Source organism: Onthophagus taurus, chromosome 7 (assembly GCF_036711975.1).
Source record: "Onthophagus taurus isolate NC chromosome 7, IU_Otau_3.0, whole genome shotgun sequence".
Taxonomy (NCBI): Eukaryota; Metazoa; Arthropoda; class Insecta; order Coleoptera; family Scarabaeidae; genus Onthophagus; species Onthophagus taurus.
In genome coordinates, this window is record NC_091972.1 from 19,281,037 (window position 1) to 19,857,752 (window position 576,716).

At 33.4% G+C, this 576,716-nt stretch overlaps 27 protein-coding genes and 2 long non-coding RNA genes across 40 annotated transcripts; 16 read left to right on the top strand and 13 right to left on the bottom strand.

Annotated features, from left to right (window-relative positions):
- The first annotated feature begins 9,515 nt into the window (after positions 1-9,515).
- LOC111417725 (zinc finger protein pebbled) lies at positions 9,516-37,775 on the top strand. Its single transcript, XM_023050089.2, has 4 exons — positions 9,516-9,693; positions 27,431-27,514; positions 27,724-31,105; positions 36,562-37,775. Exons 2-4 carry the CDS (start codon positions 27,445-27,447, stop codon positions 37,700-37,702), a joined length of 4,593 nt encoding a protein of 1,530 aa, XP_022905857.2. The 5' UTR covers positions 9,516-9,693; positions 27,431-27,444; the 3' UTR covers positions 37,703-37,775.
- A 9,658-nt stretch (positions 37,776-47,433) lies between these two features.
- LOC111417723 (V-type proton ATPase subunit G-like) lies at positions 47,434-48,643 on the bottom strand. Its single transcript, XM_023050086.2, has 3 exons — positions 48,365-48,643; positions 47,734-47,933; positions 47,434-47,677 (listed from the first exon to the last, which is right to left on the bottom strand). The coding sequence occupies exons 1-3, from the start codon at positions 48,444-48,446 to the stop codon at positions 47,552-47,554; spliced, it is 408 nt and encodes a 135-aa protein (XP_022905854.1). The 5' UTR covers positions 48,447-48,643; the 3' UTR covers positions 47,434-47,551.
- A 216-nt stretch (positions 48,644-48,859) lies between these two features.
- Positions 48,860-49,369, bottom strand: LOC111417724 (cytochrome c oxidase subunit 7C, mitochondrial-like). Its single transcript, XM_023050088.2, has 2 exons — positions 49,193-49,369; positions 48,860-49,059 (listed from the first exon to the last, which is right to left on the bottom strand). The coding sequence occupies exons 1-2, from the start codon at positions 49,274-49,276 to the stop codon at positions 48,943-48,945; spliced, it is 201 nt and encodes a 66-aa protein (XP_022905856.1). The 5' UTR covers positions 49,277-49,369; the 3' UTR covers positions 48,860-48,942.
- Positions 49,370-49,550: 181 nt separating this feature from the next.
- Positions 49,551-57,568, top strand: LOC111417719 (methylcrotonyl-CoA carboxylase subunit 2). Its single transcript, XM_023050082.2, has 6 exons — positions 49,551-49,655; positions 49,715-49,863; positions 49,991-50,241; positions 50,303-50,543; positions 56,430-57,367; positions 57,417-57,568. Exons 2-6 carry the CDS (start codon positions 49,753-49,755, stop codon positions 57,532-57,534), a joined length of 1,659 nt encoding a protein of 552 aa, XP_022905850.2. The 5' UTR covers positions 49,551-49,655; positions 49,715-49,752; the 3' UTR covers positions 57,535-57,568.
- Positions 57,541-58,160, bottom strand: LOC111417722 (coiled-coil domain-containing protein 86). Its single transcript, XM_023050085.2, has 2 exons — positions 57,975-58,160; positions 57,541-57,922 (listed from the first exon to the last, which is right to left on the bottom strand). Exons 1-2 carry the CDS (start codon positions 58,046-58,048, stop codon positions 57,565-57,567), a joined length of 432 nt encoding a protein of 143 aa, XP_022905853.2. The 5' UTR covers positions 58,049-58,160; the 3' UTR covers positions 57,541-57,564.
- Positions 58,161-65,175: 7,015 nt separating this feature from the next.
- Positions 65,176-74,125, top strand: LOC111417721 (uncharacterized). Its single transcript, XM_071198131.1, has 7 exons — positions 65,176-65,444; positions 65,492-65,587; positions 65,643-65,828; positions 73,077-73,265; positions 73,324-73,495; positions 73,554-73,630; positions 73,678-74,125. The coding sequence occupies exons 1-7, from the start codon at positions 65,273-65,275 to the stop codon at positions 73,866-73,868; spliced, it is 1,083 nt and encodes a 360-aa protein (XP_071054232.1). The 5' UTR covers positions 65,176-65,272; the 3' UTR covers positions 73,869-74,125.
- Positions 68,575-68,911, bottom strand: LOC139430807 (uncharacterized). The gene is made up of 2 exons (XR_011641173.1): positions 68,701-68,911; positions 68,575-68,641 (listed from the first exon to the last, which is right to left on the bottom strand). It is a non-coding gene; the product is annotated as an uncharacterized lncRNA (long non-coding RNA).
- A 4,931-nt stretch (positions 74,126-79,056) lies between the features above and the next one.
- LOC111420794 (uncharacterized) lies at positions 79,057-86,787 on the top strand. Its single transcript, XM_071198132.1, has 7 exons — positions 79,057-79,302; positions 79,353-79,439; positions 79,495-79,680; positions 85,736-85,924; positions 85,983-86,154; positions 86,213-86,289; positions 86,337-86,787. Exons 1-7 carry the CDS (start codon positions 79,128-79,130, stop codon positions 86,525-86,527), a joined length of 1,077 nt encoding a protein of 358 aa, XP_071054233.1. The 5' UTR covers positions 79,057-79,127; the 3' UTR covers positions 86,528-86,787.
- On the bottom strand, positions 86,602-114,493 carry LOC111420793 (cilia- and flagella-associated protein 410). 3 transcript variants are annotated; one of them, XM_023053830.2, is made up of 9 exons: positions 114,277-114,491; positions 114,151-114,216; positions 96,587-96,754; positions 96,236-96,521; positions 95,981-96,076; positions 95,266-95,376; positions 88,236-88,340; positions 88,016-88,180; positions 86,602-87,421 (listed from the first exon to the last, which is right to left on the bottom strand). In XM_023053830.2, the coding sequence occupies exons 1-9, from the start codon at positions 114,357-114,359 to the stop codon at positions 87,311-87,313; spliced, it is 1,191 nt and encodes a 396-aa protein (XP_022909598.1). In that variant the 5' UTR covers positions 114,360-114,491; the 3' UTR covers positions 86,602-87,310. The 3 variants fall into 3 exon arrangements, with proteins under 3 accessions (XP_022909598.1, XP_022909600.1, XP_022909599.1); XM_023053832.2 differs by lacking the exon at positions 88,236-88,340 and having other exon boundaries at positions 114,277-114,493; XM_023053831.2 differs by lacking the exon at positions 95,981-96,076.
- A 16,754-nt stretch (positions 114,494-131,247) lies between these two features.
- Positions 131,248-150,575, bottom strand: LOC111420795 (protein quiver). Of its 3 annotated transcripts, none has more exons than XM_023053836.2 (5): positions 140,747-140,974; positions 140,578-140,657; positions 139,892-139,939; positions 139,545-139,691; positions 131,248-133,430 (listed from the first exon to the last, which is right to left on the bottom strand). In XM_023053836.2, exons 2-5 carry the CDS (start codon positions 140,603-140,605, stop codon positions 133,198-133,200), a joined length of 456 nt encoding a protein of 151 aa, XP_022909604.1. In that variant the 5' UTR covers positions 140,606-140,657; positions 140,747-140,974; the 3' UTR covers positions 131,248-133,197. The 3 variants fall into 3 exon arrangements, 2 of the variants coding, with proteins under 2 accessions (XP_022909604.1, XP_071053462.1); XR_011640897.1 differs by lacking the exons at positions 131,248-133,430; positions 139,545-139,691; positions 139,892-139,939 and adding exons at positions 139,946-140,121; positions 141,506-141,652; positions 141,707-141,751; positions 150,432-150,575 and having other exon boundaries at positions 140,578-141,446; XM_071197361.1 differs by lacking the exon at positions 139,892-139,939 and having other exon boundaries at positions 140,578-140,981.
- Positions 150,576-150,733: 158 nt separating this feature from the next.
- LOC111420796 (NAD kinase 2, mitochondrial) lies at positions 150,734-164,367 on the bottom strand. 2 transcript variants are annotated; one of them, XM_071197360.1, is made up of 4 exons: positions 163,385-164,367; positions 155,053-155,314; positions 151,146-151,792; positions 150,734-151,092 (listed from the first exon to the last, which is right to left on the bottom strand). In XM_071197360.1, exons 1-4 carry the CDS (start codon positions 163,461-163,463, stop codon positions 150,860-150,862), a joined length of 1,221 nt encoding a protein of 406 aa, XP_071053461.1. In that variant the 5' UTR covers positions 163,464-164,367; the 3' UTR covers positions 150,734-150,859. The 2 variants fall into 2 exon arrangements, with proteins under 2 accessions (XP_071053461.1, XP_022909606.1); XM_023053838.2 differs by lacking the exon at positions 163,385-164,367 and adding an exon at positions 155,493-156,723 and having other exon boundaries at positions 150,736-151,092.
- A 15,234-nt stretch (positions 164,368-179,601) lies between these two features.
- On the bottom strand, positions 179,602-372,602 carry LOC111416008 (diacyl glycerol kinase 1). 2 transcript variants are annotated; one of them, XM_071197369.1, is made up of 16 exons: positions 372,413-372,602; positions 297,927-298,013; positions 287,944-288,020; positions 203,099-203,288; positions 202,857-203,033; positions 193,048-193,209; positions 192,844-192,963; positions 192,669-192,793; positions 192,374-192,611; positions 192,112-192,311; positions 191,892-192,041; positions 191,557-191,827; positions 181,601-181,866; positions 181,188-181,548; positions 179,821-180,002; positions 179,602-179,771 (listed from the first exon to the last, which is right to left on the bottom strand). In XM_071197369.1, the coding sequence occupies exons 2-16, from the start codon at positions 297,997-297,999 to the stop codon at positions 179,682-179,684; spliced, it is 2,682 nt and encodes an 893-aa protein (XP_071053470.1). In that variant the 5' UTR covers positions 298,000-298,013; positions 372,413-372,602; the 3' UTR covers positions 179,602-179,681. The 2 variants fall into 2 exon arrangements, with proteins under 2 accessions (XP_071053470.1, XP_071053469.1); XM_071197368.1 differs by having other exon boundaries at positions 192,844-192,966.
- Positions 180,111-181,236, top strand: LOC111416009 (proteasome beta1 subunit). The gene is made up of 5 exons (XM_023047937.2): positions 180,111-180,269; positions 180,364-180,431; positions 180,485-180,616; positions 180,667-180,941; positions 180,992-181,236. Exons 1-5 carry the CDS (start codon positions 180,189-180,191, stop codon positions 181,117-181,119), a joined length of 684 nt encoding a protein of 227 aa, XP_022903705.1. The 5' UTR covers positions 180,111-180,188; the 3' UTR covers positions 181,120-181,236.
- LOC111416005 (zinc metalloproteinase nas-14-like) lies at positions 228,956-229,775 on the top strand. The gene is made up of 3 exons (XM_023047931.2): positions 228,956-229,188; positions 229,248-229,620; positions 229,672-229,775. Exons 1-3 carry the CDS (start codon positions 228,956-228,958, stop codon positions 229,771-229,773), a joined length of 708 nt encoding a protein of 235 aa, XP_022903699.2. The 3' UTR covers positions 229,774-229,775.
- On the top strand, positions 248,946-249,844 carry LOC139430614 (zinc metalloproteinase nas-4-like). Its single transcript, XM_071197790.1, has 2 exons — positions 248,946-249,652; positions 249,705-249,844. The coding sequence occupies exons 1-2, from the start codon at positions 248,978-248,980 to the stop codon at positions 249,804-249,806; spliced, it is 777 nt and encodes a 258-aa protein (XP_071053891.1). The 5' UTR covers positions 248,946-248,977; the 3' UTR covers positions 249,807-249,844.
- Positions 257,897-259,126, top strand: LOC111416013 (zinc metalloproteinase nas-4-like). Its single transcript, XM_023047942.2, has 2 exons — positions 257,897-258,919; positions 258,972-259,126. The coding sequence occupies exons 1-2, from the start codon at positions 258,245-258,247 to the stop codon at positions 259,065-259,067; spliced, it is 771 nt and encodes a 256-aa protein (XP_022903710.2). The 5' UTR covers positions 257,897-258,244; the 3' UTR covers positions 259,068-259,126.
- On the top strand, positions 286,900-287,845 carry LOC111421225 (short spindle 7). Its single transcript, XM_023054363.2, has 3 exons — positions 286,900-287,375; positions 287,430-287,538; positions 287,589-287,845. The coding sequence occupies exons 1-3, from the start codon at positions 287,282-287,284 to the stop codon at positions 287,692-287,694; spliced, it is 309 nt and encodes a 102-aa protein (XP_022910131.1). The 5' UTR covers positions 286,900-287,281; the 3' UTR covers positions 287,695-287,845.
- On the top strand, positions 343,596-344,477 carry LOC139430635 (uncharacterized). The gene is made up of 2 exons (XR_011641026.1): positions 343,596-344,155; positions 344,228-344,477. It is a non-coding gene; the product is annotated as an uncharacterized lncRNA (long non-coding RNA).
- A 20,646-nt stretch (positions 372,603-393,248) lies between the features above and the next one.
- On the bottom strand, positions 393,249-480,199 carry LOC111414605 (R3H domain containing protein encore). 5 transcript variants are annotated; one of them, XM_023045998.2, is made up of 15 exons: positions 479,916-480,199; positions 438,140-438,215; positions 430,474-430,601; positions 429,542-430,277; positions 429,349-429,490; positions 424,780-425,137; positions 424,556-424,687; positions 424,225-424,360; positions 423,920-424,173; positions 415,679-416,080; positions 415,492-415,621; positions 410,458-410,969; positions 410,240-410,399; positions 410,042-410,138; positions 393,249-400,887 (listed from the first exon to the last, which is right to left on the bottom strand). In XM_023045998.2, the coding sequence occupies exons 3-15, from the start codon at positions 430,555-430,557 to the stop codon at positions 400,866-400,868; spliced, it is 3,165 nt and encodes a 1,054-aa protein (XP_022901766.2). In that variant the 5' UTR covers positions 430,558-430,601; positions 438,140-438,215; positions 479,916-480,199; the 3' UTR covers positions 393,249-400,865. The 5 variants fall into 5 exon arrangements, with proteins under 5 accessions (XP_022901766.2, XP_022901768.2, XP_022901767.2 ...); XM_023046000.2 differs by having other exon boundaries at positions 430,474-430,611; XM_023045999.2 differs by lacking the exon at positions 479,916-480,199 and adding an exon at positions 464,457-464,554.
- A 404-nt stretch (positions 480,200-480,603) lies between these two features.
- On the top strand, positions 480,604-490,362 carry LOC111414612 (High mobility group protein 2). The gene is made up of 3 exons (XM_023046008.2): positions 480,604-480,985; positions 481,041-481,321; positions 489,553-490,362. The coding sequence occupies exons 1-3, from the start codon at positions 480,796-480,798 to the stop codon at positions 490,015-490,017; spliced, it is 936 nt and encodes a 311-aa protein (XP_022901776.1). The 5' UTR covers positions 480,604-480,795; the 3' UTR covers positions 490,018-490,362.
- A 14,406-nt stretch (positions 490,363-504,768) lies between these two features.
- LOC111414611 (uncharacterized) lies at positions 504,769-523,194 on the top strand. 2 transcript variants are annotated; one of them, XM_071197638.1, is made up of 3 exons: positions 504,769-504,951; positions 522,451-522,639; positions 522,697-523,194. In XM_071197638.1, the coding sequence occupies exons 2-3, from the start codon at positions 522,461-522,463 to the stop codon at positions 522,884-522,886; spliced, it is 369 nt and encodes a 122-aa protein (XP_071053739.1). In that variant the 5' UTR covers positions 504,769-504,951; positions 522,451-522,460; the 3' UTR covers positions 522,887-523,194. The 2 variants fall into 2 exon arrangements, with proteins under 2 accessions (XP_071053739.1, XP_022901775.1); XM_023046007.2 differs by lacking the exon at positions 504,769-504,951 and adding an exon at positions 515,010-515,096.
- On the bottom strand, positions 523,074-524,157 carry LOC111414602 (peritrophin-1-like). Its single transcript, XM_023045994.2, has 2 exons — positions 523,887-524,157; positions 523,074-523,832 (listed from the first exon to the last, which is right to left on the bottom strand). Exons 1-2 carry the CDS (start codon positions 523,936-523,938, stop codon positions 523,204-523,206), a joined length of 681 nt encoding a protein of 226 aa, XP_022901762.1. The 5' UTR covers positions 523,939-524,157; the 3' UTR covers positions 523,074-523,203.
- A 1,889-nt stretch (positions 524,158-526,046) lies between these two features.
- Positions 526,047-527,384, top strand: LOC111414603 (E3 SUMO-protein ligase ZBED1-like). The gene has a single exon (XM_023045995.2). The coding sequence runs from the start codon at positions 526,047-526,049 to the stop codon at positions 527,382-527,384; it is 1,338 nt and encodes a 445-aa protein (XP_022901763.2).
- An 11,668-nt stretch (positions 527,385-539,052) lies between these two features.
- On the top strand, positions 539,053-539,512 carry LOC139430360 (uncharacterized). The gene is made up of 2 exons (XM_071197217.1): positions 539,053-539,272; positions 539,334-539,512. Exons 1-2 carry the CDS (start codon positions 539,053-539,055, stop codon positions 539,510-539,512), a joined length of 399 nt encoding a protein of 132 aa, XP_071053318.1.
- Positions 539,513-540,904: 1,392 nt separating this feature from the next.
- On the top strand, positions 540,905-550,098 carry LOC111414610 (protein obstructor-E-like). Its single transcript, XM_023046006.2, has 4 exons — positions 540,905-541,028; positions 541,083-541,454; positions 549,517-549,744; positions 549,807-550,098. The coding sequence occupies exons 1-4, from the start codon at positions 540,968-540,970 to the stop codon at positions 550,004-550,006; spliced, it is 861 nt and encodes a 286-aa protein (XP_022901774.2). The 5' UTR covers positions 540,905-540,967; the 3' UTR covers positions 550,007-550,098.
- A 7,323-nt stretch (positions 550,099-557,421) lies between these two features.
- Positions 557,422-558,089, bottom strand: LOC111414609 (peritrophin-1-like). The gene is made up of 2 exons (XM_023046005.2): positions 557,981-558,089; positions 557,422-557,916 (listed from the first exon to the last, which is right to left on the bottom strand). The coding sequence occupies exons 1-2, from the start codon at positions 558,027-558,029 to the stop codon at positions 557,519-557,521; spliced, it is 447 nt and encodes a 148-aa protein (XP_022901773.2). The 5' UTR covers positions 558,030-558,089; the 3' UTR covers positions 557,422-557,518.
- Positions 558,090-558,289: 200 nt separating this feature from the next.
- Positions 558,290-567,020, bottom strand: LOC111414606 (uncharacterized). Its single transcript, XM_023046002.2, has 5 exons — positions 566,927-567,020; positions 566,675-566,866; positions 562,709-563,551; positions 562,479-562,655; positions 558,290-558,616 (listed from the first exon to the last, which is right to left on the bottom strand). The coding sequence occupies exons 1-3, from the start codon at positions 566,979-566,981 to the stop codon at positions 563,097-563,099; spliced, it is 702 nt and encodes a 233-aa protein (XP_022901770.2). The 5' UTR covers positions 566,982-567,020; the 3' UTR covers positions 558,290-558,616; positions 562,479-562,655; positions 562,709-563,096.
- Positions 558,402-562,772, bottom strand: LOC139430361 (peritrophin-1-like). The gene is made up of 3 exons (XM_071197218.1): positions 562,709-562,772; positions 562,479-562,655; positions 558,402-558,616 (listed from the first exon to the last, which is right to left on the bottom strand). The coding sequence occupies exons 1-3, from the start codon at positions 562,770-562,772 to the stop codon at positions 558,402-558,404; spliced, it is 456 nt and encodes a 151-aa protein (XP_071053319.1).
- A 401-nt stretch (positions 567,021-567,421) lies between the features above and the next one.
- On the top strand, positions 567,422-568,255 carry LOC111414607 (peritrophin-1-like). The gene is made up of 3 exons (XM_023046003.2): positions 567,422-567,527; positions 567,584-567,775; positions 567,830-568,255. The coding sequence occupies exons 1-3, from the start codon at positions 567,449-567,451 to the stop codon at positions 568,165-568,167; spliced, it is 609 nt and encodes a 202-aa protein (XP_022901771.2). The 5' UTR covers positions 567,422-567,448; the 3' UTR covers positions 568,168-568,255.
- Positions 568,256-576,716: the final 8,461 nt, after the last annotated feature.

Consider the following 576,716-nt stretch of genomic DNA (forward strand, 5'->3'; position numbering starts at 1 on the left):
ACAATTTCATTGAAATATCTCAATTGGTTCGTGTGAGACAACTTTTTAAAATTCGATCTTTTTTAAAGTACGATTTTCGATGTACAAAAATTAATGTAAAAAATTGGTACAACGACATTTTTGGGAATTATTGAATAATGAGTATCAAATCTACATTAAATTAGCTATAAAATGATCATAATTTTATTGAAATATCTCAATTAGTTCTTAAGATACAATATTTTTTAGTTCGATCTTTTTTAAGGTGCGATTTTTGATAAACAAAGATGAATTTAAAAAATTGGTACAACGTGATTTTTGGGAATGATTGAATAATGAGAATCAAATCTACATTAAATTGGCTATAAAATGGTCACAATTTCATTGAAATATCTCAATTGGTTCGTGCGATACAATGTTTTAAAATAAAATGTTTCGATGGAAGTACGATTTTCGATGTACAAAAATTAATTTAAAAATGTTGGTACAATGAGATTTTTGGGAATTATTGAATAATGAGTATCAAATCTACATTAAATTGGCTATAAAATGATCACAATTTTATTGAAATATCTCAATTAGTTCTTGAGATACAATGTTTTTTATTTCGACCTTTTTTAAGGTACGATTTTTGATGCACAATAATTAATTTAAAAAATTGGTATAACGAGGTTTTTGGGAATTATTGAATAATGAGTATCAAATCTACATTAAATTGGCTATAAAATGGTCACAATTTCATTGAAATATCTCAATTGATTCTTGAGATACAATGTTTTGTAATTCGATCTTTCTTAAGACACGTTTTTCGATGTGAAAACATGAATTTAAAAAATTGGTACAACGACATTTGAATAATGAGTATCAAATCTACATTAAATTGGCTATAAAATGATGATATCTTTATTGAAATATCTCAATTGATTCTTGAAATATAATGTTTTAAAATGCGATTTTTCTTTAAGCCACGATTTTCGATGTACAAATATTAATTTAAAAAACTGGTACAACGAGATTTTTGGGAATTATTGAATAATAGGTCAAATCTATATTAAATTAGTTATAAATTGATCATAATTTCATTGAAATATCTCAATTGGTTCTTGAGATACAATGTTTTAAAATGCGATTTTTCTTTAAGCCACGATTTTCGATGTACAAATATTAATTTAAAAAACTGGTACAACGAGATTTTTGGGAATTATTGAATAATAGGTCAAATCTATATTAAATTAGTTATAAATTGATCATAATTTCATTGAAATATCTCAATTGGTTCTTGAGATACAATGTTTTAAAATTCTATCTTTTTTAAAGCACGATTTTCGATGCATAAAAATTAATTTCTTTAAGGATTATTGTGGAAATATCCCCAATTATGAATTAAAGTATCTTCTTTTTAATGCAACAAGCCGTTTTGAAAAATCACTTTTAGTTCTTGATTAATAAATTTTTGAAATAATCGACAATTTTTCGAATTTTGCAATTTTCGTCGATTAAGTTTCAAAAATTCGTAATAAATCTATTTCTTGGAATATGAATATGAAAATTTTCCAAAGTGTTAATAAAAGTGTCCTCTTTTCAATGAACCAACCCGTTTTGAAAAATAACTGTTAGTTTTTGAGAAAACAATATTTGAAGTTTTGATAAAATTTTCGATGTTGCAATTTTCATCGATAGTTTTCCAATTTCGCTATAAAATTCATTTCTTGAAGGATCCTTGTGGGAATATCACCAATTATTAATTATAGTGTCCTCTTTTTAATGCAAAAAGCCATTTTGAAAAAACACTTTCAGTTCTTGAGAAATAAATTTTTGAAATGAACGATAATTTTTTCGAATTTTGCAATTTTCGCCAATTAAGATTTAAAAATTTGTATAAAATCCATTTCTTGGAATATGAGTATGAAAATTTCCCAAAGTGTTAATAGAAGTGTCCTCTTTCCAATTAACCAACCCGTTTTGAAAAAAAACTTTTAGTTTTTGAGAAAACAATATTTGAAATTTTTTCAGCATCAAAAAAGTTTATTTTTTATCTTGGACTTTTCGCAAAATCACTATCCGTTCCATCACTACTCAAAGTTAAAAGTGTTAGTTATTTAATCAGTTTCATAATAATAAGTAACTCTTACGTAATCAACTTAATGATTTTTTTTCTGAGACATACTTAAATGTAAACAATTTTTTCCTTGAAATCTAAAAGAGAATTTATCATCAATCTTCGTGTTGTTATTGGAAAATTCGAATTATTTCAGCTCAATTATGAAATAATAATTTCAATATGAAGGTTAATTTGTATACAGATATAAATTTGCAAATTTTTTAAAGATAAAATTTCACTTCTAATTTAAATTTAACAGGTGGTTAATCCAAGAATCATTTAAAATTTAAGAGATCCTTTATTTAACGACATAATTACAATTAAAACAACATTACTTGAAGAGACAGACGCCAAAAGCCACACGAATATTTCGCTTCACCATCAATAACTTCCAAGAAAATCGAGGTAATGAATTGGTAATTAATGAATCAGGTACAATTTTAAAATGCAAAGTTTGTCCTTATAGATAAAATAGAAAAAAGTAAGAAAACTAATTATCGAGATATTTTTAGAATTGTTTTTACAATTTTACTATGACATCTAAAACCAATTAATTAAGGAGAAACAACAAAAAGATAAAATAGCAAGAAAAGTATAAAGTAATATTATTTTAAGATCCCGGAAATCGCGGAATTAATTTATTCCTGTTTATTGTACAAAGAAAGAAAATTTAAATGAAATCGCCTCATTTAATTCGTAGAAATCTAATTCACGAATTATTTCGTAAAAAAAATAAAAGAGTGATCTAAAAATATCGCGTCGAAGAATGATTAATATTTTAATAAATTTTATTTTATCCTGGTCACGACAAAGATGACTAAAATATATATGAATTTGAAATAATTTTTTAAATAGATAACGCAGAACGCAGGTGTTCACATATCTTTAAAAATTGTAATGAAAAAAAGAATTCTTTTCTGTTATTGGCATCACGACAAGAGATAAAGAGATCCTTTAAAAATTCCTAAAATTTTATTTTTAATCAAAAATGTTGATTAAATATTTTTGATTAAATTTAACCCAGATAATAGATAATAGATTAAAAATAGATCCGTTTGAAAAAGAACCACAAGAATTAGTCATAAACACATTTTAATATAAATGATTTCGAAGAAATTTCGATAAAAATTTATAAAAGTACTCTTTAATTTTCCAGACGGATAAAATAAAAACTCAGAACACACATTTGAACGTGTGTGGATCCGAATGTGGTTGTTGTTACCACGAACGTAACAGGACATTCAATGTGGTCCCCGACGAGTTAACGGACACAAACCAAGATCACGTATTATGCAGACTATGCAAAGAGTCTACTTATAGTTAACGACGACTTCTTTTTCAAAAAACGTCCTCGTCGTCGTCAACAATTTCGTTACACAAACAATCAACAAATACGATCTGTATCGGCGGCATAAATACCACGCATGGTTTTCGCAATAGAGTATAATGAGAAAGAGATGGATAATGGAAAAAATAAAAAAAAAAATAAAATAGAGTAGCATTTACTGTTAAGATTGTTAGTTGGTGGAGAACCAAGACTGCTAGAATTTTTATTGTTCACATAAATAATAATGCCGGGGATTTTTTTCTATGTTTAAATGTTTTCTTTAAAGTTAACTCAAAAAGAAAAATGTTGAGATAGGTTTTTTTTTATCTAAATAACAAACATCTCGGTAGTTCTTTAAAGTTCTTTAAATTACTCATAACAGGATATTCAATTTTTTTAAATGATTAATTTTTTAATCGGTTATTCATAGTTCTTCCGTTTTTAATCTCGTAAAATTTTATTGTTAAATAAAATTTTAACACATCTTTAATAAGAATACAATAAGGAGGTGGTTGTTGAAATTCTCAATTTTTGTATATGATGAAATATCGAAATTTAGAAAATCATTTCATGATAATAGACGATACTCCCACAGAGACGATTTTGAGAAAGATTAAGAATGACTTCGGGCATATAAACGATGTTCAAAAACTTGGAAGTTAAATTAATTTCATTTTGATATTTAAGATGATGCCGAAGGTTTTAGATAATAATAATGTTAAGTGTTATTCGGGACAAAATAGAAAGGTAATAGGCAGTAACTTGCAGCCGAGGCAATGATTGAATCTAATTCTATGTTTAAGAGTTTATGGTAGTACCTCGACTACAAGCTTAGTATACAAGAATTATTTATATAACAAGACTGTGATGTTTCTTCTCAAAGCCGAGGTCACTTTCTGCCGAGGCAGTAGTTTGATCTTAATATTGTGGTATTCTAAGGAGATTCAAGGTACTGAGGTGGATCTTCAACAACAAGCTGAACCTCACCATTAAGACGTTGATTGACCACTGATTAGATCTTCACAGCGAAACAAATACTAAGAACAGCCTGGGAACACAATATAAACACACAGACAACATACACGTTATAAGATTATCTATAAGTAGGGTATTCCTTTTGTAGATTGTGGAGCAACTCGAGATAATATTAGCGTATTAAATCGTTTCACCTATTAGGGCGTGTAGCTAATGGCTATAGGAGTCGAAGGATTATCAAGATGGAGGATCGATAGCCGAATGTAGGAAAAAAGACCAACCGAAAGACCAAGGAAAAGAAAACGCTTTGAAGAGGAATGCAAAGAGATGGCTGAGGTTGTGAAGTTGGAAGAGATTAGCTGTAGATAAGAAGGAATGGAGAGGCAAAGTAAAGGAACTAAAAAAAGGAGGAGGATCTTAAAGGATATCTAGCACGATGTCTATATGTGCTAGGAACGACGTTGCGATATGCCTAAGATGATGTTGAAACATGTCAGACACAACATTAAGGTAATAACACGATCTTGAAGTGTATTATGCAAAAATGCTTATATCACTACAAGTCTTCCATTAACTAATGAATAATTAACTATGTAATTCTTCATAAAAACACCGGATGTTGGTAATGCAATACACTGAAAGGCTGAACTTACTAATAGAATGAATAGATGGGAGAGGAACTAAAGAAGGTCCTGCACGATGTTTATATGTGCTAGGAACGACGTTGCGATATGCCTAAGATGACGTTAAGACTTGTCAGACACAATATTAAGGTAATAACACGATGTTGAAGTATGTCATGTAAAAATGCTAATACTATTACAAGTCTTCTATTAACTAATCAATAATTAACTATGTAATTCTTCATAAAAACACCTGATGTTGGTAATGCAATACACTAAAAGACACGAACTTACTGAAAAAAGGAATTGAAGGAGGAGGATCTTAAAGAATGTCCTGCACGATGTTTATATGTGCTAGGAACGAAGTTGCGATATCCCTAAGACGATGTTGAGACTTGTCAGACAGAATATTAAGGTAATAACACGATGTTGAAGTGTGTCATGCAAAAATGCTAATATCATTACAAGTCTTCCATTAATTAATCAATTATTAACTATGTAATTCTTCATAAAAACACCTGATATCGGTAATGCACTGCACTGAAAGACACGAACTTACTGAAAAAAAAAGGAATTGAAGGAGGAGGATCTTAAAGAATGTCCTGCACGATGTTTATATGTGTTAGAAACGAGGTTGAGGTATGCCTAAGATAATGTTGAGAGTTGTCAGAAACAATAGTAAGGTATTAACACGATGTTGAAGTGTGTTATACAAAAATGCAAACACTATTACAAGTCTTCCATTAACTAATCAATAATTATAATTAACTACGTAATTCTTCATAAAATCACCTGATGTTGGTAATGCAATACACTGAAAGGCTAAACTTATTAAAAAAAGGAATTGAAGGAGGAGGATCTTAAACAATATCCTGCACGATGTTTTTATGTGCTAGAAACGAGGTTGAGATATGCCTAAGATGATGTTGAGAGTTGTCAGAAACAACAGTAAGGTATTAACACGATGTTGAAGTGTGTCATACAAGAATGCAAACTAATGAATTATTAACAATATACTGAAAGGCTGAACCTACTGAAAAAAGGAATTAAAGGAGAAGGATCTTAAAGAATGTGCTGCACGATGTTTATATGTGGTAGAAACGAGGTTGAGATATGCCTAAGATGATGTTGAGACTTGTCAAACACAATATTAAGGTAATAACACGATGTTGAAGAGTGTCATGCAAAAATGCAAACACTATTACAAATCCATTGACATATACATATACATTCCATTAACTAATCAATTATTAACTATATAATTCTTCATAAAAACACCTGATATCGGTAATGCACTGCACTGAAAGACACGAACTTACTGAAAAAAGGAATTCCCATATTTGTTTTGGAACGGGAGCGATAATGTTCATTAAGTGTATCCCATATCTTTGACGTTGCTTATAATGTTTCCAAGTGTAAACTTAAGAAGCATTAAGGTAGGTTTTTTCTAGCAATTCATTCCATTCAAATCCGTATAGCCATATAACCTTGTCATTTATAACCTTGTTACAAAATGGCTTTACAGAAAAATTTTTCAATGACTTAGAAATTACTATCAATATTGAGATATTGAGACTTGGACTGCTTCTTATTTCATTGGACAAGTTTGCTTGATGAACCAGTTAGGTTCATCCTAGCAATCAGAAAAAGCATATCTATGTTTTCATGGATGCTGCAGAAAATCATGATCGAATCAACATTGTCTTTGATAAGTCGACAAAAATCTTAGTCTTATATTCTTCGAAACTGCAAGATTGCAAATTTCATGGAAAACTAGAGAAGTGCAAATAATCCTAAAATGGGGGAAAAATTTATCACAACCTGAGAATATAAAACCTATTCACCAAGTCTACTACTCTGGTTATTGAAAATAATCGAATTCTGGGAACGTAGAGGAGACATTGAAGTATAACAAGATGAGAATCTCCCTAGCACATTGGAACTTATTCAGAAAAAGAAACAGCGACCATTACAGTACTATTAAATGTCAAAAATACTTGCGCTTCAAAAAAGGGTAATCAGCTGCAGTAATCAGTTAGAAAGAGAATGTAGGAAATTCTCTTGATTTCTTGAATTCTACTTGATTTCTAGGAATTAAAGTTCGTAACCATGTCTTATTTACGACGAAGCTATGAAGGATACCAGAACCCATATTGGTATTCAAATCAATTTGGAAATTTAGTTGGATAATAAGAGAAGTCATTTTGAAAGTATTAAAGACTTTTTAAAAGTGCCGTAAATAAGATTAGAACGTCCATACTAAATCCATAAAAGCACCACAAATAAACCAACTTGGTGTACCAAGCAATTTTATTGTGAAAATGGGAGACAAAGGTAAACCCAATTCAGGTTCTTAATTATCTCCTCCACTATATAATATATTCTTAAATAATTTCTTGGCGATGAGGTCAAAAACTAAGGAGTAATTGTCTAAATTAGCAAATGATACGGAAATATTGGCCAAACTGAAGGATGAATATGCCAAAACTTGGCAAATGTAATATGGCAAAATGAGCAGCAAACAAGTTACAAACACAATTCTATGTTTAGCAACTAATACAGCTGATAATTATTATGTCAGGAATGCCAAATATGGTGAAAGCATCGGACAATAAAGAATTGTTTGGCATATAAACTAATGCGAAGAGTTTTGCGTGTTTAGTTCTTGCTTCAATCTATCCATCATTCTATAATATTAGTAAATACTGATAATCTACATGACTGAGTAGAGTTTGGGAAATATTGTAATAAAAAGTCAAAATAATATATTTGATTTGTTTTTATCAACAAGAGATTAGAACTAAATCCATAAAAGTACCAGAAATAAACGGTGTACCAAGCAAAGCTAAGATGCTTCCCGAAATTACAACATAATTTCGTTACAACCAGTCTACTGGCACGGTTATCTAAAATTATGGGAAGAATTGGCAGAAAAATACCGAAGTATCAATTTGGGTTGAAGGAACCATCTCATTCGCACATAAGAAGACTATTACGCTGCTAGATATCTGGCAAGGTTACTTTCTGGAAAAGATGATCGAAGCCAACCTGGAGGAACAATTTGATAAGAACTATGGATTTCTGTTTAAAAACCAAAGATTTGTATGGGATTAACTTAATTATCTCTTCTGCTGTATAATATATACTTAAATAATTTCTGGGCGATAATTAATTAATTATTAAGGCGTAATTGTCTAAATTAGCAAATGATACGGAAATATTGGCGAAATTGAAGGATGTATATGCCAAAACTTGGCAAATGTAATATTGCAAAATGATTTGTTTGGCATATATAGCAAATACTAAAATATTATGATACATGAGTGAATAGAGTGGTATACAGTTTGGGAATTAATGTAATAAAAAGTTAAAACAAGATATTTGCTTTTTATATCAACATTTAGACACTTTTAATTACCTTTTTGTAACTAAATAAGCAAATCGATGAGGACTCATACCAATACAGAAGTTATCTGCTAATGAGGAATTTAGCCAAATGCTTAACCAATGATACTAAAATGTCATGTCCTGAATTGTGGGTCACCGTATAGTTGTTGAGTCATGAACATCTATGAATTACGAACTCTTCAAAATTAATGTTACATAATGTATTATTTCTGGAAATGATGTGCAAGTCCAGTTAGGATTTCCATATTAATTAGATTCAATAATAATTTTTGGTTATTACGTTTTAAGTGGTGCCTAATTTATTTCTAATTTACCACTTCATTTTTATGCAAGAAAAATTTTAAGGTATAACACGTTCATCGAAAAGAGGAAAATGTGTTCTATTAGAATATTAAAAGAAACATTTACGTTCCTTTTAGGATAATAAACTTAGTTGTCATAGTAACGAAATCTAACATAATACAAACAAAACAATTTTTGTATATTTTGCAAATTTTTGTTACACCTTGTATATATCTGTTAAAATACATTAAATAGCGATCAACATTGATCATAGAAAAATGTAATTTGATTGTATCAAAAAAAGTACATCAATATACCATAAAACAAAAAAAAAGCAAGTAAAATAAAAGAGAAAAAGCAATTGAGTTCGACACAGGCGACTCGATGCGACCAATTACGAGCTCTCCGCATCCGAACGTTCATCATTTGTCACCCCCACTGTCCTCCTCACTCTCTCTTCGCTCCGCGACGTTTTTTTTTTTAAACAAAAAAGAAAAAACAAAACAACGAAGAAATAAAGAGCATTGAGTTGAAAAGAGAAAGAAAATAACCGTGTACTGTGATAACGCGATGAGAGGCGCAAGGTTCCCCCACCACATGGCTCGTGCCGGTCGACCAATCAAAAATCGCATCAACGCACCGCGGGTAGATGAAGCCTCCTTGGATCTTAGGGAGTCACTCGTTGTCACACAGTCTTTCGAACGTTACGCTCATGGCACGAGTTGATTTTCTGTTCTTAAGTTGGTTTTAAAGAAATTTTAATTTGAAGTATTTTTTGTTTTAATACAAACAGAAAAAAGGACGTGATTTATTTTTTTTTTAAGTTTTTGTGCGAATTTTAATTGTGACAATTTCTTCCCCATCACCTTTTTTTTTTGGTGCGTGATCAAAAAGAAAATTGACTTAAGTGAATTGCAAAAAAAAATCAGTTGAGAAGATATTTTGAAGTTTTTGTTGTGGTTTGTAATGGATTTGAGATATCTCCATCAACAATTACGGTAAGCGGCTTTTCAACGTTCAAAATTGAATATTTTTTCAATTGTTTTCTGGTAAAGTCAATTAAGCAAAGTGCAGATGCATGTTAACCTTGCCAATAAAAACCACGAAAAAAATCCTAGATAATTTCTCAATTATATTCGTGGAATAACATGTTCAAGGTTCCTTAAAAAAAAAAGCGATTAAGGGTGCTTTGCTTAAGGATATCTTTAATTATTTGCCAAAAATATTTGTGTGTGTTGTATTAAAGAGATGTTTTTTTAAATTTTTTTTTGGACCAATTTATATATCAATTTCAACCCCCTTACATAGTGGGTGTGTCCAAACCTATCTCATGAGAGCAGTTAGGTCAAGATGGCCGCCTGCACCTGTATTGATCTCGCGTCTCTGTACCTGTCGTTGCCATGGTAACACATGATACAAAGATATCGTTGAAATAAAACAAAATCAAAACAAAAAATGCAAAAGTTAAAATTTTTGCTTAAATATGGCTAAATCAGAAAGAATGTTATGTCGACAAATTAAGTTGCAAAAAATTTTGAAACCACATTCACCTTTTGACATTTAAAAGTAAATTGATGTTCCAAGAATTGTATTTACAAGGAAATGATTCATTTATCCCTTTAGGTACTAAACGTTTTGATAACTCTTTTTCTTCCTTCTAAGAAAATTAATGTTCTTGGAAGTAAATGATTCATACAAGCTTAAAATCATACGAGATCTTATTGAGTGTGGCCTAAAAATCTTCTAGGAAATGATTTTACCCTCTTTAAAAGGTGGGGGAGAGGTCAGGTCGTTGCTGATAAAAAGGTGATTCCGTGCCGAGTAGTACCACCCTAGTTCATTGTACAAATTTGACTCATCTTCCAACAATGGAGATATCCCCTGCTTAGTTGAGTTGAGGAGAGAAACCACCTTTTCCAAATAGGGTGTTTATTACACGCTTAATCTATCCGACAATAGCCATAGATTAGCTTTTTCACCAACAACCCTTACCTTTATTTTCACCCCCTTTTTTTGATCAACTTTTCGATTTTTATTAAATAAACCAAATTACTTATTTCAAAAACTAATATTTATTTTATCTCGCGGATAATTACTAATAAAAAATCTATGGTTGAGTAATTATTACGTAGCAACAAGATTTTTTGATCTCGGCCAATTCTCGGAATGATAGAGTCGATACACTTGAATCTCTTAAACTTCATCAGATAGGATTAAAAAAAAACTATCTCTTATCATTTTTCGTCTATATCTCATCGTTCTCGATTTTGCTGTTTAATTAATACCCAACGTTTGTCTCAAATAACTAAAATCACCTTTGCACTTTACGTAAAATAGTGAGATGACGTGATTTGAGAGATTGAAATGCTTTGTTTCTGAAAACATTTATAGAAATTGATTAAAACTCATTAAGTAGATTTTTTTTATATAAAAATATTTTGTTTGTGAACTGATTTCTGTTATTAAAATCATCATCAACAAAATATTTCAAACTAACAAAATAACAAAGTATTTCTTGTATTCTTATATTTTTTTAAAATCTCGTTATCCAGTTATCCAGTAAAGAAGAGACGAGATAAAAAAATGAGAGAATTCTAGGTTGATTGCAAAAAACTGGATCAAATCTTCCACAAAAAAGAGAAAAAGGCAAGATAATTAAAATCCTAGATTTAAAATTAATCTTACCTTGCATTCAAGAATCTCAAAGTAGCAACATAGAAGACCAATCTTGATGTAGTACAATTAATCTTCAAAGATGTGGTCGAATTTTGAAAATTTTGGAACTTTGGCAAAACAGAGATCCTGACAAAATAGCCAGAAGAACTTATTGTTAGTGGTGAACTGCTTTATAACTTTGAAATAATCAGAACCTCCATTTATACAAGGGTGAATGCCAACATATATCCGGTGCCTCTGCAAAATAATATTGAAGTGTTGGTGCTTATCATTGCGTAATATTAATTATCTTTGTATTGGTGTAGGCCTCAGCCGCAAGCAGCCTCGGGTTCATAATCTTTGCTCATCGCTAAAGACCACTGTTTGTAACCACAAAAATTGCGATAACACCAAGAGTTATGTCGCAAACAGTTAGGCAGTCTAAGTTAATCATGTAATTCTTCTCTTACGCCAAGTTTGACCTCTTCTTCTAATTTGGGAATCCATTTAAATAATTTATTGCAGCGAAAATTTAAAGTTTTTGATTAAACTTTCTAATTGTATGGATTTCCATTCTCGATTTACCCATATGTTCAATGATAGTCTTTCCGAGTAGACATTTCTGCAGGGTGAGGTTGTAATATGTAATCGTTAATATATTAGGTAAATAATATCTAGTGGTCACATATCTATATGACACATAAATACTTGATGGTGTATCTTCGCCACTACTTGAGATGGCAGAAGATTAGATTCTAATTGCAGAAGACTTAATCACTGTATAAGAGACTAAATGCTACTAATTCAGGGCTAGGTACTATTAACTGCATTCTGTTTGCAGAAAGATATACAGGGTGTGTCAAATATCTCGAATATAACAAATAACTTCGCTATTTGTAGTTTTAAAGAGAAATGTTTCAAATAAAAAGTTCTTTATTAATTGTGGCGCATTTTTTCTCGATTTTTTTCTGTTATATGATTTCGGTTATTAAAATCATCATCAACAAAATATTTCAAACTAACAAAATTTATTTTGCACATCGAAGTATTTCTTGTATTCTTCAATCAATCGTGAAAGAATAGAAACAAAGAAGAGGCGAGATAAAAAAAAACAAGAGAATTCTAGGTTGATTGCAAAAAACTGGATCTGATTTTCCACAAAGAAGAGAAAAAGGCAAGATAATTAAAATCTTGGATTTAAAACTAATCTAACCTTGCATTCAAGAATCTCAGAGTAGCAACATAGAACCAATCTTGATGTAGCACAATTAATCTTCAATACTTCAAAGATTAATACACTTAGAATTTTGGGAGAAAGTTGCCACTGTCTTTATACATTAACTTTGGCAAAACAGAGATGATGAAAAAGTACCCAGAAGAGCTTAGTGGTGAATTGCTTTATAGCCTTAAAATAATCAGAACCTCCATTTAAACAAGGGTTATGCACACAATTCATAACGATCTTTGTGGAGTGTCATATATCCGGTGCAAAATAATATTGAAGTGTTGCTCCTTATCATTGCGTAATGTATTAATTAACTTTGTATCGGTGTAACATGACGCCTCAGTCACAAGCAGCCTCAGATTAATAATCTTTGCTCATCGCTAAAGACTGATAGTCTTTCCGAGTAGACATTTCTGCAGGATGAGGTTGTAATATGTAATATTTAATATATTAGGTAAATAATATCTAGTGGTGTAGTGTTCACATATCTATATAACACATAAATACTTGATGGTATATTTTCACCACTTCTTGAGATGGCAAAAGATTAGATTCTGATTGCAGAAGACTTAATCACTGTATAAGAGACTAAATGCATTCTGACTGCATTCTGTTTGCAGGAAGATATACAGGGTTTGTCAAATATCTAGAATATAGCCAATAACTTCGCTATTTGCACTTTTAAAGAAAAATGTTTCGATTTTTTTCTTATACAACTATAAGATTTAATATGTTCATCGCATAGAGGATTTAACCTCTATCAAAGTATGCAAAAAATTTGTGGATCTCATTTAAAATTACAATGTTGGTTGCCATAGCAACGAAACAAAAAACAATACAAACAAGCTAATATCACCAAAAAATGCGCCGCCATTAATAAAGTAACTTGTATTTGAAACATTTTTCTTTACAACAATAAATGGCGAAGTTATTGGCTATATTCCAGACATTTGACACACCCTGTATATTGTTGGTTGAAGACATGATACTGCTTATAGAAAATGCTACTTGCAAAAATGTAGATGCTGTTTGCAGTAGACTTAATACTGCTGATAGGAGACTAGAAACTGGTGATGAAACATATTTACAAATGGAATACTTCATAATATTAATAATAGATGTATACCTGTTGATGGAAGACTAAATATATTGTAAAGAAAACTAAATACTGTTGGCAGAAGATTTAATACTAATACCAGAGGGCTACATAATTAACTAGATCCGCTTGACCCGAACAGAAATGCAATAAAAGCCGTTTTTTGCGAAAGTATTTTTCTGGAAAGCCGTTTGTTGTTCCACCACTATTGTCTGCTTTGGCAATAATTATTTCCTCTTTTGATCTGAATTGTCCCATTTTCATTTTTCATTCAAATTTATATTTGCCTTCTTCTATAAAACACACAAATTAGTACCAATACGTTAAGCGCTAGGATGAGCAATACTGCGGTGATTAAAGTTTTTAAAATCCACTTTTTGACTTCCTCTTCTGCTCTTAATTCGTATCAATTTTTTTTTGTTGTCTGTTATTTGGCAGAATCGCCATGTGATGCCCGTTGTTCCTTTGGATCAGGTGAAATTAATTAAAGAATAATTCATTTACTTTTCTTTATTAATTTTCTTCTCACATGTCAACAACTACTCTACCTTTTCATACATTACCTCGTATTAATATTACATAATTGCAACGTGTACCAACTGTCAACCTACTTAGAATCGATTTACAATTACAGTACTGGTACTAGATACTTAATGACTAATGGAAAGCTTGATAATATTAATAATAGATTAGATACTTCTTGCAGAAGCTTAAATACTGCTGCCTGAAGATTTGATACTAGTACCAGAGGATTAGATACTGCTACTAGATACCTAATGACTAATGGAAGACTTGATAATGTTATCAATAAATTAGATAATGCTTTTAAAAGACTAGATATTGTTTATTAGTACCTATTGATGAAACACTAGATACATCTACAGAAGCTTAAATACTACTGATGGAAGATTTGATACTAGTACCAGAGAACTAGATACCTAATAACTAATAGAAGACTTCGTTATTAGTAGTAGATTAGCTACTATTTGCAAAGGACTAGATACTGTTGTGAAAAGACTAATAACTATTGATGGAATACTAGATACTTCTTGCAAAAGAATAGTTGCTGCTTACAAAACACTTATTACTGCTTGCAGGTGACTAACTACTTATAGATTACTAAATACAACTATCAGTATACACAACGCCTCACAGCGCTTATAGACACATAGATAATGGTTGATGCATAATGTCAAATTTATGTCTAAATCATCGACAAAACATTGAATCTCGTGTTTGATCTCGGGAATAGTCCATGGCGTATTGGCATAAACTCTAGCCCGATGCCAATTCGCACGATCTATATGGCTAGTTAATATCGAAATGTCGGAAAATGATACTATCTACAAATCGTCCAGATGAGAACTCAAAAACTTGATTCACTTTATTTTGATACATCATCCATTGAACTTATCGAATGCGCTATTTTTGATCTGTTGCTTTGAGCTGAACCTTGTAGAAATGAAAATGAAGATCCTTTATCAGAATTCGTCGCTTGGTGTTTCTCAAAATTTGAAGTGATTGTGTTATGCCGAATTGATGTTCTCGGATTTTTAGCGAATTATTCATTTGCAGCAAAATTCCGCGAATTTTATGGCCAGTTTCAGCGTTAGTTAATGTTTGTAATGTCTTCTCACAATGATAACACGTTAATCCTTTGTGTGTAATTGATGATTTGTGTGAGTTGTTAAATTTCAGAGATGCCACATGTACCTACAGAACAAAATGGCTGGATCAAATATTTATGTATATGATAAATAAGCATTGAAAATGATTTCTTGTATGATCAGATTTTCATCAAAAAGTTATAACTTAAATGATGCTACATCTAGCAAGATTCTTTTTTCTCCCAAAGTCTGTACTTAATCTGTCAAGATGTTATTATTGTTATCATATATATTTTTCTTTAGTCATTTTTTGTTTGAAATGTTTAAGAGCATGTTTGGACGAATTTAGAAAGTGGAGAAGGAATTTGACGTTTAAAAAATATATAGCGCAAAATGGTGAACAAATTTGTGATATTAAATTAAAATTCTACTATAAAAATTATTCATTGTACTATAATAAAAGTAGATAAAAAGGGAAATCCAAAGAGACACTTTCGCATGATGTCTAATTCGTCAATTTCATCCGTTCGTTCTACTTAATAGTTGCATAAACATACAAATTAGTATTTGTTATATGACTCTCAGACCACAAACATACTCGCTCAGCACAGAAAATCTACTCACACACGCGGATAGAAAAAATGTATACTCGTCGACGTCGTAACATCACGCTTTCTTGCTCTTGAGATGATGGGTAGAAGACGAAAGATTCGCGACCGACAGACCGAGACGCCCATCTATAACAATTTACCATCAGTAAAAGTATATCCAATTATTAATAATTACCCCGAAAAAGAATTAAATTACACAACGAAGAAAAAATCTTTAAATGTATATACTCAATCATTGGGAATCCCTTTTTTAATATTCAAACTGATACATTTTTCTTAAAAATGCCACACATAGAATTGTTGATTTTAGATGAGTCTTATGAATGAAAATAAAAAATATCTGGAGATAAATAAATATGTGAAATCTTCGTTTATCTGTTTTATGCAAACCGTTTTTTTTTTTGATGACTTTGTTGAGAAATATTGCGTGATTGCGACAGATAATGAGATGTCTTTGTGTTATTCATTGCGTTCATGGTGATTCACTTTGCCAACGAACGTCTAGAAACTTTAAAAGAAGTACTACAAAAAAAAATAGTGTAAAAATTTGTACAAATAGGAAATATTATTAATTTTGTTTGTTTTTAATTAGGAAATTGAGAAATCAATGTTTTTCTCGATTAAAATGTCGCGTGCGTAATGTTGCAATATAATTAAAACAAAACTGAAAAAAAAAATATGAACACGAGTACCTTTTATCGTTTTTAAAAGAAAATAAATATTTACCGGGAAATTGTTTATTGCTTTATCTGTTATGGTGTCAATAAGGAAATGCATGAATATCTGTATCATGGAGTCTGTTTTGTAACTAAAAATAAATATTAAACTTAAGAAAATAATTCTAGTAATTATTAATTCATTGATTCAATAATTTCATTGTTAAAAACTGAATGATATCGTAAAAAAAATAATTAAAACCACTCGTGCTATTATTATTATTAACATCTAATCCGATTTTGTGATAACAAAACATGAGAAACTATTACAACGAGATTGATTGATATTTATTTTATTTTATTTTACATTTATATTTGTATTTAAATAATATTTATTTTGCCGAAACAGTAATCGATACCTATACAGAGAGTTGTCTATGAAATTAGATAAGGTAAACCGAGTAACTCATACTGTATTCTCTGATAAATTTCTGGATAGATTCATAGCCCGGATGTTTACAATAATTACTAATCAGGCGTGGAGAAAAATGAAAAAAAAAAAACGATAGGAGAGTACAGTTTCAAACTCTCTTGGAAAAAGATAAAATAGTAAATAAAACACTCCTTGGTTTTGATAGAAAACTAAATAGAACAACAAAGATATAATAGATTAATTTTTAATTGTAGCTTAAAAATAATCTCTTTATAATTAATGTTTGATTAAATTTCAATAAATCAATTTGCAAACTATTGTTAATTAGTCTAGATACCTATTGATGGAAGATTAGATACTTCTAGCAGAAGCTTAAATACTGCTGGTAGAAGATTTGATACTAATACCAGAGAACTAGATACCTAATAACTAATGAACTTCTTCATTATTAGTAATAGATTAGCTACTGTTTGCAAAGGACTAGATACAGGATGGAATACTAGATACATCTTGCAAAAGAGTAATTAATGCTTACAAAACACTTGTTACTACTGGCAGTTGACTACTTACTGCTTGTAGATTACTAAATACAACTATAACAAGCACCTATAGACACGTAAATAATGGTTGGTGCATAATGTCGAATTTAGCCCGATGCCAACTCGCACGATTTATCTGTCCAGTTAATATCGAAATGTCGGGAAATGATTCGATCTAGAAATCGTTCCTCCAATAAATTGATTGATACATTTCCAAGTTCATACCATCCATCACTTCAATTTGCAAACTTTTGTTAATTCATGTTTCAAAAATGGTTTTATAGATTAGTTATGTCTGAAGTATCTACTGCTGAAGACTACAGCATTTTCCTTTTTCTTCTGGTTTCATATTGAACATTCTTTTTGGTATTCTTTCCTCATTTATTCGAACCAGGTTGCCATTCCAGCTTTGGTTTATGTTTATCTAACATTGTCCAAGTTTTCGACCTGCAAGTGAGTGTAGGTGTCTAAATGGTTTTGGGTAGATGTAGATGTAAAATAAAAAGTTTACTTCTCTCTTGCTTGTAGTTGTGTTGATGTAGTATCGACGTACGATCAATGGCTAGAGGCAGGAATCTAGCCATTTATCGTACTTCATCGCTACTTCCTTTATTATTTCATTCTGTCGATTTTGTAGGCTATCTCCTTTTTCTTCTGGTTTCATATTGAACATTCAGTTTGGTATTCTTTCCTAATTTTTTCGAACCAGGTTGCCATTTTAGCCACATATTTCTATTCTATCTCCTTTAGCTTAGTTCTCCTCTTACTGTCTTGTATCTTTCTATGTATTCTGGTTCCTCCTGCTATTTTTCGCAAATACTTCATCTTTGGTTTGATTTATGTTTATCTAACATTGACCATAAATGGTTTTGTGTAACTGCAATTTTGCTTTAGTACTCAAGTCTTTATTACTTACCAGGATATTATTTATCTGGTAATAATTAGAACTAACACTAGACCTAGAATTAGAAACGTTCGGGTTTAGCTGTTTTAAGAGAGCTCAGAATGTTTCTAGTTCTAGGTCTAGTGTTAATTGTAGTTTTAGTTCAATGAAAATTTAGAACAATCTAGATCTGAATAACAATTAGAACTAGAAACATTCCATTTAGCAACATGTCTCTCAGTATGGCTAAACCCGAATGGTCTTGTGTTAGTTCTAGTGATATTGCTAATGTAAAACTAGAGCTAACACTAGACCGAGAACTAGAAATTTTCGTCTCTCAAAACGGCTAAACCCGAATGATTCTGTGCCTTCAAAGTAAAGAAATTTTTAAACATTTTCTTAAATATTTTCAATAAGGTTTGTGTTAGAAAGATAAAATTTTGCTAAAAATGGATAAAAATGAGAAATCGTTTAAGATTACTTTTGAAAATATGCAACCTCAGGATCAATGCTATACAGGGGTGTTCGTAAAGGTTATTTCCTCAAAACTTTTTGATTATGTCATAAACCCTTTAATTTTCCAACTGGTTCTCAAAGCCTATTTCATTTTAGTTTTCGAGTTATTCGCAAAAAGATACAACCTCAATTTTGAAGTATTTTCATTAATCGTAAGTACTTATGGAAACTAATTTTGAATAAAGCAGTAAGGCATCTGTCAAATTATTACCCAACATAGTAGTTTAAAATGACAAATAATTAGTTTTGACATGCTTTTAATGTTGGGAGTGTGCTTAGGCAGTGCTAACACAGCGGCGAGATGATATTGGAACAAATTTCCCAACCGCAGACAACCTGATAAAAAAACATTTCTAAAAGTATGTAAATAACGGTAATCAGAAGTCAGTTTGTACACCCGAACTAGAAGAAAACATTTTGGATTTTCTGGCAGATCATAGTACTACTAGTGCTGTTGATAAATAACAAGACATTTCGGAATATCGAAAAGTACGGCTTGGTAAAGTACGAATAGCAACTGTATCCATACCACTTGTCTTGTACTTAATAATACAAAAATTAAATATTTCTGATAATCCGTTCCAAGAACAGTATGGCAAAACTGTGCTGTGATGGAAAAATATTCGTAATTGAACTAAAGAAAATCCAGATTTTATGCTACGTTGGATAATAATTTAACACATTGCTTTACTAACGATTTGTTTTCATCGGCGCCTACGAGTATCTCAAAAACGAGGTTGTATCTATTTGTGAGTAACTCTAAAACGATTAAATGGGCTTTTAGAATCAGTTGGAAAATTTAATGGTTTACAACAAAATAAAAAAGTTTTAAGGAAATAACCTTTATGAACACCCCTGTATAGCATTGATCCTGAGGTTGCATATTTTCAAAAATGATTCTAAACGATTTCTCATGATAACATTGCAGTATTAGCCAAATATTATTTTTTTAAGACAAACAATTTCGAAAATATTTAAATATTTTTTAACGTTTTAGACCTAGAACTAGAAACATTCGGGTTTAGCTATTTTAAGAGACGTTCAGAATGTTTCTAGTTTTAGTGTTAATTCTAGTTTTAGTTCAATGAAAATATACAACAATTTAGATTTGAATAACTCGTTGTCCATCAATTCTTACACCTATGTTATCTCTCCTTTCTCCCTTTGTGATGTTGTAGAATCCTATTTATTATGATTTCCTCCTCTTGTAGGCAAAATTCTATATTTGGATGATTCTTTGTAGGACATCTACTTTGCTTGACATTAGTACAATATTGTCTCGCGTGCAAAACAGAGTTAGGTTGTGGTATCCTAACCTCGTCGAAGAACCCCTATAGGTGCCACTCTGGTCATATGATTACAAAAATTATCTTGATAATACAAAACATAGAATGTTGCATTTTATCTGATTAAGCCGAGGTCGTTTGCGGCCGAAGCTCTACAAATATTACATATGATCCCAAAGATGATCAACACATTGTAGCGCTTCGGCCATAAGCAACTTCGGCTAAACTCGGAACAGAACAACGATTGATATGATATAGTCACAAAAATAATTAAATACTGAAACGCCTCGGCTACAAGGGAGGTAAGCCTCTACAATTGATACAATATGATTTCAAAATGTGTTTTCTAAAACAACACAGAGCAAGCATTTTGCCTAATGAAAGCGATTAATATCATATAGTGACTAAAATGATCAACACTTGGATACATATCACTTTTTATATTAATTTATTTTAATTTAGTTTTAAAATGATTAAGATTTATTCCAAATGATCTTGACTGTGTAAAGATATGTAAATTCGCACTATTATTATGAATAACTCATTAGATTCCACCCTATATAAAAAAAACGTTACATTCGAGGACTTTTTTTTTTAAAGAAAATTTATTAAAGATTCTGCAGATGTAAAATAATCCAAGCAGATTTATGAAAAGAAAAAGTGAAGAATACAAAAAATGAGTCCTTGGTAAGAAGAGAAGTATATCATTTTAATAAGATGTTTATCTCCCGGGATACACTCTCCGCGGTTTTTTATAATATAACGGGTGTCTGCGCGGTTAACAAAAGGGGCACGTGTCGGGCAGGTGTTTGCTGGGGCCCCCGAGTTGATGACCGAGCAGGTGTACGCTAAGCTTGAACGCCCAGACATATGCGGCGGTTGTAGATGTATTAACCGATGGTGTGGCGTGTCCACACATGCAACTCTCCACCAACCAACAGAAAACCCAACTCTTTTTTACACACAGATAAAAAAATTGTATCCCCCCGAGTTTATTTATTTGTAACAATCAGAAAAAAAATGATAAAATCATCTTATAGGATGAAATTGTTTCTACATCTGTTCTTCTTTTACTTGGATCTGTTGTGTTTCAATGAAAATAATAACAGTAATCATATGTTTTTGAAAAAAAAATCGTTCTGTTATTATTTTGTTGTTGTTTGGAAATAATTTTGTAAGAAAATCAGGTCCGCTCAGGAAAGCAGAGAGAAACACAATAAAAATATGTTCGCGTGACCGTTTCTTGGAGGCTAATGAAATCTTTTCTCTGAACGTTCCATCTTCACAGACCGGAACCAGGTATCTCGTTATTCCACCATAATCTAGCTTTGCTTTGTATTTTGTATGGGCAGAATTCCCCTTTAAAGGAAAAGAGGAGGAGAAGGCTTAAGATACAAAAGGAAATCCAAAAAAAGAATTAAATGGAAAAGATAACATATGAAGAAGAAAGAAGAAGAAGGAGAGACCGCTTTCTCAACTGATATAATTATACCTCAATAATTATGTGGGGCACCAACCGGATTAATCTCACTATTTGTTTTACTAGTTTGTTTTTATTAAATTATAAAAAAAGTTTTCGGATAAAACTCGCAAAGTAAGGATTGCTAAATCTTTGCTTTTTAAATAGGAAAATACAGGAAGTTTAACAAATATTTGATTTCCTCTTATAAGTTTATTTAAAAAATACGTATCAATCTGTTATTTATTCTTTTTGAAACTATTTCCAATTTACTTCCTGAATAGATAGATGTCACGCTAAAAAACAAATTTGTAAACTTCACGTTACTCATTGAGATGTATTTGAACAATAATTCTGGTTATTTTTTTTTTATTTTAAAAAATGATGAACTTTCCATTGGCCACGTGCGTCATTAGAATTTTTTAAAAACGAACGGGAATATGAATTGTGCTGAAAACAAAAACAAGATTAATGTGGAAAAAAACTCTTCAAAATTCTATCCTATTCTTTGTATGTGTGTGTATAATTAATTTGTAACAGAAAAAAAATTCCGGAATATTAAAAAAAATTTTCATAAATTAATTAACGAAAACGTCGATGAATCAAAAAAGAATTAGGCTTGAAAAATTCGTTAACCCATTTAAGTGACAAAGTATGCGCCACTTTGTCATCATTAAATATTTTTTATTATACAGTGCGTCCGTAAAGTAGACGATAAAATCATTGTAAACAAATGGTTTTAAGACGCACGGCTAAACCCGAAACTTTTTAGTGTTAGTTCTATTTTTAGTTGTTATTCAGTACTTCATTGAACTAATACTAGAACTTGAAACATTCTGAGCGTCTCTTAAAACAACTAAACCCGAATATTTCTAGTTCTAGGTCTAGTGCTAGTTCTAATGCTAGTGTTAGTTCTACTTTTAGTTGTTATCCAGCGTTTAGATTGTTGTACATTTTCATTGAACTAAAACTAGTACCAACGCAGACACCCGGCTAAACCCGAAATTTTTTAGTTCTAAGTCTAGTGTTACTTCTAGTTTTAATTAATTATAATTAGAACTAACACTACACCTCAAACTAGAAACATTCGAGTTTAGCCATCTTAACAGACACACGTCTAACCCGAATGTTTTTAGTTCCAAGGGTCAAATCTGGATTTTCTTTAGTTCAATTATGAATATTTTTCAAATTAATGGTAATCAGTAAAAAGATAAAAAATAAAATTAATTAATCATTTTTAAACTAAATTAAAATCAATTTTATATAGGATGGCAAATTCACTTTTTGTAGCATACAGCTGTTAATATAAAAAGTGATATGTATCCAAGTGTTGATCATTTTAGTCACTATATGGTATCAATTGCTACGCTTTAATTAGGCAAAATACTTGCTCTGTGTAGTTTTAGAAAACACACTTTGAAATCATATTGTATCAATTGTAGAGGCTTACCTCCCTTGTAGTCGAGGCGTTTCAGTGTTTAATTATTTTTGTGACCATATGATATCAATCGTTGTTCTGTTCTGCGTTTAGCCAAGGTTGCTTATGGCCGAAGCGCTACAATATGTTGATCATCTTTGGGATCATATGTAATATTTCAGACAAAATGCAACATTCTATGTTTTGTATTACCAAGATAATTTTTGTAATCATATGACCAGAGTGGCACCTATAGAGATTCTTCGACGAGATTAGGATACCACAACCTAACTCTGTTCTGCACGCGAGACAATATTGTACTAATGTCAAGCAAAATAGATGTCCTACAAAGAATCATCCAAATACAGAATTCTACCTACAAGAGGAAGAAATCATAATAAATAGGATTCTACAACATCGCAAAGTTAGAAGGAAGAGATAAAATAGGTGTAAGAATTGATGGACAACGAGTTATTCAAATCTAAATTGTTGTATATTTTCATTGAACTAAAACTAGAAACATTCTGAACGTCTCTTAAAATAACTAAACCCGAATATTTCTAGTTCTAGGTCTAAAATGTTAAAAAATGTTTAAATATTTTCGATATTGTTTGTCTTAAAAAAATTATATTTGGCTTTAGGGCAATGTTATCATGAGAAATCGTTTAAGATCACTTTTGAAAATGTGCAACCACGAGATCAATACATACTGTATACATACATACTGTACATACTGTATACTCATATATACAGGGTGTTCACAACGGTTATTTCCTTAAAACTTTTTTTTTGTCGTAAACCATTAAATTTTCCAACTGATTCTAAAAGCCCATTTAATCGTTTTAGAGTTATTCACAAAAAGATACAACCTCGTTTTTGAGACACTCGTAGAAGTCCATGAAAAAAAATCGTTAGTAAAGCAATCTGTCAAATTATTATCCAACGTAGCATAAAATCTTCAATTATGAATTTTTCCATCATAGTACAGTTTTGCCATACGTGTACTATTAAGTACAAGAAAAGTGGTATGGGTACAGTTGCTATTCGTACTTTTCCAAGCCGTACTTTTCGATATTCCGAAATGTCTTGTTATTTATCAACAGCACTAGTAGTACTACGATCTGCCACAAAATCCAAAATGTTTTCTTCTAGTTCGGGTGTACAAACTTCTGATTAAAGTTATATACATACTTTTAGGTTTGGAATTTTTTTGCAATATCATGTCACCGCTGTGTTAGCACTCCATCCCAACGTTAAAAGCATGTCAATTTGCTCACTAAAACTAATTATTTGTCATTTTAAACTATTCTTAGCGGCTAACGTATGTTGGATAATAATTTGGCAGATGCCTTATTGCTTTACTTACAATTTGTTTTCATAAGCACTTACGATTAATGAAAACATTTCAAAATTGAGGTTCTATCTTTCTGCGATCCTTAAATAGCATTGATCCTGAAGTTGCATATTTTTAAAAGTGATCTAAAACAATTTTTCTTGATAGCATTGTACAGTTTGCCAAATTTTGTCGTTCTAAGACAATGCTTAACAATTTCTTAACTTTGAAGGCTCATATCTTAATCGTTTACGGGTTTAGACCAAAAAGTTTTACACGAATCGTCATCATTGTGACTCTAGTATTTGTGATTAAAATTATGCCACGACTTACAGAAACACCCATTGCCACTCAGTTCGGACATAACAATTTTCCAAGCAGAATTTCTTGCTATAAACTTCTGCACCGCTTTGAACTAACAGAATGGACAGAAAGGTGTATCCATAAACATTTTTGAACGTTTTTGAGATACTCGTAGGTGCCCATGAAAACAAATCGTTAGTAATTGCTTTACTAGCTGTTAGATTATTATCCAACGTAGCGTAAAATCTGGATTTTCTTTAGTTCATTTATGAATATTTTTCCATCATAGTACAGTTTTGCCACACTGTTCTCGGAACGGATGATCAGAAATTTTTAATTCTTATATTTATCAACAGTACTAGTAGTACTACGATCTGCCACAAAATCCAAAATGTTTTCTTCTAGTTCGGGTGTACAAATTGATCTCTGATTACCGCTATTTACATACTTTTAGAAATGTTTTTTTATCAGGTTGTCTGCGGTTTGGAATTTTTTTGCAATATCATCTCGCCGCTGCTTTAGCACTGCCTAAACACACTTCTAACGTTAAAAGCGTGCCAGTTTACTCACTAAAACTAATTATTTGCCATTTTAAACTACTATTAGCGACTAACGTATGTTGGGTAATAATTTGGCAGATGCCTTATTGCTTTACTTACAATTTGATTTCATAAGCACTTACGATTAATGAAAACATTTCAAAATTGAGATTCTATCTTTCTGCGAACCTTAAATAGCATTGATTCCGAGGTTGCATATTTTTAAAAGTGATCTTAAACGATTTTTCATGATAGCATTGTACCGTTTGCCAAATTTTGTCTTTCTAAGACAATGCTTAACAATTTCTTAACTTTGAAGGCACATATCTTACTCACTTACAGGTTTAGACCAAAAAGTTTTACACGAATCGTCATCATTGTGACTCTAGTATTTGTGATTAAAATTATGCCACGACTTACAGAAACACCCATTGCCACTCAGTTCGGACATAACAATTTTCCAAGCAGAATTTCTTGCTATAAACTTCTGCACCGTTTTGAACTTACAGAAGGGACAGAAAGGTGCATCCATAAACATTTTCACAGACAGTCGGGCCGCCTTAAAGGCAATTTAGGCCTACACGTGTGACTCCGCACTGATTAGAGAGTATACCAGCAACCTGAGAGAACCAATGATGTTACCTTATGGTGGGTTCCAGGTTATTGCAACATTGAGGGCAATGAGAAGGCGGACAAGTTGGCCAAAAAGCAGCGAACCCCAACCTGTACAAAAAAGCCACCTAAAACAAATAATCAACAATTGGGAGGTCTCACACAAGAACAACTTTCTGGCCTTGCTGAATGAGATGCAATCGCATATTTTCATGAGTTTCGCTCCGATATTCTGTATTAGTCTCTGTTTCTAAGCTATCGAGGTTCATGTCTAGACATACAGATGTAGACTCTAATTGAGTAGATGTTGTTAGAATTTGATCTTCAAAAACTATGTTAATGTTTCGAACAGGTATCAGATCAACAGTGGCAAGTTCTTGTACTTTTTAGGTTGTTGGCTTGAAAGGCCCAGTTATCTTTGACGAATTTAAGCCCAAGGTGGAGCTGACATCTCCAAGAAGTTTTCCAACTTAGCTCTTCTTTTATAATGGTACGAGTTGTGACTTAGCTGTCTTAAGAGACGCATGGCTAAACCCGAAAATTTCTAATTCTAGGTCTAGTGTTAGTCCTATCACTAATCCTCAAAGCAATACACAAAAAGAAGTTGCTCTTTTCATTTCTTTTTTATCAAGTGAATTGGAATTGCTAAGCTACAATATTTTGTTAAACCTAAAATAACTTTATCACTCGATTTCTTAATCATTTTAGCATTAAATCGTTTTTTGTCAGTTTTTTCTCTATGAACAAACAATCTTTTTATAGATCGTGAAAATAGATACAAATATGTTTTTTTTTTCAGATATTTTTAAAAACTGAGATCATTATTTAAGATTCTTTTCTATGATTTCTAAAAATTGTTTCAAGGAATTTTTAAATTTGTTTGAAATAAACTGTAACAAACAAAAAAAAATCGATTCTTGTTATGAGTAATCTAAAGAAGTCACCATATCAATTTGAACTGGATTTTCCAAAGAATTTCCTGACCATATTATTTCAAAATAAAACGAGTCATGATGTTTGTAGTTTCTGCATTAATACTTGAAGATTAAATCTAAATCATGAATTGCTTGCTTCTCTTATCTTTTCCTGAATGAGTTGGTTCAAAAAAAATTTCATTCAAAGATAAAAACACGTTTATTCGATATTACTTAGTAAAGATGGAATTACCATCTATGACTACGATAATTAACAATAAATTATAACCCATTTTGTTTTAAATTACAGTAATTATCACATTACAGAGAATAATAAACAAACAATCATAAATTATAACAAGTTTTCAAATCTGTATTAAACGATAAATAAAACGGTAAACACGATATCGTTTACGCAATTAATCTCGTAAAATACGCTTTTTTTTCAAACTTTTCAAAGTCAAAGGACACTTTTAAATTGGTTCTATCTCAATTGAATGATACAGATAGAGGAGATAAAGGATTCTGAATTAAAAAATAGATATATAGATAAAAACAGATTTAGTTACTTAATAATTTTTAAGTAAATTTCGAATTAAATAGATTTTTATTGTCAAATTTGACGTTTAACGAATTAATTTTTGGTTTCAGGCGCTGAAAGCGAAATGCAAGGCAACGTTTGTATGCCTCAAGATCTGGAAACTGGGTCGTCGCCGCCACCACAGAACAATTCAGGTACAAAGATTATAATTTAAATAATATTTTTATGTTGGTGTAAATTGTTCGTGTCGAGGAATTCCATAAACAAGTGGTTTGTTGTATCAATTTTATGCGGTTCCATATCTTTCGTATTGCTTCCTTACCAAAAACCAAAAAAGATAATCTTTTTTTTATAAACAAAAATAGAATTTGCTTTAATTCGTTTTTTTTTTTAATTTTTTTAGATATCAATGAGAGCGGAATGGACTTAAGCATGAACGAACCAAAGATAAAAGCAGCCAAAGAGCTGATACAAAATCACCAAAGCATTATCAACGACTCCGGATTTATATCCTCGAGCAACACAACCCATCATACAGATAATAACCAAAGCGATTCGGATAATCGAAGCGATTGTAGCAGTTCGCCAGAAAAAACTTATTGTTGCCCGATTTGTAACAACATGTTAACCGGCCAACACGAATTTACCCTCCATATAAGATGTCATAACGAATCAGCAACAACCAACGAGAAAGGAGCTGGGTATATTTGTCGAATTTGCGGCAAAGTTTTGTGTTCAAGTTCAAGTTTAGATCGACACGTTTTAATACATAGCGGGGAACGGCCATTTTCATGCAACATTTGTGGCGATACATTTACTACAAATGGAAATATGCATCGGCATATGAGAACACATTCGATTAAAAACGATTATGAATCGGATAGTGGTGGAAGTAGTGATGGAAGAAGCGATACAAGAAGTGAAACAAGAAGTGAGACAAGAAGTGAGACGAGAAGTGAGACAAGGAGTGAAACTAGGAGTGAGGCAAGGAGTGAAACGAGAAGTGAGGCAAGAAATTCTTGTATTAAAGAGTTTAACAATAATCAAATTGAAAAAAGTTTTAAAAGAAAGCTCGAAGATATGGATGAATTTAAAAATGCAAGAATCAAAATTGAGTTAGATGATGAGCAATTTAAATGTCCTGTTTGTGAAAGAGAAGATTTTAATTCGATTGAAAATTTAAAGATTCATTTAATAGATAACCATCCAGATCATCCTGCTGAATGTGATTTATGCAAAGCGAATTTCCCCAATATAAAAGCGTTAAACTTACATCGAAACACAGTTCACGCCGATCAAAACGGAAAAAAATCCTCAATTATAGGATTTAGGGATTTAACTGATACCGATTTTTCGAGCGAAAAGTTTCCTCACATTGCTAAATATCGTTGTGAAGAGTTCCTGCATAAATCGTCATCGAGCGATGTTAAATATCAATGTCAAAAATGTCCGAGGGCTTTCCCATGCGCAACTTCGTTACAGTTACATGAAAAAGATTGCGCTGCGACCGGAATTAATTTTCCCATTCCAAAAATGGATCCTTCCTTAGTCAGAAAAACCGAATTTTTTAATACGCTAGACCTCCAAGATAACTCCCCAGAAAAAATCCATAAAAAAATCCTTGATAACGTCAAATTTGATAACACCAAAGACCTTGCTGATATTCAAAGCATCATTTCAATGACAGCGAACGGAAGCTTTCTGCAACACTTAACAAAAACCGATTCGCTCCCCCAAGATAACCTGCAATCAGAAAAAACTGAAGAAGAAGAAGCCCAAGATTTATTCGCGATCGAATTCAGAAAGATGAAATTACGCGGGGAGTTCCCCTGCAGGTTATGCACCGCGGTTTTTCCGAATTTGCGAGCTTTAAAGGGCCATAATCGAACCCATTTAAACGGAAATAACAACGGAACTTATCATTGCAATATGTGCCCTTACTCCTCACCCGATAAAGCAGCTTTAATCCGACACATGAGGACCCACAACGGAGATAGACCATACGAATGCTCTTTATGCAAATACGCCTTCACCACCAAAGCTAATTGCGAGCGGCATTTGCGAAATCGCCACGCTAAATCAACAAGGGAAGAAGTTAAAAATGCAATAATTTATCACCCCTCCGAAGACCCAACAAACGACGAATTAAATAAATTGGCGAAAGACGACAAAAAATTAAACGTTTACGGAGATGAAATCGAAAAGAGTTCGCCTAAAACATCATTGAATGAGCCATATCCAAGAAGGGAGATGAATCAATTTCCGTGGGGGAACCAAAACGTTCCAAAAACCCCTCCTAAACCATCTTATAGCATCCAAGAGATCATAAAAAATTTAAGCGAAAATAAATCTCCGATGATTCCGTTAAATTATTCAACACCCCCATTGATAACTCCCCCTAACTCAATGCATACATCAACCCCGCAAAAACCAAAGATCCATGTAAAAAATTTAGAGGCCCTCCAACACATCGATTATGAATCCGACGACCATATCGACAAACCAATCGATTTAAGCACAAAAAAATCAATCTCAATGGAAAGCATCAACAACGACGACGATAAATCAGAAGATGATGACTCGGATCATCGCGAAACCCCGGAAGATTTAACCAATAAAACCCCCCCAATGATGCGCTTCAACAACATGTTCCCCCAATTGCTTCAAAATAGCCCCAACCCCAACCTATACACCCAATTAGCTTTGATGAACATCTCAAACATCCCCCCATGGGGGGCATTTTCCCCATTATTCCTCCAAGCGATTCAAAACCCTTTATTACAACAAGAACAAGAAAGACTCAAAAGGCAATTAAGCGGGGGTTCCGTCGTTAACATGACAAACAAAGAAGTATTCCCAATCCCCCAATACCCCCATCAATACTCCCATCAACCCCCACTAATAAAACCACCAATCGAAGACATCAAACCTTTATCAATCACAGTCGATCCAAATTTCACCGAAAACATCAGCAAAATTCAAAGCCCCCAACAACCAAAACAATCCGAAATCACCCACTCACCAAATTCCGTTAAAATGGTCATCAAAAACGGGGTTTTAATGCCAAAACAAAAACAAAGAAGATACCGAACCGAACGTCCTTTCGCTTGCGAACACTGCTCTGCGAGATTTACGCTACGTTCGAATATGGAGAGACACATCAAACAACAACATCCTCAATATTGGTCGCAACGACAACGTTCGAATTCGAATCCCGGACGAAAACCCAACGGAAATCAACCGATTTCGATTCCTAATTACGAACCGCAAAGGATTAATCCGAATCAAAACGATGATTTAAAAGATAACAATCAAATTTCTTATAAATTAAAACACGCCATTTTGGCGCAACATCTACGTGGTACTCATAATAGTCAAGAATATAAAGCGGCGAATTTGTTGAATCCGATTCCGATTCAACCGAAACGCGAGGAGGATGATGAGTGCGCGTTGATTATTGATGAACCGGTTGATGATCGTATGGATACCGAAGAAGATGAATGCGTTGAAATGGAACGAAAACAACGGTTGTGTTTGGAGGAGAAATTGAGGGAATTTCAACAACCGAAATTCGATGTGTTGTTGAATCAGAAAAGGAATGAGGATGGACAGGATTTAGTTCCGGTTTCGAGGTTGTTGGATAATGCTTCTCAACAACCTTTTAAAGATTATTTTAAAAGTGAACGGGAGGAACACGATGGTGATATTGTTAGTGAGGAGGATGAAGAGGGTTTAGTTGCTAGTGGAAGTACAAGTGAAGCTAATTCTGGAACGGATGAGAATAAGTAAGTTAAATATTTTTGTTCATTTAAACTTTTCAAAATTTTTCACTTAAGTTGAACCTATCTATCTCCACGATGATTTAATTATTAACAATATATTTATCCTAATAACATATACAAAATGTGGCAAATAAATGTTATGTGGTAAACATGTCATTTAAAGTAAGTCGACGGAGTCAGAGCAGAAATCAAAGCAAAAATGTTTGTTCTAAGCTTATCGTCAAGATGTGTAAACTTGTGTAAGCAAATCTGATCATGTTCTTAACTCATGGAGCCCAGAACAAAAATACGTGATGGGTTGGCTTTGATCATATTCGCTCTTTCCTTCAAACGCTTTGATGTTAGGGAGATTACTTGGCCTCTAGACTCCGTATCATCTTAGACTATTGTTTATTGTACACTTTAACTGTATCAGATTACTATTGTAAATAAGCAGTGTGGTATCATCAGCAAAGAAAATCATAATCAGCAACATGCCAAAAACACTACGCCAGTCTCAACACTTCTCAGTGTTCAAACCACAATGATACACCTTGTTTGTGATTGGTCAGAAATCATTTCTTTGAGTTAGCGACACTGAATAGTGTTCAAGGTGCTCCAGGAAATGGGTATGATGGATGTTGTCAAAAAAGCCTCAATGATGATTTTGACAAGCAGTCGAGCATCTATCACTATGGAATTATTTCTCCTAAAACTTGGTTAAATTGAACAAATTATTATACTCAGAATATGATTAAAGCCTGTTCATAATTATTACCTCAAAAATTTTATCAATGATGGCAATAATAGCTATGAGGTGATAGTTGGTGATATCATTTCTATCTCCTTTCTTGCTAATGAGGGTAACTTTACACAGCAGTTAGTTAGAAGCAGAATTAAATACCCTGCTACTAGTAATACATTTTTACACGAAATTTTTGATTTCATTGCATAAACCACCAAGCTATCGCGACCATGTATATCACTTTTTAAATCACTTGTCTAGGCCACAAATGGTAAATTTAGACTTAGATTACGACTTCTTGTAAGCTATTTAACCAAGCAAGTTATGCTAGCAAATACGCTTTGGGCAATTTCATCACTGCAAGACTTCCCTTATTTTCTTTGAACCTCAGTAGTCAGCTTTGATGCGGATAACTTTGGGTTTGACGCATTATTGGCTGTTCTTCTTTTTCTTCCTCATATGCAATTTATACCTTACTGCGTTGTGGTTGTCATTCTCTTTGAGCTATAGATTTTGCAAGTAATGGCAATAACAGCTATGAGGTGGTGGTGATATCATTTCTACCTCCCTTCTTGCAAATGAGGACAACTTTACACAACAGTTAATTAGAAGCAGTTGAATTAAATATCCTACTACTAGTAATAAATTTTTACACTAAATTTTCAATTTCATTGCATAAACCAGCAAGCTACCGCAACCATCTATAACATCCATATCACTTTTTAAATCTCCCGTTAGAGTCAAAAATGGTAAATTTAGATTTAGTTGATTTCTTCTGTTCATAAACGATTTGACCAAGGAAATTATGCTAGCAAGTACGCATTGGACTGCAAGACTTCTCTTATTTTTCTTGAACCTCAGTAGTCAACTTTGATGCGGATAAATTTGGGTTTGTAGCATTGTATTATCGGTTGTTCTTTTTCTTCATATGCCATTTATGCCTTACTACTTTGTGGTTGTTCTTCTGCTTGAGCTATAACCTCACTTCTTGGATATTTCTTTTTCTCGTCTTCAATCAACTTGATTTCTGCTAGTCCCAGTACTTCTACTTTGTACTTTTCCATTTCCTTTATTATCTGTAACTCTCTCTCTCTGCTAAAGCTGTTGATCTTTGTTGATCGTGAAATTTTATCGTAATCGATTTCTCGCGATCTAAGTACTTGGTGGATAATTTCTTTGACAATAAATGCATATTTATGTTGCATCACTCTATAATTAAGTTGTGATTCAATATAAGTTAAATACAAAGTTTTTACAAATGAATTTAAATCCTTAAGTATCTAACAGTTTCTGAATATTGAAACGGTGTGTCATCATTTCCGCCATCAATTCTGAATCCGTGCAATTAAGACTCTAATTTTTGAATCCCAAGAAATTGTATACTGCAAAAATACAATGTACGAAGTGTTCTAATCCTTGCATACTGGTTTTGGCGTTCCTCAATGTTATTCCTAATCAAGCCATATCAAATACTAAGTCTAAGATATCTTCGAATATTTTCTCTGATGTTGTTCAAAACTATCGTGTTCTTCTCAGCGTCTTCTCCATCAATTATTGACATCCTTATAAGCATCCTCGAGATAATCGGATAATCTGTGACACATCTCACTGTCATTCAGATTTCTCTTAATATTTTCCTTATCATCTATCAGCATCATCTTTGATATGTCTAAATATTGTCCCTGATATCCTTGACTAATGATTCTGGTGTTCTTCAATGTTATTCCTAAGCAAGTCGTCTTCAACATCTCTCAACATCGTCTAATTGTAAAATATCTTCGAATATCTTCTCTGATGTTGTTCAAAATCATATATTGCATCAAAGTCGCTAAGATATACTTCAACAATGTCGTCTTCTCCATCAATTATTAACATCGCCTTTGACATCCCCATACACATCCTCGAGCATAATTCTTGATACATTTCACTGCCATTCAGATTTCTCTCAATATTTTCTTGAACATCAACTTTGATATGTCTCAATATTGTTCGTGATATCCACGAATATTATCTCTGGTGGCTAAGGTATCTACAAATATCAATTCTAACATTCCTCAACAGCGTCGTGTTCCTCTCAACGACTTCTCTATCATTTATCAATCTCGTCTTAGGCAGCTCTAATTATCTCATCAACATTTTTTACTTGATATCGCTAAACATCGTCCACGTCATCTATCTCAACACAGTCGTGCTCCCCTCAACATCTTCCCCATCATCTAACATAAGCAACCTTAATATATTTAATCATCGTTTCAAAATCAACCTTATTATACTCTAATATCGTTAGTGTATTCCCCAAATCATCTCCCTATGGCATATCAACATTCCTCTTTATGTTTTTAAACATGTCCGTGAATATTGACTCCGATGTTCCTCAATGTTATTCCTAACCATGTCGTCTCAAACATATCTTAACATCGTCTAAGATATCTTCTCTGAAGTTATTCAAAATTGTGCATTGCATCAAACTCGCCTAGATATACTTCAATACCGTCGTGCTCAGGCATCTCAAGTTATCTCATCAACATCTTCTCCTTAATATCGCTAAAGATCATCCTAGATATCCTTAAATATTGTCTTTGGTGTTCCTTAACTTCGTCTATGGTCTATGGAATTAAAATAGACCATGTCATATATCTCACCACACTCGTGCTCTCCTCAACATCCTCCTCATCATCTATCAATAGCAATCATAGTGTATTTAATCATCGTTTCAAAATCAACCTTATTACACACTAATATCGTTAGTGTCTTCCCTCAAATCATCTTCCCCGTGGCATATCAACATCCCTCTTGATGTTTTAACCATGGTCCCTAATATTTCTCAACATCATTTCTTGTATCTTCTGATATCGTTCCAAGCAGCTCAGTACATAATCTATAAGATTTTTTAAACTTTTCTCTATAATCCCTAACATCTCTCAATGATGTTTGGCCTCCCTCAATGTATTTCCCATCACAGGTCAACATCTTTCTTGATATATCTTAAAAACATCACCGATATTTTTCAATATCATCCCTGATTTCCTCTAATATCATTTCTGACTCTTGGTATTTCTCTATATAATCATTAACATCTCTCAACACTATTCTGTCCTTCCTCAATGTTTTTTCCATCAGTTATTAACATTTCTAATTATCATCCCCAACATCTCTCAACTACCTCGATATCTCTAAGCATACGATCTCTTAAAATCGTTTTTGATCTTCTTCTACATCGCCATTGGCCACCCTTACGATCATTCTTATCATCTATCAACGTCGTAAGAGACATCTCTTAGCATCATCATCACCCATATCGTTCAATATCTTTCTTAATTTTCTCCAATATTGCCGCTTGTCTTTGTCAACATCCTTATATATCCTATCTTTAAGATATATTCTTTTTTTAATCTTATCTTATCTTTAAGGTATCTTTAATAATCGTCTCCAACATTTTTCAATATCATCCGTGATATATCGTTCCCATGACGTATCAATATCGTTCTTGATGTTTCCTGGTATTCCGGAATATCAGTCCTCGCCTCTCTCAATGTCTTCTCCACTTTCTATCAACATCGTCCTTGATATCTCTTAGCATCATCATTACCGATATTCTTCAATATCATTCTTAATTTCCTCCAATATTGTCTTTGTCAACGTTTATGCCTCATCTTTGTGCATAATTTCTGATATATCTCTCATTATACCAATATCGCTTTTTGATATCATGTTTGATGTCTCAACATTGTTCCTGATCTCCACGAATACTCTCTATGGTGTTCCTCAACATTTGTCTTCAACTAATTTACTATGATAGCTTCAAAATTAGTCTCTGGAGTCCTTTGATATCTCAACATCAAATGTTATATCTCAACATTGTTCCTGATATCCACGAATATTTCCTCCGGTGTTCCTCTAGGTTGTTCTTAAGCAAGTTGTCCGAAACATATCTTAATATCGTCCCTTATATCTTTCAATATCGTTTTTGGTGTTTCTCAACATCGTCTCCGACAACAAAATCAACATCTTTCACATTATTTATCAATATCAATCATGGTATCTTTAATAATCGTCTCCAACATCTTTCAATATCATCCGTGATATATCTTCCCCATGTATTCCGGAATATCATTCCTCGCCTCTCTCAATATCTCTCTCATTATACCAATATCGCTTTTTAATATATGTTTGATGTCTCAACATTGTTCCTGATATCCACGAATACTCTCTATAGTGTTCCTCAACGTTTTTGATATCTTAACATCAACTGTTATATCTCAACATTGTCCCTGATATCCACGTATATTGTCTCCGATGTTCCTCCAGGTTATTCCTAAGCAAGTTGACCGAAACATATCTTAATATCTTTCAATATCGTCTTCGGTGTTTCTCAACATCGTCTACTACAACAAAATCAACATCTTTCACATCATTTATCAATACCAATCATGGTATCTTTAATAATCGTCTCCAACATTATTCAATATCATCCGTGATATATCTTCTCATGACGTATTAACATCCTCCTTGATGTTTCCTGGTATTCCGAAATCGTCCTTATCAACATTGTCCTTGTCATTTCTCAACATGACTCGACAACTCGCAAGTATGCAACCAAATACGCAAATCGCGTATTGCGCTACCTATACTGTGATATTGGTTGCATACTTGCAATGATGACGTCGGGTACGATAATTAATTAATACACTGTATTTTGAATGACAAATTTTGTTATTATTAATTTTTTTTTTAGATCTGAATCTGAAAATCCAACTCAAGGCCCGGTAAAAAAGAAATCAGCATACTCTTTGGCCCCAAATAGAGTAAGTTGTCCGTATTGCAATCGAAAATTTCCATGGACATCTTCATTGCGTCGTCATATTTTGACTCACACCGGTCAAAAACCGTTCAAATGCAGTCACTGTCCCTTATTGTTCACAACAAAATCGAATTGTGACCGCCATTTATTAAGAAAGCATGGAAATTCCGCAACAACCATCGTTAACGACGTCACCAATAATAATTCCAACAATAACTTTCTTGTTAGAAACGTACCAGAGCGTCCGTACAAGTGCAATAATTGCCCGAGTAGCACATTTTCGACAGCCTCAAATTTAAAAAAACACATCCACGGCAAACATCAATCGAATGAAGATAAAATAAGTCACGGTTATGATGCTGGAAGTAGTGAGGATGAGAAGCAACATCATGAATGGGAACATCAAAATTTAAATGTGAAAAGTACCGATGTAATAGCGTCATCTTCTGATTTACCATTTAAGTGCCATTTGTGTGATGGATCTTTTTCGGAACGAAACGATTGTTTAGATCACATAAGAGATAAACATCCGTCCGAATTTGATTTGTTACTATCGAAAAATGCTCTTGATAACAACGCATCTTCACCTCAAGAAGAGAACTCTCCGAACCATCATAATCAAAACAACAACGACGAAGACGACCAAGAAAATCGCGGTAAATTTCCAGATTATTCAAATCGGAAAGTAATATGCGCATTTTGTATGCGACGTTTTTGGTCCGCCGAAGATTTAAGAAGACACATGAGAACACACACCGGTGAACGACCATTCAGTTGCGACATATGCCGTAGGAGATTTACATTAAAACACAGCATGTTACGTCATCGTAAAAAACATAGTGCTTCGAGTGAAAATGACACGAATATTAATAGCGATGAGGATGTTAATCCAAGTTTAGAAGTTAAAATGAAAAATTTAATGAAAACGAATCTAACTGAGGATTCCGATGGAAACGAAAGCGGCGATTTGATTAGTAATTTACTTGGTATTCAAGGATCGATTGTTGATCAAGTTTTGACAGCTACAGCCGATGACGCTGCTAAACTTTTGGGGGTTAAAAATCAAGAAAAATAAGTTTTAAAATAAAGAAAGAATCTAGTCAAAATAGAAAAAAGAATTTGGTTGAATTTAATTTTTTAATGTAAGTAAATATGGTAAAAATTTAAGTTGGTATTTTTGAAATTTGACGTTTATTATGATTATGTCAAATTTAACATATAATTATTTTATGTATTTATTTTCAATTTTAAATGTTTAGTTTGATAATTTTCTCTAATTTAGTTCCAAATAATTCTTAAAAAATGTATTTAATTTTCTATTATCGATATTTTTTTCCGGGATAACTTTGTAAATAATAATCAAAATAAAAAAAATATGATGCAAGAAAAAAATAGTACGGTCTAGGATACCAAATATTAGTTAATAAACAAAAAAGGCAACGAATCTGTAATATATAAAAAGCCTTATTTAGTGTCTTAACTTGAATGATAAAGCAAAGATGTAAACTTAAGAGCAATATAGATTTTAATATATTTACTTAAAAAGAAGAGAGATATTCTTATTCTCGGGCTTGTGAGGCAAAACGTAAATTATAATTATAAAAAATTAGTTTTTAATAAATTGCACGAGTGTTTATTCGAATTTAGCTTTTTAAAAAGGATCACCGCTAACTTCACGTTTGTTTATTTTTTTTTTGAATAAAATCAAAATTAATTTAGAGAAAAATATTAAAGGTGGTAATAATAATAAAAATATTAAGCATATTTATTATTATTAATAATAATAAATTAGAAATAAAAAGTATTCAATAAAATAAAAATGATTTCCAATTAATTTTTTTGAGGTTGGTATATAAATTTGACATTAAATCTGTCTAAATTAAATTAATTTTGTAATTGAGGTTATGTCGCTAATAAAATTTTTTATTTTATTGAATACGTGATATTATATTGAACACATTGAAAAGTGCACTTACCTAGTTTGTTTATCTTTTCGTTTTTTGGGTATTTTTGATGATGAAACACATTCACGCTGTGTCTTAAAAAAACGGTCGAATCAAACGTAGGAAGTGTTCCTTTTAACATTTCTCCTTAAAAAATAACGTTCGATCGACTGATAGCTTATTATATTATTAAAAAAAAACGAGATGAAGTAATAATGATTACATGTATTATTATTATAGAAAAAAATGTATACAAAAAACATATCCTATTTAAATTTAAAATTGAGTGAAGATATATCTATATATAAATATATATATTATAAAGTTTAAAAATTAATCTGAATAATGTTATTTAATTAGTTTAAAAAAAACAGGGCGTTTTTAATCATTTTGTGTTTATTAGTTATTATTTTGAGGTTAATAAATTATTATGTAATTGTAGAAATTAAAAAAATATTTTGAGAGAAGTAAATTTTGAGTACCAATCTGGTCAAAATGGTAATTTTAACGTACTAAACTACGTACTGATATCATTATTGTATTTGTAAAATGCCATATCTACGTAAAAATAAGTAAGGTTAACGTGCGTTTTTATGATTAATATTTCTTTTTAAAAAAGTCCACTCTGTAACCTATTTAAATGTATTTGTATTGTATTTAACAAGCCGGAGCGAAGACTTTTTTCTGTTTATTGAAATTTTTTATGTTTCGGTTTATTTTTGTTTGTTTTCGTAGTTTATTTTTGTGAAACGAGTTTAATAAACGAATTATGCTCAAAATAAAAATAATTATTTGTTTTATTTATAACCAGCAATTTATATTTTATTTTAATTAGCCGTCAAGAAGTCAAAAATTTTGAAACTTTGTGACAGAATTAAAACGCTATCAAAATACAATCAGCAAAGGCCTTTGGAATCAATTTTAGCAAAATATGCAATTTCCTATTTTCGCATAATCTAAGTGTCAAAAAAGATGCTAATTCAAAAATTCTTGGAAGCCGTGTTTATTGAAATTAAGAAATTAAACTTATTTTAAATTGAAGCTTAAATCTTTCTGTTTAAATTGATGTATAATAATCGTTGGGTTGAATTAGAAAAATATTGAGAAGAAAGATGTTGAAATAAAACTTACGTTTTCATGTAACCTAAAAGTGTCAAAAAAGATGCCAATTTAAAAGTTCCTGGAAGCCGTATTTATTGAAATTACGGAATGAAACTTATTTTAAATTAAAGCTCAAAGCTTTCTCTTTAAAATGATGTATAATAATTGTTGGGTTGGATTGGAAAAATATTGAGAAAAGAAATATTGAAACAAAACTTAAATTTTCGTATAACATAAAAGTGTTAATAAAGATGCTAATTTAAAAATTCCTGGAAGTCGTATTTATTGAAATTAAGGAATGAAACTTATTTTAAATTAAAGCTCAAAGCTTTCTCTTTAAAATGATGTATAATAATTGTTGGGTTGGGTTGGAAAAATATAGAGAAAAAAAATTTTTAAATAAAACTTACATTTCCGTATAACCTAAGAGTGTCAAAAGAAATGTTAATTTAAAAATTCCTGGACGCCGTATTTATTGAAATTAAGGAATGAGACTTATTTTAAATTAAAGCTTAAAGCTTTCTTTTTAAAATGATATATAATAATTGATGGGTTGGATTGGAAAAATATTAAGAAAAAAAATGTTGAAACAACACTTACATTTTCGTATAACCTAAAAGTGTCAAAAAAGATGCTAATTTAAAAATTCCTGGAAGCCGTATTTATTGAAATTAAGGAATGAAACTTATTTTAAATTAAAGCTCAAAGCTTTCTCTTTAAAATGATGTCTAATAATTGTTGTGTTGGATTGGAAAAATGTTAAGAAAAAAAATGTTGAAATAAAACTTACATTTCCGTATAACCTAAGAGTGTCAAAAGAAATGTTAATTTAAAAATTCCTGGACGCCGTATTTATTGAAATTAAGGGCTGAGGCTTATTTTAAATTAAAGCTTAAAGCTTTCTTTTTAAAATGGTGTATAATAATTGATGGGTTTGATTAGAAAAATATTTTAAAAAAAAATGTTGAAATAAAACGTACATTTTTGTATAACCTAAGACTGTCAAAAACGATGCTAATTTAAAAATTCCTGGAAGCCGTATTTATTGAAATTAAGGAATGAAACTTATTTTAAATTAAAGCTCAAAGCTTTCTCTTTAAAATGATGTATAATAATTGTTGGGTTGAATTGGAAAAATATACAGAAAAAAAATGTTGAAATAAACCTTACATTTTCGTATAACCTAAGAATGTCAAAAAAGATGCTGATTTAAAAATTCCTGGAAGCTGTATTTATTGAAATTAAGGAATGAAACTGATTTTATATTAAAGCTCAAAGCTTTCTCTTTAAAATGATGTTTAATAATTGTTGGGTTAGATTGGAAAAATATAGAGAAAAAAAATGTTGAAACAAAACTTACATTTTCGTATAACCTAAAAGTGTCAAAAAAGTTTTGTTTAAATTTTTTTTTTTCAATTTTTTTCCAATCCAACCTAACAATTATTAAACATCATTTTAAAGAGAAAGCTTTGAGCTTTAATTTAAAATAAGTTTCATTCCTTAATTTCAATAAATACGGCTTCCAGGAATTTTTAAATTAGCATCTTTTTTGGCACTATTAGGTTATACGAAAATGTAAGTGTTGTTTCAACATTTTCTTTCTTAATAATTTTCCATTCCAACCTATCAATTATTATACATCATTTTAAAAAGAATGCTTTAAACTATAATTTAAAATAAGTGTCATTCCTTAATTTCAATAAATAGGACTTCCAGGAATTTTTAAATTAGCATCTTGTTTGACACTTTTAGGTTATACGAAAATGTAAGTTTTATTTAAATATTTTTTTTCTCAACATTTTTCCAATCTAACCCAACAATTATTATACATCATTTTAAAGAGAAAGCTTTAAGCTTTAATTTAGAACAAGTCTCATTCCTTAATTTCAATAAATACGGCTTCCAGGAATTTTTAAATTAGCATCTTTTTTGACACTTTTAGGTTATACGAAAATGTAAGTTTTATTTAAATATTTTTTTCTCAATATTTTTCCAATCTAACCCAACAATTATTATACATCATTTTAAAGAGAAAGCTTTGAGCTTTAATTTAGAACAAGTCTCATTCCTTAATTTCAATAAATACGGCTTCCAGGAATTTTTAAAATAGCATCTTTTTTGACACTTTTAGGTTATACGAAAATGTAAGTTTTATTTAAATATTTTTTTTTCTCAATATTTTTCCAATCTAACCCAACAATTATTATACATCATTTTAAAGAGAAAGCTTTGAGCTTTAATTTAGAACAAGTCTCATTCCTTAATTTCAATAAATACGGCTTCTAGGAATTTTTAAATTATCATCTTTTTTGACACTTTTATACGGTTATACGAAACTGTAGGTTTTGTTTCAAAATTTTTTTTCTGAATATTTTTCCAATCCAACCCAACAATTATTATACAGTATGTCCCCGGACCGAGTTACAAAGAGGAAAAAAATTTTTGTTACTGATTTTTCAAACTTATCTCAGCATAAATAATGCGTCGGATATGTTCAAACTACTAGATCGCACGAATTTTATACTCTAACTATAAAAGTTAACTAATTATTCCAATGTTTATGTAACAATTGGACTTTTGTCTAAATTGAGAATTGAAATTGAAGTTCAATTTATGATATGTAACCATAGAAACCATAAAACTTACAACTTATGTTGGTGAGATTAAGTCTTTTCATGCGATGTTAAATGCGATGAAAGAGAGAATTTATTTAGTACTGTACTATGGTACTAGTGAATCATGTTTTCGTGTAGTTATACAAAAATTCTAGCAAAAATATCCGGACACAAGAATATCTCATGTGGAGCTCGCAAACTGATGACAAAATAATTGGAAACGGGTTTGTATTATCCATAAAGAGGCAGATAAAGAGACTAAATGAGGAAGACGCTGCCTTTCAGATAGCTTTTCAACAAATGACATTGTTTCTTCCCAGCATTGTCGTTATTGGAGCGATGTAAATCCAATTAGCTTTAAATTTTATACGGTCAATGTACAGGGTGTCCCAATTTCGATGTCCACATAGGCTATCTCCGAAACTAAAAGAGATAGAAAAAAAGTAGCTTACATGTCATGATCTCGTTTTTCGAGAAAATGCTAATGCCGAAAACTCCGAACAGCTATCGTCTTTTGTTTTCGCCCTATCGGCAAAAACTGAAAATTTTGCGAAAACGACAATCGCGAATATCTCACTTATTATCAAAGATGGAGTATTATAAATAAAACATTATATGGGCAACTTTTTACGAAGAATTCAGTGGCGTAGGTAGAATTTTTTTCCCATCTTTTATTTTCGAGATTTGAGACATAACTTTATTTTTTTAAATGGAAACCATAGTTGGCTATGACCTAAAATAATTTGTTATTTTCTTCTGATAACAAATATATATAGTTTGTGGGGCATATTTCTTATAGTTATTGAATAATTAACAAAAATTCATTTTGTTCTATCTAAACATAATGTATGTATTTAAAAGTTAATGTTGCTATGGTGATAACCATACATACTATGATGGAACATAATGTATCAAATAATTGCCAAAGTTTGTATTTAAAAATTCGATAACAACTCTGGCATTATGAGCTGGTATGATGCACCGGCATGTTAGGTGTCAAAGTATAACAAAACTAAATAAAACTTAATGTTGCTATGGTGATAACCATACATACTATGATGGAACATAATGTATCAATTTTTTTTGTTCTTTCTAAAACTATTTATGTATTTAAAACTTAATGTTGTTATGGTGATAACAATGCCACGATGGAAAACATTGGGTACGTTCAGCAGGTGTCAACAGTTGAATTAAATCAGTCAGCTAGTTGTATGAGCTTTAATACAGCGGAACGAAATCGGCTGAACAAGCAAATGAGAATTAGCAGTTCAGCATAACCTAAAACTATGGCCAACAATAATATTTTTGAAAATTTTGTGTTATTACAAGAGATAATGGATGATGATGTTGATTTTAAGGCTCATTTCATTTTATACAGTTCTGCCAGTTTTCAAAATTAAAGGGGAGACACAAAAAATATTAATCCTAACCTAGAATTTCACAACCGCTGACAAACTAAGCGCAGATTACTTACGCTGAGATATTTACTAAACTGCTGCGTAACAGCGCTGACTTAGCATATCGTTCAGCCGCGACTGCTAATATAGCAACTTAACAGTTGACACCGGCTGAACGTGCCCATTGTTTCCAATTATTGCCAAAGTTTGTAGTAGTATTTAAAAATTCACTGACAACTCTGGCATTATGTGCTGGTGCTCCGCCATATTGAAAATATATCATTTGAGACTTATTTAATGACAAATTGTCGACCAAAGGCACAATGTGCTGCCTTGATATATTGAGGTATTACCTGAGTTTAAATTTTTATGGTAGATACTATATGCCAACATTCTATTATCTAAAAGGGCACATCATACATTGAACCTCAACCTTCTTTGAACACTCAGAGACTTCATTGGTCCAGATGACATTTTGAACAAACAGCAGATTATTTAATTTTTCTAAATATCATCTACAAAATTCTAATCTTAGATTGACATCTCCTGCACGTAAATAATGAGTTAGGCCCGCTTTGTATGGTTTATACATATTTTTCTTTCATATTCGGAAGCAGCGGTTTTTGGGTCAGACGTCTTGTTCAATTTCTCTGCAAGATGTTGATGGATTTATCGCAAGTGAAGCCACCACATTGACTTCATCCTCTTGCAGGCTATTTTGGTATGTTTTTGCACGTGGTTTGGGGTGGACCAAAAATCTATTAAATTTTCTGCTAACCGGCTGAAGGTTCTTACGTGCGGTTGTCTTCTTTCTGAATACCTTGTGAAATATAATTCCGCGGCTAACGTCGCATTCTTATCTGATAACATATAGCATTCCATCATGTTACATTTTCATAATTTTCGAAGTTCATTGTAAAGTTTTATTTAGTTTTGTTATACTTTGACACCTAACATGCCGGTGCATCATACCAGCTCATAATGCCAGAGTTGTTATCGAATTTTTAAATACAAACTTTGGCAATTATTTGATACATTATGTTCCATCATAGTATGTATGGTTATCACCATAGCAACATTAACTTTTAAATACATACATTATGTTTAGATAGAACAAAATGAATTTTTGTTAATTATTCAATAACTATAAGAAATATGCCCCACAAACTATATATATTTGTTATCAGAAGAAAATAACAAATTATTTTAGGTCATAGCCAACTATGGTTTCCATTTAAAAAAATAAAGTTACGTCAAAAATCTCGAAAATAAAAAATGGGAAAAAAATTCTACCTACGCCACTGAATTCTTCGTAAAAAGTTGCCCATATAATGTTTTATTTATAATACTCCATCTTTGATAATAAGTGAGATATTCGCGATTGTCGTTTTCGCATAATTTTCAGTTTTTGCCGATAGGACGAAAACAAAAGACGATAGCTGTTCGGAGTTTTCGGCATTAGCATTTTCTCGAAAAACGAAATCATGACATGTAAGCTACTTTTTTTCTATCTCTTTTAGTTTCGGAGATAGCCTATGCGGACATCGAAATTGGGACACCCTGTACTTTCAGTAAGACAGTTGCCCAGCTTACCATTTACACATTATGCCAAATGGTTAAATTTACAATTTCGTCAAAAATGGATTGAACGAAATGGTCTTATTTGATGGCCAGCACGTAGTCCTGATCTTACAATTATGGATTTTTATTTTTGGGGACGATTCAAACAAATTGTTTACAGTGAACCATTACAAGATGATGCAGAACTATTAAAACTAAGAATAATTAATGCGATAGAATCTCTACCACTGGCGGAAATTCGTACTTCTTATAAAGAATTTAGAACTCGTCTTCAAATGTGTGCCGAATTGGGAGGGAATTTGTTTGAATGAGGATTTGTTCACTTACAAATAAATAATATTTATTACTTACATAGTGTGTTATTACATAAGTTTACATTTAAAATATTTTATTCAATTAGCCATATTTTAATTTGATTTGTCCGTATATTTTTCACTGGCATAAGTTGTAACTTATATTTTATTTTATTGGTTTCTATGGTTACATATCATAAATTGAACTTGAAAAATTTTTAATTTAGGAAAAGTATAATTTTTACATAAAAATGGGAATAATTAGTTAACTTCTATAGTTAGAATATAAAGTTCGTGCGATTTAGTGGTTTGAACATATCCGACGCATTATTTATGCTGAGATAAGTTTGAAAAATCAATAATACATTTTTTTTTCCTCTTTGTAACTCGATCCGGGGACATACTGTATATCGATTTAAACAGAAAGCTTTAAGCTTCAATTTAAAATAAGTTTAATTTCAATAAACACAGCTTCCAGGAATTTTTAAATTAACATCTTTTTTGACACTTTTAGGTTATGCGAAAATGTTAGTTTTTGCTCAATATTTTTTTTGTTCTCAATATTCTATCAGATTTTCGTCGTTCTGTAGCTACAGGTCTGATAAATAAATATTCAAATTTACTGCGTCCACGAAAATGTAGCGCAAGTTCAAAAGAAAAAGGAAGTGCAATGCTTGTGGTACTCTCAAGTACCATTATCCCCTGGAATGGGGAGATTGCATATTTTGCTAAAATTGATTTCAAAGGCCTTTGAGAAAGGCCACTGAGTGTGTTTTGAAACCGTTTTAATTTTGTCACAGAGATTCAAAATTTTTGACTTCTTGAGACACAAAGGGTTAAGAAAAAATTTTTATCTCCAAAACGGTTTGACGTTGGGAAATGAAACTTATTAAAGTTGTTAAAGGTTATTAAAGATTATTTGAGGTTGTAATATACAAAGTTTAAAATTTCCAGGTTGAACGGCGTATTTACAAAAAAGTTTATAAATCGTACTTTTTAATTTGTCAAATTTTGAAAGTGAGGGACAAATTTTTTTCTTTAAATCTATTTGAAATTCAGAAGTTAAACTTTTTGAGGTTATAAAAGTTCATTATTACAGTTCTTTGGATGAATAGTTTTTTTTATTGCAATGTTTAAAGCTCACTCATTCCAAGTTGATAAATCTTGAAAATAATGTTAATGTAAAACATTGTTTTCTCCGAAATAAATTAAAGGAATTGTAGGAATAGAAAAACCATTATAATATTATAAAAATCAATAACTTAATAATTAATTTTCAAAATTATTAATTTAAATAAATTAAGTGCCACCTATTAATCAGTTGTCAAAACTATTAAATTTATGGGCAATGTTAATTAATAGTTCATTAAATATAATTTTAATTAGTGGGCTATACATCAAATAAAAAAAGCTTTATTTAAATATTAAGAATATATAATTGGGGATTATTATTAAAAAACGATTTTTGAAGTTTTAAATTTATTCTTCGAATGCGCCATCTATTAAAGTATTTTTAAAACTAAATTTATTTACAACAATGAATATTTGTAATTTTTCTTTAAAGAAACTATTTATCAACAATCATCTTTGCTTAAATAATTAAAATCGGCTTAAACAACGCAAATTAAAGAAGAACTTTAATAATAACAAGATTCAACGGTAATAATAAAAGTAAGGTTAAACTAATTTTTATATTTAAAATCTGATTTCACCAAAACTTTCAATATAAACATTTTATGCGATAATTTAATTAATTAATATATCAATATTCTTATAAATATTAGTAAATATATTCTTATAAAGCACCTCAAGGTTATGATTATTAGTGTCGCTATTTAATAATAGATAGCGACACCGAATTCAAATATGAATTGGATTTAAATTTGAAATATAGCTTCAATTTATTAATAACAATGCATATAAAGTATATAAAGTTTCCAAAATATAAGATTATTAAAATTCCTCAACCATATAGAAAAAAAGTAACAGCGAAATTAATTATTTTCGATTTTAATCTGACTCTTTGAAACGTCTCTTAACGCAGTGGGATTCATAACGAAGTAATTCGGATGCACCTTTGGTTTTATATCGTAAACGAGTTCCAATAAATCACTGACAATCTAAAATAAAACGCTAATAAGTTCACAACAAAATAAATTTATCATAAAAGATTTACTTGGTCTTTGTTTTGCTCAACATCTTGAGCCATTTGTTCCATAACACTTTCGGTATTTTTATCGATTTTCGCTGCTATATCATCCTTAGAACCCAATTTTTTCGCTTCATATTCCAAAAATTGTTTTTCACGTTCTTTCCTGTACTTTTCAATTTCAATTTGAGCTTCTTCGCGAGCCTGTTTAATTCTTTTGGCTTTTCCTAAAGAAAAATTAAATTAAATACGATTAAATAAGGCTGTGTAACAACTATTATTGTCCAGAAAGCAATTAATTGCTATGTTTTTACGATCTTATATAACAACAATGTTTTCCATGTGTGGAATAGCAATTACCATTAAACGCCGGACGTTTAAATTGAAGAGGACGTTCTTAATTTCCTATTCAAATCATTTTTAGGACAATTTAAAAGGGATTACAAGAAATTTTTAAATAAATTTTTGATCAAATCGATTTGAAAATGTTTAAAAATAAACTGTTAATGTCTCGAATCTTGGTTTGGAGTCGATGAAATTAAAAATAGAAGTGTCACTGTGTTTTTTTTTTTTAATTTTTGAGTTATGACAATTGAAAAATATCAAAAAAGCTTCAACGAAAAGTTTATTTTTAGGGGAAATCTTTTTTGTGACTTACTTTTTCGTGCTTCGGCGACTTTTTCAGCGGCCCGTTTTTCAGCTACGAGTAACTGTTGGATTCCGTGCGTTTGGCTCGCCATCGTGCACTCAAATGAACAAATATTGAGCAGCTGCACATAAAATTGTACGCCAAGTAACAAAAAGTTGCGGTTTGTAAACAATTTAAATTAAAAAACGATTATTTTTCCAACTACTACGCATGTTTCAACTAATTGAAACACCGTTTGGTATTTATTACTCAATAGAAATGTGCTTTTGAAACTTCAAAAATGCAACATTCACCGTTATCGCCAATTATTGTTGCTTTAGTCATTTCGTTTTAATAACATATTGTTTAAACTCGTAATATCAAAGGAAATTAAACGCTTATTATTGATATTTATGAAGATATGATAATTTTATCTCAACATTTTTGAAAAATAACACCATCTCAAAAATACCTCGATAGATGGCGCTTCAATAAAAGGAATCTGTTTTATTAATAATTAACAAATTCTTTTTACTTATTTATTACATTCTAAAATACATAAAAGTACTAATAATGCTTTACAAACATCCTTTTTTAATTGATTAAATTTATTTCTTAAGAAGTTGATGTCTTAAGACGATGAAAGGTGCGGCCAAACCCGATCCGAAGAAAACAATGAACCAAGCTGTTAATCTAAAACGGTTGGTCAACGAAAATGGTAAATTCTGCAAAGAGAAAACGTTATAATTAATCGACTCATTTAAAACTTATCATCTATAATTTTTTATGACCGATAACGATAATCCTAACCTAACTTTTAGTTATGTAATAAACGCAAAAAAAATTATTAAAACAAACCTCTCCGGGTTGCCCACCGTGACTCCCGTGCCTCACGAAGCTATTAATCGCCCTCCTTACTAAAAGCGAACTTGGATTCAACATTTTCAAGAAGAAATTTAAGAAAATTCGTCGAAATCTAACACACTCGGAATCAATTCGCTAGTTCGAGAAAGTAACGAAACGTCATTGATGGCGCTGAGAACAAATAAACGAGTGAAGTTAGCCTAATTCAAAAATTATTTTTATTTAATACTTTATTTATTAATTAAATTTTAACAATAATTTTAAAACATCTCAACAAATTAATTAAATTAATTAATTAACTAATTTATTAATCACAATTAATATTAAAATTAAATCTTAAACAAATGACGTCACAATCAACAAAAACGTTATTATCGCACCTCTTAATCTAAAAAATAAAAATTATAACTTCCTTATGTGTTACGTTAAGTAAAGCTTATTTAAAAACTGTTCAAAGGTTAAACTAGTAATAACTCGAAACTCTTTAACGCAACAGCTTTATTATTTCTGTTTCAGAACAAGGTCGTCGTAGTGGTCACTTTCGTGGGATAAAAATGTTGTCGAAAAAGGTTTTAAGAAATTACCGAGCTTTTACACGTTTCCTCCACATCGAAAGCTCGAATGTAATACAAACGAAATGCGATCAAAATTCAAAAAGATACAAAGTAAGTTTTAATTTGCTATAAAATGTTTATCTTTTAGTTCGTCCACGTTTTCTAAACGTTTTTAGCCCCCTCTATTTTTAGATGTGAGAATTAAAAATTTAAATTTTTTAAAATTTCTATGTTTTAGGAGAATTATTCTCAAATGAACGATTTAGTAGAAAATTTAAGGAAAAGAACGCAAGATATTTTACAAGGTGGTGGAGATAAAGCTATAAAAAGACACACTTCGAAAGGAAAGTTATTGGTTAGGGACCGAATTGATTTATTATTAGATAAAAATTCAGCTTTTTTGGAACTCAGTACTTTCGCTGGATTTAATATGTATGATGATGTTATTAATTCGGCTGGTGTTATAACTGGAATTGGTAAAATTCATGGGTAAAATTTTTTTGTGGTTATGCAACCAAACTTACTTGTGTTTTAAATTTTATTATTTTAGTAACGAATGTATTATTGTTGCTAATGATGCCACCGTAAAAGGAGGAACTTATTATCCTATGACTGTTAAAAAACATCTCAGAGCACAAGAAATTGCCCAAGAAAACAATTTACCTTGCATTTATTTGGTTGATAGCGGTGGGGCTAATTTACCACATCAATCGGAAGTGTTTCCTGATAAGAATCATTTTGGGAGAATCTTTTTTAATCAAGCTAATTTATCATCAGAAGGAATTCCACAGGCAAGTTAAATTCTCAAACCTTTTTAAACTTCACTTCTAAAAATCAAGCAATGAAATCTTCATCTCTCAACTGAATAAATTGTCTTGGCAATGTTACCATTTATTACATAATAATAAGTTTTATTATTTACTATTATAGATCTTTTACAATGTGCTAATTGAAAAATTAGACTTAAACTAAGCCCAGGTAACGTTTTTTCTTGGTATTTGAGGATTATAAAGGTTTTTGCAAATTTTTTGATAACTTTATAAGGTCTTTATAATGAACTAGAAAGAAGTGGTTCAATTTCTGCCGATTAATGGGAATCCACAAAAAATTCACCGCGTAGCTTAAGCGTCTGGCCATACAATAGCTCTAAAGAAGAACAACAAAGATCTTCTTTTAGAGAGCAACGAAGTCCTAAAAGAATAATGGGAAGATCGTTATTTCATTTGTTACCAGCTCCGCGGGCAGTAGTGGCTGTTTTGAGAGTTCTGTAAAACGTTATTAAATTGCCTAAAAAGTTGGAACTCAAATTGCCTTCCCTGTCATGTGGTATAGTGTGGCGGATATACGAGCAATAAGATACTGGAGTCATCCATTAAAAATTAGAATCAATCACTATATTCTGGTTCTCAGCATTATGGAAACTGCGTCTATCTTCTGGATGCTGGAACTAATCACTATTGATACTTCACCCAACAATGAAATACTAGAATCAACAACTTACATCTATCCATATTTAGTATTCATGACATTCAAAGTATGATACTTTTGGGACTGGATTCTAAAACCAATCATTATAGTTGCTATTCTCAACAAGTGGATACTGAAATGATGCACTAGGTGCTAGAAGCAATTACAAATACTGCACCCAACAACAGGATAGATCCTAGATCTATTCACTGTGGAAATTAATTAAGTAAGTTTTGCTTCTCAGCATTATAGAAATAGTGTCTACCTTCTGGATACTGGAATCAATTACTATTGATACTGCACCCAACAACTAATTATTAGAATCAACAACTAAAATCTAGTTTAATTAATATTTATAGTATCTAGTAACTATTAGTATCATGATACTTTTGGGACTAGAAGCTGAAAACTCACTATAGTTACTGTTTCCAACAAGTGGATACTGAAATGATGCACTGGATAATGGAATCAATCATTACAGATACTGCATCCAACAAAGGGTGGGTTGGAATCAACCACTAGATTCTCGATCTACTGTGGACACTGAAATTCCAACACCCAACACCTAAATACTAGAATCAACAACTAATATCTAGTGTATTTAGTATTCATAGCTTTTAGAGTATCTAGTAACTATTAGTATTATAATAAATTTAGGACTGGATGCTAAAACCAATCATTGTAGTTACTATACGTAACAACTTCATACTGGTGTAATAAACTGAAATCTACCATCATAGATACGCAACAACAGGATTTTTTGGTAGTTGCTTTTTGAAGGGCGTAAAAAACTGACGCAATTTTGACAAGTCTCTATCTTATAGCGAATCGACATTTATATTCAGACTACACCTCTCACTGAAATTTTTGCTGCAATCCTAAGAGACTGTTTGCCATAATAACTGTATCGTCAGGGTACCGAAAGTTATTCAGTTTTTTCCAAGTTACAAATATTCCTTTATTGACATCCTTACTATTTGCGAGATATTTATGGCATCTCATTAGTCTTCTTCAATGGTTATGCGTGCTGTCTGATCCCAATGTAGTCGCAACATTATGTTCAGATCTTTCTATTTCCGTCAATCCCAATATAGCTTAGTATTTTCACTAGTTTATAATGTTAAAGTCAGTTGAAAGCATTTCTGTAGTCGACAAAACAAGCATACACATCGTGATTGACGTCTCTGCACTTCTGAAACAGCTCTTGTGTAGCAAACAGTACTGATCTCAGACATCTTCACACTTTTTATGTATTCTATGAATAATGTTCAGGAATACTTTTAGTAAGTGGATCATAAGCTTCTTAGGTAAAAAGACAAATTTTGACACCAACCACTCCCTCGATATTTCGCTCGTTTCGGAGATGGAGTTGAACTCACTGTGGAAACTGAAATCATTCATAGGACATTAAAATCATCTACAGAATACTTGAATCGTCCATTAGATACTGGAAACATCCACTAAAAATTGGAATCAATCACTATATTCTAGTTCTCAGCATTAGGGAAAGTGCGTCTAACTTCTGGCTACTGGAACCAATTACTATTGATACTGTACCTAACAACTCAGAACTAGAAGCAACAACTTACATCTAGAGTATTTAGTGTTCACGGCTTTCAGAGTATCGAGTAACTATTAGTGTCATGATACTTTAGGAACTAAATGTTGAAACCAATCATTACAGTTACTATTCCCAACAACTGGATAGAACATATTTATCATCTGTATAATAGCAGGTGTGTCCAGAGAAAAGACATTCCCTGTTCGTGAACCATCAGTGTAGATCTTGGAGATTTTGTGTGTATTTACTGCTGTGGGACTGATGTAGGTGAGGTAATTCTTTGAAAATACAGGTTTTGTTGGCATGCAGTCCGTCTTGGATTCAAGTAGGGGTGTGTCTAACACTGCTCCCCTCCAAAGTGTCGAACAGCTGCTCGCGTCCGCATCCTTCATAATTCCAACTGATTGTAGTCTTATCATGGTTGTCAACGCCACCTCTTGAACATATAGGTTAAGTGGAGCAGACACGCGAGTCTCTGTATTCTATTAAGTGCGGTGCTGGAGGTAGACTTGGAAGTTCTAGTCCACCGCACCATAGGTTAGCATTGGCCGGGTTAGCAGGGCTATCTTAGCGGACAAACCCCAAGTCCACCGACAGCCCTTCGGCACTGGCCGAAAGCGGCGCAAGCTTTATTTACCTTATTTTCTAGGTGGGATTTCCCCGTTAACTTACTATCTATTACTAAGCCCATGTACTTAACCTCTGTAGACAGTTCAAGTGGAGGTTTAGCGAGCATTGGCAGTCTAGGATTGCCTATGTTACGCATGCGTGTAAAAAGAACCACCTCTGTCTTGTTGGGATTGACGGAAACGGATCCTACGAACAGTGTAGCTTGTTGGCACGATGGACCTTTCCTGACCGAACCCACGTCGACGCTGCCGATGGACCCATCCTCCACCAGGGACGTAAAGAAATAGCACCGTCGCCTACATATACTGGTGCATTCACCACAGCCGGCCTGACAACCGATTTTATGTCATTGTTGACCAAAGATACGTTTTAATTAATTTTAAACGAGAGAAACTTCTTTCTCCACTGGCCACACTAACAGGAATTGTTTATAGGATTTTCAAAGCGATATAATTAAAGATTGGATATACAACAATTAAGTTGTTGTTTAAAATATATTTCAAAACTTCATAAGATGTATCACCTGGGTTTAAAAGTTTTGAAATGAAAGTCAACTGTTCCGCCAGCTGAATGCCGTCGATGTTTTTTCTATTGTTATGTGTAAGAGTAATCTCTAAATTCATACTTTGCTTTATGTCGTCCTCTTTTTCCCAATTTCTTAGGTCGGCATGATTGTGCAAAGATCCGAATGTACTATTAAATAAGGAAAACGGTCCTCTATTGAATGAATCGCTATGGGGGGGTTAAATAAAAAAGTAGTACATACTAATGTTTGAGGAAAAAGAATTTACTGTATAGCAAATACTTTCGGATGTAGTACGCCATTAGTTCCGGTAGAATTTACTTACATATGTAGTACGAGCTATTTAAAGTAAATACTACTAGGAGGAAGTAAATACTTTCAAAGAGTAGTACGCACTTCAAAAGTGCAACAACGTGTTAATTCACGTCTCACCAACGTTTACTCATTTGTTTTCTATAGGTGAATACCTCGTGACTCAGGTATCAGTATTCGAGTATTCAGTATTTTGAGTACTGTTAGATATACCATATTTTTGTTGTGAGGACGACAGCAAAACGCGACAGTAAGTAACCCATTATTTAATGATAAAGATCTTAATGATATTCTTGATTTTCTCATCATTGTGAAGCCGTTTTGTCGAGAAATATCAGCTGTCTTCGATACAATTGAGTTTTCATGGTGGAGATAGCAGTTCTACATCGCTTCTCAAAGCTTTTTGAAATTTTGTAGTGAATTTTACTATTTATCAGCTGGCGATCTTGAATATCTAGTCCTAAACAAATCCGCTGTACAACTTTTTGAGGAACTTTCGCCATGTTTAATACTGTAGCATCTAGCAAATAGAGTAGTACATGCTACTTTGTAGCATTTCGACGTATTAATCTGATTTCTGTAAAGTTTGGTTGTACGTTTACTGAATTTGCTAGTTCAGACTCAGACGCTACATCCAACAATTTTTGATACTCTTCGTCACTTCTTAATTTTTTTTAGATTATTTGTAACCTGTTCAATTGTTTCAACTGCTGCACAAACCGTGCACTTTGGGCTTTGTAGTACAAAATTTACTCTGTGAATCTAAAAGTACAGTTATACCAAATTATTGTAATGCATATGAACTGATAATTTAACTGCTTGCTTCTACTTTAGTATTATTTCCATGAGAACCGAGCAAAGACGTGTCTTCTACAATAAGAAAATGTGACGGGACAAAAATCTAACGGTCCTGATCGCAATAGTCAGTTACTTCAATACAATCAATTGGAAGAACATTTTCTTCCACCAAATACGTATTCTTTGACTCGGTGTTAACAAATCGAATTATTAATGTAAGTTGTTCTTTGTGGTTGATATCGGGACTTGTTTCCATGATTACAGAAAAAATTCGCTTTTTTGCCATTTTTATAATTTTCTTTTTAGTCATTTCTGCCAAAAAAACTACTAATTCATTTTGTATGTCTTTAGTAAGATAATGAACCTGTGTCTCTTTAGACGAAAAAACACTCTGTTATCTTTTTCAAAGAGTACATCAAATTTTCCTCTAAATGGCAAATTTAATTCAGCTAGTGTAAGAATAACTTCTGATAGTCGTGATATCCATTTCTTTAATGACATTACGAACTTTTATCCCGGTTTGATAAAGCATTCTCGCATTCCATTATATTGCAAGAGTTTCGCAGACTAACCTTACAAACTTTAACTTTTCCTCGGCCCAAGGACAAAAAGGTGCCCTAACTCCAGTAGTTCTTCAACTCGAAGCTGTTGGTTATTCGAGGAAACCTTTCGGTCCTTGCCTGTGTTAGTCTTCTATTTAAGAACATTGCCCGCTTCCTATCACATGGAGGTACTGGTTCGGGTTTCTCTTTCATTGAAGTTACGACCATATGGCATTTTCTAACTTCTTTAAGATCTTTAGGAAACACCTGGAATATATTGGTATTTACTGGTAAATATTCATTTGCAGCAGTATAATTCTCTTATTCCAGGGTCAAAGTTAGTAACATGCCTTCAGCATCTTTATTAGCGATTTATCCTACTCCATGTTCATGCTTTCCATGGATTGATCCAGAATAGTATACTTATTAGCCATGAAGCCATCTATGTCACAGTAGCTAACTTTAGGCCATCTCATCTTATTCAGCCCCCATGATCTCTATTCTCATTTTCTTAGTATACTTTAGTAACATATTTTCTTCTCAATCCGCAGATTGTGTAGTTCGCTTATCCCGATGGAGGTAAGCTTCATTTTCATCCTTTGAGACCTGAAAGGATTTTCTCAATCTCTCCAGATCTTACTGAGAATCAAGTTGATGTTCATTGTTTCTTCATAAAGCACCTTATCCCATCCCAAGTATCAGTGTTGCCACCAGGCCATTTCTACCCAAACAATACGGTTTTAAGGTTATTGGTCCGGGTCAGTTTTTGTGAACAATTTTCCAACACTGCCAAATATTAATTTAATTAAAATTTTGTTTACAATAATAATTTATTTTCCTTTAGATTGCTGTAGTTTTGGGTTCATGTACAGCTGGTGGTGCATATGTTCCAGCAATGGCAGATGAATCAGTAATAGTAAAACAACAAGGAACGATTTTCTTAGCAGGTCCACCATTAGTAAAAGCAGCAACTGGTGAAGAAGTTTCCGCTGAAGAATTAGGAGGAGCCGATATGCACTGTTCCGTATCCGGCGTAACAGATCATTACGCATTAAACGACGAACACGCGATTCATATCGCAAGACAAATCATTAAAAACATCAATAAGCAACCGAATGAATTATTTAACACCCCATTTGAAACTCCTCTATATAACCCTGAAGAACTTTATGGAATTATCGATCAAGATCTAACGAAATCTTTCGATGTTAGAGAGGTGATTGCAAGAATTTTTGATGGATCAAAATTTGACGAGTTTAAAAAAAAATTCGGGGCGACTTTAATTTGTGGTTTTACAAAGCTTTATGGAAAAACGGTTGGGGTTATTGGAAATAACGGGGTTTTATTTGCTGAAAGTGCTGTAAAAGGGGCTCATTTTGTACAATTATGCACTCAAAGGAACATCCCATTAATTTTTCTTCAAAACATAACTGGATTTATGGTCGGTAAACAAGCCGAAACCGGCGGTATTGCTAAACACGGCGCTAAACTAGTTACAGCCGTAGCTTGCGCTAAAGTTCCTAAAATCACTTTGATTATTGGAGGCTCTTACGGAGCCGGAAATTACGGAATGTGTGGCAGATCTTATTCACCAAGATTTTTGTATATGTGGCCGAATGCGAGGATTTCTGTTATGGGTGGACAACAAGCTGCGGGTGTTTTATCACAAGTTGCTGTTAAAACTAAAGGAAAGAATTGGAGTAAAAAAGATATTGAGGATTTTGAAAAACCAATTATTGAGCAATTCGATAATGAAAGTTCTGCTTATTTTAGTAGTGCAAGGTAAAATAAAGCTAAAATATTAATTTCTCTTTTTACATTTGATTTTTAGGATATGGGATGATGGAATTATTGATCCAAAAGATACTCGTAAAGTACTTGGATTAAGTTTAGCAGCTGCTTTAAATAGTGAAAAGAAGAAAACAACTTTTGGTGTTTTTAGAATGTAAAAAAAATTAATTAAAAGATATATATTTAGATTAATTAGTGTCCCTTTTTTCAATATGTCTTAATTGTTTCTTTTTCATCCTCTTCAATTTTGCTGTATTTTTAATAACCTGCACTATTTCGGATTTTTTCCTATTCTCTTCTTGTCGCTTTAAATTTTCACGTCGTCGCTCCTTTTTCTTCTCCTTTTCCTCTTCTTTCGCCGCTTTAATAGCTCTCGAAGCCTCTTTTACCCTTAATAACTCTTTTCTTAATGTTTCTTTTTTCTCCATTGGATTCTTTAAACCTTTAGATTTTATTATTGAAGAGAATCGTTGTTTTTGTGATTTCCAAACTCGACCAGATTTTGGTTTACCTTTTGGAATGTCTTCTTTTATAGGATACTTTTTCCTAAAGAAATTTGATTAAAGTATGTTTTTAAAAAGGTAAATTTCAAACTTACTTTTGAGGTTTTTTGATTTCTTCGTTATCCTTTGGCTGAGTTTCAATGATATCTTCCATTTTAATTATACCCATTTTTTTAATTAATTGTTATTATTAGTTTTATTTGAATATTTTTAATCGATTGACGTGAATTATTTTTTGAGGTTATGTCGCGAACATGAGGCCTTTTCAGCGCTGCCAACCATGCCGACCAAATGTCGATAGAATCAGTGTGTTTAACCCTTTGTCTACCAGCGGTACTTAAAAGTGTTGCAAAATATACATACGTTCAGCTAATCAAAGCTAACGTGATTATTAGAATTTAAGTGGGACTTAAAAGTACCGCTGGATGATAAATGACGTTTTATAAAATTTAATTCTGGTACGGAAGGGGTTAAATATTAATATTTAAAGACAATGGTAGAATCAACGGTAAAAAATCGGTAGGTTTAAACACAAAGTGACAAAATGTTGTTTGGTAAAAGTTTATAAATGAATTTATAACCTCTCCCACCCCGACCGGCGAACTTACAATATTTAGACAAATAAATATATGAATCGATGTATTTCTATTTCCTCCATCTAATTATGCAATAATTTTAAATTTCTCCACTTTAGTTTACGAAGAAAACAAAAAATAAAAAATTAACTTTTTGCAAATTTCAGACGTTGATACCTCCGTTAATACTGCAAATTCCCGTGTGATCTTTACACTAATAATTTCCTCCAGTGTTTCTTAAATTTGCTCCATCGTTTTTTTTAACAAAAGATGCATTAAATTTTTTGTATACAATATCTTGTTGTATGTATGCAGATCCTTAGACGTTGTGCGCATGCACGGAATACGTCTACGCGGGTTATTCTAAATGGCGGTAAATGGCAGGTTTACCGATTTTACAGACTTATTAAGTGTGATAACTAGTTCTCTTTCGCCGATGAAAAAACGAATCCCAAGCTCTACAGCGGTTATGCTATTCATCATTTTTGCAACAGTATTGTAGGAATGGCGTGAATAATAGCTTATATTTGAACCGTGGCTATATTAATTAAAATCTGTTTTTCAAATAGAAAGTAATATTATTGACTGCAACACGAACATAACATTCTTGTTCACACAACTAATGGAGGTTTATGGATATATTAAAGAACAATATTCGTGCTTGAAATGTCAAGAACATCAAGTATTTCATAAAATTGCAATTTCTATTCCAAATTTAAGTATTGTATGGAATTACAATTATTCAAACCTTGTAGAGTCAATTAATAATTATTTACGAACAGAAATATACCCATGTCATAAATGTGGAAATAATTCAACTAGAAATTACCTGTTGGGGGCATATCTGTGGATTGACACTGAGGATGCATACAAAAATTCAAGCTATGCGAAGACCTTCATTTTTAGCCTAATCAGAACAGACTTAATTTATTGAAACGAGCAAAAATACAAAAGAAAAAGTGCTATCTACTTACAGAGAAACAATACTATTTATTATAAACATTAATTGTTATGTTTTTACATTTCAAAACACTTATTCCAGATGAGTAAACATGTTGAAACTGACAATTCAAAATTGACAATAATCATTTCAAAATATTTTTGTAAATGTCAAATAGATTTTTTTAAAGAAATTGATTTTTTAGTAATTTTTAGCAGTTGTAGATAAAATGCTGTATATCACACGTGGGCTAGAGCATAATTACAGTACTCGTGTGATTACACGACTCGGTCTACGACCTCGTCGTGCAATTCTCCACACTCGTACTGTAATTATGTTTCTAGCCCACTTGTAATATAAATAACTATTACATTTCATGCCATTTAGAATAACACGCCCAAATGTATTCTGCGCATGCGTACAAAGTCCAGGCATCTGCACACAACAAGATATTGTTTACAAAAAATTTAATGCATATTTTGTTAAAATAACGACGGAGGAAATTTAAGAAACACTGGAGGAAATTATTGGTGTAAAGATCCCACGCGAATTTGCAGTATTAACGGAGGTATCAACGTCTGACATTTGCAAAAAGTTAATTTTTTATTTTTTGTTTTCTTCGTAAACTAAAGTGGAGAAATTTAAAATTATTGCATAATTAGATGGAGGAAATAGAAAAATATCGATTCATATATTTATTTGTCTAAATATTATAAGTGCGCCGGTCGGGGTGGGGGAGGTGAATTTATATCCATATACAGTGTCCCATATCTTCCGCATCAGAACATTATACGGTCCGTGCGGTTATTATAACCATTTCGAAAAATTTTTATTAAAAAAATCGCTTCAGAATAATATATTCTGTATATACGTTATGAGTTACACAAGGGACGTTGTATTTTTAAAAAACCTTGTTGAATGTTTGATTAAAATTATTGTTTTTCGGGATCGAACCTATTGGCAAGTTGTTAATCTTTGGAATCGGAGGATGTTACGAAAAACTTTTAAAATAAAAGTTGTAGCAAATTTTATTCTTAACAATATTGCTCTCTTGCACTTTTGCTCTTAGATACGTCAATATCGAGATATATACAAAAATATGAAAATCTTATGAATTTGCTGCTCTTTAAAGTTATTCTTATATACTTATACACTTGAGAATCGGAGCTTGCTATAAGAAAACTTTTATAACAAAAATTGTTGCAAATTTTATTGTTAACAATATTGCTCTCTTGCGCTCTTGCTCTTAGATATGTCAATATCGAGATAGATCCGAAAATAAAAAAAAATTATGAATTTGTTGCTCTTTCAAGATATTAAAGGAAACACTTGGGAATCGGAGCATGCTATAGGAAATCTTTTATAAGAAAAATTGTAGCAAATTTTATTGTTAACAATATTGCTCTCTTACACTTTTGCTCTTAGATATGTCAATATCGAGATAGATCCGAAAATATGAAATTTTAAGAATTTGTTGCTCTTTCAAGGTATTAAAGGTAACACTTGAGAATCGGAGCTTGCTATAAGAAGACTTATAACAAAAATTGTTGCAAATTTTATTGTAAACAATAAATCTCTTGCACTTTTGCTGTTACATACGTCAACATCCAGATAGATACGAAAATATGAAATTTTAAGAATTTGTTGCTCTTTCAAGTTATTAAAGGTAACACTTGAGAATCGGAGCTTACTATACGAAAACTTTTAAAACAAAAATTATTGCAAATTTTATTGTTAACAATATTGCTCTCTTGCATTTCTGCTCTTAGATACGTCAATATCGAGATAGATACGAAAATATGAAAATTTTATGAATTTGTTGCTCTTTCAAGTTATTAAAGGTAACACTTGAGAATCGGTGCTTGCTATAAGGAAACTTTTATAACAGAAATTGTTGCATATTTAATTGTTAACAATATTGCTCTGTTGCACTTTTGCTTTTCGATACGTCAATATCGAGGTAGATACGAAAATATGAAAATTGTATGAATTTGTTGCTCTTTCAAGTTATTAAAAGTAACACTTCGGAATCGGAGCAAGCTATAAGAAAACTTTTATAATAAAAACTGTTGCCAATTTTATTGTTAACAATATTACTCTCTTGCACTTTTGCTCTTAAATACGTCAATATCGAGATAGATACGAAAATAAGAAAATTTTATGAATTTGTTGGTCTTTCAAGTTATTAAAGGAAACACTTGGGAATCGGAGCATGCTATAGGAAATCTTTTATAACAAAAATTGTTGCAAATTTTTTTATTAACAATATTGCTCTCTTGCACTTTTGCTCTTAGATACGTCAATATCGAGATATATACGAAAATATGAAAATCTTATGAATTTGTTGCTCTTTAAAGTTATTAAAGGTAACACTTGAGAATCGGAGCTTGCTATAAGAAAACTTTTATAACAAAAATAGTTGCAAATTTTATTGTTAACAATATTGCTCTCTTGCACTTTTGCTCTTAGATACGTCAATATCGAGATATATACGAAAATATGAAAATCTTATGAATTTGTTGCTTATGAAGTTATTAAAGGTAACACTTGAGAATCGGAGCTTGCTATAAGAAAACTTTTATAACAGAAATTGTTGCAAATTTTATTGTTAACAATATTGCTCTCTTGCACTTTTGCTCTTAGATACGTCAATATCGAGATAGATACGAAAAAAAAAATTTGATGAATTTGTTGCTCTTTCAAGATATTAAAGGTAACACTTGGGAATCGGAGGATGCTATAAGAAAACTTGTGTAACAAAAATTGTTGCCAATTTTATTGTTAACAATATTGCTCTCTTGCACTCTTGCTCTTATATATGTCAATATCGAGATAGATACGAAAATAAAAAAAAATTATGAATTTGTTGCTCTTTCAAGATATTAAAGGTAACACTTGGGAATCGGAGGATACTATACGAAAACTTTTGTAATAAAAATTGTTGCCAATTTTATTGTTAACAATATTGCTCTCTTGCAGTTTTGCTCTTAGATATGTCAATATCGAGATAGATACGAAAATATGAAAAATTTATGATTTTGTTGCTCTTTCAAGTTATTAAAGGTAACACTTTGGAAACGGAGCATGCTCTTGGAAATCTTTTATAACAAAAATTGTTGCAAATTTTTTTATTAACAATATTGCTCTCTTGCACTTTTGCTCTTAGATACGTCAATATCGAGATAGATACGAAAATATGAAAATGTTATGAATTTGTTGCTCTTTCAAGTTAATTAAGGTAACACTTGGGAATCGCAGCATGCTATAACAAACCTTTTATAACAAAAATTGTTGCCAATTTTATTGTTAACAATATTGCTCTCTTACACTTTTGCTCCTAGATACGTCAATATCGAGATAGATACGAAAATATGAGAATTCTGTGAATTTGTTGCTCTTTCAAGTTATTAAAAGTAACACTTGGGAATCGGTGCATGCTATAAGAAAACTTTTATAACAAAAACTATTGCAAATTTTCTTGTTAACAATATTGCTCTCTTGCACTTTGGTCTTAGATACGTCAATATCGAGATAGATACGAAAATATGAATATTTTATGAATTTGTTGTTCTTTCAAGTTATTAAAGGTAACATTTGAGAATCGGAGCTTGTTATAAGAAAACTTTTATAACAAAAACTGTTGCAAATTTTATTGCTAACAATATTGCTCTCTTGCACTTTTGCTCTTAAATACGTCAATATCGAGAAAAATACGATAATATGAAAATTTTATGAATTTGTTGCTCTTTCAAGTTATTAAAGGAAACACTTGGGAATCGGAGCATGCTATAGGAAATCTTTTATAAGAAAAATTGTTGCAAATTTTATTGTTAACAATATTGTTCTCTTGCACTTTTGCTCTTAGATATGTGAATATCGAGATAGATACGAAAATATGAAAAGTTTATGAATTTGTTGCTCTTTCAAGTTATTAAAGGTATAGAGTATATTTATTTGTAACTCTATATTTATTAATCGTACAATAAAATATTAAAAATTAAAATGGAGTATTTGATAGACTGTTTTATATGTGTGTCTACCAGTTTATTTATTATTTTATGACTATAACAAAATCGCCATGGGAAAATACATTATGTTGATATAACAACCCATGGTGATATAACATGATGTTTCTATATAAAAATAATAAGAGTGCGTGATGCGCTACAAAAGGTAACACCTGAGAATCGGAGCTTGCTATAAGAAAATTTTTCAAGCAGAAATTGTTGCAAATTTTATTGATAACAATATTGCTCTCTTGCACTCTTGCTCTTAGGTACGTCAATATCGAGATAGATACGAAAATATGAAAATTTTATGAATTTGTTGCTCTTTCAAGTTAATTATGGTAACACTTGGGAATCGCAGCATGCTATAACAAACCTTTTATAACAAAAATTGTTGCAAATTTTATTGTTAACAATATTGCTCTCTTGCACTTTTGCTCTGAGATATGTCAATATCGAGAAAAATACGAAAATATGAAAATTTGATGAATTTGTTACCCTTTCAAGTTATTAAAGGTAACACTTGGGAATCGGAGCATGCTATAGGAAATCTTTTATAACAAAAATTGTTGCAAATTTTATTGTTAACAATATTGCTCTGTTGCACTTTTGCTCTTAGATACGTCAATATCAAGATAGATACGAAAATATGAACAATTTATGAATTTGTTGCTCTTTCAAGTTATTAAAGGAACACTTGGGAATCGGAGCTTGCTATAAGAAAACTATTACAAGAAAAATTGTTGAAAATTTTATTGTTAACAATATTGGTCTCTTGCACTTTTGCTCTTAGATACGGCAATATCGAGATAGATACGAATATATGAAAATTGTATGAATTTGTTGCTCTTTCAAGTTATTAAAGGTAACACATGGGAATCGGAACTTGCTATAAAAAAACTTTAGTTGCTCTCTTGCACTTTTGTTATTAGATGCGTCAATATCGTGATAGATAAGAAAATATGAAAATTTGATGAATCTGTAGCTTTTTTAAGTTATTCAAGTTAATACTCGGGAATCACAGCGTGTTACGAAAAGACTTTTACAATAAAAATTGTAGCAAATTTTTATGTCAACAATATTGCTCTCTTGCACTTTTTCTCTTAGATCTCTTAGATACGTCAATATCCCATAAGTTAGGTGTTCCCATAAGATCCAATTTTTGTCACAATGGTATTGATTTTAAGTACGATGTGTTTTATAAAGTATTATAAAAATTCAAATTTTCAAATTTTGAAAATCGGTAGATTAAGTCGTATATCGGTATATTATCTTCTATATCGATAGCGTTGGCAACGCTGGGCCTTTTTGTGATTTTAGCGCCATCTATGATTTAAGTAAAATATATTTTTTTTAATTATTCATTTTTATTATTTTTTGTGTCTTATCTTAAAAACTAGATAAGATTTCAATACATTTTATCACAAATCATTCGATTTGATTCATTAATTACATCCTATTTATTTTATAAACATGTAAGCTTTTTTATGATTTTAGCCCCATCTAACATGGCGGGTTTTAACTAATAATATAATTTAAAAAATTTAATTTTTAATGTTTTTTCTATCTTATCTTAAAAACTAGATAAGATTGCTATAGATTGTATCAAAAATCATTCGAATTAATTCATTAATTACATCCTATTTATTTTATAAACATGTAAGCTTTTTTATGATTTTAGCTCCATTTAACATGGCGGGTTTGAACTAAAAATAAAATTTTAAAAATTATTAATTTTTAATGTTTTTTTCTATCTTATCTTAAAAACTAGATAAGAATTCAATAGACTGTATCAAACATCATTCGTATTGATTCATTAGTTACATCCTGTAGTATTTTTATTAATAAATAAGAAAGAATTTGTTGCAATAATGTGGAAAATATTAATATTTAACGTTTTATTTTGTGCGGTAAATTGTGATTTGGATTGTAAATATCAAGTACACACCGATTTCGGCCCTGAAGATTGTGATAGTGAAGCTGGTAATTATTATAATCCAACAATGTATGATGGTTGTATACCAGGGTGTGAAAAACGAATGAGTAAGTTTTAACACATGATTATAAAAATGCTTTAACTGTTTAAATAGAAATAACAGATCTTTCTGGACTTTATAAATGTTCTTCATTACATCTTTGTCCTCCTGGTTATGAATGCAAGGAAGAAAAGTGCGTACTTGATGAGGGTAAGAAAAAAATAATAAGGTATAAAGAAAACCTAAGAAAAATTCTTGCTTTTAGACTCTTGTTTTAAGTATGTCTATAAAACAGGAGACTATGAGAATGCTAGATTTCAACCAAAATGTTTAGTAGATGGAACATGGGCACCTAAACAATGTAAAGGAGATAGATGTTTTTGTTACGGACCTAAAGGAAATCGGATTTTTGGGGATGCATTTCTTAATCAAGCTTCAAATATGACTTGCGGTAAATTAAATGAAGCTCTCTTCTTCATGAATCTAATCATCCCTCCTAACCATCTCTCGTCCTTCTTTTAGTCCTCTTCATGATGATCTTGCAAAGAATATTAAAATTTGTGAATATTTATAAAGATTAATCACTTACATTAGTATAATATTACTTGCATCTGTTTTAATTATAAACGGTTATTTAGAGTCTGAATAAGCGAGAACAGGATCATTGCAAAAAGTAATCTATATTTCTCGAAACATTTTTTATAATTGTGGTCTCTATAATTGGTATAGTCTTTTGAAAGAAATTTTGTTAAAGGTTTCGTAATTTGAGCGAAATTTTGTCTAAATCTTATGTAATATCCGACAAGTTCTAAAAATGCTTTTCTTGGTATACGGAATTGTCGATTATTTAAAAAATTTGTTTCTCAAGAACTAAAAGTGCCTTTTTGCATTAAAAAGAGGATACTATAATTAATAATTGGTGATATTTCCACAAGGATCCTTCAAGAAATTATTTTATAGCGAATTTTGAAAGTTATCGATCAAAATTTTGCAACATCCAAAATTTTATCAAAACTTCAAATATTGTTTTCTTAAAAACTAAACGTTATTTTTCAAAACGGGTTGGTTCATTGGAAAGAGGACACTTTTATTAACACTTTGGCTAATTTTCATACTCATATTCCAATAAATGGATTTTATACGAATTTTTAAAACTTAATCTGCGAAAATTGCAAAATTCGAAAAAATTGTCAATTATTTCAAAAATTTTTTTCTCAAGAACTGAAAGTGATTTTTCAAAACGGCTTTTTGCATTAAAAAGAGGATACTATAATTAATAATTGGTGATATTTTCACAAGGATCCTTCAAGAAATTAATTTTATAGCGAATTTTGAAAGTTATCGATGAAAATTGCAACATCGAAAGTTTTATCAAAACTTCAAATATTGTTTTCTCGAAAACTAAAAGTTATTTTTCAAAACGTGTTGGTTCATTGGAAACAGGACACTTTTATTAACATTTTGGGAAATTTTCATACCAATATTCGAAGAAATGGATTTTATACGAATTATTAAAATTTAATTCGAAAAATTGTCGTTCATTTCAAAAATTTATTTCTCACGAACTGAAAGTGATTTTTCAAAACGGCTTTTTGCATTAAAAAGAGGATACTATAATTAATAATTGGTGATATTTTCACAAGGATCCTTCAAGAAATTAATTTTATAGCGAATTTTGAAAGTTATCGATGAAAATTGCAACATCGAAAGTTTTATCAAAACTTCAAATATTGTTTTCTTAAAAACTAAAAGTTATTTTTCAAAACGTGTTAATTCATTGCAAAGAGGACACTTTTATTAACATTTTGGGAAATTTTCATACCAATATTCCAAGAAATGGATGTTATACGAATTATTAAAATTTAATCGGCGAAAATTGCAAAATTCGAAAAAATTGTAGATTATTACAAAAATTTATTTCTCAAGAACTAAAAGTGATTTTTCAAAACGGCTTGTTGCATTAAAAAGAGGATACTATAATTAATAATTGGTGATATTTCCACAAGGATCCTTCAAGAAGTTAATTTTATAGCGAATTTTGAAAGTTATCGATGAAAATTGCAACATCGAAAGTTTTATCAAAACTTCAAATATTGTTTTCTTAAAAACTAAAAGTTATTTTTCAAAACGTGTTAGTTCATTGGAAAGAGGACACTTTTATTAACATTTTGGGAAATTTTCATACCAATATTCCAAGAAATGGATTTTATACGAATTATTAAAATTGAATCGGCGAAAATTGCAAAATTCGAAAAAATTGTCGTTCATTTCAAAAATTTATTTCTCACGAACTGAAAGTGATTTTTGAAAACGGCTTTTTGCATTAAAAAGAGGATACTATAATTAATAATTGGTGATATTTCCACAAGAAAATCGAAAACATTATTAAACATCGAAAATTTTATTAAAACTTCAAATATTGTTTTAAAATGCGTAAAATACATGTTGAAGGTTAAATTTAAATAAAACAATACGATGTATGATTAAACTTCTTTCTTGCTATATTTTTATTCAATTCGTCCGTACCTAATTTATAAGGTCATCATCAGCCGAATCTACATGACCAAGAAATCACAATTACAAAAATTCTTTAAATAAGTCAATCGATACAAAATCTATAATTAGAATTTTAACTTACGGTCAAATAAAAGTCTTTCCAAAATGGAGACACGAAATACACATCATGTAAACATTTAAAAAACATAAGTTATAATATATTAAAATTTCCACACACACCATATCTTAAAAGTATGGAAAAGAAACCTAATCACAATAATTTTTCTCAAATTCAACAATGGAAAAATATAAAGTCTATTAAAAACAAATTGAAAGAAAATAATGCAATTTATATAAAAGCAGACAAAGCAACTGGCATCGTTATAATAAAAAAAGATGTATATATTAAAAAAACTAATGAATTCATGAAAGGTAACAACTATATAGAACTTGTGAATTAATAAACTATTTTAGTTGACTATAGTTAATTAGTAAACTTGTGTCATTTAATAATTCCCCAAGATATAAACTCGCAAATTTCATGTTAAATATTTTCAAAGAATTGAATTTCAAACCTACATACTCTATACCGAATATAACCAAATGCATAAAAGAAGTTGAAAACATAGATCTTACAAATAGATTAATATTCATTTTTGTTTTCTTTTCACCTGGGTAATTCAATTAAACAAATTTTGCACTTAAAGGTGAAATGTGTTTATTATCACTCTACCGGTTTCGCTCCTTTCGGAGCATCTTCAGGAGTTCCTAAAGTTATTAATTTTACAACACGTTCTATTATTATATAATTTTACATTTTAACTTACGTAAATTTTTTGAACAACTAAACATGTATGTGATACTTTATTGAATTAATTCACTATTAAAATGTTAATCTCTAAACATGTGCTATCATACATCACTTTTTATTATATTTTAGGTTATGTTGGAACTGTCAATGGTATATTTTCTATTTTAATGTTGGTAATCTGTCAAATGTGATTGTCGTGTATTGAATTTAAACTTTCTTGTTTTGAATAGGTTAATTTTCAACAGGTTAAAATGAGGTATTACAACATAAACATATTAACTCCCTACATCAAACACACTGAAAAATATAATGGTACAGAGAGAGCAGCTATTTTTAGAGTTCGGGAGGTTTTCGTGGAGGTGTGTATGGTTGTTTGAGATAGGTATATAGTGGTCTTCTTGTAGGTATAATTTGTTCGTTTAGGCATGTTACATCAGGGCAGTTGTTGAGGAATTTATTAATTCATAGTTTTCCATTATTTCTAAATAGTAACTTTTATTGATATGATGAAGGATTCTCTAATTTTTATCTTCGTTAAATTCATGTTTTGAGTTAAATGTTAAGTGATTTCCGAAGTTGGAGTTATTTTTGTGTTTATGTTCTCTTATTCTTTTTCTAAGGCTTCTTCCTGTTTCTCCAATGTACGCTGCTTTACAAGTGTCGCACTCTAGTATGTACACACCATTGTTGTCCGGTTTATCTATTTTGTCCTTATTGTTTATAAGCATTCTTTCTAATGTTTTATTTGGTTTGAAATTAAGATTTATATTATATTGTTTTAAACTCTGTTTTATTTTATTGGATATGTTGCCTTGGAATGTTATAGCTCTATAATAAATACTTTGATCTTCATTGTGTTGATTCTTTAGAATGGTACAATTAATCATTTTTTGTTTTTTCTGTTGTTTGTTTATAATATTATTTATTATGTAAGTTGGGAAGTTATTATTTTTCGCAACTGTGAATGTGTCTGTGTGATCTAAAAGCAGCTAGTTTATGTGCGTTACAGTGATATGAGTCGTAGGGTATGACTGCATCTGTCTGTGTTGGTTTTCTGTATGTGTTAAATATAAAACCGTTATCCTGTGTTCTTTTTATGTTTATGTCTAGGTAGTTTATTTCGTTATTTTCCTCTTGTTCTATCGTAAATTATATCTTGCTGTGTATTGAGTTAATATATTTATGAATCTTGTTTATAGTGTTGTTGTCTTTAGTATTAACAATGACTAGTGTGTCATCTACATACCTTTTCCAAAATTTTATATTTTCAAAATATGGATTATTATCTTTATTAATTATAAGTTTAGTTTCCATCTCATTTAGAAATATGTCAGAGATCAAACTGCTCAAAGGAGACCCCATTGGTAAACGCTCTTCGTATGAATATATATTATTATTGAATTTGCAGAAATTTTGTTGTAAACTGATCTCGAATAGGTTGAAAATGTTATTACGATCATTTAGGTCTGTTATGTTATGTGATAGAATGTCTTTAAATAATGTTCAATGTTTGTCTGGTGGGGATGTTGGTATACAGGTTGACGATGTCGAAGAAGAATAGTAAAATCTTTTGGCAGTGACATTGTGCTCAGTTCTGTTATTATTTCTGATCTATTCCGAATAGTGTGTGTTGGTTGGAAGTTAATATTTGTTTTGAAAATGTCTATTAGAAATGTTGATATTTTGTAAGTATTTGAGTCGATGCTGGTTATTATTGGTCTTATGGGCATGTTCTGTTTATGCAGCTTAGGCAATGCATACAATCTAGGTATTTTCGGGTTCATTGGGATGATTGATCTTACATTTCTGTCATATTTCGTTAAAGTAGTTTTACTATTGTTTATTATTTTCTTACAAATAGATATTTGATTTCTTTCGATGTATCATTTTGAAGATGAAACAAATATAAAAGATTTTAATGAAATCCTAAAACATATAGTTAAACAAAATTATTGCATTTTTAATAATAAAACTTACAAAGTATCAGAAGGATTACCTATGGGCATGCCTTTATCTCGCATACTCGCCGATATAGAAGAAGAAGAAAACAATATTTATTTGGACTTATATAAAAATTATAACAATAAGAAATACGAAAAGAAATACATATATAAAATAAAATAAATATAAAAAACGAGTCCAAAAGGGCTATAGACCTTAGTCTTCCTGCCCGTGATTTTGCGTTCGGTTTGGTTGTACTTGGGTCTTCTCAGTTGGGCCTTATTTTTTTAAGAAGTGTGAGCCGTGTTATGGGACAGCGGGTAAGGGAAAGGAGAATGATGATGAGATTTTTTAAGGCGTTTTTGGGGAAGTTCATAATTGCTTTAAAGGCTAAGGATTGTAGACGGGAGTTTATAGGAGGAATCTTTGTAAGGTCGTAAAGGAGTTCGTTGGAAGGGTTGAAAAGTGGGTTGTGAGGGTGTCTAATGCGGGTGACAATTCTCAGGGCTGCTCTCTCTGCTACTTCCAGATGGTACTGTGATCCTCTCGGCGCATCAGTCATGATTAATGAGGCATATTCGATAATAGGTCGGCATATTGAGGTGTATATGTGAGTAGCGCATTTGGTGGATATATTTCGCCGATATATTTTTAGACTATTTTGAAAACCATCATATTATGAATAGTAAAAATCTTTTCAAAAAGTATATAGTTAAATGGATAAGATATGTGTTTTAAAAGAATTTTATAAATATCTCAACCAATTACACAATAAATTAAACTTCACCATCGAGTTAGAAAATAATAAAGTTTTAAATTTTTTGGATTCTTAAAATAAGCAATATTGAAAACAGATTGAATTTTAATATTTATAGAAAACCTAGTTCAGTTGATACAATAATTCCATATGATTCTAATCACCCCTTATCTCATAAATTAGCGAGCTTCAGGTATTTTATCGAATGAATTTTTAATTATCCATTATCACAAGAAAATAAAATTGATGAACTATATCTTTGATCTAACAAAAAAATAATAATTTTCCTGAAAAAATAATTAAAAATGTAATTAATAAAATTAGAATAAAACATGATCCTTTATTTCCCAAAGATAATGAACCTAAAAACTATAACCCCATTGTATTTAACTCTATAACAGCATCTAGTAAAAGAATTTTTCAGAAATATAATATTAATCTTGTCTTTTCTAATAATACAACGTTAATAAGGGTACTATCTAATTATAACATTAATAAAGAGAGTGGTGTTTATCAGATTAACTGCTCTGAATGTAATAAGTAATAACATAAATAGAATAATGGAACATAAAAATAAAACCAATTCTAATGTTTTTAAACATAAAATTGAAACAGGATTTCTTCCAATTGATTTTGAGAATGTAAAATTGTTGCATAGATGTAACAAAGGTTTTAAATTAGATCTTTTGGAAGCTCTGGAAATTAACAAATATACTAAAAACAAAAAATATGAACTTCTCAATAACCAGTTGGATATTAAATTTACACCTTTGTTTAGCTACCTAAGTAAAATATAAAATTCCTTTGGGTTTTCATGGCTTCTTTTTCTTTATATATTTCGTTAAAAAGTTATTTTTGTCTGTTAAATTTCTTTTGAAAGCTGTTTATTTCTTTGTAATAGTATATTATTCAACAAGCGTATAATGGCGGCTGTTACCCACGAAGAAGAAGTTGCAACACGAGCGAGCGAAGCGAGCGAGTGTTGTAATCTGAGTGGGTAACATCCATTATACGCAAGTTGAATACTATACTTTATCTACAACTATTTAATTTTGAAAAAAAAATCAAAAAAACGAAAAAAAAATAAACTTGATAGACATTTCAGACATAACCTCAATATAAGAAAGCTGTCATTTCTGTTAATATTTTATTTTTTGATTAGTAGGCAGTGTCAGAAGTGTGGAATAATGGCCTCATTATTCAACACTTTGTCTGTCATGGGTAATGAGTGTCATTACCCGTCAAAAATCAATTGTATAACGAATAGATAATTCAATAGTTGTAGATAAAGACTTTTATTTGACCGTAAGTTAAAATTCTAATTATGAATTTTTTATTTTTTATCTTTTTAATTTTGTATCGATTAGAATTTTTGTAATTGTGATGTCTTGGTCATGTAAATTCGGCTGACGATGACCTTATAAATTAGGTTGAAACCGGTACCGAGGAATTGAATAAAAAATATAGCAAGAAGGAAGTTTAATCATACATCGTAATGTTTTATTTAAATTATTCAAATATTGTTTTCTCAAAAACTAAAAGTTATTTTTCAAAACTCATATTAAAAGAACTGGATTTAATAAGAATTTTTAAAATTTAATTAACACAGTAATATTAGAAAGGGGAAATAATTAATTGTTTGCAGAATTTCTCTTCTTAGATGGACAAATTGAATGTTTTTTTATGACTTTTAGCTTGTAGTCGTAAAAGAGCTGAAATGGAGGAAGCAAAACAATATTTTTTCGTAAGTTTACATTGTGATAGCATGGGAAATTACGAACCACTTCAATGTCAAGAGGGAAATTGTTGGTGTGTTGAACCAAAAACGGGGGAATTAACAGCACCGGTTGTACCGGAATTAATGATGTCACAATTACCATGCTGTAATTATTACATTTATTTATTAATGCTATTAATATTTACCATAAAAATTATTTTTAGATGATAGTGAATCGGTTGGTTCTCAATATTTCCGGCAATGTGAAAGTCAGATTTACGCTCAAGCGAAAATAAAAGATGAATACAACGCGCATGGAACAATAAAAATAAATTTTGGCAACTTGAAATGTCTTTATGATGGGAATTTTGGACCGTATAAAACAGAAGAGGGACAGTAAGAACAATTTTATTAATTTAAATTAATTCGTTGTAATATATCGTTATAATTTTAGAACGATGTGCGTGTGGAAAGATAATTCAAAAATTGGAAGTTATGCTGTCGCTGGGGAGAATCCCACATTAACTTGCAGTAAGTATTTATAAATTAAAAATATAAAAATAATTGTTTCTTTTAAGATTGTGCGAGAGATGTAAAAATTTTTGAATTACTTGGAAAACAACTTATGCAAGCTTGTTCTCCTGACGGAAGCTATTCTCCCGTTCAAAAAGATGGGGATGAATATTATTGTGTTGATACTGATGGGTATAGAAAGAACGATCCGGGAGAAGAACCGCTTGAAGAACAATTTTGTCGTGATTTGATATAAAGTTACTATTCTTTTTTATTAGACAACTTTATTGTAATTATAAATTATACAATAAAAAAAAAAACATGCCAACACCTATTTAAATACAATTAACTATTTAACAAATAATGAGACAAAAAAATGATCTTAAAATCTATTGTTATCACTATTAAGATTATATCTATTTTTTTAATTCGAGTACAATTATTAATTTGTATTTTCTTTGTTGTAAATAAATTAACCATCTCTTGTTTATAAATAAATTTGACTTAATTCTATTATTTTAATTTAAATTAAATCATTAACAATTGCACCATTTCATTTCTACAGCATAGAAATTGTTATTTACGTAATAAAGCATATCAGTTTCTTTAAAATATTTATTAAGAGGCAAGAGTTATTAAGATTAAAGACTAGATTATGAAAAGTTAAACATTTTTTGTAGTAATAATGGAGGGAATTAAAAATAATTGGTCCGAAAAACCATTATTAATAATAATTATTAATCTTTTTATAATGTTTTAACTGAAAATTTGTGCGTAAAAATAAAGAAACAGGCAGTTAGATTTTAATATTATTTACGTGGAATGTTTCACAAATTATCACTTTATTAACGTTATTAAATAAACAAAACCGACTTCTTTTAAACACACATCTTAAAACATACAAATCATTTTTTTCTTTTCCTTAATCTCCATTAGAACAATAGAAAATTTGTGCGTAAAAATAAAGAAACTAAAAAGAATCAAGTCTTTGGTTCTGATGTCACACCATTGGCAGTTAGATTTTAATATTATTTACGTGGAATGTTAAAAAAGTTTCACAAATTATCACTTTATTAACGTTATTAAATAAACAAAACCGAGTTCTTTTAAACACACATCTTAAAACAGAAAAATCATTTTATGCGTTTTCTTAATCTCCATTATTTCCATCTTCCTCATCATCAACTTCCTGTCCCTTTTTTAATATCTGTCATTCATCTAATTCATCCATACGACATCTCACAGCTACCTCAACAACCTCCAAACTTGGATAATCCAATTCTTTTACCAAACATAACACCGCCGATAAAATATTTGAATTCTAAAAAACAAATTTTAAATAATACACTGCCCAAAAAAATTAGAGGAACACTTTTCTCGAAATCTGTAACTTTTTAAATAATAATTCTAGGAAAATCAAATTTGGTTTACTTCATGGGCATATACAGGTGTCTCAGCGAGACCAGTCATTAGACGTTTCTGGGGTTCTGGCCAAAATAAAAATTTGAGAATTCAGATTTAAGTATTATGAATTGCGTTCTCTTCGACTAAAATATTTTCAGAATTCTAGCACTTCCGGAAGTTCTGGAACGGTTAACAATATTGCTCTCTTGCACTTTTGCTCCTAGATCCGTCAATATAGATACGAAAATATGAAAATTTTATGAATTTGTTGCTCTTTCAAGTTATTAAACTTGAAACACTTGGGAATCGGAGCATGCTATAGGAAATCTTTTATAACAAAAATTGTTGCAAATTTTATTGTTAACAATATTGCTCTCTTGCCCTTTTGCTCTTAGATACGTCAATATCGAGATAGATACGACAATAGGAAAATTTAAGAATTTGTTGCTCTTTCAAGTTATTAAAGGTAACACTTGGGAATCGGAGCATGCTATAGGAAATCCTTTATAACAAAAATTGTTGCAAATTTTATTGTTAACAATATTGCTCTCTTGCCCTTTTGCTCTTAGATACGTCAATATCGAGATAGATACGACAATAGGAAAATTTAAGAATTTGTTGCTCTTTCAAGTTATTAAAGGTAACACTTGGGAATCGGAGCATGCTATAGGAAATCCTTTATAACAAAAATTGTTGCAAATTTTATTGTTAACAATATTGCTCTCTTGCATTTTTACTCTTAGATACGTCAATATCGAGATAGATACGAAAATATGAAATTTTAAGAATTTGTTACTCTTTAAAGTTATTAAAGGTAACACCTGAGAATCGGAGCTTGCTATAAGAAAACTTTTATAACAAAAGTTGTAGCAAATTTTATTGTTAACAATATTGCTCTCTTGCAGTTTTGCTCTTACAAGGGAAGTATCAGAACTGTCCCTCACCGATTTTGTTGAAATTTGGTACAGCGATAGTATGGCCAAAAATAAGGTTTACATATTTTTTATACGTGCTAATAAAGCCCCTGGGGCGAGTTATAAAGGTTGGAAATCGGGGCGAAATATATATATTCGCTTATAGACTGAAAACGAAAATAGGTATGGAAATGTGGTAAATGTAAACTGATATTCATTTTCAAAGAGCTTTCCATTGATATATCACATATATATCTGAGGGCTTCAGAGGGCTGGGGTTAACTACCCTAACCACCCCAAAAATTAATTTTTTTTTCGAAAATTGTTTGTCGATTTTGGTGCAATTTGTATGCTATTGTAAGAACTTACAAGGGTTCGAAGTTTGGGGTAGAAAATATATTTTCGCTAATAACTTTCATACTCCTACAGAAAAATGTTTTTTTATCCTTATTCTATTTAAATAACACAAAAGTTAGGATAATTATATAAATATTTATTAATAATGAGTTAAAAAGTAACTGACAAAAGAATGGTTGACTATCACAAATTGTATTCTACATTATTAATTTAATTTTTTTTTTACTTTTTTTATTCATTATATTGTTGGGAATAATGAAAATCATGGAAGAAATGTTTTAAACACAACGATTGTTTACACCATACACAAGTTATAACAGCTATATCTCCACAGATATCGCACGTAGGTTTTTCATTGGAAAGGCAAACCTTCACGGGATTTTCAAACTGTTCTGGTCTCTCCTTTATATATTCAGATGCAAACCAGGCGTATTTAAAAACATTAATAAATCGTGGGGAAGACAACTGGTTATGCGTTAAGGATTGCAATTTTAAAATATTATTTCGCTGATGCAAATTGACATCGTGCTGGTAGAGAATAACTTGATCAGAAAATCTTCTAATGAAATTTTTTCATATTCTAAAACCAAATACATCCAGGGGTTGAATTTGACCTGTTGTCCCTTCAGGTATAGACAAATATTTAAACTTAACATCCGATGGAGTTACTTCACCAACAATTTCAGGGCAGTGGCCACTCCAAGAATCCAGTAATAGTAATGATTTGGGTCCTATGTTTGGGAAATAGACATTTTGTAGCCACCTTTTCATATGAGCAGAAGTCAATTTACCAGACTTTGATACGAAAACGAATATGGTATCTGCTTTGAACATTGTATTTAGTACCCTCAGATTTAACATAACTGATAGAAACAATGATTATCAACAATACATTAACTAAAAATAAATTAAAAAAAAACTAAACTAACAATGTAGAATACAATTTGTGATAGTCAACCATTCTTTTGTCAGTTACTACAGTTTGTCCTAACTTTTGTGTTATTTAAGTAGAATAAGGACAAAAAAGCTTTTTCTGTAGGAGTATGAAAGTTATTAGCGAAAATATATTTTCTACCCCAAACTTCTAACCCTTGTAAGTTCTTACAATAGTACTACCTAACGTATAAAAAAATCATCGTGGTAAATTGCACCAAAATCGACAAACAATTTTCGCAAAAAAAAATAATTTTTGGGGTGGTTAGGGTAGTTAACCCCAGCCACCCCTTAATGTCGTATAGGGTTTATTTTACTGCGTAAATCTTAATTTACATCTAATTAATGGTTTTCTTCAAAATATTGTTCAAAAGTGTTACAGTTTATCACATTATTCTTAAGGAAAAGGGTTATCTGTCATACCCCGTAACTTTGCAGGGGATAATCAGAGGCAAATAAGAAAAAACACGTCATTAATATTTTTAAACGTACTATAAGGATACATAATATCGCCAAAATCGACAGGGTAGTTTTTAAAATATTCCAAAAAACTAGGGGTAGTGTACCCCCTGAAGCGCTCAGATATATGTGTGATATATCAATGGAAAGCTCGTTGAAAATGAATATCAGTTTATATTTACCACATTTCGATAGCTATTTTCGTTTTCAGCCTATAAACGAATAAATATATTTCGCCCCGATTTCCAACCCTTATAACTCTTCCCAGGGGCTTTATTAGCACGTATAAAAAAATACGTAAACGTTATTTTTGGCCATATTATCGCTGTACCAAATTTCAACAAAATCGGTGAGGGACAGTTCTGATACTTCCCTTGTTAGATACACCAATATCGACATAGATACGAAAATATGAAATTTTAAGAATTTGTTGCTCTTTGTAGCTGTTAAAGGTAACACTTGAGAATCGGAGCTTGCTATAAGAAAACTTTTACAACAAAAATTGTTGCAAATTTTATTGTTAATAATATTGCTCTCTTGCACTTTTGCTATTAGATGCATCAATATCGTGATAGATATGAAAATTTGATGAATTTGTAGGTTCTTTTAAGTTATTAAAGCTAATACTCGGGAATCGCAACGTGTTACAAAAAAACTTTTACAATAAAAGTTGTAGCAAATTTTATTGTTAACAATATTGCTCTCTTGCACTTTTGCTCTAGATGCGTCACTATCTATTTTAAAAATATTATATTACTTATGACACGTACTGTATATACCAACGATATGGCAACGTGGCTCGAGCGACACTGCCATATCGTTGGTATATACTTTTATGCAATATAAGTAGGGTATTGCTATAAGGTACAATTTTTGTCGCAATTGTATTGATTTTAAGTACGATGTGTTTCATAATATTTTGTTAAAATCTTGAAAATCAGTAGATTAAGTCGTATATGGGTAGACTATCTCCTATGTCGGTAGAATATTTGTGATTTTAGCGCCATCTATTTTTTTTTAATTATTAATTTTTAATGTTTTTTCTATCTTATCTTAAAAACTAGATAAGATTTCAATAGATTGTATCAAAAATAATTCATTAATTAGATCCTATTTATGTTATGAACATATAAGCTTTTTTTATGATTTTAGCCCCATCTAACATGACGGGTTTTAACTAAAACATATAATTGTAAAATGTATAATTTTTAATATTTTTTGTATTATATTTTAAAAACTAGATAAGGTTGCAATAGATTGTAGCAAAAATCATTCAATTAATTACATCCTATTTATGTTATAAACATGTAAGCTTTTAATGTTTTTTGTATCTTATCTTAAAAACTGGATAAGATTTCAATGGATTGTACCAAAAATCATTCGTACTGATTCATTATTTACATCCTGTGGTGTTTTTATTAATAAATAAGAAAGAATTTGTTCCAATAATGTGGAAAATATTAATATTTAGCGTTTTATTTTGTGCGGTAAATTGTGATTTGGATTGTACTAAATATCAAGTACACACCGATTTCGGCCCTGAAGATTGTGATAGTAAAGCTGATTATTATTATAATCCAACATTGTATGGTGGTTGTATACCAGGGTGTGAAAAACGATTGAGTAAGTTTTAACATATGATTATAAAGGTGTTTTAACTGTTTAAATAATAGGTCCTTCTGGACCTCATCTATGTACTCCATCATATCTTTGTCCTCCTGCTTATGATTGCAAGGAAAAACAGTGCGTACTTGATGAGGGTAAGAAAAAAATAATAAGGTATAAAGAAAACCTAAGAAAAATTCTTGCTTTTAGACTCTTGTTTTAAGTATGTCTATAAAATAGGAGAGTATGCGAACGCTAGATTTCAACCAAAATGTTTAGTAGATGGAACATGGGCACCTAAACAATGTAAAGGAGATAGATGTTTTTGTTACGGACCTAAAGGAAATCGGATTTTTGGGGATGCATTTCTTAATCAAGCTTCAAATATGACTTGCGGTAATTTAAACCAAGCTCTCTTCTTCATGAACCTAATCATCCTTCCTAATCATCTCTCGTCCTCATGATGATCTTGCAAAGAATATTAAAATTTGTGAATATTTATAAATATTAATCACTTACATTAGTGCAATATTACTCGTAACTCGTATCTGTTGTAATTATAATAATACATTAAAAAACAAGTTTCGTAAGACACGCTTGAAATGCACGAATTCAAATTGAAACATGAGTGGCGAAGCCACGAGTTTTTTAATGAATGAATGCTTTAAGTCTTGTGAAACGTGTTTTTATGCTATTTTTTGTAATTCGCGTTTTTATACTATTTTTTTAACAAAAATAAAATAAATTTTGACAATGTAGGTAAATAGGTATGTAGCAGTTGGTAACATCGCAACACTTGAAAATAGAAATTTGAATTAACAATTAGAAATTGTCAAAACACAAAATGTATTCACCTGAAAAAAAAGTTTCATGTAGACTTCCCAAAATAAGAGAAATTGCTGAGTTCAATGTCGTTATCATTGTGGACCTTGTATTCGATGCTAAAAACGTGTTTAAACACCCATAGACAAAAATTGTCACATTGACATATAGAAAAATTAATGATCCAATGTCACCAACTTGAACTGGTTCCATAAAATGTTACTAAAATCTCATTACAGCATCGAATGGTGTAAGGAGTCTCATTACAGCACCCGTTTGAGTACTGTAATAGCTTTCATTACCGTCGCGAATTACAAAAACGGTTATTTAAAGTTACTTATCACTTATATTTTATAATTGTCATCTATATAACATTGGTACGGTCTTTTGAAAGAAATTTTGTTAAAGGTATCGTAATTTGAGCGAAATTTTGTCCAAATCTCCTGTAATATCCAAGTACTTCTAAAAATGATTTTATGTATTTGTGCTTTTCTTCTTGGTATTAGGAATTTCTTAATACATTCTATCTTGCCGGAATCTTTAATTCCATCTTTTGTTTTGACATGACCTAAATAATTAAGGATTTTCTTCATGAATTCGCACTTATCGAGAGATATTTTCATTTGATATTGACTACTATCAGTAATCAGTGAAAATTTCTTCCTATCACATGTTAATTTGGAAATTTTCGGGTCCATGGTTTTCCTTTTATCGCGAGTTAAGTGAAAAAAGTACCCGATTTTTGAGAATGCCAGCAACTTTGTCTACTTTACGATTTTTTTTCTCCAAAACTGTTTGACGAAAATATTTCAAATTTGAATTGGTGGAATTGGTGGCATATTTTATTTTTTCGATATGCCAAATAATTTCGCGGAAAATCGCGGTTTAGTAGGATGCGGTTATTTCGAAAACGACCTGGCGGATTTCAACGCGGTTTTTACTAAAATATGTCAAATAATCTCGGTTGTCGGATACCGTTATCAGTTTTTCAAAATTAGGACTCCCTAATTTTTTAAGAGCGTTTTTATGGAAGTACATATTAAAGAGAAACAGAAGTAAGCTATGCGGGGAGAGGAGGGTTTCGTCCAATCGGAACAGATGGTGTGTCCCAGACAGTACGTCGCGCCTTTATCTTACCTACAGAAAGAAATAAGGCGCGACGTCCTGTCTGGGATGCACCATCTGTTCCGATTGGACGAAACCCCCGTCACCGCGCAGAGCTTATTTCTGTTCCTCTTTAATTTGTAATTCTTTTAAATAGCTCTTAAAAAATTAGAGAGCTCTAATTGTGAAAAACCGATAACGAAATCCGACATTATTTGACATATTTTGGTAAAATTCGCGAGGAAATCCACCCAGCCGTTTTCGAAATAACGGCGTCTTACTAAACCGCGATTTTTCGCGAAACTGTATGGAATATCGAAAAAATAAAATATACCACTCATTAAGAACACATCTGGATACCACCTGTTCAAAATTCAAAGTTTTCGAGAAAAAAAAACGCAAAGTTGACAAAGTTGTCGGTAACGTAAAAAAAAGGTACTTTTTTCATTTAACTCCCGATAAAAAGAAAACCGTGGATAAGAAAATTTTTAAATTAACATATGTTACGTAGAAATGTTCAGTGATTACAACAAACTTTGTCGCAATTTTCTTTATCGAACGTTTGCGAAGACATCGATCTCTAAAGTGAGGGACCTTGACTTTTTGCACGGATGTGGTGATGGAGCGGATAGTGATTTTGCGAAAAGCCGGATACCGGATATTCGGTATCCCCGTCGGCCGAATATCCGGTTATCCGGCATATCTATCCGGCCATTATGGTTATTATTTCTGAAGTGATACCCTATATTTCCACATTATTGCGATATTTGAATAAAAATGAAATTAATAAGAAAGCTGATAACTAATTTGATACTGATTTAACCCAGATATGCCTAAATTAAAACCACTTTACAAATCATAATAACTTTATTGAAAACTTGTTTAAAGAAGCAAAACAAAGTCTTACAAACAAACCATGACAATTTGTTTTTTTGTTAATTGGAAATTCGGACGGTCCTACATGTAGGACATTCGGCACATGAATATCTATAAACGTAAAATTATTTATTAGTGTGATACTGAACAAAACACTTCGTGTGTACACCAATGTCACATCTTGCGCATCTCGTTGTAGTTTTTTGATGGCAATGAGCACACCTAGTTTGTTTTTCTTGGGGCATAACTAAATGATCTATTCGGTTGAACCATGTATCTATTTCGTGGGACCTACTGGTATGTCCTTTTTGATATGACGATGTTTTTTTATTCTGAACCAACAGCATTACAGCAATTCTCCTTCTAAAACTAAGTTGATCTAATTCTCCTCCATTCTTGCGATGCAAATGCCATGCGTTTTGAATTGCCATGTCAATACAGTGAGATATCAAAGGAAAATACCATTTTTTTCCTGTGATCGAAATTCGATATAAGCTGATATTTTGGTCAGAGCGGTCGACACCTCCCATATTTGTATTGTACATCTGTATAAGATGCGGCTGCTGTACCTGAATATTCTTCTTTTCTTTTTAATAACGTTTTTTTAATAACGTGTGACCGAGTGAATTGGGGCAACTCCAGAAAAATTGGAACAAACAGAAACTACACTATTATCGTGCCACTTTACTGCAATTATATTCTGTTCTACAATTTTTGCATAATCATAACTTCCTCTGCGCTGCTTCTTTATGAATTTTGAATCTATAAGAGAAATGTCTTGTAGCCTGTTTTGTCTAACCGTACCAGTAGCATAAAAATTCCAGTCAGTTAGTTTTTCGATCAACGGAATTGACGTAAAAAGTTATCAAAAAAGAGATGAAATTTTTTATCTGGCCATTCCTTACGTAAAGCTTGCGCATATTCTAAGACTACTCCAGCACCAACTCCCAATTCAGAAAAGTTTTCACTTATATTTGTAGAGGCTCCTTGATAAGGTTCGAACCAATTCAAGTAACCTAACCTGGTACTTCCTACCCATAACTTATATCCATAGCGCATGGGTTTTCCTCGAATATACTGCTTACAGCTATGACGTCCATAATACGGAACCATAGCTTCATCAACTGAGTGCATTTCTTCAAGCGAATTTGTCACCCTGGTCCAACTGCTGATTATCACAGACGTGAAGATTAGAAAACAAATACTCAAACCGGTCCCTTCTAATTGCTTCTGTAATCATGACGTTATGGCAATCTTTTTCACGTTCCCAGAACATCCTCCGTCTCGGTACTTGCATATATCCACTAAGTATCAAAACGCCTATAAAAACGTTTACTTCCTACTTTTCTATATTCGCTTTTCTATTTTTTTGTTGTGCGTACTTATTACTCTGATTCAAAATCAATTCTATTACTTCTTCGTCAAAAAATTTTGAGAAAAGCTCGCCGAATTCGTAGGACTATCAAAGTCGGTGGGCGGTAATTTCAAATCTTCTTTTATCCAACTGTAGTGCATCTGTCTCTTTTTAGTTTTTACTTTTTGTTTGTTTCTTGCAGCCGTGTTTTGTGATTGTAACTCTGATAGAGGTATATTGCCATCTGATGAAAAATCTCTGTCGTAGTTACTTTCAATTACGATTTCCACCGGCGCTTGTAACTGTGATGCCGGTAGGTTATTCACTGTAAGATCATTTTCTGCCCCAGAATCTTCATCTGTCAGGTCGGCTGCAGCGTTTACAGAAGGAAATATAGTTATTTCATCAACCTGGCTGACAATGTCGTCATTGTCCTCAAGCATAGCAAGGGCTTCATGAAGCGAAAACCCCCTGTAATTAGATGAACGTGATAGTCGTTAATTATCCTAATGTCCTATATATAGTACACCCATCTTTCACCCCCCCAATTTATACCCTAATTTACTGAATAATGCAAAACTTTTAAATAATACTAATTATACAACTATTTATTGTTACTGTAATCAACGAATCATAATATTATTCTAATTTCTATAATTGAAAATTACCTTATCTTTCAAAGCGAACCGGGCAATAATCCATTTCCAACTTATCTTGACTTTCGGATGCACGTAAAACAAAATCTAAAGAAAACACCTAAACTGCAAGTTATCACTCTCACTGCTACATCTAAAATGCACGACTTCATGTGACGTGCGCATTTCCAGGCGCTCATGACCTTGCAAGTTTCAACAGGAATTGACCGTCCTAAATGTAGTACATTAGGCATATCTGGGTTAATTAACGAAGCAGCTCTAAAAAGAGGATACTTTAAATAATAATTGGTGATATTTCCACAAGGATCCTTCAAGAAAGGAATTTTATAGCGAATTTTGAAAATTATCGATGAAAATGGCACCATCGAAAATTTTATCAAAACTTCAAATATTGTTTTCTTAAAAATTAAAAGTTATTTTTCAAAACGGGTTGGTTCATTGGAAAGAGGACACTTTTATTAACACTTTGGGAAATTTTCATACTCTCATATTCCAAGAAATGGATTTTATACGAATTTTTAAAATTTAATCGGCGAAAATTGTAAAATTCAAAAAAATTTTAGATTATTTCAAAAATTTATTTCTCTAGAACTAAAAATGTTTTTTCAAAACGGCTTTTTGCATTAAAAAGAGGATACTATAATTAATAATTGGTGATAATTCCACAAGGATCCTTCAAGAAATTAATTTTGTAGCGAATTTTGAAAGTTATCGAAGAAAATTGCAACATCGAAAATTTTATCAAAACTTCAAATATTGTTTTCTCAAAAACTAAAAGTTATTTTTCAAAACGGGTTGGTTCATTGGAAAGAGGACACTTTTATTAACACTTTGGGAAATTTTCATACTCATATTCCAAGAAGTGGATTTCTTTACGAATTTTTAAAAGTTAATCGATGAAAATTGCAAAATTCGAAAAAAATTTCGATCATTTCAAAAATTTATTTCTCAAGAAATAAAAGTGATTTTTCAAAACGGCTTTTTGCATTGAAAAGAGGATACTTTAATTAATAATCGAAAGTGATAACAGCGACAGTTCTGTTAGTAAGGAATGTGATGATGAATTAGAAGCGAAGAGAAAAAAACTAGACGAAACTGCAACAAGATTTTATATATCGTATTGGGATTGTTACAATGAGGTTGCTAATGACAAATCTAATATAAATAAAGTTGTATTCAATAAAACAAATGGGGTTTAACTTGATTATTATCTGCACTGTCCAACACCTAAAAGAGATACTAATTCCCGTGAATGGTGGAAGTAGTAAGAAAAAGGTTTTTCATATCCGGCCAAAGTCAATCAATTTTGTGTTCTTGCAAGAAATTTGGAAACACTACGATGTCGTTGAGTTAAACTTAAGGCATATATCATCAGTCAGGCCCATATATATATACGTAACCCAAAGCGCATTCTATTAAACTCGTAGAGTCCTTCATTAGTTATAAAAGCTATCTTGTCACGGTCCTTTTTCTCAACCTCAATTTGATGGTACCCACTAGCAAGGTTTAAACTAGTAAAGTACTTGGCTCGATCTAATTTATCTAGAATATGAGTAATATTAGGAACGGGAAATAATTAATTGTTTGCAGAATTTCTCTTCTTAGATGGACAAATTGAATGTTTTTTTATGACTTTTAGCTTGTAGTCGTAAAAGAGCTGAAATGGAGGAAGCAAAAAAATATTTTTTCGTAAGTTTACATTGTGATAGCATGGGAAATTACGAACCACTTCAATGTCAAGACGGAAATTGTTGGTGTGTTGAACCAAAAACGGGGGAATTAACAGCACCGGTTGTACCGGAATTAATGATGTCCCAATTACCATGCTGTAATTATTACATTTATTTGTTAATGCTATTAATGTTTATCATAAAAATTATTTTTAGATGATAGTGAATCGGTTGGTGCTCAATATTTCCGGCAATGTGACAGTCACATTTACGCTCAAGCGAAAATAATAGATGAATACAACGCGCATGGAACAACAAAAATAAATGTTGGTAACTTGAAATGTTTTTATGATGGGAATTTTGGACCGTATAAAATTGAAGAGGGACAGTAAGAACAATTTTGTTAATTTAAATTAATTCGTTGTAATATATCGTTATAATTTTAGAACGGTATGCGTGTGGAAAGATAATTCAAGAATTGGAAGTTATGCTGTCGCTGGGGAGGATCCCACATTAACTTGCAGTAAGTATTTATAAGTTAAAAATATAAAAATAATTGTTTCTTTTAAGATTGTGCGAGAGATGTAAAAATTTTTGAATTACTTGGACAACAACTTATGCAAGCTTGTTCTCCTGACGGAAGCTATTCTCCCGTTCAAAAAGATGGGGATGAATATTATTGTGTTGATAGTGATGGGTATAGAAAGAACGATCCGTATGACAAACCGTTTGATGAACAAACGTGTCGAGATATGATATAAAGTTACTATTCTTTTTTATTAGACAACTTTATTGTAATTATAAATTATACAATAAAAAAGAAAACATGCCAACACCTATTTAAATACAATTAACTATTTAACAAATAATGAGACAAAAAAATAATTTTAAAATCTATTGTTATCACTATTAAATTGATTATATCTATTTTTTTAATTCGAGTACAATTATTAATTTGTATTTTATTTATTGTAAATAAATTAACCATCTCTTGTTTATAAATAAATTTGACTTAATTCTATTATTTTAATTTAAATTAAATCATCAACAATTGCACCATTTCATTTCTACAACATAGAAATTGTTATTTATGTAATAAAGCATATCAGTTTCTTTAAAATATTTATTAAGAGGCAAGAGTTATTAAGATTAAAGACTAGATTATGAAAAGTTAAACACTTTTTGTAGTAATAATGGAGGGAATTAAAAATAATTGGTCCGAAAAACCATTATTAATAATAATTATTAAGTATCAATCTTTTTATAATGTTTTAACTGAAAATTTGTGCGTAAAAATAAAGAAACTAAAAAGAATCAAGTCTTTGGTTCTGATGTCACACCATTGGCAGTTAGATTTTAATATTATTTACGTGGAATGTTAAAACAGTTTCACAAATTATCACTTTATTAACGTTATTAAATAAACAAAACCGAGTTCTTTTAAACACACATCTTAAAACAGAAAAATCATTTTTTGCGTTTTCTTAATCTCCATTATTTCCATCTTCCTCATCATCAACTTCCTGTCCCTTTTTTAATATCTGTCATTCATCTAATTCATCCATACGACATCTCACAGCTACCTCAACAACCTCCAAACTCGGATAATCCAATTCTTTTACCAAACATAATACCGCTGATAAAATATTTGAATTCTAAAAAACAAAATTTAAATACTCCTAATAATATATAGGATGTTTGAATTGATGCAAAAGATTTCAAGGAGTGATTTTTCAGCAAAAATTAAGGGGGTTTTTCATATAACTTTTTGTTCAAAACCCCTTCCTCACCAAGTTACAGCACTCTAAAGTTAGGGGAAGAAATTGTTTTTATTTAATAAATCCACTAGAGAGGAATTTAGAAGAATAAAATTTGGCAGATAACTGTTTTAATGTTAATAATTACAATGTCATACAAGGGGGTGAAAAATCAACCCCTATAATACTTTGCATTAGAACTTTTTAATGCGTAATCCACATTTTTCAATACACAACTTTTTTGTCTCCTGACATTTTCTCCTAAAATTATTAGTTTGATCATAAAAAATAAAATAATACACAGGCTCAAGTGAATTAACTATTAGTCAAAAAATGAAGTTATGTCAAATTGATCTCAGCATTATTTTATTTTTTGTGATCAAACTAACAATTTGTTAGTTGTAAAATGTCAAGAGATAAGAAAGTTGCAGATTTTTTCGCTTAACTTTAGAGGGCTATAACTGTCTGTATCTTTTAAATATTAAAACATACTCTAGTGACTGGTCTTCGAGTAAACGGTGGGCGGTGTTGAACCGCTGAAGAATGAGGGTGCCTCTCTCGATTACGTTGTGGTGGGTTGTCTTGGCCATAACAAGCTTCGGTTTCAGTGTGACGATAACACTGTTGTTGTACGTATCTATCACCGTTGGTGTATTCCTTTTAAATTAAAAGTAATATGTACTTATAAATTATAAACAAATTTTTTTAGAACCTGTTTAATACTGTTAGTAGAATGACTCGTAACGATCCTTGATTCTCTGAATCCTTCCCCAGATATTTGATCTTCAGGATGAGAGTTATTAGATTGAGGTGAACGCTAAATGAATGGATTTAAAAAAGGCGATTTAATATTAGTAAGTTATTTTTAAAATCTTTAAAATCAAGTTTTTAAGTGTGAACACATACAAATTTGATATTTTTTATGTTATGTTAATAATATTATAGGTTATGTGTCACAGAATAGGTTATTCTGTGGTTATGTTGACATTATTATAGGTTATGTTATCTGATTCTAAGATGAAGAGAATGGGAGCAATATAAACAAGCACTAACGAATTACAGCGAAGATATTCGTAAGGCAACAAGAGAGTCTTGGAAGAGGTTCTGTGAGAGAGTGAAAGACACACCCAGTAGTGCAAGAATTCACAAAATTCTTGCTAAAGATCCGGCACTGCTCCCCTTCTTATGCAGACTCACTTCTCAGGAAATTTGATGATGGGAGCTACTGTCACAGCGGGCTATTTTTACATGGCAAAGCGCCCCTCAAATACGGACTGAAGTGTGGCTAGAAAAGTCACTTGCACATCCGTCGACCAGGCGATTCAAACATTTAAGCCGTTCAAATCGCCCGGAGAAGACAATATGTTTCCTGTTTTGTTACAGCAAGGACGATCACTGTTGTTGCCAATTTTGGTAAAAATTTGATGGTCTTTCAACCCATCAGCTTCACGTCATTTCTGTTGAAAACCCTTGAAAAAGTTCTGGAACGGTATATTCGTACGGTGCCACTGGTATCTGGTCCACTGAGTTGCCACCAGTACACTTATCAAGCGGGAAAATCAGCAGAATTAGCTCTACACAACTTGGTTGGTAGAGTATTTAGGACGTTCCAGGATAAAGAGATCTTGGTTTGTGCGTTTCTGGATATAGAAGGTGCGTTCAACAACGCAATAACACAATCTCTTGAAAGAGCTGCTCTTGACAGGGGAGTGGAAGCAACTATAGCGGGCAGGATCCGCAATATGCTTGACAATAGAATAGTTTCTAGTTCACTCCACGGTGACACGATACGCTTTAGGCCGAGAGGTGGCTGTCCGCAGAGAGGGATGATCTGCCCTGCTTTGGTCCCTTCTGGTTGATGATCTGATTGCGATAGTCGAAGCTGTTGGTCTAGAAATACAAGCTTATGCTGATGAGATTGTCGTTATGGTCAAAAGAACCTGTTTGTCGAGTATATCCAAAGTTCTTCAGATAACCCTAGATATTATTGGCGCTCGGTGTAAGGGAGAGAATCTCTTGATAAACTCGCAAAAGATAATCGTTGTGCCCTTTGCCAGGAGACAAAAGTTGGATGGACTAATCCGCCCAACTATCTAAAGTGAAGAAATTCCTTTGTCAAAGGATGTCAAATATCTAGGAGTAATCCTCGACAAAACCCTCTCATGGAATGGAGGGAGTTTTTGTAGGGAGTTTTATACAAAGCTAGACTTACAATTAGATTTATGATCACATACGGAGCAACAGCCTGGTATAGAAAAGTCTGACAGACATCAGTTATCAGTAAACTTTCACGAATTCAACGAGTAGCTGGATTGGCAATCTCTGGTGCGATAAGCACAACTCCAATTCTAGCAATGGATGTTCTGCTTGACCTATTTCCTTTGCATTTGCATATAGAGAAAGTGACTAGAACTACCATTTACAGATTTAAGCAATATGCTCAAAACTCTTCCGACATGTCCTGCCAATGGGCTGCGGAAGACATTATAAGCACTGATACTGTGCTATCAATGCTGTCAGATTTGGCGGGATCACTATCAGTGATTAATGCTCGATACCAGATTGTACTGCCTGAACGGCAGTCCTGGATCAAAAACGAAAATTCTCTGGTTCAGGCAGGTATTTACATGTTCACAGATGGATCAAGAACGCCGGAAGGGGTCGGGCAGGTGTAGACACCTCGGATTAAGCAAGCCAGGGTACGTACTGTACTGTATTACAGGCGGAAATATTTGCTATTGATATGAGTGCTAAAATCCTTGAGAGAGAGGTGAAGAACATGACAGTACGATTTTTCTCAGACAGTTAAGCCGCTCTACAGGCGCCGCAGGTCGTGAAAACGATGTCGGCTCTGGTTAATGACTGTAAAAGAACATTAAACATACTGAGTTGTGATAATAGAGTTTTTGTTATCTGGACCCCAGGTCACTCTGGGGTTGCTGGCAATGAAGGGGCAGATGAGGTAGCACGAGAGGGCAGCAGAGCCTAGGTACCCAATATGTAATTTATGTAATGTAAGATGAAGACAATATTCTGTTTCAACATTGTTCATATTCTAAGTTGAATTATGAAGAAATAAAAGTCTTAATGCTTTATTGTATCAATCACAATTTGGCAAACAACTTGTTCCAAGTACTAAAACTCGCAGAGTACCACTGACGTTTTAGGATCAATTATAAAAGCTGTATCCGGTAACTTGAATGCCTAAGATACCAAAAAGTACGAGAAGTTAATACATGGACTAGGATTAAAACAACGAGAGTTAACCACATTGATAAAAGACCATATTCATTTATTTCAAGAAACTCTCAAGAACAACATTAGCTATTCAAGAAAACTTACTCATTTATGTATTTCCCGTCGTAATATTTCTGTCCTAACATTATATTAAGTAAATTAGAAGTGTAACTGTAATAATAACCATTCGATGGATTTGATAAAGATAAAGGTAAATTCACTCTCTGCCTTTGTAAGAGACTATTTTCAGAGTAATACAGCTTTGGATACTGAATAAAGGGATTGAGGCTAAGGACACAATTCACTCTTTGTATTCTATGAGGACAATAACATCCTTTGATAGTTAGTAGGTATTTGCTGAGTAACTAAACTCCTGTTGGAACCGCAAGGTCACACTGCGTAACCTTGACTTTGAGATTCCAGGAGTAGGTTAGTTTAAGCGTTTATACAAGCAGAATGGTTGGGGCATCTCCACAAGATGGAGCATGGCAGACTCGCAAGAGTGCTGACTGAATGAAAACCGACAGAGAAGAGAAGGTGAGGGTGACCACGAAGGCCATGGAAGATAATAGCAGAGTAGGATTTACGGATTATGAGTTTTGAACGATAGAAAGGTTGTCAAGGATAGAGAAAGGGAGGCCAGGATTGTAGAGCCAATGGGAGAAGAAGATGTAAACCAACTAGCCTCTATAAGCCTATGTGGCAATAATCAGACCCTTGGTCGCCTATGCTTCATTAGTTTTATGGCCAAAACCAAATCATAATACAGCGCAATGACAACTGACACAAATCCAGCGGCTTGCATGTCTTAATATAACGGGTGTAATAAGATCTTCTCAGACGGTTGTTCTTGAAGCCCTATTTGGTCTCACACTACTTCACTAGTACGGGGTGAGGCAGTCAAACCGGACAATTTAAAACTATTAAAAAAGTATTATAAAACATAAATTTAATTTTTTTGTTGCACCAATTTCAGCTTCAATCCGCACTTTTAAGTCTTATATTGTTGCTGATGAGGCGGTTCGGTAAAAAATTTCTAAGAAAGTCCAATGTAACCCAGTGGTGTAACAAGTTGCTCCATTTTGACGGAAATAAGTATTCTCATTCATAGGCACTTGTGGGATGAAAAAAGTTTTTATTACCATTCGAACATATCGCGTTAATGATACGGTAAGTGCATGGCGATCATCATTCTCAAAGAAGTATGGGCCAATTACGTTATTCGAAGACATCGCACACTAAATTGTAACTTTGGCCGAATGGACAGGTTGTTCGTAAAGTTGATGAGGGTTTTCAGCGTCCCAATAGCGAAAGTTATCTTTGTTAACATATTCGCTGAGATGGAAATGAGCTCCTTCATCACTAATCCATAAATTTAACAGATCTGCAAAAAAGGGGTGTTGATTGTTGTTAATAACCATGTGTAATGCAGCAAAATTTGCTGCGTTGACACACTGTTTTTGGCGCCCCTAAGTGAGTTAGTGCAATGTATCAACTCAGTTGTGCCATAACAAAATTTCTGATGCATCATATCTATCGCTCGCCGCTGCCGTCTGCTATCTCTTTCGCATTAAAGTATGATTCATTAGTTCGTGTATTAACTTCTAGCAAATTCAGGTTTTGTACGTGATTAAGGGATGGTATTTTCACCTACATATCTGTAAATCGTCAATAGCTATTTGACAGATCTGTCAGGTTTTTATCCCTAAAAACTTCGCAAGATGAGAATATATTACGGTGGCGGCGTACAGAACGTCTATATAAGGAGTACATGACGCGTTTTGTACAATGTCGCCATTATATTTGCTCATTTGAAGGGCTATAATTGGATGATAAATCTGACAGATCTGTCACATTGAGGACTTTATATGTAGATAGTTGAAAATACCAGCCCTAAGTCTTATGCCTCCTGCGCCATAGCGGTTAACTGCTTTGGGTCTATGAGTATGTTACGCCTATCTCTAGTAAGCCACGCCAGCGTACGCTACTATGCCAACGGTGGAGTAATTGAGTTGACTCATTTTAAAGTTGGGTATCAGCGCACGTAACACACTGTACTGAGTTAACTCAATTGCGCAGCGCAGTGTTACACATCTCTAGTTGTTAGATGGCTGACGATCATTTCCGGTGCTCAGAATTGGACCATTACGTCAAGATTTTGAGATATTTGAGGTTATGTACAAATAGAAATGGCTTTTTTGGCTACTTTTGAAGTTATGTGGGAGACGCACAATATTATTTTGCTGTATTCTATCTATTTCATCATACAGCACTATCCTTACCCTTCAAAATGTGCTCTCAAATGATGCTGTACAAGTCTTACATAATAAGTTATGGCCATTTTAAACCGTATAATGTGTTGGAACCCAGCATATGGAGACTGTTAGATGCGGGGGACACGTCAGTCCGAATTTTGTATTTTATTTAATTTTTATAGAATTTCCTTTGCTTACGTTCCATGGATCTTGTGCCAGATCGCTTCCTGCGTTGAGCATGTGGCTCATCGCGTTGAAGTGACCAGCAATAGTCGGCTAGCATAGATATGGGCCATTTTTTCTGATACCATCTTTCCATTTCTTTTATATCCTGATGGAATATAAATAGCGTGCAGTGTCAATTTAAAAAGCAGGGCTGAGAGGACATCTCTCCCTGTCCGGCTCCCCTACTGATTTCAAACATATCTGTCATATTTCCTGCTACCACCATCGCGGCATTGTTTTCCTTCGTTAGTTATACAAGATTAACCAATTTCTGTGGGATACCCAGCTGGAACAGGTACTGAAAGAGTTTCCGCCTGTCGACCGAGTCGAAAGCGCGTTTGAAATCAATGAACAGGCAGTTCACATCAAAGTCATATTCGTAACCCTTCCCCAAAATGTGCCTCAAAGTGTGTATATGGTCTGTTATAAATCGGTTGGGCCCCACCCTGTACATACAAAAAGAGGCATCTTTGAGTCCTTTCACTGATGATCACTGATGACATGATGTTCACTCAAGCTAATGCAGGGTAACCTCAGAGGACATCTCAAAATCCTCAGTGACTCATGCCTAAACCACTTGATTCAAATCAAAATGGATCTTATAGCGACAAAATATAATTTCGACCAGCCATATAAGGTCATGTTTACAAGTACGAAAGAATGGGCGAAGGGTGGGCCTCAACTTACAAGAGAAGCCCTTTTGGTACACTGATGCTTCTAAGACAATTGGACCAAAAAGCCGCATTAAGGTGCCCTTAAGCTTGGATATAGTAGACGCCACGAGAGCTGGCAGTAAATCATCATTTTCCGCTCTTACAAATGCCATACGTAGTTCACAAACCGCTAGAGTAATGTGTGTTAGAAAGAGATAGCATTAGTTTAATGTCTGCTGTACAATTCAAATGGCCACGTCGAAAAAGTACGTCTGTTCTTCTAAGGGATGTAACTCTATAATTATAACCTTAAATCGAAACGTCTTGTGAGCGTTGTCATGAATCTGTCAGTGTTTTCACAAGCCGAAAATGTTTTCTTTGAAAGGAAAATCATTAAATAATATCTTTGACAATGTTTGACATATAACCTGCATTACTAACATAACCTACATTAAATGTATGTGGTGAAATAATCTAAGTCGTACGTCCATATCTTGATTCATACCATTTTTAAGCGATCTGTCACTGCCAGCTCTCGTGGTTTCTGCTATACAACCATTTTTTAGGCTGAACTTCTTGCCATAAACTTTTGCACCGTTTTGAATCTCGAGAAAGAACAGAAAGCGGCATCGGTAAACATCTTTAGAGATAGTAGGGCCGCCCTAAAGGCAATTCAGGCCTATACTTGTGAATGAAGTTGCCCTATGGTGGGTTCCAGGTCACAAAAATATTGTGGGTGATGAAAAGGCGGAGAAGTTGGCCAAATAGGTGGCGAGGACGACCTTAATTGGACCCTAACCCGGTTGTGAACTAAAACTCATGGGAGAACTCAAAGGTAGCATGGAAAAAAGATCGAGGACACAGACAGCCGAAGAGTATGATAACTCCGTCGCAAAAGAAAACCAAAAAGGTTTGAGGCCTCAACAAAGTGCCACACGTCCCTAAACCACCATCTCTTCAACATTGGATAAGCTGAGAATCAAACTTGTCGGGTTTGCAATGACAAGTCAGAGACTGCTAAACATATTCTGTGACTGCGTCGCTAGAGGTCGCCTAAGACACAACATTTTCAGAATAGTTGTTTACCTGAGACCTGTTGACATAAACGAACAAGACTTTGTAGCAATACTAAGGTTCATCATGGAAAATAGGTCTCATAGGCGGCGTAACGAAAAAAACCTTGTATGGTATCTTAAGAGTGCAAACTTTTTCGTGGATACAAATTCTATAAATTGCAAATTGCCTCATGAAACAGAATCAGTTAAAATAACCTACAATTTACTCGATTTTGATAAATACTCGGAATGATGTTCTTGTAATAAAAGTATAAGACATAAACTTAACTAAAAAAAATCAATAAAAAAATAGTTACATCATAATATTGTGGTGGTGATTCTCTTTCGTAACTATTTCGTCTTCGATCGACGTATTCTTGTTCAGGAGAATAGTTTCTTCTTACTGATACTTCAGGTTTTCGAGATAACTAAAAAGAAAATAATTTTAATAAACATCATTTTGCAGCAAAGATAGTAATTATATTTTCCTGAATTAAAATTAATTTTGCGCCACTTAAAACGGCACCTTTTGTATTTTGTGTTTCAGGAAAATTTTAATACTATCCACGTCTGTAAAGTTATCTTGCAAGACTTGAGGAATTTCAATAATGTCTGCAATACATAACTTTCTAGACTTTGATGTAAATATCATTATAAAAATATAAACGTGAAGAATAATTTTAATAATTCAAAAATTAATTCAACGACCTTGCATTTCCCCAACTAAAGAAATCAATAAACTACTCAATGACAAAGGCAAAAGAATCCAATAAAATAAAATACCAATACTCCTCGATGAAGAGAGTTGCATGTTTCCCGATAGTAAATAAAACCTTGGAATTGTAACCGTGACCCCGAATCATCTGTGCCATATCATAAAAGTTAAAAAAAAGCGGCAATCAATAAAAGAAAGAATATCAAAATTTTAAGAAATTAAATCGATTTCTTGTTAATTTATATGATTAGTATAAATAAACTAGTTATTTTTAATCTCGTTATTGAGTAATTAAATTGTTGGTTATATCTGTTTACCTCATCCACGGAAGTAGAATATGGAGGCGGCGCTTCCTCTGAATTTACTTCCACCTTAACGTATTCCTCAGTCTCCTCCGCCTCATAAACAATAGTCTGGTTAAGATAAGATTAGGATGTTAGTTTTTTTAGTTTCTCATTAAAACCATCACAAACAATTTAAAAAGACAAAATTACGTTGGTTAAAAGGAGATGAGGAATATTAAAGGAGAGGTTTTGGAGTAAATACAAAAAACAATTTTTGTTACATCTTACATCTTGCCTAGATGGACTTCTTTGTGGACTAAATTCTTGTCGTTGTTGTTCTTGTGGTTCAGAATACTCTTGATACCGATTATACTGAGACGGTGGTGTTGACTCTCTGGCAATTTGAAGGGGAGGAGGGGGAGCGTAAACCTCTTCATCTTCGCTCGGTTCAGGATCTTCAGGGTGTGAAAGAACTTTGCCTTTGCGTTGAGCTTCTTTAAGTTCTTCGGGAGTAACCGTAACGTTATCAAACTTTTGTAGTTGTGGTAAAGCTCTTAATACAGCCAATCGATAACTAAATAAAAAAACATTATTTGCTTTTGGAGAGATAACATTTAATTAAAATTTATGTTATTATACCCATCTGTGTTGGCACATGGATTTTCTCCCAACCATAAATTTTTTAGATTCGTTAATGCTTGTAAATAGCATACTTGGTTCAGGTCCCTAATGTTATTTTGACGGATGTACAACTCTTCTAATCGTTTACAAAATTGAAAATCTTCTAAAGTGTTTATTCTATTAATACTGTAAAAGAAAGAAAAATTAAAATTTGTTATGTTCTAAAAAGATATTAACTTAGACTACACAATCTACATCGTTAAAAAGATTGTAGCCGATTTTACATAGCAGTTCAATCGTTGACTTGCTCGTATAGTCGATAAGTTAGAAAGCATACTCTTTCTAACGGGTTGAGGTTAGGTTTATGTTTAATTCTTCCAATATAACATGAACAGGCCTTTCAAGAACGCAACTGTCAGAATTCAAGAAGAGTGAACAGAACTGTAATATTTAAACTGGTTCTAAAAGGTGTTCAGAATTTTAATAAGTGCTACTATGTCTACAAACACCTAATGATGAGTAAAATACTAGGCAGACAATCGAATCTTAAGATCTATCGCACTATTATAAGACCAAGTACAACATATGGATGCGAAACATGCCATATCGATGGAGATGAAAGTGAATTAAGACTCTTGAAAGATGCATTTCACGCAAGATATAATATGGGTCATAAGAATATACCACGAAGTGGATCAGTTCATGGATGGTGCATATATAGTACGATACATAAAAGTACAGATAATAAAATGTAGGGAGACAGAGGAGGGAAGAAAATTGTAGAATAGACACCACAGGTACAGAAAGCTAAAGGATGGCCAAAGAAAAACGATGGAAGAATGATGTAATGGAGGATGTTCGTATACATCCTCCATTACCTATCACCTTTATTTATTGGTCTTAGCGTCTATTACCAGAATGTCCGTGGTCTTCGTTCCAAGACGACCACTTCCCCAATTAATTCATACGCCTTATCGTCGGATATTATCTGCCTAACCGAAACCTTTCTCAACAGCACTATATCCGACAGGGAGCTGCTCAACTCATCATATTCTATACATCGTCGGAACAGAGAATCTGCTGTGTCTACGAAGAAAGACGGTGGTGGAGATCTTATTGCTATCCGCCATGGTATTCATTCCGTTCCTATGCCGAATCTCCATATGCTGAGGATTTGTGGTTAAAGGTGCAGTGCGGTCAAGCGTATTTTCTTTTGTGATTATTATTTTGGGTCATTTCAACTTACCAACGATTGCATGGACTGCGTCCGATGCCCCTGGGAGATTCCGATCGTCGTGCTGTAGAATTTCTTACCGTCTATTCATATTGTAATTTTGATCAATTTAATAATGTTTTGAATAATAATTCTAGAATTTCAGATCTTATATTATGCGCGAATGGACGCGTTGAGAGCATCCGTCCCTGCATGGATCCACTTGTGGATTCCGACAGTCACCATCCACCCTTTGAATTTTTTGTGCCATGTATCGCAACTTATTTGAATGATGGGTCTAAAATTAGCCGTCTCTTTAATAAGGCTAATTCTGGCAATATAAGAAATTTCTTGAATAGGATTGAATAGCGGTCTGTCTTTGCAGGGATGAACGTAGAGAGCATGGTTGAGGCGTTTTATGAGCGCGTTAATTATACATATAATTAATAAAGATGTTCCTATGCGCGCCTTACCCAGAGAAAATTTTTTTGTGTTTGTTTTCACAAAAAATGGAAATCCTCAGGTCATCACAATGATTACTTGACTTTCGCTATTATACGATCTAGATCAAAAAGATTAATAGCTATTGATCACAGAGCGTCTGGCTGCGTCTGGCATGCCAGCATCCATGATTTCTGCTGATGGGTCGACTGTGAACTCGGGTCCTGATATCTCATCTGCGTTCGGAGAGTACTTCTCGTCGGTTTTTGTAAATGGCACCATCGAGCGTTCAGCGATTCTCGGCGGCACGGGTGTTTCACCTTGGTTTTCTGTGGATGCAGTTCTTAACATTCTGTGACACCTTGAGAAGTCATCTAGCCCAGGCCCAGATGGTATTCCTTCATCCTTCTTAAAAGAGTTTGCTGGTGAACTGTCTTCACCCCTGTTTTTAATTTTATCGGAGTCATTACTTGAAGGGGTATTTCCGAGCAAGTGGAAGACGGCTTTCGTCTTCCCAATTTTTAAATCCGGTAACAAGCAGTTGGTTTCAAATTACCGCCCGATTTCTATTCTCTCGGCCATTCCCAAGTTTTTGAGAAAATTGTCCAGGAATACTTTAGCCAGTCGATTACTCACTCTTTTATTCATGAACAACACGGTTTCTTGCCTGGACGATCGGCTGAGACTAATTTGGTATCCTACGTTAATCAAATCGATGCTATTTACACCGATTATTCTAAAGCCTTCGACAAGATTGGCCATACAATTCTTGTTCAAAAACTCTCTTCCTTTAACATCCCAAATGGCATTGTGCACTAGATTATATCATATTTATCAGATAGAAGTCAAGCAGTCAAGGTTGGTAGCTTTCCATCCGATTATAAGTCCATCTCTTCCGGTGTGCCATTCATCTTGGACCAACATTATTTTTAATTTATATTAATGATATAGCTTCCTGCTTTAAGTTTTCCAAATTCCTGTTATATGCAGATGATAATAAAATATTTACAAATATAACATCAAGTCTCGACTGTCTACGTCTTCAGGAACACCTTGACCGTTTGCATGACTACTGTCTCGTCAACAAACTTCATTTTAATTACGACAAATGTCAAAAAATTACGTTTACATGGAAACGATATCCGGTTAACATTCATTACAGCTTTAACTGCAGAGCTATTGCGTCTACTGACAAAGTGAAGGATCTTGGTATTACACTTGATTACAAACTGCGATTCCACCTTCATATCGACCTTATGGTGAAAAAAGCATTACGTAACTTGGGGTTCGTTATCAGAATAAGCAGAAGTTTCACCAATGTTACCTGTATAAAGTCCCTTTATATGGTATATGTAAACAGTGTATTAACCTATGGTTCTGTGGTGTGGAGTCCCATGTACGCCGTCAGGATGATTCACTGGGAATGTTCTCTCTGTTTGCGTCCCAAATTGTAACAAATAAAAATAAAATAAAAATAAATTACATCTAGAAGCGTGCGGCGTCTGACAGATCGGAATGGCAACGTATTGTGCAGCAAGCTAAATTTCATGGAGAACTGTAGTGCTTGAAGAAGAAGATATGATATAGGAAAACAGTCATACGCAACAAAGACCTTGCAGGGTTAATCCATTGAACAGGCAAAAAGACGAAAAGTCCTTTTATACTGGAACTCTTGTGCTATATCTTCCATTTTCTGAACATTAATGACAACGAAACTTTTGTGAGTAAAACAAGATGTCTTAAGAAGGAGAATTACAGAAGGATAAAGATTAAGATACTCCAGCAATAGAAGAACATGCCTTAATTGAAATTCAAATTTTATCTTCTATAAGTAGATCCAAACTCATTATTTGGAATATTTGGGTACCAGATTGCCAACAAGCTTCGGAAATTAATACCTCTATATCATAAATTTATAGCGGAAATTATAATTAATAACATCTTGTTTGAAGCAAAAATATGATGATCTAATTTTGCAATCCCAGCAATGCCAACTGCCTCACAGTGTTAGGAAGTTATGAATATCTGGACAAAAATCTAATTACAACTAAATGAAGTTGAAAATGTTTAATACTATTATAATATTTCGTTAATGGTTAGCTAAGATTTATTTCATCTATAAACAATGCTTAAAACAAAATTTAGGATTTTGCAACGAATATTTGAAAATAAAAGCGAAACAAAGGTTTTGTTGTGGGTGGGGTTGGATGTTTAAGCTAATGTAACTCCGAATACATGGTACATTTATTTCATGTGCCCTAACAATAAGTAATATATATATACTTATATACTGTAATATACAGGGTGGTCCGTTACTAATGGGACACAGAGCAACAGTGAATTCCTTACATTAAATTATTACGATTTAACCCAATTTATGTTAATAGTAGTCCAATTGTTAATAACAACGAAGATACAGATGGTTAAAGTTAATACTTTATTTGCGTTTTTCTTTAATAATTTCGTTGTCTCTTACATTATGAACATGAAAATTGGTACATTATCATTTTTTAATACAATAAATAATAATTTGGTGTTAGTTTTGATTTATCTTTCAGATGGCGCTGTCTACCTTAAAAAACCACCCTTAAAGTAGTCATATCTTTTTCATCGTTAAAATTTTTACAACTCACATAACATAAAACAGTTTCTCAGACATTTTTACATAAATTTGGTATACCTATCAATATTCTCTAAAGTTCTCCGTTCCCGAGATAATCACTGTTTAAGGGCACTTTGCAAAATTTAATATCTCAGTAACATCAGTTGGCGTTGACAAAGTTTTTATTTAGTCAAACACTAGACAATCAGTTTGACATTCAGTTTCATTTTACGCTCAGTATTATTGTAATCAATGTATTTGTTACTTTGAAATAATGCCCCGGCATAATTTTTTTTCTAACACGGAAATGCGTGATATGGTGTGCATATACGCTCAAGAAAAGTTTAATGGAAGGGAAGCGTGCAGAAGATATTTATTAACATACCCCAACAGAAGACAACCAAATCACAAGTTATTTAAAAATTTGTATGACCGCTTAGGTGAGACTGGTTCATTTCGTCCTAAACGAAATACAGGTCGTCCAAAAAAGATTTCCGTTGATGAAGAAGATGAAGTTTTAGTACGAGTTAGTAACAACCCAAAAGTTAGCTCTAGACGTTTGTCAGCTGCAACCGGGTTAAGCAAGTCGTCAATTCTACGAATATTAAAAAAAGAAAGACTGTATCCATACCATTTTGTACCTGTACACGCCTTACTGCCTACTGATTTAAGAGTTCGGTTAGAATTTGCTAATTTTATCAAAAATCGGCAAAATTCTGACCCATCGTTTATTGCCAACATTTTATTTACTGACGAGGCGACATTCACTCGTAGTGGGGTTTTTAATTTTAAAAATTATCATGTTTGGGAAACTGAAAACCCACACATGACACGGCAACGGCATTTTCAACATGAATTTAAAATAAATGTTTGGTGTGGAATAATTGGAAATTATGTGTTGGGTCCGCGGGAATTACCAAATAATTTGAACGGCCACAATTATTTACAGTTTTTGCAAAACCAAGTAGACGATATGTTGGCTGAGTTACCATTAAATATTTGGACTGTCATGTGGTTTATGCAAGATGGAGCACCACCCCATTTTTCCAGGCAAGTGCGAGATTATCTCGATATGAATTTTCCACGAAGATGGATTGGCCGAGGTAGTCATTACACTTGGCCACCACGAAGTCCCGATTGTAATCCTATGGATTTTTGCGTATGGGGATTTGTAAAATCCCTTGTTTACAAAGACAATCCTGAAACTCGTGAGCAACTGTGGCAAAAAATTGTAAAGGCAGTGGATATCATTAGGAATGAACAAATATTATTTAACATAAGAAGATCATTTTCTAAACGGATTGGAAAATGCATTGAAGCTAACGGTGGTCACTGAACACTTACTCTAATGCAGTTCATTTTAATTGTTATTATTGTTTCCTCTTTTTGTTCGATGTTATTATTATTAAAATGTTTAAATAAATTATAGTCGTTATTAAAATCGATTTTTAATATAGTAATTATGTTAATATTTTTGTAACATCAACTTATGTTTGTGGATAGTTAAATTATATCGGAAAGATAGATCAGAACTATGCTAATTTATCATTTATCATCTTAAAAAGTAATAATATAAAAATTTTAATGTTCATAATTTAAGAAAAAGCGAAATTATTAAAAAAACAACGAAATTAAAGTATTAACTTTAACCAACTCTATCCTCGTTATTATTAACAATTGGACTAAGATAAATTGAATTAAATCGTAATAATTTTACGATTTAACCCAATTTATCTTAGTCCAATTGTAAATAAAGACTTTTTCACCGCCAACTAATGTTTATTGAGCATAGTGAAATTTTGCAATGTGCGCTTAAACAGTGATTATCTCGGGAACGGAGAACTTTAGAGAATATTGATAGGTATACCAAATTTATGTAAAAATGTCTGAGAAACTGTTTTATGTTATGTGAGTTGTAAAAATTTTAACGATGAAAAAGATATGACTGCTGTAAGGGTGGTTTTTTAAGGTAGACAGCGCCATCTGAAAAAGAAATCAAAACTAATACCAATTTATTATTTATCGTCTAAAAAAATACTAATGTACCAATTTTCATGTTCATAATGTAAGAGACAACGAAATTATTAAAGAAAAACGAAAATAAAGTATTAACTTTAACCATCTGTATCTTCGTTATTATTAACAATTGGACTAAGATAAATTGGGTTAAATCGTAATAATTATATGTAAGGAATTCACTGTTGCTCTGTGTCCCATTAGTAACGGACCACCCTGTATACAGGTAATATACACAACTTTAAAATCTGTATTATTCCTTGATTTCTTGCTATAAAATGATATTACATTATTATTATTGATATTAGAAGCGCTTCGATAGCGAAGATCTTTACCGCTCACCATATTTATAATTGATGGAACAAATCAATAGACTTAAAAAATTCAACCAAATTAACAGGATTCGCGTATGCATCCATCATCCAGACATGAGATATTATGTAATTGTCTCTTGTTGGCATATAATTCACAGTCTAGTAGGATATGCATTACCGTGAGATTAACTTCGCAGCCCAAACATACAGGTCTTGGTTCTCGTTTTAACAAATAACCGGAAGTCAGTTGTGTATATCCAATATCTAATCTCGCTAGTTTCACCTGTTCTGATCTATTGAAGATAATGGACTGATTCCAAGGTTTTATTTAGGGTTTGATACGGTGTAGAAAACATTCACTGTGTTTTCAGTCATTCTGCCACTTGTTATATATTAGAGATTTAAGTTATCTTATGACATCCTTATGACGACATATACTGACGTCAACACTGTTACCGTCAGCCCCGTGTCCTGCTGCTTTATCTGCCCTTTCATTAAACTCAATAAATACAATCTGTTTTCCAGAAAGCAAGATAACATGTAACAATTCTCCAACCATCCGTACCATCAGTTCGTTTGGACATATTGCTTGTAATGATTTAACAGCACTCAACGAGTCTGTAACTATAACAAAGTTATTTCCATTATGACTCATAAAGATGAAGAATAACAGAGCCTGAAAGATGGCATACAACTCCGCAAAGAAGACAGACGCAAAACTCTGTAAGCTCCGAAGTGTGTAAGTCTGAAGATATTAATAGTCTGTTTAAAATGTCTCTATTATTGTGTATTCTTGACATTTTTCTGGAAAAGTTCAATAATTTTTATAGCAAAATGACTTGCTGTTTGCTTAACAGCGGTAGATTTTACGGCGTTCACTTCAGGAAGGAGTTTTTCGAGAACAGGTGAACGAAACTCATAATAGGATAAACGTTTTTCAGACTGCTTATCGCACAATAAAAATGTATTATATAACAACAGCTGAAATATGTGAATTCCCAGTTTTTATGTACCATCGAAGGGTTTTCCTTACACAGAGATAGTACGCTACCATCTGATCTATACGATCGTTACCACTCATATATTTATTATACTCGACTATGGGTAAAGGTATCTTGTTCGGTTGCTCTCTTTTATTTTGAGTTAGCACAATTTTATTAAAAAGATCGGTAGATATATACAATACCTCCCTTCTATCCTTCCATTTACCGATCATAACTCCATTTTGATAAGCAGCGCTTCTATCACCTTTTTAAAGATTTTTTGTTATCACGTCTTGTGGAGTATCCCTTCTGCCTGCTCGAAGTGTGCCTGTGCAATAAGTATTTTTTTCAAGCAACTTTTCAGTCAAGCCATAGCTGTTGTAGAAGTTATCCATAAATATCGAGTAGCCATCTGATTCGACAAGCATGTAGAGTTTAATTCCGTATTTATGCCTCTTGTTTTTCAAATATTGTCTAAAGACGAGTCTTTCCCTCCATAGTAACATTGAATCATCTAGGGACAATTTTATTCCTGGGCAATAAATTGTATTCATTTTTTCTTGAAAATAGTTGAGATCGAACTTTATACAAACAATCTCCTGAAGAATCTCCTTCGACCGTATTTTTAGTAAAATGCAGGCATCTAGTTGTTAAGATGAAACGATCAAGACTCATGTCTTTTCCAAAAGTCTTTCAAATGACTGCATTTAATCGTCCTTGTATGGAACAGTAACCCTACGAACATCACTAGCTCATCCTTGGTTATTTCCTTCCATCGAGTTATTCTCGAGCGTTCAGAAGTGTATTCAAAAAAAAATATTTTCTTCGCATGCCTATTAGTTTCACGGTCCAGCAAATTATCGTCAAACAATCAAAGTTATCATATGGTGTATGATAACGCGTTCTTCCTTTGTGTAGCGCTTCATAATTAATAATCGGAGTAATCGCTGTCAAATTTCAGAATTGCCACTTCTCTTGCAAAGAAAAAATGGCGCAACATTTAAATTCTGCACTCATTGGGACACCTTATATGACATCGCATTCAATAAATTCTACCCTTTGTATCTTTGGGAATTCAAGTCTACTAGATTTTCTAGATCGTGCCAGAATGTTTTGCTTATGAGACTGTAGAATCAAGGGTGTTAAGAGGTCATACTATAAATCTCATTTTTGGTCAAGCTCCAGCTTTTTCCCAATATTCCCGCTTGGATATAAGAAAACAACGCATAACTATCCGATTGACGTCATGTTTAAACATTGACTCATTTTTAAAATAATGTCAAAAAAACAATGAAAGTAAACAAATAAATTTAAATTTTCTTATTTTGATTATAAAATATCTTTGTGATGACTCGGTTTTAGATTTCCTAATCGATTTTCACCTTGCAATCTTATTTTTGAACGATTCCTAAAGGAGTTATTTATGAATAATAAATAGGAGTAGTCTTCCTACGCGAGTTATACCACTTTTGGCTCCTCGTCATTTATTATGGAAATTGTTTCAAAGATTACGCTTTGTTAAATTACCGGTTTTTCAAATTGCATTTGAATTATTTTTTTATTCAAAGAATAAAAACCTTTAATAAATAATTATTGATTTGGTTACAATTAGAGCTGCACCCATTAAATCAAGGATGAATCACAATATCACGCAATGACTTTTTTTAAATATTTTTCTATTTAATTCGAGATTAAATATTTTGTTGTTCACTTAAATCTGGAGGTGGGAAGGTGATGTAAGAACCATACCTTAACTAATGATGATACAATAATAGTTAAATTTGAGTATTAGATCACACAAATAAAAAAAAACTCATTAAATTAGGTTATTTATAATGTTAGAGAAAATGTAATTAGGGCGAGAGATCTAATTCTAAATTGGGTTAAACTCGAGATATTCTAATTTTACACCTTAACTCATCCTGCTGCAAATTGTTTGTGAAGCAAATACGAAAATTTTATATTTAATTAAACTTTTTATCTATTTACTGTTTTTTTTTTTTTGAATGAACAAACGTACCAATTTGCCTTCGTAAGCACCGCTTTTGGGCAAATTGCGGGAAATAATTTTTGAGGTCTCATCTCCTTTATTAGATAGTGACAATGTCAGGAAAAGACGCGTGACGAATCGACTTAAATTAAACAGTTTCCGTAACAAACAAGACTACTTTAATTTTATTACTTTTATTTTGTTTATAGGAGGAAAATTTAAATTTAAATCAAAAAGATGTATTTTTTTTGATTGATTTATTGTACGAATACTTTTCTTTCTTTAATACAATTCGAAACCTATTCTCGAACTCAAAAACTCGACTTGAAAGTAGCTCGGTATGGATTCAAGGACCGTAGTTGTTGATGTGGGATTCAACCCACGTTTGAATCCAGGTGTAAATTGCCCTTGGGAACAAAACCGCCAAAAAATCAATCTTATCCATTGTTAATGTTTTTGTCGTAATTTCTATAGGATAGAAAACGCTAAATTTATGAATAGACAAAAATCGATTAAACGGTTTTGGGGTGGAAAGTTTTTGCGTTGGTTCGATTAAAAGAACTTTGTTTTTATCGAAAACATCAAACTTTAAACGTAATTTACATGTATACGGGTTAAAATCAATACTTCGATTTGTCAAAAGGGAAACTTGTGTGTGAGTTTCGATGTACACACCTAGTTTTACATGAGTTTTCTTATCGTGGAAACTCGCCGGGAATGTTGATGGCGAATGGGAAACGTTTGAAATGTTGATAAAGGCTAAACCGTGTTGTTTTCCATGCCTAATTACTTATTTTAATGACGTTTTTGATTGAGTAGTTTGATAAAAAATAATGGATGTAATGTAAAAAAATCTATTATGCTCATTATTTTCTTATGAACTTGTTAATTGACCTATGATTCATTTGATGCGGATTATATACTTCGTATACGCGAGAAACTAAATACAACAACAAATTAAATGAAGTAATCTGGAAGGATTTCTGCAATTAATGAATTAAGAATCAATAACATATTACCCTCGCAAACAACAACACAAATTCGCCGTTGAAAAGACACGAGGTCAAATATTGAGAGAAACTAACAGAAATCTACCTACACTCAAAAAGAATTCTGGCAGTAAAGGTGCTGACATCAGCAAATTTTGCAATCAACCACAACCTAGTAATGGCATAAATAATAAGCAAAATACAACATATAAAAAAACAGCTGGTAGAAAAGACGATCAAGATTAATGTAGAATCGCTCAGAAATACCTTATGACTCACAAAAGATAACAATTTGGAATATGCTAAGAACAAAAAAAAGCCAATTCTACAGTGGTGTCTAAAAGTCTTATGAGAGAACATTCACAGAGCATATTATCGAAACCACACAGTGGTCCTCATCCAGAAAGAAAATAAAACAGTAAATACTAACTACTAACTAAAATATGGTGGGGGTGCACTCATCAACGAGATAGAGGAATTGTTCAACAAAATAATAGCAAAAGAACATATACCAATCGAATAGAAAGAAAGCATAACAATACCAGTGGAATAAGCCTTCTAAGCTCGGCCCTGAAGCTATTTACAAAGACACTAGGAGAAGAAATGTCTGCTTCTGACATCTGTGAGGAGTAGAAAAATTAGTAAAAACAGATTGCCGAGAAAGTCATTAAATTCAATAAAATATCTGAACACTACACTATGTAGACAAAGATACGAATACAGAAAGGAGTGATACGCAGAGTACCCATACAAACCAACATAAGGCTTAAGAGATACAGTCTAAACTCCGCACTCTTCAACTTGACCATAGACGAAATAACTGACGTGAAAAGAGTTAGATGAAAAAAAAAAGAGTTGGAGCTGAAGATAATCTTCATAGGATGCTGTATCAATTCGAAAAAACAGCAACAAAATTCAACATGAAGATCTCAGTGTCTCTAATAGTAGCCACGCCGTTCAAAATTGGCAATATACAACAAACTTATACAACAGGTGATAGGTGAAGCCTATAAATGAGTTTTAAATATCTTGGTGCCAATATTATGAGCAGCAGAAATTACAGCTCAAACAAATCCACGAAAATGTAGCGCAATTAAGAGTCCAAATAATAATAAAATCTGTCGAAACGCTTTCTTGAGTCTACATGGAATAGTAAATCTACAGCGTCTTAACAAAAATTGTGGAAAATATTAAGTGTTTGGATCAAAGAGCTAGATCCTGAAGTCATTGTGAAGATAGCAGATCACATCAGCTCATTTCGCTTGCGGGCGAGGCGTTGGATTTAATACATCAACACGAAATCGTCAGGCTTTACAGGATATTGGCGCTTCGCCCGCAACCGACATCGACGATTAGAGGCAAAATCGTTTCTTATACAGTCTTGGCCAAAAGTATTGAGCACCCTAAATATGTCTTGGAAACAACATTCTTTTACATCACTTTTTGGCGACACAAACTTGGACGGCGTTAAGTTTCAACAAGATAACGTAACATGCCACAAAGCTATCTGCACAATGACTTGGTTTCGAGAAAATAATATAGAGCTCCTGGGCTGGCCTGCCCAATCTTCGGACCTAAATACTATAGAGCGTTTATGGGGTTTATTGAAGCGTAAAGTTAGGCGTCACACTATTCATTTAAAAGAAGAACTAAAAGATCGCTTGCGCCTAGAGTGGAACGCTATAAGTTCCGAAGACTACAAAAAACTTGTGTCCTCTTTATCAAAAAGAATTTTGGCCCTGATTAAAACAAAAAGTATTAATTTTCTGTTAACAATAAACATTATAAACCTATACAAAATGTTTCAATTTATTTTACTGTGATATTTCCAAAGTTAACCTGTGTGCTCAATACATATGGCCAAGGCTGTACTATATTATCTCAGTATAGATACAAAGTTCCCTTTAAGAAGGCATAATATATTTTTAAACTGCCGACGTCGTTTGCGGGCGAGGCCCTAGAATCCTTCAAAGTGGCCGATTTCGTGTTGACATATCAAATGTAGCACCTCGCCCGCAAGCGACCTTGGCGATGTGAAAGTAACTGTCTTCTTATAAGAGAGTTGAGTACTTTGAATCTTTACCAGGATATATTAAGAACTATTTTGCTTTAAATCAATCCTCCATTATGATTACGGAATATGAAAGACGATTTTTTTCCGAATTTGGTGCAGAAAAAAAGTAATATTAGCTACAAAGGAAAATTTTCGAGAAAAATTACTCAAAATATCATAATTTCCTATTCATTTGAGATAGAAAAATAGAAGTAGCCATGCGTATCCATGACAACCAACTGTTTCAGCAATCCAAAATTAATCATTGTCTTAATAAAATATCTGAAACAGTTGGTTAGCATGGTTACGCATGGCTACTGCTATTTTTCTATCTCAAATGAATAGGAAATTATGATACTTTAAGGTAATTTTTCTCGTCTTTAATGCATCAACACGAAATCGTCCGTTTTGGAGAATTCTAGCGCCTCGCCTGACGCGACCTCGACGATTTGAGATGAAATCGTTCCTTATACATATACAGAGCGTCCCGTATCTTCCGTATCAGAGCATTATACGGTTGTAGGATATATTATTCTGAAGCGATTTTTCTAATAATTTTTTTTTCGAAATGTTTATAATAACCGCACGGGAACTGTTTAAAAATGTCCAATAGCGGATTCACGAATTCACAGAAAAAGTATTATTTCTCTTTCCATGACGAATTTATTGGTGAGTACACGTGGGAAACGAGTTATCATCGGCGTAGCGGACCGGCCGAGGGTGGCACCGATTACCTGAGTCTGATTTGCGATCTGCTGATTGGACGAAAAACAGTTCCTTTAAACAGTTCCCGTGCGGTTATTATAAACATTTCGAAAAAATTTTATTAGAAAGATCGCTTCAGAATAATGTATCCTACAACCGTATAATGCTCTGATGCGGAAGATACGGGACACGCTGTATAGAGTGTCCCTCTCTGTATACTTTGTAAAGATACAAAGTGTCTCATAAGAAGTCTTAGATTTACAGATACAAAGTTTTTTTTAATAAGGTATATGTTCTTAAATTGCCGAGGTTGCTTGCGGGTGAGGTTGCTTGCTAGTATCCTCTAAAACTGATGATTTCATGTTGATATATCAAATTCAGCGCCCCGCCCGCAAGCGACCTCGGCTATTTGAGCCGAAATCGTTCTCTATATATTATGTATCTTGATAAAGATGCATTAACTCGCTCGCAAACGACCTTGGCGATTTGAAACGTCCCTTATACAGGATGTCACACAAAAACCACCCCAAGCTGTAACTCTGTCATTTACATTCCGATTTTCATGAGCCAGATATCAAATGAAATGGTTTTCCCAAATAATTTTGTACTAAAACAACGGGTCTTCTTGCAATTTTGTTAAATAAAAATTACAAAATTGAGGCCTTCAAATTGGATCATTTTCATCTATTGCCTGCACCTTTTGAGCAATATACGGCTTAAATTTGTGTTTTTTAAGCACTGCACATGCAGTACTAATGTATCAATAATGGTTGCAACTTCTCGAACCGAGGTTTTGGCGTTTTCTTCAACAGCTAACAAAACGTTTTCTCTGCAAAACCTTCGGTTTCTTGAAACTTCCAAATCTCCATAAATTTTCTTCAAGTCGGCTAAATTTACGACGATTAGGAACATCTCTTTCCGGAAAACGGTCCATGTAAAGTCGCAATGTCTGAGTAAGTTGATAGAAATATTTTTTCAAATTTTTGGATAAGCTATCACATCTTAAAGTCCTGCGCATATATTATGAAACACCCTGTATGTTACAGGCGCATCTTTTTTAGGCAGAGGGATTACATACGTCATTTTCCAAGAAGAAGGAAAATATTTCTCCTCGATACAACAATTGAGTATATGACATATGTATGGTAAAGTAAGCGGAACTGTAAGTTTTAACATATCCATAAACATACCATGATGACCAACAGAGTCATGATATATTCATCACTAAGCTTAAAATTGTATCTTCATCTACAGATCGAAGTCGAAATACAGACCCAATATTGTTGAAAGTATTACTATTATAAAAAGATGCAGAATGAATGTTATCGTATTGACTAGAACATTATACAGGGTGAGTCAGAAAGAATGGGAAATCCGAATACCGGAGACACTAGACACCAAAATATGACGATTTAACCTAACATCTCTTATACAAATGTTGGTGGTTTTCTAGGCACAGGGTGAAGCTTTTTGTACTATTAACTTAAAATTTAGTAGTTATATGTTTTCGAGTATGAGAAATACGAAGTTTCAATTCTACACAAAAAAAGGTAGTCTTGCTTACATTGTTTAAGTCTATTGGTTTCCAAGTTATCAACTTGTAATTGTTTCAAAGTAATTTTAAGGTTAACATTTAAAATCAACAACACACAGTAACAATAGCAATTAGTAACGATAATAATCCATAACGATAACAATTAATTAATAACAATAGAACATTGTGACCATATTCAAAAATCCAGTGGAATTAAATCTGGATTTCTCACTATTAGAAAACTCATTATGTCGTGGCATTTTCAAATTGGTAATAACTTTATTGTTGGTAAAAATGATTATTGCACACGGAAATTAGATCAAATTGTCGAAACATGAACAGAAAAATAAGCCAACTTTGCTTATGTTAAAAAATAAAAATTTTAGAAGAAAAAATACATTTAAACATTAAACAGTAAATAATTCGAAAACCGATAGACTTAGACAATTTAAATAAGAGTACCTTTTTTATGTAAAATTGAATGCTCTTTGTGATTTGTAGCTCTTATTGGTCGTAGGTTGACAGCCAAAAAAGCTTATGATTTGATTTATGAAACGAGCAGTGTGTAGCTAGTGTCCTCTACGAGCAATAACAAAACAAGTTTCAAATTCGTATTTCTCATGCTCGAAAACATAAAACTACCAAATTTTATGTTAATAGTACAAAGCTTCAAAATTACCAAGAAATTTCGAAATAAGAAAGTGCCTTGAAAACCACTGACATTTGTATAAGAGTATCTCCGATACTCGGATTTCCCATTCTTTCTGACCCTCCTGTATACAAATGCTGAGTTTATTTCATTTACGTTTCTTAAATGAACTGGAAGGCTATTCCAAATTCTTTTTTGATTTGTGTAAATGCTCAAAATATGCTTTAATTTCAGAATCAATAGCAAAATTAGTACAATTTCTCAATTGTTTGTAATATTCCCAATGAGATGCTTGCTACGTTTATATTTTTTTTTTTAGCTTTATCTCTCAAATTTTGTAACAACTTAATATTATCCGTTATCCAACTGTCCTCACTGAAGCATGAATGTCAAACTAATTCAATATTTGATCATCAAAAAACTTTAATTTATCATCAATGGACATTGCAAAAATAGCCTGAAATGGCATCAAGCTTAATTCAGCAACGAAGAAATCATAATTGAATGAGTTGAAGTCTCTGTATGTGTAATAAAACAAAGATGGTTTAAGCATTGCACAGCTAAATCGGCAAAAAACCAGTTCATGATCAGAGATCTCAGGATGAAGATCCCCAGATTATAATACTATAGAAGAATCAGATACCACAATAACATCAATAGTATTCATCGAACTATCAGTAATTCGGGTAGGCTCACCTATTAATTGAGTCATATCAAGTGTTTGAAACATATTCAACAATCTTGCAACATAATTGTTGCTAGTATCAAGAACATCAATATTAATATCCCCCAAACAGAAAACATAATCGAACCTTAATCGCATTTCCAACAATTTCAAAACCTTATAAAACAAAATTTGCTAAATTGCTCATATCTTGGTAAAGACACGAAGTCTTTTATAAGAAGATATTTACCCTCAAACCACCAAGGTCGCAAAAATCCAGTGCAAAAACATATTTTTATTAATAAGGTTGTTACTTACCATTTTCAAAATATTTATAAGGGATCGAATATCAGACCCTGTATATAAAACGCCATAAACGTCAAAAAGCTAGCTTATAACGTGAAAATAGTCATTAAATGAATAATAATTCTTCAAAAATAAATTATATTTCACTCACGTTTCACTTGAAGCAACAATAATTAGATGTGTTATTACTTTTTTTATTAGGTTTAATGAGAACTATTGTTGTAAAGGAGAAAGTTAAAAAATAAGCAAGGAAGTAGGGAAAATTCTGATTTGAAAACAATAAAGTATCATTTTTTTCATTTTCACACACACACACTACATGGATGTAGGACAAGTAGCGTTCACAAATTGTATAATAAATGTAAAAAGAACCCGGACGTAGATGCTGCTCTCGCATTCATTAAAATCCGCGAACATCTCGTTTTCAAAACGCGATGTGGAGCTCGCTTTAAAGAAATCAATAAAGCGAAAAAGCACATATTATTATATAATACCGAGTATAATACATAGATTGTTACTGAAAATATTAAAAAGATATTTGAGTTGATTCTAAATAATAAAATGAACTCATAAAAATATCAAGATCAAGTACAAATATGTTTACTTACACACTTGTAATCGTTATTGCAAAATTTGCATACAAATTAATTTGATGAATAATTTATGTTAATCACTACACCAACATAAAAATACCTTCTCCATCTCTATTTAAGTCTTTGTTTTCAAAATTTCCACACTGATACTCTTACAGATAAAAAGGAGAACACAGGAAATGTGAAATGAAACGAACCGTATCAAGATTACAAAATTAAAATTTAAACCAAAAAGTACATTCATATTTGTTATTAACTCTTTTGTCACCTGTTAAAACATAATAAACACAACCTGAACCTAGGTCAATGCAATTACAAACACGCCTTTTCTAAGAAGATTGCGGGATTTGTTCTGCGCAATTTAAAAATGATTGTCATACCATACATTGCTTTTTAAACGAGAAATAAAACGTTATTAAGCACTAAAAACGCGCGATTCCTTTTTATTAATTCTTTTGTAGTCGTTAATCTACTTTCAAAACCGCACAAAAGAAAATAAAACTAATAAAGTAATAATCATTTTCGCTTACCTTAATGATAGCACCTCAACGCACGGCATTCGCCTTAAAAGAGTTACATCCACCAATTCACTACCCCTGAAATAAAGGGTTATCATTGAATATTTTTGAAAAATAAAAATATTTTCATGATCTTACCAGCAATTTAATCGTTTTATTTTACCTAAATCAGAGATTTTTGTTCGTGCGATCACCATTTCCTCTGTTAAACGTTTAGCCATGTTTGATTATTTCTTTGTGATAGGTTTAAGTGGAACAAAACCGTCGTTATCATTCACATTTTCTGTGATAACACGCGAAAACTATCAATTTCAAAACGATAAACTGTACATCACCACGTCTAACAGTAAACTGACTGACATATGTCGGTGACAGTTCGTGCACGCTTGAACACAATACTGTGAAGTTAGTTAGGGATAGAATAAATTTTATTATTATTAAATCACGTTTTGAATTATATTAAATTATTATTGCAAAATTATTAAAAAAATATGTTTTATAGATATAGTTAGATTTGATATAAACAAATTGGAAAAACCAATTTAATTAGAAATATATCATTTTTTGAACACATTAACTGTAAATAAAATATTTTTATTTTTGATTTGATATTGTACTTTATAAATGATACACAGTTTTATTTATTTTTTTTTGTTTATTGAAATAAGTAATTTATAAACTACAAACGATTAATTCAATTGCAAAAATGTAAAAGTTGTTGTTAGCGCCATCTTGTGTTATTGTCAGTAAACCGTGAAAAAATTAAATGTTATAATTTAATTTTTTAAATTATTACCCTAAAGAAATTAGAGCAAACTAGATTGCCAGCCCATAAAGCTATACTAAATAATGCTACATAACAATTCAAGAGAGAAATTCAAAAAAGTAAAAATAACTCTTTTGTCAGCAATCTGGCAATGTCGCTCGTTTCGCTTCTCTCTGGATGGGCCATAACGCGTTAAAAGCTGTCCTATTGATATACACCGAATGTTTGTAAACAGTTTCAATGTTTTGATTTGATGGATTAAATTAGATGAAAAAATGGATTAGAAAGGGTTAAATTAAGCTACAAGAGAGATGCGAAGTGAGCAACGATGCCAGATCGTTGGTTGTCAGTTCTGTGCAAACTGCCAAATGGTAATAAAACTGACTATTTACTCTGGAGAGGTACTAATATGTTAAGAAAACTTGATTGATTGAAAGAGTGTAAGCTGTGTTGATGTAGAAGAGTGACATTTTGAACACCTTCAATGATAATTAGCGCACGTTGCAATAAAACTTTTTTATCATTATTGTAGTAATAATAATAATGCAGGTCCAAGTTCATTAAGGCTTTTCGACTTGTTTTAGACCGTGGTGTACGCTCTATAAATGATTAACAGTTATTTTGAAGCACCTTATACTTCACAACGTGTGTATCGTATATTTGAGATTATATTATTATTTAGACGAAAACTAATGGAATGGTATTAATGGAAAGAAATGACAACTATTCGAAATGGGACAATCTTAGAAGGGCCATTCTGTAAGCATGTGGAGAAGTATAGTGAGGGAAGGTGTGAAAAGCACCAGATGGTGGAATGATGATGTTAAGGCTGCAGTAGTAGAGAAGAAGGCAGCGTGGAGACAATGGAAGTAGGCAAGACAGCAACCAGAGTATGAAGAGTACGTGCAGAAGAGGAACGTGTAAGAGAGTAGTACAATTGGCCAAAAGAAACTCTTGGGAAGAGTTTAGGGAATACCTGAAAAGATATTTCTGTCAAGATAGTATACAGTTCTGGAAGATGGTGAGCCACATACGGAGAAAATTTGGAAGAAAAGTAAGGAAGATAAATGACAATAACAACACCTTGAAAGAGGAAGCGTAAGAAGTGCTGGAAGTATTGAGGATCTATTATGAGGAGAAATTCAAGGAGGGAGGACTTGGGGAACTAGAAACGGCGGGAGGGGGACAGATACGGGGAGGGATTGTCTTCATTCAACGATGAAGAAGAGGAGCCAATAACTCTCGAGGAGGTGCAAGACGCCATCAAAAAAATGAAGAATGGAAAGGCAGCGGAGGAGGACAAAATATTATCAGAAATGGTTAAGGCAGGAGGCATGGTATTAGCCGAAGAAATTAAAAAACTTTTCCAAACGGTTTTCTTTGGAGACTAGAGCGGATACAAGCATATTGACAAAGAAACATATTCATTTTTTATTCATTTTGAAATTGAAAAAAAGTTTGAATGTAACTAAGTATGTATTATGCATTGTGCTACTCTGCTATTTCCTACAATATACTGGTACCCCACACCAGCTACAGAAGCGCATCATTAGATTACCGGTCGATTTAAATGGCAGGGAATCATGTAGAGAAGTTTTCAGGAGACATTCGATACTCACCTTGCCATCCATCTATTTATTGAAGTCTTTGCTTTATGTGAGGACTAATATAAGCCGTTTTGTAATGTCCACTCACAAATATAATACCCGTGGTGGAGATCACCTAGTTCTCTCTCAACATGTCACCACCACATTTGAAAGAAGTCCCTTTTATGACTTACCTAAAATTTATAATAAATTACCCCGTTCGATCAGATCTCAGGAGTGTCCCAAGAAATTTAAACAAGATGAAAACGGTATCTCCTGGACTCTGTGTTTTACACCAGGCGAGAATTTTTAGACATGTAATGACTTATATTAGTTCTTAATAGATTGTATAATTTGCTGTTGTATTTTGTCTTTGTTGTTCTATGTACTGACTTGTCATATCTACTCATGTAGCCCAAGTGATTTAATAAAGTATTATTAAGTATTATTATTAATTAACCCTATATACAAGAAAGGGAACTCGACATGGTGTGAAAATTACAGGACAATATGCTTCATTAAACAGGGCAATAAACTCTACGTTTTATGAGGTGCCAAGGCAAGAAGCCTGAAAAGCACTAGAGACGACAGGGACTGCCCCACAACTGATGCAGGCCATCAGGTCCATGTTCCAGCGAGTGGGTGGAGCGGCGACGCTTAACGGGAAGACCTGTAGCATGTTCGTCATTGACATGTAGTAGACAGGTTATCCCTATTGCTAGTTGTAGCTTTAATGGATGAAGTGGTGAAGACATGCAAGAGAAGAACAGAAACTCCGACTGATCATATACCAGGTTCTGATATATGCAGATGATATAGTCCTCATCGCAGACCCGGCGAGGAAATTGCAACAGGCTGTACTCGAGTGATCAGAAGCTCTAAAGGAAGAGGTGTTCCGCATCGAATGTCGAATATCTGGGCACGACAATCCACCAGACGAGCAAGTTTACTGAAGGTCAGAAACAGAGTGGACAATGCTACCAAGGATTACTATACTATACCCTGAGACGATGTGTGTTTGGAAAGGATGAAGTAAGCCGGAAGGCCAAGACAAAGGTTTATAAAGCGGTCGTTGAGCCTCAAATAGAATAGACTTAAGCGATCCAAATTAAATGCTTCGAGAAGCTTAATTCCAACCGGTCGAGAGGATGATTGAGGATAGACAGCTGTCTTGGTTTGGCCACTTAAGAAAAATGGAGTCGATGAGGATAGCAGGAATGTACATGGAGAAGAAGAGATGCGAATGGTCGCTGTCATATATGGAAAGAGAGGGTAGATTGGATGAGGGTGAATTCGAATTTAGGGGAGGGATCGGTACAGTTCAGGCCTTGGGCGGGATGATAGAAAAGGTGAAGGTAGGAAATATGAACAGAAGACACAGTGTAGTAGTGGCATTGGATGTGGAAAACGCATTCAACGCGGTAAGGAGTGCGGGAGTGTTGAGTGCGTTAGAGAAAATGGAATGTTCCAATGTTCTGGCTACCTACTGTGTGTTATGGAAAGTTTTTCGAAAGATAGATACATCGAATGTGAGGCTGTAATGTACAAAATAAGCAGGGGATTCAGCTTGGGGCCGGTACTGTGGTTGTGTACAATGAATAAGTGGTTTGCGAGAGTGGAGGATGTACTGGACAACGAGGTGGATCATGCTACAGGTATGCAGATGACCAGGTCATACTTATCTCGGTCGTCTCAGTTAAGAAGATCAAGAAAAAATGCGAGAAAGCGTGGAAGATATGTGAGGAATGGGCGGAGGAATGTAGGGTGACAATGAATATGAGTGCATTGAAGTATTTGGGAGTGGTGTTACATTCTGCCTTACTATTCGTGGAGCATGTGAGGTACGTAAGAGGGAAGATAGCAGGGATGATGGGAAGGATTACTGTGATCGAAGGTATGTATGATGGGGTGTGAGTGGAAGGATGAAGAGGTTAATTGTTGAGACGGTAATGATACCGACTATAATATATGGAGCGGAAGTGTGGAGTGTAAAGTCAGCGAATAGTAGAATGATGCTGCGCAGAGTTTCTTCCTGTTGTGCGGGACGGGGGCTTATCGGGCGGTGCCCACTGACGCTTTACAAATAGTGGCTGGGGTAGTGCCGCCGTATTTTGTTACCGGAGCTATGCGCAGAAAGTGGTTAAAGCTGAAAGGGGGCGAATGGGAAAAAAGGATGTATGGAGAGCGAGTGGTGTTATTGTGAGATAATCGGAGATGATGAGGGTACGTATGGTACGAAAGAAAAAAAAGGAATGTATGGAGGAATTGTGGCGATTGGTGGAGAGAATGTGATGAGTAAGCGTAGAGTACGGATGGAAGATATGGCGATGATAACTCAGGCTAAGCTGCGATCGATGATTGAATGGGTGATAGGGAAGGGGGACAATAGACATAGATAGAAGGTGACAATATGATAGCGGTGGGGTGGTTAATGAGGAGTAAGAGAGGAAGAGTGGAGGTAAATGATGTTGTGAAAGTGTTTGAGAGGGCAAAGTGTTAATGCGATCCAAATGCAATACCTCAAGGAACTCAATATGCAAGCGGTCGAGAGGATAATTGAGGATAGACAGTTGTCTTGGTTTGACGTGGTCAAGAACCGATGAAAATGTGGACAGAATCCGGGATCTTGTGCGTTTATCAGATTTTGACAATAAATTGGGGATGAGGAAAATCTGCGCTGTTTGAGTACGACCTGGAAACCAAACGTCAGAGCATGGAGTGGCACACTTTAACCTCTCCAAGGACCAAAAAAGCAAGAATGAGCAAGTCGAAGAGCAAATGCATGCTGATTTGTTTTTTCGATATCCAGGAAATCGTCCAGAAACAGTTTCTGCCTCAAGGCCAAACGGTCAATCAACACTTTTAACGAGAGGTTCTTGAAAAACTTTGAAAACTTGAAACTTTGTGTGGGAGACCAAACATCAAGAACAACTGGGTTCTTGTCGAATGCCTGGCGACACTCCTTCCATATTCTGAGTACCAGGCAGCGCGGGAAAGCCGAAAGAAGGTGAAGGAAAGGCCGGAAAGAAGATAAGCCGCCCAGGGCGCTCATGTTGCCCATTTGGCTGTTGTTTCTGAAGCAAGTTTCAAGGTCAACGTCAGACATTTAATTTTGAAGTTTGGGGTTTTTTTAAGAAAATGCCATGAAAAAATAAAAGTGTTGAGAAGAATTTCAAGGAAATAGATTAAAGGATAATAATGGGAAATATTGAATTATACCGTCAAGTTAAGAGCGAAAAGGATTTGGAATGTATTAACCACTACAAAATATGTTGTTGACAACAAATATTCAGGAACATTTCAACAACTTTATAAATGTATTATTTTATTCCATATGTAATTACTAATTACGTACAGTGATATAAAGTTGTTTGGAAAACTTTGTTATTTTAGTAGCTAAGAAGTACTTTTTATATTACATATACAATTTATACATTGTGAGCGAACAGAAGTTATTTTGGTATTATAGTTTTTTTTTTCAATAACTTTCTTCGTCATTGATGAAATAATATTTTCTGTACAATTTATAATATTATAATTCGAATTCTGTTGGATCAACATTATATAAGTACAGCCAAAAGATACGTATACAATCAATGTTAGAAGGAAGGTTTCAGTGAACATTTGATCTGTCCTAGAATAAGCACAGACACTCTGTGAATCTCTGGTGCTCTTCAAGTTTCAATGTAGTTATGCAGTATATGGCTAACTCAAGTTGATAAACAGAATGTTTAAGGTACCTTACAATATTCCAGAGTGTATTTAATCTTTGAAGCCTATATTAAATGTACAAGATGTCTACTGACTTACTAAGTGTTAAACCTAAACTAGATCTACTTTAAATCTCTATCATGTCTGCCTAAAGACTGCATTGAGACAGCTCCATATCAATCATAACTCATTGAAAGTTTCATAAAATCTCCAAATCTCCATTATGATAAATTCAGCAAGCGTCTATCACTCTACTTTAAATTTCTATTAGGCCTGCATTAAGTCTGAATTGAGATAATTTCATAAATCACCATATTAACTACACCCTGTATTTGGATTATTAACAGTAACTAGTCTTTTTTTAAGAGTATCTAGTCATTTCCCATACTATATAGTTTTCTGCCATCAGAATTTAGACCTCTGGCAGCTGTATGTAGTCTTCTGGCAGCAGTATATAATCTTTTGCGGGTTGTATTAAGTCTCGTATTAACAGTAACTAGTCTTTTTTTAAGAGTATCTAGTCATTTCCAGTAGTGTATAGTTTTCTGCCATCAGAATTGAGACCTCTGGCAGCAGTATGTAGTCTTCTGGCAGCAGTATATAATCTTTTGTGGGTACTATTAAGTCTCCTATTAACAGTAACTAGTCTTTTTTTGAGAGTATCTAGTCATTTCCAGTAGTGTATAGTTTTCTGCCATCAGAATCTAGACCTCAGGCAGCATTATGAAGTCTTCTGGCACCAGTATATAATCTTTTGTTGGTAGTATTAAGTCTCGTATTAACAGTAACTAGTCTTTTTCCGGTAGTAGAACCCCTTGTTACACAGTTATTCGCCTGACTTGAGTCCTTGTGACTTTTCCTCTTCCCGAGATTGAAAAATCACGACGCAAAATTTACACAAGTATGCATAAGATGAACTAAATGGCTGAACGAAAAACTACTAATTAGGTTTTCTGGACAACAGTGTTTTAGCATTATGTCACAAACTAGCTCTCGAGAACTTCTCGTTTCCCGTAGTGGGTTTCCTAGCTAGGTCCACGGAGCGGCTCGCGTACCCAACTGTCCACGCACTACCGTTTTCTCGATAGCTAGCAATGACTGAGTTAGGGTTTGGCACACTGCATTCGTTCACTTGAAAGCAAACGGCAGTAATTTGAAATTAAGAATAAAAATAGATTGAAAGAAAACGAAATTTCACTGCTAAAGAATAAGTTTGCTTTATTTTTGAACAAGAACGTATTATATTATATATAAAAAAAAAACAACTGACAAAGGTTTTAAAAAGTAAAAATTACATGACATAAGCTATTCAACAACATCATTACGAAATTTGCCGAGGTGGTTAGCAGGTTCAATGAGAAATCGGAAGTTTAAGATTTTAATAACGCTTACCCGTTTGTTAAAGTAAAATATTCATCGAAGAAAGAGAATCCAATTCAACGAATTTTATAACTAAATTGCTATAAGTTCAAATCGCACGACTCGAATTTAAAAACACAACAAAAACTTTAATTTCCCGGTTTCGCCCGATGCTTTTCTGTTCCAATCCCGTAACCGACTCCCGATTTTTTCTTCATTTCTTCCCTGCTCCATCTACTCTAACTGCCACCTCGGCACATTCCTGCCAGAACCGCCTACGTAGTATTTAGTCTGGACCCTCGGTTCTCAAGACGCAACTTCGTAATTAAATTACAAAGTTCTGCCTGTATTGCGTTTTATTATTTTTTTTAATCGCTTTCGAATCCCAAAATGCGGTTTGTTACATCCCTCCCACCTTTTTAAAAGAAGGCTCCCCTAAGAGCCTTATTTATGATACCAAAATGAACAATACAAACCGCATTCTAGTATTTCCGATATCTACTTGAAATCTTAAGAATCAACAATCTCAATCGTTACAAAAAGTCTACATCTAAACACTTCTCAGTAACATAGAGTCCAATTTTCACATAATTTTAATTACGAAAACACATTTTTAATGATATTCTTTTGAAACAAAAAGTCAATTTTTTTTTTTTTTTTTTTTTTTCATATGCATTTTAGTCACTTTCTTAAGAGTCTTTCACCGATTTTAAACTTAATTTATTAAAAATTATTTTAAAAGTTGTAACATAGTCCTTCACACCAAAACGTTTAAGAACTACCACGCACGCACAGTCAAGTAGTTGAAGTAGAGAAGCTGTCATCACATCTCGGGGCGACCTGACGGGTGCTACTACATTTGTTCGGTGGAAAATAAACATGTTCTCAGCTGGCTCCATTTATGTGTCGACGATAAGACATTGTTGATTTATTTAGAATGTTTTTTTTTTTTTTTTTTTTTATTTAATGATTATTTACAAATGATAGGAATCGTATATTTCAGGATTTTTTTGAATGAAGGACAATTTCGGAGTAAGTATTCTTGGTTTAATAGGATCTGTAACAGACGAAGTTTTCTGAATCTTGGTTACCATTTATTTCCGCATCCAACTTGGAGAGGTCGGTACCTCAGAATATATATTTGAAACCATCACTTCAGGGCTTGTGGAATTGGTTGCCTCAGGAACTATGTTAGTCGGAGTTTCTGGCGAAGCAAGATCCTCACCCCTTCTCTGATTAAAAAGCCACATCGTAAAATTTTTCCACAACTGGCCAAGATGACGATACCTCATCCCAAGGTTTTAAATATTGCGTAGCCATTCAATATCACGCTAGCGAGTCCCTTTACGAAACACAATAAAACAATCACTCGTGCGATAACGTGCTCTTAGCAAATTTACGCAACTCTTCCGCATGAAATAGTTGAATCCAGTCCTTATTTTTCTGTCTTCTTTCCCTGGATTTTTCTAATAATGACATTGTTTATAGCTGATCGTTCCAAGCCGACTTGTACTAGTTCTTGTGCTTGTCTGACGTCTTCGTTGTTATAAATTTCGGCCACTCCCAAATTCATAATGGTACTAAATTTTGATTTCTGAATCTTCATAAGGTAGAAGTCCATCAGGTGGTGTCTGGGATACCTGCAGTGGAGTTAAGGCTACCCAGGGCTTTTCAATCTGATACATTGGTGAACTAATGAGGTTGCGGTCAACCTGGTCTGCATAGTCCAGGAGTACATGTGTCATTGGCGACTCAAAATAGGACCGGTTATCCGTATCAGAGACAGGAAGTTCATGGTAACAAGTATACGTTTTTCTTACTTGCACTCTCTTTGGTACACATTTCAATATGTACAGGACTTCTCCGATTGCACGGCCGACATAACTCGTTTCATTCTTAGCGAGCAAACTAACGGTGGTTGGTGATAACGGGGCCAATAATAAGCGATTTTTATGTGTTTCTATATACGATTTGTCGGTGAATCCGGGCTCTTTGGACTATTTGCACTTGTAACATGTTTTCTACATAATTGGACCTTATTTGTGAACAATCTCCAACTTTTTTTTTTTTTAGCGATATGAGACTAATATTAACACTACGGGCGCTACAATCGTATGCGATAATAAATTGTTAATCCTATATTTATGTAGGCTCCAATCGCCAATAAAGTAGTTAAGAGCGCTGAAACAAACAAAAACAAAAATCCGATTTTCCGGTGTTTAGTAATCAACAACAAAATAGACAATAATAAAAGCTATTAATTATATATTTTTCTTATTATTTAAAAAAAAAATAAATAAATTTATTTTCTTTTTAATTTTAGTATTTAACTTATTAATTTACTTATTTTAATATTAATATTTTTATTTATTTATTAGTTATTTATTTATTTTTTTCTTTTTTTTTTTTTACCTGTATACCTTATACTTTACCTATACCTAGCTGGAAGTTTTATGGCTCTCCTCTCCCGTCGTATTGCCAACGGTTCTTCAAGGGGTTCATCTATTAATTCTGGTGCCTTAATAATAATGCTATCGTCCTCACGTTCTCTTTCTATTTCTGAAGGGTTTTCAGAAGGTTCAGCTATTGACTCCAACAACTCCTTACTCATACATTCATTTTTCCCTTCCAGATTTTCTGCTGTACTAGTATCATTACTCTCTTCTAGAATTAATCGTCTCGGACATATATTAATTTTTGGGCAGGGGGTCTCATTTAGTAAATCTGTTACTCCTGTATTTTTTCGAAAAGTCAGATCCGGTGTATGTAAACTGATTATCGGCATATGTGGCTCAACATACCGGTCTTCGTTTATTTCTTCGAGGTGTACATTCGAATCTAGGCTTTTACACTCTTTCGCAGTTGATTCTTTATTAGTTCGAAATGATTTCAATCTATTACTATGTACAATAGATTTTAGCTTTCCGTTTACTGATGTAATTTCGTAGTTCTCTGGTCCTTTAATTTTTGTAATCATGTACGGTCCTATCCAAGGTTGGGCTAATTTTCTATTTAGACCTGGTTTTATAGATGTGTCTTTTAAGAGTACCAACTCTCCTACGTAAAAATCTCTGTGCTTACTTCTTTTATTATAATACTCAGCCTGTCTTCGAGCGGCAAGCTGCAAACTTTCAAAAACCGTCTCATACACGTGGTTCATTCGCGCTGCCAATTCCGTCACATAGTTCTCATCACAGTCGTACTTACACCTGGAGGGTCGGAGAAAAACATCCACTGGTAATTCCATTTCCCTGCCGTATAACAAAAAGTGGGGGGTATAGCCCGTACTGCTATGCACCGTTGATCTGTACGCCAGAAGAACATAGGGTAACCATTCATCCCAGGTTCTTTGGTCCTTTTTAACATAGTGAGATAGTACGTCTTTGATCACCCGATGACTTCTCTCGATAAGACCATTGCACTCGGGATGATACGGTGTGGTTTGTATTTTGTCGATATTTAATAGCTTACAAATTTCCTTCATGAGTGACGACACAAAATTTGTACCCTGATCGGTGAGCAACTGCAGAGGAGTACCGTGGCGACTTACTATTTGCGTTACAAAAGCTCGAGCCACAGTATCAGCCTTCTGATCAGGTAAGGCTACTGCCTCTAAATATTTGGTGAAATAGTCCTGGAACGTAAGTATATACTTGTTTCCTTTGTATGTTGTTGGTAACGGACCCACTATGTCCATTGAACTTCTTTCGAATGGCTTTCGAACAGTTGTAAATTTTTGCAAGGGTGCTCTAGACATATGGGGGGAAGTTTTACGTCTATTGCATGACTCACAATTCGAACAATACTTTTTAACATCACGTGTCATAGACGGCCAAAATACCCTATCCTTAAGTAAAGCTAATGTTTTCGCTTGACCGCCATGACCTGCAAATGGTAAATCGTGGTAATCATGCAAAGCCTTCTGCACAAATGATTTCGGCAACACTAGTACTTCTTTTCCTAACTCATCAGTTTTAAATAAGAGCTTATCATTATCTATGAAATAACTATCCCTAAGATCTTTGTTTGATGAAAGAGAATCCCGTATTTCAATGCAAAACTCGTCCTTATCTTGTTCTTTCAAAATAACATTTTTATCCCAAACTGGCGTTGCTATATTTTCCTGTATTTTACATAGTGTTTTGTTTTTAACAAAAGGTAATTTATATACCATTATCATGGTATTCGTTCCCTCAAAACATTCTCTTAATTCTTCTTTAACTAGGCTCCACTTTAGTTTATCGAGACCACATCCTATTCTGGGTATTGCCAAATATCTCTCCCCAGATTTATTCATTTCCTCCCGTAACGTTTCTAGACACTGTCTCAACATGTGGTACGTTGGTTTATGGTAGTATTCGTCCTTTGTAATTAAATGGTATATTTTTCGTTTCTCCGCTATTTGCGGTACTATGTCACCAACTCCTTTCTCCTCGGATCTTAATTTTTCAACGGAGCCAAATCGCTTTTTAAATTCCTTTGCAATACCAGCTCCCATCGCAAAATCAGCCGAAACGCAATGAGCTAATACCCAACCTTGGGGAGCATCAAACAAATTTCCCTCTACTTCATTAATGCATAACTTATCTTTCTCATCCTTTCGGATTAGGGAAACTATACTGTTTCGGCTGAGAGCATCCACGTTTCCATGCTTTCGGCCCGGTCTGTGGATAATCTCGAAGTCATACTCCATTAGCATTAAAGCCCATCGTGCTAGTCTCGAGCTCGGGTCTTTGATATTCATCAACCATTTCAATGGTCTGTGGTCTGTTATGATAGTGAAACGGCGTCCATATAAGTAGCACCGAAATTGCTTTATCCCAAATATGACAGCAAGACACTCTTTTTCGGTAGTCGAATAGTTTAGCTCAGCCTTCTTTAGTCCTCTACTAGCGAAAGCCACAGGGCGTTCATTTCCCTCTCTCACCTGACTAAGTATAGCACCTAATCCTGTGTTACTCGCGTCTGTAGCCAAGATGAAAGGCTCATTGAAATCTGGGAAAATTAATACCGATTCTGATGTTATCGCGGCCTTTAAGCTTTCCACCGCTTCCAATTGCTCTTTTTCGAATTTAAACGCGACATCTTTGCGCGTTAACTTCGTAATTGGGGCCGCTAATCGGGTAAAGTCCGGTATAAATTTCCTATACCATCCCACCAGCCCCAAAAATTCTCTACAATTCCTAACGTTTTTTGGAACGGGGAAATTCTGTATCGAATTGATTTTTCCCGGATCCGGTTGAACGCCTTGGGCAGATATTATGTGACCAAGATAAGACACCTTTGGGACCGCGATCTGGCTTTTCTCCATCTTAAGTTTTAGTCCTGCATCTCGGATTCTATCAAAAATAGTTTGTAGTTTGTTCAAATGATCGTCGACACCCGTTCCATTGAAAATTATTATATCATCTAAATAGACGAGGCAATGAGTACCTAATAATCCCGAAAATGTAAAATTCATGAAGCGCTGAAACGTCGCGGGGGCATTTACTAGCCCAAACATCATTCGGTTGCTCTCATAGTGCCCGAACGGCGTGGAGAAAGCTGTTTTTTCTCGGTCATTCTTCTCCACTTCTATTTGATGGTACGCCGACGCTACATCAAACACGCTAAACAGATTAGTCTTCCCTAACACATCTACTGTCTCTTGCAGATTCGGCAACGGGTACACATCTTTCTTAGTTACCGCGTTGAGTCCTCGGTAATCTATACATACTCGGGGTTTTATCGATCCGTCTGACATCTGCCGGTTAACGATTACAACCGGCGCCGACCAGGGTGAATGAGATGGTTTAATAATATTTTTCTTTAACAGCTTATCTATTTCTTCCTGCAAGAACTCTCGTTGATGAACTGGTACTCTATATGGACGTTTACTAATTGGTGGTACATTCTCAGTAATAATTTGATGTTTGACCTTGTGAGTTTTCGTAAAACTTTCGTCACCATTGTCGAAAATATCTCGATAATCTAGTAACAATTTTTCAACTTTCTCTTTGTCTGTTTCTGATAGGTGGACCAATGAGATCGATTCCAAAAATGTTGATGTCTCTTCGTTTTCTCTTATCATTGCAACCATCTCGCTTTTTACTTCTGGATTAACCTTCTTATTCGGTATTATACAACTATACGCTCTAGCTATCTCTGTATGCTTTGGAATCGTTATTGATTCTTCTCCTATGTTTGCAACCAATACTCGTGGTTTTTCCCCTCTTGGAACAGCACATCTTCCTATTAATATATTTGGATGAAAGGGCGTTTTACTTGATTCAATTACAATGTCGTTCTTTTTATTATTATTACGCACGTCAACCGCTAACACCTTCTCTGTAAACGGTTCAACGATATCTTCTTCAACGGTGATAACAGGATTACATTGACAGTTTTTATCATTGTTTATTTCGTTTTCTTCCGTATCTTTCATATCAGTTTCATCCTTAATTTCTTCTTCATTTTCGCATTCCCTTAACTCATTATTTTCTGCAACAATTCGTGACTTCTGCGTCACTAATCCACTACTTCCGCTGGGGTCTTCTTGACTTTCGCCTTCTCGGCTCTCCCTTTGACTTTCTTTAGTCTTTAATTTCTCTGTTTTTTTTTCTTCTTCTTCTATTCTTCTATCGTGACAATCCCTGTCCACATTTACATCGATCATTCGGCGATACCCGGTTTCATAGTCATCGTTGCTATCTGAACTTAACTCCCCAAACTCTTCTACCAAAACATTTACCTCGAGTGGCATAAACCTCGTTCGTTGATTCGTCTCCTCGGTTACGTACTTTTCTTCGACTTCACGTTTCTTTATTAGATACTCCGTCCTCGTTACTTGCGGTTCGATTAAATTTATTTCCGTTGATAATTCTGATACATAATCATTCGCGAGTTCCAAATTATCTACCTGACCTACACCTAAACCTGATGTGGTGGATTCTCTACATTCAAGGGAATCTGTAGACACAATACGCTGCGACCCCAAATTGACGTTCATGATACTTGAAAATCTAACATCGATACCTCCTACATTTAGGCTACCTTTACTAAAATCAATAATTACATTGTGAAATTCCATAAAATCGCGTCCCAATACTCCATCTGTGGTTAAAGGCAAATTGTCCAAACATACATAGCACGAGAAATCTCCTAAATTCGATTCATTCCCCAATGAAAAATTTAACTCAGTCGTACCTAGCATGTCAATTCCGTGTCCCGTTATTCCCGAAATACTAAAATCTCCCGACATAGGTTTAATTGCTTCCGAAATTACACAAGAATGTTTAATTATCGTAACAGGAGAACCGGTGTCTACTAACATCGTTATTGGTTTGTTTTTATTGAACAATTTAATAGAAAAAGGTGTTTCAAAAATGAGTCTCATATGCGGTATAATCTTATTTACAGTTGGGTCATAATTTTCGACAGACTTTATTGACCTATCGTAACCCTTTAATTCGAGTCTCCTGCGGTTCGGGTATTCACCGCAGGACGATATGCGTTTAAAGAGTTCGTCTCATTGTACCTGTTATTTGCGGGAATTTGCGGTGATCTAGTAACCTGCGGGGGCGATTGTCGGCCCGTATAATTGTTATCGTTTACATTACGTCGCGGTTCGTTTTGATAATCTCGCTGTTGGTAATAAAAATTTCTTCGGTCGCGGTTGTTTACCTTATCGGATGAATGACCCTCTTGAAAACTAACACGGCGTGGGAGGTCACGCCTTTGGTCGTAGTTCGGTTGCATTTTATTTGAAGGTAACCTACATTGTTTACTAATATGACCGGGTTTCCCGCAATTATAACAATTAAACACGGTTGTCTGTGCATTACAAAATTTCGCAAAATGACCTGACTTTCCGCATCTGTAACATAATCTAGTAGTCGTATCCACCGCTCCTATATTAATTCGATTTGGACGATTTCGGTTTGTAGCCTGATTTAATTCTTCAAATGATGCGATCTCTTCCGCTTTATCTAGAGTTAAATCCGTTTCACGCATAAGTAACGTTCCTACCATTTGGCTTAATTCACGTTTCATTCCCACTTTAAATTGACTTAGTGCTAATTCATTAATTTTTATAATAACTCCCGGTAATTCTGCTGCTGTTACTTTCGCTTTGTCCTCCTCGATAATCTCATTCGCGATAGACTTTATACTGGTTACGTAAGACGACACGGATTCATCGTGTTTTTGGAACGCGCGCATTAATTTCCCTCGTGCTTCTCCCGGTAATTTTCGCGGGGTAAACTTTTTAATTAATTTTTCCCGTAATTCTACATATGTGACCTGATTACTCTGTAAGTTTGTTTCCGCCTTATAAAATTTATAAGCCTCTCCACTCAATCGATACCTAACAATATGAAGCATTTGTGTTTCATTCCAATTATCTAAGATCGCACGTTGCTCTAACCTTTCAAAATACAGTTTAACATTTTCTCGACCTGAAAAAGATTCTACCGTTCCTGCTAACATTCCTAAAGAAATCGGTGTAACCATCATTGGTGTTGTTAGAATAGAACCTTCAGCTTCGCCCGGAATTTCTGCTACGTTATCATCGGCGTTCATAGTGATTAAGATTTTTATTATTTTTAATGATAGTCACAAAATATTCACCTACTAACCCCTGCACGACAAAATTTATTACTTTATACGTACAAACAAAAGAATGATTGACAAAACATTAAAGAAAATTAACTCGAAATCTTTAAATTTTGAAACAGGAAATAGTAACAAAAACAAAATAAAAAAATAACAATTAGATTTTATTTCTACTTTTACATCAAATTGTGCCAACCCCACACCTGACACCAGTTTGTCACAAACTAGCTCTCGAGAACTTCTCGTTTCCCGTAGTGGGTTTCCTAGCTAGGTCCACGGAGCGGCTCGCGTACCCAACTGTCCACGCACTACCGTTTTCTCGATAGCTAGCAATGACTGAGTTAGGGTTTGGCACACTGCATTCGTTCACTTGAAAGCAAACGGCAGTAATTTGAAATTAAGAATAAAAATAGATTGAAAGAAAACGAAATTTCACTGCTAAAGAATAAGTTTGCTTTATTTTTGAACAAGAACGTATTATATTATATATAAAAAAAAAACAACTGACAAAGGTTTTAAAAAGTAAAAATTACATGACATAAGCTATTCAACAACATCATTACGAAATTTGCCGAGGTGGTTAGCAGGTTCAATGAGAAATCGGAAGTTTAAGATTTTAATAACGCTTACCCGTTTGTTAAAGTAAAATATTCATCGAAGAAAGAGAATCCAATTCAACGAATTTTATAACTAAATTGCTATAAGTTCAAATCGCACGACTCGAATTTAAAAACACAACAAAAACTTTAATTTCCCGGTTTCGCCCGATGCTTTTCTGTTCCAATCCCGTAACCGACTCCCGATTTTTTCTTCATTTCTTCCCTGCTCCATCTACTCTAACTGCCACCTCGGCACATTCCTGCCAGAACCGCCTACGTAGTATTTAGTCTGGACCCTCGGTTCTCAAGACGCAACTTCGTAATTAAATTACAAAGTTCTGCCTGTATTGCGTTTTATTATTTTTTTTAATCGCTTTCGAATCCCAAAATGCGGTTTGTTACAATTAGACAATGTTCCAAACCATCACAAACAAGTAAGAAAATGTCTTATATCCACAAACACGTAAGGTTGAAATGATGGAGTGAAAAAAATGTATAGTAACAAAGAATTTTTTATTTAATATTTATATAATCGGCATTCAATTAAAATTAACCGTAACAATATCTTCGAATACATCTTTTATTTCATTAACATCGATTAATAATAATAATTAATTAATAATAATAATGATATGAGAAACATTGTCCGTCGTAATATCACGTCTAAAAACCGACCGTTTTTAATAAAAGAATACAAAGCACAGGTCAGATATCCTTCTTAATTTCTTCTTTTATTCCCGAAAAATGACAACATGCGATATACAATAATTTCACCGCAACCTGTGGGGACAAGTTTACGTGGTTGTATGAAGCATGATGTCACATTAAATCAAATCGTGTGACAATGATGTAAATAACATCGTGGCCAAAAAAAATATTTAGACATTTCTTCTGTGAGGTTGACTTTGTAATAAAATAATTCGGGCGTTTTTTTCGCAGCAAAATATAGCCATGCTTCAATCAAAATTATTTTTGCATTTAAACGCTCACGCAATTAGATATGTAAATAAATTTATTATTGCTTGTTTTATAAATTAATTAATATTGCTTAAAAAAAATTTTAATTCTTAACAAATTAGTGAGCATAAAAACATAAATAATTTTTAATTTTTTTTAATGAATTCAATAAAATCTGCTGTATAAAAATTTTCTTGTATTTTATATCTCTTTATATTATATTTTAATTTATTTGCGTTAATGAATTAAGAAGTTAATTTGACAGCAAATTTTGTAATAAAAACTAAGGACTAAAGCATGCCATAATTGCTAGTAGGGGTTGGTTTTTGATGATTTCTTCTTCTAATAAATAATAAAATTAATGGTGCGTGAGTATTTACTTTCATTGAAGAATCGTGCATCATGCGACTAATATTTAAGATTTTCGATTTTTTGTATCTTTTTTCTCACCTTATCTTATTGCTTTTTAAAAAAGTAATAATGACTACGATGATTTCTTTTATAAACCTCTGCAATGAATAACGTTTTATTATTTAATATTCGCTTGGAAGCCAGTTTCGCAAGAACGCCCATTAAAAATAATTTATTTTTGTAACAAAAAATTTATAACGTTAAAATTTTAGATATAAGCAAGCTTTATTTTTAGTGTTCGACGTTGTATTAAAAAAATTTTGAGAAAAAATAAAGCGGCACTGGCTACCGATTAAAAAATAATAAAAAACAAAAAAAAATGGATAGGAATTATTTAACATGATATGCCTAAAAACGTTCTTTCGGACTTAAATTACTAAGTTCATGCAGGATTAAACTAAATACAGGGCGTTTTACGTGTATTGGAACTCAAAAAAATATTAGGTAGCTTTCGTAAAACACCCTGTATGTAACTATTATTTAAATTGTTTAAGATTCATAAGAACTCCGAATGAGCCGCTAAAAACTTTTTTAATAATGAGCAAATATGGTTTTCTTTTAAAAAGCTTCTAAACGTTTCTTTAATATCTTTTTAAAATCAGAGTATAAATTCGAATTTTCTCTAATAGTATACACAGAATTATTTAGCTTTCTTTTCCATTAAAATCTTAAAGATGCAAATCATCATCTATTCTTAAACTTTTTTGTACATGTTTTTTGATCCAATTCTTATTAACTAACAGGTACTAAAAAGAAATAAAAGTTGAAAATTTGGCCTTTTTCTTATTTAAATATATACACTTTTAGCTTAATTTTTCTCTGTTTTCCTTCATCAAAATATATACAATAAAAAAATTAAAGGTGTTACCTAATAAATAAATCTACCACATGCTTCATCTTAAAAATCCAAAAAACTTTACCTCTCTCTAAAATAATAAGAAAACTTTTAAACTACTCTCAAAAGCACTTTTCAGCACACTACTTTGGTGAAGGTATCGCTAAATAACCGGTTCAAAAAGGTTTTGATGGGGTTTATCTAACGTATTTCATCGCTTCTGGTGATTTTTTGGCAAAAAAATTATCGATTCATGCACCAACTGTATAACAGCGTCAGCAGCAACGAAGCAGCTATCGGTAATGGAAGAGTGTGGATGCTCGGATATGGGGTTGGTTTTTCTACTCCATTACACATGTCCTCCTCACAGAAGCACATATGACCAGTTCCGCTACTTTCCATCATGCACACGTGGTCCACCATAAATAAATTTATCATTAATTGTGATGTACAAGTTCTTCTAACAACTTCATAAGCTAAAAAAGAATCATATTTATAAGAAATTTAATAAAAAGTTTTAACAAAACACTTAAAAAATCATATATTATCTACTTTTTTTAAATTGTGACTTAATAAACTCATTTCTCACAAAAATGATAATTAATAGGACATCGCGTGACCTTGACCTTGAATCAATGTCAAGGTCACATTGTGTGTCTTTGGGTCAGTAAGGTTCGGTATCTTGAGCCTTGAGGTTAGCAAGATTAGATACGTGGAGATGAATATTATCAGAACTAACAGGATCAAAGACATATATGTAAATAACATTACATATATGAATAAAGAAACGGCCAGGATCCGTCTCAGCATTGAGCCAGCTGTCATTGCGAAATGTGGAAAACTTCAACTCGCAGGAGAGGTGGTTATACTCAGCCTCGTGGTTTACCGCAAACACCTTCTCATTCGATTTTCTTCATGTATCAATGATGTCCCTGATTTCCCGGTGAATAAAAAATCGTGTGTCTTCAATGGGAACTTCTTTGGAAGCGTACTAAAGGCTACTTAATATATTGGCACTGTGTGGCCAAGTTGTTCGATCAACGTGACGATCTTCCGAATTGAGCCTCTTGTATCGATAATCCATTGCCGAGTTCTAATAGGACGGAATTGTAGTCAAATGTTAGTTCTGGAAGCGTATAGAGCTGATATCGTCAAATCCTTCATCAAGATAATGTTCAAGACGTTTAGCGTTCCATTTGTAGGGTGTTACACCTCCAGATTGAATTCTGCCAACAACATTTGACAATCTTTAGTTTCGCAAGATGTGCTTCCATTTTAGATCTGCTTCCAGGGCGGTTGATCCCTTCTGGATAAAAATCGCGATTAGATTGTCGTCCAGTTCGTGTTGTCCTGCTCTGTTGTAGATAGAGATCAGTCAATCAACGGTAGTTGCCATGTTATCATGTTGTCATAATGTTACTGTGGTTGTCATAATCGTGACACTTCTAGCTTCTATACATTCTTTAAAAATAAAAATTTATAAAGGTCTATACTTTCATTTCCTGCTTGTGTGACTTGAAGCAATTAACGTTCCAAAACGCTATCTCCATATATTCCTATTCATTACGAACGAAGCACTGTTGCAGTTCGTTCATGTGGTCCACTAGCACCAATCTGGCTCAGTAGCTTTATAGTTTCTTTCCAATTGATTAGGCCAATTAACAGAAGAAGCTTTTTTTGAGGATCAACAGAGATAGTGAGACACTTAGAGAGGTTTTTTTCAAGGGGAAGGGGTTGGAGGTGAGTGTAGCAAAGCAAAGATGATGAAGTTCTGCAAAAGGGGAAAAAGAAGGAGAGAGGTATGGAGATGGGAAGGGAGGGCGATTGAGGAGATGAGAGAATTCACTTATCTGGGGTACAGATACAGGGAGAATAGCAACGAGGCGGCGCATGTGCACGAATAAGGTGATGGTGCAGGTTTGGGGATGGGGTGAAAGAATTTTTGGGAGGCATATCAGAAAGAAAAAGATTATGTTTGATGAGTTGCTGAGGAGTGCAATGATGTACGGGGCGGAGGTTTGGGGTTGGAAGAGGCAGAATATGCTGAATATGAAATATGAAGAGATAGAAGGTAATAGATAAATAGAAGGCAATAGGGTTATTCGGAAGCAAAGATAACTGAAAGAAGAAGGTTAAATGACAGGGATACGGACGTCTAGAGTAAGGAGAGAAGGACGCAGATAAGGCAAGGAAGGTACAATGAAAGATATGGGGACATAATGACAGAGCGGGTTCCAAAATATTTGGCGAAAGAGGGAAATGAGGAAGAGAAGAGGCTGGTGGCCAGATTTCGTTTTGGCAATGAGGAGAGAGCGAACAGGTACTAGACAGACGATATGTTGAGAGGGCGTAACGACCTGAGGAAGGAAGAAAGGAGCCGGTGGCAGATTTTGGAAGAGGGGAGGAAGGCAAGGAATGGATAAGAGAGGTGGTTGGGACGAAGGGACGGAGGAAGGGGATGATAATGGAAGATAAGTGGTTAATTTTGTACAGGGTTAAGCAGGGAAGTATGGATGATTTGAACGTTGCGCCACGCAAGGTGTGGAGAACCTTGGTGGATAAAGAGTGAGGGTATCTGTTCGTCAGAAGCCGCCATTTAGTTATTAGTAAGAATGGAGCCGTGGTCGAGAATCAACCTCAATACTGTTTGGTTTCAACAAGATGGGGCGACATGCCATAGATAGAGAGTAGCTATGGAATTTTTAAGGCAGACCTTCCCTGGAAGCCTCATTTCATTGCGTGGAGATGTGAAGTGGCCTCCTCGGTCACCTTGTGACTTCTTCTTATGAGGCTACCTCAAAGCACGAGTATACATAAACAAATGACGTACACTTCAAGCCCTAAATGAAACAATAACACAAGAAATTCTTTAATTTTTCTAATGGCAACATTTAAGCTACACATTGAAAGAATAAAATTTGAGTTTCGTTGAAAAATGAGTGTGTAACTGTTATTTCAAATCATCCATACCTCCCTGCCTAACTCTGTATTATACATATTGTACATTGAATATTATTGTAAATTGTAGACTTTAGTTAGTTAACAATAAAAAGCAGAAGAAGCTTTTTTTGAAACACATGATAGTTTGCATTTGTGAGCTATTGTCATCTGCCGGTGATTGGACTTTCGATTCATTCGAAAATGCTGGTGGGTGCGTGAGATTGGGGTTGGTGCAACAGGCAAGGGTTACAGTTAGGGTTTCAGGGTTCGTGGCCTATTTGGCAGAGCCAATTTTTTTGTTATTAGTAGCTTTGTTGCTGTTTGGTTTCTTGGTAGTGGAGATTATGTTTGATAGGTTGGTGAAGAGTGCAATTATGTACGGAGCGGAGGTTTAGGGTTGGAAGAGGCAGAATATTCTGGATATGAAATATGAAGAGACGATAGACAGCAGATAATACTGCGGGATCTTGGGGGAGTGTTGGAGGGAGGGGAAGGTTAGATATGGTAAAGGAGAGAGGAGGGAATATTACAAAAGGACGCAGATAAGGCAGGGAAGGTACAATGAAAAATATGGGGACATGATGACAGAAAGGGTTCCAAAATAGTTGATGAAGGAGAGAAATGAGGAAGAGAAGAGGCTGGTGGCCAGAATTCGTTGTGGCAACGAGGAAAGAGCGAACAGGTACAGGGCAGGCGATGTGGAGAGGGTGTAGCGAGCTGAGGAAGGAAGAACGGAACCGGTGCGCGGTGGCGGATTTTGGAACATGGGAGGAAGACAAGGGATCGATGAGGGGATGCTTGGGACGAGGGGGCGGAGGAAGGGGAGTGATAATGAAATGAGATAAGGGTTTATTTTGTATTGTACATATTTTATTTGAATATTATTGGAAATTGTAGACTTTAGTTAGTTGACAAAAAAAAACAGAAGAAGCTTTTTCGAGAAGAGACATTCGATAGTTTCATCTGCCGGTGATTCTACTTTCGATACATTCGAAAATGCTGGTGGTTCTGAGAATGGGGTTGGTGCAGCAGGCAAAGATTACAGTTAGGGGTTACAGCACCAATTTTTTTGTTACTAGTTGCTTCGTTGCTGTATGGTTTCTTGGTAGTGGCGTTGCTGATTCCTTTCGGAAGCATCATTCTTTTATTTGGGATTTGCCACTTTGTATTTAATCGCAGGTTTACGTACAGGGACTTTATATCTCGCAGGTGTAAGAATAAGTGGTCTCCTAGGCGGCAAAAATCGACAAATAGCGACCACATACGAAAATGTGCAAAAATGAAGAAGGTGTGATAATCAGAGATCTGGATGATATCGAGAACACATGGAACGCTCACTTTTAAGAAGTTTTAAATTCGAAAAGAAGGCAGTAGAAGCATAATGCAAGTGAACAACTGGAAAACTGGATGGCAACGGAGAAAGTTAAAGAAAGAAGTTAAAAACACGACGGGACAGAGTGCGGAACAACCATATTCGAGAAGAGCTCAATATGCAGCCGGTCGAGAGGATGATTGAGGATAAAAAGCTGTTTTGGTTTGGCCACGTAAATAGAATGGGACAGGTGAGGAAACCACGGATATACATGGAGCTCGGAGCGCAGAGCAGGCCACCCATAGGTAGACTGAGAACAACATGAGAAGTGAAAGTGACGCAGATTGGAGTAACTCAAGGGTTTTGCTGAGCAGAGGGAAAACTTCATAAGATGGATCCGAGGGCATCCCCCAACGTCACTCTATAGGCGATAATCAGCGATTTGGATGACATCAACAACACATAGAACGCTCACTTTCAAGAAGTTTAAAATTCCAGAAGGAGACGGTAGATGCAGAATGTAAGTGAGAAACTGGAAAAAGGTGGGAAAGGAGGAGGTCGAGTGGAAGCGGGTATTGAGGGGAATTGGGAGAGTTCGGCTCGATATTATCTCGAGAATAAGCCTTACACCTAGCTGAGTTTTACTGCATGAAGGTTTTCTTTGTGTTTCTGGATTCAACACATATGTTGATTCCGCATACACTGCGAAGGTGGGAGGTCTTCTTTTGGTTCTTGGAGAATTGGAGGTATTATTAGAATTGTACAATCTTTCTAAAGAACCCCACTCTCAGAATTATAATATATGAATTATATTATAATATATAATATATGGTGAAAATGGAAGAAGAGAAGATAGATAGGTATGGATGCGGAAAAGAAAGGAGGCCCAGTTTGGCTTGTAGCGCTACATGAAGAAGAAGAATACCCTCTTTCCACCCAAAAATGCCCTCTGGATTTATACAGCTGTAATCCGCCCTATGCTTACATATGGTGCAGTAATATGCTGCACTTAATAAAGTACAGAGACCTGCGTGTTTGTACCCCCACTGCAGCCATGGAAAACATGTTGAACCTAACGCCACTTCACTGGTGACCATGATTCGACTGCGGGTAGCAGGAGGGTGAGAGAGATAGTAAAAATGCCACTCTCTGGAAAGAAATGGTGGATTACTCACCAATTCTGGAGTGTAAAATGGACTTCACACCCCTATAACACATTTTTACGAAGAAATATCTCACCCACCTAAGTTCCATAGACGTGGAGGTAAAAAACAGCCTTAAAATCTACACTGATGGTTCACGTAGACGGGAAGGAGCTGGAGCCGGAGTCTTCTCGTACGATATCCGACTCCACGTATCTGAACCTCTAGGTAAAAGTACCACCGACATGCAGGTGGAGTTAATCGCCATACAACTTGCCGCTGACGTTATTGTCAGATCCAACTTGGAAGGTAAGACTTCTGGAAGCTATTTTAGCCCTGAGTAGAATAACAATTACCTCAGGACTTATTATCGACAATCCATAATCTGACATTGGAGAAGGCCGCAGTGCATAACTGTGTTATACTTTAATGGACAAAAGGACATTCGACTTGTTCAGCGATTATATCAACAACAGATTGAGATAATTAAAGATTCTACCCACAAAAAGGTTATGAACTGATGGGACAGGAGTACGGGCTGCCATCTGTCTCACCGGAGAAGACGGTAAACAAGCATCTTTATAACTTTAAGCTTGCTGTCAGTCCTCTTTGTCGCTTTTGTGAAGAGAGCGAGGCAAGACTTCTGCAAGACTTCAGAATGAAAGCTGTATCCTAGCCTTCGGAAATTCCTTAGGCTGGTTGATGTAGCTGGAGAGAGTGCAGGAGGATGTACAAGGGGCCCGTTGGGGCCTAGCTGCTGTATCGGGAATCATACCCTCCTCTTCCCTACATACAGTGTGTTAATTAATTATCGTACCCAACGTCATCATTGCAAGTATGCAACCAATATCACAGTGCAATACGCATCATATACAAATCGCGTATTGCAATACCAATAGTGTGATATTGGTTGCATACCAATATGGAGACGAATTAAATTGAATTGTTGCTATCTGAATTAGCTAATCAAAGAACTTGAATGAACACCATATCTGAGCCCACTTTATTCTATCGGAATTTTATGGGATTTTCCTGAATTCTTTCTATTTTTTTGGTTAAGTCCGTGGTTAAGTCAGTACTCAAAAATTGGGCCAAAACTGACTTTGGAGAAATATCAAGGTGAATTTTTCAATTTTAACAGATATATGATGTAATAAGTGTTTTGTTTAAAATTAAAATTAATAACTTTTACTGACGTGATTTAGCGTTTCGAACCATTTTAACACAACATCCATTGCATGGCATTAACGGCGGTTGATCTCTTGGTAGCGCGGTGTAATTAAAAGGATCTTTGCATCTTATATCGGACCAACTGTCGCATTCGTAGCAATAAACCGATCTCGCTAAAAGAATAAAAATTTTATGAGTGAAAAATTGTTATTTCATCAAGAACGCTAAACTTTAAAGTTAGAGTTGAACGTCCTTGATTCATATTTTTTCACGTCTAATAAATTGAGATGCAACCAAATTTGACTTTTTTTTTCAAGACGTGAAAAAATTAATTCTGCTTGGATTAATATGCCATTTTTATTTAAAAACTTACTTTGGCATTCTGCATTTGTTAGTGCAGTTATTGCTATTAATATTATAGCTGAAATACAAGAGAAGCATCGGTTTTAGATTTTTTTTAAATTAAAAAATATAAACATTTAAATGTAAAAAACATTTTTGATTAGGTGTTTTAATTCGTTTGGGATATTAAGCACTTTAATCGGGTTGTTTCGTTTTACTCACGGCTACAAGTCCAGTGGGCAGTGACAATGCAAAAAATATCTGAAAAATCACATCTTTTTGTTTCAATTTCCAATTTGTTTCGCTTGGCTTTGAACATCAATTTTTTTTTTGATTGTTGGCAAAATTTATTAGATTCGTTTAATTAAAGTTATTGCCAACAAATGTTTGTGAACGTTTAAAATTAAACACAAATGGAATGTGCCTCTTTTAATTAAAGATTAATTGGTTTTAATTGATTAAAAAAAATAGGTTGTATTTTAAGAATTTTGATAAATTTGTTAATTATGGCTAAAGTTTAAAATGAAATAATGTTTAGTAATAACATTTTAATGTTAATTTATGTTGGCAATGTGTAGCATCCGCATTACGACAAATGTCATTGAAATATGTTGGTCAAGACATGGTCGTTGCAGTATTACGCATTAATTATACAAAAAAAAAATCTTTTTGAAATTAAATAAGCGTGAAATTAAAATTTAATAATTAATTTCTTACCTATTACAACCGCTATGTACTTGATCATTTTTCAAGATTGAATTCCTCATGAATCTGAACCACCACGTAAAAATTCAGCACTAAAAAAACTAATTTAAATCCCAACAAACCCCATAAACATTTTTTATGTAAATAAAAGTAATAAATTTAAAAACCCCGGACACGTTACGTATTATTCATTTTCTTCTTTTAAAGAAACGCTGACGATTCTTCAATTTCTCTTGATTTTATGTATATATTGTTTAGAATTCAACGATTATTACTATCTGATATGTTTCGTTTGATGATTTTCAACCAACGATAAAAAGTTAAAACGGCCAATCACATTTGCTTGGTTCTTGTAGCGGATTCGTTTCTAAAATGTTGTATGTTGAAACACGAACGTCGCTTAAACGCTATTATTGATCCGGCTGTTTAGAAGCGCCCTCTAAGTCCAAAGGGAAAAGGGAAAAATTATACTTTAATATAAAATTTTTTTTGGTGGTTAAAAATGAACTGGATATTTTTAAAAAAGATCTCTTCCTTTTTATACACTCTATTTAACATCAAGGTTAATTTTGCGCCGTTTACTTTAAAACAAATTTTATTTATTTTTCTTATAATTTTCTTTTTAACATCAAATAAAAATTTCAATAAAATATGGTTTATTTTAAATCGAAAATATTATAAAATAGCATTTAACAACAAACACATTAATATTATTGCGTATAAAAGATTAAAATTGAAATTTATCTCGACGTTATTACACATATCGTCTTCACAAAAACATAGATGACCCGTTCCTGAACTTTCCTTCATACAGATATTATCGACATTGAATAAATTTATACTTAAATCTGAAGTACACATTCTTCGAATAACTTCATTTGCTAAAAACGATTTAAAAAAAATTTAAATATGAAAGAAAACTATGAAAAAGAATTATTACGTTTAGTTGAGTTTTGAACCATTTTAACACAACATCCGTTACAAGGTGATAGCGGGGGGTGGTATTTCGGGTGTAACGAGAAATCAAATGGGTCTCTACACTTTGCGTCTATTCTACTATCACAGGTGTAACAATTAATTGGTCTTGCTAAAATTATAATAAAATAGGGTGATTTATTTAATGACTTTTATGAACACTTACGTCTACAACATCTTGCATCTACAGAAAATATCCATAGAAGAAGCACTAAAAACAAGAGGATTATAATAAAATATAAATTTTAATTTTAAAAAGGTTAGAGGTATAGTTTAGGTAATATTGTGATTGATGTAAAAATGAGCCAAGCGAATATAGATAGACTGACGAAGAACTTTTGGTTGAGGCTAAAAAAGTTTGTGTTGAATTAAAAAATCGGCTATTTGATAATTCTGAACAGACAGACATAGAAGATGAAGAAGATGACATTGTTATTACTAGTGCTGGTGAGGTACCTATGCTGGAAGATGAAGAAGTAGAACAACTAACTAATCAAAATAAGGAAAGTGACACTGAAGTAGTAGAAATACGGGCACAAGAAGAAGAACAAGGCAGAAATTGATAGAAAATGGAGAAAACGGGAAAAACAGACTGAAATTCCAGGATACCATTATCCAGAGGGAATAATTAGTGATACTTTTGCAACTTCCAATAACCCTACAGGTTATTTTCTAACACTGTGTGAAAGATATTTCCTTTCAAAGTAATTTGTGCACCCAAAGGAATAAAACACTAAACTTGCAAGAGAAGAGTTGCTGTGTTTCCTTGGTATAAATTTCTTAATGAGTTATCACAGTTTGCCAAGCTATAAACTTTTCTAGAGTAATGCTGAAGACTTGGGTGATCTATATCTTAAGTGATCGTATGACCACTTGTCATACGAACAATGACTCGTAACAGGTTTCAGGAGATTGTATCATATCTGCATGTCAACGTTAACAACACTAATCCTAAGAACAATACGGATAAACTATACAAGATCCGTCCGTTCCGAAACACTTAACCGTCAGTTCTCCAGTTATTATCATGACACTAGGCTGTGGATGAATCCATGATAATCTGATAGTCATAATGCAAAAATTTATGCAATTCTAGGTAAAATAGCTAACCTATTAGCGACTTTAATACTCGGGTCTACACAGCCTCTCGTATTCAAGACAACCTCAACTCCTGGCGTTTAGCCTTAACATACGTAGAAGTGTTGCGCCTCCTTGACAACGTAGAGTGGATGCATAACTTCCTTCTAGATCATCATAAAACAATCCTGGATGCCCAAAGTACGCTGTCAAGCTACGCTGTCAAAACATCTCGGGACGTTGTTGGTTTCTGGGAGGCAAGTGGTAAATTGCTGGAAGTTAGTGGATTTACACGTAGAGTTAGTCTCACCGGAGAAGATTATATGAGATCCAACTGAACCAGAAGCACAAAGTTAATGACACAACACCGTTTGGTCGCTGAGAAGATTTCGGAGCGTTTTGGACTTTTTGAATGAATGACTATGTTAACAAGCAAAATTGCGATACGGCGTCAACCCACATGAGATTTGGTGCGGATTTTGAGCCTGCTGCAATATTGGTCCATACTTCTTCGAAAATGACAATCAATTTCTTTAACCAACAACTTCTTATAACCCCTTTTTATGAAGTCCATAAAAAAGGGTTATAAGCTCTGGTGCTTAGCAGACAAGAAATTTAATGTCTATTAGGAAAAATCTCCTGAAACTGAAGAAACAGTTCAAGATTATAGATTAGGCGAAAGGATTGTCCTTCAACTTACTGAAGATGAGTGGAATAAAAATACAATGATTTATTTCGATAACTTTTTTACAAGTATCCGTCTTTTGGAAAAAGTGGAAATTGAGAAAACCTTAGCTTGTGGACCAATAAGGTCTCATAAGAAAAGTGTACCAAAAAATTTTGTAGATGATAAACGAATGAAAAGAGATTATGATTACCGGATCTCAAATTTAGATATAACTTGCTCGGTGAAAGGTCATTCAGATCCTTTGAGGAGATAAACTGCGACACAAAAATCGAGAATCTGATACGGTTAACGGCTGGGGAGTGGCATAAAACATGCTCAACCGTCTCTGCTTCATCCGCACATAGTCGGCATTCAACATCGTCGGCTAAACCCAATAAGTTGAGATGTGCTTTTAATTGGCAGTGCTCAGTAAAGACACGCATTAGAACTTTTATGCTGCTACGAGCAAGTCCTAAAATATTCCCGGGTTTGACAGTGGCGATGTTAATAAACACTTTAGCATGTCTCATTCCAGGAGAACTGGTCCACAGTAGGCGAAGTCTCTCTTCAACCCACAGTTCAATCCTATATTTGGCCATCGCAAATAATACACCAACTGCTGGTTCAGGACTGCCAGTCAAGCAGTACAATCTGGTATCAAGCATCAATCACTGATAGTGATCCCGCCAAATCTGACGGCATTAAGAGCACAGTATTCGGAAAAGTTTTGAGCATATTGCTTATATCTGTAAATGGTTTAGCTAGGGTTACCTCCAGATTCATCGTTGATAATATAATAATAAGAAAAAACCAATTATTTGGTGGAAACGATGAAATATTTATTATAAAATTGCTTACAAATTTGTTTCGATATTAACTATCGTCTTCAGGCACGACTGAAAAATTAAGTGTTATAAGCGGTATAAAGGATTAAACAAAATCTCACCGTCAGAATTACATATTGCGGATCCAACCCGCTATAGTTGCTTCCACTTCCCTGTCAAGAGCAGCTCTTTCAAGAGATTGTGGTATTGCGTTGTTGAACGCAATACCACGAAGATTGATACAAAGATTTCTTTATCCTGCAGCATCCTGGATACACTACCAACTAAGTTGTGTAGAGCCAATTCTGCTGATTTTCCCGCTTGATAAGCATATTGGTGGCGACTCAGTGGACCAGATACCAATGGCACCGTACCTTGCATTGGCCTCCTCCTCCCTTATTATGACAGATATGAGAAATATCGCACAATAAAAGCGATGCGGTATTATCCAAGCTATCAAATGATGTTGTCAAAGTTATAGCTCATCATCTAACTTTATGAGTTATGAACTTCAAAATAATTTCCAGCTATTTCTTTTGCCCACTTTGCCTATAAGGATTTTCTTCTCAAACCTCTAGACCTTACCTCTAGACCTTACTTCCCATGTCCCCTTACACACTTCAGGGACTTGTAGAAGAGACTGAGTAGATAATATTTTGAATTGGGACTGATGTCCGGAAATGTGCCATTTCCTAGCTGCAGTTTTTGTTCATGCAGAAGATTTCAGACGGTGCAGGGAGCAACATCCACTGTACGCGCAATTATTCGTTGACGGGTTTACTTCAACGTGATGCATTCTTCCAATTCGGGAGTGCGATGTCTCCTTGGAGCACCACAGTCATTCCTGCAGGCGGTGAAGATTAAAGGATAAGGCGACGAGCACTTCCAAGAACTCTTCCATTACCTCGAGCATCGCCATACAGAAGGATCATGTCGGTGTATTCTGCAAACGTGTACTCATGTTGCTCTAACATTGAAAGACATGTGAATTAGACTCAAACCAGCTCTGAGAGGTAGGAGACGTCAATTGACATTACCTCATCCAACGTAACAGCCATGTTACTGAGCAAACCTGTTTTCAAACGGCTGTAGCACGGAAACGGTACGTTTTTGGACATGGGTTCCAATTAAAAATATCTACTTACCCCTCTACAAATCCTTACTTAATTACTATGATGAATTTTTACGCCTATCTGTAAATATTTGCCCTGCTTTTGAAAATTGCCTTTCACAAGGAACAGACATAGCGCATGCACTAAGCCTCTTCTGCGCAACACATGCTAGGTACGAAAACAAATATTATATTTATTTTCTTTCCACCTCAATTTTCCTTCTCAAAAATCGTCATCTTCTATATTTTGATTTCTGGCTTCATTTGAATTAAATACAACTTCCTTTTCACTATCAGCTCGGCTTGCTAACTCGTCCGAAATCTTTTCAGCTACCAAAGAAATAACATTTTGTTTGGCGATTTCTGCATTTCTCTTGTCTTTAAAAGATAGTTCTTTAAATCTTGAGTCAAGAAATGTTGCTATTTTAGATAGTATATTATTGTTTTCGTAATTTCAAAGGTCTGTCGTCATAATATTTAAGAGGCTACTTCAAACCATTCACAACTGGAATAACCAGAGAAGCAGTTAAGTATTCCTCTCCTGAAATATTTTTGGTCATGCTTTGGAAAGGTTTAAGGATCTGAACTAATTGCTTAATAATATCCCATTCCTCCATTGTCAAATGATGTTTTAGTTCCATATTAATTATAGACATAGTGGCTTTCACATGTTCTTCTAAGACTATTAACCGTTCTAACATGTAAAACATGGAGTTCCAACGTGTGGATACATCTTGAAAAAGTTTTAGAGGGGCTTTATTTCCCTGATTCTGCTGGTACCCTATAAGTCTTGCGGTAACGCGGTGGTTTCTTTTAAAGTGCTCTACAATATGTTTTACCCGTCAATATTAACTACCTCTTCACCTTTTAATCTATCACTAGTCACAACTAAATTAATGGTATGAAAAAAATAAATGCACTATTAAAAGTTTGTTTTCTATTTTCCATTCAGTAACGACTCTATCTAACTCATTTTCTAAATTTGAAGCGGTATGTTGAACGGCCTTATTAGAACAATCTAATAAAAGTGAAATTGGTTGAAAATTGTCATTCAGGAAATGGGCAATCAAGGCCATAAAACTTTCTATATTAAGAGAAGTCCAACAATGAGTGGTTATAAAGACGCAGTCGCAGATATAGTCGCAATAGCAGATTGGCCGTTTCCGAGCTATAGTTGTTGTTCATGCAGAACATTCTAGACGGTGCTAGATGCAACATTCATTGCACGTGGAATTGCTCGTATACTCGTTGATCGCTTTTCTTCAACGTGATGCAGTATAGCTTCTCCAATTCGGAAGTGTGGTGTCTTCTTGTAGCACCACAGTAATTCCTGCAGGCGGTGAAGGTACATACTTCATTCTCGAAGCCGTTGCATAATTGTGACGAAAAGGGTATTCGATGGAGTCGGACGTTATTGATAACGGTCATTATAAAGGCTTTTCCATTACTTCAAGTTTCGGCATACAGAAGGACCATGTTGCTCTAACACTGAAAGACACGTGAATGAGACTCAAACCAGCTCCGAGAGGCAGGAGGGGTCAATTGGTATTACCTCATACAACCTAAACACACTACGTCATGTGACTCAGCAAACCTGTTTTCAAACGGTTGTAGCACGGAAGCGGTATGTGTTAGGACATGGGTTCCAATTCAAAATATCTACTTACTCCCCTCTAGGGTCTTACCCCTGAAAGACTGTACTGGCTCTATGTGACTGTGGTTAGACCTATGATCACATACTGAGCAGCAGCCTGGTATAGGAAAGTCCGACAGACTTCAGTTATCAGTAAACTTTCACGAATTCAACGAGTAGCCGGATTGGCAATTTCTGGTGCGATAAGCCAACTCTAGCAATGGAGGTTCCGCTTGGCCTATCTCCTCTGCATTTGCATATAGAGAAAGTGGCTAGAACAACCATTTACAGATTTAAGCAATATGCTCAAAACTGTTCCGTCATGTCCTACCAATGGGCTGCGGAAAACATTATAAGCACTGATACTGTGCTATCAATGCCGTCAGATTTGGCGTTATCACTATCAATGATTAATGCTCGATACCAGCTTGTACTGCCTGGGCGGCAGTCCTGGATCAAAAATGAAAATTCTCTGGTTCAGGCAGACATTTGCTTGTACACAGATGGATCAAAAACGCCTGAAGGGGTCGGAGCTGGAGTATACTGCCAGATACCTCGAATTAAGCAAGCTTACAGCCTGGGTATGTACTGTACTGTATTCCAGGCGGAAGTATTTGCTATTGACATGGGTGCTAAAATTCTTCTTGAAAGAGGGGTGAAGAAGATGACAGTACGAATTTTCTCAGACAGTCAAGCCGCTCTCCAGGCGATGTTGAATGCCGACGGTTGAGCATGTTTTATGCCACTGCCCTGCTTTTTGGGTCGCAGTTTATCTCCTCAAAAGATCTGAATGACCTTTCACCGAGCAAGGTATTAATGTTAAGAGCATTGGACTGCGCGGTGAAATTTGATAACGATATCTATCGGGGTACAATAGATCCTTAGGGTCGCGGTGCAAGGTTGGTTGGTCCGCCTACCCGATATGTATTCTATGTAATGTAATGTAATGTACTCCCCTCTACAAGCCCTAGCAGTTTGTAAGGGGAATTTCCGAGCACACTGGATAATTATTATGATGAATTTTTACTTCGACATCAAATAGTGGCAAAATAGATACTTCGTTAGTCAAAATCGTTTATAAAGCTTCCTCTAAGAAGGTTTTTTTAACCTTCTCCATATCTTTCATTAACTTCAAAAAGCACAAATCTTTGTAAGGTATTTTTATTGCCAAAATTCACTATATCTATGGGTTGACTAATGATCAACGAGCAAATGTCTAACTGTGTTGCAGTATCTTTGCTCATAACTTTTATTTAGACATTGTGATTGCGACAACCAAAAATAACCATTTCTACACATATTAACTTTTCGTTTGAGAAGCAGGCAGGCAGTATTGAATCAACTCGTATTTGAACCTGTAGGATCACAACAAAGAATTTGAACTTTATCATCCAAATTCCAGTCTACGGTTGTTAACTTTATCATTCAATTCTATAAAACCTGGTTCCTCATTAAACCAATATAACCTCTTCAATTTCGTAAAACTTCTTTAATTGAGCGTCTTCTTTGACTTTGATTGACTGATGATTGATTTATCATGCTTGTGATTGTACTAGCTTATTTCTAATTCATCGGTCTTGATAAAATCTATCCAAACTCCGTCTTTTGTCCTAATAATCAATGTTCAGCTTTATGAATCCCTTCTTGAATGATTCTCCCATATTCTTCTGCTCCGATGGGACCAGGAATATTGTATGTGGGATCAGCTAGGATTTTATTGTTCCAGTATTCGTCTGAAGAAAGTGGTATTGAAGGTAAAGTTTCTCGAAAAAGGGTACAATGATGTTAAAAGTTTAGGTCCGCTTTCCATTTCAATATCTTTGGGAGTAACCTTCCAGCACAGATACTTTAGCATTCTTTTTGTCTTAGTTGAACCAGTAAATTCGCCCCTCCTTCTGTGATGAAGGAGGCTTGGGATCCTAGAGTTTTTTAGAGTCTTTCACCAAGACAGTTGTCAGAGAAACTTCATTTTCTAGTCCACTTGATGCAATCCTTTTCCCTCTTTCTTTTTTTATAGAAACTGTTACTACATTTTTTGTAGATTTGGTTTTTTGATTGGTCTGCTTGTTCTCATCTTTACGAAGTGTATGATGTGGTTTCTTACAAATGCAACATTTTGACATTGAGTTGAACTTGTTGTTTTGGTCGTGAGACAAGCAATTTTTGCACAATTTCTGATCTTTGATGTACTCTGTCCATTCTGGAACTGTAAGTTTCTTGAATTTTATGCAGTAGTGTACTACATGGTTTTCCTTACAATATCTGCAATTATTCTTATTCGCTTTTTATGTTCAGCTATTGCATCTAGTGTTTGAAATTGCGATCTGAGGAAACTTAATGAATCTTAGAACTCTTATATTTCATTTGGATATTTCAACGATAGTTCGTACAGCTTGTTCGTCTCATAGTCCCATTTTCTAACAAGTATTGTTCCTATGATGGGACTCCAAGATCCTGTTGGAATTTCCAAATTCGATTGTTGTATCGTGTAATTTATTTTATTTTGGAAATATCAGGTTCTTCAGCTTCTTGTCTTTTTATTCTTCGGATCTGTTCTTGATCTTCACCTACTGCTTCTATCCTGGTTTCGGGATGTTGTGTCTTTGGACGTTCTTTTATGTACTTTAGTGTTATATTCTTGCAGGTAATAGTGTGAGGTGCTCTTATGGCTTCCATTTTTTCATGACTTTTTGTTAGACGTTTTTGTATGTAATCTGGCGTCTTTTGCAATTATGTATCTTTCGTCGACATTGATGTGTAACTTCTTGTTATTTTGACCGATTTCTTCTGAATTTTGAACATATTGGTGTAATGTCTCCATGATATAGGAAAAGTGTAGGGTTTTATTTATTTATTATTTTTTTGTAATGAAGTATAGCTTTCTTACTGATAATGAGAGCAGCCTCACTCTTTAATTTGGCCTGCTATTTAACAAAGTGGATAATTCTTTACCGAGAGCAGCTTCACTCTTTGTTTTATGGCTTTATGTGATTGAAGAAATTAAAGTAAAACTTTAATTTAGATTGTTCGTTTATAACTGTTGAAGGAGGTTGGTGAGGTTGATAGTATTTGCGTCATTTGAGGTTGGTTTGGGAGCTAGCTAATGTATTAAAAATCGTTTGGTAACCGCCCTGTGCACGTAATCGATGAGGATCATATTTTATCAATAAAGAAAAATCCATAACATCAAGTTAATCTTCTTGATGATACTTTGGAGAATTATGAACCTTTCCATAAATTCTTTTTTGACACAACCAAGCCAATATATCATGAAATGATTTAAACAGTATTGCAATTATTAATAATGTTATAGTAATAAAAATTTCTTATAAACACGCAATACAAATATTTTTTTAATAAAATTCTATTTATTTTAGTGATAAAATAAGAAAAATCTTTGGTTATAAACGTAAAGTTCACCAAGCGGTTATTTTCGGAACGTTTCTATTTTTATCCATCATCGTGAAAAGCCGAGAGCGAGTTTTTCTCGAGTAACCCGAGAGAAATGAAGCGTGAAAAAACGAATAGTAACAAAAACGAATAACAGACGCGGACTACTTTAAGATAATAATACATTACCCAGTGAAAATGTGAAAGATTTTAGCATCTTTTTGTCTTCTCTTAAAATATATTTTATATATTTTAACTCTGGAGCTTTTTGAGAGGGATTACACACTTATTTCGGTAGGTTTAATATATATTTTGACCACTACTAGAAGGCAACGTTCCTCTCACACGCATTTAAATAGTTTCGTCATTGTATATTTATCAAAATGTCAGATTAAAAAAAATTTCATTCATTTAAATGGATTTGAACGAAAAAAAATTGTAAGATTATTTTTTTTATTTAATAAATTTATAAAGAAAATTATATTTTTTTGTTGATTGATGTAGTTTTAATCACCAATAGGAAAAGAAGCACTTAGTATACCCTAAATTAGAAGGATTTGTTATCACAAAAGATGTGGATTAACACTTAATAAAAAACGCAACATATTTTCGTTTTTTTACTCGAAAATTTTGACCGTTAAAAGAGCATCTTCTGGTAGAACTGATAATTCGGCGATAGTTCCATCATTAAATTCATAAGATATCCCACCATCTACAACTAAGGCGGCATCGAAACATTTCGATTTAACCTTCATGGTGTCCACGAAACCTCTTCGTTTTATATCGCGTCCTTGAGGCCAAACACCCAAACAAATATTTTCTCTTATTGTATAAGCTAAACGAGTTTCAGCTAAAAAAAATTAAAATATAATTCATGTAATATTTCGTTTTTAATAATCTTACTTGCATTAAAAATTAAAGCATCATTATACATTTTACATAATTGTCTTGCTTTTTCAGTTCGTTCTGGTTCGGGGTAATGCAACAGAGTTAAAAGTGTTTCAACAGTTTGAGCTGGGAGTCGATTCATGCTCAAATGCCATGATGTCGAACCCGTACCGGTAGAAATGCAAAGACCTGAGCATTTAATAGTAGTCGATTCGTTCGATTTATCCAGCCAAAGTTCCAAATTTGATACTCTCGCCGAAAGTGTTTCGCCAATAAAAACTTCATTCAATGCTAAATGTGGAATCAATTTAGAACCTTTTTCTATACGATACTGAGATGGTTTAAATGAAACTTGATCACGAAGTACATATAAAGGAGTCGAAACAATATCCTGAGTTTCACCGGTGATCGTAACGCGAATTCGACTTCTACGTAACCATTCAAATTGACCAGCTCGTAATTTTTCTATTGCTTTTTCAATGTTGTACGAATAACTTTTTGGTAAACATAATCGACCTTCCGAACGAGCTGGGGATGAGTTAAACCCGATTACTGGCATACTATTTGTGCGAACCCTTCCGGCGGCTAATAAGAATGTTCCATCACCACCTGTTGGAAATACTATATCCGCCCAATTTACACTATCATCATTATAATTAAGACTAAAACAAGGAATAAAATTCATTGTTAGTTGTGGTAGTGTTAGCTCTTGTTTTAGTTTTTATTCAGCTTTAGATTGTTGTATGTTTTTATTGAACTAAAACTAAATCTACTATACAGAGTGTTTCATGAGGAGAAAAGTTCCTAAAAACATATACTCAATTCTCAAAAGTAACTAAGATACATCCAGTTAATGCACAAACTGATTTATTTAAATGTGTACATAAAATATCGAAATTTGCACCGTTCCGCAAAGATTTGGTTCAGGTATTACATCACTTGACGGCCGTAGTGAGCAGGGACCCATCATGCTGGAAGAACATATTGGCTCTGGTGGCCAAAGGAATATCTTTTAACAGTATTGGAACAGTATTAATTGCGCAAGAACTCTAAATATCTGCCCGCTGTTAGACGCTCGGGTAGTACGAAAGGCCCAATTAAGTTATTGTCAATCACTCCACACCATACATTCACAGAGAATTTTACCTGAAAATTTGTTTCAACACTGGCATGCGGATTATCCTCAGACCAACGGTGATCATTTCGACTGTTATTGAATCCACAAAATTAAAATCTCCTGGCAAAGTCTGTTGGTTCAATGAATACAAGAAATGAGTACACAATGTTCTCCATACTGTCACATGAGGAACACCAAGACGAGGAGAAAGTCTTCTTGTACTAGTAGATGGAATGCGTTCTACCGATTGAAGAATTTGTTCAACTTCATTCAGAGTTTGCACACCTGCACGTTGAAAATGAATATTTGTACTTGGAACAGAATCAGTTTCATGCAATCTGGAATCTCGGTTAGGAAACCGTCTCCTATAGTTATGACGAGTAGCACGTGCATTTCCATTGCAGAAACCGTAACAAAACACCATATCAGCATCTTCTGCATGAGTCAATGGGTGGCATTATCAACAACTTAGTCGACACGTCAACCAAATAATGTTAAATGTCAAAAATTGACAAATGGCTGTTTCACAACAGCCGTGCGTGATATCAATTTATGCATTAACTGGCTGTATCTCAGTTACCTTTGAGAATTGAGCACATGTTTATGGGAACTTTTCTGCTTAAAATGAAAAAATCTCTAACATATTAACGTATGTACCATTGAAACACCCTGTATAATCTAATATACGTATTTTTCTAATACGTATATTTAACCTTTCAACTACTTCAATAAAAATATACAACATTCTAGCGTTGAATAACAACTAAAACTAGAACTCGAATCCCTAGAATCTATCCCTAGAACTAGAAACATTCGGGTTTAGCCGCACGTCTCTAAAGATGGCTAAACCCGAATGTTTCTAGTTCTTGGTCTAGCGTAAGAATTAAAACCAACTAACACCTAGAACTAGAAAGTTTCGGGTTTAGCCGTGCGTCTTCAAACGCACTCTTATGCAGCGCTAGACCATGAACTAGAATCATTCGGGTTTAGCCGTCTTAGAAACGTGCGGCTAAACCTGAATGATTCACACTAACTAGAACTAACACTACACCTAGAACAAAAAAGTTTCAGATGATCTAAAAGTCCAGATTGCAAATAAATTTTTGAAATAATCGAGAATTTTTCCGAATTTTGCATTTTTCGTCGATTAAGTTTTAAACATCCGTATTAAATCCATTTCTTCGAATATGAGTATGAAAATTTTCGAAAGTGTTAATAAAAGTGTCCTCTTTCCAATGAACCAACACGTTTTGAAAAATAACCTTTAGTTTTTGAGAAAACAATATTTGAAGTTTTGATAAAATTTTCAATGTGGCAATTTTCATCGATAACTTTCAAAATTCGCTATAAAATTCATTTCTTGAAGGATCCTTGTGGGAATATCACCAATTATTAATTAAAGTATCCTCTTTTTAATGCAAAAGCCGTTTTGAAAAATCACTTTTAGTTCTTGAGAAATAAATTTTTGAAATAATCGACAATTTTTTCGAATTTTGCAATTTTCGTCGATTAATTTTTAAAAATTCGTATTAAATCCATTTCTTCGAATATGAGTATGAAAATTTGCCAAAGTGTTAATAAAAGTGTCCTCTTTCCAATGAACCAACACGTTTTGAAAAATAACCTTTAGTTTTTGAGAAAACAACATTTGAACTTTTGATAAAATTTTCGATGTTGTAATTTTCATCGATAAATTGCAAAATCCGCTACAAACTTTATTTCTTGAAGGATCCTTGTGGAAATATCACCAATTATTAATTAAAGTAACGTTAAAGTCCTGTTTTTAATGCAAAAAGCCGTTTTGGAAAATCACTTTTAGTTTTTGAGAAATAAATTTTTGAAATGACCGAAAATTTTTTCGAATTTTGCAATTTTCGTCGATAAAGTTTTAAAAATTCGAATAAAATCCACTTCTTGGAATATGAGTATGAAAACACGTTTTGAAAAATAACTTTTAGTTTTTGAGAAAACAATATTTGAAGTTTTGATAAAATTTTCGATGTTGCAATTTTCATCGATAAGTAATTTTCAAAATCCGCTACAAAATTTATTTCCTGAAGGATCCTTGTGGAAATATCGCCAATTAAAGTATCCTGTTTTTAGAGTTGCTTCGTTAGTTAAATCAGCATCAAAAAAGTTAATTCTGGAAATCAGCTTTCTTATTAATTGCATTTTTATTCAAATATCGGAATAATGTGGCAATGTAGGGTATCGCTTCAGAAATGTACTAGAAATTATAACCATAATGGTCGGATAGATATGCCGCATAACCGGATATCCGGCCGAAGTGGATGCCGAATATCCGGTATCTGGCTTTTCGCAAAATCACTACCCGTTCCATCACTAGTTTAGATACTGCTTATCACTAAAACTTAGCGAATATTAGTGACTATACCAATGACAACAGCAGAACCACAGAGGTGTTTTTCGAAGTTAAAACTTATTAAAACTTTTCCAAGGAATACTATGTGTGAAGATCGTCTCAGTGCTTTGAGAATGTTATCAATTGAAAGTTCATCACAGACAAAGAAAGAGGAATGGATTTTAACTTTAAAACATAATTAGGTGTGTAGAAAGGTACATTAATAAAGTTTTAATAAATTAATAATCCCAAGACACATTACTCATGAGCATCCACTGGGGTTTAGCCATCTTGAGAGACGCATGGCTAAACCAGAATATTTCTAGTACTAAGTCTAGTGTTAGTTCTAGTGATATTATAAGATTAAATTCTTCTTCTTCGTCTTAGTTGTTATTCAGTACCAAATTGTACATTTTGAACACTTCAAACCTATTTTTTTTTACCTGTTCACTACTTTCACTTTAAATCCTGATTTTTCAAGACTTTGAACCATATCACTTTCATATTTTTTATGATTATCATGACTTTTAATTAATCTATCAAAATCGGTTCCTCGCCGAATTAATTTCTGGCGAAGATCATCCGGAGTCATGTCACTGTTCCGGTGCCTCTCAAATTCATAACCGGATAACTTTGAAACAATTAAAGCATTACCATAATCCTTTAAATTAGACGTATTACTATAAGAATATGTTGAATTTCTTCCTAAAATAAAAAATAAATTAAAAAATTTAAATAAAATTAAATTAAATTCAGCTCCATCTATTATCGAAAAGTGAAACAAAAAAACATTACGTTTTTAACTCGTGACGTTTGTGTTTGACGTTTAGATAAAGTGAGGTTATGAAACGAAGTAGAATTAGATTTTTATATCCCTTCTTACCTGAGATAACATTTTTAAAGAGATATTTCGGTTTGTACATTTAAATTTACTAAATTTTTCACTTAAACTAATTGTTTGTTTTTTTTGAATTAACCGCCAAGGCGAACCATTATAAGGTGTATGTTTGAAGCGGCGTCGAAACGCGTGATACTTTGACCGGATCCCGAATCGTGTTCTCGTTATCTCTCTGTTTTCATTTGAAACTTTTTTTTTATTATTCTTAAAGTTATCGCTTCGTTTTCGTAAATCCAATAATTGGAAAGCACATTTTATTTTGTATAAATTGACACTTTCAATTAGATCCGTTTTTAAGGCACGTACACACTACGAGCGGTTAAAATTAGAATTTAGAACAAACGTTCAAAAGAATTTCTTAGATAAATATTTAAATTTTGCAATTATTTATTATACAGGGTGACTGCTACATAAACGTGCGTATTGAAATGCATTATTAAGTAGAATAGTTTAGGAATTATGTAAATTTTTTGGCTTTTCTACATTTTTTCTACAAATATTGGAATTTAGAGATTAATAATAGAGACTTTGGCAACATATCGACTTCTTTAGATATACTACGCTCTAATACACATTTTAAGTTAAAAAATATTTTAAATACAGTAAAATGCCGATTATCCGTGAACCATTTAGCCGGGGTTCGGATTAACCGTGGTTGATGTATATACAGTATGGTTACAGTATGGTATGTATATACAGGATGGTTCAGTTTTTAATCGGGAAACTTTACTAGGACGTAGTACTTGCCAAAATAACGCAAGTTTTTTATATAAACATAGGGTCGCAACTCTTTTGTTTTCGAGCTATGAGCTGTCAAAGTTGAGCCAAAAATTTACATTTCATCTTTTATTTCGGGTATAAGTAAACCGTAAAATTTGAAACTTTGTACGTATTTACTACTGGTTAACATCTTATTTTCAAGCATACCTTAAACTTCTCTAGCGCCAAATAGTGTTGAAAGATTTTTTATTTTATTAAATCAGTGCTACGTTAATGTTTCAACCAACCAGATGGTCTAAAAAATGAGCAAAAAATCATGTCCAGTCATTGTCAAATACAGTTATATTAAAAACTATTGTATAAAAAATCACACATTTTGATGTTGAGACGTCTAAATTGACTGTGCCGCTTGGTTTTTCTTCTTTTCGGTTTGATTTTGGTATTTGTTGAACTTTAGAGTTAATTTTGCATATTTTGTTTTATACCCAGTTCACACAAAAAAAAATTCTTCTTTTTCCTTTATTATTTTACAGAAATTTAATTTTGAAACTATCAATCGTTTACAGTTTTTCAGAACAACTATTTTTTATGAATTAACATTAGTACTAACTCTACTTTAAAAAAACAGTCACGATTCGAATATCATGTTTGGGAAGAAGGTTACAATTCTTCCCAAACAAGTCCGAAGTATTTTTTTAGTTAAAAAATACCTATCGAACACAGAGTAATAAAAAAGAAAATCAATGGCGCGTTAAAATGCCAAACCAGATGGATTTACAGGAACACAGCTGCATTTAAAAATTTTACAAACAACACTATTCCATAATAGAATCAATTATATAATTGGTATTATATAACTGTGGCAGTGCATAAAATTCTTGTACATGGCCACTTCATAATTAAATCATTAAGTATCCAGATTGGCCTGCTTTCAGAAGAAGCGCAAGAAACTCGGAATAAGGACCTTAGAAGGTATAGAGAGAACTTTTCCAGAAAATTGTCAAGAATACACAATAATAGAGACATTTTAAACACACTATTAATATCTTCAGACCCAATTGTAACATCATTTCATAGCAAGAAATCAAGGAATAATACAGATTTTTCTGAAGAACTTATAACTTACTTTATCGAATTGTTTTCATGCTTTATGTACAGGGTGTCCAAATTTCGATGGATTTGCAGGATATCTCAGTTATTATGAAAGATAGAAAGTTGCGGCTTTCGCGAACCTGAGCTACTTTTTTTGTGAAACTTACAATGGCACAAACCAAATTTTCATAGCCCTCTTCGTTTTTGATATACAGGGAGTGTTTGAAATTTACGATTTTCAGACACCTCCTGTATCTCGACTATCCGGAAACTTAGTAAGAAAGTAAAAACGGGTTCTAATAGATTTTTTCACGTGAAATCCAATGGTGCAGGTAGAATTTTTCTAGTCATCACGGTTTTTGAGTTATAAACTCAACTCAAATACTGAATACTCAACTTCTAAAATACTCAGCTCTTTATAACCAGAGAAAGAAGTCTATGGCTTCAAGTTCGGCGAACGTGGGGGCCATGCTACGGACGCTCCTCGACCTATCCATCTTTCACGGTAATTTTTCACGGTAATTTTCACATTTAAATATTATGCATAAACCACATTTCCCTGCGTGTTTGATACGGCACTTCTTCCATCAGTTTAAACAAGGTATTTTGCAAAAAGTTAAGATAATTTGTACCGTTGAGACGGTTATCGATCGTCTAGACTTAGGTATGGTGTACCTCAGCGCTCAGTATTGGGGCCACTCCTGTTTTTGATATTTATCAACGACCTACCCAGTAACATTCCACATGATTCCGACTTCATCCTTTTTGCTGATGATACAACCGTAATGGTCTCCTCAACAGATGCCGATGTCTTGCGTCACCGCATATCTGAGTCACAAGCCTGCATCTCAAATTGGATTCAGACCAACAGACTAAGCATGAATAGAGAAAAAACACAAACTTTAAATCTTTCACTCAAACGTCTCAGGTCGTGTTCGGAGTCGGACAAGTTCTTGGGGGTCTATCTTGACTCTGGTTTGACGTGGAAGGCCTACATTGACCAATTGACGAAAAAACTGAATACCATTGTATTCGTCATTCGGAGACTGAGAGACCTTGTCAAGTTCAATGTTGTGATCAACACATACTACGGCTATTTTTACAGCCACGTATCGTACGCGTTAATTTGTTGGGGTCACTCCGCCCATGTGGATCGTGTTTTTGGTGTGCAGCGAAGATGTGTTAGTGTTATGGGCGGTCTAGGTTGTTGTAGAGCCAATTTCATTGATTATAAGATACTGACTTTCCCTTCGCTTTACATTCTCCATTGTCTCTTATATATCACGGGTAATATCTCCATATCTCCAAATTTAAAACTCTTAATACTTATCATAATTACCACACTAGGGCGAGTGATACCTTAATTACGGACTATTCTCGAACGGCAAGGGCCAGGGATGACGTGAATTATTTTGGCATAAAATTCTACAATGTCCTTCCGAAACACATAAGATTGCTAGAGAGTAACAATTTCAAACACAAAATGAAAAATTATTTAGTGGTGAAGGCCTTTTATACTGTTCAGGAGTTTTTGACCAATGATTTTGATGACTTGCTATGACCGGTGTGTCACCTCCCAGAAGCCTTTTTCTTCTTTTTTTGTTCTTTTACTTACCTGTTGTTACTTATTACTACTTTTAGTGTACTTACCATTATTGTAAATTGCATTTTATGTTTATTGTATTATTTTCTTTTATGACCTGTGAAAATCACTTATTGATACTATCACCAATAAAGTATTATTATTATTATTATCAAGTATGTACATGGGGACCAATTAAATGATCCCCAATAATACCAACCCATACATTAATAAAAATCTTTCTTGATGTTTCGTGGCTAAAACCCATACAATGGTATGGGTTTGATCGGCCCAAACACGGATATTATGGAAGTTAATGACGCCATCTCGGGTAAATCCAGCTTCATCGGTAAACAACATTTTTTCCGGAAAATTTCTGTCATGGCGCCATTGTTCCATAATCCAACGACTGAACTGTAGTCTTGGGATGCTATCGGTGGGTTTTAAAGCCTGCACCTTTTGGAAATGATATGGATGCAGTAGCTGATCTTTAAATACCTCCCAAACGGTGGCACATTTTGTTGTACCGATAATCTCCGAGTACTTACCGTAGGATTGATAGCTACTGTATCGAGCACCCTTTCTTCCAGTTCTACAGTCCTCGTAGTGCATGAAGCGCCCAGTTTCACACAATCTTCTATGAATACAAGCGAACACATGGCGTTCACAGGGAAGTTGTAGATTTGGATATCGTTCTGCGTACAATCTTCGTGCTTCTCTGGCATTTCCATCAGCTCTACCGTACGTAAAGTGAATGTTAGCCATCTCTTCGTTTGAGTATTAAACCATTTTGATTTAATTAAACGTAAATTACAATAATGGTTTTTGCACTAAAATATTTTTTTATCGACCGCTTGACAGCAAAGATCAACAAATGAAAGGAGCCTACTAACGATTTCTAGTGATAGTTTAATACACATGTTTGTGTGCAGTATTTTACTTAGTATTATTTATCTTGAAAACTACTGGTCGTAGACCATTTTATAAGCAGAACATTTTTTATGTATTTTTTTCCGTGGATTCTAATTTTGAGGTTAAAATAGTGAAAAGATCACAACAAAAAAAAATATGGGAAATAAATTGCGCCCCCTATCCCTTATTTCCGCAACTACACATTCCTTCTAATTTTTCATTCGATTATCGTATTCGCCCCGTAAAAATAGCTAGATATGCAAAATTTCGTGTTTCTAACCCTAGTAGTTTTTGAAATAATGAGAAATAACCACACATTGAACGTCTTCTTCAAAGTGCTCTATCTCCCTTAGGAGGCATTTTAGGACACACCTTTATATGAACTTTTCTTTATGATTTTTTATGTAGAATCATACTTTTAAATATATGAACGCAATTTCCGGACACCTGTATATTATATTATATAGGTATACAGGATGTATCTGAATGACGTGCCCAACCTTCATGGGGTGATTCTTTAGGCACCTTTAAGAGTACTTTAATATATGAACTATGGGCGACTTCGGCTCCCCTAAGGAGCTACACCCCTCCAAAAATGTACACCCTTCACCCTTCCTACACTGTGCGTCGGGGCCGGACAAGAATTTTTTCGACAAGCTTTTTTTTTAATTCTTAAGAAAAAGCATCATTCATCAGTCAACTCGTTTAGATTTTATAAAGCCGTCAGAACCGACGTAATAATATACGTTTTAATATTATTTATCTACAACTGCTTGGATAAGTCACCATTACCACACTCATTTGAGGCGATTTGAGTTACGTAATGAAGTTTATTACCGCACTGGTTTCATTACGTAACGCAATTTTAGTCCAATCAGAACAGACTTAATTTATTGAAACGAGCAACAATACAAAAGGATGATACAAAATGCTACCCTATTTAAAGAGAAAATACTATTTATTATAAACATTAATTGTTATTCATGATGTGGATCCTTGTTATCAATAAATGTATATGAAAATAATTAAACGTATATTTATGCTTTTATTGATATATTAAATTTTACACTCTGCCTGACGCGTTTCAGCGATCTACGCCATCTTCGGAGGCTCTAAAATTAGTTAGATTAGTTAGTTAAATAATTAATAAGCTACTCTCGAAGAATACATCAGACAGTCGTTTTTGACATCCCAAATTGCCTAGCCATGTCCGACGTTACACCCCTTTATACTGAATATAGGATAAGTATTTAAAATGTTAACAACTTTGATTGGATTTAAAGTTGCATAGCGTACTCAATGCTTTTTTTTTAAAGAAAAACTTATAGTATTCCGAATGTAGCAATGCAAGGTTGGTATAAGTTGGCATAATAGGTAAGTCGCCCTGCAAACGCGGCGATTATATTCGTATTTTCCTCACAGTATAAATTGCTGAGTTGAACTTTTTGGAGATGTTCTCTACATGTGCTTTATGTGTTTTAGGTTGTTATACTTTGTCTTAACATTGTTTTGAAAGTGCAGGTATTGAGTCTTTTCTTCGTTTAGTTTTAGACTATTTGTCCTAAACCATTCCGCAGCTACTAATGTTTGATGGGTTTTATTTCGCAGATCTTCCAAGTTGTTCGCAAACTGATATAAAAGTTGTGCCATCCGCGTACAAGCACACACTGTCACTAGACACAGAATAAGGCATATTATCAATATAGATTACAAACAAAAGAGGACCTAGGATGGACCCTTGTTGCACTCCTACATTGATATAATACATTTTAGACAGAGTTCCATCTATTATTACCGTTTCTTTCCTATTAGATAAATATGAAGTTATCATACTTAGACCAAAACATTCCAACTTGTTGGTGATTATTGACAACCTCAGTTTTCTTAAAGAAATTTGTCAGTCTGGCAGTTGACAAGAATCGATATTGGTGTATAGTTTGTTGAATTCTGCAAATGTCCCTTTTTTGTAGATAGGACATATTTTAGCAACTTTTAATTGGTCAAGAAAAACATCACGTTTTAAACATGCATGTATTAATTATGTTATACATTCTGCCATCCCAGGTATGATTCTTTTTAGAATAACCGTCGAAGTTCCATATTGTATGTCTTTTGTTTTTTTAGATTTCAGTTTCATTGTTATTGCAGTAACATCGTTTTTGACAGTAGGTCTGAAAAAGCATGAACTACTATGTTTGCTATGCAAAACATTTCTTTCGGCAGTCACATTTACTTGATCATATTCTGCGGATGCCAAAAAGGAAGCAAACTGATCTGGTGTTACTTTTAATTCTTGTTTGTTTTTCTTAGTGTACTTTGTCTATGAATTTATTATTTTCCATGTTGCTTTTTGCTTATTGTCTGCATTTAGAATCACAGATGCATTATATATTTGTTTCTGGCATTTGAATTGTCTTTTTAACTCTGTCTTATACTTTTTGTATATATTAAAAGATTTTTTATCTTTAAACGTAAGATAGAATTAGACAATGCGTTAAAATTCAATTCGTTTCCTTTTTTCTCTGAAGTTTTTGTTGGTTTTTTGAATGAAACTTATGTTTAGTTCCAATAAAGAAAGTACTGGAACAATGAATTCTCAATTTTAGGTACTAACTTTTGCTATCTGTAATGTTTAATCGATGGTTAATAATTATTATGAATTGAATATCAACCTCAGGACTTATTCTATTCATGAATAAACGTTTTTTAGTTCCTATAAGTTAAAATAAATAGTAGGTGTATTCGATTTTGTATTTTATTAACTTTGTGTAAGTGTTCAAAAGTACACACGCTTCATCCTTTACCTTATTATTAGCTAATTGGAAGGACATTTAGCCCTCCTTAATACTTCATTTGAAAGGTTATAAAACAAAGAAGTTTTTAAAATAATATTAAAACCAGTTTGTTTAAAAATTAACTTAAGTCACGAAACATTTTTCTCTGTATTTTTAAGCGATCGAAATATTTACAATATTTTTCAATTTAAAATATATATGTTGCCAAAGAAACTATTATTAATACTGAAAATGAACCAAAAAATTGAAATAAATCCTAAAATATTCCATTTTGTATAAGGCATATTTGGCTTAATGAATAGCAAATGAACACCTGTATAAAGTTTTTTTTGTGGATATAAATAAAAATCGTTTTGATGAAGACATTTTTATATTCGCACATAAAACAATAAAGTAAAAATAATTTGATGAAAAAAGTTCGTTTTTGATAAAAAGAAAACTAAACATAGACAGTTTTTTCTTCTGTACAACGTGGAAATTTTATATATATACACAGTGAGTTCTGAAGAAGCTTTTTTTTGAACGGAAAGCTTTCGAGTACTTAACGTTAAAAGTTTCTAACATTTACATATACATTTAAAGCTTTACAGCAATCGTTTTGAAAACTTTTATTTGTTGTTGTAATTGTCCCATACGAGTCGTTACTTTAAAATTACATCGTTGGCAGTTCTGTCAATGTTACAACTACCAACTACATTCAACAAAAAATGTGTATCGATACGAAAAGAAATTTTAAAAAATTAAACGAGGGGTGTAAAAAAAGAATTCAAACTAACCTGAAAACGGTTTAAAAACGTGATTTTTCCTCGATCCAAACCTCACATTGAAATGTCGGACTTGAAATTTAACTTTCATTCACTTTTCAAATTTTGACATTATGTCAAAATAGAAACAAAAAATTTGTTCCTAACTTCACCCCTCTCTGTTTCTTACTTTGTTTAATAATTATGAAAAAAATTAAACATTAACTTTTAAAATAGATCTTTTAGACTTATATAGGACGAGTTTTGAGTTGTTTTTTTAAAGGATTTTCTTGGAAATATTACATACACAGATAAACATTGTTTATACTTAGTTTTAGTCGCTTCTCTAGCGTAACATAGTTCGAGAATTGCTTTTTTCCTAACAATTAATAATAATTTAACAAATAGAGCTCTCTATAAATCGATTACGATCTTAAACGCTACGTTCATCGAGGTTAATTTTATTAAAATGTATCAGTAGCCGGTTTAAATATATTATTTTGAAATTTGAAATAATTAGCTAAGAATAATAAATAATTACCAATAATTAGAGTTGTGTTAAAAAATTTTTATCTCAAAAACTAAAACTGATTTTTCAAAGCTGATCTTATCATTCGAAAGTAGATACTTGAATTACTATTTGATAAATATTTCATAAAGACTTTTCAAGGAATTAATTATTTACAAACTTTTAAAGTAGATCTAAGAATAATAAATAATTACCAATAATTAGAATTGTGTTCAAAATTTTTTATCTCAAAAACTAAAACTAACTTTTCAAAGCTGATCTTATCATTCGAAAGTAGATACTTGAATTACTATTTGGGAAATATTTCATAAAGATTTTTCAAGGAATCAATTATTTACAAACTTTTAAAGTTGAGCTAAGAATAATAAAAAATCACCAATAATTAGGATTGTGTTCAAAAATTTGTATGTCAAAAACTAAAACTGACTTTTCAAAGCTGATCTTATCATTCGAAAGTAGATACTTGAATTACTATTTGGTAAATATTTCATAAAGACTTCAAGGAATTAATTATTTACAAACTTTTAAAGTAGATCTAAGAATAATAAATAATTACCAATAATTAGAATTGTGTTCAAAATCTTTTATCTCAAAAACTAAAACTGACTTTTCAAAGCTGATCTTATCATTCGAAAGTAGATACTTGAATTATTATTTGGTAAATATTTCATAAAGATTTTTCAAGGAATCAATTATTTACAAACTTTTAAAGTAGATCTAAGAATAATAAATAATTACCAATAATTAGAATTGTGTTCAAAATTTTTTATCTCAAAAACTAAAACTGACTTTTCAAAGCTGATCTTATCATTCGAAAGTAGATACTTGAATTACTATTTGGTAAATATTTCATAAAGATTTTTCAAGGAATCAATTATTTACAAACATTTAAAGTAGATCTAAAAATAATAAATAATTACCAATAATTAGAATTGTGTTCAAAATTTTTTATCTCAAAAACTAAAACTGACTTTTCAAAGCTGATCTTATCATTCGAAAGTAGATACTTGAATTACTATTTGAGAAATATTTCATAAAGATTTATCAAGGAATCAATTCTTTACAAACTTTTAAAGTAGATCTAAGAATAATAAATAATTACCAATAATTAGAATTGTGCTCAAAATTTTTTATCTCAAAAACTAAAACTGACTTTTCAAAGCTGACCTTATCATTCGAAAGTAGATACTTGAATTACTGTTTGGTAAATATTTCATAAAGATTTTTCAAGGAATGAATTATTTACAAACTTTTAAAGTCGAGCTAAGAACAATAAAAAATCACCAATAATTAGGATTGCGTTCAAAAATTTTTATCTCAAAAACTAAAACTGACTTTTCAAAGCTGACCTTATCATTCGAAAGTAGATACTTGAATTACTGTTTGGGAAATATTTCATAAAGATTTTTCAAGGAATCAATTATTTACAAACTTTTAAAGTTGAGCTAAGAATAATAAAAAATCACCAATAATTAGGATTGTGTTCAAAAATTTTTATGTCAAAAACTAAAACTGACTTTTCAAAGCTGATCTTATCATTCGAAAGTAAATACTTGAATTACTATTTGGTAAATATTTCATAAAGATTTTTCAAGGAATCAATTATTTACAAACTTTAAAAGTAGATCTAAGAATAATAAATAATTACCAATAATTATAATTGTGTTCAAAATTTTTTATCTCAAAAACTAAAACTGACTTTTCAAAGCTGATCTTATCATTCGAAAGTAGATGCTTGAATTACTATTTGGTAAATATTTCATAAAGATTTTTCAAGGAATCGATTATATTGATAAATTTTTCACCAAGAATTTCGATTGTGCTAAAAAAATATTATCTCAAAAACTAAAACTGATTTTTGAAAGCTAGTCTTATCATTCAAAAGTAGATACTTGACTTAATGATTGATGAGTATTTCATAATCACTTCCTAAGAGGTCGTATTTTCACAATTTTTTAAAATTGAGCCAAAAAAATAAAAAAACACGAATAAATTCGAGTCGTGTTCAAACTTTTTTTTCATCATATCTAAAAATAGAGTTCAAACATTTTTATCTCAAAAACCTTTTTTTTTTTAAATTGTAGCAAATAACCCCGGTTCCCCTATTCATAAAAATCAACCTGAAATTAAATAATTGGCTTAAACAAAATCGAAAAACTTAATATAAACATAATAAGTTAATAACATAAATAAGTTAATTCAGTCAATTAAAATCATGTAAATCGAATTATTAAGACAACAATCTCCAGATATTAAAACTAACCTCGATGAGCTACATTATTTTTTAATAATTACAAGAAATAATTTATTATAAATATATTATATTATGTTTATAGTATTAATATATATTAATAATATAGATATGACTCATAAAATCATGCTTCAAAATGCACATTAACATAATACTTATATTTTAATCCCTTTTCAATAAAAATTTGTAAAATGGGTTGCCTATATCAAATTAATTTTGATGCATTATTTTATGAATTGACTATACATGTATATAGGTACTTATATGGGGGGATTTATTTCATTTTTTTTTTCAAAAAGCACGTGGTCCCTATATTTACTATAGATATACATATTTTTTTATAATTTATTGTAATATACAGTGTGATATATAATTATTATATCTAGGAAGGGGAGGCAATAAACAGTTTTACATCCGTTTTTTTAAACATACTTCTATACACAGTTATTGTTATAGCAGCGAGCATTATGTGTTCCATTCAAGGATAATGCCAGACATAAAAAACACTATAACAAGTAGTATACAAGGTGATTCATAACACGTTTGCAATATGGATTCTGATACAAAATAAAATTTTAAATAAAAAATAAGAATAAAATTTTCGCGTTTTTGCGTTTGTTTACGAATTATATAAGTTTTAAAACGTAAACTTTTAGCACAGAAACTTTATAATTAACAATAATGTAACTATAATAACAACGCAATAATGAAAATACGTTTTAATATTGTTTTTACAAAAATTGCTCAAAATGATTTCCATTGCTTTGGATGCATTGCTCACAGCGACGTACCAGTGAGTTATAAACACGGTCTAAATTTCTGTTAATTCGTAACTCTTCAACATCGTTTATTATTCTTTCTTGTAGTTGTTGAACGGTGGTAATTTCTACTCCTATGCGGATTCTCTATTGAGTACACGTGACTGTTATGCACGTTATTGACACCATCTCTTGTAAAGTTGCTTCGTCAGACCAAACAATTAAATCAAAAAAATTTGATTTTGCCTATGCTGTTGTAAGCCAAACATAGAATTGGACTGTGGAATCTGCTGCATAGAGACTTCGCCTACTGTGAACCAGTTCTTCTGAAATGAGACGCGCTAAGTTGTTTATTAACATCGCCACTGTCAAACCCGGTAATATTTTAAGACTTGCTCGTAGCACCATTAAAGTTCTAATGGGTGTCATTACTGGGCACTGCCGATTAAAGACACACCTCAACTTGCTGGGCCTAGCTATCTTCCCAAAGGATCTGAATGACTTTTCACCGAGCAAGGCAAAATTACTAAATTACATTTACTAAATTGAACTCTTATTCGTTGGCCACCTGGTTGTACATTTTGCACTAACTGATTGTGATACAGATGAAGTACTTCTCGCCGTAATGTTCAATGCACAAAAGCTTAAAAAAGTCCAAGTCAATAAGTACGAGAACTTCCTCCATGATTTCGCGCAATACCAAATTCGCGTAATCAGCTGTAAGCTCGAGAAAAGCTGCTCGAGACGACTGCCTACGATTTGGCAGTCTTCGGCGATATTCTGCAGTAGCTGCTAAGGTGCTTTTATTGCAGAAACCATAAACAAAAATAATGTCCACATATACTTGATTAGTAAATTCTGGCATGATTACTAATAGTGATGGACGCGTAATTTAATTACAAAAGAACTAAAAATATCAGATTGTGTAGTATAGAAAAGTGTAGTAAAAATGCCAAAAGTTAAGGGAAAGGCTTGGAGTTTTTTAAAACTCATGAACTCAATTCAACAGAAATACTCACTATAATTTCAACTGTTCTGGAGTTTAATGATGTTGCTTAATTGAAATTTAATTAACAATCTTCCAATAATATCGAATCAACTTCGCACAGAAATGATTATTCGTGGATCCCGCATATTTCAAAACGAATGCTGTCTAAATGCCGAGCAACATCAGGTAATCGTGTATGGTTTTCTCAACGAGTCGGTAATGAAGAAGAAGGAATTGAAATTAATCGATCTTGGTTATTATACTCACCAAAAAATAATGCCGCGTACTGCTTTTGTTGCTTATTAATTACTCCTGTATATTACATCAAATTCCTCTGCATAAAAAAAGTCCAAATCTCCGAAAATCTTTTACAACTTGGGAAGAAACGGAAAGAAGATTAATAGATAATAAAACGGGAATTAACGCATCATTAGAAGCAAATATACAATCCGAAAAGGAACGGTGGCGAGGTATGTTGCAGCGAATATTAGTTTGCATCTAATTATACAAAATCTTCCTCTACGTGGTCATGTTGAAAGTCTAACCCTCAAGATGGTACAAATGTCGGAAATTTATTATCTTTACTTAAACTTGTAGGTCAGTTTGATCCACTACTAGCAAATCATTTTAAAAATGTCATGGAAACGTATTCAAAATGAATTTATTCATCTTCTAGCATCCATAGTTCAAAATCAACTAATAAGTGACATCAAACGAAATAAATATTATGGACTTTTATTTGATTCAACTCCCGATATCGCTCATCGAAAACAAATTTCGCAAGTCTTTAGGTATGTAGATGTCGCAGACAAGTGGTTGTTTCAAGTAAATAGCTTTTTCCTAGTCAGATACTATCTGCCTAGGCAAATAGTTTTATTCCATTTATTTCAGTCTAAATTCTACTTTCCTAGGCAAATAGCATATGGCTAAAATATTTTCAGGCAAATAGCTTTTTAAACCAACCCAACCCCAGGAATGCTTTATTTCTTCAAGAGATGCTGGTCAAAATGCCAGTGCCAGCCTTCGAAATATCAGTGCACTACAAAAAGGTGTACTTATTTCAAAAATAAGATTATGTGCAATAATAGATGCCGTTCTATTTATTTAGTCTTCAAGAAATAAATCGTTTATTTGTATTTTTAGTAACATTTAAAACAGGTGCAATTATTTGACGATACTTGTCCGACTTGTCACCCATAATTTGTTTGCTTTTATCTTGATTTTTGTTTAATGCTGCTGTTGTTTTAAGTATTTCAACGTAATTCTTTTGATCGTCACTAGTAAATTGATCTGGTTCCCTCTTGAAGATTAGCTCATACAGACCTTTCGTACCCTTATAAGTTTTATTTGTAATGGTTATATCATTAGTTTTACTACTAAAGGATATTTCACTATCTCCAATGTAAAACTTATCAGTTAAAATGTCAACACGAACTCCCTTGTTCCTAGAATCAAATTCATTGTTATCATCTCTTACATAGCCCTCAATGTAAGATCTTGTTAGAGGAGCAAATTGTTTCAAGTGCAATACAAATGATTCTTCAGGAATATTCATAGTTTCTGGAAATGAAGATACATCTACTGCTGCTACTGCAGCAATTGGCGATGCTTGCGCCGAAATATGCGAGTTCCACCCCTAGTTCCACCATGCACCGCTAGGTGGAGCCCCATGTAGTAGGCAATCAACATGGCGTTAACCACCCACCGTTAGGTGACGACGTCGCGCTATGACGCCACTTCCTGCGCGCATGCGCAGACGTCACCGGGGGATTTGGGGGATTAACTTCCGGTCGGGAACTCTAGTTTCTATACTACTATTAAACTTAAAAGTATATGAAACTGTTATGCATTTTTTGAAAATGATACGCAAATAATTTGACTCGTTTGACACTCATTAGTGACTTTAATTTAAGAAAAGTAGGTGGATAACGATAGGAACTATATGTATTTATTTTATTGTGAACAGGTACCTACTCTATACTCTATATTGCATTGTTGTATCGAAAAAATGGTATTTGCCTAAAACAAGCTTAGACAGATACTATTTGTCTTGTTCAATAGTATTCACCTAGACATTTAATGATAAAACTGTAACGAACTACTGTTTGCCTATGCAGACAGTATCTGACTAGGAAAAAGCTTTTTTGTAAACAGAAAAGTTTCCATCAGAGAATCGTTTTTGGGATTTATTGAAATACATGCTAAAGTTGCATCCTCAATTTAAAACAAAATTTTAGAAAAATTAAATTCCGATCAGATTTCATTAACGAATGGTAGATAATAATAATAATAATAATAATATGACTTTATTGTATCCCATATAGAACAAAGAGAAATATATATATATATATATATATATACATATACACAATAAAAAGTAAAACTAAATGAATATATACGTATATTATATAAATGTATGCATAATTGTGAAATTATAATACAAAATAACTTAAACAATAAATGAAAACAACGATACCCCAATGTGTTATGGTACATTAAAATAAAGTAAAAATAAAAAAAATATATATACCTGTATCGAGATACAAATGGCGGGATCCAGAAAAATTTGCTCTATACAACCGAATAAACAGAAAAAAAACAAAAAGGAAAGAAAAACAACCTGATAAGGTTGCCCTTGTAGAGTCTGCAATAGAAAATAATAAAAAACAAACTTAAATCAGATGAGAATCAACTGACCACAATGTTATGATAATGCTGCCGTGACGTCAGGTCATATATCTGGCGTTGAACAAAGAATTATAGACTATTTGCACTATTTGTAAATTGTGATAATCACTCTTTAAATTTAGTAAGACATGTTTTGGAATAATTCAAAACATATATCTCTTTATCTCATGTTCAACATCACAATGAGAATTACTAAAAAATGCTTTAAAGAAAACTGTTAAACGTCAGTCTGTAATAGGAGTATTGGAAAAATTTGCAGAGGACCGTACTACTAGAATTGACTAGCGATGTTGGCCTTTCCGTAGAAGATGAAATTTCTCGTATTATAAAAAACGTTCTTGATCGTCTGCAGCAAGAAATAAGTACACGATTTACACGACTAAACGATCTTAATTCCAAATGTGGATTTCTACTGGACGTTGAAAATTTATTAAACCAGCATAATGATGATAATGTTCTTGAAAAGAGTTGTGAAAACATAGGTGAATTTAATAATACAAATGACTGCAATATGTTACTCCACAGTAGAAAAGAAATTGAACCTAAAACTCCATTAGAGCTTCTTACCTTTATAATCTCGTACGGAGAAGATGTTTTTCCAAACCTGAGAATCACGCTTCAAATACTCCTTACTATTTCAGTATCAATTGCTAGCTGTGAATGTTCGTTTAGCAAATTAAAATTAATTTTTACATATCTACGATCAACGATGGGACAAGATCGCCTGGGACTGCACGTTTTTGACCCACTCGTGTTTCGCACGAGAAAACTCGTGAGCGGTCCTTAATGTGTTAAGTGACCTAGCTTACTTAGGTGTGGAAAGAAAAATGTTTGAAATGATCGACTTTGATGAAGTAATCGATAAATTTACTTCATCAAAAGCAAGATAAATGTATACTTAATATATTAGATATTTGTATTAATGTATTATGATATTATTAGTAAATATACAGGGTGTGTCAAATGTCTGGAATATAGCCAATAATTTCGCCATTTGTGGTTTTAGAGAAAAATGTTTCAAATACAAGTTTCTTTATTAATCATGGCGCATTTTTTGGCGATATTTGCTTATTTGAAATAACGCCGTTGACAGCTTTAAATATCAAAAAAATTACAATTTCAACAATTATGAATAATTAATAACATATGGTCATTGGTAGCTGTCTTTGGCCATCAACTTTTGGAAGGTTTTTAACACTTCCGGTGTTAAAGAATTTTTTTAATATTTTGGATACTGTGGATTGTGTAATTTGTGTATCCGGATAAATATTATTCAACATGACATAAAACCATTACAGAACGTTAAGTACCTAGGAATGAACATCGATTCCAAATTAAACATGATTACACACTACAGGAAGGTACAGGCGGAAATGTCTAAACGGGCGAAATATTTTAGATCTCTAAGTTATAAAGACAAAGGTATAAACACGAAGACGGCATTGCAAATATATAAGAGCATATGTAGACCATTGATCGAATATGGCAATATTGTATCAATGAATCCATCCAAAAAAACGGGAGACATAATTGACAAAGCGGAAAGAAAATGCTTGAGGATTATCTCTAAGATTAGACACTCAAACAACCCAGTACACAACGTAAGAAACAAGACCTTATACGAAATGACTGGTATTGAACCTATAAGACTAAGACTAGACAGATTACGGAAGAAATTTTTAGACAACAGAAATAATTATGAAAAAATACATAAATTATGTTTAAAGAGACAAGCTGCACAGATGGAAGTTGATCAGAGGAAGACAATATCCGAACTTTTATCATAAATACTTAGCTGACAATGAATAATAATATTGTTCAAATTTTTTGTTGTAATTATAGCCAGCGGAAAGACCATTAGGTCGATAGCTGTAATATAGATTTATTTCTCTCTATTATTGAACAGTGTATAAACTTCACTTTGAGTGCGTTTTCTATCACCGTACCTTCTTTGTCGTTCGCTTAATTGCGCCATATTTGTTTAAATTGTAAATTTTTTGACATTTAAAGCTGTCAACGGCGTTATTTTGACACCTACTTTGATTGTAATTTGCTGATTTAATATTTTCAGAGAACGCATTTTTTCTCGATTTTTTTTTTATACAACCATATGGTTTGATATGTTCATCACGCAGAGAGATTTATCCTCTATTAAAATGTGCAAAAAAAAAAACATATGCTTCCCATTTAAAATAACAATGTTGGTTGCCATAGAAACGAAACAAAGAACAATATAAACAAGCAATTATCGCCAAAAAATGCGCCACAATTAATAAAGAATTTTTTATTTGAAATATTTTTCTTTAAAACCACAAATGGCGAAGTTATTGGCTATATTCCAGACATTTGACACACCCTGTATATTATACAGGATGTCAGATAAAAAACGCCTCAAGCTGTAACTCTGTCATTTACATTCCGATTTTCATGAGCGAGGTATCAAATGAAATGGTTTGATGAATACTATGATTCATGCTACAAATAAATTTTTTCCAATGCCATCTTCAATTTTTAGCGATTATCAACTTTTGTTTTTCAAATTGCTCGGTATATTTTGCTTCAGGTTATTGCATAGAAATCTTTTTTTGAACCCATTCGCTCATGAAAACCGGAATGTAAATGACAGAGTTACAGCTTCGGGCGTTTTTTATCTGACACCCTGTATACAGTGACACAGAAAAGTATACATACACCCCCGTAACACACCGTTTTGATTAATTTATGGAAATTAGAAGTATGAAACGTTTATTAAATGAATTAGTATTAAGTATAATACTTGAAATTGAAGAATTAACTGCGTGTTGAACAACATTTATTAACAATAATAACCAATATTAATTTTTTAAACATAGATAAGTATACATACGGCTAGCTACGATTGAGCATTTGTGGGACGAATTAGAACGTCGAATTCGAAAAAGGCCCATAAGAAATAAACAGGATCTCAAAAACATATTAATTGAGGAATGGAATGCAATTTCAGCAGAAACCACAAAAAAGTTGGTATATTCTATGAAAAATAGAATCAATGCTGTAATTGAAAGTGATGGTGGCCCCACCAAATATTAATACTATGTTTTTGTGGTCCTGCTTAAAAATATAATTAAGCGTATTTATACTTTTCTGTGTTAGAAATACTGTATTTTGCCCGTATGTTGTTAATAAATGTTGAACACTCAATTTATTCTGCAGTTTTTTCATTGTATGTACTTTCATCTAACATTATATAGTTTGTTGCTTTATGTTTTACTTCTAACTTGTAGAAATTACTCAAAACGGAGTTATACCGGGGTGTATGTATACTTTTCTGTGTCACTGTATTTTTTTTGTAGTAAATTATGTATATTATATCATTTCTGGAGGGGGCGCCAATACATTGTCGTGCCCCGGGCGCAGTTATGTTCGCTACGCCACTGCGAAAAAATCCATGATGATAACTTTTGGAATCATATCGAAAATTTGACGTTGCTGTTAGAACCCATAATAAACTTATTGATAAAAGTGCAATCTAATAAACCACAAATACATATTGTCTACGGGGAATTAACAAAACTGGAGTCGACTTTATATCATTAATTTCGAAGAATCCGAAAAGAAAAAAATTATTAAAAAAATGATCGACAGAAAGAAGTTTGCACACATTTTGCCGCAGATTTGGTAAATTCATCAACTGATAGGTGCGTATCTAAGTTAGCAAATTTTCGAGATAAAGAAGATATATGGGCAAAAACCATTTTATGTCACGGACGTGATTCCATGCCACACACTTTTATGGTGGAGAGGTTTGAAGGGAACATGCAAAAGTGATACCAGTAAAAATATAGCAGATTCGGAAAAAACTTGTTTACGTTTTTAGTTATCTTTGTACTATAAATTTTATAAATACCTCTAAATACCCATCTTGGGTAAATACCCCCATGTATACATCCAGGGAATGCATTATTGCGTTTCTATGACAACTCTGTTTTCCAAAAACATATTATTAACTAGTAGTACGAGCCATAACAACTATATATTGGGACAAAATAAAATGTGTATATAATTAACAATAATTAAACAGTTTAATTTCTTTTAATAATTTGTTCAGATTAATATCATTTGATTATATAATTAACAATAATTTTGTCTAATGAACAACACAAAAAATAAAATACATACCCTATTGCTTCTAATGAAACTAGAAAAATGTATATTTTACCTGACAATTTAATATTGGGACATTACAAAGCAACTTCCATAAAAATGGAACAAATTGAGATAAGTAAACTGTGGAAATAACGTAAAATGAAATGTTAAATTGCCGGTTTGTTCTAAAGCTTGTAACATTGTTGCTGTTGAGTAAATCTGTATTTATCAATTAAAATGGTGCGTGGTATCTGTACAGGGTGGGCAAATTTGGGTGTTATTATAGGCTATCTCAGAAACTATAAGAGATACGAAAAAAGTAGGTGCCATGTCCCGGTCTCTTTTTTCGAGACTAACCCAATCCCGCAAACACCAAACCTCTATCTTCTTTTGTTTTTAAGTTATAGCCAAAAAGTCAAATTTTCGTGATTTCAAAAAATGCTCATATTTCGTTTATTTTTGAAATTAGAGAAATGGGGTTGATACGTTCTTAAGACACTTTTTTAAGTAGAATATACTGACGTTGAAAAATTTTAAAAATATTTGATGATTCTTGAGATACAACACAAAGTTGTATTTTTTTAAATACAAACTATACTTGATTATGATGTTAATGAAAAGAGCATATTTTTAGCTTTCCAATGATGTATCGCATGTATGGTGTATTTGCGGAAAATAAGCGATAATTTTCAATTCCAAAATAGTAAGCGCTAAAGTTCAAAATTTTGATTATAGTAGGCGGGTTCGGACAGTAATTACTACCTAATTGCTATATGCTTTTGCACGAATATGACAGAAAGTTGCCCTTGTACCATTATGCAGGATAAAGTTGGTTTTGTACCAATGAATAAAAACTTTGAAGAGTTGATTTAAATTTCTCAGTATCTTATCCCTTACTTTGTTCACCAATAACAAATGATTTGTAGATAAAGTTTGTTTATTAAAAATACAAGAAACATATTAACTAATGAATAATTAAATATGAACAACTTCAGGAACTAAACAGTCACAGACTTCTTCTAGATCTTCTTCTACTAAACTTACTGGTTGTAAGGTTAGAACAGTTGGGTATCAATGAATGAAATCTTTGGTAGTATCGTCCCTGTTTTCCCCAACCAGGAGATTTAGAAGTCTTTTCATATTAGCAACCTTTTCTTTTGAAATTGGGTGAGATAGAGGAAGATTAGGGATCATAAACTGGGCAGCGGACTTTCCATTGAAACGATGTTTATATGGTATATGGAGCCTTATCAATCATTTTCAAAGAATCATTTTTTAATTTTATCGCTTTATGTATTTAAAGATAATGAGGAATTTTTAAGCGGGAAACTCGTTTCAAAAAATTATAGAATAAAATGATCAGTAAACTCATGTTACTATAGTAACTAAGTAGTATTTAACGTTTTCCTCGCCTACTATAATTAAAATTTTGAATTTTAATCTTTAATATTTTAGAATTAAAAAATAACGCTTATTTTCCCCAAATACACCATGCGTGCAATACATCATTGGAAAGCTACAAATATGCTCTTTTCAGTAACACCATAATCTACTATAGTTTGTATTTAAAAAAACACAACTTTGTGTTGTATCTCAAAAATCATCAAATATTTTTAAAATTTTTCAACAGCAGTATATTCTACTTAAAAAAGTGTCTTAAGAACGTATCAACCCCATTTCTCTAATTTCAAAAATAAACGAAATATGAGCATTTTTTGAAATCACGAAAATTTGACTTTTTGGCTATAACTTAAAAACAAAAGAAGATAGAGGTTTGGTGTGTGCAGGATTGGGTTAGTATCGAAAAAAGAGACCGGGACATGGCACCTACTTTTTTCGTATCTCTTATAGTTTCTGAGATAGCCTATAATAACACCCAAATTTGCCCACCCTGTACAGAGTCAAAAATCCGTGAATTAGTAATTAAAAATTATTGCCACAATAAAACAATACGTGAAAAAGCAGACGAACTTAATATTCCTAAAAGCATAGCGTGGAAAGTAATTAAACGTTATGGAGAAACTGGGCAAATTTTAGAAAAAAAGAGTAAAAGTTCAGGTCGTCCAAAGTTAGTTTCTAATAGAAATAAAAGAATACTTGTAAAAATCTGCAAAAAAGGACGAAGAAATATTTTAAGACAAGTTACCGCTGAATGGAATAATGAAACTGGATTAAATATATCAAGGGAATGCTGTCGCAAATGGATTCTTAAAAGTTGATTCAAGTTTTACGAGGTTTACTTACAAGCAATAATTAAAAAATGTCGCTTTTAGAAAATTGTTGTTTTATAAGCAACAGAAAAACCACTGTTAACAGAAAAACAACAGAAAGCCAGGCTCATATGGGCAAAATCTAAACTGTCTTGGTCAGCAGAAGATAATATTAATATTCAGCGATGAATCGAAATTTGCAATAAACATGAGGCATTTCATAAAGATTGTTTAAAACGTTGTGTAAAATTTCCGAAGGAAGTAATCATTTGGGGCTGTATGACAGCTTCAGGATAAGGATGCTTTGAATTTATTGATGGCACCGTGAACGGAGCAAAATATCAACAAATACTACAAAACAGCATACTACCAAGTATCGTGCAGTTAAATGTTGGCGAAAATTACATATTTCAGCAGGATGGAGCGGCTTGTCATACGGCCAAAACTACAAAAAAGTGATTGGCGATCAAAATATTAATTTTTTTTAAAAGATCCATTATATTAGAGGTATAATATATGTTGTCAATATATGTTGACAATAATTTTAAGTTTAACATTTTTAGGAAGCCCTCATCTTTAAATACTGTCATCAAATCCCTTATGATTCGTTCCATCCCAACAACTACAAATTAGCTGCTTTCCAGGCTTTTATTGTCAGACTATTGAAATATCCTCTAGACTATACATCCACACTAAAAGAACTAAATTTTATTAACAGATTAGCAAGAGAAAATGGTTATCCAAGATATACCATCGACCAATTACTATATAAAAAGCTCATAAAACTAGACCCTTTATACTCTACAAATAAAAATAACTTTGACAACTATAAGGCAATAACATACAACAAAATAAACTGCAAAATTAAAACCATACTACAAACCTATGGTGTATTTGTCAGCTTTAAATGTAAAGGACAACTGGGTGATTCCATTTCTAACTACAAACAAAAACGCTTTGTTTGTAGTGGTGTCTATTCACTATTCTGTTAAGTGTTGCGACTGTTCTGCTATGTATGTTGGTCAGACCGCTCGAAAATTACAAAAAAGACTATGCGAACATAAAACTAGATGCACTTCGAACATTTTCAAACATAAATTAGAAACAGGCCATAACATTGATTATGACAATATATAACTCCTACATAAGTGTAAAAAAAGGTTTGAAATGAATTTCCTTGAAATGTTCGAAATCGATAAACTTAAACATAATGATAACTATCTTACTTTAAATGATCAACTCGAAAACTATTGTAAACCACTATACACCTTTTTAAAAAAAAAAAAAAATAATAATTTCATTTTAAAATTATTTTACTCTGATATTTTTATTCCTTTTTGTAACCTGTTTTAAATTTAGTTCGATGTTGATTTGACAATCGTCTTTGGAGTTCAATTGTGTACGGTATTGCGTTTTCTTGTTTAGAATAGTTATTTTCGTGTTTCTTTTAAATAATGTTTTATTTTAACGTAGAAATTTGTTTGTTCAGCGTGATTTTTTAACTATTTGACTGTAAGTTGAGATATATTTATTTTTATTTTATTGTTTTTTTTTATATATTTTTTAAGATCATTATAGTTATTATATCCTTTTGTAGATTTGGCTGATGATGACATCATAATATGTCGAAACTAGTACCAAGTACATAAACTTAATTAATAAAAAACTTTAGAGGTCAAGAGGATTACTTATTATTATTTCATTTCAACAAAATATTAATGTTCTGTATTGGCCTACCAACAATCCAGATCTGAATGTAATTGAAACAGTGTGGCACAAAATGAAACAAACTTTGAGCAACAACCCACAACGGACATTGCCAGAACTTAAAGCCAAAATAAAGCAAATTACTCCTGAACAGTGTAGAACCTTAGTGAATTCAATGCCCATCCGAATTCAAGCGGTTATAAAATCTAAGGGCGATGTTACTCCATATTAGAAATACAAATCGTGCAATGTCCCAATATTTAGTTGTCAAGCAAAATTTACATTTTTCTAGTTTAATTAGAAGTAATAGGATATGTATTTTGTTTTTGTGTTGTTCATTAGATAAAATTGTTGTTAATTGTCTGATTAAATGATATTACATAATTTGAAAAATGTATTAAAACAAAATAATCTGTTTAATTGTTGTTAATTACATATAAATTCTATTATGTCCCAATATATAGTAGTTAGGGCTCGTATAAAGTTTCTGTGCTAAAATGTGTAAAACTTGTAAATCTCGTAAACAAAGGCAAAAACGTGAAAATTTTATTCTTATTCTTTTTGTTTAAAGTGTTTTTTTGGATCAAAATCCAAAAAATTGTACACGAGTTATGAATCACCCTGTATAATTAAATTTAACGAATACTTTATTAAATATTTTAGTTGTAAACTATTTTTTTTTATAATTATGTTTTAACACCGATTTATTACGGGGTTAAATAGGCCTGGAAATGTTCACAAAAACAGTCTATCTTTTTGTTTTCTTTTTTCACAATTTCGTTACCTAATTCGAAATAAACCAAGTTTTATTTTTAATACTGCGTAGTTTACGAAATTTTTGAAATGTTTACGATGAAATGTTTTCAAGACGGTTACATTATTGTCGATAATATAAAAAAGAAGCTTTAAAAGAAACAACTTTAAGATTAACTCTAACATTAAATAAATGTTTACTATTTATGCAAATCCATTTTTAAATCCTTTTTGTTTAATGATGATAATGACTAGACTTTTTTTTATTGACAATTAACAATTAATATCACTATTTAAGATTCTTATTTCCTTGAAAAACACCTACCTCCTGAAAAATCGAAATAAACCCTTTCCTTTATCTGGTGGAGGAGCCATCAACATCGGAACTTGATTTTTATGCGAGATTTTTATCTAAAATTGTTTATTACAATTTTTTTTAACCAAAAATTAATTTATTTACCGTAGTAGGAGGTTGCATCCATGGTTCACCATCGATTTGCATGGGAAACGTTTTTTTCGTTTTTATAATAATAGAAGAACATTGAGCAAGTCTTCGACCACTTGCCCTAAGTCCGGTTCTAACTTGTCCCATATGCAAACAATTTTCTAAACCGATTACTTCTATTAAACCATCACCAATATCTAAAAAATAAATTAAATATAAAATAATTTTAAAATTAAATTTAAAATTAGGATATCCATTTATTGGAATTATTGACTTTAGCACAAATGACCGCACCCATTTAGTCGATAAAGCAGGAAACCTAACCTCAATTTGTGTATTTACGCTGTCAATTATAGTGACGAAGTTATTTTGAATCTTTCAAGATGTATTCGCCGGTTTTAGTGGAAAATTATACCCAAAATCCTTCCCCTCATGATTGGATGAACGCTGCACATAGTACGGGGGTAAGTAATTCATTAATTCTTTACGTAATTTGTGAAAAAAGATTTTTGAGGTTATGTTCCGATGACTCTTCTAATTTTTTAATTTTTGTTGTAGACTTCGATTATGGCAGCGGAATTTAAAGGGGGTGTTGTTATTGGGGCTGATTCCCGCACAACAACCGGGTAAAATAAGTTTTATTAATTTAAATTAAATTTTTAATCAATTTTTTTTGTAGTGCTTACATAGCAAATCGTGTTACGGATAAATTAACGAAAGTAACCGATAATATATATTGTTGCCGATCTGGATCAGCTGCTGATACACAAGCAATAGCGGATATTGTATCTTATCATCTTAATTTTCATGCGTGAGTTCAATAATTATGTTGTTTATTAGAATACTAATTTTGTTATTTAGAATGGAACTTGGTGAGCAACCTTTAGTAGAAGTAGGGGCAGCTGTTTTTAGAGAGCTTTGTTACAACTACCGAGATTCTCTTATGGCTGGAATTTTAGTCGCTGGTTGGGATAAACGTAAAGGTGGTCAAGTTTATTCGATTCCAATTGGGGGGATGTGCGTTCGTCAACCAGTTTCTATTGGGGGATCTGGATCTAGTTATGTTTATGGTTATGTTGATGCTCATTATAAGCCAGATATGAGTGAAGCTGAATGTGTCCAATTTATAACTAATAGTAAGTATTAAAAAAAATTAATTGATTTATTTATAATTATTTTTGTGTAGCCCTTGCTTTGGCTATGTCACGAGATGGATCATCTGGAGGTGTAGTACGTTTGGGGATTATTACAGAGAAAGGTATTGAGCGCAAAGTCGTTTTAGGGGATGCTTTACCCAAATTTTTTGAGGGTTAATTTGTAGTAGGATTTGATGTGATTATTTTATATTAAATGTAATAATTCCAAAAAAATAAATTACTTACCTTGTATAGCAACGCTTAAATCAATAGAATTAAAACTGTTGCTGCTTAATTCCTTTTGTGGTTTTTTCTTTTTTGATTTCCGTTTTCTTGATCCTGATAAATGTTCCCCCCATAAATTCGAACCTCCATGCGTATAAGGGATATTTAAGAGGGCTATTCCTTGAAGTGGCGATCCTTTCGCTAAATCTAACGAAACGTTATCGCAAATAATCTCGATATCTTCATGTAAATTTTTACAGGAAGCCGCGAATTGTTCGGAAGTCGCGTATTCAAAATACCACAATTTATTTTTCATGCGACTATTAAATTTTTCTGGATTTCGTTCGCGCTCCAAATGGAATTTTACGCAAATTGCAGCATCCTAAATTATGTTACTTTTAATATTTCCTTTTATTTAGGATGATGTAACTTACCACTCCTATTGAAAAGTAATTATTGATGATGTTATAAGGAATCCGGGTGTCAGCTTGAGTCATTGCGGGTTCGGGTAATCCGGTATCCGATAATTCTATCAACCATCGATCGAGCATCACCGTTGACGCTCGGGCAATTTTATGGAGAAGTTTGTGGACGGATTCGCCTTCGTAGCCGCCACCCCATCTTAAACAACGAGCTAAATCGTTTCCAGTACCCAAAGGAATCACTCCGACGGCCGGCTGACACTCCAAATCCACTTTGTCTACCATACAAAAATCGAAAGGAATTGACGTTAAAGTAGACCTCTGGATTTTATGTGATATCATTTATCTTTTTTGAGAAGTTCTTAGATATGATTTATAGCCAACAAGAAAATCTATATTTCCTTACCATCTTTAAACTTACTTAAACTTATTAAACATTTATTAAAAAATTACCCAATTACCTAAAATTCCTGCATTTTTCGTTATTTTCAGCTTTTCGGAACTTAACATAGTTTTCATGAGTGTGACTCACCAAAAACGCTATAGTTTAACATGGAATGATCCCAGTTCGTGCTTTGACTAGCACTTTAGAGGAGGCAATTGCAACCAAAGAGATAGCCCTATGTGCTTTTATGGACATAGAAGGTTGCGTTTGATAACACCTCCTATGAATCCATAGAGAAGGCTCTAAACGTAATCCGTCGACAATCAATTGGTGTATAGCCATGTTGAAAAGTCGGCAGATAGTCTGGGAGGAGAGTCGCTGACTATAAAGGCGCTAAGAGGAAGGGGGTAGTTGATGACTTGATGAGCACCCTAACTAAATACGGATTTAATATTTAAGGGTATGCTCATGACCTGGTAATCCCAATCCCAGGTAAATATGATACAATCATAACTCAACTCATGCAGAAAGCCCTACTACTCACCAGTACTTGGTGTAGAAGCAATGGGCTTTCACTCGGATAGGAAGCTACAAATAAAAGCACCCTCCATTGAAAGCAGAACTATTAATCTCAAAACAGAAGTTAAATACCTAGGGGTAATACTAGACAGTAAACTAAACTGGAACTCACACTTAGATAAGGTGAGGAAACATATAGGAATAACATCGTTGGTTTGGTCAAAATCAAAACAAGAGAGCACAACAACAGCTGGCACCAAGCCAGCGGTTAGCATGTCTTAACACGTTCGCTGCCGACTACGAATTAACTCGTATGTAAACCATGGTTAACAGTGTCGCTCGGCAGCGAACGTGTTAACATAACGGATGCAATGAGATCCTGTCCGACGGCTGCTTTGGAAGTCCTACTCGATCTCATACCGCTCCATTTATACAGGCTGTCCCGAAAGTCAACGTCAAGCGGGTACCGGGTGAGAGGCCAACCCATACCTGTTCTGGTAAAAATGAGAAAAAAATTCCATGTCTCTTAGTTAAGTGGTAATAGACATACTTTTGAAAATGTTAAAAATCGATCCCGTACATTATATCTTTAGGTACTACGGTCAGAAATGTTCGCAATTTAATAGTGATTTTTTTAATAATCTATTCCTTGTGAACCATGCTACTGTAGAAGTTACAAATCAAACAACAAAAGTCGTTAGTTTTGCAAAAAAATATATTAATTTGATTGAGTTAAGGTTGAAAGAATTTATGTCTATTAAGTTTAACACCCTTGGCAAGCAATTTTAAAAGATGGCATGTTTAGTTAAGTTTCCAAAATAGTACAACACTTGCCATTTTTCTTTTCCTAAAAAATATTATTGCCTGTTTTTCTGCAAAAAACACGTTATTTAAAAAATTCATACTTTTGTATGTTATTTGTATTTCCTCCAAAATGATTCAACAACTTTGTTAGATGTGCCACTCAATATCTACAGAGAAATGTGGTTTCAACAAGATGGTTGCCCAGCTCATTATGCTCCTGTACGGGATTGCATACAGAATACTCAGAAAGATGGATTGGCTTCAAGTGCCTTATCGCTGAAAACACTTTCTTCACTCAAGTACTTGCAGGGTAACCTCGAAATCCTCAAGGACCCACGTCTAAATCACCTGATTGAAATTAAAACGGACCTTATACCTACAGAATACAATTTCAACCAGCCGTATAAGGTCATATTTAGAAGCAGGGATGATTGGGCGAAGGGAGGGCCTCAACTAAAAGGAGGAGCCCTAGCCTGGTATATACACCGATGCTTCAAAGACAGTTAGATCCGGAGTAGGCATGGGCATCAGTGGACCAAATAGCCACATTAAACTGTCCCTCAGCTCGGACATAACAATTTTCCAAGCAGAAGTTCTTGCTATAAACTTCTGCACCGCTTTGAATCTACAGAAGGGACAGAAAGGTGCATCCATAAACATTTTCACAGGCAGTCGGGCCGCCTTAAAGGCAATTCAGGCCTACACGTGTGACCAGCAACCTGAGAGAACTCGCTAGGGGCAATGATGTTACCCCATGGTGGGTCACAGCAACATTGAGGGCAATGAGAAGGCGGACAAGCTGGCCAAAGAGTGTCCCAACCTGGCTGTGGACTACAAAAAAGTCACCAACGAAATAGAGACAAGCAATTCCATCAACTTTTTAGATTTAACCATTACTAGGAACTTAAACCTTAACAAGTTAGAATTTAACATTTTCAGAAAGCCAACCACCACCGACGTAGTGATCCCCAAAAACTCGTTTCATGATATTAGACATAAGGAGGCTAGCTTCCGATTTTTATTTACCAGACTTAACAGAATCCCATTAAACCATAACGTAAATAATATAAATCCCATAAATAACAAATACAACATAGCGGATATTATTAAATTAATTTATCCTCACTTTAATAAAGTCAATAAATATATATCTTTGCCATACAAACCTCAGATACCACGCATTATAAATAAGTGCCTTCATAACTTCAATTTGACAGCCTCCTTCTCGAACAACTCTTTGATTAGTAAATGTATAATTAACAACAAACATAAATTTTCACCACTGGATATGAGTGGTGTTTATAAACTTAAATGCGCTGACTGACAAGTTTTACATCGGATAGAGAGGGCGTAATCTTAAGACCAGGTTTAGAGAACACGTAACTAAACAATCATACAGACACCTTTCGGATAATAATCATAATACCAATATCGATCAAATGCAAATGATTAAAAGAATTCATAAATCTAAAACACTCGACATATTAGAAGAGTTCTACATACACAAAAACTATCTCGATAATACAGAACTTTTAATTAACGAAAACATCGAATTTAATAAACAACGATATTTTTTGAAATTTTTGTAAAACCAGATTTTGGAAATCCTTGCATCTGCGCATTAACACAACTTTATTGTCGTTATTAAATTTAGTCACACCGAATACATTGCAGTAAAGTCAAAATTTTCAAAACCTGTTCTGCAAATTGTATTCCGGTCGTCATCTTAAAAAGTACTGTTTTTTGATTTTTGAGTATTAATAATAGTAGACATATATATATGTATATAAATATAAAGATGAGCCGTCTTTGTGTTTTAATGCTTTAATGTACAAACCGTCAACGTTTGTTCCGAAATCGTTTTTTATATGTATATTTTTATAATTTAGCACCGATGTAATAATTGAATAAAATATCTTTCATCGTTTTTAAACAGTGTTTTTTTTGGAAAAATTCACATCTATAGTTATACAAAAAAACCACCTAAAACAAATAATCAACAATTGGTAGGTCTCAACGGTAGCCTTACGCTGGAAAGAATTTCCAAAGAGAATTACCAAACAAAACCAAAGAGGTTTTATGCCTCAGCAAAGGGGATCTACGGATGCTTTCAGGTTACCTGACCGGCCATGCGCCCCTAAAAAATACCACTACTTCCATATTGGACAAGCTGAGGATCAAACTTGTCGACTATGCAACGACGAGTCAGAAACTGCTGAACATATATTGTGCAAATGCGTCGCCAGACGCCGTCTAATACACAACATTTTCGGTAAAACTCCCTTGACACCTACCGACATAAAGGTTAAGACCTCAGGATAGTACTAAGGTTCATCAAGGATCTATATTTGCCCTAAACCTTTGGAGGGCTAAAGCTACAATAGATCTTAGAGGTCGCGGTAACGAGAGGCGCCGCTCCCCTCACCCCGGCAGCAATAATAAATAAATAAAAAATAAAATGATCCCAGTGGAATGGTGAGGGAGGACTCTGGGGGTGATTCGCGTGTTTTTAAAGGGACGTCGAAAACAGTGCAAAATGAATTGTTACAATGTATGTTTGAAGTCTGCAGAGATCATATGTTGCACGAAATTGAAAAAAAGTTCTTTTCTAGCAGTAATGTCTGATGACACCACAGATATTTCAACACATTGTCAGATGGTTTTAGTGTTCCGGTATGAATTATACGGGCAGATTTTTGATAGGTTTTGGGGTTTTTTCAATCCAAATGTATCCAAATGTATTTTACAACAGCTGCATTTAGTGTTGAAAAATTCTCCAAATAAATTACTTGGTCAAACTTACGATGAGGAGCCGTCATGAGAGGCCATTTGGGAGGTGTAAATGTTAAAATTAAAGAAATATATAACTAAAATAATACCCGCCCATACCATTATTAGTTTGCTAAAACTTCGCTCACAGCTTGCGGATGTAGTAGGAAGCGTAGAGTAAATTCGCACTTAAATCATGTGCATAGATCTGTTGCAAGAGATAGAAACCGTTAGCCTTTTCTATATCACGAAATAAAAGCAGAGCTTGCTCTTTAAAAACGTAGAGTTCCTGGCTTTTTTCAGTTTTTTCTTTTCACTTTTTTCAGCAACTTTTCCAGCCTCTTTTATCCAATATTGTATTGGATTTTGTCTCATTTTTTGCAAAGTTTTGAGCAGACCATCCATTAGTGCGATGTAACGGGCAAGGATAATATCTTCTTTCTGAATTTTTATATTCACTCGATTGATTTCGCGGAGAACGTTCGCCCAAATAGTGTTTCGCCGACCATCTTGTCTGACTACTTGCTTTTAAATTTGTTTTAATGTATTTTTCACAATGTCCCACCTAGTAAGGGAGTCAACAAAAAAGCAATATACTTTTTGAATCAGTCCAAATAGGTTAATAACTTCCTGGCATGACGAGGCAGAATGAACACCTACAAGATTTAAGGAGTGAGCCAAGCACGGTACGAACTCGGTCAACTCATTCCTTTCTGCAATACTGGCTTGTACTCTTTTATGGATGCCGGCCATATTGGACCCATTATAACTGCCAATTTTTCTAAAATCTGTTGACAAATGTCCTCTCCTGTCTTTTCAGCAATTTCTATGAAATCAATGAAACTCTCTTTTATTTCACACACATCGCCAGTTCATTTTACATATCGAATTACCTGGCTCATTTATTCTGTATGGGATACATCTGGAATGCAGTCGAACATTATCGTGTAGTATTTGGCTTCTTTGATGTCATTTAAAATGCTATTTCTAACTGTTTTTGCCATTATGTTAATCATTTCATTCTGTATTGTTTTTGATAAATATGATTATCAAAGAAACTTGAGAGTTGAATTATGTTTGGCGAGCATGGAAATTAAGTTCAAGAAGTTACCTTGACTAGGCTGAGGACATTGTGTGATGAGATCGCTAGGAGTTTCGTGGGACCCGCGAAAAGAAAGGCAGTTTGTTTATAGATTACAGCATCCATAACAATACGCAGGATCTGTCTTCATTTTTGTTTCTCTGACTGAATTACTCTCTCATTGTCTTGATCAATACCCTGGCATGATTTCATTTGTTGTACCCGTATTTTCTACTTGATCATACACTCTTTGGGCATTTGAGTTGCCTCGTGTTCGGTTAATCTCTCTGAAACTATTTTCCAATTAATAGACCCTGTAGAACACAATGCAGATGTGGCGGTAGAAGGCGGTTTCTGGTAAATCTTTCAGCATTTTTTGTCTTAGAAAATATAAGCCAAGATCTTTTAACCCTTTCGCAATTGAAGAGCCTGATGCAAGAAGGGGATATAGGCCAAATTTTAAGAAAATGGAATTTTTGTTAAAAACGGTTAAAAAAATTCGTATTTATCGTTTAATATAAATACGCATTATGTTCTGCCAACTGAATCAGAATTGTGAGAGAAAATCACTTATCCCATGTTCTAAACGGGTGCAATAATGGGATAAGTTACGTGGCGTTTATACCGTTATTGCACCAGACAATCACATACAATTATTTGTCCGTCGCACAAAAATAATAAAAACAAATAATGATTATTTTATACCGTGAGAACAATATTGAAATTTTTTAGGGTGGTACTGAAAAATTAATGTTTTATAATGTCATTCGCAATGCTTTGCGCTTCCAGTGAATGTGATTTTACTAAAATGGATAGTGAAAGATCTGAAGAAGAGAAAGGGTAAGACGGAAGCGCGGTCGTAAAAGAAATGTGGAAAAATGGAAACGAAATATACAAAAAATTAAAAGGGCTAGAGGAGAATGTTACGAGTCCACATCAACGGGGAAGCTTGTGCCAGAAAGAGAGCAAGGCAATGACTGCAAGTGCAGCAAACGATGCGTTAGAAATTTTTCGGAAGAGGAAAAGCTGGAAATTATAACGGCTTTTAATAACCTGGCAGACCGGGACAAACAAGATTCATATTTATCCAGGTTAATAATCTGGACAAAATGAAATGTATTTTTATCGTTCGCTGAGCCCTAGCCTGGTATATACACCGATGCTTCAAAGACAGTTAGATCCGTAGTAGGCATGGGCATCAGTGGTCCAAATAGCCATATTCAGAGAGTTAGAGAGATCAGAGAGTGTACCAGCAACCTGAGAGAACTCGGTAGGAGCAATGATGTTATCCTATGGTGGATTCCAGGTCACAGTAACACTGAGGGCAATCATTGGACCCCAACCTGGTTGTGGACTACAAAAAAGCCACCTAAAACAAATAATCAACAGTTGGGAGGCCTCAAAGATAGCCTTACGCTGGAGAGAACTTCCAGGTCACAGACAACCGAAGAGTATGATAACTCCGTCGCAAAACAAAACCAAAGAGGTTTTATGCCTCAGCAAAGGGGATATAAGGCCATTTTATTCCTCAGGTTACCTGACCGGCCATGCGCCCCTAAAATACCACCTCTTCCACATTGGACAAGCCGAGGATCAAACTTGTCGACTATGCAACGACGAGTCAAAAACAGCTGAACATATACTGTGTAATTACATCGCCAGAGGCCGTCTAAGACACAAAATTTTCGGTAAAGCTCTCTTGACACCTACCGACATAAAAGTACAAGACCCTGGCGCAATACTAAGATTCATCAAGGACCTACATTCGCCCTAAATTTTTGGTGGGCTAAAGTTATAATAGATCTTATAGGTCGCGGTAACGAGTAATAATAATAATAATAATCGTTCGCTGAAAAGTGTTAAAAACTCACATTCCGATTCAGTTACCTACAGCTCTTCTAAGGACGATTGTTGATGTCTATATTATATTATGTATTACGTGTTGTTAAAAATTGTTTTGTTTATTTTATTTGATAAAAGTGTTTGTTCACCTTCTTTTAAATAATAAAAAGTTCTGAATGTTATATGATCCTTTCTCCAACCTCCCACCAAAAAAATTAAATATGGATTCACATATCCCCTTCTTGCACCACAATTTGTTTTTTTAACTATGATTTCACAATATATGGAAAAACTGACATTTGCTCAGATAAAATTGTCATTCTTATCTACAGGTGTCCCGCAACGATTGTACAAAACTGCATCAGCGTATTCTATGATCAAAAATAAACAAAAAAGGCCTAATAAACATAGCTCCGAAAATGGACTATTTTCGAGATATTCAAAGATTTAGTTTCATAAGTTGATATTGTTAACATCATGAATTTAAATTTGTTTTTATAATAATTAAGTCGTTACTCTGATTACGATAAGTTGTCTAATCAAAAAAAAAAAAATAATAATACTTCACGAAATTATTATTTTACTATTTAATTTAATAAAACTATTAAGTATGGCTCGTATTAATTACTGCAAGGAAGAGATGGCGGATATGGTGTATTATTACGGACTAGCTGATGGAAATGCGTTGTTAGCAGCTCGTCATTACGCGCAAAGGTTCCCGAACAGACGATTGCCTAATAGTCACACCTTTAGCAGACTATTTCCCAGATTAAAAGAAACGGGAAGCGTAACCCACAGCCATTCCACGGAGAGACATTACACAAGGCCGGTGGAATTAGAAGAAGCAGTTTTGAGAAGAGTCGATGAAAATGCCTCAACCAGCATTAGAAGAATTTCTGCACAAGAAAACATTAACAAAACAACCGTTCACCGCATTTTAAGGGAGCAGTTGCTTTATCCTTATCATTACAACACCGTTCAAGCTCTAACAGAAAATGATGGCGAAAAAAGAGAGATTTTTTGTAGGTGGGGCATACAGGAAGAGGTAGTAAACGTCGACTTTCCCATAAACATTGTATTTACGGATGAAGCAACATTTACTCAAAGCGGAATTTTTAATATTCATAATGCGCACGTTTGGAGCGATGAAAATCCCCATGCAATACTAGAAACTCATCATCAGTGGCGATTCAGTGTTAATGTATGGGCTGGAGTTATAGGTGATCAGTTATTAGGTCCATTTTTTCTTCCAAAGAGATTGACAGCCGATGCCTACATACATTTTTTACAAAATGACCTTACAGAGGCATTTGATGAATTACCTCAACAAATTCTAGAAGATTGCTACTTTATGCACGATTATGCACGCGCTACTCGAGCATACTTAAATAACAGATTTGGCAATAAGTGGATTGGCCGAGGAGGTCCTGTCCCGTGGCCACCTCGTTCACCAGATTTAAATCCGTTAGATTTTTGGTTTTGGGGACATTTAAAACAAATTGTTTATTCTGAAGACGTTCAAAATGTGCAGGATTTGAAGAATAAAATTAGTAACGCATTTGACACAGTAAAACAAATTCCTGGTATCTTTGAACGCATTAAAAGTTCATTTAGAAAACGTATCCGTTTGTGTTTAGAAGTAAATGGTGCGCATATCGAACATTTATTATGACATGAATCTTTTCCAATTTGTTAAATATTCGTTGTTTTTATGCTGGTTGAACGATTTTCTTCGACAATCTTTGTTACTTGTTTTGTTAAATTATTAATGAACTGTATTAATTAACTTAATATTATCTTATTATTTATTAAACTTTATCTTAACCATCGTAACCATGGTAATCATATAATTACTGCATCTAAATCGTTAGAATTAATGATGTTTACAATAGGTCAGCTTATGAAACTAAAACTTTGAATATCTCGAAATTGGTCCATTTTCGTACCTATGTTTATTAGACTTTTCTTGTCTGTTTTCGATCAGAGAATACGCTGATGCAGTATTGTACAATCGTTGCGGGACACCCTGTATACAAATCAAATAATCACTTTAAACACAAACATGAAATTAAAAAAGTTTTTTGCCTTTACTGAACAATTTACATATTGTTAGTTATTCCATTCTTGCACCAGGCTCTTCAAATAGCCAACGTCCTGTACAACATAGAACATACTTGTACTATTATTTATTCAGTGGTCAAAGTTAAGTAAATGATTCGTCTGTAAAGTGTGAATTTGGCCGCCCTCTGAACTTGCCGCCCAGGGCATAGACCCCGGCTTGCCCCTCCAGCCCTAGATCCGGGGCTGTCTGCTGTAGCATCTGCACCCCACAGGGTATTATAAATTTCGAGAAAAAAAGCTTTTCTCATTGTTGCACCCCGTATATGCTCAAATTAATATCCAATTTCTATCGCAGGATTATTACAGAAGAATCAACCTTTCGATCAAAAGAAGAATCGTCAAAATCGAATGAGTGGTTCGAAATGTACGTAATTACACCATAAAACATTATTGAAATATTTAATTTTATTATAAAAACATTTATTAATCTTATTTAAAATAACTTACCCATAGTTTCTAAAACCCATCCAACAGTTCCGTCACCTCCACAGCAGATCACTTTGAAGTTGGGAACGTCTTTGAACATACTGAGTCCCGGTATTGGCCCACCTGTTGCCAAGTTGTGTACTTGTCTAGGATTGAGAATGTACTGAAACTTCCTCAGGATCCTTCCACCTTGTCTACCCCCGGATTTCGGGTTTATGAATACTAAAAGGGGCGACATGTTCGGTGTTATCGTAATTTGAAAAGACATCGCCGGCTGTTTTGTCGTGTTTCCCTTTTAGATGGAATAAAAAAGGAAGATACAATTGGATTTTAAGGTGAGATTTGTTTTTATTTACGTTTTCGTGTCCATATTTCGACCCGCGCTTTTGCAAGGATCTTTGACGATCTAAAACGATTGGGCAAATTGCCGTCGGCGGTAAAATATGCATAGCGTGTTCTCCTAAACCACATTCAGCTTTTACAAGTGAAACACATTTATTATGTAACTAAAAATTACCATAATTATTTTCGTATTTTGAAGCTGCGTATTTAATACATAAAAATTTTATATCTTACCGTTATTTGACACCATCTACAGTGTAATCCTGTAATACCAGCTTTAACTGGTTTCCGACATCTTGCACATTTTCCGTGGCAATTACCTTCCACCCAATGATGTTGTAAAGCTTGCGAGGATTTTTTACTTTTTACATAAGTCGCTATACAACTTGCGGGTGCTCTTTGAACGCATCTTTCGTGAACTGTGTATTTGCAAACTTGAAAGAAAAATAATTTTTCTATTTTTATTCTTTATGGCTTCTTTAATTAATTTACTTACATGTACAACATAAACCCTTTTTTCCTAAACCCACCAACATGTTCAAACAAAGATTACAATAAGCTGGTCTACTAAAATGTTTTAATCTCCACAAATGATTACCGTCTTCTTTAACGTTACTATCTAAGCCTAATAAAACTAATAGAGGTATTGTGGTTAAACCGCCTCGTTTCCACTCTTCCAACGATACAGTTCCATCAGCATCGTAATCGATTTCAATCATCATATCTTGAAGAATCTTAAAAATAACGATTTAATTTTTTTGTTGTTTTATTAAGTAATTTGTGTAACTTACTGGTTTTAATTCTGAAACGTCCCAACCTAAATATTCAGCAACGGTCATCATTTGATTAACGATACAATCCATTTCATTTGTGTCTAAAACCCCGTTTCCGTCGGTATCGTAAAGACGAAACATAACTAAAAAGATTTTTTTTATCTCAAGTATATTTTTAACCAAAAGTTCTTACATTCTAATTTATCTTCTGGTCTGCCAGCCTCTAAAAGCGAAAGATAACACACGATGTCTTTTAGGGATACTTTAACTGTGCTAACATCTATTGTGCTGGCTTTACGAACGATATGTCTGACTTCTAGAACAAAGGTTTTTGTCATTTTGGCCATTTAGAAAAAAAATTTGTTTGAAAAAAGGTTCTTTTTAAAAAAACGTTTACCTTCAAATTTTCCATTATTCACAAGTAAAGAGTTGTTAGATTTTCTTGAAGAATTTCTGGACATTTGGCTATGGGACGGTGAGGTATCCGTACTTTTTTTCCCGAGAACTTCATGACACGAATAAGAAGTGTGTGTAACCGTAAGCATTGGATGGACGGTTCCTTAAATTTTCAAAAAACATATAATTAAAATAAATTAATAAATAATAAGTTTCTATTATTTTAGAGTACGTTAAAGAGTTAATCTTTTCAAATGGAGCTTTTTTTTAAATTTAACTTGATAATGACGTTTTTGCTTTACATAATTAGAGCGGAGTGAAAGAGTTCCACTCATTTGCATTTTACGTTCCAAGAAAAATTAAATTTTATGCGTGCACCAGTTTTAACTCGGTGGACACGAAAGAACCGACTCGGATTCGTGGTCACGAATCGAAAAAGAACAACTTTTTTGTTGAACGAACTCAAAATAAAATGTAATGTCGGACAAAAAATTTAAATTACATAAAATTACTTGCGCAATTTTAAAAATTAAATTAAATATTTATAACAATGTTTGTACAAGAATATCGAGGAAAACATGCTGTGTGGAATATATGATTTGATATAAAAACAACAAACATTAGGATATCAAATATATTATGGAAACAGAACAATATGAATTATAGGAAATAAAACAAAAATTCTAGACTCTATGAAGCCCGAAGTAGGATCTAACGAAATTTATGTCCTCGATGTGAAATGGTTTAAGAAGATGGATGAATTTTTATGTGTTTCAGAGGATGAGAGGAATTCAAATACAAGAATATATCATTATATTCTTAGCATGGCGCCAAAATAATAAAGGTAGTTCGGATTTCATTTCGCTCAATATAGAAGGGGGTTAACTTTAAAGTTATTCGTTCGACCTTTTATTAAATTGGGCGATAAACTCTATTATTCATAATGATCATCCAAGGTTTATTATTAATAAGCGTCTTATTCTTTTCAATATTTATAATTTTCCCTTTAATATATTCTACTATATATATATATATATACACTTCCAGATCCTCTACCCTCCTCCCCCCTTTCCACACCTTCGCCTCTTCGCTCCCATCACCCTCATCTATTTTTTGCCCTCGCCACCCTCTTCCAAAATCTTGCCTCCTCCAGCGTCTCCCAATCCTCTCTACACAGCTGCAGCAACCTCTCCAGATCGTCCGCCCAATACCTATTCCCCCTCTCCTCATTGCCACAGCGAAATCTGGCCACCAATCTCTTCCCTTCATCATCCCCCTCCATCAACAAATATTTTGGTAGTTCCTCTGTCACTATCTCCCCATACCTTTCATTGTATCTCCCTTCTCGTATCTGTGACCTTCTTTCCTGCCTCTGTATATGCATGTCCCTATCTCTCAGTTCTCTCCACATTTCACCTCTTTCCGCTCTTCTGTTTTCGATCCCAGTTAGTGAAGAATATTATAGAAGAGTGGGATAGCTTTTCTATAATATTCTTCCCTCGCTCTTTGCCCATAGATCAGCCTCCTCTCCTTAATTTCCCTCCAGCACTTTCCCAGGATCCTGCAATGCGGTCTTGCTTCTATCATTTCCACATACTTCACTGCTCTTCTCCCCGCCTCCACACTTACTACATCTACCTTAACCTCCTCCCTCACTACATACCCTTGCCAACCTAGTACCCATCTCCAATATCGTGTTTGTATATCCTCCAGCAAACCTTATTCTCTCCATCCCCATACTTCTGCGCCGTACATCATTGTGCTCCTTACCAAGCCATCAAACATAACCTTTCTTTTTCCCACGTCAGCCTCCCTTTCCTTCAGCTCCTTCTTCTTTTTCTTGCATTCTTCTTTGTATTTTCTCCTGGCTTCTATATAATGGGTGCGGCAAAACAAACAGTGCAGTTTTCATGGGCTATTAAAAAAAATTGGCGCAACCTACGAAAAAGTGGTTTATTCTGCTTGAGTCAGTACTACACCCTATTTTTTCACTTAAGTTTTAAAGATCACATCAGCAAGATGATGTCCTCCAGAAGCGATGCACTGGTGTAGGCGATTTTGAAGTTTTCAACTGCGTTCTAGCACATTACGATAGGAATGGCGGCGATTTCCTCTCTAATACGGATCTTCAGTTCTTCCTTTTCCTTCAGGTACCCTCATACGAAAAAATCGCAAATGCTCAAATCCGGTGATCTCGCCGGCCACCCCAGGTCGCCCCTCAGAGAGACAAGGCGCGCAGGGAACATTTGCCGCAGTTTTGTCATTGAAATCTGCGCTGTGTGGGCTGTAGCCCCGTCCTGTTGGAACCAAACATCCTCGAGGTCTTGTTCTGTAGCCAACCGTGCGAATTCTGGCTTAAAAAATTTTCGAGCGTGGTAACATAACGCCGAGCGGTGACGGTTGTTGTACACCCATCCTCCTCAAAAAAGTACGGTCCAATAACCCCAAATTTGGATATGGCACACCATACAGTGACTTTCGGGGAGTGGAGAGGTCTCTAGTGAACTTGTCGTGGGTTGTTGTCCGACCAATAACGGAAATTCTGTTTGTTTACGGCGCCAGACAGATGAAAGTGGGCTTCATCACTACTTAAGAACGCTGACCTTGCTGGGATACGCTCCAACATTTCTTGGGCGCGATTCACACGGTTTTGAAAATCTGGAGGCATCAACACCTGAACCACCATAATCTTATAGGGATGGAAGAATAAATCTTTATGCAAAATCCTCCTTACAGAGCGGTCGGACATGTTTAATGCAGTTGCATGTTTCCGGGCAGAGCGTGTTGGTGATTGTTCAACAGCTTCTCTCACTAGAGCAACATTTTCAGGAGTTCTCACTGTTTTGGGTCTTCCCATACCCCTAGGCCTTTTTGTTGAACCACATTCTTCCAATGCACGAACCCAACTCGCGATAACATTGCGGTGCGGAACGGGATCACAACGTGGAATGTTGAAGTGGCGTCGGAAGATCCGCTGAGTGATGATGAAAGAACGACCGTTTTCAAAAAACGTGCGAACGACGAAGCCGCGATGGTCTCCGCTCCAAACCATTGTTACGATTGAAAACGGGGTGAGTGATCTGACACAATGAATCCCCTTCCAGGCTCCCATCCCCACCACAGCGGCTGTAGTCGCCAATCATAACTGCACTGTTTGTTTTGCCGCACCCTGTATCTATCTATCTCTACCTCCCCTCTCTGCCACTGTCTCAATTTCCTTCTAACTTCTCTCTTGGTCTCTCTGCATTCCCTATCCCACCATTACATACCCTAATGTATTTTCCACCACTTTCTGTTCCTTCTTCCTCTCGATCCGTTTATGCAAACTTCTAGATGGTGATCTAGGTGATGAGGCTGGTGATCCGGCTATATCAACGCCCCAACCCTAAATGTTTCTATCCTCTCCCACATTCCTTGGTCCGCTACCACATAATCTATCACGGACGCCCCCCTTGCACCCGTATAGGTATATTCCCCTTCATCTCCTTCCTCCATATTCCCATTCAGTATCACCCATCCCCTCTCCTCTACCCACCTCAGTATCTCTCTTCCTTCTCCATTCAGAATCTTATCTTTGGACCGTGGCCGTCTCCGTCGCCCCCCATCTTTCCTCTTCCCCCTTCTTCACCTATTCTTGCATTAAAGTCCCCTCCGATAATCAGGTATCCCTCCCTCCTCTCCTCTGTCATATCTTCCCATTGCCTCATTGTCTCTTTCATTGCTTTACTATATACTGTGGCTATCTGCACCTTCTCTCCCTCTAGCTTGATTTGCCTTTTTACCATTCCCTTCTGCCTCCATCTCTCCGTCTTACTCTCCTCCGTAATTCCCCTCGCTATTCCTACGCTACTCCTCTCTTACTTCTCCTCTCTGCAAACACGCAATCCCATCTATACCCTTCTGGCAACTTTCCCTCAATCTTTGCCCACCCTCCTTCATCAACCCAGGTCCCTAGAAATCCGTTCAAATATTCCCAGAACTGCCCTCCTTTATTCGTAATCCCCGCTACATTCCAGAACACCATTTTCAACCCCTCGCTCTTCTCTGGCTTCTCCCCTCCCCCTTCTAGTTTTTTGATAAAGTCCCTTTCTGCCGTCTCCTCTTATCCTCATAATTAATACTTCTCTTCGCCAACTCCGCCGCTATCTGGTATTCCCCACAGTTTCTACCCCTCGTTTCGTGTCTGTCATCCTTCCCCCTGGCTTTGCAGTTTCCACATACCGCCTCCTCTCCCTATTCCCACAGCTCTTAAACTCGTGGCCATTTTGCGCACAATGCCCACATACCATTTCCGATTTGCAGAAACGTTGGAGATGCCCGAAACCCTGGCATCTATAGCACCTCTTCACGTCTATGAAATCGTCAATTTTCAGTGACGACAACCCAATATATACCCTCCCAAACCTTGTAATCTCCTTTCTCACACTCCCTGAGACTTCCATAAGATAATTTAGGACCCCCCTTTCCTTTCTTGCCCCTCCTGCCCCTCCTTGGAGGGGCACCAAGGTTTATTATGGAACGATATCAATAAACATCATTGAAAAAGGCTTAAAATGATACTGATGGAGTCGGGAACGATGTTGATAGTTGATAAGTGACAGGCAAGATGTTAGTTTAAGTACCTAGAACGATATTTACATAGATTGGACCTTATATTGAAAGATGTGAGTGATATTGAGTGAGGTAGACAAGCCACTAAAACGATGACGGAATGTTGAATTGATAAAAATTATAAGCAATGTTGAGGTGCACCAGTGAATATAGTGAGAGAGATCAAAACCATAGGGAAAACGTCAAGGATAATCCATGATGTCTCCATGAACAATGTTGGGAGAGGTCCAAAAATACAGTGAGAGCATTTATGTAATGATAACGAAGACGATACACAAGCGAATGTTGAAGGGTAATAGGGATGATATTGAGCAGTGATAAGGATTCTTGGAAATGAAATACCAGAACAATTTTGGCATATATCAAGAATGATATTAAAAGATGTCAGGGACGATGTTATCAAAGATAATGTTGATAGATATTTAGGGACACCACAGACGACGTTAAGAGATGTTCGGTCGATGTTGAGTTGAAGAGTACCAATGGTGGTAATAAATAATGATGGGGTAATGTTTTCAAAAATTATATTAAGGGATGTTTAGAAGGCTATGTTGATCATGTTTAAAGATGTCCGAGATGATGTTGAGAGAGTTCAAGGATGATATTGAGAGTTTTGGTTAATGCTAAGGGATATGAGTCTCGATGATAATAAACATCAGAGGCTATATCAGGAGATTCGGGAAGATGTTGGAAGGATACATTGACAAATGTTCACGATGATATCAAGAATTGTCAGAGATTGCATTGGGTGCTATTCGGAATGATGTGAAGTGGTGCCAACTGATATTAAGGGATGTTCGGGACGATGTCCAAAGACTACATTGATGGATGTTGCGATTAATATAAAGAGGTGACAGAGATGGTAATAATTGCGTTTGTCGGATTTCGTTATCAATATTTCAAAGTTATGTCTCTCTATGTTTTTAGAGCGATTTAAGCAAGTTATAAATTAAAAAGAAACAGAAATGAGCCATGCGAGGTGAGGAGGATTCTGTTTAATTTGGCTGGTGTGTGTTCCAGGCAGGACGTCGCGCTTTTATTGTACCTACATAAAGAAATAAAGGCGCGGCGTCCAGTCTGGAACACACCACCACCATCTTTTCCTATTGGACGGAACCCCGCATGGCTTATATGTGTTTCTTTTTAATTTATATTTCGTTTAAATCAGTCTAAAAGAATTAGAGGGACATAACTTTGAAAAATTGATAACAGGATCCGACAAACGGAACTATTCAACATATTTTGGTTAAACCCACATTGAAATCCAATCCACTTAATCCTACTAAACTGTGATTTTCCGCGAAACTATCACACATATGCTACGTAGAATGTTCAGCGATTACAACAAATTTTACTAAAATTTTTTTCATCGAGTGGTTGTGAAGATCTCTCTAAAGTGAGGGGCCTTGACGGTTAATAAACACATTAAAAAGAGGCATTCAAGATAATGTTAACGGTTTGCAAAGGTAATATTAAAATATGTAGGGACGATAATGAAAATTTTTAAGAAATGTTGAGGAAGACGAAAATTGGGTGCTGCTCCGATGGTGTTGAAGGACGTTAAGGATGATGTTAAGAGATGCCCGGAATAAGGTTGAGCTATTCCAGGGACGATGTGGGGTTTGGAAAAGACAATATCGAAGGAGTGTTTCGATCAATGTGACGGGGTGGCTGGGATTATCTTTAGAGATGGCAGAGACGATATTAACAGATATCCAGGCGATGTTGTTTGTACTAGGTACAATCAAGATGTGTAATGTTAAAGGTTTCCAAAGATAATCTGAACATAGTCTCTCAAACATCTTTACATACATCATTTGCATAAAGATGTCCCTGATAATGTTGAAAGAGGCTAGGACGACAATGAGATTATTTGTGAAGTGGTGAACGATCTTGGCAAGTATCAGGAACTATATTAACCGATGTTCGAGAGGTTGTTGTAGAAAAGTAGGGACGATATTAAGGGATGTCTGCGACGATGCCGATTATTCTCAAAGATGACATTAAGGGCTATCCGAATTGATGTGGAGAGATGCTCTCAGTGATATTAAGGGATTTCCGTGACGATATTGAGAGTTATCAAAGACAGTATTGATGTTTCAGTCAGTTTTAAGGAGTGACAGGGATTATATAGAGGAATGGCAGCAAAGATAGTACGGAATGTCCAACGCGATGTTGAGGAGCACCAGAGATGGCATTGAGAAATGATCGGGATGAAGTTAAGTGACTATGTATTCTGTAATACAAAGGGTTGATTTGGAGTTTACGTTGAATTGTAAAGAGATCATATCTAGAAATGCTCTGGAATGTTGCGAGGTTGATAAGAAGCAGAGACTATATTAGAGGATATCCGGGACGCTGTTGGAGGGTTACCAAAGACAGTATTGATAGAAGTTTCGGTCAGTTTTAAGGAGTGACAAGGATTTTATTGAGGGATGGCAGCAAAGATAGTAAGCAATGTCCAAGGCGATGTTGAGGAGTACCAGAGATGGCATTGCGTTATAGTCGAGATGTTGAGTAATGCTCTGGAGTGTTGCGAGGTTGATAAGAAGCAGAGACTATATTAAGGGATGTCCGGGTCGATATTGGACGGTTATCAAAGACTGTATTGATAGATGTTTCGATCAGTTTTAAGGAGTGACGAGGATTATATTAAGGGATGGTAGAGACGGTATAGTAAGGAATGTCCAAAGCGATGTTGAGGAGTACCAGAGATGGCATAGAGAAATGGTCGGGATGATGTTCAGTGACTATGTATTCTGTAATATTATGGGATGATTTGGAAATTATGTTGAATGGTAAAGGGATCATATTTAGAAATGCTCTGAAATGTTGTGGGGTTGATAAAAACTAGAGAGTATAAAACCAGAGATGACATTGAGTAATGGTCGGGATTATGTTGAATGGTAAAGGGATCATATTTAGAGTTACTCTGGAATGTTGCGCGGTTGATAAGAAGCAGAAACTTTATTAAGGAATGTTCGGGTCGATATTGGTGGATTCAAAGACCGTATTGATAGATACGAGACGAGAAGAGTGACGGAGATTATATTAAGGGATCGTACAGACGGTATAGTAAGATTTGTCCAAGCCGATGTTGAGGACTACCAGAGATAGCATTGAGAAGTGGTCAGGATAATGTTCAGTGACTGTGTTCTGTAATAGTAAGGGATGATTTGGAGATTATGTTGAATGGTAAAGGGATAGTATTTAGAAATGCTCTGCAATGTTGCGAGGTTAATAAGAAGCAGAGACTGTATTAAGGAATGTTCGGGATGACGTTGGAGGGTTAACAAAGATGGTGTTGATAGATGTTTCGGTCAATTTTAATGAGTGATAGGGATTATATTGACAGGAATTACATTGAGAGATGGCAGCAAATATAGTAAGGGATGTCCATGGCGATGTTGAGGATTACCAGAGATGCCATTGAGAAATGGTCGGGATGATGTTGAATGACTACGTATTTTGTAATATTAAGGGATGATTTGCAGATTATGTTGAATGGTAAAGGGATCGTATTTAGAAATGCTCTGGAATGTTGCCAGGTTGATAAGAAGTAGAGACTACATTAAGGGATATCAGGGACGATGTTGGAGGGTTATCAAAGACAATATTGGTAGATGTTTCGGTCAGTTAAGGAGTGACAGGGATTATATTGAGGGTTGGTAGCCAAGATTGTAAGGGCTGTTCAAGACGATGTTGAGTAGTATCAGAGATAATTGAGTAATGGTCGGGATGATGTTGAGTGACTATGTGTTCTGTAATATTAAGGCATGATTTGGAGGTTGATAAAAAGTAGCGACTATTTTAAGGGATATACGGGACGATGATGGAGGGTTATCAAAGACGGTATGCATAGATGTTTCGGTTAGTTTTAAGGAGTGAGATGGATTATATTGAGGGATGGCAGCAAAGATGACCAAGGCGATGTTGAGGATTACCAGAGATGCCATTGAGAAATGGTCGGAACTTTTATTCTTAATGTTAGGAAATTTTAATGTTTATTTTTAATTCTCGGTTAAGTGAAGAGGAGAGTTTGAAATTACGAAACTGAGGCCCAAATGACTTCAGATATTGAAGACATTGGAGCTTTTCTGCAAGCTTCACAGCAAGGATATCATTCAGCATCAACTTTTCCAGAATTAGCAACTATTATAGCAATAAGTGTGGTAGCTGTTGCAGAAGATTAGCAATTAGTGTCGGTAAGAAAGGTAAGATTGAAGACTTAAAATTTTATGAAAGACTTAATATTCATATGAAGCTTCTAAAAAGGAATACATTTTTACTTATTTAATTTAATAAGTTTTCTGTTAAATCAGGAATGCCGATGCTTAATAAGTTTTTGTTACCACGATACTCTTCACAAGTAATCCAAGAAGAAGTCTCTAATGAAATCTATGACAAGCTTCAAAACTACCACCGGTTATAAGATAGTTATTTCCTTTAGATAGCTAGATACCTCCTCTCCTAAATACCCACAAAAATCAAATCATTTAGTATTGAATTATTTACTCAACCAATATAATAAAATAAGTGAAATGGCTAGTGAAATCTGGATACAATTATTTTTGAAACGATATAAATTGTATTTGACAATTACTAGCGTAGGGAAGATTATGGGTTTTAATCGCGTTCCCGTTAATTGGTTTTCCAACTTCAGCGAATGTACTCGTTTATATACGTATGATTTACCCGAAAGGGATAAATGATATACCTAAATTGATTATCCCTAGACACCGTTTTTATTTCTGTTTATAAGTAAACAAATTTTGTTCTATATACTTAGAGTTCCCAATAAAAGTGAAAACAATATCATTCATACAAAAAAGAAACTTTTTTGCTTGAAAACCATTTCCGGATGAAAATCAAAATTGTATTGGGTTGGTGGAAAAATAATAGAGTTAGTTAGTGAGAGATGAAATGCGTGTGGTGCCTCGATACGGTTTATAACATTTTCAGGCATGAATATTCAGATTTTATGAATGAAATTCATTACAGAATTTGTGGGATATATTCCATATATTGTTATGTGTTTAATTAAAATTCATTTCAAATTATTCATGCTCTTATTGAATATCGTGAAATGTTCATTACCATTAAAGTTACAGAATCATTTAAGAATTCGCCGATAATTTAATTCAATTAATTTAAATTGCGATCTATTTAAATTTGTTAATACATTCTTTTATTCCTAACCTGTTTTTGCTCTTCCAGAAGCATCGCTATCAGATCTATGATGTCCGAGTAATTTTTCACTAATCCCGTGGAATTTCTCGACAATAATCTCACTGTATGAAGCCGGTTTATCCGGGTTTTGATGTCCGGATCCTTTTTCCACCGGCTCAGTGCATGAATTAACAGTCGGTGTAGAACCTTTTAAATGGATTAAAAGAATTGTAAAAAAAACAACTGGTATAAGTAAAAACTACTATTATTACCTTTTGTATGTGATGTAATAGGTGCACAAGCTGTTGTTGAACTAAGAACGGCCATTTCTTTAAAAGCTTTTCCTTCCACCTTAACACCTTTGCGGATAAAAGATAAAAAAAGATGTCTGCATAACTCCTCCGGGGTGTGAACTTCCAAAAAAGTATCCAAAAATCTTCTAAATTGTTCATAATCAATATCCTGAAATGAAAAGATAAAGAAATTACGATTCCACAAAAAAAATAATGAACGATGAGAGAAAGCACTTGAATCACCTGAAATTATGACCCTCTTAAAAACCTTCAATCATCGTTTTCCCTCCTCTTTAAAACCCAACAGGGCTCGGATTACACAGGACATAAAAGGAGGCCGCAAATTCTATTCCCGTGAATATTTTCGTTAAAAAAGGAAAATGAGAGAAGAAGAGAATAGAAAGTGAGCAGCAGAGCAATAAAGAGCTTTTTAATAAATCCCCGGGGGAAAAATACGTCCTGGAACGGCGCCTCGGTGACTTATTAAATGCGGACAACATCGTGCGGTGAATACCAGAGGCCTCCTGATGGAAGAAACAAATTATCGTCCTTAAGACTTTGCGCGTGTCCCGGAAATTTCTCTGACACTAATGCTAACAACCAACGAATTAAAAAGAAATTGTACTGACATAAAACGTATAATATGTACAGTGTGTTAATTAATAAAATTATCGTACCCGATGTCATCATTGCAAGTATGCAACCAATATCACAGTATTGCACTAGAACTATCACAAGAACTAACGCAAGACCTACAACTGTATCATTCGGGGTTAGCCGTCTTGAAAGACGTGCGGCTAAATCCCAATATTTCTAGTTCTCGGTCTAGTGTTAGTTCTAGTTTTATACTAGCACTAGTGGTGGAACGGATATCCGGCAACTATCCGGTATCCGGCTTATTCGGCAATTTTTTAAAATCCGCCCAGATAGTTAACATTAAAAACCTATTACTTAATACTCCACCATTCATAGGAATTAGTATCTCTTTTAAGTGTTGGACAGTGCAGATAATAATCAAGTTCAACCCCAATAGCACTTTTTCATTGAATACAACTTTATTTATATCAGGTTTGTCATTAGCAACCTCATTGTAACAATCCTAATACGATATATAAAATCTCTTGTTGCAGATTCGTCTAGTTTTCTTCTCTTCGCTTGTACTTCATCATCACATTCATAACACACAGAACTGTCGCTGTTATCACTTTCGATTATTAATTAAAGTATCCTCTTTTTAAGGCAAAAAGCCGTTTTGAAAAATCACTTTTAGTTCTTGAGAAATAAATTTTTGAAATGATCGACAATTTTTTCGAATGTTAGAAATTTCGCCGATTAAGTTTGAAAAATTCATATAAAATCCAGTTGTTGGAATATAAGTATGAAAATTTCCCAAAGTGTTAATAAAAGTGTCTTCTTTCTAATGAACCAACCCGTTTTGAAAAATAACTTTTAGTTTTTGAAAAAACTATATTTGAAGTTTTGATAAAATTTTGGATGTTCCACTTTTCATCGATAACTTTCAAAATTCGCTATAAAATTCATTTCTTGAAGAATCCTTGTGGAAATGTCACCAATTATTAATTAAAGTATCCTTTTTTTAATGCAACAAGCCGTTTTGAATAATCACTTTCAGTTCTTGAGAAAAAATTTTTGAAATAATCGACAATTTTTTCGAATTTTACAATTTTCGCCGATTAAGTTTTAAAAATTCGTATAAAATCCAGTTGTTGGAATATAAGTATGAAAATTTCCCAAAGTGTTAATAAAAGTGTCTTCTTTCTAATGAACCAACCCGTTTTGAAAAATAACTTTTAGTTTTTGAAAAAACTATATTTGAAGTTTTGATAAAATTTTGGATGTTGCACTTTTCATCGATAACTTTCAAAATTCGCTATAAAATTCATTTCTTGAAGAATCCTTGTGGAAATGTCACCAATTATTAATTCAAGTATAATCTTTTTAATGCAATAAGCCATTTCGAAAAATCGCTTTCAGTTCTTGAGAAATAAATTTTTGAAATAATCGACATTTTTTCGAATTTTACAATTTTCGCCGGTTAAGTTTTAAAAATTCGTATAAAATCCAGTTGTTGGAATATAAGTATGAAAATTTCCCAAAGTGTTAATAAAAGTGTCTTGTTTCCAATGAACCAACTCGTTTTGAAAAATAGCTTTTAGTTTTTGAGAAAACAATATTTGAAGTTTTAATAAAATTTTGGATGTTGCATTTTTCATCGATAACTTTCAAAATTCGCTATAAAATTAATTTCTTGAAGAATCCTTGTTGAAAGGTCACCAATTATTAATTAAAGTATCCTCTTTTTAATGCAACAAGCCGTTTCGAAAAATCGCTTTCAGTTCTTGAGAAATAAATTTTTGAAATAATCGACAATTTTTTCGAATTTTACAATTTTCGCCGGTTAAGTTTTAAAAATTCGTATAAAATCCAGTTCTTGGAATATAAGTATGAAAATTTCCCAAAGTGTTAATAAAAGTGTCCTCTTTCCAATGAACCAACCTGTTTTGAAAAATATCGTTTGGTTTTTGAGAAAACAATATTTGAAGTTTTGATAAAATTTTCGATGTTGCAATTTTCATCGATAACTTTCAAAATTCGCTATAAAATTAATTTCTTGAAGGATCCTTGTGGAAATATCACCAATTATTAGTTATAGTATTTTCTTTTTAATACAAAAAGCCGTTTTGAAAAATCACTTTTAGTTCTTGAGAAATAAATTTTTGAAATGATCAACAATTTTTTCGAATTTTGCAATTTTCGCCGATTAAGAAAGTTCTTAATCAGATTTTGGAATATGGGTATGAAAATTTCCGAAAGTGTTAATAAAAGTGTCCTCTTTGCAATGAACCAACTCATTGTGAAAAATAACTTTTAGTTTTTGAGAAAATAATATTTGAAGTGCATGCCGAATATCCGCTATCCGGCTTTTCGCAAAATCACTATCCGTTCCATCACTAACTAGCACTATCACTAGAACTAACACAAGACCTGGAACTAGAATCATTGGGGTTTAGCCGTCTTGAGAGACAAAATCTGAATATTTCTAGTTCTCGGTCTAGTTTTAGTTCTAGTGGCAGTGGTAAATAGCGCTAGTTAGCATAAAATATTACTCTGTAGTATATTTTTATTGAACTGAAACTAGAACTGTAGTGTGCCATGCACCACACAAAGTGTGCCATTTAAAATTGTTTTAATAAATGATTTGTTATATAATTTACAAAAAAAAAACAAAAAACAGATTGATAAATAAATAATCCAAGAACAACATATAAAATGTGGTAGAATAAAATTAATTTTTAAAAATTCAATAAATATTGTATGTACATGATCTCGTGACTCCCTCGTGAGAAACACTGAATAGCTGAGAATTGTATTTCAAGAATTCTTCAATTGGACACAAGTCAACCCAAAAAGAAAAAGAAAATCGAAATGTTCACCAATCAACGATCCCGATTTTCCAAAGCCAACGACTCTAAAAGAGTTACAAAGATTTTTGGGAATGTTAAACTTCTACCATAGATTTTCACACTTTCAAAATCACTTTACTATCAAAAACAATTTCATCAACTTCTTGGACACTGCAACACGACAACGCTTTTTCTTCAGCCAAAGATCTTCTATCAAAATCTATCTTTCTAGGACATCCCTCTTCACATGCTACCCTATCATTGTCAACTGATGCGTCTAACACAGATATGGGAGCTGTTTTAACACAAACCATCAATGGAAAATCTCAACCATTAGCATTCTTTTCCAAAAAATTTACTTCATGCCAAACCAAAGATTCAATTTTTGATAGAGAACTATTAGCGATCTACTCTGCTATCAAATTTTTCAAACATTCCTTACATGGAAGTCAATTTACGGTATATACAGATCACAAACCCACTGTCACATCAATTTTTTCGTCCACAGACAAAACTCCTCGTCAAACCCGATATCTAATTTATGTTGCACAATTTACTTCAGATATCAAATACATCAGAAGAAATTCAAATGTTGTTGCAGATGCTCTATCCAGAACAAACATCGAATCTCTAAATTCATCTTATCCAGATTTTCTAACCCTTAGCAACACTCAACTTGCTGACACAGAATTGTCAAACTTACTGAATAAGCAATTTTCCAACAATCCTTCAAAATCTTATCGTTTGGCACATCAAACAACATTACAATCTGATACACACATGTCAAAGCAAATTCATGTTTGGACCAAAACCTGCTTAAAATGTCAACAAGCAAAAATCCAAAAACATACAAAATCGCCAATCATCAACATCAAAATTCATAAAATTAGATTTGATCATATACATATCGACTTGATTGGACCACTCACTCCGTCCTTTGGTTGTACTTATGTACTTACAGTTATTGAACGCTTCACTCGATGGCCAGAAGCTTTTCCGCTGAAAGATTTTAGTCGATTTGGTATACCTACCATAATAACACATGATCAGGGACGGCAATTCGAATCAAACCTCTTTTCAAAATTTAACACATTACTTGGTACACGACAAATACACACATCATGTTTCCGTCCTCAAGCAAATGGAATGTTAGAACGATTTCAGCGATCATTGAAGACGGCTATCATCGCTAAAGGAGACACTACTAGATGGAACAACAATCTACCCCTCATCCTACTAGGATTAATAACATCACTTAAGGAGGATCTAGGTTGCTCCTCGGCAGAACTGCTTTACGGGCAATCACTAAGACTTCCTGGAGAGTTCTTCATATCTACTAATCCATCTATTGACTATGAGCCTTTCATCTCCAGTTTAAGAGACACTTTTCTTAAATTAAAGCCTGTGAACACGCCTTTTCACTCTATTCAAAAAGTTTTTATTCATAAAGACTTGCACAAATCAAATTTCGTTTTCATTAGAATTGAAGGTTTGAAACCATCGTTATCTCCGCGATACGAAGGACCTTTCAAAGTTCTGGCAAAAGCAACCAAATATTTCGTTATTCAGAAAGGCAATGATAAAATTATTGTTAATATCGATCGCCTTAAGCCCGCGTTTATCTTTAACGGGAGTGTTAAATTTAATAATTTAATAACATGTGTCATCCTCGAATAGAAAAGTACATTTTAACATATAATCGTTATTTTTTTATTACTACAACAAATTACTTTCTTAAGTTGTACCATTGTTTTACCTTCCTCTTCTTATTTAACATTGCGCAATTGGCAACAGTAATCTTGTCCATATTATTATGAAATGTGTTCTCTAATTTCTGCATTCGATATTCTGTTTGAGTCAGATGATCCCGGTCAGCACCAGCCAAGATGTTTTTTAGCTGTACAGCCATATCTGCTTTTACTCCTGCTTTTAATGCAGACCACGCTTGTTCAATAGGATTAAACATAGGGCTGTACGGACTTAGTCGTAAAAGTGTGTGGTGTTCAAATTAATTTTCTGCAAAAACCTCTTCAATAGTAGAGTGGCATGGAGCATTATCAATAACTAATGCAACTCCAGTTTGGTAAAGGCCTTGCGCTCTTCTTAGGCATTGCCTCACAAATTCATTTGCTTCCGGCTTCTTGAAAGAGCCCCGACGTAGTTCGGAATGAATTAGCCCCATGTTTCCAATGCATCCTATTAGGTGAATATTCGACCCTCTGCAACCTGCAGACACTGTTGTGCAGCGAGTCCCTTTTTTTGAACGACCCTGAGTCCGCGATATGAACAAATTAAAGTTTGTCTCGTCCATGTATATGATAGGTATATTTTGTGCTTGAAGATCCAATAAATTTTCTACATAAATACTCCTGCTTGTTTTCGTTTGAATACTATTCGCGTTCTCTGGTTCTCTACGAGCAGTCTTCAAAGTAAACATCAATCCATTGAGATGCTGTCGAACGCATTCGTTGGAGACATTGAGTGCAAAATCTTCACGGATTTTTTCACTCAGTCCTTTAAGAGTAATTTTAGGATTTTCTTCGACTGAACGTTCCATGAATTGACGGTGCTCATCAGTTATTTTAGCTCTGCGTTTACCTCCTCGCTGCTTTTCCGGTTGTTCTTGGTTAACCCATCGATACGCGGTTCTTTTTGGCACCTGTAGTACGTTTGCAAGATTACGCCATTATACAAAGCGCAAATCTGTGTCCTTAGGTTTGCAGCAGCATTTTTCTTTAAATAAGGCATCTCGTGTGAATATAATAGTTAAAATCTCGCAATAAATTACCATAAACTTGACAATAACCGATAAGTTAACAATTGTTTGACACCGATTTATACATTTATTTTTCATGCCATCTTGATATTGTTTGGTGCCAATATGATATGGACTAATGTCATTTTGATTTTGTTTAATGCCGATTTGCTTTTGATTAGTGCTAAATTTGTTGATTAATGCCAATATGATATTGTTTATTGCCAATTTGATATTGACTAATGCCATTTTAATTTTGATTATTGTCAATTTGATTTTGACTAATGCCAATTTGAAATATGACATTGCCAATTTGATTTTGACTAATGTCATTTTGATTCTGATTAGTGCCAATTTGAGCTTGAAAAGGTATAGTTCTAGGTTTAGTGTTAGTTCTAGTTTTACACTAGCACTATCACAAGAACTAACACAAGATCTAGAACTAGAATCATTTGGGTTTAGCCGTCTTGAAAGACGTGCGGCTAAATCCGAATGTTTCTAGTTCTCAGTCTAGTGTTAGTTCTAGTTTTACACTAACACTGTCACTAGAACTAATGCAAGACCTAGAACTAGAATCATTCGGGTTTAGCCGTCGTGAGAGACGTGAGGCTAAATTCGAATGTTTCTAGTTCTCGGTCTAGTGTTAGTTCTAGTGGTAGTGGTAGGTAGCGGTAGTTAGCATAAGATATTACTATGTTGTATATTTTTATTGAACTAAAACACAGTCTTCAGACGCACGCATAAATCCGAAATTTTCTAGTTCTAGGTCTAGTGTTAGTTCTAGTTTTACACTAGCACTATCACAAGAACTAACACAAGACTTAAAACTAAAATTATTCGGGTTTAGCCATACTGAGAGACGTGCTGCTAAACCCAAATGTTTCTAGGCCGATCAGCGACATCTCGAATTTTCCTAGTGTAATTTTTGCTTAAAACTGACCAATAGAAACCTTTCTTTTTGGCGCTTCAATTTGAAAACACTCCTGCGAATTGAAAAATAGAGTATAGTAATAAAGTATTTTAGATGAAATAATAGAATATTTTTCTCAAACTTATGTTGTTAAAAAGCGCTTGTAAAAATGTAATTTTACGTGATGAGTGCATTGAATAGACGGTTTTGTGTGATTCGAATAGGAAAACACGGTCGGCGGCAGGACGACGCTAAACGTTGACTGAATGTGCGCTCTCTGCGTTTAACAATGAAGACAAAACGTCGCTTTAATGGATTTTCTAACAAAGCCATGTCGACTCGTTCCGTACTGTCTCCATGCACTGACTGAAATAAATAGAGATACTGTCTGATATTGCCTGGTACTGTCCTAGAGTCCTATATGAACTCGTACCGAGTTTATTTACGTTTTTCTTCGAACAAATCATGTTTACAAAGAATAATAAACTTATCGAGTAATCTTTTTTAACGATTTTGATTTGATTCTATCTATATGTATACTGCGGGCCAAATGAAATCTTGCACTTTTTTTTGTGAGGATTACCATACCTCACAAAATAGAAAATAGTTTTAATTTTTGAAGGTTAATAACCAATTTTTAATAGATTTTAAAATCATATATATATTTTCAGCGCAACTTTTGTAATATATTTTACAATAATCCGGGTTTTCCTCATCTTTCTTTTTCATCGGTTACCTTTTCGACAGCACACTTCATTCACAACATCTTGTAGGCGCAACCTTTTTTTTTTGGTTGGTAGAATATATTGAGGGAAATGGTGTTTGGTAAGTCTCAAAGGCCCTTTTTCGATTTCCGTGTGCGGTAAATCTTAACACGACAATCGAAATAGAGGAAAATAAACCAAAGAAAAACCTAAACGGTTTTCAATTTAAATATGTAATAATACCAGTGTTGTTAAATACTGGGGGTATTTACCCAAGATGAGTATTTAGAGGTATTTATAAAATTTAATTTAAATTGAGTTGATGGCAGTTTTGCAAGTACTTCAAGAATGTAGAGTCGATTATCAGTACACCAAACTTATTTATAACATCTACAAGAATGCTACAATGACGATAAAATTGCATGAAAGTACTGACCGAATACCTATTGGGCGTGGGGTAAGTCAAACCGATACAATGTCCCCAAATTGTTCATCGCAGTCCTGAAGAATGCATTTAAACAACTGGATTGGATCCAAAAAGGCATAAACATTGATGACAAATACCTAAGTCAGATGTAGACCTTATTTCGGATAGCCTTGGAGAGATGCAACTGATGCTGAACGACTTACAGGAGGTGTCTGCAAGAGTCGAGCTAAATATCAACGTGGAGAAATCAAAATTTATGACAAATCTTGTTCCCAGCTCTAACATCAACATTAGAAAAGAAGACCTACGAAGGAGAGCTGGCATAAATGATGTGGTCAACATTGTGGCAAAAGTCAAGTGGAACTGGGCGTGTCATGTCGCGCGAATGAAGAATGAGCAGTGGACAACAGTTGCTTGAACGGATAAACGAAGTACAGAATAGGGGAACCCTATCTCCAACAATGGACGCAGAGAGTTGCTTGATGATGATAAAATTTAAAAAGAGTACAAAGTGCACTAAAAAAATAAACAAGTTTATCATAATATCTTGATCTAATCTAAATCACAACAGATTCGTCTGATAACATTTCATCATCTTCCGCTTTTGTACATACTGCTTGGGTATTTACCCTGGGCTGGCATAAATATCCGGATAAATACCCATTTTATAAATACCTACCCAATAATACAGAAACTTTGTACAATCAACCATACGATGTAACTTGTAACGAACATTGTAACTTGATATCTAAAAGGGTGCGATCAGTATAGCCAGACGAAAGAAGTACCTCAAAGGATTGATACATGATAGCCTTCATGGATGTGATATTAATTGACATGCTGTCATAGTTACATATTAGTGGAAGGAAAGGCGTTTAAGCGTCTCAATTTTTGCGATCTTGGTGATAACCACCACTACAGATATTTGGACAAATTCGATCCGGAATGAAACCTGTACTTTGTTTTAAGGGCATTTTAATGTAGACTCACAAAAATGGAAAGTAATCTCCTTTCATTAGCAAGTATCTAGGCAGCCCCTCTTTTATTTGTGTCCTTCTTTCATGTTTTTGCACATCTCGGTACCTATCTCTCAACTCCCTTCACATCTTACTACCCACCCTTTGTCTACTATTTATCTCAGTTACCGAATAGCCCGCTCTTCTATAATAGTTGTCTCTGTCTAATCCGGAATTCTTATGTTTTGTTTTTGGCCACCAAACCTATGAGGTGTAGGCGACCATGGGTCTGATTATTGCTACGTAGGCCCAATGAGCCATTCGTGGTTTGAGACCTCAATTCCTTCCTAGAAGCCTGCGGCAGATCTGGTTTGCCATGATAGCCTTTTTCCACACGTTGTCTAAGTGTGAGTTCCAGTTTAGTTTACTGTCTAGTATTACCCCTAGGTATTTAACTTCTGTTGTGAAGTTAACAGTTCTACTTTCAATGGAGGGTGCTTTTAGATCAGGACCATACTGAAGCATATATTGAAAAAAAAATAACTGAAACTGTGCTTTTTCTAATTATACGGGATAATGCAGCCAATTTGGTATGTGTAATGCGAACACAATCACTAGGGCATGTGAGGCATACACTACAACTAGTCATGAAAGAGGTTTTTGTTTATAGATGAATGAAATAAATTACACAGATCTGCAAAAAAAGGGGTGATGATTATTCTTGGATAGCTGACGATCATTTATTAACATTGGAAATGTGAAATCAAGACAAAGAACTCGGCGAGCAACTGTAACTACGGAAGAAAAGGAAATTGCGGTATTAGCTAGCGTTGAGGTAAATCCTCAAGTTAGCACTTGACGACTTGCAATTGACGACGGAATATCGAAGACCAGTATTTTAAGAATATTAAAGCACAACAAGTATCACCCATACCACATTTCATTGCATCAATAGCTTTATGGAGGTGATTTTGAAAATCGATTAATATTTTGTCAATGGGCACAAGAAAGAATGCGGTTGGACTTCAATTTCTTTGGTAACGTGCTATTCTCGGATGAGTCTACTTTTACAAACAAAGGACAAGTCAATAGACATAACATGCACTATTGGAGCGTTGAAAATCCGAGTTGGTTGCGTGAAGTAGAACATCAACGACCTTGGTCGGTTAATGTTTGCTGTGGCATAATTGCTGATAAATTGATCGGTCCATACTTTATTGATGGTATGCTGAATGGGAAGAAGTGCAGAAATTTTTTAGATGACGTCTTACCAACGTTACTTGTAGATTTGAGCAGGGAAAAAAGACAAAATATGTGGCTGCAAAATTATGGGTGTCCAGCACATTTTTTTGGATTATGCTGGGCGATGGAGAACACCTCTTGATTTTTTTTGTGGGGCCTCCTTAGGGATAATGTTTATCGCGAAGTACCGACTACGCCAGAAAACATGAAAGAGCGGATAAGAAATGCATGCAGAAATAGTAGCGAAGAAAACCTTTTAAGATGTAAAGAAAGTTTTAGTAGAAGGGTTAATAAATGTATTGAAGTGGGTGGAGAAATATTTGAACATTTATTATAAATTTTATACTTGTTGTTGATTAATAGTATAGTTTAATCATCTTCTTATAAATAAACAATATTTAAAACTATTTGAATAAAAAAATTATTTAGATTTTGTCTACAAAAGATGTTTCGCTGTCGTACGATTCAGATTTTACAATCAAAAACATAGGGTGCCATGTAAAAAATTGGTCGTGACCTTCATATGACCTTAAAAATAAGATCAAGGTCAAAAAATGTTATCGCCATATGGTTTCCGCACAAAACAACTTTCATTTGGTTCATTTTTATGTAAAATGAACCGTTTTCGAGATAATCGCTTATCTCACGCTAAATGGACCACTCTGTATATGTCACAGGTAAAGCGTGCATTTCAGTTAATGTACACATTAGTCAGTCAATGTATACATTAACGTAACGTTTTATTGAAAGTATTTATCAGTCGAACAAAGTAAATGTGCAATATAATGTTTTTAATGGAAGCGATTGCATGTGATGCAAGTAGTAAGTAGGTATAGTAGTAACCATTTTTTGGGTTGGGTTGGGTTTCGTTATGTAATATACTAGTAAACGTACTTTAAGCTTTAACTGGGCGTCATTAGTAATTGTATACATCAACTACACTCAGGTGCAAAAAAAACGCAACAAGCTAATATTTGGTAAAGTTTGAAATGTGATAACTTTTTTGTTTTTCGTTCAATTTTCATGATTTTGTCAGCAAACTGTAGATAAAAATATCTAATTTCATGTTCACTATCCAGCCTTTTGTAAAATGCTGGTCATATAGACGGTATACATGGTTAATTAAAACGTCGTTCTAGGATCCTAATTTTAAAACACCTGTGGAATAATTTTGTGTATAAATGGTTTCAAAATTATAATTTTTGTTAAGAACCCCTACATTCCCTACATTTTGTTTTTTTGGTCCATGTCTCTAACAATTTACTTAAGATACGTTACTTTTTAATAAGGTGGCTTTGCTCATTGTTATTCTAATGACAGTTGGACAGTGATTTTTTTATACAGAAGATTAGTACCATGATTATAAGTGCTGAAAATTGCGCTAAAGCTGTTGCTCTTGTTGAAGATGGGCGTAATTATGAATATGTTGCAAGGATCCTTTATATTCATCGCTTCACTATTAAAAGAGTGGTAGAACGTTTTACACAAATTGAAAGAAATAAGAGAAGGGCAGGAAGCGGTAAAAAACGAAAAACCACTGCTGTTGATGACAGATTTATACGTGTTATAGCTTTGCGGAATCGTGATTTAACGTCAGTACACACGAAAAATGAGCTTCGACAGGTCCGAGGTATAAATGTGGGGTTAGCTTTGACTTGGTTGAAAGCTTGCAGATCAGCAGTTGGACCCAAATTGCTTCCGCGCCACAGGGTGGGTAGACTACAATTTACCACCGAACAGATACATTGGGATTTGAGGCAATGGAACAATGTTCTTTTTACCGATGAATCCAGGTTCTGCTTACATTCTCCAGATGGGCGGAAAAGAGTGTGGAGAAGAAATGGAGAAAGGTTTGCGGAATGCACATTCAGCCCCCGTCTGAGCTATGGAGGTGGTTCAGTAATGGTGTGGGCAGGAATAAAACGGGAAGCCTGCATTGATTTGGTCATCATCGATGGATCATTAACTGCCCACCGATATATCGAGGAAGTATTGGTTAATTACGTGTAACCCTTTAGTGAGTTTATAGGCGATGATTTTAAGTGGGTATTAATAAAATGAACTGGCCAGCATGTTCGCCCGATCTAAATCCCATTGAGTATGTGTGGGATATGCTTGGTAGGCGGATGAGAGACCGCGAAGTAGCTCCAGCTTCTGTACATAAACTGCAAATAGATCTTCAAGAAGAATGGCAAAACATTACGCAGCAATCCATTTGTAATGTTATCGACAGCATGAATAGTATGGAAGCTGTGATAAGAGCTAGAGGTCGTAACATAAAATATTAAGATAATATATCTTGTAAAAAAGTGGTACATAGGGTTACGTTTTAGTTTTACTTTGCATTAATAAATTCTCTTGTTTTCTGTCTTTTTAATTTTTCCTCCTTTTTTTTGTTTGCTTTTCTTACCTTTTTTCTTTTCATTAGTTGTCTCACAAACTGATGCTACCAAACTGTCATTAGGATAACAATGAACAAGGCTACCTTATTAAAAAGTAACGTATCTTAAGTAAATTGTTAGTAACAAATTCATTTCGCTCTTAAAAATGAACGAATGCACATAGAGACATGAACCAAAACACAAAATGTAGGGAATGAATGGTTCTTAACAAAAATTATATTTTGAAATAATTTATACACTAAATTATTCCACAGGTGTTTTGAAATTAGGATCCTAGAACGACGTTTCAATTAACCCTGTATACCGACTAAATGATCATCATTTAACAAAAGGCTGGATATTGAACATGAAATTCGTACATTTTTATCTACAGTTTGCTGAAAAAATCATAAAAATTGAACGAAAAATAAAAAAGTTATCACATTTCAAACTTTACCAAATATTAGGTTGTTGCGTTTTTTTGCACCTGAGTGTAGTAAAAGTTTACATTTCGTATTTTATATACACATTAACTAAATAAATTAGTTAACCCTTTGTTGACTGACTTTTTAAATTTAGTTAAAAAAAAGATTTTCTTTAAAAATATTGTTAATATATATGTCAGCAGAACATATACATATCAAAAGAAAGATTTAGTTACCCCGGAATGACATAAGAGGGAGGTTTCGATGTGAAACCACTAGGCAGTTAGAAATATATTGAGTAGAAATTTTTACACAAATAAATTTTAAACAATTCTTTTGGTCATTTAAACACAATCCAACGTTATATCTGAATAAGAAAATATGTACGAGAACATAAAAGACAGGCGGCACTATTTTTACCTTGAACACATCCACTTGATGCGATGAGGAAACTGCAAAGCGCGCATCTTCTGGATGAACCATGAATTGGCATATGGGCACAGGAATCGAACCTAATTTCTGGGGCTACTGTAGTTTTGAAATGGGTAATTGATGAAGGACGTCCGATTTTGGTGGTTTTACTGTCACTTCCAATAAGTCCCAAAATAACAGATAACCTAAAAAGCTTTAGTGCAATTGACTTAGATTGAGCCCTTTCTTTGAAGATTATGTAAGCGTTTACAACAGCCGCATCCAGTAGGTACCAAAAGATCCTGTGCCATCATTTCTTTGATTTTCTATCGATTTCATAAAGAGACTTCAACATATCAAATCTATCTACATGTCCCATATGTTTATTGTAGCTTACTACTAATTTTGGGCATGCAATTTCCTGCAGTGTACCATCTTTTTGTTTCCTGGTTATATGAAATTGTTCCGTAGGATTCATATGATTACACAAAAAATTTACTGCTTTAGTGTCTTTCCACTTCACATAGACAATTCCATCTAAACTGACACTGTAATCTGATTCACCTCTTCGTAAATCTTTGTCATCTGTTATACCCGGCGGCAAATCTCTTCTTCCACGTTTTACAGTTCCACATGCATATATCATTTCTGATTGCGACTGCTTCTGCAGAGAAACCAAGTTAAAATAATTATCGAAATATACATGGTGTCCTTTTCCAACTAAAACTGTAGTAAGGTCTTTGACAACTCTACTTCCTAAGCCTTTCTCTGGACCACCTGGACCACCTGCTATCTTGCCAGTATAGATTTGAAATTGGCAAACATAGCCAGATGAGTCTGCCCTTATCCAGACTTTATAGCCCCTTTTAAGTGGTATGAATTGCTTTAGGGAGCTACGCCCTTTGAACCGGATCATGGAATCATCAACAGATTGGTTTTGTGAAGGTTTGTAACAATCTAGAAAAGCGTCAGACAATTTGTCTATGACAGGGCGTAACTTATAAAGTTTATCTTAATATGGAGAGTCTCTACGCGGTAGTAACGAATTATCATTTGCATGAAGGTTGTCAAGTAACCACTTGAATTGAACATTTTAGAGGCTATGAACTCATTTCTAAGTTCTGGCCTAGAGGACCAATAATCAAGATAGCTTGGCAACCTCTTGATACCCATCAGCATATTGATACCAAGAAAAGTTTTCATTTCCTTCAAGTTTGTTGCAGTAAAAGTTGCACGGTTGGTATTTTGTACCGCATACAAATTTGTCTGAAAAACGAGATAATCAATTAAACTTTTGTGAAAAAGTTGAAAGAATGTGTCGGTTGGAGCTTCTACATTATCTGGAATGTTGGGACCATAATCCCCACCAAAATCTTTTTTATTTTTCAAGCAGTTGTACGCAGTTTTAGTCCATACAGTTTTTGTGGCTAATTCACGCCTTCTTATCTCCGAAAGGGGCACTTCATCGTCGGAATCCCAATTCTCTTCATTTTCTTCATCTTGAAAAATTATTGGCAAATTAGCTATATCCAAAATTCTGCATTCTTCCTGCTCTTTATTTGCTAAACCATCTCCTAACTCTGATAAATTTTCATCTTCGTCGTCATCACCACTTGTCTCGGATTCTGCATCAGATGGAATATTTTTCAATAAAGTAAACAAAGCATCTGGCTCAATTTTTTCTAGCTCAGCAATCGAAAACACTGTTTGTATGTCTGAAAATTTCAAGGTACGTAACAACGAGATTGGATTTGCCTAGTGCCTAGTGGTTTCATTGTGAAACCTGAAGGGTTTTCATAAAATAATACTCAAATAGTAGTAATATCTACTCACAGATTAATAGTAAGTACAATTAATTATACATTGAACAATAGATATTTATTAAAAACTTACCACTCATATTTGAAAAACACACTAAAAACGAAATAATGCACACTAAACGAATTATATACCCCAACCTCACTTTTACCACGTGAATTATCAGAATTTAGCCTTCCTTGCGCCGAAATTTATGCACAGAGTGGTGGGGTTACTGTCTGCACACGCGCTTATTGTAGTGGCACCATTGTAAAACCACTAGACGGCTAGAGAAGTATTTTTATATTATTGGTCTTGCGGTGAAACCACTAGTCAACAAAGGGTTAATGTATGCATTGACTAAACAATGTGTACATTCACGGAATGAATGCTTTAACTGTAACATATACAGCTAATCTATTCTTTGTTTAGCACCTATTTTTTAAAGTTAATTTTAATGATTAGTTAATAACCATTGGAGTTTTAGTACACGTTCCAAATTTTCAATTCCATCAATATTTTATACTAATCCTAGTGAATTTCCGTTGTTCATCCACGAAACGCTAGAATCATTAATGGAATTCCTCTATATAGCAGCAGCATTAGGGGTGATATAAACGTATGTATAAATAAAGCTGAACCCGGTTATTCGAAAGTCCTATCCATTTTCCACGTTCTAAAAATTTTACGTTTCAGCGAACGTTAAAATGGAATTCTGATTATATTGAAATTATTTTCAAAATTTTAATATGAATCAATGGAATTTTGTTAAATGGAAAGTTAAATAAATCTCGTAAATACGTTTCTATTTCTGTTCGAGAAATATATCTTTTAGTGGAAGTCCATAAAAAATCACTTACACAAAACACATTTAGGTTGTTGTAATATGATTTTAGAGTAAACGAGTACGTAGGTAAACGAGTAATTTAAGTTCCGCCAAATGTGTGAAGTAAAATTTTACGATAACATTAAATTTATGGTGTGCCTCTCGAGAGAGGCAGTAAGTTTTTTAGTGGCAAAGTTAGCTTAATAGCCGCAAGACTAATGGTCTTAAACACGTATTGTGTTATTCAATATTATTTCTTTTTTCAACATTTTATGCGGGAGATGAAAACGAGTCTAATCCTATGTAAACCTCTCTTTTCGGGAACGATCCCGACATCGTATTTCAAGGTAACGGTAAAGTTAGAGAAAATTGGACCATATATTTCAGGAGATTCCCTTGTAAAATACACATCACCTCTACTTATAATGTAAGGAAACTTCCATTTCATAAATACAAATTTCGTATTTAAGAAAAAATTTCTTTTCATTTTTTGTTAATAAATATTGATTGGTTATCAAAAAAGTTTTCTGTTTTGCCATTAATTGGTTCTCGAAACTCTCTTGTGAGAGTTTCTCGTTGAAGTTTTTCTTTTTAAGTGCAATAACGATGCCGGTGGCGTAGAGAACATAACTCTTCCGCTGTTGGAACCCCCCAAGTTTCGAATTTCGTCGAAAAGCAAACAAACGGCACTTCGGATAATGTTCGGGTTGCGGGTGAAAATATAAAAAAGAAAACTAAAATGAAACGATGGTTAACGTTCCGTGATGTATTCTATATCATACACAGACCATTTAATTAAATGATTTATTCCGGGAAATGGAAAAGTTGTAAAAACAATTTATTCAAACAATTTTTAGTAGTTAGATAATTAACAGTTCTGGGAAACCTCGCGACTTTACGTTTTGTTGACGACTTTTTTTGCAAAATTGTTCGAATTCATCACAAAATATAAAAGTTAATTTAGCTTAATTTCAACCATCAACTTAGTGAATCTAAGACTCATGAAATGTGGAGGTAGTCATAGGTGCTCAAGCATACCAAATTCATGGCAAAGTTTAATAAACATTTTGAACAAACATCTGAAGTTTCACCTTTACAAAATTATGGTGATTCAAAGGTTCCTTCTAGCAGACTGCCATAAACGTAACCAATTTAATAATAATAATAATGTTGCCTCAAAAACAAATATTTACATAAATATGTACATTCAAACGCAAAAGCGATATCTTCCAAGAGACCCAACTGGTAACAGTGTATATGCAATTTTAACTAAATAATTATAGCTACCGAAAAAGTAAAACTAAATGATGTGCTAATAAAACTGAGCGAAAGCATACTTGAATTATGTTTCGAATCGACAGTCAGTTACTACAAGAAAGGAAATAGACACAAAAAAGTGCAGCGAAAGATAAATGAAAGGCGGACTAGAGAAGAAAACAAACACGTAAAGGTAAAGAAGAAGATAGTTGAAGAGATAGCAGATGGCGCCTCATGGCATTTTTAAAACTTATTAAACTAGCTGCATTGCGAACAACAGCAGGCAAATCGTTCCACAACGCAATCGACTGTAAAAGATCTATGGTAGATTTCAGTACTTTGGACTGGAAGCATTAGCGTAGATTCGGACATTAATCGAGTGGGCAAGTCATCTGATGCTAAAAAGTGAAAGAAATCAGACAAATAAGCAGGAGTGCGGGTATGGACTATTTTGTACAACATAATAAGCATACGAAATGATCTACGACTCCGGCAAGTCATCATCTGCAGGTTGTTACGATATGGAGTAATGTGCTGAAACCTTCCTAAATCAAAAATGTACTGTATACAATTGTTCTGCAGTCTTTCCAATTTACCCCGAAGGGCTGCGGAAAGATCAGGATAAGCAGCATCGGCATAATCAATGTGTGGGAAAATGAGAGAATAACAAAGGTTACGACGGACAACAGGAGGAAGGTAGCAGCGAAGTTTTTTCAAAGTATGGAAACAGAAGTAAACTCTCCTACAAACTTCCTGAACTTGTGGCCGCCAAGACATCGCCGAATCCATTACCACACCAAGATTTTTGACCGTGTTAAAAAAACGGAATTACGGTTTCGCCAAGCCTCAGTTGAAGGGTAGATAATTAATTAAATTGTGCCAGCAAGGGGCGAGTGCCAAATGCAATGGCTTGCGTTTTACCTACATTCAGGTTAAGTCCATGAGGTCTAGACCAGTCAAGTATGCTAGAGAGATCATTGTTAAGATGTAACAAAGCATCCGGGAGTTTGTTAACAGTTGACGAAATATAAAGTTGAAGGTCATCTGCATACAAATGATAGTTACACGAGATACCATCACTAATACTATTTATGAAAATTGAGAAGAGCAAAGGACCCAGCACACTGCCCTGGGGAACTCCATACTTGATGTCAACAGGAGAAGAGAGTATAGATTCCACGCGGACACGTAAAGACCGATAGGAAAGGTAGGACTGGAACCAAGATACACAAGAACAGGTGAAACCAATAGCAGAAAGCATAGTTAACAGGAGGGCATGGTCCACAGAATCAAAGGCCTTACTAAAATCAAGTAACACTAGCAAGGTAACACAACGCTTATTACAAGCAGATCTAATATTATCGGTGATCTTAATCAGTGCTGTAGTAGTACTATGCCCTTCACGAAAACCAGACTGGAACTTGTTAATCAGATTAAACTCCTCAAGATATTTCTGAATCTGTAAATAAGCTAAACGTTCAATAGCTTTTGACAACGTAGATAGAATAGAAATGGGTCGAAAGTCATCCATATGGGACAGAGATTAATTTTTGGGATAGGAATAACATGGGCGATTCGCCAGATTGACGGAAATAAAGACTGTTCAAAAGAACAGTTGAAAATATGTGTTAGGGGAGTAATAACTATATACAGAATGGGTAAGAGTAATCTTAGTCCAATACCATCTGCTTCGACACTAGTGGACTTGGAGTAAGTTAAAGCATCTCGGACCTCAGCAGCTGTAACCAAGCAGAATGAAAAGGAAAGCACGTTGGTAGATGCAAGGATTTCATTAATAGTATTCTGCCTAGTTATGTTACCAACCACCACAGGAGGATCAGCAAAATACTCCGCTAGAGCAGCAGCATCAAGAGTGTGTTGATCTGTGGGAGACTCTATAACACCAAGTGATCACATTGTTTTCCAAAATGTCTTAGGAGTACAACGGTTGCGCAACACACGATAATGTTCCCGATTGGCAGTAGAAGGGCTACTGCCAATCTAAAAACTGTAATAATTTTCAATGTTATTTTTGTAGGTTGTTTTGTTGTAGGTCTTTTTATTGTCACTTTCCTTCTTTTTCTAAAAATTATTTGTTGGTCCTTACTTCCTACAACGAAACTCATCATTACAAATTTTTCGGAGTAAATTCGGGTTTTGCCACATACTCCTTAGACATTAATCGATACTTAAACTAAAACCAGAACTAATACTAGACCTAGAACTTTCGCCTGAAGCCGTGCGTCATTTGAGAAAGTGTTTGACGTTTCGGATGCCTTCTTCAGAAACAAGATCGAAGTGATGAGATCGGTTAAAATTTGACAATAAATACATGAAAAGATAAGAAAGGCCATCATTCGTCCTATCAGCCGACAAAGGAAGTGTAACCGTGGTCATGGACAGAAAAGAATACAACGACAAGATAACGAGCCGTTTGAATGTAGCCACCTATAAGAAAATAAAAAGGGACCCAATCGAGAAGATGATAAGAAAAATTAAAGAATTGGCAAAATCTACAGAAATTCGAGCAGAACAACAGAGAAGTTTCTTCGTATAGACCCCAGTATCACCAAGAATATATTGATTATCTAAAATCCATAAACCGGATTGTTAGTGCCATAAATTCTGCTACGTATCAGCTGGAAAAATTCCTTGCCAAGATTCTGTTTAAGGAGACAGAATCTTGGCTTTACCTTATACAGGTAAAACAGAATCATATGTCAGAAATTTTACGTATTTTGTGAATTTAATCAAAAGTATGAAGTTAGATCCACAGACATCACTTCTTTCACCTGTGATCGCCAATTTTTATGTGGACTTGTTTGAAGAGGAAGCGTTAAGGAAGAATCCTTGGAAACAGAAGTTATAGACTCCAGGAATTTCTAGATGACCTAAACTCACAACACTCCATGATCAAATTTACCGTGGAAATGGAAGCTGCAAAACAATTCCTGAATGTATTGGTCACTAGGAAGATAGATGGGAGCATAGAACTAGGAGTGTATCGGAATAAGACATACACGAACAAGATTCGGCAGGCATCATCCCACCACCATTCACAACACAAGAAGTCAGTGATCCAAGCTATGTTCCAGCGAGCAGAAAGGATATGCGACAGAAAGAATTTAAAGAAACGAAATAGATTTCTACAAGATGCACTGCAGAAGAACGGTTACACGATGAGGAATATACAGCGAGCCACTAAACAACGCAAACAGAGGTAGGTACTGCACCAGCCGGTTTTATCTGCCTCCCCTATGGTTCAGGTATGACGGAGCAGATTGGGAGGTGCCTGAAGAAGAATGATATAGTACGATACGGTACGGTCAGCGAAATACAGAACGCTCTTCCGATAGCTACAGACCAACTAACCCCATTAAAGGGAGCGGGAGTCTATCGGCTATCATGCAGTTTCTAGAAATATAACTTTGGCCAAACTAGACGTAACATCAAGGAAAATGAGAGACAAACCGGACATTATTTCCAAAGGATTGATGATATCATCAATATAGGAACAAGATGAATAGAGAAAACGTCTGGAAACTCAGAAGCACATTGAAAATACTTATTAACTCAAAGAAGCCTTATACCCGGATTTGACAAAAACAACTTAGTTGACACTTAGAGAATAATTAGTGTCAATTGATTTCACTAGTCAACAAATTTAAACTTTTTTTCAGCATCTGCTTTGTAAATCGGCGGATTTTACTAATTTTGGGATGCTGAGTTCACTAGTAAGATCAGTTTTTGTCTATCACGTCACATCTCCTAGATACACAGCAGAATCAAAAACAGTACTGACAAACATTGATTGAAATATAACAAACAAGAAATACAGAATCAGTGTTTTAGAACTTAACATGATGCCAATGGAATGTCTAGATTAGATCACAACATATTTGGCATTCACAAAATATGACAACGCTGTTCTTCTTTTATTAGCCGTCTCCCTAACATCTAATCTCCCTAATAAGACTCCACTAATTTGCCATGATGTTCAATGATTTACAACTGTCGTCAAGTGTAACTAATGACAAGAATAATACAAACATGGACCAAAAACCGTTTGGACCATGTTTTTGTCCATCCATTTATGTCCATTTTTGTCCATCCTGTATAAGATACTCTGCTACGACAAATGACAATCTATTTGATAGCATCTGAAGAGTAATCGTGCCAATTTAAAGCTTTTTTGAATGAACGTTGGCTGGGATATGGAGTTTTAAAGAGCATAGCGAAATTTGCCGAAAAAAAACTTAAAATCTTAAAAGTTAGTCTTTGTTACGAGTGTTGTAACTGTGAGGATCTCCATTTGTTTCAATCTTCCTTGTAAAATGCGTTGCATATACAGCGCATTCCAAAATGTAGAGGCATGGAAATGTCAAAATATTTAGTTTAATGAAAGAGCCTTTACATTCCTCACCATATTTCAAATTGTCCAGAATTCTGATAGATCTGCGCTGTAGTCTGAAAACACTATCACACATGCTTGCACCTCCCCACGCAAGCAGCGCATAGGTCATAGTAGCTTGGCAGAGGGAAAAATACGCAACGCGCAAAACGTCTTGGGATACGTTTCTCCTCAACACCCTCAACACGTAGATGTTGCCACTAAGTTTGCTGCAAACAGACTCGATATGGCAACGCCACATGAGCGACAGGATTCGGTGTATTCGAGAGATCACGCAGCGTAAAGAACACCTGAGCTGTTTTTTCATTATTCAAGCTTAGTTTGTTGTGAATGAACCATTTTTGAGCATTTGATCTAATTGTAGCCATATCAATTTTGGCTTTATTATTCAGTAAAGATCTACTTAAGTCATTAATGTATATTAAAAATAATAATGGGCCAAGAACCGAGCCTTGTGGTACACCCAGTAATAATATTTGTATTTCAGATAATTCATTGCTACATTTTACAACTTGGACTCTATTTGATAAGTATGATTCTATTAATTTAATGGAATTGTTATGAAAATTATACATTTCTAATTTAGTTAATAAAATTCTATGATCTACGCAATCAATTTAATAGCATTCCATTTAAAATAACGAAGTTATGGTCTACTTCCGGTAGACCGGAAGTGGCAGCCATCTTGGAAATATTTTAGATCGAAAGTTCCGAATGAACAACCCATGCTACTAAAATTTCAAAACTATACGAATAGTGGAACCTAAAAAAGTTCTAACGAACCAGGTACACGAGACAGCCTGTATTGCATTAGAAATGGTTGAAAATGTGATAAAGTGTTAAGTTGAATACAGTTTGGTTTAAGATTTGAGTTAGATTTGTATATTAAAAAGATTAAGTTCAGGTGAATGAGGAGTTAGGTTGGCTTGAAATTGCTTTCTTCAAAATCTCAAGATTTTTAATGTGTTTGGGTTTAATATTGGAGTTTCGAAATATAAAGTTGTAATTGAGGATGGAGCTGAAATAAGTTTAGATTTTGGGGCATTAATAACATTAGTCCAGAAATTTAAACCTTGTTTCTGCATCTGCTTTATAAAGAGGTGGATTTTATTAATTTTGGGATGCTGAGTTCACTGGTAAGATCAGTTTTTATCTATCATGTCACATCTCCTAGATACACAACAGAGTCAAAAACAGTACTGGCAAACATTGACTGAAATATAACAAACAAGAAATACAGAATCAGTATTTTAGAATTTAATGTTATTTTAAATGTATAGTTACCACATAGACATGATGCCAATGGATTGTCTAAATTAGATCACAACATATTCTCATACTCCTAACTTTTTTCAACATACTCCCTAACAACACCCCAACAGCAGTCGCCCATCATCAAAAGGTTCCAGCGTGTTCAATCGTAAGGACGCTTGGTAAAAAGTGGGAGTGTAAAAAGTGACTTTTAGCGACATTCTACATCCCGTATTCTTGTAGCTGTTCAATAAATCATTCACAAAGAACACAGTTATCATTTTTTTGTTGCCCAAAAAAGCCCTTCACAACTGCTTTAAAAGCTGACCAAGTAGCTAATTTGATATTTGTGACTTTGGTATCAGATGCTCGATCTTTCAACAATTTTTTTACTTTGGCCCAACAAATATACTATCTTTCAGCTTTGTAACACTTAATTTGGGAAGATTTTCTTTCAAATGATTGCCCTCCTTTATCCAAACCTTTTACACAGTTCTTCATAAGCCCCAATTTGATGTGAAGCGGAAGCAATATGATTTTCTTATAGGTCATTTCTTGACTATATAATGGTTCTTAGTGTCACGGCTATCCCATAGGTACAAAAAGCAGCAATATTTAGTGAACCCATTCGCACAGCAAAGTTGCCATTCATGATCGTTATATTTGATTGCCTCTAGCAAGGAAGCCATGCTATCATGTGTTTCTTTTACGTTTACTGTGTAAGCTAAAGGTACCGATGGGAATGTATTGCTATTATGCAGGAGTATTGCTTTCGCCACTCCTGTGGGTTATCTTGTACACCCAACTGCACCATCAGTCCATTGACATCTCTACAGATGCACATTGAATTCTGCATGTCAAAATATTGAGCGAAGGACGTACCTCTTAATCTAAAACTGAGCTAGAAGGTTCCGTTGTTGCAGTCTTGACCACTTTCCTAAACTTTCGATAGTTTTAGATTGCGAACCAACTCGTTCAGATTCTTTTTATTAAACAGCTGAGGCAAAGTGTCAGGAGATTGAGATTCTCGTGGCTTGCACGTTTCAGTTACAGGCAAATGCATTGAAGATACGTTTAGCTACTTCATTTTATGTCGAGTTTTGCTAGAATGTCCTGTAATATTTGTGAGGCAGAAGTAACAGTCTAAAAAATGCTCTTTAATCTCACACCACACCATAGGAACACCAAATTTCATGGCTCGGCTTTCCTTTTAACCATGGATTTTAATGGGTTTACCTTGTATTCCTCTTTATGGTCATGCCATTCATTCCATTTTTGTAACTTTCTACTTTTTCTTAAATCGTAAGTTATAAGTGTAGAACTATAATCGCTTTTCTTTCGGTGTGCCGAAATTTTCAGAATAAAGCTGTAATTTCTTTCGATCTGTTGAAAGAAATGTTTGTTTCCTCATTTTTTGGCCGATAAAATTTCTGTTATTTATTATCTAAACTCCTTCATGGTTTTAGTATCAAAATCTCGGAAATTACTGATGTTCATAGTTAATTCAAACCGGCGTTGAGCTGAAAATATACTGATGGGCGATTCCATTGAGGTTGCTATTCCGAAGTCATTATCGACCCAAAAACATCTAGTTTCACATGATACTAGTTTCTATCAGTCCTTGTTTAATGTTAGTGGAGTACTGCCTATCATCGACATATTTTAGCTGGAAATGAGAATTCTATGAGCAATGCGAAGAGCAGTCAGAGGGATTACATCTGGCACCTATGATCGCCATATTTTACATGGAGATGTTTCAAAAGGAAGCGTTAAAGAAGAGTCGGAAGACACACACGAATAGGTATCTGCAGGCTTCATCCCACCACCATTCACAACAGAAGAATTCAGAGATCCAACCATGTTCTAGCGAACAGAAAGGATATGCAACAAAAAGAATTTAAAGAAAGAAGAAAGTGAGTGATATCCAGCGAGCCACCAAACAATGCAAGCAGAGTTAAGACCCAATAGATACTGCACCAGGTTTTATCTGCCCCCTATGTTTCAGGTGTGGTAGAGCGGATTGCGAGGTGTCTGAAGAAGAATGATATCGTGGTACAATCGTCGATAAAATTTCTGATATTTATTATCTAAACTCCTTCAAGGTTTTAGTATCAAAATCTCAGAAATTACTGATGTTCATAGTTAACTCCAACTGGCGTTGAGCTGAAAATACACTGATGGGCGATTCCATTGAGTTTGATTTCTGAGTGAGCAATATTTAGTATTTCGAAGTCATTACTGACCCAAAATGTTTGTGTTGCGTTATCTCGTGTTGTTGTGAGCAGTTTTTCATTATGGCATTCAACAACAAAACAATGGAGATGAAGAGACCTTTCACAACTAATTGCGTTTGTGAATCTAATGACGATGAAGTTGAAGATATTACGTTGGAGATGTAATCCAAAAAAGCAAAAATGTTATCTATGTTGCTTTCATATATCCTCTAATCGTATCATTTAAATGAAAACATCCGAAGATAATTTATGAAGAAACTCTACTTTATTGATAAAATTTGCCATATTCTTCATAATAGATACCTATACTTTAATTCTCAAACAATTAACATAACTGAATCATCATAAACATTTTACGACAAATACTTGGCTTAATTACATATTTTAATAGCTTTGTTTGTATTTAAAACCAATATTAACTAAAATGTATTTGATTATTGTGGTTGTAATTATCGTTCTTCCAAAAACCATTTCGATAGATTTGGATCTATCTGACATAAATAAAATTGAAATTTCATCAAGATATGGTTTAAGTGAAAATCATCGACTTTGGATAAATGGGATAGTTCCGATTGAATACGATTCAAATATAATCGACGCTGATTTAACGATTATTAACTCGGTTTTAGAAGAGTTTAGTAATAATACGTGTGTAAAGTAAGAATTAATTTGTTTATTGAAAAGTTATCTCTATGACGTAATTTTTAATTTTGAAGATTTAAACCTAGGGATGGAGAAAAAGATCATGTTCTTATACGAACAGAGCTGTACGGTTGCCATTCAAATTTAGGTCGAAAAGGAGGGGAACAAATCATTAATTTACAATCGTATTTGTGCACGGTTTCGAGAGGAGCTGTTCTCCACGAAGTTATGCATACTTTAGGATTTCTTCATGAACACACCAGACCGGATAGAGACGATTGGATTCAAATTTTATGGGACAATATTCAAGAAGGAATGGAAAGTAATTTTTATTTAAACGAAGATGAATTGACGACAAATTTGGGAACCCAATACGATTATTATTCGATTATGCAATACAATTCTTTTGCTTTTAGTAAACATCCTTTGTTACCAACTATATTACCGGTAAAAAGTAATTTCTTAATTCACACAAAAATAAAAATTTAATTCTTTTAGACAAATCCTGGTGTGGTTTTAAAAAATCAAAATAAATTAAGCGACGGCGACGTAAAAAGGATTAATTTAATGTATAATTGCAATAACAAAATAGAATTATAAAACAAAAATGAAGTAAAAGTTTCTATTTTTGACCTAAATTTCAATTTACTCGGTCACCTTATACGCGAGGGTTGAACATGACGTCACAATAGAAAGACTATGACGTCATAGTTTTGCGGACGTGGGAGAGGAAGAATCGATCCCGTAGCTGTGTGAACTTTTAAACTTTGCAACATCGGCCTTACGGTTGCAATGAGGTTTCGTCGGCGTCATCAATTGTCAGCTGAATCAACTCTTTCCGGCTGAAAACGAATTTAACTTTAAATGATTTTTTTATGATAATCTCGGAAAAAACTTATTAATGGTGATATTATCATAAAGAATTTCTTTTACGATTCCATAAAAAAAAGTTTATATAAAAAAATTTATATTCCTCGAACGATAATTAAAAAGTTTTGGGTCAACAAGGAAAATGTATTTTATATGTTTTTCTTGTTTTTATCTCACAAAAACTTTAACTACATCCAGTTGGTAGTCTTGAAAAACTTGTATTATATCACAATTCTGTGGAATAATCATAATAAAAGATAACGATTAATTTGAGACAGATATCGATGGTAAATATGAATTTCGAAATTCATTCCAATGAGACTTATATGGCGAAAACAACACTCCAATAAAATTAAAAACGATGTCCGAGAAGCGGAAAAAGATTGCCACAAAAATATTATCCTCATATTCAATATGAATAAAGATAGAAATAAAGATCAGTGGTTCAGTGATGTGGATTAAAGTAGACAGAAATTTGCTTTTTAAAACAATCTGGGTGAAGTCTCTCTTAACAACTTTGTACCTGCTCTTCAATAAAATACAATGATCAGCCTTGAATTCCATCAGGTATTTTTTGACCCAAATTTGAGCATATTTTTGTTCAAAAATGATGAATGTGATCTTTCTGTATGTCCTCGAATAAATATTTACAAAAATTAGGAATATAGGGGAGAGTAGCCGAAGTTGGATCTTGATTAGACCACCATCGTAACTTGAAAACTATAATGTAGTATTTTCTTAATATAGACAACTTATGTTGCGTACTCCCTGCAGAACATGGTATCGTGAATTCAGCTGGCTTCTGAACGGAACAAAGTGAGCAGTGGCAATTTTGTGTTTATAAGCAAGTCATAGAAATTTCCGTGTCTTCCATAGCGTGTTGAGAGAGTAGAAAAGTAAGCAATCGATTTAATTATTATACCATTGGATAGAAAATTTATTCATGTATAGGGGAGAGCGGGGCAAAACGGGGTGGAGAGCAAGACGGGGCTTTTGCAATTACTGCCACGGTAGGTGTAGCAACCTAGTGGAAAATAGTTGACTATAGTTGCTGTGTGAGTGTCGGATAGAGCTGGCAACCAGATCGAATTTACAACTGCGATGAAAGTGGGATTTCTGCTGTTTCAAAGAATACTTCCAAAATACTGGCAACAAAAGGGAGGAAACAAGTAGGCTCATTTTCATCTGCCGAAAGAAGAAAAGTGCAGCTGGAGGTTTTATGCCACCCATGTTAGTGTATCCTCGACAGCGAATGAAACCAGAATTGCTGAACAATTGTTCACCTGGAATGTGGACAGAATGCCATGTCTCTGGCTGGATGGAGAAAAACATTTTTGAGAAATGGTTCGACAAATTCATCGTAATTTCTTAAGCAACCAAGGAGAAACCAGTCCTGCTATTGTTGGATGGTCATTCAACTCATATACAGAGTCTGACCATAATTGATAAAGCAAGGGCTAATGGTGTGGTCATTCTCTATTGGAATTGGCTACGATCAAATCCAGGAAAAGTTGTTACTTAGTTTCAAATCGCTGAGATTTTGGGCAAAGCCTTACTCAGGGCTGCAACTATATTAACTGCGATAAATGGTTTCAAAAAACTGGAATTTGTCCTTACGAATCAAATATATTTCCAGATTCAGTGTTTAAAGCTTCTATCACAACAGACATTCCTTTAATTACAAATGAAGCCGCTAACATTATTGTCAATAGTGACCAAGGAAGTGCTTCAAATTGCTCGCGTAAGCAGGTTATACCACAGATAAACGATGGTTCTGTCAACCAAGCCGAACCTAAGAGGAAGATGCGTTTGCTGAACCTGGGTGCTCACATTGGAATGATAGTAACTCCAATAACGATACCACAAACCAACAAGCTCTCAAGAACAACACCTATCAATTAAGATCCTTTGCGGTTTCTCCTGAACAAATTGTTCCTGTTCCTCATGTCAGAAAGAAAAACATCCGGAAATCAGGCCACAAAACAGGAAAAACTGTTGTTGTAACTAGCTCGCCTTACAAAAAAGAACTTCTAGAGAGTGTAAATAAAGTTAAGCTCGGTAAAAAGAAGGACCAAGAAGAAAAGCATGCAGAAGGAAAGAATGCAGAAGTGAAGAATGCTCCTAAGAAAAATGTTAAAATTGCTATTTATTCGTAAAGAAAAAAAGGGAAAATATAAAAAACAATAAATAATCTGCCAAAAGTGATAAAAAAAGAAAAAAACGAAGAAAGAAGCACGTCAGATGAAGATGTGTCTGTATTATGGCCATTTCTACTCTCAGTCTACAGAAGGATGGCTGTCATGCGTCTCTTGCAAGAAGTAGGATCATTGTTCTTGTGCGGGAGAGGAGGACGAGGATGCCGAGGTACACCATATCTGTGAATTTTGCTTACAAAAGGACGATGAGAACTGAATAATAAATCCGTAACTTTTCAGATGACACAAACTAAATGTTACTTGCGACTAAAGTATTTATCCTTTTGGACATTTTTTTCAAACAATGTCAAGATTTTTTTAGTTATTGAAATAAGTTTTTTGCGTTTGAATAAATCTGTAATTTAAAAACCTATGCATTTCCAATTATTGAGCCACCCCATCTTGCCCTTCCTGCGTAGTCCATCTTACCCTCACTATAGGGCAAGATGGGGTACTTGAACAACCCTGAAAAAATTTTTTCCTACCATAAATAGTAATTTTTTTTGGTCCTAATTTTTGAAATTAACTTCAGAAATACTGACGTTTTAATTGCTTTAGCTCGTATTTCTATTGAGCATTTCTTACGACTACAAAAAATTTTTTAGTGCTTAAGTACCCCGTCTTGCCTTGCCTTCCCCTAGTTATCTAATATAATCTCATTGCTATTAGTTCTATATGAATCCAGTAACCATACTTACAAAATCACGGAGGATTCACCCTATAATTCCCATACTTATAAAATTATGTGGTCCATAGAGGATTATTAAAACAGAAATATCACCTTTTGTTGTGGAGAAGCTAGTGGAGCAAGTGGCGGTAACAAAGATACGCAAAAGAAAGGCACCTGGACCAGATGGTATCATGCTATAAATCTTGATAGCAACGGTCGAGGGTAACAAAGATAATTTCGTAAAAATATATACGGTTAGTTAAAAGTATGGCGACGGTGATTTATTGCCGTTAATATTTATTTTAGAAAATTATGTTCAATACAAAAGTTTGTTGTGTAATTTTTATCTACATTTGAGAATACTTCAATTTTGTTTTTGTTTAATTGTTTTTGAGTTACGCCTGTCTCTTTACGATAGTATTTTTTTTAAATTTATTTTTATAACATTTTTGCAAGAAAAAGCCAATTCCAGTATTTACGAATAGTAGGTACATTTAAGACAGACAAAGGCAAAGCGATAAACAAAGTCGAGCGAAGCAGCGAGGTAACTGTATTAGTAGTTACTGTTTACGTCAAATACATGTCAAAGGCGCGTTGAAGTGAATGTGAAAGAATTGAAATATAGATTATGCTTGATGATACCTATTATTCGTAAATACTTAAACTTTTTCTTGTAAACATGTTATTAAAATAAATTTAAAAAAAAAGCAAAAATAGTGTTGTAAAGAGAAAAAGCTCTATCGAATGATAGGCCAAATGAACAGGCTCCAATTAAAAAAAAAATACGCGGACAGGCGTAGCTCAAGAACAATTGAACAAATCCAAAATTGAAGCATTCTCAAATGTAGATAAAAATTACATAACAAACTTTTGTACTAAACTTAATTTCCTAAAATAAATACACTGTGTTTAAAAAGAAATGAACCACCCCAAAAGAGGAGACGCAGAAATTCTAAATTACGTAGAAATAGTTAGTGCCTAGAGACAAACAAATGATTAAATTTTCATTAACAAATGACAATATTTATTGATAATATCGTTAATAATGTGTTACATCTCCACGTACTCTTACACATTCAGTAACCCTTCGTGGCATGCTGGAAATTAGATGGTCGATTGCCTCTTGGGGCTGCTCATTCCAGCTGTTGACGTAATTCCTCTAAAGTGTTGGGAGGATGGGATAATCGACGCAGACATGTTCAATAGGGTTTAAGTCCGGGGATCTTGCCGACCAAGGCAATTGCAGAACATTTTTTTGTGCTAGGAACTCTAATGTTACGTGAGCAATATAAGGTCGCGCATTATCGTGTTGGAAGACGGGCTTTGGAAGGTCTTGGAGGAAAGGCACTAACACGGGCTCCAGAATGGCGTCAATGTAACGGCGCAAAGGAGACCTGCCACCGTAGCGTATTACTCCCCACAGCATTACACCAGAAGTTTGAGCCGTTTGGCGACGCTGAACAAACTGTAAATTTTGCCTCTGACCTCTAGGTCGTCTGATCCGTAAACGTCCGTCAGAATTCCATAAGCAAAATTGGGATTCGTCGCTGAAGACGATAGTTTCCCATTCATGGTCCCAATATTGTCGGTTTTGGCTCCACTGCACTCTGGCATCTTTATGTTGTTGAGTCATAGGAAGACGAAAATAAGGACGATATGAATGTAACCCAAATGTGCGTACTCCACGATAAATCATAGACACTCTGCGACCAATTGCTCGTATCCAATTGGTTGCAACAGTACGCGTTGGTTCTACTGGGTCTTGTATTGCACTTCGCCTTAACAGCCGATCTTCGCGTGCTGCTGTTACTCTAGGACGTCCACTGCCTCTACGACGGGTTTCTAAGCGTTCTTCCTACCAATCCTGCCAATTTCCCGAAAGCTTAAACTAGCCTCATGCATACCGATACTTCGTCCTTTTCCATTTTGCATTTTTGAGACACTAAGTTTACTGATGCAATGACAACAATCACAAACAAACGGCGAACTACTCCGAAAAATACTATTCAACAACACGAAATTTCAAGACCTAACAGACAGATAATTTCAAAGTTCTTCGCCTACTCCTACGGGGTGGTTCATTTCTTTTGAAAAGCAGAATATTAACGACAAGAAATCGCCGTCTCCATACTTTTATCTAATCCTGTATAATATCTGCGTCACATAGGGCTATTTCCCATGTCAATGGAAATCGACGAATCCTATTCTGGTGGAAAAACCAAATAAAGGTACGGACGGTAGGGCTTCGTTTAAACAGATTTGTCTGGACGATACAATGGCGAAGGTGCGGGAACTGCTAATAAGGGCACAACTGAAAAAAGAAATGAATGAGAAGAACATGCTGCGCAAAGACCAGTACGGGTTCAGAGAAGGTAGATCAACTGTAGACGCCATCAGTAGGGTACAGGGAATCGTTGACTGTATTACGAGCAAAGCTATTCAACATCAAAACTATTTGTGATGGTAACACTGGACATACGAAGTGCGTTCAATTCCGCTCTATGGCTAGAGTTTGTTGAAGCACTAGAGGATGGGAATGTAAGTACCTGATACTCATAATAAAATCCTACCTATTCAAGAGATATGTAGTGGAAGCAAGCGGAGATACGTTTAAGATAACATGTGGTGTACCTCAAGGCTCGATACTTGGCCCAATACTGTAGAACTTCATCTACGATAAAATCTTAAGGACGCAGATGAAAGAAGGGGTAAATTTGATAGCATATGCCAACGATTTGGGGTTGTTTATTACCGCAAGGACAAAAACGATTGCGGAAGAAAGAGCCAGTTATGTAGTTATGTAGAGGGAGTGGTAGAACAGTTAAATACCATGGGAGTCAGGATTGCTGCCTACAAGATATAAATTGTAGTACTGCAGAGGAGAAGAAAAACACGAAAAGTCAACGTAAAGATATCGTAAAGGGATCCATGGGCCATTTAAATCAAGGTGTAAAGCATCATTCAACGACTTTTTGAGCTAAAATTCCGGGACAACGATCAAAATAAAAAGTGTTGTTGAAGAGGTGCTTGTAAACGTATTCAAAAAGAGAAAAAAGAATTACACGGTTGCTGATATTCGCCCCTTTCCAAGAACACTCCCACGAAAGATTGTACGTAAATCCAGGAAAGGAAACTCCAAAATTTACAACGACACACCAGAAAAGGAACGAGTTGGAGACATTAAAAGGGAAAAAATTATGAAACAAGCTAAGAAAAATGCTACAAGACAAGTCTTTCCAACAAAAAGTAAGAAATCAGAAAAAAAGAAGGTGGTGCCAAAATTAAACACTGAAAAGAAAGCAAGTAAAGAAAAGAAATAGCAAAAAAAAAAATTCAAGATGAAACATCTTCATCTGATTCAGATATCGAAATTCCAAAAATAAAAAAGGCAAATATTCTTCTCATTCATCACATCTAGACAACATGGACCTAGAAGATGATGAAACTGATGTGCCCGGCTTACTAGAGTTAGAAACAATAATTGAGAGCGATAATTACATTTTGGTTAAGTTTCCTACAAAAAAAAAGCATCAAATATTACATTGGCAAAGTCGTTGATGATCAATCTGATGAATGCGAGGTCAGCTTTTTGAGAAAACAAGACATAGGTCCCTAGGTCTGATGTAATTTTGAAACTGCCACAACCTATCAAGTCAAGCACTACAAGAGTAAATGTTTTGTAACTTGTGTAATAGAGCATACTTTGTTGTATTACTAAAAGGTAGTAGCTACCTTCCATGTTTGATGAAATAGAGGCAGCTGACCAAAAGTGTCCGAGTGTGCCCCGGTCTTCCCTATACACATGGAATACATGGAAAGGGAAGATATTTCGCAACTGGCAACAGGTGGGATGATTATGATGGATAGGCTAAGGTTTTCATAAGAAACGTAGAAGCATGGACAAAGAGGAAATGGGATGAAGTAGACCACTTAAACTACTTGACAAAAGCAATCACTGGGCACAGTATATTTGGTACCTCGCTGTGTAAGATAAGGAAGGCTGAAACAGCGGGGTGCTAGTTCTGTGGCCAAGAGGATTCACCCTTGCATACGATTTTCGTCTGAGAAAAATTTGAGAGAGAAAGAGCCTTTTGTGCGAGAAAGTGTGTGGAAGTACAACCCAACCTATCTGCTGCTTGAAAGGGAAGAAAACTGGGTGGCTATAGGAATTCTTTTTAAAAAATCTTCACGATCAAACGGAAAGAAGAAATTGAAAAAGAGAGGAGGAGACAGCATGTGGTGATGCAGGACTGAGATGAGAGAAACTGCTCTGGGAAATGGATAAGGGTACAGAAGAGGAAAGAGGGGAGGTTTCATCCTCTTCTCGTCCAGGTAATATGTACATGAGTAAATAGTTAAGACCAAAAAGTTATAAGGAATTTCTATTTTTATCGTCCAAATGAAGAGAGGCAGAAAGGTGAACGGATGGGAGAAATTTTAAAAAAAGTGTAAGGGAAGCAGAGAGGCATGAATAAAGAAAAAGGACGAAGGTTCATCTTCCCCTCGTCTAGGTAATAGGTAAGTGAAAGGTAAAGACTAAAAAATTAAGTAATTTTATTCGTCCGGAACGACAGAGTAACGAGCAGGTGAAAGGTAGAAAGAGAGTATTTGAGGGGAGAGAGCAAGAAGTGACAATGTAGCTCCTAGGAAATACCTGTCGGCGGTTCAGGAGAAGACGAGGATAGGAATTTTTAGTGGGTCGGAGATCCAAGCTTAGGGTCTAACCCCACACTATCCGCTCAAGGCCATCAAACCTGATGTTTGCTAGCAGATTTTCCACGACCTCGTAAATAAAAATTAGCCAAGGTCGCTTGTGGCTCGGCTTTATCTAATAAAGAGCTTTTGACAAATTAAGCCGAGGCCACTTGCGGGTGAGATAGATCATTGTGGCGTCTCGACCGCAATCGGCGTCGGCTTTATTGAGTAAACTTGCATATCTTTTTGTTAACTAAGCCGAGGTTGCTTCCTGCCGAGGCTCAGTGATTAATATTACATCCATCTGAAATTGGTGTGGCGCCTGGGTTGCAAGCGGCCTTGATTTTACCAGATGAAGTTGTAAATCGTTTGACTAATTAAGCCGAGGTCCAAGTATATCAGTAATATGGACGAAATTTAATAAAAAGTTTTTTAATAACTGAAATTTTGTAGTTTCTTTTGTACTTGGTTGAGAAATATGTTGTAAGCATTTCGCAGAATTACCAAACGAACATGATAAATAAAACTTTTCGCAAATTTTTTAAATAAAAAATATATCACATATTCAAATTTTATAATATAAATCAATTAATATTTAAACGTTATTGGTTAACATTACGAAGTCATACTATAAAAATGATTTTAATATTATGAGTAACATTTTATACCAACATATTTTTCTTTGAAAGTCAATTTTAATAAGATGACGACGCTTCTGAAGATGGCGAAGAGAGTCGAAACATGTAAAGCGAATTTTTATTAATAAAACAGGAGAAAGTATAAAATTTCAGTTATTAAAAAACTTTTTATTACATTTTGTTCAGAGATTAATATTACATCAACCTGAAATTGATGTGGCGCCTAGGTTACAAGCGGCTTTGAACAAATCTGAAGTACTCTATCATTCAAACCAACCAAATCTCATTTAGGGTTCTTATCAAGCTTAAATATAACATGAAAAATATACAATATTACTATAGATTTCCTCCGTAATTGAAGACTACATTTCACAAGATTTTACAAATTAAAGAGTTTCCGAGGTATAAACTCGTTTGTCATAATAAACATGTTTGCAAGACAAATTTCTGCGTTTCTCATTCTGCGAAACACGAAAAACATCAGCAGAAAACACACTTCACGTTTATTATTACCACTTATATAAAAACGAAAACGTACGCTCTTAGTAATTAAAGAGTTAATGCGATGTAAACTGTGGAAAACATCAGAAAACGCGCAGTACCATAAATCTCGCAATAACGCATTTCTTATGATTTCATCATCTTAATAGAAACACTCTTAATCGAAATCTAATACAAGTTGTCACATTTGGACAACGAAATCATTACCCGAAGATAGAACAGACCGATATCAATAATACCCGTAATACCCAAAGTTTTTGAAACTGCAATAAAAAACAGGATCATGGACCACATAAAAGACAATAATCTAATAACACAATACCAACATGCATATCAAAAAAAAATCAACATCAGCACTGCTTAGTGTAATCCAAAGTATAATAACTGGTTTTGATACGCAAAATTATACACAAGTAGTTTTTTGTGAATCTCAGTGAATCACCAAAATCTTCTGAAAAAATGGAAAAATACGGCATAAACGAAAATGGAAATAAACTTATTGCTTCATATCTTCAGGAAAGACAACAACAGACACACTGGAAGGGAACAATTTCTGAATGGAGAACAGTAGAAACTGGAATACCACAGGGCTCTGTGCTCGGACCAGTTTTATTCCTGTTATACATATTTAAACGATTTACCAAAAAATATAAAGGCAGATTGAATGTGTTTGTATGCTGATGACACCTCATTCATAAATAGTTCTAAAGACTTAGAAGAGTTAAAAGAAAAAACAAATATAACATTAAATGAAGCAAAAAATTGGTTCCAAGTAAATAATCTACAACTGAACAAAGAAAAAACACATACACTTACCTTCTTCACAAAACAAAACCAGGAGGTCAGAGATAATACTAAATACTAAGGAGTTACACTATGAGAAGCTCTATCATGGAGGGACCACATAAAAAAATTGAAACAAAAATTGGCAACGGCACTGTATTGTTTAAGAATGTTAGCTAAATGTTTACCGGAGGAAAAATAAGGAATGTATATTTTGCGTACTTTCATAGTATGGCAATATATGGCATACTTACTTGGGGCGCATCTAGTGAGATTTTGAGGGTGAGATTTTTAAATTGCAAAAAAAAAGCAATTAGAATACTTAAAAAATTGGGTTATAGAGAAAGTTGCAGATGCTATTTTAGGGAGTTGAAGATACAGACAATACCATTCTGTTTTGTTTTTTCTTGTCTACAATATGTTCATGCACAAAGAGAGACATTGGAAAGAAATATATAACTACAGTACACGATATGGAAACAATTTACTGGTACCCTTACACAGAGTACAGAAGTCACAAAATACTTTCAAATATATTTCAATAAAACTATATAATTCTCTACCATCAAGAACAAAACAATTAGACGAGAAGAAATTTAAAGCGGAAGTGAAGAAACACCTAATAGAAAGTGAAATTTATTCAATTCAAGAATACTATGGAAGTAAGATGTCGGGTATTACCTAGCAGATGAAGAGGAATGAGTTTCAAAATGAGTTTCATAATTTACATAGTAATATTAAATTCACTTTGGAATTAGAAACCGACAACCAACTAAATTTTTTAGATTTAACTCTCATTAACAAAGGAGAATCAATTGAATTTAAAATTTATAGAAAACCCACACAAACTGACACTGTAATTCCTAATTTTTCTTTCCATCATAATTCTCATAAAGCTGCAGCTTTCAGAGCTTATATACACAAATGTCTCAATACACCACTATCTGAACAAGATAGAAATAATGAATTTAATATCATTAGATCTATAGCAATTTAATAGTGGTTTCTCAATACCACAGATAAATTCTTTAATTAAAAAACTTCAGATAAAACATCAACTTAAAAATTCAACCACTCACACAAAATAATAATTTAATATACAGATCAATTAATTTTCCTGGTAATGTTGCTTATAATATCCAGAAGATTTTCCGTAAATACGATATTAATATTTCCTATAAAAACGTGAACACTTTACAGAAAAAACTATTCAACGCCAAAGACAAAATCAATTTGTTAGATCAAAATGGTGTTTATAAATTGGAATGCAGTACTTGTGGTGCTACTTATATTGGTGAAACAGGTAGATCTATCAAAACTAGAATTAAAGAACACCAACATAATGATAATTCCAATTTTGGTAGACATATGTTAATGTTTAGACATGATCTTGACATACAAGAGGGTGTTACGTTGCTACATAAACAGAACAACTTAGTTTATTAGAACAATACGAAATAGATAAATTTAAAAATAACAACACAGATTTAGAATGCCTTAATGATCAGGTAGTTTCTTTAAAAATCCCACTTTATAAATATTTAACCATTCCTTTCCCCCAAAATGCAGAGGACTAATGCATCCGGTCCGCGTGCATTTTTCGCACTTTTTGGGGTCCCAGCGGCCAATCCCCCTTTTTCCTTTTTCGAACCCCAATCCTATACACCTCTTCCTATTTTTTATATTTTAATGTTCCCATTTCAAGTTCCAACATCCCTTTCTAACCCCACTATAATAGTTCATAACTATGAAATATTATATAAAAATCATAAAATTTAAAAAATTTTTAATTACATTTAATTACAGAAAATTTATTTTCATGTTAGTCCTTGATAGTTTGATTTAAATTTAAAATACGTCACCAAATATTTTTGTACATGCGCATTGTATTTTGTTCTCTTACGAAGAAGAAAAAAGAAAAACCTGAACTCAGACCATCTTGTAACATCTCCCACAAAAGATGTCCATGTGGAGTTAAATTCTTTAAAGATTTTGTAAAAAAAAAAAAAAATTTTACGTTTATTTTAAGTAAATTTTGTGACAATAATAATTTTAATTTGTTTTCGAATTTCCTGTAAAATTCATTGACTTGTAACTATTTGTTAAAAAATAACTTTTTATTGTTAATTGACATATTTAAACTTCACTTATTAATTAAAAATTGTTAATTCTTGTAGTTGTCTCTGATGATGGCTTTTTGCCGAAACTAGTTAGACATCAAAAATGTAAATAAACCAGTAAAAGTACAACAAAATTTGAAATTTTTTCTATCACGTTAAACAAACTGGTATAATGGATTATTATATTATTTTTTTTCTTTTATTGACGAATTGAATGTATCATGTTTTGTATATTTGAGAAATAAACTGTTATTATTATTATCTTTTTAGGAAATTCCATCGCCTTGATATCTGACTATATCGGATTCAAAACGATCACCAACTTCGTCTGGGTTTCCTATTCGACGTTCTAACTAAGCGGCAACTTTGTATCCGGTTGGGGTGAAATTGTTATTTGATATTTTCCATACTCAAAATCATTATTTTCACATTTTACCAGTGTGGTTACAGCAGTTACCTTAAAAATTGAATTCTTACCAGTGTGGAACATGTAACCTAATTTCAATTATCTCAACAATAACTTGTTTCAAGGGGGGGTATAGCTGAGTCGTATTTTATCAACACTAAGGACAAAGCCATACCGGAGTTTGCAAGTTAATGGACCGAAAATTTTCTTAACTTCCAAAGTTAAGTCTCGAATATAAAGGCCGACCTTTGCGTAATTCTTTTAGAAAACTTGTTACGAGCTTGATCATCTATGTGAAATTTCGGTTTAATTACTCATTCCATCTCTTCTACTTTGTTCTATAAACACGTTATATAAAACAATCAAAAGCTTAATTATGATTATTGCTTAGGTTCTTTAAATGAATAAATTTACTTTACAAGATACGTATTGGAATCATATATTGAAATCTCGACAATAATTATGACTCAATAAAAGAATTTTAATACAGATTTATTAGATTCCATTCACTTAGAAGAAGAATATCGATTCCACATTTTACTGTCGCATAAAAAATTAATAGCGCCTATTTGCTCTATCTCTTTTTATCATGAATTAACGTCATATCTCCGAATTAACTGCTGATGTAATAAACTGTACAATCCTGGATAATAGAGTACTTCAGATTTATTCGATTCAGATACTTTTTTTATTTATTTTATGCTCAGCGGTGTTCTCTAATATATCTTATAACTATATCTTCGCTGTACCTGTCGTAATTGATAAGGCTCCTTGCCATAATTTAATTGAAGAAGTTTTACAATAAAATGAATTTATTGACCGTCAAATACTCAGATTTATACAGTCCAATGTATAAAGCTAAGGAACATTCGTTTAAAAGCTGATGTTAAAAGAGAATTTGTTATTCAAATGCTAAATATTCTAACTGGAGAGGACAGAGCAAATATTACTTAAACTGAGTAATTGTCTACAAGGGTTAGAAACTATTTTAATTAATAATATGAGAAACCTGACTGTTGCTAAACGCGTCAGAACTCAACATGGCGATTTCCGTTGATAAGACTACAGTATTATATCTATCCAGTGCAAGACTTGAGGAAGCAAATTAACAAAACATTTGCAGTATCAGGTTGCTTAAGGCATATAGTTTGGTTAAATTTGTATAAAAGAATAAGTCGTGTATAAGACCGATAATGACATACGGAAAGAAGTGAGAACAGAAACAAGCAAAACCAAGAGCATGTTATGACTGGCGGAGATGAAGACATTGAGATCAATAGTGAGAAAAAAAAGAATGGACAGAGTGAGAATAGAAACAGGGATATTAGAGATTAATGCAACGTTCCAGACATAGCGAATCAAGAAGACAGCGGAAGAGACAATGGCATAACCACGTGGAATGTATGAACAATAACAGACTTCCGAAAATCGTGCTATTAAATAGTCCCTCCCCCGGCGCAAAACACCTGGGAGACCCCCCAAACAGTTGGCAAATTAAAAGATTATCTTTTAATTATTAAAATACGTTTTAATTTCAGGAATACAATAATAAATATAAAGACTTATTGTAAAATAAGTCTTTTGTTAAAGTATATCCACGGTGCAAAACTATTTGGGATGTTTTACTCTGATTCCTCTACACAACTTCTTTAATCGTTTCTTAACTCGTAGCCACAAACTTATTAACCATAAAACGTAAACTAAAATCCAATAACTTTTTTTCGTCAATTTGAGTATTGCAGTTATGACCTTTGCAGCTTGCAATTGCACACTGATTAAATTGCTGAATATGCTAGTTGGTATTGACAATATCATCTATGTTTCAGGACTGAATAAAAGCTTTATATGTATTAATACAATAATGACAGAATTTCTCCAACCATGATAACTACATTTCTTTTTTTCAATGTTCCATTTAAGGTCATCAAAGTTATTGCTTAATCAGGCAACGTTCCAGACATAGTGAGATGGGGATGATAGCGGAAAAGACAATGCCTCATTGCTACATAGGACGTATGAACAACAAAAGACTTTCGAAAATCGTGCTTGTAATTAACCCATCCCGGCGTAAGACCCATCCCCAAAGAGATGGCGAGACAGCTGGTATTCTAAGGAAATGGTAATAATAAGACCACAAAATAAATACAACCAAAGGCGTTGGTGCAAAGGCAACAACTTGAATTAGCAGATCAACAGATCTGAAATAAGAATACGAAGGTTTAGCTTGGTTTAGATGATGTCTATTCCTTTGTTTTAACACGATATCAATTAATGAGCCTCAGCTGCAACATCGGATTTAAATAATATACATAATAATAATAATAATGGCGTTTATTCTCCACAAATATACATATGATAGGATAAATAAAAATAGATATACAGAATGCACACATGGGCCATAAATAGGCAAGCAATAATTAACCAAAGACAGAACCATACTTTCTCACAAAGTAGTTTTAAGTTTTATATTAAAAATATTGGTGTAAGGGTTCACAATATTCCAGTACAGTAATCCAGCAAGTCAATCCAGTCCAGTGCTGGACTGGATCATATAGTTGACATTATTCCAGTCTAGTAATCCAGCTAGTCAATCCAGTCCAGTCGATTCTTAATTGATTCATTAAGAATTCGCAATCCAGCACTGGATTGGCGGTCTACACTATTCCAGTAGTGCTGGAATGAGCAAGCTGGAATGAAAAAGTAGACCGTCGATCCAGTCACTGGAGTGGATTGCTTACTGGAATGGGTACATTCCAGTGCCGGTTCAGATTACTCCAGGTTCACATTGCTACTGGAATGTGAACCGGGCATTAAGCAGCTTCAAATTGCAAAAAGCAGTTCGAAATCGAAAGCTATTATCAATGATAAGACCAAAATTTTTCCATGCTGAAGTAATTGGTATGCGCGACCCATTGAGGTTAATATTCAGTGAGTCTTTTAACATTTCAACCCCCCCCCCCTATGCTCCCAAACAGTACCGCTAAACTCTTGTCAGGATTCAAAATTAAAGAGCACGCTCGAGCAAATCATGATAAGTTTGCTAGATCAGTATTAATCTTATCCACACCATCTTCCAGATCATCTCGTTCAAATCTCAAATACAATTCCGTATCGTCTGCAAACATATGTACGTCACAAAAGTGAATGGTTTTAGATAAAAACGCGGTATCAACACAAAACAGTAACAGTCCCAATATACAAGGTGTATCTGAATGACTGCAACAAACTTCAAGGGGTGATTCTTTAGTGAATTTTAAGGGTACTTTGATATATGAACCATGGGAGCTACACCCCTTCAAAAATGGCGGAAAATTTTGATTTAATTTTTTTTTTCAAAAACCATAAACGCTAGGAAAATGACATTTAGGGAATATGTTTAACTCATAATAAGGCACGTTTTGACCCTATTTGTACTTTCAACCTACCCTTCTAAACTACTAAACGTAACCACCCCCTTTGCATTTTTGCGAAAATTTTTTTTATGCGGATGATAAATACATAGATAGAAAAACAAAAATCTTTTATCTTCATTTTGTTTATCCATCAGATAGCAAAATGCTTTATTCTTATCTGATTTCCAGTCTACACCTATTATAGCTTCATTGACTTTGTCGCTGATGATGGGATAACCCGAAAGTAGTACGACTTGATATAAATAAATGCAAGTTAGAAGTTTTTACATGGTTTTTATTTGATTATTAATCTTGCAACATGGATAACTCTTTCAACTAAATTTATTGTTACCTTTAGCATAAATGATATCGTCAGTAATTTTTAGTAAAGCAGTAATGCAACTACGTTTGGGGACTAAACCGGATTGACACTCAGGAAGAATGGCATAGTCATTAAGATATTGTCTTAATTGATTATATACAATTTGAAGCACTGGTGCCGATTTCCAAGCACTAGATAAGTAATTTGTTCGAATGCACTCGTTTACGATATGTCTCATATATTTCAAAAACTGAGGGGTAACCAATTTAAGCATATTTATGTTAATACCATCTGTATCCGAAGATTTACTTTTAATTTCAGTTATCAAACGGAAAACTACATCATTATCTATATCAGTTACCATGTTAGTTAGTTTTACCATGTCTGACGGATCACAGGATGTTTGGGACATATCATTCATAAAGGCCTGGTTTATTAGATCAGCGTTGAATAGGAATGTTTATTCCTGCTGTGATGATGCAATGCGCTGAGCTACTTTGTCTGAACGCTATGTCGAATGCTGAGCACCTCAGCTTAATTAAATAAAATGCATTGTTATCTGGCTTTGGTATCACCAATCTTCTATTCCTGCTGAGGTGATGCAACTGAATCTTACTAATACTAACTGAATTACAACAGAATTCTTATTGTTACTGAAGATCGACAGATCTTCAATAAGAATGAGAAGGTTTAGCTTTGTTTAGTTGAGGTGTTACAATGCACTGGGCAATTTTGTTTTAATACTATATCAATTGCTGAACCTCGGCTCCAAGCAACCTCGGCTTAATTAAATAACATCCATCTTTCTCCAGCCTTAGTTTAGCTAATATCTATTCCTGCTGAGGTATGCAATACGATGGGTAACTTTGTTTTAAAACGATATCAATTAACAAGCCTCAACCGCAAACGACTTCGACTTCATTAAATAAAATCCATTGTCTTCTGGTATTGGTTCAACCGAGTTCTATTCCAGCTGAGCTAATACAATATACAGCTGTCAGCTGAAGAAGGTAAAGAGTAGAAGCAGATGACATCAAAAATCAGTCTCAGATAACTGTAGAAACAACAGGCGAATTCTTAGGGAAGCTTTGAATTCGCTTGAATTGTGCTCTAGTAGGAAGACCGCGAGATACCATGAACTGAAATGCAGTGAATAGGTCAATTTTAGATTGAGAGGAAAGTATCTTGTATAAGGTAGTTAATATGTGAAAGGATCTACATTCTTCTCAACATGGTCACACTTTCTCAGGTCGAAAATAAAGCGCAGACAATTATTTTGTAACCTCTCTAATTTATTAAGAAGACTAATTGAGAGGCCTGGGTACACGGCATTGCCATAGTCCACATGGGGGAGAATTAAAGAGTAACAGAGGTTGCGACGAACAATAGGTGGAAGGAAGCAACCAAGTTTGCGTAGGGATTAGAAACAGAAATAAACCTTCTGGTGCTGCCAGGACAATGCAGAATCCACCATCATTATCCCCAAGTTTTTAACTGTTTGAGGGAATTGTATGATGGTACCATTAAGTGTCAGATGGGTATTATTGATGTTGTAAAATTTCGTTAGCAAAGGTCTTGATCCGAAAGCAGTAGCCTGAGTCTTTGTTGTATTCAAATTCAAGCCTTAGTATCTAAAACAGTCTAGAACTAGCAAGATCCCTATTAAGCCGCATTACCGCTGCTGGAAGTTCATCCACAACTGTAGATGTATAAATTTGGATGTCGTCTGCATATAGGTGAAAGTTGCACTTAATTATCTTAGTAATGCAATTTATGAAAACGGAAAAGAGAATTGGACCCAAAACACTGCCCTAAGGCACACCGCAACGGCTTGTCAATACAGACGAGGATGGTGAGGAGTCACGTACACACAAGATAGAAAAACCTACAGAAGCTAGAATTGCCACCAACAAGGTATGATCAACAAAATCAAATGCCTTGTTGAAGTCACACAAAACCAATAAGGTCAAACGCCGGTCATCACAACCACGTCTAATATCATCAGTAATTTTGGTAAGTGTGCTATGACCTCGGAAACCAGATTGAAAATCAGTGATAGTCTTGTGCTCATCCAAATACCGTTGTGCCTGCCTATACACCAAGAGCTCAAGTGCTTTAGAAATTACGGAAATAATAAATATAGGACGAAAATCACTTAGACTAAGTTTAAGTATGGGTACAACATAAGCTAGTTTTCAAATAGAAGTGAAGGACGATGGAGAAGTTAAATATGTGGAATAGTGGAGGAATGATTACTTCCAAAATAGGAAGGATTGAGATGAATCCTTTAAGATTCATGAGAAAGTGTGCTGCCTGGACAGGACGTTATAATAAGGTCCACGTAAATGGTATGTAGGTGGGTAGGCAAAATAGAAATATTGAGGTGTGAAGATGTTTCATCACATCTTCACCTTTCAGTTTTTCACAGCGTAGGTCGCTCCTTAAGAGACAAGTGTTGAAGTTGTTGATGAGAAGAGTAGTATCGTAATTAAGAGTGTGCCTCTCCAGTACATCCTCTAACTGATCAAAGTAATGTAAGTTCGGTGGGCAGTAAAACATGCCCAACAGCATGAAGCTTCTAGCCACTGCCACATCAGCAAGCAAGTACTCGGCATTTTGTTGTGATCTATCAGATGAAGCAATAATATCGATGTTGAAATGAATTGGGAAGGCAATCATGATGATATCATGATAATTTATCGCTAATACAGAAATTTTCAAGCTATGCGATCTTGTTGGTTGCCTGCCAACAATAAGTTAGTAAAGTTTGTATACAAAATGAAAAAAAAATTAAAACGTTTGTTAAGAAGCGAAATAGATAACAGATTACTCTTTAACAATTGATACTTACAACTTAATGGAATTTCTAGTAATTATTTCTAATCATCATAACATAGATTGAGCACTTACTGGAAAACTTTTAAAAAATCAAAAGGAATTAAGTTATCATACAAGTCATCATACATAGTGAACACAGTGATAAGTTTTATGGGTTTTAAAAATTAATTACAAAATGTTGTAATTAAAAAAAATACTCCACTTATCCAAACATAAAAATAAAAAGAAATATTTTAAGTTTATTTCCTTTTAATCCCCACAATTACTTTAAAAATTTCTGACATAATAACCCAATAAAAAGAAGTGTATAATATAAAAGAAAGCGTTTTCCTCCCACAAGAGATATTCAACGGTTCTCTTTTAAACCGACAAAAATGATCTTTTTACCGTTTATCTTTCTATTCATATTCAAAGATAAAATCGTGGACACGGTAGAAACCGGCGAAAAAGTTATCGAATGGGTAAAAAATCAAGTGGGAAATCCCGAAGAACTTGGTAATTTGTTCGAAGGTGATATACTTCTAGGTAAAGAAAAACGGTCAGGGATCTTAGGCGATCATTATCGTTGGCCAAACGCAGAAATTCCTTACGAATTAGCACCAAATTTTTATTCGCGTCGTTTTTCCTTCCTCAAAAAAGCAATGGAAATAATAGAAGATAAAACATGTATTAGATTTCGAAGAAAAACCGATAACGATAAAGATTACTTATATATCACCAGTTATTATAACGGTTGTTTTTCTTATATTGGAAAACGCGGCGGATCTCAACAGTTAAATTTACAACATCCTGGTTGTTTATATTCACTTGGAACTCCGATTCACGAACTTTTACATGCAGCAGGATTTTTGCACGAACAAAGTCGAACCGATCGTGATGACTATGTAAAGATAAATTGGGAAAATATCGAGGATGGAAAAAAGGATAACTTTAAAAAATACGATGATTCGATTGTAAATAGCTTCCAGATAGCTTACGATTATGAGTCTGTATTGCATTACAGCCAAGATGCTTTTAGCAAAAATGGGAAAAACACAATTGATATTAAGGTAAGCAAAAATATTTCATTTTTTAAAATAATTTTTTTAAAATACATTGTAGGATAAAAATGGAAAACGATACACTTTTGGCCAACGATCGACTTTATCCAAAAAAGACGCTGCTAAAGTAAACGCGATGTATAATTGTACCAAAAAATCTTAATTAACAATCTTCAAAATAAACTTTAAATGAACGCAATCATTTTAAACTTTATTATTTTTTCCTTGCGAATACCTAAATCGGATTAGTTAGAAAATTAAACGAAATCGTGACGAATACATAACCAGCTTTGCGGCCTATTCGAAGCCGTATGCGAAATTGACTGGTTTTCAGCGAAAATCATTTAGATCGGTTGGCAGCGTGCCAACACCTTCCTCCGCAGTCACGATTAGAAATCCTTATCGTGTATTCGATCTGTTACCGTGCGAAACCCTAATATTACGAACACGAGGAGATAAATCATGATCGTGAGATCCAAATGGAGACGGATTTACATCTAAAACAGAACGGGGGTGATAAATAATTCAAAGGGAATTTAAAATTTTATCGTGAAGATCAATATTTAATCAAAGAGTGGAATTTTATATATACTGCTCAACAAAATTAGGGGAATACTTTTTTAGTAACTTTTTAAATAATAGTTCTAGGTAAATCAAATTTGGTTTACATCAACGGCATATATTTAACTAAAGAAAATTACAGAAACAATGTTACAACTCTTAGTTATAACATATATTTATTGCCATAAATAATTACAAAATAGATTTGCAAAAAAATGGAAACACAATCAATATTATTACATAATTATTATAGGCAAATGAGTCAATTTATCGCCCACGACGATATCTTCCAAATAATAAAACAAAATTAATAAACTTAAATAATAATCCAATATGGAATAAGAATCCGACAAGGAAAGCAAAGGGAACATTGATAAGAAGAAACGAATTACAGTAACGTGAACAGGGAAAGTATTTAATAATAATAATAAGCATTTTATTGTTTTTAATATTTACAATTTTTATCCCCTTAATACATTCTAATATATATTATTAGTATATTATTTTCACCCTCTACCCTCTTCCTCCATTTCCATACCCTAGGCTCCTCGGCCCAATCATCCCCTCATCCTTCCCTCTGTCTCCTTACCCCCACAACCATTCTCATCCATCGTTTCCCCTCTCCCCCCTCTTCTAAGATCTGCCCTCGGTCCAACTCCTCCTCCCTCAACTCACTGCACCCATTCAACATATGTTCCAACGTTTCCCATTCCTCCCTGCATAGCCTGTACCACCTCTCCTCATCGGCCATGCAGTATCTGCTAGCTCTCTCCTCGTTTCCACAACGGAACCTAGCCACCAACTTCTTCCCTTCCTCATCTCTTTCCAATAACAAGTATCTAGGCAGCCCCTCCGTAATTATGTCCCTGTACCTTTCGTTATACCTCCCCTCTTTTATTTGTGTCCTTCTTTCCTGTCTCTGCACATCTCGGTCCCTATCTCTCAACTCCCTCCACATCTCCCTACCCACCCTTCGTCTACTATTTATCTCAGTTACCGAGTAGCCCGCTCGTCTATAATAGTTGTCTCTGTCTCCTTTCCCATATCTGATCTTTCCCTCTCTAATTTCCCTCCAACACTCCCCCAAGATCCCGCAGTTTGGCCTCCCTTCTATTCTTTCTTCATATTTCACTGCTCTCCTGCCCGCCTCCACTCTGACCTTATCCACCTTTACCTCTTCCCTCACTATATACCCCGGTGTTTCTCTCGCCACCCCAAGCACCCATCTCCAGTATCTAGCTTGCACGTCCTCCAGCATTGCCTGTTCTCTCCATCCCCATACCTCTGCTCCATACATCATCACACTGCTAACCAGGCCTTCAAACATTATCTTCCTCGCTGCCACATTCCTTCCAAAAACTCTCTTCCTCCAACCCCATACTTGTCCCATCACCTTATTCGCCTTTTTTGCCATAGCTATCACATGCGACCCCTCCCTGTTGTCCTCCCTGAACACATACCCCAAGTAAGTATACTCCCTAACCTCCTCGATCTCTTTTCCCTCCCATCTCCAGTTTTCTATTCTTTTTCTCCCACCCTTACAAAATTTCATCATCCTTGTCTTCCCCACATTCACTTCCAGCCCCTTCCCCCTAAAATATCTTTCCAATGTCTTTATCATATCTTTCATCTCCGCCGCTTCTCTCGCCATGACTACGATGTCATCTGCGTATGTTAACATATGCACCTTTCTACCTCCCACCACCAACCCTCCCATTTGCCCCTTCCCCAATCTATCCTCCAGGTCCGCCGTATACAGTGCAAACAGACTTGGGCTCAGCGGACATCCCTGCCTCAGTCCCTTCGTAGTCCAGAACACGTCGCTCAGCTTATCTCCCACTTTTATCCTAGTCATAGTCTCCATGTATATTTCCTTCACTCTCAGGCAAACAGGCAAAGTATTTTAGAACACGCAAACATTTAAAAAAAGTTTAGTATGACGAGAGTTGACGAGAGAACAATAGGTGAGCAAGGGATACCCTAAAAAATGGAAGGCTAGGAGCATTGCGAATGACAGCAGGAAGATTGTTAGAGAGTGAAATCCCTTGCAATGTAAAAGACTTGTGATAAGTATTGGTGTGATGTATTGGGAACATGAGTAACGAATCGGATTGCGATCGTGTGGATCTTTTATGAGCTGACAAGAAGTTTAAATTGTGCCAGGACAGTGCTGAATCCATCATAACACCCAGATTTTTCACCACATCCGAAAATTCTATGACAACGCCAACGAGGATAAGTTGTGAATTAGTAAAAGCGGGTAATCTATTTAAAAGAATTTGTACCAAACACAATTGCTTGAGTTTTAGTAGCATTTAGCTTTAACCCAAAAAGCTTATACAAGTCATGCACTTTAGCAAGGTCACGATTTAGACGCTCCACAGCCAAAGGGAATTCACTAATGGTTGTACTGGTGTAAATCTGGAAGTCATCTGCCTATAAATGATAACTAGAAGAAATTACTTTTGTGATACTATTGATAAAAATAGAGAAAAGCAGCGGACCCAGAACACTTCCTTGGGGCACCCCACAAAGAAGTTCGTGAGTGAACGAAGGACCTGTGTCAGTGGGAACGCATAAGAGCCGATGGTAAAGGTAGGAACGGAACCATAACAAAGAAGTAGGAGAAAAACCGATAGATGAGAGAATATTACGATCGACTGAATCAAAGGCTTTACTGAAATCAAGCAGTATTAGCAAGGTCAAACGTCGGTTAGCACAAGCGTATCTTATATTATCAGTCATCTTGATCAGTGCAGTTGTAGTACTGTGACCTGGCCGAAAACCAGACTGCAAATCATTGATTATACGACGCTTCTCAAGATAATTAAATACTTGATTATACACGATACGCTCAAAAGCCTTTGACAGGATAGAGAGACTTGATATAGGACGAAAGTCACAAGGAGAAACTGGAGTTTTTAACTTAGGGATAGGCATAATATGCGCAAGCTTCCTCATGGACGGAAAGGATGATGTTTCAATGGAAAATGAGTTAACGGAGACATAATAATATGAAGAATCGGTAAGATCCGTTTCAAGCTAATACCGTCTGCACCGGCGCTGTTAGAACTAGAATAACTAACTGCCTTGTACACCTCGTCCCCATCAATCACAGTGAGCGAAAAGCTAGAAGAAATAAGATTAGATGCCTCAATAGAGACACCAAGAGACCTTAAAGTTTTCCAGAACGTCTTAGGAGTAGTCCCAGTCAATTTCTGGTAAAAATATATGGTTTCTTCGCATTTTTACATCTATGATTACAGCGATTACGCAGTCATTATGAAAATTAAATTTAATCTACGACTGCTTGGATAAATCATCACCACATTCATTTGAGGTGATTTGAGTTACGTAATGAAGTTCATTACCGCACTGATTTCATTACGTAGCGCATTTTTAGGCTAATCAGAACAGAGTTAATTCATTGAAACGAGCAACAATACAAAAAAAAAGTGCTACCTATTTAAAGAGAAACAATACTATTTATTATAAACATTAATTGTTATGTTTTTACATTTCGAAACACTTATTCCAGATGAGTAAACATGTTATTGAAACGGACATTAATTCAAAATTGTCAACAATCATTTCAAAATATTTTTATAAATGTCAAAATAGACCTTTTTAAAGAAAATGATTATTAAGTAATTTTTAGCAGTCGTATATAAAATGTTGTATATCACACATGGGCTAGAGCATAATTACAGTACTCGTGTGATTTTCCACACTCGTACAGTAATTATGTTTCTAGCCCACTTGTAACATAAATAACTATTACATGTCTTTTTGACGTTATGTAACGTAACTTTTTTTTATAACTAGTAATGTAATGATTTCATTACATCACTACTATCTGTGTAAAAAGTTAAAACTTTAGAGATCGATATCTTCGTAACAGCTCGATGGAAAAAATTGCGGTAAAGTTTATTGTAATCAGTGAACATTTCTGCGTATTACATGTGGATTTGGAAATTTCGGGTCCACGGTTTTTCTTTTATCGCGAGTTAAGTGAAACAATTACCCGATTTTTGAGAATGCCAACAACTTTGTCTACTTTCCGATTTTTTTTCTCCAAAACTATTTGACGAAAAAATTTCAAATTTGAATTGGTGGTAAAACGATATGTTCTTAATGTAGGGCATATTTTATTTTTTCGATATTCCATATAGTTTCGCTGAAAATCGCGGTTTAGTAGGATGCAGTTATTTCGAAAACGACCTGACGGATTTCAACGCGGTTTTTACCAAAATATGTCAAATAATGTCAGTTGTCGGATTCCGTTATCAGTTTTTCAAAATTAGGACTCCCTAATTTTTTAAGAGCGATTTAATGGAATTACAAATTAAAGAGAAACAGAAATAAATTATGCGGGGAGAGGAGGGTTCCGGCCAATCGGAACAGATGTTGTGTTCCAGACAGTACGTCGCGCCTTTATCATATCTACATAAAGAAATAAGGCGCGACGTCCGGACATTATTTGACATATTTTGGTCAAATCCGCGATGAAATCCACCCAACCGTTTTCAATATAACGGCGTCTTACTAAACCGAGATTTTCCGCGAAACTGTATGGAATATCGAAAAAATAAAATATGCCACTCATTAAGAACACATCAAACTACCACCACTTCAAAATTAAAATTTTTTCGTACGATAGTTTTGGAGAAAATAAATTGCAAAATTGACAAAATTGCCGGTACCGTAAAAAATCGTACTTTTTTCTTTTAACTCGCGATAAAAGGAAAACTGTGGATCCGAAATTTTTCAAATTAACATATGTTACGTAGAAATGTTCAGTGATTACAACAAACTTTGTCGCAATTTCTTTTATCAAGCGGTTGCGAAGATATCGATCTCTAAAGTGAGTGGCCTTGACTTTTTGCACCGATAGTAGTGATGTAATGAATTCCATTACCTAACTACAAATTGACATCTGTCACTAATAGAATAAATCAAATTTTGAACGAAAATTGCTTTTTCAATGGAATTAGATAAAATTTTGTACTTAAAACGTTATGAAACGGCTAATTTTGTTTGACGAACGTAATATTTACCAAAACGAGCGAGCGAACCGAGCGAGTTTTGCAAATTACGTGAGTTGTTTCATAACTGGTTACGTAAGTAACTATTATTTTTGAAAAAATGTGGCTTATCACATAATTACATTAAAAAAAGTTGAACTTTTCCGATTTGTAGAACGTAATATTATAATGACAAACCTTTACAATATTTTCAAAAAACTTGTGTTATAAACAAAAAAATGTATTAATAAATAATCATTTTATAACTCAGGGAGTGTAAAAATTTATGGTAATTTTATAAAGAACGTTTTTTATAGACTTCTTGTCTTGTTATTTTTCATATCTATTCAACTTTTTTATTTTTGTTTTCTTGTATAATAATTAGTTGGCGTGCCATAGCACGCTACACTTACTTCCTGACGCACTAAAATGTACTGATTTTTTTCTTTTCTGTATTAACTCGGTATCAAAATGAGGGGTTATCATTAAAAATGAAAGTTTTCAGCAAGTCGAGGTTTACATTTAATTCTTTATTGCCTTTCAATATAACAAAAAATATCTCTTAATCACTTTGAAGGAGCCTTCGTACCTAGGAGACAAGGTAGGTTTAATACCAGTGATTATAACAAATACAAAGTTTGACCTGAACAATTCTTTGTGTATAAAAGGTTTTTGGCTGGGATGTATGGTTGGCTGAACTGGTTTAATGTCAGCAAAAGATGATCTATACTTGATAATAATGGTTCAGTTTCAGTTGATGGTTGGGTATATATGAAAAATTCTCCCGGTCATCTGAGTGGCCAACCATAAACCAATTCTGCGGATGAACAACCTAAATCCTCTTTCAGAGATGATCTGAGACCAAATAGTATTAAAGATAACTTATGGTTCCACCTAGCGGAATTACCTTGGGCAATAATCACTGATTTCAAAGTACGATGAAATCGTTCTATCATGCCGTTACTTTGAGGGTGATCATCAGATGGGAGTATTTGATGAGTACCTAAAGGTAATTGGAATTTTGAAAATAATAGTGATTCGAAGTGTCATCCTTGATCGTGAGTGATCGTGGTAGGAATACCGAAACGGCTGAAATAATGCCTGAAAAGAGTATTCAACAACTTTCATTTTGAAAATTGGCGATTTTGTATGCCTTTGTATTTTTACTTTCTGGCATTGCAAACATGATTTTGTTGAGATGATTCGCGGAGATTCCGTTGATATTTCACACCATGATTTGATATCAGATAGCATTGTCGGTTGTAGCAATAACTGATAGGGAGTAGTGTAAGTGTGAGAAAATTGTTTGTGTAATAGGTTCGACAGTTCGATATCTGTGAGTTGAGCTTTTGCAAAGTGTAAGTGTGTCAGGGTACTAAGAATTTACGGATTCAATATTAAATAATGAATTAAAAAAAATGATAAAATGATTAAAAAATTTTATGGCAGAATTTATTGCCAATACCTCTCTGTCGAAAGTTGAATATTTAACTTGACTCGGAGAATGTTTATGTGAACAAAATGCTAACCGTTGGATTCTTTCATCGACAATTTGGGTCAGAACTGCTCCTATATCTGTATTAGAAGCGTTTGTGTTAAGTGACAATGAAGCATGAGCCAGAACGGTAGATTTTGTTAGAAGACCTTTAGCTATTGTGAAGGAAATTTCATGTTCGTCTGACCAAGAGGTTATTAATTTTTGTTTAAGTGAAATATGTGATGATGAAAGATTATTTAGGGGCGATAAAATATTGGAAATGTTCTGTAAAAATCTATGATAAAAATTTATCAAGCCCAAAAATCTTTGTAGTTCCTTTAATGTTTTTGATTTCGAAAATTCTGAAATAGCATCAATCCTAGACTTAGAAGGTTGAATACCGTCGCTAGTGATATGACTAAGAAAATCTATGGAAGTAACTCCAAAAACACCTTTAGATGATTCGATGTTGATATTAACAGCTCAAATAATTTCTCGAGATGGAAATAATGTTCTTGTTCGTTATGACTTGCAATGAGAATGTCATCTAAATAAACGAATAAAAATGAGACCCGAAAGAACTTCATTTATGAATGTCGGATATCGGTCCGGAATATTAACGTTATTTAATTGTCGATAATCTCCACATGGTCTCCAATCATTGGAATCTTTCTTGGGGACCATGTACAGAGGCGATGCTGTTGAAGAAGAAGAGGGTCAACATATTCTCATGGCTGAGATTGTGTTCAAATCACGTCGGGTTCATCAAGGTAGTCTAGTATGACCAACTCTTATAAAAATAAATCTTATATAATAAAGACTTTTTTCTTGAGATCGCTTATAGAGATTGTTACTGGCCTCCCTCTATTTAATAGTAACTTCATCATAAGTTCCATTAACTGAGTGTTTTATAAAGAATGATTTTGAAGCATCTACTTTACAATGAAAAGAATAGAGTCCAGAAAAGTCTAATTTTTTATCTTTGTCAGTGCGTGAATTTTTTGATATGTTAGATTTTGCTATCTAAGAGGTTCTAGATTCAAAAACCTCCTCGAACGCAATTCCAAAGTTACTTACGTTAATTATTAACATAAACGCATACCAAGACTATTTTCGTTTCAGTAAACTTGTTAATAAACGCATTTCCAAAGGTGTTTTCGTTAGTTGGCGTTATCTTATCATAACCGCATAACTCTCCTCGAACGCATACCCCCAAAAAATTTGTTGATTCAAGAACCTCCTCTCCTCCTCGAACGCAATTCCAAAGTTACTTACGTTAGTTATTAACATACCAAGACTATTTGCGTTTCAGTAAACTTTTTAATGCATTTCCAAAGTTACTTATATTAGTTAGCGTTATTTTAACATAATTGCATACCAAACACAATTCCAAAGGTGCTTTCGTTATCTTATCATAACCGCATAACTCTCCTCGAACGAATCCTCCAAAAAACTTGCCTACTACTATGTGTATAATATAAAAGAAAACATTTTGCTCCCACAAAACATATTCAAAGTTTCTCTTTTAAACCGACAAAAATGATCTTTTTACCGTTTATCATTCTATTCATATTCAACGATAAAACCGTGGACACATTAGAAACTGGCAAAAAAGTTACCAAATGGGTAAAAAATCGAGTGGGAAATCCCGAAGAACGTGGTAATTTGTTCGAAGGTGATATACTTCTAGGTAAAGGAAAACGGTCAGGGATCTTAGGCAATCATTATCGTTGGCCAAACACAGAAATTCCTTACGAATTAGCACCAGATTTTCATATGTCTCGTTTTTCCATTCTCAAAAAAGCAATGGAAATAATTGAAAATAAAACATGTATTAGATTTCGACGAAAAACCGAGAACGATAAAGATTACTTATTTATCACCAGTTATGATAAAGGGTGTTCTTCTTATATTGGAAAAATCGGCGGACGTCAACCGTTAAATTTACAAGATCCTGATTGTTTTTATCCACTTGGAACTCCCATTCACGAACTTCTACATACAGCAGGATTTTTGCACGAACAAAGTCGAACCGATCGTGATGACTATGTAACGATAAATTGGAAAAATATCCAGGATGGAGTGCAGGATAACTTTAAAAAATACAATGATTCGGTTATAAATAGCTTCGGAATAGGTTACGATTATGAGTCTGTAATGCATTACAGCCAATATGCTTTTAGCAAAAATGGGAGAACCACAATTGATGCTAAGGTAAGCAAAAATATTTCATTTTTTTAAATAATTTTTATAAAATACATTGTAGGATGGAAAACGTTACAGTTTTGGCCAACGAAGGGGTTTATCCGAAAAAGACGTTGCTAAAGTAAACGCGATGTATAATTGTACCAAAAAATCTTAATCATTTTAATCTTTACTGTTTTTTTCTTTGCCAATAAATCGGATTAGTTAGAAAACTAACCCAATTTTTGTTTTAATCTGGGCAGTTATCCATAAAAATTACAAGATCCTCCACACAGGTTTCATATTTTTCAATAATTTTATCAAAATGGACCCTACCTCATCCGCTCCTCTTTTGGCATTTTCTTATGTCCACAAATACATAAAACCTTGTTCGTTAGTGCAGTCATGAATACACAGATTATAAAGCCAAATCTTTCGGCAGTAAAGAGCTGGTCCTGCGGTTAGTTTTGGATAGACACTATTTATCTGCTTTTGTCTCAGATTCTTTTATTTCGCTTTTTAATAACCTTGCATTGCAGCCGCTCTACTTTTGTGCAAATTTGGCTGTATTATTAGTTCCTGTAATTCCTCCTCATTATTTTTACAAGCTACTATGCTGTTAGATATTTTCAAATTAAAATCGTGGCAAGTTTTGCAGATTTAGGTAATTTAATTTAAATCCAATATTAAATCCCGTACAAAATATTTACATTTATACCTTGCTCTTGACACCAAGGAACATAAAACTTTTTGTAAAGTCTAGCGATGGGCATATCACAGTTTAAATAGGTTCTCTTAAAATTGTTAGTCCTACTGTAATGACTTTTATACTTTGGTATCATTCGTATATAGTCTTAAACTGATTGTTTTTGGTGTTCACTCAACTGATTTGGTCGATTACTGTGCTTTCCTCTCTTGTCCTTAGTTTAGTCCTTAGTCCTGCAGGTTGAGCTTCCTGAATTTTGTTGCTGACGAGTCTATTGAACCTGCCACGACAGGATTGAAGACCATGAACAGTCATAAAATCGATTTTGCAAAGCCTTAAGTGTTTCCCACCAACAGTCACGAATTATTTGGCGTTAAATGTCTACTAGATTCTTGTTTAGTTTGTTTTTTATGCTAGGAACGTTTCTTAGGTGATAACGGCATACATCCAACGCGGTAACTATTCTGTAAGTCATAGGATCCTAGATCCCAGAATTCCTTAAATATTCTTTCATGACATCCTTCTAGGAAAGTCCTACATTTCTTTTTGCACGCACAAGGCGATTGCATAACTCAAGAGAGGAAGAGCAAGAGTATACTTGCCTTAAATTACGCTTTTTCTTTTCGTTTTCACGCACATGTCCGTGTTTTTGGACCTCCATTAGATTTTGGAGCTAGTACACGGCTTCTGCATACTTTAACTGGATTGTCCTGAAAATCCTGAAAATGTAATGCAATAAAGTAACATTTTGTTGGCTTGTCAAGTTCTAACCTGCAGATTTTAACGCTGCAGTGTTAATGTAAGAGCGAGATATTATGATAAGTGGAGCCATCTGTACGAAGAACTTTGTACAAATTTTTATGCGGCTTCTCATACTATTGTATGATGAGAAAATAGCAAAATCTCATTTTTGCAAAAGGTGTGGCATGTCACGTTCTAGCAATAAGCCCTTCAATTGGTTGATCATTGAAACAACTTTAGAATTTGATAGGGATAAAAGACTAAAGAATAAATCGTATTGAAAATTTTCTGTTCTTTGTATCGGTGCATAATAAAAATCGATTATGAGAGTTTAAAGTCGTTTCTGCGAAAACAGGTACTCCTGCACAACACGCTTTCGGGATAATAACTTTTTTTTCATGATTTTTAATAGTTTTCAATTTAATCACCAACAACATTTTTATCTTAATCTTGGTTATAATTACAAAATGCTTACTACAATCTTCATTCATTTTCATATATGTCCTGAAAATTTCGTGATTTCAAATCAATTTTTACAAATGTTGTAATTTATACAAACAGATCTGCAAAAAAGAACTGATCGTTGTTGGCTGGCTGATGATCATTTCCGATATAATTTTCTGCGTGGAATTAGAATCCCAGCTCAGAATTGCACCATCACTTCAGGATTATGAGATATTTGAACTTTTTTGGCTATTTTTGAAGTTATGCGTGACACGCACAATATTATTTTACTGTATTCTATGTACAATTACATGCCAAAAATTTTGCAACACCTCGACAAAGATAGGTATTCCGTTTCATGAAATTGGTCGAAGATTGTATCGGCCAGATCTTGTGCCAGATCGCTTCTTGTGTTGAGCATGTGCTAGCATATTCATATCGCGAAATTATGAAGGAATGTTGAAGGCGTTTTGAAGGGAAATGATAGTACTGAATGTGCACCCCTTACATAAGTTCAAAAGTAGCAAAAGAAACATTTTTCTTGTACATAACCTCAGATATTCCAAAATCCTGAATTCTGAGCTCGGATTATGATTCTACACAGAAACTTACTTCGGAAATGACTCTCAGCTGACCGATAATAAAACCTTGCAGATCTGTGTTATCTTTCTTCTGTTACGTTACAACCTTCCTCAGAAACAAGAGCCAGCAACACTCTGCGTTTGCAGGACACTATTATGCCACGTGCAAATTTGAACATACCGTCCATGTTCATCATGGTGAATATTAATAGAATAAAAAAAATATGATCCTTGATGATATTTTTACTTTCCTATTTCGGTACTACAGCGTTTCACTTTTAGTAAAAGCGTTTTCAGGTACGACTAGAATAATAACAATTAATTACTACTAGTTGACGGGAGTAAAAGTTGGAAAAAAATAACAAAAATGCTGAAAAAATTATCATGTGGAAAATTCCTTATCAAATAACGACGACGAATCAATTATTTTCTACAACAAATTATTTAATACATCGTTGGTTCGTCGTCGTTATTTGATAAGCAATTTTTCCTCATGATCATTTTTTCATCTTTGCATCTTAGTTTTTTGACGATAAGATCATTTATGTCCTTTTTCTAATTTTTCATGTTGTTTTTATGAAGATTAATTTCTGTGGTATAATCTCCTAGCTTTTTGGAAGTTGGTGCGAATTAGGGACATCTGTTATTATGTAAATTATGGGTGGTGGTGTGATGAAGCTTGCTCCTATCCTTGTGCGTTTTCTTCCGGTACACTCCTTATTTAAATTGTTCATTATTGGTTCTGGTTATTGGTACATCGAGGAATGGTGGTTGCTTGTCCAATTCTTCTTCTTGCTTATGGATTTTTGGTAAATCATAGATTCTTGGTGCTACTGACGCTTGTACAACCAGGCTTTATTGTTTCTGTGGTGGAGTATCCATCGATTTAATTAGGTTTATCATTTTTCTAACTATTTTATATGTGGAATCTTTTTTAATTTTCCTGTAGGTCTTTGGATTCAATAGTGTTCATCAATTAATTCTCGTATTCATAGCCCTCGATGGCCTGCCGAGGGCCGTGCTAGTTTGAAGTTGAGCTGGAAAATGACTATAGAATTTTCTGTCCATTCTAAGTTTACATTTTCAAGTGACATTTTTTGACGTTTCATTAAAAAAATGTTAGCCGGAAGCGACCGATTGAAAACGGCCGTGTTTGTTTAAAGCTGTGCTGGAAAATGATGTTGACCTAACAAAAATTTGTTATCTATCTTATGTCCGTACTAACCTCATTTTTTCAAGTGACATTTTTTGATCAGTGTGAATACCATCTACAAGAAATATCATTTTGCACTCTGACAGAATGTTGAAGATAACGGAGACTCAACCTTTGATGACGACAACTTAATGTTCGTGTTCAATAAATTTCTCATACCTAGCCAACAATAAAATACTCTCTGCATACAACTATTTTTGGAGTTTTTACTCCATAATGGTGTTTCAGGGCAGTTTGATTCGTGTAATGTCCTACCAAGTATAACAGTAGTATGATAAGTCTGACAAACTACCAAGAGCCATTATGTTAAAGTTTCTTTCTTGAAGCTGCACCTTTCCAGAAAATTCCAAAGCAGAGCTTCAGATGATGAAGTGTAATTACATTTTTTGACGCGGCAGTGAAGTTGAACCTTTGGACCAAGTGAAAGACAACAAAACAATAATGGTATCCAGACCTTTAAGTTTATTGATTATCTTCTCAGATTCTGTATCTTATGCTTTGTTACCAATCTAAAAATATAGTAGGAATTAACCTGTTGTTAGTAGAGGTGACGCCGCAGAAGGGAAAAATTCTTACAATTAGATATATTTAGTGATTGTAATTTAATCCCAGTTTTAAAAATTTTGAATACCGAATACCGGTATTGAGATTTTGGTCCGGTATTGCAAGCCCTACTTCACGACAATGGCCACTTCAACAATCTAATAATAATAATGATTTAGAACCAGTATTTGAAAAATACATTTTGTAGCCAATTCTTCATGCGTTCTGAAGTTAACTTTCCAGATTTTGATGCCAAAACGTATATATTGTCTGCCTTAAGCATTGTAGTTGCTACCCTCGGTCCAAAGCTGCCAGAGTTTAAGGCAATTAATTAATGATTAATGTATGCCTTATTTTACACTAAACATTTTATTGCGTGACTAATTTACGGTTTTGTTTAAAGTATTTTCAAAATACCTGACAGTTTTACCACATCATTCTTAACATCGCTAGGGTTGATCAACGATGAATGAGAGAAAACACTTAGCTAATATTTTTGAATGCACTACAAGTATATTTTACGTCATCAAAATCGATAGGGTGGTTTTTAAATAAACCCTAAAAAATAGGGGTAGTTCGTCCTTTTCAACCCTCTGGTATATGTGTGATACATCAAAAGAAAGCTCTTTTAAAATGAATATCAGCTACAATTTTGATAGTACTTTCCGTTTTCAAAATATAAGCGAAAACGTACTTTTTCTCCAAACTTTCGACCCCCATAACTCGCCCCAGGGGCTTTTACCGCACGTATAAAAAAATGTGCGAACCTTATTTTGGCCCATTCTATGACTGTGCCAAATTTCATCGAAATCGGTGGGACACAGTCGTGACACTTCCCTTGTGAGAGTAACTATCAGAGAGTCCCCACCAACTTTCAGAGAGTGAACAGGTTGAGACTTGTACTCAAGTGGACACGCACAATTTATTTATCGAGAGAGTAACTGTCAAAAAACGAACACAGTTCGAATTTTGCTGCGAGTAGCTGCGAGTTTTCTCAATATAACACGTTTAAAGATTTAATTTAGGGGTTTTTTGTCCATATTCATCAGCTTATAATTAACATAAATAACTTTTTCTTTTTTGTACTTCTGATGTTTTTATTTTATTTTATTTATGCTCTACCGGTTTAGGTCGTAGCCATCATTCAGGAGCGTCTATAATTAAACCACATACAATTATTAAACAATTATAAAATGGAAGTATGACATTAAAAGAACATGAAAATAATGACATCAGAAGTACAAAAAAGAAAAAGTTATTTATCTTAATTTAAAGATTTAGTTCTTTGGAATACCAAATCTAAAGAACATAGAAATCGGGAAGCGAGGGATGCAATTTTAACAAGTATTGGACAGAAATTTAAACGGGATTTGTACCATTGGTAATATCTAGTCTTTTGACAACATAATTTGGTCTTCTGACAGTAAAATTAAGTCTTCTGCTAACAGTATTTGGTTTTTTAGTAGTAGAGTGTAGTCTTTTGTAAGAAGGGTGTGCTACATTTGCAATATCTAGTCTTTCACTAGCAATACTTAGTCTTCTGCCAGCAATATCTAGTCTTTTGCAGCAATATCTAGTTTTCTACAAACAGTATTTCGTCTTCTGGTAGTAGTGTGAAGTCTTATGTAAGAAGAATTTGCTTCATTTGCAACATTTAGTCTTTCATTAGTAATACTTAGTCTTCTGCCAGCAATATCTAGTCTCTTTCAGCAATTGAGGCATTTAAGTTTATATTTTCTTAATTTTCCAAAATACTGCCAAGCCACTATTAAGCTATCACGTGCACGACAATAAACTTATAGTTTGCATTTATAAGTGCCATTAAAGCAGTCGAGTTCACTTTTTTGTGAATCCAGTATGCCAAATAACTAGCAATTTGATAACGAATGCTGATATTTGTTGACACCCAGCTCTAATCTACGCCAAATCCATGGTTTCACCCAACAGCTTCTTTTTATTTTTTTCTGTTTGCTTTTTTTAAAAATTTCGTACACCACTATTACATTTGCAATTTTTTTACATCCATGTTTACACACACCAAACACTGAAAGAAAATAAATTTCACTTTCCATAGCATGGACACATTTCCCTAGTGGACACGGTCCTGAGAGAAATGTCTGAGAGAAAACTCTCGGAACGCCCGGCGAGATTTTAGTTACTCATAATTTTCTTAAAATAATTTCAATCGGCTTGAGTATTTAGATATGCTCTAAACACACGTCTTTATTCAATACACACTTGATTCAAAAACATTTAAGTGTAATTAGTAATTAGCAATCGAAAAAAAATCGTTTGCATTAGCACCCTGTATTTGCATAAACCGGGCCTCCAAAGCCCGTGTACTACTAGTTACTATAAAACAAGTTTCAACTTGTTCATTACAGGTTGAGGGTTATTATAATTTGTCAAACACTGCTGTGCGGAATTGTGCGTGTCTGTGCAAGTTAAAACGTGCATTACTGTTGGATGTATAAAAGTAGCTGCAGCTGTTTTTCATTCAGTTGGAAGAGAAGTTGGATTGAGTGAACTTGTGAGATACATATGATAATAGCGTCAAAAAGGAATGTGAAAAGCGTGAGATTTGGTGACCCCGGTTATGAAGAAATATTGGTGCAGTGGGCAGCTGAACGTGATGATCTGCCTTCTGAAGAAAGTGATGTGTCAGAAGCAGAAGATAGAAATTACGAATTGGTTCCTGACGAGTATTCTGGATCCAATTCTGATCATGGTGACGATAATTCAGAGGATGATGTTGATGATATTGGTAAGCCTTCAAAAAGCGATTACATTACTCCAAGTGGTCTGGTATGGAGTTTGGAACCTCCAGGAAAAAATAAAATTCAACCACACAACATTATTCGGCGTGCGCCAGGACTAGCAAGGAAACATAAGGCTGCAACACCAAAAGAAGCTGAAACGAGAAGAAGATGTAACTGTTGATGAATTTCTTGCATTCTGTGGTTTACTTTTTCATGCGGGAGTTGGGATGTTTCTGCGAGAGAATTATTTTGTGATGAATTTGCCAATCCTGTATACCGAGCCACAATGTCCATATTTTGCTTTGAAGAAATGCGCGTTTGGAAACCGATAAGTTAGCAATGGTGTCCTACATTTGGGATTTATTCATTCAGCAATGCAAAACCTGCGTCATACCTGATACTAATGTAACTATTGATGAACAACTCGTTGAGTTTACAGGTAGATGCACATTCGTTCAATATATGCCAAGTAAACCGGCAAAATATGGACTTAAAATATTTTGGATGTGTGAATCTACGTCTGGCTATGCTTTGGATGGTTTATTTTTATGTTGGTCGCCAGCCCGGAGAACCTCCACATAAAAACCTGGGGCTTGAAGTAGTACAAATTCTTGTGCATGGCATTCATAATTCTGGTCGCAATCTCACGATAGACAATTTCTTCACTAGTGTTCCGCTAGCAATTTATCTGTTGGATAAAAATATTACTGTTGTGGGTACACTACGTCAGAATAAGCGTGACATTCCGAAAGAAATGAAAGCCTCAAAAGATCGTGTAGTCTACTCTTCATTGTTTTGTTTTCAAAATAACGTATTCAAGGTAAGTTACTCATTATAATAAAACAAAGGGCGGTGTTGACATCTTGGATCAAATGGTGTCGACATACCCGTGCAAGAGGCAAAGTAAACGATGGCCCATAACATTTTTCTTCAACATCATTGATGTTGCAGCACTCAATGCATATATAGTCTTTGCGAAGGAACATCCAAATTACAACATAGGAGTGACTCACAAACGCAGAATGTTTTTGAAAGATTTAGCGAAGGAACTAGTGATACCACATATGAAGAGAAGATCTACTAAGCCTAACCTACGGCGTACTGTCCGGGAGTGTATGAGCTGATTTATTGATATATGTGGTCCGCCAGCCGCTCACACAAGTGCAACAATTAAGAGAAAAAGATGCTCAATATGTCCGGCAAATATCGAAATATAAACTTTTAGAAAAAGTTGTTGCTTAATAATTTGACCGTTCACCCCGATTAAATCGTTCACAATTTACCTCCCACCGTATCGATCGCAGATACTTTTTGCCAATGCTTTTTTTTCACCATTTGTAAAGGTGGACTTCATTTGCGCTACACTTGATTACGTTAGGTTGGGTTCAGTTGGATACACTCAAATGCATTAATGCAACTCTGTTCTCTCAGGTTTCCAAGTTTAAGTTGAGTTGCGATTTCTATTACTGAATATTTGATCTTCATTTATATTTTTTTGTTCTTTCTCCTTCTAGGGCTATATATAGAAATGTTTGGAAGTAGTGTTTCCAAATATCCTTTATGTCCTACATGTTGTTCTCTATTTGGCCCTTTTTTTTTCCTTGAAATTCTCCTCCACTGTTCCTTTCTGCATCTTCAAATTCAATTCTTCTCTTCCTGGTCCTTCTTGCCATGTAGTTTCTATGCATTTTGTTCCTGTATTCTATGTTTTTTTTTTTGCAAGAGTCATCAAACCAGTTAACTGTACTTGCAGTTGCAGTTGCAAATGACTTAATTCCAGTAGTCACCAGTTTCTGTGTCATTTCTTATTCAAGCCTTTCCCTCATTTCCCCATTTCCAAGATTGTTGAAGTTTACTCGTTTAGGATTTTGATGCATAGAGTTGTTTCTTGAGCTTCAACATCTGAATTTGACTTGGACTAACATATGCTCTGTTGGACAGAACTTGCTGATTAGTGACAAATTACAGAATCTCCTGTACTCTTTAATCTAGTGTAACGCTAAAACAACTCCATGTTCCTTATTCGTCTTTTCTTTCTCACTGTGTAGTATTGTGCGTATTTTTGTATCTCTTACCTATCTTAGTTATTCTAAATTTTTCCGTTGTATAACTTTTTAAAAAATAATAATTAAATCTTGTCTTGACCATTGTTTGAGACCTAAAAAGCAATTTAACTATTTAAGCGTTAACGTTGATTTACGACTAAACATATCGCGACTCTCGCGCTTCGTGTTTATACCCCATCCCAATTAAATTATGTTTAACGGGGCTCGCCCCGAAATATATTTATATATAGACGACCGTGAACGATGCAAGCGCCGCCGCGTGACGTTTCATCGAGAGTTAGTGAGGTCGCTAATGACGTCATGAAGCCGGAACTCAATCGATTGTTATTCAACTAAACAGAAATAGGAAATAATTATGCTTTTTCATTTCTCAAAATTGACATTTTAAATGAAATCTCTTAAAGTTTCAACACCATATAATTAGGACATTCATAACTCCTGATCTCAGGATTTCCGCGAAACCTCACCATACATATGTAAACAACAACATTGTGTCAACGCGAACTGTAATTAAATTTTATGCGACAGTGGTTTTAGAATTCTAACAAGAGTTTATTATTCATGGCAGTAACAAATCTTTTGTTGTACATCGTCGGAACCAGTAAAAATATTGAGTATCTAATTAGATTTATTCCATTAAATAAGATTTACACTAATTAGTTACAGAGGACAGGTTAAAAGGGAACTGTTGAATGAAAAGTTACACCATTGGAAACCCATTAAAGTGGTCGTCGTCGTCTTTTGATTTCACAACGTTTGCCAATTTAAAGGAGGGGTTTTAGCAACTCTCAACTGCTGTTTACTAGGTTTCCCTTTACATCATGACATGAAAGTCGAATACCATCCCTTTTCAAATACGATTGAAACTCCTCATCCCGCATTATTATAAGTAGGGCTTTTGATGTCGTCCAACGAATCCAATTATTAATTTTCAAGAACAGTTTGAATATAATTTTGTCTTTGATAACATGATTTTTTTTGTCAAATTTAAATAATACCAATGGAAAATCGTTGTGGTTACATGTTCTTGTCATTTCCGCGCAATCCGATTTAGCCCGGAGACCAACACATCATTCGGACATTTTCAGATTAAAACTGTCGAAATAGGTTCGCGGGTGAAAAGAGATCTCGTTTAAAATGAAAAATAGATTAAATATGAGCTTCTAATATCAATTTTCGTATTGATCTCTTTGTTGAAAAAGTAAAAAGTTTAATATGTATTTAGGTCATATGGAAATGAAAAGTGAAAAATACAGCTTCACTTAAAAATCAGCCGGATAAAAAACACCTCGTAATACACGTTCGTAAAAGGCGAAGGTTTCGAAGTTCGTGAGCTTGAAAGGAGCAACGGCGTTAAGTCGAATCGATCGGGTGTGGGTTTTCTCTTATCTACGCTTTTCCTGAACGCAAACTTTTCTCGCGTGTTACCCCATAAGATCGATATATCTCACTGAGCAAAGTGATTTAAATAATCTCTTCTTTTCAGATCAAACGCAAAATAAATCATAATTTAATAAAAATATATATAAAAGAAATTATAATTAACCCATTTGCATCATAAGCTCAGATATGCGCGGATTAACTTAACACTATCACTACTTCAGTAGTAAATCATAACAATTGAAAAAAAATACCAACAATTTATGTCAATGTAATGTTACATCCCCACCATTGTTTATGCACTGTCTCTATCTCTGCGAGGCATGAATGCGCTTAATGCTGATGAAGATATCGTAAACAACATGTCATGAGGTACCGCGGAATATTGAAGTCCCATGGACATACCCATTAACAAGTTTATACAAGAAACCCATATCAGTGGCAAAATGTCTGTGTTGCATTCAGTACTAAGGTGCATTCACTATTCTACTTTGTTCTGGAATCTTTGAATCAGACTTGCATTTGTCTTGCAGGTACAACCCCCCAGTTGGATTCCATATGTCCATTTTGGTTTTAATACTTGCTTGTATATTAGCAACTTACTTAGTCATAGCGTTGATTTTCTGCCAATAAGCTAATATAGGTGTCTAAATTTGACGTCAAGTTTCTCACGTTCTTTTCTGACGTTTGAGTTTGGCATCCAGGGTCATACCAAGATATTTTGCGGTGTCGGCGTAAGGGACTGCATTGCCATTTATGTGTACTGGGACATAGTTTAGTTTCTTATAAATAAAGTTTATGTATGTCGATTTATTTTATTTAGTTTTATTAGCCATCGTTTGGTCCAGTTTTCTATTGAATTTAAGGCCAATTGTAACTTATTTGCTGCAACTACTTCATTTTCTGCAACAGCCAAGATCGCTGTATCATCTGCGAATGTAGCTGTTAAAGTTTCTGGTACCTGAGGAAGGTCGAATGTGTAGAGTAAGTACAGTGTTGGGTCAAGCACACTTCCTTGATGAACTACAGCTCGTATTTCATGTAGTGGTGAATAAGCGTTTTCGTATTTTATTCTAAAATACCGATCAGAAAGATACGATTTTAATAGTTGACTTTACGTTGATGGTAGTATTTGGTCTAGTTTGTAATTTAAACCATCTAACCAGACTTTGTCGAAAGTTTCTGCAACATTCAGAAATACTCTCTTCCATATTCTCTTCCATTGCTATTTCGACAGTATTCGTTATTCTATGCACTTGGTCTATTATTGCATGTTTATTCCGAAACCCAAATTGATGTGTTGGTATTAGGGCTTTTTCTTCTATGACAGGTTTTAGTCTTTTTAATAGTAATTTTTCAAGAAGTTTTGATAGTAAGGGTAATAATGAGATTGGCCTATATGATGTAACATCTGTGGGGGGTTTACCAGGTTTTGGTATCATTATTATTACAGCAACTTTCCATATGCTTGGGAAGTGTTTCTGTTTAAAAGCAGCATTAATTATGTGTAAAAGTTTTGTAATCGCCCGTTTTGGTAGTAGTTTCAATGTTTCTGCATTAATTAGGTCATAGCCTACTGATTTCTTTATATTTAGTTTTTGTATTTCATAATACAGTTCTTTCTTTCTTACACATGGTGTATTACTCTGCTGATCACTTTGAATTACGCTAGGGACACTATTTAGCATAGTTGTTGGACTGTCTAATGTAAAAGTTTCTATCAGATGTTCAGCAAACAAATTAACTTTTTCTTGATTGCTCTTAGCCCAATTTCCATTATTATTTCGAATTGGAGGTGTATGTGTTTTTGGAACTTTAAGCTTCCTTGTTGCCTTCTACAGAGAATAATCAGTACTGGCTATCCGCTAATGTTTGTCCTTTGTGGCTATCCGCTAATGCTCTTAATTTGGCTGTTATTTTATTTAATTTAGTTTTATCACTAGGAATTCTATTGGTTTACTGTTTCTTTCTTGCTTTCCGTTTTTCGAATAACAATAATAATTCACTTTATTGCCCAACAAAGATCAATTACAGGACAATAGTTCAAGAAAAAGAAAATAAGAAATAAGAAATAACACATGCCATAAAACAAATATAATTCACATAAACACTCTTACACTATTATTGATTGTTAGTTAGTTTACATATCCTCTGCACCGGGGAGTTGGCTAAAACATTGGATCTGCAATTCCTCAAATAAAACTGATTTGTACTACGTGTTGTACGCGTAGGCACCGCGAAAATGATCCGCGACAACAACCAACCACAATCCAATTCACCTTGCACTAACTTCTGCAAAAACTTGATGCACTGGTCATCTCTTCTTACGTCTAGTGCAGAAAAGTTGTGACGCCGCAGCAGGGATGCGTAATCCATTCCACGATCCGGGTATGATCCGTCCAGGCGTAGAGACAAATATTTGAGAAATCTCCTCTGAATTCTCTCCAATAAAAGTCTATGACACACATAATGTAGCGACCAAATTACAGAGCCATATTCCAATTTGGACAATACAAAGGTCGAAAATAGGGTCTTGTACATACCGATATCAGAAAAAGCACGCGAGGTGCGCAAAACGAAACCAAGCATCCTCGCTGCAGAAGATGCAATATTTTCGATGTGAGGTACAAAAGACAATTTGCGGTCAAAAGTTACTCCTAGATCCTTAATTGTAGATAGTTTCTCAAGAAGAACACCTTCTATATAATAAGAAGATGGAAGAGGAGACAGCTTGCGTGTAAAACTAACCGCACCGCACTTATTGGCATTAATCTTTAGCTGATAACGGTTACACCATTATACCAAGACGTCCAAATCCGACTGAAGACTGACAACATCACGGTCCGCAAAAATAGGTCGGAATAGTTTCAGATCATCCGCATAAGCTAGTACGCTTGATGAAAATTTGTCTAGAAGGTCATCCAAGAAGATAACAAATAGTAGGGGGCCTAGATTTGAGCCCTGAGGAACACCAGACCTAGCCGTAAACTCCATAGACGCATAACCGTTGTAGTACACATAATTTATACGACCCGATAGGTAAGAGGCAAATAGTTTCATAAACTTAGGAGATAAGCCAAAAGCACTAAGTTTATACAAGAGGACGTCATGATGAATCATGTCGAATGCTTTAGAAAAATCAGTGTATACCACATCTACCTGACCGCCCCTAACCAAAGATTCACAAATTACCTCAGTAAACACCGCGAGGTTGGTAATGGTCGAACGACGCTTGATAAACCCATGTTGATATGGTGACACAAATGACTGAACCTGTGGATAAATCATCCTGTAAATAATCTGTTCAAATACCTTAGCGAAATTGGACAATAACGATATTGGTGGATAATCAGTAATGTTGGTACGTTCGCCATGCTAGAGTACAGGAACAATGCGTGAGCGCTTCCAAAGTTTAGGAAACGAGCAAGTGCTTAAGGATAGGTTAATTATTAAATGAAGCGGAACTGCAAAAACTGCACAGCAATCAACAATTGAAAAATGCAGGAAGATCATCATCACCAGCAGTAAATTTATTAGGTAACCTTTTTAGGAAATGAAGAACCTCTTCTTCGGTGACATCGGCAACAAATACTGGAGGATACGTAGAGTGTACATCAACCATGTTATAAGCAGAGACACCAGAATATACTCCAGAGAATGGATCTGCAAAAGCATTAACTATTTTTTCAGGGTCAGTGTAGGTGGACTTATCACGCATTATTTTTCCAGGAAGTCGAGAGGTGATTGTTTTCTGTCTTATATAATTCCAAAAGTTACGGGGATCGGAACTAAGCGATTGTTCAGCACTAATAGTAAAGGAAGTATACGCATCAGAGATTTTCTGTTTAGTCAAACATCTCAGTCTTTTATATTCCGTTTCTCCTCCACTTCCTCCTATAATACTCTTTCAACTTTAATAGCCGCTTAATTTCTGGGGTGTACCAAATAGGGTACAAATAAATCCAAAATCTCATACAACTTTTTATAAAAAGCTCGCAAAGCATCATCCGCATTAACCTCCACATTTAGAAAAGACCAATCCGTGTAAAGTAGTTTATCATACATGCCAGGAAAGTTGGCTCTTCGAAAATTATATCGACCACCCAAAGACGGAAAGTTCGGCAAACCATCATTTGCCGTCAGTAAATTCATTGTAATATCTAAGGCAGGATGGTACTGATCCTCGTAGACGAAGGAACAATCATCATAAACAAGATCAAACTGATGGTCAGTATTTGTCAGAACCAAATCCAATAGACGATTGTCACAGTTCAGTACATGATTGAGTTGGCGAAGGTCCAAAAAATCACAAAAGTTACGAAATAACTCCGTTTTTCCACATTTGGTTGACATACCAGGTGCCTTAATACATTCAGGCAAATTAAAATCACCAAGGATAAGGACAGGATAATTCAAAACTTTATGTTCTAGGGCGTCCAAGAAACATAGTAAATCAGGTTGCGGTAACTCCACCACCTCTGTTATTTCCAACCAAATCAAACTTACGATCAGCTCGTACGACTCTGTACTTATCCACGAATAATTCATTAGATCCAAGATCCGAATTTAAATTAGTTTCCGATAGAGCAATCAAATCATAGGTACAATCAGAACAATTAACATAAAATTCACGCGTTTTGTACCAAGACCATTAACATTTTGATAGTATACATTAACAGATTGATACATTTTGTTGGGCAAAATCAGTTTTCCGAAGCCTTGACAATTGAGGGAATGCCACGGATGTACTTTAGTATCAAATCCTTTTCGCCAGACTCAGTTCTTGTTTTTAATTCAGTCCTCGCCCTCCTATAAAGATCAACCTAGAAAGGAGTACGATCATTCGACACAGAGATGTTCTTAAATTCATTATGGGATTTCAAATTCCGCATATTACGAAAAATAAGCTGCGATAAAAAGGGTTCTTTATTACATACTTTAGACTAATAATTACTGGGGAGTGATCTGAGTCCAGCCCTAACTCTTCTTCTATGTTTACGAAGTTAAGCGATATATTTTTCGTAATAAAAAAATCAAGCAGGTCCGGAATTTTACTTCTATCTGTTGCCAGTAAGTCGGCTTCCCAGTGGAGAGTACCTCACAATTTAGGGCCTCTATTGCATGGTTCAGTTCTCTTTCTTTTGTATTTGTCAAGCTAGAACCTCAAGACATATGTTTTGCATTAAAGTCTCCTCCAAATAAAAATTTGTTGTCAAGATGTAGTACAATTTCCTGATAATCTTCTCTTTTGAGATTATGTCTCGGTCGTATGTACGTTGCTCCTACAGATATTAAGCCATTAGCAGTTTGAACTTTTACCACTGTAGTTTTGTGTTGTTCACTACTAATTGTATTGCTCAAATAGTGGTCAACATTCCTTTTAATAATAATTGCATTTCCACCTCGAGCCGCATTACTCGGGTGAATTGTGTGATAAATATTGTAATGGTTGATGTTTATATACGATTCTAGTGTAAAGTGAGTTTCGAAGATAAGGCATATATGCCATATATCAATATTGTTTTCTTTAAGTATTATTGGTAGTGTGTTTTGATACTGTCGAAGGGCATTGGAATTCCACAGCATTATTTTTAGTTGCTGCTTTTTAGACATTTTGATTTCTTTTTTGAATCGCTCCTTACAAAGACATTCTCGTTGCTTTGGGTGAAAGCTTAAACACAAGAACGGATTCAGAATCTTTGCTAATTACGATGGAGTCTTTGCATGGAGGCAACCGAGGCTACATGAAGTGAATGATGCACAAAAATATTTACAAACGAAGTGACCTGATATAAGATTGTGCGCTCAGAAAGTAAATGCTTTGCAGATGGCACTGATAGAAAAACGAGAGGAATGGGCAGATGTCGCTAAAAGTTATGCAAAAAAAGGTGTGTGAAGAACTTGGCATTTCTATGGAACCTCAGTGGCACGTAACGAGAAGGCACATTTTTGATGCCGGAACCAGAGATGCCAACTTGTCTTTTGAAAATCAGAGACGGATCATTGAGATGGATGTTTTCTTTGTTAGATAGAATAATTGTAGAAATTTGTGAGCTTTTTTAGCAGCTACAGCACTTAATGTTATTGAATAAAAGTATACCTATCGCGAAATAACAACTAAAACTGTTGCTAACACTTCCAATACAACTAATACTGAACCTAGAACTAGAAACAGGCGGGTTTAGCAGCCTTGAGAGACGCACGGCTAAACTCGAATGTTTCTAGTTGTTGGTCTTGTTTTAGTTCAATAAAAATATACAACAACCTGCTAAAACTAGCTTTTTACCATGCTGCCAAATCACAAAGGTGTCACCCACTCACGTAATGAAACCATACCTTTGATTTCCACGGATTCTTCCTTAACGCTTCTTCTTTAATCATCTCCATGTAGGAATTGGTGATTACCGGTAACAAAGGTGATTCCATGGCTACCACTTCACATTGCTGGTAGTATTCTTCCTTCCAACTAAAATATGACAAGCCCTGGAATATGCTTCGGTAAACCTTCCGGAATGAGTTTCTTGCGTAGACCATCCTCATCGAAACTTAGGATATCCTAGGGATATAACGATCATACTTTTGATTGATTGCACAAAATGCGTAAAATGCGATTGATAGGTTTTTCATCTCGTCAAGGATAAGTATTAGAGATCCTTTCGCTTTAGTCTTTTAATAACCATTAAAAAACTGAAGTAATAGGTTCAGGCGTACTTTTTGCAAGTCGGTTTGGGTAGACTTCAGGGCTTAGCAGGTACTTGGAAATTCGCTAGGCAACTGTTTCCTTTACAGTAAGTATATTTAAGTATTGATGTAAAATGCATACATATTTGTCGGAGAAGTTTATATTGAAATCGCCGTATCTGTGAGATGTTTGATTCGCTGAAGGTGCCCCATAACTGATGTCCGTATTCCCAAACAGTTTCTATTCATAACCCAGTACATTTTCCTATACCTATAACATTACTAGTTGAAATCGCTTGGTAGATGTATGTCTTTTCCAAGTCAGATGACGATACAGGTGGATAACCAAACATTTGATGTCATTTTGAACGAACACCCTAATGTGAAAATGATATCAGTCGACTTAGCTGGAATTGCGGTAGTTTTTATCTCATTATGTATTTTATAATGGCTTTGCTTCGGTGGAGTTTATTGCACGATCTGCTGTCCCGCAGGGTTCTAACTTGGGTTCACTACTGTTTGTAATATTTATTAACGACTTATTAAACAAATTTAAGTCTGGTGTATTGCCCTATGCTGATGATCTTAAGATATTTCGCCCTATGACCTCGGATGATGAGTCGGATCATGAATGGCAAACGGAGAATGGTGCAATCGTAATCAACTCAGGATTAATGTGGAAAAGTGTAATGCTATCACTTTTACATGTAAAACTACTCCTATCCCTTCATCCTACAATCACCCTGCTTAAGTTGTCTTCTCTTCTGTCAGAGATCTGGGAGTAACTTTTGATAGCAGACTATCGTTTGTACCGCACATAAAGGATATCGCTTCTTGTGCTGCAAGGATGCTAGGCTTTGTGCTCCGTACTTTACGTTTATTCACGGATTCTGCAGTATACATATCGCTTTTTCGGACGTTTTCTGCAGAAACTGGAGTATGGTTCTGTTACATGGTCACCGCATTATATCTCGCATCGTCTTCTATTGAAGAGAATTCAAAAAAGGTTTTTAAAGATCCTTTCCTTTCGCGTGGATGGAGCTTATCCTGTTCGTGGCACTGATTACCAATCTTTGTTGCAACGTCACCATTTTTCTTTGCTTAACAATCAAAGCGATGATCTCGACGTTATATTTATTATAAGGCTGATGAGTGGTGAGGCGGATTGTAACTCTCTTGCATCAACTTCAGTGTACCCAGCCACGATACCCGATAGAGCTGTCTTCTATTTCAAGAGTAGTAGAACCAACGTGCAGGCTACCGCTCTGCTGCAGAAAATGTGCAGACTTGTAAACCTGAGAGACGATTACAATGTTTTTGCTTAGTGTTTAATCGATTCATGTGTTAATGTAAGTTTGTATTTCTATATAGTATAATATTGTCCTGTAATTGGTACTTTGTTGGGCAACAAAGATATATATTATTATTATCTTCTTGATTTTCTTGTAGGTTGCAGCATCCAAAAGGTTCGTTATCTTGTTGTGATATTCTTTTCTGTCCTCGAATTATAATTATAATTTATTTACCCGTACATAATTAAAAAAGATTGATGATATGGGCAACTCTATTATTTCTTCCGAATGATGTAAATGGGTTAACATTATCTTTAATTTCCCGATTTTAAAGGAGGAATTTCCTATCACATTTCCACCGCATTTGAGATTAATGGAAATAAGCTCAGGAAATCTAAAGCAATTCTTATTGATCTACGCGAACATTTTTACTTTTTACCCTCGTTTTGTGTTCGTTTCGGACGGTTAAACGAACAGAATGAAAGAGAAAAAATGAAAAGAGGGAATAAAAAGAATGAGGATACAAAAAGGATGTCAGATGCATTTTTCTAAAAGATAAGGGGATAAAAGGATCGTGGAAAATAGGGTAACGTAAAAAAGATTAATTGGATTGATAATAATTGGGTTAAAAATTCTTCTTCTTTTTTTTTTGACGTTTTAAATTTAAAACCAAATTAAATCAAGATTCAATAAATTTTTTTTTATTAAAAGTAATGTAAAGTTCTCTAGATATCGGATGTCTTGATAAAAACTTTTATCTCCAATTTCACAGATTAAATCGAAGTTCCTATCACATTTCTAGTCCATTTAAGGTTTTAAATGGAAATTTTCCAGGTTAAATCTAAAGTTAACCAAACATCGTTTGGATTTATACGAGTTTAAATTCGTTTTTACACTCTATCTTAAAGAGAAATATCAAAAGTTTTTTTAATCAACATTTTTTCTTAAGCGTCTTAGTCGCACTTCAATCTGAAAACGAAAAATGTAGGATTTTGAAACTAACGAAGTGTCCAAACAATTCTTAACTGCGTCAAAATTTTAGCTAAAAATAGAAACTCAAACGATCTCCAAGTTATATCAGGGAGAATGTTAAGGGAACAAAGGGGTTTAAAGACTTTGAAAGATATCTGCAATGATGTTGAGATGTATGAGGGATGATAATGAGTGATATTAGGAAAAATATTAATAGATGATGGAGGAGGCCACGATAGTGTTGAAAATTGTCCGGGACAATATAAAGGGATCCCATATACAGTGTGTTAATTAATTATCGTACCCGACGTCATCATTGCAAGTATGCAACCAACATCACAGCGCAATACGCATCATGCGTAAATCGGGTATTGCAATAAAAATACTGCGATATTGGTTGCATACTTGCAATGATGACGTCGCGTACGATAATTAATTAACACACCGTATGTTGGGATATCACACAATATCATATGATATTGTGAGATATTAATGATGTTGATAGATAATAAAAAAGGTATTGAGAAAGGCTCGCGATGACGTGAAGTATATGAAGGATAAAAGTGGTGTTCAAGCAGAACTTATCCGATGTGTATAGAGAAGATATATTGATAAAACGCCAGTGCCAAAACTGCCTTGTAAAATTTCAATCCGGCAAGTTTAATGTTGAAGATGCACCATCTCCTGGAAAGCCAGTTAATGCTGATGAAAACAAAATAATGGATTAACTTTATCGAATTCTACCGTTCATGATGGTTTCCTCATGTTCTTAAGAAGTAAAGAAATTGTGCCATCACGTTGACGTCTATGATTTGCTTCTCAAACATCAGGAATAAAATAAAGAATACGTTTTACAACGTATTCTTTGAAGAAATGAACCTACCGAGAAAAGTGGTATATACAACTTATGTACTGTTACGTATAGTACTTCCTCTGAGTAAACTTATATATGTAGTACTACATGGAGTAAAAAAGAGGCTCAAAGAACTCCGATAGTCGATATTCACCAAAAAAAGATGATGCTATCTGTTCGGTGGGATTTCAAAGGATTCGTTTTTTAGCTTCTACCAGACAAGACAACACTCAATTCTGAAATGTACTGACCCGAATTGAATAATTCATTGAAACAGAAAAGATCTGCCACCCTAATACGGTTCATAAAAGCTACGATGGAGAAAACTAAAGTAAAGGTGTGAAGAAACAATCAGCTAACAGATCTTTTCACGATAGACTGAAATAGTTGGATGGTCCCAACTCTATTCAGATGACATGACTTACAATCAACAGCGAGATATATCAGCTTTTCAACGATGTCAACCTCTCGGAATCCATCAGAATATAAAGGCTGATGTGGAAATTAACACGAATGCAGGGATGAAGATGAGAAAACCATGGAAACACGAGAAGACGCAATGAGCAATAATCTAGCATACAGAATATGTGCTTTTGTAAGAACATACCCAGCTTGTCCGAAAATTTTACACCTCAGTGAATAAGAAAGTGGAAATGTACGATTCCAAAACTTGTTAGTAAGCAACGTAACTTTAGAGTAAACTTAACTTTGTAACTTAACTCGGTAATGAGCAGCCGATGCAGAAATGATGTAGACTTTATATGTTTGTACTTTTGCACTAAGTTATCAAACCAGGAAACGTTATGGCCAACAAAAGTCAACATGGAGAATCCATTTAATTCTGAATTTTAAGTTTGTGTATATTAAATAAAGTTAGGAAGTAAGCTTTAATTAACTCCGCAATGGATTTAATGCAGCCACTTTATACGGAGCTGTCTTCATACAATTTTTATGTATTTGATGATAAACGTTTAAATTGGGATAGATGTTGTTTGTCAGGGAGAGTGGATGCAAAGGTTAAGGGAGGTAAAAGCTACGGTAGGCGAAGGCTTGACTTGGGTTGTAGAGCCATAGAAGAAGTCTTCAGAAGTCTTTCTTTTCATTATGACAACGTTTATGGATTATGGCAGATTACAATTCTACAGAGATGTAGGATCATATCGGAGTTGTCTACGCATCAGGACATCAACCGTTCATTTTAAAATTGAGACTGATACTATCACTTTGGAGTACCTGGTAGATACAAGAGCACTTTTTGAACGACGTGGTCTTTGCAAGTGCTTGTGTAGCGATTACGGAAAGAATCTTGTTAGCACCCATACAGAACTTCAAATATATTTGATTCTTTCTGTTGCTTCGAAAGTATGGAAATATATGGCTGGTTATCTGATCGAAGATGGTACTTGGAGTGACTTTTAGAACCAATCGGAGTACCTTGAAGGTAATTATAGCAGCATTTGCTCAAAACGCTCTCTGTTATAGAAACTACTATAAAATCATCTGGAATGAATACATCATAAAAAACATATACAACAAAACATATACAAACAATAAAAGCAGCAGAAGTAGAAACAATATGGAGAAAATTGTCAAAGACACTGTTAGTTTCAATAAAAAGTTTAAAGCTTTTAAGTTTTAAATAGTTTAAAAGCTTTTAAGTTAAAGCTTTTAAGTTTTATATTTTAAAGTTGAAACTTTAAAGCGGGGTGCTTCATTTGGAAATATCTGACCACGAGTTGGTCTTTTGTAAGTGTGCTATTCAAAAACATAATCATAAGCCGATGTGGTTCACTTGTTGAGACTTCTCTTCTTTTAATTACAACGATTTTATTACTGTGCTGGAAAGCATTCCTTTCGGCAATATCTTCCGTATAGAGTCTGTGGATGATAAGGTTGAATTTTTTAATACATATATTCTTCTTTTATTCGATGTATTTGCACCTGTGAAAACTATAAAGGCTAGTAAACCGAAAATGCCATGGTTGACTGACACTGTTAAACTGCTACAACGACTTAGAGATAAGGCTAAATTTAGATATAAACGTACTAAATTGGACGCTCACTGGCAATACTATAAGCAGTTAAGGAACTACACTACTCTCGCGATTCATAATGAAAAGAAGGCTTATTTTGAATATTTACGAACACACTCTGGTAGTAAACCCTTGTGGAAAACGTTTAAAAAAGTGCATGTGGTTCCTAATAAAAACACTGATATTCCGTCTCATTTAAAAGATGCCAATTTAATAAATCAATTTTTTATTAATGGTATCCCGGACAGTAGTGATAATTAAATTTTATTCGTCTACTTCACTAAATGGGAGTAACTCTCCATTTGAGTTGCGAGTTGTTGAGCAGGAGACGGTCAGGGATTTCATTTTTGCCATTAAGAGTGGGGCTTATGGTTATGATCGGGTATCTGTTTCTATGTTGAAACTGGTGGTTCCTTAACTGCTACCTCATATTACTCATATTATAAATAGTTGCATTGCGATTGTACTGCCTTTAGCTAAGGTGACCTCGCCTACTGAGTTTAAAGATCTGCGTCCTATAAGTATACTACCAACGTTGAGTAAAGTCTTAGAAAAAATTGTTAATAAGCAGCTTAGAGAATTTTTAAATAAATATAACATTCTGCCTGGACAGTCGGGCTTTATGCCTGGTCGCAGTTGTGCCACTACCTTATTAAATGTTACTGATGATATAATAAGGGCTAGGGATGATAATAAATTCACTATATTAGTGCTTTTGGACTTTAGTAAGGCTTTTGACACTGTCAGCCATTCTATTTTGTTAGCTATATTGCGCAATATAGGTTGTAGTAATGATTTTTTAGGTTTCATGCAATCTTATCTTCAGAATCGGCGACAGTTGGTGCGAGTGGGAGGTGAGGTTTCAGACTTTATGAATATAACTAGAGGTGTACCGCAGGGCTCCATTTTAGGACCTTTATTATTTTGCATATACACTGCTTTTATGCCTAAATGTGTTAAAAATTGTCAGATACAAATGTATGCGGATGACACACAAGTATATTTGCATCTTGCCCGAGAAGAATTGATTGCTGCTATGGCAAAGATTAATGAAGACTTAAGTAGTTTGAATACATTTTCGGTTGTTCATTCTTTAAAGTTAAATCCTTCAAGTTAATCTTTCAATTCCTTTTGTTAATGGAGCTAAAAATCTTGGGCTATTGATGAACAATTCCTTCAGATATCCCTCTTATATATCTAAAATAATTGGTCTTGCCTTCTGTAACTTGAAGGTTTTATATACTCAGTATTGCTATGAAGAAAATGCTTTGTCAGTGTTTGATTTTGTCACTGTTTAACTACTGTGCGCCGGTATATGGACCCTGTGTTGATGCTTTTACCGCGAATAGGATCGTGAATAATACATATAATATAATTTTACCGTGAATTCTCAGTTCCAAAAAAAGTGATGCACTTGATTTTTGACCTAATTTTAATATCTTATAATTTTTAAACCAGTGGGCCGATTTTTATTATTTTTTTATTTCTTGGTAGCCAATTCCTTTGTCTTTAAAAAAAAATTAAAAAGGCAGACATTTTTTCAACGACTCCTGGATGGTAGTGGAAAAACTGGAACCATGTTTTTTTCCTAATTTTTGACTCACCCTGTGTATTAATCATGTAATGGTATAGAAAGTGCTTACGTCCTATATGAAAGACGTTTCTTTTATGAGCATTTTGTTTTTTTATTCATTAATTTATCTCTAAAATTTTCCGAATTGAAGCTTTTTTGTTGAAACCTTGCATATTGCCAACTTTCTGAATTTATGGAAAAACAGTTTTCTAGTGAAATAAACTGATACGAATTTTTAAAAAAGTTTTATTAAACACTAAATTATAAACTGGGATAATTGCTTAATACCGTGTATTGCCTCCCCTAGCAACTCTAAGAGTTTCTAATCTAAGCGGCATACTGGAAATCAGGTTTCTTATCGTTTCCATTGGTATACGATCCCATTCTTCCACTAACGCATCTGCTATTTCTGTGAGGCATTCCTACTACCACTCATAGTTAAAGTCTCTGATAGCGTTATCTATCGGATAGCTTAAACATTGGTTACTACCACTGTATTTATCTTATAGATACCGCTATCCAACGGATAACTTTTGAAATATCTGTAACCCGTGGATTGGGTGTCGGATAAGTTGCTATCTAAGGGATAACTGCGGATACCTAACCTCAAATAGAATTTATACTGACGTATAAAATTCGACCGCTTTACTATTTCGGTTAAAACAAGAAAAGTAATACAAACTTAAATAAAAAACTATTAATAATTAACATTAGATAAAATCATCATGGATAATTTCTTCGATCAGTGCCGGCGCTAGCAAATGAAGCGCCAGGGTGCGGGAACCGGAGTGCCCCCCCCCAAGCATTTTGGGCGGAATGCGGGGAGGGAGCGCCCAAAATGCGGGACAAAAATTAAAAATTCATTTTAATTTAAAAAATGCATAATATATATAATCAAAGAAATATAAATAAACTTAAGAAAGACTGGAATAATCATAATCCATACTTCAGCAAAAATTTAAGAATTATTTATACTGGTGAAAAACCAAACTTAAGGGAATAGTCGGGAATACTCTGGTCAGAAGATTAATTTGCAAGAAAAAGTCTGAAATTGCAATAGTTGTAAACTAGATTTCAGCAAAAAACAGGAATTACATTGTTCAAAGTCCACATGAAGTCTGAAATTACTGTTCAGAGAAAACAAAATATTGATTATAAACCAAACATGATTTTTCATGTCAATAGTTATGTGTTCAATAAAAGAATGCGAAGAATATGAACAATAAACCAATAGACTTGTCTTGTTATTGCACAGGACAGGAAATCACCAATACGGAAACTTTGCCAATAAGCACAAAAGCAAAGTAATAGCTGCAGAAATGAGGTACCGGGTGGTAGAAGATCCATATAGATAACAAGAGGCTCCCAAGAAAAAGATCTAATGCTTCTAAAAAACTAAATACTGCTTTCTGAAGACTAGATACTGCTCTGGAAGATTAAATACTGCTTTCTGAAGACTAGATGATACTGCCGACAGGTCTAAATACAGCATCTGAAACACTAAATACTACTTTCTAAAGACTAAAATTGCTTTGTGGAGACTAAATACTGCTTTCTGAAGACTAGATACTGCTAACAGGTCTAAATACTGCAAAAGAAAGATAAAATATTTTGGAGAAAACATACATAACTTTGGCAGAAGACTAGATACTGCTTCTAGAAGACTAAATACTGCTTTCTGAAGACTAGATACTGCTAACAGGTCTAAATACTGCAAAAGAAAGATAAAATATTTTGGAGAAAACATACATAACTTTGGCAGAAGACTAGATACTGCTTCTAGAAGACTAAATACTGCTTTCTGAAAATTAGATACTGCTAACAGGTCTAAATACTGCAAAAGAAAGATAAAATATTTTGGAGAAAACATACATAACTTTGGCAGAAGACTAGATACTGCTTCTAGAAGACTAAATACTGCTTAGACTAGATACTGAAGACAGGTCTAAATACAGCGTCTGGAACACTAAATACTGCTTTCTAAAGACTAAAATTGCTTTGTGGAGACTAAATACTGCTTTCTGAAGACTAGCTACTGCTGACAGGTCTAAATACTGCAAAAGAAAGATAAGATATTGTTGGAGAAAATATTAAAAAAGGCGCCGGCGCCCCCTTTTAGGCAGAGCCCGGGTGCAGTGCACCCCTTGCACCCCCCCAGTAGCGCTGCCTCTGTCTTCGATATTGGAGATGAAGAACAAATTTTTGAAGAAATCAATGAATTATTTCCTATAGGAAGTGAAAGGATAATAAGGAGTAGAGTTGACCATTTAAATATTCATTCAGATATTGAATTTATGACGATAAATGAGATTTCGTCTCTCGAAAAAAAGTTTTCATCGCCTTTTGAATCAAATAGAAGATGTAATATAACCTTCATCCATGACGTAAGTAATTTGTTGATTGCTATTATTTAATGTAAAATTCATCAAAATTTTAGTAATAATGCTGTACCTCCTTCAAACCGTTTGTTGCTGACTCTTCGGTTTTATGCAATGAGTAACATGTTGCTATCCATAGCAGATTTTGTAGGAGTGAGTGTACAATTGGCATCTTCTGTCGTTCATCATGTTAGTTGTGCCATTATTGTTTACCATCACATTTTAACATACAATAATACGAGATATACATATTTTTTGCTTTCCTTGTCATGTAACTGCATCACTTTTTTTGTTTTCTATTACGTTTACGTTTTTATGTTTGATAACAAATTCAAGGAGTTCGCATTCTTCTTTGATGAAATTGGTGGTTCGTCGCCTCTTCTCAGTCTCCATTTCCAAATTTTAATTTTAAGGTTAGAACAGGTTAGAATATCGTCAAAATACCTAATAGTAGCTTTTTTGACCACATAGAGCTGACAATTTAATATAATAGACCAAAAAATCCCTAGATTCCTTGGTTATCTCAAAGATTTCTTAACTATGAGATAAATGGAGGTGGTAGTACGCACGACCCTGTTATCTACGAGATAAACTGTATCTTATAGATAGCTTAACTGACAGATAGCATTGGTTTGGTAGTAACGGGACTAAAGCAACTAATCTTGCTACTTGTTCTGGATTTATTTGAGGCATTTCATGTAATTTTAATCACTACAAAACTTTTTTGTAGTTAATTAATGACACAACGACAAATTAATTGCTGTGGCAACGTCAATTGTTTGACAATGTGATCATACTTCATAAATCTGTTTGATAAGTAAGGTTACAACAACAAAGCTTCAATTCGGACAATTTTAGAGATAAATTAATGAATAAAAAAAGAAACTGCTCATAAAAGAAACGTCTTTCATATAGGGTGTAAGCACTTTCTATACCATTACTTGATTAATACACAGGGTGAGTCAAAAATTAGGAAAAAAACATGGTTCCAGTTTTTCCACTACCAGCTTTAACTTAAAAGCTTTTAAACTATTTAAAACTTAAAAGCTTTAAACTTTTTATTGAAACTAACAGTGTCTTTGACAATTTTGAAAGAAATTGGCTACCAAGAAATAAAAAAATAATAAAAAGCGGCCCACTGGTTTAAAAAATATAAGATATTAAAATTAGGTCAAAAATCAAGTGCGTCACTTTTTTTGGAACTGAGTGTATTTAGAATTTATTATTACTTTTTTTAAATTATTTTATTGTTATTACTGATTGTTTTCTTTCTTTTTATTATTAATGGGTGAATAAAAGTATTATTATTATTTTCTGCTGCTTCGAAAGTATGGAAATATATTGGTATCTGATCGAAGATGGTACTTGGAGTGGCTTTTAGCAGCAATCGGATTGCCTTGAAGGTAATTGTAGCAGAATTTGCTCAAAAGGCTCTCTGTTATAGAAACTACCACGAAATCTTCTTTAATGAATACATCTACTTTATTTAAGCAAACTTTACATACTCTGAACACACTTATATCTTAACTAAAAATAAAATTTTAATTTCCACGCAATGATAATGAAAGCAAATATCATTTTTTGATGGTGTTAAAAAATCGTAAAAATACGATTTAATTATTTATTAATTACGCAAATTGTATAAAAAGAACTAATTCGCTTTGTAGGATTTCAGTTTGTTATTTTTTCAGTGAAATTGCGAAAGCAACTTTTGAAAGAAAAAAAAAAACTTTTTTGGTTGAGCGTCACAAAACTCATAAAGCACAAAAATACACACCAAAGTAAAGGAAACGAAAACAACGCGGTACATGTTGCTCGTTTTCTGCTTTGATGAAGTCCGCGCTAACGTTATTTTTGAGTTTACTACCACGGCCGGTTCGGTACGCGTTATTTCGCGATTATTAGATTAAGAAAATGTAAAAGAACTTTTTTTCGATGTTGTATAAATCGTTTTTCGCGTTCGATTTATTTAAATCGCACGCGACAACTTGTTTATTTAAATGTTCGTAAATTACAGGACGACCGAGATTAACACCTGTTAAATAAAAATTATACGAGTTACGCTTTTTTTTGTAAATAAAACTTTCGTTACCTTGGCGAATGTAAACTGTTCTGTGTTCATTGACAGAAAAGATTTTGAGAAACATCAAGAATTTCTCAAGTTGATTAAGGAAAGGATGAGATTTCTTTTATTTTTGATTATCGTTTATGTTTCATTTGAAGTTAATTTTTGTTGGACGAGTATTGGAAAAAATCCTGATGATTATTCCGGTAAAGATTTTAATTAATTTGGTTGTTTATGATTTTTTTTGGCTCGTTTTAAAGGAACTGGTTGTAAAGTAAACGGAGTTGAGTTAGCCCCTGGAGAAATTAAAGCGTTAGATTATCCTTGTTCTGAACTATTTTGTACACCTCCAACTTATAGAATAAGCGGGTAAATTTCGTTCATTACAATAAAATCAACGTTTACAATCTCTTTTTAAGATGTGCTACAATTAGTGGTGGTAAAAATTGCAAAATAAGACCTGGTGATCTTGATAAACCTTATCCAAATTGTTGCCCATTAATGGAATGCGTTGCTAAAGAATAAATTTTCCTCTTAAACACAAAACATTGACTTATAGCAGATTTTTGTAATTACCTTAGTTGGTGGGGGTTGTTAAAAACGAATTCGAAATTCGTCGTAATTATAACGACGAATAGTTTGCAGGGAGTTCTCGCTCTGCTGCCGAGAGATACGGAAAAGAGAAGAAGAAGAAAACTCTTTGGTAATAAGACGAGTTTGCAAAAGTCATTATCGTACAACTTGAAACCCACCCAGATATATTTCACGACTTACCCCATCTGGATTGTGTTTATACGGTGGGCCTGTTCCGCAAAATTCCACCAGAACATCTTGCAGCTTTTTTGTGGAATCTGAAAAAACGTAAATATAAAAGTTAATTTCTTAAGTTTCATTGCAAATATTGACTGGAGATTTAAATAATCCTGAAATGTTCGTACCGGAAGAGTTTACGTGGGTTTCAGGAAGATTTCAGAGGGGTTTAAACCTTTCCCGTTTTATTAACACCACCCCTTGAACTTTTAAGTTAATTAGGTTAATGAAAATAAATAAATCTTGAATTTAACTAGAATCTGCTTTATTTAAGTTTACAACGAGTTTTGAAACATTTAAAAGAATGTAACGATCGCTAATAAATCATATTATAATTCTAAAGAAAATATGAATTGTAATTTAAATTTAGACGTTTTATAGCTGTAAAGATAAAAACGTTTCTCGACTTTAAAAATAATAAATTTTGAATTGCGACTTTCTCGTCTGGATGTGATCCAGAAAACAACAATAAATTCCACCTTGAAATTGAAAAGGATCTAATTTTTTTTGAATTAATTTCAATGTTTGGCAAAAATTTAAAATAATGTGGTTAAAATAATGGCGAATAAATCGTAGAAAGTTTGGTTCTCTCCAAAGTTATAACACTAATATTGAAATGAAGTTATGTACATAATAATTTTACTTCTTTTCAATCCTATTTCATAATAATAATAACTTTATTGTGTTTCTAAGAATGACCAATTCTCTTACTCGTCAGTCATTTACAAAAAACAAAAGGAAGAAAATAATTAACATTACACACTTAACCTTTTTTCTACGCTTATCCGTGCCTTAACATTGACAATTAAATAACACATTCTACATTTAAAAAGTCCTGAACACTAGGATGCATTGCAAACCAAAAAAGCCTTAAGGCGTTTTTTCAGAGCTGCATTTGAGAAACATCGGGTGTCAAGTGACAATCGATTGAACAACTGCTGGGATGTGAATTCCGGTCCCCTTTGTGACATATTCAAACGGCAGCATTTCGGCCTAAAGTTGTGCCTAACCCTAGCCCCGTATCCATGCACCTCAGATTGAACTTGGTACTCTTGACTTGTTGGTGTTCGCATAAAGTATAGACTCACAATAGACAAATTTGGTGGGTGACACAAGTTATCCCTTAAAACAGTTTCAAATTGTGAGTTTAGAATACATAAGATAATCGTTGTTAGTTTCTCAACATGCAAAGGAAGTGAAGTAATCATCCCAACAGTTTTTACTGCGTATGAAATTTCATTGAACTGGTGAAGCAGTTCTCGTGTATATTTTGGTTTCTCTGTGGCTCATCAAGATAACTATTGGGCACCTCATAAATGCTGTACAACATGCGTAAAGAATCTTACAGGTTGGATAAAAGGAACGCAATATATGTCTTTTGGTGATTTGGACAGAGCCTGTAGATCACGTATCTGATTGCTACTTTTGCTTGACTAATATAAATTGAATGAATATGGCATCAACACATACTGTGAAATATGCAAATGTACATTCTGCATCACGACCACTTCATCATAGTGCTGATTTACCTGTACCTACAATGCCAAATCAGACAAATGACGCAGCAAATGTTGTCATCGATTTACCTTCATGTAGTGCAATTGAAGATGAAATTCATGAGGCAACCTATGTGCTTGATCTGGTTCGTGACTTAAAATTGTCAAAAAAAGCAGTCTGAAGTATTAGGATCCAGATTGAAAGAATGGAATTTGCTTCATCCCGATACTAAGGTGTGTCTTTTTCGTAGCCGTGACGAAGAACTAAAAAAATTCTACTCACAAGAAGAAAATTTAGTGTATTGCAATGATATTACTTCGGTCATAAACTTGCTAGAAATTGAATTTCAACCACAAGATTAGCGCTTGGTTATAGACTCGTCAAAAACCAGTTTAAAAGCTGTACTCTTGCAAAATGGAAATAGATTACCCTCTATTTCAGTAGCATATGCTTTCACTATGAAAGAAAATTTACGAAAACATGAAATTGGTACTAGAAAAAATTCTTTATAATCAATTTTCATTTAAACTATGTGGTGATTTCAAAGTCATTGCATTACTTCTCGGAATGCAGCTGGGTTTTACAAAGTATTGTTGCTTTCTATGTGAGTCGGACAGCAGAGATCGAAACAATCATTACCGCAAGAAAGACTGACCAAACTCCTGGGAATAAAAATGTTTTACACCCTCCTCTTGTCGAGCCCACCACAGAACTATGTACTTGAAAGAAAAGTTTCCTAAATTAGTGACGCTAAAATAAAAGAAGGAATTTTTGTCGAACCTTAGATTAGGGAATTGTTCAAAGATAATTGTTCGTCGTCCCAATTTTTAAATCCGGCGACAAGCAGTTAGTTTCAAATTACCGCCCAATTTCTATTCTCTCGGCTATTCCCAAGGTTTTTGAGAAAATTGTCCAGGAATACTTTAGCCAGTCGATTACTCACTCTTTTATTCATGAACAACACGGTTTCTTGCCCGGACGATCGACTGAGACTAATTTGGTATCCTACGTTAATTTTATTCATTCTGCCCTAAATGAAAATTCTCAAGTCGATGCTATTTACACAGATTATTCTAAAGCTTTCGACAAGATTGATCAACCTTGTTCAAAAACTCTCTTCCTTTAACATCCCAAATGGCATTGTTCACTGGATTATATCATATTTATCAGATAGAAGTCAGGCAGTCAAGGTTGGTAGCTTTCTATCCGGTTATAAGTCCATCTCTTCCGGTGTGCCTCAAGGCAGCCATCTTGGACCAATATTATTTTTAATTTATATTAATGATATTGCTTCCTGCTTTAAGTTTTCCAAATTCCTGCTGTATGCAGATGATAATAAAATATTTACAAATATAACATCAAGTCTCGACTGTCTGCGGCTTCAGGAAGACCTTGACCGTTTGCATGACTACTGTCTCGTCAACAAACTTCATCTCAATTACGACAAATGTTAAAAAATTACGTTTACATGGAAACGATATCCGGTTAACTTTTATTACAGTTTTAACGGCAGAGCTATTGCGTCCACTGACAGAGTGAAGGATCTTGGTATTACTCTTGATTCCAAACTGCGATTCCACTTTCATATTGACCTTATGGTGAAAAAAGCAGTACGTAACTTGGGATTCGTTATCAGAATAAGCAGAAATTTCACCAATGTTACCTGTATAAAGTCCCTTTATATGGCATTTGTAAACAGTGTATTAAGCTATGGTTCTGTGGTGTGGAGTCCCATGTACGCCGTCTATCGTGATAGCATTTTTCGTTTGCGCACATCTAATACGAATACTTATTCTAATTCGCCAATCATACAGGTTCTTAATACTTACAACCAGAGCTTCAACCATGTTTCTCTATTTGGGCTGTCATTGCGTTCGTTTAAAGATTTCGTGTTGCGCGATATTGTTTAGTTGCGAACCACTTTAATTCTGTATTAACTTGGTAAAAACATTGTAACTACTTTTCTTTATATTTGAATTTCTTGCTTGTGTTTCTAAGTGTATTGTCTCTAGCCCACGTGTGATATACAGCATTTTATTTACGACTGCTAAAAATTACTAAAAAATCAATTTCTTTAAAAAAGTCTATTTGACATTTATAAAAATATTTTGAAATGATTGTTGACAACTTTGAATTGTCAGTTTCAACAACATGTTTACTCATCTGGAATAAGTGTTTCGAAATGTAAAAACATAACAAATAATGTTTATAATAAATAGTATTGTTTCTCTGTAAGTAGATAGCACTTTTCCTTTTGTATTGTTGCTCGTTTCAATAAATTAAGTCTGTTCTGATTAGGCTAAAAATGCGTTACGTAATGAAACCAGTGCGGTAATGAATTTCATTACGTAACTCAAATCACCTCAAATGAGTGCGGTAATGATGACTTATCCAAGCAGTCGTAGATAATAGTATATTATTCAACAAGCGTATAATGGCGGCTGTTACCCACGAAGATGAAGTTAATCTGAGTGGGTAACATCCATTATACGCAAGTTGAATACTATACTTTATCTACAACTATTTAATTTTGAAAAAAAAAATCAAAAAAAGGAAAAAAAATAAACTTGGTAGACATTTCAGACATAACCTCAATATAAGAAAGCTGTCATTTCTGTTAATATTTTATTTTTTTGATTAGTAGGCCGTGTCAGAACTGTGGAATAATGGCTTCATTATTCAACACTTTGTCAGTCATGAGTAATGGGTGTCATTACCCGTCAAAAATCAAATGTATAACGAATAGATAATAATTCAATAGTTGTAGATAAAAATATTAAATTAACTTTTTTGCACTATTATGACACTGTATGTTTGAAGAATTATTCAGGAGATCAATTGTCACTTAATGGTTTATTTGTTCATAAAAAGTTTAAAATGTGTTAATTTTTTTGTGTGTATTAAAATTTAAAATATAACAGATAATTATTTGTTTTGTTCTTTAATTTGTTTAGTTTTTTTTATGTGATATTAATTTGAGATAAAAATAAGAAAGAAAACTATTAAAAGGTTAGTTTCATTTTTTATTAATTTTTAAAATCTTTACTTAATGTCCGTGAAGCAAAAAAAATCTTTTCCAATACGGCACTAAAGTGAAATATTTTTCAGCGTTATGGCGCTAAAGTGCAATTTACTTTAGCGCCGTAACGCTGAAGTACTTTTTTGCTATGTTGATCTTAGCAACCGTCGTTATGCAACAATGACTTACTTCTACCGCGAGCAAACACGCCAACAAAGTTGTCATTTAGTGACGTTTGAAGAAAAACTATCTTTATCACGTTTTTGCTGGTAAAAATAGAACATTTTTTAATAGTTATTTATATTTTATTTTTTAATAGCCAAAGAAGGAAGATCTACATATCTACAACACGCGTCATGGAAGTAGTCTGTTAATACCATATCACAGAATCAAAAAATCCCAGAATACTTTCAACTATACATATATCGGTCAAATTGTACAACGCAAAAGGTTCAAACAGAAAGTTAAACGAATATTATTGGAAAAAGAGTATTATTCAATTGAGGAATACCTTGCGGACAAGAACTTTCCATATATGTATATAAAAAAAAATTTAATAATTATTTGCAATATTGTAATATTTTGAGTCTTACGAACTGTATGTTATTGACGAGAATAATGTATAATCATACTTATTCAATAAAATTATTATTATTATTATTACAAGTCGGCTAGAAACATAATTACAGTACGACTGGAGAATTGCACGACGAGGTCGTAGACCGAGTCGTGTAATCACACGAGTACTGTAATTATGCTCTAGCCCACGTGTGATATACAGCATTTTATCTACGACTGCTAAAAATTACTAAAAAATCAATTTTTTAGAAAAGTCTATTTGACATTTATAAAAATATTTTCAAATGATTGTTGACAATTGAGGAGCAAAAGTAACAAAGGGGCTAAGTGCCAAAATTGTTAAACAGAGAAATTTAAAAAAAACCTTCACATACCAAAACGACAGACTTTATTTCTAAATAATTATCTAACACATATTATATGCCTTACGCCTAAATATGCCACGACGAAAACAACAGAAAAAAATGAAAATTTGAATATAATAAAATAAATTTAAAAAAAAAATAGGAAACGGGCTAAGTGCCCGTTTCCGTTATAGTCTTGTAGATAAGGCATCATTGATATTAAGTGTTTTTCTTTGTTGTCACTGACCTTACTAATGTCTGGTAGCTGGTTAATTGTGATATTTTTTAGATCTTGCATAGTTTTCCCTTTTTTAAGTATCGGAGTTGCTTTCCATGGTATTAGTTCAGAAAAAGCTTCAGCAGTAAACAATAAACCAGGTTGTTGTGAGTCAACATCCAATCGTACAACTTTGCTAATATTCATTTTTTTGAGATTTAAGATCTTGTCGGCTGCCGCTTGTACATCAAAAATTTTTTTTCTGTGACATATCTACTATTTCAAATCGGTCTGTGTGTGTACTTGATATTATTACATCGTGTAAGTCCTCAGGTACCATCGGAGCGCACTTACGCTTTCTTTTCTCCATCAAGGCGAAATCTCTGTCTCACTGAAGGAAGCTTTTTCCACTGACAAGATACCTATGTTCGATAGTGTCAAAGAGTCCACAAGTCACTAGAAACACGTAAATAAATACAATCATTCTGTTTTTATTTTGGGTGGTACAGTTATCGCTCCAAATAATAACATTCCTTTTTTTCTGTAATCCCCATATTTAGGACGCGTAATAAGCAAGACGCAATCTCGTTACCGCCACGTCCTGCCACTCCTTCATGCCGGCAACACATGTATGAATGTTTCTTATCTCCAAAGCTAGCACGAGATGGCAGCGCTGAAGCGTTTGTGGGGCCGGAACCAGCAATTGGTGTATCATTTGCGATGGCCAAATATAGGATTGGACTGTGGGCTGAAGAGAGACTTCGCCTACTGCGGACCAGTTCTCCTGGAATGAGACATGCTAAGGTGTTTATTAACATCGCCACTGTCAAACCCGGGAATATTTTAGGACTTGCCCGTAGTAGCATAAAAGTTCTAATGGGTATTTTTACTGGGCACTGCCGATTAAAAGCACACCTCAACTTGTCGGGTTTAGCCGACGATGTTGAATGCCCACTATGTGCGGAGGAAACAGAGACGGTTGAGCATGTTTTGTGCCACTGCCCTGCCGTTAACCGTATCAGATTCTCGATTTTTGGGTCGCAGTTTATCTCTTCAAAAGATCTGAATGACCTTTCACCGAGCAAGGTATTAATGTTCGTTAAGAGCATTTGACTGCACGGTGAAATTTGATAACGATATCTATCGGGGTACAATAGATCCTTAGGGTCGCGGTGCAAGGTTGGTTGGTCCGCCTACCCGATATGTATTCTATGTAATGTAATGTAATCTCCAAAGCTGATTCCTAAGTTATAGCATGAAAGCTCAAGTAAAACATGTCAGAGTGCGTCAATGTATTTACGAATATGACTTGTTCTAAATCCAATGAGAACACACTCATGGTGCTTCCTGGCACTTGCGATGACGCGATGTGCCTTTTCATGAGCCGCTTTTTTTCTTTTGTATAATAGTCTCCAAATACTTTTTTGTCAAAGCAAAGGTATTCATAAAAGTAAATTTACAAACAACTACAATATTACCTTCTCCATCTGGAAGGCTATAGTGGATGGTAGTTTGACGATGACTGTCATGAGGGTCTTCATATGAGCTATGCCTTCTCCTTTTCACGCCAGTCAACTGTATTAAACCCATGATGTACGTTCCACGGACGTCAACTCTGCACTTGTAGTATTTTTCAAAAAGAGCCAATCTATTTGCGTAATTCAACGACTTGCACCTGAATTTGCATTTACATGTTATCCGTAAGAGTTTTAGGGTTTACACAACAAAATATGGTTCTAGTTCATGACATTATTTACACACGTACAACTATATTAAAAATAATAACTCACTTCTAGATTAGGTCTCCTTTTTTCACCTACAGCATTTCCATTTTTGCTTTTATAGGATTGTCCTGCATTTTTTCGTTGTCTTTGTTCGTCACTTAATCTTCCCAATCTTTGTTTGCGACGTTCTAAATTCATTTTGAAGTTCACTTTACACTGTTCAGCAGCCGTGTGACACGAAACGATATACTCGTATTCCGGTTGAATGTAAAAATACGAACGCTCAACACAACAATGCCTACTTCAAAATTATTTTGAATTGTCAATTTCAACAACATGTTTACTCATCTGGAATAGGTGTTTTGAAATGTAAAAACATAACAAATAATGTTTATAATAAATAGTATTGTTTCTCTGTAAGTAGATAGCACATTTCTTTCGTATTGTTGCTCGTTTCAATAAATTAAGTCTGTTCTGATTAGGCTAAAAATGCGTTACGTAATGAAACCAGTGCGGTAATGAATTTCATTACGTAACGCAAATCACCTCAAATGAGTGCGGTAATGATGACTTATCCAAGCAGTCGTAGATAATAGTATATTATTCAACAAGCGTATAATGGCGGCTGTTACCCACGAAGAAGAAGTTGCAACACGAGCGAGCGAAGCGAGCGAGTGTTGTAATCTGAGTGGGTAACATCCATTATACGCAAGTTGAATACTATACTTTATCTACAACTATTTAATTTTGAAAAAAAAATCAAAAAAACGAAAAAAAAATAAACTTGATAGACATTTCAGACATAACCTCAATATAAGAAAGCTGTCATTTCTGTTAATATTTTATTTTTTGATTTGGTGTCAGAACTCTGGAATAATGGCTTCATTATTCAACACTTTGTCAGTCATGAGTAATGCGTGTCATTACCCGTCAAAAATCAAATGTATAATGAATAGATAATTCAATAGTTGTAGATAATAGTATATTATTTTATATGAGCATATAATGAGGGCTATTATTCACGAAGGTTAAGTTTATGTCACGAGCATAGCGAGTGGCATAATTAACCTGAAAAAAGGAATTTGTTTAGGTTTTTTTAATGTCAAACATTTAGAAACTCCTAAAAAATTGAATTAAATTGACGTTTTTTGAACTTAACGTTTCAAATAATTATTATTAGTCTGGTCAAGATGGCTACCCGTGAATGATGATTATTATTCACCGCTATTATTCACTCCGTGAAAAATGACTACCATTTTGATTTAGAAAACTCATTCATAAGGTATATATTATAAGGTAATCGTGGACAAACATATTTTTTTATTCAACTCAAAAATAACGATTTTTGAAATGTGTCACTTTTCTTGTGACACATTTCACGACGGTATTGGAAATATAACTGTTCTAGGTCTTTTCGTTTTACAATCGTAGGAGATGTCGCCCGATAATCCGGTATTTCCAGTAATCCTGCACCGCTAAAGTCCCGAACATGCCGGATTATCTGAAGTCTAGTGTATTTACTTACTACTTTTGGATACTGAGTTTATGATTTTGCTTGATTCAGCCAACATCAACACAAAACAGGACAGTTCCGAAAGGACATTTTATCAAAAGATCGTTAGCGATTTGGAAATTTTTTAAATGATTATTCTCAATGTGTTTGTGATGTCAAGCGACAATTTTTTCTCTCTTTATTACCCGCTCCGCACAGCAACTAAACGAGATGAAAGGTTGTGATTGACATCAATGTCGTAATTAATAACTTTTCAAATTTTTTCCACGTTTTTTATTTAATGACAAAAGCAACCTCCAACATAGGCGTTAAAAGGCCACATTTGCTATGCAAATACCTTTAGGACACGGGTAGAATCCGCAGGAGCTAAGTGCTAAGGAAGATTGTTTAGATTAAAGCGGCAAGAAGGAGGTAATTGACTAGAAGCATCTTTTTTTTTTAGTTTTATTCGCTTTTAGCGAAGTCTTCTTTTCAGAACTACACAGCCTAGATAATAAGAAATTGTTCAAATTTATCTACAATGAAAAACTTTATGAAACTTTTCAAAAAGGAAATAATAAGAATCGAAAAGGTCGAAGAGAATTGGAGAGATTTTAAATTGAGGGTTTAATTAAAAAGTTTTATTTCATCGTTTTTTTTTTAATTTAATAAGTCAGATTTAAAATTACTCTTTGTTTTTTTAGAAAACGAACCTTTCACCCTGAAAATGAAATGTGTTTAATAATTTGGTGGAATATTTTTTGACGTAGTTATTTTAATGAATTTACGGGACGGTTTTTACCGCAAAATAAAACAATGGGTCCTATTTTTGTATACGGTTCGGACGAGAATAAACACGCCTGAATGCCGATCATGCCCCCTTCGATACATTAAAAATAGTTTTATCACAAAGTGCGTGTTTCGGCTTTTTGCGGTTTTTAAAGTTCGATACACAAACCGCACCCGGAACCATTTTTTTAAAAAATATTAATACTCAATTCGTGAATTTATAAATCTAATCGAACTCGTTTATTGTTTTTTTATTTTTAATCAAAATCGGTGAATTGTAACTTACAAGCTGCGAAATCCTGGAGCTGTTGAAACTCAGCAGGAGATAATTTATCCCACTGAAGCGCCATCATATCCATCACTTCAATTTAATCTGAAAATAAAAGTTTTTAATTAAAATAAAACAAAAAAATTAAGAGTATCTTTTGGAAAAGTTTTTGATAAATTCTCCAATATCCCACAGGGATCATTTAAATAATAGTCTAAAACGTGAAGGATTCAGCAAGGGATTTCTAGGACTGCGTCCAAGGACTCTGCGGGCGAACACGTGATCCCGCAAAATTGACCGTGGGGCCTTCTAATCCAGTTGGAAGGACACACCACATCGTGTGACGCGGCAGGATTTTCGTCGTCCTGCTCGAGGGAATTGGTGACGTGAGGTGTTTTATGTGTTCTAAGCTCGACGAACACCAAATGGGAATCGTTGTAAACTTGGAAACGAAAACCATAAATTTAAACCTAAAAGTTACGAGATGATAATATAAAAGAAAACGTTGGTAATTTTAATAATTGCGGACTAAAAAAAATCGTGAGGTTACAAAATTTTTCATTAAAGTATAAAAATTGTAACTCCAACCCCATTTACGTAATAAGACCATCGAAGATTTCCCAAGAGTGGTATTGATTATGACAGAGAGCATTCCGTGCAACCACCAGCAATCGGGGTTTTTCCTTTGGGAATTTCTGTCTCTGCACATCATACACTTTACACATTGCGGGGTACACAGAAAATCAAAGAAAACCTATAAAAAACTCGTATTCAATAAATTACCTTAAAAATGTTATTGCAATTTTAAACTTAATATGAATTTAATACGAAATCTGTTTCAATAGTTTCCATTATTTCGCAGTTTTGGCGTTTAAATGGTTGAGTTGGTGAGCTGACTTGAACAAAACAGTGTTAGGCAACTGTATCCAGAATTGAAAGGAGAAACTAGAAACAGCAGCTCCAGTAAACCGCAACGTTGCGGTTAAAGTTGGTCAACTCAACTGTGGGTGTCCAATAATCAATCGTTTCGTGAGTATTTATTCGTGCTGTGGAGTTATTTATGGTTAAATTGAACTCGTTAGGGATTGTTAAAGGAATATGTGATTATTGGAAATGTAATTTAAACCTTTAAAATAAGTTAACTAAACTTTGTCGCATTTTTACGTTTTATTTTTACGTTTGAGTCACAATTCTGAGATTTTAGGAATGTAAATTTTTCCTAGATAGAAGCTATATCTTAGATTTCGCCCATGTTTACTTCCCGTTCTTAATGTTATAATCATGCAAATTTAGTTAAGCCGAGGAGGTACATCGATACCACATCAATACAAATCTACTCAGGTTTAAAGATTTATGAGGTAATTAAGCTGAGGTGGCTTGCGGACGAAGTGCTACATCGATACCACTTTGATGCAAATTTACTTAGTTTTTAAGGATTTATGAGTTAATTAAGCCAAGGTCGCTTACGGCCGAGACGCCACATTAATCCAATATCGATTCAAATCTACATACTATATGGTTGAAATTAGTGATGGAATGCATAGTGATTTTGCGAAAAGCCGGATATTCGGCATCCCCTTCGGCCGGATATCTGGTTATCCAACATATCGATCCAATCATTATGGTTATAATTACTGGTGCATTTCTGAAGTGATATCCTACATAGAAACATTATTACGATATTTGAATTAATTAATAAGAAAGCTGATAAGATATGTCAATTTATTTGGATCCAAGAGGATATTTTAATTAATAATTGGTGATATTTCCACAAGGATCCTTCAAGAAATGAATTTTATAGCGAATTTTGAAAAATATCCATGAAAATTGCAACATCGAAAATTTTATCAAAACTTGAAATATTGTTTTCTCAAAAACTAAAAGTTATTTTTCAAAACGGTTTGGTTCATTGGAAAGAGGACGTTTTTATTAACATTTTGAAAAATTTTCATACTCATATTCTAAAAACTGGATTTATACGAATTTTTAAAACCCAATCGGCGAAAATTGCAAAATTCGAAAAAATTGTTGATTACTTCAAAGATATATTTCTCAAGAACTGAAAGTGATTTTTCAAAACGGCTTTTTGCATTAAAAAGAGGATATTTTAATTAATAATTGGTGATATTTCCACAAGGATCCTCCAAGAAATGAATTTTATAGCGAATTTTGAAAGTTATCGATGAAAATTGCAATATCGAAAATTTTATCAAAACTTCAAATATTGTTTTCTCAAAAACTGAAAGTTATTTTTCAAAACGGGTTGGTTCATTGGAAAGAGGACACTTTTATAAAAACTTTGGGAAATTTTCGTACTCATATTCCAAGAAATGGATTTTATACGAATTATTAAAACTTAATCGGCGAAAATTGCAAAATTCGAAAAAATCGTCAATTATTTAAAAAATTTATTTCTCAAGAACTGAAAGTGATTTTTCAAAACGGCTTGTTGCATTAAAACGATAATACTTTAATTAATAATTGGTAATATTTCCACAAGGATCCTTCAAGAAATTAATTTTATAGCGAATTTTAAAATATTAACAAATTAATTATTAATTATTAACAAAATATTTCTAGAAGGTTATGTTCCATTAGCTTTTAAGAGTGCGATTATAATTCCGATACATAAAAAAGGCTCGCGAAAAGATGTTGAGAATTACAGACCAATTGCGCTTATCACAACTATTGCAAAGATTTTCGAAAATATTGTTTTCCGTCGAGTTAATGCCTTTCTGGTGAAGCACAATATTTTATCTGAATCTCAGTTTGGTTTCAGGGAGGGTAGAAGTGCTTCATCGGCTATCGCGGAATTATCAAAATACATATATCATGGCCTTGATGACTCATTATGTACTATGGCAGTGTTCTTGGACTTGCGGATGGTATTTGACACAGTTGATCATAAAATACTACTAGCCAAACTTGAACATTACGGAGTTAGAGGATTGCCCCTCGAATTATTCGAGTCTTACCTACACAATCGATCACAGAAAATAAGAGTAAATGCCTGTTTTAGTTTACCGGGAAATTTAACTTGCGGCGTTCCTCAGGGCACGGTTCTTGGCCCAATGTTATTTCTTATTTATATTAATGACCTGTTGGTGCTCAATTTGAGTAGTAAACTGATATCTTATGCTGACGATACGAAACTTATTTTTATTGGCCACTGCTGACTTGAGGATTTTGCTAAGATGGCTTGAAAGCAATAAACTAACCCTTAACTTAGCAAAAACGAACTTTATAACTTTCTCTACATACAATAGTACACAACCGTCGGTGGACGTTATTGTGATGCATGCTCATTCATGTCAGTCAATTGATTGCCATTGTCCGAAGATTCATAAAGTAAGGTCTGTAAGACATCTTGGTGTGACACTGGATCAGAATTGTAGGTGGGATGAGCACGTCGACATTGTCTGTAAAAAATTAAGATCGGTGATGTTCTTAATGAAAAAATTATCGCCACATGTCTCACGCACATTTTTAAGATCATACTATTTTGCGATGGCTGAATCAGTTATGAGATATGGTATTATTGGTTGGGGAGGGTCTTCAAACATTTACATTGGCAAAATGTATACATTGCAAAAGCTAATATTAAAGGTTCTGCTTAATGTGGGTGTGAGGTTCCCCTCGAATGAGGTCTTTCAGAAATCGAATGTCATGTCAGTATACATAATTTATATCCAATCTATTCTACAGTATGTATTAAAATCACCGGCCACTATGCGGAGTGTTGATCATGGGCACCATACTAGATCGAAGGTTCGTATGGACATTCAACCGGCAAGGGTTTCTAAAGCGATCGGTCAAAAGTGCTTCATCTGCTATGCACCAAAAATATATAACTTGTACAAGAGTTTTATATCAGTACATTACCAGTCTATGAGCTCGAGAAACACCAACTTTGTTGTGAGAGAATGGTTAAAAACCTTAACAAATATTGGCAAATTAAGTGATATTTTACAATAGCATTCCCTGTAATTATTTTGTCTTATTTTCCATTTGTAAGCGTTTTCTTCAATTTCTTTTAATTGCTACTTATAGATAAATATGACTGTACTACAATACCTGAGGTAAGTAAATTGTAAAGCCTATAGGTCACTAATTATTGTAAATTTTTCGAAAAACCACTCATAATTCTGTTCGACAGAATTAGTGGTGTATTCCCAGTGAATGCTGGGATATTACCTTTAATATTGTTCCCTTAATTATTTAGTTATACTTATTTGATTTAAACTATTTTGATTTTTATTTTTTTTTGTGTGAATTATACGGAAAACAATAAAGGTTATAATAATAACAATAATAATCGATGAAAATTGCAACATCGAAAATTTTATCAAAATTTCAAATATTGTTCTCTCAAAAACTGAAAGTTATTTTTCAAGACAGGTTAGTTCATTGGAAAGAGGACACTTTTATTAACACTTTGGGAAATTTTCATATTCATATTCCAAGAACTGGATTTTATACGAATTATTAAAATTTAATTTTAAAAATGTCGATTATTTAAAAAAATTATTTCTCAAGAAGTAAAAGTAATTTTTCAAAACGGTTTTTTGCATTAAGGAGAGGATACTTTAATTAATAATCAAAATTGATAACAGCGAAGAGACGGTAACTAGACGAAACTGCAACAAGACATTTTATACAGGACTTCCCAAAACTCCCGGGACGTAGAGAGGTAAGTTTTAAACGAGTGAAGAAAAAAATTTGAAAATTTGGGGATCACTAAAAAGCCATAAAAACTACATTATTAGATAGTTTAGAACTTCCATGTAATGTGGAGTTTTTTTAGAGGATGACTACCAGTACATTTTTAAATAGCAACCACTGTCGAGTTTTACATTATTATAAAGGTTATGAAAAAAAAAAACACAATCCCATAAGATATCTCGATATTTTAATTCTTTCAAAATTTATGAGGGGTTGACTAAAAATGGGAAAATAAAATGTTTTCATGTTTTTTGCACGTTTATTACGATTTTTATAACAAATGTTCAAATTATCGACCTTCTTCGGTCTCGCAATGACCAAAACGCTCTTAACTGGAATTTTGAACCATCAGGAGCATATCCCTAAGTAGCGATATTGGTAATTTCTTCAAGTATGCTATTTTCCAAATCATTTATTGGTTTTGGTTTTGTTACATACACTGTACTTTTCAGAAACCCCCAAAAGAGTGGTCACTCAATTTCACCTCTTCTACCAATCCAACGGTTTGGAAACGTGCTGCTTAACAAGTTGCGAACTGCGCGACTAAAATGTGGAGGAGCACCATCTTGCACCATCAAATTTTCATTAATAAAAAATGGACCAATTACATTCTCTTCCATAATACTAGACCATACATAGATTTTCTGTAGTTCCTGAGTATGATCTTCTCTTATTTAGACGTGGATTTTCGTCACTCCAATAATGACAATTGTGTCTATTAACCTTACTATTCAAGTAGAAAGTAGCCTCATCAGAGAAAACAACATTCAAAAGACAATTTCTGTCAGCATCGCATTTTTCACGTACTATTTTACAGAATTCCAACCTTCTTTCGAAGTCACCTTCGTTCCATTCCTGAACTAGGTGAAACTTATAGGGGAAATAGTTATTTCTTTTCAAAATTCTGTGGACAGAACTTTTACCAATTTCATGTACCTGAGACGCGTTTAATAAGGAAGTTGAAGGTTCTTCAATAAAAGACAGTAACACCTTTCTGTTTTTTCTGGAGTTGTTGCAGATTTCGGTCGTTGATGACAAAATTATTGAAGACGTGCCTCACTTGATCGTAAAATCTTGTTCTATCCCCAAAATCACGAATCATTAAATTATTAATTCTTTCTTTTTCGGTCAGTTTTTGCGACATTTTTGGAGTTAATAAAACCAAATTTTAGAAAACAAGTTTGTTTTAATTACGGTCACTGTCAAAAAATAACATCTGCGCCACAACATCTCTCTTATCATATTTAAGTCTACTTATCTTCTTTTAATATTTACTTAATAACTGTAAAAATGGCGCAAAATGACCGAAAAAGAAAGAATCACTCTTTTAATGATCGAAAATCGCATACTTGAAGAAACCACCAATATCACTAGGGATATGCTCCTGATGGTTCAAAACTCCATTTATGAGCGTTTGAGTCATTGCGAGATCGAAGAAGGTCGACAATTTGAACATTTGTTATAAAAATCGTAAAGAACGTGCAAAAAAACATGAAAATATTTTATTTTTCCGTTTCCTCATAATTCTTGAAAGAATTAAGATATCGGGTTTTGGTTTATGGGGTTGTATTTCTTTTTTCATTACCTTTAAAATAAGGTGAATCTCGACAGGGATTGCTATTTAAAAATGTAGGGGTGGTCATCCCCTAAAAATACTCCATATTGCATGGAAGTTCTAAACTATCTAAGAATGTAGTTTTTATGACTCTTTAGTGATCCCCAAACTTTCAATTTTTTTTCTTCGCTCGTTCCAAACTTATAGCTCCGTCCCGGGAGTTTTGGGAAGCCCTGTATATCGTATTGGAATTGTTACAATGAGGTTGCTAAAGACAAACCTGATATAAATAAAGTTGTATTCAATGAAAAAAAGTTCTATTGGAGTTGAACTTGATTATTATCTGCAGTGTCCAACAAAGGTAATAGGTTTTTAATATTGGGCCAACGCCGGATATTTGGTAACTATCCGGTATCCGGCCAGATTTAAAAAAATGGCCGGATAGGCCGGGTACCGGATACCGGATAGTTGCCGGATATCCGATCCACCACTAGGTAATATCTTTCACACAGTTACCTATCAGAGTTACCTATCAGTTACCTATCATATATAGAGAAGAGAGATGATCGCAACAAAAAGAATAAGAAGATTAATAATTTAAGAACGAACAAGTACAGAAAAGAAAAAGTTTTGGGAACATTCCATGACGAATGGAAGGGTGAAGAAAAATATCACATACAATTCAAGAATCTAACTAACATCTTGTTTACGAAAGAGGAAGAAAGTTTTTTAAATAAGGGTCATAAATTTGCAATAAACCCCACAATCAATTTTCCTTTATTAACCATAGATTTCGATACAATAATCAAAAAACTACCAGATTATACTGACATCAGGAGTGATTTAATCTCTTTTTTAAAAAAACAAGAAAAAATAAAACCACCATTATTCCCTTTGAAAATTAAATATAATAAAATAATTAAATCAATTAAAACCAAAATAGAACAAAATAATGCTGTGTTCGTTAAAGCAGATAAGGGTGCAGGTATTGTAATTATCGATAAAGATTCATATATACAAAAAACGGAACATTTTATGAAAAATAATAACTATGAAAAATTGAGCAAAGATCCGTTAGATTCAATCATCAGAAAAACGAAAGAAATTATTAATGGTAATAAAGATGCTCTTATCGAATTTACCCCTCATCTACAACATAAACGTATAAACAATTTCTTCAGTACGAACTTCATAAGCATGAATCCTGGTCTTCCTAAACTATACTCCTTACCGAAGCTACACAAAATGGAAATTCCAATAAGACCTATAACAGCCTTCAATAGTTCACCCACATCGAAGTTAGCCAAATTCATGCTTGGTGTGTTTCAAAAAATAAACTTCCAACCTAAATATACCGTTTCTAATTCGAAAGAATTTATCCAAAATACAAAGCACCTTGATCTAAAGAATAAAATCATGCTGTCATTTGACGTGACAAACCTATATTCAAATGTACCCATAGACATCACCCTGAATTTGACTAGTAAAATATTTAAAGAACATTTCAAAGATAAACATTTAACAACTCAACTAGACACTATTCTGAAACATATTGTCACTATGAATTTTTGTAAATTCAACAATAACGTCTATAAGATCAAAGATGGACTGCCGATGGAAATGTCTTTGTCAGGTATCCTGGCTGACATATATTTGGATTACGTGGAAAAAAACTATATCTTTTCAAACCTTAATCCTTTCGTAAATAATATCACAAAATGGGTTCGTTATGTTGATGACATTTTTATAATATGGGAAGGTAATAATACAGATTTAAAAAAGCTTCATACATATATCAACAACATACAAGATAAATTAAAATTTACTCTGGAGCTCGAGAATAATAAAGAAATTAATTTTCTAGATCTAAAACTGATCAACGTAAATGATACAATAACCTATGACATTTATAGAAAACAAACCACAATCTCAACTGTTATCCCCTTTGATTCAGCACACCCATTTTCCCAAAAAATGGCAAGTTTTCGTTTCTTTTTTAATAGAATACTGGATTACCCTTTATCACATGAAAATAGAATCAAAGAATTTAACTATATTTTTAATCTAGGTAAACAAAATAAATACACACACAAAACACTTAATAAGCTTTTAGCCAAGATACAACAGACAAAAGATCCTCTATATACAAAAGATATAAAAGACAATATATATAAACCTATTTCTTATAATAGTATGACTCAAAAGGCCCAAAGTATATTTTCTAAATATAATGTGACTTTAGCATATAGTAATAGGAATTCTATTGTTAATTTGCTATCCAATCACCATCTTAATAATAATAAAAAAACCTCTCATGATAATGGTGTTTACAAAATTAACTGCAATGATTGCAATAGTGTATATATCGGACAAACTGGGCGAAGACTTGATATACGTTTACACGAACATAAAAATAAACCCAATTCTAATATTTTCAAACACATCAAAGAGACTGGACATAGTATGGATTTCGATGGGGTAAAACTTTTGCATAGGTGTGATAAAGGGTTTAAACTTGATTTATTGGAATCTTTTGAGATTGATAAACATAGTAAGAACAATTACATTGATATACTTAATGAACAAGTTGAGATTTTCTACACCCCTCTTTACAAATATATGCCTAAAAAGTGTTTTAATAGCTAATTCTTTTAATTTTTTTAATTTTATTTTTAATTTTATTAAGAAAATTTATTTACAGAATTTCATTTCGTTTTGTAAACATTTTTAAATTTAACATAAATATTTTTATCTCTCTTAAACGTTCCTTTCTTCGTTTTCTTGTAACTTCGATAAATTTATTTTAGTCGCATGACCGGTATTTGTTGATTTTCTGTTGTGTAAGTTTTCGATTTCATTTTGTCTTTAGACAATATTTAACGTGTTAACTATAAGATTTTGTTTCGACATTTATGTAGTGATACATTTTTTAAGGACTTGACGTGAGTAAAAAGGAAAAAGAAATTTTGTTTAATTACGATGTTTTTGATTTTGTTTTGTTATTTCATTTCATTAAGGTTTTGACTGATGATGAAGTAAAACTTCGAAACCGGTATCAATAAATATTTAAACAGCAAGTATAAGAAGTAATTTAATTATTTCTAATTAATCACCAATTTTAAATGTTACCTATCAGGGTTAGAAAATAATCTGTAGGATTATTGCAAGTTGCAAAAGTATCACCAATTATTCCCTCTGGATCAATTTCTGCCTTGTTCTTCTTCTTGAGCCCTTTGCAACGTATTTATTTATTACTTCAGTGTCACTATCTTCATTTTGATTAGTTAGTTGTTCTACTTCTTCATCTTCCAGCTGCTAGTGAGGTGCTTAGTGCTAGTGAGGTACCTATCCTCACTAGCACTAGTAATAATAATGTCATCTTCTATGTCTGTCTGTTCAGAATTATCCAACGGAAGATTTTCTAATTCAATACAAACTTTTTCAGCCTCAACCCAAAGTTCTTCATCAGTCAAAGCTTTGTTCAAGTACTAAAACATATCTGTATTCGCTTGGCTCATTTTTACATCAATCTCAATATTGTACCTGTTACTATCGTGACGGTACTTTTACGTACCAAACACAAAATGTAACTTTGTTTGGGATAAAAATAAGAAATGTTTGAAAATTGTAATTGCAATACGTAAACAATACACGAAGCTGCTTACAAATCACACCTCTTTCTCCGTTTTTTTGGCAAATGTTTCGTTTCTAAGAACACATTGGTCTTCTTATAAAAGTTTAATCACAAAGAAAAAATTGTTTGTCTCCACAGGAGTAAAAGTCCTTGGGTGTTCGGCATTCGCAATCAGTTCAACCACTTCCAGAAGTGTGTAGATTCGGTGACATTACCGTATAGGCCGCTTGATGACACTGGATTTTCTATCACAAGAGTTATAAGAATGGCCCCTTAGTAGATAATTTAAATATCAGACGAAAACACACATTTATAATAAAGAACTGAAGTCCCTTTTTTCACCAAAATGTGCGTCTACCCATAGAGAACACAAAACGGCACAGCTCAAAATCACAAAAAATGACTCAGGTCCCTTTTTAATCACCCATTCAAATAATAGTCGTTGGTTAGGTTGTGTTTTTATTTGGACTTCGGTCTTCCGAACTTCTTTGTGCAAACTTTCACATTTCAACAAGGTTGCTGATTCCTCTAACGATATGTCAATTCTAATCTCGTAACGAAGATGGAAAAAGAGGTTAATTTCCCTTTTCGAGGACTTGAGTCATCTTTGTGCCTTCTTGTTTAAAATTTACATGGTTTTCTATGCTGAGTGAGACACTCTTATCATTGTTTATTCCATTTAGCACATTCGCACAAAATGAATAATAGCGGTTCTGAATAATCCCTTTCATATATTGATGTTTTTACCCAAATGTTGAGGAATTTGTTAATGGATATTCCAAAATCCTATGATAGTTTCTAAGGTTCTCCTTCTATCTTATAGAAGTCTCACAGGTTTTTTTTGGTAATAATATCATGTAGGAATATGTTAACATCGTTTTATCTGCGAAATGTTAATAATAATTATTATTCTCCATGGTTTGGACATCCACGGTTGTTCCACACGAGTCGCTTGGTCCATAAACTTCTACAACACGTCTGTTATGACTCCAGTTAAAAGTTTATAGTTGTATTGATAACATAGAAATGTTGAGACCAATTAGCCTAACTTTATTTCTCCTCAAAGGGATAGAATAGAAAAGGTAATCGATCAATACCTTAAGAATAGAGTGCTTGTCACTAATCCACTCCACCCTACCCAACATGCTTACCAGAAAGCAAAATCAACAATTACTGCTCACCATGCTTGGACTAGCAGTTTAGAGGAGGCAATTGCAACCAAAGAGATAGTCCTATGTGCTTTCATAGACATAGACGGTGCGTTTGATAACACCTCCTATGAATCCATAGAGAAGGCTCTAAACGTATAAGATATACATCCTTCTACAATCAAATAGTGTACAGCCATGTTGAAAAGTCGGCAAATCACAGCCAGTCTGGGAGGCAAGTCGCTGACTATAAAGGCGACTACTCACCAGTACTTGGTGTAGAAGCAATGGGCTCAGCATCACTCCCAATAAAATCGAAATAGTCCCTTTCACTCAGAGAGGGAAGCTACAAATAAAAGCACCCTCATTGAAAGCAGAGCTATTAACCTCAAAACAAAAGTTAAATACCTAGGGGTAATACTAGACAGTAAAGTAAACTGGAACTCACACTTAGATAAGGTGAGGATAAAGGCCATCATGGCAAACCAGATCTGCCGCAGGCTCCTAGGAAGGAACTAGAGTCTCAAACCACGAATGGCTCATTGGCCCTACGTAGCAATAATTAAACCTATGGTCGCCTACGCCTCATTGGTTTGGTGACCAAAAACAAAACATAAGACAGCACAACAACAGCTGGCACAAATCCAGCGGTTAGCATGACTTAACATAACGGGTGCAATGAGATCCTGTCCGACGGCTGCTTTGGAAGCCTTACTAGGTCTCACACCGCTCCATTTATATATACAAAAGGAGGCAACTTCAAGTGCCTTATCACTGAAAATAGTTTCTTCACTCAAGTTGATGCAGTGCAACCTCAGAGGACACCTCGAAATCTTCAAGTACCCATGTCTAAATCGTTTGTCTTTATTTCAGAGGTCATACATATTTCAAATAACTTCGAAATATAATGAGGTGGACGATAATTGCAAGGGGTTCTCACTAGGAAGGTTTAAATTTACACAGAAAAATTCTTGTTTTCTTGAACAATGTCTACATGGGGGCAAACGCTGATCTGACATGTTTTGCAATCTTGTTGTTGTATCTAGCTGTTGCTTTGTAATTTTTGGCCGAGTCATGTTTTTCTTTTTTTGTTTCTTAGGTTAGTTAGAGCAGCTGTACTAACTAGAACAAGCTGGAACTCGCCTATTTTCCTTTGTATGTTTTTTTATACAATTAAGCTTATTTTCTAATAAAGGCATTTATTATTAAATCACCTGATTGAAATTAAAACGGACATTATACCGACAGAATACAATTTCAACCAGCCGTATAAGGTCATACTTAGAAGCAGGGATGTATAGGCGAAGGGAGGGCCTCAACTAAAATGAGGAGCCCTAGCCTGGTACACCGATGCTTCAAAGACAGTTAGATCCGGAGACAGTCCGATCAACAAATAACATCACAGCGATTTTTGTTAATTTTCATGTTTTTGACATGTTTAACATAACTCACAAATACAACTATTTTCCAAGATCAAATTCGGCACTATTTTGTTATAATATGTCTATATCTTGATATCACAACATAAAGTAGAATGTTTTAGCTTTAATTTGAGGTATAAACCATATCTTATTTGTAACAAATAACATAACAGCGAATTTTTTTTTAATTTGATGTTTTTGACATACATATTTAACATAACCCACAACTACAACTATTTTGAATGATTAAATTCTGCATATTTTTGTAATAATATGTCTAAATCTTCATATCACAACATAAACTAGAATCTTTTAGCTTTAATTTGAGATGTAAACCATATCTTAACTGTAACAAATAACATCACAGAAATTTTTTTAAATTTTCATGTTTTTGACGTATTTAACATAACTACAACTACTTTCAAAGATTAAAATCGCCACTTTTTTGTTATGATATGTCCATATCTTGATGTCACAACATGAACTAGAATCTTCTAGCTTTAATTTGAGATGTAAACCATAAATTTACAATTTAAATATGAAATATTTAGCATAACTTATTTACAATTATTTTGCAAGGTTTATTTCTGGACTTTTTTGTTGAGATAAATTAATATGTTAATATTATAGTTTTATTAAAGTTTTTGAAATAATCTAAAGGTTAATATATTAAATTAATCGTTAAATACATTAAACTGCCCCTCAGCTCGGACATAACAATTTTCCAAGCAGAAGTTCTTGCTATAAACATTTGCACCACTCTGAACCTACAGAAGGGGCAGAAAGGTGCATCCATAAACATTTTCACAGACAGTAGGGCTGCCTTAAAGGCAATTCAGGCCTACATGTGTAACTCCTTACTTATCAGAGAGTGTACTAGCAACCTGAGAGAACTCGCTAGGGGCAATGATGTTACCCTATGGTGGGTCCAGGGCACAGCAACATTGAAGGCAATGAGAAGGCGGACAAGCTGGCCAAAGAAGCAGCGAACACGCCCTTCATTGAACCCCAACCTGGCTGTGGGCTACAAAAAAGCCACCTAAACCAAATAATCAACAATTGGGAGGTCTCAAAGGTAGCCTTATGCTGGAAAGAAGTTCCAGGTCACAGACAAGCGAAGAGTATGATAACTCCGTCGCAAAACAAAACCAAAGAGATTTTGTACCTCAGCAAAGCGGATCTAAGGACGCTTTCAGGTTACCTGACAGGCTATTCGCCCCTCAAATACCACCTCTTCCACATTGGACAAGCTTGTCGACTTTGCAATGACGAGTCAGAAACAGCTAAACATATATTGTGCAATTGCGTCGCCAGAGGCCGTCTAAGACACAATTTTTGGTAAAACTCTCTTGATACCTACCGACATAAAGGTTCAAGACCTCAGGGCAATACTAAGGTTCATCAAGGACCTACATTTACCCTAAACCTTTGGAGACCTAAAGTTACAATAGATCTTATAGGTCGCAGTAACGAGAGGGGCCGTTCCCCTCAGCCCTCTGCAGTTATGGCAGCAATAATAATATAATAATGTTGAGATCCAAATTTTTTAGGTAGTAATTTTTATTACTTATTATTTGATAATTGGTTGTTTCAATTTACATGTTAAATCAATTAAAAATCCTATTACACTTTTGAAAACCGCAAAATTGGAATCTGTTGATTAAAAATACATCGACCTCGCTACGTTTAGTTCGTATTGGCAGTAAAGTGGCTTTTCAACGGAATGACTGCAACTGTCCAAATGGACAATAGGAGTGCCGATGCATCAAGTTTATCTCGAAAATTCTGACACAATGTCAATTTAACCCGGATAATTTGTAAAACATACATTTATCACGTTCAATTTAAAAGTTTTAGTTAAAAACACTATTTTCATTAAAAAAATTGATTCAAATTTAATTTGTACCATATCAAAGTGACGCATAGCTGGAACAATTCCATTCCTAGATACTAAACTGAACTAATTATTCAATTTCAACCCTTGCAACGTGTTCAATTAGTTAATTAGACCTCCGTGTCATAGTAGCAACCGTGTCCCACTTCTCATTCCGTTTCCCCATCAAAATCGGATGGCTTATGACTTGATCCTTCCCCCCTTTTACCCCCTAATCCCAACATTTTGTACTTTATATTTTTTTAGGGAGGATGATCAAATACCCTTAGCGTTCATTACAGGTTCCTCTAAATTAGCGAGAGCTCTATCGATTGGAAAACCGGGGAATGGAAAAAAAAGGAAAATGGAATTTGAGAGGTGAAGTACTCTTTTTAATTTGGTCTTTTATCAAGTTCTCATTAATTATTTCTACCGGTTGATTTTTAGGGTTAAAATTGATCCAAAATTTGTTTTAATACCAAAAAATCATAAAACACTTTTATTTTACGATCTACAGATTCTCCATTTCCCTTCACTTTTTTTTTGTCTAAAAACCTAAGGTTTTATAACCCAATATCCAAAAGGTTCCATCTTTATTTGGGCGATAAAAAGAACACACCACTTTTCTTTCTTTTTCCTCGCGATCGATGATTGCGACGAAAAATGAGCCTCTTTAAATTCAGTGAGAGCAAATGCAATTCGTCGTACTGTTTTGTAATGAAAAAGTAATTGACTTACTGCGGGACGTCGTTTTTCTTTTTAACAACTTAATAGACTATTTCTACAATAATAACTGTGGGGGTGGAAGTATCTTGTTTTTATTATGTTAGAAAAGGAAGTAAATAAAAAAAATCGTTCGCTATGCGATCATAAATCACCGGGTTCCTTTCTAGATTTTGCAAAGAGAGAAGTGAATCTGCTGTTGACAAATCGATCTGTCTCGATTCTCTAAGTCGAAATAAATCATCTCGAGTTGCAGTTTTCCTTCGCTTCCAAGTACTATTCTCTAGAGACATTCGAGTGATATCAATTAATTTCTACTTCGTACATTATTCGAATCAATGTTTTGTAACAAAGAATTTATTCTGGTTTAGCCACAGCTATTTTTAACGAATTTTTATAACCCCAATTTAATACTTTGTAGGAATAAGCTTTACGAGCAATAAATGATACAGTTCGGAAGAAATTCCAGGAAATTATTCATAGCACAATGTTGGGTTTTCCTTTTTGTGGTTTCATGGTTATGAAATAAGTGCCCTATTATGTTTTGATATTAATATCTCAAAAATTAAAAGATATTTAGGTTACTTTCATTGGAAAGCTCATAATTTATATAACAAATGCTGATAATTTCATAATGATTTAGTGAAATGCCAATTTGTTATGATGTTTTGAAAATGATTGAAAATAATTGCTTAATTCGAAAAATGAGAAAATGCTTTATGTTTAAAAGTTAATATCTCAAAAACTAAAAGATGTTTTGAAATTCCGTTTCTTCCATTGGAAAGCTTATAATTTGAATAACAAATGCTGATAATTTCATAATGATTTAGTGAAATTCCGATTTGTTACGATTCTTTGAAAATGATTGAAAATAAATGCTTAACACGAAAAGTGAGAAAATGCCTTGTTATGTTTAAAAATTAATATCTCAAAAACTAAAAGATGTTTTGAAATTCTGTTTCTTCTATTGGAAAGCTTATAATTTGTATAACAAATGCTGTTAATTTCATAATGATTTAGTGAAATGCCAATTTGTTATGATGTTTAGAAAATGATTGAAAATAATTGCTTAATTTGAAAAATGAGAAAATACTTTGTTATGTTTAAAAATTAATATCTCGAAATCTAAAAGATGTTTTGAAATTCAGTTTCTTTCATTGGAAAACTCATAGTTTGTATAACAAATGGTGATAATTTCATAATGATTTAGTGAAATTCCGTTTTGTTACGATTCTTTGAAAATGATTGAAATTAAATGCTTAACACGAAAAGTGAGAAAATGCCTTGTTATGTTTAAAAATTAATATCTCAAAAACTAAAAGATGTTTTGAAATTCTGTTTCTTCCATTGGAAAGCTTATAATTTGTATAACAAATGCTGATAATTTCATAATGATTTAGTGAAATGCCAATTTGTTATGATGTTTAGAAAATGATTGAAAATAATTGCTTAATTTGAAAAATGAGAAAATACTTTGTTATGTTTAAAAATTAATATCTCGAAAGCTAAAAGATGTTTTGAAATTCAGTTTCTTTCATTGGAAAACTCATAGTTTGTATAACAAATGGTGATAATTTCATAATGATTTAGTGAAATTCCGTTTTGTTACGATTCTATGAAAATGATTGAAAATAAATGCTTAACACGAAAAGTGAGAAAATGCCTTGTTATGTTTAAAAATTAATATCTCAAAAACTAAAAGATGTTTTGAAATTCTGTTTCTTCCATTGGAAAGCTTATAATTTGTATAACAAATGCTGATAATTTCATAATGATTTAGTGAAATGCCAATTTGTTATGATGTTTTGAAAATGATTGAAAATAATTGCTTAATTTGAAAAATAAGAAAATGCTTTGTTATGTTTAAAAATTAATATCTCAAAAACTAAAAGATATTTTGAAATTCTGTTTCTTTTATTGGAAAGCTCATAGTTTATATAACAAAATCTTGATAATTTCATAATGATTTTGTGAAATTCCGATTTGTTACAATTCTTTGAAAATGATTGAAAATAAATGCTTAACACGAAAAGTGAGAAAATGCCTTGTTATGTTTAAAAATTAATATCTCAAAAACTAAAAGATATTTCCGTTACTTTCATTGGAAAGCTCACAATTTGTATAACAAATGCTGAGAATTTCATAATTATTTAGAGAAATTCCGATTTGTTACGATGTTTTGAAAATGATTGAAAGTAATTGCTTAACTCAAAAATAAAAACACATTTTGTTCTGTTTAAAGATTAATATCTCAAAAACTAAAAGATGGTTTGAAATTCTGCTTCTTTCATTGGAAAGCTTATAATTTGTATAACAAATGCTGATAATGTAATAATGATTTAGTGAAATGCCAATTTGTTATGATGTTTTGAATATGATTGAAAATAATTGCTTAATTCGAAAAATGAGAAAATGTTTTGTTATGTTTAAAAATCAATATCTCAAAAACTAAAAGATATTTTGAAATTCAGTTTCTTTCATTGGAAAGCTCATAGTTCGTATAACAAATGGTGATAATTTTATAATGATTTAGTGAAATTCCGTTTTGTTACGATTCTTTAAAAATAATTGAAAATAAATGCTTAACACGAAAACTGAGAAAATGCCTTGTTATTTTTAAAGATTAATATCTCAAAAACTAAAAGATATTTCCGTTACTTTCATTGGAAAGCTCATAAATTGTATATCAAATGCTGAGAATTTCATAATGATTTAGAGAAATTCCGATTTGTTATGATGTTTTCAAAATGACTGAAAGTAATTACTTATCTCGAAAAATTAAAATACGTTTTGTTCTGTTTAAAGATTAATATCTCAAGAACTAAAAGATGTTTTAAAATTCTGTTTCTTCCATTGGAAAGCTTGTAATTTGTGTAACAAATGCTGATAATTTCATAATGATTTAGTGAAATGCCAATTTGTTATGATGTTTTGAAGATGATTGAAAATAATTACTTAATTTGAAAAATGAGAAAATGTTTTGTTATGTTTAAAAATCAATATCTCAAAAACTAAAAGATATTTTGAAATTCTGTTTCTTTCATTGGAAAGCTCATAGTTTGTATAGCAAAATCCGGAAAATTTCATAATGATTTAGTGAAATTCCGATTTGTTACGATTCTTTGAAAATGATTGAAAATAAATGCTTAACACGAAAACTGAGAAAATGCCTTGTTATGTTTAAAGATTAACATCTCAAAAACTAAAAGATATTTCCGTTACTTTCATTGGAAAGCTCATAATTTGTATATCAAATGCTGAGAATTTCATAATGATTTAGAGAAATTGCGATTTGTTATGATGTTTTCAAAATGACTGAAAGTAATTGCTTATCTCGAAAAATTAAAATACGTTTTGTTCTGTTTAAAGATTAATATCTCAAAAACTAAAAGATGTTTTAAAATTCTGTTTCTTCCATTGGAAAGCTTGTAATTTGTGTAACAAATGCTGATAATTTCATAATGATTTAGTGAAATGCCAATTTGTTATGATGTTTAGAAAATGATTGAAAATAATTGCTTAATTTGAAAAATGAGAAAATAATTTGTTATGTTTAAAAATTAATATCTCGAAAGCTAAAAGATGTTTTGAAATTCAGTTTCTTTCATTGGAAAACTCATAGTTTGTATAACAAATGGTGATAATTTCATAATGATTTAGTGAAATTCCGTTTTGTTACGATTCTTTGAAAATGATTGAAAATAAATGCTTAACACGAAAAGTGAGAAAATGCCTTGTTATGTTTAAAAATTAATATCTCAAAAACTAAAAGATGTTTTGAAATTCTGTTTCTTCCATTGGAAAGCTTATAATTTGTATAACAAATGCTGATAATTTCATAATGATTTAGTGAAATGCCAATTTGTTATGATGTTTTGAAAATGATTGAAAATAATTGCTTAATTTGAAAAATAAGAAAATGCTTTGTTATGTTTAAAAATTAATATCTCAAAAACTAAAAGATATTTTGAAATTCTGTTTCTTTTATTGGAAAGCTCATAGTTTATATAACAAAATCTTGATAATTTCATAATGATTTTGTGAAATTCCGATTTGTTACAATTCTTTGAAAATGATTGAAAATAAATGCTTAACACGAAAAGTGAGAAAATGCCTTGTTATGTTTAAAAATTAATATCTCAAAAACTAAAAGATATTTCCGTTACTTTCATTGGAAAGCTCACAATTTGTATAACAAATGCTGAGAATTTCATAATTATTTAGAGAAATTCCGATTTGTTACGATGTTTTGAAAATGATTGAAAGTAATTGCTTAACTCAAAAATAAAAACACATTTTGTTCTGTTTAAAGATTAATATCTCAAAAACTAAAAGATGGTTTGAAATTCTGCTTCTTTCATTGGAAAGCTTATAATTTGTATAACAAATGCTGATAATTTCATAATGATTTAGTGAAATGCCAATTTGTTATGATGTTTTGAATATGATTGAAAATAATTGCTTAATTCGAAAAATGAGAAAATGTTTTGTTATGTTTAAAAATCAATATCTCAAAAACTAAAAGATATTTTGAAATTCAGTTTCTTTCATTGGAAAGCTCATAGTTCGTATAACAAATGGTGATAATTTTATAATGATTTAGTGAAATTCCGTTTTGTTACGATTCTTTAAAAATAATTGAAAATAAATGCTTAACACGAAAACTGAGAAAATGCCTTGTTATTTTTAAAGATTAATATCTCAAAAACTAAAAGATATTTCCGTTACTTTCATTGGAAAGCTCATAAATTGTATATCAAATGCTGAGAATTTCATAATGATTTAGAGAAATTCCGATTTGTTATGATGTTTTCAAAATGACTGAAAGTAATTACTTATCTCGAAAAATTAAAATACGTTTTGTTCTGTTTAAAGATTAATATCTCAAGAACTAAAAGATGTTTTAAAATTCTGTTTCTTCCATTGGAAAGCTTGTAATTTGTGTAACAAATGCTGATAATTTCATAATGATTTAGTGAAATGCCAATTTGTTATGATGTTTTGAAGATGATTGAAAATAATTACTTAATTTGAAAAATGAGAAAATGTTTTGTTATGTTTAAAAATCAATATCTCAAAAACTAAAAGATATTTTGAAATTCTGTTTCTTTCATTGGAAAGCTCATAGTTTGTATAGCAAAATCCGGAAAATTTCATAATGATTTAGTGAAATTCCGATTTGTTACGATTCTTTGAAAATGATTGAAAATAAATGCTTAACACGAAAACTGAGAAAATGCCTTGTTATGTTTAAAGATTAACATCTCAAAAACTAAAAGATATTTCCGTTACTTTCATTGGAAAGCTCATAATTTGTATATCAAATGCTGAGAATTTCCTAATGATTTAGAGAAATTGCGATTTGTTATGATGTTTTCAAAATGACTGAAAGTAATTGCTTATCTCGAAAAATTAAAATACGTTTTGTTCTGTTTAAAGATTAATATCTCAAAAACTAAAAGATGTTTTAAAATTCTGTTTCTTCCATTGGAAAGCTTGTAATTTGTGTAACAAATGCTGATAATTTCATAATGATTTAGTGAAATGCCAATTTGTTATGATGTTTTGAAAATGATTGAAAATAATTGCTTAATTTGAAAATGATTGAAAATAATTGTTTAATTTGAAAAGTGAGAAAATGGTTTGTTATGTTTAAAGATTAATATCTCAAAAACTAAAAAATATTTCCGTTACTTTCATTGGAAAGCTCATAATTTGTATAACAAATGCTGAGAATTTCATAATGATTTAGAGAAATTCCGATTTGTTACGATGTTTTGAAAATGATTGAAAGTAATTGCTTAACTCAAGAAACGTTTTGTTCTGTTTAAAGATTAATATCTTAAAAACTAAAAGATGTTTTGAAATTCCGTTTTTTCCATTGGAAAGCTTATAATTTGAATAACAAATACTGATAATTTCATAATGATTTAGTGAAATGCCAATTTGTTATGATATTTTGAAAATGATTGAAAGTAATTGCTTAATTTGAAAAATGAGAAAATGCTTTGTTATGTTTAAAAATTAATATCTCAAAAACTAAAAGATGTTTTGAAATTCCGTTTCTTAAATTGGAAAGCTTATAATTTGTATAACAAATGCTGATAATTTCATAATGATTTAGTAAAATGCCAATTTGTTATGATGTTTTGAAAATGATTGAAAATAATTGCTTAATTTGAAAAATGAGAAAATGTTTTGTTATGTTTAAAAATTAATATCTCTAAAACTAAAACATGTTTTGAAACTCAGATATCATGTCTGACGTGAGGTTTTTTCTGTGGTAGAAAGAAATGTGGTGATTAATGACTTGTAGTCAGACTTGTAAACCACAAATTGATTTCCATGTAAGAAATGTCTGAAGAATCAACTACTGGTATAAATTGTCAACAATTCTCTATCAAAAAGTAAATAATTGATTTGGCTTGAACAATATTTTTGAGAGAAAGATATTATTAAAGCTCCCATCATACCTATAGATGGGTGAGCAAGAATGATGGATTTTGATAAAAGTTCTTTGGATGTAATGAAAGAAACGTCGTGAATGTGTCCAGGAACTGATTGACTTAAGTTTTTGCGAATAAAGTATTTTTGAGAGATGATCTCATGATAGGACCTAGAAATGCTACAGTATTGAATGATCATATTCTTACTGTACTCTTTTTTGGTCTTAATGAGTAGTCAAGAATTGTTTTGATGAACTTCAACTACCCCGATTTAATTTAACTATGATGTAAGTAAATTTAAAAATTGTTTTTTCATGTAGTAACTTCGGTGGTTTTTTCTAGTAATTGCCTGTAGAAGAAACAATAAAGTTTCGAAATATTGCAAATAATAAGTTAGTTACTTTTTGTGTCTGATCGCCGCACCCACTAATCCTACCGTATTGTCAACAGTTTTTGCGATCAAAAACTCCGCCTAGCGATATTCTTTTCGTAATTCTTTTCGAACTTCATGGCATCGATGCTTATTGATGTACTTAATATCAATAATTCTGCTAGGAAAACAGAAAAGTCATTAAAAAATTGTTCTCTTTTTGGTTTCAAAGTCATCAAATAAGGAACATTTTTTTCAGTCAATCTGTCCCTAACTTTAGACATTAACAATGTAATTCCTTCATTAGGTACACTATATCCTTATTTACTTTACTTATTTACTTACTATATACTTATTGTTTATACTTATTTTTCTTTAATATCCGGGAGCAGTGGCTTTTGGGTCAGACGTCTTGTTCAATTTATCTGCAAGATATTGATGGATTTATCGCAACTAAAGCCAACACATTCACTTCATCTTGATGGAGGTTATTTTGTTATGTTTTTGCACGTGGTTTCATGAAGGAGCAAGAATCCATTAAATTTTCTGCTAACCGGCTAAAGGTTCTTGCATGCGGTTGTCTTCTTTCGAGATACGTTTGAAATATAATTCCGCGGCTAATGTCGCATTCTTATATGATACCATATAGCATTCCATAATGTTACATCTTTCATAATTTTCGAAATTTATTGTAAAGTTTTATTCAGTTTTATCATGTCTCAACATGACAGAACACCAGCACTTAATGCAAGAGTTGTTGGCGAATTTTTAAATACAAACTTTAGCAATTATTGGATACATTATTTTTCATCATAGTATTGTTATCGCAATAGCGTTATTCATTTTAGATAGAATAAAAAGAATGTTTGTTAATTATTCAATAACTATAAAAAAAAAGAGCTACAACCATTTGAAATTTTAAATAAGTAGAAGACCATTTAAAAAGAAACAGTTTTATTGAATTAGGTGCTCAAAATGTCCACCTAGTTGCTGTATACATAGTCTAGCTCTTCTTAGAATTGAAGTGGTAGCTCTGCTAACAGTCTCAGGATCAGCACGAATAGTTTCTGCGGCATCCATAATTCTAGCTACTAGTTGTTATCTGTTTTCAATATTTTCTGCATAAACTAAACTTTTCAGTCGTCCCCATAAAAAGTAATCTAAGGGATTAAAGTCTGGTGACCTTGCTGGCCAAGGAACTGCTGAATCTCTTCCAATCCACCGGTTTGTATAATTTTGATTAAGCAATTCTGTTACTTATCGACCAAAGTCTGGAGGTGCGTCATCGTGCTAAATCCACATTCGTTGTCTTACATTAAGAGGAACATCATCCAGTAATATTGGAAGATCATTTTCAATGAAACGTAAATAACGAATGGCCGTGAGACGTTCTTCAATTATAAACGGACCAATGAAGCGGTAATCAATAATACCATACCAAACATTCACTGAAAATCTATCTTGAAAATGGTATTCCCGAGTTTGTCGTGTGACCCAACAATGTGAATTCCTGGTGTTATTGATGCCGTTTCGGGTGAATGAGGCTTCATCACTAAACAATATCAACAATCCGACAAATCCTTTGATTTCTCAATATCCAGCGACTAAATTCAAGTCTTGAAGCGTAGTCGGCAGGTTTTAAAGCTTGTACAGGTAAGATGTGGTCTCCATACTCTCATCCGGCCTACGTTAAGTGTGTTGGCTATTCTTCGGACACTAGTAGAAGGTTGAGCATCAATCGTATTAAGTATTGCTTCTTCTTGAGCAAGTTCCTGTTGAACGGGACGTTCAGAAATAGCTGTAGGAAACTTGCCTATTTCTCTTAAACATTGCTGAACATTGCTAAAAACAGTTCTACAAGGCACTCTACGAGTGGGAAATCGTCGACGATATTCATCAACTGCCGCTCGTCCGTTTCCATTACACAATCCATAAACAATGTGAATGTCGGCGTATTCTTCATTCGAAAAAGGAAACATACCTTTAAGAGTATTTTAATGTAACACACAAAAAACCTTGTCATGGAATGGACATTTGTAGGGAATTTTGCACAAAGCTAGATTATCCTTGTGGACTTGTTGTAGTCTTTGTGGAAAAAATTGGGATCTTACCCCTGAAAGACTGTACTGGCTCTATGTGACTTTGGTTAGACTTATATGATCACATACGGAGCAGCAGCCTGGTATAGAAAAGTGTGACATACTACAGTTATCAGTTAAGTAGGTTATCAGTAAACGGGTAGCTGGATTGGCGATATCTGGTGCAACAAGCACAACGCCAACTCTAGCAATGGAGGTTCTGCTTGGCCTATCTCGGAATTTTCGCAGACAGTCAAGCCGCTCTCCAGGCGCTGCAAGCCGTGAAAACGGTGTCGGCTCTGGTTAATGATTGCAAGAGAACATTAAACACATTGAGTTGTGATAACAGAGTTTCTCTGATCTGGGTCCCGGGTCACTCTGGGGTTGCTGGCAATGAAGCGGCAGATAAGCGTTTGTGGGGTTGGAACCAGCAGTTGGTGTACCATTTGCGATGGCCAAATATAGAATTGGACTGTGGACTGAAGAGAGACTTCGCCTACTGTGGACCAGTTCTCCTGGAATGAGACATGCTAAGGTGTTTATTAACATCGCCACTGTCAAACCCGGGAATATTTTAGGACTTGCTCGTTGCAGCATAAAAGTTCTAATGGGTGTCTTTACTGGGCACTGCCGATTAAAAGCACACCTCCACTTGTTGGATTTAGCCGACTATGTGCGGAGAAAGCAGAGACGGTTGAGCACGTTTTATGCCACTCCCCTGCTGTTAACCGTATCAGATTCTCGATATAATTGACGTTTACTGTCACAATAAATAACAAATTATCATTCACAGCCACCTGGACATTTTAATAATAGCGTTCATTAAACATTTTTGAGTTGAAATCACCCCAGCACCACACTCCCAAGCTATGGCAGTCACGTCGTGGGACATCCTGTATATATTTTTGCTCATACAATGTTTTAATTAGCAGGTTTTGCCGATAGGGCGAAAACAAAAGATGATAGCTCTTCAAAGATTTCGGCATTAGCAGTTTCTCGAAAAACGAGATCATGACATGTAAGCTACTTTTTCTCTTTTTTAGTTTAGGAGATAGTCTATGGGGACGACGAATTTGAGACACCTGTACACAGTGGTGTTTTTCGGACACAATTCACGTAACATAATTTTCTTAAATTCATAACAATTTCGGATACATACTTTAGCGAGAACCGAGAGCAGTAGTATAGTATATCTGCAATGGTAGGAAATTCAAACTTTGGAATGATTGGAAGTTAAATGTTTCACGATCTTGACATGATTACGTGTCCAGCTGTCACTTGTCTGGTCACAAGGTTTAAAATAGTGCAAAATGATCAAACTCAGTCTAAAATTATCTAAACGTTACAAAAAGTTCAAAATATCTAAATAAATATCTAAATTTGGAAAGATTTTATAAAATTGCCTAACATACTCAAATTGAATCTAATAATCTTGGCTAAACATGCACAAATTTATCTGAAATTGTCAAAATGTATCTAAAGTGATCTAAATTCGGAAAAACTTTACATATTTATCCAAAATTATCTAAACTTGCCTAAAATTGTTTAAAACGGCGAAAGTTTCTACATGTTTATCTTGATAACTTTTCCAATTTCTGACACTTAGCATTTTTTATAATGAATTTTATGAGAACTGTTCATACAACGATACGATAATTTTGGTTGCATAATTTGCTTCTTGCAGTTTCTTATTAATGATATCAACTTTATGAAAAAATTTCAACTAAACTGTTTATGTCAATGATTTATGTTACACAAAAATTGTTTGACTCATCACTTTCTATTAGGTACTTAAAATTATTTTCACTTATACAGAGTGTTCTATTTAAGCGTAGCGGAGAGTACGTAAATTTGTTTAAATGGAACATCCTGTATATTCTATCATATTGTGAATACAACTAAATTTGTTTATACAACCGTATATGTTACTATTTCACAGCGTTCATAGTTCTATCTCAAGAACTATAACTAACTCCTGCGAGCAGTATACGGTCTTATCCAAAGAGTATTTACTCTCTACAAGCAGTTTTTAATCTCTTGTAAGCAGTATCTAGTCTCATACAAGCAGTATTACCTCTGCTAGCAGTATCTAGTGAATTTATATCTATCCAGCGTATCTCCTAAGATACGTTATACAGGGTGATATAACCGTTATACAACCGTTTGAGAAGAAAAAAAATGTTTTATACAAAACTTGTGTTCCATTTAGGCGTAACGGAGACTATGTAGATTTTGTTAAATGGAACACCCTATATATTTTACCATATTATCAATAGCATTAAATTTCTTTATAGTTCCCGAGATATTCAATTGTTCTTCCAAAACGTGCCTATTACAGGATCTTTTTGAAAACGATGTAAAATCGACATTTTTCCGATTTTTCCTTGAATATACGACAGACAATAGTCAAAGGCAGTAGATAGATGATAGTAATCAAAGATATTAGATACACTATACAGGCTGTTTATAAAGCTACGTTACTTTTGATGTTTTTCAAATGGCTTTTTCTTAAGGGCACTTTGCAAAATTAAACTATGCTCAGTAAACATTAGTTGGCGTTGAAAATGATTTTATTTGGTGAAACACTAGACTAACACTGTCAATTGGCATTAATACTAAAGTACCTATTAATTCTAATTGACACTGAAAATTATTAAAGAAAACCGAAAATAAAGTATTAACTTTAACAATTTGTATCTTCGTTATTATTAACAATTGGACTAAGATAAATTGCATTAAATCGTAATAATTTTAAAATTTAACCCAATTTATATACAGGGTGATTCAAAAAACCGCTGACAGACTTCTAAAGTAGATAATACATGACAAATTAAGATGAATAGTCTTAATTTGTTGAATAGTGTTAATTTGTTTGATTGGATTAACAAATTTTCTACAAACGTGTTGTTCTTAAAAACTATTGCTTTGATCAATGTTTTGTAAGAGACCGATTGATAGATAATTGATCACTTTACACGAAAATCTGCGCGTTTGACAAAATTAACAATGGCGTAAACAATATTTTTAAAAAAGGGCTTTTTATTGTAGATAATGTTTAATTTTAAAGAACCCGCTATTTTTCTTTAGGGAGGTATTTGCGACCCCATATATATTAACACTTTTCATCTTAATTTTTGCTGTATTACCTGCCCTAAAAGTCTGGCAGCGGTTTTTTGAATCATCCTGTATATTTATTTATTATATTATTATATTTATATTATATTAGTCCAATTGTAAATAAAAACTTTTTTACCGTTAACTAGTGTTTACTGAGCATAGTTAAATTTTGCAATGTTCCGTTAAACAGTGATTATCTTGGAAACGGAGAACTTTAGAGAAGAATGGTAGGTATACCAAATTTATGTAAAACAGTCTGAGAAATTGTTTCAAGTTATGTGAGTTGTAAAAATTTTGACGATGAAAAAGATATGACTCCTTCAAGGGAGTTTTTTAGAGTTTTAAAACTAACACCAAATTATTATTTATCATCTCAAAAGATAATGATATTATATACAAAGATATGAATTATTATAGAAAAATGAAAATAAAGTATTAACGTAACCCATCTGTATCTTCGTTATTAATAAAAATTAGACTAAGATAAATTGGGTTAAATCGTAATAACTTAATGTAAGGAATTCACTATTGCTCTGTGTCCCATTAGTAACGGACCACTCTGTATATACGTTTCGAATATCTATTTTGCGAATGGTTTTAAATCATACGCTGCTTTTGAAAGAGCACGGCACTACATGATTCACGGTTCTATTAACAAATGAAAGAAACATAGTAGCAGCGAATCCATTAATATGATTCGACATGCGAGCCATTCGTTGCAAATTTGTTGATATTATCACAGGCTTCAATGAACCGTTCGCTTTTGAATTGCTTAATTAAGTTTTCAATGTGTTTGTTAAATTCGTTAAATTTCCTTTTTAAGTCTGGAACCTCAGATATTTTAAAGTCGCGGTATAAGCATCTCTTTTCCTTAATTAACCTTACACTTAATGCACTTTGGTAGTGGGAAATTGTAATATTTTTTGACTACTTCAATGACTAAACCGTCAACTTGAAGTTATCATTCTGGGTATGGACCCAAACATCTGATTAGTAGGTTGTCTTCAGATAGATCTTTATAAATTGTCAATATATATTTTTCTACATCTGATTAGAATGGTAGAGGATGTTTCACTAAATTCTAGTTTTAATTGTTAGTCAGTGCTAGATAGTTGTGACTATCTAGACCTGGAACTAGATTTCCTCGAACTAGAATTTGCCGTAAATCTCTCAAGACGGCTAAACCCAAATGTTTCAAAAGTTTTAAAATAAATTCGACCATGGTGTCTAATGCTTCGAAATTTAGAGAATTAAATGTTCTACAGGATAGAATAGCTAACTTTTTTGTTCATATATAATTCTTTTTCGTTACGGTGCGATTAAGTGTTAAAAAAATGGGAAATATGCCAAAAAATTTGATTTTGTTGAGTTGTTTTAGGCTGTAGTAAAATAACGGAGAGTCCGATTTATGCCATCAATACCTCAAAATGTTCGTCTGGAGCTCTACTTTCATGTCCATATAGCTACAGAAGCACACTATGCAAAATAAAAAATATACTGAACATGAACCGTTACTATGTTTTTTAATTTACGATTTTCCACATTTTTGGGTATATCTCAAAAACTGGACGTGATGGAGAAAAACTGAAGACAGTTTCAGAATCAGCACAACATTCTGCGTTATTAAAAATGTACGGTTATTGTAGTACTGATTGACGAATGTAACACTTGAATGTTTTTGCACAATAAAGATATTATTATATCGAGATTTTGCTGTATTTCAAGTATAATGGAGGATATTTTCGTAGAAAAACCTCGAAAACATGATGATGACGTCAACAAAACAGAATTAATCGTCCAATCAGTTCGACTAATCTTTCGAGACGAACCTAACCTATTAACGGGTTTACTTTAAAATTTATTACCACCGCCAACTCGATCGCTCCACGCCCTCTAACGACTTGTTTATGTCTTGTAATTGCGTCTCCAAGGAAACTCCCGTAGTACGTGCTCGACTTCAGTTTGAACGGATTCAAATTAAAGGCACATCTACATTATCAAGAAAATAATTAACTCATAATCAGAAAATCATCAAATTAATTAATTACTTAATAAGAGGGTAATTACTTAAATAAATAGAATTTTGTGTTGTTGGTAGAAAAAAATTCAATTGATGATGATAATGTGATTCGGTGTGGACACACCTTAATAAATGTAACGTCACCGTGGCGCCATCCAGTTTTACGATTGCATGCAACGGTTAAAATGTAATCGGACGTACGTTGGTGGTTAATGAGGTGATAAAAGCACGTTATGACGAGTAGACTTGTTCTTAATTTACTTATAAAGCTATACCATCCCTTAAATAACCCTGATAATAACCCAGTTTTCTTGGTATGATTAATTTTATAGCAACAAACTTTAATAACCAACGAGTTATAACTTTTAGGAATATGAGTTACTATAAAAATTTGTTCTACTTCCCCACCGATTACGAAATATTACATTTTTCTCCAACTTAAAAAAAAATACATAAAAACCATCTAATACTTATTAGTATGATTAGTTCAATTTGTCTGTTCATTAATAGCGGCTTTAATTAAATTTTTCGTTTCGGATCGTAATTAAAAGCAAACGCTCGGTTTTCAGAAAATTGAAAACCGGGGTCGACCCGGTAATTGTATTAAAGCGTTCAGCCAACTGAGGCTGGTTTCTATACCGTCCACTCTTCACGTGACTATTTTCCCGCAAGTTCCAGAACTAGAAAAGAACAAAACGACAAACTCCGCGTTTGAAAAGTACCATTTTCAATTTCGTTTGCGCGCGCGCTCTTCTGGAACGAAGCCAAATTTTAATTGACTTGTTTATTGCCTCAACTTATCCGGTTTAATACTCTATCGAAATTACGCATATCGGTCCTAACCTAGGTTTATTGGCCTTTCATGATTTACAATGGTAACACAATTTATCAATATTTCAAAATAAATTTAATTCAAATATTGAAAACAACTTGTTGTTATTAAAAGCGGAATTAGCCTCGAGTACTTAATTATTTTAACCAAGCACAGCACAACTTCAAGCAAGAAGTTATCTGTCAGAAAAATGCAAAATTAGCAGATGTAAACTATTGAAAAGTAATGCTGTCTAATACAAGAATCACACTTGGTACACGATGAGCAGGCCAGAATACGCATAAGCAATGCCTATAACAACATGAAAACATACATCTTATATCCACATCCACAAGAAATGATACCAATTCGATCGTTATGAAGGTATCACATGGCCTGACCGTGACCAGTTGTATATGGTGACGATTTCTTAAAACATTGGAGCCATCATAGTGACTGACAATACCAACAGAATGATACTAAAAGCGAAAAGCTACATGATTAGTTTACCGATAACAACATAAAGTTAAGATCCTTCCCAGGTCTAGATGGAATTTTACAAAAGCCAATTGGGTGGGCAAGGCAAGAGACCTTAACAACGCTTGATTTTGATACCCTCACACTGTCATTTCGTCTAGTTAAAGACATATCCTCAGATGGTTCCACAAGAACTATATACCTGGATGGAATATTGAGAGCGAATGAAAATTTTATGAATACCTAGATAGTGATGCTGCTCTTGAAGAGAAATGGTCCCAAACAACAGAAAATATGGATTTAAACAATCAAAGGGGGCTTCCTATTAAAGAAGCTAGAGAAAAGTCACACATGATGAAGTCTCCAGCGCAGTCCAACAGATGAAAATCGGCAAAACCTCGGCATTTATAACGAGCTCATGGTTATGTGCAGCTTAATTAGCTAAATTAGCTAACTGGATTTTACATTGATGTTGTGAAAAACGGCCTTATACGAAAATAATTTAAGAAGACAAATATCATCTCCATCCTGAAGCCGAGGAAAGCGGCAGACCGCCTGATAGCTATCAACGATTGCTCTACTAAGCGCCTGCTTTAAACTCCTCGAGTACTTAATTATTTAACCAAGCACAGCATAACTTCAAGCAAGAAGTTATCTGTCAGAAAACTGCAAAATTAGCAGATGTAAACTGTTGAAAGATAATGCTGTGGTCTTTCTTCTAATACAACAATCACACTTGGTACACGATGAGCAGGCAATAATACGCATAATATCCACATCAAGAAAAAACCATATCAATTCGATCTATATGAAGGTATCACATAGCCTGACCGTGACCAGTTGTATATGGTGACAATTTGTTAAAACATTGGAGCCATCATAGTTACTGGCAATACCAACAGAATGATACTAACAGCCAGAAGCTACACGATTGGTTTGCCGATAACAACATAAAGTTAATATTCGATGCTAAAGAGACATAAATCAATCATTGTCTAATTAGGTATCCAGATCATAAGATCCTTCCCACGTCTAGATGGAATTGTATAAAAGCCAATTGGGTGGGCAAGGCAAGAGACCTTAACAACGCTTGATTTTGATACTCTCACACTGTCATTTCGTCTAGTTAAAGACATATCCTCAGATGGTTCCACAAGAACTATATACCTGGATGGAATATTGAGAGCGAATGAAAATTTTATGAATACCTTGATAGTGATACTGCTCTTGAAGAGAAATCGTCCCAAACAACAGAAAATATGGATTTAAACAATCAAAGGGGGCTTCCTATTAAAGAAGCTAGAGAAAAGTCACACATGATGAAGTCTCCAGCGCAGTCCAACAGATGAAAATCGGCAAAACCTCGGCATTTATAACGAGCTCATGGTTAAGTGCAGCTGGTTCGTCAAAAATTAGCGAACTGGATTTTAAACTGATGTTATGAAAAACAGCCTTATACCAAAATAATTTAAGAAGACAAATATCATTTCCATCCTGAAGCCGGGGAAAGCGGCAGACCGCCTGATAGCTATCAACGATTGCTCTACTAAGCGCCTGCTTTAAACTCCTCGAGTACTTAATTATTTAACCAAGCACAGCATAACTTCAAGCAAGAAGTTATCTGTCAGAAAAATGCAAAATTAGCAGATGTAAACTGTTGAAAGATAATGCTGTGGTCTTTCTTCTAATACAACAATCACACTTGGTACACGATGAGCAGGCAATAATACGCATAATATCCACATCCACAAAAAACTATATCAATTCGATCGTTATGAAGGTATCACATAGCCTGACCGTGACCAGTTGTATATGGTGACAATTTGTTAAAACATTGGAGCCATCATAGTTACTGGCAATACCAACAGAATGATACTAACAGCCAGAAGCTACACGATTGGTTTGCCGATAACAACATAAAGTTAATATTCGATGCTAAAGAGACATAAACCAATCATTGTCTAATTAGGTATCCAGATCATAAGATCCTTCCCACGTCTAGATGGAATTTTATAAAAGCCAATTGGGTGGGCAAGGCAAGAGACCTTAACAACGCTTGATTTTGATACCCTCACACTGTCATTTCGTCTAGTTAAAGACATATCCTCAGATGGTTCCACAAGAACTATATACCTGGATGGAATATTGAGAGCGAATGAAAATTTTATGAATACGTTGATAGTGATGCTGCTCTTGAAGAGAAATGGTCCCAAACAACAGAAAATATGGATTTAAACAATCAAAGGGGGCTTCCTATTAAAGAAGCTAGAGAAAAGTCACACATGATGAAGTTTCCAGCGCAGTCCAACAGATGAAAATCGGCAAAACCTCGGCATTTATAACGAGCTCATGGTTAAGTGTAGCTTAATTAGCTAAATTAGCTAACTGGATTTTACATTGATGTTGTGAAAAACGGCCTTATACGAAAATAATTTAAGAAGACAAATATCATCTCCATCCTGAAACTAAGGAAAGTGGCAGACCACCTGATAGCTATCAACGATTGCTCTACTAAGAGCCTGCTTTAAACTCCTAGCTATACTATCCCTTTACGTCCTATAAGCTAAAACATAAAATGCAAAAGGTGCAAAATTCTTGTTTAGACTGAGTCGAAAGGACCATGTCAGTCATACACTTGTTCTAGCAGATTGGCTAAATATGAATTCTAGACGGTTGGTGCATGTTAGTCAGTTCTATCGAAAAATAATCTTGTGTGGTAAGCCTGAGTACCTTCAATAGGATCAGATTCCGGTCGGATGTGCACACCCTCAACGTTAGATTTAAGGGTACCTTAACACCACCTTTACATAAGACTGAATTATACAAACAAAATTTTGGCTATCAAATTACGAAGATTTATAATTCTATTGTTATACCGCTGGGGGTGTGTACTTCTGAACAACAGTTTGGGAGGCGACTGAAGGGGTTATTTCTTGGTGACGTAAATGGGCGCACATGGTAATCTTGTACCGATATGACGACTTTTGATTTATTTTGCAATTGATGAAACGTCGAGCTTTCCGAACTTTTAGTTCAGGATTTTTTTTTTATTTCTTAGTTAGCTGTTATCACTGTTAATATTTTTATTTATATGTTGTTATCCTGCACCGAGCGTATTCGTAAATTAGGATATAGTATGGTTTATTTATGGCATGATGGAAGAACGGGCTACCGAATCATGCCATATGATTGGTTGGTCGTCGAAAGATAGAAGCTGTGTTTTATTGTAATCATTATTATTATATTTTCTTTTTTATTAAGGACAAAGAAGAGACTTATAACCCATCAATTTTTTTCTACTCATACCTGATACACCCGTATATTATAGAGCTATCTCCTTAACGGTGTAGTGTGTAGCGCCTCGGTTAATATTTCTTTAATAAAGTATGATGTAGCGCCTCAGTGTAAGCCATCTCGGAAACTATCTCTGTAATGATATATAGGGTGGCCCATTGAAAACTAGCTGAAGAGTATAACTACCAGGTAAAGATATTATCAAAAAAAACTGAAACACATCAAGTTTGTTTCTCAGGGGGACTTTTGACGCAAACTTTTGACGCTAAAATTATACCCCAAACTGTACCCTCCTAAGCGGGGGTGTCATCCGAAAAATGTTTTCAAATGGGATACATCATTTTATAGGTCTTGTTTTTATTGATACAATACAAAAAAAAATTGTTAGAACGATTTATTTTCGAAATATCCGGCTTTAAAGATACACTACTTCTCAATTTTCACTAAACATAAAAAATATTTCTAATAAGAAAAGTTAATAAAGAAACATGTCAATCATTGAGAAAAGACCAGATTCAGCGAGGTAGGTAATAAAAATTCATTTAGAATGCGGTACTCCAAAACATCTCTTCAAAACATGTGTTGTGATTTTGCATTGAATTATTGCCACGCCTGAACGAAGAACGTTTCGATTTTTGTTGTTTATTTTGAATAAATTTTTACATTAATTATGGTGTATACAATTGCGGAAAGAATTGAAATTGTGAACCTTTTTTTTTAAATGATGAAAACGCTAATGAAACAGCACGTTTATTCAATAACCTGCATCCTGATAACTGGATCGGTGGCTAACATAAAAAGGATTTCGATAAAATCTTTCCCTGACAGTTATGCCCTTTAGCTTGTTTTCAATGGGCCAGCCTATATAATGAAACCCCTCGCTGCAGGTAACTTCGGCTATAAACGCTGTAGATTGTAACGGTTCCGTTAATGTCTGGTTAATGGAGTAATAAAATGTAGTGCCTCGGCCGCAAGCGATCTCGATTACTGTCTCTTTAACAATATATGTTATAGCGCTTCGGCTATTATCGCTCTAACGATACACAATGTAGCGCCTCGGCCACAAGAAGCCTCGGCTATTAACATATTAACGCTGTAAGACTATAGTGGCTCCGTTAATCTCTGTTTAATGGAGTAAAATGTACTGCCTCGGTCGCAAGCTACTATAAACTATGATAGTAGCACTATGAGCTATAAATTACCACTTTAACAATGTATATTATAGTGCTTCGGCTATACTATTGGCACTTTAACGTTGTAAATTGCAACGTCTCGGTTAGTATCTCTTTAACGAAGTAAGATGTAACACCTCGGCCACAAGCGACCTCGGCAATTATCTTTCTAACGGTATACAATGTAACGCCTCGGCCGCAAACGACCTCGGCTATTAATTAACACTTTAACGAGCAAATATCCAGAATGGATAATAACATTAATAACACACTGGTCACAATTGCTAAGAATGGAAAGCCACTGTCAAACGCTATTCAATATGGCGGATTGGCGCGGTATTCGCTTCGGAGATATTTAGCGAGTTCTTTTTGGTAACCGTGGGCTCGACTGTAAGGCGATGGTAATAAATTTCATTTCAAATCAACGGATTATACTTAATAGGAGAATAATTTTACATTTTATGCGGGTTAACTAAAGATCAGGGTAAATGGTGTGGTATCTACGAGTGAAGCACCTAAGTGCGACACAGATAAGTTAGTTGTCAAGGCAACCATCAGGACACCTCCCTAAGTGGTAGAAGTGCAAGACATCCTGACCTCAAGATACAACAACGAATTGACGAAGAATTGTCGTTCACCAATTATTACCAATTCAGTTTAGAATGAGGTGTTCATTTATTTATTTATTTTATTCGGGATACGAACGGGGTTTCCCCCACAATAGTTTCCACTAAAGAATTCATACAAAAAAAAGGAATCAAAATGTAACAAAATCAAGCACACTGTTGACGGTCAGATAAATAGGATTTAATTAGATTTACGCTTTTCGTACAAAAATTGAATTTATGAAGTTTGTTTGACAACAGATCGTAATCGAAAGCCTTAGTCAAATCATAGAAACACGCCGAACTGAAATTGTGTTTTATTAGTAACGGACCAGCCTGTATATAAAAATATAGGTATATACAATTAAGTAAAATAGCAGTATATCATAAAATACTTTATCCTTGTTAATTGTATAGATATTTTTTAATTTCCACCAATTTTGAAGTAAAAAATTGACAAAAATATCTTTTTGGCCAAGATTTTTAACTAATTCGCTTCTGTGCGTCGTGTAAAGAACCATTTTTGTGTATAGGTACAATTTTTGCAATTTTTAGACAGTCTGGAAATACGCAAGTGCGAATACATTCGTTAATAAGTTTAGCTAATGGAATAACTATAAGATTTTTGACTGTTTTGATCAGCTTGGCATTTAAAGAAAATACATCAAAACTATTTGTAGTTTTTAGTTCTGCTATTACTTCGCGCACCTTACCGTAGAAAACCTCCTCAAAGGAAAAACACATCTCAACTAAATATAAAAATAAAAACCAGTGTGGGGCACCGAAATAGAGGAAACAATTCGGTCCGCGACATTCGCAAAAAAATGGTTAAAGTCGTCAGCGGTAATGCTAGTCGTCTGTTCTCGTCTTTGAATTGGGTTGCAGTTTCTAATTACTGTCCAAGTTGCCCTTTATATGTTATTTGAACTATTTATGTATTTGCTGTATCTAATATAGTTTCCCGATACAACTTTCTGTAAGTTATATACAAGTTTCTAAGTTTTTTTACATCGTTTTCAAACCAGTGAATCTTATTAGCGTTAGAATTTGTGATCATCATTGTCACTAGTACTAGATCTTTCAATTTATTTAAAAGATATTTTAAACGTCAACTTTTCATTGATTTATTTACTTTTTAATTTATTGTTATGGTTATTGCTGCTTTTCTCTTTTTTTTTTTGGTTTATTAGTGATTTGGTATTTGTATTTAGCTCTCTCGAAATAGGGATTAAGTGGAGGAGCAGACGTTCGTAAGAACAGTCTGAACTTCGTCCCTTGAAAACCGACATTAAATTTTTATTTTCTATTATGTTGTATTGTTCAGTTGTACCTTGTTGGTTTTCAATAAAGGCATATTATTATTATTATCATTAATTGTCTCTGCGACCTTCTGCAACGCAGATTTAATAAAGTACAAGCTCTCTAATATATCAATAGATTTTGATAATTTAGAAGCCGATTCTGCGAAATTCATTTTTGATTTGATATTATAATTGCGATAATAAAATTTAAAATTGCATATGATACCCTTATCTAACGGCTGACAGACAGATGTTGCATTAGGAGGTAAAAAATGTGTTTTATACTTTTTAATTTTAAGTCATGTATATGTGAAGCGGCATTATCAAGAAATAAAATTAGTTTTCTTTTTTTATACCCATCTTTTTGTCCAAATTACTTAACCACTCTATCTTACCGTCTCGTGTCATCCATACTTTTTTGTTTGATTTCCAGATAGTTAGAAAATCTTTAGAAGCAAGTTTTTTTAACAGTATTTCTAAAACGCCACTTTTGTAACAACCCATCAGATACTTTAAAGGTACTCACTCCCATTTTTTCTGCAATTTCCTTTGCTTTTTTCTTTACAAATGATCCTGATAGGGCAATATTTTGATTTCTAGTTTTCACAAACCATTCGAAACATAATCTGTCGATTTTTGAACCCTCACTGCTCACAAAGTTTTTCTTCGTTTTTACACTGACTCCAGACCGCCATATCTTTTAGACATATTTTTGCCGCTTGTGGTTTCTCGATTTTTTTTTTTTAGCAATATCATGAACTGACATCTTTTCTTTATCTAATAAACTCACTATTTCCATTTTCTCCGTTAACATGAGCATTTAAAGCCATTTCATCGCACGTTACACGCAAACGAACAAAACTAATATCGGAACTCATAAAACGAGGAATCCCCGAACACATGTCGGTAAATATCTACTACAGATTACTTCGATGTGTTCGTCTGGTTACCTACTCGTCCGTTTTCTTAATAGTCTCAGTATTAATACTAAATATCTTCGAAACTACTAAATCTTTCAAATCAATATTGATAAGAAAAGCTCCACAGTTTTCAATGTTCTACATAATATCACTTGCATCTAATAAAAACTTTATGTTGAAGGAAGTTCCTTTTGACTGGATCGTCATCTTTATTTTTGTACAAAGAAAAATAACAATACTTAAGAATTGAAGTCATTTACGAACTCTAACAACAACTTCTTACAAAACTACAATATCTCAACCCATTCCAAAGATACTTGGCCTGGTAGTTTTAAGTGAAAGACCCTGTATATTTGAAAGATTTGTTCGCTTTGTGTTGATAGAATCGATATCCTCGCCCGCAAGCGGCCTCGGCGAAGTGAGGATAAACGATTTCTCGTTTAACAGTTATACGTTTGGTTTATTTTCCAATACATCAAATGAATGATATCATCCAATATCGTCAAGGTCGTTTGTGGGGAGGGCGCTACATTAATAACGTTATAGAGATAGTTGCCGTGGTCGTTCGCTACATGTCTCAATGATGTTTGAATGTAGCTTGATGCGTTCTAATTCTTTTATTCAAACCACTGTCGTAAAATATCTTCCAGGCCTTTATCAGTTACCCAAACCGATTTTTTGCCGAGATGTGTTATAATAATAATTTATTTCAAAAAACTTAAAAGTTACAGGTCGTCAGATACAGTATTCGTATTTCATTATGTAATCCACAACATTATAGAAAATATAATAATACAGAATATATGACAAGATTTGTATAGCTTCAGTTTGCCCGGCGAATCCATGAACTCGCTGATACCGCAGTATGGGTTTTCACCAAAATGCTCCCTTAATCTCTTTTTGTAATGGAGCATTGATGTAGTTGTAAATAGAAGCTTGTTATAAAATTTTATGCCCTGGTAATATACCGATTGTGGACAGGTCAGTGGTATGGAATTTGTAGACATGAGTTATTCCTCGCACTGTAATGATGATATTGCGCTCTACACGACACATCATTCATGTTTTGTTTTATGAAAATAAGACATCTATAGATTACAGCGAATAGACAGTCATTATTTCTAATTCTTTAAACAATGGTTTACAGCTTTCCATCTGATTTGCATTCATCAACGCTCTGACTGCTCTTTTTTGTATTATAATTATTCGTTCAACTCCTGGGGAACCTACCCAGAACAACACACTATTTATTTATTTATTTATTTGAAACAAGAGATCAACAACGGGACGAACCCAATAAAGTTGTTCCACATTATACATTTATAAAGTACAACAAAATCCTAATTTCTAAAACAAGCTTAAGGACAGAGCATTAAAGCATTACAATCATATGCTCGTCGTTGACGGAGAGTCAGAAATCCGAACATCTCACAGCTTGCGGGATAATCCACATATTCACGTCTGGTTCTGTAGCAAAGATATTTAATTAAACATTTTTGAACTTTTTCTAACCGATAACTTTCGATGTAAACCGCATATTGTGGATTCCAGACAATGCTTCCAAAGTTTACGACACTGCTAATATAAGCAGTATACATGCTTATAATTGCACTTGAGTTTGTGAAATGCTCGGTAGATCGTTTTATAAAGCCTAACATTCTGTAACACTTTACAACCACTCCGTCAATATGTCTGTCAAATATCAGCTTCTGGTCGAGTACAATACAATACTTATATTTGATGTAATCGCGTTTTTTAGTAAATGAAATTATATGGCATTTGGCAATATTTAGAATAAGGTGATTTCTAACGCAGAACTGGTCAAGCCTGTCAAGGTCAGTCTGCAACTTCACACAATCATCTGTGGTCCGAACAGGCAAGAAAATTTTTAAATCATCAGCATACATCAAATAGCGCGAATTGGTTATACAAGAGAATATATCGTTAACAGATATTAAAGATAGGCACGCCAGAAGTCGCTATAGATGGATGTGAAGAGTAGCCGCCTATGGGTACTACTTGGGTGCGTTCAGACACGTAGGAACTAAACCAACGCAGGAACTCACCCGTCACGCCAAAACATCGCAGCTTATTTAACAGTATAGAATGGTCCACCTTATCAAATGCCTTGCTAAAATTAGTGTACACCACATCCGCCTGTACGTTGTTATCAAGTGCTGAGTACAGAAAATCTGTGTATTCCAAAATTGGTTTAACTGATCGTCCGGAATAAAACCCATATTGACTCATATGTATATTCTGTTTGATTTGAAAAAATACGCTGATGTACACTAATTTCTCAAAAACTTTGCAAATAATAGGCAATAATGATATTGGCCGGTAGTTAGTAACTAAATTCCTAGCACCATTTTTGAAAATTGGGACTACGTTGGCCTGCTTTCACGCGTCTGGAAAAATCCCCTGTTGCAAAGGTTTATTATAAATTAGGGGTATTGCCATAGCCTCAGAGCAGTTCCTAATCAAAATTAGTGGCAGATTATCTGCTCCTTACCATGTAATGCTTTCTGTACTTCGGCAATAGTAAAGGACCCAACAGACACATTAGACAAACCTATCACGCTCCCCCCGTCAAGCACGATGCCAGACGGTGGTGTGAATACTGATGAAAAATACTCAGCAAATAGCGAACAAATGCCGCCTCTTCTGCGTTTCAGATAAGATCAAAATTGTTTCGGGTCTGTGACAATATTATCTTGAACGCGTTCCATGTATGTTGTGTGATCGCGATCGATCAGAAACTTTGAGCGACCATGCAAAAGCGAAAAAGTATGGTTTTGAGAAGAATTGATGAAAATGCCTCAACCGGTATTAGAAGGATTTCTGCACAAGAAAACAACAAGAAAGCAACCAAGGGAACTGGTTCATCCGTATCACTACAACACTGTTCTTTAACAGAAAATGATGGTGAAAAACGATAGATTTTTTGGTTTTGGGCCATGCATTGTGTTTATGGCAACATTTATTCAAAACGGAATTTTTAATATCCATAATGCGCACATTTTGAGTGATGAATGCAATACTAAAAACTCATCATCAGTGGCGATTCAATGTTAATGTATGTTATAGGTGACCAGTTAGTAGGTCAATTTTTTTCTTCCAAAGAGATTTACAGCTGATAATTACATATATTTTTTACAAAATGAGCTTACAGAGGCATTTGGTGAATTAACTCTGCAAATCCTACAAGATTACTACTTTGCGCATGATGGACCAGCATAACATACTTAGATGACAAATTTGGCAATAAGTGGATTGGCCACCTCGTTCACCAGATTTAAATCCGTTTGATTTTTGGTTTTGGGAACATTTAACATAAATGGTTTATTCTGAAGATGTTCAAAATGTGTAGCATTAAAAGTTCAGTTAAAATACGTATCCGTTTACCAACACGTCAGATTCTTGGAGTCTATAACATCCGACACCCCGAAAGTCATTGGCGGCGACATAGCAAGTGGGTTTTTATACTTCCAATGAGCGTTTGTTGAATTATTTAGATAAAATTAAATATTATCGGACCTATTGTCTTTTTAGATGAAACTTACAATTACGCAGGTCATACTAGTTCCAATAGTTGGACAGACAATAGCACTAATGGTTTACTATGACCCATATCTAAAGGCATTCGATTAGTTATTATCCCTACCTAGTGATATGGGCTCAAGTTAAAAACAAAGTAGCGAAGATAAACATATTATTTAAATTAAACGTTATGAAAACTCTGACAAAAGAAGAATTTTCGTTGGTTACTGTTGAAGACTGGTTGAAGTGTTGTCAAAATGTTGTTAAATTGAAAATAATTATTTAGAAAACGAGGTTCGAATTGATGTGGCAATTTAATTATTACAGCTTCTGATAGTGAAACTTTTAATGAGGACGACTTTTAAAATGTATCAGATTAAGAGCTATGGGTCGGTTAATCCAATAAAAGTTTCTTTGTTTGTTAATAATAATAATAACCCATGCAAGCGAGTGAGATATCCTCTCCCGTCTTCTGATCCCAAATATAAAACGAAGGTAAGAGTTCTGTACCCGTTGAATTCGAATTCTGTCCGCAGCATCAATGCAATAATGGTAAAGCGGATCCCCGTAGTTAAAGATGGATGCTTCGCACAAATGTATTCTTAATTTTTGATGTAAAAGGTTTTTGTTGGAATACAATAGCTTGAGGGTGGAATAAGACTGCTGAAGAAGACTTCTGACATCACTTCTAAATCGCAAATCAGAGTTCAGCGCAACACCTAAAGTACGTACTACATCTGAAAATTGAAGTCGTTGGTTGTTAATAAGGTTATCCGCCGGCAACCCTCCTCCGAAGACGACAACAGAGGATTTTGAAGCATTTATAGATAAACAATGGCGCCTGGCGTTCTGAAGCAATAATTTAAGATCAGAATTAATCCGAAGTTCGGACATGCCCAAGTCTCTCTCATCAAAACCGAGGTATATTTGAGTATCATCAGCATACTTGTGGGTTTTGCAATGCTTTAGATTGGAACTGAGATTTATTAATCTTACATAATCTTACACTATTGTGTAAATTAGGTATAGTATTGGTCCTAAGATTGATCCTTGATGTACATCTGAAGTAATATAACCTCTCTTCGACAAAACACCCTGAAATTTAACAATTTGCGCACGATCTAAAAAATAGTTTTTGAAAAAATCGATAGCCAACGGGGAGAAACCAATATAATGAAGCACAGCAAGTAAAGTCGAATGATGGAGGGTGTCAAACACCTTAGAAAAATTAATTAGGATGAGAGCCGTAACATTTCCCTCATCCAATCCACACAAGATATCATCGGTTACATTCAGAGGAGCTGTAGTACAGCTGTAACCAGGACGAAAACCTGACTGAGTAGATGGAAGTAAATTAAAATGATCTCAAATCCTTACAGCCACAATCCTTTCTACTACCTTAGAGCAAACATTTAAGATGCTAATAGGGCGAAGATCATTTAATCCTGAGGGGTTACTGCACTTCGGTTTGGGAGAAACTAAGGCAGTCTTCCAGTGATCAGAAAAGACACCCAGCTCCAGATAAAGATTGACAATATGGCACAAATACGGAACAATCACAGGGCAACACAGAAGTAACATCCTTACGCTAATGCCATCACTTCCAACTGCATTGGTTTCAATAGATTGCAGCACACGATAGATTTCGTCTTCTGAGGCTAAGGAAAAGGATAAGGTAGTACCGATCTGAGGCAGAATATTAGAGTTGTACAATTTAATAACCTCTGCATCACCAGAGTTAGTAATTTGAGGGGCTAAAAAAGAATTGTTAATCAAATCAGCATCACCAATGTTGCTAGGAATACTATCAGTCCAATTACCGCCAATGTCTAAAGACCGAAAGGCACCCCGCAATTTCCTGGAATCACCACCCCTGAATATGTGAGTTAAAAAAGCTTTTTTTTCACGTTGAAGTGAACATTATTGGTGAAATTACGCAGTTCTTTATAATAGGTAAAATCAGAGCGTAGTCTGGAAGCCTTAAATGACTTACAGGCTTTATCCCTCAGCTGCATAAGCAGCAAGGTGCATATATATGTTCCGTTTTTAACAACTTAATATTTCACAACAAAAGTTTGCTGCAAAATATTTTTGTACCAAAAGTGCAAAAAATATTCGAGAAATAACGTGAAAAAAGGTGCTTTCAGAGAATAGAACGTTATTGATTTTTCCTTTCTGGGAATTTTTTCTCAACAGATATCGTACCGATTGTAAATGGTGCGCATATTGAACATTTACTATGACATCATTTTTTTTCAGTTTGTTAAATATTCTTTGTTTTTATGCTGGTTGAAGGAGTTTCTTCAACAATCTTTGTTAATGATGTTAACAACAAGTCAACTTATGAAACTAAAACTGAACATCTCGAAAATGGACCATTTAGAATATGCTAGTGCAGTATTGTAGAATCGCTGCGGGACATGCTGTATAATACAGACTGTATCAGGTATAAGTAGAAAAAATTTGAGGGGTTATAAGTCCTATTTTTGTGAATAAAAAATTCTTATAACACAATGTCCCATTCTTAAGATATGATACGATAAAGTTAAAGGTTTGAAAGTTTAAGTACTGCTGTATAAACAATTATACTAAGCAGGCGTTGCTTATGTATACAGGTGTCTCACGTAACTGGTTCGTTAGAGCTTTTTTAGGTATTCGTAGAGGTTTGAAATTTTGGTAGCATGGGTTGTTCATTCTAAACTTTCAATCTAAAATATTATCAAGATGGCCACCACTTCCGGTCTACCGGAAGTAAACCACAACTTCGTTATTTTAAATGGAATGCTATAGTTTTTATTACACCTTTCAATTACACATAAAAAAATATGTTGACTTTGATAAAAGTATTTTGATTTTAAGCTTTTTTTGGCAAATTTCACCATGCTCTTTAAAAGCCCATATTTCAGTTAACGTTCATTAAAAAAACCTCTAAATTGGCACGATTACTCTTCAGATGTTGTCAAATAGATTGTCATTTCTTGCATCAGAGTATCTTATACAGAGTGGTCAAAAATTGAATTACCGTTTCTCCATATTCAATGGCTAGAAAGTTGAAAATTTTAAATGGAATGCCCCGTATTTTTGTATCCTATCAGAAAGGGAATTTAATTGTCTACAAATTATCTATAAACATTCCTATACCTATTTATTGTAGTTTCCCTGATATTGGGAAATTAATCAAAGCATGCACGGAATGCGGGAAAACGTTTGATTTTTTTATTGGAAGGCCATGGAATTTTGACAGTTTTTGGTCCATATTTGTGTTATTGTTGTTGTTACTTACTTTTGATCACGAGTGAAAGTCATTGTATATCATGGCAAATTATTCCAACGCCGATATTTTAAATTTGTTTTATATTCATGGCGAATGTAATAAATTTTTGGATAGGACGTGTCGAACATTTAATGAGAGATATCCAAACATAACGCCTATCACAAAAAAAAATTTCGAAAAATTGAAAAGGGTTTTCTTAGTTCTACAAACATCGAAACAACAAGAAACCGTAAATTCCCTATCACCAGTGATGAAGATAATGAAATAAATGTCTTATCATATTTTATTGCTTACCCAAATTCTTCAGTAAGAGGTGCCTCGGTCGATTTAGGTAAGTAATATCTGCGAAGAAAACTTCCTTAATAAATAAAGTGAACTCTCTAGGAATATCTCGCCCATCATTACATCGAATATTACGCCGATACAAAATGCATCCTTATGCATACAATATCTTACAATTTATGTTAGTTAAAATTCAAGAAAATCCTTTATTTTTATCGCGACTTATTTGGACGGATGAATCAAAATTTGTGGGGGGTATTGTTGATAAAATTTACATATTTGTGGACTGCCGAAAATCCTCATGCAGCCAGAGAGGCAAATTTTCAACAAAAATTTAGTTTTAACGCTGTATAGCTTTAATTTGACACATAAAAGTCATTTTTGAGATATTTTTTTAGAGTTTGTTTACTTTATACGAAAAAATTTATCACATTTTATCACTCTTTAATGTGAAAATGTACAAAAAATTAGGTTTTAATAAATAAACTTGCTTGTGTTAAAAATTGTATTAAAAACAAAATTACAAAACTAGAAACAAATTACAAATTGCAAATTTTGTCTACTCATACCTGATACATCCTGTATAAGGTAACGATACCAAATGAGAAAGAAAATTTTCACCCGAAAAGTTGTGAATCATGTTAACAGATAAAAAGGAATGCATCGCGAGAAAGAAGAATATGAAAATAAAAATTTTACTTTCTATTTTACTAAACATTTTTTAAACGCACTTTTTTTATTAATCTTTTTCTTTGTTGTCGCATTAATAGTTTCATTTCATTCTACATCTAGCATTCCACTTTCTTCACGTTCACTTATTTTCTTCAATTTACTTAAGTCGCGGTCCAAGGTTTATTGCATATTAATGTAAATGAATAAATGCGTCTTAAGGAGTGTTAATTTATCGATAACCTTTGATATTTATAGAAAAATTCGTTATTAATTAATAGAATTTTAAAATAAATTAAAAAAAGTTAAATAAAGCATTAACAAATTTGTGTTCCAATTCCAAGAATTGTTATAGTTGAAAGTGAAACTAATAAAAGTGAGAGTGAAGAAAGAACGGTTTCTAAAATTCTTTTATCTTTTGGGTTTTGTCCGTATTTATGTTCTTTGTTTTTGTTCTTCTTGTAACCGTTAAGAATGAAATTCCATATTTTTGACTTAGTGAGACGTGAAGGAGAGGCCTTGGCCTTTTCAAATGATGCGACGGCGGGCACATGGGATCACATCGCTTTTGTGAACTACCCACGGCGCAACTTTCACCATTTCCCCTTAGCGCGTAACTGTAAATTCCTTCTTTCGGCTGTGTACAGCACCAAAAGGTGTACTGCTACCACCTTTACCTGAAGACCTAGTCGGTCTTATAAAAAGGGAACAGCCCCAAGGAACAACTCGCAGTTCCAAAATAGACTTTTAACGAAATACTAATTTTCTACAAGATCCGCATTTAAAAATATTCATGTAAGTACCAATTTTTTTTGTTAGTGTGTATATTTTTGTTTACTTTTAACTTTATGGTTTTGGTGTTTATAGATCATTATGACGCAAGCGGATGCCACAAACCAAATTCGAAGACCAACAATGACGCGTTAAGAATAAACAAATAAGCAGGCACGAATGGATTTAATGGATGAAATTCAAATTTATTTCCGGTGCATAAATACTTAAAATGTTTTTTGTGTTTACTATTTATTACTTCTGGTGTAAAACATTTTTGGTGTGGACGAATTGTGTTAAGTTTAAAAATGTAGATTGAATTAAATTAAATCTTATTTATTCCATATTTTTTGTTATTTTTTTTATTCCTAATCGATTTTAAGTTGGGTGCTTAACTTGTTGAGTGGTTAACTTTAACATAACTTTCACACACACTCAAACATAATTCAATGTGGACGTTATGAAGTTTAACACGAGTTTAGTATAACATAATTAGCAACGTTCTATAATATTAAAACTTTGGAAATATTCATTAAGCACTTTTGAATAAACAACTTCTTTGTTTTATTTTTTTAGAACCAAAAAGATAATGGTTCAAACTCTTAACAAAGAAGAGTCCTCTTCCCTTTTTGACCCATGACCAATACGAACCGCGTTCATTAGTCGTCGGAACTCGAGATTTTCCTTTTTGTCTTATTTTCCCCCCTTTGTTTTCCACGCCTTCGCCCGTCGTTATTATTTTCGCGCAAACATCCATTTGAAAACAAATTTCGACGTGTTGCTTTTCCACGAGGGGAAAAAAAAAAGAATGAAACGAGAAATATTGTATTTAAAGCGCGGGGTTTTAAAGAAATGAATGCTTTTCGCGCTGTAGAAAATCTTGTTTCAATCCCCGCTTACCCAAAAGAGGAATCTTTTAAAGAAAGTAAGACGTAAATTGAAAATACTTTTGCTCTTGGAACGCTTTTGAAAAAGATTTAAGATTACAGATTAAACTAGCAGCTTTTTGAATAAAATTTAATAGAATTCTGGTGGTGGTGAAAAAGAAAAATGAGCGGGGAAAAAGGGGTGAGAGGTCGTCACATCCTGTGTGACCTAGTTTTACCGGTTGTAAAATATGTACAGCTGTTGTTTGGGTGAAATAGGCCATATGGGAATGGAATATAGCCAAGATGCTATCACCAACAGTTGTGTGTAGAAAAATGTTACACTGACATCTGCAACACTGATTTTAAATCAAACAAAAATGTGCATCATATTATTAATGATATTTAAATATTGTATCATATGTTTTCACTCCACAATTTTCAAAAGCGAGTTACACATTCACAAATAAAATTCAACAGTATATAGAAGCTAATCTTCGTGTTAATAAGGCCACTATTGATCATACCCACCCCTAAAGAACTTTGAATGCTTACCAATAGACCACCTACCAAAAATTCAGTGATCAAAAATCTACCCTATCAGACCTTAAATATATTAAGCTCAATTTTTAATATCTGCATGAATCTGGGATACTTTGTTAACACCTGGAAAAAAGCTGAAATATTAATGTTTAGGAAACCTGGCAAAAATAAACGTGAAATCGAAAATTACAGACCTATCAGTCTGCTTCCTACCATGGGGAAACTTTTTAAGAAACTGATTCTTGAACGTTTGCGATCCAAAATCACAATCATACCTACATCAATCATACAGTACATCAACTCACAAGAGTGACGGAAATAATAGAGAGAGAACATGAAAATAAACAGTATACAACAGTTGCTTTTCTAGACATAACAAAAGCTTTTGATTCAGTATGAGTATATTGTTTAAAATAGTGGTGGAACGGATATCCGGTAACTATCCGGTATCCCATTTTGAAAAATAACTTTTAGTTTTTGAACAAACAATATTTGAAATTTTGATAAAATTTTCGATGTTGCAATTTTCATCGAAAATTTTCAAAATTCGCTATAAAATTCATTTCTTGAAGGATTCTTGTGGAAATATCACCAATTATTAATTAAAGTATCCTCTTTTTAATGCAACAAGCTGGTTTGAAAAATCGCTTTTAGTTTTTGAGAAATACATTTTTGAAATGATCGACAATTTTTTCGAATTTTGCAGTTTTCGCCGATTAAGTTTTAAAAAGTCGTATAAAATCCAGTTCTTGGAATATGAGTATGAAAATTTCCCAAAGTGTTAACAAAAGTGTTCTCTTTCCAATGAACCAACCCGTTTTGAAAAATAACTTTTAGTTTTTGAGAAAACAATATTTGAAGTTTTGATAAAATTTTCGATGTTGCAATTTTGATCGATAACTTTCAAAATTCGCTATAAAATTAATTTCTTGAAGGATCCTTGTGGAAATATCACCAATTATTAATTAAAGTATCCTGTTTTTAATGCAACAAGTCGTTTTGAAAAATCACTTTTAGTTCCTGAGAAAAAAATTTTTAAAATGATCGACAATCTTTTCGAATTTTGCAATTTTCGCCGATTAAGTTTTAAAAATTCGTATAAAATCCATTTCTTGGAACATGAGTATGAAAATTTCCTAAGCTGTTAATAAAAGTGTCTTTTTTCCAATGAACCAACACGATTTGAAAAATAACTTTTAGTTTTTGAGAAAACAATATTTGAAGTTTTGATAAAATTTTGGATGTTGCAATTTTCATCGATAACTTTCAAAATTCACTATAAAATTTATTTCTTGAAGGATCCTTGTGGAAATATCACCAATTATTAATTAAATTATCCTCTGTTTAATGCAACAAGCCGTTTTGAAAAATCACTTTCAGTTCCTGAGAAATAAATTTTTGAAATGATCAACAATTTTTTCGAATTTTGCAATTTTCGAAGATTAAATTTTAATAATTCGTATAAAATCGATTTCTTGGAATATGAGTATAGAAATTTTCCAAAATGTTAATAAAAGTGTGCTCTTTCCAATGAACCAACACGTTTTGAAAAATAATTTTTAGTTTTTGAGAAAACTATATTTGAAGTTTTGATAAAATTTTCGATGTTGCAATTTTCATCGATAACTTTCAAAATTCGCTATAAAATTCATTTCTTGGAGGATCCTTGTGGAAATATCACCTTTTATTAATTAAAATATCCTCTGTTTGATGCAAAAAGCCGTTTAGAAAAATCACTTTTAGTTCTTGAGAAATAAATTTTTGAAATGATCGACAATTTTTTTGAATTTTGCAATTTTCGCCGATTAAGTTTTAAAAATTCGTATAAAATCCATTTCTTGGAATATGAGTATGAAAATTTCCCAACGTGTTAATAAAAGTGTCTTCTTTCCAATGAACCAACCCATTTTGAAAAATAACTTTTAGTTTTTGAGAAAACAATATTTGAAGTTTTGATAAAATTTTCGATGTTGCAATTTTCATCGAGAAGTTTCAAAATTCGCTATAAAATTCATTTCTTGGAGGATCCTTGTGGAAATATCACTAGTTATTAATTAAAGTATCCTCTTTTTAATGCAAAAATCCGTTTTGAAAAATCAATTTTAGTTCTTGAGAAATAAATTTTTTAAATGATAGACAATTTTTTCGAATTTTACAATTTTCGCCGATTAAGTTTTAAAAATTCGTATAAAATCCGGTTCTTGGAATATGAGTTTGAAAATTTCTCAAATTGTTAATAAAAGTGTCTTCTTTCCAATGAACCAACCCATTTTGAAAAATAACTTTTATTTTTTGAAAAAACAATATTTGAAGTTTTTGATAATATTTTCGATGTTGCAATTTTCATCGATAACTTTCAAAATTCGCTATAAAATTCATTTCTTGGAGGATCCTTGTGGAAATATCACCAATTATTAATTAAAGTATCCTCTTTTTAATGCAAAAAGCCGTTTTGAAAAATCACTTTTAGCTCTTGAGAAATAAATTTTTGAAATAATCGACAATTTTTTCGAATTTTGCAATTTTCGCCGATTCAATTTTAATAATTCGTATAGAATCGATTTCTTGGAATATGAGTATAAAAATTTCCCAAAATGTTAATAAAAGTGTGCTCTTTCCAATGAATCATCATGTTTTGAAAAATAACTTTTAGTTTTTGAAAAAACAATATTTGAAGTTTTGATAATATTTTCAATGTTGCAATTTTCATCGATAACTTTCAAAATTCGCTATAAAATTCATTTCTTGAAGGATCTTTGTGGAAATATCACCAATTATTAATTAAAGTGTCCTCTTTTTAATGCAAAAAGCCGTTTTGAAAAATCACTTTTAGTTCTTGAGAAATAAATTTTTGAAATAACCGATAATTTTTTCGAATTTTGCAATTTCGTTTATTCGTGTATTTAGTAACCGTTTCAACTTCAAACTATTTCGTCGTTTTATTTTCGATCATTTAAATTAATTTAATTTTTTGATTGATACTGCGGCGGATATTTCGGTAATTCCGAGAAATACATTTGCGGATTATAAAAGGGATACATTTAATAGCTGCAAATGGATCAACAATTCCATCGTATGGAAAAAAAAATATTGAAATTATTTCCATTCGTTTTTACTATCGCAGATGTTTCTTGGCCAATCATTGAGCAGACTTTTTATCCCATTTTGATATTTTAGTTGATATTAAAAATCATCGATTAATTGATTCTAAAACTAAATTAATTTCTATCGGCTCCATAAGCTGATCATCTATACCATCCCCAAAGCTGATTGCTGTTAAAACGAAATACACCCAATTAATTAAGAACTATCCAAATTTGATTTCTACATCTAATTTCTCTTCTCCAATAAAACATTCCGTCCGTCATCATATTATTACTAAAGGACATCTTTCTTTTTGTCGCCCTCGTCGTCTAGACACTAACAAATATAAAATTGCTATAGTAGAATTTGAACAGATGGTAGAATATGGTATTTGTCGACCGTCCTCATCATCTGTCCTCATCAGATTCTGCAGACTGGCGTCCTTGTGGTGACTATAGACAAGTGAATGTTCTTACGATATCAGATAGATATCCCTTACCACATATTCAAGATTTTAACTTGCAAATTCATGGATGTACCATTTTCTCTAAAATTGATTTAATTAGAGCTTATCACCAAATCCCAGTTGCAGAAGAAGATATTTATAAAACTGCAATTACAACACCTTTTGGACTCTTTGAATTTTTACGGATGCCTTTTGGCTTACGTAATGCTGCTCAAACATTCCAAAGGTTCATCAACGAAGTGACTAAAGGTTTGAACTTTATTTTCGTTTATCTGGATGATATATTAGTTGCGAGCAAGGATGGAGATGAACATTTGGATCATCTTAAACAACTATTTAATCGATTAGATCAATTTGGTATTAGTCTTAAACTCTCAAAAAGTGAGTTTGGAGTTTCACAATTAAATTTTTTAGGTCACTCTCACTCAAAAGGAATTCTTCCTTCAAATGAAAGTATATCGGTTATCAGTAATAAATATATAAATATTTCTTTCTGGCCAAATGAATGTGAAGACAGTTTCCAAAAGGCAAAATCTTCATTAGCTAACGCTACAATTTTAGCTCACCCTAACTCATCTGCCAAATTGATTGTTACAACCGATGCTTCCAACTATGCAATTGGAGCAACGTTGGAACAATCGATCAACAACATTTCACAACCAATTGCATTTTTCTCAAAAAAACTTCCCCCCAGCCAATTAAAATATTCAACTTATGATCGTGAACTTTTCGCCATTTCTTAGAAGGTTATCAATTTAAAATTTACCCAGATCATAAGCCTTTAACCTTATCTTTTTGGTCTAAATCAGAAAAAAGTCCTAGACAATTGCGCTATCTAAACTTTATAGCGCAGTTCTCAACATATATTGCTTACATTAAGGGTGAAAACAATATTGTTGCCGATGCTCTATCAAGGTTAGACAACAATGTTGATTCTTTTGATTTGTACTGAACCTTCAAACTTTGCAACAAGTTCAGTCTACAGATCAACAACTCCAAGAATTGCTTAAATCTCAAAATTGTAATCCTAATTCTAAATTTCGTCTAAAACAACAAACAATTCCATTTTCTAATATTCCAATTTGGTGTGAAATTTCTTCATCTTCCTATCAACGTATTTATATTCCAGATAAATTACGTCATTCGATTTTCACTGACTTACATAGTATTTCTCATCCAGGTATAAGAGCTTCTAAAAAATTAATCAATACAAGATATTTTTGGCCTCATATGAAATCCAATATATCTCTTTGGACAAAAGCATGTGTTAAATGTCAAATTTCAAAAATCCAAAGACATACAAAATCTCCAATTATGAAGATTGATATTCCTAAAGGCCATTTTGAACATATGCACATTGATATTGTAGGTCCCCTTCTTCCTTTTGGTAGTTGTTCTTACATTTTAACAATAATTGAAAGATTTACTAGATGGACAGAAGATTTTCATCTTTCATCAATTTCTGCATCAACTACTGCTAAAACACTTTACGTTCACTACTTCTCACGTTTTGGAATTCCACACTCAATAACGCATGATCAAGGCCCACAATTTGAATCTCAATTGTACATACCATCCTCAAAGCAATGGTATTGTCTAAAGATTTCAAAGAACTTTAAAAACTGCATTAATTGCTAGAGGGAATATAACTCATTGGAAAGATGAATTACCTATTACCATAACAACTTCTTGGTTTATGTTCAACCATAAAAGAAGATTTAGCTTGTTCATCTGCTGAATTACTTTACAGTCAACCCTTGAGGCTCCCAGGTGAATTTTTTTTAAGTTCTCACAGTTCAATTGATACGTCTCCACTCCTGATCAGTTTACGAAATCATTTTACAAACTTGAGACCAACCATGATGCGTCATCATTCCCTAAATAAACCTTTTTTACATAAAGATTTAGAGAAATCGGATTTTGCTTTTGTCCGGATAGAAGGCAAAAAATCTTATCTCTCTGCAAGGTATGAAGGGCCATTTAAAATTATAAAAAATTCCCTAAAACTTTTTGCATTTTTAAAGAAAATCAAGAACATTCATTCTAGTTTGTCATAGTGTTGACAAACTGAAACCTGCTTTTCTTTTAAATAATTCATACATTAAACAAGGTAGAAGAAAAAACAATTTAAATGAATAGTAATTTTTCTCTGGAGTGGGGAATATTTGTGGCGTATCATATCACTGCCGCCCTATTACCCTTCTCCCCGTAATCGGAAAGATATAAGAAAGTATAATCAAAAACCCCACATACCAATTCAGATTCAAACCGCAAAACTGCTTTTTCAATCCTTTTGTTTAACTTTTGTGTTGTGATTGTGTTTTATGCTCTTAAGCAAGGCTGCTTCTCTTTTCTTCGGTACCCCTTTAGTTTTTAGCTTGTCCATGAGATTCCTTTATTTGATTGGGATTTCTCAATCATTTTTACCATTATATAACTCAACTTAATGGGATCCAATCAATTCCAATCCGTTCCAACTCAACCTAACTCAACCAGTTTATAACATACAAGTACAACTTCGTCTTTTTATCCTTTTACTCGCATCTTTAAATCCTTTGCACGAGCAACCTTGTGCTGGCATTTCGGTGAATATAGAATGTCTATGTACCTTCTTCAGAATGTCATTGTAATCTATCTTGTTAATACTGATATTAACATTGACTACTGCAATAAGAGGGGGAAACAACTCCTCCTGGGCTGCGATGCGAACGCACATCATCTCGCATGGAAAAGCTCAGACACAAACAAAAGGGGTGAGTACCTTTACCAATACTTACAAAGTACAAACTTAGATATCCTCAACAGAGGTAACGAACCGACTTTTGTTACCAAGAGTCGACAAGAGGTGCTAGACATAAGCCTAGCACGCCTCGTCTCAGTTCGCAAATCGCAAATTGGCATGTTTCACGTTAAATCACTTTAGCGGATCACAAGCGTATTAGCTTTGTCATTGTAGCAGACATGACAAAACAAATAGAATTCAGAATCCCATCACTCACCGATTGGTGCTCTTTTTGTAGACACATCACCGAAGAGGTCGATGAAATCAAAACAAAAATTGAAAGCAGAGAGGATCTCGAAATAGCCTCTCTATGAATCAAGCTGTCCAATAAAACACAAAAGAGCACAATCCAATGTGCCTTGGTGGAATAAGGACCTTGAAAAACAGCGAGTCATGGTTAGAAGACTATATAATAAAGTCAGGAATTCCAAACTCGAGTAAACATGGGATCTCTATAAGAAAACCTTAACGGAATATAACTTCGCTATCCGCAAAACCAAAAGAAAAACCTAGTGTAGCTTCTGTGAAGGCATAGACAATACGCCTACAGTTACTCGTCTGCATAAGATCTTGGCAAAAGATCACAACACTGATCTAGGCTACCTATGCAAACGAGATGGTAAATACACTGAGGATGTTAAGGAATCGTTGGAGCTCCTACTGAGTACACACTTTCCTTCCTCAAAAATCTGCCCCCACGCAGTGCCGACCCTGAAGTAATGGATATAATCCGTCCATCAGGTAGGGTTCGCAGCATAGCTAATTTCTAATTTCAAGCCCCTAAAATCGCCTGGAGAAGATGGAATTCTGCCTATTTTTCTGCAAAAAGGCTTAGAAGACCTTCTCCCAGTAATAATATCCCTATATATAGCTAGATACAGCTTTAGCTATATACCCACTCTATGGAGGAAAGTAAAGGTGGTCTTCATACCTAAAGGTAGTAGGCGTTTAAACGCGGACCCCAAGGCATACGGACCAATTAGCCTAACTTCATTTCTCCTCAAGCGAATGGAAAAGGTAATCGATCAATACCTTAGGAACGGAGTGCTTGTCAGTAATCCACTCCACCCTAGGCAACATTACCAGAAAGCAAAATCAACAATTACCGCTCTCCATGCTTTGACTACAGCAGGCTCCTAGGAAGGAACAGGGGTCTCAAACCCCGAATGTCGCCTACGCCTCATTGGTTTGGTGGCCAAAAACAAAACATAAGACAACACAATAACAGCTGGCACAAATGCAGCGGTTAGCATGTCTTAACATAACGGGTGCAATGAGATCTTGTCCGACGGCTGCTTTGGAAGCCCTACTCGGTCTCACACCGCTCCATTTATACAGGTGTCCCGTTAAGCGTACGGAGCGGCTGTATCTCGACAACGGTAAGGCCTAGAGGTTTGGGAAAGAAATCCTTATAAGCAAAGTGGGCAAGACAAATAGCTGGAAATTATTTTGAAGTTCGTAATTCGACCCCTAGAGGGCGTAACTGCCATAGAGAAACATAAAATTCCCGCTATCTCAGAAAGTTAGACGATGAGCTATAAATTTGACAACATCATTTAGTAGCTTGGATAATACCGCATCGCTTTTGTTTTGCGATATTTCTCATATCTGTCATAAAAAGGGAGGGGGAGGCCAATGCGTTTTCAAATGTTTACATTTTAATATCTCCTGGACCGTTCAACCGATTTGAATATTTTTGGTCTTGTTTGAAAGAGCATTACATGCTCTCTGGAACGGTACTGTCTTCTTCACAGACCCTTAATCACTATAAAATTTGCTAAATAATAGTGAAAACCGCATCTCGATATCTCCATCCATTCTCGAATTATAGAAGAAAATGTTAAAAATTCGTATATCTTAATCGGATCAAGTTACCTTAGGAAACAAATAAGAGAGCAGAAAAATTTTATTATCTAGAATCTAGACCCTTCCTTCACACTTTATCCAAGCTTAGAACTGCTTCAAAACTACTTTTGAGGCGTGTTTAAAAGCCAACGGATCAATGAAACATCAACAATGATAATAAAATAAAATAAAGTAAAACACTTAGAATAACTTAAATTTTTGGCAAAAATAGCTCACTAATGTGCGAAATGCCTTCTATAAACCTCGATGCATTTATTTAATCTAGTTTCGACGAAAAAAAACTTAAAAGCGTAAGTCTCGGCCCTGGACACGTTTCTACTGGTATTTAGAGTTTTGTCATATTTTCCCTGGTTATTGGTTTTTCTTGAAAAGTCAGGTCGTTTAGTCTACGCAATAGATAAAGGGGTGACAGCAATGTGGGTTTTGCTCGAACCAAGAATGCATATTATGCAAGTTTACACCAGCTTGTGGACAGATGCTTCATGCATCCATAGCATTTGTGATAAAAGGTTAGGATTTGTCCAAATCATATTTAAAAGTCAATGATAATAGTTCAGTCTGTTATCATAATCGGTATCTGTTAAGGCCTGATGTAAAACAACGTGGTGGAGATATTATTCTCTTGAGGAATCTTGTGAACAATTGTTTTCGGAGTTCCCAGATTATGTGTGAACTCCATGCATTGCGCACCAATGTGATTTACGAATTCATAAAGATGTCTGAATGGGCTACACGTTGCCAGTTTTCCGTAATTGCTAAATCAATCTTAAAAACACTTCTAGAGAAAAATGTCTTTCTTTGTCGTAATTGCATTGCACATTTTTGCCATGCGGTTGCATCGTATTCGAAACATTGAAAATAAATAAATCATACGCTCTATCAATCATACGCTTCTGCGTTGGTAAATGACATGTTTACAGTTACCATGGTTGTGATTTGTTTTTATCGATGAGGTAACTGGATCCGATTGATGGCACTCGAGTTTTTAACATTAACGGGTGGCGATATCGAGATGCGGTTTTCACTAAAATTTAGCAAATTTTAAGGTGACTAAGAATCTGTGAAGTAAATAGTATCGTTCCATTTAACTTTTCTTCAAAAATCACAAAAATATGTAATCGCTGCAGATAACGCCCTGTAGCTTATTTGTTTTAAAGCAAACGGTCTTATTGAAAATATCTTTAAAAAGAGCATGAAATGCTCTTTCAAACAACACCAAAAATATTCAAATCGGTTGAATGGTCCAGGAGATATTAAAATGTAAACATATGAAAACGCATTGGCCTCCCCCTCCCTTATTATGACAGATATGAGAAATATCGCAAAACAAAAGCGATGCGGTATTATCCAAGCTATTAAATGATGTTGTCAAAATTATAGCTCATCGTCTAAGTTTCTGAGATAGCGGCAATTTTATGTTTCTCAATGGCAGTTACGCCCCCTAGCGGTCGAATTACGAACTTCAAAATAATTTCCAGCTATTTCTCTTGGTCACTTTGATTATAAGGATTTTTTTCCCAAACCCCTAGGCCCTAAGGTTCTAGAGATACAGCCGCTCCGTATGTATAATCCAATGTTAAATTGGCTATGCGGTTGTTTTTGTCAATAGCTATGCGCGTTGGCTCGCTCGTTTGACCGTGTAGACCAAATGAGCTCAAAATATCTTTCAAAAGATCGGATTCCCTATTGAATTTATTAATGTCAATGTTAAAATCACCGCATAGAACAATGTTTTGGAATTTTAAGAATAAAGAACAAAGTAACGCAGACAGGTTAGCAACAAACGTCTCAATCGAGCCCAGTGGGGGCCTATAGACACAAATGCATACAACATCTTTAGCCATAAATTTAACACGTGCGGCACATACTTCAAATGACATTTCCGATGAAAAACTTTCAACATTGATTAACGATATGGTCAAGCCGTTTCTGGCAAGTATTAAGGACCCCCCGTGGGATCTTACAGAACGAAAATAGCCAGTTACAAAGTTATAATGACGCATGTTTATGACATCACGCGCTTCCGACTTAGCCCAATGTTCCGATATGCACAATAAATCCGGTTTATAGTGGGCAGCTAAAACCTCTAGTTTATTAAATTTGTTCATAATAGATTGAGCATTTACATGGATAATCTTCAAACTTTCTGAGGATAACGTTGAGGACTCTTGACTAAAAAACAAATATCTTGACTCACATCACTTGCCCGCACGCTTGACACATCAGACACACAGTTATCAACCAACTCACGAGATGATGACCCAATACCATCCTGGAGGTTGCACGTGTAGAGGCTTTCACTATGAAGAACTGTCGGTAGCTCTACCCAAAGATCCAGAGACCTTGGTGGATGAGCAGTGGAATCCAAGGGATTGTGAGCGTTGTTTCCGGTACTGGATGAATTGCCTGAGTTTATCGGTATGATATTAGAAATATTCACAGATTCATTCACCATCATAGTGGGATCAATTAAATAAGCCACTTCCTTCTGAACTCTGCGCTTACCATTATTATTCATATGAAGACCATGTTTAGTGAAATGACAAGATTTTAAGAGTTTTTCAACGTCAATGCGCTGAATAGGTGTACCTATGATAATATTTTGATGAATTACATAATTGAATTCCTCGATCAGTTTATTGTACACTGGTCTATTTCGCCAAGAAGGAGCAGATAATAATATAACATTCGTTCTTTTTGAGCAGTCTTTCAAGCCCATCATATCAGACGGGTTCAAACTACATCCCCTTATCACGTCCTTGCTTCCGCCACAAATTACCACATAGTCGTTGAATTCAAATGTGGCCGTCAATTTCTCAACATCCTCAGTAACTTGTGATAATGTAGCATTTGGTTTAAAAATATTACTGACTTCATAACGGGGGTCATTCAAAACCCGCTCCAGAATGACCATCATTCCCCTAGCGTGGCTGTCTCCAATTATCAAAATCTTCTTTCGTCGAATTTCCGCAACTTATACATTCGCAGCTTTAGGACAATTTGTGAGGTGAACAGTAGTGTGAGATTTTTTTATAGATTCAGGATTCTATATATATATCCGGTAATTAATTTAAGAAGATTTTGGTTGAATGATATTAGGAAAAATTTTAATTTACTTTCCATTTTGTTTATTAAAATCAGAATAAATCAAAATATTAATCATATTGATTGAATCATACGAGTTTAATCAACCTGAAATTGTACCATATGGCCACACATCAATTTTATTTATATTAAATCAACCACAATATAGTTTTGTTCGAGACTTAACGCAAACCAGAAACTTACTTAAGTCTATTTTTAAAAAATAAACAACCCAAAACATTTCGCATCGTTCATTATGTGTGTTTTTTTTTAACGCGCAGTATTTTTTTTGATAAACACATTTAACCTTGATTAATTTTTTTTTCGGTTACTACATTTATTTTCTAAATCACTCGAATTAATCATAATTTTTACTTGTTTCGTATAAATATAATAAAAATCGTAATAATTTGTTTTATTTTATCGGTATAAATAAATTAACGTGAAAAGTACGAAAACTAGATTAAATTGGAACTTGAAAAGGATAAGATAATATTGCGAATGAAATAGGATACAATAACGGGATATTAAAAACTGAATATTAAAAACGGGGTAATAAAAAAGAACTAATTAAGCACTGTTATATTAAAATTTAAAATAGATATTTAGTTTCCAAACCAATTTAAAACTCGAGGCTGTGTTATCCTAGATTACGAACAACTTCCTTAAAGTTTTAAATTTAATCATTTATCTCGGAAACCACATCGTAATATTGATAAGAGCCAAGATATGAAACGATCTTATTTCCATTTCCAAGTGTGTTTCCGAAATTGGGTTACTTCCTAATTTGAACCTGCGTGGTTACCTTAAATGGTTAAACTCATCAAAGTTGTTCTACGTATATTTGCTGTATTCTAGTCTCAAATAGGAATTGAGTTTTGTGTGGGTTTGATTTTGATTCGATGTTGGTATTGATTTACTCAACGCACGTTCGCAATTTCGATGCGTATATTTGAATGTGAAATTGCAACCGTGCATTAGTCAGTACATATTAATGATTTGTGAACTGTCAAATAACGACATGTCCATGAAGTTTATACAAGACGTTTGGAAATAACGTTTCGATACTTAAAAAGTATATATTATTTAAAAGACTTAATCCATTAGTTTAGTCTTGATGATCTTATGACTCTTGTAAAAGTATTTCCTGTATAATAAGACATTTTAGAATGCTATTGGGGAGTGCCGCATCTTCTTGATTAGTGGATGAGAAAGATATTATTAAAATGTCTTAGTTTTTGGGATAGAAATTAAAAGATTTTAAGCGTGTTCCACTAAGGCGAGGAAGTTGATGGTTAATACAACTCGCCTCAAGTACTACAAGAGATCCCAATGTGCAGTGGTTCAATATTACATTGTCTTAGCTACATTCTGAGTGCTGTTTGATCCTTTAACATCGGCACTATTATACACTGAAAGAAACCAGGGGAATTGAGGTGTGCTTTTGAAGTCGAGGAGGGGCTTAGGGAAGGACGTAACTCTTCGCCTGCGTTTCTGAAACGTCTCCAGACTTGGTTGAATTCTAGGGAATCGTGGGAACTTGGCACATAAGGATGTAAAGTTAGTGTTACTGATTAAGGTTCAAGGCTCTTTCGATGAGTATGTTAGCTATTGTATAATGCAGTAGTGTCCATAACGTCGATCGCGATCTACTTTAAACCCTTCGGTCGATCTTGGCAAGACATTTATATAAAAAGTCGATTTTGATCAAAAATTAGTGGACACCACTGCTCTAAATCGATTAAACGTCAAAATTGTTGATTTTCGAAAATTAACTCAATCATAACTCAAAAACTAAAAGCGATGGAGAAATACTTGTTATACATAAAACCTTAGTAATGGACCATAAAGACTAGATCTATAAAAAGATTGAACCCAATTATAACCGTTCTTTATTTAGTAGCTTTAAATCGACTAAACATCAACATTGTTGATTTTCGAAAATTAACTCAATCATAACTCATAAACTAAAAGCGATGGGGAAATATTTTTTATACATAAAACCTTAGTAATGAACCATAAAGACTAGATCCATAAAAAGATTGAACCAAATTATTACCATTTTTTATTTATAAGCTCTAAATCGATTAAACATCAAAATTGTTGTTTTTCGAAAATTAACTCAATCATAACTCAAAAACTAAAAGCGATGGAGAAAAACTTTTTATACATAAAACCTTAGTAATGGACCATAAAGACTAGATCCATAAAAAGATTGAACCCAATTATTACCATTTTTTATTTATAAGCGCTAAATCGATTAAACATCAAAATTGTTGATTTTCGAAAATTAACTCAATCATAACTCATAAAATAAAAGCGATGGGGAAATATTTTTTATACATAAAACATTGGTAATGGATCATAAAGACTAGATCTATAAAAAGATTGAACCCAATTATTACCATTTTTTATTTATAAGTTCTAAATCGATTAAACATCAAAATTGTTGATTTTCGAAAATTAACTCAATTATAACTCATAAAATAAAAGCGATAGGGAAATATTTTATATACATAAAACTTTAGTAATGGACCATAAAGACTAGATCCATAAAAAGATTGAACCCAATTATTACCATTTTTTATTTATAAGCTCTAAATCGATTAAACATCAAAATTGTTGATTTTCGAAAATTAACTCAATCATAACTCAAAAACTAAAAGCGATGGAGAAATACTTTTTATACATAAAACCTTAGTAATGGACCATAAAGACTAGATCCATAAAAAGATTGAACCCAATTATTACCATTTTTTATTTATAAGCTCTAAATCGATTAAACATCAAAATTGTTGATTTTCGAAAATTAACTCAATCATAACTCAAAAACTAAAAGCGATGGAGAAATACTTTTTATACATAAAACCTTAGTAATAGACCATAAAGACTAGATCTATAAAAAGATTCAACCCAATTATAACCGTTCTTTATTTAGTAGCTTTAAATCGACTAAACATCAACATTGTTGATTTTCGAAAATTAACTCAATCATAACTCATAAACTAAAAGCGATGGGGAAATATTTTTTATACATAAAACCTTAGTAATGGACCATAAAGACTAGATCCATAAAAAGATTGAACCCAATTATTACCATTTTTTATTTATAAGCTCTAAATCGATTAAACATCAAAATTGTTGATTTTCGAAAATTAACTCAATCATAACTCAAAAACTAAAAGCGACGGGGAAAAACTTTTTATACATAAAACCTTAGTAATGGGCGATAAAAACTAGATCCATAACAAGATTGAACTCAATTATTACTATTTTTTATTTATAAGCTCTAAATCTGTGGTGGCCATAACGTCGATCGCCAAGAAAATCATGAATCTGAAATATCTATATCTGGGCCTCAGAGCAAAAAAAAAAGGAAGTTTACTTTAAATTTTAAACCATTCGGTCGATCTTGGCAAGACATTTATATAAAAAGTCGATCTTGATCAAAAATTAGTGGACACCACTGGTATAGTGAATAATCTTTTTCAATTAGGAAGTTTTTATATCTCCATAAAAAGTCGCAAGATCAAGGAAATATTATCCTGGATATGCCGACTGATGCAAATAATAAATATGATAAACTGCAACTAGAACATTCTGAAGACTAAACCCTTCAGTTCCACATACTCTGCCAACTGTATCTTCATAATCTTTTCTGAAATTTTGGGAAGGACACTGAGCACACTAATAGGTCGCAAGACGCCATACTCCTGTGGGTCACCCCTCTTAGGCAGTGGAACAACCACAGCACGCTTCCATTCCATGAGAAAGACATGTTCAATTAAACAACAGTTTAATATATGAGTTAAATATGGAATATACAAGACATTTTGATCATGTCAATGGAGACACCATCCGCTCCAACTGCAGATGAGGCAATAGAATTAATCATCTCCAACACCAAAGATCCCTCCACTGGTTTAAAAAAAAAAGTCATTTTTAAAACTAGAACTATCACAGAGATCTAAACCAGACCCTTGGAAGTCTTTAACAATTTCTTTGACACTATCCACAAAATATACATTAAGCTTGTCAAGAAACTTAAAATTTGACGGCAAGGGAGCATCTTTATGTGATTTAATATTCAACGACTTCAATCTGCTCCACATTTGCCCTCCATGCCCAGGGATAGCAATAGAACCGAAAAATGCTCTCTTCTCATTTCTTACAGCTGCAGTAGTTAAATTCCAAAGAGATTTGTAGTATTCCTACTTCACCCGAATGCCTACATTTAGTTTTAGCCTCACCACGCAGTCTAATCATTAACTTAATATTATCGGTCATCCAGGGAGCAGGAGACTTAGTAAATCGATACTTTTTTATAGGAGCATGATCATCAAAGAGGTTAATTAACGCATTTGTGAAAAAAGAAACCTTCTCATTAATGTCACCAACATACATAATTAAACGGAATTGATCTTAAGTCTTGTAAAAAAGAATCATTATCAATATACTTTAAGAGAAGCAAAAATTTAAAAGTTGGAGATTTTTTAATTGTATTAATCTTTATGTCACAAAATACCATATCATGATCACAAAGGTGACACGGAAGCACACCACTACGAAGTATCAAGGACCTATCAAATGAAGTAACTAAATCAATAAGAGAAGCCGTATTCAGAGTTACTCCGGTAGGATGTTCGATAAGCTGCTGGCCTCTAAGAGAATTAAGCGCACTTAAAAGATATTCACTATCAACACTATCAATATTCATTATATTAATATTAAAATCACCACAACATATAATCTTGTCAGTAGTGCTTAGACAACTAGCAACTGAATTTTCGAACTCATCCAAAAAAACCTGTAACAAACCGCAGGTGGTTTATATACGCATCCAAGAAACAGATAACCACATCCATAACGAATCTTCACCCACAATTGCTGAATTTCTACAGAAGATGGGACAATAGAAAAACTCAAATTATTACGCAAGATAATACAAAGACCTCCCCCTCCGGACCCTCGATCGCTAAGCACCATATTACATCCGCTAACAAGAAAAGTATCGCATCCTACAACCAAGTCTCAGACAAAGGCAGCACATCGATGTCAGTATCAGCAATCAGCTCCACCAGGTCATCAACTTTAGATTGCAAGGATCTAACATTTAGATGAATTATTTTGATAAAATTGCAGACTATTCGTGCATTCTCTTCTCATATTTAGATGCGAATGATACAATTTCTGATGACACCGATGCTACTTTCAAGTCGCGATGCAGATCGGTGTTTCTTATATACCAGGGTGCATTCACTATGCACCTTAGTACTTTGTCCTGGAATCTTTGAATCAGACTTGCATTTGTCTTGCAGGTATAACCTCACAGTTGGATTCCGTATGTCCATTTTGGTTTTAATACTTGCTTGTATATTAGCAACTTGTTACTTAGTGATAGCGTTGATTTTCTGCCAATAAGCCAATATAGGTGTCTAAATTTGATATCAAGTTCCTCACGTTCTTTTACATGACCTTTCCATTTGAGTTTGACATCCAGCGTCATAACATTGCCATTTATGTGTACTTTCTTATAAGTAAAGTTTATGTATGTCGATTTATTTGTATTTAGTTTTATTAGCCATCGTTTGGTCTAGTTTTCTATTGAATTTAAGGCCAGTTGTAACTTATTGGCTGCAACTACTTCATTTTCTGCAACAACCAAGATCGCTGTGTCATCTGCGAATGTTGCTGTTAAAGTTTCTGGTACCTGAGGAAGGTTGAATGTGTAGAGTAAGTACAGTGTTGGGCCAAGCATATTTCGTTGAGGAGCTCATATTTCATGTAGTGGTGAATAATCGTTTTCGTATTTTACTCTAAAATATCGATCAGAAAGATACGCTTTTAATAGTTGACTATACGTTGATGGTAGTATTTGGTATAGTTTGTAATTTAAACCATCTAACCAGACTTTGTCGAAAGCTTGTGCAACATCCAGAATTACAGCGGAGCAGACTTTATTCTCTTCCATTGCTATTTCGGTAGTATTCGTTATTCTATGCACTTGGTCTATTGTTACATGTTTATTCCGAAACCCAATGTTGGTATTAGGGCTTTTTCTTTTATGTCAGGTTTTAATCTTTTTAATAGTAATTTTTCAAATAGTTTTGATCGTAAGGGTAATACCAGGTTTAACAGGTTTTGGTATCATTATTATTTCAGCAACTTCAAGCAGCATTAATTATGTGTAATAGTTTTGTAATCTATTAATTAGGTCATAGCCTACTGATTTCTTTATATTTAGTTTTTGTATTTCATAATACAGTTCTTTCATTCTTACACATGGTATATTACTCTGCTGATCACTTTGAATTACGCTAGGGACACTACTTAGCATAGTTGTTGGACTGTCTGACGTAAAAGTTTCTTTCAGATGTTCAGCAAACAAATTAACTTTTTCTTGATTGCTCTTAGCCCAATTTCCATTATTATTTCGAATTGGAGGAGTATGTGTTTTCGGAGCTTTCAGCTTTCTTGTTGCTTTCCACAGCGAATCAGTACGCAATTTGTTGTCAAGATGTAATAGAATTTCCTAATAATCTTCTCTTTTGAGATTATGTGTCGGTGGTATGTACGTTGCTCCTACAGATATTAAGCCATTAGCAGTTTGAACTTTTACCACTGTAGTTTGGTGTTGTTCAGTACTAATTATATTGTTCAAATAGTGGTCAACGTTCCTTTTAATAATAATTGCACTTCCACCTCGAGCCGCATTACTCGCGTGAATTGTGTGATAAATATTGTAATTGTTGATGTTTATATACGATTCTCATGTAAAGTGAGTTTCGGAGATAAGACATATATCAATATTGTTTTCTTTAAGTATTATTAGTAGTGTGTTTTGATGCTGTCGAAGGCCATTGGAATTCCACAGCATTATTTTTAGTTGCTGCTTTTTAGACATTTTGATTTCTTTTTTGAATCGCTCCTTGGTTTAAATTGCTTTCAATGAAATCTAGACATGCATATAATGTTTTTATTGTTTCTTCTTGTTGAAGTATTTTTTCTAGTATTCGATCTAATTTACTACTTATTTGCCATATAAATAGACCTAATACACTCCAGGTTGGGAAATTAGAAACATGTACGAATAATAAACCCTAATTGCTTGACGGATTTTGAAACAACATAATGAATATGGGAGCAGAAAAGCAATTTGGTGTCCAAGAACACACCAAGGTTCTTAATTGAAGTAACTACATTTAAGGATACTGATCCAAGGGAATATGAGTACTGAACATTGTATCTTCTTCACCTGAAAGTAATTTGGTTGCACTTATCACAATGAAGACACCATTTATTGTGTGAACAGAAATCATGGTAACAAAGTGCAATCAACACTAGTACGGATTTTAGACTATATGTATCTTGCAGTCGTCCGCATAAAGTAAAAAGTTTGAATGTGTTTCGAACATACATGATCCAATGTCGTTAATATAAATCAGAAACAAAAGTCTGACTTATATTTGAGACGTAAGATTTAAATCAGTTGACCAAAGCAGAGGATAAAGAAAATGTTGACAGCATTTTAAATAAAATATTGTGATCGATCTTATCAAAAGCCATACTGAAGTCGAAGTACATTCTCTTGGTAGTAACTATTTAAAGAAGATTGAATTTTTCTCAATTTAATTAAGTTGGTCTCCACACACCTACCGGGTAAGAAACCATGTTGTTCAACTAAAAGGAGATACTTAACTATGAAATAAACATATTTATAAACGAGCTTTTCAAAAATTTTAGAAAAATATATAATAAAGGCTTTCTTTTAAAATGCAGGAAAAATCGCCTCTGCTATAGAACGCAAATATAACAAACAAAGAGGAGAAGCTAATTCTTCTGCAAGCCTTAATAAAACCACCAGGTAAACATAGTAAAAACCATCGGGACCGAGAGCAGGATTAGGATTTTTTTCTTTAGGATTAACACCACTTAATGATATTTTAATATCGGCTTCAGAAAACCAAGGTGTTAAATTACCACCAATAAAGGAATGATCTTTATGGTCAAAACAGCCATCAATAAAAACTTCGCTAAAGAAAAGAGAGAACAAGTCCGCTACTGCAAGGCCATTCGATGCAGTCGCTTGGTCGAGAGTCATGAGAACTGGAATTCCACAATTATTATAACGTTTTTTCTACCAGTGAATGATCGTAGCTGTTTTGAATTGTCAATAACATTATTTTAAATTCGGTTCAGAAAATTGTGGTAATTTGACGCAATAAGATTCTTAGATCTTTTGCGCAATAAAGAAATACTTACGTAGTTCCATGTTTCTTTCATTTTCTATGGTATTTTAGTTTTTCCTTAATACCTTTAATAATGGATAGAACATACCACTGCGAAAAGCAATTAGAGTTTCTGGTAACCCTACGCGATACGTAAAGATGAATAATTCTGCACTAATTGCGGATCTAATCAAATTGGAATTTGCTCACGGATTTTACTCACTACAAATTGATTACACAAAATTAAATCTAAAATGCCACCATTAACGTTAGGAGCGTTATTATGCTGTGACTATTTCCAGTAGCCAAAAGTTCTTTGGACGTAGATGGTTGCCACGACAGCCCGGGTTGGTTGAAGTCACTAACCAGCACAAGAATGTCATCCGGATAGCAATCGGAGACATTGTCAAGTTGGAGATAAAATTTATTTAGCGCAACAAAACTCCTCGCAGCCACCAGGACTCCATCGCCATCTGCTTTGACAGAATGTGAAGATGATCGATCAATCGATACATAACATACTTGTAGCAAAGAAACTCTCCATTGTAGACAGAATCGTTATAAGTTTACGTTAAGAGCAGGAAATCATAATAAAAGGCTAAGGAATTTAGAAAACAAATTGAAGTCTTTGATTGTAAGTCACGAACGTTCTAGTAGTACAACGACCAAGTCATGAGACAATTAGTGTAAACAGAACAGTGCATTGGTATGAAAACTTGTTAAAATTTTAACAAATCAGATGCAGATTTGATAACCAACGGTCTCGATCTGCCATCTTTACGGGCATAAATAATACAATTTTTAATATAGATGTGCTTGTACATTTTTTCGTGGACTAAGTCGTTATTCTTTTGTACAGATCAGCAGTTATACCATCGCTTGTGGTCTAGGCTTTCTTGACGTCTAAATTTCAAGATAGAAACTCCAAATCCGATAAACTTCATCACATTATTATTCTAGTAATCAAGCAACGACGTCTTCCTTTGACATAACTTCACAAAAGAGTCAAACTTCTATGGTTCTACATAACGTTTAACAACGAATTCCGGTTCTGGTGATAAAATGATCGACCGGCAATGGTAAGAAGGTTTCGTGGCGAGTGGCTCAGTTTAGATTTTTCTCAGCTCAGTATGGAGTGCCATATCGTTGGAATATAAGACTTTAGTTGTCATCCTTGACAATTTAATTGCACACCGATACATTCACAGCCCTTTGTAGCACCCAGACTAAACGAACGTCCTGACATCATGTTCCAGCATGATAACGCCTGACTTCATCAGAAACCTCAAACCTTTTCTTAAAAGACGCATGGCAAAACCCGAAAGTTTCTAGTGTTAGTTCTAGTTTTAGTTCTAATTTTAGTTCAATTAACACCGGCCGTGAAAGCCTTTGTACTTACATTATTAACCTTTATGGGGAGGATATCAACAAACAAATCAAGGATTTGGATAACTCACGAATTAGAGAACGCAAGCTGTTGAGCAGTTTGGCCTTTCTACGAAGAAAGTAACGCCAACCTTCTTGAAGGTGAAACGACTCCGCTGCAGCACTTAGAATCTTGATTAGGACAGAACAAGCACTACTATGAGAAAGAATCCACAAGACCTTCAATGATCTACAGAAAATAAGTGAGAGGTTACTATGACTCCACCTCTCACAATTCCAGTATAACAATTGGTAACTTCCAATTGTGTAACAATGGAGAAGGCTCATCGTGAATTCCAGAAGACCCGTGACACGCACATCATCAAGTTTGAATCTCTGGAACGCCGGATACAAAAGAAGAAATGTAATAGTTTACCAGTAGTATCAACAGATCGAGTGTCCTACTAACGAAAGACGAAACCACCGTGCTTGCCAAAGGATTAAACAACGCAATCGCCCCGAAGAAGGTCCCAAAAGAGGAAATCATCTGTGAAGTGGAAGCAGCTGTTCGAGGGTTGCATGCACTAAAAGTCGAAGAGATCCGACAAGAAGTTGCGGGAGTACTGAAGTCTGCAAAACCACCTTGAAATCCAACTTGACGGTTGTTGAAAAGAAGGCACTCCGATCTATTAAAGAAAAGTCAGAAATCATCGTGTTATCAGCAGACAAGGGGAATGCCACCGTGGTTATGGACAAGAAAGAATATGACGACAAAATGATGAACCTACTGAAACCAGCCACCTACAGGAAGATCAAGAAGGACCCCACAGACAAAATCGTAAGGAAAATGAAGGACCTGATAAAACACAGGAATTCCAACAGAACAGCAGAAAGGTTTGTTTCTGCAGGCGCCGGTACCACTAAGAATTTATGGACTACCGAAGATTCATAAACCAGACCCTCCGCCCTATCATCAGTGCCATCAACTCCCCAACATACCAGTTGGCCAAACATTTTGCAAAGATTCTGTCTCCTTTCACAGGGAATACGGAATCGTATGTCAGGGATTCTACACAATTTGTGGAATCGATAAAAGGTATAAAGCTTGATGCTGCCGATATTTTGGTGAGTTTCGATGTGGAATTCCATTTTACTAGGGTACCAGTTTAGAATGCTGTAGATGGTCTCCGCCAAAAACTCATTCCGGAGAGATTACCAGAATACGTGCCAGATCTATTATCTGTGCAAAAAGTCAAGGCCCCTCACTTTAGAGATCTATATCTTCGCAATCGCTCGATAAAAAAAATTGCGACAAAGTTTGTTGTAATCACTGAACATTACTGCGTAACGTATGTTAATTTGAAAATTTTCGGATCCACGGTTTTCTTTTTATCGCGAGTTAAATGAAAAAAGTACCCGATTTTTTACGGTACCGGCAACATTGTCAACTTTGCGATTTTTTCTCGAAAACTATCGTACGAAAAAGTTTTAATTTTGAACAGGTGGTAGCCTGATTTATTCTTAATGAGAGGCATATTTTATTTTTTCGATATTCCATACGGTTAGTAAGACGCCGCTATGTCGAAAACAGCTGGGTCGATTTCCTCGCGGATTTGACCAAAATATGTCAAATAATGTCGGTTATCGGATTCCGTTATTAGTTTTTCAAAATTAGAGCTCCCTAATTTTTTAACAGCGATTTAATGGAATTACAATTTAAAGAGAAACAGAAATAAGCTATGAGGGGTGACGGGGATTCCGTCCAACCGGAACAGATAGTGCGTCCCAGACAGGACGTCGTGCCTTATTTCTTTATGTAGGTAAGATAAAGGCGCGACGTCCTGTCTGGGCCGCACCATCTGTTCCGATTGGAACACTCCTCTTCCCGCATAGTTTATTACAAGCATTTGAGCATCTTGACAAAGCAATGGCTCTTTTTGAAAAACATGATAGTAACTTTGAAACAAGTTCAAAAGTTAATGCCAACCTATCGAATGCTTATGCTTGTTATAAAGAAATCCACAAAGAAAAGAAAGGAACTGTAACTCAAAGAACTCTGGACAGCTATTTCCACGCAAAATCTACACCACCAACGTCCAGGGAATCATCTACGCCATCAACTATCTCGATTCTTATTGTAATAGAATCCACATCGCCACCATGAAAACGTCGAATGTTAGAGTAGACTTAAGATTTATTTTTATTGTGCATATTTTTGCACAGCTCCAGCTGCACCTTTCTACTGCTCGACAGCTTTGGTCGAAATAACTGCTATAGATATAGCAGCTAATGTGATCATCGACTCCAAAAAAAGCTAGCAGACAGGCTATGCTAGCTCTTAGTAGGCATCGAACTACATCATCGTCAGTGAAGTCCTATCGACAATCACTTGAGGAGGAATGATTATAACAACGTCACGATAAAGTGGCGGAAAGGACATACCGGAAATAAGAGACGCAGAGAATTATGCGGACAGGCTGGATAAGCGAGTGGCTAAGAAGTCACCGGTTAGCTAACTTTTAATACAGCATCAAAGCTGATCAACTCCATCTCCCATCGAGCTTTTTGCGATAGATGGGATGAGACTGCAATAGGTGTCTTTGCAAAGAAAACTTTGTTTTACCTAAGAGATCAACTCAGTTCCTGGAAAAATCAAAAAGTGACTCTTCACCTACTTCCTGACCGGACATTGCAAGGTTACGTAAGCATATATTCTATACAGGTGTTTTAAAACAACGTTTAAATATTTATAGGGGTGGTGGTACTACAGTCGAAAACAAGTCGAAAAATATTAATGAACATGGGTCCGCAAATCAACCGTTTTCAAGATACAGAATGTTAACATTTTTTGGGACTATACGGTTTTTTTTAAACTACAGATTTGATACTTGGCAAATCGATACAGTATGAAACTGTCTCTTTTTGAGGGTAGTATAATGTCTCCATTGTTTCCGGTTGGTATAATTTATTCCATTATAAAATTTTCCGATTACCACACCTGTAATCTAACGCCAGTAATTTGACTTTGCGAAACCTGAAATGAAATGTCTTGTATTCAAATGCTGAAATGGGCGATATGCTGTTTATGTACGGCCGTAACAATGGAAATGCTTTGTGAACTAACGTCCAACATACTTTGATTTCTTGGAATACACTCTTACTCAACTTTTGGAAAACTTACCGTTAAATCAAAAACTAAATTTTTGTGGTTTGTGCAGGATGGAGCTCCCCCGCACTTTACGCGTATTGTTAGAAAACATTTGAATGAAAAATTTCCAGTAAGATGAATCCGTTTTTGGCATACCATGGCCCCAAATTCCGAACATAAAGAACATACCCTTCTGTTGTATATTAACGTTCTTTAAAACCTTGGGCTGGTTTTCTGACCACTGAATGAACTTTATATTATGGGGATGTACAAAAGGCACGCTGTGGCCTAAGTGCTGTGAAGGAATTCACCCCCACATGAAACTAGTAGTGGAGTACTGTTTATCATCGACATATTTCAGCTGGAATGAATCTCCATTATCGCCAGTTATAGCGAATTTCTACATGGAATTATTCGAAGAAGACGCTTTGAAGAAGAGCCAGTGGAAACCAAAACTATGGCTCCGATATGTGGATGACACGTTTGTGATATGCCAACATGGTCAAAAACGGCTCTAAGAGTTCTTGGATAACTTGAACTCTCAACATCCCATAATTAAGTTTACCATGGAAATAGAAACTGCCGAGAAACTACCTTTCCTAGATGTATTGGTCACCAGGACGACAAATGGAGATATGGAACTTGCTGTATATCGGAAGAAGGAGCATACCAGCAGGTGCTTGCAGGCATCATCACATCATCATCCCTAACAGAAGAGGAGACAACTTGAAGAAGGAGGACTTTCTACGAGGCGTGCTGCAGAAGAACGGATACACTTCGAGGGAGATCAAGCAGAGGGAGGACGCGATAAGTACAAAACCTCTTGGATTTATCTGTTTTTCCTATGTTTCAGGTGTAACGGAACGAATTGCCAGGCACCTCAACAAAAACGACATCATAGTGCGGTACGGGACGGTCAGCAAAATCCGGAACACACATCCGATAGCCAAGGACAAACTAATTCCATTAACAGGAGCGGGAGTCTACCGACTATCGTGTAGTTGTGAAATCAGGGGGCATGAAAGGGATGTAAAGTTGAAGAAGATCCAGCAGTCGGCGGTTGCATTGCCATGCAGAGGGACACCGAATAGACTTGGAACAAACAAAGGTGCTGGCTAGGGACAACAGATATTACCAGAGACTGACAAGAGAAGCCATAGAGATCCACCGACATAGAAATAACGTCAACAGAGAAGATGGCTGGGAGCTTAGCAGAACATGGAAGACGAAGACGAAGACCTCCTCCCGCCTCACACCGGATGCGACGCAATTAGTAAATAATTAGCATGTAATTAGCGTTAATATATTGTACCCGATTTTCGATTTCGTCACTTCGAACCAGTTTCTGCAGAAGGTTGCAACATGGCATCCGAAACGTCAAACCTTTTCTTAAAAGACGTACGGCAAAATCCGAAAGTTGTTAGTTTTAGTTCAATTCTCGTAATGTTTTGGATCTTCACTTTTCAGTTCTCTCAATAAATGATTTTCAATTTCCAAATTATTACGATTTGCTACCAAAGGCTCTCGTTTTTCCTTGTTTTTTACTTTAGGGTCTAGAGTGTGGATGGCGACTTTGACTTCATCTGATTTGATACTAAATCCAGATGCAATCTCACCTTTTTACGCACATTGAACACATCAAATTTGTCTTTCAAAACCTCGATTTATGGCATTTTACATCTAACTTCTTCGTTCTTCCATGAGTATTAAGATTTCCTCTGTAATCTTAGAGTCTAGTGTTAGATTGTTATGATTAATGATTTCATATTGATATTAATTTATATTGTTTTTTGATTAATGTAATATCAACACGAAAAAAGAATTTTACCAGGAAATGATTTTTCAACATCCTTTTAACTCTTTGAAAAATAAACGGATCTAATTGTTTATGTAATTTTTGATAACCTTTTTTTAGAATTTAATGGACGGATATAATTTATTAATCATGTTACGTTTAAATTTGTTAATTACGTCCAACCGGTAATTTTAATTAATATAACACGAGTTAATTGAATTTCAATTGCTGTGGATACAAATCATATTAGGTGTAACAAAATTATTTCGTTACACATATTAGTAATTATTAGACCTCATACGAGACTGAAAACCTCAAATTCATAACGAGAACTCGTATATCATTCGATTTTTGCACGGTTTAATATGATAATTAAATGAAATGTAACCCGTATTTGTAGTTGGTAAATAAAAGATTATAATATGTACGCTTATAATAAATTAAATTGTAATTTGTTAAGTTAAGCTTAAGGTTTTATTGGGATTTTTTATTTCAATGAAATATTCTTCTTTATACGCATCACGCAAAATAGATTCAAAGGGGAGGGAATATTTGAAATTCCACGAAAGACTTTTAATAAAGAAATGCCTCTGTTACGAGAATACTATAGAAAATTTACGCCACAGTCGCTCACAAAGTACGAATATTTCTCTCATATTGTACATTTCTAAACTTTGAAAATAAAAAATGAAAATTTATTATTAAGATTAACCCTTAAATTTGTTTCTTGTAAACGAGAATTTGTAACCCCGTATGTTTTTATAAAAAAATCGCGTTTTTTATGACAGCGGTAAACGAACGCGCCCGGCTTTGAAATTTATTAATGTTGATCCCCGTCAGATTTTAGGCGGTTCTCAAAGGTAATATTTCACCATTTATCCATCGCCATATCGAAACTATAATTAGTATTTTACGAAAATTGTAGAATTTTCCTTGATAATGACTTTCAAGTTAAGATAACGCATTCAATTAAAATCCCAAAATCAACAAGAACCAAGATAAGAAAACTTAAATTATAATTAACAAAAAGAAATTAAAAACTTTTAACACTTACTATTTCATTGTCGCAGACAGTCATCATCATCTGTCACGCCGGAAACGACGGACGGACGAAACACACCGCGTTTTGCTACATGTGTAAACACGCCCTTAACAAATGATAAAGTATGCATGTACAGGGGTTACGAAAAAAAATTGGTCGCAAAAAATATGTGATTGAGAACGATTCGAAATGTGAACGCGCCTTTAGCGTGTAAGGAAATTGTGTACGCAGCGACGCGAGACGCGGCGTCTACTAACTAAACCACACTACTGCACACGCCGAAAACGCAAAGCGCCCCGCGATGCTGCTGCCGTCGTCGTCATGACAACAGCCGGGGCCGTCGCGGCGCTTTCCCACACACGCACACTAAAGCAAAATACCGCATCAAAATTTACCTATAATAATATAACAAATCAAAGTCAATTAAGTTAATGATAACAAGATTTATTTTTAATAATAATCGAATATACTATACAGAGGGAAACAAAAGTTTTGAAATAACTAGGTATTATTTTAAACGCATACCTTATACCGGCACACAGTGGTCAATTTCTCAAATTTAGGAGGACAAAATACAAAAATTGATCATTTTTTTGTGGTATAATCATACGGTATTTGGCTTACTGTATGACTGGCATATAATATAAGATTTTTTTTTGATTAGAATGGTTTCATTACCACTATCCGGATGTTTAATTAAGAATTTTTCGGGTCTTTAATTTTGTTAAGATTGTTGTATTGTTGATTATACAGGGTGCCCATTATGTATGGAATATAGTATATATCTTGGTAAGTATCAACTTTACAAAAAAACATTTTATACAAAAGTTGTTTAATATTTGATTTGCCATAATAAGACACCATTCAATTATTTTTATTTCAGAAAACAAATGAGCAACGAATAACATTTAATTTTTTTTAAATGGCAATGTACCCTTTCGTTAGGCTCATTTGATAGAGATTTTTTTTCTCTTTACGATGACGTAAAATTTTAGTACCCTTATACTAGAAAATTTTTGAAAAAAATGTAAAAACAGTTTATTAAGTTAATTTTGCCAATAACATGAATCTAGATATCCGAAATCTTATTTGTCCTAACAATTGAATGTAAGCTATTGAATGTGACAGAATCTTGTTTATTTAAATAAGTTGGTACATCAAAAAAGAAAAATGGTTCATTTAACAGAAACTGAACGCATAGAAATTTTAATTATGGTCGGTTATGGGGATCGCAAACGAACACAATTAGAAGTATGTGAAATTTTCAATGAGTGTTATCCACATCGAGAACCAATCACTCAATCAGTAGTTAGCAAAACTTCGAAACGTTTTAGGGAAACTGGTAACGTTAAAGATCTGCCAAAGACTGGTCCGCAGAGATCTGCAACAGATGAAGATAAAAAGATCGATATTCTCATAGAAATCGAAGAAAATCCAAACATTTCAACTCGTCAGTTATGTTTAAACCATGCTCTAAGTAAAGGTTCAATACACAAAATATTACATGCAGAAAATTTACATCCGTACAAACCGACTTTATTGCAAGAATTATCCGAAGATGACTACGGTCGACGTGTTGAATTTTGTGAATTTATGATGGAGCGAATCAACAGCAATCCAAATTTTCTCAATAATATGGTTTTCTCTGACGAGGGTACGTTTTGTTTAAATGGTAATGTAAATAAGCAAAATTCTCGATATTGGGCCGCTAAAAATCCCCATTGGATGATTCAAAATCTTACTCAAACACCACAGAAATTAAACGTATGGGTGGGAATTTGTGCAGATCACATAATTGGAACTTTCTTTATTCGAGGTACTCTAACTGGTCACCGTTATTTACAATTATTGCAACAGCAAATTATCCCAGCTTGCCAAGAAAATCTTGATGATCTTTGGTTTCAATAAGATGGGGCACCGCGCCACTATCATTTAGATGTACGCCAATATTTAGATACGGTATTTCCGGCCCGTTGGATAGGCAGAAGAGGGTCTGTAGAGTGGCCACCCCGATCTCCGGATCTTACACCTTGCGATTTCTTCTTCTGGGGATATTTAAAATCTAAAGTTTATGTAAACCGACCTCAAAATCTGACAGAATTAGAGCAACGAATAAAAGATGAAGCTGCAGGTATTTCTCCCAGATCGCTAAGAAATTCTTTTCAAGCCTTTTATGATAGATTGGGCCACTGCCTTGCAGTTAATGGTGAACATTTTGAACATTTATTGTCGTGAAAACCATTTTAGTGCTAATTTCGTTTTGTCTTCAAAGTTTAATAATTTTCATTTACACTAATTTTTAGTTTATTTGTTTTATTTTGTATGTAGATTTAATTTACGGTAATAATTCGAGGTAGTTGACGATCTCGGATATCTAGATTAATGTTATTGGTTAAATTTTCTTAATAAACAATTTTTACATTTTATGCAAAAATTTTCTGATGTAAGGGTACAAAAATTTTACGTCATCATAAAGAGAATAGAAATCTCTATTTAAAAAAAATTAAATGTTATTCGTTGCTCATTTGTTTTCTGAAATAAAAACAATTGAATGGTGTCTTATTATGGCAAATAAAATACTAACCAACTTTTGTATAAAATGTTTTTTTATAAAGTTGATACTTGCCAAGATATATACAATATTCCATACATAATGGGCACCCTGTATTGTACGGTTGTATGCAATGTGTATTGAATAATATATACATATACTGAGTTTATATAGTGATAGTCCATACCTTTAACTGTATTTATAATACAGTTAGTATACAGGTGTTCATTTCAAAACTTTCCACCTCAATTTCTGTAAATGCGGAAGTTTAAAAAGAAAATCGCTGAAATAGGTAAAGAATAAAACCAAGGGGGACAACTTTTTATGCATTGACTCACTCACTTCAACCCCCCGCCGCCAGAAACCAACCCCTTAAAAATCTTAAATGGAAAGGGGTGTCAAGTGATACCTCATTTTAAAGGTCTTTTAAGGTACTACATGTTAATATTTATTTTTTTTAAATTGATCTATTCGTTTTCGAAATTTTTATTAAACCTTTATTATTTCGGAGCAATCGGAAATATTTAAGAAAACTAAACACGTATACCTAATTATGAATGAAACTAAATTTTATTGAAAGTATTTTACATTAAACCTGTATGAAAATTACTCTTGACTCGAATGGCCAAAAAAAGGAAAAAAAGACGAAATTTTTCTCTTTCTATAAACGAGTTATAGGCAGGCTCACAGTGCGAGAAAAGAATAAAATAAAAGTGCAAATCTAAACATAAGTTTATTTGGTTATTACTTAAACAACTTTGTGTTATCCACTTAACAAAGTTATTTAAATAAAACAGCAATAATGGTTTACAGTTTACAGTTTGCAGGAAAGGATTGAAATTGTATTAATGTATGGATCCCAAAATGAATGTGCTCGACGAACTGCCGCAGTTTTTAATGAAAGGCATCCAGATAAGAACGTATCTCATACATACGTCCTGAATCTCATGAAGAAATTCACTCAGACTGGGTCCGTTGCCAACATAAAACATAATGAGTCGAGAGTTTTGAATGAAACCGCTCAACTGGAAGTGTTGGGTCATTTCGGTATCAACCCTAATACTTCATTGCGTCAGGTATCTCGTGCAACTGGTATATCCTTGGGTTCTGTTCATAAAGTTGTAAAACTTCACAAATTCCATCCTTATAAATTGAAAATACATCAAGAGCTAACTGAAGACGATTTTGACAGGAGAATACAGTTTTGTGAAGAAGTGACCACTATTATTAATAATAACAACGTTTTTGTGAAAAATATCTGCTTTAGTGATGAATGCACTTTTTCTTTAACTGGATTTGTAAATAAACATAACTGCAGATATTGGAGTAATGAAAACCCTCATCTGACTGTAGAAGGGCATACACAATATTTTGAAAAAGTTAATGTATGGGCCGGCATTTTGGGAGACCAAGTGATTGGTCCAGTGTTTATCGATGGAAATTTAAACGGCGAAGTGTACTTGGATATGTTAGAAAATACTATCAATCCACTAATTACGGAAGCTCTCGAGAATCAGTGGGATAGAGAAGAAAATGCCTTTCTTGATGAGAATGAATTACATTTTCAACAAGACGGAGCTCCTCCTCACTATGTTCTCCCAGTACGACAGTGGTTAGATAATACGTTTCCAAACAGATGGATAGGACGAAGAGGTCCTATAGAACGGCCAGCCAGATCACCAGATTTGACGCCATCAGACTTTTTTTGATGGGGTCATTTAAAGTCTGTTGTATTTACCCCTCAACCTCAAAATTTAGAAGAACTTCGTCGGAGAATTACTGCAGCTTGCCGTGGAATTCAAAGGGAAGTTTTTGAAAATGTGCGCCGTAGTTTTGAACAACGGTTGTACCATTATTTAGCTAATAACGGACAACACTTTGAACAATTATTAAGTTGATTTTCTCTGCAAAAAGTTTTTGAACATAATTAAATAACTGAAAATAAAATAGAACGTTTCAAGCAGTTAAAAGTTGTTTAAGTAATAACCAAATAATATTTTTTTTTGCATTTGGGAAGGGAACAGAGAAAATTTGATGAGTTTTTTGAATTGTTTGAATAAAGTTAATAAGAACCTTAAATTTACTATAGAAATTGAAGAAAATGATCAACTTAATTTTCTAGACTTAAATTTAACAAGAACAGATAAATATAAAATTGAGTACAGCATTCATAGGAAACCATCGACCATCTCTACAACTATTCCCTATGATTCAGAACATCCTATGTCACAAAAACTTGCTAATTTTAGATTTTTAATAAATAGAATATTTAACTATCCCCTCTCCGAACAGAATAGGATAAAAGAAATTGACTATGTGTTTGAGCTTGCATATAATAATATATTCCCAAAACATATTATTAAGAGATTATTTCATAAAATACAGCAACAAAGAGACCCACTTTATGTTAAAACTCTAAATAATTTGAAATATAAACCCATTCCTTTCAATAATGTCACCTTTCAGGCAAAACACATTTTTTCCAAATATAATCTTTCCTTGGCATTTTCGAATAATAACACGATTCTTCGACTTTTATCCAACTACCATATGAAGAACAAAGATATTTTCAAAGAATGTGGCATATATTCAATTGGTTGTTCTAATTGTAACTCAGTTTATATTGGGCAAACAGGGCGTAAATTGGAGACTAGTATACGAGAACACAAAACCAAAGATAATTCCAATGTATTCAAACATCACATTGAAACAGGCCACAAGATAGACTATAATAACACTAAACTTCTACATAAATGTGAAAAAGGCTATAGGCTAGATCTGCTCGAAATTTTGGAAATTAACAAACACAAACACAAAAATAACAATAACTGCGAATTATTAAATGATCAACTTCAATTGTATAATAAACCTATGTTTATGTCTCTGAGAGATCATAAAACAATTATATAACAAGTTTATTTGCCCGGGTAGTTCAATGCAGGTTTAAAACCCGCTCAAGTCTTTTTCCCAGTTCCTTTGTTCTCGTCTCACCATCGACATCTTTTCGTTTTTTGTTTTTGACAAAAATTTTTAATATATTTTGATGTCGTATGTTTATTTTACATTTTGAGTTATATTGTGAATGTTTTTATTGTGATTATTTATTTTTAACGTGTTCATACCTTCTAAAGAAGTTTTCTTCGAGATAATGTTTTTTCGTTTGAGTTTTTCGCTTTTCATGTATAAATCGCTTTGAAAATTTTGACTGTTAGATTTTTTAAACTGTTTTATTTTAATATTTTAATGTTTTTTTCGTTTTTTCGTCTTGCTAGTTTTGACTGAAGATGAGGGTGTAACCTCGAAACTAGTCTCGATATATATTTAAATAAAAGCAAGCTAAAGAAGTTTTTTCTAGTATATCTTTTTGGTATAATTTTTAATATATTCCCAACTTGCAACATGGATAAAATTCTTAATTATAACCAAATAAACCTAAAAGAAAAAAAAAAAAGGAAACAAAAATCGTTTTTTCTAAATATCTCTGACAGACGCCATATATATATCATTGTCAAAATAACCTAAATATCAAAGATTTCGGATTGCTCCGAAATAATAAAGGTTTAATGGTCTTTGTAAAAACGAACATGGTAATTTAATTTTATAAATTAATAATAAAAGATTACTTATTCTTGCTTTTAAGAAGGTGATTAAAGTTTTTAATATTAATTAAAGCGGGAAATACAAAACAAAGGTTTCGCAAAAATTTCGAAAACGAATCGATCAATTTAAAAAAAATAAATACTAACATGTAGTACCTTAAAAGACCTTTAAAATGAGGTATCACTTGACACCCCTTTCCATTTAAGATTTTTAAGGAGTTGGTTTCTGGCGGCGAGGGGTTGAAGTGAGTGAGTCAATTTTTGCATAAAAAGTTGTCCCCCTTGGTTTTATTCTTTACCTATTTCAGCGATTTTCTTTTTAAACTTCCGGATTTACAGAAATTGAGGTGGAAAGTTTTGAAATGAACACCCTGTATATAACTACGTTTATTTAGTTCACTAGGCTTTAGTTCTTAAATTTAAAAAATTAACATCACTTATTCACATTTCTATTTGATTTCTCTTGCACGGTTCATAATGAATCATTACAATTCTTTTTTTATTTTGTAACCTGAAGGATTAGCTATGAGATGGTATATAAGACTTTACTTACTTCCACTGACTTTAGAAAATATTGACTATCAAATGAGGAATGTGACAAAAATGAAGTAACATAGTGGCGTAAATTCAGGATTAAATCTCAATATTTTCACGCTTCGAAAGAAAAGCAGAAGTGATATGATTAAGGCACCTTCATATCTCAAGTAAAGTGGATTCATAACCCCATTGTCAATCCGTAACGAAATAAAATAAAGAGTGTCACAAACGCGGATACAAACTTTAAATAAAAATTTCAATAGAATTTATGCACGATATTAAATTTCCGCCCCCTAATTTATATTTTTTTAAAATATAATTAAATTTGTATAGTAAAAAGGCTATTTCATTTATCGCAATAAACGGTTGATTAAGTCCGTTGAAAAGCTATACTAACCCACCCTCCCACATTCTACAGTTTATATTACAATTTAATTGTAACAAAAACACATAAACAGACATGAATCCATAAAATTTCATAAAATACTCCAAATTAATCGACTAGAACGTTTTTCTTGCAGTCAATTACAAAATAGGTTTGTATATGAACTTCCTAAATAAACAAATTTGACCACGTCCGGTTACGCAATTTGACTGATATTTAATATCTACTTATTTTCATGACTACGAAGAAATTATTAATTAATTTCATGCATTTATCCTATTATTTTGTAAAATGCCAGTTTACATATACAGTATGTCCGTAAAGTAACGGATATAAGCGATAAAATCATTATAAATGGTTTATGGAAAAATCCCTGAAACAGGTCTAAAGATTTAAATTTTTTAGTGTAGAGTTTAAATTTTCTCCGCCATTTTTAAACGAGTTATGACGTCATCGATGTTTTTTTTTTCAAATGGCAATCCACCATTCTTATTAGGGAGTATAAATTTTTTTCTGAATCCAGTACAGTTAATATTAATATTGGTTACATAAGAACATTTTCGAAAATAATTACTTTAAAGTTTAACTACTTCAAATTTGATGGCATGATATAAATAGCAGTACGCATGAGTAACTATGGTAACCAATTATATGTATTAAACATTTTCCTAAGTGTCAAAAACTTATTTAGTAAGTAGTTGTTTCAGGGGAGGTTCAACAAAACGTGGTTTTGCTGGCCAAGAAAATCCTCATGTTACTGTAAGGAGTATTGGTTCTAATTTGGACATTAGTAAATCAACGGTTCACAAAATTTGAAAACTCGCAAAATATCATTCCCATAAAGTAAATATTCACGAGCAATGAATTGTAGTTTTTGCAACAACAATTTTGCAACGATGAAGAAGACTGTCAAAAACATATTTTTTTCCGACGAAGGAACATTTACACTGAGTGGACAAGTAAAATAGACAAAATTGTTGGTATTGGGTTAGCCAAAATCCAAATTCGCCAAGAAAGTCGCACACCCAATATCCGCAAAAGATTTGAGGAAACCTTCAACTGGAAAGAGATATTTAAATTTTTTCAAAACGTTGTCAATCCATCCATCCTTATAATGTTGACCCAACTCAATTCCAACAACAGTTATTCCAACAAGATGACATCGATGACGTCATAACTCGTTTAAAAATGGCGGAAAAAATTTGAAATCTACACTAAAAAACTGCAAAAAAAGGAAATCTTTAGACCCGTTTCAGGGATTTTTCAATAAACTGTTTATAATGATTTTATCGCCTATATCCGCTAATTTACGGACACACTGTATAAAAAATGATGGTGAATTTTTATACACTGCTACAAACTTTGGCAATAATTGGAAATAATGTTTTCCATCATGGTATAGTTATCACCATAACAACAGTTAAGTTTTAAATACATACAATAGTTTCAGAAAGAACAAAAAAAATGATACATTATGTTCCATCATAGTATGTATGTATGTTTATCACCATAGCAACATAACTTTTAAATACATATAATGTTTTTTATTTAAATCAATTGTCATTGCCAAATTTTAATAAAAAAAACGGTCTGTACCACCCTAGATACCATATTCTATGACCACGCTTTATAATATTTTCCACTAAATAATAAGTAAGGTTGTGTATATTCTAAACGAAGTTGTCACTGATTGTCACTTTAAAGACGAAGCCACTAATCTCTCGTCACTTGGCTGATATCTACGTCTTGAAATTAAAACTCGTGAGCAATATATTAAGATAACATAATTAAGTGCTATAATTAAAATTTGAATATTGTTTAAAAATCAGAATTACTGGAAGAATCTGAGTCTTCCGCTAGTTGGATGATGACAGGAGGTAAATCAGTTATTAATGAATTTCCCATTAATGTTGTCCAATCTTTTTTAATTAGTTCTTCACAGTGGCGAACACTATTTGCCCACATCTCCGGAGTGTAATGATCAAGAGCTTTTTGCCAAGTCTCCTTGACACGACAGATCTTTTTCTCCGAGCTGGACTGAACATGTTTATTGTAATAAGTTTTTAAGAACGCCCAACATAGTTCAATGGGATTATATAGGCAATTGTATGGAGGAAGGCGAAGAACAGTATGGCCATGGTCTCTTATTAATTTGTCAATTTCAAAGGATTTTTCAATTTGAGGCTTGTAATAACGGATTATTTCCCATAACGATTTTTTATTTAAGGTTGGTTCAAACTGTATATTATGTTCAGTTAACCATTTTTTCATATCATTTTTTTTTGTACAGAAACTTGGAGCTTTCTCGATTTGTTTTGAGTGATATGGAGTATTATCCATTACTACCGCACACTTCGCACCCAAATTATTTAATGCTGGAAGTAATTGATTTTTCACCCATTCCATAAAAATAATTGACGTCATATTTTTATGATAATCTCTGTGCTCCGTGTTGCCACTGAGCAAGAGATCGCAATTTGGCAAAAACCCTGACGAAGTGCCTGCGTGCAAGATTGTAAATCTTTTTCCTTCGCCTTCTGCTCTTTGCGGAATACCGAATCTTTCATTTTCATTTACCCATTGATAAACTTGGGTGCCATTTTCGTAAATCCAAGTTTCGTCAAGAAAAACAAAAGTATACTCTCCGGATTCTAGGTATTGCAAGTATGTCTTTAAAAATGTAATTCTTTTTGAAACTATATGTGGTTGTTCAATTAACACTTTTCTATTGCTAATCTTTTTATATCTATATCCCATAGATTTTATAATTTTATGTAATTTTGATCTACCATTAGTAAAATCACATTCATTTCTTACAAAAGTAAGTAAATCATTAAGATTAAAATACTGTTTCTTTTCATGCAATTTTTGTATTTGTCTTCCTAACTCTTCTTTAATAAAATATAAATTATTATCCGTTTTGTAGTTCACTTTACAACGCCCTTGTGTTTTTGGTTTTTTTACAGTTTGATATTTTTTGTAGGTTTGAATAATTTTAAAAACCGTCGTGCTGTGACCCTACACATACATCAAAAATACGTGAAGCTTTATCACATATATATTTTAAATTCGTATTTGGTGTCTCCGTCTGTACTTCTTCACAATACCTAATTATAGAGTTTTTTTCGCGTTTAGACAGTTGACATCCCGTTCCACCCCAAGGTTTATATATAAGAGGTTGTCTAGGTTCGTACGCAATCATACTGCGGATTACGTCACATGTGGAAAATAATACCGCCAAGCAATTCAAATTAAACAAAGGCATGGAGCACCACATGGCCATGAGGTTGCGTGCGCAATCCGTGATCGCTTACGTCACGAAACACTCCTGCTCTTGCCCCTCGCCCACAAACTAAAATCAAAGTATTGCAGCATAGGAACTTAGACAACCTTTAATATATAAACCTTGGTTCTACCCTTTCTTCCATTTTTATGGTAGATTTAGCAGCAAAAAAATTATATGAAAATTGTTTTTTCAAATCAATTTTAACAAATTTGATAGACAGTGGTGTCACACAATTAAAGTAAAAGTCACGATATGCGCTTTTACTTTCAATACCAACTTGACGACACTTTGACAATTGATTTAAATAAAAAACAGATTATACATTAGTTTTAGATAGAACAAAATGAATTTTGGTTAATTATTCAAAAACTATAAGAAATATTCAATTAAACAAATTTTGCACTTAAAGGTGAAATGTGTTTATTATCACTCTACCGGTTTCGCTCCTTTCGGAGCATCTTCAGGAGTTCGTCAATTTTTGAACAACTAAACATGTATGTGATACTTTATTGAATTAATTCACTATTAAAATGTTAATCTCTAAACATGTGCTATCATACATCACTTTTTATTATATTTTAGGTTATGTTGAAACTGTCTTTATTAACTACTGTATTAACATTTTAATAGTGAATTAATTCAATAAAGTATCACATACATGTTTAGTTGTTCAAAAATTGACGAACTCCTGAAGATGCTCCGAAAGGAGCGAAACCGGTAGAGTGATAATAAACACATTTCACCTTTAAGTGCAAAATTTGTTTAATTGAATTACCCAGGTGAAAAGAAAACAAAAATGAATATTATAAGAAATATACCCCACAAACTATATATATTTGTTATCAGAAGAAAATAACAAATTATTTTAGACCTGAATTATAGCCAACTATGGTTGCCATTTAAGAAAATAAAGTTACGTCTAAAATCTCGAAAATAAAAGATGGGAACAAAATTCTACCTACGCCACTGAATTCTTCGTAAAAAGTTGCCCATGTAATGTTTTATTTATAATACTCCATCTTTGATAATAAGTGAGATATTCGCGAATGTCGTTTTCGCAAAATTGTCAGTTTTTGCCGATAGGGCGAAAACAAAAGACGATAGTTGTTCGGAGTTTTCGGCATTAGCATTTTCTCGAAAAACGAGATCATGACATGTAAGCTACTTTTTTTCTATCTCTTTTAGTTTCGGAGATAGCCGAAAACTGATACGATATATACAGGTGTCCCGTTAAGCGTACGGAGCGGCTGTATCTCGACAACGGTAAGGCCTAGAGGTTTGGGAAAAAAATCTTTATAAGCAAAGTGACCAAGAGAAATAGCTGGAAATTATTTTGAAGTTCGTAATTCGACCGCTAGGGGGCGTAACTGCCATTGAGAAACATAAAATTGCCACTATCTCAGAAACTTAGACGATGAGCTATAATTTTGACAACATGATTTAATAGCTTGGATAATACCGCACCGCTTTTATTTTGTGATATTTCTCATATCTGTCATAATAAGGAAGGGGGAGGTCAATGCGTTTTCATATGTTTACATTTTAATATCTCCTGGACCATTCAACCGATTTGAATATTTTTGGTGTTGTTTGAAAAAGCATTTTATGCTCTTTTTTAAGATATTTTCAATAAGACCGTTTCCTTTAAAACAAATAAACTAGAGGGCGTTATCTACAGCGATTACATATTTTTGTGATTTTTGAAGAAAAGTTAAATGGAACGATACTATTTACTTCACAGATTCTTAGTCACCTTAAAATTTGGTAAATTTTAGTGAAAACCGCATCTCGATATTGCCACCCGTTCTCGAATTATAGAAGAAAATGTTAAAAACTCGAGTGCCATCAATCGGATCCAGTTACCACATCGATAAAAACAAATCACATAACCATGGTAACTGTAAACATGTCATTTACCAACGCAGAAGCGTATGATTGATAGAGCGTATGATGATTTATTTTCAATGTTTCGAATACGATGCAACTGCATGGCAAAAATGTGCAATGCAATTACGTTAAAGAAAGACATTTTTCTCTAGAAGTGTTTTTAAGATTGATTTAGCGATTACGGAAAACTGGCAACGTGTAGCCCATTCAGACATCTCTATGAATTCGTAAATCACATTGGTGCGCAATGCATGGAGTTCACACATAATCTGGGAACTCCGAAAACAATTGTCCACAAGATTCCTCAAGAGAATAATATCTCCACCACGTTGCTTTACATCAGGTCTTAACAGATACCGATTATGATAACAGACTAAACTATTATCATTGACTTTTAAATATGATTTGGACAAATCCAAACCTTTTATCATAAATGCTATGGATGCATGAAGCATCTGTCCACAAGCTGGTGTAAACTTGCATAATATGCATACTTGGTTCGAGCAAAACCCACATTGCTTTCACCCCTTGATCTATTGCGTAGACTAAACGACCCGACTTTTCAATAAAAACCAATAACCAGGGAAAATATGACAAAACTCTAAATACCAGTAGAAACGTGTCCAGGGCCGAGACTTAAGCTTTTAAGTTTTTTTTCGTCGAAACTAGATTAAATAAATGATCAAGGTTTATGGAAGGCATTTCGCACATTAGTGAGCTATTTTTGCCAAAAATTTAAGTTATTCTAAGTGTTTTGGTTTTTTTTTGTTTTATTATCATTGTTGATATTTCATTGATCCGTTAGCTTTTAAACACGCCTCAAAAGTAGTTTTGAAGCAGTTCTAAGCTTGGATAAAGTGTGAAGGAAGGGTCTAGATAATAAAATTTTTGTGCTCTCTTATTTGTTTCCTAAGGTAACTTGATCCGATTACGATATACGAATTTTTAACATTTTCTTCTATAATTCGAGAATGGATGGAGATATCGAGATGCGGTTTTCACTATTATTTAGCAAATTTTATAGTGATTAAGGGTCTGTGAAGAAAACAGTACCGTTCCATTTAACTTTTTTTCAAAAATCACAAAAATATGTAACCGCTGCAGATAACGCCCTCTAGCTTATTTGTTTTAAATCAAGCGGTCTTACTGAAAATATCTTTTAAAAGAGCATGTAATGCTCTTTCAAACAAGACCAAAAATATTCAAATCGGTTGAACGGTCCAGGAGATATTAAAATGTAAACATTTGAAAACGCATTGGCCTCCCCCTCCCTTATTATGACAGATATGAGAAATATCGCAAAACAAAAGCGATGCGGTATTATCCAAGCTACTAAATGATGTTATCAAAGTTATAGCTCATCGTCTAACTTTCTGAGATAGCGGGAATTTTATGTTTCTCAATGGCAGTTACGCCCCCTAGGGGTCGAATTACGAACTTCAAAATAATTTCCAGCCATTTCTCTTGGTCACTTTGCTTATAAGGATTTTTATAAGGATAAACTTATCGATTTGAAGAACAAAATCGATTATCTTAATTTGACTAGGCGCCATTTTGCCAATAATATTTTTTTTGCTTAGTTCTAGTTCAAACGATAATCACAAGTACATATATAGAAAAGAACATCATTTGATTTTTGAGTTTCAGATTATTTCAGGGATAGATATTGTATCAACCAGCAACTTAGACAATCCACGCACCACCTTGGTTGAGGGACAATGTAAAGATTATTTTCTATAAATAATTCTTTTTAAATAAGTAAATATATCATGAAAACATATGCAAAAGATTAAATTGAAATACCACATAATTTGCTAGCAAAAAATTCCCAAAGAAATCATTTTATTTGATACAAAAAAAAGAGACTCCCCTATTAAAAAGTTTGAATTAGATACTAGTATTATTTGGAGTGGTTTACACTCAATTTCAAATTATTTCATGTTTTGACAATGTTGATAATTAAAGCTTTATAATTTTTCAAGTACAAAATACAAAATTTTATTGAATAGTACCGTTTTTTAAGCACAAATCCAGTGAGTAGCGTTCAAACGGTTTTTATCTGGAAAAATTACACCGTTCAAATCGCGAATTTTCCCGATATGTTTTGGTCAATTAATAAAATTGAAAACGACTCACCGAATAGATGTTGTTTCCCTTGGATTTTACTTCGAAGCTCAGCTGGAAAGAAAAGATAAATTAATTTATTGTGATAAAAAAAAAGAATTAATACGATACCTTCACATCCTTCAACATCCATAAAATAGCAATCCCATGATGTTCTATATCACATCACTAATATCACCTAACACTTAGCATAAATATAGCACGCATTTATCACTTAATTTAAGTAATAAGTTTTATTTTTCTAAACTACTTTATCACCCTTAAACGCCCGCATATCAACTAAAATGCGTTATTAGCGAATCAACTTCCAAACATCCCCTACTTAATTTATTGTGGGAGGAAGGAATACTGGAGGTGAATAAACAAAAAATGTAAAGACGACGGGCCGAAGCGGTTTTAAATCGTTTTTTGGTTTTAAAACTCAACCTTTCAATAAAAAAATTACTCGTTTTCTCGAAACATTTCAAATAAAACTTACGTCATTTTACTAAAATAAAACGCACTAATCGAATTTCAATGTTTAACACTTCCTGCAAAAGAAAGTCTATCCCCCAATATAAAAAAGATAATTTAAACTAAATCGACTATAATTAGAGAACGGTTTGACGGATTTTAATGCCCGATTCGAAATATTTAAGAATATTGAATAAAACACAAAAATTAATTAATCAAATAAGTAAATTATCTCATTTATTAATTGACCAATTTTAGTCAACATCATCTCGATCGAAAGTACGATGCACGGTGAATGCAATGATGTAAATGCCCGATCTCTAAATTCGCTGATTAAATGCGTACGGTTGTTTAAGCGACTCAGTGAGTGGACTGATTTTGTCTATCACATTCTTATAGAAAATATATTATACAATTTGAAGGAAAAGTTGAAGAAAAATTAGATATAATAGAAAATTTTAAAAGAATTGTAAAAATTGAAAGAAATGTAAATTAGCACCTTGCCCCTGAAAACTTTATTTATATTTCAATATAAACAACAGAGTTATGGGTTGGGGCGCTTTTTGTGTGAAACTACATACAGCTAAAAATATAAAATTTGAAAAAGAAGAGTAGAAAACTAGTAAGAACAACAATAAGTTATACTAAAGGTAGAAATACTAAAACCAAAAATGAAAAAAATATTTTCTGTTTTAGTACAAATACATTTTAAATCAGTCTATTACTTTGTTCGTTTGTTTACATACTTTATTATGATTAGTAGAATATTTCAAACATTTACAAAAAATTATTTTTTATGTAGGGTAAACGCACCAGTGTTTGATTTTTTAATGTCAGTGTTTGACCGAGCCATATTATTTTTCTTATAGATCCCTCTGCCTTTATATAAAATGATCAAAATATGATCAAATACACATCTGATTCATTTAAAGTTACTTACCCTACATATAAAATATAACATCATGAAGTAATATTTTTTTTAAATTAAAAAGGAAACCAGTATTTCGCATTTAGTGTTTGACCACTTTGATTACATTTCTTGACCAATAATATCTAGTCTTTGACCTTAAAACCGTCAATATTTGACCGATTCTTAATATAATATTCATTTTCATTATTTTTTCATACTATTTTGTTCACAAAAAATGTTTATATTTTTTGACTCTTTAAGACCATCTTTTAAAACAGGAGCAAAATGCTCTTGATTTAACTTTTTACCCAAATTTTGTGTTTTCCAACTTGGTTTTTGAAACAGGAAAACCCCTATCTGCTAAATGAAACAACCATTCAATTCTTTATAAATAAGATTTTACTTTGGAACGTTAAACATCTTGGCTGCTTTTTCATAAGATAAACCCCTACTTCTTACATCGAGAGTCTTTTGAAGATCTTCTTCACTATTTTTAATCTTAGGCTTCGTTATCATATTGGTACTGAAGAAATGTTAACCTGATTCATATTTGCTAAATTTTCCATATAGATTTACCATTTTTTATAATTGACCACTATAAGAGTCAGCGTTTGACCAACCTTTTATCCTTGTAATTTTACAGACTCTTTAAAAAAATAGAAAAGAATCAAACATTTACACTTATATTTATATTACGCTTAAATATTTATAAAATTTAAAATCGGTTAAAAAACTCAGTTTTGAGTGTTTGTGTCCTATTAATGACCAAAAGAGGAACCAGTAATTGACCGCATATTTAAACTGATTGTATCTCACTTTTAAAGTATAAAAGTTTTGGTCAAATACTAAACAACTTAAACGGGAAGATATAAGTTTTAAAAACAGGTATTTTTTAAATATAACCAATAGAAAAGATTATTAGATCACTGGCAAACAAAAAAAAACATCATACATGCAAGTACGGCTAAATAGTACTACCCTGTTTGGGCGAATTTCTAAACATAAAAATTATGCTTTTTAGCACGATGCGAATAGGCCGGCAGTTAGCGCGAAATTAAACAACAAAAACTCAAGAACAGTATGGTCGTGGACTTTTTGTGTACTAGGGAGTGGAGAGGAGACTGGTGGCTATTTATGGATATATTTATATTTTTTTAGATATTCCTTGGATCCTTATTTTTTACATCTTTTTACAAAAAGGATCAAACACTGACCAACGGTCAATTACTGGCGTTTTACCCTAAGTAAGACTTCCAGGCAGTAAAGTTACTGGAGTCGTTTAAACAATCGTACGTACTTAATTATCAAATTTAGAGATTGGGCATTTCCATTTTCGCATTCACCATGGATAATACTTTCGATTGACTTATTTGATTCATTAATTTTTTGTGTTTTATTCAAAATTCTTAAATATTTCGAATCGGGCATTTTGACATATGCATTCACCCAGACGCAGGCTTTCGTTTGAGATATAAAACATTAAAATCCGTCAAACCGTTCTCTAATTTAGTTTAAATTAATTTTTTTATATTGGGAGCTAGACTTTCGGGCGTTCATACATGCATAAACAATGAGCCGAACACGGTGTCATTCCAAGGGCTGTACAAGGTTAACGGGAGAGAATTGAAATCGGGCATTGTGATTTCGATAGAAGAAACTACGACGAATCGAATGACGTAGAGATCTTGATCATCGGGTACATCGTTTACGAGTTATCACCACTTAAAAAGTGTCATTTTTGTGTTATTTTCGTGTACCTTCGCATTATTTTGGCGTTTTAGTCGAATTCGAGAGAGATTTCGAATCGGGCATTTCCACTTTCGTATTGGCCTAGAACTAACACAAGACATAGAACTCAAATCATTCGGGTTTAGACGTCTTGAGTGACGTGCGGCTAAACTCGAATGTTTCTAGTTTTAGGTCTAATGTTAGTTCTTGTTTTACACTAGCACTATCAGTGGAACTAATACAAGACCTAGAACTCAAATCGTTCAGGTTTAGCCGTCTTGAGAGACCTGTGGCTAAACCCGAACGTATCGAGTTCCAGGTCTAGTGTTAGTTCTAGTTTTACGCTAGCATTATCACTAGAACTAAAACAAGACCTCGAACTCAATCATTCGGGTTTAGCCGTCTTGAGAGACGTGCGGCTAAATCTGCATGTTTCTTGGTCTAGGTCTAGTGTTAGTTCTAGTTTTGCACTAGCATTGTCAGTAAAACTAACATAAGACCAAAACTAGAATCATTCGGATTTAGCCGATTTAGCAGAGGACTATATTGCGAAGTGTTGCAAGAAAATGAGGAAGATTGCACCACGCTTCGAATATTTAATGTGTCAACATTTTTGCGATTAAAATGCAATACCACCAGTTCGTAAAGATATCGTAAATCTTGCTGCATACTAGTAAATGATTTTACACGTTTTCTTTCATTTTCTATCTATTTTGTATATGTATAAACAATTTCTTACCTATATCGTAATTTGTGGTAAAGTGAAGCTCCTTGCCTTTTTTCTTCCGGTTAAAATATGTCCCAACGTTCTGGAATATTGGTCGTTTGATCCAGACAGTTTGAATTGATGTAGTCCTGTGCAGTGAAAGTGAGCACGAATAAGTGAAAATACTTTTTAGCCAATCAAACTCGTATCGAATATAAAACTTATATCATCTTTGCATATACTTTTCACCATGTTACTATCAAGTGAAGTGTCGAGATGCTACATTCTGTTGATCATCTTTGTAATCATATGGTAATCATTGTACATTAATTAATGGCTCTACAATTAATACCATATATTCCCAAAGTTTGGCGGGACATTGCCACATCTTGGCGGAAGGCGACCTCAGCTTAATCGAGAGAAATCATAGATCCAAGAAACCAAGTCGCGGTCGCTTGCAACATGGCAGTTGCTGTAGAGCCTCGGCCGCAAACGACCTCGACTTAAATATTTCCATAACAACTAGATGTAGTTACAGATTCTGGCTGAATTGAAGGCTGTACAATTAATACGCCACATTCCCAAAGTTTGGCTAGACATTGCAACCTTAGTCTTGCCTTAGTCGCAAGCGGCCTCTACCTCGTCAAAGAAATATAAGGAATCAAGACGAGGTCGGTTGTGAGGCGCTACATTGCGTTGACCATCTTTGTAACCACATGGTAACCATTGTACAGCCTCAACAGAAAGGGACCTCGGCTTAATTATTTCCACAACAACTAGGTGTACTTATAGATTATCAAGTCTTAGTTTAGCCGAAACTCTACAATTAATATCATACATTCCCAAAGTTTGGCTAGACATTGCAACGCCTCGGCTACGTTAAGGAGATCTAAGGAACCTCGGACCTCGGCTTAGGTCGCTTGCAAGCGAGGCGCTACATTGTGTTGAGCATCTTTGTAACCACACGGTAATTATTGTAAACTCTCGGCCGCAGGCGACCTCGGATCAATTAGGTTTAATTAGTTACACAAACCTTGGTGTAGTTACAGATTCTTCAATCTTAGTTTGGTCTAGGCTCTATTATCAATACCATATATTCCCAAAGTTTGGCAAGACATTGTAACTCCTCGGTTGAGTCAACAAAAAGTATAGATCACAAAATATATTTAATAAAATTTGTGCTTCTACTTCTTCCAGATTTTTGTTTCTTTTAATTGATAGTAACAGTAGTGATAAAGGGTTGGATATTATGTATGAGGTGGATGATCTTCCAATGCTGATAAGGAAACTGTTTTTTAGTTAATTTTTAGTTTAATAAAGAAATTTGTGGTGTAGAGTTTATTGTCATTATTTTTGCTGCTGGCTGAGGAGAGCGGCAGCATTCGACACCACGACCTATGAAATCTATTGTAACTTACGCCCTCCAAAGGTTTAGGGTCAATCTAGGTCCTTAATGAACCTTAGTATAGCTCCTAGGTCTTATTCCTTTATGGCAGTAGGTGACAGCCAAACCTTTTCGAAAATTTCGTATCTTAAGCACGCAATCACACAGAATAGGTTCAACAGTTTTTGAGTTGTCGTTGCAAAGTCGACAAATTTGATCCTCAGTTTGTCCAATGTTGAAGCGATGGTATTTTAGGGGCGTATGGCCGATCAGAAAAAATGAGAGCGACATTAGGTCCCCTTTGCTGAGGCATAAAACCTCTTTAGTTTTCTTTTACGGCGGAGTTATCATACTCTTCGCCTGTCTATGACCTGGAAGTTCTTTCCAGCGCAAGGCTATCTTTGAGGCCTCCGTTATGTTAATGATATGTTTTAAGTGGCCAATAAAAGGCGTGATCGCTGCTTCTTTGGCCAGCTTAGACGCCATTTCACTAACCACAATGTCATTGTGACCTAGAACCCATAGGGTAACTGTAATACCCCTGGCCTGAAAAAAAGATGTTTATCGATACTCTTTTCTGTCCCTTCTCAAGGTTTAAAACGGTGCATAAGGTTATGGCAATTACTTCAGCTTGAAAAATGCTTGTATCGGTGTACCAGGCCATGGCTCCTCTTTTCAGATGAGGCTCTCCCTTCGTCTATTCTTTCCTGCTTCTAATCATGACCTTATACTGCTGGTCCAAATTATATTCTACAGGTATATGATCCGTTTTATGTTGAATCAAGTGGTTTAGACATGGGTCCTTGAGGATTTATAGTTGTCCTATGAGGTTACCTTGCATCGGGTTAAGTGAAGAGAATGTCTTCAATGATGAGGCACTCCAAGCTGCTTCCTTTTGTATATACAAATGAGGTGGTATGAGACCGAATAGGGCTTCAAGAGCAGCTGCCGGACAAGATCTCATTGCACTCGTTATATTAAGACATGAAACCTGCTGGATTTATACCAACTGTTCTTGCGTAGTCTTGTGATTTGTTTTTGGCCACCAAACCAATGGACCTGTGAGCCATTCGTGGTTTAAGACCACAGTTCCTTCGGAGATTACAGCAGATTTACTGTCTAGTATTACCCCTAAGTATTGACCTCTGTTTTGAGGTTAATACCTCTATGTTGAATGGAAGGTGCTCTAAGTTGTAAATTCCTTCTCTGCATGAAATTTTATTATTTAAAGTATTTTGTTACTTACCTCTTCATTAACAAAACTAATTAGTGATAAAAAGATAGATAAAAGACATCAATATCTTTAATATTTTTTTATTAATTAACCGTCAGCTAGGCACAGATAGATCATTTAAAAAATAAAAAATGTAACGAAAAAATAAAATTTCACACATTTAAATTATTATTCACAGAGAGAAAATGTTAGAAAGAGAACGTGAGAGGTAGAAGGGTGGCAATGGGGAGTCGAAAACGTTTATTTTTTTCTTTAGATCCGCCGATCTTACAATATTTATGTGCTACTTCGGTCAACTAGCATTTAAACCGGAAATTGTCTCTCTAAAAAGATGAACATTCTTTCTTGTTTATCTCTTATTTATGGTTCTAAAATTGTACTGTTCTATATTGAGTAAGTACTTAAAATTATAAGTACTTGAATCAAGTATTTAAGTTTTTTAAGTACAAGTTGTATTCATCAGGGTTAACTTTTTTTTAAAAGTACATTTTTATTTTACGTGAAAATCTAAATAAAAAGAGAGCCTTTCTTTCGTATCTTAATTTAGTTAAAAAAATAAAACTGAATACGGCCCTGTTTTTAATTCATATTGAAATAGAGTTTTGACAAAATTTAGAAATTGTATAAAGATTTTATTCCTTTTTGAAAAACGCTGGATGGATTTTTTTCAACAATATATTGTTTTTATTTCGCAACAGCAAAATGTTTCTTTTTATTAAAAGGAAGGTTTTCATTTAATTTTTTTTATAAAGCGTGTTTATTTTAATAAAACTTAAAAATAATGTACTAATAAATTAAGTAATTGTCTTTTTTCCCAAACAATAAAAGGTATTATTATTTTAAAATATTTCTAAATTTATTTAATAATTCGTCTTCCCATACTAATTATACCTTTTATTATTATAATGATATGAAATGATTTTTTTTTGGTGATTCTAATTACATCAAAAATTACGTTGTGATCGAAAATGTTTGATTGAAAAATCTTCTTTAGTAACAAAGATTTATTTAAATTTTTATTCATTAATAAACCAAATAAGAATTAAATGACAAAAAGTCACAATCATGTTTCTTCTGCAAGAAACCTCAACATTAATAGAAAATTGTGGATTGAAAAAGGAAGATGATGCCAAAATACAAAGTGGAACTATATCTAAAAAGATTAAAACGAGGTATAATTATAACAAATGATGATTTGGAATATGTAAACCCAGAGGGGAGAAAAATATTGGAGTCCAAAAGTGTCAGACATCAAATAACAGTAGCATACTCGAATCAGCAAAATAAGAAGGCAGAGAGAGAAATAAGAACTTTGGTGGTCTCCATACATTTTAACTTACACTAAGTTTTGCACTATACATATACAGTGTGTTAATTAATTATCGTACTAGACGTCATCATTGCAGGTATGCAACCAATATCACAGCATTGGTATTGCAATACGCGACTTGCTCATTTGGTTGCATGCTTGCAGTGATGACGTCGGGTACGATAATTAATTAACACAGTGTATGTGTCAAATGTTATTGATGACGATGAAAGTAATGAAATATTGATAAATAAAGAGGTGAAGAAGAAATCTTCGTAATATTCTCAGATTGTCACCTCCACGAAGCCCTAAGAATGCTGGAACTCTGGAAACCTAAGCAACCATGCTAAAGATTTTCTTCTTCTCTAGCTCTACAGCCCGGGGTGGGCCATGGGCTGCCTCAAAATATCCTTCCAGTTTTCCCCGTCTCTCGCCCTTCTTCGGCATGCTTTTATTCCCATTAGTCTATTCAATATTGCCATTCTTGTGGGTTCATCTTCCTCCATTCTTATCACATGACCCACCCATCTCAAGCGATTGATTTTGATAAATTTAACCACGTCCATGTCGTTGTACGTATTATATAATTCGAAGTTATACCATGCTAGAGATGCAGCTGTCTGAAAGATTTTCCATATCGAAAAACCCACAAGATGACGTGAATCACAGTACAGGAAATCAAATAGATCACGTCTTAATAGATAAAATAACAGCTACTAGCATCTTAGATGTTAAAATACGCATAGGAGTATCTTGCAGCCTATACCACATGTTAGTCCAAGTCAAATTCTGGTGCAGAATCTCAATAAACAATACTAGGGATCGAAATTCTAAACGAATAAACTTTAACAATCCTACAAACGTCGAAAAGTTTTGAACAAGAAATGACACAGAAACTGATAACTATTGATACTAGGTCAATTGAGGAAAAGTGGAATAAGCAGCAACTGCAAGTACAGCTAACTGGTTTGACAGCTTCTGTAAATAGAATACAGAAACAAACTGCATAGAAAGTACATGGATAGAAGGACCAGGAAGAGAAAAATAGAATTTGAGGGTGCACGAAGAAAAGCAGATAAGACATGCAGGAAGAAAAAGAGAATTTCAATGAAAACTAAGAGTATGACTATCTGAAAAAACAAAGGATGCAGGAAAGAAGGCTAGGTAGAGAATAACATGCAGGGCATAAAGAATACTTGGAAACACAATTTCCAAACAAATCTAGATGCATTCCAAGATGCAGAAAGAAACGAAGAAATAGATCAAGACCAAATAGTAGCTCCAGAAATAGAAAAAACCATCCATGAACGAAATTGAAATTACTATCATTTCACTGAAAAACGACAAAGCTCCAAGAATAAACGAAAATCCTCGGAAATGTACATATTATATTGCTTCGCAGAAAACAGCTCCCTTGTCATTTATTTGTTGATTGTTAGCAGCACTGCGTGATTTATACAGCTGTTTGGCTTCACAACGGTTTGCAAACCATAGATTCTGATGAAATAAGGGGCCAACTGAACATGATGATTTTTACGAAGTGATATTTTAGATATCTGAGTAACTCAATAAACCCCTCTGCTCATTACACAGGACAACCTAACCTCAACGGAATGACAGAAGATGTTCCAGAAGATGAATAACCTATAGCAATCTACAGTGTGTTAATTAATTATCGTACCCGACGTCATCATTACAAGTATGCAACTAATATCACAATATTGGTATTGCAATACGCGATTTGCTTATTTGGTTGCATACTTGCAACGATGACGTCGGGTACGATAATTAATTAACACAGTGTATGTGTCAAATGTTATTGATGACGACGAAAGTAATGAAATATTGATAAATAAAGAAGTGAAGAAGAAATCTTCGTAATATTCTGATTGTCACCTCCACGAAGCCCCAAGAACGCTGGAAGTCTGGAAACCTAAGCAATCATATTAAAGAGCTTCTTCTTCTGTAGCTCTACAGCTCTGGCCTGCCTCAGAATATCCTTCCAGTCTTCCCCCTCTCTCGCCCTTCTTCGACATGCTTTTATTCCCATTAGTATCTTCTTCTGATTCCGACCGGTTTATTCAATACTGCCATTCTTGTGGGTTCATCTTCCTCCATTCTTATCACATGACCCACCCAACCACGTCCATGTCGTTGAATGCATTATATAATTCGAAGTTACGTGAATGATGACGTGAATCTCACGTCAGAAAATCAAATAGATCACGTCTTAATAGATAAAAGAACAGCTACTAACATCTTAGATGTTAAAATACGTAGAGGAGCACGTTGCGGCTCATACCACAAACAATACTAGACATGAAAATTCTAAACGAATAAACTTTAACAATCTTACAAACGTGGAAAAGTTTTGAAAAAAAATCACACAGAAACTGATAACTACTGATACTAGGTCAATTGAGGAATAGTGGAATAAGCAGCAACTGCAAGTACAGCTAACTGGTTTGACAGCTTCTGCAAATAGAATACAGAAACGAAGTAGAAAGTACATGGTAAGAAGGAACAGGAAGAGAAAAATAAAGAGGGCATAAAGAATACTTGGAAACACAATTTCCAAACACTTCTAGATGCATGCCAAGATGGAGAAAGAAACGAAGAAATAGATCAAGACCAAATAGTAGCTCCAGAAATAGAGATAGAAAAACCATCCATGAACGAAATTGAAATTGCTATCATTTCACTGAAAAACAACAAAGCTCCAAGAATAGACGAAAATCCTCGGATCTGTACAAAGGAGTTAGTGAACAACTGAATTGAGAATACCTAGCGACTGAAAGAAGAGCAAAATCTATCCAATCTACAAAAAGGATACAAGTACTCTTCTATGCACTGCATACAACATCATTAACCAACGTTTTCAACATTTTGCCGAAAAGATAATTGTCGAATAGTGGGCTTCAGACGTGGACACACAGTTCACCATGGAACATCCGGTTGCGAGCAGCTAACGATAAGTGGCTTTATAAATGTGGAAAATCGACTAGCCAGCTATGGGAGGAGGCATGTAGCAAATAGTCGTTCTTGAGTGGCAGAATGGTAGGAGAACAATCCATGCCGGACGAAACTGTCCTCCAATTATGGGTGGACAGATCTCGTAGGGAAATTGGCTCTGGTGCTTCGGTTTATTCCGTCGAACCAACAATAAAAGTTTCTAAACCGCTGGAAATTTGGCCTATCGTGCTCTAAGCGGAGCTGGTGGCCACTTCTCTGGCGGCTGAGGAAATTTCCAAGAAACTTACAAAAAAAATTATAATATATTCTGATTGCAGACAAGCCCTCCTCTCGCTCGGGCGGTATCCCTGTTCAGCCTCGTTGAGAGACTGCCATAACAATCTTTGTGAGGCAGCCGCTAACAATGAGATTACGACCTGCTGGACAAAGGGTAATTCGGGAAATAAGCTTCATGACATGGTGGACAAACTGGCAAAGCAAGCTGCAGGCGAACCTACGGGATCGCGAGAAGAACTTTAAAAAGAGGAAAAACGTAAGAAGTTTCTAACTTACTGGGACAGGACACCAGGATGTCGCCAAGCCAACGAGGCTCTGATGTATCCTGACCCTAAACGAACAGATTTATTTATGAGGCTGTTCAGGAAGAACCTACGTTTGGTCATAAGTCTAATCACTGGACGCTGGTATCTACAGAAGCACTTACTGAACATGAGAATAAGTGACACCGACATCTGCAGAGGATGCGGTGGGGTGGAGGAATCGGTGGAACACATTCTATGCGACTGCGAGGCCTTCCAAACATTAAGGTTATTCATTTTTGGAGATATCCAAATTCGCATGAACCAGGACAAATTCTAGCCTTTGCCTCCAAGGTAATATGGCTGGGAGGACCCTAATGCTGACCAACAGAAGGAAATAAATACAATCCGCGAATCCAGAATCCATGGAAATAAAGATGAAAAACTATTACTGAGGAATTTAAAATGACTGGTTTCAAAACTTTCAATTTGGGATTGAAATATGTTAGAAGAATGAACATTGGCAGAGATAATCTTATAACAACTAAAGCAATTCATGGGTGATGTATGCAAGCCGCATGACAATCGCACCTCCATAAGCCTCAAGAGGCGGTGAACCCTGGAAACATGAGCAACCCTGCTAGAGATGTGGTAGCCAATCCTTATGGAAAGCAGGGTCAGGACGAACGAAATCGAGGGAATGGTCCTTGGAAAAGGGAGTTGGGCGAGAGGCTAACTACCTCTCCCCGAAAAAAAAAAAGCAATTGGGTATGAATGTTCAAAAAGCCTGGGAAACCAGCCTGATCAAAAGAAGATGATTGCGCAAGAAAAAGAAAATGAGTTGAGAATTACGACATGGAATGTCAGATCCATGTCGTAATCACTTATGGCGCAGGTGCGATATACCTAGAACCTCTTTAGACAGATATAAATCGTTAGACTAAGCATTCTTGGATAGAATCATTCAACATTCTGCACATTAAGTCTAAGAGAAAAATTCTTCAACTATAGCATCCTATGTGTCTACGTCTCAACTGAGGAAAATAAGTAGACATTAAAGATATGTTCTACGAAGAGCTCAAAACGGCCTACAGAAAATGTTCTGGGAACAACGACAAGATGATCTTAATAACCAAATTAGAAAAGAGTCTCAATTTCAAGAAACAATTGGTAAATATAGTCTGCACGAAGAGTCTAAGGATAACGGGATAGATTGATAAATTTAGCAGCATCCTTTAATGTGATGCGAGACACCAATCATTTCTGTAAAGTATAATAAGAGCCAGAATCTCGAATGTCAAAAAAAAAAAGAAGCTGAAAACTTGACAAACTGAACATACAGAAAATTAAAGAACCAAACAGAAACATACTTTATTAAGAAAATATAACAAGGAAGCTTTAAACTGAGTTGAGGAATAGTTTAGAAGAGTTCTATTAGAAACGGCAGAAAAGTCCTTTGGGAGAGAGGAACTAAAGAAAGCTGTAACAGAAAGGTTTGCAAACACTTCCAAACAATAACTGAATGGAAAAATGAAGCCTAAAGGAAAATGCAACAATGCAGAACCAGAAAAACAGAGGAATATAAGTATAAAGACAAGATACCTGGACCAGATAGAGGATGACACTTGTAACAGATCGGAATGGTGGCAGATGCTGAAACAGGCCATGACCCACAGAGAGTTGTCGGGCCATTGATGATGATGACAAATACGAAAATTTACTGGATACTCTATATTATTTAAAATATTAAGAATTCTCATCTAATCAAAAACTGATTATATTCACTGCGTTGGAATAAATTTTTTGCAATCATTCATTTTCGATCCCTCTGTATTAAAATGAAATGTTTCTAACAAAATTTTTCTAAACACACTTTCGATTGTCTCTTAATTTTTTTTAACATTAAAATTGTTTTTTTTTAATTTAACATGAACTATTATTCAAAGGTACACAAAACATAGGATTTCTCAAAGAATGGTTCAAATTAGATCGATTTTTTCTTTGATAGGAAAACAACATCTATAACATTCAAATATTCAAACTATTACACTTATAACAACAACAATGACAACTCAAAAATATGACAATTAAATTATTGTTGTATTTTCAAATATTGTTATTGGAATGATTAGATTTTTTTTAATTGGGAAAATTAACACATGTATTGTTCGATTAATAACTTTGTTGTATAATAAGTTAATTGTCATATTAATTTATTAAAAATTTTGTGCGAATTTGTGTTGCGATTTTTTTTTAATTAAGATGTTTTTAGATCTATTAAAAGATCATTTTATGGTTTCATGTTGAGCAAAAAAATTCTACCAGGTTTTGAAATGTTCTTTTCCTCTTTCACTTACAAGTTATAAACGCAATTAATTAACAGTGTATGTACCTGCAGTCGATCTTTTACAAAAAAATATATCTTCATAGACTATATATACCATATACATATATCTCAAATTAAGAAAAAAAATAATTGAAAAAAAAAATCTTTTTTTAATACTTTTTCATTTTTTTTTATAAATAATTCACATTATTAGTAGAATAATCACATTTTTAGAAATGACTAATAAAAAAAACTTAAAAATCATAAAAAGGAAACACAAAAAAAATAAACTACTTTTTCCATCACTACAAAATGTAACAAAAACGAGTACATTTCAAAATATTCATCAGTGTTGTGGATTATTTGGTAACGATCCTTTTTCGTTTTTATTAATTTTTATTTATTTTCTTTTAAGTATTAAACACCCGTTATAATCTTATTTTAAATTTAAACAGATCCATCAATAATAAATAAAACATATTCTAAAAAATAATTGAGAAATTATTATTTCCTTTGTAATTTTAAATAATCGGTGTCCTAAATTGTTTATCCAAGTTAGGGAGACGCAAGCGGCCTTCTAAAACAACACAACATAATTAATTAACACTGTCTTAATTGTTTTAGATTATTATGTTTCAGTATTACATCTTTATGGATTTTAAACAATTTCTTTATGAAAGTTTAATTCTGATCGTATTTTTTTTTTAAATTAATACAGCAAAACCTCGATATAACGAATTAATACTAAGAAAGAAGTGTTCGTTATAACCAAAAGTCCGTTATATGAATAATTTTAATACACACAAAGTCGGAGAACTATAGAGGAGATAATGCAAAAAGAGCCGTTGTTGCTGAAAAGGTTATTCATGAAAGACGAGAGAAGAAGGTCTACAATGATTTAAAAACGACTGCAGAACGACTTAAAGACAAACAAATCCTTTTTTTATATTTACCAGGTGTAGTTACAAAAGGTGCTAATGAAGCCACTACATTCATAATGGAGTATATATAGAAAAGTATGTTTCTTTTGATGTAAAAGACATCTGATTGTTTTCTGATAATTGTCCAGAGCACAACAAGAATCACTGTATAATAAAATCATGCATGGCCTTAACTGAAATTGAAAACTTGCGAGGACATTCTTTTTTGCCCTGTGACAAAGATTTTGGAGTGATTAAGAGAAACTTACGAAAACTTGACCGAGTTTATGATGTCCATATATTCACTGAACTTATTATAATTTCTAGTGTTAAAAACGCTTTTACTGTAAAAGAAGTTGCAACGAAAGATAGATATTATAGATTATAAAAACTGGTGGCCAAAATACTACAAGGCTTCATGTGCTTCTGATGAAACTGAAAAACATTCTAGAAATGAAAGAATTCCATTTTCAGTGTCAACATTTCACAACTTTGTTCATCAAGGTCAGTGAATATATTAATTGATTCATTTGGAACACAATTAAGCTGACTCATCCCAAAAGAGCGAAGAATATCCAGATACAATTGCCAAAACAAAAAGCTTACAATTATCACTTACCAATCTTAGAAACAAAACTTAAAAATATCAAAACAGTGCTTCAATGGGTATAAGACGATTATAAACAATTTTACGAAGACATTCTTGAAAATACCAAGGTGAAGGACCAAAACTAAATAACTATGTGTTATGTTAATGCAAACTTTTGTTCTTTCGTGTGAAATAAAATTTTGAATTCATAAATGTACTTATTTATTTGAAAAACAACTTAAGTCCATTTTTTTGACAAAGAATTTTGAGTTTATTAAAACAAATGGACGATCGTTATTTTGCTTGTATATTACTTAAAGTACAAACCTAGGTTTGTAAAGTATTAAAGTTTTTTAAAAAGTAACAGTTTTCATATGAAATGTTATTTTGGTTTCCTGAAAAGTTATAAAAAGTGACTTAAGTTGTTTCAGTAATAAGCGATTGATTTTAGACTTAAGAGCAAAAAATAGACGTGCTTGGACCACTTTTTTGGCAAAATAGATATGGAGAGGCAATTGAATGGTCCCAAAAATGGGTCAGCCCGCTTGTAGAATGAAGGAAAAACACCCAATATCAATAAGGCATTAAATAAAATGGTTAAAGGAAGGGACAGAGAGTGTGAACATTCTTAGATTAAAATTGATGGAACATCATCAGATACTGTCGGTAACCTTGATCAGAGCCTCTTCAACCTCAATCCTGTCAAATTGCATCCGACTAGTGATGGAACGGGTAGTGATTTTGCGAAAAGGTTTCTGGTGCATTTCTGAAGTGATACTCGCTATTGCCACATTATTGCGATATTTAAATAAAAATGAAATTAATAAGAAAGCTAATATATGTCAACTTATTTGAATCCAAGATACAAAATGAACTTTTTTTATGCTGATTTAACTAACAAAGCAACTTTAATTAATAATTGGCGATATTTTCACAAGGATCCTTCAAGAAATGAATTTTATAGCGAATTTTGAAAATTATCGATGAAAATTGGAACCTCTAAAATTTTATCAACTTCAAATATTGCTTTCTCAAAAACTAAAAGTTATTTTTCAAATCGTGTTTGTTCATTGGAAAGAGGACACTGTTATTAACACTTTAGGAAATTTTCACACTCATGTTCCAAAAAATCGATTTTATACGAATTATTAAAACTTAATCGGCGAAAATTGCAAAATTCGAAAAAATTGTGGTACATTTCAAAAATTTATTTTTCAAAAACTAAAAGGGATTTTTCAAAACGGCTTGTTACATTAAAAAGAGGATATTTTAATTAATAACTGGTGATATTTCCACAAGGATCGTTGAAGAAATTAATTTTATAGCGAATTTTGAAAATTATCGGTGAAAATTGCAACATCGAAAATTTTATCAAAACTTCAAATATTTTTTTCTCAAAAACTAAAAGCTATTTTTCAAAACGGGTTGATTCATTGGAAAGAAGACACTTTTATTAACACTTTGGGGAATTTTCATACTCATATTCCAAGAACTGGATTTTATACGAATTTTTAAAACTTAATCGGCGAAAATTGCAAAATTCGAAAAAATTGTCGATTATTTGAAAAATTTATTTCTCAAGAACTAAAAGTGATTTTGCAAAACGGCTTGTTGCATTAAAAAGAGGATACTTTAATCAATAATTGGTGATATTTCCACAAGGATCCTTCAAGAAATGAATTTTATAGCGAATTTTGAAAGTTATTGATGAAAATTGCAAAATTGAAAATTTTATCAAAACTTCAAATATCGTTTTCTCAAAAACTAAAAGTTATTTTTCAAAACGGGTTGGTTCATTGGAAAGAAGACACTTTTATTAACATTTTGAAAATTTTTCATACTCATATTCCAAGAACTGGATTTTATACGAATTTTTAAAACTTAATCGGCGAAAATAGCAAAATTCGAAAAAATTGTCGATTATTTCAAAAATTTATTTCTCAAGAACTAAAAGTGATTTTTCAAAACGGCTTGTTGCATTAACAAGAGATAATTAATAATCGAAAGTGATAACAGCGACAGTTCTGTTAGTAATGAATGTGATGATGAATTACAAGCGAAGACAACAAAACTGGACGAAACTGCAACAAGAGATTTTATATATCTGTATTCAATAAAAAAAGTCCTATTGGGGTAAAACTTGATTATTATCTGCAGTGTCCAATACCTAAAAGAACTCAGCTTGCAATTGTTTCGTTGGTTATTGTTTTTTTTTTGTGCCTAACGGTTGCTATTTTAGCTGCTTCTTCTCCTTTTCTTTCTTTTGTATTCATCTTTCTCTTTCCTCTTTTCATGGATACTAACTGTTCCTCCGGTTCCTTTTCCTCTACATCTTTTTCCTACAATACATCAGGTAACACCTGAATTTCAGAGACTCTTTCCAGGATGCCGAGGCGGGCGACGATCTCTCAACTTCCTATACGGGCGCAACTCCAACGATATGCCACATCAATGCGCTAAGTCTCAATGCTCATTTCGATGACTTTGTTGTTACATTTCAATCACGTATCTTTGATATAATCATGATTAGCGAAACGTGGCTTCGGCCCACTCTTCCCGCAGCTTTATTTTCCTTTCCAAATTATCATCTTATTAGAAACGATCGAGTGGATTCGCAGGGTGGGGTATGGCCTTATATATTCGTGACCATTTCAATACTAATATTATTGCACGATCCGATGGCTCACTGCAAAATGCTGAATACTTGCTAATTGAAATTAAGATCAATGGTTGTCGCATGCTTTTGAGCACGTTTTACTGTCCACCAAATATAAATTACTTCGATCAGTTGGAGGATGTACTTGAGAGACACACCTGTAATTACGATAGCGCTGCGAAAGACTTCACTTTATTACCTCCTCCCTAAATCTATTGATTCTGTCTACTCCACCTACTTATCACCAGCGTCGGATTCCCTTTTGGACCTTATTGTGACATCTTGCCCAGGCAGGATACTTTCTTATGATCAATTACCAGCTCCGCAATTTTCTAATCACGACCTGATTTACTGCGCGATTCAGGTCGGACGTCAATGGTACTCAAGTCGCACCATATCTACTCGTAACTACGCCCAAATCAATTACGAAATCTTGGTATCTGATGTATCGATTTTTTTAATATAGAATTGAAGAACTTATACGATCGTCATGCACCCTCAAAATTTCGTAAAACAAAGCGTTTGCCTTCTCCGTGACTCAATAACGAGATCAAAGATCTTATGCGTAAGCGCAACGTGGCTAAGGTCCGTCTTCGCCGAAACGCTTCCAATATTAATAGAGAAAACTACCGCGTTCTACGGAACCTCTGTAACCACCGATGCAGAAATGCCAAAAAAAGTTACATTTATCAGAAGTTATCTTACACAACACCAAAAACGTTTTGGAAGACCATGCGTTCTCTTGGCGTAACTGAAACTCCTTCCTCCCATAGCTTTAATTGTAATTCTTTAGGTGCATATTTTGCTAATTCGCCCATTACTCTCGACGAATCAATCAAGAAATCAACATTGCTCACTATCAGTGGTTCTGCTCTCGTCAATTCTCGGTTTTCCTTCACCTTGTTAGATGAGTCTCACGTTCGGGACGCTCACGCTGACAATGTTAGTGTTAGGCAACTCCTTCCCATCTTGGACATAATTACTCCACCATTGCTTCATATCTTTAATTTCTCTATAGAGTCTTCAACCTTTCCTGCAATTTGGAAACAGGCCTGCGTTGTTCCCATTCCTAAGATTAAGTGCCCTACTCGCATAAGTGATTTTCGGCCAATATCGATCCTTTCCGTATTATTTAAGGCACTTGAACGGTTGATGTACAATCAAGTGCAGGATTACCTTCATGAGCATAAACTAATTACAGACTATCAATCTGGTTTCCGACCAGGCCACAGTACCACATCGGCATTCATCAAGGTTATTGATGCTATTAAGCGTAACTGTGACGATCGACGAATAACCTTGTTAGTTTTGCTGGACTTTGAAACTGGTGTCGTCTCTGTCTGCTATGGGCTTTGCCCCTGAGTGCGTTACTTGGTTTAGGTCATACCTTTCTCAACGTTCCTTTTGCGTGCGTGACACTGCATCTTCTTCTTCCGAGTTTCAAAGTCATAGTTGTGTGCCTCAGGGAACTGTATTCTCTTTTAAATTGTTATAAACAGTATTACCAAATTTATTTCATGCAACTATCACTTATATGCGGATGATCTTCAAATCTATACGTCAACAACTGTAAATGAGCTCCCAGTATCCATGTCGCGGCTTAATGACGGTCTGTCCAGGATATTTCACTGGTCTAAATGTTTTGGCCTAAGTTTGAATATTGCCAAGACTGTCTTGGTGGTGTCAAATTCAGTCTGTCTATAGGAAGGTCTATTTTTGTTTTCATTCCTTGAGTAAACTTGGTTGTTTACTGTCCGTCGTAATCTTTGTTACTCATAAATACTGCCCCACATAGATTATGCTGATGCGGTGTATCCCGACCTAGCAATTGCCTTCCGAAACAAATTGGAAAGATTGCAGAACAATTGCCTACGCTTTATTTTTGACCTGGGTAAATATGACCATGTGACGCAATATCGTGATCACCTTCGAATGTTGACTGTCGAAAAGCGCAGGTCCCATTCCGGAAAACTATCGGATCATACTAACATATTTGTAGCAGAATTGTTTGCTGTATGGTGGGCAATGGACTATGTAAAGACAAACAGGGTGTCACCAGTGGTGATATTCACGGATTCGTTGAGTGTGATCCGTGCATTGAAGGTGGCCATGGGAAGAAAGACGAAGGTACATTATCTGGTGAACAAAGTTAAAGAACTTAGCTGGCAGTGTACTGTAGAAGAACTGAAGATTGAATTGGCTTGGATTCCTGGCCATGTGGGAATTGTTGGGAATGAGAAGGCGGATGGTCTGGCAGCGGGTGACACTGGTCCATGGTATCAGATACGCAAGGACGTTGGTGACATTGTCTACGAACTGATGTATTGGATTTATGGCAGCGGGATTGGGATGATAGTAGCAGATTCAGGGGCAGGGCCTTGTGGTTGATTAAGAGGGATGTCAGAGAAGGGGCATGGTATAAGATATTACGGTCAGAATCTAAACACATGATATCTACAATTAATCGCATGAGAGTGGGACATGGCATGTTTCCTGCACATCTGTACAGGATTGGCATGGCAGATTCTCCAAACTGTAATTGTGGAGAATTTTGTGATCTTAACCACATTATTTTGGCATGTGAAATATATGAGTTAGATAGAAGTAGAATGTTTGTTAAGCTGAGAAGGGAGGGCATTTTTCCTCCATATAATGTTAATTTGCTTTTGGCAACCAATAACGCTAGAGTTTTGAGAATGCTTTTTTATTTTTTGTGCAAGATAGGAATTTTTGTTTGATTTTATTTTAATGCATGTATGACTGTTCGGTGGATGTTCATCCTTTTGAGGGGTTGACCCGGGGATGTACATCTGACGCCGTTCAGTGGGCTATAGGCATGTAGGTGCTTAAGCAAGTAAAAGTGGTTTGGTGGGTTAAGGTAGTAAGCAAGGATCATTCCCCCCTTCCGGTAGTTCTGTTTATTTAAGTTGTCTTTGATGTTCGGAACTTTATCTCCCCACAGGGCTACCTAATTTGAAGATAAACTGATACAACAACAAAAAAAATTGTGACTGGTGGTAAAAGGGCTATATAAGCCCAGACACCAAGGGGATACCCCTGGTTTTAAGAAGAAGAAGAAGAAGAAAAGCGCAGATCCTTCCGTATACTAAGATATTTTCTTCTCAGACCCCAGTATACTTGTACATGAAGTTTCAATTCATGTCATCTCATGGTCTGCCTACTAGAGCACAGTCTGATAGGTTACTCATATTTCCCGTTCATCGCACACAGAGATATCATGGATCTTTCAGGCTATAAAGCTTTGGAATAGTTTACCTATGGAAATACGCAACACTCGTAGTTTCCTAACGTTTAAGGTCAGCTTAAGGGACTATCTATTATCACTACAAGTATCTGCATCTAACTCTTAATGTCATCTGCTTCTCTTCTCTTTTCCTTTTCTCTTTTCTTTTCTCCTCCTCTCTATCAACTGTACTTGTTGTGTTTCTCTTTTTTTTCCTCTTTGCTCTTTTTCTTCTTTTTGCTTAATAAAGTCATATTGATTTTTTTTACATACATTGCTGGTTGGGCCTTTTGGAAGACATCGCCTTTGGCGATAAACTGACTTTTTGTCAACATACACTATTAATTAATTCATTTATGTATACATATACAGTGTGTCCCCGGATAGGTGAAACGACTCTTATAAAAGGTAAAATTTGTTCGATATTAATTGTAATTTTTTGGGGTTTAGCCCTGCTTGATGAAAGACTAATTTTGAACATATTTTCAATTTTAAAAAAACGAGTGTGTCTTGACAGTGAAAGAAAATCTTTTTTTGTGGCAGGTAAAGTACCTTTTCTGTTTACAGTACGTGAAAGTGTTACTAAGAAGTTTTGTTCAGAATGAAAAACTATGGCCATATGCAAATTTTCAGAATGATCGGCCTACTTTGATAAAAATCCATATCAAACAATTTTATTTCTAACAAAGACTGCCATGGAAAAACAAAATTGCTTTCCTATCTTTGATTATATATAATATGGATTGAGCTAACTGAATATATCTACTAACAAAAATGTTGCTCAAGGTGAATAGACGCAGTAACAAAGATAGATATATTATATGTCAGTACGCCTCTATATCTATCTCACTTCTATCAGTACACCCATTATATGGCAGTACGGTTCTATGTCTATCTCGGTTCGATCACCTTGCGCAAGCTATCTCTCTCGTTGGCTCAATCCATATTATATATAATCAAAGTTTCCTATCAATGTTAATCTGCCAAACTGTAAATTAGTAAACTTAAAGTGTTTTTTAAATACAATGTTAACATTAGAGGAAAAAGTTTACGTGATTCAATGTTATGAAACCGGGGAAAAACCGATAAATATGGCTATTGCTTTATTTAGCGGAAAATTTTCAAATACTGGAATTAAAAGAAGTACTTGTTGGCGTTTAATCAAAAGATTTCTTACAGCAGGAAGTATTCACTCTAAAGAAAAATTATGATGAAACTGATTAACTGTTAATTATGATTAACTGTTTTCTTTTGTGAGCGAACACACAATTAATTTTTTGTAAACATTTTAAGAACGGTTTGTTTATTTCTCCCAAACAATCTGAATCTCAAAACAAAAAATCTTAATAAAGTATCTAATCTTATAAAGTAGGCCGATGATTCCGAAAATTTGCATATGGCCATAACTTTTTATTCTGAATAAAATTTCTTAGTAACATTTTACCATACTGTACACAGAAAAGGTACTTTACCTGACACACAAGAAGTATTCCCTTCAGTGTCAACACTCACATAAACTTTTAAAACTTGAAAATATGTTTAAAATTAGTCTTTAACTAAGCAGGGCTGAACCCCAAAAGATGACAATTAATATCGAAAAAAAATTACATTTTATAAGAGTCGTTTCACCTATCTAGGGACACACTGTATATTATTTTTCTCCTGGATTGGAGAAGGATCAACAAACCGAAGAAAATAAACCTGCGAATAATGAACATACTCCGACACCGTCACAGACAACAATTTAACTCCATGAGAAAAGGAATGACATCCGCATACATTTTTGACTTAGCAAAAGCCCAAAATATGTTAGGGTAAGATTAAATATTGCTTTCAACTCTTCTAACATAATCCATATAATTATGATGGATGAGATACTTTGGACGGCTCCTTAGAATGAAAAAAGTGAGGTAGTCAAGTCGGTTACCAAAATGTTTCCATTTACAGTGGGTCTTCCTTATCGCCACAAATTATAATGCGATCATTAGGTTTACTTTCAATAATTAAGGTAAATTAATGTAAAAAATTCTTTAGGGAAGTAATGTCATAAACGCAACATGAATCATCGTGAATCCAGAGCACAACGTTACACCGACATCGTCAATCCCAATGAACCAGGGTGTGAAGATACGCGACCTTCAAGGTGGCGAGAAAATCCTTAGGAATTTCCGCATACTTCATGTAATATCAAGTCCAACACGACTCGAATACACGAATAGATAATATTAATAGTATGGCGTAAAAATATTTTGTTAATTATATCTGAGGTGCGTTATATCGAGGTTTTACTGTTTTACATATTCTTTTGGTTAAGAAACAAACCTTTGACGACGATTATTATGACGACCTCTTGGTATAGTATAATCTCCTTGATAATTTTGTTGTCGTGGTGGTCGCACGTTTTGACCTCTTCCACCAGCTAAAATATCACAATAATTTTTTTTTAACAAAACGATATAAATCATCACACATTTTTTATTCAGAATAAATCATAATTTCCATTTTTATTTAATAACTTACCCAGAGAGGGTTGCATATGCGATCCAACAGGTGATGGAAATGGTAAAACTGGAGTTGAAGGTAAATTATACCTTCCCCTATCACTATTAATGTCTCCTGGGGTTGAAGATCTTGTTGAAACTTGATTCGAAGCAGGACTGGCTCGGATATTTCCACTCACCTTTAAAAAAATAAACTCTTTTAAAAAGAAAACAACGAAATGGAAATTTTTTTCTTACAGGTCTCATCATTGGTGGTGGTACGGAGTAGTTAAAAACCGGTGGAGTATTTGTGGGAGTTCTCAATCCAGCATTTCCAGTAACTTGGGCGTAAGTTGAAGAAACTACAGTAGCTGGGGAAGCGCTATCGCTAGGGCTAGAAATCGAGTTATTCGTTTTTTTATGTGGCTGATTAAACCTAGGACAATGTCTCGGCAAAGGATTCGAAGATGGCGCTGTTACCATCAATTGGCTAAAGTTTTGCGACAACATATTCATCTGATCCGGTTGGCAATAAACGGGACCGCTTATTTGATGTTGCATTGACGGTGTTGGAGGAGCACATTGCGGATACATAGGTTGGGAGTAACCCGTTGGAGGATACATGGTATTTCCATAAACGATATTTGGGGGGTACATGGGTTGGGGAGGGATTGGAGGAGGACCTTGGGCAACATATAAAGGTGCCGGATTTGGAGGAAACATTCCTTCAGAATTTGCTATTGGTGGAGCTCCATAAACTACGCAAGGAGCTGAAAGAAAAAAAAATTAATTAATAACAAATTATTAATGTTTAAAATTCGAATGCAAAATGGCATAATTTTTGACAGAAATTTATCTCACAATGCCTTTATAATGCTGTTTATATCAAAGTGTTCTAGAATGAGGAGGTTATTAAGAGTATTTGTCTCTGTTCTTTAATAAACCATAATGTATGGCGCACTATTTCTTCCTCTACCACCGGTAAGACCGAAACAGAACAGAAATTAAAAATGACAAATCAAGGCATGTTGTGGTCCCCTCCCAATTGCTGTGCATGATGTGTTGTTGCTTAGAGGAGCTGGTTAAAAGGGAAGAGTGGTGATATGGCATTTGCTAGGGCTATGATATGGCGAAAACAAAAGGACTATTCTATAAAGTGGTACTTTTGCTATACAAAGACCTTCTTTTCGAGCAAAATAAGGATAAAATTACTTAGCCTAACTTACCTTCTGCCACTCGTCCAATTTCTTATTCGGAAGCGTTGCCAGTAACATAATTTCAGAGTTATAGAACACACATGAAGAATATTTGCCACCTGAATTAATTGGAATTAAATAACCTAATTCGAGATCGCAATTTATCAAAAACTCAGGCAGAAATATTAAGGTCAAGATTGCAAGTTGTTAGCTCCGGATACGCGTTTATGTATATAGAGATCGCCTAATAGAACTATTGCAACTGAAGAAAGTCTTCCATTTTGCAATAATGTTGACGATTTAATTAAGACACCATCTGGAAGAATAGTATCTTTTTATAGATGATTCTAAACTGAGTTTGAAAGTTATTTTTTCATATAGCAGAAACGTCTACGTAAAATCATAAACATCTACGTTGAGGGGCAGAGAAAGATACAGAGAACAAATGGGGCCTTTGTGCAATTGTACCATATCTGGCGTAACAAGAACATTTCAAAAAGAACACAACTTCGCTTGTTCAACAGCAACGTAAAGTTAGTACTTTTGTATGGGTGTGAAACATGGAAGGACACTAAGTGGATATCGAACAAATTATCGAACAAAAGTATTTATTAATCAATGCCTGTGACGCATTATAAACGTGAGGGTCGGAGGTAATATCCAATGAAGACTTGTGGTAGTGATCAAATCAAGGAGAGGAAATGGCGTTCGATTGGCCACACGCCGAGGAAGCTTCTTGGAGCAAGCAACACGAAGACGAGGGCGCCCAAGAAGGACGTCGAAGAGAACTATTGAGGACGAAGTAATGGAATCCGAGAAAACGTCTTGCAACAGGAAATAAGTGGGGCGTTATAAAGAAATTACTAAACCAGTCATATTTAGTATACTATCCGTGATGCACATTCTTGAATCTACTGATTTTCACAAAGTTAAAGCTATATACCATTTTAAGCTATATCATGAACTCTAGCTACCTTCACAAGGTAATAATAATAAATTTTATTATCCCAACGGATAATACATTGGTCATGTCACAATGTAATATTGGATTGTTTTGTTCTGAACTTAAAAATTTTAATCAAAAATTTGAGAGACAATTTGCAAATCTCAATAATCTTCAACAGGTTTTTGAATTTATTTCATTTCCTTTTGAAGAATTCGATAACGAGAATATTTCATCAAATCTAGGTCATACTTTTCAATTGTACAGTCAGATATAATTCTGATATAATTTCTTCACACTTATCTATGTGAAGCAACATTTTCTCAAATAAAAAAAAATCGCAACTCAGGAGTTCTCTAGCTGATGACCACTCAATAGCATCTATTAGATTGTGCATCAGTGATTACAAACCTAATTTTACAAGACTTGTTGATGAAATGAAATGTTAAGCATCTACATCAAAAAATATTTATCAATAAAGTACATTGCACAAAATAGTAAATACAATGTATTTAATATATTATTATCAATAAAGACCTTAATTACATTTTTATTTGTTTTTAAATAAACCATTTTTCGAAGTCGATCGCGTATAAATAAGAAAAATTAATGCTGCTTAATAAAGTTATGAAGTCACGACAGGAACAAGGAAGGAACCTTTGAACCCTTTTTGCAATGTCATCCTCGAATAAACCAAAACCATTCGGAAAATATTAACTATTAATTAAATATATTAATATATTCTGCTAAAATTTTGCAAACAGATAAAGTACCGTGTTCAGCAATGAAAGGTGGTTTGTACTGGAAATGGCCAGAGATAGCTGATATTATATGGTACTCATCTGCCAATGTCATTGAAGTTATACCAGAACCAGAATGTGTAAATTCTCGACGTTTATTTTCTGTACCCCAAATGTGTTACTATACCAGTATCTGAATATACATATATTATAATTATTAATCGTTGCACTTCTTTTTCAAATCATTACATCTTTATATAGTAGGTTTCAATCAATTAAATTCCCAAATTAATCAATAATTTCAGTTTAGATTAAGTATGGTGGCTAAATAAAGTGCATACACCAGGTTATAAATGGTGATCAAGTGGCCATAATAGGAAAAACGGTAGTTTTCTTTTTTATGTTTTTTGTTCAATTTACGTTTTATTTTCTTAATTCTTTTCCACCAATGACCGCAAAAAAACTATATTATCTATCATTAAGAATACCTAACAACAATTTAATTCTTTGCAAAATACAAGGCATGGAATTCAAACCAGTCCTTAAACTGGGTATAAGTGGTACGCCGACCCTAGATTAGTTAGCGGTAGCAGATTTACCTCTGTGGAAATCATGTTAACATTCCGACAATAGTGCCTTAGTATTAAATTCAATTTTGGATGCTACATTTTGTTCAAATTGCTTTACAAAGCTATTAATGATAGCTATTGGTCGATAATTCGTTACACAGCACTTATCTCCCTTCTTGAAATCTGGAAAATCCTGGTCAATTTAACATATCTTTGGAAATTTACAGTTTTTGATTATTAGGTTGAAAATATGCAAGAGCGGATTTAAGAGTGAAGTGACATAGTCCTTGATTAATAATGCAGAAATCCCATTTGGTCCCATTGTAACACTTTTTATCTCACCATTATTTCAAAACAAAAACTGCTTAATTTAGGACATTTAATAAGTTGACAAAAATATTATTTAAAAGTGTTTGAAACGTAAAGAGATTTCGCAAAGGTTTAGGAGAGTATAAATCAAAAATACTGGTAAACATAATATTATCAGCATAAACCACCTGTCCTACGATTAATTTTTGATACATTCAAAACAATTCATGTGGAATAAAGCGATAATACGCTTTCAATGCAACCGTATCGAATTTAGTCCCGCATCTGTAAGTACCTGTAAGCTGTGTGTGTATACAGGTGTTTTTAAATTGATTGGGTGATTTTTCAGCAAAGATTAATTCATATAACTTTTTGTTCAAAATCCCTTCTCCTCCAAGTTATAGCCCTCTAAAGTTAAGGGAAAAATCTGCAACTTTCTTATCTCTTGATATTTTACAACTAACAAATCGTCACTTGAGTCTGTGTCTTATAATATTTTTTTGTGATCAAACTAACAATTTTAGGAGAAAATGTCAAGAGATAAAAAAGTTGCGTATTGAATCCCTTTATTAAAATCAAGTTTTTAAATAGAAAAATGTAGACGAATTAAAAACTTCAGCCCCCTTGTAATAACATATTCGGGTTATAAAAATCGTCAAAAAGTGTCATTTTATTAGCAACAGTTATCTGCCAAATTTCATTCTTCTAAATTCCTCCGTACTGGATTTATTAAATAATAACAATTTTTCCCCTAACTTTAGAGTGCTGTAACTCGGTGGGGAAGGGGTTTTGAATAAAAAGTTATATGAATTAATTTTTGCTGAAAAATCACTCCTTAAAATCTTTCGCATCAAGTTAGAAACACCCTGTATACTAGTGAGTTATCCGGAATTAAACTCATAGAAGGGTTAAGAATTGAATTTCGAAGTGATACAACACTTCTATGATAATATCTTAAATACGCTATTTGTTATACCTCAATACTCATTTTTTGTGATATAAAAAAGTAATATTATTACTCACTTTTTATTTATTTAATTTAAGTGTTATAGCTAATGGTTTGAATCCAAAAATAAATCTGTATTTTTTAAATATAGATAAATAAAAATAAAAATTAAAAAATATTATTAGTAAAATTTTTTTAAAGTTTTGTTTGTTAAATTGTAAAATTTTTAGCTTATTAATAGAATATGTATACAATACCAATTAGATGTATTGATACAATTTGCCAAAACTTTATAAATAAATTATGGCGTATTAAATTAATAAAATATAAGAAATTCACTTCATCAATAAACTATTTAAAACTCTCTCAAATTTCAGTAATATTTACTCAATTGTGATTACAGTCAACAACAAAATGTTATCTAACAATTGAATTGAATGTAACATTTCTTTTACAAAATGGAATGTCAGTGAATGAATCTGTTTCAACACAACATAACTTAGTTAGTTATGTCTATTATGTAATGTATATACCAAAAATTATGCTTATTAGCCAACTTATTAGTTGAAAAAAAAATTAAATAACTTACTTCCATATCTAGTTTGAACTGGTTGATAAACATGTTGAACCCAAGGTTGATTCGAACCAAAACTCATAGATCCATTATTTATTTGATCTGTTGAGACATAATAAGAAATTTCTTGTGAAGGTACCGGTTCCTATTTAAAAAAAAAATCTCAAAAAAAAAGTTATTATAAAATTAATTCCAATATTACCCGGTTATCATAAGGTAATTGATTATAAACCATATAGTCATTTGATGGATACGAATAATTATAAGGTACCATTGGTGGATGTTGTTGAGTAGAAGGCGGCCCAGGAAAAGTATAAGAAGGAGCCGGTCCCAAATCAGTTCCCGTCATAATATACCCACTATTCGTCGTAATTGGTGAAGACACCGAAGATCCGGTACTATTTCCACTCCCGTTTTTCTTTTGCTTCCGTCTCGGTGTGCTACACTCTTTCGGTCGGGCGCCTTGTTTTGGAGGAGAAACGGATTTAGTTCCACTTTCAGCGTCACCCGTTGAATTATCACTTAAAACGACGACATTTGGGGGAACATTATCGGGGTCGAATTTATAAATAGATCCATCGGGATTACGAGCAGTCGTTCCGGTCTATAAAAAAAATTAAAATTACTAAAAAAATATTACCTGCTAGAAAAATAAAATTCTTTTTTTCCAACCGTTTCCATTATGAATATTATGATCTCAACTGGGCAACGTTCGAACGTTAAATCACGTTCGATTCGTTTCTTAGTTCGTTTCTAAGCTTAAACTGCGATAAGTTGCTTATTAATTGATAAACAGTCATGCATAAAATAGTTGGTAAAAAAGAGATTAAAAAAAAGAAACAATAGTGTGGTATTTCAATTATTATCTGTAGTTATTTCGAAGAAATATAACAATGATATCGATAAGTTGATTAGTTGCTAAAAATTTTTTATTTTGCAATCGATTTTAAAATCTTATTTTAATACTTAAAGCAGTTAATAGATTACAAAATGTTTAGAATTGAAGATCATAATTCAATTTAAGGGAACTTATTTGATTCACGATAGTGTGCGATATTGTAAAGTGTATATTTAAGAAGTCTTTTTCAATATATTTTTTGTTTTGTAATTTAAAAATAATAATTTGTCAGGTTACTCCGTTTTCTTAGATGTGTCACAGCAGTAGTTCGCTTGGTAAAATTAATACATTGTTGCATCCATCGACAAATTCTGCGTCAAAACTACTAGTATGAAAGAGGTTTTGATTGTGTGTTTATTAATTGCAATTAGTCATGTTCGCTAGACAGATTGACGAATGTTTTCAAAAAAAAATGTGCGTAAAAAATAAATATTAAATATTTACAAAAATTCCTTCATACTGAGTTTCGACAGCTGTCTCATTGTAAAATTCTGATACAATTATTTAACTATAGACATAAAGTTAGAAGTTATTTAAAATGTGTTCTTTGAAAGCCATCCTCTTCGATTTTCATTTAAATTTGATCATCATGAATGACTTCAAAGCCTTGCATTATCCGATATCGTTTCGGAATTTGTCTCAAAACAGTAACTATATTCCAAATTACCGACAAAACACAGTCTTTCATTATAAAACTAGAATTTTGAAAGTTATCTATTAAGAGAAAGTTAAATTGATTAAACTAAAAACGGATTCTTTACTTAATTTGAAAAAAAGTCTCTCCTTTTAATCTAGGCTGACTTGAAAGAAGAATATCCCGAAAGGAGAACTATTCAACACAGTAATTATTAATTATTACTTTCTTGTCCTTCACTTAATTAAAAGATAAATACAGAAATAGATCTTCCAGTATAAGTTCTGACCTGAAACTAAGTATTGCTAAACAGTCTCAAAGTTCCTTTTAAATGGGCTTACATCATTTTTAATTTAATTAAATGTGTACAAATTTCTTGCTTAACTGGTAAATATAAAAATCTTTACGTATTATAACATAACAGCATTTTGTCTTCCATTTGCAATATTTATTATTCTGCCGCAGTGTCCAGTCTTTCACAAACAGACTCTAGATCTCCAGTTGTTAGCACCATTAATTATTCATCCAATATTACAGTACCATTAACCATTTGAATATTAAAGGATATTGAAAAACCACTGTCGAAAAAGCCTGAACAGCATAACCGCGCTTTCTCTGAATGAGTCGAAAACATCGAAGCGGCGCAATAGCGCTTCTCTTAAGTCCATCGGTTGTGGACGCGCTTTGAGCTGCTTGGGGCTCAAACGGTTAATAGTTTTAACACTAGCAACAATGCTGGGAATGCGTTTTCTTTAAATATTAACAGACGTCCTCCTGTACAGTTCCTCTCTACCCCTTTCTCTCCTATAGCGCTACAATCCGCTATAGAACCATATCCTCCTTCAATTTTTTTTCTTTATACTTCTCTATCTCGTGCTTTTCTCTTCCTACATCCTAGCATTTCTTTTGTTCTTTAATTTTTCTGTTTATTAGCATTCTATTAAATCCTCTTATTTTCATCCTTAATAAAAAAAAACCCTTATAGGGCGGATTTTTGGATTCTGATGTAATTGGACAGATCTGGTTCCTTGGGTTGGTGATATAAGTTATAATTGTATCAACGTTTTATTCATTGCTTTCTTAAATTGGGCTTAAAATTCTTCTCAAAAGTTTTCTCTCAAATATATCGATAATCGTTTGTTTGTTTTTAAGTTAAAATCCATACTTCATAGATATTGTTTTTTGTTTAATTATTCATAGCCTATGCTGGGAAATTGAGGTCTAGTTTTCATACCTCCTAGGACGTTTGATTATTCTTGGTAAAACACTTAGATCCCGAACTTAATTCCAGTCTTGTATATCTCTGATATCCTCAATCCTTTTAGGGCCCCACAAGGCGCATCGTGTTAATGTCAGATATGATTTTATCCATTATCAAGATGAAGAATGGGTCTTAGACTGTCTCCCTATCTTATGCAGGTTTGTATGGTACTTTGCATGTCACTTCATTATTGGCGGTCAGCTCAACGACAATATTTATTAAACTTGGATGCACTTTTCTTTTTCCCAGGAGTATTACAACACCAGGAAGCTTTACTTGATCAAATCTTTTGTATGACCAATAAAACGTATGTACGCTATTTTTTTGTATTCAGTTTCTCGACAATTTGTGTTATTATAAATATAGTAACTTTGACCAATTTTTCCTAAAGAAAACATTTTCTTCAAGAATGTTTATAAATAGATTTAGCTCGTGATTTTGTATTTGATTTGCTACCTGTGTTTATGTATCTTATTTCTATGACTTCCTTGGACGTATTTATAATAATGTCTAATTTCAATTTGCTTTTTAGAGGTATTCTTCTATATTAATTTATAAAATAAATTAAATAACCATATGTTTTTCTCAATAAAAAAGACACATTTGACAACCACTTTATTCAACCTCTAGTTTTTGAAATACAATATAATATAGATAATTCCACACCAAGGTATATAAAGTGAGCCACCGCTTCTATGTTGTCATTTGTTGATGTTTCTCTTCATCTGTAGCAGTAACTTTGTCTGCTTCGTGTTGATTCCAAGCCCCACCGCTTCAGCACCATCCTTCAGAATTCCATACGTCCCCTCTCTAGCGCTTAGTGTTCAGCTCATTATGCTTATGGCGTCCGCATACTCCGCCAACTACACTGATTTGATGATTAGCAAGCGTGTCCTCTCCAGCCCCATTTTCCTCATTACATATTCCAGCGCCAAGTTAAAAAAGCTGGAGTCCAGCCCATCTCCCTGCTTTAAACCCTGCGAGACCTGAAAGTCGTCCGTCAGTTGGCCCTATATGCGTACACACGCTCTGGTACCCGTCAGTGTGCTCTGAACAAGTCGTATCAACTTTGCTGGAATTTCAAACTGTTCCATGATCTTGAACAGCTGTTGTCTATTAATGGAGTCGTAAGCCTGCCTAAAGTCCACAAATATATTATACACGTCGACATCATATTCCAGTATCTGCTTAATGGTAAATATTTTGTCTATGGTGGCTATGTTCCCTTTCTAAATCCTGCATGTTTTCGGCAAAAGGTTGCAGTCTCTTACATAGCAGCGCTATGCCACGATAGTTTCGACATGCAAGCGTGTCTCCTTTATTGTATATGGGGCATATTACCGCCTCTCTCCATTCCTCAGGCAAGCTTTCTTCTTCCCAAACCCTCTACAGCAGTGTATAAATTCTTCTTGCCAACTCCTCACCTCCAGCCTTCAGCATTTACGCTGGTTTGCCATCCATCCCTGGCGCCTTCCCATTTTTAAGCGCCGCAATTGCGTCTTGAATCTCATCGATGGATATGGGCTCTTCTCCTCTTCTTGGTTTGATGTACCATTATCCACCTCCGTTTGGGATCCCATATTTAATAGGTTCTGGAAGTAATTTTTCATCACTCACTATCTTCCCTGATTCGTCTCTGCATAGAGTTGTGTGGAAAGCTTTGGAGCAGTTTTTTCATTGTTTTGCATATTTCCTCTCAATTTTTAATTCTTCTGCTCATAACTTCCTTTTCTTCCTATTTCGCTTTTCTTTATCAAGGAAATTTCCTATTCAAAATGAGGTTAGATGGTGTTGGAGCCATCTCTTTGTTTTAGTTCTTGTATGACAAATTCTTCTAAGTACTCTTCCTCATTTACTAGTGTTTTGATAATCAGTAAATATATAATCGGGAAAAACCTGAAGCGAAACCCCAGGAACTCTGACGTGAACAAGTTCAAGTCGGTATTATCAGGATGTTTGAGCGATATAAGGTTAATCCATCCCAATTTGAGCAAGGATGTTGAGGAACGATCATTGGTCTTGACAGATTCCCTGACAATTGCGTATAAAAAGGCTTGTCCACTCCGCCTGGAAGCTGATTCAGGACGTGCCACTCTGTGGTGGTGCACTCAGCTCAGCGACCTTAAGAGGGAGGTCAGAGCAGCCTTCAATAAAGCCAAAAGCTCGAGATTAGATTCTGATTGGAACTGCTATAAAGGTAAAGTATCGGAGTTTAAAAAAAGTGTTCGTCGAAAGAACAGAGAGACGTGCAGGAGATTCTGCGAAGAAGTCACCTCTGGGAACGAAGTCTCTCGTCTTACAAGGGTTCTGGCCCCGGACCGGCGAATAGGTTAATTGCAGAAGGATGACGGTTGCTATACCGACAACCTTCTACAAAACTTACACCTTCTAATGAATGTGCATTTTTCAGGTTCGGTAGACTCTATAGTAGCTCATGGAGACACCAACCACACACCGACTGCAGAAGACTGGCTGTTAGCTGAGAAGATCTGCATGCAGGATAAAATGAGGTGGGCAATAAACAGCTTTTCACCTTTCAAAGCCCTGTTGCAGTGGGGATTGGAGGAATTGATACCTCACCTAAGGAACATCTTTCAGGGATGCCTGGCGTTTCGCTACATTACCAGTTGTTGGCGTGAGGTTTTGGTGAACTTCATACCTAAATCAGCCTCTCCTCGTTTTTATTAAAAAACCTTAGAGAGTCAGTGCGACCGTTACATAAGGGATGTCTGCCTTGTTGATAGATCCTTAGATTCTAATCAACATGCGTACACCCAAGGCAAGTGCACACTGACAGCTCTTCACAGTGTGACCAGTTTTGTTGGGAGGGCATTGTACTCCAAAGAGTACTCCGCCTTGGGAATATTCATAGATATAGAGGTCGCCTTTGATAGACGACTTTCGGTGGTATTAACGAGACTTTGGCTGAGCATAATTTTCCTTCTACCCTCTGTGGCTGGATAGAGAGCTCCCTCAGACAAAGAATCATCAAGCTAAGGGCTGGCAACGCCACCCTTAAAAAGACTGTAATGCGAGGATGTCCTCAAGGAGGTGTTCTTTCACCACTTCTATGGAACCTCATTCTAGACAGCCTTATTAAACGCTTCAAAGAGGCCAAATTCGTTACCGTCGGCTATGCTGATGATCTAACTACCCTTCTCAGGGGAAAACATGTGGGGGTGTTATTTGACAGGATACAAGAGGCTCTCAATATAGTCGAGAAATTGTGTGGAAGGCAGAAATTGTCGGTTAACCCCAATAAGACCGATTTAATCCTTTTCACACGGTTGCGAAAAATTGGTAATTTTCGATTGCCCTTGTTTAAAAAATGCTCACTGAGTTTGTCTAAAGAGGTTAAATATCTGGGTATCACTCCGGATAGCAAACTATCGTGGAAATCACATCTAGATAATAAAGTAAAGAAAGCTAGTGTCGCATTTGGCCAGTGCCGAAAGGACACTGGGAATACATGGGGTTTGTCACCCAAATCTGCCCTTTGAATCTACACGGCTGTGACACGACCTATGCTCAGTTATGGTGCAATAGTATGGTGGTCTAAACCTTACAGGTTACCGCCACTACCGCACTAAATAGAATACAGAGACTTGCGTGTATGTATGTTACAGATGCCACAAGGACAACCCCCACTGCGGCCATGGAAAACATGTTAAACTTGCCACCTCTACATTTATATACTCAAGAGGTGGCGCTGATTACCATGTTGCGACTACGGAAAGTAGGACTTTTCAAGGGAGATGAAACCGGAGGAAGTGAAGCACTTTGGAGGGAGGCGTTGACAAACACACCTCTATTGGAATGCTGCACGGACTATATACCGGCTAAATTCACATTTTCAAGGAAATACCTCACCCATTGTGGTTCCACAAAGTAGATGAAAATAACTGGTGCAGGAGCGGGAGTATTTTCTAACGACTTACAGCTCCATCTCTTCATATCACTTGGAGAAGGCATCACCGTCAAGCAGGTGGAATTAGTCGCTATAAAATTTGTTGCTGACTACATTGTCAGCTCCAATTAGAGAGGTAAGACCTTTACAGTAGACAATCTGTTTTAGCTCTAAGCAAGGATAAATTTACCTCTGCGCTTATTATGGATTGTCATTTGGCGCTTGAAGAGGCGGCAACACTAAACAGTGTCACACTGCAGTGGATAAAGGAACACTCTACTCACTCAGGGAATAAGCACGCCAATAGGCTGGCAAAAGGGGCTAATGGGAAAGTGCCCTGTTCCCCTTTGCCGACAGTTGTCCCTTCTATGGTATCTCATATTGAGTTAATCAAAAGCCTAACCCACAAGAAGTTCCTTGACTGGCGGGATAGAGTTAAAGGGTGCCAGTTAGCTAAGCGGTTATTATTTTATCCCTCAGCTGACGCAGCACAGAAATTTGTATGGTTGGGTAAGAGCGCCTTACGGATTATTACGGGACTTGTTACAGGTCACTGTAAGGTAAATAAACACCTTTATAACATAAAGTGTGTCGACGAGACGGTTTATCACATCTTGTGTGACTGTTCTGCCCTCAAGGACCTCAGATTAAGAGTGATCAAGGAAGAATGGCCTACTATGGATGGCGTCAGAGACACACCTCAGAGCTGTATCCTAGCCTTTGGTAACTCGTTAGGCTGGTTGATATAACCGGAGTGAGTGTTGGGCGGACGCACAAGGGGCCCGTTGGGGTCAAGGTACTGTGTGTGTTGCATACCCTCCCCTTCTCTTACATACATACATAATCAGTAATTTTTTGAAATATTCCTTTCAAATATTGTTAATTCCTTCAATATCACTAATTATTTAACTCTTATTTGACTGTATCCATAGTTAGTAGTTCATTATCTATTATTTCTCTTACACATATTGTCCACACTCTTGTATGATTTCGTCCCTGTTTCGCCTCTGCATAGAGTTGTGTGGGGAGCTTTGGAGCAGCTTTTTCATTGTTTTGCATATTTCCTCTCCATCTTTAATTCTTCTGCTCATAACTTCCTTTTCTTCCTATTTGGATTGGATCTTCCTATTTCGCTGTTCTTTATCAAGGAAATTTTCTATTCAAAATGAGGTTAGATGGTGTTGGAGCCAGCCCATCTCTTTGTTTTAGTTCTTGTATGACAATTTCATCTTGTAAGTACTCTTCCTCATTTACTACTGTTTTCATAATCAGTAATTCTATGAAATATTCCTTACAAATATTGTTAATTTCTTCAATATCAGTAATTATTTGAGACTCTTGTTGATCTGTATCCATAGTTAGTAGTTCAATATCTGTTATTTCTCTTACGGATATTGTCCCTCTCTTGTGTGCTTCTTTATAGATTCCTTTCCTTTTGTGTTATTGTTCAATATCTTTTATGTTTACATCATCTCTTTGTGCTACATACATTACAACCCCCTCTACTTACAACTACAGTTGGAGTATAATTAGTACTTATTTAAAGATTTATTAAAGATATGGATTAAAGATATATCTAGCTGTTTTCCATTCACATAAAAATGTATACAAGGATTTTAATATAAAACAAGAAAATTATTTTTATTATTTTCTGAGTAAGCATAGAAAATGACCTCAAAGTTTAAGAATTAGAAAAAAGCAACATTTTTACCACCTTTATACATAAATAACTATAAAACTTACATTTGGATCAATAATTTCTTTTCCTTTGGGAGCATTATTGACATTAAATTGTACCCAAACAACTTCTTGTTGCTCCCCATTCGGTGAAGTTTGCTCACTTGTATTTGTTGCAACACTTGCCATTGAATCCTGTCTTAAAGAATCACCAGAAAATGATATTGAAGTAGGAGATGGTGTAACCGAACCGGACCGTTGCGATTGCGTTTTATAACCAGAGCTAGAAGGACTTAGTCGTGATGAACTAGTTGCAGAATCTAAATCAAAATATTAAGAGTAAAATTATACTCGATTTTTTTTCAATTTACCTTGTTTTGTTAAAAGTCTTGGACCATTTGAATGTGGATGATCTGATCTGGAATGAACACCGCCGTAACCACCAAAACTATAGCTTTTAGCCACATGTGGTCTTAATGTTTCATCACGCATTTCTTCAGAATGAACCTACACAAACAGTACATAAAATTAATGTATGTACAAGGTTATGACAAAATTTACAATTACAAAGAATTTGAATTTGAAAAAGAGCAGGTAAAAGTGTGCTAAATAAATTTTAAACCAACTACCTGCAAATTCTTAGAGTTAAATAAAAAAGAATTAGAAGAAAATCGAAATTTTTGTTCTAAAAAATAATTTTACCTTAATAAGTCTATTTCCACATCTCGCATGATGATCAGGTGGTTGTAACCTAAATGACGAAGCATCACCTTCCATACTAGACCAAGATTGATCGTGCCACCCCATGTCTTCACTTGAAGCGTATTCACCCATCTGTAAAAAGTAAATAAAACAAATACGATTTCTACCTGCATTGTCACAACTCCCACTCTTTTCTAAAAACGTTTTCAAAGGTAAGAAATTACCTCTTTATTGTTAAAAATTCGTCGCCTCGCTCTTTTGTATTCCTCCTCTCGTTCTTCTATGCTTTTACTCCTTCTACTTTCGTAACTAGATTGTCTATCGGGCGATTTAAAACTGTAATCTTCCATGCTGTTTGAGTCCCGTTTTAAAATCGATCGTCTCGGTTCTTCGGTAAATCCGATATCATCTCGGATGTAACTTTCGAAACGATCTTCCGGTATACGAGTGTTACGAGTTTTATTGACCACCACGCTTTTACCGGAAGGTTCTATGTTATGGTCCATTCCGAAATACGCTGCAACGCGGTGTACTAACATTCTTTGGTAACTGGACATCGCGGGGAATTTAAAATGTGTTTTTCTATAATAAAAAATCGCAATTTCAAAAATAAGAGAATCTATTTGTGACGCGTATAAAGTTATGTAATGCTACCTCCCTTCCAAAATAAGTGTCCGATTTGTATATTTTATTTGTTCCAAAATAAGAATGAACTTTTTAAAAAAGTGAAATATAAGTAGTGCTATATTTTAATTTATTAACAGAACTGTATTAAATTATAATTAAACCAAATTTTTTATAGTATAATTTAAATAAAAATTATAAACTATTTAATGCCATCCGTGCAGTTTCAACAGCTTTTTTTGAACAAATTACATTTCTTTGTAATTGTCCAGTAGACCGTAATTTTTCTTTCTCTGTGTGATTTTGTAATTGTTACCTCCTTTATGAAGCATGGAGGACTCCATACATTTCTGTAGTGTCTTAAAAACATTGTCTAATTTATATGCAGGTGTATCATCCCATGCCTTCAAAACAGCAGCAATTAATTCATCTATCTTATGCATCGAGCTTTTATGTTGTATAGACTGAATTGCATTAAAAACGCCTAAATCAAGGACATTAAAGTCAGGGCTGTTTGGTGGCTGACAAATCAAACTAATATTCCATCCATCAGCTGTCCCGAATTACTTCACCATCATCTATACTACAATGTGCTCGGGCATTATCTTGTTGAATTTTGATGGGCATCTTTTTCCTACTCTTCGGCCACTTTTCTTTTATAGCTGGAATAACTTTTTTGGTAATCATGTCCACATAAATTTGACGAGTAACTTCAACAGATGTTGTCACTAATGTCCCACGCACACGATTTTTAGAATTTCGTTTTGCTGGTTCTTGAGTTAGAATAGGCCATAAGAATATTTTACCATTAAATTCAGACTTTTTGTTGTAATCATATCTTGGACGAGCCATTGCAGCTAGAAACATGACTTTTGTTAAGAATCTTTTACTCTTACATGTTCGATGAGGTGTTTCTTCTTCGGGAAGAAGGTAGCAGTTTGCCTTAGTTTTGGTTATGTAAAAAATTTTTTCATCAATATGAACAAACTCTAACATTTCTTCAAAATATAGGTTAGGTTCTTGTAACATACAAAGTGCAAATTCTAATCGACGCAGCATGTACTTGAAACTCTCTTTATGACTCCGTCCTTCAAAATTCTGTGTACTGTTCCCAATGACTCGTTAATATTGTTACAAAGACTGCGGACGGTTGATCTTTGTGCTATGGAAACTTCCGAGATTTTCTTTTTTATACCTTCTCTGTCTTTACGTTTCCTTCTAGAATTTCCTTTTTTGCTGCAGTTGGTGTATTGCCACCTAGACTTAGTTTTAGTTCTTTCCTTTTGATTCAGTTTTGTACCATTAATATTAATTCATTATTATTATTGTGAACTGTAATTTTATTTGTATACAATTGGTTGTTTGTGGTACAGTGTTATTGGGTTCAACCTGTTTCTGTACCCACATGAGATAAATAAATAAATAATCTATGCTTCATAGGGATTGTGTTCCTTGTTTCTTAATTATTCATAGCCTATGCTGGAAAATTGAGGTCTAATTTTCATACCATCGTTAAAGAGATCTTCCTAGGGATCTGTTTGCTCTTTGGAGGATATTTGACTATTCTTGGTAAAAGACTTAAATCCCGAACTTAATTCCAGTCTTGCATATCTCTCTGATATCCTCACTTCTTTTATGGTCCCACAACGCGCATCCTATTAATGTCAGTTATGATTTCAACCATGATCAAGGTGAAGAATGGGTCAGACTTTCTCCCTATCTTATGCCGGTTTGTATGGCTACTTTGCATGTCACTCTACTATTGTTGGTTAGCTCCACGACAATATTTATTAAATCTGGATGAACTTTTTTTTTTCCAAGTGTAGTCGTAGTATGTGGTCGGATGACTGCGGATGGTTGATCCTTGTGCTATGGAAACATCCGAGATTTTCTTTTTTATACCTTCTCTGTCTTTACGTTTCCTTCCATAATTTCCTTTTTTCTTTGAGACGACGTTAGCTGTACAAGATCCGACATTATAATCCTGTTTTGCTGTATTCCAAATTCGGTTTATTGTCCGCGTACAAACGTTGAATTTGGTGCTGCACTGCTTAATTGCACCGTGTTTCAACTTTTCATTGCTTACGTTTTTCAACAGATATTGTAAGACACCTTGTTGCTGCTCGTTGCTTAAAATTAGGTTTTTTCAACGCTCCTTTATAATTTTGTATATTTTCTGATATGATTTTTTTCAATTTTTATACTTGGCTACTTTATATAAAATTAACTTTTTTTTTATCAAGATTTAGTAATTGACACTGGTTTAAATTTCTACTGTCATAAACATACCCGACCTACTATGATCAGTGAATATGTGTTCTACAGGCTGTCCCGCAACGATTGTACAATACTGCATCAGCGTATTCTCTGATCGAAAACAGACAAGAAAAGTCTAATAAACATAGGTCCGAAAATGGACCAATTTCGAGATATTCAAAGTTTTAGTTTCATAAGCTGACCTATTGTAAACATCATTAATTCTAACGATTTAGATGCAGTAATTATATGATTACCATGGTTACGATGGTTAAGATAAAGTTTAATAAATAATACGATAATATTAAGTTAATTAATACAGTTCATTAATAATTTAACAAAACAAGTAACAAAGATTGTCGAAGAAAATCGTTCAACCAGCATAAAAACAACGAATATTTAACAAATTGGAAAAGATTCATGTCATAATAAATGTTCAATATGCGCACCATTTACTTCTAAACACAAACGGATACGTTTTCTAAATGTACTTCTAATGCGTTCAAAGATACCAGGAATTTGTTTTACTGTGTCAAATGCGTTACTAATTTTATTCTTCAAATCCTGCACATTTTGAACGTCTTCAGAATAAACAATTTGTTTTAAATGTCCCCAAAACTAAAAATCTAACGGATTTAAATCTGGTGAACGAGGTGGCCACGGGACAGGACCTCCTCGGCCAATCCACTTATTGCCAAATCTGTTATTTAAGTATGCTCGAGTAGCGCGTGCATAATGTGCTGGTGCTCCATCGTGCATAAAGTAGCAATCTTCTAGAATTTGTTGAGGTAATTCATCAAATGCCTCTGGAAGGTCATTTTGTAAAAAATGTATTTAGGCATCGGCTGTCAATCTCTTTGGAAGAAAAAATGGACATAATAACTGATCACCTATAACTCCAGCCCATACATTAACACTGAATCGCCACTGATGATGAGTTTCTAGTATTGCATGGAGATTTTCATCGCTCCAAACGTGCGCATTATGAATATTAAAAATTCCGCTTTGAGTAAATGTTGCTTCATCCGTAAATACAATGTTTATGGGAAAGTCGACGTTTACTACCTCTTCCTGTATGGCCCACCTACAAAAAATCTCTCTTTTTTCGCCATCATTTTCTGTTAGAGCTTGAACGGTGTCGTAATGATAAGGATAAAGCAACTGCTCCCTCAAAATGCGGTGAACGGTTGTTTTGTTAATGTTTTCTTGTGCAGAAATTCTTCTAATGCTGGTTGAGGCATTTTCATCGACTCTTCTCAAAACTGCTTCTTCTAATTCCACCGGCCTTGTGTAATGTCTCTCCGTGGAATGGCTGTGGGTTACGCTTCCCGTTTCTTTTAATCTGAGAAATAGTCTGCTAAAGGTGTGACTATTAGGCAATCGTCTGTTCGGGAACCTTTGCGCGTAATGACGAGCTGCTAACGACGCATTTCCATCAGCTAGTCCGTAACAATACACCATATCCGCCATCTCTTCCTTGGAGTAATTAATAGGAGCCATATTTAATAGTTTTATTAAATTAAATAGTAAAATAATAATTTCGTGAAGTATTATTATTTTTTTTTTGATTAGACAACTTATCGTAATCATAGTAACGACTTAATTATTATAAAAACAAATTTAAATTCATGATGTTAACAATATCAACTTATGAAACTAAATCTTTGAATATCTCGAAAATGGTCCATTTTCGGACCTATGTTTATTAGGCTTTTTTTGTTTATTTTTGATCATAGAATACGCTGATGCAGTTTTGTACAATCGTTGCGGGACACCCTGTATATTATAAATAAATTCATAATTACAACTTTTTTTTTGTTTATTCAATAATCCTATAAAAAATCTCAAATCAGACACTTATTTTGGAACGGAGGTAGTAACTTTATAATTAACACATATATTAAATAACTTACTCATTACATTCACAAAGTGTTAAAAGTTCTTGTTCTATTTTAAGTAAAAGCTGTCTATCTTTCATATTTTTATTTAAAGTTTCTTGTATAAATTTGACTAGATTCACTCCTGTAGTATCTGTATAGATTTCGGCACTATTATCTAAAATTAATTTTTGGCAATAATTCTTTAAGCACTTTCTTTTAAACAAACCTCTACTCAGTCGTGGAGAACTGGTATAATTCGATTCGAAGCTACCTTGTGATGACCCTTGATGTCTTAAACTGCCTCTAGATCCAGCCCTTGTTACCGAGAGAGTATTTCCACCGAAGCCACCATTATTATTCACACAACTTAAATTGTTGTTGAAATTCCTCAAACACTTGCTACAACATTGCACTTCGCCCCCGCATCCACACTCAATCTTCAATCTCCCATTTTTCCTTCTCACGTATTCTCTTTCTTCTGCTTCTTCATCGTCTTCATGGTCAACTTCTTCAACAATATCTCTCTCATGATACCTATCGTGATGACCGTAATTTTTTTCTACCCTTTCATGATGATGAAAACTCTCTCTTTTGCCATTAACCTTAACTGTACCATTACCACTTTTGGAATATACGACTTCTTCGACATCGTAATGGTCCTGTTGTATTGGTGACAAGTTTCTTGGACTACATTTTGTCGTAGGCGGCGGTGTGAGTGTGGCAGTTGGAGATATGCAGATGGTCGTCGAAGATACATCGCTGGATTTGATGGTGGTGGTCGGATGTGAAGGACTTACCACAACGCACGGATTGATGGGCGAGTGGCCCCTGGAGGACGGCAGCGTTAAAAGGGGACCTTTTAAATGTGACGGGGATAGAGAAGTCGGCGTTGGTTCCCTGGGAGGCGACGCCTCCTCTCGCATCGCGTGGCTGCGAAGAAGTTTCGATTTCGTAGAGTTGTTCTGGAAGAGGAGGCAGAGATTTTTTGGGTTGAAGTGCGCCCCCGGAAACCAAAAGCCAAAAGAAATGTAATAACTCATGATAATCACAAAAGAATTTTTTTTGTTTAGGATGAAACCGGAAAAAGATTAGATCAGGTTAGAAAAAAAATTAAAGCAAGAAATGGATTCATTTTTATTTCGTGGATTTTTTTCTTACCCGTCCACGCGATTGAGGCGGTTGAAGATTTCCATCGCAATCTCCGTGTTGAGAACTTATACTGGTAGAATTTATGTGCTCCATGTTTCTAAAATTGCTATTTTATTTGCTGTTAGCTGTATAATAACCTAAAAAAATCTATTTACAACAAAAATAATCAGGTATATCAAGACCGTTAAGATTTATCTTTGACTTTTAAATAATATTGTAGCTTCTCGCTTATAGCCGAGGCACAATAGAGACTGTCAAAAATAAAGCATGTCTTATGTATGTTTTTGGGCAACCGATCGTAAAATTATTTTAAACCAGTCGGGTGAGATCAAATAGACTCAGAGTACTTAGATAGAACAGCGTATAACAACACTTAAGTGAGGGACTACATAATCTCAAGATTCTAGCAAACGACTTTATAAGCTGTCATTTAAAATAGTCACAGAAATATACAATAAAAATCCTGAATGGACATCAATATGATCGTCTAAACAAATACATAGGATGTTACCTGTCTTACCTCAGACCTAAACAACCTCAATATGTCATAGAAAATCTTGGCCATAAAGTCAAAAAAGTGTCCAGCATATGGATATCACTGCATATAAAGAAATTTAAGAAATGACACAAAAATTGGAATGGCGTAAATGTTCTGCTAAATTGGCAAATCGGTGCCAGAATAAGGTCGGTGAAAGATGAACTTCTTGCGCCTCAAAACCGGAACATTTCGTCCAAGATATCGTAACTCCAACAGACTCCCCAGGTTGGGGATTGAGCGTGGGGGCAGCGATCCTACCTCGTAAAAAGAGTACTTGACATAAGCAACTTGTATTCAGATTAACCCCTAACGATAAATCGTTCTTATCGCAAAGATAAAGACGCGAACGTAACCACCACTGTTCTAAGGGAAAAGATTATGCAGATTTATGCCAAACATTACAATGATAACAACGTTATTGCAAGTAAGCTGTCAAGCGATCCTACAGTGGTTCAGCCTTTTCTGAAAAACTTTACAGAAAAAATGAACTCGCTGAGGTTATTATCTAGCCAGATGTACAATACTGATGAATCAGCACAATTTAGAAGTTGTTCTCAGATCATATATTAGCAAATGTCAAAGAAACCTCAGCGCCAAAGTGAGAAAATTCCAAAGAGAGAATAACTTTTCTCGCTTGTGCCATTGGTGATGGTACTCATAAACTCAAAATGATGGTTATTGGCAAAAAAAATCGCAGATCTTTTAAAACACGCTACTATTCTAGTTGAGTATATTTCAAAAAGAGAACAATCTTAATGGAAAGATGTTGCTATGAATTGGTAATGCTTGCAGTCACGCTTCAGAGGCGCCATATTTTTGCAGCCTAATTGCACCCCGTTATTTATGGATCAGAATTCCATACGGCTAATATAACTTTATTATTGAAAAAGTCTTTTGGCCCACATTCTGGTTTTCGAAGACGACATTTCAAACGTCCTCAAAAATATGAACTTGATGGATTCAGTCGTTCTTTTCTCGCGCTTTTGGGGGAACGAAGAAAAATATTTTCTTGTTCTACTGATAATGCTTCCACGGCAACATCATCTGAAGATAATTAAGATGATGATCGTCCATTAACTCCCGTAACGGAAAAGCTACTTTCTGAATACACTCGGCACGAATTTTTTAAAATCAGAAACATGTTGCAACAAATTTCGTCTGATAATTATCAGCATAACGAAACTGAACTTAACCGTTTGAGTGCATTTTTGGCATATGCTCACAAAATTTGTTCTGCATTCAAATGGTTAACGAATGGATTGTGTTTCAGATAATGAAACCGTTATAGATGATTAAAGTGAAACATGAAGAGGCAATGGGCAGTTTTAACACTTGTATAAAATGGGCTGAGGAAAATGGAGCCGAATTCAGTAATTCGAATTTTTCGACTGTATTTATATAGACACCACAGATTTATTAAAAAAAAAAACAAGAACTTTGCGCAGGTTTATGTATCACAGCTCGGTTGTTGGTGGTAGATTGATGCCTGGACTATGTTAAGTTAACCTGAACATCGTCGGTGCCACTGCAAGTCATTTCGCTAAAGGTTTTGTCAAGGTTTATCTTTTTTTGTGAGGTTGATTGTGAAACATTAAGGCAAGTTGTGGTTATTATCCAACTCCAAAATATAGTTTATGGCCTGTAGAATGGCGCAACTTAGTATCTTTAGCGTTTCTAACCTAAAAGGGTAAACTGTTCTAATGTCCAATAATTATATTATTTTTTGCCAGTATTAGACACTGGCCAAAAAGCTGTAAAAAAGCCAAAAAGACGATCAAAAGGCAATCATATGATCCCAGATACATGTTGTTGGCCATTGAAGAAATGCAGAAATGTAAATCTTTTCCAAGAGATATTACCAACAAATATAATGTGTCCAAATCAATACTTGATTTTTAAGTCAAACATTTAAGGGATAAAGAGAGTTTTGGGCCTTACACCGACCCGATGTGATCAAGTTAAGTTTATTTAGCAATTACCTGACCTTACCAAATACGCCGAAACGTAAAGGCAAACGAAACACCGAAAGACATATATTGAAAGAAGACAATACTACTGAACTGAAATGTTTTGTTTGCGGAAAAACGTGTCAAAATAAGACTAACTTGCAGTGTGAGTAATGTAAATAAAGTTTCCACAAAAAATGTGTTTCAAAATCTCATCGAATTCATATTTCTGATGACGACGATACTTATGTATGCCATAACTTATTGTTACAGCAAAGAGACGATGAGCTCAGAAAATGAACTATAAGGACACCTCTGATGATGATTTATTAAATGCAGTCGGGTTAGAACATGAAACTAGGCAGAACTAGGCATCATTAATAATGATCTTTGTAATATCAGTAAGGCAAGAAACAACAGGAAGGCGACAAAATACAGCTTGAAGAATTGAATGAAGTTGAAAAAGTTATTTTATACAATGAGTACATACATGAAATGAAAAAAATATATCCGAAATAAGCGCGTTGTGTGTATAATATTAAGTTTCAGCAGTAATGTATTATAATTAAATATATTTGGGATCCATGTTGCCAATTCGATGAATTTATTGTAAATATTTCTTACCTGGTTTAAATATTTTATTTATTCGGAACCGGTTTCGAGTTATAGACATATCAAACATATCAAATGACAAACAATTGAAAATAAAATTAAATAGAAAAATAATATAATTTTCAACTTATTGTCAAAAGTTAAAACAAATCACGTGATTTCAAATATATTTGGTTATGCAGTTTCATAATAAAAAAATTACGTAAAATACAAAAGCGTACAAATATTAATGTTAGGGAATACACTATTGATTAAAATATTTAATAGAAATTACTTTGGAAAGACACAATAAATTATAATTAACATATGTACAATAACTGTAACCGATGTTTCCAATGTTTGTACTTTTTTTGCAATAAATAATTAAAAATGTAATTGGTGGTTTCAGTAATTATATAAGAAACGCAGATTTGTGTTATATCAAAATTTTTTAAGACTGAATTGTCTAAGAAAAGCCCAAACTATCCAGTAATTGTATAATTTACCCTACCAAAGTAAAATTTTATCTTAAACAAGAATTTATACTGATATAAGATTAAACTATTATCTTATATTTATCTTAAACTATTATACAGTGCGCCCGAAAAGTAGCGGATAGAAGCGATAAAATCATTAGATTGATGAGATTTTTTTGAAATTTATTGGTGTTTTCGAGAAAAATCACTTTAAAGTTTAACTACTTGAAATTTGCTTGACATGATAAAAATAGCAGTACCCATGAGTAACTATGATAACCAATTATTTTAAACAATTTTTTAAGTGTCAAAATTGATTTAGTAAAGCTTGTTGAAGTGTGGTGGTGCGCTATCTTGTTGGAATAACTGCTGTTGGAATTGAGTTGAATCAACATTATGATATCGTTTTGAAAAAATGTAATCATCTCTCTGCAGTTAAGGTTTCCTCAAAAAAAGTAAGAACCCAGGATAGTATCCCGTACTATTTCGCTCCACACATTGATCTTTTGCGGATATTGGATGTGCAAATTTTCTTTCCCAATATGGATTTTATAAAATACAGCTATCAGTATTTTTTAGACCAAAGATTGCTATTACACACCTCTTCTGTAGTATGAAGATTGTATCTATACCATCACCAGGGCCCCAAAAGACAACTCCATATCTTAGCAAGGAATGAACATATGCATAACAGGCATTTAATACTGCCTCAATGCCACCTGATCTGGAAATAATCCGAATGGCATATGAGAAATGACTGCTCTTGCCAGCAATTAAATCAATATGATTGGTCCAAGATAATCCAGGATCCATTTTCAAACCCAGAAACAAAATCTCTTCAACACTGACAATCTCAGTATCCCGATAACTCGCCGTGATCTGATCAGAGCATAAGTGATAATTAACAATTTTCGTTTTTCTTTTGTACTTAACTTCATGTTGTGTGCTTCAAACCAATCCGCAAGTTTATTCAGATCCACAAGAAGTGATTTCTGGATTTCATAATCAGTGCTACACCTCGCAATGGTCGTTGTAATCGTAATGTTGTTCGTTACTCGTGGTAACTCATTCACATACAGGAGGAATAATAGAGGACCCAATATGGACCCCTGAGGTACTCCCAACTTGACTTACCTCCAAGCTGATCTTATTTCTGTTCCTTGTTCATTGTGGGCAACTACACATTGTAACCTCCCTGATAGATAGGATGGATTTCATCCATAAGAAGCTAACACCTCTGAATCCAAGTCTCTCCAACTGTTGTGGCCTGTTTTCCATTAAATCCCAAGATAATATTTTTCAATAGTTGAAAAATCGCAAGTTCGGTGGATCTTCGCTTCCAAAAACCATTTTGATTCTCGTGCAATATACACTGTTGGAAATAATTCACGAGCACACCCTGTATAATCTGAACGCGTGTGTCTAGCGCAATAAAATTTGGTATGGAAGTAGTACTAAAGTAGTGTAACTTACTCTCACATGGAGAACGGCACAACTCTGCTGGGAGGAGAAACATCAATAGCGAGAGTATCCCCCGTGAGCTTCGCGTACCATCGCTACACGACGTGGCATGGAGTCTATAAGTCGCTGTATTGTAGCGAGAGGGATGGCCAACCATGCCACCTCAACTCGCCTCCATAGACTAGTGATGTCCCAAACATGTTCGATCGGATTCAGATGCGGAAACCGAGCTAGCCATGGAAGCATTCGTATATGGTGCTCTTCCAGAAAGGTCTGTACAACATGCCCGATGTGCTGTCGTACGTTGTCGTGCATGTATAGCAGACCTGGGAGTCGCCGAACGTAGGGAAGCACAACGGACCGTAGCACCTCATCTACGTATCGTTGACCCGTCATAGTCTGCTATACACGCAGCAGACGTGTACGTCCACCATATGTAATTGAACCCCATACCATAATGCTCGGTTGTCGGTGGATAGGGCGTTCTTGCACACACTGCTCGAATAGACGATCACCACGGCTCCGACGAACTAAAATTCGCGCATCACCGGTGTTCAATTCAAATCTTGATTCGTCGGAAAACAAAATGTCCCTCTAGTCGGCAATCTACTAATGCCTAGCGTGGACCCACACGTGACGTATGCTGCGGTGCTCGGGTGTTACTGGAATCCGCTGTCCCACGACGCGCGCGCAGTCCACTATCTACCAAACGCCGCCGTACAATTCGCATAATGAGTGCGCCTTATTCGCCCGTGGCCAAACAGCTCCAAGTTGCCTTGAGGAGGACACACACGACGCTAAAGCGCTGAGCACAAGAGCGCGATCCTCATGTGCTGGGGACGCGCAGGGCCGTCCTGGCCACGGCTGAAGGTACCTATGTCCTACCTCAGACCATTCTCGCCATGCCCGTTGCACTGCCGATCGAGACGACCGCACGAACGATACACCCTCAATGTGCATACCCACAAACATTCCTCGCTCAAACTCGCTTAAGTAACGCGATCGCCCATCCATTGCGCGCAGAGTACGATAACAATCTGGTTCCTCACACCACACTAAAAACGACCGGTATTTTCCATCCACTTCGGTCTCCATAGCGACGGAATGTTCCACTTAGAAGGGCGGCTCAGTCAACAATGTCGCGACGGAATAACTCGAAACTCCCTGAATAAACTCGTCTACAGTAAACCTTTGTGCTCCGCAAATATTATGGATTTATCTTCACGCGTTCAGATTATATAGGGTGTGCTCGTGAATTATTTCCAACAGTGTATTATATTTGTTTAAATAATTTATAATTCTGTTGTGTACAAGCTTCTCATAAATTTTTGCAAGATTCGATATGAGTGCTATTGGATGATAGTTATGATAGCAGGTGTTGCCTCCTTTTTTATAGATTGGGATTACCAAGATCGCTTGCGGTCGAGGCTCAGTGATTAATATTATATTTTTGTTTTGAAAAAATCTAAACATCTCTCTCTAGTTAAGGTTTCCTCAAAAAAGTAAGAACCCAGGATAGTATCCCGTACTATTTCGGTCCACACATCTTTCCCAATGTGGATTTTGGGTAGCCCAGGAAAAAATAATGTTTTTGACAAAGTCTTCGTCATCGCTGCAAGATTGTAGTTGCAAAAACTACGACACATTGCTCGTGAATGAGGTTTACTTTATAGAAATAACAACGTCAAATTCGACCCAATACCCCACATGGTAACATTTGGTCGGCCAGACTTCAGAAATCTCGTAGGTGCCCATGCTTTTTAAATTTAGTCAGAGGTAACCCTACCATACTTTGGCTAATAAGTTGGCGATCAGGATATGTTGCATTAAAGAGGTCAACTACTTACTAAATCAGTTTCTGACACTTAGGAAATTGTTTAATAGTAAATCGTAATTTTTCTCGAACATACAATAATATTGATTTACTAGATTCAGAAAAAATTGTTTCATATTTCGTAATAAAAATAGGAGATAGCCATCTGAAAAAATATCGATGATGTCATAACTCGGTTAAAAATGGCGGAAAAAATTTAAAATCTACACCAAGAAATTGAAAAAAATTTAAATCTCTAGACCCGTTTCAGGAATTTTGCCATAAATCGTTTAGAATGATTTTATCGCGTATATCCGTTACTTTACGGGCACACTGTATATGAGATAAACTGTAGCCAAGGTTACTTGCGCCCGAGGTGCTATGATCGAAAAATAAACTTTTTGGCCAATTCATTGTAAAATTGATTTATTCTTTAAATAGCCCCGTGATATAAAGTTCGTGATATGTAATAATGCGTGCAAAATATGAAAAAAAACGTAAGGATTCTCAAAAAGTTATTTGGATTTTATGAGAGAGGCATATTGCATAAAAGATAAATATAACGACAAATGGGCGGAATCGTAAAACTTCCCACTGCCATAAACATCGCAAAAGTTACCGTCCAAAACGTGTTCCTCCAAATATCTTTTATTTTTATATCATAATAATTTAATTGTTATTTTGATTGTAAAACGTCACAAAATTTTATATTGAACATTGAAGGACACAAAAAGTTACTTCCATGCTTGAGGGGTATGTCACAAACACGTTACTATTTTATTTATTATTTTATTAACTTTATTAATTTTTCCTTCGATTGCCCAAAAACAAAAATTTTATATAAAATTACCTGATAGTCCTAAGTTCCATGTGTATTGCAACTACTCCTCTATGAATGCAAATAATCAGGGCAGTGAATTTTTAATCTGAAATAAATAAAAAAAGTAGGTTAAAGCAACAGGTATCTGTGAGCTCAAGACTACACAATTAATAATAAATCCCGATTCATTAACACTTATTCATATTTGAATTAATTAAAATAAAATTTTAATTACTGTTTATTTTTTAATGATTTTGACAACATTGAAAGTACAAATAACCTGTCGGTTATTTGTAAGGGGAACACTTTGACTTTATCGAGGTAATTTTCCCCGAAAAGCTGCGACAGTTAAATGACGCACGGCCTGCTTTCTCGAAAGCTCGTCCAGCTTAAAAGCTCGCTACCGTCGGACGATGCGGCATCGTCGTCGCTCCCGATGGAATGGACTTTGAGAATATAGGGCATTGTGAACGTGGCGATCGATAGAAAACGTGCTCTTCGGCACATGCAGTCAACCCCGAAAACTTGCAAAGCTTTACGAAAACCTTTACGATCTGTGTAAAACTTATGATTCAAACATATTTTTCTCTGAAATTGTATTAAAAGTATTACTAAAATAGAAGAACTAAAATGGAAAATGTACCTTTTTTTATTGAAAGATAAGAAAATAATATCCCTGATAACTCTAAGTTCTATTTTAAGGTAAAATTTGCTGAAATCACGAAGGTGGTGTCTGTGAACTTCCGATTTTTTTAGCAAGGCTAAGATAACGGTCGATTCAGTGGTGGTGGTAACAGCAGGGCCAACCTTTTTTTTATTTTTGGACCTTAAACTCAGTCCATACCCAACGGTTTGGATGGACGTTGCGATAAAATTGATTAACCGAGTTGCTTACGTAAGTTCTGGCACGATTATTTCTATTTTAGCGAGTTTGTATTCAGATTTTCATCAAATGAGATCCTATTAAGATAACGAAATGAAATTAATGATAAAAAAAACAATTGCAAAATCAACATAAATGTTATATTGTTGTATGATTCAATTTTTTTGATTCAGGAAGAAAAATAATATAATATTTTTAGAGGAATCTTCCCGGCTCCTCCGCCAATTTTAAGAAGATTGAATTGTATCAAAAATAAATGTTTATCATTTCTTTTTTACTTTTTAAATTTTAACATTATCCTTTTCTTACCTTTATGAAGCATTAAGAAAAGATTTTAGTGAAGGCACTACTGTGAAATAAGTGGACACTCGTGTTTTTTGTATCGACGATAACTTCACAAGAATAAAATAAACTGAAAATCAACCCCCAAATCGTTCGGGACGTCGTTAGTAACTGAAGCGTCGCGACGTCGAGCGTCAGGTTAAGCACAGGTAGTCAACAAATAGGTGCACAGCGGACCAATCCCAGATGATGGAGCCCCTTCCTTCCCCAACCGGGACGCCCATGGGATATCGGGCCAATGACGGTGCTCGAGATCGTTTACCCGTCGCGGCGCTAAAACATTAAACACGTTCTCTCTCATCTATGTGTGTGTAAAACCCGCAATGAACTTGACTTTCGCCGGCACTTTCGATCGGTCGCGGCCTTTACATTCATTCTTCGTTCGTGACCTTGAGGTCATGTGGAGTTTAATTTGCCCCCCACCGATAATTTTACCTTCTTTTTTCGTTGACCAATACAGTATGATTCACTCATCCAAATCACATGTGTAACATTTGTTTTGAGTTTATTATGAAATTTTAAAAAAATAATTAATTTCTTTAAATATTCATCAAAATCAATATTTATTGGAAATTTATGAATTTCTTATTATAATTTATGATAATTTTTCTATATGAAATAATTTAAAACATGAGCCATTAAAAATTTAAGGCCAAGTAGTAAAGTTAATTGACAAGGGAAGTATAAGAACTGTCCCTCACCGATTTTGTTGAAATTTGGTACAGCGATAGTATGGCCAAAAATAAGGTTTACGTATTTTTTTATACGTGCTAATAAAGCCCTTGAGGCGAGTTATAAGGGTTGGAAATCGGGGCGAAATATATACAGGGTGTTTCAGGTTTTTGTAGCAGGACTTTAAGAGTCGATAGATCTTTTAAAATTAACACAAAAACTTCATATAAACATAGGTCGACAAACGCTTTGTTTTGGAGATGCAGGGTGTTCAAATTAAATTTTTAAATTGATTTTTATTTAATATTACACGTGTATTTCAACCGATTCTTTTCAAATTTGATATACGGAGGTTTTTTGGCATGGGAAAGACGATTATGGAGTCCGTTTTACTATAGCCAGTAGAGGGCGCTCTGTAATGTATTCTTTACGGATTAAAATAACAATAACTTTTCTGACAGTATACTTTTTGGCTTTTTGAATAAAAATGCTTATTCTCTGTACTTTTTAAGCAAAAAGGGCACTCTTATCAAAATGCGCTAAAGTTTATCGTTTTCAAGATAATCCGCTTCTATTATTCGATACAGACCAATGTTTTTAGAGGATAGTTAAAGATAGTTAAAATAATGTGTGCCATGGACACAAAGTAGGTAAATTAACTAATGTTTTAGTTTATTAATGTTTTTTAATCTAAATAATAACAGAAAAAAATTAAAGAAATTGTTGAAAAGATAAACATTTTGCTTGCATAATTCTGACAGACGAAGTACTGATCGAGTAATGGTATTTAAGAACAGCCTTATATCATTATAAGCATTCCTAATCCTATAAGTACGAAGGCTTTCACGGCGGGAGTTAATTGAACTAAAATTAGAACTAACACTAGAAACTTTCGGGTTTTGCCGTGCGTCTTTTAAAAAAAGGTTTGACGTTTCGAATGCTATGTTGCAACCTTCTTCAGAAACTGGTTCGAAATGACTTTTTTAGTTCTCATTTTAGTTCAATTCCTAATCCTATTAAAAGTTCATCCTTTGTGGGAACAGGTGTCTCATACAAATTTCGATTCAAATATCTCCAAACAAAAAATTCTAAAGCATTAAGGTCTGCAGATCGTGGGGCCATGCGACTGGTCCGCCTCGACCAATCCATCTTGCAGGAATAGTTGTCTAGCCAATTTCTTACCACCCTACCATGATAAGCTGCACAATCATCAAGATGAAACCACTATGTTCAGCTACCAAAAAGTACAAGAACGTCGCAGCGGTTAGTTGTGGTGGCAAAAAGTATGGCCCGAAAAGATGATTATTATAAACACCCACCCAGACGTTGACACTAAATACGTAGGGGTACCAAAACATGTAAATTGTGAAAGTTTACAATCCCACGTCTTGTGAAAAACGATTCATCGTTCCACATTACAAAAACGGTAAAACGTGTAATATTAAATAAAAATCAATTTAAAAATTTAATTTGAACACCCTGTATCCCCTAAACAAAGCGTTTGTCGACCTATGTTTATATGAAGTTTTTATGCTAATTTTAAAAGATCTATCGACTGTTAAAGTCCTGCTACAAAAACCTGAAACACCCTGTATATAAATACGGAGCCAAATACTGGGATCATCAATCGTGGGGTGAATAAAAAACCTCCTTTACTACTACCTTAGCTGACTCACCCGCCTGATGTGGATGAACCACTTGTCAGACGTTTCGTTAAGCTACCGTTTATTCCTGGTTTGACCGATAATCTGGTGAAGGTTTTCAATAACGGAACTTTACAGTTCGCTAAATATACCACCAAACCTCTACGCGGCATTTTTACCAGTTTGAAAGATCGTCAGGGTTGTTCCGGCTCCTACGTGGGTATGGCCAGCCAATATATTAAGGAGACTCGACCAACACCGTAGAGACTGCAGATTAAAAAGTCGAATGCCACGGCCCTTGTGGAACACCATCTTACCACGGGACATACTTTCGATTTCGACAACTCCTCCATAGTGTATGTTGTGAACCCTCATACTATAAACGCCGTTTTCTTGAGATGTTCCACATCCTGAATGAGCCTAATTCTGTAAATTTTCGCACTGATGTGCAAAATGTTAGCGACATTTATTGCAATTTGGTTAAGTTACATGTTGCTCGTCCCCCACATCTCGACGATTCGTCTTTCGGGGAGGTTTGGTTTTGACCTTGGTTGGTATTCAAGTTTCCCACCTTGTGGTTGGGGAATTGTCTTTTTTCCGTTTCTGTTGGGTTGGTATGGCTCTCGGTTTTTAATTGTCATGAATGTCACCTGTTATTCTTGTTGTTGTGGTTTTGGTTCTCGAATTTGATTGTTCCTGTGCCATCGTGCTGGATTTTTGGTTTTGCGGCGGTTGTTTGGGCAGTTTACTGTCTGATCCCCTGTTTGACTTATGGGTTTTTGTATTTTTGTGACTAGCAACCTCTATCTGTAAGTTAGGTTAAGTTTTTTATTGTATAATTTGTTTGTTTTGTTTCTTTTATTTTAAATAAAATAGCGTTCCTCTGATGAAGAATTAAAAATAAAATTCGAAAGCTAAGGTACTAGTAAAGGAGGTTTTTTATTCACCCCACGGTTGATGATCCCAGTATTTGGCTCAGTACTTAAATTATATACAACCAGTAACTTTATACATATATAAAGTGGCTCACCCCCATATTTTTATTTTATTATTAGTGATATAAGAAAACCATTTGGAATGCATAATTAGGCCGTTAAAACGGATTATTACGACAGGAAATCATTTTCTTTGTGCTTCCGGTTATACCGGAAGTAAGTACTAATTTCGCTATTTTTTGAAATCTATAATTTTTTTTTCTTCAGTTGGGCAGACAGCATAATTTCACATAACTTTTACGTGAAAAAATTTTCACAACCGCTTATAATTTTTGAAAAAAAAATTATTCTCATTATTTTTTAACGTTTTAGTACCTTCGGAAAATGTATTACAACATTTGACGCATAGTACCTAGGTTAATAGTATAAACTACGTTATGTTCCTCTCGATTTAGGTACTATTTCTCGAGCAGTGATCACTGCTATGCTTTAATCAGTGGTTCTTTTTTAATAATGGTGTTAATTAACAGTTGTATTAAATTAGTTGTAAAAGAAAAACTTGAAACAACAAGTAAATTTAATTCAATTATATGTACAAAAAAACTAATTTTCTAAATTTTCTCTCGATTTTGACATAATTGTATCTTCCGTATTGTCGATCTAACAACTCGACGTAATTCCTCCGGAGATATTTGGGTAATACAGTTTCTAACACGATTAAAAAAAATCTAAAGGTGTGAGGTCAGGTGATCTGGAAGGTAAAAAGATAGGAATAAGGAGAAATGTGAGAAGAACCGGTTTGTTCTCGCCGTGGTGGCTACGTTATTGGTCCATTATCACCAATCCAATCGTTATTGTATTTTCTGTTTAAAAAATCAGTATATTGGACCCACCACTCTTTCTCTAATGATTCCCATCCAACAATTAAAACCAAATCTTTCTTGGAAATTCACTTCCTCCATCAAATATAAATTTTCTTGTGCCCAATACCTTTTATTATTTCGATTAAACATACCCAAGTTAGTAAATCGACTCTCATCTGTATACAGAAATTTGAAGGGAAATGCGTTATCGTTTTCGTATCTTTCTAAATACCAATTACAATACTGGAGTCGTCTTTCATAATCATTCTCGTACAAATGTTGATGTAATTGGTATTTGTAAGAACGAAGTTTATGTTTTTTTAAAATCCTCCACAGCGATGTTTTTGAAATTCCGCACTGTATCGCAATCTCTCTAACTGAAGCACTCTTGTTATTTTCGAAACATGCCAAAACATTTCGTTCCGTATCGCCACTTACGCATTTTTGGAAAGTAATGCCTTGTTGGGTGACGACGACCAGGAAATCTCTGCACGTAAAGTCTAGCAGCAGCAACTGCGTTTTTTCTGCATTCTCCAAATATTAATATCATATCTACTTTTTCGATTTGCGTGAAGTTTTCCATAATTTAAATTGAAATTAACGAATTTTGTCAACTAATGAACTTAATTACGTTACTTAATTTACGTTATGTCAAATTGCTAGCCATTTTTTTTTCCATAGCCACCTTGATAGGTTTTAATCAAAATAAAGTAAACAATCCAAACCATAATGTACAATGGACATTATACATTGTAATTTACTATCAGCTACAGAACATTTAGTGTAAAAGAACAAAATATAAAAATAAAAGATCAAAAATAATTGAATTAATTTTAGTTGTTTGTTCGAGTTTTTCCTTTAAAACTAATTTAATACAACTGTTAATTTACATCATTATTAAAAAAGAACCGCTGACTAAAGCGTAGTAGTGATTACTGCTCGAGAAATAGCAAATCAAGAGGAACATAACATATACATCTTAATTTGCAACTAATTTATAATATTCCAAAAAACTAGGGGTATTTTACCCCCTGAAGCGCTCAGATATATGTGTGATATATCAATGAAAAGCTCTTTGAAAATAAATATCAGTTTACATTTACCACATTTCGATAGCTATTTTGGTTTTCAGCCTATAGGCGAATATACAGGTTGTAGGATACATTATTCTGAAGCGATCTTTCAAACAAATTTTTTTCGAAATGTTTATAATAACCGCACGGGAACTGTTTTTCGACGTCCAATGGCAAATCGTAAATCAGATTCAGGTAATCGGCCCAACCCTCGGCCGGACCGCCGTGCCTCGCCGACCAAAACACGTTTCTCACGTGTACTTACCAATAGATTCGACACGGGAAGAGAAATAAACTTTTTCGGTGAATCAAAGTCGTCCGCTATTGGACAATAGCGGATGACTTTAAACAGCTCCCATGCGGTTATTATAAACATTTCGAAAAAAATTTATTAGAAAGATCGCTTCAGAATAATATATCTTACAACCGTATAATGCTCTGATGCGGAAGATACCGGACACCCTGTATATATTGCGCCCTCATTTCCAACCGTTATAACTCGCCCCAGAAGCATTAGTAACACGTATAAAAAAATACGTAAACCTTATTTTTGGCCATACTATCGCTGTACCAAATTTCAACAAAATCAGTGAGGGCCAGTTCTGATACTTCCCTTGTGAGTCATTTATGCAGTGTTCGCCAAAACGGTAGCAACACAGTTTCGAAACAAATTATTCAAATAATTTCGTACATCTCGCATATTGTGCACTGGGACTGAGTCTTTAATATTATATCAACCTCAAACTAGTCAAAATATTGTGGCGCCTCGGCCGCAACCGGCCTCGATTTAATCAAGTATAATTGTAAATCTTATAACTAATTAATAATAATAATACTTTATTCCTTCACTTTACAAAAAAGCGTAGAGTGTGTCAATTTAACAACATGTAATTACATTGTAATACAGGGTGATTTATTAGCTCATTATCAAACTTTGACATATATTATGTCCTATTTCAATTATTTACGAAATTATAACATTTTAAAGTTTTAAGTTTTATATCATAATTAACTGCAACATTTTTTTTAAAATACATAAGTATTAAACATATAGTTAAAAATAGTCTCCTTCTGCTAGAATACATGCTTCACAACGACGAATTAAAGAGTTCTTCAGCCGAATTAAAACGTCTGGTTGATTTCTTATTTCAGTAGCAGCCATTTGTATTCGGTTTAATAACTGTTCTCGTGTTCATTTCCACATGATACACAATTTGTTTCATTTGAACCCATAAGTAGAAATCCCATGGATTAAGGTCGGGGGATCTAGGTGGCCAAGCAAATGGACCATTATTACTAATTCACTTGTGTTTGGAAAATATTGGTTTAACCACTTGACGACTACTCTTCCGCGATGAGGTGGGGCACCATCGTGCTGGTACCACATATTTTAAATTACATTAAGATGTATATCTTCAAGTAAATCAAAAAGTGTATTGTTCAAAAAAAATCTGACCGTTGCTGATTATCTCCTGGCTGTAGAGCTTGAAGGATCAATACGCGCCATGCATAATTTTGATTACATGTATATTGTGTGCTATTCTTCGAGTACCGATGGAAGAATTATTAATTACAGCTTCTTCGTCCTCTACATCAGTGTTCTTCAAGCCTGTGTTCTGCGGAACATTAGAGTTCCACTCAAACGCTTTAGGGATTCCACGAGTCAATGCTACAGTTCTTGACGAAGTTTCTTGTTCGACCAGTGTTTCGCCAACATTAAACCCAACGGATAACAGTGGAGAAGAAAATAAGTCGGGATTAACAAGTCGAAAAAAACGAAAGTATGACGAAGACTATATGAATATTGGATTTACTTGGATTGGCGATAAAAATTAGCCAAATGGGTTTTGTGTAATACATGAACAACTAGTGGACAACAGTAGTTTAAATCCTGCAAAGTTAAAGCGTCATTTGGAAACTAAACATCCGACTTTGAAAGGTAAAAGCGATATTTAAAAAAAAATGTATTGTAACTAAATCAGAAAAGGAATACCTTTGAAAGGTATGTTCGTGATGATAATAAAAATGTACTAAAAGCATCATATTTAATTAATTGGTGCGTAGCTAAACTAGGCGCAGCTTATATGATAGCAGAAAAATTGATTAAACCTTGTGCAAACGATTTAATCACATCCATGATTGGTGAAAAATTTGCAAAATTCTCCCATTATCTGATACGACGATTTCACGACGAATTAAAGATTTCTGCGAAGCGGAACTAGTGAATGGTTTGAAACACGCTAAAGATTTCAAAGTATTTCTTCCTAACTAATATGGCACATTCCAGAATATAAATTCCATACAAGGTAGGTATAGTTTTCAAAGTAACTTCTACAGCTATCAGTATTTTTTAGACCAAAGACGTCTTCTGTAGTATGACGATTCTATCTGTACCATCACCACGGCCGCGGCCCCAAAAGACAACTCCATATCTTAGCAAGGAATGAACATATGCATAATAGGCATTTAATGCTGCCTCAATGACAGCTGATCTGGAAATAATCCGAATGGCATATGAGAAATGACTGATCTTCCAAGCAATTAAATCAATATGATTGGTCCAAGACTGTGCAGAATCCATTTTCAAACCCAGAAACGAAATCTCTTCAACACTGACAATCTTAGTATCCCGATACTTCGTCGTGATCTGGTCAGAGCATAAGTGATAATTAACAATTTTCGTTTTTTTTTGTACTTAACTTTATGTTGTGCGCTTCAAACCAATCCGCAAGTTTACTCAGATCCACAGTAAGTGATTTTTGGATTTCATAATCAGTGCTACACCTCGCAAATATCGATTTGTCATTCGTAACCATTATCGTAATGTTGTTCGTTACTCGTGGTAAGTCATTCACATACAGGAGGAACAATAGAGGACCCAACATGGAACCCTGAGGTATTCCCAGCTTGACTTCCCTCCAAGCTGATCTTATTTCTATTCCCTGTTCATTGTGGGTAACTACATATTGTGACCTCCCTGATAGATAGGATTTTACCTTCGTACTTATAGGCCTTTTGCCTTCGTACTTATAGGATTTTATCCATGAGAAGCTAACATCTCTAAAGCCAAGTCTCTCCAACTTGGTCAAAAGGATTGAATGATGTACACTATCAAAGACTTTTGTAAGATCCATGAACAATGCTGTTGTGGCCTGTTTCCCATTTAACCCCAATTTGATAATATTTTGCAACAGTTGAAACATCGCAAGTTCGGTGGATCTTCGCTTCCGATAACAATTATGATTCTCGTGTAATATATTATATTTGTTTAAATAATTTATAATTCTGCTGTGCAAAAGCTTCTCATAAATTTTTGCAAGATTCGATATGAGTGCTATTGGACGATAGTTATCATAGCAGGACTTGCCTCCTTTTTTATAGATTAGGATTACCAAGGTCGCTAGCGGCCGAGACTCAGTAATTAATATTTTATCAACCTGAACATAGTCATCATATTGTAGCACCTCGGCTCTATCAAATAAAATTGTAAATCTTCTGATTACTCAAGTCGAGGTCGCTTGTAGCCGAAGCTCAGTGATTAATACTTTATCAACTTGAATCTGGTCATTATATTGTGGCGCCTCGACCGCAAGCGAGCTAGGTTTAACCCTTGGGCGAGTGCGTTTCATAGGATCACGCGATCGGGCGCTCTGCGGCACATCATTATTTTACTAAAAACATGTGTTAAAACAAAAACGAAAATGCAATAACAGAAAAATCTTCTTCCATTTGATAATGGACACAATAATTAAAAATTAATTATGAATAACAAAACATTAAACATTTATTTTTGCAAAAACGTGAAAAATGAAAAACGCGTCAACAAGAAAATCAGTCTTCTTCCATTTGACAACTCTGGCAACAAGTATCGCAAAGGACAATCTTTTTCGAGTGATTTTTGCAAATAAATTGATGACATGTACTACAAGTGACTGTAGTTTTAATATTTTTATGGGCATTACAAAGTTGGCACCTGTCACTTCAATTTTGGTTTACTTGTAAGGGTACCTCTGGTATCTCTCAATATTGAGAAAGAAATTCTACAAAATATTTCGGAAGTGTCTGAATTTTGACCCTAATTAATTTAAGAATTTCCCTCATCTAGGGGGTTTCTACAGTGGTTTTTTGTATTATTGAATATAAATTTCAGAATTTATTCCTGCAATATCTAGGATTTGAAAAAAAAATTGCCAGAGGCCATCTTCTGGTAACTCTTTGAGTAGTATAAAACGCACACTTCTGGTCAACAGTACCTACACCACTTTTTGTGATATTGTGAGATAGAATTATTTCTGGTTTGTTTGTTTCTTTGTCAACTTCACTTGTGTCGTCCATTGTAGAAAGTAAAATTACAGCTTTATTTTTTGTTGGGTACATAAGAAACAATGGTCATATCTTCTTGAAACCCAAATAGAGTAGTTCCCACAATACACGATTTATTTGGATGAAACTTTTTGTTTTTCTGCATAGTACAATCAACGTAAGACCATTTTCCAGAAGATAAACAACCAAAGGACAGCTAGTACAGTAATTATCGGTTGTTATATTTCGATTAGAATTTCTTATCGATTTCACCAACCGCTGGACTATGTCGAACGGTTTACTGGATGTCTTGTAAGGTCCATCGCGTTGTATTCCACAATATATCTCGAATATCCAAGTATAGAAGGTCTTGTTATCTTACAGAGCATTTTTATGCCATACTTGGCTGATTTCTGTAGCATATATTGTACAAATCTGCATCTACCTCGAAATGGATGTAGCATCTCATCTATTGTAACAAATTCTCCCAAACTGTAACTATTCATGCAATTCTTCACAAAACTATCGTAAACATTTCTGATGACAGCTAATTTATCAGTTTTTTCTCGATCCTTCCTAGTTCTTACATCGATAAAACGTAAAGCGCGAAGTAGAAACAAAAATCTCTTATAACTAAATGCAACCCTCAGTCTTATGATTCTAGTGCCTAGCTTTGCTCCATAATTCATGGACATTTACATGATTTCTATTCCTTACCGCAATTATTGAGAGTGCCAAATTATTTTAAAAGGAAAGATCGGGATGAAAAATTTCAAAAACGGAGGTGCAATGGAACCAAAAGAAGGATGGTGATGCTTCTTTTTTGAAGGGGAATGGGTATTGTATAAACAAATTAAGATAATCTTTAGTTTTTAATAAAATATTCTTATTATGTCAATAGACACGATGACTAATCCATTTCCAATAAATGTTCATTGTGAATTTAAAACACCACACGGAAAGAAAATATGCAATCATCGATCTCGACAGAAAATGTTTTGTATACACGTGCCATTATGATGAGTCATTCGGATTCGATCAATTCGGTAGCCCTTTAAATCCGATAAAATAAACTAAGCGTGTTGAGACTCGGAAATAATTTTACATATTCGTTTAAAATACATAAAAAAAGAATGGCATATTTTCGATAAATGGAGTCCAATTCAAATAAATAGCATTTCCAATAAATCTCTTTAAAACGTTGGCAAACCGACAATTTTTTTTATTATTGTATTTTAGAGATATTCTTTGAATGCGACCAAAGTGTAGAAAAATAAACCCAGTAAACACAAAAAAAATAGTTACATGTATCTATCATTAAAGTCACATTTATTATTCTTTTCTTATTTTAAGAATTCTATTTTTATGAGGAAATTTGATCATTATCTAAAATCTAAGGGTTACTTAAGATCTAAATCTATTAAATATAAAATACCACTATACCATCCGGTTATGTTAATTTCATGAAAATTTTATACCTGAATTGTTATGGTGATTTATTATAAAGACTTATACAGCATTTGATTACTCTTGTTGTGCTAGTCTTTGCTACTTTAACTAGTATTAGCAACAAAACCAGTTACAAAACGGCTAACCACCTCTTACAAATCTGTTATGCCAAAGACCAAATCGATGGTAATTGCTAAAAACCCCGACAGATGTAAATTTGTTTTGAATGAACATATTATAGACAAAGTAATGATGTTTCATAATCTTGGGGTGGAGACAACGAACAGGCGGTTGATGGATGATGTGAGAAATCAGATAAGTAAAGCAGCGAGAGTATCAGGCTACCTAAGGGTTGGTACATAGTGGAGCAGAGAACATATCATTTTAGGACGATGAAAGCGACTATCACACATAGTGGAGATCCGATAAGTGCAACTGTACAGAACGGCTGCTAACAAAGTAGAGCATTTGTTCTTAATGGAAATCATCATTAACACCTTGGTATCTGATACAAGAATACAAACCAAGAAGTTGTAGTGTAGTGTTCACGACATAAACAATGATAGACATTATTTTGGCGAATATCATCACTTATACGAAGAGTTGCGAAAAGAAAAAAATTAAAATATGGACAACTTCAATCTGCAACCCATTCAACCTGCAAAACCACTTGCGATTACTTTAAGGTAAAATTTATCCAATCTTTTTGTATAATCAATACTCACGAAAGCTGGCCTATCATTTCTGGCGTCCAGTTTGAATTCCGTGTTTCAAAACGATAGTCTGAATTAAATCTTCCGGTAAATTTCCACTACTTTTTCTGGCAGTAAACTGATCTTTCAAGAAGAACATGCTTTCGAAATAATGCCATGACGAACATGTACGCACTCCAGACCTTTCAGCGCCGCATAACTGGTATTTGTTTAATTCCTTGCGGAATATATCACATTTTTTTTCACAGATACCTAGCGATAGTGGCATCATTTAATAGTCTAACTTTTACTTTTTGAATGGGGCACAATACAATAGCACTAGTTGTAAAAGAAACTGTTAAGGCAATTTGGGAAGTGCAACAACCAATCCATATGAAAATGCCCACAGAAGATACGTTCAGAGCCACAGCTAAAGAATTCTATGTGAAATGAGATTTTCCGAATTGCTTTAGTTAGCAAGCATATTCGCGTAAAATGCCCGGCGCATTCTGGCACTATATTCCATAATTACAAACATTTCTTTTCGATAGTACTACCGACGGAGGTACTTTTCGTGCATCATCTTTATTTCATCTTTTGCAAACAAATGCTCTAAATATTCCTGAAAATAACGTTTTACCATCAACTCAGATTGACGCTCCGTATATTTTCATTGGTGATTAGGTATATCTTCTACTCACAAGTTTATTGAAACCTTTCAATAGAAAGTAGAAATTAGTATGAAAATTCGGTTTTGACCAAAATACGAGTTTCGGTAAATGTTTCTGTTTCGGCTAAAAACTCGGCAAGAACCGAAACTTCGTTCGCCCAGTCCCAGCTGGTGTTCGTCTATTCTTGTATCTCTTTTGGCTTGCGCGTACAAAAGTTTCCTCTTGTTTCAAGTAAGATGAAATAAGTTGTTTATTTAATTGCAACTACCGTATGTAGCGTTTACAAGTTCGTAAATAGAGAAAGACGAAGAACGATTTGAAAATTCTGTGATAAAAGCACTGACTTGTCAAAAGCCATATGTGAACTTTGCAAAGAATTTTATTCTTTGGGCAAGAACGAATCGAAAAACCAAACTATGTATGGATTGAAGCAACATTTATCCAAATTTCACAATTGATGGGTGAGGAGAAAAATGAAGCGAAGTTAACAAAAGATAGACAAACAATCAATTACAATGTAGCTTGACTGATATAACACAAAGAATGGCGAAAGAATCACGATGGGCAGATGATCATGCAATTACTCAAAGGATCGATTATGGACTAATAATTGTCGACATGCTGTTGTACTTTACAATGTATTGTGAAAGTTGCACGACTGATATATTGTTGTGCAACAAAGTCGTGCTTACTACTTAATTTGGCACGTTATTTCATAATGGGATCACAAAGATCGAAAGTTATACTGTACTGGAAGAGGTCCACCCCGGCGTTTATGTTTCAGAAAAGCTTACTCAAATGGTGGGTGAGTGGAACATCAACAACAAAATTTTTCTATTCGTTACGGATAATGCAGCAAATATGGGTTGTGCAACGCGTATAGTACAATTTGATTCTGTACGTTGTATATCCCACACTTTACAGTTGGTCATTAATGACGCTTTGTTCAGAGAACAAAGCATATAAACAGCGATAAAAAAGTGCAGAAAAAGCACCGGTCACTTTCGAAGGAATGAACAAGCGACTAAAAAACTGACAGATTGTCAAAATCAATGCGGACTTCCGACTCACTTTTTACTACAGGACATTGAAGTGCGGTGGAATAGCTAATGTTGCAACGATGGATTGACCAAAAACGTCCAGTAAATCGGTACAGTATTGAACATAGAGGAATACTTTATCATCTAGAAATTGGGATCTTATAAAAAATGTTACGAACGCTTTCTTAATGCTAATGTCGCTTCTTTTGTGAAGCCAGATACTACAATACTATCTTTTGTTAGTGCTTATATCAATGCGCAATGGTAAATTAAGAATCACGATAATACAGAGAACGAGAAGGTGAAAAACGATGACGAAGTAATTGCATATGTGTTACAAATGAGTTGCATATGTAAAAAGTTAAATTTAAAACATTTTAAAACAATATATTTCACTGTTACAAAGGACATAATGTATTTGTTAAATGAAGACTATTATAGCGAAAATAAGGTAAATAGCCCATCACTTCAAGATTTGGCTAACTAGACAAAAGATGAAGAAAGATTATGTGATTTTCACGATTTGGACAATTCTCCCAAAAAATCTAATAAAGATGAATCAGAGTTAGATCAATATCTTAAATGTTGTATAAATGAACCAAGCTTGCAAAACAATGCTAACAAATATGAGTATTGGCATTGAAACCGTTTCTAAAATACCTCTCAGCACCACCGACTAGCGTAGCTAGTAAACAACTCCTTGGATTTTGGGTTTTATTTATCCCTAACAAATGTTTCGGTTACAGCTTCGGTTTCAGCCCAAACGGATTCTAGAAGAAATATGGATGTTGGGAAAGAGTAGAATGTGCTGTAGAAATAATAAATGCAAAGTTTCGAATACTCTGGGAACCCATTGAAACAGCACCTGAACTAGCAGATCAGATTATTAGGTGTATTTGTATTTTAGACAATATAATAGATATGATAGGAATTGGTTATCAGAGCGAGTCTTTACGTTCACCACACCCTGAGACAATAGTTATTCGATGAACTAGAGAAGTCAATTGGGCCACTTCAAAACCTGGTTTCGTAAGAGATACGTACAAGTGTTGTTATATCATAATAGAACATAGAGATCATCATAATAAAGCATGTGTTATTATTTATTATTTACTTGTTTTATTTTAAGACTTATGATATTATACACCGCCACAACGCAATCCAATGGAACAACAATAGGTATCCGTGTGTTTACATAATACAAATCTGTTTGATATCGTTGTTTTGCTCGTTTCTAGCGGCGCTATGGTCGCGCTACTCGGCGCCCGTCTATGCATCCCCACACTTGTTTACATTCATTTATTTTCGTCGCTTTACTGTCTGCTTTGCTCGACTCTTTGCTATTCACTCCACTATGTACGTACCCTAAGAGATATAGGGTAATGTCACCTTGAGTGGACCGCCTAAGGGCAAGTTCGAAAAAACTTTTTGTGGAAGAAGATTATTAGTGGTTTCATATATCAATAGTTAGTTTATATCACTAGATAACTTTTTATGGTATGAGATCTTCGATTTTCTATTTGGCAGAAAGAAATTTCTATCTTGTAAAAAAATCAAATTTGTATGGAAAAAATGTAACCTTGAGTAGACCATCTCCGAAAATTTTCAAAAAAAGTGCCAAAAGCAATAAAAAGCTAAAGAATAGTAAAAGTTATAAGCAAAGTTAGAAGCAAAATTTATACTTATGCACTATCGGAATCATAGTCGTTATCAGGATCACAATTTTTGCATGTGAAGTAACATATATCCATCATAGTACTACACCGTTCTGATTCGTCAATGGCTTTAACTGATAGATGCGACGATTGATAAAGGAGAAGAGTTGGCGATTCTTTTGATGGCTTGGAGTAATAAATGAAGTGATTCATAAATTTTAAAATTTCAGCTTGTATCATCCAACCAAATCGATCCGTTAGTAAATCCAACCGCACCATAAGTAGAATCACCCATGATACCTTGAACCATTTTAACTTTTTTGAACAAGAAGAAAGATGTCATCGAGTTACCACAAACACTGACAGCCAAAGCCATTGTGATCATCCTACCACGCTCAGAAGCTGTTAATTTTCCAACACGTCTGGCTTCTTGTAATGAAAGGTTGGTTAAAACCAATTTTATGTCAATTTGTATCCATAAAAATGGTAAGTTAGTATTAAGAATGATAAAACATAGGAGGTCCACTCAAGGTTATAAAACTGAAGGTAACAAACTCATTTATAACAGAAAAAAATATGTCACCTTTAAAAACTCGAGTATCACAATTAATGATTATTATTTTGCAATAATATTTAAAATTATAATTCGGACAGTACTTCTAAGACCTGTGCTCGTCCTGTACTCCCCTATGCTGCCGAGACTAGAGCCGAAACATCCCACACAAAAGCCATAATGAGGATTATAGAAATAACAAGTACAAAAGGCATTACAATCCGCGATAGAGTACGAAATGTGGACATAATGAGAAATTTGGGAGAGCAGAACGAAAGTACGACGTCAGTAATGAAGGGAATACGTTGATTTAGGGCAAAAACATAAAGAACAAGAACCAATCGTCCAGTTGAAGAACCACTTAAACGCTGACAAGAAAGCTGGACATCGATATCAAAAGAAGGAATGAGACAGAACAGACAGAACTATAGCAAGAAGAAGAAGAAAACAAGTTGAAAAAGTACCTTGATAATTTAGGCAATTTATAATTTTAGCCACATTCTGTAATATTTATTCAATATTATAAATTATAAAATTTTCAAGCATATGCATTAATGCCCATCGTTTTACACTAGATAGCGTTAATAGTATTTTTTCCAAGCGCTCCATTTTTACAACTATGTCACGTAAAAGTACTGTCACTAGGTTTTCTTATTCAGTATGTGTTGTTCTGTTGAAACGTAATCAACAGTTTGTTGAAGCTTTGAAAAAGGAGAGTTTTGTACAAAAAAGGAGCATTTGCGGGAAGTTTTATTTTATTATTATTTTTTGAAGAAAACCGCTGCAGAAAGCCATCGTATTTTGGTGGAAGTTTATGGAGATCATGCTCTAGCTGAGGCAACTTGTCGTGAATGGTTCAGACGATTTAAAAGTTTCGATATGCATGATAAGGAGCGTCCCGGCCAGCAGAAAAAGTTTGAAGATAAGGAATTTGAGTCTTTGCTCGATCAAGACTGGTGTCAAACGCAAGAAATGCTTGCAGATTCATTGAGAATAGATCAAGCAACAATTTCTAAACGTTTAAAACCACTTGGATTCATCCATAAGGAAGTAGGTGCCATACGAACTGAAGGTAAGAGACGTCGCATGTCTGAAATGCTGAATCAGTGTCACAAAACGAAGTCGTTTCTGCATCGAACTATTACGGGCAATGAAATGTGGATTCATTATGACAATCCAACACCCAAAAAATCGTATGTGAAGCTCGACCAACCAGGAACATCGACATCAAAGCCGAATATCCATGGCGTCAACGTGATGCTCTGTATTTGGTGGGATCAGAAGAGTGTCATCTATTATGAGCTGTTAAAACCGGGCAAAACGATCGAGGGAGATTTGTACCTAACACAATTGATCCGTTTGAAGAGAGCATTGGACGAAAAACGGCCAGAAAATGCGACCAGACAGGAGTCCATAATTGGACCGCGTTATGCATCACTTGACTAAGCGACAAATGCACAATGTTGAGAAAAACGGGATTAAGATAAAACGGGATTGCATAGATGGCAATTGACGTATGTGTAGGAGATGCGCCGGTATTGCAATCTGTGGTATGGAGAATCCCCATATAAACTAAAATAAGCAGATTAGAGGTTATTTGTCTATGGTGTTGATTAGTGTTTTGTGGGTATGGTGTTTCAGTCGGTTAACGACACAATTGTTAGTTTATTGCTGAGAACTGAAGATTGATTGATTGATTTTGCGATGGATATACGGACTTTCTTTGGCAAAAAGCGAAGAGTTCAAGAGGAAATTGACCTCGATGAACCACATTCCTCAAAACAGATGCAAGCACAAGATACAATTGCTACTTCTAATCCTATGGAACTCAGTACAGGTTTGGTGAAACATGTTGGTAGTATTAGCCATGGTATTCCTTTTGATATTGCACAAATCGGAGAACCGATAAAGCAAGTTATTTTAGACATATATCCCAAACAAAATAATGGGCCCTTTGTAGCGGACTGGTTCAAGCGATATAAATGGTTTCAGACGTCTGTGAAGTTAGCACCTCATTTTTTTTAAACTTCAAATTTCTCTTGAGTTCCCATTGCACCCCATTGAGTTCTATAGTTCTCTACCATTTTTATTAAAAGTTCCGCAAAAATAGGCAAAAACATCGATATCAACTTTTTGGGGTGCTAAGTTCACAAAACGAGATCACAAAATTTGCAATAACTATTAAACGAATGCACGTATCTAAAAACTTTATTAAAATATCTTTTAGAACTCGTGAGGTGCTATTCAGAACTCCTATCAGAACTCCCGGAACTTTTCAAAATTTTCACCCCTACGGGATATTTACGAAATCTCAATGCGAACACTTGAAATCGCGCACAGTTTCTTAAATATTAGTTTTACGGCTTCGAGCCTTAATCATTTTCGTTAGAACTCGTGAGGTGCTACTCAGAACTCCTATCAGAACTTCCGGAACTTTTCAAAATTTTCACCCCTCCGGGACATTTACGAAATCTCAATGTGAACACTTAAAATCGCGCACAGTTTCTTAAATATTAGTTTTACGGCTTCGAGCCTTAATCATTTTCGTTAGAACTCGTGAGGTGCTACCCAGAACTCCTATCAGAACTCCCGGAACTTTTCAAAATTTTCACCCCTCCGGGACATTTACGAAATCTCAATGTGAACACTTAAAATCGCGCACAGTTTCTTAAATATTAGTTTTACGGCTTCGAGCCTTAATCATTTTCGTTAGAACTCGTGAGGTGCTACCCAGAACTCCTATCAGAACTCCCGGAACTTTTCAAAATTTTCACCCCTCCGGGACATTTACGAAATCTCAATGTGAACACTTAAAATCGCGCACAGTTTCTTAAATATTAGTTTTACGGCTTCGAGCCTTAATCATTTTCGTTAGAACTCGTGAGGTGCTGCCCAGAACTCCTATTTCTTAAATTTCTTAAATGTTAATGTTTAGATTGTCAATGTTAGATGAAAATAAACTGAAGAACTAAATTTATAACAAGCATTAACTGTATTAAAATAGTTGCATATTTTTAAATGAAAACTGTAACAATATTTGGAAACCCTGAAAACTTCATATCTATTACTATTACCTTCATTTATTAATTGAAGCTAGTTTTCGGTGTATAAAATGACATGCGGCTGTATTACCTCGTTTATATGAACTGGTTTTTGTTTTTTAATCATATCGTCATATAGCATCCACTTTGTCAGATCAGTGGTGTATGCAGTATAATGACCGTCATTGGTGTCTGTTGCATACTGACGGTAGGATACTATTCCGCATAACATATATTGTTTGCTATTCAACGTCAAATGTTTAGGAATTTCGTCAAGTGTAGCTTGTTGTTTGACAATTCCCAGACTTTTTACATAACTTTCATCAGTAAAAACAGAGCAGTCAATTAATAAATTTTTCTGAAATATGTATGTTTCTTTAATTGGAAAATTGCATTTTTTACAAACTGTCTCTTTTTCGGAATAACTGTCGGTAATAGAATTTTTTATTTCGGAGAATCCGCGCTGTAGTAATATATTTATGTTCACATTGAGCACAGCAATATTATGTTTGTGTTCATGTGCGCAATGTGAACAGTACTTAATTAATATTGCACTTGGATGATTTACAAATAAATGTTCTGCTAAATGTGCAACATTACAGTTGGTGTTTAATTGCAATATACTTCTTGTGTAGTTTGTCCGCGTAAATATTGGAAGTGAGACTAATAATTTTGTTCTGTATTGATAAATATTTTCGGAAATTTTTTTACCATTTAAAAGAAGAATGTTTTTTGCAAAATTTAAAATATCACTGTTTTGATCTATATTAGAAATTGAATCTAAATACGATTTGTTTGTAGCAAGTGCATTCGCAACTATTTGCGCCAACGAATCAAAAGCACATGTTTCTCGAACAACTAAAATTTTATCCTCATATCGGGAACCTTTCAAAATACTACCATTTTGCAGAACTGGTATTGTAATTCTCTGTATAGTATTCATATAATCCCATTCTGGAAGATTGTCTAAATACGTCGCTTTTCTTTTCTTCTGCTTAACCAATTTAGTTAAACCTTTCCAATTTTCAATTGATGTCCAATCATTATTCTTCGAGTTATCGTTTTCTTTTTTTATTTCTGAGATGTCATTTTGACCCTTTTCATCTGCCAAGGACAATAAAGTTTTGCCGCATAGCCAATCAATGTGCCGAATAATAAATTTATCGACACGCAACGGTAACTCACCCTTAAATGTTCTGTTTTTCAAATCAGCGAATGCAGCTTCTACGGATGATGAGGTCGCTGTTAATTCCTGACAATTATAATAGGTTCGCATTATACCTGTCCATAATGGCAGATAATTAATTAGTTTTTTTACTTTTTCTAGTACTTGTGGAATATAAAATGCGTTGACAACGGACCCAGTTGTAGATTTCGAAGCAGCTAATTCCGCTGCTTCCGACATAGAATTGAACCACTCCGACCAACTACTTAAACCCACATCATCTGTATCATCTAGTTCTATACTGTCATCAGAATTATCTTCAATTATCGTGCCTTTTATATTATCATTAATAAATTTTAAATGTTTTTCGGATGGCAGGCATACATTGTTTTCATCTATGCCGACATCTTCGCTTAACGCAACTGTTACTATAGATGTGAGCATGCTTTTTATCTCATGAAGGTCCTCCATCTTGTATATGTGACTAATGCTTCGCAAATAAAATTGTCTAACTTTTGTAGACTTTCCGCGAAGGCAGTCCCATCTTGCTATGATGTTAACAAAATGGCTAACATCTAATCTAACATAACAAGATGGTAATGTTTCATTTTGTCCTAAGATTAAAAAATTGTAAGATCTTTGTAAATAATCTCTACTATCTGTACAATTTCCAAATGCTTTTGTAACTGCCATTAACAAGGCCTTACTAAAGTCAATTACAACCATTTTTGGCAGTGGTACTCCATCTGCTAAAATCGATAAAAAGAAATATGCTATAATCGTCGCATCTTGTTTTGTTGACACCATCTGGAAAACTGGTGAACTTTTTGTATTCGTGGCTATAACGCATTGGTACAGGTAAATATGTGGACTTTTTTCATTATTAATTAATTTAATTTTTTTTGCAAAGCTACCAGTTGCATCAATAGCTAAAAAGCTATGCACATTTCTTTTTGTTATTGTTTTATATAATAGTTTTTGTTCTTCTGTCCAGTACATACAGAAAAAAGGATCAAGTCCTATGTTTCGTATAACGCCCGCAAGGGATTCGTATTTAGCCAAGTTTAGATTGAGAATCGGATTAGATAGTTTCAACTCAAGACGACGATCCCTTTCCTCTTGCTTTGCTTTTCTCAAAACATTTGCACTATAAAGCATTGGAGGTGGGATGTAATCATTTTCAGTTATCAATTCTTTGGCTTGACTTGTTCGCCAGGTGCTTGCATCAGTTCTACATTCAACAAGTTCTGATGCAATTTGTAAACGGAGATGCCCTTTCAACTGCCTTTTTTTCGTATGTAAAAAATGCATCTGAAAATGTCTTAAAGTGCAATTAAAAATAACATCTGAATGTTTTTGTGGTTTATGCAACAAATGGCCCGAAAGTTTTGCGCCACATTCGGAGCAATAAGCCTTAAAGACACCATAATATTTACTGTCATTAGTCTTAAATACTTTTGCATATTTAAATGCTAATGCACAGGGAAGCTTTGCTTGCTCCCAAATTTTTGTGGAAAATATATGCGTCCATTTCCCTGGGGTAAGTACCGTATATTTTCTGTGCCCGTATGTTTTCTGCTTTGGTTTAATTTGTTTGCGATAACCAAAGAAAAGCTTTTCTTTTCTGTGGTAACAGCAGATTCAGAAGAAATATTGAACGATTTATCATTTGATGCATTCATTTTGAGTTCTTTATTACTTGGTACATCGAAAACATTCAACACATAATCTGTAATGCCATTTCTATTTGTATTTAAGATTGTGTATACATGTTTGGCAGATATTATAGAACCTTCTTTTGTCATGCAATTCGATATATCCTTATATACCTCATGGGAAGGTGGATATACTTTGCCACTGCCGTCAACAGCCCGATATTGCTGTTTACACAAAATTGAAAGTAAGGTTTCGCGATTATACATTTTGTTTTAAACGAAAACTACAAAATGAAATAAGTACGTAAAATCAAAGTCAAATTCACAACAAAAGAAAAATACCAAATGAAAGAAGTAGGTATGTAAACTCTGAATAATGCGAAAGGAAAAATATAATTCAAAATCAAAGAAAGATTCGCAACAAAAGAAAAATGCGAGACGAAAGAAAGATATAAACTCAAAGAATAATGCAAAACAAAATATAATTTACTCAAAACCAAAGAAATATTCAAACAAAAGAAAAATGCGAAACGAAAAAAATTATAAAATCAAAGAATAACGCAAAACGAAAGTATAATTTAATACCAACGAAAGATTCGCAACAAAAGAAAAATGCGAAACGAAAGAAAGATATAAACTCAAAGAATAATGCAAAATAAAATATAATTTACTCAAAACCAAAGAAATATTCAAACAAAAGAAAAATGCGAAACGAAAAAAATTATAAAATCAAAGAATAACGCAAAACGAAAGTATAATTTAATACCAACGAAAGATTCGCAACAAAAGAAAAATGCGGAACGAAAGAAATTATAACTCAAAGAATAACGCAAAACAAAGGTATAATTTAAAACCAAAGAAAGAAAAATGCAAACCAAAGAATAAACGAATATTCCAGAAACGTAAATCGACCAAACCGTTACGTTTCTTAATATGAAATCAAATGAGGTGATATCGGGTGATATACAGAGGAGCATGGGCCGATTTTTCCCCTCCACTTGTTCTTAGTGGCGTCTGGCGTCTACTAAACAAATAGGTGGCGACAAGTCAAATTTGGGCTGGTCGATTTCGTTATTAAAAATCGATTTTGGAACCGAAAATAATTTAAATAATATACTCCTACTTTTTATGAAATATTTACGATTAAAAATTTATTATTATTATTTTTTATTTATTTCTATATTTTTATCAATCTAAAAAGCATTAACAAATAAATAAATTCTTTTTACACAGTTTAAAAATTATAAATAAGCATTGAAATGATTAAGACCAGAAGCCGTAAAACTAATACATAAGAAATTGTAAGCGATTTTAGTGTTCACGTTGAAATTTCGCAAATGTCCCGGAGGGGTGAAAATTTTGAAAAGTTCCGGGAGTTCTGATAGGAGTTCTGAGTAGCACCTCACGAGTTCTAACGAAAATGATTAAGGCTCGAAGCCGTAAAACTAATATTTAAGAAACTGTGCGCGATTTTAAGTGTTCACATTGAGATTTCGTAGATGTCCCGGAGGGGTGAAAATTTTGAAAAGTTCCGGGAGTTCTGATAGGAGTTCTGGGTAGCACCTCACGAGTTCTAACGAAAATGATTAAGGCTCGAAGCCGTAAAACTAATATTTAAGAAACTGTGCGCGATTTTAAGTGTTCACATTGAGATTTCGTAGATGTCCCGGAGGGGTGAAAATTTTGAAAAGTTCCGGGAGTTCTGATAGGAGTTCTGGGTAGCACCTCACGAGTTCTAACGAAAATGATTAAGGCTCGAAGCCGTAAAACTAATATTTAAGAAACTGTGCGCGATTTTAAGTGTTCACATTGAGATTTCGTAGATGTCCCGGAGGGGTGAAAATTTTGAAAAGTTCCGGGAGTTCTGATAGGAGTTCTGGGTAGCACCTCACGAGTTCTAACGAAAATGATTAAGGCTCGAAGCCGTAAAACTAATATTTAAGAAACTGTGCGCGATTTTAAGTGTTCACATTGAGATTTCGTAAATGTCCCGGAGGGGTGAAAATTTTGAAAAGTTCCGGGAGTTCTGATAGGAGTTCTGGGTAGCACCTCACGAGTTCTAACGAAAATGATTAAGGCTCGAAGCCGTAAAACTAATATTTAAGAAACTGTGCGCGATTTTAAGTGTGCACATTGAGATTTTGTAATGTCCCGGAGGGGTGAAAATTTTGAAAAGTTCCGGAAGTTCTGATAGGAGTTCTGAGTAGCACCTCACGAGTTCTAACGAAAATGATTAAGGCTCGAAGCCGTAAAACTAATATTTAAGAAACTGTGCGCGATTTCAAGTGTTCGCATTGAGATTTCGTAAATATCCCGTAGGGGTGAAAATTTTGAAAAGTTCCGGGAGTTCTGATAGGAGTTCTGAATAGCACCTCACGAGTTCTAAAAGATATTTTAATAAAGTTTTTAGATACGAGCATTCGTTTAATAGTTATTGCAAATTTTGTGATCTCGTTTTGTGAACTTAGCACCCCAAAAAGTTGATATCGATGTTTTTGCCTATTTTTGCGGAACTTTTAATAAAAATGGTAGAGAACTATAGAACTCAATGGGGTGCAATGGGAACTCAAGAGAAATTTGAAGTTTAAAAAAAATGAGGTGCTAACTTCACAGACGTTGGTTTCAGTACTCTGTGGAGAAAGATGCTGCGTTTTGCTATCCTTGCCAGCAATTTTTGCCTCATGCTTCTTACACTTCGACAGGTTTCAAAAACTGGAAAAACGCCACTGATGCAAAAACTAGTTTCCCAAAACACCAAAAATCAATTTCCCATACACAAGCCATGGCGATGTGGGAAGATGAACTACGTAGAATATCTACAACTACCAGTGTCGAAACGTTGTTTATCCTTTAAAACAAATGGTATTTTAGGTCTTCCCGTATTCTGCATTCTTTCTAAGATAAGTTACACCTTTACCTACCAGACATACCATAAAATGTCGCTTAGTCAAGTAATGTATAACGCGGTCCAATTATAGGTAGGTACTTCACGTCATGTTGCACGACCTGTTAAAAACTATTTGGAAAATAGTGAATGGAAAGTTTTGCTTCACCCGCCGTATAGCCCAGATATTGCCCCTACAATTTGTTTCGTTCGATGCAGAATGCTCTAGCTGGAGTACGTTTCACTTCAGAACAAAGTATCAAAAATTGGCTTGATTCATTTCTGGTCTCAAAAGATGAAAAGTGGTTTTGGGATGGAATCCATAAATTGCTCGAAAGATGCGAAAAACTCATAGCTTCCGATGGACAATACTTTTAGTAAAATTCATTACACCTTTGTCTTGAAATAAGCATTCATTTTTCATAAAAAAAACGATTGGAATTAATGTATACACTTGTATAACATATAACTAAGTTATTAAATTTTAGATGTGTTTCATGAGAAAATGTCAAAGTTGAGTAGGTGAGTGACCGTGAATTTAAAACGTCAGTTGGTTGCGCAAAAGCAGCTGCTGAAATACGTTTAAAATCAGTCGTAACAACAACGTTAAGTTATTGAAGTCGATTACATCAGATAGGTTATAAAAAAAAATCAAGAATACGTTTTTGGCACCGATTTCAGTTAAAGTGACATCAACATTTAATTTATTTTTGAAAGATTTAGAATGAAAAAAATTAAAAACAGTTACAGAAAGTTTTTAAAGTAAAGTATGAATTTGTAAAAAATGTCAAAAAATTCAAATTTTTAGTATTAAGTTACAAAAAATTACCTTTAACGAAATTTGCCTTGCTGTTTCAAAAATTGGTTTTCAGAAAATTAAATAACGTGAAGTAACGTCAAAGAACCACGTGGTCGGGCGTCGTCGTTGGTACACGCGTTCAACACGTACAGAATCTCGAACAAGGGCTGACTGCTAAAAATATACACGTACGCGTTGACGACACGGATTTTCAGGCACATTACTTTGGTGGCCGTTGGGCTGAAAGCCAAATATTTACTGAAACCACTCATGAATGGAGTTTCTTGCGTAAAACTAACTTCATTAAATTAAATTTCAGATCAAATTAAGTGCGGGGTTTGATAACAACTACCCTATTAAAAAAAATTTGAAAGTAGAAAAAATCAGTTTAACAATAAAAATGATCCAATATTATCACCGAGTTAATTATCTGTGAAATGCCAGGGAAGCTATTCTTGATCCTTTTATAACTGGGGAAAAAGGGGTTATTAGATAGGGAATGGTACTCCATTGATGTTCCCCCATTTGCATGGCGAACGAAGAAAGTGCTCGGAAGCAAGCAGAAGCATACCGGTTTAAATCACTTTCAACGGTTGTTCGAAATCGAAACTATGCTGCACGCGCCGGTTTGCTAAAAGGGTCGCGAAAGGGCAGCGCGTGATTTGAAGGTCACGGCCCCATGTAGCGGGACGTCGGGACGCTTCGTCGGCCTACTGCCACCCTTTTTCAAAAACCTGAAACGGTCACGCTCTATTGCCGTTCGTCACCGAGACAGGTTAGGTCGATGAAGAACTTACCTTGAGGAACCGTTCTTTTAAAAAGAATTAGTTAAAAATTTAAGAACCACAAAAAGAAAAATTTTAATTTATAAAAATATTTACAAAACGATTTTATTAAAAATTAAATTAAAAAATTAATAATTAAAATCTAATACCATCTGCAACATTTCAAAATAAATCCTACACGTGCTTGAACTAATTTAAAACGCATTCAAAACTGTTTATCTAAAACGTTTTTACTCTCATTTCATGTTCAAAACTGAAAGAACAATAAACAACACGTCTCCCTTTCATATAATCCTGCAGTAATTAGTTTACGTTAGTTGCAGTATAAAATGGATAAAAGAAAAAATTTGATAATATTTTGAATATTAATATTACTCATATTATAAATAAAAAATATAACATTTTATTCGAATGCTTATAGATTTTTTATTGAGTAAGGAGGTGAAATTACTTTTCTTTTCTGAACTATTTTGAACTTGGTCGTCTTCACCGATTTTTCCAGTTGTGATTAAATAATAGCCTAAGTTCTAACAGTTGATAATTGCACTATTTCAGCTGTACTTCGAAGACAGTGGCTTTTTATTACAAAGTAATAATAAAAACTTTCTTTTCAGTATTTATTAATTTATTATTACAGGCCGAGGCAACTGTGCTGCCGAGGCAGTGGCTCAATTACATAAGGAACTTTCTCTTTAGTACAAATATATCATTACAACCAAGGCTGCCTGGCTGCCAAACTGCAGTCGTTTAAATGTCACAAAGCAATAAAAAAGTTTTTTTCTCAGTATTAATATATTATTATAATCCAAAACAGCTATGCTACCCAGAGAGTAGTTCAAGTAAACAAAGCAATAAATAAAAGTTACTTGTCAGTATTAACATATTATTACAGCCGAGGCAGCCTAGCTGCCGAGGCATTGGTTCAAAAGTCACAAAGCAATAAGAAAGGTATTTTTGCAGTATCAATATATTATTAGAAGCTGAAGCGCTGTGCTGCCGAGGCGGTGGCTTTTTATTACAATGTAATAAGAGAAGATTTCAGTATTTATTGTTATAGGCCGAGCCAGCCCTGCTGTAACCATGGCAACCAACTGTTTCAGATATTTTATTAAGACAATGATTAATTTTTGATATCTGAAACAGTTGGTTGCCATGGTTACGCGTGACTACTGCTATTTTTCAATCCCAAATGAATGGGAAATTATGAAACCTTTGACTGTGCCAAGTTTAGAAAAAAATCCTCTTTCGTATTCCGTAATAAAAATGAGGGATTATATTGGAAAAAAATATTGATGTCATAATTCATTTAAAAATGCCGAAGAAAATGTTAAATCTATACCAAAAATTTGTAAAAAATTTAAATTCTTAGACCCGTCTCATAGAGTTAGGAAGTTATGAAAATCTGGCCAAAAATCTAATTACAAATGAAGTTGAAAATGTTTAATATCATTATAATATCTCCTTAATGGTTAGCTAGGATTTATTTCATCTATAAACAGTGCTTAAAACAAAATTTAGGATTTTGAAACGAATATTTGAAAATAAAAGCGAAACTAGAGTTTTTTGTGGGTTGGGTTGGATGTTTAACCTAATGTAACTTCGAAAACATGGTACATTTATTTCATGTACCCTAACAATAAGTAATATATACTTATACAGAGTGTTTAATTTAAAATTACATATGCTTATATCTCGAAAACCAAAACTCGAATCGAAAAAAGTTTCAAGTAAACTTTTTTTGGTGAAAAGGGGGGCACAGGGTACACTTGAGCAGATTTTTTTTTCAGGGTTGCCTAAAGACCCTTCTGACGTCATTTTCATTTTTTCAAATCGCACATATACTTTTTTCTTTCAACGTTTTTTTGAACAACTTAACAAACTAAGTATTTTTTGCTTAAAAATTTTTTTGCTTAAATTCTGCGTTGTGAAGATATCTACAAAAAGAAAAATAAAACAACATTTTTCAAAATGTAATTAAAAAAATTTAATTAATAAAAAAACGATTTAATTAACCGTAAAATAGTACTAAAATTCTTCTTCATTTTTGAAATCACCTTAGAACATTGATTAAAATTTATAAAGTTACCTTTATACATCAATTAAATGCTCAAAATGATGACCATTCACTTCTAAACATTTCTGAATTCTCATTGAAAACGTTCTCTGCGCATTGCCAAGCACTTCTTCAGTTATTGATTCGCAAGCTGCTCTGATACGGTTTTTCATATCATTTGGTGTTGTTGGAACCTGGTTGTAAACTTTCTCTTTAAGGTAACCCCAAAGAAAGAAATCGGGAGAAGTTAAGTCGGGTGATCTAGCTGGCCAATTCACCGGTCCATTACGTCCTATGCATTTTTCAGGTAACATTTCGTCTAAAACTTCTCCTGCGGCTAGAGCATAATGAGATGGACATCCATCATGCTGATACCATAACGCAAATCTTCGCTCCAGAGTAAGGTCTTCCAACGAAACCGGTAAATCGTTCAACAAAAATTCCGATACTTTCTGCCATTCAAATTGCCATCAATAAAAAAGGTCCAATTATTTTATTGCCAACAATGCCGCACCATACATTAACTGACCAAGGTTTTTGATGATCAACTCAAATATCAACCAACGAGGATTTTCATGTGACCAGTAGTGCATGTTATGACGATTTACTTGGCCGAGATTGGTGAAAGACGATTCGTCGGAAATCATCGCCATGTAATTGTTGGTGTAGAGAGACATGATACGGATGAAACTTATTAAGTTTCAAAATCCGATGTAGACTCGTTAACGAAATGCCTGAATCTTTTGACAATTGACGGCAACTTACATGAGGATTAACATCTACAGCTGCCAAAACAGCTATTTGATTCTGTTCATTCGTAACCGATCTTGCACGTTACCACATTCCAGAAATTTTGTAACTATTCGATATAAAGTTTTAGAACAAGCCGCTCTTTCTCCAGGAAATTTTCGAACATAAATGCGATGGGCCTCAGCGAAATTTTCACGACTTTCACCGTAAGCTAACACCATCTGAATTTTCTGTGGAGTAGAGAAGTGCTCCATTTTTGCTTTGATCACAATGATTTTTTCGCTTGAAATTTTTATCCCATGTGCAAGTTAGCGCACATCCAAACAAGGTTTAGAACAGGATTTACTCGATTTATAAACATTAAAAAAAAATTTTAACTAATTTTCTTATTTGAGAACATTTGAGTTCAGTGTGGTCTTAACTTCACTCTTAATGCATCCTTTACCTACTTCTTCCTTTGTTATTTTCCAAGCTGCTTTTATTTTGCTTTCTGCGTTATTTATATACTTTGCATAAGCTTCTTTTTTTCGCAAAGTCAACTTCATTTCTGTATTGTTGCTTAAATGCTTTATACGTGTTTTTATGTATATTATCTCCTGTTACTTCTAAAATCGTATATAGCGCATCAAGTTGATTTTTCATTTTGGCTACTTTATCTGTTTCCCAATTTAAATTTAATTTCCCAACAGACGTTTTTACAAGTTGTTCTGGAAACGCCCTTTTAAAACATGTTATTTTAATTTCTTGTTTTTCAGATGTCAAGATACAAGATGCTTTTTGTGCCAAATGATCACCTAAATGAAGGTTGAGAGTCTTTACAACGCTTTTCTGCAGGAATCTATTAGCAAAAATGTTGTCCACACATCTTTTACCCCCGACTATACAACAAATCAATGTAATATTTGTAAGGAAAGTTTTTTTTCGATTGACGATGTTCCTAATAATGAAATAAGTTTAAGAGAATGTGGTCGGTTGAATTCGAAATCAGGTGGGCAAGGATTTCAATATTGCAATTGTATAGGAGGATGTAATTTAAATCGCAGCAAATGTAAAAGTCACAAATCCAAATGCCATAGAAGTTCTTCTTGTAAAAATAAATAAATTGTAGTGATATAAAAAAACCTATTTTTTATAATACGCATTTACTAATAAAGATCATTTTTTCAACATTTCTTTTTGCCCAAAACTAAAGAAATAATTTATAACAAAATGTTTTTATCATGCTATACAAGTAATTATTAATACTTGCCGATTATTATTAATAAAAACTGGATTTATTACATCAACTGCAACATATACATAAGATGGGATCATAAGGTTGGGTACATCAAAGTTAATCAAAACCTTAGTAGCAGAAGAATTACAAAAAACATTAACTGAAACGAAGCGTCAACAATATCTTCACACTCTGTATGTTTGTCTATCTTTCATCAATTTATTCACAACCGATTACAATAATGTTTTAAGGAAAACGTTATTATCAAGTTTACCAAACTAGTTGTAACTTTACCGAAGATAGGTGTAGTGGTTTGAAGCGACATGGAGCTAAATTTAATTAAGTATTAGCGGTACGAAGTAAACACTTTCTCGCTGTACAAATAAGATAGGCCAAGAATTTTTTACAAAAAAATTTATGAAAATTTTCATATACATACTTTTATTTATTAAGTTATTATTGACAGTAATCCAAAAAAATCATTAACTTAAAGATCATTAAGGTTTCGAGAAATTCCATCACCCCATTTGAATTCGGAGAACTTTGTGGAAAATCGAAGCCGGTTAACTGGCAATTACGTCACCACTGCCATAAATTTTGGCCGTGTAATTGCTCCTCGTCATCCATCGTTCATCGATCTCCTCGTTCGAGTTCAATTCGTATACACAGCACGCAAAAATCGACGCGGAAATCGGAATCTGATTTCCACGAAACCGCCTGCCTTCGAGCGAATTAGGCATGAACACGCAATTTATCACAACCTTAGGGGGTGGTTGCAAAATAATCATCGGCAAGAAGGGTGGTAGTGAGGGTTCAAGGGCAATTCACAACAACGTTTTTGACGTATCGCGTGACCCAAATATGTTCTCAAAAAAATCTCTCGATTATATAGGAACAAATACGAACTGATAAAAAAATAATTACACTAATTGATAATTTGATGATTAAAAAATGTGAAACGAAACGATTGTTACTTCTTAATCGATATCGAAATAGTCATCTACTAATCCAAAATGATCCAACGTTTGTTCTAACTGAATTCGAAATTGTATAAATTTCCTCTCATTTTCCATTCTTTGTGAAATTAATTGATCAGTTATTTGATGTGTTCCCAAGGAATATTTTAAGTGGTTCATTACCCATTTTTTGATGTTGAAAAGTTCTTGAAGGTTCTTTAAGTCGCCATTAAATGCATTTTTCCATTTATCAAACATTTCAGCTTTTTTTTAAATTAAAATCAAAAATTTTACTTGAATTTTAAATGACACGTCAAAAAGTCTTACTTTTGTTTCAACGCTTTCTACCTTTAAAATAACTTAAAATAAAATAATTTATGAAAAAAAGGATTTTTTTCGTTAAAAAATTTTAAAAAAATGCTACAAAATGTTAATACATAAACTATAAAATAAAAAAGTCCTATAATGAAAAACAACAAAGCTTATCGAACTTTGTCCTTGAAGTTTATGACTCATTTAAAATTATTCAATCCGTTTGAGTTTCATGTTACACTTTTTTTCCGATTTTCTTCTTTTACATAAAAAAGAAATATTATATATAATAATCAAATAAATTTAAATTTTCCTTCTTTTATGTTTATTCTTGTTAATCCGCCCAAAAAAAATGTTTTTTGTCTCTAATTCGATTTGTTGTATAGCTTAAGGCGATAAGTGTAACCTAAGACCTTTTAAATGAGGATCGATTGAACCCCAGCGTGGGACGACCCACGCATTTTCCGACTGTGAACAAATAATAACGAAGAGAAGGTATTCTAAGAAAATTTAACATGACATCAACTTGTATTTTACATTCCCACTTTTTATCAAAAGTCACGAAAAGGTTAAACTAAAGATTGTTAACCAACAAGGGCGAAAAGTTGTGCAATATTTGACATCATCGTTATTTTTTCTTTAAAGGAAAATATTATTGTGATGACTCAACAAGTAACACTAAGTAATAAATTTATAAATCATCGTTAATCAACAAAAATAAATACTTGTTTTAGATAAAAATTAAGAAAATTGATAGATTTTCAAAAAAAAAAGTTTGAATTTTCTCGATGATTGGTTTTATCAGGTCCTTTAATCGTAGCACACGTGCCTTTATTGGGGGGAAACCTTTATCGACCCGAACGACACGCTTCGGTTCCCCCCTCGGTCGTAAGGCGATCCTTTAACGGGGCCCCACACAAAAAAAAGGTACAAGTAAAAATTTGTCAGTAGTAAAACTTAAGATCAAGGATATTGATTAATAATAAAAAAAGGAAATAAAAAGCTGATGGAATGCGGGGTCATTATAACAAAATAGGTTAATACCTATTTGCTTTTTTTGTGGAATATGAAACAATTTACTTGAAATACATCAATTGAATTTTAAAAATCAATGTGAAGGTCATTATAACAAAATGATTCACCCTGTATTGATTATAATAAAAACGATTAATAATGTAAGTTAACATTTAGTTGTTTTTGTGGAATATGAAAAATATTATCAAGAATCCCATTAACATAGGAAACTTCCCAAAGGATTAAATTAAGAACTCGCTCCGAAGAAATCAACGGAAGAAATCATTTGCGAATATAATGCGAGAATACTTAAATTAGTGAAGCCAACAAAACTAAATCTAACAATTAACGAAAACATTCAGAGATAAAACAGACATCATCATTCCACCAACAGACAATGCCACTGTAGTCAAGGACAGAAAAAAATACGACGGCAAGTTGGCCAACTACAAGAAAGTCAAGAAGAGCCCAACCAAAAAGATAGTAAAAAAAATGAAAGAATTGGTAAAACCTACAGAAATTCCAGGAGAATAACAGAGATGTTTGTTTGCACAGGCCTCAGAACCACCAAGATTACCTAAAATCCATAAACTGGATGTCCTGCTACGTCCTAATGTCGGTGCAATCCATCCTGCCAAAATTATGTGTGCTTTTAAAGGTAAAACAGACTCATCTGCAAGACATTCTACACATTTTATGGAAACAATTAAAAGCAGCCATACAAGAAACCAGATAGCTGGACGAAGTTATCAGTGCTAGAAAAACCTACGATAATGTACAGGGTGTCCAAATTTCGATGGGTATTGTAGCGACTTGCGGTGAAAAACTTAATGGCTAAATTTCCAAAAAGAAAATCCTAGAAATTATTTTCAGGTTTCTAAGATGGCCGCTAGGGGACGCAAACGCCGTCTTGAATTGAAAAATGTTGTTTTTCTCGGAACTCCAGTGTATTAACTACAGTTTTTTTTGTTACACCACATCTCTAAAAGTAAAGTGGTAGGAGATGTTCGAAAATGTTTGTAAACAAATGCCAATAATTTCAAAATGGGTTTTAAGAAACTTGGTATTGTGTAAAAGAGCTTTTCTTGGACTACAAATCTTACCTTCTTTGTAGTGATTGTAAGTTGGTACGTCGCCACTCGAAGGCATTTGAAATTACAATAGATATTGCAAATTTTCTTAGAAAAGTTAAATCGCGTCTCGATATCTTGTTCCTAACCTAAAATATCGGTGATAGAAGATTTTATGAGAAAATTCAATGGATTTCGATCGGTTTTTTAATTTTTGAAAGTGCCTTAGTTTAGAAGATTCTTACCTCACTTTCGAGTCCATTTAGAAGCGAAAATTTGGCATATTGATAAAAATAAACACAATTTTAAATACATAATAATTGTAAAACTAACTACTACTAATTGCCCTAAAGAAATTAGTTCGACCTTCTAAAAGTTTTTTTAATGCCTCTTTAAATTGTCGTCCATCACGTTCTATGCATTGCCGGAGCCTCTCTTCTGTGGAAAAAATTCGGCTCTTGGTAGGTTGTGAATGACATTCAGAATTTTATTTGCCATGTCTTGTCTGGTTGTAGGTTGAGTTTGAATTAAGAATGCCCAATAGAGTCTGTCCAAAAGAAGAGCAGGACCAGCAAATAAAAGAGCTACTTTATCAGCAAGTAAAACAAGTGTACGATACGATCCCTAGAAATAATATTACAGTACTACTTGGCAAAGAAGTTAAATATTTGGGTACCATAGGAAAAGACAGCTTAAATGATTGGACCAACGAAAACGGTGAATTTGTAATTATATTTGCAGCAGGAAAGAATATGGTTATCTATATAGCTCAAGATGTTTCCCACACCGAAATATACATAAAGCGACATGGATCTCACCAAACGGTGAGATATGTGTTAATAGATAACAAATTTGCTGCTGCGGATCGAACCATCTCTAGGTGCAGCAAAATTTAGGTGTAAAATTAACAATAAAAAAAGACATAAACGGAAAGGACTTCAAAAGGACTTGAAACATTCAAATTATTATCGAAACGATTCGGAAAATTTAGTTTAGTATTGCCGAACGTTATCAAGCAAACAACATCAACAACAACAAGTCTCAGATAAAGCTGATAATGAAGACCAGACAAAGTTGGTAAATAATATCTGCATCCAAGATGTCTACATGCTTCAGGCACAAGGATCTCATAACTATACTGAAGATTTAGATGACCACGCTAAAGCCTCATTCTATTATTTGGCAGGGACTTTAATTTACAAAAATTCACAAAATACGTAAAAATGTCACATTTGAATGTATTGGATAACAGAAATTGCAAAAAAAATAGAAAAGCCTAGTATGTTTACAAAATTACGCGAATTTAAAGAAAATATACCGTTGTTCCCTTGTCTGGAATTTCCTTAATAACCAATAAAATCAGCATTGATGATTTTATTCACCAATATTTGGTACACGTACAATTAAACATGCCTATTCTCAATTAATAATAATAATTATTAATTGCCACAATATTTTGTTAAAAGTTCTAAAACTGTAGGCTCTATTTTTCATGAAAAGAAAAATCATGTATTGAATATAACGAAACAAAAACCAGCCGAAGCATTGCAATGCACAGTGTATTACAAAATATAAAATAATAAGAGGTTTTTAAGGTGTTTTAGTTATATCAGTACATTTACCTTTTATTTGACTACATATCACTGGTTTTTTCTCAATAAACTTTATCTTTTATGTCGTTTCATTAAATAGCCCCTTAGTATTATAAGTACGAAGGATTTCACGGCCGGTGTGAATTAGACTAAAATTAGAACTAAAACTAGTACTAACACTAGAAACTTTCGGGTTTTGCCGTGCGTCTTTTAATAAAAGGTTTGACGTTTCGGATGCCATGTTGCAACCTTCTTCAGAAACTGGTTCGAAGTTTCACTTAAGTTTCACTTAGGGTGATTAGGGTGATTGTGACATTAACTAAAAAGTCTACCTGTGTGAAGTATTTTATTATTCAGAGTGCTTGTGACAATTTTGTACATAAAAGAACAATTTTTTCATTAGTAGGCACTTTATTCATAGAATAGAAAAATAAAAACTTAAACAAGAAAATATTGTATCTCTAATTTATCTGTCAAAAATCTATCTCTCCAAAATATTTACGGGTTTAGAAAAAACCCAACCCAACCCAACCTCATCCCTTGTTGGATAATATTGGGGTCTGGTAAAACACCCAGTATTTGGTCTAACGTTATATATGAAACGTCCTTTTCATTGACAATGAAATTACGTATACTTGAATCAGTACTTCGCAACCCCATTATTTTTACTTGCTCATCGGTATCTATTCCAAATTGCAACATATTTTTTTTCTTTTTCGTATCTTAAATTATACGACTCTACAAAAAAAAAATTTGTTCTTTGTCCTAAAGTTTATTTTATGATTTTCTGGTTAATTATGAACAAAAACGAAAAGAAAATACCTTGTTTTGGTATAAAGTTTGCTTTTGTAATTGTTATAGTAATAATACTCATTTTTGAATTTTTTATCAATTTTAATTATTTTTACTACATTAAAAAAGCGGGCAATCAGAGTGGGGTTTTAACGTTCATACAGTGCTGATAGGTGGCGCTCGAGTGCGTCTGTTTTGAAGATTTATAAATAACTCTACTTTTTGCAATTTGATTCGGCCGTTCTCGAGTTATTCGAATTTTTCAAGAAAAATCTGCTCCAGCGGACATTTGTTCAAAAAAATCATAGAACACTCGATTTTTGGGATATCAATTTAGGATTCAGAACATGCTTAAACAACATGATGGAGTATGTTTTAGTGCCGAGAACGGCTGTCTAGATCGTTTGGTCACTTTACTATGACACGTTAACTTTTCGAAATTTGGAAGCACCATAACTTCATTTTTTGAAATGGCATCCCCATATTTTATTACTTAGTCGTCTTCGGCGTCTCATTTTACATCTTTTATACTCCATATGTCCTATGCCTAACATTAATAGTTTGAGAAATAATTAGTGTTTTTTGAAAAATGCTCACATCACAGAAACGTCTAATGACCGGTCTCCCTGAGACACCTGTATATGTGGGCAATTTATTAAAATTCGAGATGTAACATATGAACTAAATACATCTCACGTTCTCTGTGAAGCCTACGAAGCATATTTTGACTGTCCTGTTCGGAATCAAGACAACACATGGGTCCACATGTTGCTTGTAGTTATTGTAAAAGATGTTTGGAAGGTAAGCAAATTTTAATTAAATGGTGAATTAAATACAATAGACATATTAATTTCTATTTCTATATTTTAGGTTGGTATCGAGGTGAGAAAAGGTTTATGAAATTTGCAATACCAAGAATCTAGCGAGAACCAAAAGACCACGTAAAGGACTGCTACTTTTGCATTGTGAATCCGAGTAAAAGACGTAGAGGTAAAAATGCAAAACCTATCGAATATCCTGACCTTGAATCTTCATCTGCTCCAGTCGCACACGATCTGACACGACCAGTACCTGAGCCACTGCAGAAAAGTAGCTCATTTCTTAGTTCTCATAGAAGTAATTCCGATAAGGAGCTTTTACCGACACCAGAACAACCAAAACATCATTTCATCACTACAGAAGATTTTAATGATTTGATTAGAAATTTAAATTTGCCAAAAAGTAAAGCAGAACTTTTAGGCTCTCATTGACAGCTCTACAAAAAGCTTAAAAGCTGTTTTATTACACAACGGAAATAAATTCCCATCTCTTCCAATCGCTCACTCAGTACATCTTAAAGAAAATTATGAAAGTGTAAAAATTCCGCTTGAACGTGTAAAGTCTCGCGAGTATAACTGGCAGCTGATTGGAGATTTTAAAATGGTGGGATTTTTGATGGAACTTCAAAGCGGATATACAAAGTATCCGTGTTATTTGTGCTTATGGGATAGCAGAGCGGATGCATTATACTCAACGGTCATGGCCTGTAAGAACAGAACTTTGTGTCGGAAAAAAAAACGTAAAATTTGAGCCAATTGTTGAAGCGGAAAAAGTGTTAATGCCGCCTCTGCACATTAAGTTAGGGTTGATGAAACAATTTGTTAAAAAAGAGGATCAAACCTCAGAAGTTTTTGAATACTTAAGAAAATTTTTTCCAAAGTTATCAGAAGCAAAGGTTAAAGCTGGGGTTTTTGTTGGTTCGCAAATCAGACAGATTTTCGCCGATGAAAAATTTCCAACGTTGTTGAATCGTACTCAAAAAGCTAGTTGGAGCAGTTTTAAAGCAGTTGTTTCTGGATTTTTAGGAAATAACAAAGCTGAAAACTACAAAAAACTAGTTGAAAATATGCTAAAAAATTTTGATGGGCTGCAGGACGTCATTAAATTACATATGCTGCATGCTCATTTAGATAAATTCAAAAACAATATGGGAGCGTATTCAGAAGAGCAAGGAGAACGTTTTCACCAGGACATTATGATCTTCGAACAACGTTATCAAGGCCTATACAATGAAAACATGATGGGAGACTATATTTGGGGTTTATTGAGAGATAATATCCATGAACATAAAAGAAAAAGTAAAAGTGTGCACTTTTAAATTATTTTCTAGTTTTTTGTAAGTCATTTTGATAGTAAAACTTAATAAAAATGATGAAAATGTTTATTTAAATGGTTTCATTTTTAATTAAAAATTAGAACCACAGATTTTGAAAAATATCGTTCAAGCGTTAAAAAAAAGCTAACTTTTTCATGCCATATATTTTTTTTTTCGACTAACTACGAGCTAAAGAATTGAAATTTAATGCTTTAAAGTCAAAGTCAAATTTTGTGTTGACCCGTGTTATTAATGTATTCCTCTTTAGTAATAATTTCCGATGTATTTATTCGTCGATTACATCATCATTACAATTTGTTGAGGAATTTGCTAAACTCGGGGATGTGGAAGTTTCTATGGGTGCTTTCTGGTTTGATTCATTTAGAGAGGATTTCAAGTATTTTTTGTACCATTCCAATTGTTCGGGGTGATGGTTGATTCATCAATAGCTCGGCTATTAACTCCAGGGATTGCAGGATCGAAAATTCCACATTTTTTGGAACCCTTCACAATTGTATTCATTGTAATAGTTCTCCAGGCTTTCCCTGTAAGATCAGAAAATGTGCTCTTCGAATGTTTTTGATCGATATGATTTCTGGCCCATTCTGTCAGAAGGATTCCGTTCTCTACTTGGATTTCAGCCTCCTAAAAACTGTTACGTCAAGTGGCTGTAAAATATGACTCGTATGGGGAGGAAGCTTAAGTATGACCACATTATTAGCCATAGCTAATTCGATTAAATTCAACCCAACATGAAAAACATGCCCATCATATGCAGACGTGGATACTCCTTTAACATTTAAAAAAAAACAGTTTTGAAACTACGAAAAAAATGCGGCTTCAGTCATCCATTCATTTTCTGTAGCAAAATAAGCTGTGTTTGGAAAAGCTTCTTCACCTCCAAGCATGCTGTCCCACACCTTGATGTATTATTGCAGGAGGCAAATATTCACCAGCAGAGTTGACACATTCCAAAACTGTGGTTGTGGTACTGAATCCTGTAACTCTCTTTGCCGGGATTCCTTTCTGACAAACCACCTTTGTAGAGCCAGGATTCGTCACAATGCCATATGTTAGGAGGTTTGTCAATTAGTTGTTCCTCTTCTAGAATCCCCTTCAATTTTTCATAAAAGTTTTGAATGATAAACGGATCATCTGCTTGACGTGCTCTAGTCTCTCAACAACTCTTGAAACCTTGCCAGCAATCATCTCCTGGGCGATTATCTTTGAAAGGAGTTTTGATTGAATTTTTAATTACATATTTTGTAATAACATTTTCCACTTTTTCTTTGGATAAACCGATTCCCCATTTATTCATGATTTATAACATTTTAACTATAGATGCGGTTCATGCTGTTGGCTTAAAGTAGTTTTTTTATTTTCAACTTTCAGTGTTGACTGGCTTGGTTTCCTTCCTTGCCATCCTTTCAATTTAAGTGTCAATGTTGATCGTGGTATTTTGAAGTGTTTCGATGCTCCTAATATTGACATTTGTCCACTGTTGATTGCCTCAATTGCTGCTTCTAGGTCGGTCAAACTCCATCTTCGACCTTCACTCCACTTTAATGTTCTATTTTTCGTATATTCTTGGCATTTTTGGTCATAAACCTTATGGTTATTAAAAATGTGTGTAAGCTAGTGTTACATGATATGTTCAGTAAAAAAAAAACTTAGTTACTCTTATTAAAATCTCTATATAGCGTTGGATTGCTTCCACGCGGTATAACTCGAAAGCAGAACCGGTAACTGATTTTTGATGTTACATTCTGTATATGGTAGAGAGAAATCTAACGTTGTTTTTTGTTGCACAACAGTTTGATAAGTGACATAACAATATAATTTCTAGCATTAATAAGTATGACATTTTAAATAACTTAATTACTACTAACTGTCAAAATGAAAATTTAAATGTCAAAATGACTCCGAATGACAGTTTAAACGTCAAAATGACATGTATTAATTTAAAAATATTATTTTAAACTGCGAAATAAACTAATCGGATAAAACGAATTGATTTTGAATATTAAACTTTATGTTCCCATTATACAAAATTTATCCCGGAAACATCTCGGAACCCCACGTTGCCAAGAGCAACAACAGGTAGGGTTCTATGTAGAAAATCACGTGCATTAACAAAATGAATTGAATTGTTCGATATAAGCGCGTATAACGAGAAAAGCTAAAGTTATTAAATAAATTGTATGATGTTTGAAATTTCCTATTTTCTAGGAAATCAAATGCCCCAATTCCGGAAATCAGTAGCCGGAAGCGATCCCGTAGGACGCATACTATAACTGTTATTGGAAACGTTTTCCAGGAGTAGGGATTCCACGAAAATCCTTATCCCGGAAAAGCTCTAATCAACGATTTTCCCAGAACGGGACACTACTCCGAATTCCTCGAATAAAGCGATGTGAATGGGGGGATGCTGTCGTCAGGGTTGACGACCTAGAAACCTGCGGGAAGGGTGAAATGTCCCAGGAAAACTAGGTCAAATGATCGATGGTGAAAATTTGCACCTAAATTTTTTTCAAACAATTGACTACAATAGTTTTAATCTTAACCAAATTTTTTTGTGATGAAAATTCCCCAAAAGAAAAAAATGTATTACAAAAATAACTTTCTAAATAAAATAAGATCTAATTTAAACAGTTTATTTGGTGTCTTCTAAATTTAAAGTAAACGCACGTTACCCGCAGGGCCTAAATCAAGAAACTACTAAGTCCAATTTCCGTGACATAACCTAAACTGTCATGCACGATTCTTATAAGACTTGTAACGGAAAAATCGTTGATGTTAAATAGGGGGTACTTACCCGACATCGTCGACTGTTCATCTTCGTTCGTAACAGGCGGTTATTCGCACTTGAAACGAGGATACAACACAATATACAGGGCCATACACAAAGAACTACCGAAACACTACTACTAACAGTGCGAATCGGCGCATCAACATCACCGTTCCGTACCAGATCTCCGACTGATCAGATTTTTATACCACCGAATTCTTCATCTAAAAAAATGTTTATTTTAAGCGGATAATTTCATTTTAAACATATATTTATATCAATTATATTGCATTTTGTTGGAAAAGATTTTCTTCAAAATTATTTGTGGTTAGTTCATCAATCAAAACAAATTACAATCATTAGCGACATCTATTAGTTTCCAACTAAACTTAGTGTGGTAACTTTTATATTTTGCTATTTTAATAATTACATAATTTTTAATTTTAAATTAAACGTAAATAAATTAATTATTTAAACCACTTTTGTTGCTACAAATAAATAAATACAAATTAATCTCCTTTTACGAATTAATCCAAATACAGAAATCCCTTTTATCCCCCAAAATGAATTTGTAAGAATAATTTAAACTTTTTTAAATTTAACCCGTACATCACAAAATAACATAATTATTGTTATTCAATTAATTTCTTTAATTAAATTTTCCATAAAAGCAACAATTCGAAATTGTTCACATTTATTAATTACAGAAATCTTCTTTATCCAAGTCAATGAATTGGATTAAGATTATTCGCCACAAGTCTTTATTACAATTGTAAAATTAACGTATTCAATCCGAAATCGTTAATTAACGGATTAAAATTAATTTAATAAGTGAACTTTTCGCTTAAAGCGTGTCCAAGGAGATTCGATTAACATAACCTCAAAGGATTGATGCTTTTCTGTAAACATGGATAGCAACAATCCAGTAACCGAAAATACTCCAGTTGTGGTGCTCGAACAACCTAAATCAAAGGTAGGTTCAACAAGTGAGGAAAAAGAAATCGTCGAGAATGTTGATGGGGCCAAACAGAGGAATACAAAAGCGAAAAAACGGAAGAAACCTAAAGATATGACAGCTCCAAGACATCCTTTATCAGGTATAAACATATTTATTTAAATTTGAACTTTAAATGATAATAAAGTGTTTTTTAGGATATGTAAGATTTTTGAATGATAGACGTGAAGCTGTAAGAGCTGCTAACCCAACTCTTTCATTTGCTGAAATAACTAAGATATTAGCTAGTGAGTGGAGTACTTTACCGGCGGATAAAAAACAACAGTATTTAGATGCAGCTGAACAAGATCGAGAGAGATATACTAAAGAATATAATGCATATAAAAAAACTGATGCTTATAAATTGTTTACGCAACAACAAAATGAGAAAAAAATTATGAATGCTAAAGAGAAAGAATTACGAGATGAACCACCTCCCGTAAGTTTACATCCTATTAATCATTATTTTAAAAACTCAAGAATCATGTGGCTTAAAAATCGACGATTTTTTTTTTTAATTAATGTGAAATGACTCAAAAAACATGTTGAAAATAAAAGGAATGTGTGGAAAAGTGTAGAACATACTGAAGAATCACATTAAAGTGATCTCACAAGCAATGTTAACCATGCATTTTCCTATTAAACCAGTTAACAGCTAATCTACAAATTGTTTATTTTATAACAATGCACAAAATCAATCTGATAAACTTAAAAGTAAAGTTATTTTAGAGATCGATATCTTCGCAACCGCTTGATAAAAAAAAATTGCGACAAAGTTTGTTGTAATCACTGAACATTTCTACCTAATATATGTTAATTTGAAAATTTTCGGACCCGCGCACAGTGTTAGGAAGTTTGAAATTGCCGGTTATAACATGATTTAAAAATGACATGTAAAGTTAACAGTTATTTTGCATACCAATTTCCAAAAACATTTGATTAATATTGAGAAAAGATTGTAAACATATTAAAAGTTGTACTCTTATGAAATTTCACTATAATTTTATACTGTATGTGTTGTTTATGTAACACTGTAATAGCTTCTTGAATGCTGGATTTATTTATCTTTTTCTCAACATTGTTCATAAACAGATTTTATTTGCAATGTTAAACTTTAATTTAAGCAACAAAGAAAGTCCCACGAGATACCAGGTTGAAATTTCTTTTTTCATGTAGTTTCAAGTCTATAATTGCCTTTCCCAAAAAAAAAAATAAATTGCGTATACAGGCTGTTCGGAAATTGCGTTCATATACAGGTGTACAAAAAGTATGGAATAATGGTTCTACAGCCTAAACTTCAAGTTATATCAAAAAAAGTTTCAAATAAAAGTTACTTGACACTATTTTCCGCATATCTTGGCGTAGAAATAAAATAAAAATGATGATGGCAGTCTGAGTTACGACATGGTGGGTGTGTTTTTTAAATGGAACACCTGTATATTTTAAGGTTTTTGGATTCCTTTTGACAAGGTGTTGCAAAATGCCATAAGGTTTTAATGCTTTAAACTGCATAGTTTTCGAGATATTGAAACTATTATTTAAAAAGGTTTGACGTAGGTCACTTAGTTTATTTTATTTTAACACTAATGAAAAATTGCATATGGGGATTTTTCGTTAGGAACACAGTTAGCAACGAAGATGTTTGGAGTCGGTATGCGTTCTGACCATCTCTGTGACGTCAAAGGCTTAGGTTGTCTGTTCCATGATGACGTCATAATTTGGTTGTCGCTACGTCAAATCTTTTTAAATAAAAGTTTCGATATCTCTAAAACTATGCAGTTTAAAGTATTAAAATCTTATAGCATTTTGCAACACCTTGTCGAAAGAAATCCAAAAACCTTAAAAAATACAGGGTGTTCCATTTAAAAAACACACTCACCATGTCGTAACTCAGACTGCCGTCAAGATTTTTATTTTATTTTTACGCCAAGATATGCGGAAAGTAGTTTCAAGTAACTTTTATTTAAAACTTTTTTTAATATAAGTTGAAGTTTAGGCTGTAGAACCATTATTTCATACTTTTTGTACACCCTGTATTTGAAGGGGTAATTCTACATAAAAAATCATGAAGAAAAGTTCATATAAAGGTGTGTCCTAAAATGTTTCCTACGGGAGGTAGAGCACTTTGAAGAAGACGTTCAATATGTGGTTATTTCTCATTATTTCAAAAACTACTAGGATTAGAAACACGAAATTTTGCATATCTAGCTATTTTTACGGGGCGAATATGATAATCGAATGAAAAATTAGAAGGAATGTGCAGTTGCGGAAATAAGGGATAGGGGGCGCAATTTATTTCCCATACTTTTTTTTGCTTTGATCTTTTCACTATTTTAACCTCAAAATTAGAATTTACGGAAAAAAATACATAAAAAATGTTCTGCTTATAAAATGGTCTACGACCACTCGTTTTCAAGATAAATAATACTAATTGTAAGTAAAATACTGCACACAAACACGTGTATTAATTTAACAAAAATAAAAAGTTTAACTTAAAACATTAACAAAAAACGCTTAAATTTTTAACAAATAATACCAAAAAAAGTTATAAGAATTGTTCAAAAATTCCATCATCCATGTCGATGCAACATCTCACTCGTTTAATTATTGAACGTCTTACTTTCCAAAAAAATACCTTGTTTGTTTCGAATAGTGTTACAACCGTCCCTTACATGTTGTTCTAGCTCTTCAACATTGTTAACTGGTGTTGCATACACTAAATATTTAAGGTAACCCCAGAGAAAGAAGTCTATGGGATTCAAGTCCGGCGAACGTGGGGGCCATCTTCGCTCCTCGACCTATCCATCTTTCACGGTTTCATTTAAATATTGCCGTACTTGAACGCTGAAATGAGGGGGAGCCCCATCATGCATAAACCACATTTCCCTTCGTGTTTGATACGGCACTTCTTCCATCAGTTCAAACAAGCTATTTTGCAAAAAGTTAAGATAATTTGTACCGTTGAGACGGTTATCAAGTACATGCGGGCCAATTAAATAATCCCCAATAGTACCAACCCATACATTAATAAAAAATCCTCTTGATGTTTCGTGGCTAAAACATTGTATGGGTTTTCATCGGCCCAAACATGGATATTATGGAAGTTATGACGCCATCTCGGGTAAATCCAGCTTCATCGGTAAACAACATTTTTTCCGGAAAATTTTTGTCATGGCGCCATTGTTCCATAATCCAACGACTGAACTGTAGTCTTGGGATGCTATCGGTGGGCTTTAAGACCAGCACCTTTTGGAAATGATATGGATGCAGTAGCTGATTTTTAAATACCTCCCAAACAGTGGTTTTGGGCAAATTTTCTTGTACCGATAATCTCCTAGTGCTTATCGTAGGATTGATAGCTACCGCATCGAGCACCCTTTCTTCCACTTCTACAGTCTTCGTAGTGCATGATCTTTCACAGTCGTAACGATTTTCTTTAAAGCGCCCAGTTTCACACAATCTTTTATGAATAGAAGCGAACGTTCGTTCACAGGGAAGTTGTAGATTTGGATATGGTTCTGCGTACAATCTTCGTGCTTCTCTGGCAGTTCCGTCAGCTCTACCGTACGTAAAGTGAATGTTTGCCATCTCTTCATTTCAGTATTAAACCATTTTGAATTAATTAAACGTAAATTATAATAATGGTTTTTGCACCAAAATATTTTTTTATCGACCGCTTGCAGCAAAGATCAACAAATGAAAGGAGCCTACTAAGATTTTTAGTGATAGTTTCATACACATGTTTGTGTGCAGTATTTTACTTAGTATTATTTATCTTGAAAACAAGTGGTCGTAGACCATTTTATAAGCAGAAAATTTTTTATGTATTTTTTCCGTAGATTCTAATTTTGAGGTTAAAATAGTAAAAAGATCAAAGCAAAAAAAAAATATGGGAAATAAATTATCCCTTATTTCCGCAACTGCACATTCCTTCTAATTTTTGATTCGATTATCTTATTCGCCCTGTAAAAACAGCTGGATATGCAAAATTACGTGTTTCTATCCCTAGTAGTTTTTGGAATAATGACATATAATCACATATTGAACATCTTCTTCAAAGTGCTCTACCTCCCTTAGGAAGCATTTTAGGACACACCTTTATATGAACTTTTCTTCATGATTTTCTATGTAGAATCTCACCTTTAAATATATGAACGCAATTTCCGGACACCTGTGCATTTTCAATAAAATGACTAATATACAGGATGGTGTCTACAGATATTCGACAGTCAGTACTGAAAGTTAGTTTTGGAACTATCAATCGTTTACAATTTGAAATCAATGACGCGTTAAAATGCCAAACCAGATGTCTATTTCACAAAAATTATTATCAAGAAATGAACACTGCTACATTTAAAAATTTCACAAACAACACAATTCTATTATACAGGGTCCTTCAGCTCAGCTCCCGTCTTCTGTAGCTCAGTTATTTAGGAGTTAGTAGTTTAATATTTTGCAGGCTTATACTGTATCTCAAGCCGCACTTCAGGAAATTATTATTGATTATACAGATGTCCCAAAAAAGTGTGACGCCATGATATATTTTTTTAAATGGTACAATATATCTTTTCTCACATTTTTGTCTTTTATGGGTGCCTACATAGTTCCAAAATTTTATTGAAATCGGCTGAATGACAGCAGCACAAAAAAATAAAAACGAAAAAAAAATCGTATTTGCGTCGCTGGTTTTAAAAATTAATTATAATTACAAACAGCGCCTCATTAATAAAGTTTCATGTCAAATTTATTAAGTAAGGTCTAGTGGATTGGTTAACCAACTTCCATTGATTCAAAATTATACAGGGTGGCCAAAATCTAGTGTCAAAACTTTCAAACTTTTAAGCATTTTATCTTTCTTATTTTAAATTGGACCCCCTACATATTTTTATGTAAATCGATGCAGAATTAAAAAACAAAAATATTTTGTAATAACAACCCCATCACAATTCCTGACATTTAAAATGTTATTCGCCGAAAACTCGTATTTCATCTATTCCAACGGCAATTTTACCTAATAAAAATCCATCGTGGCTATGAAAAACAATTGACTAACAAATCTTATTTTGACGTTAGTAAAGTAAATGTTTTAAACATTGTTACCTTCGCAGTACTAATTGTTTAAGCTATTTACACGCCAATATTATTTTTTGCTATGCAATACAACAAAGAAGCAATTATTTGACATATTTTGGTCAAATCCGCGAGGAAATCCACCCAGCCGTTGTCAACATAACGGCGTCTTACTATACCGCGATTTTCCGTGAAACTGTATGGAACATCGAAAAAATAAAACATGCCACGCAAAGTTGACTTTTTGCACCAATAGTAGGTGAGATTACAACATATATTTTCGGATGAAACACCCTTGTTTTCCTTAGGCTTTCGATGTATAACGACTGACTACATATCGTTAGAGAGACTGTGTATCAATAGACTCTGTGTCAATAAACTCTGTGTTAATACTAGAACTATGAAAACTAGAAACATTCGGATTTAGCCCCACGTCTCTCAAGACGGCTAAACCCTAATGATTCTACTTCTAGGTCTTGTATTAGTTCTAGTGCTAGTGTTAGTTCTACCTTTCTTTCAATAAAAATATATCGCTATCTAACGCTAAATAACATTTAAAACTAGAACTAACACTAGACCTAGAACTAGAAACATTCGGGTTTAGCCGCACGTCTCTTAACACGGCTAAACCCGGATGATTCTAGTTCTAGGTCTTGTGTTAGTTCTAGTGATTGTGTTAGTGTAAAACTAGAACTAACTAACTAGATCTAGAATTCTAGGTCTAAAGTCTATCCAAATCCAAGGCGAATCGAAACAAAAACCGCTAGATGCGTGATCAGTCAGTAATTTATTGAAAGCGAAATGAATTGATTTCGTCAAAAGTTAAGACCGAATATGAAATTGAACACAAATTGCAATTTCCATGGTAGATGGTAAATTGTGCAACTTAATTTTTAAAAATATATCGACCTTAAAGTGTTATGTTTATGGAGCAACATCTAAGGGCATAAACAACATCGAAAGAAGTAAAGCATACAAATCCATTTTTATTGGATCATCCTGTATTTTTTGCGGAAAACCGTAATGATTTCATCATGAAAAACTATTATTACAATGATTTTCGATTTTTGACACAGTTTTGGTTCACTCTAGGACACAGTTAAGTGGTTCGAAAAAAAAGGAGTGTTCAAAACTGGTTGCGCTCTAAAAACATCCAGTTTCATGACTGTATGCTTAAGGTTCAACTTTTGGCAATAGTTAAGCAACAGGAAGCAAAATACCAAAAGTATATAGTTGAGGAAATGGCCGCGAGTCAAAATAACACCGTTCTTCACTTACCCCCATATCATTGCGAGCTTAACCCAATTGAGTTAATATGGGCTGATTCTAAAAATTTTATAGCACAACGTAATACAAGCTTCAAATTTGCAGATTTAAAAAACCTTTTTAATGAAGCCTTGCAAAATATAACTGCTGAAAAAAGGGGAAAATGTGTTCAGCATGTAATCGAAAAAGTCGAAGTTAAAATGTGGGAGTTTGACAACTTAATTGAGGTTCAAGTTGAACCACTAATCATTAATATGACTGACGATCATAGTTACATTTGACGACGGGTGTAAGTTATTGAACATCATGGTAAATGATTCCACCGCCGATATTTGAAGTTTATTTTGTATTGATGGCGAATATAATAAACTTTCGCACAAGACGTGTCGATCATTTAATGAGAGATGAAACCTAACGCCCATCACAAGGAAAAATTTCAAAAAATTGATAAAGAATTTATTAGTTCTGGATATATCGAGGCCAAAAGAAATCGCATATCCGGTCACCAGTGATGAAGACAACGAAATTAATAATTTAATGTATTTTATTGCATTTCCAAATTCAATTTGATAACAAATTTATATTATAAATTTATGTTTTTATTCAAATCTAATTTTTGTCATTAACTTTTTGTTCTAATAGTTTCATTTATTTGATCTTGTGTTTGTTATTTTTGGTAAGTAAAAGCTACTAAACTAAAAGATTATCAATTGTAGGTAATAGTACAAATAATAATAGAAATAAATTAAACAAAAAACTCAAATTTCATGGCCTTCTAATAAAAATACAAACGGTTTCCTGCATGTTTTGATAAATTTACGAATATGAGAGAAACTACAATAAATAAATATAGGAATGTTTATAGGTAAATTGTAGAGAATTAAATTCCCTTTCGTGTAGGCTAATAAAATATGGGGCGTTCCATTTAAAATTTTCGACTCCATTGAATATGGAAAAACAGTAATTCAATTTTTGACCACCTGTATAAGATACTCTGATACAATATATGACAATCTATTTGAGAGCATCTGAAGAGTAATCGTGCCAATTTAGACCTTTTCTGAATGAACGTTGGCTGGGATATAAGGTTTTAAAGAGCATGGTGAAATTTGCCAAAAAAACCTTAAAACCAAAATAACTCGAAAACGAAAAACGCTAGGTACCAATAACTTTTATGAAAGTCAACATATTTTTTTACGTACAATTAAAAGGTGCAATAAAAACTATAGCATTCCATCTAAAATAACGAAGTTATGGTCTACTTCCGGTAGATCGGAAGTGGCAGCCATCTTGAAAATATTTTAGGTCGAAAGTTCCGACTGAACAACCCATACTACCAAAATTTCAAAACTATACGAATACTGGAACCTAAAAAAGTTCTAACGAACCAGTTACGTGAGACACCCTGTATATTTTTTAAATATTGTAAAACCTGTAAGAATATTTAAAAATCAAAATAGTTTGTTAAATATTGATATTTGGCTTTTAATACGACCCTGTTCAATGTTTACGTACTATGTTACGTACTATCACGTGATCGGCGCATGAACAGTGCATGATTGTGTTTATATTTAGTTCGTCTTGGATTTGACTTGACTTTAGTGTGTTTAGTACTATCTTATGCTAACTAGCGCTACCTACCACTGTCACTAGAACTAACACTAGACCTATAAGTAGAAAGTCTTCAGACGCACGGCTAAATTCGAATGTGTCTAGTTCTAGGTCTAGTGTTAGTTCTACTTTTCTTTCAATAAAAATATACCACAATCTAACGCTAAATAACATTTAAAAGATCTTGAACTAGTAACATTCGGGTTTAGCCGCACGTCTCTCAAGACGGCTAAACCCGAATGATTCTAGTGTTAGTGCAAAACTAGAATCCACGGCTAACCCAACCCGGAATTACAACCCACGCTCTGCTTCATGTCCACACACATTCGCACTGGTTTAAATGTTAATTAACCTAACACAAAGTGGAATTTCTACACAAAATTCTGAAATAAATAAAATGTAACGTTTAAAGAAGGGGTAGGGCATCAGGTATAGATATTAAGTTATCTTTAATTTATAGATGGTAAACAACGGCATTTTAGTTGTTGTCCGTCGAAAACACAAGAACAACCGTATTTCACTCGAAAATATTCGTTTTAACCAAATGTTCTGCGAAAATATATGGTTAGCACGGTTGATGACGTCACGTCGAAACTTTAAAGAGATTTTTCAGTAAGTTTTACACATTTCCGCACTTTCTTTTATTTTTAACGGTTTACTTGAGTGATTTCCTGTCGACTAAAAAAAATTGTCGATTTTTGAAGATATTTTCTTTCATTTTAGAAAATTTTAAAGGAAGCTAAAGATATTCAAAACAATAATGAAGCGTTAAACTTTTCAAATTTTGATATTCCAATATTTACGGAAGAATTTCTCGATCATAATAAAACCAGAGACGCGGAATTAAGGCAACTGAGAAAATCGAATACAGATTACGAACAACAAAACGCAACATTACAAAAACACATTGAAAGTATGAAAACGGCCATTGAAAAATTGGAGGGTGAATTAATGCAACAAAAGAAAAATAACGCTGCGTTGCAATTACATTTGGAACATTTAAGGAATACTTTAACTGGGGGATTCGGCGATGTAAAACTACCGGGAATCAAAGAAACGGCGACTTTGCAAACGATCGATAGTTACATGACCAATTTACACTCAATGTTGGTAGAAAACAGTAGTCATGACGCTAATTTGTTTCAAACTGTACGCGATATCGTGAGTCGGTTGGAATTCGAAGGATGACAGGGAATTGGAGGTGGTCGTGGAAGAGGATTCGGTAAACGTAGAAAGAAACAAAAAAAAATTACATAAAATTGATTTTATTCAAAGTGATTTGAGTTATTCATGTTTTCATATTGAGAATTGAGTTTTCTGTTGTGAAGATGGTTCTTTTTTTGCGATAATTTGACTATGTATGAATTGAGATAAATAATTTTGCATTATTGCTAGTAATAATAAATAGTATTTACTGTGATTAAGTTATTGTAGTAATTTAATTATTTGAAATGATAAAAATATGTATAATTTGTAAAATCTTGAATATGATGTGACAAACATAATTAGAAGTTAAATGTTGTCTTTTATTAAGGATGGTGTTTCATATTCTTGTTTATTTTAGATTCCCATTATTTTCCTTTCCTTTTTTTATACAGGAAAACCTCTATACATGGTGTTCCAGTGACTCAGGCCATAAAATTAATCTCATATACTAGTGCAAAAATGACCAAGATATGGGCCATCAAGAAATTTTAACACATTTTTCTAAATATTTTCAATACCATTTATGGTAGAGCGTTGAAATTTGGTACAGGGTAAACAAATATCAAGCAAAATCATTGAACCAATTTTGACTTTGATCGGGCGGCGGCAACCATGCTATACAGGTGTCCCTAAAATTTGTTTGCTCAGAACTTTTTTGTTCGCTCGTAACCCTACATTTATTTATGTACTTTTTAATAGAAAGTTTATTTTAGAAACTTTCATCACTCTTTGAAAATTTTGATAACATTGATCGTCTTCGAGTTATACGCGAAAATATTAAGAACACCCGAACTAGAAGAAGATATTCTAGACTACTTCACATATTCTAGAAATACTACAGCCTCAGGATTTAGTACTTTGGATATGGCGACAAGGGCGTCGCCAGAGAGGGGACCATTGCCTCCCTAGAGGTAGATTCGAAAAGAAAATTTAAACAATAAATAAACATTTCGAGTACTGAACAACTATCGAATGGGATGCCATATTTTGATCTGGAAACCAAGGAAGTTCAAAAAGTATTCCTCGGATTCGTCAAACTTGATGCTTTGGATGCGAAATGTATTGCAAAAGCAATAGATGAGTTTTCGGCAGAAGATCTTGATCCGGACAAATGTGTTGGTTTAGGATTTGACGGTTGTTCGACGATGTCCGGGAAAGAAGGTGGTGTGCAAGCAATCCTACGCAGAAAATATAAAAAAGCTTTGTGCTTTCATCAAAGGAAGGTACCATCAAAGATATTATTAAATTTTTTCAAGAATCAGTTTTGAGACGCAAATTGATACCAAATATTTCCAAGCTTTGCGAAACAAGGTGGAGCGAGAAACACAAAAATATTAGTGTTTTTAATGAGAATTTTCCTATTATAATGGAGGTCTTTGAAACCTCGTCACGGGAAGAAAATAAGAATAAATAATGCGACTAGAAAAAGTACTTATCAGCTCCATGCAGCAGCTTCTAGAGTTTCGTTTATTCTCAGCTTTATTTTGATAGCCAAATACTCGGCTATGATGGAATCTGTGGTAAACGTGCTCAAATCCGTAGCTTTGAATGCAGTTAAGGCATCCCAGCACATTAGCCGCCTTTTGGAATTTATAGAAAACCACCGTAACGGTCCAGAAAACGTCACAAATGGAATTATTAGGGGTGCTGCTGTACAATACTAATGGAAGAAGAAGAAAACAATATTTATTTGGACTTATATAAAAAATTATAACAATAAGAAATACGAAAAGAAATACATATATAAAATAAATATAAAAAAAGAGTCCAAAAGGGCTATAGACCTTAGTCTTCCTGCCCAACTTGATTTAGCATATGATAGAATATGGTCATTGGTCACCTCCTCGTTGCTCGTTGCACTGAATATGAACTGCATAACTTGTCCAGTGTATCACTTCCTCCTTTGATACTATTATAGAATAATATTTCTTCTGTTTTTTTTTGTTTCTGGATCTATAGTGGTTGCTCAGTCATGAAATGTACTGAAATGAACCACGATTTTATTTATTTTGGGGACGTAAGAAAGCATTTTTGATTGTGGACTTTTATAAAATGTCGTCTGCCATGTTTTTTATCCTTTATTGCGTCTGAATTTGTGCTATTGTACAATACTAATGGATTTGCAGCACTTGATTTAGCATATGATAGAATATGGTCATTGGCTACCTCCTCGTTGCTGGTTGCACTGAATATGCACTGCATAACTTGTCCAGTGCATCTTTTCCTCCTTTGATACTATTATAGAATAATATTTCTTCTGTTTTTTTTGTTCCTGGATCTATAGTGGTTGCTCAGTCATGAAATGTACTGAAATGAACCACGCTTTTATTTATTTTGGGGACGTAAGAAAGCATTTTTGATTGTGGACTCTTATAAAATGTCGTCTGCCATGTTTTTTACCTTTTATTGCGTCTGGATTCGTACTGTTGTACAATACTACTGGATTTACAGCACTTGATTTAGCATATGATAGAATATGGCCATTGGCCACCTCCTCGTTGCTCGTTGCACTGAATATGCACTGCATAACTTGCCCAGTGTATCAATTCCTCCTTTGATACTATTATAGAATAATATTTCTTCTGTTTTTTTTTGTTTCTGGATCTATAGTGGTTGCTCAGTCATGAAATGTACTGAAATGAACCACGCTTTTATTTATTTTGGGGACGTAAGAAAGCATTTTTGATTGTGGACTCTTATAAAATGTCGTCTGTCATGTTTTCATCTTTTATTGCGTCTGGATTCGTGCTATTGTACAATAGTAATGAATTTGCAACACTTGATTTAGCATATGATAGAATATGGTCATTGGCCACCTCCTCGTTGCTCGTTGCACTGAATACGCACTGCATAACTTGGCCAGTGTATCAATTCCTCCTTTGATACTATTATAGAATAATATTTCTTCCGATTTTTTTGTTTCTGGATCTACAGTGGTTGCTCAGTCATGAAATGTACTAAAATGAACCACGCTTTTATTTATTTTGGGACGTAAGAAAGCATTTTTGATTGTGGACTCTTATAAAATGTCGTCTGCCATGTTTTTTATCTTTTATTGCGTCTGGATACGTGCTGTTGTACAGGACTAATAGATTTACAGCACTTGATTTACCATATGATAGAATATGGTCGTTGGCCACCTTCTCGTTGCTCGTTGCACTGAATATGCACTGCATAACTTGTCCAGTGTATCAATTCCTCCTTTGATACTATTATAGAATAATATTTCTTCTTGTTTTTTTTTGATTCTGGATCTACAGTGGTTGCTCAGTCATGAAATGTACTGAAATGAACCACGCTTTTATTTATTTTGGGGACGTAAGAAAGCATTTTTGATTGTGGACTCTTATAAAATGTCGTCTGTCATCTTTTTCATCTTTTATTGCGTCTGGATTCGTGCTGTTGTACAATACTAATGGATTTACAGCACTTGATTTAGCATATGATAGAATATGGTCATTGGCCACCTCCTCATTGCTCGTTGCACTGAATGTGCATTGCATAACTTGTCCAGTGTATCAATTCCTCCTTTGATACTATTATAGAATAATATTTCTTCTGGTTTTTTTGTTTCTGGATCTGTAGTGGTTGCTCAGACATGAAATGTACTGAAATGAACCACGCTTTTATTTATTTTCGGGACGTAAGAAAGCATTTTTGATTGTGAACTAAATCCCTCTATAGTTGAGTGCACAGGACGACGTTTGCTGGATAAAAAATCAATAGGTTATTCTCTTCTATTCTTTTTTAATATTCCCACAAGGGTGATTTTTTTAAGAACTTTGTCCTAGAGGTATAGAAGTGTACCAGTTATCAGTGCTTAAATTTTGACCCGTATTATGTATTGGTTGCGTGATTTCCATAACAACATTGTGGGCCAGATCCTTTGCAACTCTATTGCCTTCCTTATCGGCATATACTTTTCTTCCTAAGATATAAATGGTACAAGCACAACAGATACCGAAAACTTGTATACCATATTTTGCTGGTTTCTTTGGGAGGTATTGTATAACACTACGCCTTCATCAAAAGTTACAATTTTCGACGATAGGAGTCCAAAAATTTGAAATTTATTGGTGGGATTCCTTTCAATTTTATTGTCAAATCTTGAATTGGTCAAAAGGTATACGAAACGTCTTTTAGACATCGTTACATGATATATAGGAGGTCCATACTTAGTACTCCATAAGTCATCCAGTGATAAACGAGCGGATCTGAACACACCACATAGATAAAGAAGACCAATTAGTGCTAAGATTTTTTCTTTGTCTGTTTGTTTTTCATAAATTTGCAAATTTTTTTTTTTTGCAGTTTTGCTCTGTATTTTCTGGTTGGTAAAGACTACTATGCAATCTATAATATCATCACTGATAAAAAAGATCTCAGTGCGTCAATGGGCAGTTTTTACCTCTTTTCCAGCTTGTTTTGCACCAGGTAAATTAGTCACCAAGTTCTTGGCACGAGTACGTGCGGTTGCTGGAGCCTTCTTATAGCGCTTGGTTACATTATCTTTCCCTAAGAAATAACTATCAATCTCACAACTTCCTGTTGCATTACCACTTTTTGTATTGTCTTCATCGCTACTCACTTCAATTTCCGATTCTTCACTACCACTACTTTGTGCCTCGATCACTTCTGGCTCAAATTCATCATCACTCGATAAAATATCTGTAGGTTCTTCGGAAAAATTATCGTCTTCTAGAAGGACCAACAGTTTAACTTCATTTAGACCTTTTCTCGTCATATTTTACTGGCACTACGCCAAAATCAATCTTTTATAGTAAAGGAAGAATACATGGAAAGAAAAAAAAGTTAATTTTAATAAATAAATTAAATCAAGGCTTGAAAGCAATAAAAAAATTCCCAGAAAGATTACCAATTCGCACAAATGAGTCATACTAAGAAATTCATTCCCCCTTTTTTGAAAATTTTTTTTATAATAGGAAATATTAATTAAAAAAAGTTTTTTAGGTTAATATAATTTATTAAAACAAACAACAAGAACTTGGTGAACACCATCTGACGATCCCTTTTTTTTTGAAGTATTTATTAGGATGTAAATATGCGTCACCATGTCGTTTTACTATCACGTATTACTTATATCCATGTTTAATAAAAATAAATCATACACGAACGAACAGATAAATCAACGCGCATTTTACTCTTTTCATAATCGGTAAACACATTTTTATTTTATATCCATGTAAACGAAAAACAATAAAAAAATAATTAAAACGAATTCCGTGTAGTCTGCATTATTCTAGTGCTTTTTGATTGACATATCAATGTTTCACAACGAAATAACATTAAATTTGTGCGTCCAAATTCAATACGCATTCGCAAAAACGTACAACAACCAATCAATTAGGTTATCTTTTCTATCTAATTCAAACAAAGAATTAATTTATTTGGGGGTATTTAAACTATATGAAGATTTTTTTTCCCAAAAAAAAAACCATAATGTGTTTTATAAACAAACACAACAAGAATGTAACTAGAAACTGCGTCGCTTGCTTTTCAGGTTGATTTTTTTCGTAACAAATTTTCTTGATTAACTAAAGATAAAGCACGTTCTCCGCCTAAGTTTTTTACTTAATTAATATTTATACATTTTTCTTTGTTGATGTTCCATAATAAATACCTTGCCACATTTTCTCCTTCCATTCTTTTTTTTCTTAAAATCCCAAAAAAAGGTTTTATTAGAGTTTCGCCGATTGATTGATTTGAAAGCTTGACTGATTTATTGACAAAGTTTCAAACGAAGTAATTGTAAACTCTGCACTAATTAAACTCTAATTTGTTAACAAATACACCTTTTTCACCGTATGTGTGACTCAATGCATCCTACACTTATCTTTTCCTGGTTTTAATTTAAATAAATTTTGAGTAAACGTTTACGTTTCTCGTCATCTTTGTTTCTTACATTTCAGTAAATTTATTGACGACTTCATTTCAAATGGGTATTCTTTCTGAATCATACTGTATTAGACTTAATCAAAATAATTTTGTTTTCAACGTAAAAAGTTTTTTAGCTAAAAGGGAATTTTAATAAAAATGTTTAAGCAATTTGAGTCGGGTTATATTCTAAATAAAATATATTTGTTATGAGATTTTGTGTTGTACCAAGAGTATTTACATAAAATGATTTTACAGGATTGTCCGCGTGGTTTTATTAGTACACAGTTCCTTTGTACCTTAAACACGTGAAAAGAGAGTGCGCTGTTTCGCGTTTTATTGCCAATTAAGAGATGCCATTTTCCGCATGCAGAGCACGTCCATCTTGCTGACAACATTAACATCGTTATACACATTCTATCTATACTACAGGATTATATCCCCCTTTTCTACTATTTCCATCTTTTGACTGTTTACTATTTTATACTCTATTAAAGTTAATTAATTCAAATTTTATTGATATTTCATTCTCAATGTAGGACATTTTGAAATGGAAAATTTAGAATTAAATTGAGTGATCTGATGATGAGCTTCAATACTTGTTTAATATACTTTTTCTAGTATACAATCCAAGTGTTGTTAAGCTTGTTAAAAATCGCAAATTTTACAAACGATGGAAGCATATCGAATTTCGTTATTATTTCATTCGAGTGTTTTTAATTAGGGAAAATCAATGTTGAATATATTAAAAATTCAAATCAATTAGCTGATATATGCAGGTACAACGTTTTTATCAAAAATATTGTTCCAAAAACTGGTGAAAAATGAGAGTTTTTAATTCGCAAAATATGAAATTTCAAATCTTAGTGGGAAGAGATGAAGATGAAATCTTAATATATTATTATGATGTCGTTATGTACTTTATTATCTTGACATGATATCTTGAATATATCCATTTGTAGCCCCGAATCTTGTGTATTGGATACTTCGCAAACGGAGCACGATTTTAGGCAACATAAAAAAGGCTTTGGCCGGATATTAAAAACCTATTACTTAGTACTCCAACATTCAGAGGAATTAGTATCTCTTTTAGGTGTTGGACACTGCATATAATAATCAAGTTCAACCCCAATAGGACTTTTTTCATTGAATACGACTTTATTTATATCTTCGCTTGTAATTCATCATCACATTCATTGCTAACAAAACTGTCGCTGGTATCACTTTCGATTATTAATTAAAGTATCCTCTTTTCAATGCAAAAAGCCGTTTTGAAAAATCACTTTCAGTTCTTGAGAAATAAATTTTTCGAATTTTGCATTTTTCGCCGATTAAGTTTTAAAAATTCATATAAAATCCAGTTCTTGGAATATGAGTATGAAAATTTCCCAAAGTGTTAATAAAAGTGTCCTCTTTCCAATGAACCAACCTCTTTTGAAAAATAACTTTTAGTTTTTGAGAAAACAATATTTGAAGTTTTGATAAAATTTTCGATGTTGCAATTTTCATCGATAATTTTCAAAATTCGCTATAAAATTCATTTCTTGAAGGATCCTTGTGAAAATATCACCAATTATTAACTAAAGTATTCTCTTTTTAATGCAACAAGCCGTTTCGAAAAATCGCTTTTAGTTTTAGAGAGATAAATTTTTGAAATGATCGAAAATTTTTTCGAATTTTGCAATTTTCGCCGATTAAGTGTTAAAAATTCGTATAAAATCCAGTTCTTGGAATATGAGTATGAAAATTTCCCAAATTGTTAATAAGAGTGTTCTCTCTCCAATAAACCAACACGTTTTGAAAAATAACTTTTCGTTTTTGAGAAACCAATATTTGAAGTTTTGATAAAATTTTCGATGTTGCAATTTTAATCGATAACTTTCAAAATTCGCTATAAAATTCATTTCTTGAAGGATCCTTGTGGAAATATCACCAATTATTAATTAAAGTATCCGCTTTTTAATGCAACAAGCCGTTTTTAAAAATCGCTTTTAGTTTTTGCGAAATAAATTTTTGAAATAATCGACAATTTTTTCATTTTAATTATTATTAATCGCAATAATGTGGCAATATAGGGTATCACTTCAGAAATGCACCAGAAATTATAACCATAATGGCCGAAGGGAATGCCGAACATCCGGTATCCGGCTTTTCACAAAATCTCTATTCGTTCCATCACTAGACGAAGTACTCAAAGGTCAGGAGAGACTGCACAACATACTAAAAAATATTATAAAAAAATGTTAGGTTCTTGCAGTACTCGTTGGATAAGGTTCATAAGCTCCTTCGAACAACTTTTTGAGTTCCTTCTCCACTACAATAAGTCCCTTGCTTACACATACTAAATAGCTGTAAGATCAAATCCGACATCATCCTTGCGTCCTATATGGACTAAAATTTCAATATCGTTTTATAATTTCCACTAAATTTCGTGATTAGGCCGGTAAAATGAGGATTTTAGGGATTTTCTCTAAAATTAGGGAGCTACACCAGCAATTAATTGATTAACGAAGGAACTGAAGAACTAAATATTGCCATCAATTGAGTTTCCTGTGTTATTTCATGCACTAATACCTCACAACAGAATTAGTTCGTCCATTATTTTCTATGTTGGCTTTAACGCAGACTGAGTTGAGGTGTTCACAGGATGCGTAATTGCTATCCAGCTGTACACCCAAGTATTTGATTGATTTCTTGCTCATAATTTCCAGGCCTAAGATTACAAAGTTTATTTCCAGTAGATTTAGACATAAGTAGCAGCAGTATCTCTTTACTTCTGCCACGGATAAATCGTGATCTCTTCTCATTACTGCATTGATGTTAATTTGCACTTCTGTACTATCTCGCATTTAGACCTGAAGATATTTTCAAATATCGTAGGGGTCAGAATTGAACTGGGTTCTTCTTCATGAACTTATACACCAAGCCTCAAGAGTCACGGTTGATGTTAACGTTTCATCCTACTTATTGCGCATTGATTAATTCCTTAATTCTTGTAGGATTCTTCTCCATTATTCGTTGTTGTAGACGATTGATGTTATAGTCAAAGGAAAAAGTAACGTAGTAATAATAGGTACATACATTTAAATTTTTTATTCATTCAGAATTGAGGACTCCATATTCTGGGATACTGTAGAACTGTATACTTCTTAAAAAGATTTTTTTTTGTAAAATAATGAATACGGCAAGCTTCGTATTGGTACTGGTAACTTATTGTAGTGGTGCAAACGTAGTATTAGTGGGTTAGAGTTAAGTCTACTTTTTTAAATACGCAGCAACAGGCAATGTCTGGTGTTATACATATGTACATTCTCAATCTTATCTAGTATCTTGGTCTTTTCTTTTTAATTTCCAACAACCTCTCGTGTATATAGGCAGATGGTAACGTCATTATATCGTATTTGATACATAGGGGCTTGCATGTTGGAGTTTGAGGAACTCCATCAACTTCCCGAACGGCTTTCTTTTGTAGACGGAAAACTCTTTGAGCATGGGAAGAGTTACCCGCAATGCCATACAGCATACAAGCATGAAATAAAGCAAAGTAAACTGTCTTGGCTTCCTCGCTACCAATTTATTGTCGCACCCTTCTAATCGCATGTATTTGACGACTGAGTCTGTTACAAAGTAATTCTACGTGGTCGTACCAAGTAAGAAGACTGTCTAGAACAACACCCAACTATTGCCTTTCCACCTTGGAACTCGTGATGAATTCGACTAGTTGTCAAGTAGATGTTGTTGGACTTTTCACGATTTATAACAGGTTTATTGGTAGTAAACCAATTAGACATAGATGTGCAAGTTCTAAGATCCTCACTATCTAGATGCTCTTTCCCTCGGCGTGAAACCATCGTTACTGTATCATCAGCAAACAGGAAAATAAGATAATCGATACTAATGGGTAAGTTATTAATATAGATAATAAAGAACAGAGGTCCTAAGATGCTACCCTGTGGCACTCCAATTTTAATACATTTTATATCGCTCTTCAATTGATTTCATTCCACTATTTGGTAGCGGCTTTCTAAATAAAATTTGATAAAATTTAGTGTAACTCCGTGAAAACCATAGTATTCCATCTTGCTCAGAAAAATCCATACTGTCAAATGCTTTTGAAAGATCATGGAAGTGTGCTAGACACTTTTCTTCACATTCAAAATGATTATAAACCCATTCAATCAGTTTCTGGAGAGCATTCACCGTTGATTTAGCTTTGCTAAACCCATATTGCTCCTCAGTGAAATATTTATTCTTATCAAAAAAGTTTATTATGAGTGCCACGATTTTTCGAAAAGTTTAGATAAGGCTGGTAGAATAGCAATAGGTCTGTAGTTATTCATATTCTCGGCTCCACCCTTTTTAAGTATTGGTGTAATTTTGGCAAGTTTTAAGCATATCCTCTCTAATTGAGCAGTTTATTATATCAGAAACTGGATCTTTTATGATCTTTACGGTCTCTTTCAAAAGATGGATACTGATTCCGTACACATTTTTTGTGCGTTTGCCTTGGAATGATTTTATTATGGTTGCTACTTCATCTGGATTTGTAGAAAAAAAGAAGAGTGAGAGATGTTTTTTTCGGAATTTTATAGATAATCTTCAGGTTGGGTTATATATGTATATCACTGGCAATTCTGCTGATGTGTATCTCTTGTATGTTTCCTTTCTCCTTAGTTAACGCAGATTTTATCAGATAGTCTATCAGATCCATCGCATTTGATCTAGACAACGTTTAATTCTGCTGCTTATTTTACATATTTTTATCCGTCTGACACTTAACAATACCTTTACCACTTTTCTTAACTGTTGTGTGTTCCCCGCCATCAATTCTATCTTTAAGTTCTCACTCAGTGCAGTGAGTACTATCTGGTGCTTTTATGGGTGTCCTGATATTGAGGGGGATAAAGTTCGCTTGATTCAAAAAGACCTCACCGCTTACTTAAGTTTAAAGGTTTTCATATATTCTAATAAAAACCGTTCGATGATTGGATTAAACACATTATCTTCGGAAGTGAAACCACACCTGGGTTATATGATACAAGTTGTACTAAATCCATCTTAAAGTACACGGGTGCGGATAACTGAAGTTTTTCTTTCACAATAATTGGGAAATAAATTGTACAAACATACAAAAATTGTTAAACCTTTATTTACCGGTGTATCTACGTGAGCGTGATAATAAATCAGAGGGTGTATTAATATCCAGACGTCATCTCGAAGTGAGCTCTAATATCGTTCAGTAAATAGATACTACTAGCATGATGTTAATGAATTGGTAGATAGACTGAAATTGTTATATACGTCACAACATTCATATCAATGAAATTGCATCTATCATAAAGTGAAATAAGTAGTATGGCTTAAGGATCACCTTTTTCCTGCATATAAAATAAACTTTTGTACCTTCCACGCATCGCGGAATAAATCGTTCTTCAAACAGGTGTTATACATGTTCAGAAACATTTCCGTGCATGCAACGATTCGGATGGTACATACAGTTTGCATACCATTCGTGACAAGGAGGACAAGAAGTTGGGGAAGAATGGATCAAGTAGTCTTTTCAGTTCATATTCTGTGAACAAAGCAAAATCATCAGCGGACATTATTCCAGCATCAAAATTTGTATCAAAACCTTAAAGAGAAATTTTTCAGCTTTAATTTCATATACAAATATTTTCTCAAGTCCTAAAAATAAGATCAAGGCGGTTTTTTGAAAATCATCAATTTTCCGGTTATGTTAGAAAATTATTACTTTCGTTTTTAATTTTTATCTCAAGATTTTTCTAATCAAAATCATTAAAGTTTATATACGATCTTCAAGAGGAAGGTTATAGCTTTAATTTCATATATAAATAATTTCTCAGCTCCTAAAAATAAGGTCAAGACGATTTTTTGAAAATCTTGAATTTTTATTAATTTTCGGGTTATGTCACAAATTTGTTAGTTTAGTTTTTAATTTCTATCTCAAAATTTTTATAATCCAACACATTCAAATTTATACACCATCTTAAACAGGAATGTTTTAGCTTTAGTTTCATGAATAAATATTTTCTCAACTCCTAAAAATAAGGACAAGAAGATTTTTTTGAAAATCATGAATTTTTATCCATTTTCGGGTTGTCTTAAAAAATTATTACTTTAGTTTTTAATTTTTATCTCAAAATTTTTCTAATCAAAAGCATTCAAGTTTATGTACGATCTTCAAGAAGAAGGTTGTAGCTCTAATTTGATATATAAATATTTTTTCAACTTCTAAAAATAAGGTCAAGACAATGTTTTGAAAATCTTCAATTTTTATCAATTTTCGGGTTGTGTTAAAAAATTGTTAATTAGTTTATAATTTTTATCTCAAAATTTTTATGATTCAAAACAATTAAATTTATGCAGCGTGCTAAAGAGGAATGCTTCAGCTTTAATTTCATGTATAAATATTTTCTCAACTTCTAAAAATAAGGTTTAGACGATTTTTTGAAAATCATCAATTTTCGGGTTATGTTAAAACATTATTACTTTAGATTTTAACTTTTATCTCAAGATTTTTCTAATCAAAAGCATTCAAGTTTATACACAGTCTTAAAGAGTAATGTTTTAGCTTTAATTTAATATATAAATATTTCCTCAACTCTTAAAAATCAGGTCAAGACAATTTTTTGAACATTTAGAATTTTTATCAATTTTCGGTTTGTGTTAAAAATTTGTTAATTTAGTTTTTAATTTTTATCTCAAAATTTTTATAATCAACTTCATTTAGGTTTTTGTACTGTCGTGAAGAGGAAGGTTTCAGCTTCAATATCATGAAAAAATACTTTCTCAACTCCCAAAAATAAGATCAAGGCGGATCTTTGAAAATCATCAATTTTCGGGTTATATTAGAAAATTATTACTTTCGTTTTTTATTTTTATCTCAAGATTTTTTTAATCAAAATCATTAAAGTTTATATACGATCTTCAAGAGGAAGGTTATAGCTTTAATTTCATATATAAATATTTTTTCAACTTCTAAAAATAAGGTCAAGACAATGTTTTGAAAATCTTCAATTTTTATCAATTTTCGGGTTGTTTGAAGATATGGTTAACTTAGTTTTTAATTTTTATCTCAAAATTTTTATAATCCACTTCATTTAGGTTTTTGTACTGTCGTGAAGAGGAAGGTTTCAGCTTCAATATCATGAAAAAATACTTTCTCAACTCCAAAAATAAGGTCAAGGCGGATCTTTGAAAATCATCAATTTTCGGGTTATATTAGAAAATTATTACTTTGTTTTTTAATTATTCTCTTAGCATTTTTCTAATCAAAACTATGAAAGTTTATATACGATCTTCAAGAGGAAGGTTATAGCTTTAATTTTATATATATATATTTTTTCAACTTCTAAAAATAAGGTCAAGACAATGTTTTGAAAATCTTCAATTTTTATCAATTTTCGGGTTGTGTTAAAAAATTGTTAATTTAGTTTTTAATTTTTATCTCAACATTTTTATAATCCACTTCATTTAGGTTTTTGTACTGGCGTGAAGAGGAAGGTTTCAGCTTCAATATCATGAAAAAATACGTTCTCAACTCCTAAAAATAAGATCAAGGCGGTTTTTTGAAAATCATCAATTTTTCGGTTATGTTAGAAAATTATTACTTTCGTTTTTAATTTTTATCTCAAAATTTTTATAATCCAAAACAATTAAGTTTCTGCAGCATCCTAAAGAGGAATGTTTCAGCTTTAATTTCATGTATAAATATTTTCTCAACTCCTAAAAATAAGGTTAAGACGATTTTTTGAAAATCATCAATTTTCGGGTTATGCTAAAAAATTATTACTTAGATTTTAACTTTTATCTCAAGATTTTTCTAATCAAAATCATTCAAGTTTATATACAGTCTTCAAAAGGAATGTTTCGCCTTTAATTTCATACATAAATATTTTCTCAACTCCTAAAAATAAGGTCAAGACGATGTTTTGAACATCTTCAATTTTTATTAATCTTCGGGTTATGTTAAAAAATTTTTATTTTAGTTTTTAATTTTTATCTCAAAATTTTTATAATACAAAATATTTAAGTTTATACGCCATCTGAAAGAGGGATGTTTCAGCTTTAATTTCATATATAAATATTCTTCCAACTTATAAAAAGAAGGCCAAAACCCTTTTTTTGAAAATTTCCAATTTTTATCAATTTTCAAGGTATATTAAAAATTTTTTATTTTAGGTTAAGACAATTTTCTAAAATTCTTGAATTTTGCACAAAATTTAATTGAACTTTTTTAAAACTTCATCGTATCACTCCTCCTTCATTTTCCACTTATTTACCTTCTAAAAGAACCTTTTGTGATACGTGGGTTTTACATTTCTTATACATCTTGCTGTATAAAACAGCAATTCCAACGTACATCATGTTTATGTTTCTTTTAAATCAATGATTCATTATTTATTTCGTAAAAATAAGATTTAGGAATAACTTAGAATAAATATTAATCAATCCAAAAACCAATTAAAATCTAAAATTAAAAGTTATAATTTAAAGCTTAATTACTATTTAACTTTTCAAAAAATTTCGATTACGTGTGTTGAAACGCCAAGAGGAGAAAAAAATAAATCGCGTTTAGATCAAACATAATTTTAGTTTCAAATTATAAAGGTGTCTCAAAAATGGAAACGTTTAAATTACTTTGAGGGTTTTTAAGTGAATCGGATACAATTTTTGAACCATCCTATAGCAATATTATTTTTTTTTGTGCTCACCTCCTATTTAATATATTTAAATAACTCACGTTGTGCGTAAAGCTCTCGTCCTACACGTTGAAAGCTCGGATATAAAGCCAGCAAGCGCGAAATTCAGACCATTGCACACTTACCTGTTACAGTGTAAGCCCGAAAAGCACTTCCCTTAAACGTTTCAACTCGATTCTTTCCGACGTTTTTGTCCCCAATTTCAATTATTATCAAACATAGTTCGATTTTTTTAAGTTCAACGTGAATTGAATCTGTCGTTTTAGAAGAATCAAAACAAAGAAGAGAAATTAATTTGGTAAGTTTAAAATTGTTTTTGTTGTGAATTATTTATTTTGTTTTTGTTTATTTTGGTGTGATTATATACTTTTGAGTTTGTCGATTGAGAAATGTATAAAGGTAATTTCTTTTTCGTTGAAACACATGTTTCTATGTATTATCTATGTAGATTATTTGTAATCGGTAAATGTAAACGACTCATTTCGCTGAACGAGCGTTCTAAATTGTTTAATGTCATGTTCAATTAATATGGATGTTAATTTATGAACATTATGAAGAGTGTTATGTTAGTGGTTTCGCATAAATCCATTAATAAACGTTTTTATAATATTATTTTAACTACAGTTATTTAGGAAAATCATAAAATATAGAGAAATTTTATTAAATCATCGGCAAGTGTTGTACTGTAAATTTAAAGTGTTGGAATTGGAAAATTTCGAGTAGATTTAGAGGATAGCTACACACTCGCGCACAGTAATTACCCACTTTTGCAATTAGTACAGTTACGTGCAAACACTTAAAATGTAAAATATTTCAACGAAAATATATACACCAACGTGCCTCGTACTCAGAGTGTTAATGAATAAAACCCAACCCCCTACAAATGTAATTTTTGTAATTTTCAAATGATTACAGCATCATATTTTAAATTAATTTTAACCGAGTTATGTAACAATTCAATATTCTATAAAACAAATATTATCACTTAGTTAATATAGTATCGTTGCATAGATTACGTTATATCTTAGATTTTAGGGGAGATGTTTATAAAATAAACACCCAAACTTTATCACCTGATCATCTTAGGTTTTGTTATCAAAACATATTTGTTGTTGCGGAAATCAAAATATTATTTTGGTAAATAAATTAGTTATAATATTTTAAAGAAATTTAAAGCCTAATAAAAACGAAATGAATAGGTTTTAAAATCGAGATAATACTTTAGAATTAAATTTGTTAAGGCGTGGTGGCATTTAATTAATTTAATTAATCACTAAAGGCAAAGTAATTGAAACCAATGCGGTTAATTATAACGAAATACACCGCAAGTGGTTGAAATTGTTCATACAAGCTATTTGCTACTATAGATAAAAAAGTTTTGATAAGATAAATTTTATCATCACAAAAAAGAAATTCTCAAACAATTTTTTTAACATTTAGGTACATTGAAGGTATGCACACCATAAATAATAATTCAATGACTAATTAAGTATTCTTAATGCGAATTGTTAAAGCTTTTAGTTCAGTTTAAACATCCACTTTATCCTTACTTTTTAAAACTAAACCAGAATTACAATACAATAAAAATTTTCTTGTTATGTTAAAAATCTGTTAAGTTAGAATTTTTATATTACAAAGTATTTAAGTTCATACACCATCATAAAGAGGAATACTTCAGATTTAATTTTATGTATAAATATTTTCTCAACTCCTAAAAATAAGGTCAAGACAACGTTTTGAAAATCACTAATTTTTATCAATTTTTGGGCTATTACAAAATTGTTAATTTAGGTTTTAATTTTTATCTCAAAATTTTTATAATATAAAGTATTTAAATTCACACGCCATTTTAAAGAGGAATATTTCGGCTACATTTTCAAATATAAATATTCTTTCAACTCGTAAAATTTAGGTCAATACGATGTTTTCAAAATCACCAATTTTTATCAATTTTTGGGATGTTAAAAAATTGTTAAATTAGTTATTAATTTTTATCTCAAAATTTTTATAATACAAAGTATTTAAATTCACACACCGTCTTAAAGAGGAATATTTCGGCTACATTTTCAAATATAAATATTCTTTCAACTCCTAAAATTTAGGTCAAGACGACGTTTTGAAAATCACTCTTATAAATTTTCGGGTTGTGTTAAAAAATTGTTAATTTAGTTTTAATTTTTATCTCAAAATTTTTATAATACAAAGTATTTAAATTCACACACCATATTAAAGAGGAATGTTTCGGCTACATTTTCAAATATAAATATTCTTTCAACTCCTAAAATTTAGGTCAAGACGACGTTTTGAAAATCACCAATATTATAAATTTTCGGGTTGTATTAAAAAATTGTTAATTTAGTTTTTAATTTTTATTTCAAAATTTGTATAATACATAGTATTTCAATTCACACACCATCTTAAAGAGGAATATTTCGGCTACATTTTCAAATATAAATATTCTTTCAACTCCTAAAATTTAGGTCAAGACGACGTTTTGAAAATCACCAATTCTTATAAATTTTCGGGTTGTATTAAAAAATTGTTAATTTAGTTTTTAATTTTTATCTCAAAATTTTTATAATACAAAGTATTTAAATTCACACACGATCTTAAAGAGGAATATTTCGGCTACATTTTCAAATATAAATATTCTTTCAACTCCTAAAATTTAGGTCAAGACGACGTTTTGAAAATCACCAATTCTTATAAATTTTCGGGTTGTATTCAAAAATTGTTAAATTAGTTTTTAATTTTTATCTCAAAATTTTTATAATACAAAGTATTTAAATTCACACACCATCTTAAAGAGGAATGTTTCGGCTACATTTTCAAATATAAATATTCTTTCAACTCGTAAAATTTAGGTCAATACGATGTTTTCAAAATCACCAATTTTTATCAATTTTTGGGATGTTAAAAAATTGTTAAATTAGTTTTTAATTTTTATCTCAAAATTTTTATAATACAAAGTATTTAAATTCACACACCGTCTTAAAGAGGAATATTTCGGCTACATTTTCAAATATAAATATTCTTTCAACTCCTAAAATTTAGGTCAATACGATGTTTTGAAAATCACCAATTTTTATCAATTTTTGGGATGTTAAAAAATTGTTAATTTAGTTTTTAATTTTTATCTCAAAATTTTTATAATACAAAGTATATAAATTCATACACCATCTTAAAGAGGAAGGTTTTAGCTACAATTTAAAATATAAATTTTTTCTCAACTCCTAAAAATAAGGTCGAGACGATTTTTTGAAAATCTTCAATTTTCATCAATTTTCGGGTTATGTTAAAAATTAATTAATTTAATTTTTATCTCAAAATTTAATATTTATTAATTTTAATATTTAAGTACATTAAAGCGATAGCAACCCCAAAATAAAAATTCCACGACTAATTAAGTATTCTGAATGCGAATTATTAAAGCTTTTAGTTCGGTTTAAACTTCCACCTTTTTCTTAATTTTTTAAAGTAACCCAGAATAACAACACAATAAAAACTTTTTCTTTTCATAACGTTTTTGTTCTATGAACGTGTTAAAATTACAAGTCAACGTTTTAGGTATATTTTGACGTTTTGTTTCCTCTTGACTCAATTCGAGCCTGTAACGTATAAGTTCTAGAACTTAAAGTGCAATTACTTCGATTCGTTGAACACTCTGATTACTAACGTTCTTTCAAAAACTGTTTCTCCCGACGGTGGTAAACGTTTCCAATAATTGCAGTGCTCGCGATCTTACTTTGATGTTCAAAAGGGAACCTATACGATAACGTAACTTTACATCAAAAATGATATTATGTTGATGTAATATACATTTGATGTATAGATATGTTATTATTCAGGATTGGAATATGTAACTTGTAACAATGCTCGTTTTAAAATGACACATTTTTTTATTTCATTTATTAATTTTTTGAAGACAAATATTGTCTTGAGGTTATGGTAATAATTATTATTACTCCAATCAAAAAATATTTCAAATAACATTTGTGCAGAATTTAATAATGAATAACTTTAGTTACAATAAGGTTACATAAGAGTTAGAAAAAAAGTAGCTTGCATGTCTCTATCTCTTTTTTTAAATAAATTCCAATGTCGACCCCTCCAATGATGACCCTCAAAGCGCTATCATCTTTTGTTTTTCCCCTAGAGGCCAAAATTGAAAATATCGTAAAACCAGCAAGTGCAATTATCTTGGTTATTATTATAGGAGGAGTAACTACCCTTTTAGGGAAGCCGAAGTCGCCCATGGTTCATATATTAAAATACCCTTAAAATTGCCTAAAGAATAACCCCTTGAAGTTTGGGCACATCATTCAGATATCCAATGTTTTAAAAATTTAAGACCCAACTTTGAAGGTCTATAACTCCTCAGGGATACAACTTAGTATAGAGATAAGTTGCGTTAAATCATCTTAATTTACATTGTCCTCTACATGTCCCTGCTCTGTGTCGGTTCTTATGTGAATCACCCTGTATATTCAGAATTTAATAAGGAATAGGTTTTATTAAAACTATTTTCTGAAATTCCTGTTCAATGTCGCTATATACAGGGTGTCAGATAAAAAACGCCCCAACTCTGTCATTTACATTCCGATTTTCATGAGCGAGGTATCAAATGAAAATTATAAAAAATTAAATCAATGAAGTAACGATGAAAAATGTTTTATTTTTATGTACAGCTGTTTCGGAACACCAACGTGCCCTTCTTCTGGCACGACTAAAGATTAAAATACACATTGTAAAAGAAGTTATGATATAAAGAAGTTATATAAAATTATTATTGAAATTAACACTCAAAAAACCCCCGAAAATCCCTTCAAACATTATTAAAAAATTCAAAAAATATATATTTACCGTCAAAGGTTAATGATAAGGGTTCATGCTTATTATTTTATTCATGTTACAAGTTGAAGCAATTCGAAAAGGGCTGCATAATATCATCCAAACTCAAAATTTATACCTGAAGGGAGCGTTAATTTTTGTAGAAATAATTGCTTAAAATATAATTAAATATCATCAAAGTATTTCTGTAAAATAATTGAAAAATATTAGATCAGGGCAGCGTGTTACCAAAAATGACGACTTATTCATCGTTAAAAATTTTGTTGGAAAAACCACGAGGATAAATAAACCACCAAAAAGAATTTTATAAACGTAAAAATTAATTTTCTGTAAAAGAACCAAGTGTTAGGGAACACAAGACCATATTATAGAACACATTATAAAATTCAATTTTGAAAAAATCTACTTACAAAATATGTGAGCAAGAAGAAGAGATGAGACTAAGACAATGTTCGGAAAATGTTTAATTGTTTTTCTCTGCTAAAATTACAATTAATGTTAATATATTGTACAGCAATGAGTTCAGAAAAAATCTCTATCCAATAACGTGAAGAAAAATATATGGAGCAATTTGAAAAACAAAAGCTAATAATCGGTTAAAATTGAAGATGGCGTTGAAAGAAAATTATTTGTAGCATCAAACCATTTCATTTAATACCTCGCTCATAAAAATCGGAATGTAAATGACAGAATTACAGCTTGGCGCGTTTTTATCTGACACCCTGTATAAGCATAAAAAATAATATTTTGCGGTTATGTTAATAATTATCACACCAATCAAGAAATGTTTCAAATAATATACAGGGTGAGTTATTAGTATCCCGGCGGACCGTTTGAAAATATTTATACAAAAGTTGTTTGGCTCATCACTTTCTATTACGTAAAATTATTGTCACTTACACAGGATGTTCCATTTAAGCGTATCGGAGTACGTAAATTTGTTTAAATCGAACACCCAGTATATTTTATCATAATATGAATACAACTAAATTTGTTCATACAACCGTATATACCGGTTCATATACCGTTACTATTTCACAGCATTAATAGTTCATGAGATATTCAATTGTTCTTCCAAAATGTACCCATTCCAGGATCTTTTTAAAAACACTATACATGTGTTTATAAAGCTTAGTTACTTTTGATGTTTTTCAAATGGTTTTTTTTAAAGTTTTTTAAAGGGAACACCTGTATATTGTGTGCTAGTTGAATTGCTCATCAAGTTCCCTTTAATTAATGGTAAGTATGTCATATGTCTAACATTAATAGTTTTCCTGATATTTAGAATTTAAAGAAAAATGTGTAATAAAATTTCATTATTGTACTTAAAGAAGTGAGTGAACCTTTTTTTGTCATTTTTTTTGTTTTTTTCTTTGTCTGTCATTTGTAAATCAGTAATATTATATTAAAATACAATTAAAAAAAACTTTAATAAATAAATAATCAAAGCGTGATAAATATACAAAAAATACAATTAAATGGCACAACCATAAATCTCTTTTTTAATTACTAAATTGTTTGAAGGAAATGCAGCAACAAACTATAAACAATTACTAAACGTTACTCAACAAGTACCGTAAAGTGGGGTGGAAGTGTGCCTCCTATGGTGAGAATGTGCCACATGGTTTTTTAATGTTCCGTGATGTTCCGAAGTAACATTACTTTCGTAGTAAATCGAAACATACATCTGACAGCCGATACATTTGACAATATCATGTCCGAGGTGCCAAATTTAAAGATATGTAAAAAAACCGTGTGGCACATTTTCACCCCATTTTATGGTAGGTATTAATTTAATTAATATTTAGAAGTTGTTCAAAACGCCGCCCATTATCCCTTCTACAAGCATTAATGCGCTGTATAAAAGATCTTGAGCTATCTCTTAACATGTGCCTCTTATTTTCTCTAAAATCGTAAATTATATGGTAGAAGAATTGCATATTTTATTACTTACATCTTTTTAAATCTCATAAAGTACCAAGTCGCATTAAAATTTGGTATATGGCAGCAAAATTATTGTACATTATAAAATATTAATCAAATAATAAAAGGAAGAACAAAGAAAACTCATAAAAATAGACAGAATATAATATTAAGTGTTTTATTTCATATTTTATTACACATTATTCTTTATGTTCTAAATATCATGAAAAGTACTAGTTAGATGTATGACATACCTATCATTAATTAAAGGTAATTTGATGGGCAATTCAACAGGATGACAATATACAGGATGTTCCATTTAAAAAACTTGTGAAAAAGCCATTTGAAAAACATCAAAAGTAACTGAGTTTTATGAACACGCTGTATAACAGTGGTGTCCATAACATCGATCGCCTAGAAAATTATGAATCTGAAATATCTAATATCTGGGCCTCAGAGCAAAAAAAAAGGAAGGTTACTTTAAACCCTTCGGTCGATCTTGGCAAGACATTTATACAAAAAGATCGATTTTGATCAAAAATTAGTGGACACTACTGCTCTAAATCGATTAAACATTAAAATTGTTGATTTTCGAAAATTAACTCAATTATAACTCAAAAACTAAAAGCGATGGAGAAAAACTTTTTAGACATAAAACCTTAGTAATGGGTCATAAAGACTAGATTCATAACAAGATTGAACGTAATTATTACTATTTTTTATTTATAAGCTCTAAATCGATTAAACATCAAAATTGTTGATTTTCGAAAATTAACTCAATTATAACTCAAAAACTAAAAGCGATGGGGAAATACTTTTTATACATAAAACCTTAGTAATGGGCCATAAAGACTAAATCCATAACAAGATTGAACCCAATTATTACCATTTTTTATTTATAAGCTCTAAATCGATTAAACATCAAAATTGTTGATTTTCGAAAATTAACTCAATTATAACTCAAGAACTAAAAGCGATGGGGAAATACTTTTTATACAAAAAACATTAGTAATGGGCCACAAAGACTAAATCCATAACAAGATTGAACCTAATTATTACCAATTTTTATTTATAAGCTCTAAATCGATTAAACATCAAAATTGTTGATTTTCGAAAATTAACTCAATTAAGTATAACTCAAAAACTAAAAGCGATGGGGAAATACTTTTTATACATAAACCCTGAGTAATGGGCCATAAAGACTAAATACATAACAAGATTGAACCCAATTATTACCATTTTTTATTTATAAGCTCTAAATCGATTAAACATCAAAATTGTTGATTTTCGAAAATTAACTCAATCATAACTCATAAACTAAAAGCGATGGAGAAAAACTGTTTATACATAAAACCTTAGTAATGGGCGATAAAGATTAGGTCCATAACAAGATTGAACCCAATTATTACCATTTTTTATTTATAAGCTCTAAATCGATTAAACATCAAAATTGTTGATTTTCGAAAATTAACTCAATTATAACTCAAAAACTAAAAGCGATGGGGAAATACTTTTTACACAAAAAATCTTAGTAATGGGCCATACAGACTAAATCCATAACAAGGTTGAACCTAATTATTACAATTTTTTATTTATAAGCTCTAAATCGATTAAACATCAAAATTGTTGATTTTCGAAAATTAACTCAATCATAACTCATAAACTAAAAGCGATGGAGAAAAACTGTTTATACATAAAACCTTAGTAATGGGCGATAAAGATTAGGTCCATAACAAGATTGAACCCAATTATTACCATTTTTTATTTATAAGCTCTAAATCGATTAAACATCAAAATTGTTGATTTTCGAAAATTAACTCAATTATAACTCAAAAACTAAAAGCGATGGGGAAATACTTTTTACACAAAAAATCTTAGTAATGGGCCATACAGACTAAATCCATAACAAGGTTGAACCTAATTATTACAATTTTTTATTTATAAGCTCTAAATCGATTAAACATCAAAATTGTTGATTTTCGAAAATTAACTCAATCATAACTCATAAACTAAAAGCGATGGAGAAAAACTGTTTATACATAAAACCTTAGTAATGGGCGATAAAGATTAGGTCCATAACAAGATTGAACCCAATTATTACCATTTTTTATTTATAAGCTCTAAATCGATTAAACATCAAAATTGTTGATTTTCGAAAATTAACTCAATTATAACTCAAAAACTAAAAGCTATGGGGAAATACTTTTTATACAAAAAACATTAGTAATGGGCCATAAAGACTAAATCCATAACAAGATTGAACCTAATTATTACCATTTTTTATTTACAAGCTCTAAATCGATTAAACATCAAAATTGTTGATTTTCGAAAATTAACTCAATTATAACTCAAAAACTAAAGGCGATGGGGAAATACTTTTTATACATAAAACCTTAGTAATGGATCATAAAGACTAGATCCATAAATAGATTGAACTCAATTATTACCATTTTTTATTTATAAGCTCTAAATCAGTGGTGACCATAACGTCAATTGCCAAATAAATCATGAATCTGAAATATCTATATCTGGGCCTCAGAGCAAAAAAAAAAGGAAGGTTACTTTAAACTCTTCGGTCGATCTTGGCAAGACATTTATATAAAAAGTCGATCTTGATCTAATATCTTTGGATACTATCATTTTCCTACTGGCTTTGACTGTTATCTGACATAGTTTTAAGGCAAAATTGGATAAACAAAACGTTGTATAAACAAATTTAATTTAATATTTATAATATGATAAAATATACAGCGTGTTCCATTTAAAAAAATCTACATACTCTCCGTTACGCGAAAATGGAACATTCCGTATAAGTGAAAATAATTTTACGTAATAGAAAGTGGTGAGTCAAACAACTTTTGTATAAAGCATTTTTTCTTTCTCAAACGGTTTAGCAACTATTGTCCGCCGGGATACTACTAACTCACCCTGTATATTCAGAATTTAATAAGGAATAGGTTTTGTTACAACTATTTTTTGAAATTCCCGTTAAATATCGCTATATATAAATATAAAAGATAATATTTTTGAGGTTACGTTAATAATCATCACTCTAATCAAAAAACGTTTCAAATCATATTTGTTCAGAATTTAATAAGGAATAATTTTTGTTCAAATAACTTTTTGAAATTCCCATTACATATCGTTGTATATAAATATAAAAAGTAATATTATAGGTTATGTTAATAATTATCGGTTGATACAAATTTTTTCAAATAGTGTTTGTTTCAAATTGCATCAGAAATATTTTTCGTTTGAAAATTTTTTCAAACTTTATTGAATGCCGTCATATATTGGCAATTTTATTATTTCCCTATGAAGTGCTACGTGTTTCTCGTTGTAACTACGACTTGATTGTTAGCTGAAACCGGGTCTGTAAAGTTATATTAAAAATAATAAAAATAAAGAAGCGATAGTACTTGTTTTCGATAGCAGTCAAACACTTTTTAATCTTTTAGCATATACACATCAATCATCGTTAAATCATCCAATAATAAAAAGGAAGTAATTTATCCTTAACTGATAAATAAATTGTAAATTTGATTCATCAAAGTTGAGACGTAGTTCATGTGCTAACTTCGTGTAACCCCAACCGATTTGTTTTTGGGAAAAAATTCGGCGAGAAAAAAATTTAAATAGTTACCTTAATGATTTTTCTTCGGAGTCAAAGTACGTTTAAGAAATCCTATTAATGTTTTCAAACAGCTTCATTTTACTCTCTCGAAAGCAAAGTACTATTTACATATTTCGAATTACTTATCGCTTACTTCGCCTTAGGGTTATTTAACCAATTAATTTTTTTAATATTTAATCTAACATTTTTTATACTAACTCGAACGTTGAATTTGTTTGAATAGAAAGAAATGTTTTAACACAACTTAAATGCAGTTAATATAATCTGTTTATGATGAAATATCTAACTAATGCAAAAATAATTATGATAACGTCAGATCGTTGATTAATATTGTTTTAACAACTAATAGAACGTATAACAATGTTGTTTATATTAAAATGAGATTAACACCATATGGAGTTGTCCCTTTTGTCTAGGATGAATATTATCACTAATAAAATGACGTCGTAACATGTGTCAGTTATTAAGTTGCGACATTGATAAGAGTTTTACTATTGATACGAACTAATAAAGTGTAATATAATAAATTGCATTTGTTTAATAATCCGGAAAATTTATTAACCTTGAAAATAGGAAAGAATTTTAATAACTATAGCATGCAACTTTATCTATACCTATATGATTATCAAAAATTGAGGTATCTCTTTTGTGTGTTGATGCGATGTAAAGCCAAAGGATTAAATGATAACACTCGAGATCTTTTTTATGATACCTTATGTTATTTTTTGAGGTTTTACTAAAAATAATAGTATAATCACTAAATAGTAAAAAATCAATACTTTATTGTTTTGCTCAAATGCGTAGGGACGGGTTTAAAAAAAATCACAACAATGTTGTTTATAGAAAATAAGAAATTATTTATGGCACGCTATATCTTCATTAAACATGTTTTAAAATGCTTTTTATTTCATCATGATATCTCAATTCATTTTTGAGGTACAATTTTTTAAATTTCAAGTTTTAAAATATAAATAAAAAAGGAGAGTTAGGTTTAAAAAATCATAAAAGTGATGTTTATAGAAAATAGGAAATTATTTATGGCGTGTTAAATCTTCATAAAATTTGCTTTAAAATGTTCTTTATTTCATGAAGATATCTCAATTCGTTCTTGAGATACGACTTTTTTAATTTCAAGTTTTAAAACATAAATAAAAGTGGAGAGTTGGGTTTAAAAAATCGTAACAATGACGTTTACATAAAATAATAACTTTTTTATGGCCTGTTAAGTCTTCATCAAATTTGCTTTAAGATGCTCTTTATTTCATTGTGATATCTCAATTCGTTCTTGAGATACGATTTATTAAATTTCAACGTTTAATATATCAATAAAAAAGGAGAGTTAGGTTTAAAAAATCGTAAAAGTAATGTTTATAGAAAATAGGAGACTGTTTATAGCGTGTTAAATCCTCATAAAATTTGCTTTAAAATGTTCTTTATTTCATGAAGATATCTCAATTCGTTCTTGAGATACGACTTTTTTAATTTCAAGTTTTAAAATATAAATAAAAAAGGAAAGTTATGTTAAAAAAATAATAAAAGTGATGTTTATAGGAAATAGGAAATTATTTATCGCGTGTTAAATCTTCATAAAATTTGTTTTAAAATGTTCTTTATTTCATGAAGATATCTCAATTCGTTCTTGAGATACGATTTATTAAATTTCATCTTTTAATATATAAATAAAAGTGGAAAGAAGTGTTTTACGAGAGATTTGCAAACGGCGATGGAAAGAGCACAGAATAAGGTGAAGCATGTAAGAGATTGGAATGCTCGAACCGGATGGAAGGTGGATGAGGGATATCGACCGTTGGGTTAATTTTGGGGATTAAAGATCAATGAGATATGCAATAAGTGACATTAAAGTCATTAGAAGAGCAGAGATAAACACAGATCACAGATTGCTCAATGCGGATATAACATTCACAACACCAAAATACACAAACCTGCATAAAACACAGTCGACTTAAGATCGAGGAGTTGGAGAAGACCGAAAAACAGGAAGAGTACCAAAGGAAGGTAACGGGTCACCTAATTATATGTATTGGAACAAAAAGGGAATAGACAAAACTGAAAAAAGTTAAGTATAATCAGAAACGAACAAGTTGATGGAACGGCACAGTAAAAGAACCAATGTAACAACCAATGTAGAACGCAACAAACTAAAGAAGAATATCACCGAAAACAAAATGAGGCAAAGGAAATTATAAAGCAAGACAGGTTCCTGGGAGAGATTTGGCAAAAACATCGAAAAAGATTCGTAAAATCCAGGTAATCAGAAACAATTTTGGAATATGATCAAGATATTGACAGGAAGCAAAAGAAAATAGACAAGGAACATCAAAGATCAAAACGGCGATCTAAAAACATGATATAAAGAAATATTAAGGACATGGAAAGAACATTACCGCGCAAAATTTAAGGCAGAGGGAAGGATACAAACGCTACATGGAGGAGAGAGGAAGACGATGAGGTGGAAGATGAGGAAGGAATTGCGGAAGAGGAGATAGGGATGCAAGAAGTAGAAGAGGCCCTAAAGACAATGAGAAAAAATGGAAAGGTGACGGGAATGGATAATATAGCTCCGGAGTTACTAAGCACGTATGGTGTAGGAAAACAATACTCAGTTTATGGGAAAATAATATTATTATTCCAATACGTAATAAGGGAGAAGTTATGAGAAAATTATAGAGCAGCATGCCTCTCTACTAGAAAAACGCCTAAGAAAGGAAGCAGAAAATAAATTGGAAGAGGAACAAGCGGCGGTACGACCCATCAGGCAGACACAAGACCACACCATTAGACAAACCCAATCAGAACATGAATAGATAAAAAAATAGAAGTAGATAAGGACCTAGCATTTAGAGCAGCGTTTCTCAACCTTTCAGTATTCGGGGCTCAATTTTCAATAATAATAAAATACGACGTATATTATACGTTGAAAATTTTGACCCTAATCCCCTTAGTGCAGCGTGTTGTTAGTGCCGTAGACTCTAGTCCTAGAGCCCTAATATAGAACTTAATTACAGACTTTCAAAATGACCGAGAATAGGTGAATTTATTGAATCTTGGCAATGTCGCTCCGCTACATCCCAACTTTCTACAACGTGTTTATGAGTTAAAAGAGGAAATTACCATTTTTCTAGAAGAGGAAAACCGCCCGGAAAGTTTCGAGATGCTTTATTTGTGATGAAATTGTTAGTAGTTACTTGGTCGAGAAATTAAATACCCTGACTACAACTCCAAGGAGCAAACACACATATGTTGAATAGCAGTGATAAAGTTAGTGCTTTTTGTAAAAAGTTGGAGCTGTGGAGCAGAAATATGAAACAAAAAAAAACTAGAAATGTTTGCAAATGTGAATGAGTGTGTCAAAACATAAGATGAAGAAGAACAGTAGGTGATAGTTGTTATTGTAAGAATAGAAAGCCATGTTGGCACAGAATTTTAAAGAGAATTTTCTTGCTGAGGACAAATTGGTAGCAATATACGAGTGGATGAGTGGGAGAAGAAGAAATCTTCATAGTTTTTACTGCAAGCAACTCAACAGAGAATTAGTAATAAATCTCTTTGAATTTTGGACGGGAGTGGATGATACCTTTTCTCCACTGAAAACAAGATTTCGGATATAGTTGCCATTTTCCACATTCTACCTTTGCGAAGCCGGATTTTCTGCTGTGGCTGCTTTAAACATAAAATATATATAGGTCTCGACTGTATATAGATAAAGAACTGAGAGTGGCTATTTGTAATATAAAACCTTCTTTTGAAACCTTTGCTGTGCGAGACAGGCCCAAGGGAGTCACTAATAATTATTATTAAAGCTACTTTTAATTTAGTACTGATGAGTTTATTATTAGTTTCATTTAGCATTTGACAGTACCTACTGATACAATCATGGTTCTAATAATTAAATAGTATATTAGTTTAAACGTGTACTATACTTACTAAATCTTTTGTAATGTCAGAATGAGCATTATTTTGCTTTTCTTTCTGTGAATTAAATTTTTATTAGTAATTGTCATTTCTTTTTTCATTTTGATGTGCTGGCGCCCCCCACGTAGAGTTATGGCGCCCTCCTAGGGGCGCCATAGTATTTGTGGACTTAATAGCAGCTTTAGGTATAGTAGCAAAAGATGACATATGGAAATCTTACGAGCGTGACATATAAACAAAAAGTTACGAAGATCAATCGAAAGTGTATATAGTAAGGTAAAAGAGCGCGCCAGGCTAAATAGAGAAATATCCGAAAACTTTAATATGGAAAATGGGTATGAAACAGGGGGAAAGCCTGAGTCCACAACTATTTGTGATTTTTATGGATCAAATAATTAAGACATATAAAACAAGAACAAGATCTTCCACAATAGGTTATTATAAATTAACACCAATGAAAACCTTTAACCTAGTGTATGCAAACGATATAATGCTGATAGAAAGTACGAAAACAGAACTATAAAGAAAAATTGCTACCTGGAAAACCTGTTTAGAAAAAAGAGGGGTGCAAGTAAATATAGGGAAAGCCAAGATTATGCATATAACTAAAGAGGAAAAGGATAAATACATAAATATAATGATAAGTGGGAAGAGATTGGATATTGTGGATAAATTTGAATACTTGGGCACCATTATTACTGAGAATGGAACAATAGACAGAGAAATATAAAAAGAATACAAAAAACAAGTAATGTATATTACCAAATGAATAACACAGTTGTGGGCAAGAAGAAAGTAGGAACAAATACAAAATTAAGAATTTCTAAAACTATATATATGGTGTCCCTGAACTCTACGTCGGGGTCGGTGTATATACAGGACACCGACCCTCACATATGAGCTGAAACATGGCTGATGAGAGATAAACACAAATCAAAAATAACAGCAGCTGAAATGAAATCTTTAAGAAAGATTGCGGGAAAAACAAAAATGGATCGAATTAGAAACAAAACTATAAAAGACGATTTAGAACAAATACTGGTAAGTGAAATAGAAAACAAACAGCTGAGCTGGTATTATTATTATTATTGCTGCCGGGCTGAGGGAAGCGGCCCCTCTCGTTATTGCGACCTATAAGATCTATTGTAACTTTAGCCCTCCAAAGGTTTAGCGCAAATGTAGGTCCTTGATGAACCTTAGTATTGTCATCAGGTCTTGAACTTTTATGTCGGTAGGTGTCAAGGGAGTTTTACCGAAAATGTTGTTCAGCAGTTTCTGACTCGTCTTTGCATAGTTGACAAGTTTGATTCTCAGCTTGTCCAATATGGAACAGGTGGTATTTTAGGGGCGCATGGCCGGTCAGGTAACCTAAGAGTGTCCTTAGATCCCCTTTGCTGAGGTATAAAACCTCTTTTGTTTTGTTTTGCGGCGGAGTTATCATGCTCTTCGTTTGTCTGTGACCTGGAAGTTCTTTCCAGCGTAAGAATACCTTTGAGACCTCCCAATTGTTGATTATTTGTTTTAGGTGACGTTTTTGTAGTTCACAGCCAGGTTGGGGTCCAATGAAGGGCGTGTTCGCTGCCTCTTTGGCCAGTGCCTTCAATGTTGCTGTGACCTGGAACCCACCATAGGGTAACATCATTGCCCCTAGCGAGTTCTATCAGGTTGCTGGTACATTCTCTGATCAGTGCGGAGTCACACGTGTAGGACTTAATTGCTTTTAAGGCGGCCCGACTGTCTGTGAAAATGTTAAGGATGCGCCTTTCTTTCTGGAAAATTGTTATGTCCGAGTTGAGGGGCAGTTTAATGTGGCTATTTGGTCGACTGATGCCCATGCCTACTCCGGATCTACTGTCTTTGAAGCATCGGTGTACCAGGCTAGGGCTCCTCTTTTTAGTTGAGGCCCTCCCTTCGCCCAATCAACTCTGCTTATAAATATGACCTTATACGGCTGGTTGAAATTGTATTCTGTCGGTATAAGGTCCGTTTTAATTTCAATCAGGTGATTTAGACATGGGTTCTTGAAGATTTCGAGGTGTCCTCTGAGGTTGCCCTGCATCAACTTGAGTTAAGAAACTATTTTCAGTGATAAGGCACTTGAAGTTGCCTCCTTTTGTATATATAAATGGAGCGATGTGAGACCGAGTAGGGCTTCCAAAGCAGCCGTCGGACAGGATCTCATTACACCCGTTATGTTAAGTCATGGTAATCGCTGGATTTGTGTCAGCTGTTGTTGTGCTGTCTTATGTTTCGTTTTTGGCCACCAAATCAATGAAGCGTAGGCGACCATGGGTCTGATTATGGCTACGTAGGCCCAATGAGCCGTTGTTGCTGTGGTTTAAGACCCCAGTTCCTTCCTAGGAGCCTGCGGCAAATCTGGTTTGCCATGATGGCCTTTTTCCTCACCTTATCTAAGTGAGTTCCAGTTTAGTTTACTGTCTAGTATTACCCTTAGGTATTTAACTTCTGTTTTGAGGTTAATAGTTCTGCTTTCAATGAAGGGTGCTTTTATTTGTAGCTTCCTTCTTCGAGTGAAAGGGACTATTTCGATTTTATTGGGATTGCCTATTGCTTCTATACCAAGTACTGGTGAGTAGTAGGGCTTTCTGCATTAGTTGAGTTATGATTGTGTCATATTTACCTCGGATTGTTACCAGGTCATCCGCATACCCTTGAATCTTAAATCCGTTTTTAGTTAGGGTGTTCATCAAGTCATCAATTACCAGGCACCATCATAGAGGTGATAGCACTCCCCCTCGGGGACTCCTCTTAGTGCCTTTATAGTCAGCGACTCGCCTTCCAGCCTGGCTGTTATCTGCAGAGTTTTCATCATGGCTATACACCACTTGATCTTTTACATTTAGAGCCTTCTCTATGTAATCATAGGAGGTGTTCTGAGCTGGTATGGACACCTAATCAGAATGCCAGAAGAGAGAATTCCCAGGAGAGTAATGGAATATGGGAATAGTTGGAAAACGAAGGAAAGGCAGGCCAAGGATAAAATGGGAGGATAGAGTGGAGGAGATAGTGCACAGGAGAGGAGGAAGTGTGCAGGAAGTGAAGAATATGGCATGGAACAGACATAGTTTTAGAAGATGGATAAAGGATCCCACCAACACCCCAACACTGTGATGGCATCTAGGGGAAATGAGTTGGGTTTAAAAAATCATAACAATGACATTTATAGAAAATAAATTATTTATGGCACTCTATATCTTCATTAAATTTAGATTTCATCGTGATATCTCAGTTCGTTCTTGAGATACGATTATTTAAATTTCAAGTTGGATTTAAACAATCATAAAAATTGTATTTATAGAAAATAACAAGCATATTAAATCTTCATCTAATTTAACTTCAAAAGGCATCATATCTCAATTTTATCCTTTAATGTGAATTTTTAATTTTTTGTTCAATTTATTACATTTAATTCATAACATTTTCTTCCTTTTCTAGATTTCTAAACATGTTTATGGCTAAAACATTAGCAACCGGAGCTATGATAATGGTCATTTTGACCATAACTCAATACGCTTTCGGCGATGTTCCCATTCGTCCACCGAGACCAAACAAGTTCACAGACGACGCCCAAGTTAGAGAGTACATGAAAAATTTGAGAACGTTTTTGGATAAAGGAGCAATTAGGTATAAAATATAATCTTATACATTAATTTAGAAATAATTTATTTCCTTTTTTCCAAGATATGGCAAAAGGAATACTTATTCATCAATTGACTCTCAAAATGTAGAGGAACCCAGTGAAGATTTTGCTTTAATTAAAGAATACCCTGATCCTTCTGTACAACATCTCGATGAACATCGTTCTTATCCGGAGTGGTTTAAACAAGCAAGTTCACGATTAAATAAAGCCAATAAAGCAATGTGGTATTAAAAAAGCTATAAATAAGCGTGTATTTCTTTAATTTATTTTGGATGATTCATTCGAAAGCAACATCGAATTAAAAAATAATAAATAAGAAGAGGGAGAAATCTTAAGATAAAATTTTAGTTTCAATAATAGTCGAAAATGTTTTTAATTTGTTTTAATGTTGTTTTAGTTATAGAATATTATACTGATGTAATAAAAATAAAATAAATAAAATGTAATTATAAAGTAATTATTATTCTTTGTTATGCTGATTTATTCAGAATTTATCAAGAAACTTTTAGCTTATAGCATTATAATAAACTTAAATGGAATAGTTTTTTTCATTTTTGTACACATCCTGAAGCAGTTGGATAATCACAAACGTTAAGTTTTGTGTTAAAATATAAACCGGGACTGCAATACATTAAAATTTTTCTTCCCCAATCACACTGATAGTATAAGGTGCAATATTTTTCATGGGGTAAATACTCGGAAAGAATTCCGTTTGTTTCGGGGCAATTTAATTCTTCAACTTCTGGTTCTTCAACTTCGGGGTCTTCAACATCCGGTTGTTGTTTTAACCCACACTCAACATTAACGGGGTAATCGCAAACGTTAAGTTTGGGATTAAAATATAAACCAGATGGACAACTCATTAAAATTTTGTTTCCCCAATCGCATTCATAGAATTGGCTACAATCGGTTTCGTGAGGTAAATAAGCGGCTAACGGCCCGTTAGTTTCTGGGCAGGTTGATTCAATAACTTCCGGTTCATCAATGTCTGGTATTTCTTCATCTTTAATGCATTCAACGTTATCGGGGTAATCGCAAACGTTTAATTTAGTGTTGAAATATAAACCAGCAGGGCAATTAAACAAAACTTTTTGCCCCCAATTGCATTCGTAGAATTGGTTGCAATTGGTTTCGTGTCTTAAATAAGCGGCGAAAGCTCCGTTGGTTTCTGGACAAACTAATTAAAAAATTAATTATTATTTAATAAAATTTAAATCGAAATTTCACTTACCATCTGCAGTCGAAACTGCTAAAACACACAAAAAGATTATTTTAAAAAACATTTTTTTGTGATCGCTGGATTTTAGATTATGATGATTTTTACACGATTATCGGTTGTATTTATATAAACCGGCGAGTCTTCTTCCCCAAACAAATCATCGATAAATCGGACATATTGCTACTTCATTTAAGATAAATAAAAATACAAGATTAATTAGATTTAATCAGGCTATTCAAAGAATTTAAGTAATCGATGATTGGGATAAGTTCGAACACATTAAATATTTAAATCGAGATTTGACGCATATTAATCTCAGTTAATGTTTAATGTTTACGTTTTAATAAGAATGACAAATCGAAAGATAAAGGAGGTAAAAATAACAAGATATGATTTTGTAATTTAATTTAAAAACACTTGTGCGATACCGGATGTAACAGATTTTTATCAAAGATTGAATTTATCGTTATTGATTTACAGGTATTTCTTTGAATATTAACAAGGTTGACGTTGAGAAAATCATGTTAAAATAAGTACTTAAAAAAAACAAGGAAACATTGATGAATACTATTTTGACAAGAAAAATGAATTTGATGATATAAATTGAATCGGACCATTTCACAACAATTCTGGGAATACTCAAAAAAGTTTGGGAGATATTATTAATTTTACACGTTAACTTATTAACACAATATTGAGAGAGTTGTTGAAATACTTTTGAAATTAATCGTTTTTTAATTAAGATTAGAAAAAAGATTTAAAAGAATTTAAGAAATTTATTAGATATTAATAAGAAAAAAAACAATTTTGATTTAGAATACTCTTATTTATTTTAGTCGCTCATCAATCATATTTCGTAGTGGGACTTTTTCATGTGATTTTTTCACCATGATATGGCTTTCTGTGACGTCAAGAGGCATTAGAAAACGTGATCGGGATCTCTTATCATGAATTTAAGGCTACTCATTTTACTCTCAATTTTATAGATAATTACATCATAGATGAAGCAATACATTTATAACAAACAGCATCTTGTGAAGATCTCGTTTTAAAATTGAGCTGTTATTAGTTTTACAGCAAGTATCATCGACCACAACGTGAGCAGTAAATAGAAAAAATTAATTAATCGGATTTTCGGTCAGCAGGATTAAAAGTAAAACAACTTTTTTAAAATAGCTAATATTTCGATTGTTGATTACAATCTTCTTCAGAGCATTTTATTGCTAAAAGATTTTTTAATGAAAAAACGTAAGTCAAGCAACAATATTTAAGAAGCAAAAAATATAACTTACTTGTAACTCGAAGTCTCAAAATTCGTCAAAAATAAATTGATCAAAAATTTGTTAAAATTCAAAAACAACCGACATTGAGTAATGAACCATTAAAAACACGAAAAAACTCAATAATAAAAAGTAGAATAAGTTGACTCAAGACGCAGTGAGAACACCAATCCAAAAATTCAAGATGTACAATGTAAAACAAAAATTCATCAAACATATGAACATAAAGCAAATAATAAGTTTAATTTATAAAGAATTTTTAAAATTTTATCTTTACTTAATTTAACTCTAATTAATTAATATAAATCTAATTAAAAAACTAAAAAAAACATATCTGGAGAAAGTTGACATGTTATTAGGACTAAAACCTTGTTAGTTGGGTGAATTATTGTGGTTAAACCTATCTAAGGCAAACAAATAAGCATAAATGTTGCTAAGGTTCTGAGTAGTGATGGGCACTACTAACTATCGAATGATTTATTCGAATAAATTCATTCATTCGAATTCGGTGAGGATTGAGGATATCCAATAATGCGCAATATAGGTTAGGTATACCGGGTTTATACAGAATTTAGCTGTAAATTTAAAATTTTAAGATTTAGTTTTAAAAGTTAAATCTAATGAAACTGTTATATCTTAACAGCTTTGCATACACAATATATGAAGTTTCAATACGCTTAACTTTTAAAGTTAAATTCTTAAATTTAATTTAGTTATATCCTCTGTAGAAACTAGAAACCCGGTATAACAAGTGCTCTCCCCACTGCTTGACTTTTAATAGACAAAAATCGGGGAATTACCGAAACCTTGGATTGTAATTCTCCGGTGTGAATATCGTGTATGGACTCGTTGTTTGTTATTGTAGTGAAGTTGTACTATTTGTTTTATAAAAATGGCTTCTAGTAAGAAACGGTCAGCTGTATGGGATTATTTTAAAAAAGATTCAGTTAGTGCAGTAACTTGCGAAATTTGTAAAAAACAATTCAAATTTAGTGGTAACACATCCAACATCCGCGATCATTTAAGGCGCAAACACCCTGGGTATTTTGAAATAGATAAATTAAATAAACAAGATGAATTCCAACAATTCGGAGATCGACATAATAATGAGCCGTCAACATCAACTCAAGATCAGCAACTACCATCCACATTAATGCAGTCTCAACTTCAAGAACAAAACAGTAAATCCACATCTACAATAGACTCCATTAATTGCAAAAAACGAAGTCGACAAATGAAACTGTGTGTTACGAATAAAAAAACCGAGTTGTCGGAAATTGAAAATGATCAAATAGATCAAAGTTTAATTAAAATGATAGTAATTGATTACCAGCCTTTATCAATTGTAGAAAATCCTGGGTTTTTGGAATATTCTAAAAAGTTACAGCCACTATACAAACCACCAACTAGAAAATTGTTATCTTCGAAAATATTACCTAACACATATAATCAAATTTGCGAAAAAGTAAAAATATTGTTAGCAAAAGTTGATCATGTCGCTGTAACTACTGATATATGGACTTCGGACAGCAATAAAGCGTATTTGACAGTAACTAGTCACTTTTCTTACGACGACTTTATACATAATGCTGTTTTGGCAACTAAAGAAATACCGGAAGCCCATACTGGTGTAAACATTGCGTCTGCTTTATCAGAAATTTTTAATGTTTGGGAAATTGACTATAAAATAATTAGCATTGTTAGTGACAACGGTGCTAATATAAAAAATGCCATAATTGGGCAGCTTCAAAAAAAACACCATCCATGTATTGCGCATACTTTGAATTTATGTGTTACAGATGCTCTAAAGTCAACCGAACCAGTAATGCGATTAATAAAAAAATGTAGAGCATTGGTAGCTCATTTTAAGCACAGCACAGTGGCATGTGAAAAATTAAAAAGCATGCAAAAACAAATGCTATACCCTGAATTAAAAGTAAAACAAGATGTATCTACTAGATGGAACTCTACTTTAATTATGGCAGAAAGACTATTAGCGATTAAAGACCCATTATCAGCCGCCATTACGTCGCTACCAAGAGCTCCAGAATTTATTACAGCAACAGAATGGGATCTGCTGATAGATGTGGTATCCATTTTGAAGCCATTTGAAAAAATAACTATTGAATTATCTGGCGAAAAATATATAACAATGTCTTTAATTATTCCTCTTATAAGATGTCTACAGCATTCGCTAAAAAGCCGCATTCCTAAAACGACCAGTGCATAATCTTTAAAACTTGTTTTACAAGATAATGTTAGAACACGACTTGGGATCTTAGAAACAAATTTACTTTGCTCAAAAGCAACGTGTTTAGATCCTAGATTTAAAAAAGCAGCGTTTAGTGTTGCAGAAAATGGTGACATAGTTCAAAAATTAATTATTGAAGAAATATCCTCTATTTTACAAAATAAAGGTGAGACAATTGAAAAACAGACCATAGAAACTACAACTGACAATACTGATGATAAAGAAAACATTTGGTCACACTTTGATCAAGAAATTGTCACTTTAAAAAGTATTTCAACACCATGCACGACTGCAGCATTGATGGTTACACAATATTTAGAGATCTCGCTTGTAGCACGAACTCAAAATCCGATTGAATTTTGGAAGCGCTACAAAAGTGTACTTCCTGAAATATATCAACTGCATAAAAGATATTCATGCATTCCAGCTACCTCAGTTCCTTCAGAACGAGTATTTTCCAAAGCTGGACAAATTATAAATGAACGCCGAAACAGACTCTCTGGGAAAAACCTCGACATGATTATTTTTTTAAACAGTAATATAAATTTGTTTAATTAATATATTTGTCATTTTTGTCATACATTTTTACTAGAATAGTGTATTTGTTTTATAAATAAATTATTTAACGTGTACTATTTATAAAATTAATTATTACTGAATTATAATGCACGCCAAAATCCTTATTATGTCCATACTGTCCATAGTTTCCCTCACTTGATTCAACTCATTACTTTGAGTCTCAGTCAACTATCAGACGACTGTTCATTGTATGATCAGCGATTCTTCTAGAACAGCTGAATGAATAACTTGCATTCGACTAAAATGAAAATAATTATATTTTCATTTTATTTATTCGTTTGCTTGATAATCTGTTTCAGAAATCAACGAATATTATGATAGTTATTCAAACATTCGAATAAATTCTATAACATCGATGTATTCGAATACTTGACAACAATCGAATTATTCTATAGTCTTCATAACTAATCGAATATTCGAATAGTTGGTAACAACAATCGAATTATTCGAATACTTACCAACTATCGAATTATTCGATAGTTTTTATTCGATAGTGCCCATCACTAGTTCTGAGTATCTGTTTCAAAATTTACAGCATTTTGTGTATAATTGATGTCTACCATCTCCAAGCCAACAGCCTATTATGATAATTTCTTTCTGAATCCAAGATTTTTACATCAAATTCATGTCCTCACTCCAAAACGTGTTGAGATAAAGCATTACTGGACTTTTTTAGTTTACAGTTTGTTGCATGTTTTGACATTCTACACTTCAACCACTGACTGGTCTGACCAACATACTTTCCATCACAACCCCTGCATGAAACACAATAAATCAATTCTTATTTGTATTTGAGTCCATGTTGCAAGCTCTTGGATAAATTTAAAATGGTGATTAATTAGAAATAATTAAAATGCTTCTTGTACTTGCTGTTTAAATATTTATTGAAACCGGTTTCGAAGTATTACTTCATCATCAGTCAAAACCTTAATTAAATGAAAAAACAAACCAAAATTAACATCATCGTAATTAAACAAATTTACTTTTAACTCACGTCAAGTCCTTAAAAAATGTAAATCCTCATAGACCAACACACCTGTTGAAAATAAACTTTCAACTAACAAAACATCACTAAGAAATTATCTAAGCAAAATCTTATAATTAACACGTTACAATTTGTCATGAGACAAAATGAAATCTAAAACTTACTTAACAGAAAATTCGACAAATACCGGTCATGCGACTAAAGTAAATTTATCGAAGTTACAAGAAAAAGAAGAAAATCAAACATTTAAGAGAGATAAAACTACGTTATGTTACATTTAAATTGTTCACAAAATAAAATGAAAATGTGTAAAAAATTTCTTAATAAAAATAAAAAATTAGCTATTAAAACATTTTTTTAGGTATATATTTGTAAAGAGGGGTGTAGAAAATTTCGACTTGTTCATTACGAAGATCACTGTAATTGTTTTTACTATGTTTATCAATCTCAAAAGATTCTAATAAATCAAGTTTAAACCCTTTATCACACCTATGCAATAGTTTCACCCCATCGAAATCCATACTATGTCCAGTCTCTTTGATGTGTTTGAAAATATTAGAATTGGGTTTATTTTTATGTTCGTGTAATCATATATCAAGTCTTCGCCCAGTCTGTCCGATATATACACTATTGCAATCATTGCAGTTGATCTTATAAACACCATTATCATGAGAAGTTTCTTTATTATCATTAAGATGGTGATTGGATAGTAAATTAACTATGGAATTCCTATTACTATATGGTAAAGTCACATTATATTTAGAAAATAAGCTTTGGGCCTTTTGAGTCAAACTATTATAAGAAACATGTTTATATAAATTGTCTTTTTTAAATTTTGTATATAGAGGATCCTTTCTTTGCTGTATCTTGGCTAAAAGCTTATTAACTGTTTTGTATGTGTATTTATTTTGTTTACCTAGATTAAAAATATAGTTAAATTCTTTGATTCTATTTTCATGTGATAAAGGGTAATCTAGTACTCTATTAAAAAAGAAACGAAAACTTACCATTTTTTGGGAAAATGGGTGTGCTGAATCAAAGGGAATAACAGGTGAAATTGTATTTTGTTTTCTATAAATGGTTATTGTATCTTTTACATTGATCACTTTCAGATCTAGAAAAGTAATTTCTTTATTGTTCTCGACCTCCAGAGTAAATTTTAATTTATCTTGTATGTTGTTGATATATGTATGAAGCCTATTTAAATCAGTATTATTACCTTCCCATACTATAAAAATGTCATCAACATAACGAACCCATTTTGTGATATTATTTACGAAAGGATTAAGGTTTGAAAAAATATAGTTGTTTTCAACATAATCCAGATATACATATGTCAGCCAGGATACCTGAGAAAGGCATTCCCATCGACAGTCCATATTTAATCTTATAGACGTTATTGTTGAATTTACAAAAATTCATAGTGACTATATGTTTCAGTATAGTGTCTAGTTGAGTTGTTAAATTTTTATCTTTGAATATTTTACTGGTTAAATTCAGGGTGATGTCTATGGGTACATTTGAATATAGATTTGTTACGTCAAATGACAGCATAATTTTATTCTTTAGATCAAGGTGCTTGGTATTTTGGATAAATTCTTTCGAATTAGAAACGGTATATTTAGGTTGGAAATTTATTTTTTGAAACACTCCAAGCATGAATTTGGCTAACTTCGATGTGGGTGAATTATTGAAGGCTGTTATAGGTCTTATTGGAATTTCTATTTTGTGTAGCTTTGGTAAGGAATATAATTTAGGCAGATCAGGGTTCATGCTTATGAAATTCATACTGAAGAAATTGTTTATACGTTTATGTTGTAAATGAGGGGTAAATTCGATAAGAGCATCTTTATTACCGTTAATAATTTCTTTCGTTTTTCTGATGATTGAATCTAACGAATCCTTGTTCAATTTTTCATAGTTATTATTATTCATAAAATGTTCCGTTTTTTGTATATATGATTCTTTTTCGATAATTACAATACCTGCACCTTTATCTGCTTTAACGAACACAGCATTGTTTTGTTCTATTTTGTTTTTAATTGATTTAATTATTTTTTTATATTTAATTTGCAAAGGGTCTAATGGTATTTTTATATTTTCTTGTTTTTTTAAAAAAGATATTAAATCACTTCTGATGTCAGTATAGTCTGGTAGTTTTTTGATTATTGTATCGAAATCTATGGTTAATAACGGAAAATTGACTGTGGGGTTCATTGCAAATTTATGACCCTTATTTAAAAAGTTTTCTTCTTCTTTCGTAAACAAGATGTTAGTTATATTCTTGAATTGTATGTAATCTTTTTCTTTACCCTTCTCTTCGTCATGAATGTTCCCAAAACTTTTTCTTTTCTGTACTTGTTCGTTCTTAAATTATTAATCTTTTTATTCTTTTTGTTGCGATCATCTCTCTTCTCTATATATGCCTGCTTCCGTGTCTCTTGAATTAGACATTCTAATTCTATGTAATGTAACAATTCTCTAAGTGTTCTATGTAATTTACCTAATTTTTCTTCTTGATAATTGCATAGGTGTGATAAAGGGTTTAAACTTGATTTATTAGAATCTTTTGAGATTGATAAACATAGTAAAAACAATTACAGTGATCTTGTTAATGAACAAGTCGAAATTTTCTACACCCCTCTTTACAAATATATACCTTAAAAATGTTTTAATAGCTAATTTTTTATTTTTTATTTTTATTAAGAAATGTTTTACATATTTTCATTTTGTTTTGTGAACAATTTAAATGTAACATAACGTAGTTTTATCTCTCTTAAATGTTTGATTTTCTTCTTTTTCTTGTAACTTCGATAAATTTACTTTAGTCGCATGACCGGTATTTGTCGAATTTTCTGTTAAGTAAGTTTTAGATTTCATTTTGTCTCATGACAAATTGTAACGTGTTAATTATAAGAATAGTTTCTTAGTGATGTTTTGTTAGTTGAAAGTTTATTTTCAACAGGTGTGTTGGTCTATGAGGATTTACATTTTTTAAGGACTTGACGTGAGTTAAAAGTAAATTTGTTTAATTACGATGATGTTTATTTTGGTTTGTTTTTTCATTTAATTAAGGTTTTGACTGATGATGAAGTAATACTTCGAAACCGGTTTCAATAAATATTTAAACAGCAAGTACAAGAAGTATTTTAATTATTTCTAATTAATCACCATTTTAAATTTAACAATAAATCAAGTTGGATCTAAAATTATCATCAGTCCTATCCTTAAGTTTAGTAAAATGGTTACGAAATTTGTTATCAATACATTTCAATGTTTTCTTTAACTGGTCGCTTAACCTTCCTATGTATGGAAGCTTTTTATAAGTGAAACGCTCTGTATTAATTAATTCAGGATTAGTTAAACTGATCTGGTTGATATTATTGTGTGAATACGTTGAAAACAAAAGTTTGTTAACCAATTTACTAGGATAACCATTGATAACAAAATTTGTTCTAAGGAAATTGAGATTTTGTTGTAACTCTATGCTTCATGCCAAGAACGGTGGAAATTTTATCTTTTAAATTGTGTCTTGAGAAATAATTCAAATAGCATCCCGAGTACGTTGGTTTGACAAACCTATCAAATTGAATGATATCATTTTCGTGTCTAGGAAAGAAATACAGTTGTCTTTTTCGATCTGAATTGTGAACTGAATGCTCGGATGAAAACTGTTAAACAAATGAATCTATATAATCTTTATGTATTCCAACGATCAAATCATCAACATACTTTTTGATAAAACTGATGCGAAAACCCGAGTTGTTATTAAAGAAAATCTCATCCAACGCGAAATCCATCACCATCAGAGCCAAAACCGGCGATATTTTCGACCCACAGGGGTGCCCTCTATTTGATGGTAAATTACATCATCAAAGGTGAAAATTGAAGTATCACAAATAAGTTTCAAGCCAAGCAAAAAGGTGTCTGTCCCATGAACCAGCCATTTTTCCTCCACAATTCTGTCAACCAAATCCAACGGAATGACAGTAAACAGGCTAACAACATCTAAATATATTAAAATATGATCCCGAGGAAGGCTATAGCCCCTAAATTCATCCACAAATTGAAAGGTGTTGCTAATGTTGTAGTTAGTTCTATTGTTAAAAGTTGAACCCAAAATTGTAGCAATGTGATCGGCCGGTGTCCCTTCCTTATGTATTTTAGGCAAAAAGTATGCCATAGCAAGGATTGAGTTATTAGTTGCAAGTTGTCTCTTTTCACCTAGTTAACGTACTCCTTTTCATAATATCTGTGGCCTTAATTAAGTAATCATTTGTTAAGGATGACAGTGGTGGCACCTTTGTCAGCTTTGGTAATCATCAATGAAAGATTATCCCTGAGAAAAGTTTTTGTTTTCTTTAACATGTTAACCAATTGAAGATGCAACCCATCACACATTGTAATAAAGGCGACATTGTTGTCGAAAGCACACGATGAGCAAAATGTGGTTCAGATCGACCTGCTGGACCTCAGCAAAGCATTCGATACCATCAGCCACTCCATTCTCCTGAGTAAACTTCAGTTTTATGGTATTAGAGGTCTACAACTAAATTTAATAAGATCTTATTTGATGAACAGGCAACAATATGTTGAGTATAATGGTAATAGATCGTCTAGTCTAAAAATCAAACATGGTGTTTCTCAGGGGTCTGTCCTTGGACCTCTCCTGTTTATTATATATATTAATGATCTGCCTTGCAACATTATTGAAGAGACATATTTATATGCTGATGACACATCCATCGTATTAAAGGATAACTTGATGGCTAAATCACAAGAAGCAATATTGTCTACTCAAGAATGGTTCAGTAATAATCTGCTCAAACTAAACAGTGAAAAAACAGAACATATAGTGTTGGAGACCACTCGACGTGGGAAGGAATCTACAACTGTAAAATTTCTGGGTATGCATCTAGACAGCGGAATGACGTGGGAAGTGCACTTGAAGCATCTGAGGACTAGGCTGACTTCTGCTATCTTCACAATACGAAGACTAAAACAAGTAGCCACTCACCAAGCAGCCAGGTTGTCATACTTTGCATCTTTTTACTCGGTGGCGTCGTATAGTGTTCTTTTCTGGGGTAGGGCATCTGATTTCCTGAGGATCTTCCGACTACAGAAGAGGGCAGTAAGCATATATATACTTACGGCATTGCTGCATGTTCATGATAACAGAGACAGTTTTCCTTCCAATGGTGGTACCCATAGCTATCTGACAAGATCACGATACCAATACCAGGTACCGTAGCACAGAATTGTATCAACGCAAAAGTATGCGGATTACTGGGGTCCAAAGCTCTACAACGAACTACCACCGCAGCTGACTGCGCTGTCTAGGCAAAGGTTTAAGAGGAAAATAAAAGAATATTTGATGGACAACGTTTTCAATTCGTGCGAGGAATATCTCACCATAGTTCAGTCGCACAATTTTAATGCGTAATGTCTAATGTGTAATTGCCATGAAATGTATATTTGTATTATTGATATTTCATTTTATTTCTTATGTATTCAATGACGTTTTGTAGCAATGGTTTATTAGGACAATAAAATATATTATTATTATTATTAGTAACGATATTTGTAATTTTAGCCCTAACAAAATTTTTTTGGTCACCTTTCAAATCTTCCTCTCCACGTTTTATTATTAAGTTTTTCGAGTTTTTATAGGTTCATTACTCAATTTTGATTGTTTTTGAATTTTAACATGTTTTTGATCAATTTGTTTTTGACGAATTTTGAGATTTTACGCCACTTCGAGTTACAAGTAAGTTATATTTTTTGCTTCTTAAATATTATTGGTTGACTTACGTTTTTTCTTTGTAAAATCTTTTAGCAATAAAATGCTCTGAAGAAGATTTTAATCAACAATCGAAATATTAGCTATTTTAAAGAAGTTGTTTTACTTTTAATCCTGCTGACCGAAAACCCAATTAATTAATATTTTCTGTTATTAGTTTTAGACGTAACGAAATTTTCAAAAAATCATATCGACTGTATTTTTAATAATAATATGATATGTAAGTTAAGTTGATGCTTAAAGATTCTAGATTATGATATGATATGAAAACTATAGTTTTCAATTATTTATTGTGCCGAGGTGTCCTGAAACAAAAGGGAATTAAGAATATCCTCACAGTTTATCAGAACTGGGATTGGACATTAAAATTCAAGTGAAGAAAAAAGAGTGGAAAAACGCTGAAGTTTGTACAGGTGACGTAAACTGATCTTCGGTAGAATAATTGGTTGTAGAACTGATTATTAAATAGAAATAAGCTTCAATTAAAAGCAGTTCTAAAAAAAAAGATAATATCGATTGGCAGGGAAGCGATTACGTCATTAAGTCCGACAAATCGAGAAAACATTAAAAAAAAAATGTTAACCTTAGGAGATATTACATTTATTAAAGCTAATATTAGAAGGGCGAACATTCAAGTTATTAAAGCGTTACATTTACTAGTTTTTGAAGAACCAGGTGATCGATCAAATCGACAAAGGTTACGGGATTTTGTTGGTTTTCCGTACAATAAAGAATCTGATCAATTCAAATCAAAAACTATGTATGCACAAAATAATCTAACCTTGCGTGATTTAACATCGATATGTAATCTATTGGGTTTAGAGTACGGTGGGACTGAGGAAGATGTAGTTTTGAGAATCTGTAAAGGTTTAACTGATATTGCGAGCTTACAAGAGATCAATAATGAATCTGACCAAGAGATGAAACCAAGAAAACGTTAGAGCACCACAACAACCATTGGTAATTAACGTGTTAGGAAACACAACACCGAATTTAAAAGTTACATCAGGCGCAATTTCAACCAATTCTAGGTTCGCAATGAGTTTTAGAGATATCGAAGATACAATCCACCATTTACTGGTGAGGATAAATACAATGTTCAGTCGCGGATAATGGATTTTGAAGAAAATGCGTTATTATTAGGATGGGACCCAATTCAAAAGCTTACATTTGGAAAAAGGGTATTATCAGGTTTAGCAAAGTTATTTAATCAAGGCGAAAAAGAACTTACAGCTTGGGAAAAACTAAAAAGTGCTTTACAAGAGGAGTTCTCAGATAACATAAATAGCGCTGAACTTCATTCGATGTTATCAACACGAAAGAATACAACAGATGAATCAGTACAGGAGTATTTCTTGGTAATGAAGGAGTTGGCAAGCCGAGGGAATATTGAAAACGAGGCTTTAATGCAATTTGTTATAAATGAGTTACAAGGCGATTCAATATCTAAAACAATATTGTATGGAGCGGAAAATCTTAAGGAATTCCGAAAGAAACTGGACACATTTTCAACTATTAGAAATAATCAACGCCAAGTGAAACCGGCAACCACCTCAAGTCCATTTCTGTGGAAGAAAAGTGAAGTTAAAGAAGACATCAAGAAAGAAGTAGGTACTAAAGTGAGGTGTTTTAATTGTAATTGTTCAGGCCATTACGCAAGTGAGTGCAAAGCGCCGAAGAGAGAAAAAGAATCGTGCTTCGCTTGTGGATCTAAGGATCACTAGAAGAAAAATTAGATTTAATTCCTTGTTATGAACTATCGTTAACTTCAGAAATGAGCAATAATATTATCAAAGCTGTTGTTGACACAGGAAGTTCAATTTCACTGTTATCAGAAATAGTATTACCAAAATTGTTTAAACTAGAACCTTTTGCTAGTTCAAATCAGTTTGAAGACGTAAATAATAGTAGGATAGCTATTTTAGGTCAGTTAAATCAAAGAGTACTAGTAGATAATTGTACCGCTGATATTTGTTTTTACGTTGTACCTAAACAGACAATGAATTGCATGTGTTTATTAGGTCGCGATTTTATTTCACATGACAATTTAAAGGTGGAATTCCATAAAACACGTATAACGGTTACAACGAGAGAACCAGATAATATCGTTAATTCTGATGTTTTGGATATATTGAATATCGACGTCTTTGACATAGTTTATCAGTAAAATTTCGATATTGATCTTGAAATTGATTGGGAAAATAGGAAAAAATTAGAAAATTTGTTGCAGTCTTATCAGAAATACCAAAAACCTTTATCTCCTGAAACAAAATTTGAAATGAGAATTGTTATTGAACAGGGAAAGTCTCCTTTCTTTTGCGACCTAGACGTTTGTCGTTTTGTGAAAAGTCAGAAGTGAACAAAATTATTAATGACTTGTTACATCAAGGAATAATAAGAAAAAGTGTTTCGGAATATAATAGCCCAATTGTATTGGTACATAAAAAACCTACTGGTTTAAGATTATTCGTTGACTATCGAGAACTAAATAAAATTACCGTTAGGGATAATTTTCCACTTCCCTTAATAGACGCCCAATTAGACAAGCTCAGGGGTAAAAAGTTTTTTAACAAATTAGATTTAAAAAATGTGTTTCATCTTGTAAGTGTGGCAGAAGAATCTATAAAATTGACATCATTTGTTACTCATAATGGTCAATTTGAATATGTTAAAATACCATTCGGACTAAAAAATAGCCCAGCAACATTTATGAGGTACATAAATATGATTTTTCAAGATCTTATAAATCGAAATAAGGTGTGTATTTACATCGATGATATTTTAATAGCTACAGAAGAAATAGAGGAAAATTAAAAAATTTTGGAACAAGTTTTAGATTTAATAAATAGGAATTTACTAACTTTAAAATTGGAGAAATGTAGTTTTTTACAATTAATCCGGAAAATGTTAAAGCAATTACTGAATTTCCAATTCCTAAACATTTTCGAGAGGTACAAAGGTTTTTGGGTTTAGCTTCTAAAGTAAATACAGTACGTAAATTTAACTAATCAACAACTTTATTGAAACTTCAAACAAAATATCAATGTAATTCAGTTCAGCGTTTATACTTCTCAAAAACACACCCGTTTAGTCCGACTTTTCTAGCGATACACTTCTTTTTACCTCTGCCACGCACCAACTCTCATGTTCGACTCTCTCAATCTTGTTCAAACCTGTTCGTTTTTATCTAACGTCTCGGAACCTTTTCGAACGCGGGAATCACTCCATTGCCACCCCACGCTCCACACTACCAACCCAAAATCTCCCGCACACAAAATATCCCTAACACTTCGCATTTCCGTCCATTCATACAGAATTTCGTTATTATAGCAAAACCATTGCATGATCTCTTAAAGAAATATGCCATTTTCAAATTTGGAATAGCAGAAATGAAATCGTTTGAATATTTGAAAACGTTGTTAGTGCAGAAACCAATTTTGTCAATTTATGATCCCAAAGCAGAGACACAGTTACATTGTAATGCATCATCTTATGGTTTCGGATCAATTTTAATGCAAAGACAGGATGATGGACGCTTTCACCCTATCTTTTATTTTAGTAAACGAACAGCAGAAACAGAATCTAAATATCATTTGTACGAACTAGAAATGTTGGCCATAGTGTATTCGTTAAAACGATTTCGAGTTTATTTGCAAGGACTTGAATTTGTGAAGATTGTGACTGATTGTAATAGCATTAAATTAGCGTTACAAAAGAAAGAGATTAATCTTCGAATTTTAAGATGGGCGTTGGAGTTAAAAATTATAATTATAATATTCAACAAAAATCAAGTAAACAGATGACTCATGTTGACGCTTTAAGTAGAAGAAACATTTTAGTTATTGAAGATAATACTTTTGAAAGAATGTTAAGTCTAAAACAGAATACAGATAAACAAACACAAGAACTTAGGGAAAAATTAGCAAATAGTCAAAGTAAAACGTTTGAAATACGTGACGGGTTAACTTATCGAAAAGTTAAGAAAGATTTAATGTTTTATATGCCAAAAGAAATGGAGAACCATGTTATTCATACTTATCATGACAATATCGGTCATTCGGGCGTAAATAAGACCATTGAATTAATATCTAGGAGTTATTAGTTCCCGGAAATGAAAAAGAAAGTTAAATCTTATATTTCAAATTGTCTGAAATGTATTGTGTATTCACCTGAAACTGGAAAGAAAGAAGGATTTCTACACTGTTTACCAAAAGGGAATTTACCTTTTGAAACCATTCCTATAGATCATTACGGACCATTAGAAAAAAACATCTTATAAGAATATGTACATACTGGCGGTAATTGATGGATTTACAAAATATTTGAGATTATATCCTTGTCGGAAAACGGATAGCAAAGAAGTGATTAAACATTTACAAACTTATTTTGATACCTATAGTAAACCTCAGAGAATTGTTTCGGATCGTGGATCATGTTTTACATCAAATGAATTCAAGAAGATTGTTAATGAATATGAAATTAATCGCCATAGGGATGCCTCAGGTAAATGGCCAAGTTGAAGTAGTAAATAAATCCGTAAACAAATTATTGTGTAAATTGGTAGAAGATCCAAAGAAATGGGACAGAGCGCTGTTGAAAGTGGAATTTGCCATGAACAATACTGTGAACCGATCAACAAAAGAAACACCGAATATGCTGTTGAATGGTGTTCAACAACGGGGAAAGATCAATGATAATTTGCGATTGATGCTTGCAGGAAAAATGAAGGCGAGCGAGATTTAAACTTAATACGAGAAAAAGCTTTAGAAAATATTAAAATTTTTTATAGATTATCTCGTTAATTATGACGTAGGTTTTTTATTTTTTAAAATGGTTTAGTAATGTACCTATATTAATATTGTATCCAATCTTTATATTAGATTCAGCTGAAGATGAGAGGTTTCTCTCGAAACATGTAGTGAGCATATTTAATAAAAGCAAGTTTTGAAGTAAAATTTTTCTGTTTAAAACAACAAAGTTGATTACAACTCAAGAAGTTGAAACAATAAAAAAATATGTTATTAACAGAAAATGTTAATTATTATCCTATGAAATGTAAATCATATAGTTATTTAGTCCTTTAGGTTTATTTCCAACCTAAGTATCAGTATTTCAAAAATTATAAATATTGCGTTTTCAACAGCAAAACCGGTGTTAACTCCTCAATAAAAAGTGACGGAAAAATGTGTGTAAAAAACATTCTAAATTATCATATAAAACATGATGCTTAACATGATTATTGATTTGGTAATAATCTCAAAAGAGTTTGAATCTGCAAACTCCCAAATTTGCCGTTTTTAACAACAAAGTTGATTATAACTCAAGAAGTTGATATAGAAATATAAACAATAATGAAATAGAAAACATTGTGGTGAACAACAAATGTTAATTATTAACTTATGAAATATAATTCATATAGTGATTTAGTCCATTATGGTTTATTGCCAACCCACAAATGTCAGAATCTCAAAAATTATAAATATTGCATTTTCAACAACAAATCCTTTCATTTTTTCAAATCCTTTTCATCATTTTAACTCAAGAATAAATAATAACAATGTTTGATGTAGTCAAAAATATTCTAAATTGTCGATTCATAAAATTGTCATTGATAATTACCAATACAATAGAGTTAAAAGAGAATCTGCAAACTTAAATTAAAATCTAAAAAAATGGAAAAAATGAATTGAATTTTATTAAAACATAATAATAGAAGATAATTATTACCTCAAAAATAATTTTAAAAACACCTTCTTTACAAAAAGATTGAACCGAACTACTCAAAATAAAATTATTTGTATTTAATTTTTGGTAGTTTCTTATCATCTATACATCAAAATCACCGGAACTGATTACAGTGATTACTTATCGTTTAACGAATTAAAACGTTATTTGTTGTCGGAAATCGGAAATTGATTAAATGAGATCTTGTCGATTAAAAAACCAATACATGGAGTAAACTAAGAAAAATTGAATTGCCCTGTTTATTGAGGTACCAAGAATTGTTTAATTAATTTAATTGAATAAACATGTTGTTAACAAATCTTCTTAATTTTGTATCAATCTTATCGACGTTTCCTGACATATTCTTCATTTTTTTGTTGGTATATAAACCATCTAAGAAACAATGATTAAACAGAATAAATCATTTTATCGATTATTACACATCAAAACAACTTTCTCTTCAAAAAAAGTAACATGATCAAATTGGTGTTTTTAGCTATTTTGGCTTATGCCAGTGCTGCTATTCCAACTTTAGGTAAGATTAAGATTAATAGTTTTTTTATTATTAATTTTTTCTATTTTTTGTTAGATTACAACTGCCCTACAACCGGTCAAAAATTCTTTAGATACCCATACGATTGTTCTAAATTCATTGAATGCAACAACGGCGCCGCCACCATTCAAGATTGTATCATGGGGTTACATTTTAGTGAATCTTTGAATTACTGCGATTTCCCGGATTCAGTTGGTTGCGTTGCTGAACAAATTCCGGCCGCACCGGAAGGTTGTCCCGAAACCAACGGCGAATTCGCCGTCTTTTTAGCTGATGCATCCGATTGCAGAAGGTATTATGAATGTGATTGGGGAAAGCCAATCTTAATGGATTGTCCAGAAGGATTATATTTCAACCACGAACTTGACGTTTGCGATTACCCTGAACATTCTGGTTGCATTCAAAAATAAATTATCAAGAAACTTTGGATTCATATAAATAATAGGTTTTAAAACTATGTGATGGGATTAAAAGTATTATGGTTTATGAGATTTCTATTAAATATAAATAAATAATAAAACTTCACTACACTATATATTTTTTTAATATAAATGTGAGTTTGATAATATACAGTGTCCCCCCAAAATCAGCAGGTGTGCTTTTTGGTTCTTACGTTTTCTGATCTTTGGATCCAAGATATTTAGAAAGTTAATTCGACCAATAATCGATTAAATTGAAGTTTAAAGGTTCTAGTTTATGAAATGATATAAAAATTAAAAGATCCTTCCATGTAAACGTTTATGGCTCTATGTACCAGGTTTAAATACTATTTCCGGTGTTCAAACAATATTTAAGCCTTTTTCTATCATTCTTTGTTCTGTATTTTCAATTACGGAAAGTCATAGTAATCCACGGTGCTGTGAAATTTAATTGTGTAATGAGTAATGGTTACATATGAAAAAGAACAACAAACATTGAGTCAATTTATGGACGTTTGTTTGCGTGAGATGGAAAAGGAAGAAATCGATGAAAATTTACAAAATGTCGAAGATGATGAAGTGACGAAGTAGCGGAAAATCTTGCCGACGAAGAGGACCCGGAAAATTTTTCTAGTGAACAGGACGTAACGGATATAGAACAAGAACAATAGGATCATATTTTATTGGTAAAGATGCTATAAAATGTCAAAAACGCTGTTCACGTCGAAACGTAAGAACATGTGCCGGGGACATAATAAAATATTTGCCAGGACTGAAGACTTCTCTAAAAGGTAGGTACTAACAATTATTTAGAAATTTGGAATTATTTTTTCAACATAAATATAATAAACACCATAATGACTTGCACCAATAAATATATTCAAAAACACCAAGTCCAATCGATTACAGGTTGTAGATTTATGAACCCGCGTGAAGTTACCCATAAATTCCATCCATAAAAAAAACTATTTTGTTTGTGTATCGATTTTAATAATTAATAGCTCATTAGCAGATTTGATGTGCAGATTTTGGGCGGGAACACCTTAATTCCGCGAAAAACAGTAAAATATATAAAAGAATTCTCTAAGTTTAGAGTAATTAGAAAAGTGCAACAAAACACGAACCTTTTTCCAGACATACGTGGCGCCAGGCGGTTCTTTGAAAAGCAAAATCATGTCCATAAGTATAACTGTTTTGTTAATGGTCCGATTTAAGTGGATCTGCAAATGTTACCAATCCTTCTATTTTTACATAGTATATTAATTTTTTGAAAGACGGTCTTTCTATTCGAATGTGGGTAACGACCCTATACGATACAATAAAAATGTGCCATGAATTTTTATGTACAATTTAATGTAGCAACTAAATGTAACTACAATTAAATTAGATTTTAATAGTTTACTACTTATACTACAATTTTGTTTAATGAAGACAGTATACGCATTCTGATTTGGTAATCATACCTGATATTATGTTAATTAGTTTTCAATTTTTGGGACTCTAAAGTTAGAGAATTTTCTTATATATTTTACTGTTTTTCGCGGAATTTAAGGTGTTCCCGCCCAAAATCTGCGAAACCAAAACTATGTTAGGCTCTACTCTACGAGATCTTTCTAATGAGCTATTAATCATTAAAATCGATACACAAACAAAATAGTTCTTTTTATGGATGGAATTTATGGGTAACTTCACTTCACACGTTGAACAGAAATAGAATTATCTAGTGTAGTTACGACGCGAACCAGATTTCAATTTTTGCTACAAAGTTTATGTTTTGCCGAGTTGGAGACGCAGAATGGAAGAAAATCAATTAATAAGTTGCTCTGTGTGACTGTGGTTAGACCTATGATCATATACGGAGCAGCAAACCTGGTGTGGGAAAGCCTGACAGACTTCAGTTATCAGTAAACTTTCACGAATTCAACGAGTAGCTGGATTGGCAATCTGTGATGCGATAAGCACAACGCCAACTGTAGCGGTGGATGTTCTGCTTGGTCTATTTCGTTTGAATTTGCATATAGAGAAAGTGGCTAGAACTGCCATTTACAGATTTAAGCAATATGCTCAAAACTGTTCCGATATGTCCTACCAATGCGCTGCGGAAAACAGTATAAGCATTGATATTGTGCTATCAATGCCATCAGATTTGACGATATCACCATCAGTGATTAATGCTCGATAACAGCTTGTACTGCCTGAACGGTAGTCCTGGATCGAAAACGAAAATTCTCTGGTTCAGGCAAATATTTGTTAAATTATTATTTATTAAAACAGTGTTGGCTCTGGTTAATGACTGTAAAAGAACTTTAAACACACTGTGTTGTGATAACAAATTTTCTCTGAACTGGGTATCAGGTCACTCTGGAGTTGCTGGCAATGAAACGGCAGATGAGCTAGCACGAGAGGGCAGCCCTAAAGCGTTATGTGTATATCATTTCCGATGGCCAAACATAGGATTGGACTGTGAGCTGTATAGGGACTTCGCGTAGTGTGGACCAGTACTCCTGGAATAAGACACGCTAAGTTGTTTATCAACATCGCCACTGTAAAACCCGGAAATATTGTAGGACTTGCTCGTAATGGCATTAAAGGTGTAATGGGTGTCTTTACTGGGCACTGCCGATTAAACACACACCTCAATTTGTTGGGTCTAGTCGACGATGTTGAATGCCGATTATGTGCGGAGGACGAGGAGATGATTGAGCATGTTTTATGCCACTGCCCTGCTGTTAATCGTATCAGATTCTCGATTTTTGGGTCGCAGTTTACCTCCCCAAAGGATCTGAATGACTTTTCACCGAGAAAAGTATTAATGTTGGTTAAGAGCATTGATAACGTTATCTATCGGGGTTCAATAGATTCTTAGGGTAGTGGTGGAAGGTTCTTAAGATATTTGTTTTGGCTGATGCAAAAACATACTTCGCTTGCAACTTAGAAGTGTACGTAGGCATTCAACCAATAGGTCAGTACTCATGTAATAATTCTTCTTATGCTGTAGTAGAAAGATTATGTGAACTACCAAAAGGTTCAAATAGAAATGTGACTGCGGATAATTGGTTCACATCAGTACCTCTAATTAACACTCTAAAAACTAAATGTAAATAGACCTATTTAGGGAGAACGATTTAGTCAGAAAGAACAAACGCGAATTACCTGTGAAATTTGGAAACCCTAAAGAACGACCCGAAGGTGGCGAATGGTTGTTTTTTAAGCCTTGCTAAATATAGCAAGACTAAATACACAAGTTATTTACTTATTGAATAATCCGGAAATAATACGATTTCGGCAAAGACAATTTCTCCAAAATTTTATCTGTTGCTCTAGTAGAACAACGTAGTATACCAAAAATAATCAAATTCAGGATACCAGAGATTCTAAAACCTGTTGTAAGAACTGAATAACAACCACAAATATCCTGGAATGTAAGAGGCAGATATAACTTTTGCAATCGTGTAAAGAATCGTCCAACCACATTTTCATATAAAAGGTACTTTAAATTTATTTTTCTTCAAACGTCATTGAATGACAGCTTTGTTGGCGTGTTTACTCGCGGTAGAAGTAAATCATTATGGCATAACGACGGTTGCTAAGATCAACATAGCAAAAAAGTACTTCAGCGTTATGGCGCTAAAGTAAATTTCACTTTAGCGCCTTAACGCTAAGGAACATTTCACTTTAGCGCCGTATTATTGGAAGTTTGAAGAAAAAATACTACGTTTTATTCGGAAGAGAAGCAGTTTCGTTTGTGGCTGGTCCGTCATTGCAAATGGCAAATTGTCGGACACGCCACAATTTTAACAGCTGATCTGTCATTAGCGACTCACTGCGTTCGTCGCTAAACAACAGACCACGCCATAAAAAACGACTGCTTCTCTTCCATATAAAACAATATACTATTGTGATGAGCATACTGTTCCAGTTTATGTAAAATTATTACATTATGTAAAAATTGTTACATATAAACAATAATTTATTTAGTTATACTAGCAGAGGACTGAATGATCTTTAAGGAAAAAACTAAAGAGACAAAAAAAGTACCAATAATGAACAAGCTTTAGAACCCATATTTTTTTATGTTAACATTCCATGGCGTTAAAAAGTTGTTCTAATTAATTCAAAGGGGTTGAGAATTTCATCCCCTTAGAGGGCGCTAGGGAAGTTTAAGGTATGGTTGAAAATAAGGTATTAACCAGTAGTACATACATACAAAATTTCAAATTCTACGGTTTACTTATACCCGAAATAAAAGATAAAATGTAAATATTTGGCTCAACTTTGACAGCTCATAGCTCGAAAACAAAACAGTTGCGACCCTATGTTTATATAAAAAACTTGTGTTATTTTCGCAAGTACCTACGTCCAAGTAAAGTTTTCCGATTAAAAACTGAACCACCCTGTAGATGTTAAAAAGAAGCTTAAATATTCTTATGATATGAAAACTGTAAGATAATATTATATCGATTGTATTTTTAAGGATAGTGATATGATATGTATGTTAAATTGAAGCTTACAGATTATACTTCATGATATGATATAAAAACTATAAGATAATATTATTGAAATTTTCAGGAAAAATTGTTAAAGAAGGAATTGTCAAATTTTTACATCAAATAAAATACGAAATTTTCAAAAAATCATATCGACTGTTTTTGTAAAAATCTTGATATGATATGTATGTTAAATTGTAAATTAAAGGTTCTAATTTATAATATGATACCATGATTATATGATAATATTATTAAAATTTCCTGGAAAAGATTATTAAAGACGAAGTAGTCAAATTTGTAAATCAAAAATAACCCGAAATTCTCAAAGAATCATATCCACTGTATTTTTATGAATCATAATATAATATATATGTTAAATTGAAGCTTAAAGGTTCTAGTTTATGAGATAATGCAAAAACTAGAAGTTAATATTGAAATTTCCAGGAAAGGATTATTAAAGACGAAATAGTCAAATTTGTAAATCAAAAATAACACGAAATTTTCAGAAAATCGTATTGACTGTATTTTTAGGAATCATAATATGATATATATGTTAAATTGAAGCTTAAAGATTCTAGTTTATGATATGATGCAAAAACTATACGATAATATTATTGAAGTTTCCAGAAAAAAAATTGTTAGAGGAGGTATTGTCAAATTTTTACATCAAAGAAAATACGACATTTTCAACAAATCATATCGTCTGTATTTTTAAGAATCTTGATATGATATGTATGTTAAATTGTAGCTTAAAGGTTCTAGTTTATAATATGATATCAAAACTATATGATAATATTATTGAAATTTCCAGGAAAAAATTATTAAAGATGAAATAGTTAAATTTGTAAATCAAAAATAACGCGAAATTTTCAAAAAATTATATCGATTCTATTTTTAAGAATCATAATATGATATATATGTTAAATTGAAGCTTAAAGATTCTAGTTTATGATATGATGCAAAAACTATACGATAATATTATTGAAGTTTCCAGGAAAAAATTGTTAGAAGAGGTATTGTCAAATTTTTACATCAAAGAAAATACGAAATTTTCAAAAAATCATATCGACTCTGTATTTTTACGAATTTTGATACGATATGTGTGTTAAATTGTAATTTAAAGGTTCTAATTTATAATATGATATCAAATATGATAATATTATTGAAATTTCCAGGAAAAAATTATTAAAGATGAAATAGTTAAATTTGTAAATTAAAAATAACGCGAAATTTTCAAAAAGTCATATCGACCGTATTTTTAGGAATCATAATATGATATATATGTTAAATTGAAGCTTAAAGATTCTAGTTTATGATATGTTGCAAAAACTATACGATAATATTATTGAAGTTTACAGAAAAAAATTGTTAAAGAAGGAATTGTCAAATTTTTACATCAAAGAAAATATGAAATTTTCAAAAAATCATATCGACTGTATTTTTAAGAATCTTGATATGATATGTATGTTAAATTGTAACTTAAAGGTTCTAATTTATAATGTGATATCAAGATTATATGATAATATTATTGAAATTTCCAGGAAAACATTATTAAAGACGAAATAGTCAAATTTGTAAATCAAAAATAAACGCAACATTCTCAAAGAATCATATCGACTGCATTTTTAGGAATCATAATATGATATAGGTATATGTTAAATTGAAGATTGAAGATTTTAGTTTATGATATGATAAAAAACTATAAGATAATATTATTGAAATTTCCAGGAAAAAAATATTAAAGAAAAAGCTGGTAAATTTATAAATCAAAAATACTTCTAAATTTTCAAAATATCATATCGACTGTATTTTTAAGAATCTTGGTAAAATTTATAATATGATATCAAGATTATATGATAATATTATTGAAATTTAAAGGAAAAGATTATTAAAGACGAAATAGTCAAATTTGTAAATCAAAAATAACGCGAAATTCTCAAAGAATCATATCGACTGCATTTTTAGTAATCATAATTTGATATATATAATGTTAAATTGAAGATTAAAAGATTCTAGTTTATGATATGATGTAAAAACTATAAGATAATATTATTGAAGTTTCCAGGAAAAAATATTAAAGAAACAGCTGGCAAATTTATAAATCAAAAATACTTTTAAATTTTCAAAAAATCATATCGACGGTAATTTTAAGAATTATGACATGATATGTATGTTACATTGTAGCTTAAATATCCAGGAAAAAATTATTAAAGAGGAAATTGTCTAATTTATAAATCAAATATAATTCAAAATTTTTTAAAAATCATATCGGCTGTATTTTTAAGAATGATGATATGATGTGTATGTTAAATTGTAGCTTAAAGATTGTAGTTTATGTGATAATATAAAAACTGTAAGATAATATTATTGAAATTTTCAGAAAAAAAGTTATTAAAGAAGACATTGTCAAATTTAGAAATCAAATATAATACTTAAATTTTCAAAAAATTATATCGACTGTATTTTTAAGATTCATGATCTGATGTTTATCTTAAATTATACTTTAAGATTCTAGTTAATAATATGATATAAAAACAATAAGATAATGTTATTGAAATTCCCAGGAAAAAAATATTAAAGAAGAAATTGGTTAAATTTATAAATCAAAAATAATACGAAAATTTCAAAAAATCATATCGACTGTAGTTTTGTACGTGATATGATGTGTATGTTAAATTATAGCTTAAAGATTATAGTTTATGTGATGATATAAAAAGTATAAGATAATATTATTGAAATTTTCAGAAAATAGTTATTAAGGAAGAAATTGTCAAATTTATAAATCAAACGTAATACCAAATTTTCAAAAAATCATATCGACTGTATTTTTAGGAATCACGATGTAATGTGTATCTTAAAAAGTGGCTTAAAGATTCTAGTTTATGATATAAAAACTATAAGATGATATTACTGAATTTTCCAGGAAAAATTATAAAGAAGAAATTGTTATAATCTTAAATCAAAAATAAAAGGAAAATTTCAAAAAATCATATGGATATTAACTGACTATATGATTTAGTTTTTCTCGATTGGCAGTTTGTTGGACCAACCGCCTCGGCAATCTTTCCTTATCCATTCTTTGGACCTGCATCACTTCTCTTTGTGCTACTTGATCTACGTCGAAATCTTAATTCATATTTCGCAATTTTAAAGGAAAAAAAAAAGAAATGATTATTTGGATAAATAAAACCTTATCGTAGTTTTTACAGTTTAGATTAACTTACATAGAAATATTTTAGATAATACATACTAGGACTATTTCTAAGATCCGAACAAAAGATTACAATAATCCGGATTAAATAAATTGATTAAATGCATTTAATATCCCGCAGTTATGATAGGACCAAAAAAAAAAAATATGACCCTATAAATTGTGGGAATGAAAATTACAGTTTCAATAGTTCCTAGTTTTCGGTTACGATTAGAGGATAAATTCATAAGAAATGTTTAAATTAACAAGTTTTATCGTGATTTTCTTGGTGGGGCTTGCAGCTTCATTAGATGGTAATATTTTTAAAACGTTAATTTACTTTTATTTTATTAATTTATTACGTTTATGTGCAGATTTCAACTGCCCCGAAGAAGGACAACATATGTATCCACATCCAACTCGATGCGCAAAATTCTTAGAATGTAACAAAGGTCTTTTAGTTGAACACGATTGCTTCCCATCAACAGTTTGGAATGCCGACTTAGGTTTTTGCGATTTCGAGGAAAATGTTGATTGTGTTGATGTGGAAGAACCTGAAGAGGAAGATATTGGCAGTGGAAGTGGTAGTGGCGATGAACCAGGTTAGTAAGACGTTTTTATTAATTTTAGTTTAACAGTAACCTAATTTTGTGTTTTTGAATAGGTCCAGTTGGTGAATGTCCTCTTCTCAACCACAATGACTATGTTGATTTCCTTACACATTCCCACGATTGCACCATTTATTACATGTGTGATTGGGGCACACCGATTCAAATGACATGTCCTGATGGTTTACATTTCAACCCAACTTTAAATGTTTGTGATTATCCTTGGGATGCTGGATGCACTGCTGAAGGATTTTAATCAAAATTTTACTCTAAAAATATTAAAAATAACGTTATTAAATAATCAATAAATCATTGTGTGGAATTAAACCGAGATTATATAAATTTAAACCGTCTTTATTCTTACATAAAATAGAGGATCAATTAAGAATTAGGAAATAAACTGATTAGAAGAAAAAGATAATGAAGTAATCCATCAATTATCGCGATAATCTTTTCTTTAATTTAATTCATATCTTATTTAACGTAATCAACGTTATCAAAAAATCGTATCCCTAAGCAAAATGATGAAATAATTTAATTCCGGAAATATATGCTTTTAGAAATCGAAAAAGTTAAAAAATCTAAATAAATCTTGTTCTAGCTCTCTATTTTACCGGAATTAATTAATCTACGATTCTACGTGTTTCGATGATTAAATAATAAAAGTTTTAATCAAATACTGGTCGATTCTTTCTCTTTATCTTGGATAAATTACCTCCGGTTGTAAAAAAAAAGAGTAATATCGTTCGTAGTTCGCCATTCAATCTAATTAAAAAACAAAATTTAAGTTTTCCAGTTATTGTATGGGTTTTAAAAGGATACATACTCTTTCAAAATCGTATACGGTTAAAATTAAAACTTTAAATAATTATTTATACAGTGACTAACAAAAGATTTCATATACTATGTAAAATACGAGTTTAAACTCTATTTTATACAAAATCGTTAATAAAAAGTTATTTATTTTATAAATTACCATTATCTTGTATTCCTTAGTTTGTCGACCATGCTAGTTGGGTTCCTGAAAAGTTCGAAAAGAAAAATGTCTTACCCAAAATAATACAAATGTGTCAATATCGTAGATTTGATTGTAAAGTATACAAATAAATGAGTCAGAAATTTTCAATTCTTCTTGAAAAATGTCCATCTTCTCGAAGACGTTGATGAATACGCGCAAATATGTTGTGATGAGACACAAAATCCATGTCTGCTATTTCGGCATTTGTGTAGTTTGCCACTGTGTTATTAGTTAAGTAAAAATTGTTTTAGTTTGCGAAAATAACACGGACAAAATCACAATGAAAATATTTGTCATTATGACACCTGCCTACTTGATACTTTCAAACAAGTACTTACCAATCTCTGAATTTATGTCAAATAGGTTTAAGTATTTTTATGGACAAACTAACGATTTTAGGAGAAAATGTTAAGAGACAAAAAAGTGGCGTATTGAATACCTCTATTTAAATCATCAACGCATTAAAAAGTTCTGATGCAAAGTATTATAGGGTTATAAAAATTGTCAAAAAAGTCACCTTATTAGTAATAACTTGCTACTCAACTTGCGGTTTCAACTTGCTACCAATTAATACCCTTGGTACACTCATAACGTGTACCGAATTTGGTTTTTCTAGCTTTTAAGACTTTTTTTAAGAATTTAAGACCCAACTTTAAAGTTTAGATATAGTAGATTCGGTGTTCATCATAAATTTTATTAAATAATTAAACTATGTTTAACGATGAGGCAATTTTATTAGTTTTTCAGTGCTACATATGTTTCGGAAATTTCTTTCCTTCTTCAGGCACGACTGAAAATACCATGATAATATCAGATTAACTTAACAAATCAACTAAAGAGTAAAATAATGTGAACCGCTCAGTTCCACACTTTAAATATAAAAACATCCTCACAAATATTAAAAAATTAAAAAATAAAATTAGGGATATCAACTTGATAATTACTCTCGGTGACAAAGGAGCGGGAACTGTCATTATAGATAAAGACAGCTATATATCAAAAACTGAAATCTTTTTCCTCGAAAACAATATAAAAGAAATTAAGAATAACCCAACCAATAAATTCAATAACACTTTCAGAAAATTTATTAAAGATAACTCAACCTTATTAACTAACTTCAATTTAAATTCTTTTAACTCCATTCAAATGAATCCCCTTATCCCTACAATGAAAAGCCTTATAAAGCTGCATAAACAAGATAAAACCATAAGACCTATTATCAGTAATGTGAATACTCCAACTAGCAAAATTTCCAAGCTAATACAAAATTTTCTATATACACATTTTCAACACACCTTCAAATATACAGTTAGTAATTCTTCCAGTCTCATCCATAAACTAAAAAACTTCCAACTAAATAAAAATAGCACACTTCTTTCGTTTGACATAAAAAACCTCTACGCTAATATTCCAATACACCAAACCCTTCTTATAATAAGAAAACATCTCATTGGCACTCAAGATCTCACTGGTTTGAATATTTTGGAAATTGATTGCTTCTTGGAATTGCTTGGTTTAGTATGTAAACAAAATTTCTTCACCTTCAATGATAAATATTACACCATGAGTGATGGACTTCCAATGGGTTCTCCCATTTCAGGAATACTTTCTGACATTTATGTCAACTCTTTTGAATCTGAATTGTTTTCTGATAAATATAAACTTTTTACTAATGACATTGCCATTTATTCAAGATATGTGGATGACATATTTATAGTTTTTAATGGGAATCTAGCGAAATTACATGCACTTTTTAATATCTTCAATAACATAAATAATTTAACTTTTACCATAGAAAAAGAAGAAAATCTTACTTTAAATTTTTTAGACCTACAAATTACTAAAGATAGCATCAATCAACTTTTGAATTTTAACATCTATAGAAAACCTACAAGTACAGACAATATCATTCCAAAACACTCATTTACATGCAATCAGCATAAATATGCAAGCTTTAGGTATTTCTTCAACAGACTTTATAACATTCCCCTCAATTCAGAAAATGTTATCTCAGAAATCAAGAAAATTGAAAAATAGGTCTCAATAACCATTTTTCTTTAATTGAAATACAAAACATCTATTTTAAAGTCCATAACTCATACATTAACAACATAATTTACCCACATGCCAAGCTTAAACAACTTTACATCAGCCTACCTTATCAACCTTCCTTGACTAATATTCTTGCAAAAAATCTAGATAAATTTGGAATAACTCCTGTCTTTGTTTCCGAAAATAAAATATATAAACATATATTCAATAATAAACACAGATATAAAGAAAGTGAACTGAGTGGGGTTTATAAAATAACATGCCCAGAATGTAATATGGTCTATATAGGCCAAACTGGTAGAAATATACACATTAGATTTAGAGAACACTTAACAAAACATAATTCTGCAGTTTTTAAACATATTGATAGTCTTAAACACAACATAAAGTTTGAAAATGTTAAACTTATCAAGAATGTAAGGAAATCAAGGGAAATGGACTTAATTGAAGAATTTCACATACATGACAATAATTATAATAACCTTTTAATGAATGATATAACAGATATTAACCCATATAGACAATTCATTGAATACATTTAATTTTCAAATTTAATACATTTAATTCAGTTTAACAAAATAATAATCTCTTACTTCAGTCTCCCAAAGTTGATACTACATAATAGATCTATCAGTTTTCAAATATAAAAATTCTATAGATTTAGTAAGTTACATTCACTAAATCACATATACAGTCTTTCATCTTTTCTTTTTACTGTTTAATACAAAAAAATTTTTTACATTATAACCAGTAAGTCAACTTTTACATTAGCTATAAGACACGTGCTCTGACTCCATTTCGTTTGTTTTTCAGAATTTTATTTATTAAGAAATAACAAAATATTTTAAATTATGACATGCTCTTCAAGCCATAAATAATTTTTATCACATTTTTCATTTACGAAAAAATTTTTCAAATTTGTTCAGGACTTAAACTAAACTCCTAAGGGAATACGCCTAAATGTTGACGAAAGTAGAAATAAATTTTAATTATAAAAAGGAGTTCCTCTGAGACCTGGCGGTGAGCTATTTCTTTTAATTTCTTTTGATATCTTTTAATCCTTTTGTTTTCCCTAAATGTTAGTTTTTTGCTCCTTAATTGTTTTTACTCCTTAGTTGATTTGTTAAGTTAATCTGATATTATCATGGTATTTTCAGTCGTGCCTGAAGAAGGAAAGAAATTTCCGAAACATATGTAGCACTGAAAAACTAATAAAATTGCCTCATCGTTAAACATAGTTTAATTATTTAACCAACTTTAAAGGCCTATAACTCCTCAGGGATACAACTTAGTATAGAGATAAATTGCGTTAAATCATCTTAATTTATTGTCCTCTATATGTCCCTGCTCTGTGTCGGTTCTTATGTGAATCACCCTGTATTAAAGATGACTTACACCTTACCGTACAAAATCTAGAAAATTTGTCGTTCTCCTCTCATCTCTACACCAACATCATGAAATATTCTCTGAAGAAAATAAGTTCAACTCAGAAATAGTTTTGACATACAACAAAACAAATACTTAGTGGTCTTGACGTTTTAGAGAAATTAATGAGACTATTTCATTCATAACGTTACCAGCCAATAAGGATTAGCGGTATTCCGTCAATTACGAGTATTTCAGCGGTTATTTGGCCGTAACCATGGAGAACGATAATACGAACCTTTGTATTATCGCTTGTTTGACATTTAATTAATTTCTAGACATCTGTGAATGTTTCCATAACAATTTATTAATAAATAACTAAAAAATATTAAAATTCTAAAAATATGTATATTTTTTATTCATGAAATAGTCTAGCCATATACAACACGACAATCGAAAATACTCGAATTTCGAGGTATTGCCTTAAAAAACAAACGATGGAAGAAGTTATGTTTATCGTGGGAACGCCAATAAGTATATCAACAAGTGTGAAGTTTGCAAATCGTTTGTGTGCCCCAATCATAGTAAAACAATACACGCAGTTTGTGATTTTTACAGACAAACTGCAACTTGTATGTAAACTTGATCAAGATGGTGAACTATAAAAGGCAAAATATGAATACTAACCAACACCTTGCATTTTTACGAGGGCAAGATGACCAACATATAGAAGATTTTTAGTGTTGGAAGTCAGTAATGTTAAGTTTGTAAATTTGTAATACTAACAATAAATTTGTAATCTTTTTTCATACAATAAATAAATATAAAATACAGTTAGCGTTTAATGATATTGATCTATACGCAAATATTCAGTAAATGTCCGTATATGTGGATTTCATGTTGACTTTATTAGTTTTTAGATAAAATTGTGAAAAAAGTTTATTGAAAATTTATAGGTTGAATAACATAAATTTTGGGATTTCATGGAAATTTATTATTTTGGGATGGTGAAGGTTAAGGTTCTCACATTCCATGTTACGTATTTATTCCACATATTTCATATTTCTTAGCATGAGTCTTCCTCGCAAGCGCACGTTACCCATTACATTGTAAAATGTTTTAAATATTTCTCCTACTTCGACACCGTAACGATGGCCATAATCTAGCTGTCTCGGTAAAGGTGCCATCTATGCAGATTTTCCTACAGCTAATTCCTCTAAAAGCTATGTAGATGCTTGCCAAAATACCAAAGGATGTTTTCCAACATCAGTCGTCCTCTGGATATTCTATAATTACAAACTTTTTCTTTTTTAGTTATGTTCCTTTGTTGATATGGTTAAATGAGATTGTAACTTAACGAAAATGCGTCGTCAACTAATACAACATTTCTTTTGGTTTATTTAGAATATTGTCAATAAAGCTAGTAATAAGGCTCTAATATATTTGCCATCAAGACCTCCGATTGTGTCTTATTCAATTTTTGTCATATTTATAGGTAATTTCTTCTACTATTCTTGCTTCATTATTCCACAATTATGTAGACAAACGAGATGTAACAGGAGTGAATACAAGTATTACAACAAATAGCTTAAGATAAAACGCTGACACCAAAAAAATATAGATCTCATAAATTGCAAAACTCGCAATTCCTCCAATAGTAGTTCAAAATGAGGAGGATGAAGACATTTTTGGTAAATTTGTGTTTGTTGGGACACTATCGATCCCTTGGTGACACTATTTCCAAGTGATCATTCAAAATGCCATTCTGGTCATTCTAATCATTGGATTAGATTTATCAACTAAGAATTTTCACAATTTTTTTTTCACAAGTTTTTCAGATATCACATTTATGAAGCTTATCTTGTAATTATTTCCTACCTAGTCTTCCATTAGCAATAATTATTATTCTGACAGCAGTATCCAGCCGTTTCATAACCGCATCTGGTCTTCTGCCAGTAGAATCTGCAGTATCAGTAGTATCTAGTCTTTTATAACGAAGATCTAGTCTTCTATTGAGATTAATTTGTTTATTGCCAACAATAACTAGTCTTTTCCTTGCAACATTGAGTCATTTGCTATTAGTATCTAATGTTCTGCAAGCAATAGGCACTCTTCTGAAAGGAGTATCCAATCTTGTGTTAGAAGTATCTGGTCTTCAAGTCTCTAGACTTCGACAAAATTGCAAGTAGGCTTCTGCAAGCAGTACCAGTTTTATTAGCAGTATACAGTCTTCTATTGGCAGTATCTAACATTCTGCCAGTACTATATAGTTTTTATAAGTTGTGTCTACTCGTCTAGTTTTTTCAAATAGCAAATAGTCTTCTGCAAGCAGTATCTAATCATCCAGTAGCAATATCAAGTTTTCTGCAATCTAGTCTTCTACTATACTATATTTTTTAATTCGCAGGAGTAAAATGAAAAGTCACATTTACACAGTTGAAGTTTTCAAAGCCATTTTTTGGCGGCAGTTTTAAAACCAGGGAGGATTTTAAGTAAACTATAGTTACGAATTTTATTACTTATTTATTTTATAACAATATATACTTTTAATCTATAGTAACAAGGATTTTTATACGACTTTTGGTCGAGAACTGACCAATAGCAACACCTCTTTTTAGCGCTTTAATTTGAAAATACTCCCCCTAAATAAAAAAGTAGAGTATAGCAGTAAAAACCAGCAGTATAGCTCAATCAACAAGTAATCTAAGTGCTTCTTTAAATAATACAACATAATCTATTGTTCTGCTTGCAATATTTAATCTTTTGCCAGTGATGTATAGTTTTCTGTAAGAAATAGGTATTCTGAAAGCAGTGTCTAGTCTTGTATTAGAAGTATTCAAGCCTCTAGTAGTCTAATCTTCTGCAAGTAACACCTAGCCTTCTACAATATCTAGTCTTGTACAAGCAGCATCTAGTTTTTTACCAACAGTGTCTTTCTATTCTTCAAGCGGTATATAGTTTTGTGTGAGTAGTATCAACTTTTCTGCCAGCAGTGTTTAGTTTTTACCGCAGCCAAGAATGTTTAGCACTCACAATAATATCACAGATATGAAAATCAACTTGGAATATTCTGCCAGCAGTATCCAGTCTTTTGACAACAGTATTTAGTCTTCTCACCGCAGTACCTGCTTCCTGGCAGGACTGAGAAATTTCAAGGAAAGAAACTAAATACCAGATGAAAGATTGACGCCTGTCATAAAGCGTCATGTAAGGTTTGTACTTTCAAGTAATACAAATTCTGATTTCAATTTTTAATGCTGATATTTTTTTTTATAATTTATTTTTTTTTAATTCACATTAAATTAAAATTAAAAACTTATTTTTTTCAAAAAATTACAATTTAAGGTAACTTAAACATCCAGCTCTGTAAGGATAATCGCAAACATTCTTTGTGGGATTAAAGTGAAGGCCCTCTGGGCATTCCATTTGAATGGGAGTTCCCCAGTTGCACATGTAAAAAACGTTGCATCTGGTTGCATCTACCAAGAAATCAACTAAAGCGCCGTTTTGTATTGGACAAGTTCCAACTGGCCCTTCTGGAACAGTATCGGGCAAGTCTTCACATTCAAAGTTTTCGGGGAAATCACAGAAACCTACGACTGGATTGAAAGTCAAGTCACCAAAACATTCTTGTTCAGCTAAAACTCCATCGTTGCATTCTATAAATTTCGCACAACGAGTTGGATGTGGATAAAAATGTTGGCCTTCAGGTGGACAAGTAATATCATTTCCTAAAAGAAAAACCAGTCGATGTATAATAGAGTCAAAAAATAATTTAATTTAGATATTACTTACCAAATGTTATGCCTAAAAAGGCAACAAAAACTAAGGAGAATTTAAGCATGTTTAGTTTTTAATGATGTTTGTTGATTATTTGTAATTCAACTAATGACAATATGTATGTAAATCGGTCGTATATATATACGGTTTTGGAGGTTCAATAGTTTTAGATTTCTTTGATAACAACTAACTCTTTGTACCCTTAAGATAAGGAAATCATTATTCGACGAATAGGTGAATAGTACAATAGAGAAAAACCTGTCGAGATTTGATTGATGACCAGTCAAAATCGATTTAAAATGGATAAAAGATTTTAATAAACACTTGTAGTGATTTATTCTTTTTATTTTTATAATCTATATCTATAATATACATATAAAGTAATATAAAATAATAAATTAATTAAATACAAATATTTCGAATATATAATATAATATTAACTAGTACTTTGGTTCGTTTCCAATGTACATTTAGCAGAGCAAATAAAATCGCAAACATTTATCGTAGGGTTGAAATGTAAACCAAGTGGACAGTGCATTTCTATGGGTATACCCCAATTACACATGTAAAATATAGAGCAATCTGTAGAGTGTGTTAAAAAATCTACATATGGTCCATTAATAGCGGGGCATTTTCCAACAGGACCTGGAACTAAAAAAATTTCATAATAAACATTTTAAATTTTCGATAATTTCTCAAAAAAATTTAATAATTGAGTCCAATTGTATGTTTTTTTATCTACGACTGCTTGGATTAGACATCATTACCACACTCATTTGAGATGATTTGAGTTACGTAATGAAGTTCATTATCTCACTGGTTTCATTACGTAACGCATTTTTAGCCCAATCAGAACAGACTTAATTTATTGAAACGAGCAACAATACAAAAAAAGTGCTATTACGTTTTTACATTACGAAACACTTATTCTAGACGAGTAAACATGTTATTGAAACTGACAATAATTCAAAATTGTCAACAATCATTTCAAAATATTTTTATAAATGTCAAAATAGATCTTTTTAAAGAAATTGATTTTTAAGTAATTTTTAGCAGTCATAGATAAAATGATGTATATCACACGTCTGCTAGAGCATAATTACAGTACACGACTCTGTCTTACAATTAGATCTCGTCGTGCAATTCTCTACACTCGTACAGTAATTATGTTTCTAGCCCACTTGTAATATAAATAACTACTTTGTAGGACAATCTTAATAAAGTTTCATGTTTTAATTGTATGCTATATAGCACAAATAATAGTCTAATAATATATTAGTATTATTACTTTAACAGGTATTGGTAGCAAAGATTAGTAGCGTCAACTCAAAATAGGTCATCAATATCGTATCAGCCAACAAAAAAATCAGCAAACAATACAACATGCTAATTGTAATCGTAAAAAGTCGTTTTTATTAGCGTGCAACTCAAATTCCAACAAAATGTGAAAAACATCAAATCAATTCCACAATCCAAGAAAAAAGATTTTCATTTTCTACTCAATCTATAACATTATAGATAAATATCTGGTATATATATCTGATAACCTTAACCAGCTCAAAAATCCTAAATTGATTTTTTCTTTGTACCAAAAAATTCAAAGTTATAAAAGTAGTTTTTAAATTTCTTCATCAATCAATTAGTTTTTAAATTTGTTTTTAATAGACTAGAGACTAGACATTTAGTTATTTATAAGGAGAAACTAGTCTTCCATTGGGAGTATCTACACTTCTGCAAACAGTATCAAGTCTTTTGCAAGAAATAGGTACTTTTTTGAAAGCAATAGTTTTTTATCAATAGTCTTTTACAAACAATATGTACTATTCTGTAAGCTTCTATCACTACTATCTAGCTTCTAGTGGCACTATCTCTCACTGTCTTTTGTTAGCAGTATCTAGTGTTCTACTAACAGTGTCCAGTCCTCCATTAGCAGTAACTAATATCTTGTCAACACTATCTAGTGTTTTGCAAATAATAGGTACTCTTCGAAAAACAATATTAAGTATTATATTGGAAATATCTAATTTGCAAGCATCTATCAATACGATATAGCCTTCTTCAAGCAGTATCTAGTCTTCTACTAGCACTATAAAATCTTCTGCATGTAATAGGTACACTTCTGTAAACAATATTTGGTCTTTTACCAACAGTATCTTCTTTTTCAAACAATAGATGCGCTTCTAAAAGCAGTAATATGTCTTATACGGGAAGTATCTAATCTGCAAACTTCTACCAGTACGATCTAATCTTCATCAAGCAGTACCTAGTCTTCTAGTAGCACTATCTAGTCTTCTGCAAGTAATAGGTACTCTTCTGAAAGCAGTATTTGGTCTTTTAACAATAGTATCTAGTCGTTTACATAGAATAGATATTCTTCTAAAAGCAGTATTAAGTATTATATTAGAAATATCTAATCTGCAAGCATCTATCAGTACGATATAGCCTTCTTCAAGCAGTATCTAGGCTTCTACTAGCACTATAAAATCTTCTGCATGTAATAGGTACACTTCTGTAAACAATATTTGGTCTTTTACCAACAGTATCTTCTTTTTCAAACAATAGATGCGCTTCTAAAAGCAGTAATATGTCTTATACGGGAAGTATCTAATCTGCAAACTTCTACCAGTACGATCTAATCTTCATCAAGCAGTACCTAGTCTTCTAGTAGCACTATCTAGTCTTCTGCAAGTAATAGGTACTCATCTGAAAGCAGTACTTGGTCTCTTAACAATAGTATTTAGTCTTTTACATACAATAGATACTCTTCTAAAAGTAGTATTAAGTATTATATTAGAAATATGTAATCTGCAAGGTTCTATCAGTACGATATAGTCTTCTTCAAGCAGTATCTAGTCTTCTACTAGCACTATAAAATCTTCTGCATGTAATAGGTACACTTCTGTAAACAATATTTGGTCTTTTACCAACAGTATCTTCTTTTTCAAACAATACTGCACTTCTAAACGCTGTAATAAGTCTTATACGGGAAGTATCTAATATGCAAACTTCTACCAATACTATCTAATCTTCATCAAGCAGTACCTAGTCTTCTAGTAGCACTATCTAATCTGCAAGCTTCTATCAGTACGATATAGTCTTCTTCAAGCAGTATCTAGTCTTCTACTAGCACTATAAAGTCTTCTGCATGTAATAGGTACACTTCTGTAAACCATATTTGGTCTTTTACCAAGAGTATCTTCTTTTGCAAACAATAGATACACTTCTAAAAGTAGAATTATGTTTTGTACTAGAAGTATCTAATCTTAAAGCTTGTACCAGTACTATCTAGTCTTGTGCAAGCTATATCTGTGTCTTTTGCAAACATCATCTAGTCTTCTATCAGTACCATTTAGTCTTCTATTAGTACTGTTCAGCACTCCTTTAGCTAATATTCTGCCAACAGTTGCCACTCTTCTGCAACCAGTATATACTTTTGCGTTGGTAGCAAAAGAACATAACTTCTGCCAATAGTGCCTAGTTTTCTCAAATAGTAAGTACAAATAGATTTCTACATACAATATCTAGACGTTTAGTAGTGGTATCTAGTCATCCAGTAGCAGTGTCTACTCATTCATTAGCAGGATCAAGTTTTCTTAAAGCAGTATCTAGTCTTTCACTAGCAATATAAAATTACAAAACGCCAACAAAAAAACCAAAATATGTAGTTTGATAAAATTTGCAGGGATAATCTTTCTTTATAAAAATATTTACATTTATTGACATCGTTATAGCATCCAATTTTGACCACATTGCTGATCATAAACTAATTGATTGTGGTAATTAACTCCAATTTGTTAAAATTCAATATTTTTACCATCAAAATTACGCTCACCCTATATCTAGAAGTCATTGTTTGGTGCTAAATCGCAAATTATTCTTTTTGTATCTGCCGCTTGTTAGGAATCATATCATATAACTTGAAACTCTGTATGCCCATACATGTACACATTATTACTCTGAATTTATCTATGAAATTCAAGGACTAGCCCACTGTATCTAGTCTCCTGTCAGTAATATCTAGTGTTTTGCCAGCAGTGTGTACTCTTCAGAAAGCAATAGACCCGCTTCTGCATGTAGTATCTTGTATTTAAAGTAGCTAGTCTTTTGCCAAGACTATGTAGCTTTCTGCCAGCAGCATCTGATCTTCTATAACTAGTTAGATACTGTTCTTAGAAAACTAGGTCCTATGTCAGTAGAATTTAATCTTTTAAAGACTTCCTAAACTTTAACACATTCCTAAATTTAACGCTTACTAATGATAAATTTAAAAATAGTAATTAAAAAACTGTATTAATTCAAGGGGATCTAAAATAAATAAATACTTCAGTACTTATAAAATAAAATTTGAAGATTGATCTAATAGATAAGCATATTATTTCACCACAACTCTCTATAGTAAAGTGTAATCAAAACTACTTGAAATTTAGAACACATAAAAAGTGACATTTGATTAAGTAAACATTTTACTTTTTAATTATAAATTTGAAGCGATATGTATAATAAAAATTCTTACCTATTTTATCTTCACATGGATAATTAGCAGGAAAATCACAAAATTTCAAGTTTGCGTTAAAAATTAAATCCCCGAAACAAGTTTGGACCTTTTCAACTCCATGGTTGCATTCAATAAACTTGGCGCAATAATAAGGATGAGGATAAAAATGTTGCCCCGATGCTGGACAATCTACATCTAAAAATTGAAATTAACTTTTAAGGTTTTAAAAATTAAATTAAATTGCTTACAATTTGCAGTTGTTGTGACAACAACGCTTGCAACGATGGATGTAAAAATTATTGTTTTAAACATATTTGCTGCAACGGTTGACAAGTTAATGAAGGATAAGAAACAAGAAAGTCTATTTATATGGAATTGTTCCTAAGGGGAATTACATTAAATAATAGATGTTTGCAACATTTCTATTCATTTGATAAGGATTATCAAATGTTCTTAACGATTGCTTAAAAGTTTCAAACAGAAATATGTTTTTAATAAGCTTTAACAATAAAACCGAGTTATTGCGTTAATTCTTGTTGATAAGTAACAATAGAAATAAAAACAACAATCTAATCTCTTTTTACATTTATATTAATGGAAAACTTAGTACGACGTGAAGTTAACTATAATCATAATCTATTGTGCTATAGTGTTTCTTTCGTTCCAAGATTTGTTGAGTTCGCATTCTTTTGAATTAATGTTGAAGTACGTTCCCTTAGGACAACGATGCCAGACTGCACATCCATGATCACATACATAGTAAACAGTACAATCTTGATAATCCGCTAGTTTTTCATGGCATACGCCATCACATACTGGACATGTTCCTACTGGAAAACCATAACCAGGATAACCAGGGTAACCAGGATATCCAGAACATTTAAGGGGAATTACAGGACCACATTCATTATTACAAGAATTACATCCATTTTCACAAGGTGGTTTTGGGTGACATCCATTTCCATTGGAACAAGGTGGTTTTGGGTGACATCCATTTCCATTGGAACAAGGTGGTTTTGGGTGACATCCATTTCCATTGGAACAAGGTGGTTTTTGGTGACATCCAGGACAATCATAGTGACGACTCATAGCTATAAAAAGAAGTCAGATAAGACGAGAAGTCAGATATAATAAAAAGTGTAAATAACATAGTAATTCTGAGAAAAGTTTTGATGCTGGTAGTTTTTCCTACACAACTATCATCATCTTGTCTTTATAACTTGTTTCCAGGAAAAACTATCCAGGATGGGTTTTTACCTTTAATTTAATGAAATAATATTTTCTTTATCTTAACAAACAAAGCTTGCACGATTTTCTGAAAATCGCTTATTTTTTTCCCATGGAAATATTACCATCTTTTCATTATACCTTCTTTCTAAGAAAACTTTTGTGCTGATATCGATTACAATGAATCATTTTAAAGAAAAAGGTTTTATCTTTAATTGAATATAATTTTCTTTATCTTAACAAATAAATCTTGCACGATTTTTTGAAAATCCCTATTTTTTTCCTATACAAATGCTACCATATTTTCTTTATAACTTCTTTCTAGGAAAAGTTTTTGTTCTAATATCGATTACAATTCATCATTTTAAAGAAGAAGGTTGTGCCATCAATTTAATGAAATAATCTTTTCTTTATCTTAACAAATAAAGCTTGCACGATTTTTTGAAAATCGCTTATTTTTTTCCCATAGAAATATTACCATCTTTTCTTTATACCTTCTTTCTAATAAAAGTTTTTGTTCTAATATCGATTACAATTCATCATTTTAAAGAAGAAGGTTGTACCTTCAATTTAATGAAATAATATTTTCTTTATCTTAACAAATAAAGTTTGCAGGATTTTTTGAAAATCCCTAATATCTTTTTTCATACAAATACTACCATATTTTCTTTATAACTTCTTTCTAGGAAAAGTTTTTGTTCTAATATCGATTACAATTCATCATTTTAAAGAAGAAGGTTGTACCTTCAATTTAATGAAATAATATTTTCTTTATCTTAACAAATAAAGCTTGCACGATTTTTTTAAAATCGCTTATTTTCTTTCCTATACAAATATTACTATCTTCTCTTTATAACTTCTTTCTAGGAAAAGTTTTTGTTCTAATATCGATTATAATTCATCATTTTAAAGAAGAAGGTTGTATCTTCAATTTAATGAAATAATATTTTCTTTATTTTAACAAATAAAGCTTGCAGGATGTTTTTAATATCGCTTATTTTCTTTCCTATACAAATATTACTATCTTTTCTTTATAATTTCTTTCTAGGGAAAGTTTTTGTGCTGATATCGATTAAAATAAATCATTTTAAAGAAAACGGTTTTATCTTTAATTGAATATAATTTTCTTTATCCTAACAAATAAAGCTTGCACGATTTTTTGAAAATCCCTGATTTCTTGTTTATATACAAATACTACCATACTTTCATTATAACTTCTTTCTAGGAAAAGTTTTTGTTCTAATATCGATTACAATCCATCATTTTAAAGAAGATGGTTGTACCTTCAATTTAATGAAATAATATTTTCTTTATCTTAACAAATAAAGCTTGCAGGATTTTTTTAAAATCGCTTATTTTCTTTCCTATACAAATATTACTATCTTCTCTTTATAACTTCTTTCTAGGAAAAGTTTTTGTTCTAATATCGATTACAATTCATCATTTTAAAGAAGAAGGTTGTATCTTCAACTTAATGAAATAATATTTTCTTTATTTTAACAAATAAAGCTTGCAGGATGTTTTTAAAATCGCTTATTTTCTTTCCTATACAAATATTACCATCTTTTCTTTATAACTTCGTTCTAGGAAAAGTTTTTGTGCTGATATCGATTAAAATGAATCATTTTAAAGAAAACGGTTTTATCTTTGAATGTAATAATCTTTATCTTAACAAATAAAGCTTGCATGATTTTTTGAAAATCCCTAATCTTTTTTCCTATACAAATATTACCATATTTTCTTTATAACTTCTTTCTAGGAAAAGTTTTTGTTCTAATATCGATTACAATTCATTATTTTAAAGAAGAAGGTTGTACCTTCAATTTAATGAAATAATATTTTCTTTATCTTAACAAATAAAGCTTGCAGGATTTTTTTAAAATCGCTTATTTTCTTTCCTATACAAATATTACTATCTTCTCTTTATAACTTCTTTCTAGGAAAAGTTTTTGTTCTAATATCGATTATAATTCATCATTTTAAAGAAGATGGTTGTATCTTCAACTTAATGAAATAATATTTTCTTTATTTTAACAAATAAAGCTTGCAGGATGTTTTTAAAATCGCTTATTTTCTTTCCTATACAAATATTACCATCTTTTCTTTATAATTTCTTTCTAGGAAAAGTTTTTGTGCTAATATCGATTAAAATGAATCATTTTAAAGAAAACGGTTTTATCTTTGAATGTAATTCTCTTTATCTTAACAAATAAAGCTTGCACGATTTTTTAAAAAACCCCAATCTTTTTTCCTATACAAATATTACCATATTTTCTTTATAACTTCTTTCTAGGAAAAGTTTTTGTTCTAATATCGATTACAATAAAATTCATCATTTTAAAGAAAAAGTGTGTACCTTTAATTTAATGAAATAATATCTTCTTTATCTTAACAAATAAAGCTTGCAGGATTTTTTTAAAATCGCTTATTTTCTTTCCTATACAAATATCACCATCTTTTCTTTATAACTTCTTTTTAAGAAAAGTTTTTGTGCTAATATCAACTGCTATGCATCGTTTTAAAGAAGAAGATTTTATCTTTAATTAGACTTGCAAATATTTTTGTTGTAATAAGTAGTAAAGCTTGAAAATGCGGTTTTCTCTCAATTCAAATTATTTTATCACATTATGTTTTTTAAATATAACATTTTTAAAGGTAAAATTTTGTAAACGTGGTTCCGCATCGTATGTTGTTAAGAATGTCGTCCGATATATTTCCTCCAACATTCCATTACAAGCACGCCCGCTGTGACCCCCTTTTTGAATATTTTCAATTGCAATAGATAGGTCACATCTTTCCCGAGACATATATATTTATGTATGTACGTAGATATCAACGAAAAAAAAATAGTGCATAAAATAAATCAACGTATTTACGACAATTTTTCATTACCCATAATGGGATTTCTTTTTAAATTAAGATAACCTTCTAAACAACAACGTTTTTAAGTTTTTAATATTAGATGTAAAGTTTGATTTAATTCATACCTTTAGTATGGATAGAAACAAAGGCGGTTTTCAAGTGTTCGGGATCATAACAAAATTTATTATTGGCGTTGTATAGAAGACCTTCTGGACAAGACTTTTCATATCCAATACCTTCTCTGCATTCAAGAAATTTACCAAACATCCTTGGATGTGGGATGTAATGGGTGCCATGTGGTGGGCAGATATTTAAACCTAACGAAAATGTATGTGTGAATATTAAAAATTATTACGTAATTGTAATTAACTTCTTACCTTGCCCATAACTGGCAACCACCAGAATATTTAGTATTAATAAAGATGCAATCATTTTGATACTGGATCAATATGTACTATTCAGCATATGTGAACGGTATCTTATATACCAAATTTTTCGTATATTTTTGTTTCAAGTCCTTAAGTTGTTTATTTTAGAAATGATTGAAGTGTTTTCAATGTATTAACTATTACAGCACACCTAAATCAAATTCTTGATTTTCACATAAATTCCTATCAAACTGCTTTCTAACTTTATGCACAACAACTTGAACTTTGTATACAATTAATTATAAGATGTATAGTCTTTTATTTAAATACTGATACAATTAATTAGTAATGAAATTTTGAGTATAAAAGTGTAATAAAAAAGGTTTGTGTAAATATACGGTTAACTAATATTTGTAATCAAAAACTGACATTCGACGATTTAGAAATGTTTACAAACCACTTAAATTGTTTTTTAAAGTTTACCTATTTGTTCGTATATATAAGATAAGCGACCATATGAATTAAATCTACATGGTAGCTCACTACAGTTCTAAAATGATTGTATCGGTATTAATAATATCTGTTCTAGCTGTTACTAGTTATGGGCATGGTAAGTATATTTATTATTAATTTTGTACTCGAATTGGTACTTAAAATAACATTAAGTAATTACAAGTTGTCCACCATATGGAAGCATAACTATTCCACACCCAAGAAATTTTGGAACATTTTTACAATGTGTGAATGGTACCGCATATGAAGTGAATTGCCCCGATGGTTACTTATTCAATGCTAATCAAAGATTTTGCTATGATCCAAAAGATCTTGTAACCGCTGCAAATTCAAAAACTATCAAGGGTAAGAATTAAATTGATTATTAAACAGGATCTTTTAAGATTATTATTTATATAGGTTACTATAAGTGCAACGATGGGGAAGGATGTTCGCCACAATTACCTTGCCCTAATTATCCACATTGCTCGTCATATCCCGATTATTCATATTGTCCCGGATATCCTGGATATCCTGGTTATGGTCATCCAGTTGGGGAATGCCCAATTTGCAACGATATGTGCGAAGTTCATATGTTACCAGATGAAACAGATTGTTCGGTTTTCTACATGTGCGATTGGGGTTGTCCGATTTGGCAACGTTGTCCTAGAGGATTGCATTTTAACACTTACTTAAAAGTATGTGATTATCCTTGGAGAGCTGGATGTAGCAACAGCGGCAGTACATCTTGCCAATAATATAATTACTAAAACCTCTATTTTCCAATGATTTGTTAATCAGTTCTCGAGCTTTTATATAATTCAATAAATTATTGTGTTTCTTCTAAACAAACAGTTTTTTTCTTTACCAAATAAAATTCTTTTTTCAAATAAAACCTATATATAGATTTCTTGTAGGTACGCCGTTCAACAAAAAGGATGAACTGTACAAACCAGATTTAATAATAATAATAATAATGACTTTATTAACCCTTACAATTAGTGTACAAGTATAAAAAAAAACAAAATACAAAAACGTAATAATAATAAAAAATAAGTATAAAGTTACAAAAACAAAATTACAACAAAATTGCAAAGGCTAACAGGTGGCTGGGTCAGACAACACCGTTGTCAAAAAAGTAGTGAGGTCTGCTCTTCCCCCAGTCCCCATGAACACAACATATTGCTTCTAAGTAAGTAGTGAAAATGAATACAGCGCACAAGACAAAAAATACAAAAAACAAAAATTGAATGCATGAATAAAGCAAATAATAAATAAAGCAAATAGTGAAAGAATTCCCAAATGAAGACGACGCGTGACGAGGAACTGTAAGTGCATCTTTTCGTCGAGAATATTGATATTGTGGATGTCAGTACGATACGATATCTTCTTGCTCAGATAAACAGGTGTTTTCTTATTTAAAATTTTAAAATAAACTACTCCCCTGTGAAAAACGATCCTGTTATACATATTTAGCCACCCACATTCTTTTAACTTATGTGAAATTCTGCAGTACTTTCGAATTCCATAAATTAGCCTTAAGCACCCATTTTGGACATACTGCACCCGTCTTCGATTGTCCCCAGTTCGAGTCACAATGATTAAAATTGGATAAAATCAAAGAATCAGTCAGTAATCTTTTACTGTTCTCATTTAATACATGCCGATAGGGATAAAGGGATTTTAATACGCAATATAATTTCTGTAGTAACTTATTTATATGTGAATTAAATTTTAAATCATCATCTATTAACAAACCCAAATTTTTCACAGTGCGTACGTGTTGTAGTTCTTGATTATTTACACAAATTTTAAGATTGTCATCAACAAATTTCCTATGATTTCTGTTACCAAATACTATCACATTAGATTTGCTGGAGTTTACTTTTAAGCCATGCGCCTCAGAAGTGTCAACAAGTGATTGCACATCAGAATTTATTTTGACAGCAGCAACATTAGTCTCGGTGTGAGGAAATGATATTAATAACTGAGTATCATCAGCATAAGCATGGTATTCACAATGTTTCAAGCCCCTGTAGAACATACTAGTATAAATGATGAATAACAAAGAACCACATATACTGCCCTGAGCAACTCCTTTAGAGACAAATTCTGGTTTAGATAATGAGCCTTTAACTTTCGTATGTTGCCTTCTGTTCAGAAGATAATGTTGAAAAAAATCAATTGCCGTCTGACCGAGACCTATGTAGTGCATAATGCTTAACAACAAATGATGATTTATCATATCGAATGCTTTGGAATAATCTAATAATATCATTGCATGCATATTCTTTGCCCTTAAGTCTAAAATCAATTCTAGACAACATGGTTTTTTTGCTGGTCGCTCGGTGGAGAGTAACTTGCTTGAATATACCCAGTATATCTTATCTACTCTGGATGATTCTTTTCAGGTTGATTCAGTTTATACGGATTTTAGTAAAGCTTTCGACCGGGTGGATCACAACTTACTTCTGTTCAAACTAAAGAAGTTTGGTGTTCAGGGAAATCTTTTGCAATGGCTTGCTTCCTATCTGAAGGAGAGATGCCAGATTGTTTCGGTTAATGGTTTTTTCTCTAATCCTGTGTCGGTTCCTTCTGGTGTTCCACAGGGTAGCCATCTGGGCCCTTTACTGTTTAATATTTATGTTAACGACATATTTGACGTCGTTAATTATGCCCAATGTTTAATGTATGCTGACGATTTAAAACTCTTTCTCCGTATCTCCTCACCTCTTGATTGTTCTAAACTGCAATCTGACTTAAACAATCTACATGCTTTTTGCTTAAATAATCGCCTTTCATTAAACTTATTAAAGTGTAATGTTATTTCCTTCTCTAGGAGGGTGAACACAATCCACTACAATTATAGCGTCGCTGGTGAGAGGTTGCAACGTGTCTCATTTATTAGAGATTTGGGTGTTACATTTGATTATAAATTATTATTTGATAAACATATCGATACTGTTGTCTCCAAAGCCTGGCGTATGTTAGGATTTATTATGAGATCAACGGTAGCTTTTTCAAACATTGCTGCAATTAGAAATCTCTATTTTGCCTATGTTTACAGCACACTTAACTTCTGCAGCGTCGTTTGGAATCCTCAGTATCTCTCGTATAAATCTAGAATTGAGCGTATTCAATCTAAATTCCTCAAATACTTTTGTTTTAAATTTTCCATTCAATACATTGATTACGAATCAACTTGCACTTCTTTTCGTATGTTAACCCTCAACCAGCGTCGCTTTTGTGGGGATATATTATATTTTTACAAACTTTTGTACAACAAGTGTGATTCTCCAATTATTACCAATTATTTAGTGATTACTTCGCTTTGATTTTCTATTTATGACACCTACTCCTAGAACCAATGCCTGTCAAAACTCTCCTTTATTGAGAATGGCAAGATCGGCAAATCGTGTTAACATAGATCTGTTTCAGCATTCTTTCTATGCATTTAAAAAACTGCTCTTTGCTGCAGTTGGTGTGTTTCCTCGAGCGTTCATTTGATATTTGATATATGATATATTTATATCAGCTAAACTTAGTTTTAGTTTTTTTCCCTTTTGAATCACTTTTGTACCATTAATGTTAATTCATTATTATTATTATTGTGAACTGTAATTCTATTTTATTTGTATACAATTGGTTGTTTGTGGTACAGTATTATTGGGTTCGACCTGTTTCTGTACCCACATGAAATAAATAAATAAATCAATATTTACCTTGTCGACACTCCGCAACACACCGTCCACAACATCCATTAGTACAGTATTGCAACTATGACCCGGTTTATACCCTGACTGATTATTAGGTATGATGTCATAAAGCAATAGGTGTTTACGCAACTAAGAACAAACTATTTTTTCTAGTGTTTTAGAAAGAGCAGGTAAAATACTTATAGGTCTAAAATCAGTATAGCACTTAGGAGAGTTAACTTTCGGCAATGGAGTGACTATAGAAATCTTCCAACAGTCAGGGAAAACGGCTTCCAAGAGACATGTATTAATGATATGCCTAATCATATCTAATAAGAATGGACACGACATTTTTATTGTATTTATGCCAAGAAGATCGCTTCCAACGGCAATGGAGTGAATACATGATATAACTTTAGAAACTTCACTCGGTGTTACAGTATGAAAAGCAAACAATTCTTTAAAATTCCGTAACGTAGTGTTGTTATAATATTGTAATAAATCATGATCGATGTTATTATTTGAATTGTTCAGGAAATAATTATTGAATTCATCTGCATCACACAAACGTCCAGGAACAGAAGGTCTATGCTTACGCCCAATGCCCAACTTATTATATGTTTTCCATAAATCGCGAGTATTTTTATTTTGAAAAATAGTATTCATGTAAACCCTCTGTTCCCTACGTACCGCGGATGTAACATAGTTCCTTAGCGATTTGTAGTATTCCCAATGTTCTTGTGCCTTAGTATTTTTGTAACGATTCAATGCTTTATCCCTTAAATGCATCATAGTCCTAACAACCGGAGTTAGCCAAGCAGCACTAAGTCGCGAGATTTTAATAATCTTCTCTGGCACATATGTATCAAATACATAAAGTAAATGTGTATTGAAAAAATTTAGTTTATTGTTAATGTCAGTCAACTGATATGAATCAATATCAAAATCCTCTTGTTTAAAGTTCGAATAATCCCTGACTGTTCTAAATATTGGATAAGTTTCACGTTCAACTGCCATCGACAGAGTACATTTAACAAGAAAGTGATCAGAAATATTATTTAAATCAACAGTGCCAGAGTCACCGATAAGCGATATTGATTCAGGAATTATGATTAGATCTATTAAGGAAAAAGTAGAAGAAGAGACTCTAGTAGGAGTGTTTATAACCTGTTTGGCTATACGCTTCAAGAAAACTCAAAAGCTTTTCAGTGGCAGGGTTAGAGCAAGAAAACAAATCGATGTTCATATCACCCAAGAGAAAAATATCGTCACACATCGGCAAAAAATCTACTATAACCACTTTTGATTTTATTTTCATTTCCACCCAGGTTTGCTCAATAATATTATTAGTGTTCAAGCTATTCGCTTTATTTTTATCACTTACGTATATAGCTGTTCCTCCTCCTCGTCCATCTCTGTCGGTTTGAAACATATTGTAACCTTCGGTGTAAACATTATTATTATTTATAGTCGAGTTTAACCAGGTTTCTGTAACAGCTACAATATCATAATTCGAATGTAGTATATGACTTTTAAAATCGAAAAAACCAGACAGAAGCGATCTTACCTCTATGTGAGCCACAGATAAACTATTCAATAACATAGCAATAGAAAAGCAAAGACCAAAAATGAAAAAGAAAAAAAAAATTATTTCAAATTGAAAAAGTATTAAGATTAAATATTGAAATGCAACTACTTTTACAATATTAACAAATGAAGTTTGCGCTGAAACACCATTCCCCCCATGCGCGTTTCACAAAAAGAGAGAAAAAAAAAAGAAAAAAGTATGATACATAAAAAGTAATACAATAACATTAAATAAAATCTAAGCTAAAGATAACCTTGATGCCTTAGTGAGCGGATCCTCAATATCATTTGCATTTTTTATAGTACATATTCTATTATTACCATGTATTTTTATCGCACCATGACGCATTCCTTCTTTAATTCTTCAATTTCCGCAATGAAATGCTCTTTTACCGTATTTATCACTTGGCTCATAAAAGAGTCATTTTTTAAAAGTTCATTAACGGAGCTATAAAATAACTCCTTTAGTTCACGTAAATTTTCTTCGGTAAAACGCATGTTTTCCACTAAAGCACCTGATAACAACACGCACGGGCGAAGTGATCGATGTTACTCCTCTGACAGCATTAACTCGACTAACAAGTCTAACAATGTTGGTATTCGTAGATTTGATTTTAAAAGACAACGCGTGTGAAGTTGGCCATAGATTTCAGCCATAGATTTTAAACTGAAAAAAATGCGTGATCGGGGTATTCAATCGATCTAATTTCAACGGCACCATGAATACGATCATGGTCGCCTCTTGTTTCAGATTCGAAAAGAAAATTTTCCTAACCATTTTTTATTTTCCGGGAAAATCGATTTTCTTCAAACTTTCGCAAAATTCGGATCGTTCGGGGTTTTTAATCGATCTAATTTCAACGGCATCGTATTCCTGGTGGCCTCTTGCTTCAGATTCGAAAAGAAAATTTTCCTAACCATTTTCTATATTCCAGAAAAATTGATTTTCTTCAAACATAAGCAAATGTCGGGCTGTTAGGGGTTTCTAATCGATCCCATGTCAACGGCATTGCATTCCTGGTCGCTTCTTGCTGCAAATTCGAAAAGAACATTTTCTAACCATTCCTTATATTCCGAGAAAATCGATTTTTTTCAAACATTCGCAAATTTCGGCCGATTCGGTTCGGGGTTTCTAATCGATCTCATTTTAACGGCGTTGTATTTCTGGTCGCCTCTTGCTTTAAATTGGAACAGAAAATGTTCCTAATCATTTCCTATTTTCCGGAAAAACTGATATTCTTCAAACATTCGCAAATTTTGGCTTGTTCGGGGTTTCTAATTGATCTCATTTCAAAGGCATCATATTTCTGGTGTCCTTTTACTTCAGATTCAAAAAGAAAATTTTCCTAACAATTTCTTATATTCCGGGAAAATCGTTTTTCTTCAAACAATCGCAAATTTGGGCCTGTTCGGGGTTTCTAATCGATCTAATTTCAACGACACCGCATTCCCGATCGCCTCTTCCTCTAAATTGGAACAGAAAATGTTCCTAATCATTTCCTATTTTCCGGAAAAACCGATTTTCTTCAAACATTCGCAAATTTCGCCCTGTTCGGGGTTTCTAATCGATCTAATTTCAACGGCATCGTATTCCTGGCACCCTTTTACTTCAGATTCAAAAAGAAAATTTTCCTAACCATTTCTTATATTCCTGGAAAATCGTTTTTCTTCAAACAATTGTTAATTTCGGCCTGTTCGGGGTTTCTAATCGATCTAATTTCAACGGCATCGTATTCCTGGTGGCCTTTTGCTTCAGATGCAAAAAGAAAATGTTCCTAACCATTTCCTATTTTCCGGAAAAACCGATTTTCTTTAAACATACGCAAATTTCGGCCTGTTCGGGGTTTCTAATCGATTTCATTTCAACGGCATCGTATTCCTGGTCGCCTCTTGCTTCAGATTCGAAAATAAAATTTTTCTGACCATTTCTAGCCAAATTGTTTGAAGAAAAACGATTTTCCAGGAATATAAGAAATGGTTAGGAAAATTTTCTTTTTGAATCTGAAGTAAAAGGGCACCAGGAATACGATGTCGCTGAAATTAGATCGATTAAAAACCCCGAACGAGCCGAATTTTGCGAGAGTTTGAAGAAAAACGATTTTCCCGGAAAATAAGAAATGGTTAGGAAAATTTTCTTTTCGAATCTGAAGCAAGAGGCCACCAGGAATACGATGCCGTTGAAATTAGATCGATTAAAAACCCCGAACGAGGCGAATTTTGCGAAAGATTGAAGAAAATCGATTTTCCCGGAAAATAAGAAATGGTTAGGAAAATTTTCTTTTCGAATCTGAAGCAAGAGGCCACCAGGAATACGATGACGTTGAAATTAGATCGATTAAAAACCCCGAACGAGGCGAATTTTGCGAAAGATTGAAGAAAATCGATTTTCCCGGAAAATAAGAAATGAATGAAACAAGAGGCGACCATGAATACGATGCCGTTGATAGTAGATCGATTGAATACCCCGATCACGCATTTTTTTCAGTTTAAAATCTATGGCCAACTTCACACGCGTTAAAAGACATTCTACTTTCATGAACATACAAGTCACACATTTTTTATAAATCTGGATTCAACTGTTCGAATGTGAAATGTAAATATACAAGGCTTTTCAACAAAAATCAATTATCTATAGTATAACTTGCAAAAACCAACCGACTATGACATCCTATGCATTACAGAACATTGGTTAAAGGAGTTGGAGATTCAATCAGTACACGTCCAAAATTATTCAGTTGCTGCTTACAGCTGTAGAAAACCAACAATTAATGCACATGGAAGCGTTATAATAATCGTTGTTATAATATACTTATAACAAACAAAGATGTTTTGAGGGCTACTCTGACGAAAAAAGTGCTATAAGAAACGACTTCCTGGCAGTCCTTCCAGAATTAATGAGAAACACTGCGTAGACAATGTATTCACAGACAGATATACCGATCTATGCGAAGTTAGCCCCCAATTTTTCTAGCCCCCAATTTAGATAGGATTTTACATGTATAGTATTTTGATTATAACAAGAGAACCAGTCAACCGATTTCGATAAACAATCTCTCATTCGAAAGCTTAATCTTTGATCAATACGAAAGTGGAAATGCTCGATTCGAAATCTCTTTCGAATTTCGCTAAAACGCCAACATAATGCGAAGGTACACGAAAATAACACAAAAATGTCCTTTTTTAAGTGGTGATAACTCGTAAACGATGTACCCGATGATCATGATCTATACGTCATTCGATTCGTCATAGTGTCTTCTATCGAAATAACAAAATGCCCCATTTTAATTCGCTCCCGTTAACCTTGTACAGCCCTCGGAATGACACCGTGTTCGGCTTGTTGGTTATGCACGTGTGAACGACCGAAAATCTAGCTCTCAATAAGAAAAAATTAATTTGTATTGAATTGATTATAACTAGAGAACAGTGTGATGGATTTTAATGTTTTATATCTCAAACGAAATCGTGCGTCTGGCTGAATGCGTACGCCGAAATGCCCGATTTGAAATATGTAAGGATTTTGAGTAAATCACAAAAAACTAATTAATCAAACACATCAATTATTTCCTTAATTAATTGATCAATTTTAGTCATCAACGTCTCGATCGAAAGTATGATCCACAATAAATGGGAAGATGGAAATGCCCGATCTCAGAATTTACTAATTATCTACGGACCGTCATTTAAATGATTCCACATATCTACTGACTGGAAGTCCGGCCCCCAATAAGAAGAAATTAATTTTGATTAAATTCGCTATAACTAAAGAACGGTTTGACCGATTTTAATGTTTTATATCTCAAACAAAAGCTTGCGTCTGGCTGATTTTGATTAGAACACAAAAAACTACTTAATCAAATAAGTCAATTATCTCCTTTATTAATTGACAATTTTAGTCAACATCTCCATCGAAAGTAAGTATTATCCACGGTGAATGCGAAAATGGAAATGCCCGATCTCTAAATTTGCTAATTAAGTACGTACGATTGTTTAAACGACTCCGGTGACTTTACTGCTTGGAAGTCTAC

Coding starts and splice junctions, on each gene's coding strand:
- LOC111417725 (XM_023050089.2), top strand. CDS start 27,445: ATGCAAGGCAACGTTTGTATGCCTCAAGATCTGGAAACTGGGTCGTCG. Junction 27,515..27,723: donor GCCACCACAGAACAATTCAG/GTACAAAGATTA, acceptor TAATTTTTTTAG/ATATCAATGAGAGCGGAATG. Junction 31,106..36,561: donor TCTGGAACGGATGAGAATAA/GTAAGTTAAATA, acceptor TTTTTTTTTTAG/ATCTGAATCTGAAAATCCAA.
- LOC111417723 (XM_023050086.2), bottom strand. CDS start 48,446: ATGGCGAGCCAAACGCACGGAATCCAACAGTTACTCGTAGCTGAAAAA. Junction 47,934..48,364: donor AGTCGCCGAAGCACGAAAAA/GTAAGTCACAAA, acceptor ATTTTTCTTTAG/GAAAAGCCAAAAGAATTAAA. Junction 47,678..47,733: donor TTGAGCAAAACAAAGACCAA/GTAAATCTTTTA, acceptor GTTTTATTTTAG/ATTGTCAGTGATTTATTGGA.
- LOC111417724 (XM_023050088.2), bottom strand. CDS start 49,276: ATGTTGAATCCAAGTTCGCTTTTAGTAAGGAGGGCGATTAATAGCTTC. Junction 49,060..49,192: donor ACGGTGGGCAACCCGGAGAG/GTTTGTTTTAAT, acceptor TTCTCTTTGCAG/AATTTACCATTTTCGTTGAC.
- LOC111417719 (XM_023050082.2), top strand. CDS start 49,753: ATGTTGTCGAAAAAGGTTTTAAGAAATTACCGAGCTTTTACACGTTTC. Junction 50,242..50,302: donor GGAATTGGTAAAATTCATGG/GTAAAATTTTTT, acceptor TTATTATTTTAG/TAACGAATGTATTATTGTTG. Junction 50,544..56,429: donor CATCAGAAGGAATTCCACAG/GCAAGTTAAATT, acceptor ATTTTCCTTTAG/ATTGCTGTAGTTTTGGGTTC.
- LOC111417722 (XM_023050085.2), bottom strand. CDS start 58,048: ATGGGTATAATTAAAATGGAAGATATCATTGAAACTCAGCCAAAGGAT. Junction 57,923..57,974: donor GAAATCAAAAAACCTCAAAA/GTAAGTTTGAAA, acceptor AAATTTCTTTAG/GAAAAAGTATCCTATAAAAG.
- LOC111417721 (XM_071198131.1), top strand. CDS start 65,273: ATGTGGAAAATATTAATATTTAACGTTTTATTTTGTGCGGTAAATTGT. Junction 65,588..65,642: donor AAAGTGCGTACTTGATGAGG/GTAAGAAAAAAA, acceptor TCTTGCTTTTAG/ACTCTTGTTTTAAGTATGTC. Junction 73,631..73,677: donor GAATCCCACATTAACTTGCA/GTAAGTATTTAT, acceptor GTTTCTTTTAAG/ATTGTGCGAGAGATGTAAAA.
- LOC111420794 (XM_071198132.1), top strand. CDS start 79,128: ATGTGGAAAATATTAATATTTAGCGTTTTATTTTGTGCGGTAAATTGT. Junction 79,440..79,494: donor ACAGTGCGTACTTGATGAGG/GTAAGAAAAAAA, acceptor TCTTGCTTTTAG/ACTCTTGTTTTAAGTATGTC. Junction 86,290..86,336: donor GGATCCCACATTAACTTGCA/GTAAGTATTTAT, acceptor GTTTCTTTTAAG/ATTGTGCGAGAGATGTAAAA.
- LOC111420793 (XM_023053830.2), bottom strand. CDS start 114,359: ATGGCTAAACGTTTAACAGAGGAAATGGTGATCGCACGAACAAAAATC. Junction 114,217..114,276: donor ATAAAACGATTAAATTGCTG/GTAAGATCATGA, acceptor CCTTTATTTCAG/GGGTAGTGAATTGGTGGATG. Junction 88,341..95,265: donor CACCACCACAATATTATGAT/GTAACTATTTTT, acceptor CCATTCATTTAG/CGTTCACCTCAATCTAATAA.
- LOC111420795 (XM_023053836.2), bottom strand. CDS start 140,605: ATGATCAAGTACATAGCGGTTGTAATAG. Junction 139,940..140,577: donor GTACATAGCGGTTGTAATAG/GTAAGAAATTAA, acceptor CTTGTATTTCAG/CTATAATATTAATAGCAATA. Junction 133,431..139,544: donor GGTTCGAAACGCTAAATCAC/GTCAGTAAAAGT, acceptor ATTCTTTTTTAG/CTTATGAAGTTGTTAGAAGA.
- LOC111420796 (XM_071197360.1), bottom strand. CDS start 163,463: ATGAAAGTTAAATTTCAAGTCCGACATTTCAATGTGAGGTTTGGATCG. Junction 155,315..163,384: donor CGTTTTTAAACCGTTTTCAG/GTTAGTTTGAAT, acceptor TTTTTATTTTAG/GAAGAAATTCAACATATTCT. Junction 151,093..151,145: donor TGCTTTAATTTTTAATGCAA/GTAAGATTATTA, acceptor AATTTTTTTTAG/CTGAAACTCGTTTAGCTTAT.
- LOC111416009 (XM_023047937.2), top strand. CDS start 180,189: ATGTATTCGCCGGTTTTAGTGGAAAATTATACCCAAAATCCTTCCCCT. Junction 180,432..180,484: donor GATTCCCGCACAACAACCGG/GTAAAATAAGTT, acceptor TTTTTTTTGTAG/TGCTTACATAGCAAATCGTG. Junction 180,942..180,991: donor TGTCCAATTTATAACTAATA/GTAAGTATTAAA, acceptor ATTTTTGTGTAG/CCCTTGCTTTGGCTATGTCA.
- LOC111416005 (XM_023047931.2), top strand. CDS start 228,956: ATGTATTTGATTATTGTGGTTGTAATTATCGTTCTTCCAAAAACCATT. Junction 229,189..229,247: donor AGTAATAATACGTGTGTAAA/GTAAGAATTAAT, acceptor TTAATTTTGAAG/ATTTAAACCTAGGGATGGAG. Junction 229,621..229,671: donor TGTTACCAACTATATTACCG/GTAAAAAGTAAT, acceptor TAATTCTTTTAG/ACAAATCCTGGTGTGGTTTT.
- LOC139430614 (XM_071197790.1), top strand. CDS start 248,978: ATGATCTTTTTACCGTTTATCTTTCTATTCATATTCAAAGATAAAATC. Junction 249,653..249,704: donor AAAACACAATTGATATTAAG/GTAAGCAAAAAT, acceptor AATACATTGTAG/GATAAAAATGGAAAACGATA.
- LOC111416013 (XM_023047942.2), top strand. CDS start 258,245: ATGATCTTTTTACCGTTTATCATTCTATTCATATTCAACGATAAAACC. Junction 258,920..258,971: donor GAACCACAATTGATGCTAAG/GTAAGCAAAAAT, acceptor AATACATTGTAG/GATGGAAAACGTTACAGTTT.
- LOC111421225 (XM_023054363.2), top strand. CDS start 287,282: ATGAGATTTCTTTTATTTTTGATTATCGTTTATGTTTCATTTGAAGTT. Junction 287,376..287,429: donor AAATCCTGATGATTATTCCG/GTAAAGATTTTA, acceptor CTCGTTTTAAAG/GAACTGGTTGTAAAGTAAAC. Junction 287,539..287,588: donor CCAACTTATAGAATAAGCGG/GTAAATTTCGTT, acceptor TCTCTTTTTAAG/ATGTGCTACAATTAGTGGTG.
- LOC111416008 (XM_071197368.1), bottom strand. CDS start 297,999: ATGGATATGATGGCGCTTCAGTGGGATAAATTATCTCCTGCTGAGTTT. Junction 180,003..181,187: donor TTTAAGCGTTGCTATACAAG/GTAAGTAATTTA, acceptor TTTATTTTTTAG/ATATTGGTGATGGTTTAATA. Junction 179,772..179,820: donor GGATGCAACCTCCTACTACG/GTAAATAAATTA, acceptor AAACAATTTTAG/ATAAAAATCTCGCATAAAAA.
- LOC111414605 (XM_023045998.2), bottom strand. CDS start 430,557: ATGGAGCACATAAATTCTACCAGTATAAGTTCTCAACACGGAGATTGC. Junction 416,081..423,919: donor AAGAAATTATTGATCCAAAT/GTAAGTTTTATA, acceptor TTTTTTTTATAG/ACCGGAACGACTGCTCGTAA. Junction 400,888..410,041: donor CATAATAATCGTCGTCAAAG/GTTTGTTTCTTA, acceptor GTGTTGTTTTAG/AAGGCCGCTTGCGTCTCCCT.
- LOC111414612 (XM_023046008.2), top strand. CDS start 480,796: ATGGATAGCAACAATCCAGTAACCGAAAATACTCCAGTTGTGGTGCTC. Junction 480,986..481,040: donor TCCAAGACATCCTTTATCAG/GTATAAACATAT, acceptor AGTGTTTTTTAG/GATATGTAAGATTTTTGAAT. Junction 481,322..489,552: donor TACGAGATGAACCACCTCCC/GTAAGTTTACAT, acceptor CTTTCATTTTAG/AAAATTTTAAAGGAAGCTAA.
- LOC111414611 (XM_071197638.1), top strand. CDS start 522,461: ATGTTTATGGCTAAAACATTAGCAACCGGAGCTATGATAATGGTCATT. Junction 522,640..522,696: donor TTGGATAAAGGAGCAATTAG/GTATAAAATATA, acceptor CTTTTTTCCAAG/ATATGGCAAAAGGAATACTT.
- LOC111414602 (XM_023045994.2), bottom strand. CDS start 523,938: ATGTTTTTTAAAATAATCTTTTTGTGTGTTTTAGCAGTTTCGACTGCA. Junction 523,833..523,886: donor AGCAGTTTCGACTGCAGATG/GTAAGTGAAATT, acceptor TTTTTTAATTAG/TTTGTCCAGAAACCAACGGA.
- LOC111414603 (XM_023045995.2), top strand. CDS start 526,047: ATGGCTTCTAGTAAGAAACGGTCAGCTGTATGGGATTATTTTAAAAAA.
- LOC139430360 (XM_071197217.1), top strand. CDS start 539,053: ATGTACATACTGGCGGTAATTGATGGATTTACAAAATATTTGAGATTA. Junction 539,273..539,333: donor TCGCCATAGGGATGCCTCAG/GTAAATGGCCAA, acceptor GTAAATTGGTAG/AAGATCCAAAGAAATGGGAC.
- LOC111414610 (XM_023046006.2), top strand. CDS start 540,968: ATGATCAAATTGGTGTTTTTAGCTATTTTGGCTTATGCCAGTGCTGCT. Junction 541,029..541,082: donor TGCTGCTATTCCAACTTTAG/GTAAGATTAAGA, acceptor ATTTTTTGTTAG/ATTACAACTGCCCTACAACC. Junction 549,745..549,806: donor TGGTAGTGGCGATGAACCAG/GTTAGTAAGACG, acceptor GTTTTTGAATAG/GTCCAGTTGGTGAATGTCCT.
- LOC111414609 (XM_023046005.2), bottom strand. CDS start 558,029: ATGCTTAAATTCTCCTTAGTTTTTGTTGCCTTTTTAGGCATAACATTT. Junction 557,917..557,980: donor CTTTTTAGGCATAACATTTG/GTAAGTAATATC, acceptor TTTTTCTTTTAG/GAAATGATATTACTTGTCCA.
- LOC139430361 (XM_071197218.1), bottom strand. CDS start 562,772: ATGTTTAAAACAATAATTTTTACATCCATCGTTGCAAGCGTTGTTGTC. Junction 562,656..562,708: donor TGTCACAACAACTGCAAATT/GTAAGCAATTTA, acceptor TTCAATTTTTAG/ATGTAGATTGTCCAGCATCG. Junction 558,617..562,478: donor TCCATGTGAAGATAAAATAG/GTAAGAATTTTT, acceptor AAATTTTTTTAG/TTCCAGGTCCTGTTGGAAAA.
- LOC111414606 (XM_023046002.2), bottom strand. CDS start 566,981: ATGATTGCATCTTTATTAATACTAAATATTCTGGTGGTTGCCAGTTAT. Junction 566,867..566,926: donor GGTTGCCAGTTATGGGCAAG/GTAAGAAGTTAA, acceptor CATTTTCGTTAG/GTTTAAATATCTGCCCACCA. Junction 563,552..566,674: donor TGTTTCTATCCATACTAAAG/GTATGAATTAAA, acceptor TTCTTTTTATAG/CTATGAGTCGTCACTATGAT.
- LOC111414607 (XM_023046003.2), top strand. CDS start 567,449: ATGGTAGCTCACTACAGTTCTAAAATGATTGTATCGGTATTAATAATA. Junction 567,528..567,583: donor TGTTACTAGTTATGGGCATG/GTAAGTATATTT, acceptor AATAACATTAAG/TAATTACAAGTTGTCCACCA. Junction 567,776..567,829: donor AAATTCAAAAACTATCAAGG/GTAAGAATTAAA, acceptor TTATTTATATAG/GTTACTATAAGTGCAACGAT.